General features: G+C 39.5%; 38 protein-coding genes across 74 annotated transcripts; 18 read left to right on the top strand and 20 right to left on the bottom strand.

The window, feature by feature from the left end:
• Nucleotides 1–3436: 3436 nt before the first annotated feature.
• LOC131724897 (zinc finger protein OZF-like) lies at nt 3437–10762 on the bottom strand. Its single transcript, XM_059017894.1, has 2 exons — nt 10728–10762; nt 3437–7521 (listed from the first exon to the last, which is right to left on the bottom strand). The coding sequence occupies exons 1-2, from the start codon at nt 10760–10762 to the stop codon at nt 6159–6161; spliced, it is 1398 nt and encodes a 465-aa protein (XP_058873877.1). The 3' UTR covers nt 3437–6158.
• A 4868-nt stretch (nt 10763–15630) lies between these two features.
• On the bottom strand, nt 15631–19282 carry LOC131724923 (gastrula zinc finger protein XlCGF26.1-like). The gene is made up of 2 exons (XM_059017988.1): nt 19070–19282; nt 15631–18871 (listed from the first exon to the last, which is right to left on the bottom strand). Exons 1-2 carry the CDS (start codon nt 19269–19271, stop codon nt 17397–17399), a joined length of 1677 nt encoding a protein of 558 aa, XP_058873971.1. The 5' UTR covers nt 19272–19282; the 3' UTR covers nt 15631–17396.
• A 2501-nt stretch (nt 19283–21783) lies between these two features.
• On the bottom strand, nt 21784–35940 carry LOC131724896 (gastrula zinc finger protein XlCGF26.1-like). The gene is made up of 2 exons (XM_059017893.1): nt 35826–35940; nt 21784–25878 (listed from the first exon to the last, which is right to left on the bottom strand). The coding sequence occupies exons 1-2, from the start codon at nt 35938–35940 to the stop codon at nt 24368–24370; spliced, it is 1626 nt and encodes a 541-aa protein (XP_058873876.1). The 3' UTR covers nt 21784–24367.
• Nucleotides 31129–42880, bottom strand: LOC131724929 (zinc finger protein OZF-like). 3 transcript variants are annotated; one of them, XM_059018011.1, is made up of 4 exons: nt 42420–42880; nt 36432–42224; nt 35580–36044; nt 31129–35383 (listed from the first exon to the last, which is right to left on the bottom strand). In XM_059018011.1, exons 1-2 carry the CDS (start codon nt 42778–42780, stop codon nt 41035–41037), a joined length of 1551 nt encoding a protein of 516 aa, XP_058873994.1. In that variant the 5' UTR covers nt 42781–42880; the 3' UTR covers nt 31129–35383; nt 35580–36044; nt 36432–41034. The 3 variants fall into 3 exon arrangements, with proteins under 3 accessions (XP_058873994.1, XP_058873993.1, XP_058873995.1); XM_059018010.1 differs by having other exon boundaries at nt 31129–35380; XM_059018012.1 differs by having other exon boundaries at nt 31129–35380; nt 36432–42221.
• A 6429-nt stretch (nt 42881–49309) lies between these two features.
• Nucleotides 49310–52314, top strand: LOC131724895 (zinc finger protein OZF-like). Its single transcript, XM_059017892.1, has 2 exons — nt 49310–49422; nt 49618–52314. The coding sequence occupies exons 1-2, from the start codon at nt 49310–49312 to the stop codon at nt 50978–50980; spliced, it is 1476 nt and encodes a 491-aa protein (XP_058873875.1). The 3' UTR covers nt 50981–52314.
• Nucleotides 52315–58502: 6188 nt separating this feature from the next.
• LOC131724921 (gastrula zinc finger protein XlCGF26.1-like) lies at nt 58503–63295 on the top strand. Of its 2 annotated transcripts, none has more exons than XM_059017981.1 (2): nt 58503–58898; nt 59097–63295. In XM_059017981.1, the coding sequence occupies exons 1-2, from the start codon at nt 58562–58564 to the stop codon at nt 60617–60619; spliced, it is 1860 nt and encodes a 619-aa protein (XP_058873964.1). In that variant the 5' UTR covers nt 58503–58561; the 3' UTR covers nt 60620–63295. The 2 variants fall into 2 exon arrangements, with proteins under 2 accessions (XP_058873964.1, XP_058873963.1); XM_059017980.1 differs by having other exon boundaries at nt 59094–63295.
• Nucleotides 63296–65092: 1797 nt separating this feature from the next.
• On the top strand, nt 65093–68226 carry LOC131724894 (gastrula zinc finger protein XlCGF7.1-like). The gene is made up of 2 exons (XM_059017890.1): nt 65093–65108; nt 65493–68226. The coding sequence occupies exons 1-2, from the start codon at nt 65093–65095 to the stop codon at nt 66425–66427; spliced, it is 951 nt and encodes a 316-aa protein (XP_058873873.1). The 3' UTR covers nt 66428–68226.
• Nucleotides 68227–73472: 5246 nt separating this feature from the next.
• Nucleotides 73473–78280, top strand: LOC131724893 (gastrula zinc finger protein XlCGF7.1-like). Its single transcript, XM_059017889.1, has 2 exons — nt 73473–73483; nt 74978–78280. The coding sequence occupies exons 1-2, from the start codon at nt 73473–73475 to the stop codon at nt 75633–75635; spliced, it is 669 nt and encodes a 222-aa protein (XP_058873872.1). The 3' UTR covers nt 75636–78280.
• A 2697-nt stretch (nt 78281–80977) lies between these two features.
• LOC117971134 (oocyte zinc finger protein XlCOF6-like) lies at nt 80978–87112 on the top strand. Of its 2 annotated transcripts, none has more exons than XM_059017966.1 (3): nt 80978–81725; nt 82457–82921; nt 83121–87112. In XM_059017966.1, the coding sequence occupies exons 1-3, from the start codon at nt 81389–81391 to the stop codon at nt 84389–84391; spliced, it is 2073 nt and encodes a 690-aa protein (XP_058873949.1). In that variant the 5' UTR covers nt 80978–81388; the 3' UTR covers nt 84392–87112. The 2 variants fall into 2 exon arrangements, with proteins under 2 accessions (XP_058873949.1, XP_058873948.1); XM_059017965.1 differs by having other exon boundaries at nt 83118–87112.
• Nucleotides 87113–87584: 472 nt separating this feature from the next.
• LOC117407682 (uncharacterized) lies at nt 87585–113027 on the top strand. 8 transcript variants are annotated; one of them, XM_059018089.1, is made up of 5 exons: nt 94918–95445; nt 98627–99088; nt 99284–99393; nt 107073–107373; nt 111237–113027. In XM_059018089.1, the coding sequence occupies exons 1-4, from the start codon at nt 95109–95111 to the stop codon at nt 107349–107351; spliced, it is 1188 nt and encodes a 395-aa protein (XP_058874072.1). In that variant the 5' UTR covers nt 94918–95108; the 3' UTR covers nt 107352–107373; nt 111237–113027. The 8 variants fall into 8 exon arrangements, with proteins under 8 accessions (XP_058874069.1, XP_058874070.1, XP_058874075.1 ...); XM_059018088.1 differs by lacking the exon at nt 111237–113027 and adding an exon at nt 109862–110631; XM_059018091.1 differs by lacking the exon at nt 107073–107373 and having other exon boundaries at nt 94921–95445; nt 98627–98761; nt 98960–99088.
• A 6933-nt stretch (nt 113028–119960) lies between these two features.
• On the bottom strand, nt 119961–395161 carry LOC131724953 (oocyte zinc finger protein XlCOF26-like). Of its 2 annotated transcripts, none has more exons than XM_059018106.1 (4): nt 394765–395161; nt 129987–130184; nt 122957–123277; nt 119961–122275 (listed from the first exon to the last, which is right to left on the bottom strand). In XM_059018106.1, exons 2-4 carry the CDS (start codon nt 130144–130146, stop codon nt 121647–121649), a joined length of 1110 nt encoding a protein of 369 aa, XP_058874089.1. In that variant the 5' UTR covers nt 130147–130184; nt 394765–395161; the 3' UTR covers nt 119961–121646. The 2 variants fall into 2 exon arrangements, with proteins under 2 accessions (XP_058874089.1, XP_058874088.1); XM_059018105.1 differs by lacking the exon at nt 394765–395161 and adding an exon at nt 130622–130755.
• On the top strand, nt 130855–141845 carry LOC117407720 (gastrula zinc finger protein XlCGF28.1-like). Its single transcript, XM_034919131.2, has 3 exons — nt 130855–131690; nt 135480–135800; nt 136997–141845. The coding sequence occupies exons 1-3, from the start codon at nt 131399–131401 to the stop codon at nt 137692–137694; spliced, it is 1311 nt and encodes a 436-aa protein (XP_034775022.2). The 5' UTR covers nt 130855–131398; the 3' UTR covers nt 137695–141845.
• Nucleotides 142370–149764, bottom strand: LOC131724956 (zinc finger protein OZF-like). 2 transcript variants are annotated; one of them, XM_059018112.1, is made up of 5 exons: nt 149714–149764; nt 149438–149520; nt 147320–147517; nt 145803–145853; nt 142370–144268 (listed from the first exon to the last, which is right to left on the bottom strand). In XM_059018112.1, exons 3-5 carry the CDS (start codon nt 147510–147512, stop codon nt 143430–143432), a joined length of 1083 nt encoding a protein of 360 aa, XP_058874095.1. In that variant the 5' UTR covers nt 147513–147517; nt 149438–149520; nt 149714–149764; the 3' UTR covers nt 142370–143429. The 2 variants fall into 2 exon arrangements, with proteins under 2 accessions (XP_058874095.1, XP_058874096.1); XM_059018113.1 differs by lacking the exons at nt 145803–145853; nt 149714–149764 and having other exon boundaries at nt 149438–149707.
• LOC131724960 (zinc finger protein 239-like) lies at nt 155070–175319 on the top strand. Its single transcript, XM_059018133.1, has 2 exons — nt 155070–155125; nt 170910–175319. The coding sequence occupies exon 2, from the start codon at nt 170965–170967 to the stop codon at nt 171886–171888; it is 924 nt and encodes a 307-aa protein (XP_058874116.1). The 5' UTR covers nt 155070–155125; nt 170910–170964; the 3' UTR covers nt 171889–175319.
• Nucleotides 175992–180224, bottom strand: LOC117407749 (gastrula zinc finger protein XlCGF49.1-like). The gene is made up of 3 exons (XM_059017888.1): nt 180191–180224; nt 179155–179870; nt 175992–178552 (listed from the first exon to the last, which is right to left on the bottom strand). Exons 1-3 carry the CDS (start codon nt 180222–180224, stop codon nt 178535–178537), a joined length of 768 nt encoding a protein of 255 aa, XP_058873871.1. The 3' UTR covers nt 175992–178534.
• LOC117971128 (zinc finger protein 397-like) lies at nt 187545–374480 on the bottom strand. Its single transcript, XM_059018034.1, has 3 exons — nt 373337–374480; nt 368287–368745; nt 187545–188871 (listed from the first exon to the last, which is right to left on the bottom strand). Exons 1-3 carry the CDS (start codon nt 373671–373673, stop codon nt 188195–188197), a joined length of 1473 nt encoding a protein of 490 aa, XP_058874017.1. The 5' UTR covers nt 373674–374480; the 3' UTR covers nt 187545–188194.
• On the top strand, nt 195154–247959 carry LOC117967275 (zinc finger protein 239-like). Of its 5 annotated transcripts, none has more exons than XR_009320360.1 (5): nt 195154–195321; nt 195614–195707; nt 242577–242966; nt 244883–244927; nt 245517–247959. XR_009320360.1 is itself a non-coding variant. In XM_059018078.1 (4 exons), exons 1-4 carry the CDS (start codon nt 239413–239415, stop codon nt 245990–245992), a joined length of 1170 nt encoding a protein of 389 aa, XP_058874061.1. In that variant the 5' UTR covers nt 239240–239412; the 3' UTR covers nt 245993–247047. The 5 variants fall into 5 exon arrangements, 2 of the variants coding, with proteins under 2 accessions (XP_058874061.1, XP_058874059.1); XR_009320361.1 differs by having other exon boundaries at nt 195154–195344; XM_059018078.1 differs by lacking the exons at nt 195154–195321; nt 195614–195707 and adding an exon at nt 239240–239740 and having other exon boundaries at nt 242577–242897; nt 245517–247047.
• On the top strand, nt 196708–199554 carry LOC131724959 (gastrula zinc finger protein XlCGF7.1-like). Its single transcript, XM_059018131.1, has 2 exons — nt 196708–196901; nt 198407–199554. Exons 1-2 carry the CDS (start codon nt 196742–196744, stop codon nt 199201–199203), a joined length of 957 nt encoding a protein of 318 aa, XP_058874114.1. The 5' UTR covers nt 196708–196741; the 3' UTR covers nt 199204–199554.
• Nucleotides 206389–212727, bottom strand: LOC131724944 (zinc finger protein 16-like). Its single transcript, XM_059018075.1, has 4 exons — nt 212214–212727; nt 209261–209581; nt 207697–207741; nt 206389–207320 (listed from the first exon to the last, which is right to left on the bottom strand). The coding sequence occupies exons 1-4, from the start codon at nt 212539–212541 to the stop codon at nt 206758–206760; spliced, it is 1257 nt and encodes a 418-aa protein (XP_058874058.1). The 5' UTR covers nt 212542–212727; the 3' UTR covers nt 206389–206757.
• LOC117407668 (zinc finger protein 34-like) lies at nt 219406–239115 on the bottom strand. 3 transcript variants are annotated; one of them, XM_059017929.1, is made up of 6 exons: nt 238820–239115; nt 238007–238469; nt 236690–236888; nt 234708–234905; nt 225702–226574; nt 220220–223241 (listed from the first exon to the last, which is right to left on the bottom strand). In XM_059017929.1, the coding sequence occupies exons 2-6, from the start codon at nt 238373–238375 to the stop codon at nt 222238–222240; spliced, it is 2643 nt and encodes an 880-aa protein (XP_058873912.1). In that variant the 5' UTR covers nt 238376–238469; nt 238820–239115; the 3' UTR covers nt 220220–222237. The 3 variants fall into 3 exon arrangements, with proteins under 3 accessions (XP_058873914.1, XP_058873912.1, XP_058873913.1); XM_059017930.1 differs by having other exon boundaries at nt 238007–238466; XM_059017931.1 differs by lacking the exons at nt 236690–236888; nt 238007–238469; nt 238820–239115 and adding an exon at nt 236317–236658 and having other exon boundaries at nt 219406–223241.
• Nucleotides 248902–259827, top strand: LOC117967244 (zinc finger protein 189-like). 2 transcript variants are annotated; one of them, XR_009320355.1, is made up of 3 exons: nt 248902–249277; nt 253909–258455; nt 259100–259827. XR_009320355.1 is itself a non-coding variant. In XM_059017964.1 (2 exons), exon 2 carries the CDS (start codon nt 253917–253919, stop codon nt 256002–256004), a length of 2088 nt encoding a protein of 695 aa, XP_058873947.1. In that variant the 5' UTR covers nt 248902–249277; nt 253909–253916; the 3' UTR covers nt 256005–258663. The 2 variants fall into 2 exon arrangements, 1 of the variants encoding a protein (XP_058873947.1); XM_059017964.1 differs by lacking the exon at nt 259100–259827 and having other exon boundaries at nt 253909–258663.
• On the top strand, nt 264323–271946 carry LOC131724941 (zinc finger protein 30-like). Its single transcript, XM_059018059.1, has 3 exons — nt 264323–265261; nt 266959–267249; nt 268274–271946. The coding sequence occupies exons 1-3, from the start codon at nt 264934–264936 to the stop codon at nt 268963–268965; spliced, it is 1311 nt and encodes a 436-aa protein (XP_058874042.1). The 5' UTR covers nt 264323–264933; the 3' UTR covers nt 268966–271946.
• Nucleotides 278001–287807, top strand: LOC117971135 (zinc finger protein 892-like). The gene is made up of 3 exons (XM_059018038.1): nt 278001–278799; nt 280687–281145; nt 286280–287807. Exons 1-3 carry the CDS (start codon nt 278463–278465, stop codon nt 286906–286908), a joined length of 1425 nt encoding a protein of 474 aa, XP_058874021.1. The 5' UTR covers nt 278001–278462; the 3' UTR covers nt 286909–287807.
• Nucleotides 296021–330432, bottom strand: LOC117407738 (zinc finger protein 501-like). 8 transcript variants are annotated; one of them, XM_059018060.1, is made up of 4 exons: nt 310528–310827; nt 309746–309831; nt 305934–306131; nt 298046–300484 (listed from the first exon to the last, which is right to left on the bottom strand). In XM_059018060.1, exons 2-4 carry the CDS (start codon nt 309810–309812, stop codon nt 299448–299450), a joined length of 1302 nt encoding a protein of 433 aa, XP_058874043.1. In that variant the 5' UTR covers nt 309813–309831; nt 310528–310827; the 3' UTR covers nt 298046–299447. The 8 variants fall into 8 exon arrangements, with proteins under 8 accessions (XP_058874044.1, XP_058874048.1, XP_058874043.1 ...); XM_059018061.1 differs by lacking the exon at nt 309746–309831 and having other exon boundaries at nt 296021–300484; nt 310775–310853; XM_059018065.1 differs by lacking the exon at nt 310528–310827 and having other exon boundaries at nt 296021–300484; nt 309732–309828.
• Nucleotides 310971–320765, top strand: LOC117407758 (zinc finger protein 300-like). Of its 2 annotated transcripts, none has more exons than XM_059018023.1 (5): nt 310971–311673; nt 314435–314755; nt 314857–314988; nt 315915–316211; nt 316928–320765. In XM_059018023.1, the coding sequence occupies exons 1-5, from the start codon at nt 311346–311348 to the stop codon at nt 317305–317307; spliced, it is 1458 nt and encodes a 485-aa protein (XP_058874006.1). In that variant the 5' UTR covers nt 310971–311345; the 3' UTR covers nt 317308–320765. The 2 variants fall into 2 exon arrangements, with proteins under 2 accessions (XP_058874006.1, XP_058874005.1); XM_059018022.1 differs by having other exon boundaries at nt 310972–311673; nt 314857–315063; nt 316928–320764.
• Nucleotides 330630–530457, top strand: LOC117971126 (zinc finger protein 300-like). 3 transcript variants are annotated; one of them, XM_059017991.1, is made up of 4 exons: nt 330646–331120; nt 336728–337048; nt 523518–523829; nt 524726–530457. In XM_059017991.1, exons 1-4 carry the CDS (start codon nt 330793–330795, stop codon nt 525424–525426), a joined length of 1662 nt encoding a protein of 553 aa, XP_058873974.1. In that variant the 5' UTR covers nt 330646–330792; the 3' UTR covers nt 525427–530457. The 3 variants fall into 3 exon arrangements, with proteins under 3 accessions (XP_034775016.2, XP_058873974.1, XP_058873976.1); XM_034919125.2 differs by lacking the exons at nt 523518–523829; nt 524726–530457 and adding an exon at nt 337481–340120 and having other exon boundaries at nt 330630–331120; XM_059017993.1 differs by lacking the exons at nt 330646–331120; nt 336728–337048 and adding an exon at nt 515458–516010.
• Nucleotides 341711–351939, bottom strand: LOC131724961 (zinc finger protein 239-like). 2 transcript variants are annotated; one of them, XM_059018138.1, is made up of 4 exons: nt 351199–351939; nt 350866–350914; nt 345555–345875; nt 341711–344947 (listed from the first exon to the last, which is right to left on the bottom strand). In XM_059018138.1, exons 1-4 carry the CDS (start codon nt 351241–351243, stop codon nt 344484–344486), a joined length of 879 nt encoding a protein of 292 aa, XP_058874121.1. In that variant the 5' UTR covers nt 351244–351939; the 3' UTR covers nt 341711–344483. The 2 variants fall into 2 exon arrangements, with proteins under 2 accessions (XP_058874121.1, XP_058874122.1); XM_059018139.1 differs by lacking the exons at nt 341711–344947; nt 345555–345875 and adding an exon at nt 348501–348985.
• LOC117971127 (piggyBac transposable element-derived protein 4-like) lies at nt 355167–362766 on the top strand. Of its 2 annotated transcripts, none has more exons than XM_059017969.1 (2): nt 355167–355502; nt 356221–358374. In XM_059017969.1, the coding sequence occupies exons 1-2, from the start codon at nt 355343–355345 to the stop codon at nt 358095–358097; spliced, it is 2037 nt and encodes a 678-aa protein (XP_058873952.1). In that variant the 5' UTR covers nt 355167–355342; the 3' UTR covers nt 358098–358374. The 2 variants fall into 2 exon arrangements, 1 of the variants encoding a protein (XP_058873952.1); XR_009320356.1 differs by lacking the exon at nt 356221–358374 and adding an exon at nt 361684–362766 and having other exon boundaries at nt 355388–355502.
• On the bottom strand, nt 380988–395176 carry LOC131696667 (zinc finger protein OZF-like). 2 transcript variants are annotated; one of them, XM_059017987.1, is made up of 3 exons: nt 395098–395176; nt 390054–390245; nt 380988–381416 (listed from the first exon to the last, which is right to left on the bottom strand). In XM_059017987.1, the coding sequence occupies exons 1-3, from the start codon at nt 395126–395128 to the stop codon at nt 381190–381192; spliced, it is 450 nt and encodes a 149-aa protein (XP_058873970.1). In that variant the 5' UTR covers nt 395129–395176; the 3' UTR covers nt 380988–381189. The 2 variants fall into 2 exon arrangements, with proteins under 2 accessions (XP_058873970.1, XP_034775017.2); XM_034919126.2 differs by having other exon boundaries at nt 380988–385221; nt 395098–395172.
• Nucleotides 397627–404781, bottom strand: LOC131724948 (gastrula zinc finger protein XlCGF52.1-like). Its single transcript, XM_059018094.1, has 3 exons — nt 404200–404781; nt 401123–401443; nt 397627–399221 (listed from the first exon to the last, which is right to left on the bottom strand). The coding sequence occupies exons 1-3, from the start codon at nt 404525–404527 to the stop codon at nt 398692–398694; spliced, it is 1179 nt and encodes a 392-aa protein (XP_058874077.1). The 5' UTR covers nt 404528–404781; the 3' UTR covers nt 397627–398691.
• Nucleotides 405832–416839, bottom strand: LOC131724955 (gastrula zinc finger protein XlCGF52.1-like). The gene is made up of 3 exons (XM_059018111.1): nt 416087–416839; nt 409427–409747; nt 405832–408801 (listed from the first exon to the last, which is right to left on the bottom strand). Exons 1-3 carry the CDS (start codon nt 416412–416414, stop codon nt 408356–408358), a joined length of 1095 nt encoding a protein of 364 aa, XP_058874094.1. The 5' UTR covers nt 416415–416839; the 3' UTR covers nt 405832–408355.
• Nucleotides 423997–431507, bottom strand: LOC131724954 (zinc finger protein 239-like). Its single transcript, XM_059018108.1, has 3 exons — nt 431131–431507; nt 426664–426984; nt 423997–426060 (listed from the first exon to the last, which is right to left on the bottom strand). Exons 1-3 carry the CDS (start codon nt 431456–431458, stop codon nt 425612–425614), a joined length of 1098 nt encoding a protein of 365 aa, XP_058874091.1. The 5' UTR covers nt 431459–431507; the 3' UTR covers nt 423997–425611.
• LOC117967223 (zinc finger and SCAN domain-containing protein 2-like) lies at nt 435249–443355 on the bottom strand. Its single transcript, XM_059018109.1, has 3 exons — nt 442570–443355; nt 439931–440251; nt 435249–439343 (listed from the first exon to the last, which is right to left on the bottom strand). Exons 1-3 carry the CDS (start codon nt 442895–442897, stop codon nt 438898–438900), a joined length of 1095 nt encoding a protein of 364 aa, XP_058874092.1. The 5' UTR covers nt 442898–443355; the 3' UTR covers nt 435249–438897.
• On the bottom strand, nt 446838–460535 carry LOC117971034 (zinc finger protein 239-like). Of its 2 annotated transcripts, none has more exons than XM_059018125.1 (3): nt 459683–460535; nt 452394–452714; nt 446838–447244 (listed from the first exon to the last, which is right to left on the bottom strand). In XM_059018125.1, exons 1-3 carry the CDS (start codon nt 460008–460010, stop codon nt 447030–447032), a joined length of 864 nt encoding a protein of 287 aa, XP_058874108.1. In that variant the 5' UTR covers nt 460011–460535; the 3' UTR covers nt 446838–447029. The 2 variants fall into 2 exon arrangements, with proteins under 2 accessions (XP_058874108.1, XP_058874107.1); XM_059018124.1 differs by lacking the exon at nt 446838–447244 and adding an exon at nt 448397–451704 and having other exon boundaries at nt 459683–460528.
• On the bottom strand, nt 463486–471198 carry LOC117971033 (zinc finger protein 883-like). Of its 2 annotated transcripts, none has more exons than XM_059018050.1 (3): nt 470988–471198; nt 469489–469686; nt 463486–465827 (listed from the first exon to the last, which is right to left on the bottom strand). In XM_059018050.1, exons 2-3 carry the CDS (start codon nt 469646–469648, stop codon nt 464620–464622), a joined length of 1368 nt encoding a protein of 455 aa, XP_058874033.1. In that variant the 5' UTR covers nt 469649–469686; nt 470988–471198; the 3' UTR covers nt 463486–464619. The 2 variants fall into 2 exon arrangements, with proteins under 2 accessions (XP_058874033.1, XP_058874034.1); XM_059018051.1 differs by having other exon boundaries at nt 469489–469682.
• On the bottom strand, nt 478097–487001 carry LOC117407658 (zinc finger protein 658B-like). The gene is made up of 4 exons (XM_059017986.1): nt 486791–487001; nt 483783–483980; nt 481297–481866; nt 478097–479239 (listed from the first exon to the last, which is right to left on the bottom strand). The coding sequence occupies exons 2-4, from the start codon at nt 483940–483942 to the stop codon at nt 478266–478268; spliced, it is 1704 nt and encodes a 567-aa protein (XP_058873969.1). The 5' UTR covers nt 483943–483980; nt 486791–487001; the 3' UTR covers nt 478097–478265.
• LOC131724970 (THAP domain-containing protein 10-like) lies at nt 488478–495651 on the top strand. 2 transcript variants are annotated; one of them, XR_009320366.1, is made up of 5 exons: nt 488478–489838; nt 491309–491393; nt 493470–493667; nt 494862–495083; nt 495201–495651. XR_009320366.1 is itself a non-coding variant. In XM_059018154.1 (4 exons), exons 1-4 carry the CDS (start codon nt 489422–489424, stop codon nt 495206–495208), a joined length of 708 nt encoding a protein of 235 aa, XP_058874137.1. In that variant the 5' UTR covers nt 488478–489421; the 3' UTR covers nt 495209–495544. The 2 variants fall into 2 exon arrangements, 1 of the variants encoding a protein (XP_058874137.1); XM_059018154.1 differs by lacking the exon at nt 494862–495083 and having other exon boundaries at nt 495201–495544.
• Nucleotides 500670–507212, top strand: LOC131724951 (zinc finger protein 397-like). Its single transcript, XM_059018099.1, has 2 exons — nt 500670–501100; nt 506260–507212. The coding sequence occupies exons 1-2, from the start codon at nt 500755–500757 to the stop codon at nt 507075–507077; spliced, it is 1164 nt and encodes a 387-aa protein (XP_058874082.1). The 5' UTR covers nt 500670–500754; the 3' UTR covers nt 507078–507212.
• Nucleotides 530458–532906: the final 2449 nt, after the last annotated feature.

Below are 532906 nucleotides of genomic sequence, written 5' to 3'. Positions count from 1 at the left end.
GCCAGTACATTCGTTTTGAAAGGTAAAAAAAAATAGAGAAATATTGAAAATTAATATTAATACATTATAAGTTATTGAAGCCGCCCTGTATTTTTGAAGATGTACATCTAAATAAATGATAAACGTGTGTGTGTGTGTAATTATATATATATTTTTAATTTTCATTTTTAATTGGTATGGTAGTCTTAGTTTCTGAACTACTGAATTACTGCCTGACTTGAGTATTTCCAGGGCAGAGATATCAAAAGTAAATTGGATGTCAGTTCTAACACCCACCTTGTTTAATGTAGTTATATTGAACCAGCTGGGGAGGGGCTGATTCACTGTATTGAAGTGATATTGTGCCAAATAAGGTGGGTGTAACATGATATAAAAGTACAGTAGATGTAATTCTGAACTGATAAACAACTTCACATTTTACGTGTACATGTTTCAGACATTAATGCTTCAATTTCAAATTTGATTTCCATTCCTATTAACTGATATTAGACAATTACATATTATAGAAGTTGAGAGCATGAAATGTCCGTATGATTTACTGATAACACACGTCACTATAAATTGGTGATGTAATTTTTAGACAGGCAGCTTCTTTAAAGTCCTTCTTTTTTTGAGGGTTATGTGAGAAGGCATTTTAAAGTTCTGTTAAACCTGCTCCTAACGCCCCACTCCATCGGTCAAGACCTTGACGTGGTGACGGGGCTTTTTACCAAAGCTGACCTGCAGTATAGTGTTTTTCTTTTTCACTAATGCTTACGCATTAAGTCCTGGATCGCACGTTACAATGGAAATATGCGATCTGATCATGTACTTGTTTTATTGTGAAGAATACAGAAAAAAAAGTTTGCTACATTTTTCAACATGTGCCTTTTTTGTGAATGTCTTTCTGGTTTGGACAACTACACCTGATACACAACCCACTAAAATGATTGAGTGCAGATTTCTGCTTGCCCTGCAGTGCTCTGTTAAGGGTTCCCCAGGACTAAGACTTCTACTCTAGGATTTACACAAATCTGACATTCTGTATGCTTCATTAGTTAAGAGCCTGAATTATACACACTAAAGTCAGGGACAATATGTTGTGGTTAACAATCATATTGCTTCTAGTTCCAAATTTGTACTTTTGAGTGTTTGAAGTTATGGAAGAAACATTCTTACTTTATAGCATATGATATAATTTGGCTTCATACATATTTAACAAATGCATATACAGTATTACTGATAACAAATGAACAACCACCAATCTGCAGACCTGCTTTGAGAATGACAGGCTCCATTCCAGGACGATGCCAATGATCTGACAAACACTGTAGGAAGTGGCAACACATACCATGAGGGTGTATTACTTCATTTTTTAATGACAAGTTATATGGTTAAACTAAGAGAAATGTGTTTGCAGATTTAGTGCAAGACCATGCATGAATAATGCTAAAGATTAAATCTTTTGACCTGTTCATTCCTTTAATTTTTGACATTCCCTAAATATTTCTCACAATATACACTGAAGCTACTGTATAACCTATATTAATCATATTGGTGTAAATAACAATATTTGTTGATCACAAACTTATTGACACATTTTCAATTAAAGTCTGTGTAAATTAAGGTTAGTCTTAATTGAGTTAGTCACTATTAATCAATTAGAAACCACTACTTATCAATTTAGCAATATTATATATATAAAAAAAACATTAGTTGTAAAACACGGACAGAAACTGAAGCAAAATAGTTTGTGCACTCAGCACAGCATGGTAAAAACAAAGGAGTTGGATCCAGATGCGAGAAAAGCACTTGTTACAGTAACTACTACAGCAGCAGGGGAATCGATAAAGAGTGTTGAGGGGAAAGAAATTGTAATACAAAAATCCACAATAATCAAGAAGTATTTGAAGACTAATTCAACTGAAAGCATGGAAAGAAATGGACGTCCCAGGAAAAGTACGACTATAGCATAAAGAACTGTTCGAGCAGCTCGCAAAAATCCACCATTAACAGCCAAGGATCTAAAGAAACATCTGGTATAGCAGTGTATGAAATAACTATACAAAGTCATCTAAACACAAAAGGCTTTTACGCGACCTTACCACATTTCACAACAATTAAAAAAATAAAAAGCGTCTTGAATGATCTTTAGTTAAGGGTGTCAATAATTTTGTCGGCAACTGTATGTGTAATCATGACAACTCCCTGATTGTGATCCATAAGTACAGCAAGACTATAAACATCAACATGACTACCCACAAATGTGTAGAAATTATTACAAGAATCTACTTCTAACTTATTGTTTGTTATAAACATTTTTTTATTTGAAAAGTTACAATTGTAATATAACGTTTGCCAGTTGTGATCATTTAAGCTGTTCAACTTTATTATTATTATTATTATTATTATTATTATTATTATTATTATTATTTACTTATTAGCATATATATATATATGTAATTAAACAAGACTTAATGTATTTTATATTTACTGTAAAAGCTCTTATGTAATCACGCGAAGAGTAATCAAATAAAATACACAACCATTTATGATACAAAAAACATTGATACATATAAAAAAATAAATGTAATACGAATAAAAGCCAATAAAAAAGCAAACGTAACTTTCAGTAAGTAAAATGCCGATGTTTTACCCTATCCTTTCCGCATCACGAAATCTGATCGTCACGTGACTCGTATGCTAATATGTCACATGACTCAGGGGGGGACAAATTTGGCAGGGGGGCGAAATTTGCCATGACAACGGCAATGGATTCCTTGACCAGGGTGACCAGACGCCCCGGTAAAGCCGGGCTTGGCAGTTTTCAGACTTCATGTTTTTGTCCCGGTCAGAAACAGTAACATTATCTTCCCGGTTTTGTTATTTTGTACTGATATTGCTTATAAATACACAACTGTAGCAATGTGCTGAGCAAGTTCACAGCAGAGTGATTTTATTATACAATCAATCATGTGAATCACTTGTTTTCTGATTATGTGTTTAATAATTGATATTCTGTTTAACGTCCTGGACCATGGCTATGTATTTATGTACTTATTTATTTAATTGTATCTTGCCAGTGCCACAAGCTGTTCCTAAAATATACCTTCAATCAAGGCTGGATTAACCCATAATTAACTCTGACACTTTTGTAGTGAACATATGGCTCCCTCGATTTCCGTGTTAAATGAACACTTTGGAAAGTGTTAAGAAATTAACCCTGCTAGAGAGTAAAGTTTTCAACACTGTAGGAGTTTAAATGTCATCTCGTTCAGTGCAAGTTTAACTATATTGTGGTGTAAGTGTAAATGTCACACTGCTATTTAGTAATTTTAACTCACTCATAAATATTCAGCTTCATAGATTAAATATTATGCTACAGGAATACTTGTAAGACAAAGCAGTAATTAAATAAACTTCATACAAACTCTAAAAAGGGATCCAGACACATGACTCTATTAAATCAAAGCATTTATTTCACAAAATACACCTTTTGGACACCAAGTACAGTTTATAATTTTTGGATGTCAGTTACTTTTAGACAACAGTGTTCATCCACAAGAATAACTGCTGGTAAAGGAAAAAAACTACACTTGAATACCATTTTATGAATCAAAATGTCCTCACTGACATCCTGGGTTAGTTTGTAATATTTCTGTAGCCCAATTAATAATTTACACAAATGCATTTAACTCCAGAACATGACATTTTGTTACTGTTTCACTTTAACTCGGGAGATTTTGACATCACAGCCAAAAAATTGTGTCCACGGTGAGTGGTTTGGTTGCCTTTGGATCTCATATTTTGGACGTTCTTTGTGAACACACTTTTGGCTGCGATTTCTAAATCTCCCCAATTCAATGGAAGCAGTGACAAACCTGCACCTTCTGTGGAAGGAGTGATATTTACATCTTCCTTTATATTTTCATATTTATAGAAATTCCCATTGCATAACCAGCCCTCAAAGTGGCACAATACTTATTTCAATTCCCAAACTATAGAACTTAAAATCAAAATAAAATGTTGTGGTTGGCATATACATTAAATAACTCACTGGAACCGCATGCAAATCAGGTTCTTCAAAGCAATATGAAGTCTGAAGATCAAATGGAACCTTTTTCCAAATTCCTCTCGCATGAAATGAATGAAGATGTTCTACAAAACAAACTGTTTCAAATTCAGATGCCACTAAAAGATATTGTTCAGCTTCTCGAACAATTCCAGTTATTTTACTAAATACCGGAATTTCGTCTTCTATTTTTATACAAATCAGACGGCCAATCCGAAATTCAGTTCCTGAGTATCTAATCCTAGAAGTAATATTAATGTCAGAATCCAAACCAACTTGCAGTTTTTCTGCTATAATTTCACAGTCAGGAAAATCATTTAAAGCTCGTGTTTTAAGAGGTCCACATTCAATAGTCTTTATTGATAAAGACTCCCAGTGGCATGCTGTAGCTATTTGGTGTTTTTGGGCCAGTGATTTGGTAATAGTTTTGAAATTCTTAACCCTGTTTTTAATAAACTTGTGCTTTGCCTCAAATCTCATTGCCCAGAAATGCAATAATGGATTTATTTCTCTGATGCATCTGGGATAATGGATCATGAAATGGTGCTTTGGAATCGAATTGCATTGTGGGTATAGCTCTCTGAAAAGCTTATGATGTTCTGCAATTAGGTGTTTGAGATACACTGTCATACCCTCAGTAATCACTGGTGAAAAAACAATATTGAAAATATTTAACAACATCAGAAGCAAGCTCCGATTTTTGTTTCCCTCATTTACAATGTCTCCAAATATTAGAGGAATATTTTTAATTAAGCAGAATGTTTGAATATTATTATTTATTTCTTAGCAGACGCCCTTAACCAAGGTGACTTACAATTGTTACAAGATAACACAGTATTTTTAACATACAATTCCCCATTCATACAGTTGGGTTTTTACTGGAGCAATTTAGGTAAAGTACGTTGCTCAAGGGTACAGCAGCAGTGTCCCCCCACCTGGGATTGAACCCACGACCCTCCGGTCAAGAGTCCAGAGCCCTAACCACTACTCCACACTGCTGCCCACATAGCATTGAGCTCTATCCCATTACCAGACTGCTCTAGATTGAAACTTGGACGATTCTTTCTCCCCAACAAACCATAATTCTAAGAGTGAATTCTATTAATGATGTCATGCTTGGAGATGACACTGTCAGAGAGAGAGCCAAAAAGCAACTTCATTTCATACTGGGGGACGCCTTCGAGGACATCGCGCATAATATCAAAAGCAAAATGATCAGAAATGAGAAAGAAACTGTAAGTCATTCAGCAAACAATATCGCTTCATTCCAAAGGAGGAGGGTCATGTAGGGTCTGCTAGCAGATCATTGCAATGCTGTTCATGCAAAACTCTGTCACGTAATATGATGTTAGAATCATCGTCGCTGAATACTGACTGAGACGCATTCTTATCAATCAAGCAGAGTCGACAGAAAAAAACTGAACTGAAAGATTCCCTGAACCCCAGAAGTGTGTGCACCCCCAAGGTATCTCCTGTGACCTGAGCAACTGTACCATCAATTGGTTCTTCAGAAAAATGAACTTTAATTCCAGTACTTTCAAGAATGTTTTTAATCATCAACGTGAGGTTGTGGTATAGCATTAAACCCATACTTTTTAATATCTTGTGTGTGGAACAGTGAAACAAGGTGAATATTCATTAGCGCTGAATCTACCTTTGGTGAAAGATTTCTAAGAATAAAATATAAGCTTCCAATTTGATGTATCCCTTGCTTGGATCCTAATGGGTTTGCAGTTTCAAAGTCATCCTAGTAAAGTTGTATTTGAAATGCATTTCTATGCCGAGAGAAAAGTGGATGATTTCTATAGCAGCTGCCGTCACCAAAAATCTTTATAAACCGCGTTTTGTTCACAGGGTTGTACAATAGGATTACAAATGTCTGGACTCCTAAATATAAACTTTAAAGTTTCTAACAATGGAATATAAATACACTTGTCAGTTACAGGATTGTGATCATATGTGCCTGCATCCCGGTTTCTTCTGCTGTCAAATCTTACTCCTAGAGGGACCTCAACAGGCTCCACTACACCTCGTTTTTCACTGAAATGTCTTTTCCATTTAGCTTCAGTATTTATGTTTGTAAATGGATTTTCAAAGCTGTCGGTTTCTATCCTGTGTGAGTTAGCTGGTGTTGTTGAAGGTCACATTTCTGATTAAAACCTTTCCCACAATCAGCACAGTGAAACGGTTTATCTGTACTGTGGGTTAGCTGGTGTGATTGAAGGTTAGATTTCTGATGAAAACGGCTCCCACAGTCAGGACACTCATACGGTTTCTCTCCCGTGTGAATTCGCTGGTGTGTTTGAAGGTTACATTTGTGATTAAAACGCCTCCCACAGTCAGGACACTCATACGGTTTCTCTCCTGTGTGAATTCGCTGGTGTGTTTGAAGGTTATATTTCTGATTAAAAGTCTTCCCACAATCAGCACATTGAAACGGTTTCTCTCCTGCGTGAATTCGCTGGTGTTGTTGAAGGTCACATTTCTGATTAAAACTCTTCCCACAATCAACACATTGAAACGGTTTCTCTCCCTTGTGAATTCGCTGGTGTGCTTCAAGTAAAGTTTTATGATTAAAACCTTTCCCACAATCAGCACAGTTAAATGGTTTATCTGTACTGTGAGTTCGCTGGTGTCTTTGAAGATCACCTTTCTGATTAAAACTCCTCCCACAATCTGCACAGTGAAACGGTTTCTCTCCCTTGTGAATTCGTTGGTGTGTTTGAAGGTTACCTTTGTGATTAAAACGCCTTCCACAGTCAGAACACTCATACGGTTTCTCTCCTGTGTGAATTCGCTGGTGTTTTTGAAGAGCACCTTTCTGATTAAAACTCTTCCCACAATCAGCACAGTGAAACGGTTTATCTGTACTGTGGGTTAGCTGGTGTTTTTGAAGATAACCTTTCTGATTAAAACGCCTCCCACAATCAGCACAGTGAAATGGTTTCTCTCCCTTGTGAATTCGCTGGTGTGTTTGAAGGTTACCTTTGTGATTAAAACGCCTCCCACAGTCAGAACACTGAAACAGTTTCTCCCCCGTGTGAATACGCTGGTGTCTTTTCAGCTTTCCCCGGTCACTGAAATTGGTGCCACATTCAAGACAGTGATACAAGATCTGCTCTGAAGGAATCTGCTGGGGAGTTTGTAGGGAAATGAAGTTGCCCTGGGTTGCAGAACTGTCAGGATGTGGAGTCGCTGTATATCCCACAGGAAGTGGTCGGCTATCTTGTGCAGAAAGATTCTGAGCCGAGCGAGTTCTCAGTTTCTTCACATATTCATCTTGGGGTGTTGACTCTCTGTGTTTCTGCTTACGCTGCAGTTTCCCATCAGAAGAGATTTTGCTCTGGGGTGCTGGAGTGGAGGTGCGTCTTCCTAGATCTGCTTTAGAAGCGCAGGAAACAGAAGCCAAGGTTACTGCACAGCATTGAATCACAGCCACTTTCCTGCAAGGCTTCACCTCACAGCCATCACTGTTAACAATTAGAATATTGAAAAGCAAGACAAATTATAAAACTCTTAATCCTTCACAAAACAATTGCAATTCTTATATAAACTGTATTTTTGACATTCTACTCACATGCTGTGCTGCTCGTGGACGGCATCGCTCCTTCCTCCTTTCCATCTGCAGCTCTTTCCTGAGGGGGGTGATGTTTCCTCTGAATGGACCCCAGCACAGTGCCCTCTTCTCCAACACTAGAACCAGTGTCTTCAGAGACAGGCTGATTGGGTTTCATGCAGATCTGTTCAGGAGGACAATCCTCACAGCGGCTGGATTCCAGCTTAACTATATTCTCCTCCAGTGTATCAACTTTATTTTCTTTACTAACTTCCTCTGTGATGTGATCACACTCCAGCTCTACGGCCTCCTCTTTAATGTGGACAGGTTCAAGTTCAGGGATCTCTTTACTTTCTACAATTGTCAGGTCTGTAATCTCCATTATTCTTCCACACCACTCCTGATCACAGATTTCCTCTTGTGTGTAAACAGCTTCTATCACTGGCCCCTCCTCTGCTTCACTGAAAGCACGTCTCTCTCCAGAATCTGCATGAAACAAAATTATACATTTATTTGTACAAATAAATACAATCATGTAATTCTGTGGAGGTTATAACTGTATGAAATAACACATCATGGATATTCATCCCATAGAGAGACAGTTACCTGGATACTGCACATCAGAATTTGGCCTGCGAGTAATCATTTGGTTATTTATTTAGCAGACGCCTTTATCCAAGGCGACTTACAGAGACTAGGGTGTGTGAACTATGCATCAGCTGCAGAGTCACTTACAACTACGTCTCACCCGAAAGACGGAGCACAAGGAGGTTAAGTGACTTGCTCAGGGTCACACAATGAGTCAGTGGCTGAGGAGGGATTTTAACCGGGGACCTCCTGGTTACAAGCCCTTTTCTTTAACTACTGGACCACACAGCCTCCGTGTTGAAAGTTGAAAATGTGTAAAATATGGTTTCTTTTTAATTATATATCCATTCCACCCACCCCCAAAATAATTGAAACATGATTACTTGTTTGTGGGATTCTAAACAGCTACTGTATCATAAATGAAGCACGTAGCGTTTTAACCACGCTGCTACCATGCGTGCTGACGTAAAAGCGTTCTCACGGTGTAAATATTATGGGATGAACGGCGCCTTCTTAAGTATTAACGTTTTGACGCTCCTATTACGTACAGTACGGTAACCGTGTATTTAATTATAAATATTTTTTTAAATGACCGGAAGGCATACAAGAACCATAACATTATTAATCTCACCTTCAACTCTGATGAATAATCCCTGGTTCTCGTTCCTCTGAAAGTCTTGTTCATTGCAGTCGGGGTTCATGTTTCTGAGAGGTTGTTTAATGTCTGCATCTGCAGCGTTCATGCATTCCCGCACCGCTTTCAACTCGCTCTCTGATATTTCCAATCTCAGCTTCAGACTTTCATTCTCTTTCTCCTTTCCAGCCATTTCCATTTGGAATTCAGTGAATTTGCCGCCGACAACTTTTGTGATTTGGCACAAGACGGTGTCTACAGCCGCTTTCACTGCGTGCTCGATGGTAGAGGCGAGCTCGTCTTGAAAGAACGACACGGAGACGCTGACGTCCATCTTCACTGACTGTTAGCTTGAGACTGATATCCTTTCTGTATTCACGCTTTTATTATGAATAATATTGGGAGCCTCTCTTTGTTATTCAGTCAGCACTTGACTTATTTAGCAAGTTTCTCTGCTGCTGCAGCTCAACAACCCACGCAGTCCCACACACACAATGTAAACAAACCCGCACACACTTCCGCTTCCTCCCTGCTCCCATGGAGACGAGCGCGTCGTGACGTCACGTTAGCGGATTGGCGCCTCCTGCTGGAAACACCCGGATGGAAGCTGACGGCAATGGATTCCTTGACCAGGGTGACCAGACGCCCCGGTAAAGCCGGGCTTGCCAGTTTTCAGACTTCATGTTTTTGTCCTGGTCAGAAACAGTGACATTATCTTCCCGGTTTTGTTATTTTGTACGCACATTGCTTATAAGTACACAACTGTAGCGATGTGCTGAGCAAGTTCACAGCAGAGTGATTTTATTATACAATCAGTCGTGTGAATCACTTGTTTTCTGATTATGTGTTTAATGATTGATATTTTGTTTAACGTCCTGGACCATGGCTATGTATTTATTTATTTATTGAATTGTATCTTGCCAGTGCCACAAGCTGTTCCTAAAATATACCTTCAATCAAGGCCGGATTAACCCATAATTAACTCTGACACTTTTGTAGTGAACATATGGCTCCCTCGATTTCCGTGTTAAATGAACACTTTGGAAAGTGTTAAGAAATTCACCCTGCTAGAGAGTAAAGTTTTCAACACTGTAGGAGTTTAAATGTCATCTCATTCAGTGTAAGTTTAACTATATTGTGGTGTAAGTGTAAATGTCACACTGCTATTTAGTAATTTTAACTCACTCATAAATATTCAGCTTCATAGATTAAATACTATGCTACAGGAATACTTGTAAGACAAAGCAGTAATTAAACACACTTCGTACAAATTCTAAAAAGTGATCCAGACACATGACTCTATTAAATCAAAGCATTTATTTCACAAAATACACCTTTTGGACACTAAGTAGAGTTTATAATTTTTGGATGTCAGTTACTTTTAGACAACAGTGTTCATCCACAAGAATAACTGCTGGTAAAGGAAAAAAAGTACACTTGAATATCATTTTACAAACCAAAATGTCCTCACTGCCATCCTGGGTTATTTTGTACTATTTCTGTAGCCCAACTTGTAATTCACACAAATGCATTTAACTCCAGAACATGACATTGTGTTACTGCTTCACTTTAACTCAGGTGATTTTGACATCACAGCCAAAAGTTTGTGTCCACGGTGAGTGGTTTGGTTGCCTTTGGATCTCATATTTTGGATGTTCTTTGTGAACACACTTTTAGCTGTGATTTCTAAATCTCCTCAATTCAATGGAAGCAGTGACAAACCTGCACCTTCTGTGGAAGGAGTGATATTTACATCTTCCTTTATATCTCCATATTTATAGAAATTCCCATTGCATAACCAGCCCTCAAAGTGCCACGATACTTATTTCAATTCCAAAACTATAAAACTTAAAATCAAAATACAATGTTGTGGTTGGCATGTACATTAAATAACTCACTGGAACCGCATGCAAATCAGGTTCTTCAAAGCCATATGAAGTCTGAAGATCAAATGGAACGTTTTTCCGAGTTCCTCCTGCATGAAATGAATGAAGATGTTCTACAAAACAAACTGTTTCAAATTCAGATGCCACTAAAAGATATTGTTCAGCTTCTCAAACAATTCCAGTTATTTTACTAAATACAGGCATTTTGTCTTCTATTTTTATACAAATCAGACGGCCGGTCCGATATTCAGTTCCTGAGTATCTAATCCTAGAAGTAATATTAATGTCACAATCCAAACCACCTTGCAGTTTTTCCGCTATAATTTCACCCTACTTAGCTCAATCCAGACGGTTGTCATGCTGATGCGCTGGGGAGGCCGCACTTTGGTTGATCCCCGGAGCCAGCATCGCAGCCGTTGTGTGTGCTGATGCGCCAGGGAGGCAAAATAAGCTGATCCCTGGAGCCAGCATTACACTTCAGCCATTAACACCAGACAGAAGGATATCTACATCATCATATGGAAGGAAACGTAAATGGATGGAGACACATATGGATCACATTAGCTTACTGTAAAGCTACGTCTTAGTTGGTGCTTATCTTGGCGAGAGCCGAGTTCAAATCAGCATGAAGGTTTAACATCTACTCTCGTGTAATGGAAATCATGAAGATCTGGATACGTCCAGTGACTGCTGTGAATAGTGCAGCTGGCAACAAGGGAAAGACCTTGTGACAGCCTGGAGAGACAGCTGACAGGAGGAAAGAGACCCCATTGGGGCTGGTAAGGGTTAGCTACCCTTGTCGGCAGTATCCAGCTCTGTGTTTACAGGATGCTGGAGACACCCGCCCAAGGCTTCTAAGAAATTAAAGAGAAAAATACCCCTAGAGTCTGCGAGAGCGGGGGCGGAAGATGACTCAACGTTGGACAACACGGTTAACGACTTAGGAACGGAAACGGATATGAGTATGGAGAGTACTTCACAAAAGACTAGTTCAAGATCTGCAGTTAACAAAGACATGGAACTCCAGGTTTGTGTCTGCGGCTGGAGCAAGGCGACAACGGTCAGGGGTTTGAAGATTCATCAAGGGAGAATGAAATGCTTGAGGGAGAAGGGACAAGGGCCTCACATTGATCAGTACTTCTTACAAAGTCAGTCAAGTCAGTCGAATGAAATCCAGCGACAGGAAGCAAACCACAGTTCGCAGGATATCAGCACCCCTGTCATAGATGTGAGGAGGACTTGCATGGACACAGTTAGTGATGAACCTAATGATCCTTGTGAACCCGGTCAGACAAACCAGCATAAGAGAGAACCTCAACGGGCACAAGCCTGGAGTTAAATGGCCAAGAGCTTGTGAGAAAACTGCATGGGACACAGTAAACACAGATCTCTGCGTTGCATTGGAAAGATTAAGTGGAACAGTTGAAAAGAAGCTGGATAAATTTGGGGACATCATCTACGCATATGGAAGTGAGAGGTTTGGAGTTGAAAAAAGGAAGGAAAAAGTACAAACTATTCCTGGAAAGTCTAGACGGCAGCAGGAGATTGAACGCTTAGTTAGAGAAAGGAGACAGCTGAGGAACCAATGGAGAAGAGCAGAACAAAGTCAGAAGGAGGGACTCAATCTCTTACAAAAGGTCATAAAAGATAAGCTTGCAACATTGCGCAGAGCTGAGCGCCTACGGAAACGCTACAAAAAGAAGGAGCGTGCGAGAGCTAACTTTTATAAAGACCCATTCAAATTTGTAAAGAAGTTATTCACTAGTGAGAAGAATGGCACACTAAAAGCATCTAAGGTTGAGCTGGAGAGATATTTGGAGGAAACACATACAGATTCAAAAAGGCAGGAGCCTATGTCAATTCCATCAGACATCCCACCTATCAATCCACCAGAATACCAAATGGAGGACTGTGCACCTAAGTGGAAAGAAATAGAGCAAGCTGTGAAAAAAGCAAGGGCTTCATCATCTCCAGGGCCTAATGGAGTTCCGTACAGAGTGTACAAGAGTGCTTCAGGAGTTCTACGAATTCTATGGAAATTGATGAAAGTGGCATGGGAAAAACAGGTTGTACCAAGAGCATGGCGCCGAGCAGGTGGAGTCTTTATACCTAAAGAAAAAGATTCTACAAGCATCAGTCAGTTTCGTCCCATTTCCCTATTAAACGTAGAAGGCAAGATTTTCTTCAGCATTATTGCTCAGAGATTGTCAGCTTACCTATTAAAGAACTGCTTCATTGACACTTCAATACAAAAAGCGGGCATTCCAGGTTTCCCAGGTTGCTTAGAACACATCAATGTGATCTGGCAACAAATTCAATCAGCTAAAAAGGAGAGGAAGGAGCTCCATGTGACATTCCTGGATTTGGCTAATGCATATGGTTCAGTGCCACATGAACTACTTTGGGCAGCATTTGATTTTTTCAGTGTACCGATGACAATAACAAATTTAGTGAAAGCCTATTTTGGAGATTTGCAATTCAGTTTTTCAACTTCAGAATTCAGCACTACATGGCAATGCCTAGAGGTTGGAATAATGGCAGGATGCACCATTTCTCCACTGGCTTTTACCATGGCAATGGAAGTAATCATTAGGGCATCAAAATGGGTAGTAGGAGGAGAGCGCTTGGCTTCTGGAATGCGACTACCACCAATTCGAGCATATATGGATGACATGACAACCATGACTACAACAGTAGCCTGCACTAATCGATTATTGGGCAAATTAACCAATAACATTGAATGGGCACGAATGCAATTCAAGCCCACTAAATCAAGGAGCATCTCTATAATTAAAGGCAAAGTAGTAGATAAAACATTCTTCATTAATGGTGAGGCAATACCAACAGTGTCTGAGAAGCCAGTGAAGAGTCTTGGGAGATGGTACGACGGGGATCTAAAGGACACAGTTCGTGTGGGAGAAGTTAGACAACAAGCAGTGGAAGGGTTGAAGAGCATAGACAGCTGCGCTCTACCAGGTAAACTAAAACTCTGGTGCTTTCAGTTTGGTCTACTGCCGAGGTTGCTGTGGCCACTGACTGTGTACGAGGTTTCTTTGACAACAGTAGAGAAGCTGGAAGCTTTAATCAGTTCATACATCAGGAAGTGGTTGGGAGCGGCAAAGAAAGCTGTGGAAGATGCAAAGGCTGCCCTTCGAATTGGTGATATCATGGGGCAAGTTCAGCATGGAAGAGGGGGTCTTGGTTTCAGTTCAACTCCTCCTACATGGCACAAGGCGGCCCCAGCTCAAAGGAGGAAGCTGGTAGTCAACGAGGTGCAAAAGCAGGAGGAGAGGATGAGGTGTATAAAGGCCATTTCCCAGGCCAAACAGGGAGAATGGATGAGATGGGAGAGTGTGGAACAACGCAAGATTGGCTGGCAAGACCTATGGTCAATGGAACAGAGCAGGATCAGTTTCCTCATCAGGTCAACATATGATGTTCTCCCATCACCACAGAACCTAAACCTCTGGGTAGGAGAGGATCCCTCATGTCCTTTGTGTTCATCACCTGCAACATTAAGGCACATTTTGACAGGATGTAAGGTGGCTCTTAGCCAAGGACGGTTTACTTGGCGCCATGACCAGGTGCTGCGATGTTTGGCCTTAGCATTGGAAGACAAGCGTAACAAGACCAATAAGTTGCCACCTGTTCCATCAAAACATTACACACAAAAGACAACATTCCTCCGCCCAGGAGAGCAACCACCAAGAAAAGGTGTTAAAACCAATCCTCGCCCAGGACAACTGGAAGCTGCTAGAGACTGGAATATGCTGGCAGATGTTGGTCAACGGCTTATTTTTCCACCTGAGATTGCCACCACTAACCTTCGACCAGATATTGTCTTGTGGTCTGGATCAGCACGCCTTGTTCACCTGGTAGAGTTAACAGTGCCATGGGAGGACGCTGTAGATGAGGCGTATGAGAGGAAGAAACTGCGGTATGCTCAACTAGCCACTGAAGCGGAACAGCGAGGATGTGGGTTGTCGAGGATTTGTGGCACACTCTACAACCCGGTTTCTCAGAGACGTCGGATTCAGTGGCCAAGAGTTGCGTCGCACAGTGAAGAACTTATCTGAAGCAGCAGAGAGGAGCAGCAACTGGCTGTGGTTGAGACGGAAAGATTCTGGCTGGGGACAGGTAAGTAAGCTGGGCTGAGTTGAGTGGGGGACGGAGGGGGGTGATGCTGGGACGCCAGAATCACCGTCGAGCCCTCTTGAGGTGTCGTGGGCTAGTCGACGAAACACTGAGGATGGAAGGTGCCCACTTGAAAACCCCAGAGATGTACCCTACTTAGCTCAATCCAGACGGTTGTCATGCTGATGCGCTGGGGAGGCCGCACTTTGGTTGATCCCCGGAGCCAGCATCGCAGCCGTTGTGTGTGCTGATGCGCCAGGGAGGCAAAATAAGCTGATCCCTGGAGCCAGCATTACACTTCAGCCATTAACACCAGACAGAAGGATATCTACATCATCATATGGAAGGAAACGTAAATGGATGGAGACACATATGGATCACATTAGTTTACTGTAAAGCTACGTCTTAGTTGGTGCTTATCTTGGCGAGAGCCGAGTTCAAATCAGCATGAAGTTTTAACATCTACTCTCGTGTAATGGAAATCACAGTCAGGAAAATCATTTAAAGCTTGTGTTTTAAGAGGTCCACATTCAATAGTCTTTATTGATAAAGACTCCCAGTGGCATGCTGTAGCTATTTGGTGTTTTTGGGCCAGTGATTTGGTAATAGTTTTGAAATTCTTAACACTGTTTTTAATAAACTTGTGCTTTGCCTCAAATCTCATTGCCCAGAAATGCAATAATGGATCTATTTTTCTGATGCATCTGGGATAATGTATCATGAAATGGTGCTTTGGAATCGAAATGCATTGTGGGTATAGCTCTCTGAAATGCTTATGATGTTCTGCAATTATTATTATTTATTTCTTAGCAGACGCCCTTATCCAGGGTGACTTACAATTGTTACAAGATATCACATTATACATTATTTCACATTATACAGATATCACATTATTTTACATGCAATTACCCATTTATATAGTTGGGTTTTTACTGGAGCAATCTAGGTAAAGTACCTTGCTCAAGGGTACAGCAGCAGTGTCCCCCCACCTGGGATTGAACCCACGACCCTCCGGTCAAGAGTCCAGAGCCCTAACCACTACTCCACACTGCTGCCTAATTAGGTGCTTGAGCTACACTGTCATACCCTCAGTAATCACTGGTGAAAAAACAATATTGAAGATATTTAATAACATCAGAAGCAAGCTCAGATTTTTGTTTCCCTCATTTACAATGTCTCCAAATACTAAGGCAATATTTTTAATTAAGCAGAATGTTTGAATATAATTATTTATTTCTTAGAAGACGCCCTTAACCAGGGCAACTTACAATTGTTACAAGATAACACATTATTTATTACATACAATTCCCCATTTATACAGTTGGGTTTTTACTGGAGCAATCTAGGTAAAGTACCTTGCTCAAGGGTACAGCAGCAGTGTCTCCCCACCTGGGATTGAACCCACGACCCTCCGGTCAAGAGTCCAGAGCCCTAACCACTACTCCACACTGCTGCCCGCATAACGTTGAGCTCTATCCCAATGCCAGACTGCTCTAGATTGAACCTTGGACGATTCTTTCTCCCCAACAAACCATAATTCTATTAATGATGTCATGCATGGAGATGACACTGTCAGAGAGAGAGCCAAAAAGCAACTTCATTTCATACTGGGGGATGCCTTCGAGGACATCGCGCATAATATCAAAAGCAAAATGATCAGAAATGAGAAAGAAACTGTAAGTCATTCAGCAAACAATATCGCTTCACTCCAAAGGAGGAGGGTCATGTAGGGACTGCTAACAGATCATTGCAATGCTGTTCATGCAAAACTCTGTCACGTAATATGATGTTAGAATCATCGTCGCTGAATACTGACTGAGACGCATTCTTATCAATCAAGCAGAGTCGACAGAAAAAAACTGAACTGAAAGATTCCCTGAACCCCAGAAGTGTGTGCACCCCTAAGGTATCTCCTGTGACCTGAGCAACTGTACCATCAATTGGTTCTTCAGAAAAAGGAACTTTAATTCCAGTACTTTCAAGAATGTTTTAATCATCAATGTGAAGTTGTAGTATAGCATTAAATCCATACTTTTTAATATCTTGTGTGTGAAACAGTGAAACAAGGTGAATATTCATTAGTGCTGAATTTACCTTTGGTGAAAGATTTCTAAGAATAAAATATAAGCTTCCAATTTGATGTATCCCTTGTTTGGATCCTAATGGGTTTGCAGTTTCAAAGTCATCCTAGTAAAGTTGTATTTCAAATGCATTTCTATGCCGAGAGAAAAGTGGATGATTTCTATAGCAGCTGCCGTCACCAGAAATCTTTATAAACCGCGTTTTGTTCACAAGGTTGTACAATAGGATTACAAATGTCCGGACTCCAAAATATAAACTTTAAAGATTCTAACAATGGAATATAAATACACTTGTCAGTTACAGGATCGTGATCATATGTGCCTGTATCCCGGTTTCTTCTGCTGTCAAATCTTACTCCTAGAGGGACCTCAACAGGCTACACTACACCTCGTTTTTCACTGAAATGTCTCTTCCATTTAGCTTCAGTATTAATGTTTGTAAATGGATTTTCAAAGCTGTCGGTTTCTATTCTGTGTGAGTTAGCTGGTGTTTTTCAAGGTCACATTTCTGATTAAAACGCCTCCCACAATCAGCACAGTGAAACAGATTCTCTCCCTTGTGAATTCGCTGGTGTGCTTCAAGTAAAGTTTTACGATTAAAACCTTTCCCACAATCAGCACAGTGAAACGGTTTATCTGTACTGTGAGTTAGCTGGTGTGATTGAAGGTTAGATTTGTGAGTAAAACGCCTCCCACAGTCAGGACACTCATACGGTTTCTCTCCTGTGTGAATTCGCTGGTGTGATTGAAGGTAATATTTCTGATTAAAACTCTTCCCACAATCAGCACATTGAAATGGTTTCTCTCCCTTGTGAATTCGCTGGTGTGTTTGAAGGTTATATTTCTGATTAAAACTCTTCCCACAATCAGCACAGTGAAACGGTTTCTCTCCCTTGTGAATTCGCTGGTGTGCTTCAAGTAAAGTTATACAATTAAAACCTTTCCCACAATCAGCACAGTGAAATGGTTTATCTGTACTGTGAGTTAGCTGGTGTGATTGAAGGTTAGATTTCTGAATAAAACGCCTCCCACAGTCAGGACACTCATACGGTTTCTCTCCTGTGTGAGTTCGCTGGTGTGTTTGAAGGTTACCTTTATTATTAAAACGCCTCCCACAGTCAGGACACTCATACGGTTTCTCTCCTGTGTGAGTTTGCTGGTGTTTTTGAAGGTGACATTTCTGATTAAAACTCTTCCCACAATCAGCACATTGAAACGGTTTCTCTCCCTTGTGAATTCGCTGGTGTGTTTGAAGGTTACATTTCTGATTAAAACTCTTCCCACAATCAGCACAGTGAAACGGTTTATCTGTACTGTGAGTTAGCTGGTGTGCTTGAACGTTACTTTTCTCAATAAAACTCTTCCCACAGTCAGGACACTCGTATGTTTTATCTCCTGTGTGAATACGTTGGTGTAGTTTTAATCCAGTTGTAAGTCTGAATGTCTTCCCACAATCAGCACAGTGAAATGGTTTATCTGTACTGTGAGTTAGCTGGTGTTTTTGAAGAGAAACTTTCTGATTAAAATGCCTCCCACAATCTGCACAGTGAAACGGTTTCTCTCCTGTGTGAATTCGCTGGTGTGTTTGGAGGTTACATTTCTGATTAAAACTCCTCCCACAGTCAGGACACTCGTATGGTTTCTCTCCTGTGTGAGTTTGCTGGTGTAGTTTTAATCCAGTTGCAAATCTGAATGTCTTCCCACACTCTATACAGTGATTGGGTTTGTCTCCTGTGTGAATACGCTGGTGTGGAGTCACTGTAAATCCCACAGGAAGTGGTCGGCTATCTTGTGCAGAAAGATTCTGAAGAGAGTCAGTTCTCAGTTTCTTCACATATTCATCGTGGGGTGTCGACTCTCTGTGTTTCTGCTTACGCTGCAGTTTCCCATCAGAAGAGATTTTGCTCTGGGGTGCTGGAGTGGAGGTGCGTCTTCCTAGATCTGCTTTAGAAGCACAGGAAACAGAAGCCAAGGTTACTGCACAGCATTGAATCACAGCCACTTTCCTGCAAGGCTTCACCTCACAGCCATCACTGTTAACAATTAGAACATTGAAAAGCAAGAAAGATGATAAACTCTTAATCCTTCGCAAAACAATTGCAATTCTTATATAAACTGTATTTTTGACATTCTACTCACATGCTGTGCTGCTCGTGGACGGCATCGCTCCTTCCTCCTTTCCATCTGCAGCTCTTTCCTGAGGGGGGTGATGTTTCCTCTGAATGGACCCCAGCACAGTGCCCTCTTCTCCAACACTAGAACCAGTGTCTTCAGAGACAGGCTGATTGGGTTTCATGCAGATCTGTTCAGGAGGATAATCTTCACAGCGGCTAGATTCCATCTTAACTATATTCTTCTCCAGTGTATCGACTTTATTTACTTCACTAACTTCCTCTGTGATGTGATCACACTCCAGCTCTACGGCCTCCTCTTTAATGTGGACAGGTTCAAGTTCAGGGATCTCTTTACTTTCTACAATTGTCAGGTCTGTAATCTCCATTATTCTTCCACACCACTCCTGATCACAGATTTCCTCTTTTGTGTAAACAGCTTCTATCACTGGCCCCTCCCCTGCTTCACTGAAAGCACGTCTCTCTCCAGAATCTGCACGAAACAAAATTATACATGCTTTTAACTCTCACTGTATAAATAAATACAACATTATTATTATTTATTTCTTAGCAGACGCCCTTATCCAGGGCTTAATCATAAGCAAATACATTTCAAGAATCACAGTACAAGTAATAATACAATTAAGAGCAAGATAAATACGATGACTTTGGTTCAAGCAAGTACAATCATGTAATTCTGTGGAGTTTATAACTGTATGAAATAACACATCATCGCGAGAGACGTGTTCAGATCCAGTTTCAAACAAGTCCTGTCATACACAGTGGCTATGTCAGTGTATAATCACCTGTACCTGTTCACACAGTGGCTGTGTCAATGTATAATCACCTGTACCTGTTCACACAGTGGCCGTGTCAGTGTATAATCACCTGTACCTGTTCACACAGTGGCTGTGTCAGTGTATAATCACCTGTACCTGTTCACACAGTGGCTGTGTCAGTGTATAATCACCTGTACCTGTTCACACAGTGGCCGTGTCAGTGTATAATCACCTGTACCTGTTCACACAGTGGCTGTGTTAATGTATAATCACCTGTACCTGTTCACACAGTGGCCGTGTCAGTTTATAATCACCTGTACCTGTTCACACAGTGGCTGTGTCAGTGTATGATCACCTGTACCTGTTCACACAGTGGCTGTGTCCGTGTATAATAACCTGTACTCGTTGTTACACGCCAAGTTAAACAGGTACTTTGTCATAAATGAAGCACACAGCCTTTTAACCACGCTGCTGCCAGGCGTGTTGAGGTCAAAGTGTTGTCACGGTGTAAAAACAATAGGATATATTCAACATTGTGAACGGTGCCTTCATAACAGTATTACCATCATTGCGGTCAGCGAGGTTGTTTGTATTTTTTTTTAAATAACTGGAAGGCATAGAAGAACCATAACATTATTAAACTCACCTTGAACTCTGATGAATAATCCCTGGTTCTCGTTCCTCTGAAAGTCTTGTTCATTGCAGTCGGGGTTCATGTTTCTGAGAGGTTGTTTAATGTCTGCATCTGCAGCGTTCATGCATTCCCGCACTGCTTTCAACTCGCTCTCTGATATTTCCAATCTCAGCTTCAGACTTTCATTCTCTTTCTCCTTTCCAGCCATTTCCATTCGGAATTCAGTGAATTTGCCGCCGACAACTTTTGTGATTTGGCACAAGACGGTGTCTACAGCCGCTTTCACTGCGTGCTCGATGGTAGAGGCGAGCTCGTCTTGAAAGAACGACACGGAGACACTGACGTCCATCTTCACTGACTGTTAGCTTGAGACTGATATCCTTTCTGTATTCACGCTTTTATTATGAATAATATTGGGAGCCTCTCTTTGTTATTCAGTCAGCACTTGACTTATTTAGCAAGTTTCTCTGCTGCTGCAGCTCAACAACCCCACGCAGTCCCACACACACAATGTAAACAAACCCGCACACACTTCCGCTTCCTCCCTGCTCCCATGGAGACGAGCGCGTCGTGACGTCACGTTAGCGGATTGGCGCCTCCTGCTGGAAGCACCCGGATGGAAGCTGACGGCAATGGATTCCTTGACCAGGGTGACCAGACGCCCCGGTAAAGCCGGGCTTGCCAGTTTTCAGACTTCATGTTTTTGTCCCGGTCAGAAACAGTAACATTATCTTCCCGGTTTTGTTATTTTGTACTCACATTGCTTATAAGTACACAACTGTAGCGATGTGCTGAGCAAGTTCACAGCAGAGTGATTTTATTATACAATCAATCGTGTGAATCACTTGTTTTCTGATTATGTGTTTAATAATTCATATTCTGTTTAACGTCCTGGACCATGGCTACGTATTTATTTATTTATTTATTTAATTGTATCTTGCCAGTGTCACAAGCTGTTCCTAAAATATAACTTCAAAAATCAAGGCCGGATTAACCCATAATTAACTCTGACACTTTTGTAGTGAACATATGGCTCCCTCGATTTCCGTGTTAAATGAACACTTTGGAAAGCGTTAAGAAATTAACCCTGCTAGAGAGTAAAGTTTTCAACACAGTAGGAGTTTAAATGTCATCTCATTCAGTGTAAGTTTAACTATATTGTGGTGTAAGTGTAAGTGTCACACTGCTATTTAGTAATTTTAACTCACTCATAAATATTCAGCTTCATAGATTAAATACTATGCTACAGGAATACTTGTAAGACAAAGCAGTAATTAAACACACTTTGTACAAATTCTAAAAAGAGATCCAGACACATGACTCTATTAAATCAAAGCATTTATTTCACAAAATACACCTTTTGGACACTAAGTACAGTTTATAATTTTTGGATGTCAGTTACTTTTAGACAACAGTGTTCATCCACAAGAATAACTGCTGGTAAAGGAAAAAAAGTACACTTGAATATCATTTTACAAATCGAAATGTCCTCACTGCCATCCTGGGTTATTTTGTAATATTTCTGTAGCCCAATCAATAATTTACACAAATGCATTTAACTCCAGAACATGACATTGTGTTACTGCTTCACTTTAACTCGGGAGATTTTGACATCACAGCCAAAAGTTTGTGTCCACGGTGAGTGGTTTGGTTGCCTTTCGATCTCATATTTTGGACATTCTTTGTGAACACACATTTGGCTGCAATTTCTAAATCTCCTCAATTCAATGGAAGCAGTGACAAACCTGCACCTTCTGTGGAAGGAGTGATATTTACATCTTCCCTTATATCTCCATATTTATAGAAATTCCCATTGCATAACCAGCCCTCAAAGTGCCACGATACTTATTTCAATTCCAAAACTATAGAACTTAAAATCAAAATACAATGTTGTGGTTGGCATGTACATTAAATAACTCACTGGAACCGCATGCAAATCAGGTTCTTCAAAGCCCTATGAAGTCTGAAGATCAAATGGAACATTTTTCCGAGTTCCTCTCGCATGAAATGAATGAAGATGTTCTACAAAACAAACTGTTTCAAATTCAGATGCCACTAAAAGATATTGTTCAGCTTCTCGAACAATTCCAGTTATTTTACTAAATACAGGCATTTTGTCTTCTATTTTTATACAAATCAGACGGCCGGTCCGATATTCAGTTCCTGAGTATCTAATCCTAGAAGTAATATTAATGTCACAATCCAAACCACCTTGCAGTTTTTCCGCTATAATTTCACAGTCAGGAAAATCATTTAAAGCTTGTGTTTTAAGAGGTCCACATTCAATAGTCTTTATTGATAAAGACTCCCAGTGGCATGCTGTAGCTATTTGGTGTTTTTGGGCCAGTGATTTGGTAATAGTTTTGAAATTCTTGACACTGTTTTTAATAAACTTGTGCTTTGCCTCAAATCTCATTGCCCAGAAATGCAATAATGGATCTATTTCTCTGATGCATCTGGGATAATGAATCATGAAATGGTGCTTTGGAATCGAAATGCATTGTGGGTATAGCTCTCTGAAAAGCTTATGATGTTCTGCAATTATTATTATTTATTTCTTAGCAGACACCCTTATCCAGGGTGACTTACAATTGTTACAAGATATCACATTATACATTATTTCACATTATACAGATATCACATTATTTTACATACAATTACCCATTTATATAGTTGGGTTTTTACTGGAGCAATCTAGGTAAAGTACCTTGCTCAAGGGTACAACAGCAGTGTCCCCCCACCTGGGATTGAACCCACAACCCTCCGGTCAAGAGTCCAGAGCCCTAACCACTACTCCACACTGCTGCCCGCATAGCGTTGAGCTCTATCCCATTGCCAGACTGCTCTAGATTGATCCTTGGACGATTCATTCTCCCCAACAAACCATAATTCTAAGAGTGAATTCTATCAATGATGTCATGCTTGGAGATGACACTGTCAGAGAGAGAGCCAAAAAGCAACTTCATTTCATACTGGGGGACGCCTTCGAGGACATCGCGCATAATATCAAAAGCAAAATGATCAGAAATGAGAAAGAAACTGTAAGTCATTCAGCAAACAATATCGCTTCATTCCAAAGGAGGAGGGTCATGTAGGGTCTGCTAGCAGATCATTGCAATGCTGTTCATGCAAAACACTGTCACGTAATATGATGTTAGAATCATCATCGCTGAATACTGACTGAGACGCATTCTTATCAATCAAGCAGAGTCTACAGAAAAAAAACTGAACTGAAAGATTCCCTGAACCCCAGAAGTGTGTGCACCCCTAAGGTAACTCCTGTGAACTGAGCAACTGTACCATCAATTGGTTCTTCAGAAAAAGGAACTTTAATTCCAGTACTTTCAAGAATGTTTTAATCATCAATGTGAAGTTGTAGTATAGCATTAAATCCATACTTTTTAATATCTTGTGTGTGGAACAGTGAAACAAGGTGAATATTCATTAGTGCTGAATTTACCTTTGGTGAAAGATTTCTAAGAATAAAATATAAGCTTCCAATTTGATGTATCCCTTGCTTGGATCCTAATGGGTTTGCAGTTTCAAAGTCATCCTAGTAAAGTTGTATTTGAAATGCATTTCTATGCCGAGAGAAAAGTGGATGATTTCTATAGCAGCTGCCGTCACCAGAAATCTTTATAAACCGTGTTTTGTTCACAGGGTTGTACAATAGGATTACAAATGTCTGGACTCCAAAATATAAACTTTAAAGTTTCTAACAATGGAATATAAATACACTTGTCAGTTACAGGATCGTGATCATGTGTGCCTGTATCCCGGTTTCTTCTGCTGTCAAATCTTACTCCTAGAGGGACCTCAACAGGCTACACTACACCTCGTTTTTCACTGAAATGTCTCTTCCATTTAGCTTCAGTATTAATGTTTGTAAATGGATTTTCAAAGCTGTCGGTTTCTATTCTGTGTGAGTTAGCTGGTGTGTTTGGAGGTCACATTTCTGATTAAAACGCCTCCCACAATCAGCACAGTGAAACAGATTCTCTCCCTTGTGAATTCGCTGGTGTGCTTCAAGTAAAGTTTTACGATTAAAACCTTTCCCACAATCAGCACAGTGAAACGGTTTATCTGTACTGTGAGTTAGCTGGTGTGATTGAAGGTTAGATTTGTGAGTAAAACGCCTCCTACAGTCAGGACACTCATACGGTTTCTCTCCTGTGTGAATTCGCTGGTGTGATTGAAGGTAATATTTCTGATTAAAACTCTTCCCACAATCAGCACATTGAAATGGTTTCTCTCCCTTGTGAATTCGCTGGTGTGTTTGAAGGTTATATTTCTGATTAAAACTCTTCCCACAATCAGCACAGTGAAACGGTTTCTCTCCCTTGTGAATTCGCTGGTGTGCTTCAAGTAAAGTTATACAATTAAAACCTTTCCCACAATCATCACAGTGAAATGGTTTATCTGTACTGTGAGTTAGCTGGTGTGATTGAAGGTTAGATTTCTGAATAAAACGCCTCCCACAGTCAGGACACTCATACGGTTTCTCTCCTGTGTGAGTTCGCTGGTGTGTTTGAAGGTTACCTTTATTATTAAAACGCCTCCCACAGTCAGGACACTCATACGGTTTCTCTCCTGTGTGAGTTTGCTGGTGTTTTTGAAGGTGACATTTCTGATTAAAACTCTTCCCACAATCAGCACATTGAAACGGTTTCTCTCCCTTGTGAATTCGCTGGTGTGTTTGAAGGTTACATTTCTGATTAAAACTCTTCCCACAATCAGCACAGTGAAACGGTTTATCTGTACTGTGAGTTAGCTGGTGTGCTTGAACGTTACTTTTCTCAATAAAACTCTTCCCACAGTCAGGACACTTGTATGTTTTATCTCCTGTGTGAATACGTTGGTGTAGTTTTAATCCAGTTGTAAGTCTGAATGTCTTCCCACAATCAGCACAGTGAAATGGTTTATCTGTACTGTGAGTTAGCTGGTGTTTTTGAAGAGAAACTTTCTGATTAAAATGCCTCCCACAATCTGCACAGTGAAACGGTTTCTCTCCTGTGTGAATTCGCTGGTGTGTTTGGAGGTTACATTTCTGATTAAAACTCCTCCCACAGTCAGGACACTCGTATGGTTTCTCTCCTGTGTGAGTTTGCTGGTGTAGTTTTAATCCAGTTGCAAATCTGAATGTCTTCCCACACTCTATACAGTGATTGGGTTTGTCTCCTGTGTGAATACGCTGGTGTGGAGTCGCTGTAAATCCCACAGGAAGTGGTTGGCTATCTTGTGCAGAAAGATTCTGAACAGAGTCAGTTCTCAGTTTCTTCACATATTCATCGTGGGGTGTCGACTCTCTGTGTTTCTGCTTACGCTGCAGATTCCCATCAGAAGAGATTTTGCTCTGGGGTGCTGGAGTGGAGGTGCGTCTTCCTAGATCTGCTTTAGAAGCGCAGGAAACAGAAGCCAAGGTTACTGCACAGCATTGAATCACAGCCACTTTCCTGCAAGGCTTCACCTCACAGCCATCACTGTTAACAATTAGAACATTGAAAAGCAAGAAAGATGATAAACTCTTAATCCTTCACAAAACAATTGCAATTCTTATATAAACTGTATTTTTGACATTCTACTCACAGGCTGTGCTGCTCGTGGACGGCATCGCTCCTTCCTCCTTTCCATCTGCAGCTCTTTCCTGAGGGGGGTGATGTTTCCTCTGAATGGACCCCAGCACAGTGCCCTCTTCTCCAACACTAGAACCAGTGTCTTCAGAGACAGGCTGATTGGGTTTCATGCAGATCTGTTCAGGAGGACAATCCTCACAGCAGCTAGATTCCATCTTAACTATATTCTCCTCCAGTGTATTGACTTTATTTTCTTTACTAACCTCCTGTGTGATGTGATCACACTCCAGCTCTACAGCCTCCTCTTTAATGTGGACAGGTTCAAGTTCAGGGATCTCTTTACTTTCTACAATTGTCAGGTCTGTAATCTCCATTATTCTTCCACACCACTCCTGATCACAGATTTCCTCTTTTGTGTAAACAGCTTCTATCACTGGCCCCTCCTCTGCTTCACTGAAAGCACGTCTCTCTCCAGAATCTGCGTGAAACAAAATTATACATGCTTTTAACTCTCACTGTACAAATAAATACAATCATGTAATTCTGTGGAGTTTATAACTGTATGAAATAACACATCATGGATATTATATATGCAACATTGTGAACGGAGCCTTCTTCAAGGAAACACAATCATTACAGTAGTGCTGTATTTAATTGTATTTTTTAATGACTGGAAGGCATACAAGAACCATAACATTATTAATCTCACCTTGAACTCTGATGAATAATCCCTGGTTCTCGTTCCTCTGAAAGTCTTGTTCATTGCAGTCGGGGTTCATGTTTCTGAGAGGTTGTTTAATGTCTGCATCTGCAGCGTTCATGCATTCCCGCACTGCTTTCAACTCGCTCTCTGATATTTCCAATCTCAGCTTCAGACTTTCATTCTCTTTCTCCTTTCCAGCCATTTCCATTTGGAATTCAGTGAATTTGCTGCCGACAACTTTTGTGATTTGGCACAAGACGGTGTCTACAGCCGCTTTCACTGCGTGCTCGATGGTAGAGGCGAGCTCGTCTTGAAAGAACGACACGGAGACACTGACGTCCATCTTCACTGACTGTTAGCTTGAGACTGATATCCTTTCTGTGTTCACGCTTTTATTATGAATAATATTGGGAGCCTCTCTTTGTTATTCAGTCAGCACTTGACTTATTGAGCAAGTTTCTCTGCTGCTGCAGCTCAACAACCCCACGCAGTCCCACACACACACAATGTAAACAAACCCGCACACACTTCCGCTTCCTCCCTGCTCCCATGGAGACGAGCGCGTCGTGACGTCACGTTAGCGGATTGGCGCCTCCTGCTGGAAACACCCGGATGGAAGCTGACGGTCTCGTGCCAAATTTGTCCCCCCCTGAGTCATGTGACATGTCAGCGTTCTGTTGCTAAGCGCGTCACTGCTTTTGCTCCACAGATCTTGACAATGACAGTTGGAGTTCGTTGGCGCCGTCGTACAATTGTAATCAAATAATTTCTCTTTTTACACGACAAATTTGTAATACTGTGTTTTTTTCCCCCTCAGAAAACTACATTTATCAATCGATATGGATCACTTGAGAGCGGTATATCGCTACCTCAGCAGAGGTGAGTATCCTGAACAAGCCACCAAAGAGGAGAAGAGGGGTATCAGAAAGAAAGCCAGTACATTCGTTTTGAAAGGTAAAAAAAAATAGAGAAATATTGAAAATTAATATTAATACATTATAAGTTTTTGAAGCCGCCCTGTATTTTTGAAGATGTACATCTAAATAAATGATAAACGTGTGTGTGTGTAATATATATATATATATATATATATATATATATATATATATATATATATATATATATTTTTTAATTTTAATTTTTGATTGGTATGGTAGTCTTAGTTTCTGAGCTACTGACTTACTGCCTGACTTGAGTATTTCCAGGGCAGAGATATCAAAAGTAAAGTCGATGTCAGTTCTAACACCCACCTTGTTTAATGTAGTTATATTGAACCAGCTAGGGAGGGGCTGATTCACTGTATTGAAGTGATATTGTGCCAAATAAGGTGGGTGTAACATGATATAAAAGTACAGTAGATGTAATTCTGAAGTGATAAACAACTTCACATTTTACGTGTACATGTTTCAGACATTAATGCTTCAATTTCAAATTCGATTTCCATTCCTATTAACTGATATTAGACAATTACATATTATAGAAGTTGAGAGCATGAAATGTCCGTATGATTTACTGATAACACACGTCACTATAAATTGGTGATGTAATTTTTAGACAGGCAGCTTCTTTAAAGTCCTTCTTTTTTTGAGGGTTATGTGAGAAGGCATTTTAAAGTTCTGTTAAACCTGCTCCTAACGCCCCACTCCATCGGTCAAGACCTTGACGTGGTGACGGGGCTTTTTACCAAAGCTGACCTGCAGTATAGTGTTTTTCTTTTTCACTAATGCTTACGCATTAAGTCCTGGATAGCACGTTACAATGGAAATATGCGATCTGATCATGTACTTGTTTTATTGTGAAGAATACAGAAAAAAAAGTTTGCTACATTTTTCAACATGTGCCTTTTTTGTGAATGTCTTTCTGGTTTGGACAACTACACCTGATACACAACCCACTAAAATGATTGAGTGCAGATTTCTGCTTGCCCTGCAGTGCTCTGTTAAGGGTTCCCCAGGACTAAGACTTCTACTCTAGGATTTACACAAATCTGACATCCTGTATGCTTCATTAGTTAAGAGCCTGAATTATACACACTAAAGTCAGGGACAATATGTTGTGGTTAACAATCATATTGCTTCTAGTTCCAAATTTGTACTTTTGAGTGTTTGAAGTTATGGAAGAAACATTCTTACTTTATAGCATATGATATAATTTGGCTTCATACATATTTAACAAATGCATATACAGTATTACTGATAACAAATGAACAACCACCAATCTGCAGACCTGCTTTGAGAATGACAGGCTCCATTCCAGGACGATGCCAATGATCTGACAAACACTGTAGGAAGTGGCAACACATACCATGAGGGTGTATTACTTCATTTTTTAATGACAAGTTATATGGTTAAACTAAGAGAAATGTGTTTGCAGATTTAGTGCAAGACCATGCATGAATAATGCTAAAGATTAAATCTTTTGACCTGTTCATTCCTTTAATTTTTGACATTCCCTAAATATTTCTCACAATATACACTGAAGCTACTGTATAACCTATATTAATCATATTGGTGTAAATAACAATATTTGTTGATCACAAACTTATTGACACATTTTCAATTAAAGTCTGTGTAAATTAAGGTTAGTCTTAATTGAGTTAGTCACTATTAATCAATTAGAAACCACTACTTATCAATTCAGCAATATTATATATAAAAAAAAACATTAGTTGTAAAACACGGACAGAAACTGAAGCAAAATGGTTTGTGCACTCAGCACAGCATGGTAAAACAAAGGAGTTGGATCCAGATGCGAGAAAAGCACTTGTTACAGTAACTACTACAGCAGCAGGGGAATAGATAAAGAGAGTTGAGGGGAAAAAAATTGTAATACAAAAATCCACAATAATCAAGAAGTATTTGAAGACTAATTCAACTGAAAGCATGGAAAGAAATGGACGTCCCAGGAAAAGTACGACTATAGCATAAAGAACTGTTCGAGCAGCTCGCAAAAATCCACCATTAACAGCCAAGGATCTAAAGAAACATCTGGTATAGCAGTGTATGAAATAACTATACAAAGTCATCTAAACACAAAAGGCTTTTACGCGACCTTACCACATTTCACAACAATTAAAAAAATAAAAATCGTCTTGAATGATCTTTAGTTAAGGGTGTCAATAATTTTGTCGGCAACTGTATGTGTAACCATGACAACTCCCTGATTGTGATCCATAAGTACAGCAAGACTATAAACATCAACATGACTACCCACAAATGTGTAGAAATTATTACAAGAATCTACTTCTAACTTATTGTTTGTTATAAACATTTTTTCATTTGAAAAGTTACAATTGTAATATAACGTTTGCCAGTTGTGATCATTTAAGCTGTTCAACTTTATTATTATTATTATTATTATTATTATTATTATTATTATTATTATTATTTACTTATTAGCATATATATATATGTAATTAAACAAGACTTAATGTATTTTATATTTACTGTAAAAGCTCTTATGTAATCACGTGAAGAGTAATCAAATAAAATACACAACCATTTATGATACAAAAAACATTGATACATATAAAAAAATAAATGTAATACGAATAAAAGCCAATAAAAAAGCAAACGTAACTTTCAGTAAGTAAAATGCCGATGTTTTACCCTATCATTTCTGCATCACGAAATCTGATCGTCACGTGACTCGTACGCTAATATGTCACATGACTCAGGGGGGGACAAATTTGGCAGGGGGGCGAAATTTGCCATGACAACGGCAATGGATTCCTTGACCAGGGTGACCAGACGCCCCGGTAAAGCCGGGCTTGGCAGTTTTCAGACTTCATGTTTTTGTCCCGGTCAGAAACAGTATCATTATCTTCCCGGTTTTGTTATTTTGTACTCACATTGCTTATAAGTACACAACTGTAGCGATGTGCTGAGCAAGTTCACAGCAGAGTGATTTTATTATACAATCAATCGTGTGAATCACTTGTTTTCTGATTATGTGTTTAATAATTCATATTCTGTTTAACGTCCTGGACCATGGCTATGTATTTATTTATTTAATTGTATCTTGCCAGTGCCACAAGCTGTTCCTAAAATATACCTTCAATCAAGGCTGGATTAACCCATAATTAACTCTGACTTTTGTAGTGAACATATGGCTCCCTCGATTTCCGTGTTAAATGAACACTTTGGAAAGTGTTAAGAAATTAACCCTGCTAGAGAGTAAAGTTTTCAACACTGTAGGAGTTTAAATGTCATCTCATTCAGGGTAAGTTTAACTATATTGTGGTGTAAGTGTAAATGTCACACTGCTATTTAGTAATTTTAACTCACTCATAAATATTCAGCTTCATAGATTAAATACTATGCTACAGGAATACTTGTAAGACAAAGCAGTAATTAAATACACTTCATACAAATTCTAAAAAGGTATCCAGACACATGACTCTATTAAATCAAAGCATTTATTTCACAAAATACACCTTTTGGACACCAAGTACAGTTTATAATTTTTGGATGTCAGTTACTTTTAGACAACAGTGTTCATCCACAAGAATAACTGCTGTTAAAGGATAAAAAGTACACTTGAATATCATTTTATGAATCAAAATGTCCTCACTGCCATCCTGGGTTATTTTGTAATATTTCTGTAGCCCAATTAATAATTTACACAAATGCATTTAACTCCAGAACATGACATTTTGTTACTGTTTCACTTTAACTCGGGAGATTTTGACATCACAGCCAAAAGTTTGTGTCCACGGTGAGTGGTTTGGTTGCCTTTGGATCTCATATTTTGGACGTTCTTTGTGAACACACTTTTGGTTGCGTTTTCTAAATCTCCTCAATTCAATCGAAGCAGTGACAAACCTGCACCTTCTGTGGAAGGAGTGATATTTACATCTTTCTTTATATCTCCATATTTATAGAAATTCCCATTGCATAACCAGCCCTCAAAGTGCCACAATACTTATTTCAATTCCAAAACTATAGAACTTAAAATCAAAATACAATGTTGTGGTTGGCATGTACATTAAATAACTCACTGGAACCGCATGCAAATCAGGTTCTTCAAAGCCATATGAAGTCTGAAGATCAAATGGAACATTTTTCCGAGTTCCTCCTGCATGAAATGAATGAAGATGTTCTACAAAACAAACTGTTTCAAATTCAGATGCCACTAAAAAATACTGTTCAGCTTCTCAAACAATTCCAGTTATTTTACTAAATACTGCGTCATTTCGTCTTCTATTTTTATACAAATCAGACGGCCGGTCCGATATTCAGTTCCTGAGTATCTAATCCTAGAAGTAATATTAATGTCACAATCCAAACCAATTTGCAGTTTTTCTGCTATAATTTCACAGTCAGGAAAATCATTTAAAGCTCGTGTTTTAAGAGGTCCACATTCAATAGTCTTTATTGATAAAGACTCCCAGTGGTATGGTGTAGCTATTTGGTGTTTTTGGGGCAGTGATTTGGTAATAGTTTTGAAATTCTTGACACTGTTTTTAATAAACTTGTGCTTTGCCTCAAATCTCATTGCCCAGAAATGCAATAATGGACCTATTTTTCTGATGCATCTGGGATAATGAATCATGAAATGTTGCTTTGGAATCGAATTGCATTCTGGGTATAGCTCTCTGAAAAGCTTATGATGTTCTGCAATTAGTTGCTTGAGATACACTGTCATACCCTCAGCAATCACTGGTGAAAAAACAATATTGACAATATTTAATAACATCAGAAGCAAGCTCCGATTTTTATTTTCCTCGTTTACAATGTCTCCAAATACTAGGGAAATATTTTTTATTAAGCAGAATGTTTGAATATTATTATTTATTTCTTAGCAGACGCCCTTAACCAGGGCGACTTACAATTGTTACAAGATAACACATTATTTTTTACATACAATTCCCCATTTATACAGTTGGGTTTTTTCTGGAGCAATCTAGGTAAAGTACCTTGCTCAAGGGTACAGCAGCAGTGTCCCCCACCTGGGACTGAACCCACGACCCTCCGGTCAAGAGTCCAGAGCCCTAACCACTACTCCACACTGCTGCCCGCATAGCATTGAGCTCTATCCCATTGCCAGACTGCTCTAGATTGAACCTTGGACGATTCTTTCTCTCCAACAAACCATAATTCTAAGAGTGAATTCTATTAATGATGTCAAGCTTAGGGATGACATTGTCAGAGAGAGAGCCAAAAAGCAACTTCATTTCATACTGGGGGACGCCTTCGAGGACATCGCGCATAATATCAAAAGCAAAATGATCACAAATGAGAAAGAAACTGTAAGTCATTCAGCAAACAATATCGCTTCATTCCAAAGGAGGAGGGTCATGTAGGGTCTGCTAACAGATCATTGCAATGCTGTTCATGCAAAACTCTGTCACATAATATGATGTTAGAATCATCGTCGCTGAATACTGACTGAGACGCATTCTTTTCTTATCAATCAAGCAGAGTCGACAGAAAAAAACTGAACTGAAAGATTCCCTGAACCCCAGAAGTGTGTGCACCCCTAAGGTATCTCCTATGACCTGAGCAACTGTACCATCAATTGGTTCTTCAGAAAAGGGAACTTTAATTCCAGTACTTTCAAGAATTTTTAAATCATCAACGTGAGGTTGTAGTATAGCATTAAATCCATACTTTTTAATATCTTGTGTGTGCAACAGTCAAACAAGGTGAATATTCATTAGTGCTGAATTTACATTTGGAGAAAGATTTCTAAGAATAAAATATAAGCTTCCAATTTGATGTATCCCTTGCATGGATCCTAATGGGTTTGCAGTTTCAAATTTATCCTAGTAAAGTTGTATTTGAAAAGCATTTTTATGCCGAGAGAAAAGTGGATGATTTCTATAGCAGCTGCCGTCACCAAAAATCTTTATAAACAGCTTTTTGTTCACAGGGTTGTACAATAAGATTACAAATGTCTGGAATCCTAAATATAAACTTTAAAGTTTCTAACAATGGAATATAAATACACATATCAGTTACAGGATCGTGATCATATGTGCCTGTATCCCGGTTTCTTCTGCTGTCAAATCTTACTCCTAGAGGGACCTCAACAGGCTCCACTACACCTCGTCTTTCACTTAATTGTTTATTCCATTTAGCTTCAGTATTAAAGTTTGTAAATGGATTTTCAAAGCTGTCGAAGCTTTTCTCCATATTAGATCTGATGGCGTCATGAGAAGATACGAAGCCCATTACATCATCTTTTATATCTGAATGCAATTCATGCACAAGTTTTCAATGACATATTCTCAATGACAGATGTAAGTATCTCTGACCAGCAAAGTGACTTGAAAGATTTTTCTTTAGAATCACCGGGAACTCCACAAAGCTGCTACTTGACGAAGGAACTCGCCCAAGAAATGTGTGCGTCTGTAATTGCAAAAGTGCAGGGTTGTTGTGTAGCTACTAATGTTCTAACATCTGTCATTGGAAATGTGAACCCTTAAATTGACAAGAAAATAGGAGGCACTTTTTTTACACAGAGACTGGTGAGGGTCTGGAAGCCACTCCCCAGTAATGTTGTTGAAGCTGACACCCTGGGATCCTTCCTCTCGTCTGCGGTACTTCGTGTGGCAGGAGGTGTCAGCAGTAGCATTTGTTTTAATATATATACAGGTTAAGATGTGCGTGGTCATTTCTATACGTTTCCCTGAGCTTTCTCACCCCCCCCCCCCCAGAGTACATTCTGTGCCTCCCAGTTTCAGAAGCACTGCTGTAGGAAACAGGGCTACAATCATTTGCATACACAGCAGGCTTGGGATTTTTTGAGTTGAATTTGTTTATTTTCACAGCTCCCTGCATTTGAGACCGACGAGAGAGACGCAGGGTCTGCTTTGGTATTCTGGTGTGATTGAGATGCTTTCATTGAGTAAACTGAATTGTTTTTGTGTCCTGACTGACTGAATCTCTGTGAACTAGACTGTGTTTCTTTAGTTTATTTGACTCTACAAATCTCTTCCCACACTCACTACACTCAAAAGGTTTCTCTCCCGTGTGGGTTATGTGGTGTGTTCTGAGGTTGTCCTTCCGACTGAAACTCTTCCCACATACTAGACACTCATACGGTTTCTCTCCTGTGTGAATTCGCTGGTGAGTTTGCAGTCTACGTTTCTGTTTAAAACACTTCCCACAGTCAGAACACACAAATGGTTTCTCTCCCGTGTGAATTCGCTGGTGTAACTGAAATTTACATTTCTGATTAAAACTCCTACCACAATCTGCACAGTGAAACGGTTTCTCTCCTGTGTGAATACGTTGGTGTAGTTTCAATCCAATTGCAAATCTGAATGTCTTACCACACTCTGTACAGTGAAACGGTTTCTCTCCTCTGTGACTACGCTGGTGTATTTTCAGCTTTCCCCGGTCACTGAAATTGGTGCCACATTCAGGACAGTGATACAAGATCTGCTCTGAAGGAATCTGCTGGGGAGTTTGTATGGAAATGAAGTTGCCCTGGGTTGCAGAACTGTCGGGATGTGGAGTCACTGTATATCCCACAGGAAGTGGTCGGCTATCTTGTGCAGAAAGATTCTGAACAGAGTCAGTTCTCAGTTTCTTCACATATTCATCTTGGGGTGTCGACTCTCTGTGTTTCTGCTTACGCTGCAGTTTCCCATCAGTAGAGATTTTGCTCTGGGGTGCTGGAGTGGAGGTGTGTCTTCCTAGATCTGCTTTAGAAGCGCAGGAAACAGAAGCCAAGGTTACTGCACAGCATTGAATCACAGCCACTTTCCTGCAAGGCTTCACCTCACAGCCATCACTGTTAACAATTAGAACATTGAAAAGCAAGACAAATGATAAACTCTTAATCCTTCACAAAAACAATTGCAATTCTTATATAAACTGTATTTTTGACATTCTACTCACATGCGGTGCTGCTTGTGGACGGCATCGCTCCTTCCTCCTTTCCATCTGCAGCTCTTTCCTGAGGGGGGTGATGTTTCCTCTGAATGGATCCCAGCACAGTGCCCTCTTCTCCAACACTAGAACCAGTGTCTTCAGAGACAGGCTGATTGGGTTTCATGCAGATCTGTTCAGGAGGATAATCTTCACAATGGCTAGATTCCATCTTAACTATATGTTCCTCCAGTGTATTGACTTTATTTTCTCTACTAATATCCTCTGTGATGTGATCACACTCCAGCTCTACGGCCTCCTCTTTAACGTGGACAGGTTCAAGTTCAGGGATCTCCTTACTTGCTACAATTGTCAGGTCTGTAATCTCCATTATTCTTCCACACCACTCCTGATCACAGATTTCCTCTTGTGTGTAAACAGCTTCTATCGCTGGCCCCTCCTCTGCTTCACTGAAAGCACGTCTCTCTCCAGAATCTGCGTGAAACAAAATTATACATGCTTTTAACTCTCACTGTACAAATAAATACAATCATGTGATTCCGTGGAGTTTATAACTGTAAGAAATAACACATCATGGATATTCATGCCACAAAGAGTTGTGTTCAGATCCAGTTTTAAACGAGTCCCGTCAGTTACCTGGATAATATAGATCAGAATTTGGCCTGTGAATTGAAACTATGGTTTGGATTAAAAAATAAAAATGCTGATTGAGAGAAATTATTGATGACAAAAATTAACAGCCGTATGTTAAATACAACACAACCCACACCCTGGCGTGTGTTATCTCTTACATGATAAACACACAAACACACACACTGAGCATCAAAAGAAACTTATCACTTATATTTGGATAAAACTCACTAGATGTGATTGAAAAACGACAAACCCTGCAGTGACTTTTTATTGTGCTGATTAACAATTGACATCATGAAGATGCTGCAGAATGATCTGTCGATCTCGGGCAGGTGTTGTGACTCTTGCTCTCCCAGTTGGTGGCGCTGTCATTGACAGAGTGTGTCTGGTTATACCGTCTCGCCAGGTTTGAAATCGCTGGCAGTGTGAGCACCCAAGACGGCGAGCCACAGCACGCTGCCCTAGTCCAGCCTCCAACATGCCGATCGCACGAAGACGCTGCTGTCGACAGACGTGGCATATTGGTTTTTTCTGTGATTTTCTTAATTGCTTTTACTCAAGCTTGCAATTCAACAGCTGAAATCGCTCCATATCCAGCGTCCAATCAACTGTCTCACTAATTAGGTGATTAAGCGCATCTGCTTCAGTCACAGTCACTCAAGCGTGTCGTGGTCATGGATGAATGATCGAGGGATTAAAAAGAAACGAAAAAACATGTTGTCAATGTCCATCATTTATATACAGTACCTTATTTTTTTCAAAAATAAGAACATAAGAAAGTTTTCAAACGAGAGGAGGCCATTCGGCCCATCTTGCTCGTTTGGTTGTTAGTAGCTTATTGATCCCAGAATCTCATCAAGCAGCTTTTTGAAGGATCCCAGGGTGTCAGCTTCAACAACATTACTGGGGAGTTGGTTCCAGACCCTCAGAATTCTCTGTGTAAAAAAGTGCCTCCTATTTTGTGTTTTGAATGCCCCTTTATCTAATCTCCATTTGTGACCCCTGGTCCTTGTTTCTTTTTTCAGGTTAAAAAAGTCCCCTGGGTCGACATTGTCTATACCTTTTAGGATTTTGAATGCTTGAATCAGATCACCGCGTAGTCTTTTCTGTTCAAGACTGAATATTATTATTATTATTATTATTATTGATTTCTTAGCAGACGCCCTTATACAGGACGACTTACAATTGTAAGCAAATACATTTCTTTTAGATTCAATTTTTTTAGCTTGTCTGCATACGACATGCCTTTTAAACCTGGGATAATTCTGGTTGCTCTTCTTTGCACTCTTTCTAGAGCAGCAATATCATTTTTGTAACGAGGTGACCAGAACTGAACACAATATTCTAGGTGAGGTCTTACTAATGCATTGTAAAGTTTCAACATTACTTCCCTTGATTTAAATTGAATGTGTTACAATAGTGATAAGTTTATTTTGTTGTTAATGTGTAAATATATATAAAATAAAATAAATGCAAAACCAATGTGTTTTTTTTTCAAAATCTCTTTGTAGACTTCCTCCTACAGAAGGAAACAAACACTAGGGACTGAAACCCTTCTAGCCGACTGCAGACATCCACATTTGAATTTCCTTCAGCCTCCCGCATTGTGAACACCTCTACCCAACCTTTTTTTTTCTTCTAAATTCCAACCGCCCAAATGAAAAAGTTTCTAAAATGTAAACAGGCATGCTGCACATTTGGATAAGCCTCTGACGTAGTAGGACAAGGGACGCATCTCTCTCAGGAGGCAGTGCGCGTGGGGCATTTGGTATTCTACATTATTATTATTATTATTATTATTATTATTATTATTTGTTTATTTAGCAGTCGCCTTTATCCAAGGCGACTTACAGAGACTGCTTGCGTGAGAAAACACGTCCAGGGCATATTATTATTACTACTACTACTAAAAATGATAATCACATATTTATGTATTAATGTATCTGGAAACATAATGATGTGGGCAACTCGATACACGCGTTTATTATTCAGGAGTTGGCTTTAGTTACAGCTTTGCTAGCACGCTTCTCTCTCAGTTATGTTTCGTCCTCTCTAAACACTTTACTTCTGGCGTTACGACTCTCTGTTCCGTCCACAGCTGCGCCCCAATACAGAATAAATCTCAAAACATTATCTATATTTGACACACTTATGTTCCTCCTTAACGCTCTGTCAAAAAAGATAAATAAAATCTACAGCGCCACGTGAGCCAAAATGGACCTATTCTGTAATGGATTAAAATAACAAGTATCCTAATGTTAAAATTGGTATGTTAGTGTTGTATTGTTATTTCATTTGTAATACACACAGTACATGGCGCTGTAGATTTTGTGACTGGAATGGAGAGGGTCTGAGGACGATCGGGTATGCTGTACTCGAGAAAGCCTACCCGTCATAAAACAGCAAAATAACATGCAGTTTTTGTCAAATGCCCCAAACAAACGGCGGCCCCAATTCTGCTGGGGGTCCCTACGCTATAGCGTTATCTGCGTGTAGATCAATCCGGCCCTGGGCAGCGGGTGTATTTAATTTATTTTTTTTAATGACTGGAAGGCATACAAGAACCATAACATTATTAAACTCACCTTGAACTCTGATGAATAATCCCTGGTTCTCGTTCCTCTGAAAGTCTTGTTCATTGCAGTCGGGGTTCATGTTTCTGAGAGGTTGTTTAATGTCTGCATCTGCAGCGTTCATGCATTCCCGCACTGCTTTCAACTCGCTCTCTGATATTTCCAATCTCAGCTTCAGACTTTCATTCTCTTTCTCCTTTCCAGCCATTTCCATTCGGAATTCAGTGAATTTGCCGCCGACAACTTTTGTGATTTCGCACAAGACGGTGTCTACAGCCGCTTTCACTGCGTGCTCGATGGTAGAGGCGAGCTCGTCTTGAAGGAACGACACGGAGACGCTGACGTCCATCTTCACTGACTGTTAGCTTGAGACTGATATCCTTTCTGTATTCACGCTTTTATTATGAATAATATTGGGAGCCTCTCTTTGTTATTCAGTCAGCACTTGACTTATTGAGCAAGTTTCTCTGCTGCTGCAGCTCAACAACCCCACGCAGCCCCACACACACAATGTAAACAAACCCGCACACACTTCCGCTTCCTCCCTGCTCCCATGGAGACGAGCGCGTCGTGACGTCACGTTAGCGGATTGGCGCCTCCTGCTGGAAACACCCGGATGGAAGCTGACGGCAATGGATTCCTTGACCAGGGTGACCAGACGCCCCGGTAAAGCCGGGCTTGCCAGTTTTCAGACTTCATGTTTTTGTCCCGGTCAGAAACAGTAACATTATCTTCCCGGTTTTGTTATTTTGTACTCACATTGCTTATAAGTACACAACTGTAGCGATGTGCTGAGCAAGTTCACAGCAGAGTGATTTTATTATACAATCAATCATGTGAATCACTTGTTTTCTGATTATGTGTTTAATAATTGATATTCTGTTTAACGTCCTGGACCATGGCTATGTATTTATTTATTTAATTGTATCTTGCCAGTGCCACAAGCTGTTCCTAAAATATACCTTCAATCAAGGCTGGATTAACCCATAATTAACTCTGACAATTCCCCATTTATACAGTTGGGTTTTTACTGGAGCAATCTAGGTAAAGTACGTTGCTCAAGGGTACAGCAGCAGTGTCCCCCCACCTGGGACTAAACCCACGACCCTCCGGTCAAGAGTCCAGAGCCCTAACCACAACTCCACACTGCTGCCCGCATCGCATTGAGCTCTATCCCATTGCCAGACTGCTCTAGATTGAACCTTGGACGATTCTTTCTCTCCAAGAAACCATAATTCTAAGAGTGAATTCTATTAATGATGTCATGCTTGGAGATGACACTGTCAGAGAGAGAGCCAAAAAGCAACTTCATTTCATACTGGGGGATGCCTTTGAGGACATCGCGCATAATATCAAAAGCAAAATGATCAGAAATGAGAAAGAAACTGTAAGTCATTCAGCAAACAATATCGCTTCATTCCAAAGGAGGAGGGTCATGTAGGGTCTGCTAACAGATCATTGCAATGCTGTTCATGCAAAACTCTGTCACGTAATATGATGTTAGAATCATCGTCGCTGAATACTGACTGAGACGCATTCTTATCAATCAAGCAGAGTCGACAGAAAAAAACTGAACTGAAAGATTCACTGAACCCCAGAAGTGTGTGCACCCCTAAGGTATCTCCTGTGACCTGAGCAACTGCACCATCAATTGGTTCTTCAGAAAAAGGAACTTTAATTCCAGTACTTTCAAGAATGTTTTAATCATCAACGTGAGGTTGTAGTATAGCATTAAACCCATACTTTTTAATATCTTCTGTGTGGAACAGTGAAACAAGGTGAATATTCATTAGTGCTGAATTTACCTTTGGTGAAAGATTTCTAAGAATAAAATATAAGCTTCCAATTTGATGTATCCCTTGCTTGGATCCTAATGGGTTTGCAGTTTCAAAGTCATCCTAGTAAAGTTGTATTTAAAATGCATTTCTATGCCGAGAGAAAAGTGGATGATTTCTATAGCAGCTGCCGTCACCAAAAATTTTTATAAACCGTGTTTTGTTCACAAGGTTGTACAATAGGATTACAAATGTCTGGACTCCTAAATATGAAGTTTAAAGATTCTAACAATGGAATATAAATACACTTGTCAGTTACAGGATCGTGATCATATGTGCCTGTATCCCGGTTTCTTCTGCTGTCAAATCTTACTCCTAGAGGGACCTCAACAGACTCAACTACACCTCGTTTTTCACTGAAATGTCTTTTTCATGTAGTTTCAGTATTAATGTTTGTAAATGGATTTTCAAAGCTGTCGGTTTCTATCCTGTGTGAGTTCGCTGGTGTTGTTGAAGGTCACATTTCTGATTAAAACTCTTCCCACAATCAGCACATTGAAACTGATTCTCTCCCTTGTGAATTAGCTGGTGTGCTTCAAGTAAAGTTTTACGATTAAAACCTTTCCCACAACCAGCACAGTGAAACGGTTTATCTGTACTGTGAGTTAGCTGGTGTGATTGAAGGTTAGATTTCTGATGAAAACGCCTCCCACAGTCAGGACACTCGTATGGTTTCTTTCCCGTATGAATTCGCTGGTGTGCTTGAACGTTACATTTATGACTAAAACGCCTCCCACAGTCAGGACACTCATACGGTTTCTCTCCTGTGTGAGTTCGCTGGTGTTTTTTAAGGTCACATTTCTGTTTAAAACTCTTCCCACAATCAGCACAGTGAAACGGTTTCTCTCCCGTGTGAATTCGCTGGTGTTTTTTAAGGTCACATTTCTGTTTAAAACTCTTCCCACAATCAGCACAGTGAAACGGTTTCTCTCCCGTGTGAATTCGCTGGTGTTTTTGAAGGTCACATTTGTGATTAAAATTCTTCCCACAATCAGTACAGTGAAACGGTTTCTCTCCTGTGTGAATTCGCTGGTGTGCTTGAAGTAAAGTCTTACGATTAAAACCTTTCCCACAATCAGCACAGTGAAACGGTTTCTCTCCTGTGTGAATTCGCTGGTGTTTTTTAAGGTTACTTTTGAGATTAAAACTCCTCCCGCAGTCAGGACACTCATGCGGTTCCTCTCCCTTGTGAGTTCTTTGGTGTTTTTGAAGGTTATATTTATGATTAAAACTCTTCCCACAATCAGTACAGTGAAACGGTTTCTCTCCTGCGTGAATATGCTGGTGTATTTTCAGCTTTCCCCGGTCACTGAAATTGGTGCCACATTCAGGACAGTGATACAAGATCTGCTCTGAAGGAATCTGCTGGGGAGTTTGTATGGAAATGAAGTTGCCCTGGGTTGCAGAACTGTCGGGATGTGGAGTTGCTGTATATCCCACAGGAAGTGGTCGGCTAGGTTGTGCAGAAAGATTCTGAACAGAGCGAGTTCTCAGTTTCTTCACATATTCATCTCGGGGTGTTGACTCTCTGTGTTTCTGCTTACGCTGCAGTTTCCCATCAGAAGAGATTTTGCTCTGGGGTGCTGGAGTGGAGGTGCGTCTACCTGGATCTGCTTTAGAAGAGCAGGAAACAGAAGCCAAGGTTACTGCACAGCATTGAATCACAGCCACTTTCCTGCAAGGCTTCACCTCACAGCCATCACTGTTAACAATTAGAACATTGAAAAGCAAGAAAGATGATAAACTCTTAATCCTTCACAAAACAATTGCAATTCTTATATAAACTGTATTTTTGACATTCTACTCACATGCTGTGCTGCTCGTGGACGGCATCGCTCCTTCCTCCTTTCCATCTGCAGCTCTTTCCTGAGGGGGGTGATGTTTCCTCTGAATGGACCCCAGCACACTGCCCTCTTCTCCAACACTAGAACCAGTGTCTTCAGAGACAAGCTGATTGGGTTTCATGCAGATCTGTTCAGGAGGATAATCTTCACAATGGCTAGATTCCATCTTAACTATATTCTCCTCCAGCGTATTGACTTTATTTTCTTCACTAACTTCCTCTGTGATGTCATCACACTCCAGCTCTACAGCCTCCTCTTTAATGTGGACACTATCAAGTTCAGGGATCTCTTTACTTTCTACAATTGTCAGGTCTGTAATCTCCATTATTCTTCCACACCACTCCTGATCACAGATTTCCTCTTTTGTGTAAACAGCTTCTATCACTGGCCCCTCCTCTGCTTCACTGAAAGCACGTCTCTCTCCAGAATCTGCGTGAAACAAAATTATACATGCTTTTAACTCTCACTGTACAAATAAATACAATCATGTAATTCTGTGGAGTTTATAACTGTATGAAATAACAAATCATGGATATTATATTTGCAACATTGTGAACGGTGCCTTCTTCAAGGAAACACAATCATTACAGTAGTGCTGTATTTAATTGTATTTTTTTAATGAATGGAAGGCATACAAGAATCATAACATTATTATGGAATTCTAACAAACTTTATATCTTATGTGTTATGTGAGTATCTTGTATTTCTATATAATGTGAGGTGCCTTTGAGACTGTAGCAAGCAGTGATTGCATCAGCTGCAGCTGGCCCTTCGGGCTTGTGAACTCCATCCCCAGGACACTACCCTTGATAACTCTGATAAACACCGGCTCTGTTTTGATCTTATCTTGTGCTACTGGCCATCCCATTGTTCTATTGAACTTTCAGGTAACACAAACACCAGTCACACCCTACTTTCCAGCTTGTACAAACTGTATAAATATCAACTGTAAACCCACTTGTGTTAACAGCCTCTTGTAGACTCTTCCCTTGTATACATTGATTAAAATACCTGGATAATCAACCTGAATCCTGAGTCTCTTTGGAAAGAGGAGAGTAAATCCACTACACTCACCTTGAACTCTGATGAATAATCCCTGGTTCTCATTCCTCTGAAAGTCTTGTTCATTGCAGTCGGGGTTCATGTTTCTGAGAGGTTGTTTAATGTCTGCATCTGCAGCGTTCATGCATTCTCGCACTGCTTTCAACTCGCTCTCTGATATTTCCAATCTCAGCTTCAGACTTTCATTCTCTTTCTCCTTTCCAGCCATTTCCATTTGGAATTCAGTGAATTTGCCGCCGACAACTTTTGTGATTTCGCACAAGACGGTGTCTACAGCCGCTTTCACTGCGTGCTCGATGGTAGGGGCGAGCTCGTCTTGAAAGAACGACACGGAGACACTGACGTCCATCTTCACTGACTGTTAGCTTGAGACTGATATCCTTTCTGTATTCACGCTTTTATTATGAATAATATTGGGAGCCTCTCTTTGTTATTCAGTCAGCACTTGACTTATTTAGCAAGTTTCTCTGCTGCTGCAGCTAAACAACCCCACGCAGTCACGTACGCATATTTTCCTAATGCTGCGCAGATTGTGTAAAACCTGTCCAAGTTCGCCATCTGCGTGAACTCATCCGGAAAAGACGTCACCAGATCACGCATCTCCCGAGCGCAGATTCTGCGCAGATCGCGCATCTCCTGACAGGTTCTGCGCAGGAGCAGCCGCGGCTCAAAACAATAGACGAGCGTTGGCTGACAAAGAAGCGTGTAGGCAAGCAGATCCAATCCTCACTCCATGTGCTACTGCCACCTAGCCAGGGGGTGTGAATCACCTTCCAGTCATGTCATTAATTATCTTATGAATGATTTGTAATACAAATTAAAATGATTTGACTCTTTTTCCACACAGTTATTTTACTTTTCAAATATTCAGATATTTATTCTAAAGGTTTAAACATGTAAAATAATGCTAAACGGTTGAAATGAACCTAAAACCGCTCTGTTATTTTCAGCAGGTGTAATTGGTTATTGATGAAAGGCGATCAGGGACAGGGAATAACCTGCTTTGAATTAAGGAGAATAAACCAGCTTTAATAGCAGGTAGTTGAAGTGAGATATGTGATCATATGTGCAAGTATTTGAACTATTTTTGTCCCAGATCAAAATACAGTACTGTCTAACAACCCCTTTGTGAGAGGGCGGGGAGGAATCATGTCCGTTATAATACTCATTAATTTGTCTCACATCACAAAACATACGTTTATATAGCCGTTTTCAGACTTCATGTTTTTGTCCCGGTCAGAAACAGCAACAATTTCTTCCCGGTTTTGCTATGTTGTGTTGAACTTCTTTATAAGGGGAGCAGTGTGGAGTAGTGGTTAGGGCTCTGGACACTTGACCGGAGGGTCGTGGGTTCAATCCCAGGTGGGGGGACACTGTTGCTGTATTCTTGAGCAAGGTACTTTACCTAGATTGCTCCAGTAAAAACCCAACTGTATAAATGGGTAATTGTATGTCAAAAATAATGTGATATATTGTAACAATTGTAAGTCGCCCTGGATAAGGGCGTCTCCTAAGGAATAAGTTGATAACTGTAGCGAGTTAACCGGAGAGTAATTTTATTACAAAATTTAAAAAATGAATTACTTATTTTCTGATTATTTGTTTAAAATTAATATTTAACTTCCTGGACCATGGCTTTTTTTATTTTTTTATTTTTTATAATATTATCTTGCTGGTTACACGAAGCCGTTCCCAACACAGAGCCTTCAATAGCTCAGCCAATCAGGTGTCAGTATTGTGAAAATGAGGGCTGCCACCTGGACCTATAATTCCGGGACACTTTGGGACGGGTCTCGGTTTTTAAGTTGCCCTGAAACCGAAAGAAAAAAACACGCGAATTGAGCGTTAAACACGTGCTTAATTTATACTGCTTTTTAATGATCCGAATCACTGTGATAATATAATTCTTACAAAATAATAATAATAATAATAATAATAATAATAATAATAATAATAAAACATCTTGAGTAAACCTGTGTAGGTATTCAAGATACTTTTTTTTATTTTGTAAAATTAGTATTTCAGTTCTAAATATTTTTAAAAAGTTGCTATTCATGTCCTGTTAATCAGTCGTTAATTAATGTTACATCCTGTTAATAAGTTTCAGTATAAAGAAACTTATATATATATAACTATAATTAAAATAAATAAACATTGATGATGGTACTTTGATTATTTAATTTGTTAAAAGATATTATTGTATTGTCATGCTGCCTCGAGATAATTAATTAACAGAATCAATTTAGCAAAGGTTTAACGCTCAATTAAAGGCAACTTCAAAATCTCGTTTTGTCACACAGTGTTCTGGAATTATGGGGACAGGTGTTATTATTATTATTATTATTATTATTATTATTATTATTATTATTATTATTATTATTATTATTAGTTTATTTAGCAGACGCCTTTATCCAAGGTGACTTACAGAGACTAGGGTGTGTGAACTATGCATCAGCTGCAGAGTCACTTACAATTACATCTAACCTGAAAGACGGAGCACAAGGAGGTTCAGTGACTTGATCAGGGTCACACAATGAGTCAGTGGCTGAGGTGGCATTTGAACCTGGGACCTCCTGGTTACAAGCCCTTTTATTGAACCCTATTTCTGGGACGTCAGTTATGGTCAAGGAACACTTGCCGTGAGCTTTCATCCGGGTGTTTCAAGCACAGCACACAGGAACATCTCTTAGAAAGTGTCCAGAGGGCATGAGATGGTTTTTAAGGGTTAGTTTTAGGGTTAGGTATTGGGTTTGAGTTCAGGTTTTAGGGTTGGGGTTGTTTGAGGTTCCTTTACGTTGCGTTTCCAGCAGGAGGCACCAAACTGATAACGTGACGTCACGACGCGCTCGTCTCCATGGGAGCAGGGAGGAAGCGGAAGTGTGTGCGTGCTGTTCAGCTGTAGCCTCAGAGAAGTTGAATTTGTCTGTTTGATTTGTTTACGGAGCAAGTGAAGCAGATATCGCAGCTCTGTCTTTTAGGTTACTCAAAGGACCAGTGTGCGAGTTTTGGAGTTTATTTATTTTTTTCCTGATGGCGTCTGAACGCTGTGTACGGATTGTATTGTTACAGTAACGCTGCTACTTGATACCTAAGTCAAGTGCTGACTGAATAACAAAGAGAGGCTCCCAATATTATTCATAATAAAAGCGTGAATACAGAAAGGATATCAGTCTCAAGCTAACAGTCAGTGAAGATGGACGTCAGTGTCTCCGTGTCGTTCTTTCAAGACGAGCTCGCCTCTACCATCGAGCACGCAGTGAAAGCGGCTGTAGACACCGTCTTGTGCCAAATCACAAAAGTTGTCGGCGGCAAATTCACTGAATTCCGAATGGAAATGGCTGGAAAGGAGAAAGAGAATGAAAGTCTGAAGCTGAGATTGGAAATATCAGAGAGCGAGTTGAAAGCAGTGCGAGAATGCATGAACGCTGCAGATGCAGACATTAAACAACCTCTCAGAAACATGAACCCCGACTGCAATGAACAAGACTTTCAGAGAAACGAGAACCAGAGATTATTCATCAGAGTTCAAGGTGAGTTTAATAATGTTATGGTTCTTGTATGCCTTCCAGTTATTAAAAAAAAAAAATACAAACAACCTCGCTGACCGTAATGACGGTAATACTGTTATGAAGGCACCGTTCACAATGTTGAATATATCCTATTGTTTTTACACCGTGACAACACTTTGACCTCAACACGCCTGGCAGCAGCGTGGTTAAAAGGCTGTGTGCTTCATTTATGACAAAGTAGCTGTTTAACTTGGCGTGTAACAACAAGTACAGGTTATTATACACGGTCACAGCCACTGTGTGAACAGGTACAGGTGATCATACACTGACACAGCCACTGTGTGAACAGGTACAGGTGATTATACACTGACACAGCCACTGTGTGAACAGGTACAGGTGATTATACACTGACACAGCCACTGTGTGAACAGGTACAGGTGATTATACACTGACACGGCCACTGTGTGAACAGGTACAGGTGATCATACACTGACGCAGCCACTGTGTGAACAGGTACAGGTGATCATACACTGACACAGCCACTGTGTGAACAGGTACAGGTGATTATACACTGACACGGCCACTGTGTGAACAGGTACAGGTGATCATACACTGACACAGCCACTGTGTGAACAGGTACAGGTGATCATACGCTGACACAGCCACTGTGTGAACAGGTACAGGTGATTATACACTGACACAGCCACTGTGTGAACAGGTACAGGTGATCATACACTGACACAGCCACTGTGTGAACAGGTACAGGTGATTATACATTGACACAGCCACTGTGTGAACAGGTACAGGTGATTATACACGGACACAGCCACTGTGTGAACAGGTACAGGTGATTATACGCTGACACAGCCACTGTGTGAACAGGTACAGGTGATCATACGCTGACACAGCCACTGTGTGAACAGGTACAGGTGATTATACGCTGACACAGCCAATGTATGAACAGGTACAGGTGATTATACGCTGACACAGCCACTGTGTGAACAGGTACAGGTGATCATACGCTGACACAGCCACTGTGTGAACAGGTACAGGTGATTATACACTGACACAGCCACTGTGTGAACAGGTACAGGTGATCATACGCTGACACAGCCACTGTGTGAACAGGTACAGGTGATTATACGCTGACACAGCCACTGTGTGAACAGGTACAGGTGATTATACGCTGACACAGCCACTGTGTGAACAGGTACAGGTGATTATACACTGACACAGCCACTGTGTGAACAGGTACAGGTGATTATACACTGACACAGCCACTGTGTGAACAGGTACAGGTGATTATACACGGACACAGCCACTGTGTGAACAGGTACAGGTGATCATACGCTGACACAGCCACTGTGTGAACAGGTACAGGTGATTATACATTGACACAGCCACTGTGTGAACAGGTACAGGTGATCATACACTGACACAGCCACTGTGTGAACAGGTACAGGTGATTATACGCTGACACAGCCACTGTGTGAACAGGTACAGGTGATTATACACTGACACAGCCACTGTGTGAACAGGTACAGGTGATTATACACTGACACAGCCACTGTATGAACAGGTACAGGTGATTATACACTGACACAGCCACTGTGTGAACAGGTACAGGTGATTATACATTAACACAGCCACTGTGTGAACAGGTACAGGTGATTATACACTGACACGGCCACTGTGTGAACAGGTACAGGTGATTATACATTGACATAGCCACTGTGTATGACAGGACTTGTTTGAAACTGGATCTGAACACGTCTCTCGCGATGATGTGTTATTTCATACAGTTATAAACTCCACAGAATTACATGATTGTACTTGCTTGAACCAAAGTCATTGTATTTATCTTGCTCTTAATTGTATTATTACTTGTACTGTGATTCTTGAAATGTATTTGCTTACGATTGTAAGTCGCCCTGGATAAGGGCGTCTGCTAACAAATAAATAATAATAATGTTGTATTTATTTATACAGTGAGAATTAAAAGCATGTATAATTTTGTTTCACGCAGATTCTGGCGAGAGACCTGCTTTCAGTGAAGCAGAGGAGGGGCCAGTGATAGAAGCTGGACAAGAGGACATCTTTGATCAGGAGTGGTGTGGAAGAATAATGGAGATCACAGACCTGACAATTGTAGAAAGTATAGAGATCCCTGAACTTGAACCTGTCCACATTAAAGAGGAGGCCGTAGAGCTGGAGTGTGATCACATCACAGAGGAAGTTAGTAAAGAAAATAAAGTCGATACACTGGAGGAGAATATAGTTAAGATGGAATCTAGCCGCTGTGAAGATTATCCTCCTAAACATATCTGCATGAAACCCAATCAGCCTGTCTCTGAAGACACTGGTTCTAGTGTTGGAGAAGAGGGCACTGTGCTGGGGTCCATTCAGGGGAAACATCACCCCCCTCAGGAAAGAGCTGCAGATGGAAAGGAGGAAGGAGCGATGCCGTCCACGAGCAGCACAGCATGTGAGTAGAATGTCAAAAATACAGTTTATGTAAGAATTGCAATTGTTTTGTGAAGGATTAAGAGTTTATCATCTTTCTTACTTTTCAATGTTCTAATTGTTAACAGTGATGGCTGTGAGGTGAAGCCTTGCAGGAAAGTGGCTGTGATTCAATGCTGTGCAGTAACCTTGGCTTCTGTTTCCTGCGCTTCTAAAGCAGATCTAGGAAGACGCACCTCCACTCCAGCACCCCAGAGCAAAATCTCTTCTGATGGGAAACTGCAGCGTAAGCAGAAACACAGAGAGTCGACACCCCAAAATGAATATGTGAAGAAACTGAGAACTGACTCTGTTCAGAATCTTTCTGCACAAGATAGCCGACCACTTCCTGTGGGATATACAGCGACTCCACATCCCGACAGTTCTGCAACCCAGGGCAACTTCATTTCCCTACAAACTCCCCAGCAGATTCCTTCAGAGCAGATCTTGTATAACTGTACTGAATGTGGCACCAATTTCAGTGATCGGGGAAAGCTGAAAATACACCAGCGAGTTCACACAGGAGAGAAACCCAATCACTGTACGGAGTGTGGGAAGACATTCAGATTTGCAACTGGATTAAAACTACACCAGCTAACTCACACAGGAGAGAAACCATATGAGTGTCCAGACTGTGGGAGGAGTTTTAATCAGAAAGGAAGCCTTCAAAGACACCAGCAAATTCACAAGGGGGAGAAACCGTACGAGTGTCCTGACTGTGGGAGGAGTTTTAATCAGAAAGGTGACCTTCAAAGACACCAGCGAATTCACAAGGGAGAGAAACCGTTTCACTGTGCTGATTGTGGGAAGAGTTTTAATCAGAAAGGTGATCTTCAAAAACACCAGCGAATTCACACGGGAGAGAAACCATTTCACTGTGCTGATTGTGGGAAGACATTCAGACTTACAACTGGATTAAAACTACACCAACGTATTCACACAAGAGTGAAAACATACGAGTGTCCTGACTGTGGGAAGAGTTTTATTGAGAAAAGTAACGTTCAAGCACACCAGCGAATTCACACGGGAGAGAAACCGTTTCACTGTGCTGATTGTGGGAAGAGTTTTAATCAGAAATGTAACCTTCAAACACACCAGCGAATTCACAAGGGAGAGAAACCGTTTCAATGTGCTGATTGTGGGAAGAGTTTCAATCAGAAATGTGACCTTCAAAAACACCAGCGAACTCACACAGGAGAGAAACCGTATGAGTGTCCTGACTGTGGGAGGCGTTTTAATCATAAAAGTAACCTTCAAACACACCAGCGAACTCACACCGGAGAGAAACCGTATGAGTGTCCTGACTGTGGGAGGCGTTTTACTCAGAAATCTAACCTTCAATCACACCAGCTAACTCACAGTACAGATAAACCATTTCACTGTGCTGATTGTGGGAAAGGTTTTAATCAGAAATGTGACCTTCAACAACACCAGCTAACTCACACAGGATAGAAACCGATAGCTTTGAAAATCCATTTACAAACATTAATACTGAAACTAAATGAAAAAGACATTTCAGTGAAAAACGAGGTGTAGTGGAGTCTGTTGAGGTCCCTCTAGGAGTAAGATTTGACAGCAGAAGAAACCGGGATACAGGCACATGATCACGATCCTGTAACTGACAAGTGTATTTATATTCCATTGTTAGAATCTTTTAAGTTTATATTTAGGAGTCCAGACATTTGTAATCCTATTGTACAACCCTGTGAACAAAACGCGGTTTATAAAGATTTTTGGTGAAAAGTGGAAATCATCCACTTTTCTCTCGGCATAGAAATGCATTCCAAATACAACTTTACTAGGATGACTTTGAAACTGCAAACCCATTAGGATCCAAGCAAGGGATACATCAAATTGGAAGCTTATATTTTATTCTTAGAAATCTTTCACCAAAGGTAGATTCAGCGCTAATGAATATTCACCTTGTTTCACTGTTCCACACAGAAGATATTAAAAAGTAAGGATTTAATGCTATACCACAACCTCACGTTGATGATTAAAAACATTTTGAAAGTACTGGAATTAAATTTCCTTTTTCTGAAGAACCAATTGATGGTACAGTTGCTCAGGTCACAGGAGATACCTTAGGGGTGCACACACTTCTGGGGTTCAGGGAATCTTTCAGTTCAGTTTTTTTCTGTCGACTCTGCTTGATTGATAAGAATGCGTCTCAGTCAGTATTCAGCGATGATGATTCTAACATCATATTACGTGACAGAGTTTTGCATGAACAGCATTGCAATGATCTGTTAGCAGACCCTACATGACCCTCCTCCTTTGGAATGAAGCGATATTGTTTGCTGAATGACTTACAGTTTCTTTCTCATTTCTGATCATTTTGCTTTTGATATTATGCGCGATGTCCTCGAAGGCATCCCCCAGTATGAAATGAAGTTGCTTTTTGGCTCTCTCTCTGACAGTGTCATCTCCAAGCATGACATCATTAATAGAATTCACTCTTAGAATTATGGTTTCTTGGAGAGAAAGAATTGTCCAAGGATCAATCTAGAGCAGTCTGGCAATGGGATAGAGCTCAATGCTATGCGGGCAGCAGTGTGGAGTAGCGGTTAGGGCTCTGGACTCTTGACCGGAGGGTCGTGGGTTCAATCCCAGGTGGGGGGACACTGCTGCTGTACCCTTGAGCAAGGTACTTTACCTAGATTGCTCCAGTAAAAACCAAACTGTATAAATGGGGAATTGTATGTAAAAATAACGTGATATCTTGTAACAATTGTAAGTCGCCCTGGATAAGGGAGTCTGCTAAGAAATAAATAATAATATTCAAACATTCTGCTTAATTAAAAATATTCCCGTAATATTTGGAGACATTGTAATCAAAAATCGGAGCTTGCTTCTGATGTTGTTAAATATTTTCAATATTGTTTTTTCACCAGTGATTACTGAGGGTATGACACTGTATCTCAAGCACCTAATTGCAGAACATCATAAGCTGTTCAGAGAGCTATACCCATAATGCAATTCGATTCCAAAGCACCATTTCATGATCCGTTATCCCAGATGCATCAGAGAAATAGGTCCATTATTGCATTTCTGGGCAATGAGATTTCAGGCAAAGCACAAGTTTATTAAAAACAGGGTTTTAAAGACTATTGAATGTTAAATTTCACCCCCCTGCCAAATTTGTCCCCACCCCTGAGTCATGTGACATATTAGCGTACGAGTCACGTGACGATCAGATTTCGTGATGCAGAAATGATAGGGTAAAACATCGGCATTTTACTTACTGAAAGTTACGTTTGCTTTTTTATTGGCTTTTATTCGTATTATATTTATTTTTTTATATGTATCAATGTTTTTTGTATCATAAATGGTTGTGTATTTTATTTGATTGCTGTTCACGTGATTACATAAGAGCTTTTACAGTAAATATAAAATACATTAAGTCTAGTTTAATTACATATATATATATATATATATATATATATATATATATATATATATATATATATATATATATATATATATATGCTAATAAGTAAATAATAATAATAATAATAATAATAATAATAATAAAGTTGAACAGCTGGCAAACGTTATATTACAATTGTAACTTTTCAAATAAAAAAATGTTTATAACAAACAATAAGTTTGAAGTATAGTCTGGTAATAATTTCTACACATTTGTGGGTAGTCATGTTGATGTTTATAGTCTTGCTGTACTTATGGATCACAATCAGGGAGTTGTCATGATTACACATACAGTTGCCGACAAAATTATTGACACCCTTAACTAAAGATCATTCAAGACGCTTTTTATTTTTTTAATTGTTGTGAAATGTGGTAAGGTCGCGTAAAAGCCTTTTGTGTTTAGATGACTTTGTATAGTTATTTCATACACTGCTATACCAGATGTTTCTTTAAATCCTTGGCTGTTAATGGTGGATTTTTGCGAGCTGCTCGAACAGTTCTTTATGCTATAGTCGTACTTTTCCTGGGACGTCCATTCCTTTCCATGCTTTCAGTTGAATTAGTCTTCAAATACTTCCTGATTATTGTGGATTTTTGTATTACAATTTTTTTCCCCTCAACTCTCTTTATCGATTCCCCTGCTGCTGTAGTAGTTACTGTAACAAGTGCTTTTCTCACATCTGGATCCAACTCCTTTGTTTTACCATGCTGTGCTGAGTGCACAAACTATTTTGCTTCAGTTTCTGTGCGTGTTTTACAACTAATGTTTTTTTTTTATATAATATTGCTAAATTGATAAGTAGTGGTTTCTAATTGATTAATAGTGACTAACTCAATTAAGACTAACCTTAACTTACACAGACTTTAATTGAAAATGTGCCAATAAGTTTGTGATTAACAAATATTGTTATTTACACCAATATGATTAATATAGGTTATACAGTAGCTTCAGTGTATATTGTGAGAAACATTTAGGGAATGTCAAAAATTAAAGGAATGAACAGGTCAAAAGATTTAATCTTTAGCATTATTCATGCATGGTCTTGCACTAAATCTGCAAACACATTTCTCTTAGTTTAACCATATAACTTGTCATTAAAAAATGAAGTAATACACCCTCATGGTATGTGTTGCCACTTCCTACAGTGTTTGTCAGATCATTGGCATCGTCCTGGAATGGAGCCTGTCATTCTCAAAGCAGGTCTGCAGATTGGTGGTTGTTCATTTGTTATCAGTAATACTGTATATGCATTTGTTAAATATGTATGAAGCCAAATTATATGATATGCTATAAAGTAAGAATGTTTCTTCCATAACTTCAAACACTCAAAAGTACAAATTTGGAACTAGAAGCAATATGATTGTTAACCACAACATATTGTCCCTGACTTTAGTGTGTATAATTCAGGCTCTTAACTAATGAAGCATACAGGATGTCAGATTTGTGTAAATGCTAGAGTAGAAGTCAATCTAGATCCGAGTTGTCCAGTCTTAGTCCTGGGGAACCCTTAACAGAGCACTGCAGGGCAAGCAGAAATCTGCACTCAATCATTTTAGTGGGTTGTGTATCAGGTGTAGTTGTCCAAACCAGAAAGACATTCACAAAAAAGGCACATGTTGAAAAATGTAGCAAACTTTTTTTTCTGTATTCTTCACAATAAAACAAGTACATGATCAGATTGCATATTTCCATTGTAACGTGCGATCCAGGACTTAATGCGTAAGCATTAGTGGAAAAAAAAACACTAGACTGCAGGTCAGCTTTGGTAAAAAGCCCCGTCACCACGTCAAGGTCCTTACCGATGGAGTGGGGCGTTAGGAGCAGGTTTAACAGAACTTTAAAATGCCTTCTCACATAACCCACAAAAAAAGAAGGACTTTAAAGAAGCTGCCTGTCGAAAAATGACATCACCAATTTATAGTGACGTGTGTTATCAGTAAATCATACGGACATTTCATGCTCTCAACTTCTATAATATGTAATTGTCTAATATCAGTTAATAGGAATGGAAATCGAATTTGAAATTGAAGCATTAATGTCTGAAACATGTACACGTAAAATGTGAAGTTGTTTATCACTTCAGAATTACATATACAGTACTTTTATATCATGTTACACCCACCTTATTTGGCACAATATCACTTCAATACAGTGAATCAGCCCCTCCCCAGCTGGTTCAATATAACTACATTAAACAAGGTGGGTGTTAGAACTGACATCCAATTTACTTTTGATATCTCTGCCCTGGAAATACTCAAGTCAGGCAGTAATTCAGTAGTTCAGAAACTAAGACTACCATACCAATCAAAAATTAAAATTAAATATATATATATATATATATATATATATATATATATATATATATATATATATATAATTACACACACACACGTTTATCATTTATTTAGATGTACATCTTCAAAAATACAGGGCGGCTTCAATAACTTATAATGTATTAATATTAATTTTCAATATTTCTCTATTTTTTTTTACCTTTCAAAACGAATGTACTGGCTTTCTTTCTGATACCCCTCTTCTCCTCTTTGGTGGCTTGTTCAGGATACTCACCTGTGCTGAGGTAGCGATATACCGCTCTCAAGTGATCCATATCGATTGATAAATGTAGTTTTCTGAGGGGGAAAAAAACACAGTATTACAAATTTGTCCTGTAAAAAGAGAAATTATTTGATTACAATTGTACGACGGCGCCAACGAACTCCAACTGTCAGTGTCAAGATCTGTGGAGCAAAAGCAGTGACGCGCATAGCAACAGAACGCTGACATGTCACATGACTCAGGGGGGGACAAATTTGGCACGAGACCGTCAGCTTCCATCCGGGTGTTTCCAGCAGGAGGCGCCAATCCGCTAACGTGACGTCACGACGCGCTCGTCTCCATGGGAGCAGGGAGGAAGCGGAAGTGTGTGCGGGTTTGTTTACATTGTGTGTGTGGGGCTGCGTGGGGTTGTTGAGCTGCAGCAGCAGAGAAACTTGCTAAATAAGTCAAGTGCTGACTGAATAACAAAGAGAGGCTCCCAATATTATTCATAATAAAAGCGTGAATACAGAAAGGATATCAGTCTCAAGCTAACAGTCAGTGAAGATGGACGTCAGTGTCTCCGTGTCGTTCTTTCAAGACGAGCTCGCCTCTACCATCGAGCACGCAGTGAAAGCGGCTGTAGACACCGTCTTGTGCCAAATCACAAAAGTTGTCGGCGGCAAATTCACTGAATTCCAAATGGAAATGGCTGGAAAGGAGAAAGAGAATGAAAGTCTGAAGCTGAGATTGGAAATATCAGAGAGCGAGTTGAAAGCAGTGCGGGAATGCATGAACGCTGCAGATGCAGACATTAAACAACCTCTCAGAAACATGAACCCCGACTGCAATGAACAAGACTTTCAGAGGAACGAGAACCAGGGATTATTCATCAGAGTTGAAGGTGAGTTTAATAATGTTGTGGTTCTTGTATGCCTTCCAGTTATTAAAAAAAAATACAATTAAATACAGCACTACTGTAATGATTGTGTTTCCTTGAAGAAGGCTCCGTTCACAATGTTGCATATATAATATCCATGATGTGTTATTTCATACAGTTATAATTAAAAACTAATAATAATAATAATAATAATGTAGAATGCCAAATGCCCCACGCGCTCTGCCTCCTGAGAGAGATGCGTCCCTTGTCCTACTACGTCAGAGGCTTATCCAAATGCGCAGCATGCCTGTTTACATTTTAGAAACTTTTTCATTTGGGCGGTTGGAAATTTAGAAAAAAAAAAGTTTGGGTAGAGGTGTTCACAATGCGGGAGGCTGAAGGAAATTCAAATGTGGATGTCTACAGTTGACTAGAACGGTTTCAGTCCCTAGTGTTTGTTTCCTTCTGTAGGAGGAAATCTACAAAGAGGTTTGGAAAAAAAAAAAAAACACTGTTTTTGCTTTTATTTTATATATATATGTATATATATATATATATATATAAAATTCATTAACAACAAAAGAAACTTATCACTATTATAACACATTCAATTTAAATCACGGGAAGTAATGTTAAAACTTTACAATGCATTAGTAAGACCTCACCTAGAATATTGTGTTCAGTTCTGGTCACCTCGTTACAAAAAGGATATTGCTGCTCTAGAAAGAGTGCAAAGAAGAGCAACCAGAGTTATCCCGAGTTTAAAAGGCATGTCGTATGCAGACAGGCTAAAAGAATTGAATCTATTCAGTCTTGAACAAAGAAGACTACACAGCGATCTGATTCAAGCATTCAAAATCCTAAAAGGTATAGACAGTGTCGACCCAGGGGACTTCTTTGACCTGAAAAAAGAAACAAGGTCCAGGGGTCACAAATGGAGATTAGATAAAGGGGCATTCAGAACAGAAAATAGGAGGCACTTTTTTACACAGAGAATTATGAGGGTCTGGAACCATCTCCCCAGTAATGTTGTTGAAGCTGACACCCTGGGATCCTTCAAGAAGCTGCTTGATGAGATTCTGGGGATCAATAAGCTACTAACAACCAAACGAGCAAGATGGGCTGAATGGCCTCCTCTCATTTGGAAACTTTCTTATGTTCTTATTTTCGAAAAAAATAAGGTATATAAATGATAGACATTGACAACATGTTTTTTTGTTTCTTTTTAATCACTCGATCATTCATCCATGACCACGACACTCTTGAGTGACTGTGAATGAAGCAGATGCACTTAATCACCTAATTAGTGAGACAGTTGATTGGACGCTGGATATGGAGCGATTTCAGCTGTTGAATTGCAAGCTTGAGTAAAAGCAATTAAGAAAATCACAGAAAAAAACAATATGCCACGTCTGTCAAGAGAGCAGCGCCTTCGTGCGATCGGCATGTTGGAGGCTGGACTAGGGCAGCGTGCTGTGGCTCGTCGTCTTGGGTGCTCACACTGCCAGCGATTTCAAACCTGGCGAGACGGTATAACCAGACACACTCTGTCAATGACAGCGCCACCAACTGGGAGAGCAAGAGTCACAACACTGCCCGAGATCGACAGATCATTTTGCAGCATCTTCATGATGTCAATTGTTAATCAGCACAATAAAAAGTCACTGCAGGGTTTGTCGTTTTTCAATCACATCTAGTGAGTTTTATCCAAAATATAAGTGATACGTTTCTTTTGATGCTCAGTGTGTGTGTTTGTGTGTTTATCATGTAAGAGATAACACACGCCAGGGTGTGGGTTGTGTTGTATTTAACATACGGCTGTTAATTTTTGTCATCAATAATTTCTCTCAATCAGCATTTTTATTTTTTAATCCAAACCATATTTTCAATTCACAGGCCAAATTCTGATCTATATTATCCAGGTAACTGACGGGACTCGTTTAAAACTGGATCTGAACACAACTCTTTGTGGCATAAATATCTATGATGTGTTATTTCATACAGTTATAAACTCCACGGAATTACATGATTGTATTTATTTGTACAGTGAGAGTTAAAAGCATGTATCATTTTGTTTCACGCAGATTCTGGAGAGAGACGTGCTTTCAGTGAAGCAGAGAATGGGCCAGTGATAGAAGCTGTTTACACACAAGAGGAAATCTGTGATCAGGAGTGGTGTGGAAGAATAATGGAGATTACAGACCTGACAATTGTAGAAAGTAAAGAGATCCCTGAACTTGAACCTGTCCACATTAAAGAGGAGGCCGTAGAGCTGGAGTGTGTTCACATCACAGAGGAAGTTAGTGAAGAAAATAAAGTCGATACACTGGAGGAGAATATAGTTAAGATGGAATCTAGCCATTGTGAAGATTATCCTCCTGAACAGATCTGCATGAAACCCAATCAGCTTGTCTCTGAAGACACTGGTTCTGGTATTGGAGAAGAGAGCACTGTGCTGGGGTCCATTCAGAGGAAACATCACCCCCCTCAGGAAGGAGCGATGCCGTCCACGAGCAGCACAGCCTGTGAGTAGAATGTCAAAAATACAGTTTATATAAGAATTGCAATTGTTTTGTGAAGGATTAAGAGTTTATCATCTTTCTTGCTTTTCAATGTTCTAATTGTTAACAGTGATGGCTGTGAGGTGAAGCCTTGCAGGAAAGTGGCTGTGATTCAATGCTGTGCAGTAACCTTGGCTTCTGTTTCCTGCACTTCTAAAGCAGATCTAGGAAGACGCACCTCCACTCCAGCACCCCGGAGCAAAATCTCTACTGATGGGAAACTGCAGCGTAAGCAGAAACACAGAGAGTCAACACCCCGAGATGAATATGTGAAGAAACTGAGAACTCGTTCGGTTCAGAATCTTTCTGCACAAGATAGCCGACCACTTCCTGTGGGATTTACAGCGACTCCACATCCCGACAGTTCTGCAACCCAGGGCAACTTCATTTCCCTACAAACTCCCCAGCAGATTCCTTCAGAGCAGATCTTGTATCACTGTACTGAATGTGGCACCAATTTCAGTGACCGGGAAAAGCTGAAAATACACCAGCGAATTCACACGGGAGAGAAACCGTTTCACTGTGCTGATTGTGGGAGGAGTTTTAATCAGAAAGGAAACCTTCAATCACACCAGCTAACTCACACAGGAGAGAAACCGTACGAGTGTCCTGACTGTGGCAAGAGTTTTAATCATAAATGTAACCTTCAAAAACACCAGCTAACTCACACAGGAGAGAAACCATTTGTGTGTTCTAACTGTGGGAGGTGTTTTAATCAGAAATGTAACCTTAAAAATCACCAGCGAATTCACAGAGGAGAGAAACCGTTTCACTGTGCTGATTGTGGGAGGAGTTTTAATCAGAAAGGTGACCTTCAAAAACACCAGCGAATTCACACAGGAGAGAAACCGTATGAGTGTCCTGACTGTGGGAGGCGTTTTCATCAGAAAGGAACCCTTCAATCACACCAGCTAACTCACTGTACAGATAAACTATTTCTTTGTGCTGATTGTGGGAGGAGTTTCAGTCAGAAACAAGGACTTCAAAGACACCAGCTAACTCACAGTACAAATAAACCATTTCACTGTGCTGATTGTGGGAAAGGTTTTAATCTTAAAACTTTACTTCAAGCACACCAGCGAATTCACACGGGAGAGAAACCATTTCACTGTGCTGATTGTGGGAGGAGTTTTAATCAGAAAGGAAACCTTCAATCACACCAGCTAACTCACACAGGAGAGAAACCGTACGAGTGTCCTGACTGTGGGAGGCGTTTTCATCAGAAATGTAACCTTAAAAAACACCAGCGAATTCACAGAGGAGAGAAACCGTTTCACTGTGCTGATTGTGGGAAGAGTTTTAATCATAAATGTAACCTTCAAAAACACCAGCTAACTCACACAGGAGAGAAACCATTTTTGTGTTCTGACTGTGGGAGGTGTTTTAGTCAGAAATGTAACCTTAAAAAACACCAGCGAATTCACAGAGGAGAGAAACCGTTTCACTGTGCTGATTGTGGGAGGAGTTTTAATCAGAAAGGTGACCTTCAAAAACACCAGCGAATTCACACAGGAGAGAAACCGTATGAGTGTCCTGACTGTGGGAGGCGTTTTAATCAGAAATCTAACCTTCAATCACACCAGCTATCTCACAGTACAGATAAACCGTTTCACTGTGCTGATTGTGGGAAAGGTTTTAATCAGAAATGTGACCTTCAACAACACCAGCTAACTCACACAGGATAGAAACCGATAGCTTTGAAAATCCATTTACAAACATTAATACTGAAGCTAAATGGAAAAGACATTTCAGTGAAAAATGAGGTGTAGTGGAGTCTGTTGAGGTCCCTCTAGGAGTAAGATTTGACAGCAGAAGAAACCGGGATACAGGCACATATGATCACGATCCTGTAACTGACAAGTGTATTTATATTCCATTGTTAGAATCTTTAAAGTTTATATTTTGGAGTCCAGACATTTGTAATCCTATTGTACAACCCTGTGAACAAAACGCGGTTTATAAAGATTTTTGGTGACGGCAGCTGCTATTGAAATCATCCACTTTTCTCTCGGCATAGAAATGCATTTCAAATACAACTTTACTAGGATGACTTTGAAACTGCAAACCCATTAGGATCCAAGCAAGGGATACATCAAATTGGAAGCTTATATTTTCTTCTTAGAAATCTTTCACCAAAGGTAAATTCAGCACTAATGAATATTCACCTTGTTTCACTGTTCCACACAGAAGATATTAAAGATAGTATGGGTTTAATGCTACACTACAACCTCACGTTGATGATTAAAAACATTTTGTAAGTACTGGAATTAAAGTTACTTTGTCTGAATAACCAATTGATGGTACAGTTGCTCAGTTCACAGGAGATACCTTAGGGGTGCACACACTTCTGGGGTTCAGGGAATCTTTCAGTTCAGTTTTTTTTCTGTCGACTCTGCTTGATTGATAAGAATGCGTCTCAGTCAGTATTCAGCGACGATGATTCTAACATCATATTACATGACAGAGTTTTGCATGAACAGCATTGCAATGATCTGTTAGCAGACCCTACATGACCCTCCTCCTTTGGAATGAAGCGATATTGTTTGCTGAATGACTTACAGTTTCTTTCTCATTTCTGATCACTTTGCTTTTGATATTATGCGCGATGTCCTCGAAGGCGTCCCCCAGTATGAAATGAAGTTGCTTTTTGGCTCTCTCTCTGACAGTGTCATCTCCAAGCATGACATCATTAATAGAATTCACTCTTAGAATTATGGTTTGTTGGAGAGAAAGAGTTGTCCAACGTTCAATCTAGAGCAGTCTGGCAATGGGATGGAGCTCAATGCGATGCGGGCAGCAGTGTGGAGTAGCGGTTAGGGCTCTGGACTCTTGACCGGAGGGTCGTGGGTTCAGTCCCAGGTGGGGGGACACTGCTGCTGTACCCTTGAGCAAGGTACTTTACATAGATTGCCCCAGTAAAAACCCAACTGTATAAATGGGTAATTGAATGTAAAAATAAGGTGATATCTTGTAACAATTGTAAGTCACCTTGGTTAAGGGCGTCTGCTAAGAAATATATAATAATATTCAAACATTCTGCTTAATTAAAAATATTCCTCTAATATTTGGAGACATTGTAAATGAGGGAAACAAAAATCTGAGCTTGCTTCTGATGTTATTAAATATCTTCAATATTGTTTTTTCACCAGTGATTACTGAGGGTATGACAGTGTATCTCAAGCACCTAATTGCAGAACATCATAAGCTTTTCAGAGAGCTATACCCACAATGCAATTCGATTCCAAAGCACCATTTCATGATCCATTATCCCAGATGCATCAGAAAAATAGATCCATTATTGCATTTCTGGGCAATGAGATTTGAGGCAAAGCACAAGTTTATTAAAAACAGTGTCAAGAATTTCAAAACTATTACCAAATCACTGGCCCAAAAACACCAAATAGCTACAGCATATTGTATAAAAATAGAAGACGAAATGCCGGTATTTAGTAAAATAACTGGAATTGTTCGAGAAGCTGAACAATATTTTTTAGTGGCATCTGAATTTGAAACCGTTTGTTTTGTAGAACATCTTCATTCATTTCATGCGACAGGAACTTGGAAAAACGTTCCATTTGATCTTCAGACTTCATATGGCTTTGAAGAACCTGATTTGCATGCGGTTCCAGTGAGTTATTTAATGTACATGCCAACCACAACATTGTATTTTGATTTGAAGTTCTATAGTTTGGGAATTGAAATAAGTATCGTGGCACTTTGAGGGCTGGTTATGCAATGGGAATTTCTATAAATATGGAGATATAAAGGAAGATGTAAATATCACTCCTTCCACAGAAGGTGCAGGTTTGTCACTGCTTCCATTGAATTGAGGAGATTTAGAAATCGCAGCTAAAAGTGTGTTCACAAAGAACGTTTAAAATATGAGATCCCAAGGCAACCAAACCACTCACCGTGGACACAAACTTCTAGCTGTGATGTCAAAATCTCCTGAGTTAAAGTGAAACAGTAACAAAATGTCATATTCTGGAGTTAAATGCATTTGTGTGAATTACAAGTTGGGCTACAGAAATAATACAAAATAACCCAGGATGGCAGTGAGGACATTTTGATTTGGAAAATGATATTCAAGTGTACTTTTTATTTCCTTTACCAGCAGTTGTTCTTATGGATGAACACTGTTGTCTAAAAGTATAAATGGGTAATTGTATGTAAAAATAAATAATGTGATATCTGTATAATGTGAAATAATGTATAATGTGATATCTTGTAACAATTGTAAGTCGCACTGGATAATTGCCTGCTAAGAAAATAAATAAATAATAATAATAATAATAATAATATAAACTGTACTTGGTGTCCAAAAGGTGTATTTTGTGAAATAAATGCTTTGATTTAAGAGAGTCATGTGTCTGGATCCCTTTTTAGAATTGGTATGAAGTGCATTTAATTACTGCTTTGTCTTACAAGTATTCCTGTAGCATAGTATTTAATCTATGAAGCTGAATATTTATGAGTGAGTTAAAATTACTAAATAGCAGTGTGACATTTACACTTACACCACAATATAGTTAAACTTACACTGAATGAGATGACATTTAAACTCCTACAGTGTTGAAAACTTTACTCTCTAGCAGGGTTAATTTCTTAACACTTTCCAAAGTGTTCATTTAACACGGAAATCGAGGGAGCCATATGTTCACTACAAAAGTGTCAGAGTTAATTATGGGTTAATCCGGCCTTGATTGAAGGTATATTTTAGGAACAGCTTGTGGCACTGGCAAGATACAATTAAATAAATAAATAAATACACAGCCATGGTCCAGGACGTTAAACAGAATATCAATTATTAAACACATAATCAGAAAACAAGTGATTCACACGATTGATTGTATAATAAAATCACTCTGCTGTGAACTTGCTCAGCACATCGCTACAGTTCTGTACTTATAAGCAATGTGAGTACAAAATAACAAAACCGGGAAGATAATGTTACTGTTTCTGACCGGGACAAAAACATGAAGTCTGAAAACTGGCAAGCCCGGCTTTACCGGGGCGTCTGGTCACCCTGGTCAAGGAATCCATTGCCGTCAGCTTCCATCCGGGTGTTTCCAGCAGGAGGCGCCAATCCGCTAACGTGACGTCACGACGTGCTCGTCTCCATGGGAGCAGGGAGGAAGCGGAAGTGTGTGCGGGTTTGTTTACATTGTGTGTGTGGGACTGTGTGGGGTTGTTGAGCTGCAGCAGCAGAGAAACTTGCTAAATAAGTCAAGTGCTGACTGAATAACAAAGAGAGGCGCCCAATATTATTCATAATAAAAGCGTGAATACAGAAAGGATATCAGTCTCAAGCTAACAGTCAGTGAAGATGGACGTCAGTGTCTCCGTGTCGTTCTTTCAAGACGAGCTCGCCTCTACCATCGAGCACGCAGTGAAAGCGGCTGTAGACACCGTCTTGTGCCAAATCACAAAAGTTGTCGGCGGCAAATTCACTGAATTCCGAATGGAAATGGCTGGAAAGGAGAAAGAGAATGAAAGTCTGAAGCTGAGATTGGAAATATCAGAGAGCGAGCTGAAAGCAGTGCGGGAATGCATGAACGCTGCAGATGCAGACATTAAACAACCTCTCAGAAACATGAACCCCGACTGCAATGAACAAGACTTTCAGAGGAACGAGAACCAGGGATTATTCATCAGAGTTCAAGGTGAGATTAATAATGTTATGGTTCTTGTATGCCTTCCAGTCATTAAAAAAATACAATTAAATACAGCACTACTGTAATGATTGTGTTTCCTTGAAGAAGGCACCGTTCACAATGTTGCATATATAATATCCATGATGCATTATTTCATACAGTTATAAATTCCACATAATTACATGATTGTATTTATTTGTAAAGTGAGAGTTAAAAGCATGTATAATTTTTTTTCACGCAGATTCTGGAGAGAGACGTGCTTTCAGTGAAGCAGAGGAGCAGCCAGTGATGGAAGCTGTTTACACAAATGAGGAAATCTGTGATCAGGAGTGGTGTGGAAGAATAATGGAGATTACAGACCTGACAATTGTAGAAAGTAAAGAGATCCCTGAACTTGAACCTGTCCACATTAAAGAGGAGGCCGTAGAGCTGGAGTGTGATCACATCACAGAGGAAGTTAGTAAAGAAAATAAAGTCAATACACTGGAGGAGAATATAGTTAAGATGGAATCTAGCTGCTGTGAGGATTATCCTCCTGAACAGATCTGCATGAAACCCAATCAGCCTGTCTCTGAAGACACTGGTTCTAGTGTTGGAGAAGAGGGCACTGTGCTGGGGTCCATTCAGAGGAAACATCACCCCCCTCAGGAAAGAGCTGCAGATGGAAAGGAGGAAGGAGCGATGCCGTCCACGAGCAGCACAGCCTGTGAGTAGAATGTCAAAAATACAGTTTATATAAGAATTGCAATTGTTTTGTGAAGGATTAAGAGTTTAGCATTTTTCTTGCTTTTCAATGTTCTGCTTGTTAACAGTGATGGCTGTGAGGTGAAGCCTTGCAGGAAAGTGGCTGTGATTCAATGCTGTGCAGTAACCTTGGCTTCTGTTTCCTACGCTTCTAAAGCAGATCTAGGAAGACGCACCTCCACTCCAGCACCCCAGAGCAAAATCTCTACTGATGGGAAACTGCAGCGTAACCAGAAACACAGAGAGTCAACACCCCAAGATGAATATGTGAAGAAACTGAGAACTCGCTCGGTTCAGAATCTTTCTGCACAAGATAGCCGACCACTTCCTGTGGGATATACAGCGACTCCACATCCTGACAGTTCTGCAACCCAGGGCAACTTCATTTCCCTACAAACTCCCCAGCAGATTCCTTCAGAGCAGATCTTGTATAACTGTACTGAATGTGGCACCAATTTGAGTGATCTGGGAAAGCTGAAAATACACCAGAGAAGTCACACAGCAGAGAAACCCTATCACTGTACAGAGTGTGGGAAGACATTCAGAGGTGCAACTGGATTAAAACTACACCAGCGAATTCACACGGGAGAGAAACCATATGAGTGTCCTGACTGTGGGAGGAGTTTTAATCAGAAATGTAACCTGAGAACACACCAGCAAATTCACACAGGGGAGAAACCATACAAGTGTCCTGACTGTGGGAGGAGTTTTAATCAGAAAGGTGACCTTCAAAGACACCAGCTAACTCACAGTAGAAATAAACCGTTTCACTGTGCTGATTGTGGGAAATGTTTTAATCGTGAATATAGACTTCAAGCACACCAGCGAATTCACACGGGAGAGAAACTGTTTCACTGTGCAGATTGTGGGAGGAGTTTTAATCGGAAAGGTGACCTTCAAAGACACCAGCTAACTCACAGTAGAAATAAACCGTTTCACTGTGCTGATTGTGGGAAAGGTTTTAATCGTAAATACAGACTTCAAGCACACCAGCAAATTCACACGGGAGTGAAACCGTATGAGTATTTTGAGTGTGGGAGGAGTTTTAATCAGAAAGGTAACCTTCAAGAACACCAGCTAACTTTCACAGGATAGAAACCGTATGAGTGTCCTGACTGTGGGAGGCGTTTTAATCAGAAAGGTAACCTTCAAAATCACCAGTGAATTCACACAGGAGAGAAACCGTATGTGTGTCCAGTACGTAAGAAGAGTTTCAGTTGAAGACACAGCCTCAGAACACACCACATAACCCACACGGGAGAGAAACCTTTTGAGTGTAGTGAGTGTGGGAAGAGATTTGTAGAGTCAAAAAAACTAAAGAAACACAGTCTAGTTCACAGAGAATCAGTCAGTCAGGACACTTAAAAACAAAACAAAAACAATTCAGTTTACTCAATGAAAGCATCTCAATCACACCAGAATACCAAAGCAGACCCTGCGTCTCTCTCGTCGGTTTCAAATGCAGGCAACTGTGAAAATAAACTAATTCAACTCAAAAAATCCCAAGCCTGCTGTGTATGCAAATGATTGTAGCCCTGTTTCCTACATCAGTGCTTCTGAAACTGGGAGGCACAGAATGTATCCTGGGGGGGGGTGAGGAAGCTCATGCAAACATGTGTAGAAATGACCGCGCACATCTTAACATGTATATATATTAAAACAAATGCTACTGCTGACACCTCCTGCCACACGAAGTACTGCAGACGAGAGGAAGGATCCCAGGGTGTCAGCTTCAACAACATCACTGGGAGTGGCTTCCAGACCCTCACAATTCTCTGTGTAAAAAAAAAGCGCCTCCTACTTTCTTCTCAATTGAAGGGTTCATATTTCCAGTGGCAGATGTTAGAACATTAGTAGCTATACCATACCCCTGCAGTTTTGCAATTACAGACGCACACATTTCCTGGGCGAGATCCTTCGTCACGTAGCAGCTTTGTGAAGTTCACGGTGATTCTGAAGAAAAATCATTCAAGTCGCCTTGCTGGTCAGAGATACTTACATCTGTCATTGGCAATATGTCATTGAAAACTTGTGCATGAATTGCATTCAGATATAAAAGATGATGTAATGAGCTTAGTATCTTCTCATGACGCCATCAGATCTAAGATGGAGAAAAGCTTCGACAGCTTTGAAAATCCATTGAGAAACTTTAATACTCAAGCTAAATGGAAAAAAAAACATTTCAGTGAATAATGGGGTGTTTTTGTATTTTGATTTTAAGTTCTATAGTTTTAGAATTGAAATAAGTATTGTGGCATTTTGAGGGCTGGTTATGCAATGGGAGTTTCTATAAATATGGAAATATAAAGGAAGATGTAAATATCACTCCTTCCACAGAAGGTGCAGGTTTGTCACTGCTTCCATTGAATTGAGGAGATTTAGAAATCGCAGCCAAAAGAATGTCCAAAATATGAGATCCAAAGGCAACCAAACCATTCACCGTGGACATAAACTTTTGGCTGTGATGTCAAAATCTACCCAGTTAAAGTGAAACAGTAACAAAATGTCATGTTCTGGAGTTAAATGCATTTGTGTAAATTACAAGTTGGGCTACAGAAATAGTACAAAATAACCCAGGATGGCAGTGAGGACATTTTGATTTGTAAAATGATATTCAAGTGTACTTTTTATTTTTTCCTTTACCAGCAGTTATTCTTGTGGATGAACACTGTTGTCTAAAAGTATAAATGGGCAATTGTATGTAAAAATAAATAATGTGATATCTGTATAATGTGAAATAATGTATAATGTGATATCTTGTAACAATTGTAAGTCGCACTGGATAATTGCATCTGCTAAGAAAATAAATAATAATAATAATAATAATAATAATATAAACTGTACTTGGTGTCCAAAAGGTGTATTTTGTGAAATAAATGCTTTGTTTTAATAGAGTCATGTGTCTGGATCCCTTTTTAGAATTTGTATGAAGTGTATTTAATTAGTGCTTTGTCTTACAAGTATTCCTGTAGCATAGTATTTAATCTATGAAGCTGAATATTTCTGAGTGAGTTAAAATTACTAAATAGCAGTGTGACATTTACACTTAGTGTCCAAATTCTTCACTGAGAGAGTTTTTTCTTTACAGCACAATATAGTTAAACTTACACTGAATGAGATGACATTTAAACTCCTACAGTGTTGAAAACTTTACTCTCTAGCAGGGTTAATTTCTTAACACTTTCCAAAGTGTTCATTTAACACGGAAATCGAGGGAGCCATATGTTCACTACAAAAGTGTCAGAGTTAATTGTGGGTTAATCCGGCCTTCATTGGAGGTATATTTTAGGAACAGCTTGTGGCACTGGCAAGATACAATTAAATAAATAAATAAATCCATACCCATGGTCCAGGACGTTAAACAGAATATGAATTATTAAACACATAATCAGAAAACAAGTGATTCACATGATTGATTGTATAATAAAATTACTCTGCTGTGAACTTGCCCAGCACATCGCTACAGTTGTGTACTTATAAGCAATGTGAGTACAAAATAACAAAACCGGGAAGATAATGTTACTGTTTCTGACCGGGACAAAAACATGAAGTCTGAAAACTGGCAAGCCCGGCTTTACCGGGGCGTCTGGTCACCCTGGTCAAGGAATCCATTGCCGTTGTCATGGCAAATTTCGCCCCCCTGCCAAATTTGTCCCCCCCTGACATATTAGCGTACGAGTCACGTGACGATCAGATTTCGTGATGCAGAAATGATAGGGTAAAACATCAGCATTTTACTTACTGAAAGTTACGTTTGCTTTTTTATTGGCATTTATTCGTGTTATATTAATTTTTTTATATGTATCAATGTTTTTTGTATCATAAATGGTTGTGTATTTTATTTGATTGCTCTTCACGTGATTACATAATAGCTTTTACAGTAAATATAAAATACATTAAGTCTTGTTTAATTACATATATATATATATATATATATATATATATATATATATATATATATATATATATATACATATATGCTAATAAATAATAATAATAATAATAATAATAATAATAATAATAATAATAATAAAGTTGAACAGCTTAAATGATCACAACTGGCAAACGTTATATTACAATTGTAACTTTTCAAATAAAAAAATGTTTATAACAAACAATAAGTTAGAAGTATAGTCTGGTAATAATTTCTACACATTTGTGGGTAGTCATGTTGATGTTTATAGTCTTGCTGTACTTATGGATCACAATCAGGGAGTTGTCATGATTACACACAGTTGCAGACAAAATTATTGACACCCTTAACTAAAGATCATTCAAGACGCTTTTTATTTTTTTAATTGTTGTGAAATGTGGTAAGGTCGCGTAAAAGCCTTTTGTGTTTAGATGACTTTGTATAGTTATTTCATACACTGCTATACCAGATGTTTCTTTAGATCCTTGGCTGTAAATGGTGGATTTTTGCGAGCTGCTCGAACAGTTCTTTATGCTATAGTCATACTTTTCCTGGGACGTCCATTTCTTTCCATGCTTTCAGTTGAATTAGTCTTCAAATACTTCCTGATTATTGTGGATTTTTGTATTACAATTTTTTTCCCCTCAACACTCTTTATCGATTCCCCTGCTGCTGTAGTAGTTACTGTAACAAGTGCTTTTCTCGCATCTAGATCCAACTCCTTTGTTTTGACCATGCTGTGCTGAGTGCACAAACTATTTTGCTTCAGTTTCTGTCCGTGTTTTACAACTAATGTTTTTTTTTATATATAATATTGCTAAATTGATAAGTAGTGGTTTCTAATTGATTAATAGTGACTAACTCAATTAAGACTAACCTTAACTTACACAGACTTTAATTGAAAATGTGCCAATAAGTTTGTGATCAACAAATATTGTTATTTACACCAATATGATTAATATAGGTTATACAGTAGCTTCAGTGTATATTGTGAGAAACATTTAGGGAATGTCAAAAATTAAAGGAATGAACAGGTCAAAAGATTTAATCTTTAGCATTATTCATGCATGGTCTTGCACTAAATCTGCAAACACATTTCTCTTAGTTTAACCATATAACTTGTCATTAAAAAATGAAGTAATACACCCTCATGGTATGTGTTGCCACTTCCTACAGTGTTTGTCAGATCATTGGCATCGTCCTGGAATGGAGCCTGTCATTCTGCAGATTGGTGGTTGTTCATTTGTTATCAGTAATACTGTATATGCATTTGTTAAATATGTATGAAGCCAAATTATATGATATGCTATAAAGTAGGAATGTTTCTACCATAACTTCAAACACTCAAAAGTACAAATTTGGAACTAGAAGCAATATGATTGTTAACCACAACATATTGTTTATAACTTTAGTGTCTATAATTCAGGCTCTTAACTAATGAAGCATACAGGATGTGAGATTTGTGTAAATCCTAGAGTAGAAGTCAATCTAGATCCGAGTTGTCCAGTCTTAGTCCTGGGGAACCCTTAACAGAGCACTGCATGGCGAGCAGAAATCTGCACTCAAGTCATTTTAGTGGGTTGTGTATCAGGTGTAGTTGTCCAAACCAGAAAGACATTCACAAAAAAGGCACATGTTGAAAAATGTAGCAAACTTTTTTTTCTGTATTCTTCACAATAAAACAAGTACATGATCAGATTGCATATTTCCATTGGAACGTGCGATCCAGGACTTAATGCGTAAGCATTAGTGAAAAAGAAAAACACTAGACTGCAGGTCAGCTTTGGTAAAAAGCCCCGTCACCACGTCAAGGTCCTGACCGATGGAGTGGGGCGTTAGGAGCAGGTTTAACAGAACTTTAAAATGCCTTCTCACATAACCCACAAAAAAAGAAGGACTTTCAAGAGGCTGCCTGTCGAAAAATGACATCACCAATTTATAGTGACGTGTGTTATCAGTAAATCATATGGACATTTCATGCTCTCAACTTCTATAATATGTAATTGTCTAATATCAGTTAATAGGAATGGAAATCGAATTTGAAATTGAAGCATTAATGTCTGAAACATGTACACGTAAAATGTGAAGTTGTTTATCACTTCAGAATTACATCTACTGTACTTTTATATCATGTTACACCCACCTTATTTGGCACAATATCACTTCAATACAGTGAATCAGCCCCTCCCCAGCTGGTTCAATATAACTACATTAAACAAGGTGGGTGTTAGAACTGACATCCAATTTACTTTTGATATCTCTGCCCTGGAAATACTCAAGTCAGGCAGTAATTCAGTAGTTCAGAAACTAAGACTACCATACCAATTAAAAATGAAAATTAAAAAAATATATATAATTACACACACACACACGTTTATCATTTATTTAGATGTACATCTTCAAAAATACAGGGCGGCTTCAATAACTTATAATGTATTAATATTAATTTTCAATATTTCTCTATTTTTTTTTACCTTTCAAAACGAATGTACTGGCTTTCTTTCTGATACCCCTCTTCTCCTCTTTGGTGGCTTGTTCAGGATACTCACCTGTGCTGAGGTAGCGATATACCGCTATCAAGTGATCCATATCGATTAATAAATGTAGTTTTCTGAGGGGGAAAAAACACAGTATTACAAATTTGTCCTGTAAAAAGAGAAATTATTTGATTACAATTGTACGACGGCGCCAACGAACTCCAACTGTCAGTGTCAAGATCTGTGGAGCAAAAGCAGTGACGCGCATAGCAACAGAACGCTGACATGTCACATGACTCAGGGGGGGACAAATTTGGCACGAGACCGTCAGCTTCCATCCGGGTGTTTCCAGCAGGAGGCGCCAATCCGCTAACGTGACGTCACGACGCGCTCGTCTCCATGGGAGCAGGGAGGAAGCGGAAGTGTGTGCGGGTTTGTTTACATTGTTTGTGTGGGACTGCGTGGGGTTGTTGAGCTGCAGCAGCAGAGAAACTTGCTCAATAAGTCAAGTGCTGACTGAATAACAAAGAGAGGCTCCAAATATTATTCATAATAAAAGCGTGAATACAGAAAGGATATCAGTCTCAAGCTAACAGTCAGTGAAGATGGACGTCAGCGTCTCCGTGTCGTTCTTTCAAGACGAGCTCGCCTCTACCATCGAGCACGCAGTGAAAGCGGCTGTAGACACCGTCTTGTGCCAAATCACAAAAGTTGTCGGCGGCAAATTCACTGAATTCCAAATGGAAATGGCTGGAAAGGAGAAAGAGAATGAAAGTCTGAAGCTGAGATTGGAAATATCAGAGAGCGAGTTGAAAGCAGTGCGGGAATGCATGAACGCTGCAGATGCAGACATTAAACAACCTCTCAGAAACATGAACCCCGACTGCAATGAGCAAGACTTTCAGAGGAACGAGAACCAGGGATTATTCATCAGAGTTCAAGGTGAGTTTAATAATGTTATGGTTCTTGTATGCCTTCCGGTCATTTTAAAAAAATACAATTAAATACAGCACTAATGTAATGTTTGTGTTTCCTTGAAGAAGGCACCGTTCACAATGTTGCATATATAATATCCATGATGTGTTATTTCATACAGTTATAAACTCCACAGAATTACATGATTGTATTTATTTGTACAGTGAGAGTTAAAAGCATGTATAATTTTGTTTCACGCAGATTCTGGAGAGAGACGTGCTTTCAGTGAAGCAGAGGAGGGGCCAGTGATAGAAGCTGTTTACACACAAGAGGAAATCTGTGATCAGGAGTGGTGTGGAAGAATAATGGAGATTACAGAGCTGACAATTGTAGAAAGTAAAGAGATCCCTGAACTTGAACCTGTCCACATTAAAGAGGAGTCCGTAAAGCTGGAGTGTGATCACATCACAGAGGAAGTTAGTGAAGAAAATAAAGTCGATACGCTGGAGGAGAATATAGTTAAGATGGAATCTAGCCGCTGTGAGGATTGTCCTCCTGAACAGATCTGCATGAAACCCAATCAGCCTGTCTCTGAAGACACTGGTTCTAGTGTTGGAGAAGAGGGCACTGTGCTGGGGTCCATTCAGAGGAAACATCACCCCCCTCAGGAAAGAGCTGCAGATGGAAAGGAGGAAGGAGCGATGCCGTCCACGAGCAGCACAGCCTGTGAGTAGAATGTCAAAAATACAGTTTATATAAGAATTGCAATTGTTTTGTGAAGGATTAAGAGTTTTATAATTTGTCTTGCTTTTCGATGTTCTAATTGTTAACAGTGATGGCTGTGAGGTGAAGCCTTGCTGTCCAGTAACCTTGGCTTCTGTTTCCTGCGCTTCTAAAGCAGATCTAGGAAGACGCACCTCCACTCCAGGACCCCAGAGCAAAATCTCTTCTGATGGGAAACTGCAGCGTAAGCAGAAACACAGAGAGTCGACACCCCAAGATGAATATGTGAACAAACTGAGAACTGACTCGGTTCAGAATCTTAGCCGACCACTTCCTGTGGGATATACAGCGACTCCACATCCCGACAGTTCTGCAACCCAGGGCAACTTCATTTCCCTACAAACTCCCCAGCAGATTCCTTCAGAGCAGATCTTGTATCACTGTACTGAATGTGGCACCAATTTCAGTAACCGAGGAAAGCTGAAAATACACCAGCGTATTCACACAGGAGAGAAACCGTTTTGCTGTACAGAGTGTGGGAAGAATTTTAATCAGAAAGGACACCTTCAAAGACACCAGCGAATTCACAAGGGAGAGAAACCGTACGAGTGTCCTGACTGTGGGAGGAGTTTTAATCAGAAAGGACACCTTCAAAAACACCAGCGAACTCACACAGGAGAGAAACCGTATGAGTGTCCTGACTGCAGGAGGCGTTTTACTCGGAAAGAAAGCCTTCAATTACACCAGCGAATTCACACAGGAGAGAAACCGTATGAGTGTCCTGACTGTGGGAGGCGTTTTACTCGGAAAGAAAGCCTTCAATTACACCAGCGAATTCACACATGAGAGAAACTGTACGAGTGTCCTGACTGTGGGAGGCGTTTTAATCAGAAAGGAAACCTTCAAACACACCAGCTAACTCACAGTACAGATAAACCATTTCACTGTGCTGATTGTGGGAAAGATTTTAATCATAAAACTTTACTTAACCCTTTGCGGTCCATTTATTAACTGCGCGTCAGGCACGCCAGGTCTAATTAATTTTCACACGCGCAGTTAATTTTATACGCGCTGTTTAAAAGTATTTTTTTTCACAGTCAAACGGGTTTAAATGGCCCTGCATATCAACAAAGCACTCAGTAGGCATCTCCAGCACCGCCCCACCCTTTTGTTTGCTATAGCGTTCAGCTATGTAAGAAATAAATAATAATAATAATAATAGTCGTACATACCGATCGATCATCTCCGGATCACTCGTTTTATCACCAAACTCCTCAATAATGCGATCCAAGTCGTTATTTTATTATTATAACATCTGAAAAAAGCTCTGCAAATGTCCATGATAGTCTCTCTGCGCTGACGCACTCAGCCAGCTTGTTTACTATGAACGCCCCGTTATCTGATACCTGATACCATGTATCACTATTCATGAGATACGCCTTTTTGTTTTTTTTTTTGTTTTTTTTCCCCCCGACTTGTCTCGGCTCCTATCGCTCCCACTCGGCAATTGAATGGTTTTCTCGGCTTTTTCCGGAGAAAAAACGACTAAACGCCCGTTTATTGCGTTGCTATAATGATGTCGGACCCAGTCCGACAAAGGACCTGTGAGGAATAATTGCAATGTCGGACCCAGTCCGACAATGGACCGCAAAGGGTTAAAGCACACCAGCAAATTCACAAGGGAGAGAAACTGTTTCACTGTACTGATTGTGGGAAGAGTTTTAATCATAAACGTAAGCTTCAAAAACACAAGCGAATTCACACGGGAGAGAAACCGTACGAGTGTCCTGACTGTGGGAGGTGTTTTACTCAGAAATATAACCTTCAATCACACCAGCGAATTCACACGGGAGAGAAACCATATTACTGTACTGATTGTGGGAAGAGTTTTAATCATAAATGTAACCTTCAAACACACCAGCGAATTCACACGGCAGAGAAACCGTTTCAATGTCCTGACTGTGGGAGGTGTTTTAATCGGAAAGTATACCTTCAATCACACCAGCTAACTCACAGTACAGGTAAACCATTTCAGTGTGCTGATTGTGGGAAAGGTTTTAATCAGAAATATAGACTTCAAGTACACCAGCGAATTCACACGGGTGAGAAACCGTTTCACTGTGCTGATAGTGGGAAGAGTTTTAATCATAAATGTAACCTTCAAAGACACCAGCTAACTCACAGTACAGATAAACCATTTCACTGTGCTGATTGTGGGAAAGGTTTTAATCAGAAATGTGACCTTCAACAACACCAGCTAACTCACACAGGATAGAAACCGATAGCTTTGAAAATCCATTTACAAACATTAATACTGAAGCTAAATGGAAAAGACATTTCAATGAAAAACAAGGTGTGGTGGAGCCTGTTGAGGTCCCTCTAGGAGTAAGATTTGACAGCAGAAGAAACCGGGATACAGGCACATATGATCACGATCCTGTAACTGACAAGTGTATTTATATTCCATTGTTAGAAACTTTAAAGTTTATATTTAGGAGTCCAGACATTTGTAATCCTATTGTACAACCCTGTGAACAAAACACGGTTTATAAAGATTTCTGGTGACGGCAGCTGCTATAGAAATCATCCACTTTTCTCTCGGCATAGAAATGCATTTCAAATACAACTTTACTAGGATGACTTTGAAACTGCAAACCCATTAGGATCCATGCAAGGGATACATCAAATTGGAAGCTTATATTTTATTCTTAGAAATCTTTCACCAAAGGTAAATTCAGCACTAATGAATATTCACCTTGTTTCACTGTTCCACACACAAGATATTAAAAAGTATGGATTTAATGCTATACTACAACCTCACGTTGATGATTAATAAATTCATGTAAGTACTGGAATTAAAGTTCCTTTTTCTGAAGAACCAATTGATGGTACAGTTGCTCAGGTCACAGGAGATACCTTGGGGGTGCACACACTTCTGGGGTTCAGGGAATCTTTCGGTTCAGTTTTTTTTTCTGTCGACTCTGCTTGATTGATAAGAATGCGTCTCAGTCAGTATTCAGCGACGATGATTCTAACATCATATTACGTGACAGAGTTTTGCATGAACAGCATTGCAATGATCTGCTAGCAGACCCTACATGACCCTCCTCCTTTGGAATGAAGCGATATTGTTTGCTGAATGACTTACAGTTTCTTTCTCATTTGTGATCATTTTGCTTTTGATATTATGCGCGATGACCTCGAAGGCGTCCCTCAGTATGAAATGAAGTTGCTTTTTGGCTTTCTCTCTGACAGTGTCATCTCCAAGCATGACATCATAGAATTCACTCTTAGAATTATGGTTTCTTGGAGAGAAAGAATCGTCCAAGGTTCAATCTAGAGCAGTCTGGCAATGGGATAGAGCTCAATGCGATGTGGGCAGCAGTGTGGAGTAGTGGTTAGGGCTCTGGACTCTTGACTGGAGGGTCGTGGGTTCAATCCCAGGTGGGGGGACACTGCTGCTGTACCCTTGAGCAAGGTACTGTACCTAGATTGCTCCAGTAAAAACCCAACTGTATAAATGGGTAATTGTACGTAAAAATAATGTGATATCTTGTAACAATTGTAAGTCGCCCTGGATAAGGGCGTCAGCTAAGAAATAAATAATAATAATTCAGACATTCTGCTTAATTAAAATATTTCCCTAGCATTTGGAGACATTGTAAACGAGGGAAACAAAAATCGGAGCTTGCTTCTGATGTTATTAAACATTGTCAATATTGTTTTTTCACCAGTGATTACTGAGGGTATGACAGTGTATCAGGGCAGCAGTGTGGAGTAATGTAGAACATCTTCATTCATTTCATGCGAGAGGAACTCGGAAAAACGTTCCATTTGATCTGCAGACTTCATATGGCTTTGAAGAACCTGATTTGCATGCGATTCCAGTGAGTTATTTAATGTAGATGCCAACCACAACATTGTATTTTGATTTGAAGTTCTATAGTTTTGGAATTGAAATAAGTATCGTGGCACTTTGAGGGCTGGTTATGCAATGGGAATTTCTATAAATATGAAAATATAAAGGAAGATGTAAATATCACTCCTTCCACAGAAGGTGCAGGTTTGTCACTGCTTCCATTGAATTGAGGAGATTTAGAAATCGCAGCCAAAAGTGTGTTCACAAAGAACGTCCAAAATATGAGATCCAAAGGCAACCAAACCACTCACCATGGACACAGACATTTAAACTCCTACAGTGTTGAAAACTTTACTCTCTAGCAGGGTTAATTTCTTAACACTTTCCAAAGTGTTCATTTAACACGGAAATCGAGGGAGCCATATGTTCACTACAAAAGTGTCAGAGTTAATTATGGGTTAATCCGGCCTTGATTGGAGGTATATTTTAGGAACAGCTTGTGGCACTGGCAAGATACAATTAAATAAATGAATAAATCCATAGCCATGGTCCAGGACGTTAAACAGAATATGAATTATTAAACACATAATCAGAAAACAAGTGATTCACATGATTGATTGTATAATAAAATTACTCTGCTGTGAACTTGCTCAGCACATCGCTACAGTTGTGTACTTATAAGCAATGTGAGTACAAAATAACAAAACCGGGAAGATAATGTTACTGTTTCTGACCGGGACAAAAACATGAAGTCTGAAAACTGGCAAGCCCGGCTTTCCCGGGGCGTCTGGTCACCCTGGTCAAGGAATCCATTGCCGTTGTCATGGCAAATTTCGCCCCCCTGCCAAATTTGTCCCCCCCTGAGTCATGTGACATATTAGCGTACGAGTCACGTGACGATCAGATTTCGTGATGCAGAAATGATAGGGTAAAACATCGGCATTTTACTTACTGAAAGTTACGTTTGCTTTTTTATTGGCATTTATTCGTGTTATATTAATTTTTTTATATCTATCAATGTTTTTTGTATCATAAATGGTTGTGTATTTTATTTGATTACTCTTCACGTGATTACATAATAGCTTTTACAGTAAATATAAAATACATTAAGTCTTGTTTAATTACATATATGTATATATATATATATATATATATATATATGCTAATTAATAATAATAATAATAATAATAATTAATAATAATAATAATAATAAAGTTGAACAGCTTAAATGATATTACAATTGTAACTTTTCAAATAAAAAAATGTTTATAACAAACAATAAGTTAGAAGTATAGTCTGGTAATAATTTCTACACATTTGTGGGTAGTCATGTTGATGTTGCTGTACTTGCTGTACTTATGGATCACAATCAGGGAGTTGTCATGATTACACATACAGTTGCAGACAAAATTATTGACACCCTTAACTAAAGATCATTCAAGATGCTTTTTATTTTTTTAATTGTTGTGAAATGTGGTAAGGTCGCGTAAAAGCCTTTTGTGTTTAGATGACTTTGTATAGTTATTTCATACACTGCTATACCAGATGTTTCTTTAAATCCTTGGCTGTTAATGGTGGATTTTTGCGAGCTGCTCAAACAGTTCTTTATGCTATAGTCGTACTTTTCCTGGGACGTCCATTCCTTTCCATCCTTTCAGTTGAATTAGTCTTCAAATACTTCCTGATTATTGTGGATTTTTGTATTACAATTTTTTTCCCCTCAACGCTCTTCATCGATTCCCCTTCTGCTGTAGTAGTTACTGTAACAAGTGCTTTTCTCACATCTGGATCTAACTCCTTTGTTTTACCATGCTGTGCTGAGTGCACAAACTATTTTGCTTCAGTTTCTGTGCGTGTTTTACAACTAATGGGTTTTTTTATATATAATATTGCTAAATTGATAAGTAGTGGTTTCTAATTGATTAATAGTGACTAACTCAATTAAGACTAACCTTAACTTACACAGACTTTAATTGAAAATGTGCCAATAAGTTTGTGATCAACAAATATTGTTATTTACACCAATATGATTAATATAGGTTATACAGTAGCTTCAGTGTATATTGTGCGAAACATTTAGGGAATGTCAAAAATTAAAGGAATGAACAGGTCAAAAGATTTAATCTTTAGCATTATTCATGCATGATCTTGCACTAAATCTGCAAACACATTTCTCTTAGTTTAACCATATAACTTGTCATTAAAAAATGAAGTAATACACCCTCATGGTATGTGTTGCCACTTCCTACAGTGTTTGTCAGATCATTGGCATCGTCCTGGAATGGAGCCTGTCATTCTCAAAGCAGGTCTGCAGATTGGTGGTTGTTCATTTGTTATCAGTAATACTGTATATGCATTTGTTAAATATGTATGAAGCCAAATTATATGATATGCTATAAAGTAAGAATGTTTCTTCCATAACTTCAAACACTCAAAAGTACAAATTTGGAACTAGAAGCAATATGATTGTTAACCACAACATATTGTCCCTGACTTTAGTGTGTATAATTCAGGCTCTTAACTAATGAAGCATACAGGATGTCAGATTTGTGTAAATGCTCGAGTAGAAGTCAATCTAGATCCGAGTTGTCCAGTCTTAGTCCTGGGGAACCCTTAACAGAGCACTGCAGGGCAAGCAGAAATCTGCACTCAATCATTTTAGTGGGTTGTGTATCAGGTGTAGTTGTCCAAACCAGAAAGACATTCACAAAAAAGGCACATGTTGAAAAATGTAGCAAACTTTTTTTTCTGTATTCTTCACAATAAAACAAGTACATGATCAGATTGCATATTTCCATTGTAACGTGCGATCCAGGACTTAATGCGTAAGCATTAGTGAAAAAGAAAAACACTATACTGCAGGTCAGCTTTGGTAAAAAGCCCCGTCACCACGTCAAGGTCCTGACCGATGGAGTGGGGCGTTAGGAGCAGGTTTAACAGAACTTTAAAATGCCTTCTCACATAACCCACAAAAAGAGAAGGGCTTTCAAGAGGCTGTCTGTCTAAAAATGACATCACCAATTTATAGTGACGTGTGTTATCAGTAAATCATATGGACATTTCATGCTCTCAACTTCTATAATATGTAATTGTCTAATATCAGTTAATAGGAATGGAAATCGAATTTGAAATTGAAGCATTAATGTCTGAAACATGTACACGTAAAATGTGAAGTTGTTTATCACTTCAGAATTACATCTACTGTACTTTTATATCATGTTACACCCACCTTATTTGGCACAATATCACTTCAATACAGTGATTCAGCCCCTCCCCAGCTGGTTCAATATAACTACATTAAACAAGGTGGGTGTTAGAACTGACATCCAATTTACTTTTGATATCTCTGCCCTGGAAATACTCAAGTCAGGCAGTAATTCAATAGTTCAGAAACTAAGACTACCATACCAATCAAAAATGAAAATTATATATATATATATATATATTACACACACACACGTTTATCATTTATTTAGATGTACATCTTCAAAAATACAGGGCGGCTTCAATAACTTATAATGTATTAATATTAATTTTCAATATTTCTCTATTTTTTTTACCTTTCAAAACGAATGTACTGGCTTTCTTTCTGATACCCCTCTTCTCCTCTTTGGTGGCTTGTTCAGGATACTCACCTGTGCTGAGGTAGCGATATACCGCTCTCAAGTGATCCATATCGATTGATAAATGTAGTTTTCTGAGGGGGAAAAAAACACAGTATTACAAATTTGTCCTGTAAAAAGAGAAATTATTTGATTACAATTGTACGACGGCGCCAACGAACTCCAACTGTCAGTGTCAAGATCTGTGGAGCAAAAGCAGTGACGCGCTTAGCAACAGAACGCTGACATGTCACATGACTCAGGGGGGGACAAATTTGGCACGAGACCGTCAGCTTCCATCCGGGTGTTTCCAGCAGGAGGCGCCAATCCGCTAACGTGACGTCACGACGCGCTCGTCTCCATGGGAGCAGGGAGGAAGCGGAAGTGTGTGCGGGTTTGTTTACATTGTTTGTGTGGGACTGCGTGGGGTTGTTGAGCTGCAGCAGCAGAGAAACTTGCTCAATAAGTCAAGTGCTGACTGAATAACAAAGAGAGGCTCCCAATATTATTCATAATAAAAGCGTGAATACAGAAAGGATATCAGTCTCAAGCTAACAGTCAGTGAAGATGGACGTCAGCGTCTCCGTGTCGTTCCTTCAAGACGAGCTCGCCTCTACCATCGAGCACGCAGTGAAAGCGGCTGTAGACACCGTCTTGTGCCAAATCACAAAAGTTGTCGGCGGCAAATTCACTGAATTCCAAATGGAAATGGCTGGAAAGGAGAAAGAGAATGAAAGTCTGAAGCTGAGATTGGAAATATCAGAGAGCGAGTTGAAAGCAGTGCGGGAATGCATGAACGCTGCAGATGCAGACATTAAACAACCTCTCAGAAACATGAACCCCGACTGCAATGAACAAGACTTTCAGAGGAACGAGAACCAGGGATTATTCATCAGAGTTCAAGGTGAGTTTAATAATGTTATGGTTCTTGTATGCAGTCATTGTAAATAAAAATATATAATTAAATACACGGTTATTGTACTGTACGTAATATAGGAGCGTCAAAACGTTAATACTTAAGAAGGCGCCGTTCATCCCATAATATTTACACCGTGAGAACGCTTTTACGTCAGCACGCATGTTAGCAGCGTGGTTAAAACGCTACGTGCTTCATTTATGATACAGTAGCTGTTTAGAATCCCACAAACAAGTAATCATGTTTCAATTATTTTGGGGGTGGGTGGAATAGATATATAATTAAAAAGAAACCATATTTTACACATTTTCAACTTTCAACACGGAGGCTGTGTGGTCCAGTGGTTAAAGAAAAGGGCTTGTAACCAGGAGGTCCCCGGTTCAAATCCCACCTCAGCCACTGACTCATTGTGCGACCCTGAGCAAGTCTCTTAACCTCCTTGTGCTCCGTCTTTCGGGTGAGACGTAGTTGTAAGTGACTCTGCAGCTGATGCATAGTTCACACACCCTAGTCTCTGTAAGTTGCCTTGGATAAAGGCGTCTGCTAAATAAATAACCAAATGATTACTCGCAGGCCAAATTCTGATGTGCAGTATCCAGGTAACTGTCTATCTATGGGATGAATATCCATGATGTGTTATTTCATACAGTTATAACCTCCACAGAATTACATGATTGTATTTATTTGTACAAATAAATGTATAATTTTGTTTCACTCAGATTCTGGAGAGAGACGTGCTTTCAGTGAAGCAGAGGAGGGGCCAGTGATAGAAGCTGTTTACACAAAAGAGGAAATCTGTGATCAGGAGTGGTGTGGAAGAATAATGGAGATTACAGACCTGACAATTGTAGAAAGTAAAGAGATCCCTGAACTTGAACCTGTCCACATTAAAGAGGAGGCCGTAGAGCTGGAGTGTGATCACATCACAGAGGAAGTTAGTAAAGAAAATAAAGTTGATACACTGGAGGAGAATATAGTTAAGCTGGAATCTAGCCGCTGTGAGGATTGTCCTCCTGAACAGATCTGCATGAAACCCAATCAGCCTGTCTCTGAAGACACTGGTTCTAGTGTTGGAGAAGAGGGCACTGTGCTGGGGTCCATTCAGAGGAAACATCACCCCCTTCAGGAAAGAGCTGCAGATGGAAAGGAGGAAGGAGCGATGCCGTCCACAAGCAGCACAGCATGTGAGTAGAATGTCAAAAATACAGTTTATATAAGAATTGCAATTGTTTTGTGAAGGATTAAGAGTTTTATAATTTGTCTTGCTTTTCAATGTTCTAATTGTTAACAGTGATGGCTGTGAGGTGAAGCCTTGCAGGAAAGTGGTTGTGATTCAATGCTGTGCAGTAACCTTGGCTTCTGTTTCCTGCGCTTCTAAAGCAGATCTAGGAAGACGCACCTCCACTCCAGCACCCCAGAATAAAATCTCTTCTGATGGGAAACTGCAGCGTAATCAGAAACACAGAGAGTCGACACCCCAAGATGAATATGTGAAGAAACTGAGAACTCGCTCGGCTCAGAATCTTTCTGCACAAGATAGCCGACCACTTCCTGTGGGATATACAGCGACTCCACATCCCGACAGTTCTGCAACCCAGGGCAACTTCATTTCCCTACAAACTCCCCAGCAGATTCCTTCAGAGCAGATCTTTTATCACTGTACTGTATGTGGCACCAATTTCAGTGACCGGGGAAAGCTGAAAAGACACCAGCGTATTCACACGGGGGAGAAACCGTTTCAGTGTTCTGACTGTGGGAGGCGTTTTAATCACAAAGGTAACCTTCAAACACACCAGCGAATTCACAAGGGAGAGAAACCATTTCACTGTGCTGATTGTGGGAGGCGTTTTAATCAGAAAGGTTATCTTCAAAAACACCAGCTAACCCACAGTACAGATAAACTGTTTCACTGTGCTGATTGTGGGAAGAGTTTTAATCAGAAAGGTCCTCTTCAAAAACACCAGCGAATTCACACAGGAGAGAAACCGTATCAGTGTTCTGACTGTGGAAGGCGTTTTAATCACAAAGGTAACCTTCAAACACACCAGCGAATTCACAAGGGAGAGAAACCGTTTCACTGTGCAGATTGTGGGAGGAGTTTTAATCAGAAAGGTGATCTTCAAAGACACCAGCGAACTCACAGTACAGATAAACCATTTAACTGTGCTGATTGTGGGAAAGGTTTTAATCATAAAACTTTACTTGAAGCACACCAGCGAATTCACAAGGGAGAGAAACCGTTTCAATGTGTTGATTGTGGGAAGAGTTTTAATCAGAGATGTGACCTTCAACAACACCAGCGAATTCACGCAGGAGAGAAACCGTTTCAATGTGCTGATTGTGGGAAGACTTTTAAACAGAAATATAACCTTCAAACACACCAGCGAATTCACACAGGAGAGAAACCGTATCCGTGTTCTGACTGTGGGAGGCGTTTTAATCACAAATGTAACCTTCAAAGACACCAGCGAATTCACACGGGAGAGAAACCGTATGAGTGTCCTGACTGTGGGAGGAGTTTTCATCAGAAATCTAACCTTCAATCACACCAGCTAACCCACAGTACAGATAAACCGTTTCACTGTGCTGATTGTGGGAAAGGTTTTAATCAGAAATGTGACCTTCAACAACACCAGCTAACTCACACAGGATAGAAACCGACAGCTTTGAAAATCCATTTACAAACATTAATACTGAAGCTAAATGGAAAAAACATTTCAGTGAAAAACGAGGTGTAGTGGAGTCTGTTGAGGTCCCTCTAGGAGTAAGATTTGACAGCAGAAGAAACCGGGATGCAGGCACATATGATCACGATCCTGTAACTGACAAGTGTATTTATATTCCATTGTTAGAAACTTTAAAGTTTATATTTAGGATTCCAGACATTTGTAATCCTATTGTACAACCCTGTGAACAAAACGCGGTTTATAAAGATTTTTGGTGACGGCAGCTGCTATTGAAATCATCCACTTTTCTCTCGGCATAGAAATGCATTTCAAATACAACTTTACTAGGATGACTTTGAAACTGCAAACCCATTAGGATCCAAGCAAGGGATACATCAAATTGGAAGCTTATATTTTATTCTTAGAAATCTTTCACCAAAGGTAAATTCAGCACTAATGAATATTCACCTTGTTTCACTGTTCCACACAGAAGATATTAAAAAGTATGGGTTTAATGCTATACTACAACCTCACGTTGATGATTAAAAACATTTTGTAAGTACTGGAATTAAAGTTCATTTTTCTGAATAACCAATTGATGGTACAGTTGCTCAGGTCACAGGAGATACCTTGGGGGTGCACACACTTCTGGGGTTCAGGGAATCTTTCAGTTCAGTTTTTTTCTGTAGACTCTGCTTGATTGATAAGAATGCGTCTCAGTCAGTATTCAGCGACGATGATTCTAATATCATATTACGTGACAGAGTTTTGCATGAACAGCATTGCAATGATCTGTTAGCAGACCCTACATGACCCTCCTCCTTTGGAATGAAGCGATATTGTTTGCTGAATGACTTACAGTTTCTTTCACATTTCTGATCATTTTGCTTTTGATATTATGTGCGATGTCCTCGAAGGCGTCCCCCAGTATGAAATGAAGTTGCTTTTTGGCTCTCTCTCTGACAGTGTCATCTCCAAGCATGACATCATTGATAGAATTCACTCTTAGAATTATGGTTTGTTGGAGAGAAAGAATCGTCCAAGGTTCAATCTAGAGCAGTCTGGCAATGGGATAGAGCTCAATGCGATGCAGGCAGCAGTGTGGAGTAGTGGTTAGGGCTCTGGACTCTTGACCGGAGGGTCGTGGGTTCAGTCCCAGGTGGGGGGACACTGCTGCTGTACCCTTGAGCAAGGTACTTTACCTAGATTGCCTCAGTAAAAACCCAACTGTATAAATGGGTAATTGAATGTAAAAATAAGGTGATATCTTGTAACAATTGTAAGTCACCTTGGTTAAGGGCGTCTGCTAAGAAATATATAATAATATTCAAACATTCTGCTTAATTAAAAATATTCCTCTAATATTTGGAGACATTGTAAATGAGGGAAACAAAAATCGGAGCTTGCTTCTGATGTTGTTAAATATTTTCAATATTGTTTTTTCACCAGTGATTACTGAGGGTATGACAGTGTATCTCAAGCACCTAATTGCAGAACATCATAAGCTTTTCAGAGAGCTATACCCACAATGCAATTCGATTCCAAAGCACCATTTCATGATCCATTATCCCAGATGCATCAGAAAAATAGGTCCATTATTGCATTTCTGGGCAATGAGATTTGAGGCAAAGCACAAGTTTATTAAAAACAGTGTCAAGAATTTCAAAACTATTACCAAATCACTGGCCCAAAAACACCAAATAGCTACAGCATGCCACTGGGAGTCTTTATCAATAAAGACTATTGAATGTGGACCTCTTAAAACACGAGCTTTAAATGATTTTCCTGACTGTGAAATTATAGCGGAAAAACTGCAAGGTGGTTTGGATTGTGACATTAATATTACTTCTAGGATTAGATACTCAGGAACTGAATATCGGACCGGCCGTCTGATTTGTATAAAAATAGAAGACGAAATTCTGGTATTTAGTAAAATAACTGGAATTGTTCGAGAAGCTGAACACTATTTTTTAGCGGCATCTGAATTTGAAACAGATTGTTTTGTAGAACATCTTCATTCATTTCATGCGAGAGGAACATGGAAAAACGTTCCATTTGATCTTCAGACTTCATATGGCTTTGAAGAACCTGATTTACATGCGGTTCCAGTGAGTTATTTAATGTAGATGCCAACCACAACATTGTATTTTGATTTGAAGTTCTATAGTTTTGGAATTGAAATAAGTATCATGGCACTTTGAGGGCTGGTTATGCAATGGGAATTTCTATAAATATGGAGATATAAAGGAAGATGTAAATATCACTCCTTCCACAGAAGGTGCAGGTTTGTCACTGCTTCCATTGAATTGAGGAGATTTAGAAATCGCAGCCAAAAGTGTGTTCACAAAGAACGTCCAAAATATGAGATCCAAAGGCAACCAAACCACTCACTGTGGACACAAACTTTTGGCTGTGATATCAAAATCTCCCGAGTTAAAGTGAAACAGTAACACAATGTCATGTTCTGGAGTTAAATGCATTTGTGTGAATTACAAGTTGGGCTAAGAAATAGTACAAAATAACCCAGGATGGCAGTGAGGACATTTTGATTTGTAAAATGATATTCAAGTGTACTTTTTTTTTCCTTTACCAGCAGTTATTCTTGTGGATGAACACTGTTGTCTAAAAGTAACTGACATCCAAAAATTATAAACTGTACTTGGTGTCCAAAAGGTGTATTTTGTGAAATAAATGCTTTAATTTAATAGAGTCATGTGTCTGGATCCCTTTTTAGAATTTGTATGAAGTGTATTTAATTACTGCTTTGTCTTACAAGTATTCCTGTAGCATAGTATTTATTCTATGAAGCTGAATATTTATGAGTGAGTTAAAATTACTAAATAGCAGTGTGACATTTACACTTACACCACAATATAGTTAAACTTACACTGAATGAGATGACATTTAAACTCCTACAGTGTTGAAAACTTTACTCTCTAGCAGGGTGAATTTCTTAACACTTTCCAATGTGTTCATTTAACATGGAAATTGAGGGAGCCATATGTTCACTACAAAGGTGTCAGAGTTAATTATGGGTTAATCCCGCCTTGATTGAAGGTATATTTTAGGAACATCTTGTGACACTAGCAAGATACAATTAATTAATTAATTAATTAATTAATTAATTAATTAATTAATTAAATAAATACTTAGCCATGGTCCAGGACGTTAAACAGAATATCAATTATTAAACACATAATCAGAAAACAAGTGATTCACACGATTGATTGTATAATAAAATCACTCTGCTGTGAACTTGCTCAGCACATCGCTACAGTTGTGTACTTATAAGCAATGTGAGTACAAAATAACAAAACCGGGAAGATAATGTTACTGTTTCTGACCGGGACAAAAACATGAAGTCTGAAAACTGCCAAGCCCGGCTTTACCGGGGCGTCTGGTCACCCTGGTCAAGGAATCCATTGCCGTCAGCTTCCATCCGGGTGCTTCCAGCAGGAGGCGCCAATCCGCTAACGTGACGTCACGACGCGCTCGTCTCCATGGGAGCAGGGAGGAAGCGGAAGTGTGTGCGGGTTTGTTTACATTGTGTGTGTGGGACTGCGTGGGGTTGTTGAGCTGCAGCAGCAGAGAAACTTGCTAAATAAGTCAAGTGCTGACTGAATAACAAAGAGAGGCTCCCAATATTATTCATAATAAAAGCGTGAATACAGAAAGGATATCAGTCTCAAGCTAACAGTCAGTGAAGATGGACGTCAGTGTCTCCGTGTCGTTCTTTCAAGACGAGCTCGCCTCTACCATCGAGCACGCAGTGAAAGCGGCTGTAGACACCGTCTTGTGCCAAATCACAAAAGTTGTCGGCGGCAAATTCACTGAATTCCGAATGGAAATGGCTGGAAAGGAGAAAGAGAATGAAAGTCTGAAGCTGAGATTGGAAATATCAGAGAGCGAGTTGAAAGCAGTGCGGGAATGCATGAACGCTGCAGATGCAGACATTAAACAACCTCTCAGAAACATGAACCCCGACTGCAATGAACAAGACTTTCAGAGGAACGAGAACCAGGGATTATTCATCAGAGTTCAAGGTGAGTTTAATAATGTTATGGTTCTTGTATGCCTTCCAGTCATTAAAAAAAATGCAATTAAATACACCGCTACCCAGGGCCGGGTTGATCTACACGCAGATAACGCTATAGCTTAGGGACCCCCAGCAGAATTGGGGCCACAGTGAGGTCGCCGTTTGTTTGGGACATTTGACAAAATCTGCATGTTATTTTGCTGTTTTATGAAGGGGAGGCTTTCTCGAGTACAGCATACCCGATCGTCCTCAGACCCTCTCCATTCTAGTCACAAAATCTACAGCGCCATGTACTGTGTGTATTACAAATGAAATAACAATACAACACTAACATACCAATTTTAACATTAGGATAACTGTTTTTTTTAATCCGTTACAGAATAGGTCCATTTTGGCTCACGTGACGCTGTAGATTTTTTTTTTTTTTTGACAGAGCGGTAAGGAGGAACATAAGTGTGTCAAATATAGATATTGTTTTGAGATTTGTTCTGTATTGGGGCGCAGCTGTGGACGGAACAGAGAGTCGTAACGCCACAAGTAAAGTGTTTAGAGAGGACGAAAAATAACTGAGAGAAGCGTGCTAGCAAAGCTGTAACTAAAGCCAACTATTTAATAATAAACGTGTGCTGTTTTGTTAAAGTTGTATCGAGTTGCCCACATCATTATGAAAAGTAACCGGAAATTAAACACGTAGAAGAAAGCTGACGTTCTTTAGTTTGGTTGCCGGTTTGCTTAAGAACGTGAAACATACTTGCTTTGTCTGTGTTTCCAGATACATTAATACATAAATATGTGATTATCATTTGTGGTAGTAGTAGTAGTAATAATAATAATATGCCCCGGACGTGTTTTCTCACGCAAGCAGCTTCCTGATAATGTAGCCACATAGGAGGCTGTGTGGTCCAGTGTTTAAATTAAAGGGCTTGTAACCAGGAGGTCCCCGGTTCAAATCCCACCTCAGTCACTGACTCATTGTGTGACCCTGAGCAAGTCACTTAACCTCCTTGTGCTCCGTCTTTCGGGTGAGACGTAGTTGTAAGTGACTCTGCAGCTGATGCATAGTTCACACACTCTAGTCTCTGTAAGTCGCCTTGGATAAAGGTGACTGCTAAATAAACTAATAATAATAATAATAATAATGTAGAATGCCAAATGCCCCACGCGCTCTGCCTCCTGGGAGAGATGCGTCCCTTGTCCTACTACGTCAGAGGCTTATCCAAATGCGCAGCATGCCTGTTTACATTTTAGAAACTTTTTCATTTGGGCGGTTGGAAATTTAGAAAAAGAAAAAGGTTGGGTAGAGGTGTTCACAATGCGGGAGGCTGAAGGAAATTCAAATGTGGATGTCTGCAGTTGACTAGAAGGGTTTCAGTCCCTAGTGTTTGTTTCCTTCTGTAGGAGGAAATCTACAAAGAGGTTTGGAAAAAAAACCACTGTTTTTGCTTTTATTTTTTATATATATATATATATATAAAATTCATTAACAACAAAATAAACTTATCACTATTATAACACATTCAATTTAAATCACGGGAAGTAATGTTAAAACTCTACAATGCATTAGTAAGACCTCACCTAGAATATTGTGTTCAGTTCTGGTCACCTCGTTACAAAAAGGATATTGCTGCTCTAGAAAGAGTGCAAAGAAGAGCAACCAGAATTATCCCGGGTTTAAAAGGCATGTCGTATGCAGACAGGCTAAAAGAATTTAATCTATTCAGTCTTGAACAAAGAAGACTACGCGGTGATCTGATTCAAACATTCAAAATCCTAAAAGGTATAGACAGTGTCGACCCAGGGGACTTCTTTGACCTGAAAAAAGAAACAAGGTCCAGGGGTCACAAATGGAGATTAGATAAAGGGCCATTCAGAACAGAAAATAGGAGGCACTTTTTTACACAGAGAATTGTGAGGGTCTGGAACCATCTCCCCAGTAATGTTGTTGAAGCCATCACCCTGGGATCCTTCAAGAAGCTGCTTGATGAGATTCTGGGGATCAATAAGCTACTAACAACCAAACGAGCAAGATGGGCTGAATGGCCTCCTCTCATTTGGAAACTTTCTTATGTTCTTATTTTCGAAAAAAATAAGGTATATAAATGATGGACATTGACAACATGTTTTTTTGTTTCTTTTTAATCCCTCGATCATTCATCCATGACCACGACACGCTTGAGTGACTGTGACTGAAGCAGATGCACTTAATCACCTAATTAGTGAGACAGTTGATTGGACACTGGATATGGAGCGATTTCAGGTGTTGAATTGCAAGCTTGAGTAAAAGCAATTAAGAAAATCACAGAAAAAAAACAATATGCCTTTGGCTCGCCATCTTGGGTGCTCACGCTGCCAGTGCTTTCAAACCTGGCAAGACGGTATAACCAGACACACTCTGTCAATAACAGCGCCACCAACTGGGAGAGCAAGAGTCACAACACCTGCCCGAGATCGACAGATCATTTTGCAGCATCTTCGTGATGTCAATTGTTAATCAGCACCATAAAAAGTCACTGCAGGGTTTGTCGTTTTTCAATCACATCTAGTGAATTTTATACAAATATAAGGGATACGTTTCTTTTGATGCTCAGTGTGAGTGAGTGTGTATATATATATCATTTAATTTTTTTTTGTTCCCATATTTTCAATTCACAGGCCAAATTCTGATTTGTAATATCCAGGTAACTGACGGGACTCGTTTGAAACTGGATCTGAACACGACTCTCTCTGGCATGAATATCCATGATGTGTTATTTCATACAGTTATAAACTCCACAGAATTACATGATTGTATTTATTTGTACAGTGAGAGTTTAAAGCATGTATAATTTTGTTTCACGCAGATTCTGGAGAGAGACATGCTTTCAGTGAAGCAGAGGAGGGTCCAGTGATAGAAGCTGTTTACACAAAAGAGGAAATCTGTGATCAGGAGTGGTGTGGAAGAATAATGGAGATTACAGACCTGACAATTGTAGAAAGTAAAGAGATCCCTGAACTTGAACCTGTCCACATTAAAGAGGAGGCTGTAGATTTGGAGTGTGATCACATCACAGAGGAAGTTAGTGAAGAAAATAAAGTCAATACACTGGAGGAGAATATAGTTAAGATGGAATCTGGCCGCTGTGAGGATTGTCCTCCTGAACAGATCTGCATGAAACCCAATCAGCCTGTCTCTGAAGACACTGGTTCTAGTGTTGGAGAAGAGGGCACTGTGCTGGGGTCCATTCAGAGGAAACATCACCCCCCTCAGGAAAGAGCTGCAGATGGAAAGGAGGAAGGAGCGATGCCGTCCACGAGCAGCACAGCATGTGAGTAGAATGTCAAAAATACAGTTTATATAAGAATTGCAATTGTTTTGTGAAGGATTAAGAGTTTATCATCTTTCTTGCTATTCAATGTTCTAATTGTTAACAGTGATGGCTGTGAGGTGAAGCCTTGCAGGAAAGTGGCTGTGATTCAATGCTGTGCAGTAACCTTGGCTTCTGTTTCCTGCGCTTCTAAAGCAGATCTAGGAAGACGCACCTCCACTCCAGCACCCCAGAGCAAAATCTCTTCTGATGGGAAACTGCAGCGTAAGCAGAAACACAGAGAGTCGACACCCCAAGATGAATATGTGAAGAAACTCAGAACTCGCTCTGTTCAGAATCTTTCTGCACAAGATAGCCGACCACTTCCTGTGGGATATACAGCGACTCCACATCCCGACAGTTCTGCAACCCAGGGCAACTTCATTTCCCTACAAACTCCCCAGCAGATTCCTTCAGAGCAGATCTTGTATCACTGTACTGAATGTGGCACCAATTTCAGTGACCGGGGAAAGCTGAAAATACACCAGTGTAGTCACACGGAGGAGAAACCGTTTCACTGTGCAGATTGTGGGAAGAGTTTTATTAAGAAATGTGACCTTCAAAAACACCAGCGAACTCACACAGGAGAGAAACCGTATGAGTGTCCTGACTGTGGGAGGCTTTTTAATCAGAAAGGAAACCTTCAAACACACCAGCGAATTCACACAGGAGAGAAACCGTTTCACTGTGCTGATTGTGGGAGGAGTTTTAGTCATAAACAAGGACTTCGAAGACACCAGGTAACTCACAGTACAGGTAAACCATTTCACTGTGCTGATTGTGGGAAAGGTTTTAATGAGAAATATGACCTTCAAAAACACCAGCGAATTCACACAGGAGAGAAACCGTACGAGTGTCCTGACTGTGGGAGGCGTTTTACTCAGAGAGGAACCCTTCAATCACACCAGCTAACTCACAGTACAGATAAACTATTTCATTGTGCTGATTGTGGGAGGAGTTTTAGTCAGAAACAAGGTCTTCAAAGACACCAGCTAACTCACAGTACAGATAAACCATTTCACTGTGCTGATTGTGGGAAAGGTTTTAATCTTAAAACTTTACTTCAAGCACACCAGCGAATTCACACGGGAGAGAAACCGTTTCACTGTGCTGATTGTGGGAGGAGTTTTAATCAGAAAGGAAACCTTCAATCACACCAGCTAACTCACACAGGAGAGAAACCGTACGAGTGTCCTGACTGTGGCAAGAGTTTTAATCATAAATGTAACCTTCAAAAACACCAGCTAACTCACACAGGAGAGAAACCATTTGTGTGTTCTGACTGTGGGAGGTGTTTTATTCAGAAATGTAACCTTCAAAAACACCAGCTAACTCACAGAGTATAGAAACTGTATGTGTGTCCAGTATGTGGGAGTTTCAGTCGAAGACGCAGCCTCAGAACACACCACATAACCTACCCGGGAGAGAAACCTTTTGAGTGTAGTGAGTGTGGGAAGAGATTTGTAGAGTCAAATAAACTAAAGAAACACAGTCTAGTTCACAGAGATTCAGTCAGTCAGGACACTTAAAAAAAAAAAAAAAAAAAAAAAAAAAACAATTCAGTTTACTCAATGAAAGCATCTCAATCACACCAGAATACCAAAGCAGACCCTGCGTCTCTCTCGTCGGTTTCAAATGCAGGCAACTGTGAAAATAAACTAATTAAACTAAGAAAAATCCCAAGCCTGCTGTGTATGCAAATGATTGTAGCCCTGTTTCCTACAGCAGTGCTTCTGAAAGTGAAGTACTGCAGACGAGAGGAAGGGGGCGCAGTCCAGAAGCTTTGAGAACCACCCATCCACAGCACCTGTGAGAGTTGTGTGTGAATATTCTGCAGTGTTGGTGGAAAACAAGCTGCAGCTTTGGACAGTTAGGTTATTGAGATCACTGCGATGTCACCGTACAAGCTGAAAATTCTTCCACTTGCTTTGTTTCTAGTGGTAAGAGGCTGTGTGGTCCAGTGGTTAAAGAAAATGGCTTGTAACCAGGAGGTCCCCGGTTCAAATCCCACCTCAGCCACTGACTCATTGTGTGACCCTGAGCAAGTCACTTCACCTCCTTGTGCTCTGTCTTTCGGGAGAGACGTAGTTGTGAGTGACTCTGCAGCTGATGCATAGTTCACACACCCTAGTCTCTGTAAGTCGCCTTGGATAAAGGCGTCTGCTAAATAAACAAATAATAATGCGTTTGAGTGAGTTTGTGGTCCCAGTTGTATTTGAACAGGACTGTATTAAAGGAGACCCTGAATCACTGCCGCTGCGGAGGGTTTAGAAATCGAATTGTGTCTGTCTTTATTGTGTTAAAATAAAGCCATTTTGAATTAAACTAGGGACAGCTTAACTGAGACATGCTCTATCTACAGCGACGACATCACCTAGAATTTTAGGATTGAGACATTAAAAAAAAAAAACTAGATGAACATAAACATAAAGAAACTACACAATGATATCACAAAAAACAAAGCAGTAGTTTTTCATGTTAGATTTCAAAATGTCACATCTTTCCAGTGTGCCTGTTTTTTGCATTTAGTGTGTGGAAAACTACAAAGCTTCATGCAAATCAACATTTTGGCGTAACATTATTCAGCAGGTTTCATTTCGGTGCTTTGAAGCAACATGTGTTAATTCTATAGGGTGGTGAGGAAAAAGGTTTAGCCATAGATGTGTATGCAAGGTCACACAATCGACAAAAACAAAACCTAAATAAAATGCTGCTCACATGAAGGTAATGAACATAACTGTGGAAAGTGTTCTTTGGGGTCAGAATGTAATGCATTTTGTGGCTGATGGTGGAAGCAGTGCACCCTGGGAGGCGGGGTGACACTCCCCCGCCTTTTATTTTATTTTTGTATAATACATCACTCTGCTGTGAACTTGCTCAGCACATCGCTACACTGCTGTACGTATAAGCAATGTGAGTACAAAATAACAAAACCGGGAAGATAATGTTACTGTTTCTGACCGGGACAAAAACATGAAGTCTGAAAACTGGCAAGCCCGGCTTTACCGGCGCGTCTGGTCACCCTGGTCAAGGAATCCATTGCCGTCAGCTTCCATCCGGGTGCTTCCAGCAGGAGGCGCCAATCCGCTAACGTGACGTCACGACGCGCTCGTCTCCATGGGAGCAGGGAGGAAGCGGAAGTGTGTGCGGGTTTGTTTACATTGTGTGTGTGTGGGACTGCGTGGGGTTGTTGAGCTGCAGCAGCAGAGAAACTTGCTAAATAAGTCAAGTGCTGACTGAATAACAAAGAGAGGCTCCCAATATTATTCATAATAAAAGCGTGAATACAGAAAGGATATCAGTCTCAAGCTAACAGTCAGTGAAGATGGACGTCAGCGTCTCCGTGTCGTTCTTTCAAGACGAGCTCGCCTCTACCATCGAGCACGCAGTGAAAGCGGCTGTAGACACCGTCTTGTGCCAAATCACAAAAGTTATCGGCGGCAAATTCACTGAATTCCAAATGGAAATGGCTGGAAAGGAGAAAGAGAATGAAAGTCTGAAGCTGAGATTGGAAATATCAGAGAGCGAGTTGAAAGCAGTGCGGGAATGCATGAACGCTGCAGATGCAGACATTAAACAACCTCTCAGAAACATGAACCCCGACTGCAATGAGCAAGACTTTCAGAGGAACGAGAACCAGGGATTATTCACGAGAGTTCAAGGTGAGTTTAATAATGTTATGGTTCTTGTATGCCTTCCAGTCATTAAAAAAAAAAAGAAATTAAATACACCGCTGCCCAGGGCCGGAATGATCTACACGCAGATAACGCTATAGCGTAGGGACCCCCAGCAGAATTGGGGCCGCCGTTTGTTTGGGACATTTGACAAAATCTGCATGTTATTTTGTTGTTTTATGACGGGTAGGCTTTCTCGAGTACAGCATACCCGATCGTCCTCAGACCCTCTCCATTCCAGTCACAAAATCTACAGCGCCATGTCCTGTGTGTATTACAAATGAAATAACAATACAACACTAACATACCAATTTTAACATTAGGATACTTGTTTTTTTTATCCATTACAGAATAGGTCCATTTTGGCTCACGTGGCGCTGTAGATTTTTTTATTTTTTTTGACAGAGCGGTAAGGAGGAACATAAGTGTGTCAAATATAGATATTGTTTTGAGATTTGTTCTGTATTGGGGCGCAGCTGTGGACGGAACAGAGAGTCGTAACGCCACAAGTAAAGTGTTTAGAGAGGACGAAACATAACTGAGAGAGAAGCGTGCTAGCAAAGCTGTAACTAAAGCCAACTCCTGAATAATAAACGTGTTGTTTTGTTAAAGTTGTATCGAGTTGCCCACATCATTATGAAAAGTAACCGGAAATTAAACACGTAGAAGAAAGCTGACGTTCTTTAGTTTGGTTGCCGGTTTGCTGAAGAACGTGAAACATACTTGCTTTGTCTGTGTTTCCAGATACATTAATACATAAATATGTGATTATCATTTTTAGTAGTAGTCGTAGTAATAATAATAATAATATGCCCCAGTCGTGTTTTCTCACGCAAACCGCTTCCTGCTAATGTAACCACATAGGAGGCTGTGTGGTCCAGTGGTTAAAGAAAAGGGCTTGTAACCAGGAGGTCCCCGGTTCAAATCCCACCTCAGCCATTGACTCATTGTGTGACCCTGAGCAAGTCACTTCACCTCCTTGTGCTCCGTCTTTCGGGTGAGACGTAGTTGTAAGTGACTCTGCAGCTGATGCATAGTTCACACACCCTAGTCTCTGTAAGTCGCCTTGGATAAAGGTGACTGCTAAATAAACAAATAATAATAATAATAATGTAGAATGCCAAATGCCCCACGCGCTCTGCCTCCTGGGAGAGATGCGTCCCTTGTCCTACTACATCAGAGGCTTATCCAAATGCGCAGCATGCCTGTTTACATTTTAGAAACTTTTTCATTTGGACGGTTGGAATTTTAGAAAAAAAAAAGTTACAATAGAGGTGTTCACAATGCGGGAGGCTGAAGGAAATTCTGATGTGGATGTCTGCAGTCGACTAGAACGGTTTCAGTCCCTAGTGTTTGTTTCCTTCTGTAGGAAGAAATCTACAAAGAGGTTTAAAAAAAATAAAAAAACATTGGTTTGGCTTTTATTTGATTATATATATATATATATATATATATATATATATATATATATATATATATATATACATTAACAACAAAATAAACTTATCACTATTATAACACATTCAATTTAAAGCACGCAGGCAATAATGTGCATTATAAATATCATATGGGAGATACTGAAATTGAAGAAGGAATCTATGAAAAAGACCTAGGAGTTTATGTTGACTCAGAAATGTCTTCATCTAGACAATGTGGGGAAGCTATAAAAAAAGGCCCACAAGATGCTCGTATATATTGTGAAAAGTGTTGAATTTAAATCAAGGGAAGTAATGTTAAAACTTTACAATGCATTAGTAAGACCTCATCTAGAATATTGTGTTCAGTTCTGGTCACCTTGTTACAAAAAGGATATTGCTGCTCTAGAAAGAGTGCAAAGAAGAGCAACCAGAATTATCCCGGGTTTAAAAGGCATGTCGTATGCAGACAGGCTAAAAGAATTGAATCTGTTCAGTCTTGAACAAAGAAGACTACGCGGTGATCTGATTCAAGCATTCAAAATCCTAAAAGGTATTGACAATGTCGACCCAGGGGACTTCTTTGACCTGAAAAAAGAAACAAGGACCAGGGGTCACAAATGGAGATTAGATAAAGGGGCATTCAGAACAGAAAATAGGAGGCACTTTTTTACACAGAGAATTGTGAGGGTCTGGAACCAACTCCCCAGTAATGTTGTTGAAGCTGACACCCTGGGATCCTTCCAGAAGCTGCTTGATGAGATTCTGGGGATCAATAAGCTACTAACAACCAAACGAGCAAGATGGGCTGAATGGCCTCCTCTCGTTTGGAAACTTTCTTATGTTCTTATTTTCGAAAAAAAATAAGGTACTGTATATAAATGATGGACATTGACAACATGTTTTTTCTATTCTTTTTAATCCCTCGATCATTCATCCATGACCACGACACGCTTGAGTGACTGTGACTGAAGCAGATGCGCTTAATCACCTAATTAGTGAGACAGTTGATTGGATGCTGGATATGGAGCGATTTCAGCTGTTGAATTGCAAGCTTGAGTAAAAGCAATTAAGAAAATCACAGAAAAAAACAATATGTGACGTCTGTCAAGAGAGCAGCGCCTTCGTGCGATCGGCATGTTGGAGGCTGGACTAGGGCAGCGTGCTGTGGCTCGATGTCTTGGGTGCTCACACTGCCAGCACTTTCAAACCTGGCAAGACGGTATAACCAGACACACTCTGTCAATGACAGCGCCACCATCTGGGAGACCAAGAGTCACAACACCTGCCCGAGATCGACAGATCATTTTGCAGCATCTTCGTGATGTCAGTTGTTAATCAGCACAATAAAAAGTCACTGCACCTGCTCTAAAACAGAGTTTGTCGTTTTTCAATCACATCTAGTGAATTTTATACAAATATAAGGGATACGTTTCTTTTGATGCTCAGTGTGTGTATCATGTAAGGGATAACACACGCCAGGGTGTGGGTTGTGTTGCATTTAACATACGGCTGTTAATTTTAGTCATCAATAATTTCTCTCAATCAGCATTTTTCAATTCACAGGCCAAATTCTGATCTGTAATATCCAGGTAACTGACGGGACTCGTTTGAAACTGGATCTGAACACGACTCTCTATGGCATGAATATCCATGATGTGTTATTTCATACAGTTATAAACTCCACAGAATTACATGATTGTATTTATTTGTACAGTGAGAGTTAAAAGCATGTATAATTTTGTTTCACGCAGATTCTGGAGAGAGACGTGCTTTCAGTGAAGCAGAGGAGCAGCCAGTGATAGAAGCTGTTTACACACAAGAGGAAATCTGTGATCAGGAGTGGTGTGGAAGAATAATGGAGATTACAGAGCTGACAAGTGCTGAAGGTAAAGAGATCCCTGAACTTGAACCTGTCCACATTAAAGAGGAGGCCATAGAGCTGGAGTGTGATCACATCACAGAGGATATTAGTAGAGAAAATAAAGTCAATAATCCTGTGAATATAGTTAAGATGGAATCTAGCCATTGTGATTATTGTCCACCTGAATTGGTCTGCATGAAACCCAATCAGCCTTTCTCTGAAGACACTTGTTCTAGTGATGGAGAAGAGGACAGTGTGCTGGGGTCCATTCAGAGGAAACATCACCCCCCTCAGGAAAGAGCTGCAGATGGAAAGGAGGAAGGAGCGATGCCGTCCACGAGCTGCACAGCATGTGAGTAGAATGTCAAAAATACAGTTTATATAAGAATTGCAATTGTTTTGTGAAGGATTAAGAGTTTATCATCTTTCTTGCTTTTCAATGTTCTAATTGTTAACAGTGATGGTTGTGAGGTGAAGCCTTGCAGGAAAGTGGCTGTGATTCAATGCTGTGCAGTAACCTTGGCTTCTGTTTCCTGCGCTTCTAAAGCAGATCTAGGAAGACGCACTTCCACTTCATCACCCCAGAGCAAAATCTCTACTGATGGGAAACTGCAGCGTAAGCAGAAACACAGAGAGTCGACACCCCAAGATGAATGGGTCAGTATGAAATACCTGCTACCAGTAGACACTGTAACATTGGTCCAAGCTTATCTTTATTATTAAAACCTATTTATTTTTAAAAAGAGAAGTCATTATTATTTAGTCATTTAGCAGGTGCCTTTATCCAAAGCGAGTTAGAGACTTGGGGGTGAACCGTGTATCACAGCTGCTGCTGCAGAGTCTTTTATAATAAGACCTTGTTTGTTTGACGTCTCATCCGAAGGACGGAGCACAAGGAGGTTCAGTGACTCGCTCAGGGTCACACACAGTGAGTCACTGGCTGAGCTGGGATTTGAACCCGGGAACCTCCTGGTGTCTCAAGCCCCTTTCTTTCTTTAATCACTGGACCACCAAGCCTAAGTTAAGTCCGTGTTTTTGATTAAAACTACCCTTTCTGTCTGAAGGTTTCAGCTCAAGTATCCCATTCTACTGAAAAGTGCCACAGTTGCAAAATTATTATAATCTGATTAACAAATGTATCTATCTTTTTTTATCAGTTTATTTCGTGTATAATTTATGTCACAACAGTTTGGGACTGACAAAGACAATGTTTGGGAGTCCTATTTCAGAAACACACACATTCGCTTCCTCTTAAAAACATGTTATCAGTAATTATAAGTAACTTGGTTGCAGGGTAGACATTGAGCTTCTAGTTACCATTAGAACTGTTCACTGCATTCTTCCATAGTTTAGCCTTCTGTGCAAACAATTTCTGTAGAATGCAGACTTTGCTTATATTCCAATTTGTTTATACCTCCCTGTAACAGGGCGAGCAGCCCTGTACATTGTTTTGTTTATTTTTAGATCGGGGTCTCCCCCTCCGCCCCTGTGCAGTGTATTTATTTTGTATTATTTTTATTGTATTTGTCGGCGAGCACCATATATTTGATTATTTATGTATTTAGGACGGCGTAGCCGAGTGTTTTGTTTATTTTTAAAACGTGTTCTGGCAGAGGCGAGATTGGTGCTCGTCCTCTGCCAGGAATAATTAAACTCGTGCAGTAGGTGGCCATCTCCCGAATTAATTAGGTGATTTAATTCACCTAATTAAATCACCTAATTACAAAAAGCCTGCGGCTCTCCAACTCGTGGTGGGGTGTTAAAGAGGAGAGAGCGAGTAGAGAAACGGAGAGCGTGAGAGTTTATTTAAAAACGAAACTAACCAAGGATAGCGTCAGTGAAGGCGATTGCCCAGCCTGACGGGTTGTAGTGTTCGTGATTTGTTTTTGTTTACCCTTTTGTTTTGCTCGGTGAGCACAGGGTTTATTTTTGTTTGAATATTTATTTTATTTCTGTTTGCTTTAAATAAAACGGCGCCCGCGCCACTGCACCGTACTCTACCGTTTCTGTCTGTCGCAGTGAATGCTGGGTGTGGATGGGCACAGGTGAAGGTGGAGGTGTGTGTGTGCAGTTCATTCCTCTTGAAGGGTGCACTCTCTCTCTGTGGGAGGTGTTGTGTAGTCTGAGGAGTTCATTCCTCTTGAAGGGTGCACTCTCTCTCTGTGGGAGGTGTAGTGTAGTCTGAGGAGTTCATTCCTCTTAGGGTGTACTCTCTCTGTGGGAGGTGTAGTGTAGTCTGGTGAGTTCATTCCTCTTGAAGGGTGTGCTCTCTCTGTGGGAGGTGTAGTGTAGTCTGGTGAGTTCATTCCTCTTGAAGGGTGTGCTCTCTCTGTGGGAGGTGTAGTGTAGTCTGGTGAGTTCATTCCTCTTGAAGGGTGTGCTCTCTCTGTGGGAGGTGTAGTGTAGTCTGGTGAGTTCATTCCTCTTGAAGGGTGCGCTCTCTCTGTGGGAGGTGTAGTGTAGTCTGGTGAGTTCATTCCTCTTGAAGGGTGTGCTTTCTCTCTGTGGGAGGTGTAGTGTAGTCTGAGGAGTTCATTCCTCTTGAAGGGTACGCTCTCTCTGTGGGCGGTGTAGTGTAGTCTGAGGAGTTCATTCCTCTTGAAGGGTGTGCTCTCTCTGTGGGAGGTGTAGTGTAGTCTGGTGAGTTCATTCCTCTTGAAGGGTACGCTCTCTCTGTGGGAGGTGTAGTGTAGTCTGGTGAGTTCATTCCTCTTGAAGGGTGTGCTCTCTCTGTGGGAGGTGTAGTGTAGTCTGGTGAGTTCATTCCTCTTGAAGGATGTGCTCTCTCTCTGTGGGAGGTGTAGTGTAGTCTGAGGAGTTCATTCCTCTTGAAGGGTGTGCTCTCTCTGTGGGAGGTGTAGTGTAGTCTGGTGAGTTCATTCCTCTTGAAGGGTGTGCTCTCTCTGTGGGAGGTGTTGTGTAGTCTGAGGAGTTCATTCCTCTTGAAGGGTGCACTCTCTCTGTGGGAGGTGTAGTGTAGTCTGGTGAGTTCATTCCTCTTGAAGGGTGTGCTCTCTCTCTGTGGGAGGTGTAGTGTAGTCTGGTGAGTTCATTCCTCTTGAAGGGTGTGCTCTCTCTGTGGGAGGTGTAGTGTAGTCTGGTGAGTTCATTCCTCTTGAAGGGTGTGCTCTCTCTGTGGGAGGTGTAGTGTAGTCTGAGGAGTTCATTCCTCTTGAAGGGTGTGCTCTCTCTCTGTGGGAGGTGTAGTGTAGTCTGAGGAGTTCATTCCTCTTGAAGGGTGTGCTCTCTCTGTGAGAGGTGTAGTGTAGTCTGAGGAGTTCATTCCTCTTGAAGGGTGTGCTCTCTCTGTGGGAGGTGTAGTGTAGTCTGAGGAGTTCATTCCTCTTGAAGGGTGTGCTCTCTCTGTGAGAGGTGTAGTGTAGTCTGAGGAGTTCATTCCTCTTGAAGGGTGCGCTCTCTCTGTGGGAGGTGTAGTGTAGTCTGGTGAGTTCATTCCTCTTGAAGGGTGTGCTCTCTCTGTGGGCGGTGTAGTGTAGTCTGAGGAGTTCATTCCTCTTGAAGGGTGCGCTCTCTCTCTGTGGGAGGTGTAGTGTAGTCTGAGGAGTTCATTCCTCTTGAAGGGTGTGCTCTCTCTGTGGGAGGTGTAGTGTAGTCTGATGAGTTCATTCCTCTTGAAGGGTGTGCTCTCTCTCTGTGGGAGGTGTAGTGTAGTCTGAGGAGTTCATTCCTCTTGAAGGGTGTGCTCTCTCTGTGGGAGGTGTAGTGTAGTCTGATGAGTTCATTCCTCTTGAAGGGTGTGCTCTCTCTGGGAGGTGTAGTGTAGTCTGAGGAGTTCATTCCTCTTGAAGGGTGTGCTCTCTCTGTGGGAGGTGTAGTGTAGTCTGAGGAGTTCATTCCTCTTGAAGGGTGTGCTCTCTCTGTGGGAGGTGTTGTGTAGTCTGATGAGTTCATTCCTCTTGAAGGGTGTGCTCTCTCTCTGTGGGAGGTGTAGTGTAGTCTGAGGAGTTCATTCCTCTTGAAGGGTGTGCTCTCTCTGTGGGAGGTGTAGTGTAGTCTGAGGAGTTCATTCCTCTTGAAGGGTGTGCTCTCTCTGTGGGAGGTGTTGTGTAGTCTGGTGAGTCCATTCCTCTTGAAGGGTGTACTCTCTCTGTGGGAGGTGTTGTGTAGTCTGAGGAGTTCATTCCTCTTGAAGGGTGTGCTCTCTCTGTGGGAGGTGTAGTGTAGTCTGAGGAGTTCATTCCTGTTGAAGGGTGTGCTCTCTCTGTGGGAGGTGTAGTGTAGTCTGAGGAGTTCATTCCTCTTGAAGGGTGTGCTCTCTCTGTGGGAGGTGTAGTGTAGTCTAAGGAGTTCATTCCTCTTGAAGGGTGTGCTCTCTCTGTGGGAGGTGTAGTGTAGTCTGATGAGTCCATTCCTCTTGAAGGGTGTACTCTCTCTGTGGGAGGTGTTGTGTAGTCTGAGGAGTTCATTCCTCTTGAAGGGTGTGCTCTCTCTCTGTGGGAGGCATTGTGTAGTCTGGTGAGTTCATTCCTCTTGAAGGGTGTGCTCTCTCTCTGTGGGAGGTGTTGTGTAGTCTGAGGAGTTCATTCCTCTTGAAGGGTGCGCTCTCTCTCTGTGGGAGGTGTAGTGTAGTCTGGTGAGTCCATTCCTCTTGAAGGGTGTACTCTCTCTGTGGGAGGTGTAGTGTAGTCTGAGGAGTTCATTCCTCTTGAAGGGTGTGCTCTCTCTGTGAGAGGTGTAGTGTAGTCTGGTGAGTTCATTCCTCTTGAAGGGTGTGCTCTCTCTCTGTGGGAGGTGTAGTGTAGTCTGAGGAGTTCATTCCTCTTGAAGGGTGTGCTCTCTCTCTGTGGGAGGTGTAGTGTAGTCTGAGGAGTTCATTCCTCTTGAAGGGTGTGCTCTCTCTGTGGGAGGTGTAGTGTAGTCTGGTGAGTTCATTCCTCTTGAAGGGTGTGCTCTCTCTCTGTGAGAGGTGTAGTGTAGTCTGGTGAGTTCATTCCTCTTGAAGGGTGTGCTCTCTCTCTGTGGGAGGTGTAGTGTAGTCTGAGGAGTTCATTCCTCTTGAAGGGTGTGCTCTCTCTCTGTGGGAGGTGTAGTGTAGTCTGAGGAGTTCATTCCTCTTGAAGGGTGTGCTCTCTCTGTGGGAGGTGTAGTGTAGTCTGGTGAGTTCATTCCTCTTGAAGGGTGTGCTCTCTCTCTGTGAGAGGTGTAGTGTAGTCTGGTGAGTTCATTCCTCTTGAAGGGTGTACTCTCTCTGTGGGAGGTGTTGTGTAGTCTGAGGAGTTCATTCCTCTTGAAGGGTGTGCTCTCTCTCTGTGGGAGGTGTTGTGTAGTCTGAGGAGTCCATTCCTCTTGAAGGGTGTGCTCTCTCTCTGTGGGAGGTGTAGTGTAGTCTGAGGAGTTCATTCCTCTTGAAGGGTGTGCTCTCTCTGTGGGAGGTGTAGTGTAGTCTGATGAGTTCATTCCTCTTGAAGGGTGTGCTCTCTCTGTGGGAGGTGTAGTGTAGTCTGGTGAGTTCATTCCTCTTGAAGGGTGTGCTCTCTCTGTGGGAGGTGTAGTGTAGTCTGGTGAGTTCATTCCTCTTGAAGGGTGTGCTCTCTCTGTGGGAGGTGTAGTGTAGTCTGGTGAGTTCATTCCTCTTGAAGGGTGTGCTCTCTCTGTGGGAGGTGTAGTGTAGTCTGAGGAGTTCATTCCTCTTGAAGGGTGTGCTCTCTCTGTGGGCGGTGTAGTGTAGTCTGAGGAGTTCATTCCTCTTGAAGGGTGTGCTCTCTCTCTGTGGGAGGTGTAGTGTAGTCTGAGGAGTTCATTCCTCTTGAAGGGTGTGCTCTCTCTGTGGGAGGTGTAGTGTAGTCTGAGGAGTTCATTCCTCTTGAAGGGTGTGCTCTCTCTGTGGGCGGTGTAGTGTAGTCTGAGGAGTTCATTCCTCTTGAAGGGTGTGCTCTCTCTCTGTGGGAGGTGTAGTGTAGTCTGAGGAGTTCATTCCTCTTGAAGGGTGTGCTCTCTCTGTGGGAGGTGTAGTGTAGTCTGATGAGTTCATTCCTCTTGAAGGGTGTGCTCTCTCTCTGTGGGAGGTGTAGTGTAGTCTGAGGAGTTCATTCCTCTTGAAGGGTGTGCTCTCTCTGTGGGAGGTGTAGTGTAGTCTGATGAGTTCATTCCTCTTGAAGGGTGTGCTCTCTCTGTGGGAGGTGTTGTGTAGTCTGAGGAGTTCATTCCTCTTGAAGGGTGTGCTCTCTGTGGAAGGTGTAGTGTAGTCTGGTGAGTCCATTCCTCTTGAAGGGTGTGCTCTCTCTGTGGGAGGTGTAGTGTAGTCTGATGAGTTCATTCCTCTTGAAGGGTGTGCTCTCTCTGTGGGCGGTGTAGTGTAGTCTGAGTTCGTTCCTCTTGAAGGGTGCGCTCTCTCTGTGGGAGGTGTAGTGTAGTCTGAGGAGTTCATTCCTCTTGAAGGGTGTGCTCTCTCTGTGGGAGGTGTAGTGTAGTCTGAGGAGTTCATTCCTCTTGAAGGGTGTGCTCTGTCTGTGGGAGGTGTAGTGTAGTCTGGTGAGTTCATTCCTCTTGAAGGGTGTGCTCTCTCTGTGGGAGGTGTAGTGTAGTCTGGTGAGTTCATTCCTCTTGAAGGGTGCGCTCTCTCTCTGTGGGAGGTGTTGTGTAGTCTGAGGAGTTCATTCCTCTTGAAGGGTGTGCTCTCTCTGTGGGAGGTGTAGTGTAGTCTGGTGAGTTCATTCCTCTTGAAGGGTGCGCTCTCTCTCTGTGGGAGGTGTTGTGTAGTCTGATGAGTTCGTTCCTCTTGAAGGGTGTGCTCTCTCTCTCTGTGGGAGGTGTACTCAGTGAAATTGAGAGAGGTTGTTGAGAGAGGAATCGTATTAGATCGTGTATTTTTCCCCAGTTACCCCCCTTTGCAGTTCCTGCTAGAAAAATGACCTTGTCAAATGTCCCCCTGGTTTTTTTTTTCTTTTGATTTACGGGACATGTATAAATAATATATTTCGCGGCACGTTAATTTAGATTTTTAATAAACGCGAAATTTGCAAACATTTCTCGTTTTTGCAGTAATGTCAAGTTTAAAACGTCTTCCGCTGGGCTGCAAATCTCAGCAGCTGAAACATGTTGTTTCATTCAGGAGACTGGTGTTTTATGATTTTAAAAAACGTCGAAGAGGATCTTTAACATTACGCTCTTTTAAGTGGGATGGCAGTGGTTATGTCAGTTAAGCAACTTCCGACTCAATGAAGTGTTTCTGAGGGGTGATTGAAGGTGACGTTGTTAAAAACTGTCCCGAGAAAAAGAGTAGGGAGCAATTATGTCATTGATGAAGGCAGTCTTACAGATTCCTCCCTCGCTGGGCTCGCACAAACCCCGGGAGGGTACAGTGTTCAGAGTATTAAGGATTTCCTGGAGCAGATGAAAGGAGGAAGGGGAATTGATGAATTGATGTTGAGGATTCCTCCCCACCCCCCTTGATATTAAGGGCTGTAGAATTGCTCTGAAAAAAGGCACGCTTCTTGAGTATATCTCGCAGAAAAGTCTCACGTAGACTGGGGGCTAAATCGTGTTTATTTGGGGGAAAAAAGAATGGAAAGGAAATGTTTTTTTTTCAGTAATGGAACCAATGTGAGGGCTGAGGCGGGCATTTTGTTTTCTGTGTGGTTTAAACCGAGCTCTGTAATTGTCTGCTACGTTCTACATGGACGCCTACTCAAAGTCCAGGCGGTTATTGACGGTAGAGCTTGTTTTTATTAATGTTTATGCACCCACTGATGCCAGGGAGAGAGTAAGCTTCCTCTAGACGAGGACGTTTTTGCAGCGTGTAAAAAAAATAAAAAGGAAGATGTGTTATTTTTAGGTGTACAGCTAATCGTAGGTTAGATAGGAACCACATTGAGCCTCATCCCCGGTCTGCCAGCATATTGAACTGGTTTTTAATGAAAAGGATAGGCAATGCACTTGGGTTAACACTAGAACTACCAAGGAGGTCAATTTGACCTTTTTTTTTTTTAAATATCATTTACTCCGCCTGTCTGGCAGATACAGGGCTATGCGTTTATGACTTTTCCTAAATATATGTATTCATTATCCTGACAAAGAAAGTATGAGACTTGCAAAAATAAGGGCGATATAATACCTTCATACCTAGAACTACCAGACCGGTCAAATTGACCGCTACATAGAAAACAATTAGATTTTGCTTATACAGTACAGTAATTATTTGTATTAGTCAAGACTGGGCTGGTGGTGTATTGAACTGTGATTTAAATCAGTCTGCAGTCCTTCCAGGAATGTCTTCTTTTAATCTCTAACGGAAATACTCGGGTCTCGCAGGTGGCCTGTGTGTTTTTACAAATGTATCGGATCTTGCAACCATCAACTCTTTCATTCTTTACAAGGAACGCAGGGGCAAGAAGAGAACGAGGAGAAAACACGTACTGCCGCTAGCCTCCGAACTTCGCCACAAACGTTTTGAGCAGAAGAGGAGTGGAAAGAAGGTGCCGGCAGCTGTGGGCAGCGACCGCGGCGCAGGCCGCAAGCGACGCCAATGCCAGGTTGCCAAATGCAACGGGAACAAGACTGTTGAACGCTGTGCCCAGTGCGCGAAGGCGGTGTGTGGCACGTGCACTGCCTACGTGGAGAAGCGCAGCTTCTGCGTGGATTGTACAGACGCCTAGGCTTCTTTGAGAACGTAACCATGTACGATCCCCTTTTTACTTCACCTTGCAGGGCAAACAGGTTATCAAGTCTTAATCTAATCCCTAGGTTCAAAGGAGAGCGGTTATCTAGTTCAGCGGTACCCTGCTTCCAGGAGAAATAGAATGATTACAATACCGTTTAAATAGACAAGCAAGACTTGTGTGATCAGTCGGCCAAATCCTTTATTTTTTTATATTTCAACACAATATTAAATTTCAACAAATGCGCATTTAAATGATGAGATCTCATAGGGGGGATATAGTATCAAAATTAAAAGTTAAATAGTGTACAAAAAACATTCAATTGTTCCTACCACCTGGTGAATATGGAAGCCGTGTATTTGTTTCAGCAAGTTTGATCCTCCCTGATGAAGCAGGAGTGAAGCTGAGTTGAAGTTTAACCTCTAGAATCTGATTAATTCTTACTTTACCTCCCGGGGGTAAAAAAAAAAACAAAACAAAAAGACATACAGGACAATTATTCAGTGCAGATCGCTTTAACCAGTTAATATATCATGAATCTACATCATGGATCACATTCATCCTGTTCACTTAATCAGTATTCAGGACAAAACATCAAATATGCTACTGCCTTTATGCAACTTAGTTAAAAGTTTAACTTTTTTCTTACAGTATTTGCATTACTTGTATTTCTCTTTCATGTTCGTATATATGCACACAACTTATTATTATTATTATTTATTTCTTAGCAGACACCCTTATCCAGGGCGACTTACAATTATATCACATTATACAGATATCACATTATTTTACATACAATTACCCATTTATATAGTTGGGTTTTTACTGGAGCAATCTAGGTAAAGTAGCTTGCTCAAGGGTACAGCAGCAGTGTCCCCCCACTGGGGATTGAACCCACAACCCTCTGGTCAAGAGTCCAGAGCTCTAACCACTACTCCACACTGCTGCCCTAACGTATATACATCCTTAAAAAGACTTTATACTTTCTCGTTACGTTTAAATAAACTATTAGTAGACAATACCGTTTGCAATATCCTTTGTTTTCTTTGAAATAAAAATGATTTGTTAACGTGTGCTGGTAAACTCGGCTCAAGATACTATACCGTATTAATAGTATCCAATACTATTAGTAATAATAACACATAGCTGGTTTTTCAACCACATGTATGAATTACAGAAATAAAGCCCCTTTCTTTAAGCTTGTTACACATTAACACACGCATTTCACGTGTACGTTATTCCATCTCTTACAGAAAATATAATACAAAGTGTCCATTGTTTCTTTTCATTGGTTTATATCGTTTACACAATCCTGAGTGGTTTTAGTATTGACACTTCAATCTACTAGCATGTGTTATATACAGAAGAAAAAAAAAAACACGCGGAAAATATAAATTACCGGGACTCACTCCCCCCCCCCCCCCCCCCCCCCCCAAACCTCCAAACTTGGCTCAGTGTTCATCATATTACTCTATTTTTTAATAATCTTTAAGGATTACTTTGTTTTTGATTATTTTCTACTTTATTTTAAACTACTTCCGCTCACCACCACGCGTTCAGGAACGGAAAGTGAAAGAAATTAATTTTTAGGAGGCCTTCAACCGTTTTTTTTTTCTGTAAGGGACCGTCAATAAATTACCGACTGCAAGAAAATTCTGATTACTTAGGGATCATCTCACAAAGCACAAAGTTACCAGGGTTACAATAACGTGCTGTGCCGTTGCGATTGTATATAAAACCCATTTTTTTATTTATTTCCATAGTTTCGGTTGCATATTTGCACTTTTAAGTCTGTATATAAACCCATTAATTAATTAATTTTTTTTTTTTACTTTAATTATATTGTTTCGGTTGTATTTATTATTATTATTATTATTATTTATTTCTTAGCAGACGCCCTTATCCAGGGCGACTTACAATTGTTACAAGATATCACATTATACATTATTTCACATTATACAGATATCACATTATTTTACATATTATACCCATAATATAACCCATTTATACAGTTGGGTTTTTACTGGAGCAATCTAGGTAAAGTACCTTGCTCAAGGGTACAGCAGCAGTGTCCCCCACTGGGGATTGAACCCACAACCCTCCGGTCAAGAGTCCAGAGCCCTAACCACCTCCACACTGCTGCATTGTACATATATAAATAATATACCTGCATGTACACTTATTTCTTTTCAAACGTTTATTTATTTATCGTTTTTTTTTTTGCAGTTGTGCTTTATATAATATGTCTGTATATAAACCTGTTGAAATTTAATTTATTTAAAATGTTTCGATTGGGCAGATGTTTTAATACAAGGTGCCTGAATAAAACTAAAAAAGATCAGATTGTTTGTCCTTTCGTTATAAAATTTATGATGTTTTTAATACAGCGGTTACATTGACAGCTCATGGTACTTCTAAGTATGTGTTCAAGTCTTAAAGCATTTGGCGATGATGTCTACCTGATCAGACATTTTTAAACTCTTATTTTCTTCACTGTCTTATCACAGCTTGGTTTCTGTTCGTGTTCTGCTCCCTTCTCTGAGACTACAAAGTGCATACCGGCATTTTAACACTGCGTTAATTCATGTGGAGTGAAGTCCAGCCCAAACCAAACGGCTCTTTGAGGGCCTCAATTAGCGGACACAAAGCTGCAGGGGGCGCTGGTGAGATGGCGTTTTCCAGAGCTCGGTGCACCCACTCGCTATTTCTTTGGGCTGGGGGAGGAAGAGTGCAGAGAGCAAAGTGATTGCCTGAGGACGGAGGCTGGGCAGAAGCTGACTGGAGTTTTATAAAGGAACCAGGCGGTGAGGTCGCCGCGTTTCCTGCAGAGTCTCCCTCAGCTGCCCGAAGAGGAAGCCAGCGGCAGGACAGATCGTGCCAGCTTGGAGAGCCCTGTATAAACCACCAGCGGCAAAGATCAGGGGATCTGCAGAGGAGAATCTTCCATACCATCATGGCCATTCGCTCCTTTGTGAGCATCATAAACCCTGGGGGTGACAGAGTCCTGTCCTTTCTGCACACAGAGGAGAGACTGTTTAGCATTGCTTTTTTAATACTGCACCAGATTAAACCCTGGGTTTACTGCTCTGAAAGGGTTGCTTGTTTGAGTGAGGTTTCTTTTCTGTGAGATGTTGTTTTTATTTGTGGTTTTAAGTAACTTCCTTATAACAAACTCCCCCCCTGTTCGGTCTATCAGGTTGTTCATTATAATAGGGTGTGGCAATTTGCTGTATCAGAATAATGAGGAAACGTCCACATTGAATTGAACATCATTATATATATATATATATATATATATATATATATATATATATATATATATATATATATATATATATATATATATATATAATATAGCAACCAGAATTATCCCGGGTTTAAAAGGCATCTTGTATGCAGACAGGCTAAAAGAATTGAATCTATTCAGTCTTGAACAAAGAAGACTACGCGACGATCTGATTCAAACATTCAAAATCCTAAAAGGTATAGACAATGTCAACCCAGGGGACTTTTTTGACCTGAAAAAAAACAAGGACCAGGGGTCACAAATGGAGAATAGATAAAGGGGCATTCAGAACAGAAAATAGGAGGCACTTTTTTACACAGAGAATTGTGAGGGTCTGGAACCAACTCCCCAGTAATGTTGTTGAAGCCGACACCCTGGGATCATTCAAGAAGCTGCTTGATGAGATTCTGGGATCAATAAGCTACTAACAACCAAACGAGCAAGATGGGCTGAATGGGGCCTCCTCTCGTTTGTAAACTTTCTCATGTTGTTCTTATGTTCATATAAAGTCTGCATTCTAAAGAAATTGTGTTTCCAAAAACAGTGAAGTATATTTAAGTCGAATGAAATGATTATTTTTTTTTTTAAATTTCCAGGCTCCACTGCAATTGAAACTGAGAATTCAAGAATGCACGATTGCTAAGAAGAGGAGGAGCAACACAACCAGGCAGTGGAGACACAAAATAAAGCAGAACCCAGAACTGTATGAAGAGCACAAGAGGAAGGAGGCGGCCCGGGCGCGTTTGTACCGCTTAAACCAAAGCCCAGGAAAAAAAGAGCTAGAAAAGGAGAAAGCCAAAGAGAGAGCGAGAAAATGTAGAGAACGACAGAAGAAAATAAAGACGTTATCTTTCCCAGAAGTCAGCAGTGCGTAGCGTTTGCATTCCCGTATGCTAATTCCCCATCCCGGGTTTTATAGAGAAGAGAATCTCGGGATTTGGGAAATGCTTTTGTTTTTTATTCATTATTTCCCTGGTTTCGTTATGTGTGCCACTCTGTTCCATTTAGTATCCAGGCAACCAAACCCTGCTGCTGAAATTAAAACAAAAAAAATAATAATCAATTTGGAAACTTTTTAAAAGATAAATTTATGTACCGACAAAGGAGACCAGGCAGGTGAAAAGCGATCTGTCCGACGCCTTTAGCGTCTGAGCGATTTCCGCTTCATGAGAACGACTAGCCCAAACTTGGGTGCGAGTCGCTGTGCTTCTGAACAGGTGATCGAGGCAGGAAGACAACCCCGAACCACTACAGGTTAATACAGAGCATATTATAAGTTTTTGTTCGAACGGTGTGTTTTAACAATGTGTTTAGTATTTCTTCTGGCTTTACATTCTTTAAAACACAGTACAGTTATTACAACATTTTAACACACATGCAGTTTCACAAATGTTCAATTTGTATCCCAAAGATCAGCCTGCTTCCAGTAGCTGTCACAGACCTGGGTCAGTTTCTGCTCTCAGTGGGTCTGTCAAAACCACCACAGGTGTGTCTTTAATAGCCTGATACCTGCAAAAACCTAAATCTTGTTAGCAGAGCTTCCATCTCTGCATTCCCATTCCCATCATTAGTGGGAAGACTTCAAATAAAACTGTTTCTATCAAAGAGACATCAATCTCTGCCGCATAAGCCTTTCACTCAAAAAAGGTGATCGCACCTTGTGCAAGGGAAGACAGGTTTAAGATTCATTCATTCCTGACAATATATATTATATAATATTGTAACCAGGCAGGGAGGGGGTTAAAATCCCCCCCTGCCAAAAACATGTGCGCATGCATGTTTGTTTAGTTTAATTATTGTTTTATTATTAATTATGGCAGCAGTGTGGAGTAGTGGTCAGGGCTCTGGACTTGACTGGAGGGTTGTGGGTTCAATCCCAGGTGGGGGGACACTGCCGCTGTACCCTTGAGCAAGGTACTTTACCTAGATTGCTCCAGTAAAAACCCAACTGTATAAATGGGTAATTGTATGTAAAAATAATGTGATATCTTGTAACAATTGTAGTTCGCCCTGGCTAAGGGCGTCTGCTAAGAAATAAATAATAATAATAATAATAATAATAATTATCCCCTGCACCTGGCTATCATTGTAAATTGGAGCCAGGTGCAGGGTATTTAAGGGAAGCAGCCAGTCTCTTCAGGGCTGCTGTGTGTGAAGAAGCCTGCCTGTACAGCCGTAATTAAAAACAAAGGTGGTGTGTAAACCTTTTTGTTTCGTGAGTAAACTGTTTGTTTTGTTTGTGCCGGTAAACAGCTTAGCTGTCCTGCTTATTACAGAAGGTTCCAGTTTGTGTTTTAGTTCGTGCTCATAAGAGCTAGGGGGTTGTTTTCAGTTTTCATGTTATTTTTGTTATTAAAAATAGCGCATCTGCGCTTTAAAACCTTCAATCTTGTGTCTGGGTCTGTATTCAAAAGGGCAAAGCGAAACTGAGCCACAATTTATATATATATATATATATATATATATATATATATACACACACACACACACACATTATTACAATCATAACCACACCTTCCTATTGCCTTGTCTTTAAAAATATAAACCTTTCTTTTTAATGCAACACTGAAAAATATTAAAGCAACCTTTATTAGATGAATATCTGCAGCCAGGACCAACTGAAACAGATTACAGTTCTGCATTACTTTAGATAATTGTATATACATTTACCCACATTGTAAAACTACACAAACTGTACCAAATAATTGCATTCAGGTTTTTCATTATTTGTAATTCAAAGGGTTCAACAGACATAAATATGTCTAATCTAAGTAATCTAAGTGGCAATATCAGGATTTCCAGTTTTGTCATCTTTAACAGTTCTTGGTATATAATACTGAAACACTTGAGAATGTATTGTATCTAACTTTTCAATGGAAGTTATTTTTAATAGTTTAACAATTAATTTAGCCAGAATAGTAATAGTCAAGTCCCTCAAATACTCTGCGTTTTGATAAGGTTTGGTATTTTGAAATTCCTTTGCCATTCATTAATATCACAACCAAGGTGTGAATCTGTAACTCCCCTTAAAGAATGGAGTTTAGCAAGACCCTGAAGCATCTGAATTGTGTGAACCCCCAATAAACCACTGAATCACCTGAACCCCAATGAATCAATGAAGCACTGAAACATCCAGCCAATTGAATTGTGGGAAGCCTCAATGGAACATAGAACAATTTGAATGAGCTGTGAAGGCTTTGTTTTCTCTGAAGCCCTCATAATGATTTCATAAGCCCTAATCATTTCAGACTGCTGATTACACACATACATCTAGCGCCCCAATATTAGGGTCAGTTATTCAAAAGTTATTTTTAAATTATGTTTTAATTTTAAATTCATAAAATACAAATGATTGTGCCAACAGTGGGTTGTGTGGATTTATTCATATTACAAATAATCAGGATTATGAAGAAGGGTTTTGAAGTGCAGGGTTTTAATAGTTTATAGCCTTAAAAACAAAACAAAAAAAAAGCAGACTGTGATTTATGACAATTAAATATTGCAGGAAAAAAGCATTAATAGGCAAGTTTATTTCTCATATTTTATTACAAAAAACTATGCAATTCACTTAATGCAGAAAGTCTATATTATTTAAAATAATTAAATAGAACAAACAATAAAAAAATATATTTTCTCGATCATGATGTCAAAAATGCCATCTTTTGCAGATGTGTTGTTTTAAGGCTTTAAGAAATCCACTGGGTATACTGCAGTGTATATAACTGCGCCTCATTGTCTCTGCATTGTACTGCAGCGCAGCTGTATTAGTCTGCCGTTTATTTTTGTAGAGATAGAATTGTATAAATAACATAATGTTTATGTAGCGGGAGTGCAATTATGACCCTCCTTGTCCTATTGCATCCCTACAAACTATCTCGACTATGACACCCTCCAATATAGATTTTATGTTATAGAGCTAAAGGGACACCCTATACACCAAATACATATACAATTACCAGGTTTCTACAACAGGCTCAATTAAATAAGCTCGCAGACCAGAATGGAGGTTAAAAGGTTTATTACAAAAACAAAAAAACAAAATTGAAATCATAACAAAGAATTGAACAAATACGAATGTCAACGAATGTAACTGTATATATATATAAATAGAGAATAAATGATAGATGCAATACTGGAAATCACCACAAGATGGCTACCGCTCAAATGTTGAAGGTTCTACTAATATGACAGATGGCAATAGCAATACTAGAAATCTCAAACAAGACACAGTAGAACAGCAATCCGAAACATTGTAGTTTTAGATAAAACTACTGAACCTCTCCCAGCATGTGCTCACATAGGAGGGGTGGACAAAAAGAAAGAAATAAAATAAATTGTGTATCAAAGAAACATCAAATGTGCCTTAACAGAAAATAACTGGAAATCAATCTGGTGAAATATACATAAATGTGCACGCCAAAAAAATATCAATTCTCAAATGAACGTGAAACACAATATAAATCACAGTAAAGAAAATAAAACTCACCCCTCCGAAATATCCTACAGCGCCGGGAGAGGCACAGGGAGAATTGACTTTGCCTTAATCATACACACACACAAAACCATTACAAACCAGTTGGTAATACTGCAACACATCCTCCAGGAAGATAATAAAACTAGCAACAGTACCAGTAGTATGAGCACAACCAAAGTTATGTTTTTATAAAGTACTAAATTATCCTGATTATACAGAGAGCTGTAAAGAGTCACCTTATATAAGGTGCTGGAATTGCACATGTGTGATTTCAAAGAGAAACTGACAGGAAATAGCAGCAGTAACTGAGAGCATTAGCTACTATACACACAGCAGCAGCAGGGAATACAGTTAAGAGTTAAGCAGCGCCACCTTGTGGGGTGATTGAACAGTAACCACGAGAGCCCGGAATCCGGGAAGGGGTTAGAATATATCCACGCTGTGAATTGGAAAAAACAGTTTTAACCGCAGACGTTTTTACATTTTCTGCGGTCTACTAGAAAACGAGTTTGGGATCGACTGGTCGACCGCGATCGATGTCCTGGGCACCCCTGATCTAGAATATTGTTGGGACCAGATTGCCTGCATACTTTAACTACTCCATAACACTAACACTAACTCTCCTCTCTTACGCCTGATTTGCCCGTTTTTGAAAAGAAGTGCCCCAGGGTGATACACTGTAATATCAACACCCCCATGTGACTGTTTTCGACCAATCAGGAGAGATTTTCTAAAATACCCTCCTCCGTCCCTCATATTGTATCTTCATGAATTAAATAGAAAAAAGCAGCCCTTCCTTGGAAGAGTAAAATGTACTTTTTTAAATGTTTCCGTTAATTTTCAATATTTATTTCCCTCCCAATCACGTTCTGACTGTTATTATTATTATTATTATTATTATTATTATTATTATTATTATTATTATACATCCCTATTGTTTATCCTGAACACATTGGGCTAGTCCAGTTTTATAACTGCCTTCACAGGGCAAATTCTGAGAGGGGCAGAGCTAGGCCAGAAGAATGGAAACGTTCTCTTAGTAAATCTGTGTTTAAAAGTGTAGCTAGGTCTCATATCACTGGCGTTAAAGAACGCCACCAAACCCCCGTCACAGTCCAGCTGAACTCTGATCTTCTGGTGTTTCTTCTTCACAGTGAGTCGTGTCTCTGGTGAGGTCCCTGCCCTGTACTGATCCCCATCCACCAGGCCTATAATCCAGTATCCTGCTTCTGGGTTCCAAGTGAAGCTGCCTTTCCTCTGGCTGGACTCTTTAGTCACACCCAGATACCAGTAAGTGTTACTCCCCACTTCCACGTCCCAGCAGTGTTTCCCTGAAGTGAATCCCTCAGAGCCCAGCACACAAGGCCAGGTATCAAACCGCTCTGGGTTGTCAGGAAGCTGCTGTCTCTCCTTGCTGTGTGTCACACTTGTTAGATCCTCAGACATTATCAGAGCACGGTGTGAAGTGTTGGGATCCAGAGTCGCTGGAGCTGAGAGAGGAAACGAGAGACAGAGTTAGAAATGAGAACATCTACCTGCAAGCATGTTAATAAATTAGATGGTAAGAATTGTATATTTGTCTTTATAATGCACCATCTCATATTATTATTCAATATCAAATACAGCTTTTAAAAACAGAAATCTCCTTAAATATGAACCTTTTTAAATCAGATCCATTAAAAGCGTGTGTAAGCCCAGCCCTGATTGGCTGAGAGGGTGTACAGTATATAAATGCTGAACTGATGTCTGGCTGGATGATAGGAGTAGAAATCTGGAACTCTGTTCAGTGAGCATTGTAAATGCTCACAGAGTTCTATCACAGAGCTCTAGAACAGAACACTGTGAGCTGTATCTTGCTGCTTACACACATTGTGGATTGTGGTTATATGCACCCCCCCCCCCTCCTTTGTGATGCTCCCCACAGGACTCACTGTATTGAACAATCCCCAGCATCTTCTCCCACACTTTGTACTTCAGGAAATCCCAGGTGCTCGGCTACATCTATCAGCGCTCCTGAAACACACTGTGGATCCTGCAGTGTGCACTCGGCTCTGCAATCATATTCAGGAGTTAGTGCTGCTCTGTGTTTGCATTCAATACAAGAGAGGAAGACAGGCCACATCTTACATACCTTCTCTGTGTGTCTTTGTACTTCTGAAACAAACAAGGACATGAATTGAGACATTATTAAAACACAAATACCACTTTGATAGAAAACAGCAGCACTGCTGTCCAGCTTTACATTTTGAACTCAGTGTTTATCCATGAACATATTCTCTGGAGCACCAAACCAATGGGACCCCTCTGCTGGTTTGTGGGGCATTTGCTGCCTGTTTTACCTATTTGTAGGTGTGGCAAATTGGTTTGTAGTGCACAGGTGTAGAGGTGATGCAACAGTCCAACAGTTCCAAAGGTAAATTCAAAGCTTTATTTGTTGCTTTAAATAACAATACTGATCATACACAGCGATGTGTAAAGCCAGTCAAAACCAAGGGGGTTCAGTCCTGAAATAATAATAGCACACACTATACACAGACACAAATCCCAACAGTGCGTGCTCCTTGTGTAACTGGTGATTTATACAGTAACAGTGAAACAGTAGTGCCGTGCAGTCCGTGGTTGATGCTGGCTCAATAGCGACAGCTCCCACATTTAGTCTTCTATGGGTTTAAAAGGCACGTTGTATGCAGACAGGCTAAAAGAATTGAATCTATTCAGTCTTGAACAAAGAAGACTACGCGGTGATCTGATTCAAGCATTCAGAATCCTAAAAGGTATAGACAATGTCGACCCAGGGGACTTCTTTGACCTGAAAAAAGAAACAAGGGCCAGGGGTCACAAATGGAGATTAGATAATGGGGCATTCAGAACAGAAAATAGGAGGCACTTTTTTACACAGAGAATTGTGAGGGTCTGGAACCAACTCCCCAGTAATGTTTACAAGCTTATTGATCCCAGAATCTCATCAAGCAGCTTCTTGAAGGACCCCAGGGTGTCAGCTTCAACAACATTACACTTACGCGGATCTACTACACACAATGTTATTTATACAATTATACCCTTACAAAAATAAACTCCAGCACTAATACAGGTGCACTGCAGTACAATGCAGAGACAGTGAGGAGCAGTGCAGGTATTTATTTGCACTGCAGTAAACATGCAGTTACGGCAGTACTGCAGTACTAATGCGTCAAAAATATAGCATTTGTATTTTTTGTAAGGGTGGTGTTGCAATTGTAAAGAAAGTGTTATTTTCTTATTTTCTTCTATTCAAATAATATATTCCGTTTTTCACAAAAACAATAGTGTGTATTTTCAAAAATAAAGCAACACTTACTTTGAAAACTGTCCCAGTGGATTTCTTAAATGCTTACCATAACAAATCTGCAAAAGATGGCATTTTTGACATGATAATCGAGAAAATACATTTTAATTGTTTGTTCTGTTGAATTATTTTAAATAGTATAGACTTCCTGCATTAAAAGTGAATTGCATAGTTTTTTTGTAATAAAATATGAGAAATAAACCTGTGTATTAATGCTTATTTACTGCAATATTTTTTAATGACGTCATAAATCAGTCTGCTTGATTTTTTTTTAGGTCTATTAACTATTAAAACCCTGCACTTCAAAACCCTGTTATATGAATAAATCCACACAGCCCACTTCATTGTTGGCACAATCATTTGTATTTTGTGAATTTAAAATTAAAACATCATTTAAAAATAGCTTTTGAAAAACTGATCCTAATATTGGGGCACTAGATGTATGCATGTAATCAGCAGTCTGAAATGATGCCTTATGAAATCATTATGAGGGCTTCAGATAAAACAAAGGCTTCAGCCCATTCAAATTGTTCTATGTTCCATTGAGGCTTCACACAATGCAATTGGCTGGATGTTTCAGTGCTTCATTGATTCATTGGGGATCAGTTGATTGAGTGATTTATTGGGGTTCAGGTGATTGAGTGGTTTATTGTGTGGAGTAGTGGTTAGGGCTCTGGACTCTTGACCGGAGGGTTGTGGGTTCAATCCCCAGGTGGAGGACACTGCTGCTGTACCCTTGAGCAAGGTACTTTACCTAGATTGCTCCAGTAAAAACCCAACTGTATAAATGGGTAATTGTATGTAAAAAATAATGTGTAAAAAAATAATGTAATTGAATGTAAAAAATAATGTGATATCTTGTAACAATTGTAAGTCGCTCTGGATAAGGGCGTCTGCTAAGAAATTAATAATAATAATAATAATAATAATAATTGGGTTTCAGGTGATTCAGTGGTTTATTGGGGCGTCAGGTCATTCAGTAGTTTATTGGGGTTCAGGTGACTCAGTGGTTTATTGGGGTTCAGGTGATTCAGTGGTTTATTGGGTTTCAGGTGATTCAGTGGTTTATTGGGTTTCAGGTGATTCAGTGGTTTATTGGGGCGTCAGGTCATTCAGTAGTTTATTGGGGTTCAGGTGACTCAGTGGTTTATTGGGGTTCAGGTGATTCAGTGGTTTAGTGGGGTTCAGGTGATTCAGTAGTTTATTGGGGTTCAGGTGACTCAGTGGTTTATTGGGGTTCAGGTGACTCAGTGGTTTATTGGGGTTCAGGTGACTCAGTGGTTTATTGGGGTTCAGGTGATTCAGTGGTTTATTGGGTTTCAGGTGACTCAGTGGTTTATTGGGTTTCAGGTGATTCAGTGGTTTATTGGGGCATCAGGTCATTCAGAAGTTTATTGGGGTTCAGGTGACTCAGTGGTTTATTGGGGTGTCAGGTCATTCGGTAGTTTGTTGGGGTTCAGGTGACTCAGTGGTTTATTGGCCAGACTTCATGTGTGACAGGCTTCCACAGTGCTGTCATCAACCACTGTGCCCCCAAACAGTATAATTGTTCCTTTGAGAACATGCAATTGTAAGGTTTGTCTTTACAATAAAAATAGTCTGGGCAAAGATTGTCAAAACTATCAAAGTCTTTATTGTGGAAACAGCAGATAACAGAAAAGTCTCTTCAGTGGCTGCAGAGTAGATCTTATTCAGAGTATAAGTTTAGTTTCTGAGTGCTTCTCTGGCATGAGAGATGTATTGGCGTCTGCAAGATGGTATGTCTGAGACCAGAGTAACAGCAACATACACAATATATATGCCAACTTTGCAACCACATTTCAAGTCTACATGCAGATAGCACATAACAGTTACACCCAAAACCATACCCCCCCCCCATTTTCTCCTATCTCAGCTCTTTAAAAAAGAAACGCATTTGAATTGCTTCACTCTGCTCCCCTATACCTCCTCACTATCTACTTTACAATCTCCTGGAAATCAGCCAGTAATGCATTGCCTATCTCTCCACCTTACAAGCCAAGTGTCACATAATTCAAACACATCTATCTACCTCCTTTTACACACAAGACCCAATGTTATGACTTATGATACATTCCAGGGCATCTGCTGAATTCATGTCAATTAGAACCAATACATTTTTAATTCTAAGCTTACACAATCAACATTTATTTAAATCTAAAATATTTCAACAACACCTCCAGCACACTAAATTCAGGTCCTTGGTATATTTATTAATCTGGTTATTTAGAGTTTCTCTTGCAGCATTTTAATGAAAATGCATGAAGGGAACAGGCAACACACCGTGAAAACAACTGCAGTGCAACACAGCCTTTCCTGCATTTAAAAAGGAGGGTATATTGTGTTCAAGGCTTTTCAAGAAGTTTTTTTCTGTTTATTTTGGATTTATTTCATAGGAGGAAAACACAACATATGAAGGTAATATTTCAGTTTTTGGAGTAATTTTTTTAAATGATTTTTTGTAAAGCAGAATACGGGGATGGTTTGTTCAGTGAGTTGTACTCTACATTTTAAGATGGTGCCCCTTTGTGTGTCCCCCTAGATGTGATCTATAATAAAACACTTTCATTATTTGAATTATAATTCCAAAAGGGGGCATTTTCAAGGTGTGCACCCTTGTCATTAATTCTCAGGTTACTGACAAAAATCACTTTTCTGATTTCGATTGTGAAACTGTATATTGGGAGGGATTATATTGCAGTCAGAGCCTGTCAACAACAAAACCATGTTTGTTTGAGTTATGAAATTCAGAACTGACTCGAAAGTTCTGGAGACTTGGTCACTAGTGATTGAGTTACATATAATAATCCTAATGTTCAAACTAACAGAGAAGAAGTGGAATCTTGCAGATGCAATTACAATCTATTTCATAGATTTCTAATGTGATCTAACAAAATCCTAATGGCCAACGCAATGATGAATGCTCCAAACAAGATGCAGTAGTTCATATGTTCCATCCTTGAGTGTAAGTTTTTGATCTGAAGTGATTAGGAGTAACACTATTTATCAAGCAAGTTTATTCTTTTGTTTTCAATAATTTTTTTTTTATTTTTGGCAGATTTACTCCTGGTGTTTAGGTGTCCTCAAGTGGTTGAAATTCTGTGAATTCTCTTCAGTGTAGGGATAGGGCTTCACTCTTGTGTGAATTTGATGGTGTATTACAAGTGACTGAAATGCTTCAGACATTCACTACATTGATAAGATTCCTTTCTTATGAGTCTGTTGGTGGACTTTCAAGGACCTATAATTTGTGAAACTCTTCCCACATTCAGTACAGTGATAAGGTTTCTCTCCAGTATGAGTGCGCTGGTGTGATTGAAGATTTCCTAACTGTGTGAATCTCTTCCCACATACAGTGCAGTGATAAGGTTTCTCTCCTGTGTGAATGCGCTGGTGTGATTGAAGACTTCCTAATCGCGTGAAACTCTTCCCACACTCAGAGCAGTGATAAGGTTTCTCTCCTGTGTGAATGCGCTGGTGTGATTGAAGACGTTCTAATCGCGTGAAACTATTCCCACACTCAGTGCAGTGATAAGGTTTCTCTCCTCTGTGAACACGCTGGTGGATTTTAAGGTTTGATAAACGACTGTATCTCTTCCGACACTCAGTGCAGTAATAAGGTTTCTCTCCTGTGTGAATACGTTGGTGTTGTTTAAGATTTTGTAACTGCGTGAAACTCCTCCCACACTCAGTGCAGTGATGCGGTTTCTCTCCTGTGTGACTGCGCTGGTGGATTTTAAGATGTGATAAATGACTGAAATGCTTCCCACAATCAGCACAGGGAAACAGAGTCCCTCCTGTGCGATTCCCTTTAGCAGCTAGAGAAAAGAAGAGACAAAGGTTATTGTAAAGCATTCTTACATAATCACTTCTGCAGGGCTTCCCCTCATAACCATGACCATCTCCTGGAGTGAACTCTGATGAGAATACAGTCAAACCTGCTTAATATCACTCCTGTTAATACCAGCCTCCTTTTATTATCATCACATTGAAATTTGCTGGGCATAATATAGTGGGTGTCAAGAAGTACAAATGCTTGAGAATATCACTTTGATTATTAACACAGTCCGGTTAATATCACTCACATTTACCAGTCACTGATTTCCACACCACTTAATATCACTTTGACGAATAAAAGTATAAGATCAGGTTTACATGCAAGTGCTGTATTGAAATGTTTCTTCTGGTGACACTTAGCAACCTGACTGGATTTGGCATCACCCATTGATGAGACATGTGATCCCAGCACCACTATAAAGCTGTGGGAGCAGCACAACTGCAAACAGCATTGGAAAGAGGAATGATAGTGGGTGCACATCTAGCAGATGCCACAGTAACAAGGACAGTTATGTTGCAACTTGCAAGCCATTGGCATAGTTGTTAGGTTAAATTGAGCGAGAATGACCAAACATGTCAATCTTCAGCACACTTCTACAGTTTAGTAACCAATTTCTGCAAGGTTAATAGACAGCTCAATGTTGCTTGTTTTGTAGAATTACCTTTAAATCCCAGTTCACGTGCAGGTGGACAATCATCACACAGGCTGGATCCCAGCTTGTTGTTCTCCTCAAGTGTACAGACATTATTTTCAGTAGGAACTTCCTCTGCGATGGGGACACATTCCTGTTCTATGAATTCCTCTTTAATAGGAACACATTCCAGTCGAGGGACCTCTTCATCTTTAACACATGTCAGCTCTGTAACCTGCTTTAGACTTGCACACCACTCTTGGTCAAATGACTCCTCTTGTTTGTAAACTGCTTCTATCCTTGGCCCCTCCTGTGCTTCAGATTCAGGGACAGCACGGCTCTCTTTGGGATCTGTGTGAAACAAAATTGCAACTCTTGCAACCCTTGTCACTGGATCATTCTGATGGAACAATTTACAAGGACAATGCCTGTTTATTTATTCATGAGTACTTTCAATAAATACCAGTCATACTTTAATGCTAACATATGGGGTTACATTAACCGCAACCTTAAATTTGAACTACTGTACAAATACTTGGTCTTACAATATTGTAAAACACCACTGATCACAATCTCTATTAGCTGAATTTCTACCAAGGCAGTATCCTGACTGCTATCATTGGCCGTTTCAAAAGCTACTCATATTAAACAGCCAATAATAATAGGGAATGTGTGTTCCACGAAGGTAAACCCACCAGTTACAGTCAGACGTCAATCTCCCAGTCATTATTTGCTGTTTCAAGTTCTACTCAAATGAAATAGAACTGAAATGTGGCTCGAACGGTTGTGAAGGTGGCTCAATTTTGATCATACTGTATTTTAATAATTTGACAATCCAACAATGTTGCATTTTACAACCTTGACAGAATTTGCGCAAAAAAGGCAAGTGAAAAAACAGTTCCATCCGATGTGTGGGATTAATCTGTATACGGTATAAAAAAAACAGAGGATCAGCACAGCTGCTCTTGACCCGCTATTTAAAAAAGTGTTTGGCAGCCAAATAGTGATCTGTGCCGGCTCGAGTCAGTGTTTCCCATTTGGGAAGCGACACAGATGCAGGTACGCCACTCAACACACTTTCCAACACTGGCCCAATTTACAAAGGAAATGTTATGTACAGTGGTCAATGTTTTGTTTTATGTTGGGATTATATATTCTGTATGGGGAATGTAAAAATAAGAACCAAAACAGTGACACCCCCCCCCCCCATTATACAACACCCCCCTTTTCACATACATTTTATTCAAAGTGTTTCTCGAGGTTAAATTGTACAATACATTTTTTTTTAACTTAAACCATTGTACTGTGATAAACATTTTATATTTGAGTAAAGTGCCATGTCTTTCAAATAATACTTAGCAACAGTCTTTCCTGTGACTGTCTCTACTGCTGATGCAAACAGTGTCATTTAAGGTGTGGTATTCTTTTGTCAAAATAAATATATATATATATTTGCTTAAATAATTTTGTTGACACACTGTGTTATTTGCAAGATTTATTGTGATTATTTTTAAGTTCACTTAGAAAAATATAGGGCCACCAAAATCTGTAATGGACCCCCAGATTTTCTTGACTGGAATGGACCCCCAGATTTTCTTGAAGTGGCCACCTCCTCAAACAGTTCATTTCTAACCCTGCTTTCAAGGTCATTTTAAGTCTCAAGGCTTGTTGCCTAGAAATTGTTTAACTGTTTTACTTTGTATAAAAGTTGTGGGTCTCTGTCAGCTCAGAAATGACATTAGGTTCGGTGTATGTTAGATACATTAACTTTGAAAGTTCCCTTCATTTTTCCTGTTCCATCTAAAAGCAGCCCTGAGAGCTCTCTTTGGTTGATTTGACCAAATAAATAATCTGTTTTCATGTATATGTGCCTTGTGTATTCTGTAAACCCAGCTTCCACACCATCAAAAACAACACATCCATCTCATGCAGTGGAAGTTTGACTCTACTGAGCGAGCCTAGCAGTTCAACGTCACCTGCTTTAATATTATTTATTATTTTTAGCTGTATTTTGTATTAAGTTGCAGAGTACTGATAGAAGAGAACTCATCTGAGCTTTAACAACTCATTTCAAAACCTTTTTTGTGTGTGTGCAAAATTGTGTCTAACATGTTTACCTTTAAGTATTGTAATATAAAAAGCTATGTAGATCACTGTTTTATTTGATTTCTTTTTTTGACCTGTGATCACAGGTGGTCATTATTTAAATGATGTTTTTATTAATGTAATGTCTATTTTGCATTTGAATTAAGAGATATGGAACAGGAAAGCACTGTGGATTCTGTGTCATTCTCTTATATTCGTTCTGCGTTGCTAAACCTGACCACCAGTGTTCTCAGTTCTGTTTTGGACACACTCAAAAACCTGGGTGTAGAAAACTTAGATGATTTCAAATTTTTAACATAAGATGATCTCCTGGTGATCCTCAAACCAATAAAAGTTTGAAAACTCATCACCAGCTTTACAGTCACATGTGAGTATATTAAAATGGAGTCCTAAACTGTCTTCTAGAAGCAACAAAAAATAAATGATACGACTAATCACGAATGAAGCAACAAGGATCTGCAAGAGACCTTCAAAGAAAAATCTCACGATGACGCAACAAGGATCTGATAAGACCTTCAAAGAAAAATCTCACGATGAAGCAACAAGGATCTGCAAGAGACCTTCAAAGAAAAACCTTACGATGAAGCAACAAGGATCTGCAAGAGACCTTCAAAGAAAAACCTTACGATGAAGCAACAAGGATCTGCAAGAGACCTTCAAAGAAAAATCTCACGATGAAGCAACAAGGATCTGCAAGAGACCTTCAAAGAAAAATCTCACGATGAAGCAACAAGGATCTGCAAGAGACCTTCAAAGAAAAACCTTACGATGAAGCAACAAGGATCTGCAAGAGACCTTCAAAGAAATCTCACGATGAAGCAACAAGGATCTGCAAGAGACCTTCAAAGAAAAATCTTACGATGAAGCAACAAGGATCTGCACGAGACCTTCAAAGAAAAATCTTACGATGAAGCAACAAGGATCTGCACGAGACCTTCAAAGAAAAATCTCACGATGAAGCAACAAGGATCTGCACGAGACCTTCAAAGAAAAATCTTATGATGAAGCAACAAGGATCTGATAGAGACCTTCAAAGAAAAATCTTACGATGAAGCAACAAGGATCTGCACGAGACCTTCAAAGAAAAATCTCACGATGAAGCAACAAGGATCTGCACGAGACCTTCAAAGAAAAATCTTATGATGAAGCAACAAGGATCTGATAGAGACCTTCAAAGAAAAATCTTACGATGAAGCAACAAGGATCTGCACGAGACCTTCAAAGAAAAATCTCACGATGAAGCAACAAGGATCTGCACGAGACCTTCAAAAAAAAATCTTACGGCGATGTATTTTCAACTTTTGATTGAGGAATGGTGGACAGCTACGCAGTTATCTTATAAAACCTTTAGCTAATAAAGTATCAGAGTATAGTATATTTTTTTATTTGGTATTTTTTAGAAATATACCAAAAACATATGACTAACAAGAAATGTCTTGTGAAGACGATCTGAATTCAGAATTACATTTTTAATAATTGTACACAGTCTATATCTTGAGTGATTTTCCATGTTTTCATGTTATAGTGTATGTGTGTGTGTGTGTGTGTGTAATAAGAACATAAGAAAGTTTACAAACGAGAGGAGGCCCCATTCAGCCCATCTTGCTCGTTTGGTTGTTGGTAGCTTATTGATCCCAGAATCTCATCAAGCAGCTTCTGGAAGGATCCCAGGGTGTCAGCTTCAACAACATTACTGGGGAGTTGGTTCCAGACCCTCACAATTCTCTGTGTAAAAAAGTGCCCCCTATTTTCTGTTCTGAATGCCCCTTTATCTAATCTCCATTTGTGACCCCTGGTCCTTGTTTCTTTTTTCAGGTTAAAAAAGTCCCCTGGGTCGACATTGTCTATAACTTTTAGGATTTTGAATGTTTGAATCAGATCACCGCGTAGTCTTCTTTGTTCAAGACTGAATAGATTCAATTATTTTAGCCTGTCTGCATACGACATGCCTTTTAAAGGCATGATAATTCTGGTTGCTCTTCTTTGCACTCTTTCTAGAGCAGCAATATCCTTTTTGTAACGAGCTGACCAGAACTGAACACAATATTCTAGGCAAGTCTTACTAATGCATTGTAAAGTTTTAACATTACTGTAAAGTTTTAACATTACGCCCTTATCCAGGGAGACTTACAATTGTTACAAGATATCACATTCTTTTTACATACAAGTACCCATTTATACAGTTGGGTTTTTACTGGAGCAATCTTGGTAAAGTACCTTGCTCAAGGGTACAGCAGCAGTGTCCCCCACCTGGGATTGAACCCATGACCCTCCGGTCAAGAGTCCAGAGCCCTAACCACTACTCCACACTGCTGCCCAATAACACAATGGTTAGAACACCCATTCAGCCTATCAGGACACAGATATTTCCCAACCCATTTTGTAAAAAATAAGTACGTTGTAGTTTGATAAGCATTATGACCTGTTTACATTACTGGGGCATTCAAACATCTCTGAAACCTTTATGACAGTAATAATGCTCAAGATATTTATCCCTGTTAAAAGTAATCAGGAAATTATCTAAAGTAGCAGTTAATGCTTTTTTTTTATAGAAATAATTTTGTGATTCATTTTACTACATAAATGTTAAATTACTCACACTTCTACAGTAGATATCTTGTGATTTAATCACTGTCTATTTATTTGCTTATCTTTATTGCTCTGTCTTGTTGAGAACAGTCATGTACTGAATTTCTGTGATTTTAGATTTGTTTTTACTGTCTTTAACAATGTGAATGCCTTACATATGTTTTGTACATGTATTGTGCCATGTACAATACAATCATGATGAATGTTAAAATATATTTGCAATAAGTAACCTTTATCTTGTTAGAATCTGAAAATTGAATTGTAAATTTCTTAGCATGTGTATAATTACAATCTATTTTAAGCCATTCATTTGAAATATACCCTAGCGCTCGTTCTACGTTTAATATGTTATAGAAGTGGGAAAGAATATGCAAAATATTTGACTGTATTATTTTTTCCTGTCTAATAGGTGCATCTTCAAAATAAATCCAGACAAAGGGACCAAGGTTGAACGCAAGCCATCAAAGAGACAATGTGCTGTGAATCCCAGAGTTATTTCCCTCATTTCTGCAATTGCTGATTTTGAATGGAGAGAATAGAAATAGAATTGCCTTAGATCAGAGGTACAGCCTGGAAGTAAGCAGTTAGTACTGAAATCGAAGGTTCTGAATTCAGAGTTCCGAGTTCCGAGTTCCGAGTTCCGAGTTCCGAAACCAGAAGCGTGCCATAGATGTGTTCTTTAAAGATCTTGCTACCACTTATGAATGAAGTCTCAGTTTTCTTGTTGGTTTGTGTTTCCGTATTTGGCTCTTCCTTGCTGCTCACAGCACACAATGGACCCTCAAAACAGAAGCAATGTTGAAACAGACTATTTGCATAACAAGTAATTTGCAACAGAGTTCCAGAATGTGGAAAAGTGCAAAATCTACACAGGGTATGAAAATGAATGAGGAAACTGAGATGCAAGTCATGACATTTAAAATGTAGTTTTAACTTGACACAGGACATTTAGAATGGTGGGGGTTTTGTTTTTGCTTATTATTTGGTGTGACTATGAATGTCGATAAAGGTTATGAGTTACTGGCTTCTGTAGGATGTTGCCTTTCCATATTGGGCACTCAGATTGATATTTGAAGCACTCATATGTTGTCACTGCAAGGATGAAAATATGACTCCCATTGCATAGCAGTTTGATCCATTCCAGGTTTTATGAGCTGTAGGCTTCTGTATATAATTAAATACCAGGTGCTGAATATTTCAGTCCCGTTTCTTTATTTTTAGTACATTTGCATAGATAGACATGTGGAGTTCAAATATTACAAATATATTAGCTTATCTACATCAGTACAGTTTTTACAAGAGCCCTGCAACTCATAAAACCCGTACTGGATCAAACTGCTATGTAATGGGAGTCTTACTTCCATCTCTGCAGTGTTATGGTTCCAGAACGCACCACTGTCCTTTCCAAAGTACATGTGTTACTAAGGCCCAGATTAAAACTTAAACCCATCCGCTAGTCGCAAATTAAACCTGTACTCAATGGTGTTTTCTTTTTTTTGTCAGAATTTGTGGGTAGGTCAAAGTTTTGATTAAATCTGGGCTTAAATTCAGGTGGAAAGAGTACACTGCAGCTCTTGAAGACTACGGTTGGCCCCTCCTGTTACACACCATGCTTCGTTCATTTTTCTCCACTGGTGGACAGTTACGGCAGCACTCACAGAACACAGTTCCTATGCCTACCTTTTATGAGATGTTATTATTATTATTATTATTATTATTATTATTATCTTTATTGAGCAGACGCCTTTATCCAAGGCGATTTACAGAGACTAGGGTGTGTGAACTATGCATCAGCTGCAGTCACTTACAACTACGTCTCACCCGAAAGACGGAGCACAAGGAGGTGAAGTGACTTGCTCAGGGTCACACAATGAGTCAGTGGCTGAGGTGGGATTTGAACCGGGGACCTCCTGGTTACAAGCCCTTTTCTTTAACCACTGGACCACACAGCCTCCTCAATATACAATGTGTGACCCTGAGCAAGTCATTTAACCTCCTTGTGCTCCGTCTTTCAGGTGAGACGTGGTGCGTTGATGTGGTAAACTTACTTTCTAATCACCCTGTATTTCATTGTAATTAAAATTCTGAATATGGTACCAAAATAAAAGTGCATCTTCGTCTTGCTAACAGGTGAAATTGACCATGTTGTGCCAGTACTGGCATTTGCAAAAGGATTTAGGGTCTCTTTAGTGGGGAATGTCAAAAGCTTTCTGATGAAGTACAGTGTGCAGAATGTTTAACTACAGAATAATATAACAAACAGAAGACATGACTCCCTCACCCCAAATGTAATACATTCCACAGGCGTTCTTCCCCTCTTTCAATAAAGCCCCCCTCTATAGATCTGCATTCCAGTTTCACTCACCTCTCCCAGCGATACTAGAAGGTGGCGTTTCCTCCTGCAGGATCCGCTCATTGGCCTGGTCACACCCCAGCTCAGTCACTTCCTCCTTGATCTCAACAGTCCTGTCTGCAGAAACAACCCATCGAATAGGAAGCTCTGGGCTGATGTGAGCTGCTTCCATCTCAGAAACTTCCTTTGAGTGAGGCTGATCCGCTCTCACTGAAGAAAAGGAGACAAGACTTTTTAAAATTTTAATTTAAATTCCCCTGTACTTTGGTTTGCGCACCAGGCTGAGATAGCTCACAAAAGGCATGCATATGGGTTTATTCCATCCCTACACCACGGGACCATTCTACAATAGATATGTCAGTTTTATTAGGTAACCACACATACCAGACTGGTTGACAATGCAGGTAATAAATTGCAGCCCTATTTGCCACCTTTCGTGCAATAACTGCAATAAATTGTTAACATGTAGAAGTTATTATGGAATAAGACCCACATTCCTCCTGTGTTATCTTTGACTCTTTCTAGCTGTACCTGAAGCCTCATCAAACTCAGCTGACTTTTTCTGAAGTAGGATGTCTATTGTTTTTTTCCTGCGTTAAATGTTTATTGCCACCCTCGTAAATTACGCTAAGTTAAGTGTTGTTTACCTCTCTCTGCAGTCGGCGTAAGTAGTTGATGTTTCTTTCTTTAATCGATCACAAGGCTAACTTTTCACATCTAAACCGCCACCTGAACTAAAGCAATAAAGATTTTTGTTTTTAAAAAATCAAAGAAAACCCGTTGAAATACGCATATAGCATTCAAAGCTTATTGAAGACGCGCAGTACAAAGAGAAACAAAACTGGCGCCATTTCGGATCCAAAACCGGACATTGCATTGGAAAAACACAACGTGGATCCTCCGGTATCCGGTTTCATTACCTCTTCTCCTCGCCACGACCCACGGCAGGGAGGCCAGCCAATCAGTCTCGCAAGATGGGTGAGAGAGTGTTTCTGCAGCCAATAATACGCGAGGAATCCAACCAGGCACGCCTACTTCTAGTGTCGTTTCCATTTCGTTACAGGAAATTGAAACTTGCTTTGTTTATGCAGGGGAGAGAGATATAGAGAGAAATGGGTGTAGCCGTTATTGATAGTACATAGTTTTATATCACCTGCTCTTTGAAGTGTTTAGGTTGGGTTATAAGGTTGTGTGTTAGTTTATTTACCTGCACTGAGTTCTGACACAAAGAGTCTGTTTTCTGTGTCATTTAAGAACCGCAGCTACACAGAAGTTGGAACTGAGAAACAGGGCGACAGGATTCAGAAAAGTAGACGTCTGTTGTTTCTTTAACACATCAGAAAAAGTGGTGATTTTATATGAATGGAAATTATCCAGTAAATTAAAAGCAAAGAGGATTCCTGCTACACTAACAGTCAGTGAAGATGGACGTCAGCGTCTCCGTGTCGTTCTTTCAAGACGAGCTCGCCTCTACCATCGAGCACGCAGTGAAAGCGGCTGTAGACACCGTCTTGTGCCAAATCACAAAAGTTGTCGGCGGCAAATTCACTGAATTCCGAATGGAAATGGCTGGAAAGGAGAAAGAGAATGAAAGTCTGAAGCTGAGATTGGAAATATCAGAGAGCGAGTTGAAAGCAATGCGAGAATGCATGAACGCTGCAGATGCAGATCTTCAACACCCTCTCCAGAGGAATGAGAGCCAGGGATTATTTCAAGGTAAGATATTTTTTATTTATTTTTTTGTATCAACTGTTTGATGTGCAAATGCTCGAGTGGTAGCGTGTTGCACGTTAGCGCAAATATTATTGGGCCACATTATGATTCATATACAGCAGGCGTGTGTGTCATCTTTATTTAAGAACATAAGAACATAAAGTTTACAAACGAGAGGAGGCCCCATTCAGCCCATCTTGCTTGTTTGGTTGTTAGTAGCTTATTGATCCCAGAATCTCATCAAGCAGCTTCTTGAAGGATCCCAGGGTGTCAGCTTCAGCCTCTCCATTTGTGACCCCTGGTCCTTGTTTCTTTTTTCAGGTCAAAAAAGTCCTCTGGGTTGACATTATTATTATTTATTTCTCAGCAGATGCCCTTATCCAGGGCGACTTACAATTGTTACAAGATATCACATTATTTGTTACATACAATTACCCATTTATACAGTTGGGTTTTTACTGGAGCAATCTAGGTAAAGTACCTTGCTCAAGGGTACAGCAGCAGTGTCCCCCACCTGGGATTGAACCCACAACCCTCCAGTCAAGAGTCCAGAGCCCTCACCACTACTCCACATTGTCTATACCTTTTAGGATTTTGAATTTAACATTTGTGACCGATTAGCAGTGTATTATGAAGCACTACAAAGGGTTCAAGGTGCCTTACCATTTAGTGAACCAACATTTCAGAAGATAGTGGCTCCGGTAATGCTTAAGTCAATTCAAATGGTCCGGTGTTTTGATTTAGGCTTCACACGATGCAAATGTAAAATCCACGATTTCCGTCACCTCTGTGACAAAATCGAATCTTTAATTATGAGTCATTAAATCTAAATACAACACAGACAAAAACCCAATATTAGCTTTTATGTATAACCTGTTTCGAATTCTTTTTCATTTACATTCTAAGTGTGAGATCTACACTCAAGGAAAATATAAGAGCTATTGCCAATACGTTCATATGGGGGGCGTGACAGTATTAAAACACTGCTCTTTGATTCACCGTTAGTTTATTTCTTGCACTAGTAATGTGCTGTCATAGGAAAAGATGAAACCCAGTTTGTACCACAAATTGTGCCTGCACTGCAATCACACAGCTTTTTGTAAGAATAAATTCATGAAAATGAAAATGTGGCAGACCAGACCACAGCAGCATGATTTTAGGAATAGGCACAATCAACATTGCTAGACGAAAGGAGGTTGAGGACGAACATTATTGTTTAAAATGCTTTTTAATGAAGTGGTCTGTGGATTTTGTCACAGTGGGTGAACAGATCAGTTATTACACTGGTAAAAGAAAATGTGTTCATTTGCGCTGCTGTGGTATTTTGCATGTGCTTCTGAAACAGCAGCTGCATACCAGCCTTTTTACATCAGTAGGGTTATTCAAAATACAATTGGCCTCTTAGTATTACTGTAACCTTGCACATTTTATTATCATTATTATCATTATTATTTCTTTCTTAGCAGACGCCCTTATCCAGGGCGACTTACAATTGTTACAAGATATCACATTATTTCACATTATACAGATATCACATTATTTTTACATACAATTCCCCATTTATACAGTTGGGTTTTTTACTGGAGCAATCTAGGTAAAGTACCTTGCTCAAGGGTACAGCAGCAGTGTCCCCCACCTGGGATTGAACCCACGACCCTCCGGTCAAGAGTCCAGAGCCCTAACCACTACTCCACACTGCTGCCCCACAACACACTGAAGTTTTTTATTTAGACAAACTGGGATTTTATTGTGACAGGTATAGGTGGTTAAAAGGTTTATGGTGCGATGTGTTCTCTGTGAAATATTTTTTTTAAACGTATAAGTAAACAACCATTTATCTGTGAAAATAACACATTATTTAGTAACACGCATTATTATGCTAAACTTTCAAGATACATTTCATTCTTTAATAAGCCAATTAGGCTGAGTTTATTGAATTTGAACTGGAGTGTGAGTACGCAATGGTGTTAAAAAGAGGAAGTGAAAAAAAAATCACTGCTGAAGTGACTCTGTAAAGACCAGCGCTGTGCAAGCATTTCTCTCACAGCGGCCCCCCCAATACCCGACGACACTCAATCTATCATTTTATATAGAAAAAAGCAAAAACGGTTCTTTTCGACTGCCTGAAACCGTGCACTGCACTGTGGTAGAAATCGGACAGCGTCTGGGAAATCATTATGTTTCATTAAACGTCAAAGGATTTCTAAAATGAACCGAATTAATTTGTGACAATGTTTGCCTGATTTTGGTTTATGTACGGTTGAACCCGTCATTCCTATCGCTAATATATCCATAAATACAACATAGGAAATACATGAATTCTGCATTTCTCAATTTATTATGATGCTATTATTGCACTAAAATATACATACAAATAGAAAATGTATATAGTGGTTATTTAAACCATACATTCTCGGTATAACTGAGAATATTACTAATTGCTTAACGTGTATCCAAAATGTATAAAGGATCATTGCCTTCTCTGTAAACTAATAGTGTAGTTGTACGTAATGGCAGTTTATTATTGATAGTTCGGTTACATTTTAACAATGCCTTGACTTTAAAGGCAACGAGTTATGCAGATCTACCATTAGATGGCAGTAAAGAGCATGAAGCGCTTCATGTGATTTCGGATCAGTGAGCCTTTCGGTGAACCAATGGTTCAGAGGGCTCAGCGATTCACAAGGCTTCACTTTTCCCATCACTAGTGCAAACTAAACTGCTTCCCTTTCTGTCAGCTGGCTAATCTTCTTACTGACAAAATCCAAACATTCACAATAGTACAGTTACAGAAACACAGATTCAAGTTCACTGATTCACAGTCTCTTTGTCAGGACTCGGCTCTAAACAGGTCCTCACCCTCGCACAGCCACACAGGCTTGTTTACTCAGGATTTTTATACCCACCTTCTCACAGTAAATTACACACAGCTGTCTCAGGTTAGCTGATCACTTAAACTGTCAACTCTTTACCTGTTGTGAGGCATTCTGGGAAACAAAGTCTTCTCACAGACTTTAAAAATGGTAGGACGGTATTTTTTTACAATATTGTTTGGAATGAAAAGTATAAGGGTCAGTTGAACAGAAAATGCTTTTAAAATTCCAGTCTAACACGTACGAATAATTGAGGGGTTTACTTTGATACAACCCCTGATCAAGGCAAATAAGGTTGATAGGCGTTGTAATGCATTTGATAACAAATATAAAACATGGAAATGTGGGTAGGGTGAGGTGTTTTTTTATTTTTTATTTCAGCCTTAATTTGAAGCATTGATCACCCCTCTAACACAAATACTTTAGAAGCAATGTTGGATCCAGCCTCATTCCCAGCTCCCCATCCTGTAGTGTCTGTAAAAGTAGAAGTCTCTAGAGGCCATCATTCCTGATTTGTATCTATTGTCCAGGAGCCCAGTGAGCTCAAGCAGACACCTGCAGGGCTGGCCTTTGTCTTCCTGGTAGCTCGCTGTCCACTTTCACTGTCAAGCTCCTGGGTGTAAAGAGTGTATTCACTTGGTTGTGTTATTAGAGGACACTCACTGTATTCCTTAGCTGTTGTGGGGTTTGCTCCAGTGAGGGTAAATATTTTTTATTGGGGAATTAAAAACAGGGTAATATAAATGGGCACACAATATCCATTTAAAAATAAATAAATAAAATAAAAAACATCTCCTCATAAATTGTTCCACCAGAATGACCCAATGACATCTCTCAGTAGATTCTGACAAGGGGCTGGCTTTGTAGAGGAACCTGGCTAGTAAGTAAGAGTTATTGAGTACAATTTCCTTTCACACAGATCCCAAAGAGAGCCATGCTATGCCTAAATCTGAAGCACAGAAGCGGCAAAGGATAGAAGCAGTTTACAAACAGGAAGAGCCTGTTGACCAGGAGAGGTGTGCAAGACTAAAGCAGGTTACAGAGCTGGTGTTTGCTAAAGATGAAGAGGTCCCTCGACTGGAATGTGTTCCTATTAAAGAGGAATTCATAGAACAGGAATGTGTCCCCATCGCAGAGGAAGTTCCTACTGAAAATAATGTCTGTACACTTGAGGAGAACAACACGCTGGGGTCAAGTCTGTATGATGATTGTCCACCTGAATATGAACTGGGATTTAGAGGTAATCGTACAAAACAAGAACATTGAGCAGATTATTAATCTTGCAGAAACTGGTTACTAAACTAGAAGTGTGCTGAAGATTCATAGTTTTGGTCATTCCAGCTCAATTTAAAGAGTAAGTAGCAGGTTTCCGAAAAAATAACGTTACACGTCCCCACGTTTTGCTACAACTGATTAAATAATGAACCTGTAATTTATTGTCATTGTTAACACCCTGACAACTTTTTACACTTAGACCTTTAAAGTCTGTTTCAAAGCTCTTTTCAAAGTGGCCGCTCTAGTCCATCGATAGTGTCAAGATTATTGCCCACATTGTCAAACAGGTAACACAGCAATAATCACCCTTCCTGCATTGATTTAGAGAAGTGGTTTTCAACCCCGGTCCTGGGGACCCCCTGTGTCTGCTGGTTTTCATTCCAACTGAGCTTTCAATTACTTAACTAGACCCTTCATTGAAATGATAATTTGCTTAATTAGACCTTTTTAATTGTTTTCAATGCTTAAACAGTTGCAGAGTTCAAGTTACTTATAAAATGTAATAGCTAACTTAACAACACGTGAGGCGATATATTTCGGAACCCCGCTACTTACTGTATAAGCTATCAAGGCTGCCTAGCCACTATGTCAATGGCTTGCAACATAACTATCCTTGCTGCTGTGACATCCACTGTCATGCCTCTTTCAAATGCTGTTAGATCTTTGCATGTCCCTGTTTCTGGTAGACTGTTTGCAGTTGTGCTGCTCCCACAGCTTTATAGTGGTGCTGGGATCACATGACTCATCAATGGGTGATGCCAAATCCAGTCAGGTTGCTAAGTGTCACCAGAAGAAACATTTCAATACAGCACTTGCATGTAAACCTGATCTTATACTTTTATTCCTCAAAACGATATTAAGTGGGGTGGAAATCAGTGACTGGTACATGTGAGTGATATTAACCGGAGTGTGTTGATAATCAAAGTGATATTCTCAAGCATTTGTACTTATTGACACCCATTATATTCTGCATGGCAAATTTCAATGTGATGATAATAAAAGGAGGCTGGTATTAACAGGAGTGATATTAAGTGGGTTTGACTGTATTCTCATCAGAGTTCACTCTAGGAGTTGGGCATGGTTATGAGGGGAAGCCCTGCAGAAGAGTGAATGTGTAAGAATGCTTTACAATAACCTCTCTCCTTTGTTTTTTTTCTCTAGCTGCTAAAGGAAATCACACAGGAGGGACTCCATTTCCCTGTGCGGATTGTGGGAAGAATTTCAGTTGTTTATCACATCTAAAAATCCACCAGCGCGTTCACACAGGAGAGAAACCTTATCACTGCACAGAGTGTGGGAGGAGTTTCACTCTGTTACAAAATCTTAAAAGGCACCAGACCAGTCACACAGGAGAGAAATCTTATCATTGCACTGTGTGTGGGAGGAGTTTCACTCTGTTGCAGAATCTTAAAAGGCACCAGCACAGTCACACAGGAGAGAAACCTTATTACTGCACTGAGTGTGGTAGGAGTTTCACAGTGTTACAGAATCTTAAAAGACACCAGCAAAGTCACACAGGAGAGAAACCTTTTCACTGCACTGAGTGTGGGAAGAGTTTCACACAGTTAGGAAGTCTTCAATCACACCAGCGCAGTCACACAGGAGATAAACCTCATCACTGTGTTGAATGTGGGAAGAGTTTCACGCGATTAGGAAGTCTTCAATCACACCAGCGCAGTCACAGAGGAGAGAAACCTTATCACTGCATTCAGTGTGGGAAGAATTTCACACGATTAGGAAGTCTTCAATCACACCAGCGCATTCACACAGGAGAGAAGCCTTATCACTGTGCGGAATGTGGGAAGTGCTTCACATATTTAAGTTCCTTGAAAATCCACCAGCAGACTCACAAAAAATAAATCAGGACCAAGCATTTTTCAGTGAGATGCTCCCCCAGGACCAGGTGTTTTTTTGGCTGTAGTTGACTCTCTTCCTATCAAAATTCACAAAAAATCATTTTTTTACAGTAGCATCTTGCAAATGGGTGTCTCTTTTTTCAGAACACTCTGGGGAACATTTTAAAGTACTTCTGAAACCATATCATCTTTTTTTTTTTTTTTGACACAATGTATTTTGTTTTTATGTGATTTCTATTATGTATAAAAACACGTTATTCTATGACCCGAGGGACCTTACAATACTTCCTGAAAGCTTTGTTGAAAAATATTGATGTTTGGGCAGATTAGAAGACATAGTTTCACCTGAGTGAATGCAATGACATCATACACGTTTATTCTCAGGGTCTTTGTAAGCAATAATGGACACTACTCTCGATTTTATTTTCTCAAAATAAATATTTATAAATAATAGTTACTCATTCGATTATCAGTAATAAGAAAAAAATGCATGCGATACATTTAGTTAATGAAATAGTGTGCTTTATCCACTCGTTTCTTGATATTTGTAAATGTTGTAAATGCATATATATATTAAAGCATAAGACAGAATAAATGTTCTAATATAATTATAAGTCAAATACATCAGATTTGCAGTGTTTCCTGTAAACGATTACTCCAAAAACTGAAATATCCCCTTCATATGCTGAATGAAATTTAATCAAAAATAAACATAACATAGCCTGGACGTCGCGAGTTCGAGTCCAGGCTATTCCACAGCCGACCGTGGACGGGAGCCCCCAGGGGGTTAATTGGCCGAGCGTCGCCCTGGGGAGGGAGGGTTAGGTCGGCCAGGGTGTCCTCGGCTCACCGCGCACCAGCGACCCCTGTAGTCTGGCCGAGCGCCTGCGGGCTTGCCTGCAAGCTGCCCAGAGCTGCGTTGTCCTCCGACGCTGTAGCTCTGAGGCGGCTGCACGGTGAGTCTGCAGTGTGTAAAGAAGCGGGCGGCTGACGGCACACAGCGTGTGTTCATCTTCGCCCCTCCCGAGTCAGCGCAGGGGTGGTAGCGGTGAGCTGAGCATAATAAAATAATTGGGCATTTCAAATTGGGGGGAAAATAATAAAAAATAATTGGCAACGACTAAATTTTAAAAAAAAATAATAAATAAATGAATAAATCAATAAATAAATAAATAAATAAACATAACAAATGTAATGCAGGAAAGGCTGTGTTGCACTGCAGTCGTTCTGAGGATGTGTTGCCTGTTCCCTTCATGCATTTGTATTAAAATGCTGCAAAAGAAATAACCTGATTAATAAATATAACAAGGAGCTGAATTCAGTGTGGTGGTGTTGTTGAAATATCTTTTTAGATTTAAATAAATGTTGATTGCTTGCCCTCAAAGGAAAAGTAATACTGTTTGAGGGCGCCGTGGCTGATGCTAACACTCTGGAAGCCTGTGATGCATGAAGTCCGACCATGAGAGAGCTTCTGAAGATAGGTTAGGATGGAGGGGGATTTGATTCATTGACTTGCTGTCTGAACTGATATAAGTTACAAATATAAACAATCCCAATGGTGTATATACAGTTATGGGTAATGGGGATTCTCCAGGTGTAAATGTTTGCCAGTCCATGTTGGAGCCTGGCAGGTTCCATATGCGTGCTTCTGTATGTCTTGTTGCTCTACAATAATACATGAATGATAAGTTAGGCTACAGCACTACTGTTCAAATTTGTCCCCACCTCTCCAGTCTCAGGTACAGTCGTTGCTGTCCCCTCTTCAGCGCCAGGGATTAACATTTTTCACACACACACACACACACATATATATATATATATATATATAACAAGCAACCACAGACACCCATCATCAGGTAAGATAACACAAGAGACATTCTTCAGGTGTTTGAGGTCTGCTGTCATGCCAGTGTGTCAGGGGGGATGCATGCTGGCAGGTCTAGGAGACCGATGCATAATGGTAGGGGTGGCACCAACAACACACTGTACCTGTAAGAATCCCACTGCCATGGGCAGTGTATGTGGCGTCCATTTGTTTGATGTGCTGTCAGTTTGTTGGGTGAGGAACACAAGAACATAAGAAAGTTTACAAACGAGAGGAGGCTGTTCGGCCCATCTTGCTTGTTTGGTTGTTAGTAGATTATTGATCCCAGAATCTCATCAAGCAGCTTCTTGAAGGATCCCAAGGTGTCAGCTTCAACAACATTACTGGGGAGTTGGTTCCAGACCCTCACAATTCTCTGTGTAAAAAAGTGCCTCCTATTTTCTGTTCTGAATGCCCCTTTATCTAATCTCCATTTGTGACCCCTGTTCCTTGTTTCTTTTTTCAGGTCAAAAAAGTCCCCTGGGTCGACATTGTCTATACCTTTTAGGATTTTGAATGCTTGAATCAGATCGCCGCGTAGTCTTCTTTGTTCAAGACTGGATAGATTCTTTTAGCCTGTCTGCATACGACATGCCTTTTAAACCTGGGATAATTCTGGTTGCTCTTCTTTGCACTCTTTCTAGAGCAGCAATATCATTTTTGTAATGAGGCTGCATGCAGGGCAACGTGAGGGGTAGTGGAAATATATGGGCGATCGTGAGATGCAGGTGACTCAATGAGATATCATTGCGTAACACAGTTTTGCATGGGTAAAGTGGGTGCTGGGCCAGCACTCGCATTAATAGTAACATGGAGACTGGGGGGAAAAAACAGGACACAATTATTATTATTTATTTCTTAGCAGATGTCCTTATCCAGGGCGACTTACAATTGTTACAAGATATCACATTATTTTTACATACAATTACCCATTTATACAGTTGGGTTTTTACTGGAGCAATCTAGGTAAAGTACCTTGCTCAAGGGTACAGCAACAGTGTCCCCCACCTGGGATTGAACCCATGACCCTCCGGTCAATAGTCCAGAGCCCTAACCACTACTTCACACTGCTGCCCAATGATATCACCACCAGCAAAATTGAGGTGGACAAGGTCCACTGTTATGAAACTTTCTTTACATGGGCCAGTGGAATATGCTGTGTCATGTCAGTTTGAGAGGGCAGCACCAACAACATGAATCAACCAACAGTCTTCCAGTGTCATACTGGATGAGCAACAGAATACAAACAGATATTTAATGGGAGGGATGGCCTCACCATCACTAGATACACAGTGCTGTCATACCAGTATGTTCTGTGTTCACCATTTCTCCAGTGTCTTAAGACTATGTTGGCAGATTGCACACATGTGCGTTCTGTAAATAGCCATCCTTATGCCGTGCACCTTCCCCATGACACTGGCAGCCTCCCAGTAGGTATTGTCTTGTTTTGCATGTACAGTGCTATTTTGGGGGCTTAAGGGGTTAATGGAAATGCAGTCTGGGTTAGATGGAGCGCAACTTTCAAACTGGCACCTCTATTAGATTTTCAAGTTACTTTTATCATTTATACTTCCTCAAGACACAATATACTCAATCACAGAGTCACAGATAAACGTATTGGCACCCTATGCTTATTACACCACAGTCCAAGGTAACAGATTAAGGACAAGATCAAACAAAAGCAACATAGACAATTTCTAGTAATTTAACAAATCATCTTTATAAAAAAGACAAACTTATTTAATGTAAAGTATTCGTTCATTACAAAAAGTATTGGCACCCCTGCTTTAGTATTGTGTGTGTGTCCTCCTTTTGCTTTTATTACAGCTTTCAGGCGTTTATGATAATTCGTAACCAGTATGTTACACCTTGTAGGTGAAACCTGGGCCCATTCTGTCTTGTATATTTCTTTCAGCTCAGCCAGATTGGATACACAATGCTTGGCTACAGCTTTTTTTTTAGATCAGTCCAAAGCATGTGGATGGAGATGTTGTGATTGCGAAGGCTAATGTTCACTAAATGCTTGTGTTTAATATGTTTTCTTGAATGATCTTATTAATTGTAGGGTGCCATTGAAGACATTGGAAAAGACGTCTAGTCGACATAGTTGGGTTCATATATATATATAAGTTAGCTCGGTTTATATATATCAGTTATTATTATTATTATTATTTATATTTTTATAGTAAATACATAGTATAACTATGTCATCGTAACCCTGCTTCCCAAGATATAGAAGGTTTGGTGGTACAGTGGTTAAAGAAAGGGACTTGTTACCACTTTCAATAGAGAAACACAACAAAACACTGGAGCAAACAAACAGGCACGGTGGCCAAAATAATAGGTTCAAACAAAAGAACAATAAACACACCCTGATATCACTGATATTACTTTAAAATTTAATTAACAAACCAAGAATTGGAAGAAGTATAACGAATCAAATAAAGAAAAACTACACCTTCAGTGGCAATGTTAAATTCAACAGCTATAAAGTTGTTTAAGGCAGAAGGATATTTGATACAAATTACTTTTTTCTTAATTAAAAAAGTTTTACGTTTTTTTTTTTTCAAATTAGTTAGTTAACCCATTTTAGAAGCGCAATAAGGTACAATATCACACTTCAGGGTGTGTGATATACTGTAATATCACCAAACCCTGGGTGGTTGAAGCCACTTAGATAAGATCACACACTCTGTTGTGCCTTATTGCTTACTTAGAATGGCTTAAATTAACAATATATATATATTTCACACCGTGGGTTCCACTAAATGCTTGATAGTGCTGTTTAACAAACAAAGGAAAAGAATAGACTACTTGAGAAATAAAAAGTTTATTAAGAAGCTAAATACTTTGAAAAAAAAACGACTAGATATGAGCAATACTTCAGAACCACCTACACATACTGTATATAGACAACAAATATCACTACAAGCATTTAAACAACATTATGATTCTAAGCTATGCACTGCAAATTCAATAAATCATATAGTTACCTTCCTTTATGACTTGGAGGGATGTATAAGTCTCTTTTCAAGAACTAAAGCAGTCCTATAAGTAAGAAGAATACCAATCCTGTGATGGTCGTTGCTCCGCGGTCCAGCCTGGAGGGATGCAAAGAGAAGCCCAGCGTTTACACCTTGCTCCAGGGGTTTAGACGTGAAGAAGCCAAGTCACAGTCCTGCCTTTGTAGCGCTGCAACAGTCTTTCCCTTCTGGTTTTAATAAAGTGTTTAGCAGTTGACAAACAGAGTTTCCTGGCAGTTTCCAAGTACAGGCATTAGTTACTGTGCTAATGCAGACAGGAAATGGCGAACTTTCAGTGACCTGTATGTAACTTCAAGATTCACCCTCTTCTGTGGAAGAGACGTGGCTTAACCAATCATATAAACACTATATACTTTTTTTTTTAACAAACAGAGGGAATATTTGTTGAAACAAAGGCAATTAAGTCCTGGCACAGAGCCATGTGTCCCCATCAATAGAGGTTTATTGATTAATTAATAGTTGCAGTTTCAGTCTCTTACCAGCGGGGGTGAGAAATAGTGAGTGCTTCTTTGGAATGTGTTAAAATGTGAAATTCTGATGTCTGATTGGAGTGTTATTATTTTGTCTATTTCAAAGTCTAAAACGCAGGATTTTTATATATATAAGGCAGGCTTGTTTGTTAAAGGATTGTTAACTCAATGCGTTATAAATACCTTTTAAAATCACATTAATCTCCTCAGTGGCAAGTTTTTTGTCTTGTGAGAATTTCCTGGTTTTTAAGGTGTTCCACCAGACTAAGCCTTTCTCAACATTCAGCATTCAGGGTTTCACTGCTGTGTAAATTCATTGGTGTTTTCCTTCCTAATTCAGGAAAGCGCTTCCCACAATCATTACAGTGGTGTGATTTCTCTCCTGTGAATTCGCTGGTGATTTTTAAGATGTTCTAACCGAGAGAACCTCTTGTCACATTCAATACAGTGGTGTGGTTTCTCACCTGTGTGACTGCGCTGGTGTCTTTTAAGGCTCTCTGTTTGATTGAAACTCCTCCCACATTCATTACAGTGGTGTGGTTTCTCTCCTGTGTGAGTTTGTTGGTGTTTTTTAAGATGTGCTAAATAATTGAAACGCATCTCACATTCATTACAGTGATATGGTTTCTCTCCTGTGTGAATTCGTTGGTGTTTTTTAAGATTTCCTAATTCAGTGAAGCTCTTCCCACAATCATTGCAGTGGTATGGTTTCTCTCCTGTGTGAATTCGTTGGTGATGTGTAAGATGTTCTAATCGAGAAAACCTCTTCTCGCATTCAGTACAGTGATGAGGTTTCTCTCCTGTGTGACTGAGCTGGTGTCTTTTAAGGTTTGATAAACAACTGAATCTCTTCCCACAATCAGCACAGGGAAATGGAGTCCATCCTGTGTAATTTTCCTTGTGAGTTTTAGGAGATCCTAATTGCCAGGAACTATTCCCATCTTCAGTAGAACAAGGCAGGGTCTTCAAGTTGCCCTGGGTTTCAGAATGGTTCACACACACAGAATGTGCAGTCTCTGTACTCTCCAGAGTAAGTGGTTGTCTGTCTTGTACAGAGGGAATTTGAACTCTCAGTTTGTCTGCATTCTCTTCTTGTGGTATCGTCTCTCTGCGTTTCTTGCGCTGCGGTTTGCCACTAGAAGAGTTTTTGCAGTGGAGTGATGGAGTGGAGTCATGATCTCCTTCATCTATATTACAAGCTAAAGAAAGAAAGAGAGACAAAGATTATTGTAAAGCATTCTTACACATTCACTCTTCTGCAGAGCTTCCTCTCATAACCATTTATTTATTGTACATTACAATTTTTCTAACAAACTGCAGCACTGTATGTGGCAGTACAAAATATATTGTACAACTTTAGGGTGTTGTTTTAAAGTTTAACAATTCGTATTGTCGTTTAAAAAAAAAATTGCTATACATTTTTCCTGCTTTTTGTCCAAATGTAAAGCATACTGTGAAAGCAAGTGTGATTGCGTGTTAAGTTACAGTAATTTTAGTAAGTTACAGTTTTATTTCTCCATTGGTAGTATGCTTCCATATAATAAAGTGCCTCATCGTATACCGTGACATTGATGTTACCATGGTATTTTTTTTTTACGGTTCATACAGTTGACATTTTATTCCAGCCCATCTTACCAAGATGTTAAACCCTCTGGAGCCTCCATTGGGTTCGACTTCCCTAGTGGTTTCTGGGTAGCTCCCATTGGCTAGGTATCCCTTCAAGGCTACGTAACCATAGCAACCAAACTGCACCAAACTTGGTATAGACAGAAGGCCATTACGATCCTGCCAGACTCTGTTTCCTTACACAGCTTGATTGACGTTCTGTTAACTTTGATAGCTTGTGAAACCCGTCACACAAAATAAATATTAATTGAGTTGAAGTTGAAGAGCGCAACTGTCATCCTGGCCAGGCATTCAAAATTTGTGTCCAAGAATAAAAAAAAAAAAAATAAATAAAAGTATGTTTGCTGGTTCCCTTTTAAGGTTTTGTTTTCATGTAGAACTGCATTAAGTTAAAAAGTTCAATGTGTTTGCTTAGATTTTTTTAGTTTTAAAACATAGGAGGCCAGTGGTTAAAGAAAAGGGCTTGTAACCAGGAGGTCCCCGGTTCAAATCCCACCTCAGCCACTGACTCATTGTGTGACCCTGAGCAAGTCCCTTAACCTCCTTGTGCTCCGTCTTTCGGGTGAGACGTAGTTGTAAGTGACTCTGCAGCTGATGCATAGTTCACACACCCTAGTCTCTGTAAGTCACCTTGGATAAAGGCGTCTGCTAAATAAACAAATAATAATAATAATAAAACATTTTCTTCTACTAAGCAACTTTGCTGACAGTGAGATTCACCTTGCTGTTTATCTGGAACAAGCCGTTGTTTTTTTTACAATTCTACTGCAAGCTGTTTCATCTTGCAGATGTTTTGCTGCTGCATGGAACCTATTTCGTTTCACATTTTTTTGCCAACTGGATCGCCTACGGACAGCCACGCAAAGCCGGCGAGACCGAACTGATTGCTATTATTATTTTTCCGACTAGTTTATGTTGTGCATGGTTTTGTTTCTTTAGAGCATGGAATTATAATCAGTCTTCAGATAGAACTGCACAGCGTTGGCAGCTACAGAGAGACATATTATGAGCAAGATTCGGAATATCCAAATACATAGGCTCCCGATGATGAGGCAATTCACAATGCAATCCCATTAGAGACCGAGGCATGGAGTCACATGACAGTACCTGTAGAGGAGTCACCTGTTGAGTTCCAGTGTGAACCTTCATCCCCAGCTGCTACATCACCAAATCAAGGAGTAAAAATAGCAGTTTTATGTCAAGATTACTGCCAGGCAATTCTGCATCTGTTTTAGGGTTGGTACATACTTCTGTCGCAGGTCAGTGATATGTCAGGCACAGACAGCTATAAAAGCTGTGGAGCTTCACTCCGACCATGCAACAAATGTTGACCAAATGCGATTTCAGGTCGCAAAAGGCTGTACGACTTTCCAAAAAAGACGCATGTCGCAAGAGTGCGGATGACTGTATTGTATTACTTGTATTGTAACACTTGAATGTATTTGTATTTGCTTGCGATTGTAAGTCGCCCTGGATAAGGGCGTCTGCTAAGAAATAAATAATAATAATAATAATAATAATAATAATAATAATAATAATAATAATAATAATAATAATAATAATAATAATAATAATAATAATAATAATAATAATAATGACGTAATACAGCAGTGTGGAGTAGTGGTTAGGGCTCTGGACTCTTGATCAGAGGGTTGTGGGTTCAATCCCCAGTGGGGGACACTGCTGTTGTACCCTTGAGCAAGGTACTTTACCTAGATTGCTCCAGTAAAAAACCCAACTGTGTAAATGGGTAATTGTATGTAAAAATAAAATAATGTGATATCTATATAATGTGAAATAATGTATAATGTGATATCTTGTAACAATTGTAAGTCGCCCTGGATAAGGGCGTCTGCTAAGAAATAAAAAAAAAAAAAAAAAATACCAGTTGCACATGAACCAACCTTTACAGATCGATACACTCCTATGTGGATTACTTCAATTCCGGTCTCCATCTTTGAGCTGGCAAAGCTGGGAATGCAGTTAGCTTGTTGCTCTGCTTTGACATTTTCACAACAACTAGAAAGGTACAGTTCAAACTACATGCATAATATCAGTTGCTGAACAATAGTGAGCTGATGTATGCAGTCTTAGCATTGCTATCTACCTGGTGCAACATTATTTTTTAAATATTTAGATAAATGTGTTATGTAACTGTGTCTCAATGCTGTTTGTTGTACTCTGAAGACCTATTTAAATAATAGACATTTAACATCATGAAAAACCTGTCGAGCACATTTCAGGATATTTACATGTACATTAGGTCCTGTAAACAGTAAAACCTATGTTAGTCTGATCATAAAAATAGTCCAGTATCATGTGTCACAATAGCTCCGGTTTACATTATTTTAGAGAAATAAACACTGTTTCCATGTAAATTAGGTAATCAATAGTATTGTCATACAGTGACATGATGTTGCCACAAACAGGTTCCAAAAAAAGGGGGTGGGGGTAATTATTGATGGGGAATGTAAACAAACTGGACTGTCAACAGCTTTCTGGTGTAGTATAGTGAAGATGGCAAACTAAAATGAATGACTCCCTTATATAGTGTATTTCACAGGCGTTCTTCCCCTCTTTCAGTAAAGCCCCCCTCTATAGATCTGCATTCCAGTTTCACTCACCTCTCTCAGTGATGCTAGAAGGTGGGGTTTCCTCCTGCAGGCTCCGCTCATTGGCCTGGTCACACCCCAGCTCAGTCACTTCCTCCTTGATCTCAACAGTCCCGTCTGCAGAAACAACCCATCGAACAGGAAGCTCTGGGCTGATGCGAGCTGCTTCCATCTCAGAAACTTCCTTTGAGTGAGGCTGATCCATTCTCACTGAAGAAAAGGAGACTTTTAGTTTGTCATTTCAGACTGCATATAAAGTGCTTTTATTTCAATTGGTCACAAAACTCACGCATTTTGGAAATTATGTATGAATCCCATTTATTAAACTTCACATATCAAGCAACAACCTTAATGTCTCTACATGCATAAGACTTTCCCTGTAGTTAATGCAGTAGACCGACAAATTAACAAAAAGTATACACTTGAGGCTAATCTGATAGAGAAACGTTTGTTACACGAATCCCTGACCACTGAATTGCTCTACTGATTGTATTGTATTTTATAACTGCTCTTATCCGGAATGTGATATTTTGCAATGTAATATTTTGTAACAACCATAAATTGCCCCAGATTAGCCCCCTAATCTGCCAAGTGTTTAACCTGTAGTACTTTGTATTTAATCACATCCTGATGTAACTATCACTATTTAATCACATCCTGATGTAACTATCACTATTACCTGCTGTATTATTGAATTGTGGTTTGTCACACTTGTACTTTGCTTGAACAAAAGTTATTGTATTACTTGCTCTTATTGTATTACTTATATTGTAACACTTGAAATGTATTTGCTTGCGATTGTAAGTCGCCTTGGATAAGGGCGTCTGCTAAGAAATAAATAATAATAATAATTAGGGCATCTGCTAAGAAATCAATAATAATAACAATGAGGTAAAGTATATAATGACCTGTACGTGTTGGCACAGAGGCAGTGTCAGAATAAATCTCTTGTACTTGTTAATTTAGAGGTTGTGATAAGAATCGCTAAGTTAATCGCATACGTTGTCATGGATGAAGCACAGAGCATAACCACATAACCACGCTGCCGGCATGCATGTTCAGGTAAACGTCTTGTAACAGTAAAACAATGGGATATGCAACATTGTTAACAAATGCCTTCTTCACAGTGTTAACATTTTGATGTGAGCTGCTATTACACTCTTTACGGTACACATGCAGGCACTCTGCAAACAGCTCATCTCTCCAAGGGGAAAGAAACAAACCCGAAATCAAGCCGGTAAATAACAACTTATTTTATTTCATGTAAATATACAATCCCGACAAATACAGGAAAATAATTATTCCCCTCGTGTGTGTGTGTGATATATATATATCTATAGATATATATATATATATATCTATATATATATATATATATATATATATATATATATATATATATATATATATTTTAGCTCAAAGAGCCAGCTGCCCAACGTTTCGATATGTTGTACATATCTTTCTCAAGGGAGCCTGTGTTTGAATCAAAACATTGGAGGCATTTATAGGTGTTTGACGGCATGAAAACTACTTGTTATTGTTTACATTCAAATCCATGATTTATTTTTAAATGATGTAATGGTGTTCTATATATTGTGACATCATTTTTACTTCTATCTTTGAATCTGTATTAATTCTAATTAACACTACTTTATATAAACGCATATTTTTATTATATCATGCAATGCTGGCTCTGAGGATCAGTCTAGATTTGGCCTCCCCAGCGCATCAGCATGCACAACTTTTGAATGAATTTTGTTTATTTATTTAAATGTTATATATTTATTGAAGTTAATTAGCTCATTTTTTCTGTTGTCCCGCTGGCATAATCGTGTTCAGTCTATTTATCCATTTACTTTCTTTTATTCTTCTATATGTCGCATTGTCTAATTTTAGCTATTCACATATATATATATATATATATATATATATATATATATATATATATAATTAAATCGATCCTGAATTCCGATTCCAGATTTCTAACGTTCATCCTGTCTTCTAATTCTACACTGCATGCCTGTGACAATACAAATCAAACTTGTGTGTGTGTGTGTGCGTTATTCAGTTTCTGTTTTGAAATGGATGTGTACAGTGCTGTAAAATCAAAGTGAATTCAGTTTTGTTTACCTCTTTCTCTCTTGCAGTCGGCGTAAGTTGCGGTTTCTTTCTACTTTCAAGTCTTGCGTTTCATATCTAAAGCGGCTCTTTATCTAAAACAATTCAGTTAAAAAACAAACAAACAGTACAACCCGTTAAGATAGCAAGCAGTTGCACAGTCTCATCCAAATACAATGCCGCACACACGAGGAGCAGCAGCCTTTGGAAAAACAGAACCAAGAGAGAGCGCGTTTACTATGCAGAACAAACTGAAACCATTTGGGATCCAGCTCAGCGTGATCTTACATAGTGAAACACAGCGCTGTAGGAGCCAACGTGGCGATCCCGGTATCCAGTTTCATTACCTCTGCTTCTTATCATGCTCCCGCCCTTTTTGACAGGGAGGCCAGCCAATCTGGGTTCAGGGTGCTTCCGCAGCCAATAATACGCGACGGTTCTAACCAGACACGCCTACTGCTAGTGACGATTACATTTAATTCCAGAACGTAGAAAAATATGCTTTGTTTCTGATCTGTAAAAGGTACAGTAAGGTGCACTAGATTATGGAAGCCAAATTATATAGGCAGCGAGTTAGAGTCAATTAAAGAGTTTAGAAGCGGTTCAGGCACAGGGATTAAGAATGTGTACAGGAACAAAGAGATCATCACCAATCGAGGGTTTGCAAGTAATGGCGGGAGAGATGCCACGACGATTAAGGAGAACATTATTTAATACAGTATAAGGTTTTTGAATGAGATTACATCTTTTAGTGAACCCACCTGCTGTACCAGTTAAGCGGTGTGTGCAGCGACGGCCTTACATGACAAAGTCCCGTCTTTGTCGGAATTGTCAACTCTAACTGTCAAGAAATCTTTGTTTTTTTTGTGTTTAATACCCATTCTTTTTTCACTGGAAGTCTGATTTTAAAACATGATATTTATATGCAATGGAAGGTAGATCCTCTATTTATATTGTAGTCTATACTCTCTCTATATCTTAAAGGAAGTTTTTGATTTTCTATTATCTGTGTGCTTGTTTTAAATACATAAATAAATATCATGTTTGTATATATCACCATAATAATAATAATAATAATAATAATAATAATAATAATAACTTTGACCAAAGCGTTTTCATCACTTCATGTAAAAGTGAGATTGAATTATTCTCCAGGGAAAATAAATAAAATAAAATAAATAAATAAATAAACAAAACCGGTATTACTGTAATAAATATTTTGCAGACCGTTTTTTCTTCTAAGTGTGAATGTGTCATATAGTTATCAAATGTATTTTTTGACAGAAATTAATGTTTTAATAATCAGTTTTACTAAAAACATAAAACCGGATCCCTGATGTTTGTATCTGGTTCGTACCTCTCTCTCTCTCTCTCTCTCTCTATATATATATATATGAGAGAGAGCGAGAGATAGATACATAGATAGATAGAGATTATTTGAAGTGTGGATTTGTTGAATAAGTTGCTCTGTCAGTTTTCATATTATTTCTCAGCTCTGTACTGTAGTGAAGCTTGGACCCTGGAATGGAGGGGGAGCGCTGTGTATTAGTGTGACTTATTAGGGTTGAATTGAAGAAACTCCTGTTTTTATTGAATAGGTATCCCAGCTACAGTACCGCTTAAAAGGGCTCGGTGAAGCTGCGTGATGACGTCATCACCAACGTGCTCTCACAGGTTAAGGGTTATACAGTGCTTGAAAATATTCTCAAATCGCATGTTGTTTTCTCATGCTGTTGTCTGTGCGAGTCGTGTAACAGCAGCGTGTGAGTGTGAGTGCAGATTCAAGTCAGTAACTGTTAGATCATTTTCACAGGCCAGTGTTTTACTGGAATGTTTAGTTTGTTTGCATTTTGTGCAAAGCTGCCTGCACGTTTATTTCATGTGTGTGTTGTTTGACCTCACCTGGGCAACAGAACTGGCAAAAAACATACGTATTCATTAATTTAACAGTGTAAACTAAGTTTGTATACATGTATAAAAGTGTGACTTGTTTACAAGGTACGGTTGTTTGTGAAGAACACATTCATGAATAGAGTTACAATAATCTGATGCTTGTAGGTCTTTCACCATTGGGGCTTTTTGCTTTTAAAAATGTTAAGTTGTGTAAAATATAAGTTACAGACAGACCAGCAAAGAAAATACAAACTAAACTCTCTCTCTCTCTCTCTCTCTCTCTCTCTCTCTCTCTCTCTCTCTCTCTCTCTCTCTCTCTCTCTCTATATATATATATATATATATACTGTATGTATATATATACAGTATGTTCTGAAAAACGCTCGCTCAGTGCCGCCTAACATACCAGGTCCTCATTTATTGTTATTATTTATTTTATCTAAATGCTGGATTGCTGTTATTTTCCTTTTTTTAAGCTCTTAATGGATACGGTATTTCCAATTTCATTATGTTACATGGATAAAATGTCTTTGATGTAACACCGTTTTTAACCATAGCCTGCTGAATGCTAGCGCTCTGCGACATCCAGCAGAATTTAAAACAATCAGCTAGCAGTAACCTCGCCCTCTCGGTCACACTGCTTTCGGACCCCCTTTGACTGACGTTTGTTATCATTCGAGTGTCCTCCCACCAAACTCCAGCCTTCTCTCATTAATGCTCCCTCCCATTTTCTTGTCCGTCTCTCTTTATTCATTTTTCTAGCATGAAAAAGAGGGAAAACATTTTGTTTTGAAAGGGAAAAACATCACTAATTATTTCCCTTTCTTTTCTGCCACAATTATCCATGCGGTTGAGACTGTCATTAATTTCAGTAATTCTTTACAGTTTGGCCAGTCTCGGCCCAGAATAACTGGGTGTGGTCGCCTTTCCGCCACCCCCACTACGAGGTGACGTTTTATCGGTCCTACCGATAAATATGCTTTTATGGTGGGGTATGTCATCTCCTGTATGTCATGGATACAGGAGATAGCCACCTGACCTTGTGGCTTCCATGACACACCGCCTAGGAGAGCTGTCCTAATTAAGGTCTGCTCACACCCTGTGTCCACTAATGCGTGGGTATCCACATTCCCTAAAACCACATTAACAATACAAGGCCCCTCCTGACCATTTTCCCCTTGCTTACCTATTTCAGGTGCCCAATTACATGCGGCTGTGTCACACTCCATTACAGCAGGGCATGACCTGGCCAGGTGTCCCAGTTGGTTGTACCTAAAACAAGCTGGGGTGACAGAGGGCACATTGGTTAAATATCTGTCCCGTTGCTGGTATGGCAATGGGGCAGGGGCAGCACCTCTACCCCAGCTGCGGATCAACCTTGGTCTCCATGAAGGGGAGGCAAGGGGGCCCATTGGGGTTGGCGGTCTCGGAGGTCAGGATCCCGGGGCTGATGTTGGTGGAGGAGAGAGAGGAGGAGTTGCTCGGCTGCACTGGTGGATGGGAGCAGTGAGTATCCCTGTCCGGGCGGAAACCAAGGAGTCTTCAAAGTCCTTGGGCCAGTTTCGCGGCTTTTTCCAGGGTGTCGGGGTTGTGGCGTCGTATCCAGGCTTGGGTTTCGGTACCAACCACATGGCAAAGCTGCTCCACTACCACTGCCTCCCCCATTTGCAGATTGGTCATCTTGGCAGGGGTCAACCAGTGCACAATGTGATCACATAACCTTTCCGCAACCACCCTGGGGCGTGTATCTGGGGATCTTCGGTACTCCCCGAACTGTACCTGGTGAGTGTCCGAGGTGATGTTGAGATAACGGAGAATGGCCAGCTTCACCAGGTCGTAATTGTCCGCATCCGCGTCATTCAGTGCCTGGTATGCTGCCTGAGCCTCCCCGATCAGGCAGTGTCCCAGCTGGCTCACCCAGAACTCCTGCGGCCATGACGTGGTGGTGACTAGCCGCTCAGATGCGACCAGGTACGCCTCTAGGTCGTCCTCCACCGTCATCTTCAGCGCCCGAGCTTTCGGAGCCGTCATTGTGGGTGCTGCTGTAAGGTGTGGCGTTAGTGACACCCCTACCTTCTCAAGGAGCTCAATGTATCACTCCTCTCTCCTTCTCTCCTCTGCCTCCCGTCTGCTATCCAGCGCCTCCAGCAGCTCTGCCAGTGCGTTGCGGTCCATGATCCCGTGTTCTGACACCACGTCTGGCAAAGTGGTTACCAGTGTGCAGGTGATCAATAAACAGATAATTATAATCGAGGTGCAATGTGTGTTTAATGGTTGTATTTTGTAATCCAAATGCCTGATGGCGAACAACAGTAAATGATCTCCGGGTTGGCCCCAAAATAATAACAGTCCAGTTTTAATTCACCTTCACGTAACACAAACACAAACACCCGTCCACATTGCGTGTTCTAGTGCTTGTGATGAAAATACAGTGTTGTCCAGGTTTGTGCTGGCCTTTAGCAACAGCTCCTGGATCATGTTTAGCTATCTAAATAATTACAAACAGTATTATTTTGACATGACAATAAACAAAACAAAACACTCACGATTTTCTCCACACAAAACACCTTCCAGGTTGCTCTCTAACCAAAACGAAGGAACAGATAGCATTGCTTTGACCCCTATTTATACCGTCACTCATGACCCCTTGGTAAATGATTGCAGCCGCTCCTCCATTCCACGGCTGCCACATAATTTCCCTTCCCTAAATGACCGACTTCCTTTTAACCCTGGGAATGAAATGTTAGGCCACGTAGTCCAGAGTACTCTGTTCCTGTTACTTAGCACCCTCACAGGTCGAGAGGGAGATTTGCCAGCAAGCATCGTTGTCTTTCTGTCACAGGAAGCACTGTAATCTCTGGTTTGTTTTGATCGTTTTTGATCAGTATATGTCAAACAAGCTGTTTAAATTCCACGCTCTATCAATCTGTAATCCACCATTGCTGGAAATCCCTCCTGTGATGTCACTGGCTGGAGAAGGCAGAGGGAGAAGCACGTGGCGTGTTTGAAGTGAGTGATTTCTCTCATGCAAATTGTTTGGAAAATGTCACATTTTAACATGAGATTCAGAGATTTGTAATTGTGACTTACTGATAATGATTATAACAAAGTAATGTATATACGATTTACATTTAGCTTTTACGTCAGTTGTCCAGTGTCCGGTTTCCTAGCAGGTTTGTAATCCTAACAATTACAATAGGGCTCCAGCAACTTTGTTGCTTGGACCCCTAATAATATTATTATTATTTATTTCTTAGCAGACGCCCTTACAATTGTTACAAGATATCACATTATTTTTACATACAATTACATTATTTTTACACATTATTTTTACATACAATTACCCATTTATACGGCTGGGTTTTTACTGGAGCAATCTAGGTAAAGTACCTTGCTCAAGGGTACAGCAGCAGTGTCCCCCACCTGGGATTGAACCCACGACCCTCCGGTCAACAGTCCAGATCCCTAAACACTACTCCACGCTGCTGCCAATAATAATATAATAATAATAATAATAATAATAATAATAGGCTTCCAGTCATTCTGGTTTGGAAGCCTAATAATATGCTGAACTGTACCCGAGTATAGATGCCCCTGTTTTCTTGTAAATACGGTAAAATTCCACAGAGCTGAGGCTAGATTGGTTAGGAGCGCCCCAGCGCGTCCAATCACCGGAGGCTTCCTCAGGACAGAGTGACCCAGCAGCCAATGGCAGGGGGGAAAGGGGGCGGGTTTACCTTCGCTTCGGTCCCTCACAATATTTTTACCTGAAGGACCGAGAGGAGGGCCGCATAGCTGAATTAACGAGTAAGTTGTTTTTAAATACAAATTATTTTTATTCCATTTGTTAACAGGTACATAGACTTACATCTTATTGTACTGAAAACAACTTGTTTCATGTATTAATATTTTAAGAAAGAGAGTACTTTTTATTTTTTCGTGGTTAAAAATAATAATTATTGTGTGTGTGTATCTCACTAATATGTAACGCGCAGACATAGTTAAGGTTTGAAAGAAGTTCCTGTTTAAAGTCGATTTTACAACCAGCTCAAAAGGGGAATAAACTGAAAAATGTTTGGCAGACTGAACAAACCCTGTGAACGGGTTAGCATTTGGTTTAATACTTTTTGAGATACAGAGTGGCGTAAGAAAACAGATGATTTTGGTGACATTGTAAGGTGGTGTTTGAATTGGCTGAGTTTGTGTGTGATTAGTACCAGGTGAGTGGCTAAATTGATTAGCAGTTGATTTTGCTATTTGATTGGTTTCCACACAGTTTAGTTGGTTCTTTTGCCAAGCAGGGGTAACAACATTTATTCAAGCAGCTTATTTTAGCGCCAGCACGAAGCGCCAGCCAACAGAAGAGCCTCAACAAAAGAGCCGGGAGTCTAGCTGTGGGAGTCCAGCGAGGGGAGGCCTGCGCTGAGACGCTGTTCGACTAGATCCGAACCTCCCAGCGCTCTGGAAGAAGCCATCTACTAGTCAGGTCTGTATCCTCCACCCCACTGCTCCTACTGTGCCTTTTGTCTTGCTTGTCCTGCTATGACTGTCTCTCACATCCCTGTTCTGTCCTCCCGTCCTCGTCCTCTGCCCTCCCTCCGCTGTTGCTCCTCCAACCCCTCTAACCTCATTTCTCTGCCTCTCCCCCCCTCCCGCACACTCTCTGGTGCACTCTGGAACTGTCACTCTTCTGCTAACAAAGCTGATTTCATCTCTGCCTTTGCCTCCCACCTCTCGCTCGATTTCCTTGCTCTCACTGAAACCTGGCTGTCCCCTGATAACACTGTTACTCCTGCTGCCCTGTCCTCTCTCTACGTCCTGTCCCATACCCCGCGTCTCACCGGACGGGGAGGTGGGACGGGTCTTCTCCTCTCTCCCTCCTTACTCTTTTCTGTCCCCTCTGATCTCACCTCCCTCTCTGTCACTACCTTTGAATTTCATGCAGTCCAACTAACCTCTCCCTGTCAACTCCTGCTCATTGTTTTGTACCGCCCCCCTGGGCCTCTCACTCACTTTCTGGATGAACTCGACTATCTACTCTCCTCCCTCCCCTCTCTGTCTACCCCGACTGTCCTGTTGGGTGACTTCAACATCCATCTCTCCAACCCCAGCCACTCTGCTGGATTCCTCCCTCTCCTTCACTCCTTCGACTTCTGTCTCTCTCCGTCCCCTCCTACCCACAAAGCTGGCCGTCAACTGGACCTCACCTTCTCCAGGGCCTGCTGCCCCTCCAACCTCTCTGTCACCCCCCTGGACCTCTCTGATCACTATTTCATCTCTTTTTCTCTGTCTCTCCCCCCTCTCCCTGCTCCTCCTACCCCCACTGTCACCTCTCGCCGTAACCTCCGCTCTCTCTCCCCCTCTGTCCTTGCCTCCACTGCTCTCTCTCACCTCCCTCCTATCGACTCCTTTTCACAACTCTCCGTAGACTCTGCTACCTCCACCCTCTTCTCATCACTCACCTCCTCCCTCGACTCCCTCTGTCCCCTCACCTCCCGACCCGCTCGCCCCTCCCCTCCCCATCCCTGGCTCTCCTCTGTGCTCCGCTCGGCAAGAATCACACTGCGATCTGCTGAAAAGAAATGGAAGAGAACCAAACTCCCTGCTGCCCTAGACCTTTACCGCACTCTTCTCTCCTCCTTCTCCTCTACTCTCTCCTCTGCTAAATGTGCTTATTTCCAATCTGTAATCCAAGCCTCCACTAACAACCCACGTAAACTATTCTCTACCTTCTCCTCCCTCCTAAACCCTCCCCCCCTCCTCCTCCCTCCTCTATCTCCCCTGACGACTTTGCCTCCTTCTTCTCTTCTAAAATCTCAGATATCCGCAAACTCTTTAACACCTCTCCCTCCCCCGCACCCCCTCCTGCTCCAACCCCTACACCCACTACATCCCCTACTAACTCGCCCTCCCTCTCCACCTTCTTGCCCCTCTCAGACTCTGACCTCTCCTCCCTGCTCCAGGGTCACAAACCCACCACGTGTGCCTTGGACCCCCTCCCCACTCACCTCTTTCAAGCTGCTGCTCCTGCTCTACTCCCCTTCATCTCCTCCCTCCTCAACACCTCTCTACTTTCTGGCATCTTCCCCTCTGCCTTCAAAAAAGCCTCTATCACTCCCCTCCTCAAAAAACCTACCCTCGACCCCACCTCCCTCCAGAGCTACCGTCCTGTCTCCCTCCTACCCTTCCTCTCCAAAACCCTCGAGCGGACTGTACACCGCCAGCTCTCTGCTTTCCTGTCCAACCACTCTCTGCTTGACCCTCTCCAATCTGGCTTCCGCTCTGCTCACTCCACTGAAACCGCCCTTCTGTCTGTCACCAACTCACTTAAGTGTGCCCGAGCTGCCTCTCTCTCCTCTGTCCTAATTCTCCTCGACCTCTCTGCTGCCTTTGACACTGTTGATCACTCTATTCTACTATCATCTCTTGCTGACCTGGGGATCTCTGGCACTGCTCTGGCCTGGTTCTCCTCCTACCTCTCCAACCGCACTTACCAGGTAACCTGGCGTGGAGCAACCTCCACACCTCACCCTCTCTTGACTGGTGTCCCCCAAGGGTCAGTCTTGGGTCCTCTCCTGTTCTCTCTCTACACCCGCTCCCTGGGCCCCCTCATCGCATCCTATGGTTTCTCATACCATTTCTATGCTGATGATGCTCAGATTTTCCTCTCCTTCCCCACCTCTGACTCCACCATCTCCTCCCGTATCTCTACCTGTCTGTCTGCTATTTCCTCCTGGATGCACTCGCATCACCTCAAACTCAACCTCTCTAAATCTGACCTCCTTTTCTTTCCCTCCTCCTCCCCCTCCTCTGATCTCTCTATCTCTGTTCCTCTGGAATCTACCACACTCTCTCCCTCTTCCTCAGCTAAAAACCTTGGAGTCACCCTGGACCCCTGCCTCTCTTATTCCCAGCACATCTCCACTCTGGCACGCACTTGCAGATTCTTCCTGAGCAACATCCGAAGAATCCGACCCTTCCTCACCAACTATGCTACCCAGCTCCTGGTCCAGGCCCTGGTACTCTCCCGCCTAGACTACTGCAACTCCCTCCTGGCTGGCCTCCCTGCGTCCGCCACCCGTCCGCTCCAGCTCATCCAGAACTCTGCTGCTCGCCTGGTGTTCTCTCTACCTCGCTTCGCCCACGCTACTCCACTACTCCGCTCGCTCCACTGGCTCCCGATCACCGCTCGCATCCAGTTCAAGACTCTTGTACTAGCCTACAGATGCCTTGATCAGACTGCACCCAGCTACCTCCAGACCCTCATCTCTCCCTACACCCCCACTCGACCTCTCCGCTCCGCCTGCACTAGAAGACTGGCTCTACCTCCGCTACGCTCCCCTGCCTCCCGAGCCCGCTCCTTCTCCACCCTTGCTCCGCAGTGGTGGAACGACCTTCCTACAGATGTCAGGACTGCCCAGTCCCTGACCACATTCCGGCGCCTCCTTAAGACTCACCTCTTCAAACAGCACCTGTAGAACTCCTCTGTTGTATCCTGGGACACTATCACCCTTCATTTAAATATGCTTTATTTTGCTCTTATCTGCCCCCTATTTTACTGCATTTAATCCTGTACCTCAGAATATTGTAATCTCCCAAGTGTTTAATCTGTAGTATTTTGTACTTAATCATATCCTGATGTAACTATCACTACTTAATCATATCCTGATGTAACTTTCACTATTATCTGCTGTATTATTGAATTGTGGTTTGTCACACTTGAGAATTATTGTATTTCTTGTTCTTATTGTATGACTTATATTGTAACACTTGAATGTATTTGTATTTGCTTGCGATTGTAAGTCGCCCTGGATAAGGGCGTCTGCTAAGAAATAAATAATAATAATAATAATAATAATAATGATTTTATTTATTTATTTATTTTTTTTAGAAGTGAGTAAGACGGGTTTTTATACACCTGTCTCTCAGAAAGTATAACAAATTAAAGAACCACGCTCGCATACACTTTGTCCCGGGGGGGTAGATGTGCGACGGAGTATTAACATTTTTCGGAGGGGTCCTAGTTTTACAGAAATTGAACCCCAAATATAACTATCTGACGTCATTGCTAGGCAGAGGGACTTGTGACCGTTCCATTGCACTGAATAGGGAGACATGGAACATATAGCTCAGCACACACGGGTCACATCTGTGTTTCTGTCTGGATTAAAACTGCTAATCAGTGATAATGTTTTTTTTTTTGTTTGTGTGCTTTCAACACTTGGGAAAACTAATAATATGTTTTTAATTTAGGACATACTATTTTCATTCCCCCCCTCTCTTTTGTTGTTATGGTACGGTCGTGGCGTTCAATGATTCTGTTCAATTCCACAAACACATCTATGCTGCTATCGGTATTAAAACTGTGAACTTATCTGTGCTTTTAAATAATGCAACGTGAAAAATGAAAGTGACCCTGTTGTATAGCGTTACTTATTATACAATTAAGATTAAATTAAACTGGTGGGGACGCAACCTCTAGCGTGTAGCTACTACAGCAATTACAAGCAACAGCATTGTTACAGTACAGATTTCATTCAGAGGTACGTACTGATGTCCACATTTAGCAAAGTTTAACAGTAACACAATGATCGTTGACAACAAGACATGAATGATAACATGCTCCTGTTTACAGTTTTTAAAAGAATATTTCAAAATGAAAATGATTTTGTAAAGACATGAATGCGTTTTATACGTTTATTCCTACCAAAAATGACCTATCTGGAATGTCACTTGTGCTGCGTTAGAAAATAAACATACTGCTCCGTATCACCTTTAGTCTTTTCATGACTAGCTCCAGTTGTGTTTTTTATGTACTCGTGCTGTATTCGTGTCGCTTGCTTCTCTCCCGGTGTGCATAGCTCTTAAGTGAGTGGTGTAGCTGTCAGCCATGTACAAAAATCTTGAAACAAAAAAACATACACAAAACATAAACAAAATATAGTGGTCTAGGGTAAGGTTTTTCATTAATCGCCAGGTTTTTCAGCAGGGGTCTCCCTGGTATGAACACTTAGGGGTTGACATGTATGTTAATAGTTTATTAAAATGATATGATAATGCAATTAATACAGCGCTTTCCAATTTCAAGCATGACAGAGTGTAATTGATAGGAAAACATTTTCAGTTCTGGCAATTGTGTTCCACAAAGTGAAAACCATCAGCCATGGTCACTATGTTGCCTGGGTGCGAAAAGATGAGCAATGGTTTCAGTGTAATGATACACAATGCACACAACGCATCAGACTGCCTAAAAACCTGCAGGATTCTTTCTAGAGAGAGTGGACAAAGCCATACAACATGAAGAATCACTGCCCTCAGCACTGCTGTTCAAAGTTGACCCCTGCCTCTCCAGCCTCGGGTATTTTCGTTGCTGTCCCCACCTCTCCAGTCTCAGGGACAACATCAATGACATCAGCAATGACATCACTAAGCACATGACAAATTCTCCTCGAAGACTGGCCATACAGACATAACACTGGGAAATCATAGTCCTTGTGATTGGTAAGATGTTCGGTAACTGCTGTCACAGATGGTTCCGGCACGTCCCTTCTGTGCTGTAAGTCATTAGATCCTTTTGCATGGAAGGCCTCGGTTGCAAGGGTGTGCGGTTCTTTGATGGACCCAGATTCAGTTAAAATGTGTTTGCCCACTGACGATGGGAATGAAAATGTAGAGATGGGAGCCCAGCTAGCAAGATTGAAGTTTTTGCAGGTATCACATAAAGTCCCTGGTTGCCCACACCTGTGATGTAAAACGCTGGATACACAGGCCTGTCGTGGTGTTTGCAGAACCAGTCCGAGCTGAGCCTGGTGCAGAGTTCCAATCCTGCTGGGAACGTGCTGAGTCATTCGACATGAATTGGGTGATTTAAACCGGCCTGTATTGATTGAAGTAATATGATATACTCTTTGTCAATAATTATAATAATACTGTATATGTTCCTTTCAAAAAGATCTGCATACTCTGTAGAAAACAATGGATAGTTTTCTATACTCTGTAGAAAACAATGGATAGTTTTCACACAATGAGCCACTGACTCATAGTGTGACCCTGAGGAAGTCACTTCACCTCCTTGTGCTCCGTCTTTCGGGTGAGACGTAGTTGTAAGTGACTCTGCAGCTGATGCATAGCTCACACACCCTAGTCTCTGTAAGTCGTCTTGGATAAAGGCGTCTGCTAAATAAACAAATAATAATAATAATAATAATAATAATAATAATAGTTGTTGTGTGCAGTCTATGAAAGCACCTGCTGGAAGGAGTCAAACTTGGCAGGCTCTTATCATAAGGCCTTGTTAACATATTCCAGTTTTATGAGAAAAAGTAGCTTCTTTTGTTACTTTACTTTCATTACTTCATGTCTCCAAATAATTGGCAAAAGGCTAGGATGTCTTAAAACCTGGATTTTGTATGAACAGAGAAAGAGGTCAGACTTAATTCAGTAAAAATAATATTACCATTTCTAGGAGCAACTGTTATACTGAAGAAACTGAATTAGAAATACATGTTATAACATCATTTAGTGTTATACAGATAACATTATTATTGTTGAAAGAACATATTACAGAAGTTCAGTACTAACAGGGCAGCAGTGTGGAGTAGTGTTTAGAGCTCTGGACTCTTGACTGGAGGGTTGTGGGTTCAATCCCAGGTGGGGGACACTGCTGCTGTACCCTTGAGCAAGGTACTTTACCTAGATTACTCCAGTAAAAACCCAACTGTATAAGTGGGTAATTGTATGTAAAATTAATGTGATATCTTGTAACAATTGTAAGTCTCCCTGGATAAGGGCGTCTGCTAATAAATAAATAATAATAATAATAACTGACACTGTCAGAATATTGTAATAATTGTACTGTGTTTTAAAGAATATAAAACCAGCATAAATAATATTGCAGCAAATTCTGAACAGGTTACAAGGATTTGAACTAGGAAAACTGATCAAGTGTTAATGTTAGAAAAAAACCTTGTCTATGTGCCTTTGTTATTAGTGCACACACACTCGTGGAAGTCTGTAACCCTGAAAGAAAGGCATCTGGGGGAACTAAACATGGAGGCTAGGTATTGCAAATTAGCAAAAACAAAAGGGTAGCCCTTTTTAGACAGAACAATATTTGAAACTAAAAAGACCTATTTGATTTTATTTGATTGTGTTGTTACTAAGCATAGAGGTTTTAAATAAAATATTCTGATCTAATAATAGAGTGACAAAACTCTGAAGAGAAATAATATGTTTTAAGTACTTGGATCTAATAAGAAACATAACATTTAAACTAACAACTGTTTGCTTGTTTAAGGTTCAACTGTAATACAATCAGACTGTAAAAGCAGGAGCGAGCATTTAATTTAATCAATTGAAGAATTAGTTCAGTTTCCCCAACTAAACAAAAAATCTTTTAGACATTACAATATCCATTAAATTAAAGAATATAAATGTTTAGTTTACATAAAAGTTTTACTGCAATAAAAAAACAGGAACTGTTAGATTGGAATATTAGACAAATAAAGTGTAAACTGTATTCAATCATTTTAGTACACAAAAAACCTACAGAAAAATAGCCTTGCCCTTATCTGCTTGCAAGCAGACCGGTGCTAGATATGGAAGGTTCTTTTTGGCAGTCAAAGTGAGATTTACTTGTAGTCCGCAGTTTTGAATCCAAGGTCTTTCTATAATAAGAAAACCTAATAGAATTCCATGAATTAGAGGAGTTGTGTCTAGTCACAGTTCTTTTTTTTTTTTTTTTTTTTTTTTAAATTTAGTCGTCGCCAATTATTTTTACCCCGGTTTTCACCCCAATTTAGCATGCCCAATTATTATCTGTATCCCCGGCTCACCGCTCGCAACCCCCCCGCCGACTCAGGAAACGGAGGCTGAAACACGCGTCCTCCGAAACACGCGTCCTCCGAAACGTGCTCCTTCCAAGCCGTCATTTTTCGCACTGCAGATCCACAGCAATGCTACCAGACCTATAGTGCCGGAGGACAACACAGATCTGGCGGCTCCGCTGCAGAGCCACAGGCGCCCTATCGGCCACAGGGGTCGCTGATGCGCGGTGAGCCGTGGATTCCCCTGCCGACCTAAGCCCTCCCTACCCGGGCAGCGCTCAGCCAATTGTGCGCCGCCCCCTAGGAACTCCCGGTCACGGTCAGCTGTGACATAGCCTGGATTCGAACCAGCGATCTCCAGGCTATAGGGCACATCCTGCGAGGAGCGCCTTTACTGGATGCGCCACTCGGGAGCCCCCTAGTCACAGTTCTTATCAAATAAGTAGCGACTTTCTTTCGGAGAAAACTGACTTCATGCAGTGAATTTGGAGAAGTGCTTTCAGTGGTGTTTCATATTAATCAAAACAATAGTCTTGGCAAGTAAGCAGGGTGTCTGAATCCTGCTTGAGCAGGCAACTTTTAGAAGAGGTCAGGCTTACGAGAATGACACAGTTGAATAAGGCTATTATACTTAACATGTTCATTATAGTTTAAAATTTAAATGAAACTAACTGAACTGACCACTGTATGCTTATTCAAAGACAGTCTTTGTCCCATATTTTGTTAACACACATTTGTATATGAAGTAAAACTGGCCCATTGACAACACACTGAAAAGGTAACATAATATACGGCTAAGAGGGACATATATTTTTTAGAGCTGGTGTTACATGTTAAAAACATCTCTCACATATACACATATACTTGCATTATATTATAGCAAGGATTCTGTGAACTTTGGTCCACCTGACTTTTTAGAAAAAGGAGGAGTTGGAAAAAGAGAGCAATGAAATCATGTTCCAATGTTTTTTGACAAAAAGTTATATCCAATCAGTTTTGAAAAAGGAGTTGACCAGATCCTTCTAGAATGTATCATTAACTTAAAGGTAAGAAATGTCAAGGCCGAGTGCTGATTGGATATACTTGGGACTTCTGATGTATTCAATGGAGAGAACATCCTATATTAGCCCAGAGCATGACCCCATTAGATACCACTGATCTTGCAAGCTGACGTGATCCATGCTCTGAAGATCTCTGAAAGGCTGATTGCTGTTTGGTTGTATTCACAAGTCTCTGCCTTTTGAAGACAGTTCTTATTTTTCAATATATCCTACACTACACTTCCATATACTGGAAGGTAAGCATATAAGTCCTGTAGTGACTGTCAGTGGCGCATTTGAAAGGTAACAGCTTGGATTAATTACCTTTCCTTTGTGTATTTATTTAATATTTTCTATCCTTTAAAAAGAAAAAAGTTTACATTTTTACAGAAGTTCCTCTAGTCCTAGACGCGCCCCCCACTTTGCACATTATGGTCTAATGTACGCGCTGTCAAAACAGTAGTCGTTTATTTGAAATATACAGAGAGAAACGCTGCCTGTGTGTTTATGACTCGCACTGTCAGTGTACACCTCAGTCCTGCTCTATGAAAGCATTTCCCACTCGTTTTTATTTGAAGTATGGATTTGTTGAATAAGTTGCTCTGTCAGTTTTCATGTTATTTCTCAGCTCTGTACTGTAGTGAAGCTTGGACCCTGGAAAGGAGGGTGAGTGCTGTGTATTAGTGTGACTTATTTGAGTTGAATTGAAGCAAGTCCTGTTTTTACTGAATAGGTATCCCAGCTACAGTACTGCTTAAAAGCGCTTGGTGAAGCTTCGTGATGACATCTTATGGCAATGTGGTTAGTTGGGTACAGGTGTAGGAGTGATGCTGTGCGCAATGAAGAGGCAGACAGTGATAATCCAATCAGAAAATAGATTTAATTTGTAATCCAGGTCTGGTGACCAAACAATAATTTCAGGCAATGCACAGCAATGTGTATTGCACTGTTCAAAATAAAGGGTTTGCAGTCCCAAATAATTAGTAGGGTTACATGCATCTGATGCTTGTAGGTCTTTCACCATTGTGACTTTTTGCTTTTAAAAACGTTAAGTTGTGTTAAATGTAAGTTATAGACAGACCAGCAAATAAAATATGAACTAAACCATATATATATATATATATATATATATATATATGAGTTTTTGCACAAAAGAGTCAACTTTGTCAACGGAAAGTGTGTTTGAAAACAAACAGTGGAGGTGCTTATAGGCTTTTGATGCTGTGGTGACTACACTCATTTCTATTTAAATCTATTAATGTGTTATTATTATTACTATTATTATTATTATTATTATTATTACTACTACTATTATTATTATTATTATTATTATTACTATTACTATTACTATTATTATTATTACTATTATTATTATTATTACTATTATTATTATTATTATTATTATTATTATTATTATTATTATTATTATTATTATTATTTATTTCTTAGCAGACTCCCTTATCCAGGGCGACTTACAATTGTTACAACATATCACATTATTTTTACATACATTTACCCATTTATACAGTTGGGTTTTTTAACTTGAGCAATCTAGGTAAAGTACCTTGCTCAAGGGTACAGCAGCAGTGTCCCCCACCTGGGATTGAACCCACGACCCTCCGGTCAAGAGTCCAGAGCCCTAACCACTACGCCACACTGCTGTGATGTCATTTCCTACATAGTTAATGATGTAACGATCTACTATTCCTTTCTATTTAAACCTCCAGGCATCGCGGTATTGATTCTATTTATTCATTTATTGTCCTTTATTCTTCTGTATTTAAAATTATCTAATTTCTTCTAAAACTACACATTGTAGCTCATTCATGGTATGTTCAGATTTTTATAACGTGTTGAACTCTTGATTCATTTACTTTTTATTTCTTATTTTTGAGAGGTGATTCTGTATTCTTTTATATTATTATTATTATTATTATTATTATTATTATTATTATTATTCTCCTCTTTCTTTCTTTCTTAGCAGACACCCTTATCCAGAGCAACTTACAACTGTTACAAAATATCACAGTATAAAGTATCACATTACAAAATATCACATTGTAAAGTATCACATTACAGAATATCACAATACAGATAAGAACAGTTGTAAAGTACAATAAAATCAGTAGCAAAGATCAAATTCAAATAAGAGCAAAAGATAGAGAATGCAGTAAATAATTACATGCAAGAGCGGGTTCAACAAAGAGCAGTTAACTTATATTACAAATATATTAATGTTGAACCTGTCTCTCGTACAGATTTTACGTGGTTACATTTTTGGCAAAATATACCATGACGTTTTGCATGATGAGTTTCTTATGACTGAATATCTATTTTCTGTATTTGCGATTTTGCTTTTATCTTTACAAATGTATTTGCGTACATAACCTGTAAAAAGCAGGTGTGTTAATGTCCTTTTAATGTGTCCATACAGTACTAACACGTTTATGTTTACTATGGACCACAATGGTGGATTTTCCATGCGTGTTGTTTATAGCTCGAGAAATATGTCTCGTGTAAAATGCTTTTTTTGGTTTCCATTCGCTCAGTTTATTTTACTCGAGTAAACCTGGCTTTTCACGCGACGTCATGCAAACGAATAAGAAAGGTGGGGGTTGATATGTAAATTAGCTATGTGTAAAGTACGCTGTTTTTGAAAATTACTTGTGATATTTTGTGAAAATGTGGTTTCCATGCGCAGAAAACGGGTACACATGTGAATATAAGCTGCTGTAATAAAGCTAAATACCCTGTGCATATTTGGTTAATAATGTGTTTTACTACTCTTGCCAAAACATTTTTACCCAGAGAATTGTGAGGGTCTGGAACCAACTCCCCAGTAATGTTGTTGAAGCTGACACCCTGGGATCCTTTAAGAAGCTGCTTGATGAGATTCTGGGATCAATAAGCTACTAACGAGCAAGATGGGCTGAATGGCCTCCTCTCGTTTGTAAACTTTCTTATGTTCTTAAATTGTTTTTTAAATGTAATTTGCGGGGTGTCATGTCGTTAGTACTGAATCCGTTTAACATAATTTATCTTACGACTCATGTATTAAAAATTAACTGGGAGGTATAAAATGAAACTACCAATACAGGTATTGCAGATCACCATGGCTGAAAACCGGTGGAGACATAGGATTCTAAACCTCTGTGCCACACATCTTCCACGTATGCTCCAAAGGCTGTCTGGATTAGGAACAGTGGATGTTTTCCCTTTGTTTTGGAAGCTTGAACCTCCAAACATCCTCTACCAGCAACTCTTTTGTTATCTAATGCCACTGGCTAACGAAAGGATTGTTAGGACACATACTTGTCCATCTTGCTGGTTGGAAGAGGTTGTGCTTCATCATTCTTTCACAGATCTGCAGTGGATAGAGTCATTTTGCGTCACCACGGCAAAATTCAGCATTATAGCGGAACTGATAAAGGAAGATCTGCAACCAAAAAGGAATTACATACTGCCTCCTGTGCCAGTGGGAAAAAGAGTGGCGATTGCTCTGTGATACTGTCTAGGCTGGCATCCTCAGCTGAGTGCAGGGTTAGGGTTACTCAGCTGAGTACAGGGTAGTTAGCAATGTGTTTGGGGAGCATAAAACCACAGTTAATCGCTGTATTTACAAGTTTGTCAGCTCCCTTGCTCAGAGGCACTGCAACATGTACATAGCTATGCCAGATGTAACTGAAGCAAAATGCATTGCTCTGCTGGACCGTCCTGCTTCTCCCAAACGGCACCTCCTTGCTCGTTCCAGCAGGTAGGACTGCTTCCGTTTTTTTAAAATTTGTTCCTAGCATTAAGGGGCGTCACTGTATTATAATCCTTAGCATCATATTATCCATTATCCATTCTGGTTCTTTTACACTTTACTGCTGCATTTGACCGTTTGGAAAGTTGTGTTGGGATTTCTGGTGCTGCTGTTCGTTGGGTCAGATCCCATATGTCTGAAAGAAAGCAATTCGTGCCAATGGGAGGTTTTGAGTCCAATACTTGTTTGGTGTCCCTCAGGGCTGTATATTGGGGCTTCTTATTTAGCATTTGTTGGAAAACATGGATCGAGAATTGATTAGCAGTTTGCTACGCATGTGGACTGGCAGAGCTATACTGGTGTTCTTTTCTGAAAAGAAACTAATATTGCAGATAGCAGACTGTTTGGTTCAAATTGCATGTACTGCTAACAATTGATAAGAGACCTTGTGTCTACAAGCTTCTTGTCCAACATTGACTGCAAGCTAACAAGATAACAATGCTGTGGACCAGAAGGTGCCAGGCTCTAAGACTTTTGGGAATACAAAGCATAAAGGAGCTAAAAGGCTCCCAGGGACTGCCGTTGGACCCAAAGGTTCACAGGGAGAGTAAGTGATAATGCCACTGGACTCAAAGGGTCTAAGGCAAAAAGGAGAGAAAGGAACAAGGAAGATGACAAAAACCAGATGTATGGACCTTTTTGAGGCACCAGGGGTCTGAAGAATGCACTGAGTTCAGAGGTCGTCACACTAGGCTACACACACAGACACACACACATCACACACACACACTCACACTAAATGAAATATATGGTAACAGGATAATGAGTTGTACCTTTTCTATTGGTTAAGTGTCAGAGAAAGAGGAGGAGAGAGACAGACACCTATGCAGAAGGGTATTTAATGTCATGCAACAATTGTAAGAACGAGTATTCTGTTTGTCCTGTACCTGGGACCAGACTCCCTGCATATTTCAATAAACCTAACAACTGATTGAAGAAAAGGACTCTGTGCAGTTTCTTGAATCTACTTACTCACCATCCTTTTTTAAGTTACATCAGCATTTATATGCTACCACTCGACCAGATAATTTGTCATCATGGTGTCACTTTTCATTCTTATGCTGACGATACTCAAATTTACCTGCAGACTAAACCTGGCACTGATTTCACTGTCTCTGGACTTGCAGATTGCTTAACAGAAATTCAACTATGGATGCAACATACCTTTTTACAGTTGAATGGTGATAAGACTGAAGTAATGGTACTTGGCTCTCAGCATTAATTGAGTAAACTCGACAACTGTAGTGTGGTTATTGATGGGCTTGAGATTAGGTCTAGCTCTGAAATGAGAAGTCTTGGTATTATTGTTTACCCTAGTCTAGCCTTTGCGTCCCATGTGCAGAATGTCACCAGGCTGTCATTTTTTCATTTACGTAATATTGCCCGATTACGTTCTATCCTGTCTTTGTCTGATGCCGAGAAGTTAGTACACGCCTTTGTCTTTTCTAGTCTTGGTTATTGCAAAGTATGCTTGCTGGTGTCTCTTAAGAGTGTTCTCAACACCGGGGACCTCCTGGTTACAAACCTGTTTCTTTAACCACTGGACCACACAGCCTCCTGTGTATGTTCTGTATTTTAATGTGGTAGCCAACTGGCAGCACGAGAGGTGACACCGAGGCAGTTTGTGAGGTTGAAGAATAGGCAGTTTTATTATTTCCTTAAACAAAGTTCAAAAGACTCAACAGAACGTTTATGAAAATAAACAAAACAAAAGAAAACCTGCCCACTAATTTCACTTCCTCTCTATTGCTTGCACGAGCTGTCCTCGTTGCAAGGAAAAACGTATTGCTTTAGCAAACAGAGTCCAGTCAAAGTTCCATCCAGTCACTGCTGGTAACAGTAAATCTGGTCTCGGAACAGAAAGTCTCACCAGGTAATTGTCACTTGTTCACTTTCTTTATAATCCACAAGGGCTGTCGGGAAATGTAGTTTGCAATCGTTTTCTAGGTGAACAGGTAAGTCTTCCAAGTAGTATATCTCTTGGTACCAAAAAGACCGCACCCCGTGTGGTCCACACAGGAACAACAGGTGAGGATGCTCCTTTAGCGCCCGCCTCACAGTCTTTGCGATTGCCACAGCACCTTGTGTTCTTTTGGTTCCTTTGTCGCCCTCTGCTGGTGAACACTGACACCGACAGCCTGCTGCTTGGCTGGTCATGTGACGCTACCAATGCACAGAGGACACAGAAGACTGTACAAAAGGCAAAATAAAACAGTACAAAAACTACAAATAAAAGGTGCCCCAGAGGGCGAGCGCTAGCCTTGTAAACAAGGCGTCCCGCTCCAGGAACCGGCTACACTGCGTAACCTTCGCTATACATCACATGGGATCACAATCCCCTAATTAACCTACTGATGAGTCGGTATTCATACAACGACTCCTGCTGCTTCACACGGCCGGGCATTGCCTTCACAAGCACCGTTTGCAGTTTCAGGGTTGTGTAGCTGTGGTTCCTGCAGAGCGGACTCTCTCCTCCTGAGTGTATGCAGCGCCCCTCTGTGTAGCATGGCGTTGCAGTCGCCCAGAACGATCCCCACCCGAAGTTTTTATGCTAACAGACACTTAGTTGAGACCCACCCACATGATTAGTTCTGTGGGTGCTTACAAGCACCAAAAAGTATACATGCAAATCTTTCATTGTACTAAGAGGAAACTAAATTATCAAATCTGTCAAACTTTTCTACAATAACCTTTGTCTTGTGTGAAAGAAATGCTGTAATTTTATAAGCATATCTGAACATATTTGAATATTTCTCTGTTTAGAACTGTCTTTGTTTCCTTGATTTTCGTCCATCTCTCCTTCATCTCACTCAGTACAGCACATTTGTGAACATGGTAATGAATGGAGTCTGGAGTTGGTAAGTCAAGTTCATAGAATTTAACAAAGGGATTGTAACAGGTTGAATTTTTTTTTTTTTTAGGAAATTTGTTCAGAAGACAATATTGGGTTATCCTTGTGAAAGAGAAGATTCAACAATGGAGCCTGTCCATATTAAATCGGAGAGTCCTGCAGTAGAATTAGTCCATATTAAAGAGGAGAGTCCTGTACTAGAATCAGTCCCTATTAAAGAGGAGAGTCCTGTACTAGAATCAGTCCGTATTCAAAGGGTTATTCTCAATTCTAAACCCTTAAGCAGCCTGCAGGGCTATCTTCCTTGTCCTGGATGTGGGGAGAGTTTTAATCCTGAAGGAAACCTTGAAACATCTCCTGGAAAGACTCTGCATCACTGTGCTGGATGTGTGAAGACTTTCAGGGAGTCAGGAATCCTGAACGGACAGCAGCTAACAGGCACTGGAAAGACTCCATATAACTGTCATGAATGCGGGGCAGATTTCAGACACCACAGCACCGTGAAACACCACCTGCGAGTTCTGAAGGTACAGCTGGGTTATCCTTGTGAAAGGCAGGATTCAGAGATGGAGCCTGTCCACATTAAAGAGGAGCTTCCTGAACTAGACCCTGTCCATGTTGAAGAGGAGGGTAACCATTTTAAAAGAAGCAGCTTGCAGGACTCTCTGTCCTGTACAGAATGTGGAAAGGGTTTCAGAGATTTACAAAACCTGAAACTTCACCAGCGAATCCACACTGGAGAGAAACGATATGTCTGTGCTGACTGTGGGAAGAGTTTCAGATGGTCACAAAGCCTGAAACGTCACCAGCAAATCCACACTGGAGAGAAACCAAATGTCTGTGCTGACTGTGGGAAGAGTTTCAGTCAGCCATTCAGTTTAAAAATACACCAGCAAATCCACACAGGAGATAAACCGCATCTGTGTAGTAAATGTGGGAAAAGTTTCAATCGGTTAGCACATCTTAAAAACCACCAGTTAATTCACACAGAAGAGAAGCCATATCACTGTGCTGACTGGGAAGAGTTTCAGACAGTCAGGCAACTTTAAATTGAACCAGCAAATCCACACTGGAGAGAAACAGTATATCTGTGCTGACTGCGGGAAGAGTTTCTGTCAGTTAAGATATTTGAACAAACACCAACGAATTCACACTGGAGAGAAACCTTATGAATGTGCTGACTGTGGGAAGAGTTTCAGAGATTTACAAAACCTGAAACTTCACCAGCGAATCCACACTGGAGAAAAACTGCATGTCTGTGCTGACTGTGGGAAGAGTTTCAGATATTTACAAAACCTGAAGCTTCACCAGCGAATCCACACAGGAGAGAAACCACATGTCTGTGCTGACTGTGGGAAGAGCTTCAGCCTGTCAAGCAATTTGAAAAGACACCAGCGAATCCACACTGGAGAGAAGCCTTATCACTGTTCTGATTTTGAATAGAATTTCAGCCTCATAGACAGCTTGCAGATACACCAGCGAATCCACACAGGAGAGAAACCAAATGTCTGTGCTGACTGTGGGAAGAGTTTCAGTCAGTCAAACACATTGAAATACATCCGTGAATTCACACAGGAGAGAAACCTTATCGCTGAACACGCTGTGGGAAGTCTTGGATGTCTTCCTGTTCTCTTTAAAGACACAATTGCAAGTTGTGAAAGTTTAGGCAGAATGTGAGTGTGTGTACACCTGCACTCCAAAATTCCAGTTTTTAAACAGCATCTTAATATAAAAACTGTGGTTAATGTCTACAGATGATACAGATCTATCAATAGTAAACTGTTCTGAAGCCGTTACATTATAAAGTACATTTCTAGTATGCAATAATGCTGAGAGGGTATCTGTGTACATTGAATATACAGACGCTTCGGGGCGTTGTGTGATACGAGGTGAAGCCGAGTGCCTCCAACCCCTGAGAAGTCTGTATATTCAACCCATACGGTGTGGGAGAAATTCATAGTTGTAATTGAATGTACTTTGTAAAAATGACATTTGAAATCTGAAACTATGAGGCTTAAGATACTGTGATGTTAATTAAGTTTGCCTTCCCCCAACCTTCTCCCATAACATTCTAGGTATAATTCAAAGGACTAGATATTAGTAATGGGGTTGTACAGATCTAAACTGGTTTTAGTTTTGATTACTTGCTGTTTCTTGATAGCTGATTCATATCTGTTAATTAAGAATGTCTGTCTGAAAGCCAATATACCATTTTCTTCCTATAAAGGGTTAAGAAGTACGACACCTGGTGGTTACGAGGTGCCATGACTTTCTCCCATGACTTGAATTGTTACCATGAAACATGGAACGTTTGTCCTTATTTTAAAAGTTTAATGAAAAACAAACCTTTACAAGGGCATAATGTGAACTTGTTTAACAATCTCAGGGTTTTAGATTTACTAAAACTATCAGATTGAAACGTAACAAACAAGTAATATCTGATTTAAATTGGTTTTAGAAGCATTTTAACAAATCTTGCGTACACAAGTTTAAGAGTTGTTTAAGTATGTTACCCAAATACAGTTGAAATGTTTATTGTGTTTCAATGAAGTTTAAAGTGAAAATAATTCTTACATTATTTTACTTTAATTATTTTATAACGTGTTTAACATGCTTGTAACAGTAATTTAGTTAGGAGAATGAAACTGACATTTTTATCATTCTATGATCAATATAACTAGTTTTGTTCTATAAATGCTTTGAATCCTGGTCTCTCTCTCTCTCTCTCTCTCTCTCTCTTTCTCTCCATGGAGGAGGGTCGCTCCCCGTGTTAATGACACACATTGCTTGTGTAAAAGAAAGTGTCATTTAAACTTTGAAAGCCAAATGAAAGGACTGATTTCGGTCAGGGATTAGCTTCCTGGTCTTACCCGGAAGTGATTGGATCACCAAAGTAAACTCTTCCTTGGGCGCTATATTTAAAGAGAAACATGTATTAACTTGTTCTGTTTGGACTCTTGGATTCGGACTCATCTCGCCATGAAGTAACCATTGAGCCTTCGCTTGCAATGGGGACCCATTCAAGCATCGTACGTATCTTCATCCTGAAGAAGACTCCTCGCCGCTACATCCTGCAACTCTACACGTTACAACTGCATTCCAGCTTTGTTTTTCAACAAGGACATAAGAACATAAGAAAGTTTACAAACGAAAGGAGGCCAATCGGCCCATCTTGCTCGTTTGGTTGTTAGTAGCTTATTGATCCCAGAATCCAATCAAGCAACTTGAAGGATCCCAGGGTGTCAGCTTCAACAACATTACTGGGGAGTTGGTTCCAGACCCTCACAATTCTCTGTGTAAAAAAGTGCCTCCTATTTTCTGTTCTGAATGCCCCTTTATCTAATCTCCATTTGTGACCCCTTGTCCTTGTTTCTTTTTTCAGGTCAAAAAAGTTCTTTGGTTCTACATTGTTAATACCTTTTAGAATTTTGAATGCTTGAAAATTATGATTGATTTGAGATCCTTAAATATATATATCTATATATCCAGTTTGAACTACAGGTCCCAGAATGCATACCAAACGTGTCAGTCTGTAATACAAGGTGAATGAGCATTTAAATATACTGTATACTGTGAGTGCAGCAATAAATAACGCTTAAACCCTAGCTGTTGGACGTACCTGGTATGCTCTTTTTTATTATTTAAATAAATGCTGGATTGTCATTATTTTGCTTGGGGTTGTTCATCGAAAAGCTCTTACTGGGTTTGGTATTTCCAATTTCATTATGTTAGCGCTCTGTGACATCTAGCAGAATTTAAAACAATATGCGTGAAGCTTTCGTTTCTGTTAAATGAAGATTGATTTAAAAAAAAAAATCAAAATATATATTGATTATCAGGTTTATTACTTTCTTGTGTTTCATGAATTAAGTGTTAAGGATTATAATTAGTTTTTCTGTTAGCAACACTGGCATCTGAGCAGTGTGTTTTGTAACAATAAAATGCAAATTGCCCTTTTTAACAACATTTTTGTGATATTTTCAACAGAGATGCAGAATCGCATTGTAAGTGCTGTTTAAGATTACATTTAATAAAATCACTTTGTAACTGCAGTTTAATACCAATGTTCAATGTCCCGCTGGTGACCAGGCCCTTTAAATCTTTTTACTCAGGCACTGTGAGAGACAGCTCTGCTTGCGATACGTCATTGGAAAGAGGAGATGCAGACCTTTAAAGGGAATAGGAAACACTTTTCGGTTTGTTTGTAAATGATAAAATAGATATGGAAGCAATGTCATCTCGGGTTTGTTTTGATTGTCTATCAAATTGTAATCCACCATTCCAAATAAATAAATTAGTATTTGTATTATAAAGTATTATAACTTATTACTTTTGGGAAAAAAATGACATATTAGTAGTTATCATAGATATAGAACCTTTTTATATCTATGGTAGTTATACTTCACTATAAAAAAAGTCAATCATGAGGATAGAGTCGAAATAGTCGGGTGTATTTATTTTATTTAGTAATATGACAAAATCAAAAAGCCTTGGGGGGGGGGGGGGGGGGGGGTTGTAAAAAAGTCAGTCTCCTAAGCTGTTCATTAGCTGTCAGACCTCCTCTATTACCCCCCTTCAATCTGGGGTTTTATTTAACAATCAAAACACAGCCGTTTCGTAAATCAATATCTTCACGTAATGTTAGTGACTGTATTACTGGAACAAGTCAAAGTTTAAACCACAACTAAACACCTCTTCTCTGTCTCCACTCCTATGTGTTGCCTTATAGAGAATGAGGTTCCTTACCTAGGCAATATGGCCGCCCGGGTTGCATACTGCTGCTGCCATGGGCGTGTCCAGCCGAAGCCTTCTATATCCATGAGCTATTGATAATAACCTGTTTGCAAGGCCGTAGGCAGGCACCCGAGGCGCGTGCCTCGGCTAAAATCATACCACAGTAATGAGTATTTATTTAGCCCCTTTTACACGTTGATTTGCTGCAAATTAAAATGCATTTCATCCCCTTTTTGCATTTGAAGTAAGTGGGATGCTTCAAGGTTTATTTCAGACAGTGCGCGACTGACACTGGCAGTTGAGTTGAGGATGTGTCGAGTTAATTGGGCTGCGGTTTGCAAGGAGCCTGGCAGCTGGCCAACAACATTTGGGAACTCTTTTTTTTAAAAAAACAACAAAAAAACAAACAAACGTTTGACCACCCTGCATTTTCCTGGAATTAAATGAAAGTGTCGCTAGCAGTAGGCGTGTCTGGGTGCTACAGAAACACCCTAATCCCAGGGTGTGTTCACAGAGATAATTCTGCGTAGATTCTGGATTAGCCATGTTGGCTCCTACAGCGCTATGTTTTCTATGCAATTTAACAGTAAAATATATTATCAAATTATTTTTGCATATTTTCCGCATATTTTTTTGCCATCAACAACCCTAAATCGGAGCTGGTGGTGTTAAATCTAATATTCTTCAGGGTGATTTGTCCTGGTACAACCCATTTAGCACATCGACACTTAATCATAATATTGACATCATTTATTTGATAAATAATTGACTGTCATTTGTCTTTGTTTTGTGTTGGGGATGATTCCACCTCATCTGAGGAAGGTTACACAGAACAAACAGAAAGCAGCCTCTTATCCAACTCAATCAACAGCAATACACAAACATGTCCAGACAACAACACCAATACAAAACACACATGAGCAAAGAGACTAAATAAAGTGTGGTACAGCAGAACGAAGCAGACAGGAAATGGAAAGGAGTTTAAAAAGAACAAATAAACCGCTGTTGCCTAACTTATCATTCATGTATTACTGTAGAGCAACAAGACATACAGAAGCACGCATATGGAACCTGCCAGACTCCAACATGGACTGGCAAACATCTACACCTGGAGAATCCCCATTACCCCATAACTGTATATACACCATTGGGATTGTTTCTATTTGTAACTTATATCAGTTCAGACAGCAAGGCAATCAATCAAATCCTCCCCCCTCCTAATCTTTTCATTGTTCTGGAGCAGTGGTTTTCAAACTGGGGTAAGAAAACTCCTGTAATGGCGTACAACGCCATTTTTTACCAGTTTGTAGTACTTTGCGACTTAGCAATCGAATCAACACTGTTGAATCTCCTTTCAAATAAAACCACAGCCGTACTGGTGTACGATTCCTTTCTGCTGGACGAGTTTAATTCTATAAAACTCAGCCAGCTTCTGACTGAGCGTTAAGCGCACATGGCAAATTTACATATTTAAATAGCAGGGCGGTGGTGACTACAGGGCAAAAAACAGAAACACAAAAAACTGAAAAGATTGATGTTGCTTCTTTTAAAATGTGTAGAATTTACTCAGTAAGTTTACTAATGTTCAGTGTTAACAGTTTAATCAGATCAGTGTTTTATCTATGTTTTTGTAAATAACAGTATGTGGCACAGTGGTTTGCAGTGCTCAGGAATAACAGACACAAGACAGTTCACAGTGAAAAACAGCTCTTTTACTTGAATGGTTGCTTGAAGGAAAAATAATAAAATAACTGGCCCTACACAACGATGTGTATGGCACAGTTAAAACCACGGGGTTCAGTCCTGAAATAATAATATACACACACGATCACAATATCCAACAGCGAGAGCTCCTAGTGCAAGTGGTGAATTACACAGCAATCAGTGAAACAGTAGTGCAGTGTAGCTCGGGGTTGGTGCTGGCTGATAGTGACAGCTCCCGAATTTTAGTTATAAATTACAAATGTGACAATTAATAGACAGAGGTTATAGAAAACACAGTTATTTTTCACTCGCACGTACTTTACAGGTCTTTTCACAACCATAACAAAAGGAAGATTGCTCTGCCACATCCCCTGATATACCCTCAGTCACGGCCCCTTCGGTAGAGAGTGCAATCGTTTTTCCTCCAATCCACGATTGCCACATCACCGACCGCATTAAGGCGATGACTTCTGGTATTGTGACTCCGCTCCCTTTCTGGATGGCCGACTTCCGATTTCCCCTGGAATGAATTGCCAACCCATCCAGTCCGAGGCACACTGTTCCTGTTCTTTGGCAGCCAAGTGTAATCATGTAAAAATAACTAACCCAACCCAACAGGTTAGCAAGCTAAAAGATAGACATTCACCACTGAACACGCTGCACAGTTCAGAAAATAAACCATATGCATACATTACAATATGGTTTGCAAATGCTAGAAAGCAAACGTAAAGTTCAAAGCCAAACGATGAAAGAAAAAAAGGAAAATAAAACACAAACAAAACTACAAAGAAAAGTGCTGCTATAAGCAGGGTTTCGCCACCTCCGCTAACCTGCGAGGTACGGGATTATGTGATGTTCTCCTATTCCCTCAATACTTCAGTGGGGTTGCCCAGATCCCCCATGAGCTAAAATAAATAACGTCCCAGGGACTCTACTTTAGCAGCATGGGTATGTGATAACTTATAGTATAGATGGCATCTTCAGCCATATCTGCTTTTCTGTTTCTCTACTGATTTCTGACTCAGTGCCGATTTCCGATTCTCTGCTGATTTCCGACTCTCTGCTGATTTCTGGTTCTCTACCAGCTGCTGTATCCGGAACCGGCAGTTTCTTTTTATTCTCCGTCCGTAGGCGTCTCTGACAATTCTCCGGTCAGAGCTTCCTCTTTGTGTCATCAGCATGATTGGCAGGCGATCCCCCTCCGCAGGATCACACATGCGCCCGATAGCCAGCACAAACCTCCCGTCACAGGGGTTGTTATATTGCAGTCAGAGCCTGTCGACAACAAAACTATATTTGAGATGTGAAGTTCAGAAATGACCACAGCTTAGCATTGATAGAAGGCTGTGTGGTCCAGTGGTTCAAGAAAAGGGCTTATAACCAGGAGGTCCCCGGTTCAAATCCCACCTCAGCCACTGACTCATTGTGTGACCCTGAGCAAGTCACTTAACCTCCTTGTGCTCCGTCTTTTGGGTGAGACGTAATTGTAAGTGATTCTGCAGCTGATGCATAGTTCACACACCCTAGCCTCTGTAAGTCGCCTCTGTAAGGCATCTGCTAAATAAACAACTAATAATTGACTTGAAAGAACTGGAGACTTGGTCACCAATGGGGAGTTACATATAATAATCCTAATGTTCAAACTGAGTGACTCAGCAATGCAGGAGACAAAATTAATATTTCAGATTGCTAATGTGACATAACAAAATCAGAATGGTCAACAACATGATGAATGGACCCAAACAAGATGTAATGGTTCATATTTTCCATCCGTGAGTAAACGTTTTTGATCTGAAGTGATTAGGAGTAACGCTTTAATCAAGCAAGTTTTATTATTTTGTTTTCAGTAAATATTTCTGTATTTTAGTCAGACTTACTCCTGGTGTTAAAGTGGCTGAAATTCTGTGAATTATTTTGTGTCCTTCAAAACCCAGGAAATGACTGGACTTCTTCCCATTTTCAGTGCAGTGATGAGGTTTCTCTGCTGTGTGACTGTGCTGGTGCCTTTTAAGGCTTGATAAACGACCGTAGTTCTTCCCACAATCAGAACAGCGATGCGGTTTCTCTCCTGTGTGACTGTGCTGGTGTCTTGTGAGGCTTGATAAACGACTGAATATCTTCCCACACTCCGTGCAGTGATAAGGTTTCTCTCCTGTGTGACTGCGCTGGTGTCTTTTAAGATTTTGCAACAGGGTGAAACTCCCCCCACACTCCGTGCAGTGATAAGGTTTCTCTCCTGTGTGAACTCGCTGGTGGATTTTAAGATTTTGCAACAGCGTGAAACTCCTCCCACACTCAGTGCAGTGATAAGGTTTCTCTCCTGTGTGAATGCGCTGGTGTGATTGAAGATTTACTAACTGTGTGAAACTCTTCCCACACTCAGTGCAGTGATAAGGTTTCTCTCCTGTGTGAATGCGCTGGTGTGATTGAAGACTTCCTAACTGTGTGAATCTCTTCCCACAGTCATTACAGTGATAAGGTTTCTCTCCTGTGTGAACACGCTGGTGAATTTCCAGCTGTGATAAACAACTGAATCTCTTTCCACAATCAGCACAGGGAAATGGAGTCCCTCCTGTGGGATTTCCTTTACCAGCTAGGGAAAGAAAAGAAATCACGGTTATTTTAAAGCATTCTTACACATTCACTCTTCTGCAGGGCTTCCCCTCATAACCATGACCAACTCCTAGAGTGAACTCTGATGAGAATACAGTCAAACCTGCTTAATATCACTCCTGTTAATACCAGCCTCCTTTTATTATCATGACATTGAAATTTGCCAGGCAGAATATAATGGGTGTCAATAAAGACAAATGCCTGATTATTAACACAGTCCGGTTAATATCGCTTTGAGGAATAAAAGTATAAGATCAGGTTTACATGCAAGTGCTGTATTGAAATGTTTCTTCTGGGTACACTTAGCAACCTGACTGGATTTGGCATCACCCATTGATGAGACATGTGATCCCAGCACCACTATAAAGCTGTGGGAGCAGCACAACTGCAAACAGCCTACCAGAAACTGGGAAAGGGAAAGATCTAGCAGCATTTGAAAGTGGCATGATAGTGGGTGCACATCTAGCAGGGTCACAGCAGCAAGGACAGTTATGTTGCAACTTGCAAGCCATTGGCATAGTGGTTAGGATAAATTGAGCTGGAATTACCAAAAATGTGAATCTTCAGCACACTTCTACAGTTTAGTAACTCATTTCTGCAAGGTTAACAGGCAGCTCAATGTTTCTTGTTTTGTATAATTACCTTTAAATCCCAGTTCACATTCAGGTGGACAATCATCACACAGGCTGGATCCCAGCTTGTTGTTCTCCTCAAGTGTACAGACATTATTTTCATTAGGAACTTCCTCTCTGATGGTGACACATTCCTGTTCTATGAATTCCTCTTTAACAGGAAGCCATTCCAGTTGAGGGTGCTCTTCATCTTTAACACATGTCAGCTCTGTAACCTGCTTTAGACTTGCACACCACTCCTGGTCAAAGGACTCCTCTAGTTTGTAAACTGCTTCTATCGTTGGTTCCTCCTGTGCTTCACATTTAGGAACAGCATGGCTCTCTTTGGGATCTGTGTGAAAGACAATTGTACACGTTTTTAACTCTAATGATGTCACTACTATCTCGTGCACGACTTACTATCTTGTGTGCATTTTGTGTTATCGTGCTGACAAGATAGTAAGTCGTGCTGCCGAGACAGTAGCCTCCCTTTCTAATTTACACCATGTCCCTTTAGGGATTCTAGTAATGAGATCATTGAAAGGAGACAATATGTTACACAAGCATTTTCCAGCCAATCAATCCATGAACTTTATACATCTTTCTTATTCATTTATGACAGTGACTCTTGTAAACTTCTAAAGGATATCTATGAGGATATTTCAGAGAACTTTTGAGTCCTCAGCAACCCACTGGTGACTACACATGTTGTCTGAAGTGAACCCACCTACTGTACCAGTTAAGCAGTGTGTGCTGGAAAGCCTGGTCAGAACATGGGTCAGGTAAGGGCGCAGTGGCGGCCTCACCTGACAATTTCCTGTCTTTGTACCGTCAAGAAAAACATAGTTTTGTGTTTAATATCCATTTTTTTTTCACTGAAAGGCTGATTTTTAAAACATGATATTTATATGCAATGGAAAGTAGATCCCTCCATTTAGATTGTAGTCCTCTCTGTATTTCAAAGGAAATTTTTGGTTTGCTATTTATTTTTTTATTTGTTGTGCAACTCTTAGTTTTTGTATAAGAAATTATCTGCTATTACAGCTGTGGGGAAGCTATAAAAAAGGCCAACAAGATGCTCGGATATATTGTGAGAAGTGTTGAATTTAAATCAAGGGAAGTAATGTTAAAACTTTACAATGCATTAGTAACACCTCACCTAGAATATTGTGTTCAGTTCTGGTCACCTCGTTACAAAAAGGATATTGCTGCTCTAGAAAGAGTGCAAAGAAGAGCAACCAGAATTATCCCGGGTTTAAAAGGCATGTCGTATGCAGACAGGCTAAAAGAATTGAATCGATTCAGTCTTGAACAAAGAAGACTATGCAGCATGATAAGTTCTGTGCTAACATCATATAATGAGTTAAATCTGATACATTCTGACTCAGCACAGTCAGGACAGCACAGGACACAAGACTCAGCACAGTCAGGACAGCACAGGACACAAGACTCAGCACAGTCAGGACAGCACAGGACACAAGACTCAGCACAGTCAGGACAGCACAGGACACAAGACTCAGCACAGTCAGGACAGCACAGGACACAAGACTCAGCACAGTCAGGACAGCACAGGACACAAGACTCAGTACAGTCAGGACAGCACAGGACACAAGACCCAGCACAGCCAGGACAGCACAGGACACAAGACTCACTGACCTGTGCTGTCCTGTACTGTCTTCTGAACAGCGCTCTGCATACCTTGTGCCACAGAACACAGCAAACCCAACTGTAAACTAGTGCTGCTGGCACAAATATCCGAACGAATATTTTTTGACATGTATTTGGATACAAAACTCAGATGTTCGTATTCGCTACAAATGATAAAATACCTTGCACTTATTTACCGTCTCACCAGAATTTGCGAGACAATTTCAAAAAATGGCAAATGAAAAAGAGCTCCATGTGATATGTGAGATTAATATATCTAAAAAAAACACAGCAGCTGTGGAGCCTCTATTTAAAAGTTTTAGACAGCAAAAAGTAAACAAACCAGATCATGCGTTCGCACCTTTAGTGATCTCTATGGAACGCCATCTGGGACAAAAATGTGTTGTGCTGCTTTAGAATGAGTCAGAATCTCATAGGACAGAAAAAAGGCTTTTTAAAGTTGAATTTCAGTTTTCGTTCAGCTACAAAAAGCCACAAGTAAACCCCATGTTATTACTTTATGAAAACGCGTCGATGGCCGCTAGTTTACTGTGAAGAAACGGCAATGGCAAGGAATGAAAAAAAAATAAATGCGTTGTCAACTTTATGTACTATTTATTTCAGGAATAAACAAAACAACGTTTAACTTGAACTGCTAGTTGGCATCCTTTGTTTTGTAGTTAATTCACTGGGGTAAAGTAAGCCCTACACATTTTATTCTTTACTCCTGGGATATTTTTCTATTTTAACATGTTATGTATTGTAAGGTCTTGATGTAAAATAAAGGCAGACACACACACACAGAAGCCACGCCCCCTGCTGCTATGCTGTCTCTGTCTGCGTTCAGAGCAATATAATGGCTTTTATTACTTTTTGAAAAAACGAACTAATATCCGAATGAATATTTAAATTATGAGCGCTTATCCGAACATGTTCGTCACAGCACTACTGTAAACACTGCCCATTATATCACTGTGATGAAGCAATAGGCAGATCTGCCTGTGACTGTTTTTGTGGGTAATTCATTGGAAGACTGCTTTGACATGTTCACAGCTAGACAGGTACAGTCCAAACTACATGCATAATATCAGATGCTAAAATATTGAGCTGACGTACGCTGTCCTGGCATTGATAGCTACCTTTGAAAAATTTTTCCGGTGCAAATTATTTTAAACTATTATTTAGTGTTATATAAATAAAATGCATTTTACATAACTCTAGAAATATTAACCATATAGAACTAAAATAATCTGAACATAATTTATTTTATCTTGCTAAGATAAGACTTCATTTCAATTGAAAAAAATAAGCAAGAGAGTACATTTGGTCACGTAGGCCTGAATATTAAACCCTGGGTTAGCCTGAATGGGAATGTAAACAAACTGGAATGGCAACTGCGTTCTAATAAAGTAAAATGCACAGAAGGTTTAACTAGAGGAATGTAGATCCTCTGCAAAATGAAGAAGCCAAAACAGAAATAAATGACCCCTTAATGTACTGTACTCCCCTATTCTCAGCATTCCAGTTTCACTCACCTCTCTCAGTGATGCTAGAAGGTGGGGTTTCCTCCTGCAGGATCTGCTCATTGGCCTGGTCACACCCCAGCTCAGTCACTTCCTCCTTGATCTCAACAGTCCTGTCTGCAGAAACAACCCATCGAATAGGAAGCTCTGGGCTGATGTGAGCTGCTTCCATCTCAGAAACTTCCTTTGAATGAGGCTGATCCGTTCTCACTGAAGAAAAGGAGACAAGACTGTTAGTTTGTCATTTCAGATTGCATATAAAGTGCTTTTATTTGAATTTAGTAAACTATATCATGTATTAATCCAATAGTATTTAAAATCACACATCAAGCCTTATTTGAAATGTTCTTGATATCTGCTGCACCTTTGTAATATGAATTCCTCTGTGTCCTGCAACAGACTGAAGAAACTTGCAAAATACATGCATATGGGGCTATTCCACCCTTAAAAAGGTGCCTCCTATCTTCTGTTTTGAATGCCCCTTTATCTAATCTCCATTTGTGACCCCTGGTCCTTGTTTCTTTTTTTCCAAGTCAAAAGTCCCCTGGGTCGACATTGTCTATACCTTTTAGGATTTTAAACGCTTGAATCAGATCGCCGCGTAGTCTTCTTTGTTCAAGACTGAACAGATTCAATTATTTTAGATTCAATTTGATTACACGACGTCAGTTGTTTTTGAATTCCGTTTTGAAGTGTATACTGTAGCATGAATGAAAACTCAACGTGAATTAAATTACCAGCAGTTCAGTTGTGTTTACCTCTCTCTCTCTCTCTCTCTCTCTCTCTCTCAAGTCGTTGTTGTTTCTTTCTTTCGTCGATCCCAAGACTTCTGTTTCACATCTAAACCGTCAATTTAACTAAAATCATTCAGATAAAAAAAAAGTCCAATCCGTTAAAAATAAAATAAACAAAATACAATGACCCGCGCACTCGCAACAGCTCTGTCTACAAAGTTCATTGAACACGCGCAGTACAAAGCAGAGAGTGGAAACCGGCGCCATTTCGGATCTGCAACAAGCACGTCGCATTGGAAAAGATCGCAGTTCGGAGCCAACATGGCGGAAAGCGTGATCCAGCTTCCGAACCTCCCGTCGCAATCCCGCCTTTGTTTCGACAGGGAGACTAGCCAATCAGGCTCGAAACGCGGGGTTGGTTTGTTTCGGCACGCCCACTACAAGTGACGCTACCATTACGTTGCAGGGAATTGAAACGCTTGCTTCGTTAACGCGAGAGAGAGAGAGAGAGAGAGAGAGAGAGAGAGAGAGAGAGAGAGAGAGAGAGAGAGAGAGAGAGAGAGAGAGAGAGAGAGAGAGAGAGAGAGAGAGAGAGAGAGAGAGAGAGAGAGAGAGAGAGAGAGGTATGCAGCCACAGCTGATTTTAAAGTACTGTATTTAAGTTGGCTAAAACTGTTAACTAATGATTTATACTTTTTTTTTTTGGTTCGTTTACTACCTGCATTGAGTTCTGAAACAAAGAGTCAATTTGGAGCGCGTCAGCTGTACACACATAGATGTTTAAATTGGCAATATGATTCTGAGAAAAAAAAAAGTGCTTTAAGTTTTATCAGAGCCCTGCAGGATTCTGAAAGACTGAAAGTTATTCCTTGCAATGTAAGGCGAGACTGTCCTGTGTTTTCTTTCTTTATCACACTAGAAGTAGTGCTGATTGTATATGCATGTTAATTCTGCAGCAAAACATAAATACATTTAAAGAAATGAGGATTCTGCTACTCGAGTCTCAAATTGAAACCAGTGAAGATGGACGTCAGTATCTCCGTGTCGTTCTTTCAAGACGAGCTCGCCTCTACCATCGAGCACGCAGTGAAAGCGGCTGTAGACACCGTCTTGTGCGAAATTACAAAAGTTGTCGGTGGCAAATTCACTGAATTCCAAATGGAAATGGCTGGAAAGGAGAAAGAGAATGAAAGTCTGAAGCTGAGATTGGTGTATTGGGTGCCATTTGGTGTATTTGGTTTCTAACAGGTTATTTCTGTGACAGTCTTTTTAACGTCCATTTGTTCCAGGTGTGTCAACAATATTAGTTTTTCTTGCAGCTTTTTCTCAGCATCTATAAAGAATCTGTCCTTATATCTTGGGTGGACTAAATTTCACCTATCCATATTTCTCTGGCCCCCAGCCGTGTGTTCTTCACAGTTTTAACTCCACTGTCTAAATCTGTATCTTTGCTCAGAAGTCTATTTAATGCTACCATGCATGGGATAACATCCAATGCAGATGCTGACGACGCAGATACTCCATGTGTTAATTCCTCAAAAGGTGCTAAGACTAGCTCTGCCTTTTCAATCAACCCCCACTGACACATGGTGATGGTTGCAGGAATTTCATTGTCGACAGCATGACCTCCTAGAGCACGTTTCTGCTCCAAGCATATAGAAAGTACTGTACCACCTAGTATTTCCATCCTGCTGTAACCTCTTTAAAACGCATTCCCAAGTTCAGCATTTACTCCCTGTAGACGGGACTAGGCCAGTGAAGAGTATTTGAAATGTCCAACAATTTTATGTCCAAAAGCCAGTTTGTCAAAACGTTGTGATAACTTCCTTCACAACAAGCTGAGCTCTATGTGCTACACAAGGTAAACTAGGCAAACCAGAGTCTAACATTGCCTTTTCCATGTTTCTTCCGTTATCTCTGACAATCACATTTGGGATTTTGGTCCGCTGAATTTTCCAGTATTCCAGTATAAGTGGCCGGGTGGGAGTCGCTAAACTCCAGGGCACTGAGCACTGCCTTCTGTAAATTGTAATTCTTGTCAATCCATCGGCCTGTTAAGTTCAGCATTGACATCAGCGAAACATTGGAGCTCAAATCATCTGTCAAAGCTTACAGCAAATATATCATCCCTTTCAATGAGCATTTGGATGTTTTTTAAAACAGCATTGTACAGTTCTGGCAGTGCAGTATCGGATATATACTGTCTGCTGGACAGCTTGAAATGAGACTCCAGACATTCAATGAGATGGTGAAATCCAGTGTCTTTTACAATTAAACAAATGATCATCCATCCATCCATTATCATTAACTGCTTACTCCTTTACAGGGTCGCAGTGTAAATAGTAACAGGATTAATTATTCAAAAAACACTAATTCCATTCATACATGCTTCTTCTTCTTTATATGTTTATTTGTGTAACCTGAATGAATACCATCTTTATTTACAAACACGATTGTTAAACTATTCTACTGTTTACTCATTATTATTATTATTATTATTATTATTATTCATAAGTCCCTAACTGTTACCAATAAAAACTGAAAATTAGCATTACCATTTTCTCTTATAAGATTACTGAACATATGGCTACAACAAAACCCTTGTCCCACGCGTCAAGCTACGGTAACTTCATTAAGGGAAGTGCCCTAATCTAAATACAGCAATACACCGTCATATATCAAATACACTTGCTCAAATCTCTCCTACTGATATTTTCCCCGGTGAATTCCTTGTACAAAATGAATGAATTGATGGCTGCCAGGTCCAGTAGAGATAACAACAGGCTTGTATATGAAAATAAAATAGAATATTGTAGGTTATATTCAAAATAAAAACATGTATTGTAAAAGTCAGTCAAAATGATGGCTTTTGAAGTTCTAGGTGGGCGGGATTATAACTTCCTTATTTTTGCGATCCTGCCTTCCAAACGCTGTCAGGGTATTTAATGCATGTATTTAGTTAAAGTCATAAACAGACAACTGCATAACTTTCAGACACGCAGAGTAATTTAAATTTGAAAACCTCAAACTGTCAAAATGACTGCTGTGGCGGTTCTAGTGTTAACAAGGAAAAAGACTACTTAACAAAAAAAAAGTTTATTCAGAAGCTAGATACTTCTGATACTAGATGTGAGCAATACTTCAGAAACCTACAATCAAGCATCACCTACACATACTGCATGTAGACAACAAATACCATTACAAGCATATAAACAACATTAGAATTCTAAGCTATGCACTGTGAATTCAATATATTGTATGGTTGCCTTTCTGTGTAACTTGGGGGGATGTGCAAAAGTATTTTTTGATGAAATAAAGCAGTACAGACATTAGTAACTGTGGTAATGCAGACAGGAAATGGTGAACCTTCAATGACTCATACAGAACTTCAACATTCACGTGGTATGGTACACTTATTATTATTAATTTCTTAGCAGACGCCCTTATCCAGGGCGACTTACAATTGTTACAAGATATCACATTATTTTTACATACAATTACCCATTTATACAGTTGGGTTTTTACTGGAGCAATCTAGGTAAAGCACCTTGCTCAAGGGTACAGCAGCAGTGTCCTCCACTGGGGACTGAACCCACAACCCTTCGGTCAAGAGTCCAGAGCCCTAACCACTACTCCACACTGCTGCCCACACTCAAAAAATACCTAATTTCTCACCCTTCACCTTTATTATATTAATATAAATGGAAAAAATGCAGAACATAAAACAATTCTAAACTTATTTACAAAAATAGTCAAACAAAATACTATACAGCTGTACCACACATACAACTACAGCACGGTTTCTCTCAAGTGAATTCGTTGGTGTTTTCTAAGATTTCCTGATTCAGTGAAGCTCTTCCCACAAGCATTACAGCGATATGGTTTCTCGCCTGTGTGAATTCGTTCGTGTCTTTTAAGACATCCGAATTCAGTGAATCTCTTCCCACAATCATTACAGTGATGAGGTTTCTCTCCTGTGTGACTGCGCTGGTGCCTTTTAAGGTGTGACAAACGACTGAATCTCTTCCCACACTCGGTGCAGTGATAAGGTTTCTCTCCTGTGTGACTGCGCTGGTGTCTTTTAAGATTTTGTAACTGCGTGAAACTCGTCCCACACTCAAAGCAGTGATGAGGTTTATCCCCTGTGTGAACGCGCTGGTGGATTATCAGCTGTGACAAACAATTGAATCTTCTCCCACAATCAGCACAGGGAAATGGAGTCCGTCCTGTGCGACTTCCATTCAGAGTTTTAGGAGAGCCTAACTGATGGAAACGTGCAGTCTCTGCACTCTCCAGAATCAGTGGTTGTCTGTCTTGTACAGAAGGAATTTGAGCTCTCGATCTGTTCACATTTTCTTCTTGAGGTGTCGTCTCTCTGCGTTTCTTGCATTGAAGTTTGCCGCTGGAGGAGTTTGTACAGCGGGGCGATGGAGTGGAGTCGTGTTCTCCTTCATCTGCTTTAGAAGCTAAAGAAAAAGAGACAAAGGTTATTGTACAGCATTCTTACACATTCACTCTTCTATAGAGCTTTCCCTCATAACCATGAACAACTCCTAGAGTGAACTCTGATGAGAATACAGTCGAATCCACTCATGTTAATGTCAGCCTGTTTTTACATAATGGGTGTCAATGAGGACAAGCAGAATTAATTTTAAAACTACCTAAAACATCGACAACGTTCAACAGCAGATGATTGGGGAAGCAGTGAGAATGTGATTGAAAATGGATTTTCACTGCTCCCCTTATTGTTCAGTGAAACTTTTCCTTGTTAAAGGTTTTGTTGCTGAGGTTTTAAAATCAATTATCTTAACTGCCATTTTCACTGCTCCCTTATCATTGAATGATTCCCTGCCCATCACATCTATGCTAAAAGTTTAATCTTGGACACACCTGTTTCTACTGCCTCTGATTAAGGATTGCTATGGATTCATCTTCCCTGCTGGAGTGAGCAGCAGCGTGTGCGGCAATCGTGTAAGAATATCGGGAAAGGACACTGGCTATTTTGAGGCTGTTCCAGGATGTTTCTGTGTTCTAATGTCAGGTTTTTTTTTATTAATTAGTTAGTTGTGTATTTTAAATATTTATAATTCTTCATTTGCTTTGATATGTCTTCTATGTCTTTCCATCTGCCATTTCTCTCCGTCTGTATTTTTATTTTTAAATTTCATTTTTTCAATTTAAGACTAATTTAAATATTATATTTTGTTTAATTTCTGTAAGTTGCTTTGGATAAAAGTGATAATAATAATAATAATAATAATAATAATAATAATAATAATAATAATAATAATAATAATAATAATAATAATAATAATAGATATGTTATACAAATACCAGCTTAAACCTGTATTTACTAATGTAAATACAGGTTTACAATTAGGTAACATAAAATTGACCAATTTGCATCATAAGAAAACTGTGATTTCCCCAAGGAACTGAACCATCCCCCAAACAAACAGCCTAAAGCATTTATTCACTGTTCTAGTTTGAATCTAGATGTTTGCAGGAAAATGTGTAGTAAAGCAAACACTCTCCAGTGTGCACAGTCCACCTCTGTTTGTTAATACTCATGTGACTGCATTGCTGTACTCAGCTTTACTCACAGGCTGTGCTGCTTGTGGATGGCATCGCTCCTTCCTCCTTTCCATCTGGAGCTCTTTCCTGAGGGGGGTGATGTTTCCTCTGAATGGACCCCAGCACAGTGCCCTCTTCTCCAACACTAGAACCAGTGTCTTCAGAGACAGGCTGATTGGGTTTCATGCAGACCAATTCAGATGGACAATAATCACAAGGGCTAGATTCCATCTTAACTATATTCTCCACCAGCGTATTGACTTTATTTTCTTTATAAACTTCCTCTGTGATGTGATCACACTCCAGCTCTACGGCCTCCTCTTTAATGTGGACCGGTTCAAGTTCAGGGATCTCTTTACTTTCTACAATTGTCAGGTCTGTAATCTCCATTATTCTTCCACACCACTCCTGATCACAGATTTCCTCTTGTGTGTAAACAGCTTCCATCACTGGCCCCTCCTCTGCTTCATTGAAAGCAGGTCTCTCTTCAGTATCTGTGGGAAACAAATGTGTACAAGTTTTTAACTCTTCCCTTCCTGCACAGGCTTTTCAGAACTCTACTGATAAACACACCAGGGTGACTCCAAGCTGACCTCATTCTGGAGAGGTGGTTGCTCAAACCAAACAGGACTTTTATGAAATAAGAAATCACAGATATTAGGTTGAAGTCTGTTCATTTCCTTTCCTTATGTATTGTTTACGCATTCAGTGTCTATTATTAAAAATACAATGTCTACTTTGAAAATAGTGTCTGTTATTAAATGCTGTGTATGTTTAAGTCTTATGAATTAAAGCAACTGCTTTATTTAAAAAGATGGAAATGTACGTCTCATTTTTAAATGATCAGCTTGTATTTATATTCTAAGCGCAGTTCTCAGTTCTCAGTTGCAGTTCATGACTGAACAGTTTTGAATACTCTAACAGTAGTAGTTCTTAATGTATTATGTATGTTTTACTTATATCCTCTTAAACTTTATATTTGATTTACGGATATTTGATTTAATTATTTTTTTTTACTGTGTTGACACAATTAAATGCGGAACACCCCCGAGGTAATAGTATTATTTGTAGTAGTAATTGCAATAATAATAATAATAATAATAATAATAATAATAATAATAATAATAATAATAATAATAATAGGCCTAATCTACCTGCTACCAAACCAGTCATATTCATGACTGCTCATGAATATGCATGACTGCTCATGAATATGCATGACTGCTCATGAATATGCATGCCAGTGGCAGTTTCTGACAGCACTTCGGCGATAAAGAGCTCTCGACAGGCCAGGTGAAAACATCGATCATAGAAATAATAACACGTATGTGTTAAGGAGGGGTGTCTAAATAAATCTATGTGAATCGTGTTTAAAAATGCAACCGTTTTAAAAAGAGAAAGTTTGGAATAGGAAAGATTTCACATTATACAGATAGGGGACAAGTCGCTACCGGCACATTTGATTCCCATGATTCATTGGTTCGACAGGGACAGAAGAAAAGGCGGAGTTTACTATCTTGTGTATATAGAAGATCTTTGACAGCAATCACTCCGTCAGGCAAAACAAGTCGATAGATAGATAGATAGATAGATAGATAGATAGATAGATAGATGCTATTTTTAGGGTTATCATCCCGTGGACTTTATACCTTCCAACCCCTAAGTGAGGATTAACCTCTCAAAATGTGTAGATCTAAAACAAAACACAAAATATTGTAGTGAACCTCAGTTTCCGCAGGCAGGCGCATCACACAGGGCAAGACAATCCACACACAGGCGGAGGGCAGGCACAAACCCGGGTCCTCTCGCACTAAAGCAGTGTTTCCCAACCGGGGGTACGCGTCCCCCTAGGGGTACGTGGGCAGTCCCCAGGGGGTACGTGGGAAGATTTTCAAAAATGTGCAAAAAAAAAAATAAATATTGGGAAAAATATTTCCAAACAATTCATATGTTCAAGTTATTTCAATCTCAATAGGCAGGAAAACATTTACTGAGGTCACTGGTGTGAAATCTCTAGTTTATTTTGTATTTATAGGACAATTTTTTACTTTAGTTTCAGAGTGTATTTTTTATTCACCCTGGCCACTTCCTGCCAGTTGACCCTCGCTCGCTCCTCCGCGGCCGCGCGCCAGAGTCACTCACGATTTCAGGTAACAGGCAGCTAGCTTTGAGTAGAAGAAAGACACTAGCTATGGATCAATGGCTGAAAAAATGCACTGTTCCAAGCAGCAGCAACGCTAGCGGCAGGTCAAGTGAACACGTGGAGAAAAGAAAGAAAGTTGACAAGTCAAAGTACCGTCAATTTCATGAACAGTATGTCCTCTTCGGTTTCACATCCACACCTACAGAGCCGCCTCAGCCACTGTGTTTCCTCTGCGGCGATGTGCTCTCAAATAATAGCATGAAACCAGCCCATTTACAACGGCACCTCAGTACCAAGCATCTTTCCTGTGTGGGAAAGACAGCAGAGTTTTTCCATAGAAAGCTGTCGGAATTTAAGGGAAGTCAAGAGAAATTAAAGAAAGCAACTGCAGTATCAACCAAAGCACTGGAAGCCTCATATGCTGTGTCGCTACTTGTGGCTAAGTCCAAAAAGCCGTTTACTATAGCTGAGGAGCTAATTTTGCCTGCTGCTGTTATTCTCGCAGAAACAATGATTGATAAGAAAGCAGCTGATGCATTGAAGACTGTACCATTGTCAAATAACACGGTGTGCCGCAGGATCGATGACATGGGCGTTGATATTGTTGATCAAGTGGTGGAAAAGTTAAAACATTCCGGTTCATTTGCTCTGCAGTTGGATGAATCGACCGATGTCAACGGGGAAGCCCAGTTGATTGCGTTTGTGCGATACAGAGACATTTCGGAAATTAATGAGCACATTCTGTTCTGCAAGAAGCTAACGGGGAGCACTACGGGTGAGGATGTGTTTCACATTATTGACAGCTTTTTCTCAGAGCACAATCTGGATTGGAAATCTTGTACTCATTTGTGCACGGATGGTGTGGCATCAATGACTGGGAGGGTGAAAGGATTACTTGCCCAAATAAAGAAGGTCAACCCCGACGTTGAGTGGAATCACTGTATCATTCACAGGGAGGCACTGGCCAGCAAGAGAATGAGTCCTGAGTTACATGATGTTTTGAATGACGCAGTGAAAGTGATTAACTTTATCGAGTCCAGGCCTCTGAATCACAGACTGTTTGAAAGGCGCTGTCATGACAGTGGGACTGAGCACCAGCAGCTACTGCTTCACACCGACGTACGTTGGCTATCGAGAGGGAAAACACTACAGAGGCTTTTTGAGCTGCGCGACGAAGTGCGTGCTTTTCTGTCAGAGCACTCACACCCCCTTGTGGCTGTGTTCGAGGACACAGACTGGGTAGCCCGCCTTGCCTATCTTGCTGATGTGTTCAGCAAACTGAACAACCTGAATCTAACTCTGCAAGGTAAAGACACACACATTCTAAACATGTATGACAAAGTGTGTGGATTCATGAAGAAGATCAAACTCTGGGAGAGGAAATGTGAAGATAGGGACATAAGTTGTTTCCAGCAGCTTGACACCTACCTTTCTACAGGTGATGTTGACAGAGCTCCTATGGTGCAACTAGTGAGCACACATTTATCCAAACTCAACAGTGAGTTCAACTCCTACTTCCCTGACATTGAAAACAAGTCTGCCAAACTTGACTGGGTGCGTAATCCTTTCATGACTGAAAGTACGAACAACAACATTCCTACCAGACTGCAGGAAAATCTGCTGGATGTGTCCTCAGACCGTGGCTTGAAGATGAGGTACTCAGAGACAACACTGTCACAGTTCTGGTGTGATGTGGAGAAGGAATATCCTGATTTGGGGAAACATGCACTGAATGAACTGCTGCCATTTGGATCTACATATTTATGTGAAGTGACATTTTCATCTATGACCATAATCAAGACCAAGCACAGGAACAGACTCAACTTGGAGAAAAGCCTGATAACTGCTGTTGCCACACTGTCCCCGAGACTGACAAAGCTTATGAGTGAGAGACAGGGTCAAGTTTCTCATTGATTGGTGAGTCCTCATGTGTCATACGCAAGTCTATACATATGGGCGATATTGAGAGTAGGCTGCTACTATGTGTATAAAATTTGATCTTTGTTTTTGTATAACTGGTCTGGACTCTTGAAGATGTGAAAAAGTCATACAAATATTAAACTGATAAAAGTATGAGTATTATTATAGTAATACATTATCATTATTCACAGGTAAATGACAGACAGACAAATAATATTGATATTAAACCTAATTTAGTCAAATTTACACCTAATCTAGGAATCACACCGGTCACACACGCATAAGGGGGTACTTCATCAAGGTGAAAGTGTTTTGGGGGTACAGTACCCAAAAAAGGTTGGGAACCACTGCACTAAAGCATAGCGCCGATACCGCTGAAGAAAAGAGCCGGCTCCTTTGCAAGGAGCGTATATCGGGCTTATGTCCTTATGTGTGATGACGTCACCTACCAGCCCTGCTGCTGCTTTCCCCTTGTACGATGCAGTATTAAGGCTCTATATCTGATTTTAGTTGCGGTCTACAATTTAAAATACAGATGCTAACCAATAGCTTCAATTTACCTTGAACTCTGGTGAATAATCCCTGGTTCTCATTCCTCTGAAAGTCTTGTTCATTGCAGTCGGTGTTCATGTTTCTGAGAGGTTGTTTAATGTCTGCATCTGCAGCGTTCATGCATTCCCGCACCGCTTTCAACTCGCTCTCTGATATTTCCAATCTCAGCTTCAGACTTTCATTCTCTTTCTCCTTTCCAGCCATTTCCATTTGGAATTCAGTGAATTTGCCGCCGACAACTTTTGTGATTTCGCACAAGACTGTGTCTACAGCCGCTTTCACTGCGTGCTCGATGGTAGAGGCGAGCTCGTCTTGAAGGAACGACACGGAGACACTGACGTCCATCTTTACTGATTTTTAGTTAAACTGGGAAAGTCGCATTCAGATATATTGCAGCAATTCTTCTGGTGCGATAAAAAAAAAAGCGCACACACAACAAACTCGTCTTACTTCCGTCTTTCACAATCCTGCTGCAGAGCTCCGCTAGAAGCGAGTTTGTTTTCTCAGTAAATAATTATGCTGACAAGTTAACTTCTCTGCAACTACGGCTCACACGCTGACTGGGGATAAAACTTCAACGCAACCTAAATAGTCTAAACAGCAGGAGACGCAACACTGTAAATTCACCAGCGACCGCTACAATGCTCCTCAGCGTAAACGAATCATGAAGTTCTGTTTCCTGTACTGAAATGGAAGCGTCACTGGCTCGCCTCCCAGTTGAAGCAAGGTGGGATTGCGATGAGAAGGAGGGTGAGGGAGTATGAAACTGGATACGAGGGTTCGCCATATTGGCTCCTATTGCTCTATGTTTTACTATGTAATGAACTGTTGTTTGTACAAAATGGCGCCAGTTTCACTGCTCTGTGTTTGCGCTGCGCTTGCTCAATTGGTTTTGTGGTTCCAAAGCTTACGCTAGGCGCATGGGGTTTGTAGTGTTTGGTTGGGGCTTTAATTGTTTTGTTTATCTGTGGACCGCACTGTATTTTTTTTTTTAAGTAACTGAGCAGTTTTCATTGTAGATACTATTTGAGACGGCTCTGATCCGAAACGGAAGACTTGAAATGGAATACAGAAACACCTGCCACTCCACGTAAGCAGAGAGAAATAATAGAGGTAAGGATGAACAAATAATTTACTTTGAAATGTAAGTCATACTAGTACAGTAAAGTACAGCGCAATGTCTGCGTATCCATTTCAAAACGAAACTCAAACAACACTGAACAACAGCAAAACGAAGCCCGGTTTTAGTTTGTTATTCACTTTACAGTGTTGTGACGCTAGCGTGGTGTGAGGTATGCGATTGGGGCGTATTCGTGGAGGGTTGGCATTAAACATTTGATACAGTAAGCAACATTAGACATCCTAGGAGGCTGTGTGGTCCAGTGGTTAAAGAAAAGTGCTTGCAACCAGGAGGGTCCAAATCCCACCTCAGCCACTGACTCATTGTGTGACCCTGAGCAAGTCACTTCACCTCCTTGTGCTCCGTCTTTCGGGTGAGACGTAGTTGTGACTCTGCAGCTGATGCATAGTTCACACACCCTAGTCTCTGTAAGTCGCCTTGGATAAAGGCATCTGCTAAATAATAATAATAATAATAATCCTACTTCAGAAAAAAGTCAGATGAGTGTGAAGAGTAAAAGAGAAGATGGGGGATGCGTGCTGTGCTCTAGAATCACCACTGCTGATGTGTGGTTTATTCCATAATAACTTTATTTTTATGTTAATACTTTACTGCAGTTATGCACGAAATGCGTCAAAAACCGCAAAAATAGTGCTACTATTTATTACATGTGTTGTTAAGCAGTCTGATGTTAATGGTTACCTAAGATAACAAACATTTCTATTGTAGAATGGCCCCATGTGATTTTTGTGAGTTACCTCAGTCTGCTGCATAAACCAAAGTGCGGGGGAATTTAAATTAAGATGGAAATGAATATCAGGAACATATAGAACATAGTTTAATAACATTAGAATGATTCTTACTGTCTTCTAAAGCGGAACAGTCAGTCTTTTGGATGAGTGGGTTAGAGTTCATTTAGATTAAAATGAGTGCACTTTATATGCACTGACCAATTACCAGATTTACCAGTCCTGTCTCCTTTTCTTCAGTGAGAACGGATCAGCCTCACTCAAAGGAAGTTTCTGAGATGGAAGCAGCTCACATCAGCCCAGAGCTTCCTATTCGATGGGTTGTTTCTGCAGACAGGACTGTTGAGATCAAGGAGGAAGTGACTGAGCTGGGGTGTGACCAGGCCAATGAGCGGAGCCTGCAGGAGGAAACCCCACCTTCTAGCATCACTGAGAGAGGTGAGTGAAACTGGAATGCAGATCTATAGAGGGGGTCTTTACTGAAAGAGGGGAAGAAAGCCTGTGGAATACACTGAGTTAGGGAGTCATTTATTTATTTTTGGCTTCTTCCCTGGACTTCAGCAGAAAGCTCTTTACAGTTCAGTTTGTTTACATTTTCCATCAGTAATTTGCATATTCCCCAAAGATAATTCTAGCTGTTGGGACACAAGCTTCTTCCACCTTGACACCTGTATGCCACTCAGTGAAGCAGATAGGCATGCTCTGTGTACTGCCTGCAGCAGAAGGAGGTTATAAACATTGTCACTCAGTGAAGCAGAAAGGCATGATCTGTGTACTGCCTGCAGCAGAAGGAGGTTATAAACAGTCACTCAGTGAAGCAGATAGGCATGCTCTGTGTACTGCTTGCAGCAGAAGGAGGTTATAAACATTGCCACTCGGTGAAGCAGAGGCATGCTCTGTGTACTGCTTGCAGCAGAAGGAGGTTATAAACATTGTCACTCGGTGAAGCAGAGGCATGCTCTGTGTACTGCTTGCAGCAGAAGGAGGTTATGAACAGTCACTCAGTGAAGCAGATAGGTATGCTCTGTGTACTGCTTGCAGCAGAAGGAGGTTATAAACATTGTCACTCGGTGAAGCAGAGAGGATGCTCTGTGTACTGCCTGCAGCAGAAGGAGGTTATAAACATTGTCACTCAGTGAAGCAGAGAGGCATGCTCTGTGTACTGCTTGCAGCAGAAGGAGGTTCTATGTAATTCAATATTCAATATTTGACTTTATGAAGCAGAATTAGTTCATTTCCACAGGGTGATGCCAAACATTTGGCCACAGCTGTTGATCCAAGGCTGCGAGGACACAGCTTCCTGTGCTGAAGCCAGGCATTGGCTTCTATCACTAATCCATGGGACCGTTTATGTTCAATTTTAATAACATATATTCTACTCGGCTCAACATAAACTAAACTCAGAAATCTCGTTCTCGTGTGTAACATATAAAATGCTGCGGTGTTGTGTTGCATTTATGGATACAGTTACCAACGTTTCCAAAGCATAAATTATAAAACTCTGTTTAATAGAGTTTTGTTTGCGGCGCTTGTCTACAAGACAAGACTCACGGTCAGCAGACTGTCAGGAAACATAATTTAGAACATAAGAAAGTTTACAAACGAGAGGAGGCCATTCAGCCCATCTTGCTCGTTTGGTTGTTAGTAGCTTATTGATCCCAGAATCTCATCAAGCAGCTTCTTGAAGGATCCCACGGTGTCAGCTTCAACAACATTACTGGGGAGTTGGTTCCAGACCCTCACAATTCTCTGTGTAAAAAAGTGCCTCCTATTTTCTGTTCTGAATGCCCCTTTATCTACTCTCCATTTGTGACCCCTGGTCTTTGTTTATTTTTTCAGGTCAAAAAAGTCCCCTGGGTCGACATTGTCTATACCTTTTAGGATTTTGAATGCTGTAAGAATGCTGTACAATAACCTTTTTCTTTTTCTCGTTGTTTCTCTAGCTGCTAAAGGAAATCTCACAGGATGGACTCCATTTCCCTGTGCTGATTGTGGGAAGAGATTCAGTCGTTTATCAGACCTTAAAAAACACCAGCGCTTTCACACAGGAGAGAAACCTCATCAGTGCACTGAGTGTGGGAAGAGTTTCAAACAATTAGAAAGTCTTGAGTCACACCAGCGCATTCACACAGAAGATCAACCTTATCACTGTGCTGAATGTAATAAGAGATTCAGTTGTTTATCAGGCCTTAAAAAACACCAACACAGTCACACAGGAAAGAAACCTCATCACTGCATGGACTGTGGGAAGAGATTCAGTTATTTATCACAGCTTAAAATCCACCAGCGCAGTCACACAGGAGAGAACTTCCATCACTGCACTGAGTGTGGAAGGAGTTTCACACGATTAGAAAGTCTTCAATCGCACCAGCGCATTCACACAGGAGAGAAACCTTATCACTGCTCTGAGTGTGGGAAAAGATTCACACAGTTAGGAGGTCTTCGATCACACCAGCGCAGTCACACAGGAGAGAAACCTTATCACTGCACTGAGTGTGGAAGGAGTTTCACACGAGTAGGAAGTCTTCAATCACACCAGCGCATTCACACAGGAGATAAACCTTATCACTGCTCTGAATGTGGCAAGAGTTTCACATATTTAAGTTCCTTTAAAATCCACCAGCGGTCTCACCAAAAAGATCAATATTATCAATGTAGTGAATGTCAGAAAAGTTTCAGTCACTTATCAAGCTTTAAAAGACACCATGAAATTCACACAAGAGTGAAGCCCTACCCCTGATCTGGATGTGGGAAGAAGTTCATTCAGTTACAGGGTCTTGAAGGACACGAGAGAATTCATATAATTTTTGACACTTGAAAACACATTAACACCAGGAGTAAATCTGACTGAAATACCGAGATATTTGCTGAAAATGAAAGAATAAAGTTTCTTGATAAATAGGGTTCTAACCTTGTCTGGTGCACTCCACATATTGGGAACTCCTGGTCTCCATATTGCTGATCTATAACCCAGAGATCATTGATATAATATTTTCTGATGCCAAAGCCCAAGTCATGTGGGGGACACTGCTGCTGTACCCTTGAGCAAGGTACTTTACCTAGATTGCTCCAGTAAAAACCCAACTGTATAAATGGGGAATTGTATGTAAAAATAATATGCAAAAAAAATAATGTAATTGTATGTAAAAATAAAGTGATAAGGGCGTCTGCTAAGAAATTAATAATATAAATATATTTGTTTTTTTGTTGCCTTTCTAGTTTCAGTGAGTTATGCTTATTTTATTTAACAGCCCCTCCACTCCGGGGGTTAGTGTGTTGTCCTGCTCTTTGTAGCAGTGATTCATGTTTGTGTGATAAAAATAAACAAAGTTCCAGACAAGGGCTCCAGGGCTCCAGCATGACCACACAAGACGGTCATCCTCTTTAAACACAAGAACAGAATGGCAACATGAGTTTACTGTTTACTGAACCACTCCCTGTGGGAGTGGTTCAGTAAATTTCCCTGTACAGCTGGAGGAAAAAAAAGAGATTTCCTGCCTACGCTGATCTGAGGCAGTGTCCACTGTGTTAAGGTATGAAGTTTTTTTTATTTTTTCACAGGCACAGTAGCCGGTAATCAGGCAATCAGCTGTGCTCTGCACGCAGCAGCTAGTCTGGATGCTGTCACAGACTCCTGTCCGGAGGAGGCTGTGCTTGAGTACACCGCTGTGTCTATACCAATGCTGGCTCTGTGGGAGAGGTTTCACCCTCTCCTGAACGTTAAAGAGTTCTGAGGGGACTATTCATGTAGTATATAGTGCTGCAGAGGATAAGCAAACCTCTGAAGGGTCCATTGGAAACCATTTACCAGTTAAAACAAGGGTAGATAATCAATAAACATCACAATCCAGACAGCCTTCTTGCTGGACTCAACAATAGCATTCCAGATATACTCGGCACAGAGAGTACTCCACGAGTAATAGATCCAGTCTATGGCTACACCACGTGGAGTAAGACTGATCTCATCTGATCCCAGAAGCTAAGAAAAAAAAACAGTTGCAAGATTATTATTATTTGTTTATTTAGCTGACGCCTTTATCCAAGGCAACTTACAGAGACTAGGGTGTGTGAACTATGCATCAGCTGCAGAGTCACTTACAATTACATCTCACCCGAAAGACAGAGTACAAGGAGGTGAAGTGACTTGCTCAGGGTCACACAATGAGTCAGTGGTTGAAGTGGGATTTGAACCGGGGACCTCCTGGTTATAAGCCCTTTTCTTGAACCACTGGACCACACCACCTCGATTACTAGTTTACAAGATTATTTTGTTTCTCTCAATACAGAGTAACACCATCTACCACAATTGTCAGCATGGATCAGCCATGGCACACAATCCAATCAATTGTTGAGTGGGATATATAGGCATACTCGTCCATGACAGTTCTTATTGTCTTGTTCTTAGCTCCTCACTGAGCCTAAGGTTGGATTTCTGAGATACTGGAAATAGCGGAAGTGGTGCTCTGCACCTGCAGTGGAGCAGTGATCTGCTGTCCAGAACAACAGGATGATGTTTACACCATACTTTGCTATTGATGATAGCTGCAGAAGACTGAACGGCAACACTAAAGAGCTATAGCTATCTGAACAAGTACAAACCCTACTTGGTTAAAATAAATAAATAAACACATTTTAAATTAAAGGTCATACAGATGAATACAGAAGTCATCCTCTGAGTCTTTCCATCCACATTTATTATCATACCTCAGCTACCTGCTTCACAAGGGTTCTACCTAACCCCAATCAATGTTTACATTGCTCCAATCTCCAACTTGCTACTTTGCTGGCAAGTTCTGCAGGTCCCACCCTAGGGTGGCTAGAGGGGGGCTTAGGTCGTCCAGGGTGTCCTCAGCTCACCATGCACCAGGGACCCCTGTAGACTGGCCGGGCGCCTGCGGGCTTGCCTGTAAGCTGCCCAGAGCTGCATTGTCCTCCAACGCTGTAGCTCATGGTGGCTGCATGGTGGGTCTGCAGAGTGAAAAGAAGTGGTCGGCTGATGGCGCACGCTTCGGAGGACAGCGTGTGTTCGTCTCCACCGCTCCCGAGTCAGCCCGGGGGTGGTAGCGGTGAGCTGAGCCTAAAAATAATTGGCTATTCTATATAGTTCACTCAGTGTGGAGTGCATTATACTACAAAGAAAGCATATTACAGGTAATCTGAGTTTTATTCCTAGTCACTTCTGTAGGACCATATGTAAAAGGTTACACTTTGCTGTAATGATCTAACACAATAAAGAAAGTTAAGAAGTTTGTAACACTGTAGCCTGGAAAGGGGAGACCGGCTCGCCAGAATTCCTAAACCTTGAACAGGCCTCTGAATAAATAAGACACAGCTGAGCATGGATACACCTGGTTCTCAAGGTCGGATGTTGGCAGAACAAGTGTTCTCACGGAACAGTGAAGATGTTCTTTGATCCAGTGAGTTGTCAGAAAAAAGAAGCGTGTGGAGTAGTGGTTAGGGCTCTGGACTCTTGACCGGAGGGTTGTGGGTTCAATGCTAGATGAGGGACACTGCTGCTCTACCCTTGAGCAAGGTACTTTACCTAGATTGCTCCAGTAAAAACCCAACTGTAAAAATGGGGAATTGTATGTAAAAATAATGTGATATCTTGTAACAATTGTAAGTCGCCCTGGATAAGGGCGTCTGCTAAGAAAGAAATAATAATAATAATAATAATAACATCTAGCAAGCAAAGTCACAGAATGGGAAGAGCAGGTGTAACATCTTAACTGCAACGCTGCCTCCAACATTAAGAAAAGTCACAAAAGAGGAGAGCAACGGACAACAGCCTAACATATTAGCTCATCGCCATATAACTTAAATACAAAAAAGAACGTAAAGAGAACTGTACCAACTGGATCGCCATCGAAGAGAGGAAAGGTCAACAAACACTGAACCAATAGATTAATGAACTGATTTGGTCTGCTGGCACTGGTCAAATTTACAGCAAGAGATTCCCACCAAGATAAATATTATCAATGTAATGAATGTCTGAAGAGTTTCAGTCACTTATCAAGCCTTAAAAGACACCATAAAATTCACACACGAGTGAAGCAATATCCCTTTGCTGTCCCGTATTCCTAAGCCTGGATGAATAAATATGAGACAGCCGGGCACGGGCTGGCTCTCAAGGTCAGATGTTGTAAAAGGAATAATTCTGATTAAGAGTGAAGCTGTTCTTTGTTCCAGTGAGTTATACAGTCAGTCAGAAAAAAAGAAGCGTGCTATCAACACCTACCAAGCAAGGTCACAGAATGGGAAGAGCAGGCGTAACATAGCTCATCGCCATATTCAGAAGGAACACCCCAGAATTTGGTTGAAATTGTAAGAAACTTAAATACAAAAAAGGATGTAAAGAGAACTTGACTGTCGGCTCATGTCAAAATTACAGCAAGAGATCCCCACCAGTCACTGAGTGTGACTGGATTAGTCTGACCAGGAATACAGACAAACTACTGCAAGTGGAACCACAGAAGACTTAATCATAACCTGGATCAACTGCAAGACAAATTGGGTATTCCACGTTCAACCAAAAGAAATTTGACAGAATCTATATGTGGGAATGTAATACATGTGTAAGCAGAGAGAGAGAGAGAGAGAGTTATAAAGTAAAACAAGGTGTGGCCATAAGTCGCTGTACTGAAAAGACTAGGGGCAAGTGTAATAGCTGGTGGAATCAATTTAATTTAACAATTTAAATTGGTGATAGAATAGATATAGAATGACTAAGAACAAATACAATGGGTGTTAAATTTAGGTGCTGTGGATTCTAATTAAGGGATATAATATAATCAAACAGATTGCTAAAGATTGATTATGATTTCGTAATACAGTATCCTGTTAATTAGAATTTACTGGGTTTGTATTTTTAAAATTGTCCTGCCTCCTATATATTCAAACAGTCAAACTATTTTCATGTTATATTCATGCTACTTGCTTACTGATTTAAGAACATTTCTGTTTTAGAAAAATGAATATAAATGTTGATGAATGCTTGCTTTTACTTATAATTGACATGTCACATTGAAGCTGAATTATTACCTGATTATCATCCATTGTTAAACTTAATGTATTCATTACACCGTGTAACAAATTTTTTTTTGGTTCCTGGGTAGTAAGTGTTATTTCCTAATTGCTTATGCCTCAAAAGTATAGAAAATGGCCATTATTCCCCACAAACTTTGCTTTTGTGACCAGGACAGTGATATTTTGAAATTTACCTATTTTCCAGAACATTCCAGATAGATTCAGTGCTGGGTGAAATAAATATATTTTTGTAGGATGGTACAGAGGGGAAAAGAGAGCCATGAAGTTCGCTATCCCAAGAATTTGGCGGGAACCCACTGACCACTCAAGCAACTGCTACTTCTGCATGGTGGACCCTTCCAAGCGGACCGAGTTTTCTGTGGGGAGGAACAACGTCAAGTGGGAGCCACTGGTGGACCCCCGGAAGGTGCTGATGCCACCACTGCACATCAAATTGGGCCTTATGAAACAATTTGTCAGAGCTCTAGATAAGGAGTCGGCAGCCTTCAAGTACCTTCAAGACTTCTTCCCTAAGCTGTCTGAGGCAAAGGTCAAAGCCGGTGTCTTCGTCAGACCACAGATAAAGAAGATCCTGGAGTGCAATGAATTCCCCAAGAAGCTCACTAGTAAGGAGAAAGCGGCTTGGAACAGCTTTGTCGCAGTGGTTCGGGGCTTCCTGGGCAATCACAAGGCCGAAAACTATGTGGAGCTGGTTGGGACTCTGGTGAAGAACTACGGCACAATGGGCTGTAGGATGTCCCTCAAAGTCCACATCCTTGATGCTCATCTTGACAAATTCAAGGAGAACATGGGAGCGTACTCGGAGGAGCAAGGCGAGCGCTTCCACCAGGATATACTGGACTTTGAACGCCGCTACCAAGGACAGTATAACGAGAACATGATGGGAGACTACATTTGGGGGCTGATTCGTGAAAGTGATTTACAGTATAATCGTAAATCTCGAAAAACTACTCACTTCTAAATCTTTTGTAGTCATTTTTGTATTACTTTAGTATAAATACATGTTAATTTGGATTCATATGTTGTTTTTTTCTGACTTTATGTGAACGAAAAGACACAAATTCGCCCGTTTTCTCATTGGAAATAGGTAAATTTCAAAATATCACTGTCCTGGTCACAAAAGCAAAGTTTGTGGGGAATAATAGCCATTTTCTATACTTTTGAGGCATAAGCAATTAGGAAATAACACTTACTACCCAGGAACAAAAATTGTGTTACATAGTGTTATTCTGACATTAATTAACTTTCTTACTTCTGTACCATATTACTTCACTCACTTTGATAAAATGCATAGACTATATAACTGTTGTGTTTTTGTTCAACTGCGTTTCATTTTCTGATCTTGAGCTTGGTTGGAAGTAATTAATAATTAAGAGTGCTAATTAATTAAAACCATTACACGTCAGCTATTTACTCTTGTGTATTGTAAATGTATTTACTTTTAATTCTTCCTACACTTCAGATGAAAAACTCATAGATGGAAAATATAAACTGCCGTACTCCTTCGAATTAAGACACCCTCGAATTTAAAATGCAGCCCAAATTTCCTACTCTCAATTTGAGGGAAAAATAAAACCTAAAATAAATATGTATTTACAAAGAAACAACCTCAATCACGCATATAGAGGCAGTTTGAGGCTGTCTGCTGTCACACAGAGCATTACAGTGATGTGCTGTTTCTCATTTCCAGTCATGATTACTCACACCTGTTTTAATCCCAGTTTGTGAACTGTGGTATTGCTTGGCATGTCGATAAATACGGGGGTATGATCAGCATTTCCAATCTGTCCAAGCTGGTGCTGTTTGTTAGAAATGCTGAAATCATAAAAGCTTCTCTATGAATTCCTCAGGAAGCGAATGACACTTCTTTGAAAATGTCTGGTTGTATGTCATGGATGATTCGAGTTTGGGCAGTAACGTTTTGGTTTGTCGGTTCTTGGCAGTATGTCACGTTGCTGTACTAGGGTAGTCACATATTTAGTTGGTGATTTTAATCCATACATCACTACTGTACTCAAATTTAAGACACAGGCTATTTTTGAGAAGCAGAAAATGGTTAAAGTGTCTGAAATTCAAAGGAATATGATACTACATCTTGTTTGGACCATTCATCATCTTGTTGACCATTCTGGTTTTGTTATGTCACATTAGTAATATATGAAATAGATTCAACTTTTGTCTCCTGCATTGAGGAGTCTCTGTGAAAATTTGGATTATTATGTGAAAAACTGCACTAGTGAACAAGTCTCCAGCTCTTTCAAAATCAATGCTAAGCTCTCGACAATTCTGAACTGCACACCTCAAACATGGTTTTGTTATTGACAAAGGCTCTGGAACACAATAGAAATTGAAAAACTGATTACTATCAGTAACCTGAGAATAAATGCTAAAAGGTGCATACCTTGAACATGCCCCCCTGTTGGAATTTTAATTCAAATGATGAATTTTGTTTTAAGTGTTTTATTTTAGATCACATCTATGGGGCCACACAAAGAGACACCATCTTAAATTGTACAGTACAACTCACTGGACAAATCATCCCCATATACTGCATAGAAAAACAATTCCTTTAGGGTCCGAGCTATTTTCATCTGTTTTTTTTTCTATTTTTACTGCTGTTGATTTGAGGCTATAACTCTTTAACTATAAAGACTATAGGTACATGTCATACATGAAATGAATGTGCACAGACTAGGCTTCCATAAAACAGAGATTCTGAGACTCGCCCAGTTCAATACAGATAACAAAAAACACAGAAAAAAGAGACGCTTCTTAGAAGAAAACATTATTGTTTGTAAAAATTATTTTAGCATGGCCAGCTCAAATCTGACAGTGTACAATGAAATTTCATGTAGGGAATGGTGGGGGGGGGGGGGGGGGAATGAACAAATTGGATAATAAATACAATAATTATGGTCATATGTACAAAAGCAACCAACCAATGTCCTTTTTTGTATTTAAGTTACATGACGATGAGCTAATGTTAGGCTGTTGTCCGTTGCTCTCCTCTTTCGTGACTTTTCTTGCTTAATGTTGGAGGCAGTGTTGCAGTTAAGATGTTACGCCTGCTCTTCCCATTCTGTGACTTTGCTTGCTAGGTGTTGATAGCATGCTTCTTTTTACTGACTGACTGTATAACTCACTGGAACAAAGAACAGCTTCACTCTTAATCAGAATTATTCCTTTTACAACATCTGACCTTGAGAGCCAGCCCGTGCTCTGCTGTCTCATATTTATTCATCCAGGCTTAGGAATACGGGACAGCAAAGGGGTAGGGCTTCACTCTTGTGTGAATTTTATGGTGTCTTTTAAGGCTTGATAAGTGACTGAAACTCTTCAGACATTCACTACATTGATAAGATTTCTCTTTTTGGTGATCAGAGTGGTGGACTTTGAAGGACCTCAAATACGTGAAACTCTTGCCACACTCAGCACAGTGATAAGGTTTCTCTCCTGTGTGAATGCGCTGGTGGATTTTAAGGTCTGATAAACAACGGAATCTCTTCCAACACTCAGCGCAGTGATGAGGTTTCTCTCCTGTGTGAATGCGCTGGTGGACTTTAAGGTCGAATAAACGACTGAATCTTTTCCCACACTCTGTGCAGTGATGAGGTTTCTCTCCTGTGTGAATGCGCTGGTGTGATTTAGCACTTTCTAATCGTGTGAAACTCTTCCCACACTCCGTGCAGTGATAAGGTTTCTCTCCTGTGTGACTGCGTTGGTGTCTTTTAAGGCCTGATAAACAACTGAAACTCTTCCCACAATCAGCACAGGGAAATGGAGTCCATCCTGTGTGATTTCCTTTAGCAGCTAGAGAAACAACGAGAACAGACAAAGGTTATTGTGCAGCATTCTTACACATTCACTCTCATCTAGGGCTCACTCTCAACCACACAGTCAAACCCGCTTAATATCACTCCTGTTCACACCAACCTTATCACTAGAATAAAAGTATAAGATCAGGTTTACATGCAAGTTCTGTATTGAAATGTTTCTTCTGGTGACACTTAGCAACCCGACTGGATTTGGCATCATCCAGTGATGAGACATGTGATCCCAGTGTGAGAAAGACTGCCAGTGCATTCTCACTAGTACCTAATCTCCTACATTAAACAACCACATTAAATCCAAGCAGAACTAAAAAAAAAATAGCATTGATAGTAAGGGAAAGCAAAAACGTTCTTACCAGTGTGCTGTCTCGCTGGAGTGTGGTCCGGTGGAGCGTGCATTCCTGTAACAAAGAAAAAAAAATACAATAAAATTAGTGTTTAAAAAAACAAGTCATTTTAACATTTCATATGACAAGGTACCGTTCCCATGCAATGTTCTGTCACTGTATTGTGGGTTACGAGTTACGCTTGGAAAGGTAGTTTCACTTTTGTTTGGGGTGGTAATGGTGACCGCGGTGGCCAGTCTGTGTGCAGCTATGTGAGCGACACACTTTAGCATCTAGTTAAAATAGTGGGGGCGTGCCCACTGAAATGGACAATTCACTGTAATGTTAATTGAACACAGTCTTCAATACCGTATTCCTTCGAATTTAAGACGCACTTTTTTCAAATATCTCAAATATCCTGCATCTTAAATTCGAGTACAGTATAGTGATGCATGTATTAAATTGGCAACAGACAGGGGTTGTTTTATTTCAACCTGAGCTGAAACCTAGTCAGAAGTGTCTGTATAATGATTCATTAACAGTGCTGTGACTCTAACTGCCTTCAGTAGGTGATTAAACTAGAGCTATTGGTTGGTACTTCTTTCTTGTTTCTTTGTTCCTGTGTTTCGGTCCTTCTCCTGACTGGCCAGTTTAAATAAAATCTTTTTTTTTTTTTCATCTCTGGTTGTTCGCCTCCATCCTTGGAACTTTCTTCCTTCTGCATCACTAATCTGTAAGCTGCTCATCTCTGAACATAATATCTAGCAGACAAGACTGAGCACACCTACCTCACACCCAGCACCACTATAAAGACTGAGCACACCTACCTCACACCCAGCACCACTATAAAGACTGAGCACACCTACCTCACACCCAGCACCACTATAAAGACTGAGCACACCTACCTCACACCCAGCACCACTATAAAGACTGAGCACACCTACCTCACACCCAGCACCACTATAAAGACTGAGCACACCTACCTCACACCCAGCACCACTATAAAGACTGAGCACACCTACCTCACACCCAGCACCACTATAAAGACTGAGCACACCTACCTCACACCCAGCACCACTATAAAGACTGAGCACACCTACCTCACACCCAGCACCACTATAAAGACTGAGCACACCTACCTCACACCCAGCACCACTATAAAGACTGAGCACACCTACCTCACACCCAGCACCACTATAAAGACTGAGCACACCTACCTCACACCCAGCACCACTATAAAGACTGAGCACACCTACCTCACACCCAGCACCACTATAAAGACTGAGCACACCTACCTCACACCCAGCACCACTATAAAGCTGTGAGAGCAGCACAACTGCAAACAGTCTACTAGAAACAGGGACATGCAAAGATCTAACAGCATTCGAAACAGGCATGATAGTGGGTGCACATCTAGCAGGTGTCACAGCAGCAAGGATAGTTATGTTGCAACTTGCAAGCCGTTGACATAGTGGTTAGGATAAATTCAGCTACAATGACCAAACATGTCAATCTTCAGCACACTTCTACTGTTTAGTAACTCATTTCTGCAAAGTTAACAGGCAGCTCCATGTTGCTTGTTTTGTAGAATTACCTCTAAATCCCAGTTCACATTCAGGTGGACAATCATCACACGGGCTGGATCCCAGCTGGTTGTTCTCCTCAAGTGTACAGACATTGTTTTCAGTAGGAACTTCCTCTGCGATGGGGACACATTCCTGTTCTATGAATTCCTCTTTAATAGGAACACATTCCAGTCGAGGGACCTCTTCATCTTTAACACATGTCAGCTCTGTAACCTGCTTTAGACTTGCACACCACTCCTGGTCAAAGGACTCCTCTAGTGTGTACGCTGCTTCTATCCTTGGCCCCTCCTGTGCTTCAGATTTAGGTATAGCACGGCTCTCTTTGGGATCTGTGTGAAAGAATTGTACAAAATTGGAACTCTTAATCACTAGCCAGTTTCCTCTACAAAGCCAGCCCCTTGTCAGAATTCTACTGAGAGGTCATTCCAGAGGAACAATTTTAGTTACATTAGTATTTTTGTAAAGTTGATGTGGTTCTGCAGCCTGAAGCGGGTGTGTCTGTGTTGAAGTGTACATGTATATCCATTGCTACAGTACCAGTCATCTAGAAAGAGTTGCATGTTCTATGTCTTAAATGATGATGGCAGTCTGCGGTTGCTTGTGTTGTCTGGTTGCTTTGGTTGCTTGTGTGGGGGTGGGAATGGTGAGTAAGTTTCACCACATTGTATTAGACATGTTAATGCAAAGAGTGCAGACTCAGGAACTCTAACAAAATAGTAAAACAATGTTGATCGTTTGTATCTACACTGATGCACAATGAAAATGCAACAGTCTAAGTTTTACATCAATAGCTCATTGGGCACATACATAATGTTAGTTACATTTTAAATAGGGAGCAGATAGGTTTGTTGATTGTTTGAGTAGTATTGTTCCTTGGGATAACAAAATACTGAGCTCAAGTCATGTGATTTCATAAAAACGACAGGTCCTCATTATTTCAGTTGAGTTAATTGCCAAAATGAGAATCTGTATAACAAGCCATTCAAAGACATGATTTTAACTAACACAAGAACAGCGAAAGATACGACCATGCCCTGCTTGAGTAATGAAGATCGTCTGGTTGCTATCGGCATGAGTGAAGGCAGGTTTGTCTAGTGTGGGCAAAGGTACCTATACCAGGGATAGCTCATTCAAAAGGGAGAGGTGACAAACTGACCGGAAGAGTCCAGTGACTAGCTGTGTTACAGTCCTGTGTGCCCACAGTTTGATATTATGAATAGGATATTATAGGATCACATCGTAAGGGAATCCAGCCGGAGACCCAACTAGACCGTACTTTCCACCAATATGAATTGGCTCTTGGCATCATTGAGGGCGAGACAGCTGCTTCGACACAATCGCTGTGTGGGCCACTGCTCCTTCCTGCGGACTGGGAACAGATCAACCAGTCGTCCAGGTAGTTCACCACCCTGATCCCTTGCAGCCGCAAGGGAGCTAGGATGGCATCCATGCACTCTGAAACTCTGGAAGACGCTCCCCTGAAAGGCGAAGCAGAGGCGCTTCCTGTGCGCTGGACGAATAGGGACGTGGAAGTACGTGTCCTTTCGGTCCACTGTTGTAAACCAGCCGGCTGGCCGGACAGACTGGAGAATGCGACTGTGTGCACCGAGGCACTGAAGTACCAAGGGCTGAGCGTGCACCGAGTTAACGAAGCACCGGGGGGAAACTAATGCAGCGGTGCCTACCCGAACCGCGTGTAGTCAGCTGCTCAGCACGCGGCACGTACCAGGGGAGACACACAGGCAGAAGCCACAGTGGGCGAAAGCTCAATTAGTAAAGAAAAAAAGGAGTATGGAGAACACACCTTTTTATTTTTAAGGCCCGATTCACCAAGGTGGGCGGGGCAGTTGGAGGAACATACAGCTGACTGGCTGTTTTGTTTTTGCAGCGCAGCAAAAACTCAAGCGCAGACACAGGGAAAACAGGGTTGTGCAAGATGGTCAACACACAGGTGGACGCCCAACAACAGCATGTAAATGATTTATTTATTTCGACCAAGCTGCGTGAACCACAGCTGGCAGAGTCGCTCAACAGCAGCAAGCTGAGCCCCAGCGGAGGAATGGTGTTCTCCCTGAAGGTGTAGGTAGAAAGACAACACACGCGCACCCTAATACTGCACAGCCAGTCATAGACAAGACAGCAGGCCATGAAGAAGCAATAGACCTTCAAAATCAGAGCTGCTGATTCCAGGACAGCGGCATGCCAGCTCTCAGCACGAATGCAAGGGAACTGCAGTCGACTCAGAACAGCTCTTTCAAAAAATACACTCGGGTTAGTGACACAAAACCTTACTGTAGGTGAGAAGCGAAAGAGGAAGTGAGCGCCGCGGCAGGCGGGACCGAGGACGTCACTCCACGGAAGAGCCTATCAGCAGCTTGACAAAAAATGCTCAGAGAATACTGACCTATGGCAGGCATATCCCACAAGTATTGGCTGGTGGTCGTCGAATTTAAAGGGAACGCATTTAAATCTGAATTATACTAGGTGGGATTTGCAAACACAGGCAAGTACTTCCTTATAGCCTGGATAATTAGTTAGACTGGTATAAATTAGGAACATTCTCATAATAACGGACACTTTAAAAGCGTCTTAAGATACATTCTAAACAAGACCGCACCAATACAATTTACTAAAAAGTCATTTAAAGAGATGAAAGCAATACCATAAATAAAATAAACAAGCTTACGTTGTAAGATACGACTATTAATGCAGGCATCGTGCAGGCATCGCAAAGTCCAGAAACAAAACAAAACGTTATAACGTTTTGCACCTTATAAAAAGTTTGAGAACCACTGGTCTGGAGGACGAATTGGACTGGAGTAATATTAGGACAGTTGAGTTATTAACAACACTCGTTAACACTCTAAATGTTTAAGAAAAATTCTCACCAGTAAAATTGACTAAAAGGTTATATACAGAGTTGGAATGACCAAGCAATACCATCAATAAAATCAAGCTTACCTTGAAATAATCCCTGGTTCTCATTCCTCTGAAAGTCTTGTTCATTGCAGTCGGGGTTCATGTTTCTGAGAGGTTGTTTAATGTCTGCATCTGCAGCGTTCATGCATTCTCGCACTGCTTTCAACTCGCTCTCTGATATTTCCAATCTCAGCTTCAGACTTTCATTCTCTTTCTCCTTTCCAGCCATTTCCATTTGGAATTCAGTGAATTTGCCGCCGACAACTTTTGTGATTTGGCACAAGACGGTGTCTACAGCCGCTTTCACTGCGTGCTCGATGGTAGAGGCGAGCTCGTCTTGAAAGAACGACACGGAGATACTGACGTCCATCTTCACTGGTTTTAGTTTGAGACTCGTGTTGCAGAATTAGCTTTGTTGATGATAAAATGCTGTAAAATCAGCAGCAGCTTCACACTCTCCCCAGCACAAACAATTAATGAAATGAAAGCGTCACTAGTAGTGGGCGTTTCTGGTTGGAATCGTCGCGTATTATTGGCTGCAGAAAAACTCTAAACCATCTTGCGAGATTGATTGGCTGGCCTCCCTATCAAAGCAAGGACTGGATCCCAATGGAAAACTCTATGCTAGAGTAGCCATGTCGGCTCTTACTGCGTTGTGTTTTACTGTGCAATATCTTATTGTGGATCCCAAATGGCGGCAGTTTCGTCTGTGCATTTGTGCTGCGCATTTCTCAATGAGTTTTGTTTGTATTTGGTAAGTGCTGCGGCGGGTCATTGTATTTTGTTTGAATATTACAGTTAGGACTGTTTGTTTGTTTGATGTGAAACGGTCGAGAGAGAGAGAGAGAGAGAGAGAGAGAGAGAGAGAGAGAGAGAGAGAGAGAGAGAGAGAGAGAGAGAGAAACAACTTATCATAATGTAATTCAACATTGATTTTTTCATTCAACAGTACAGCCCACTACATATTAACATCAAAACGGAATTTGGAAACTGAAGTACATACTAATAAAGTTTTAATTTGAATTACATTTCCATCTATAGGGAGGAGGGCACTTTGGTGCGGTACTGCGGTTGTACTATAGCTGCAATTTTTACAGTGGGGTGCTGAGAGCCATTGAACAGAACTGTAACCCCTGTATATGATGGAAGCCATGCTATTGGTTTCTGTTGTGTTAAAATGTTAATAAAACGAAGCCAGCATCAACACCTGCTTACAGTCTACGAGAAAAATGGGTCAAAATATAAAAACCTGGGTCAACATTATCAACAAACGAAGGCGACAGAGAGCACAGAGGAGAGCAGCAACGACAACAACTGATTAAAAAGAAACGCAGGTCTACGTTGTGGTGTAAACTTTGTTTTCAAAGTTTCTGTATGAGGCAACAATACATTTCCCGACAGCGTTTCAAAACAGCTATTCTGTTCATCAGTATTACCACCTTGTTCTGCCTTGTATAGCCTATATACATAATTGTATGATGTGTAAGTGCAATTTTTGATTGTTGTGATAGGCTAAGCAGCCACATTACCACTGAAGAAAAAAGCCTGAACACACACACACACACACACACATTATATTATATACAGTATATATATATAGGGAGGCTGTGTGGTCCAGTGGTTAAAGAAAAGGGCTTGTAACCAGAACGTCCCCGGTTCAAATCCCGGCTCAGCCACTGACTCATTGTGTGACCCTGAGCAAGTCACTTAACCTCCCTGTGCTCCGTCTTTCGGGTGAGACGTAATTGTAAGTGACTCTGCAGCTGATGCATAGTTCACACACCAGAGTCTCTGTAAGTCGCCTTGGATAAAGGCGTCTGCTAAATAAACAAATAATATATATATATATATATATATATATATATATATATATATATATATATATATATATATATATATATATATACTCTGTGACACCTAGTGTGCCAAATGCAGTCCAGATCAGTTTTGAAACGACCGAGAAAACATACTGCAACTCTATAATGCACCGTATTTAACAACTGTAAACCTAAATTGTAAATATTCTAGCAAAAAACATCAGAAAAATAAACACATAATAATACTACACACCTACAGTCTGTTTACCGTAGCAACAACAGTGTCCCTAAGACCAGCAATATGATATATATATATATATATATATATATATATATATATATATATATATACACAGACGTGCTCAAATTTGTTGGTACCCCTCCACAAAAAACGAAGAATGCACAATTTTCTCTGAAATAACTTGAAACTGACAAAAGTAATTGGCATCCACCATTGTTTATTCCATATTTAATAGAAATCAGACTTTGCTTTTGATTTTTTATTCAACATAATATTGTAAATAAGAAAACAAATGAAAATGGCATGGACAAAAATGATGGGACCGCTAACCTAATATTTTGTTGCACAACCTTTAGAGGCAATCGCTGCAATCAAACGTTTTCTGTAGCTCTCAATGAGAATTCTGCACCTGTTAACAGGTAGTTTGGCCCACTCTTCCTGAGCAAACTGCTCCAGCTGTCTCAGGTTTGATGGGTGCCTTCTCCAGACTGCACGTTTCAGCTCTTTCCATAGATGTTCGATAGGATTCAGATCAGGACTCATAGAAGGCCACTTCAGAATAGTCCAATGTTTTGTTCTTATCCATTCTTGGGTGCTTTTCGCTGTGTGTTTTGGGTCATTATCCTGTTGGAGGACCCATGACCTGCGACTGAGACAGAGCTTTCTGACACTGGGCAGTATGTTTCGCTCCAGAATGCCTTGATAGTCTTGAGATTTCATTGTGCCCTGCACAGATTCAAGGCACCCTGTGCCAGGTGCAGCAAAGCAGCCCCAAAACATAACCGAGCCTCCTCCATGTTTCACTGTAGGTATGGTGTTCTTTTCTTTGAAAGCTTCATTTTTTCGTCTGTGAACATAGAGCTGATGTGACTTGCCAAAAAGCTCCAGTTTTGACTCATCTGTCCAAAGGACATTCTCCCTGAAGGATTGTGACTTGTCAATATGCATTTTAGCAAATTCCAGTCTGGCTTTTTTATGTTTTCCTTTCAAAAGTGGAGTCCTCCTGGGTCTTCTTCCATGGAGCCCACTTTCGCTCAAAAAACGACGGATGGTGCGATCAGAAACTGACGTACCTTCACCTTGGAGTTCAGCTTGTATCTCTTTGGCAGTTATCCTTGGTTCTTTTTCTACCATTTGCACTATCCTTCTGTTCACTCTAGGGTCAATTTTCCTCTTGCGGCCGCGCCCAGGGAGGTTGGCTACAGTTTCATGGACCTTAAACTTCTTAATAATATTTGCAATTGTTGTCACAGGAACATCAAGCTGCTTGGAGATGGTCTTGTAGCCTTTACCTTTACCATGCTTGTCTATTATTTTCTTTCTGATCTCCTCAGACAACTCTCTCCTTTGCTTTCTCTGGTCCATGTTCAGTGTGGTGCACAAAATGATACCAAACAGCACAGTGACTACTTTTCTCCATTTAAATAGGCTGAATGACTGATTACAAGATTGGAGACATGTGTGATACTAATTAAAGAAACTAATTAGTTTGAAATATCACAATAATCCAATTATTTATTATCTTTTCTAAGGGGTACCAACAAATGTATCCAGGCCATTTTAGAATATCTTTGTAGAATAAGCAATAATTCATCTCTTTTCACAGCTTCTTTGCTTTATTCTATGACATACCAAAGGCATGCAAGTATACATGATAAAATAGCTTTTAATGTCATCACTTTTCAGGAGGAATGAAGCATTATTTCAATGAGCTGTAAGGGTACCAACAAATTTGAGCACGTCTGTGTATGTATATATATATATATATATATTATATATATATATATATATATATATATATATATATATATATATGTGGTCCAGTGGTTAAAGAAAAGGGCTTGTAACCAGGAGGTCTCCAGTTCAAATCCCACCTCAACCACTGACTCATTGTGTGACCCTGAGCAAGTCACTTAACCTCCTTGTGCTCCGTCTTTCGGGTGAGACATAGTTGTAAGTGACTCTGCAGCTGATGCATAGTTCACACACCCTAGTCTCTGTAAGTTGCCTTGAATAAAGGCATCTGCAAAAAAAACATTTACTGTATAAAATTGCAGTTAAATTTTAGTTTTTTTTTCTTTAAATTAGCTTAGTTTCAAATACTACAACTGCAAATGAATAAATAATAATAATAATAATAATAATAATAATAATAATAATAATAATAATAATAATGTGTTATACAAGTACACTACTTAAATTGTTTGTAATTATTCAAAACATTTCGTTCCTTTTTTGAAAAACGAAATGACAGGGACCGCAAATACTTAAAACAATATTTATTTAAAACTCAGAACATAACATGTAAAATGCAATTGTGTAACAGAACAACTATAATAATAAAAAGTGCAGAGAGGGGGTTGCACAGATCTCTCTTTTCTAAAGTGTTTGAGAGACAACTTTCACAGATAATGTCAGGTGTGAGGGGAGGCTGGCATATGTATGTACTTCATGTGTTTCCGCTTAGTGCACTCTGAATTTGAATTTCGCCCCACAATGCTGTGCGAGCTCTCCTTTCTTGCTGTCCCCAGTTCACACCTCGGTTGTCAGACATTGTTTTAGAAAAACAAAATAAAAAAAGACTATTCAATGTTTTTAAGCTAATCATGGGTACAATCAAAATATTTATTTAAAAACAACCCAAACCAATTTCTATGCTGAACAATATCTGGCACAGCTGGGAACATGACAGTATTGGTAACCAACAAACAGAGTACAATCCAATGGTCTGATGACACAAAACACAGTGAATAATAATGATAACAAGCAGTACAGCTGTGTGTTTTGCTTCGTTGTAATCCACAAGTTGGTCCCGAAATAATAATAGTTTTAACGTTACTTCGCTTGATTTCAATTCAACTTTTCACAATATATCCGAGCATTTTGTTGGCCTTTTTTACGCCGAGGTTACGAGCAGAGGGGGAGGGAATGAGGGACAATGGAGGGAATGAGATGGTGGGGGAAAGAAAGAAAAGGATTTCAGTTTTTGATGGGTTGATGAGGAGGAATCGGCGTGCCATCCTGGATAGCAACCAAACTGATATACGAGAAGCAAGGTCGAGGGTAAAGGACGGAAATGAAAAAAATCTGTGTGCCATCAGCAAATAAATAATGGGGGAAGTTAAATAAGGAAAGAAGAGCTTCAAAGGATGAGGTGCACAGGGAGAATAGCAAGGGTCTGAGGCCCTGGGGGACACTGACAGGAAGAGGGGAGGGGGGGGGAGGGAGGTGAGACTGTTGAAAGAAACAGCAGAGGTGCGTGAAGATAGTTATGACTGGAGCCAGCCAAGGGGAGTGCCAAGGTTAGAAAGAGTGGAAAGGAGGATGGGGTGATCGACTGTGTCAAAAGCATAGGAAAGATCAAGGAGAATGTGAATCGAGGAGAGGTCAGCATGGGAGGAGTTAGCCATTCTGGACAGGAAGTAGGACAGTCTCAGTGGAATGGGAGGGACAGAAACCAGATTGAAATCAAGAGTAGACGGAATTGGAGAAATAGGGGAGTAGAGAGATTGGGCGGTAATTAGCACGGCAGGCAGGGTTGAGAGAGGGTTTTTTTAACAGCGCGATGATGATAGCTGATTTGAAGATGCAAGGAAAGAAAAGGCATGATTTCCATTACACGAGAGTAGATGTTAAAACTTCATGCTGATTTGAACTCGACTCTCGCCAAGATAAGCACCAACTAAGACGTAGCATGTCGTATGCAGACAGGCTAAAAGAATTGAATCTATTCAGTCTTGAACAAAGAAGACTACGCAGTGATCTGATATAAGCATTCAAAATCCTAAAAGGTATAGACAATGTCGATCCAGGGGACTTTTTTGACCTGAAAAAAGAAACAAGGACCAGGGGTCACAAATGGAGATTAGATAAAGGGGCATTCAGAACAGAAAATAGGAGGCACTTTTTTACACAGAGAATTGTGAGGGTCTGGAACCAACTCCCCAGTAATGTTGTTGAAGCTGACATCCTGGGATCCTTCAAGAAGCTGCTTGATGAGATTCTGGGATCAATAAGCTACTAACAACCAAACAAGCAAGATGGGCTGAATGGCCTCCTCTCGTTTGGAAACTTTCTTATGTGCTTATACCAGTGGAGAGAGAGGAGTTAATGAGGGAAACTAAGTAAGGGAGGATAAGAGGGAGGAGTGAGGTATGAGGGAGGCAAGGGGGGGGAAGAGGTAGGGTGGGCCATCGAGAGTTCAGGTAAGGATGTGGGGGAGAAAGCAGTAAAAAGGGCATTACAAGCAAGTGGAGGTGGGATGGGAAGCTGGGGTAGAGGCTAGCCTGGGGGGCAGTCAGGAGGGATAGGCAAATAGTACTGATTTTGGTGGTTAAATAGTGAAAGAGTTCACTCGCAGTGAGGGTTGGGAGGGATGAGGATTGGGATGAGAGAGGGGACGGAGTAGATTTTTGAGGGTTAAGAAGACCTGTCGGGAATATTGAAACTACTAAGGGATTTCTATGGAAATGTAAGTAATGCCCAAGGAGAAGAATATACAATTTCAAGCTACATTAGTCTCTGAGCTGGAATAAACTGCTATCTAAATGAAAACAAAACTGGGGAATTTGTCAATATACACACTAACCCTGACTTTAAGTAATGTATTTTTAGCGGTTTATAAACGCTACAGAAAACACAAAAAGGAACTTCTGCACATTATCCAACCCTCTCTTATACAGACCTTGAAAAGTTATGAAATCTGAGACGGCATTGAATACATTTTTTTCTCCCTCCATTCTGCTGAAACAGATGAGAGAACAAAAAAGGTTTCAGTGCCGTCTCAACACCGCCTCCTGGTAGATCGTTTCAATACCAATGTACCAATGTAATTCAATACATTTAAAAGATAACTATTTACTTACTTTTGCATGTTTCAAATAAACAAAATGTACTCAGTTTTACTTGGTGTGTAGTTCAAAGTTATAAACAGAACCACTTTTTCAGTCCCTTTATTGGTGTAAGGATATTTAAGACAGAAAAAAAAAAAACTAAACATTTTTTGCCCTAGAAATTATTTCTTTTTTTTCCAATCCCACTGTTTGACCTGGATTGTAAATGCAGTAAGGCCCTTCAGGGTGTCTGTATACATCCAGCATATGGACTTCTCGGGTGTTGGAGGCACTCGGCTGACACAGAATATTTGCATTTGAACTTGCTTCAGAATGAAGTATTGTTTTATATAGTAAACCAATGCTTCTGGCATGGCAAGTATTTTGCATACAAAATACTTGCCTTCAAAAGAACAGTACTTTTCTTTGTTTGTTTAACACCTTTCTTTAATAAACAGCATGTGGGAATTCTAGGTGTAGCACTGTACAGAGATGCCATAGGTTCTGGTTGTGCCATTTGCATGCATTTTGTAATTAGTGTTCAGTAAGTACATATTGAACATTTTATGCTGAAACACCTGTCCGATTGTCGGTTTGCAATTACTAGAACTGTAACTTCACAACAGCAAGGTTTGCCTGGTTTCTTAGAGCTTCTTAATTGTTAATATGAAGTATTGTGGTGTACATCTCTACACTCAGCAGTTAACCTTAAGTTTGCCACCCACTTTTTAAAGTTAGGCGCCTATGATTAAGACACAAAATTCTAGGACTATTGCTTCTGACATGGATTAACACTGAATTGTTGTACTGCTTTAATAATGAAATACTTGCCTATAGGTACAAAAACTGACTCAGTGTTATTGAATAAGCAAGTGTACTGGTCCAGAGCCTATTTATATGTGAAAAGTGAGTATAATTTACATTTTAGCTATTATGTTATCATAAAGTTAAATAACTTAATGCAAAAGCTTTATTTTTACAGTTGCTTATTAGTTATCAACACTGAAAATGGTCAAACTCCTTAAATTAGGTACTTCAGTATTGTCAAAATGGTCCTTGAAATTTGTAACAGAAAAACTGTATGAACCCTGTAAATAGTAAGCAATACTTTATTTTGAGAAAACATTCAAATACAATTTGTATGCATCAAATTTTAGATTTCTGTAATATATAAATTGACCTGCCTTACACAATCACCCTTTTTCAAAAACAGAAAACGTTATAAGACAGACATATTCAGTATTTTGAAACATACATATACAATTTATATTATTCCATGGTTCACTTACAATCTAATAAAAACAATTAAAAAAACAAGAGTTTAATGAGAATGCATGAAGGGGGCTCCCGAGTGGCGCATCCAGTAAAGGCGCTCCGCGCGGAGTGCAGGATGTGCCCTATAGCCTGGAAATCGCAGGTTCGAATCCAGGCTATGTCACAGCCGACCGTGACCGGGAGTTCCTAGGGGGCGGCGCACAATTGGCTGAGTGCTGCCTGGGTAGGGAGAGCTTAGGTCGGCAGGGGAATCCACGGCTCACCGCGCATCAGCGACCCCTGTGGCCGATAGGGCGCCTGCGGATCTGCAGCGGAGCCGCCAGATCTGTGTTGTCCTCCCGCACTATAGGTCTGGTGGCATTGCTGTGGATCTGCAGTGCAAAAAATGACGGCTTGGCAGGAGCACGTTCCGGAGGATGCGTGTTCCAGCCTCCGTTTCCCGAGTCGGCGGGGGGGTTGCGAGCGGTGAGCCGAGAATACAGATAATAATTGGGCAAACTAAATTGGGGTGAAAAACCAGGGTAAAATAATTGACGACTAAATTAAAAAAAAAAAAAAAAGAATGCATGAAGGGAACAGGCAACACATCCTCAGAACAACTACAGTGCAACACAGCCTTTCCTGCATTTAAAAAGGAGGGTATATCATGTGCACGGTTTTTCAAGAAGTGTTTTCAGATTCATGACATAACATATGAAGGGAATATTTCAGTTTCTGGAGTAATTCTTTGAAATTATTTTGTAAAGCAGAATATGAGGATGATTTGTCCAGCGAGTTGTACACTACAATTTAAGATGGTGTCCCTTTGTGTCTAAAATAAAACGCTTAAAACAAAAAACATTATTTGAACTACAATTTCAAAAGGGGACATTTTCAAGGTATGCAGTCATTCATTCTCAGTTTACTGATAAAAATCAGCTTTTTTATTTCCATTATGAAACTGTTTATTGGGGGGGCGTTATATAGATCCTGTCAACAATAAAACTATGTTTGAGCTACGACATAACTGACCAAAGCTTAGCACTGACTTGAAAGAGTTGGAGAGTTACATATAATAATCCTAATGTTCAAACAGAGAGAATCAGCAAAGCATGAGTCAAAAGTGGAATCTTGCAGACGCAATTCCAATCTTTTTCACAGATTACTAACGTGACGTAACAAAATGAAAATGGTTAACAAGATGACGAATGTTCCAAACAAGATGTAGAGTTCATATTTTCCATCCGTGAGTGTAAGTTTTTGATCTGGCGTGATTAAGAGTAACACTATTTATCAATCAAGTTTATTCTTTAATTTTCAGTAAATATTTATGTATTTTACTCAGATTTACTCCTGGTGTTTAACCCTTTGTGGTCCTATGTCTGACCCTGTCCGACATCATCAAAAAGATGTAAAACACAGGTCTATAACCGTTTTTTGGAAAAAGCTGAGAAAACCATTCAATGGCCGAGTGAGACTGATAGGAGCCGAAAAAAAAATAAAAAAAATAAAATAAGGGGCAGATCTGAGCAATACACATAGCCCCGGCACCACAGAGATAACACGGACATAAACAAATAAGATAGCTGCTTCTGCATCCAGCGCTCAAAGAATATCACAGACTTTTGCAGAGCCTTTTGAGATAGTAATAAAATAATAACTTGGATCGTATTATTGAGGAGTTTGGTGATAAAACGAGTCATCAGGAGATGATTTATCAGTATGCATGACTATGAAGAGGTATGTGAAAAATACAGCGAACAAGGTGTGGGGCGGGGCTAGAGATGCAGTACCAAGTGTCCTGTTGATATGCAGTGCCTTTTAAACCTGTTTTATTGTGAAAAAATACTTTTAAAACAGCACGTCTAAAATAAACTGGACCCGACGCGCTGAATAAATGGACCGCTAAGGGTTAGGCGTCCTCAAACGGCTTCAATTCTGTGAATTCTCTTGTGTTCTTCAAGACTCATTAACTGACTGAACTTCTCCCCACATTCAGTGCAGGGATAGGGCTTCACTCTAGTGTGAATTGTAAGGTGTTTTTTAAGGTGAGATGAGTGATTGAACCTCTTCTCACAATCACTACAGTGATATGGTTTTTCTCCTGTATGAATTCGTTGGTGTATTTTAAAATTTGATGATTGAGTGAAGCTCTTCCCACATTCATTACAATGATAAGGTTTCTCTCCTCTGTGACGTCGCTGGTGTGTTTTAAGATGTTCTAATTGAGTGAAGCTCTTCCCACATGCATTACAGTGGTGTGGTTTATCTGCAGTGTGATTTTTTATGTGTTGTCTAAGATTTCCTAAATCATTGAAGCGCCTCCCACAAACATTACAGTGGTATGGTTTCTCTCCTGTGTGAATTCGCTGATGTCTTATAAAGCATTGTAATCTACTAAAAGCCATCCCACAATCACTACAGTGGTTCAGTTTCTCTCCTGTGTGAAAGCGGTGGTGGGTTTTAAGGGATGAGAAATGACTGAATCTCTTCCCACACTCAGTACATGGATAAGGTTTCTCTCCTGTGTTAACACACTTGTGCATTTTAAGGTGTGATAAATCACTGAAACTCTTCCCACATTTAGCACAGGGAAATGGAGTCCCTCCTGTGTGATTTCCCTTGTGAGTTTCAGGAGAGCCTAACTGACGGGAACTCGTCCCACCTTCAGTGGAACAAGGCAAGATCTTCAAGTTGCCCTGGATTTCAGAATTGTTCACACACACAGAATATGCAGTTTCTATACTCTCCAGAGAAAGCGGTCGTCTGTCTTGTAAAGAAGGAATTTTAACTAAACAAGTTCCCAATTTGTTCACATTTTGGGGTGTCATCTCCCTGTGTTTCCTCTGCTGTGGTTTGCAACTGGAAGAGTTTCTGCAGGGGGGTGATGGATTGGAGTCGTGTTCTCCTTCATCTACAGTAGAAGCTAAAGAAAGAAAGACAGGCAAAGGTTATTGTAAAGCATTCTTAGTCATTTCACTCTTCTATAGAGCTTCCCCCTCATAACCACGAACAACTCCTAGACTGCATATTTTACAGAATAGGGTCAAATCAGCTTAATATCACTTGTTAATGTCAGCCTCCTTTTACATAATGGGTGTCAATGAGGACAAGAAAACTAACTTTTTAAACTACCTTTAACAAAACATATGAACAAGTGTCCACAGTATATGAAGGATTTTCATTGCTCCCCTTGGGTGGTATGGCTTTTTATTTTTAATTTAAATTTTACTTTTCATTGTTTGTTTTGTAGTTAATTCAGTGGGGTAAAGCAAGGCTGTCACAACCTATTCTTACTTCTGTGACATTTTAAAAACTAATAAAAGTGTTGCATATAATGCTTTGATAAGGTTTTGCAAATTAACGAACACTTGTCTGAATCTTGAACGGATTTCCGAACATGACAGTTCCATGTTCGACCCAGCACTATGTCCGCATACAAGATACCAGTGTCGTAGGAAATAAGTTGACCAGGAAAAAAGTTGATCGCGCAAGCACAGTAAAGCAGAAATAGACAAAAGTAAGGCGGGGCTACAGTTTGATTAAAAGGGGCGGTTCACTGCATGGCTTTTTATTTTTATCTGGCCGTTTTATTTGCTAACCTGTGTATGTTGGTGCGTGTTCGTGCCACTGTCTTTTCGTATGAACTTTAAAATGTGTGATCGACGGCTCTTTATACGGTAAAATGTTTTAAATCTGTCTTTTTATGTTTCTATAACATCGTTGTCAATCAGATGTAGTTTACGTGTGATCGCGGAGTTTATTTATATATAAAATGATTTTACACGTCAAAATGTTGTCAATCTTAAAATGTTTCAGTAATATAATCTAATGACATGCTGCATCTATAATATTAGTATGACAAGGTCGTATTTTTACATTTTAATATTAGTATAGCTGTAACTTTACTACAGTTTAGACGTGGCTAAACTTAGACATACCACTGCCAGTTTAAATAAAAAAAAAAAAGGTTTTAAGGGTTGTGGTTTTTAAATTGGGATAGGGTGAAGAAAATTAACCACAAATAGCCAGACTAAAGTTTTTTTTAGAAAGGAATTGTGTCGTGTTCTCAGGTTGGGAATAAAAAAAAACAAATCTCATGTTGTTTGCACACAATACATTAACATAAATGCATTCATTCTTCGTAAATGTGACAATTGTATTCCTTGCAGTAGTATATAGTATTACTAAGAGATAAGATTTGTGAGGAAGAGAGATCATACAGTATGTGTATATCTACATGATTTTAAATCGTGATAAATCACTTTGGTTATCATAGTGATAATGACATTGAACTAGTCTCCTGTTCCTTTTCTGTCCTAATTATACAAAGTACTGTATGTAAAAAATAAATGAAAGAACAAATATAACATAATAATGCTGTATAACAACGTTTTTCAAGTACATCATGTGATTGATGTGCACCGTGGCCTAGTTAGTAATCGCAGCATGGAGCTTAACTTTTTCCATGATTGAAACTCATGCTTTAACTTTTGGACAATCGCTCGCATACCTGCTGTCCATATTGTAGTGCTTCCCAAAACAAAAACACCTCCAGAAATGCAAAATAACGTCAATATGTAACACATTTTGCTAGTTAACGTTTGTTACACAAACAGAAATACACAATCAGAAATGTACAATCATACAATTCATTTTAAATTATTTATTTGCTGCTTATATTACAGTGATATTCACATCCCCTTATCTAGCGTAATACTGCCGAATGTATCCGATCTACATGTTAATGTAAATTATACGTACAAAAGTCATTTTAAATTATGCATTTTTGTTAGGCTAATATATCGGATCTAAAGCGATATTCACATCATCTTATCTAGCAGCATACTGCCGAATAAATCCGATCTACTAATCGATATAAATTATACTTACAGTCATACAATTCATTTTAAATTATTTATTTGCTGCTAATATATATATTACAGCGATATTCACATTCCCTTATCTAGGGTAATACTGCCGAATAAATCAGATCTACTAATTGATATAAATTATACTTACAACATTAATTTTAAATTATTTATTGTTCATTAATATATCCGATCTACTTATTTCCTGGCTCGATCTACATATTTCCTAGCCTAGGCTCGTTTACATTAGAAACAATGGAACCTCCCCTTTAAATTCTAGAGCTTGATCAACTTTTTTCCTGGGACACCGGGAGTAAAGAAGAGTTTCATGAGGGATAGGGGGATTTTGATGACAACTCAAAGTAAGTTTTCATTTTGTGAAAATGACGATGATGATGATGATGATGATGATGATGATGATGATGAAGTGGTGGAGCTGAAGCCATACAACAACACACCCCGCCATTCATCTCTGCATGCATACAATTATTTATTTTTTTAATTATTTTTTTTACCTGAAAGGTGGTGTTCACATTCTGCCGATTCCAGCACAGGACTTTCCTCTTTAACATGGACATGTTCTAGTCCAGGGGCCTCCTCTTTAACATGGACATGTTCCAGTCCAGGGGCCTCCTCTTTAACATGGACATGTTCCAGTCCAGGGGCCTCCTCTTTAACATGGACATGTTCCAGTCCAGGGGCCTCCTCTTTAACATGGACATGTTCCAGTCCAGGGGCCTCCTCTTTAACATGGACATGTTCCAGTCCAGGGGCCTCCTCTTTAACATGGACATGTTCCAGTCCAGGGGCCTCCTCTTTAACATGGACATGTTCCAGTCCAGGGGCCTCCTCTTTAACATGGACATGTTCCAGTCCAGGGGCCTCCTCTTTAACATGGACATGTTCCAGCACAGGGGCCTCCTCTTTAACATGGACATGTTCCAGTTCAGGGGCCTCCTCTTTAACATGGACATGTTCCAGTCCAGGGGCCTCCTCTTTAACATGGACATGTTCCAGTCCAGGGGCCTCCTCTTTAACATGGACATGTTCCAGTTCAGGGGCCTCCTCTTTAACATGGACATGTTCCAGTCCAGGGGCCTCCTCTTTAACATGGACATGTTCTAGTCCAGGGGCCTCCTCTTTAACATGGACATGTTCCAGTCCAGGGGCCTCCTCTTTAACATGGACATGTTCCAGTTCAGGGGGCTCCTCTTTAACATGGACAGGTTCCAGCACTGTGACTTCTTTTTTAATGTGGACAGGTTCTAGTACAGGACTCTCCTCTTTAATGGGGACAGGTTCGAATTCTGGGGTCTCCTCTTTAATGTGAGAAGATGCCATTTTTGATGCTTGTCCGCTACCAAGATTTACCAATTTCATATCAGTACCTGGAAAAAAAAAGAAGAAAAAAAAATGTTTTTTTAAATGTCACATACGATTCATTACACATCTCGTACAAATTTGTCCTAAATGACTCCTATTGACCAAAAATAATTTGTTTTCAATTTTGTTTGCATTCTGATCTGGTATGCACATTACAACATGGCATCTAATGCAAGATGCATCGGTGGTTACCATGCACTCCTTAAATCAAAGTAAAAAGAAAATAAGTATAGAAGCAAAGCCTAATAAAGCTGTAAATAGAGCTGAAGTGAACCTCGACAACAATACTGCTGAAGTGGCCTTAAGATTTAAAGAAAAAATACAGCCTGAAAGAAAAGAGCATGGGATATCAGTCTTCAGATAGAAGTGGCTGTGCTGCTGAACAATGTTGGCCGCTACAGAGAGACAAATAAACAAAACAATTTCAGGACTATCAAAACATGGGCTCCTGATGATGAGGCAATTCACAATGCCATTCCATTAGAGACTGAGGCATGGAGTCACAAGACAGTACCAGCTGCTAAATCACCAATCATGGAGTAAAAATAGCAGTTATGATTACTGCCAGGCAATTCCCGATCTGTCTTACAGATCGAAACAACTCAATGTGGATTACTTCAATTCCGATCTCCATCTGCAGATCTGCAACATCTTTGATGTGACAAGGAAACAGAACAGGATCCTATTGTATGACAAGCGCACAGCTGGCAAAGATGGGAATGCAGTTTGCTCACTGCGGTGGTTTTATCACTGCAATTTACTCAAGCAGCTACTTGCGCAAAACATTGACATTGCAACAATGGTGATTACAATACTAGATAACTGTGTTGGACAAAACAAGAGCTAGACCACATTGATGTTGGACTGCCTGCTGAATAATTATTTGTATTTATTTATTTTATTTTTAACAGCCACAGAATACAACAAATACAAACATTTTCTTTGGGGATTGTGCCGAAAGACAGATTTGGTCCAAGTTATTTCTAACTGTGTTACTCAATGGACTTTGGACTAGCTCTTTCTATTTGTGTCAAAGCTCCCACTATAAACATGGAATCCGAGACCTGAATAACTCTGCTTTAAAAGCAGGTGCAAGCATTTGGTAAATGTCGAGATCCAGGCCGTCTCTGAAACTGTGTTGTGTGCTTTCAGTTAAAGGAGGTGCCTAGAAAGAGTGGAATTCCTATGGGGTTTTATTTTTTGGCCACCCACAGTCTGCACCCGTTCATCTGATTATTATTATTACATTTCTTGGCAGATGCCCTTATCCAGGGCGACTTACAATTGTTACAAGATATCACATTATTTTTTACATGCAATTACCCATTTATACAGCTGGGTTTTTACTGGAGCAATCTAGGTAAAGTACCTTGCTCAAGGGTACAGCAAGTGTCCCCCACCTGGGATTGAACCCACGACCCTCCAGTCAGGAGTCCAGAGCCCTAACCACTACTCCACACTGCTGCCCTATCCATCACTCTCATTTAGCGTTCAGTCAGCACTACAACAGATTGATTCTATTACAAAATACATACAAACGCATGGGTGAAAGCGGCCAATGATTATTTTGACTGAACCTCCTGCAGAAAACCAATCTTGTGGCCAGGGGGTCTGGGGGCCGCCCAGGCTCTGGGGTTGTATATGTTCACGGATGCATTCCGAGCCATTTTGGACCACTTTCAGAAGCAAACTGAACTTCACTTTGTAGAAAAAAAACTTACAACTTTCACTTACTACTTGTCATTTGACCAGATGGATCAACCTGATAAAAATCACACATGAGGCTAGTTAACAAATAGTTTTTGAAATGTTACTCAAATATTTTACATATATGTAATTTTATAAAACCTCAGCTGCATAAATCACACAATCGCTGCTTAACTCAATCCAATGTCGTAAATACAGGGCTGTGGCAGTGTGCCCCGCCCCTGTGTGTATTTTGTATTTTATGTTGCCAGTTATATGTGGATATAGTGGCGCACAGGATATAAATGGGTCATATAGTTGTATTTAGGCACAGGAATTGCACAATCACTTCACGTGCAGATAAAATATGTATTAATAACAAATTAGTTCACGTGCTGGGATTCAAGTGAATAATTAATTAGTAAATGAATCCCAGCACAGCTGTATAAACAGTTGCACAATTCACTCAAATCAGGGTTATGTGTTCGTGAGTGGAGAACGGGTGTAGAGAGGAGATTAAAATAAGAAAAATAATAACAATAACAAATGCTACTTGTGCAAGTCCTCTCGCACGATACTTGTTTAGTGTTCATCCACCGTTTGTCTGTCTGTACGTTTGGCCATTGTGTCCTTTATTTTCAGTGTTTTGTTTTCTGTTTAAACCTTTTATTTATTATTATTATTATTATTATTATTATTTATTTCTTAGCCGACGCCCTTATCCAGGGCGACTTACAATTGTTACAAGATAATAAACCAATAAACAGACAATAAACCGACTCAAGCAAGCTCACACACATTTTCACCTGGCAGTACTGTGTGTTTCTTCCGGGTCTGACGTCACCTACCAGCCCTGACCCCTACCCCCGTGCACGCTACACTCTGCCCTGCCAGCCTCAAGTCCGCCCTCGGACTTGCTCACCAGGCTACAGGCTTTCAACTCTATATGTCACAGGATGGCTTGAGCGGTGACGTCAATTTTCAAAGACCTAATTTAAGGAGTTTTCTCGATTTTCAATGTTGATAACTAATAACCAACTGAAAAAATAAAGCTTTTGCATTAACAGTTTACTTAACTGTGTGGCAATCGCCACACAATGTGCTGCAAGAAACGTAGCACCTGCGCATTCTTAAGTGAATGCCAGTAAGCCTGGCCAGGCAATCCTCGTTATTTCATGACAGCGTTTTTTAATTAGCTCCTTAATATTTCGCATTACATACGTGTATATATAATCTATATCCGTGCCTGGTTTAAAAATAAACTCGTGGGGCAATTATGGTTTTAGTTCGTGTGCTGGGTACATTTGTTTATATTTGGTTAAAACGCTATGGTCCTAGACTAAGTAGTTTTAGGTATTTTGGCCATTACTGTTTTCCTTAATTGGGGGCGGAGCTTCCTTTGCTTAAAGTGTTGGACCAATAGGGTATAAAAAAGTGTTTTTGAAAGTCTGTTAGAAGAGAGAAGAGAAGAGAAGATAGAAAAAAATACGGAGTTATTAGAGAGACAGAGAAAGAACTTACAGGCAACCTGTTCAAACGGCAGAAAAAACGAGTTAGTCTGGTTATAGCATGCTTCTAGTCGGTGTTAGGTCAAACAACCGTGTTTTGGTTTTTACCGGTTTCTATAGCGGGTTCGACTTATACTAGTGCAACAGCTATTATCACACTTTGCTCAGTGCTCGTTGGGCAATACTTCCGTGTTGGGTCCTATTTTTCGTCCAGTTGGTTTGATTTATATCTTTACTTTGATTCTTTACTGCTTTTACGGGACAACGGAACGAGAGAAGATATTCAAGCAAATGGCGACTCCCAACATTGTATGAACTGGAGGACTTGCACACGGATTCATCATAACCGGGTGAGATCGATCCTTTTCTATTTTTTTGCTGCAGTTTGGATTACAAATATTTTTTGAATGGCCATTCGGGTTTTTGTTTGGAGAGCGTTCTTTTGGGATTGCCGGATTGTTGTGTTATTTTTCTAGAACTCTATTGGTTTGTTTTTGTTTGTTTTGTTACTTTCTGGGTGTGTTTTAATATCAAGCCCGGGACTGAAACTTAATTACTCATACACTTGGATATAATTATTGCAACTGCGTGGGCCATAGAATTAATAGCCTGATTATTGGTTGGCCTGCCTGTTTTTTTGTTGTCTCCTTCCCTCTCTTTCTTCTTTGTTTACTCCAGTTCCAACAGCGAGGCAGATTTATTAATGGTGTTGCTATACATTGGTATTGTGATTATCTGTACAAAGGCCTGTTCGTGTAACATATATATATATATATATATATATGTATATATATATATATATATATATAAATATATATATATATATATATATATATAGAGATGTGTTTCTTTTCCAATTGCATTTTTATGTGATTAGCATTGCAGTGTTGGTGTGCTCCAATTGTTCTACCAACCTGGATGTTTGGTTTGCTTACCGTTGAGTCAGGGTTGATATTTGCCAGATTTCTGATCTTACTTAAGACTTACCGTTCTGATTACTCCAGTATACACTTGTGCTTATGTACTATATACAAATAGACATAATAAACCTATCCTGTTTAAAATTTACTCCCTTGGTTCTCGTGAAATCCTTGTTTTTTGCTGTACTGATTTACCTGCTGGGACTGTAGTATTGAATGTTTTATGCTTGGTGCTAGTATACACTTATGGCCTAGGTGTTTGGTTATTGCACACTAGGTAAGTTTGTTACAACTGTATAATAACAAAAATCTAAATTACACTCACTTTTCAATTATAGATAAGCTCTGGATCAGTAAACTAATTCAATGAGTCAATTTTGTTACCTGTAGGGGACTGTTTTATTTTAAAAGCAGAACAACAATGCCGTGTTTTAATCAATGTCAGAAGCAATAGTCCAATCATTTTAATGTCTCAATCCCAGGTGTCTAACTTTGTTAAAAAGTGTGTGGGGGGGGGGGGGGGGGAGGGCAAACTGAAGGACTAACTGCTGAGCATAGAGAGGCACATTTCTGTCTATATAATTTTTTTTTTTACAATTAAGAGGCTCCAAGAGACCAAACAAACCTTGCTGTTGTGAAGTTACTGACACATTTGGACAGGTGTTTCAGCATAAAACGTTCAATGTACTGAGCATGCATTCATTACAAATACATGCAAGTAGCACCAAACAGCACAATCACAATCACTACTAATGGCATCTCTGCAGTGCTACAACACAAACTCCCACATAGTGCGTTAAAGGAAAGTGTGAAACAAACAAAGAAAAGCCCTGAGTAAGGTAGTGTGGTAGCATCCTGGTATACTTGCCTCAGGCGGCCAAGGAGAACACACAAGAGACTGAGGTAGAGAGATTGACGTTGTTACACCGACACAGGCGTGCAGGATTTAATTAATAAACACAAACAAAAAGTAAACAATAATGTCATGTGACGCTACCAGCAATGGTAGTGCACAGAGGACGGTACAAGACTGTACAAAAGCAACATCACTTAAACAATTAATTAAATCAATCTCTTTACAACAATCAACCAAAAATGTACAATAAAACTACATATTTCCCATGTGCAGGGCTTCCACCCTGCCACAGGTAGTTCAAAATACTGATTTACTATATAAAAAAATGGTTTTGCTGAATAAAACAAATTTCAACACTATATATTTAATAGTGCTGGGACAAACATCCTAATATTCGTGTATTCAGATACAAAAATCAGATGTTCGTATTCGCTAAATGACAAAAATACCTTGTACTTATTTACCGCCTCACCAGAATTAGCACGACAGTTTAAAAAAAAAAAAAACAACAAAATAGAGCTTTGTGTGACACACACACACACACATATATATATATATATATATATATATATATATATATATATATATATATATATATATATATACACACACACACACACACACACACACACACACACACAGAGCAGCTCTTGAGCCTCTATTTAAACATTTTACAGAGCAAAAAGTAAACAAACTAGATTATGCGCACACACACGCCTAGTGATCTCTATGGAAAGCCACCTGGGACAAAAATGTGTTGTGCTGCTTTAGAATGAGTCAGAATATCATAAGACAGAAAAAAGGCAAGCAGATCATTCTGAAATGCATCGCTTTAACAGTACCCAACTTCCTGAAAATGTTGTGTAGCGATTTTCATATAGATTGTATATATTATCAAGGCTTGAAATGAATGTATATTTGGTAGCATTTTGCTACCCAAAACTCTTAATCTCCTACTAGTTTTCTTATGCAGTAGCATTTTTCTGGTACCTTATGCTGCAGTTTATATGACCGACCCTGAGTGAACACATACATACACGTACATTACTAGTATCTTTCATAAAGCTAAAAACCATTGATAATAGAGCTTCCCGATAGATGACTGAGGTTTGTACCACCCCATGCAGATACGCGCAAGGCCCACAACACAAACCGTTTATTTTATAGATCAAAAGTCTATTTAAATAACTGTTAAAAACATTACGATTTTATAAGATAACAGGCAATGACCGAACATGATATTAAGTTTATTCAGTGTCTGTAAAATGCTAAATTTAATCTGTCACGGAGATTATTTTGTTACAATGTTAACCCTGGTTTCACCCACGCTAAACATGAACACTACAATTCTATGAAAACAAAAAAAGAAAGAGGCGCAAATAGCTAGTTAGAACATTACCATGATCCAAGTAACGTCTTCCATGTTTTATCAGTACGAACAATAAAATAATCTTGAGGTGCATTAATTAATCTATCTGATTTCTTTTTATAATAGATTATCACTAACAAAGTAGGCAGCAGTATGGAGTAGTGGTTAGGGCTTTGGGCTCTTGACCGGGGGGTTGTGGGTTCAATCCCTGGTAGGGGACACTGCTGCTGTACCCTTGAGCAAGGTACTTTACCTAGATTGCTCCAGTAAAAGCCCAACTGTATAAATGGGTAATTGTATGTATGAAATAATGTGATATCTTGTAACAATTGTAAATCGCCCTGGATAAGGGCGTCTGCTAAGAAATAAATAATAATAATAATAATAAAGTATCGCTCCCGTCTTTCAGTGGAAGAGGACTTCCGTCTCTTCCGCTTACCATTTCTTAGCAGACCATTTCTTAGCAGCCGCCCTTATCCAGGGCGACTTACAATTGTTACAAGATATCACATTATACATTATACAGATACCACATTGTTTTTACATACAATTACCCATTTATACAGTTGGGCTTTTACTGGCACAATCTAGGTAAAGTACCTTGCTCAAGGGTACAGCAACAGTTTCCCCCACCTGGGATTGAACCAATGACCCTCCAGTCAAGAATCCAGAGCCCTAACCACTACTCCACACTCTTCCTTTCTACACTGCAACCCTGATGGCCACACCTGTGATTGTTGGCAGGGGCAGAATTAACCACATCCCTGTCAAATCTTAAATTCACCCACACACTATTTACACAAGCAGGGCTTTTGCCCTGCCATAGACGTTAAAACTTGTATACTGTGTAGTTAACAGTTTCCTTCAAAACCATCATCAACGTAACTATCAGTTCACAAGCAGATCTTCCCCCGACACGTTGCTAAGGCTGCAAGTATCATCACCTGGTTCAGAAGCATGTTTGCAGTAGAAAAAATGCAAAGGCACAACGGCGGTGATGATGGGGATTGGCAGTAAGGTGGGAGTGGATGAATGTTCAAGTGTGAGGCGGGCTGAGAAAGCGCAGTAGTACTGAGGACTTGTTTCGTAAAGGGCGTTGAATTAAAAGTTGGCATATGAAAGGGACCCTTTCCTTCACTTTGTTCATAGGGATACGGACATAGCATTAACCGTTTCATACCGGAATTATGATATTTGCAGTGCAGGAGAACAGGAACGGTATCAAACCCTACTGTAAATGCTGCCAATTAGATCATTGTGAAGAAATATGCTGATCAGCCTGAGGCTATGTGGGTAATTCAGTGGAAGACTGCTCTGACTTTTTTTTAATATGGTAGAGCTATGGAAAGATATTTAACATAACTTTGTAGAAAAACGTTACATTCTTCATACTTAAAGGTTGTCTAAAATAACTAGTCTGAGCATAATTTCAATCATGTTTCTGAGACATTTCTAAATTCATTTAAATTTCAATTATGTAATCTTTAAGCAGGGAAGTATATTTCAAGATATAGACATCTGGTCTTGCAAGCATTAAACCCAATGTCAGCCTTATCAAACAACAATCCAGTTACTCATATATAATAGTTCCAGTTTACACAATTTTAGAGAAAGAAATGCTGTTTCCATACAAATTACTGATGGGAAATGTAAATTGAACTGTAAATAGCTTTCTGCTGAAGTCCAGTGAAGAAGCCAAAAATAAATAAATGACTCCCTAACTCAGTGTATTCCACAGGCTTTCTTCCCCTCTTTCAGTAAAAACCCCCTCTATAGATCTGCATTCCAGTTTCACTCACCTCTCTCAGTGATGCTAGAAGGTGGCGTTTCCTCCTGCAGGATCCGCTCATTGGCCTGGTCACACCTCAGCTCAGTCACTTCCTCCTTGATCTCAACAGTCCTGTCTGCAGAAACAACCCATCGAATAGGAAGCTCTGGGCTGATGTGAGCTGCTTCCATCTCAGAAACTTCCTTTGAGTGAGGCTGATCCGTTCTCACTGAAGAAAAGGAGACAAGACTGTTAGTTTGTCATTTCAGATTGCATATAAAGTGCTTTTATTTGAATTTCTGCAGAAATCACACACTTTTGTAAAACTATATTATGTATTAATCCAATAGTATATAAAATCACATATCAAGCCTTATTTGAAATGTTCTTGATATCTACTGCACCTTTGTAATATGAATTCCTCTGTGACCTGCAACAGACTGAAGAAACTTGCCATGTGGGGCTATTCCACCCCTAAAACATGGTGATTCTTCTATGTAAGTTTGTTACATTTGGCAAACCTTTATTATCAGACAAATATCTACATACATGATACTTTATTAATGAACATATCAAGAGGGTTGAATATCCCCACCTAACCCTACATTGCATACCTATGAGGGGTGTGGCAGCACCTCCTGGCTTGAAATACAGGGGTGCTGTGCACCTGCTGGTGCAATGACAGATCCTGCTAGTTCTGTGAATCTGATGAGCTGTGTGTGCAGTGCACTGCGCCTTTAACATTGCGTTGGGACACAAACGCTAATAAATCAATCAGTGCTGACTGTCACAACAGGGGCGGGATAGTTTATAAACCACATGGTTGCAATCTCATTGGAAAGCATTAGAAGCGTGTATACAGCAGAACGGTGATTCCAGAAAGAAAAATGATTTTTTTTTTCTTCTTTTTTTAAAACTTTCAGTGGCACCACAAGCTACAATCAGCTCACCACAAATGGCGCCAACTAGGGGTGCTGCTTTGTACAGCAATATTAAAAACAGGTCAGTGTGTCCGTGTGGTATTCTGGATGCGCGAGATGAAAAAAATGATCAGCATGACACCACAGCGCAAGTCAACCTTCGGAGCCTCCTGACTGTCCTGGACTACGACGACTACTATCAATACAAACTGTTCAGCCTGTCTTTACCATATACTGTTATGATCCACATAAATACTGCAATTTCAAAATGTTTATTTGTACTTTTATTTGTTTACTCTAAACCTTTAAAGAATGTTTTTTCATTAACATCTTTAAGATAATAGAAACCGAATGCACGGCTTCCATCATATACAGGGGTTAGAGGTTTGTTCAGTGGCTCATCATTTATGGAATCATAATGGAAACTATCATAATTTATGGTTGCCAAGGAATAAAAAAATAAATACAAAAATAAACATCTATCGGCTTCAGAATTGAATGCTGCTTGAGTTATACGAGGTACCCTGGCGCTAGAGCGCTACACTCGCACCCTTGAGTGTTTTGCAGTCGCATAACGAACATATTAAAGAGCCCAGGACATGGAATTTGACTTTTATCAAAAACATAAAAAAAATAATATGAACAGGTCTCACTTGAACATATATTCACATTCATTTTACCAAATTATGTTTAATCACGCTACAATTAATCAAATAATACCTGAAAATACACAAAGGACGATCTCCATTTCCTGGTTTGGGGCCAGGAGACTGTGACATCACATTAGGTGATACCCGCAGGATACTTCCATCTGCCAGTATGGCTGACAGTGACAGTGAAAGTGAGAGTAGCATCGTTCTATCAGTTTCAGGCCCCTCTTATGAATTTGAATAAATGGACCGCAAAGGGTTAACATAGATTGATACTTTAAAAATGTTTCATATTACCCATAATTGTATCGTTATGTCAGTCCTTTAAGTTAACAATATTGATACATGAATTATTGATACTAGGAAAATAAAAAAAACTGTTAAGCATTGACAACTAATTTCAACCCTTAGTCATTTAAATAGCCCAGCAGTTCGATACTTACCCCCTCTCATTCCTGGCATGACTGTCTGAACTTTCACACTTTCTTTTGTATTTATTTTTTTCTGAACTGGCTCTGTCTGGCATGTTGATGATGAAACATTTGCTGGTTGTTCCAACACAGGACCTTCCATGGCTTCACCCTGACACCATTCTGAAGTACCATCATCCTCTCTTTCAGTCGACAAAATTGAGTCCACAACCTGAAACGAATCACATAAACACAAACTAAAGCAAAAGTATGTTATGTATTCTTTCACTATTGTTGTATCGACTCAAAATGAAAATTAAGTATCACTTTCTGATACCGCATCAGTACCGCCACAGACAAGGCAATTTGCTTCTGTGTAAAGATGCCTTGAATCCCAGGACAGCCCACTATGATGTAACACTACTGCTGTTTTCACCAACATGTGGAAACTCTAAACAGTTGTTTTTATATTACCGAATGTATACATTACATCATTATGTTGCACATTGTGCTCATAAAGACCCTGTGCTGGCACTGTTTAGTTTTTTCAGAAAAAAATATAAATTACTAGTAGTATACCGATGTAGTGTTAGATGGCACATCATCAGAAAGTGGTACACATACCAAAATATGACATGTGTAACGTCAGACTTTGGTACATGTGCAATCAATTGCGATCTGATGGGTGTTTCGTTAATGTGAAAAGGAGGTACACTGTTCACTTCCTAATGAGTGTTTGGCAGCTGTGCATAAGTGGTGTATGCTTATTTAACTCTTTTAGGACCAAACATTTCAGTGGGATGCTACCCCAGGACCAGGCATTTTGGCTGTATTTGACGCCTATAAAATTACACAAAAATTGTTTTTATTTTTTTACAGTAGCATCTTGAAAATTGGAACATTATAAAGTACTTCAGAAACCACAATTTGTAAAGTATTTTTTATTATGTATTCTGCTTAGAGATACACGTTATTCTATGACTTGAGGGAACTTGCAATACTTCCTGAAAGTTTAGTTGAAAAATATTCATCTTTGGGCAAATTACAAGACATTGTTTCACCTGAGTGATTGCAATGACGTAATACACGTTTATTCTCAGGGTCTTTATGAGCAATAATGGCCATTACTCTGGACTATTTACTCAAAATATCTCTTCTAATGGTGGAAAAATTATAAATTAAATTTAAAAAGATGAAAAATAACGAAAACAGCATAGCGTACCAGATTTGAATGGGCAATTCCGTGTTTTCAAAGCGGGAGTTGTTCAGGCTTGCGCAGTGCGCCGAGTACCACTTTATCCGCGTACCTGAAAATAATACTACACCAGTAGTGTTTAATGCAAAACTTACCCGAGACTTCTCCCGTTTCTCAAACGCCTTTCTTGGTCGTTTCGCTTGGGGATCCACATCAATGCCAGCAGCTTGTGTTTGCTTCAGAATGGTTGGAACCGCGGTTGGTTTTAAAATACGCCTTCTTTTGACATCCAGGCCCATCTCTGCCATCATCATCGGTCTTTCTTCAAAACTGTCTGGCGGGAAATGCACACTACATATGTAGGTGTACTGCCAGTTTGACGCACACCACCCCGCTCGGGTTGTTTGGACTTTTGCCTCCCATATGCGCTGCATTTTTGTGTCTTTCGGAAAACGGTGAATACTAATATTCTCTTGCTCGTTTGCCTGATTGGAGCAACCAGCTACAACGCAAATACGAGGCATTTTATTATTAAAAATTGGCCTGACTGTGTGAATGTCAATCTGTCTTCTGCTCACCACCTCCCTCTGTGATGTCACTACCGGTATCCTGAGGCTGCTTAAAAAAAAGACAGGAAGTTGCGCGTCACATTAAAATTTGAATTGTATTAAAAATAAAAAACGGTATCACTGCCAACAATTATATATCGCGTTTGCGAATACTTGTTTAGTCATACATTATGTTTCTTAAAAATGGTTCGGAGGGTGTCCTAGACACTTTAAATCACACGGTTGCGCGGTCCTAACCTGCTCTACGTCTTTGGCGGCCGCCTCGCCTGTAGATATAAATGTAATTCAGATTAAAACTGTATTTGTGTGCAGTTCAGTTTCCAAATTGACACACACTGTACTGTATTGTAGTGTGTCTACAAAAGCAATGTGAATTTAGTTAAGGTAAGATAAGTTTACCTCTCTCTCCTCTCCTCTCCTTTCTGTCTCTCTCTCTCTGCAGTCGGCGTAAGTTGTTGTCTTCTCTTTCTCGAGTCTACCTCAAAACTTTTGTTTCACATCGAAACCGTCACTTTTAACTGAATCAATTAAGATTTTAAAAAGCAAACAAACAGTCCTATCCGTTAATATTCAAAAAAAAAAAAATACAGCGACCCGCAGCACGCGCAAACGCCGTTGGAATACAAAGCTCCTTGAGCACGCGCGGTACAAAAAATAGACGAAACTGGCGCCATTTGGGATCCTCAGTAAATTATTACATAGCAACGCACAACACAGGAGGAGCCAACATGGCTATTTCAGTATCCAGTTTCCCATAGGGAGCCAATCAGTCTCGCAAGATGGTTTTGAGTTTTTCTGCAACCAATAATACGCGACGATTCCAACCAGAAACGCCCACTACTAGTGACGCTTTCATTTCGTTCCAGGAAACGTTTCTTTGTTTATGGTGTGGACTCTGTGAGACACGACTGTAGCCACTGCACACTTTACAGCATTTTATCAGCTGCAAAACTAATTCAGCTACACGAGTCTCAAGCTAACAGTCAGTGAAGATGGAGGTCAGTGTCTCCGTGTCGTTCTTTCAAGACGAGCTCGCCTCTACCATCGAGCACGCAGTGAAAGCGGCTGTAGACACCGTCTTGTGCCAAATCACAAAAGTTGTCGGCGGCAAATTCACTGAATTCCGAATGGAAATGGCTGGAAAGGAGAAAGAGAATGAAAGTCTGAAGCTGAGATTGGAAATATCAGAGAGCGAGTTGAAAGGAGTGCGGGAATGCATGAACGCTGCAGATGCAGACATTAAACAACCTCTCAGAAACATGAACCCCGACTGCAATGAACAAGACTTTCAGAGGAACGAGAACCAGGGATTATTTCAAGGTAAGCGTGTTTTATTTTTTGATGGTATTGCTTGGTTATTCAATCTCTTTAAATAACTGTCAATTTTATTGGGGAGGTCTTGGTTAGAAAATATCTTAAGACACTTCAAAGTGCGTATGACTGAGTGCTGTTACTAAGTATTGCCCTAATTTATACCAGTGCAAAATTCTCCATAGCAAGCAAGATACAAAATACAGTGACTTCAGTCCTAATAAGAGCAAATACAAAACACAGTACGATTTGATATCGGGGCAGTTCAAGAGCAGATAAGTGTTGATAGTTACATCAGGGTTAGATAAGAGTGCAGGTGAAATACAAGATACTACAGATTGGGTTCAGTGCAGGATTAAATACAGTAAAATAGGGAGCAGATAAGTGCAAGTTAAAGTGCATTAAAGGCAGAGTGCTATATTGTCCAGAAGTGAAGAGTTGAGTTTTACAGGTGTTGTCTGAAGAAGTGTGTCTTGAGGAGGTGCTGGAAAGTGGTCAGGGACTGGGCAGTCCTGACATCTGTAGGAAGGTCATTGCACCACTGTGGGGCGAGGGTGGAGAAGGAGCGGGCTCTGGAGGCAGGGGAGCGTAGCGGAGGTAGAGCCAGTCTTCTAGTGCAGGCGGAGCGGAGAGGTCGAGTGGGGGTGTAGGGAGAGATGAGGGTCTGGAGGTAGCTGGGTGCAGTCTGGTCAAGGCATCTCTAGTACATGAGTCTTGAACTGGATGCGAGCGGTGATTGGGAGCCAGTGGAGTGAGTGGAGCAGTGGAGTAGCGTGGGAGAAGCGAGGCAGAGAGAACACCAGGCGAGCAGCGGACTTCTGGATGAGCTGGAGCGGACGGGTGGCAGACGCAGGGAGGCCAGCCAGGAGGGAGTTGCAGTAGTCTAGGCAGGAGAGTACCTGGGCCTGGACCAGGAGCTGGGTGGCGTAGTTGGTGAGGAAGGGTCAGATTCTTCGTATGTTGCTCAGGAAGAAGTGGCAGGTGCCTGCCAGAGTGGAGATGTGCTGGGAATTAGAGAGGCAGGGGTCCAGGGTGACTCCAAGGTTCTTGGCTGAGGAGGAGGGAGAGAGCGTGGTGGATTCCAGAGGAATGGAGATAGAGAGATCAGAAGAGGGGGAAGATGAGGAGGGCAAGAAAAGGAGGTCAGATTTCAAGAGGTTGAGTTTGAGATAGAGCAGACAGACAGGTACAGATACGGGAGGGGGGGTGGGGAAGATCTGAGCATCATCAGCATAGAAATGGTATGAGAAACCATAGGATGCGATGAGGGGGCCCAGGGAGCGGGTTCAAAGAGAGAACATGAGAGGACCCAAGACTGATCCTTGGGTGATCCGTGCTGAATTACTGTATAGTGGAATGATGATGTGCAGAAAGTAGACTTTTAAGACCATAACAGCGCTAAAACAAAAGTCGATAAACTTTCAAAAACTGTAGAGACTCGGTACGTAAAATAAACAAACATACAATTCTGTTTTTAATTTTAGTGAAATAAAAAAATAGAATAATGCAATGCTGTTATCGAACAACAACAACAATACTACAAATATATATAAATACTAATATCAGGGTTTATGTAGTTGTAAAACTCAATACAAATAATATATTTACTGTTTTAGTAGCTGAAGTAGTATTTTTTTTGTTTATTTTTTTTGCATTGTACTGCTAATATTATTTTTGTTTTTAGAGATGGAGTAGCTGCAGTGGGATTTATTTTATTTCTAATGCATTATAAAATTACACTTAAAAAAACCCCCAAAAAACAGCTATACCAAAGAGAAACGGTGGATTTTAAAATGATCAAAATACTGTTATCGTTATATAATAATAATAATAATAATAAAGTTCTTTTGGTTAGATAACAGTATTAACTGCTTTTAAAAAAAGAAAAAAAAACTTTTGTTGCATATCTGACAAATAAAAAACCGTGTTGACAGGGTTAGTATTATTGAGGAGTTAATGATAAATTAGAAATAATACATTATAAAACTAAAGTAAGGTTTAACCTCAACCACCGTGTCATTTCCTTGTGTTGAGGGGTAAAGGGGTTATGGATTTGCGATAACGAAACAAATGAATACATAAATGCAATTAAGTGTTTTTAATAAGGGGGTTCACTATAGGTTTATTCACAGGTACTTTTGAATTTTCTGCATATACGCCTCCAAAATTATTCCACGGAATAGAACTCACACAAAACAGCTAGTTGCTTTTTCAAATCACTTGACTCTCACACAGGCAGCGCAGTGCAAAGGAGTATCTCCTAGAAAGTGTCCTGAGGGCATCAGGTGATTCTTAAGGGTTAGGTTTAGGGTTAGATATTGGGTTAGGGTTAGGTTTTAAGGCTGGGGTTGCTTAAGGTTAAGGTTGGGTTAGGGTCAGGGTGGGTTGATTTCGTAGAGTTGCCGAGCTCTGGAAGTGAAAGGTGGGAGTGCTTGGCAAATGCCCTCCAATCATCTGATGCGCTCAGGATATTTTCTAGGGGATAATCCTTTACACTGCCGCCGCAGTAGAGACAGACTAACAGCGCCACGCCCACTGAAACGCCCACAAAACCACCTGATTTCTTGGTATCCAGTGGCCAAATAGCATACAGGCATCATCGCTGGGCTTCTGGGTAGTGTAGTTTTCAAAGCAATCCATTATTTTTAATAGGAGAATAACAACGTAAAGACAGCGTGCGCAGATCGACCCGTACATAATAAAAGCAACACTTGGACCGATTAAATTGTTCCAGTGGATGGATCCAATGACATCTTTCAGTAGAATTCTGACAAGGGGCTGGCTTTGTAAAGGAAACTGACTAGTAAGTAGGAGATCTAATTTTGTGCTCTTTTCTTTCACACAGATCCCAAAGAGAGCCATGCTGTCCCTGAATCTGAAGCACAGGAGGGGCCAAGGATAGAAGCAGCTTACACACAAGAGGAGTCCTTTGATCAGGAGTGGTGTGCAAGTCTAAAGCAGGTTACAGAGCTGACATGTGTTAAAGATGAAGAGGTCCCTCGACTGGAATGTGTTCCTATTAAAGAGGAATTCATAGAACAGGAATGTGTCTCCATCGCAGAGGAAGTTCCTACTGAAAATAATGTCTGTACACTTGAGGAGAACAACACGCTGGTGTCAAGTCTGTATGATGATTTTCCACCTGAATATGAACTGGGATTTAGAGGTAATCGTACAAAACAAGAAACCTATCGCTTCCAGCAGGTTCAGAATACAGCTGCACGAATTCTGACAGGTACAAAAAGATTTGAACATATTACACCTGTTGTTGGCTGCTTGCATTGGCTTCCGGTGAAGTACAGAGTTATTTTTAAAATTTTGTTAATGACATTTAAGACTGTCTCTGGAAATACCCCTGCTTACATTAATGGTATGCTTTTAACTGATATGCTTTTACAAGCATAATGATATGCTTGTCCCTGGACGCCAGTTGAGATCTGCTGATGCAGGGCTTCTGGTGACTACAATGATAAAACGTAGGTCTTGTGGTGGAAGAGACTTTAGTCATTATGCACCTGTATTATGGAACAATCTTCCAATTGAAATCCTTAAAGCTTACTCAATAAATGCATTAAAATCAAAGCTTAAAACACATCTTTATGCAGAGGCCTTTTTGTAGATTGGGACGGCCTATTTTAGAATTTTGTTAATATGTAATGTATTTATTTATTTTCCCATTTGTTTTTTGATATTTTATTGTATATTATATTAGATTCTATTATTGTATAGTATATTTATTTATAATGTGAAGCGCTTTGGGATGCCTTGGCATGAAAGTAATGTTGTAATGCTGTTGAAGCTGACACCCTGGGATCCTTCAAGAAGCTGCTTGATGAGATTCTGGGATCAATAAGCTACTAACAACCAAACAAGCAAGATGGGCTGAATGGCCTCCTCTCGTTTGGAAACTTTCTTATGTTCTTAAAGGCGCTGTACAAAATACATTTGATTGATTGATTGAGTTGATTATTAATCTTGCAGTAACTGGTTACTGAGCAGCAAAGTGTGCTGAAGGTTCACATTTTTGGTTATTCCAGCTCAATTGAACCTAACCATTATGTCAACGGCTTGCAAGTTGCAACATAACTGTCCTTGCTGCTGTGGCATCTGCTAGATGTGCACCCACTATCATGCCTGTTTTGAATGCTGTTAGATCTTTGCCTGTCCCTGTTTCTGGTAGACTGTTTGCAGTTGTGCTGCTCTCACAGCTTTATAGTGGTGCTGGGTGTGAGGTAGGTGTGCTCAGTCTTGTCTGCTAGATATTATGTTCAGAGATGAGCAGCTTACAGATTAGTGATGCAGAAGACAGAGAGTTTCAAGGATGGAAGCGAACAACCAGAGATGAAAAAAAAATAATATTTTATTTAAACTGGCCAGTCAGGAGAAGGACCGAAACACAGGAACAAAGAAAATAAAGAAACAAGAAAGAAGTACCAACCAATAGCTCTAGTTTAATCACCTACTGAAGGCAGTTAGAGTCACAGCACTGTTAATGAAAATGTATACAGACAGTTCTGACTAGGTTTCAGCTGAAATAAAACAACTCTCTCTCTTTCTCTCTCTGGAATCACTCACGTCATCCTTACATACCTCTTGTCCATCCTAGCCCCTCCCTGCCACAAACCATTTGACAGGTAATCTAATAAATAAAGAGAGACATTAGACCAATATTTATACCAAATACATACGCAACAATATGAGAAAGTGTGTCACTCGCATAGCTGTGCACAGACCGGCCACCGCGGTCATCATTACCACCCCCAACAAAAGATAAACTACCTTTCCAAGCATAACTCGTAACCCACAATACAGTGTCAGAACATTGCATGGGAACGGTACCTTTTATTATTATTATTTGTTTATTTAGCAGACCCCTTTATCCAAGGCGACTTACAGAGACTAGGGTGTGTGAACTATGCATCAGCTGCAGAGTCACTTACAATTACGTCTCACCCGAAAGACGGAGCACAAGGAGGTTAAGTGACTTGCTCAGGGTCACACAATGAGTCAGTGACTGAGCTGGGATTTGAACCGGGGACCTCCTGGTTACAAACCTGTTTCTTTAACCACTGGACCACACAGCCTCCTTTTCTAAATGGCCTGTTTTTTCTTTTAAAACACAAATATATTTTCTATTTTTCTTTGTTACAGGAATGCACGCTCCACCGGACCACACTCCAGCGAGACAGCACACTGGTAAGAATGTTTTTGCTTTCCCTTACTATCAATGCTGTTTTTTTTTAAAGTTCTGCTTGGATTTAATGTGGTTGTTTAATGTAGGAGATTAGGTACTAGTGAGAAAGCACAGTCTTTCTCACTCTGGGATCACATGTCTCATGAGCTCATTATAATAAAAGGAGGCGGGTATTAAGCGGGTTTGACTGTAGTCTCATCAGAGCTCATTATAATAAAAGGAGGCGGGTATAAGCGGGTTTGACCAGTCTCATCGGAGCTCATTATAATAAAAGGAGGCGGGTATTAAGTGGGGTTGACTGCAGTCTCATCGGAGCTCATTATAATAAAAGGAGGCGGGTATTAAGCGGGTTTGACTGCAGTCTCATCAGAGCTCATTATAATAAAAGGAGGCGGGTATTAAGCGGGTTTGACTGCAGTCTCATCGGAGCTCATTATAATAAAATGAGGCTGGTATTAAGTTGGTTTGCTTGTAGTCTCATCAGAGTTCACTCTACAAGGTGGTTGTGGTTATGAGGGTAAGCCCTACCTAAGAGTGAATGTGTAAGAATGCTGTACAATATTCTTTGTCTTTTTCTCGTTGTTTCTCTAGCTGCTAAAGGAAAACTTACAGGAGGGACTCCATTTCCCTGTGCTGATTGTGGGAAGAGATTCAGTCGTTTATCAGCTCTTAAAAGACACCAGCGCGTTCACACAGGAGAGAAACCTTATCACTGCACTGTGTGTGGGAGGAGCTTCACGCGATTAGAAAGTCTTCAATCACACCAGCGCATTCACACAGGAGAGAAGCCTTATCACTGCTCTGAGTGTTGGAAGAGATTCCGTTGTTTATCGGACCTTAAAATCCACCAGCGCATTCACACAGGAGAGAAACCTTATCACTGTGCTGAGTGTGGCAAGAGTTTCACATATTTGAAGTCCTTGAAAATCCACCAGCGGGCTCACCAAGATAAATATTATCAATGTAGTGAATGTCTGAAGAGTTTCAGTCACTTATCAAGCCTTAAAAGACACCATAAAATTCACACAAGAGTGAAGCCCTATCCCTTTTCTGTCCCGTATTCCTAAGCCTGGATGAATAAATATGAGACAGCCGAGCACGGGCTGGCTCTCAAGGTCAGATGTTGTAAAAGGAATAATTCTGATTAAGAGTGAAGCTGTTCTTTGTTCCAGTGAGTTATACAGTCAGTCAGAAAAAAGAAGCGTGCTATCAACACCTAGCAAGCAAAGTCACAGAATGGGAAGAGCAGGCGTAACATCTTAACTGCAACGCTGCCTCCAACATTAAGCAAGAAAAGTCACGAAAGAGGAGAGCAACGGACAACAGCCTAGCATATTAGCTCATCGCCATATAACTTAAATACAAAAAAGAACGTAAAGAGAACTGTACCAACTGGATCACCATCGAAGAGAGGAAAGGCCATCAAACCTTGAACCAATCGATTAATGAACTGATTTGGTCTGCTGGCACTGGTCAAATTTACAGCAAGAGATTCCCATCAGTCACTGAGCGAGACTTGGTGTTTCTGACCAGGAATGCAGACAATGTAATAATGTATAAGCAAGGAGAGAGTTATAAAGTATAACAGGGTGTGGCCATAAGTCGCTGTACTGAATAGACCAGGGGCAAGTGTAATAGCTGGTGGAGTCAATTTAATTTAACATTTGAAATTGGTGCTACAATACATATGGAATTAATAAAAACAAATACAATGGGAGTTCCATTTAGGTGCCGTGGATTCTAATTAAGGGATATAATATAATTAACACTAGCACTGCCATAGCTGCTTTTTGAACAGCTTTTGCAATTCAGATTTAAATATTTAATTACGATAAGTTTTTAATTCAACTCCCCAGTAATGTTGTTGAAGCTGACACCCTGTGATCCTTCAAGAAGCTGCTTGATGAGATTCTGGGATCAATAAGGCTTCCTAGGTGGGTGGTTATAGCTGAAGACGTATTATTCTCCCTCTCTTTCTCTGATCACAGGGCGTCACACAGCAGGGCAGACTGGGTGGATGGCTGTTTGAGGTCTACTCTGTTTTTTTCAACCCATCCTTTTCTCTCTCTGGTCTGTCTCCCTGTCTTTACTGTTTCACTGCTGGTAATCTACAGTAATAAACAAAATAATAATGTAATATTATCTACTGTATTAATAAAAAATAAAAAAAATCGGTGTTTGTTTTAAATAGATTTTTTTGGGTATTATAGCCAGGTGGCAGTGGAAGAAGCATCAAGATTCAAGACAGCCTTTGTTTTGCACTGAACTGTTGCAGTTCCGTGTTCTTCCATTCAGACTGTGCAATGCGCCAGCCTCAATCCAGCAGCTCATGAACACTGTTCTAGCTGGACTCCTCTACAGATGTTGGGTGGTGTACCTAATGACATTGTGATTGACTCTCCCACCTTCGAATAGCACCTTAAGGACTTCCAAGAAGTATTGAGCAAACTACAATCTGCAGGTGTCTGTGAGCTTCTTTTGCTAGGTTCCTTCATTATTATATTAAGAATGAGCAGGTGATACACTTATAGGAGGCTGTGTGGTCCAGTGGTTAAAGAAAAGGGCTTGTGACTAGAAGGTCCCCGGTTCAAATCTCACCTCAGCCCCTGACTCATTGTGTGTCCCTGAGCAAGTCACTTAACCTCCTTGTGCTCCGTCTTTCGGGTGAGACGTAGTTGTAAGTGACTCTGCGGCTGATGCATAGTTCACACACCCTAGTCTCTGCAAGTCACCTTGGATAAATGCTTCATGTGGCTGCTGCTGCCACAACCTACTTCATTCAATTTTTAGATTTTGCTGTTCGGACTTTACAAAAGAAAATGCTATTTAAAATCACAAACACCTTGAAATAAATTAAAACATCTTATGATTGTAAAAACTACTTAGTTTGTGTGGTAGAAATTCTATGAGAAACCAGTCTTGTAAATCCATATCGTCTCCCAACTAAAATATTAAGGTCATTATAGAGACAGTATTTAGAATATGTAGTTAAAATGTGGTATGGCATAATTGCAAATATTTTTAAAAAATGGCTTTACCTGTATTGGATTTTTAAAATTGCTGTTTTAACTGATTAAAGTACCTTTTGTTGATAGTTGAAATGAAATGTAAAAAACATGACCACACTGAAATAAACTTAAATATCCTGCATTTAAACCTGTACTTTAGAGTACTGTAATCTGGGGCCAATGTTGGAAATCCTGAGGTATTTTGAAGTGATGTATGCGCATCTGCACCCCCCGATTCTGACTCGCGTTCTAAATCTCAAGCACTGATTGTAGTCAGCAGAGATCACTATTTGGCATCTTGGGTTGCATGGATGTGCTAATCAGGACTGTACTTCTTGCTGCCAAAAAGAGCAGCTCTGTTGAGTCTTTTTTTTTTGTTGTTGTTTGTGTATATTAATCACACACATCAGACAGAGCTGGATTTTCAATTGACGTTTAAGAAACTTTCGCGCAAATTCTGGCAAGCTAGTAAATCGTTTCAAGACAAAACACAAATATTTACAATTTCTGTCAACTGTGTAATTTATGGCGGACACGGGCATGGCTTTTTGTCTTCATGTACACGTGGAATAACCCAGATGGGGTGTTCGATGTAGTTTAACAGACTGCACATAAATGAATTTGCTCGGGTGAAATAGACTGAAAACATCTCTAACCTAAAGAGCCTTCCCAGTTGAAAGCTAAAATGGCTAATTACCATTTCTCATCTAGAAAAACGTGTTGCAATACTTGTGATGTTTTGTATCTTGAATAACCAATGAATGCAACCAAGTGTAATCTCGTACCGGATATCATTATTTGTGCAGAATCGTCTTTTATTAACCCGACCTAATACTTTAAATAGCACCTGATAAATTGCAGTAAAATCAGCAGCGGCAACGTCATAGTAGTGGGCGTGTTTTTTTGAAACCGCCGCTTATGATTGGTTGCAGAAACGCTCCAAACCCAGCTTGCAAAACTGATTGGCTAGCCTCCCCGTCGGCGAGTTGAGAAGGGCGGAGAGGGGATGTGAAACTGCATACTGGAGTAGCCATGTTAGCTATTATTGCGTTTTATTTTACTAAGAAATATCCTTACTGTGGATCTGAAGTAGCGTCAGTTTCGTCCCTCTGCTTTGTGCGGCTCAACGAGTTTTGTATTCCAAAACTGCTGCTCGCCATGTGTGGGGTCACTGTGTTTTCTTTGATCTATTAACAGATTGCACTGTTTTCTTTTTGTTTATCTGAATGGTTTTAGTTAAAGTGACGGTTTAGATGTGAAACGGAAGTCTTGAGATCGACTAAAATAAGAAACAGCAACTTTCGCGCCGACTTGCAGAGAAAAAGAGAGGTACAGAGGAGAGAGGTAAACCAAACTTAATTTATCGTAATTTAATTCACATTGCTTATTTTTAAAACGTACTGCAATACAGTAGACTGCATATCAATTTCAAAACGGAATTTGAAAACGGGACTGCTCAAAAATGAAGTTTTAATTGTAATTACATTTATACGGGGACGTCGTTTCAGAAAACTTCTGCCGGGGGGGTGGGCTGGGGTCACGGAGGTCATTCTGTGTGTATTTTCTCAATAGCATTATGAATGAGAACAAAATTAAAATAAAAACAGGCTTTGGGACCGTTTACAACGAGGCAGCGTGCTGCGGTTTGTCAACATCGTTCTTATTCTTAAAATAAATTATAAATATGTAATGCAGGTATTTTTAAAGCACGCCACTGGTTTATAACAAACTCGGAAAATGTCGTTCCACTAGATCTCGTTTTTTGGTAATGAAGTGTGTAAGGTTACGACCGTCGTGTTCACAGAAACTTGTATGTTTTAACGCTAACCTAATTGTTCTGCGGCCAGCTTCCGATGTCAAAATCAAGTTACGTTTTGAAAACTGTAACAGTTACATACTGTAACTACTGCTACATTAAACACACAGCGGTACAATATCACGTTATAAAAACATTTTAGAGTAGCAGCTAGTGGCATTATACTACTCATTTCAGATCATTATTTTTATTTATTTATTATTTTCTCATCGGGCCAATTCAGTTTAACAATGTATTTTACAGCGTCCATCCGAATGCATCCAGAGGCTTGCAATCCAATACCAGCGCTCAATAATCTTTTATTGAGTAATACATGATCAACCGTATCAAAAGCCTTGGAGAGATCAATAAACAGAGACATGCCTGTTGCTTTCTTATCTAGAGCCATTGTGATGTCATCCGTGACTTTCAATGCTGCAGTCCTGGTACTGGGACTCGACCTGAAACCACACTGCATATTGCATCCAAATAACATTTAATTGATTACTGACCAAGGATTCTAAAATTTTTGCCAAAATTAACAAATTTGAAATTGGTCTGCAGTTACAAGTCGGATGGATTTCCAGCTTTTAACAGAGGAGTAACTTACATTAGGCAGTTCATTGGACTCTATTGAAAAGTTATAAATACAAGTAATAGGTTCTGCAGTAATTGCAAGCAGCTGTTTTTAATACAATTGGATCTAGACCACCAGGACCTGCAAGATTCCTACAGTCAATAGCTTGTAGAGATTTTAAAATAGCAGTAACCTGAAAAGAACAACATTGAAAAATGGAAGACCATGGCGAGGATAGACTGTTGCTTTCTGAGCTGATAAAAGTGCTCCGTCTTTCGGGTGAGACGTAATTGTAAGTGACTCTGCAGCGGATGCATAGTTCACACACCCTAGTCTCTGTAAGTCGCCTTGGATAAAGGCGTCTGCTAAATAAACTAAATAATAATAATAATAATAATAATAATAATAATAATAATAATAAATTAGAGCCAAGTTGCCAGATTGCATTAAAACATTGATTATGTAGTTATACGCTGACAATAGTGCTAGTATGAATGCCAATGTGAATCAAAAGCCTGAAGGTTTTGTATCCTAGCCACGCCCTGATGTTGGTAGACAGCCTTCGAGGCAGCACCAGCGTGCGTATAGGGATGCTCTTCTGCAGCCAGATCCTCCTTTTTTTCAAACCTCATTGAGGAAGGTCGTGGTAGCCTAGGGATCTTTTTTTCTATTAACACATGTTGTAGCCAAATATAAAGTCTACTGTATCTTATTCTAAAGACCAGTGTAATACATTTTTGAATTGTTTCAAACCAAAGTTGGTAATATTAGACACCAGCTTTCACGCCCCTCTATACCTGTACTGTCTTGTTAAACTCCATGCTTGAGTTTGCAGGGATCTTCCTTTCTGATTTTGCTGACTGCATTTGGTATTAAAATGCGACCCACAGCATGCTTCTTAGACCCTGTTTCCACCGTCTAGCTTTTCAGTTCTTTGCCCATTGGTAACTCAAATCCTAAATGATTCCTTGTGTTCTGGGGTTGTGCTTTCGGCGTTTAAACTAGCTGCTGTTAAACCCTTGATTAAAAAAATAATAATAAAATAATCAGTGATGTGTTAATGGCTACTGATTCAGGTGCATTATCCATTCGGGTTCTTCTAGACTTTAGTGCTGCATTTGATTCTGTTAACCATGATATTCTTTTCGAAAGTTGTGTTTGTATTTCTGGGTCAGAACTTTTTTTTTTTTTTTTTACAGTTGAATGGTGATAAGACTGAAGTAATGATACTTGGTTATTGATGGGCTTGAGATTAGGTCTAGCTCTGAAATGAAAAGTCTTTGTATTATTTTTTTTACCCTAGTCTAGTCTTTGAGTCCCACATGCGGAATGTCACCAGGGTGTCATTTTTTCTTTTATGTAATATTGTCGATTTCATTCTATTCTGTTTGTGTCTGATGCTGAGAAGTTAGTACATGCCTTTGTCTCTTCTAGACAATAAATAATACATTATATTAGAACATTAATAAATGTTCTAATATAATTAAGTCAAGTAGATGGGATTTAGTGTTTTCCCGTTTTCTTAAACAATGTGATGTTTAGTTTCTGCGTGGTGCTTGAAAATGTCTCCACACTTAAATAAAATACACAATCTCTGTGACATCACACGAAGAAGAAAAAACCAGCAGGCAGTGAAATGCAGTATCACTCCCCTATCCAATGATATGTGTTCTCTAACAGAAGGACTTCAGTATGATCATGTTTACACGATCACGGTCCTTGAAGGGTTAAGGAATGTATCGCTGGAAAATAGCTTTGAGCTTGTGATGCAGAGGAAATGAATTCACACCAGTCTGTTGTATTTGTAGTAAGGAAAAATCACGAGCTCGGGAGGTTACACAGGTGATAAAACACAGGGTAAGCTCTCCGATCGACAGTTTACAACTCCTTTTATACCTCATTACAGTTACAAATTCAGTCCCGCCCCCCTTCCCGTTATTGGGTAAGTTTTGCCGCATAGGCGTGCAGCTCCAGTTGTCATCTGTTGATTGGTACTACTTCTACTGCAAGGGCCGGTCTCCACCTGTAACAAGAACAGGTTGTTCTAGAAGGTTCCTTCTTGCCCCCTAAAGTTGTTTGACTCTGTTTAAGCGTTCAGTCTGTCACGTACACAGTTTGGTTTCGGTAAGGCTTCCTGTTCTGCTCTATGCAGACAGCCTGTGGTTAAGCTAGGCTTCCTGTTAGTGCTAAACTAGATCTGTGCAGACAGTTAATCGTACAATGTTTAACTGCCTTTGCTACTGCAAAAGCTTATAAGTACTTATGTGGAGTAGTGGTTAGGGCTCTGGACTCTTGACCGGAGGGTTGTGGGTTCAATCCCAGGTGGGGGACACTGCTGCTGTACCCTTGAGCAAGGTACTTTACCTAGATTGCTCCAGTAAAAACCCAAGTGCACAAATGGGGAATTGTATGTAAAAATAATGTAATATCTTGTAACAATTGTAAGTCGCCCTGGATAAGGGCGTCTGCTTAGAAATAAATAATAATAATACATTAACATTTGGCTGACCTAAAATCCTACTTCAGCTTGTTTCTTCATTGTCAGATAATCTAATTTAAGAAACAGCCATGGTTTAACATTGCTAATTATAGCTTTATTAAAGGCAGGTAGCGGGGAAAGAAATAAACTCAACAATAATTAAATACATAATTAATTTGGCTTACTCAGGGAAAGCCCAGCCTTCAGTCTGTGGTTTTCAGCACAGAAGAATGCAGTGCTTTGCATTTGTCTTATTTGCTTTCTTGTTCTGTACATGTTTGAGTGGCAGTGTGACCTTTTAATGGTATTGTCTCGTACATTATCAATGGAATTACAGCAAAACTTGAATAGTATCCCACCATCCTCCCTATAGATGATACGTTTTTTAGCTCTGTCTTGTACTGAAACATTGCATTATTTTTTCATTGGTGCAGCCGCTGTATTGAGTTTCAGCAGAGACACACGAGTGAAGTCACATGATGAATTAACTCAACTTGGCTGTATGCAGTGAAAAAAAAAACCAATGCCTTGTATTATAAGAAGTAATTTACAATCTCTAGAAACCACTGCAAAAAAATACTACAAACTGAGTTCAATACTCAAATATTTTTCTAAGGTTTAAACACCTGCCTGGCTTAATAAGACTAACATAAAATATATGCTTATTCAGATGCAGACCTACGTAGGCTTGCCCACTGATGCAGTTTAGTTTTACAGCTTGCTAGCAATAGAGATAATGAAGCAATGGATTACAATCCCAGGGACACAAAACACTTGAATGACTAATCCAGAAACCCTTATTTTTGTTTTTCAGATCAGTTTATATTTGTACCTGACAATTTTAATTTCTGATCGTTTTTTGAGGTCATGAAACCATTGCTGCTAAAACAAAACCGATGGTCACACCATGGAGCCCACTATACAATTAATGTTAAATACATTTCATTAATTTATTTTCTTTGAGATGCACTATGGTTTAACGTAATACATTCATTTTCCTTCTAAATAGTAAATCTACTAAATAACCAATGACTTTTAAAACAAGTATTTGTACTGGTATATTTAAAATAAATGTATTTAGGGAATATGTGAAATTATACAAAAACATGCATTGTGTTTTTCAGGTACTGATATGAAGGTGGTGCATCTTGGTAGAAGGCAAGGACTAGATATGGCATATTCTCATATTAAAGAAGAGCTTCCTGAACTGGAACCTGTCCATATTAAAGAGGAGGCCCCTGGACTGGAACCTGTCCATGTTAAAGAGGAGGCCCCTGGACTGGAACATGTCCATGTTAAAGAGGAGGCCCCTGGACTGGAACATGTCCATGTTAAAGAGGAGGCCCCTGTGCTGGAACCTGTCCATGTTAAAGAGGAGGCCCCTGTGCTGGAACCTGTCCATGTTAAAGAGGAGGCCCCTGGACTGGAACATGTCCATGTTAAAGAGGAGGCCCCTGGACTGGAACATGTCCATGTTAAAGAGGAGGCCCCTGGACTGGAACATGTCCATGTTAAAGAGGAGGCCTCTGTGCTGGAACCTGTCCATGTTAAAGAGGAGGCCCCTGGACTGGAACATGTCCATGTTAAAGAGGAGGCCCCTGGACTGGAACATGTCCATGTTAAAGAGGAGGCCCCTGGACTGGAACATGTCCATGTTAAAGAGGAGGCCCCTGTGCTGGAACATGTCCATGTTAAAGAGGAGGCCCATGTGCTGGAACATGTCCATGTTAAAGAGGAGGCCCCTGGAGTGGAAGCTGTCCATGTTAAAGAGGAGGCCCCTGGACTGGAACATGTCCATGTTAAAGAGGAGGCCCCTGGACTGGAACATGTCCATGTTAAAGAGGAGAGTCCTGTGCTGGAACATGTCCATGTTAAAGAGGAGGCCCCTGGACTGGAACATGTCCATGTTAAAGAGGAGAGTCCTGTGCTGGAACATGTCCATGTTAAAGAGGAGGCCCCTGGACTGGAACATGTCCATGTTAAAGAGGGGGCCCCTGGACTGGAACATGTCCACGTTAAACAAGAGGTAGCCAAGCCTGATGATTTATTACATAGAGAGTCCTCTCAAGCCATGTATGCTAATGGAGAGGAGGGGACTGAGCTGGGTTCCATTCAGAGGAACCATCACATCTCCCAGCTGGAGGCTATCCAAATAAATCCTGCATCACAACATGCACCAAGGTCACCTTCACCCTGTGGGACAACAATGTTAGAAAAAGAACATGAATGTGGAAAGAGCTTCACTCATTTAGGAAACTTCAAACACCAGCAACTTCACACAGGAGAGAAACCACACCAATGTATACATTGTGGGAAAAGTTTTGGTTATTTAGGAAGCTTCAAAAAACACCAGCAAATCCACACGGGAGAGAGCTCACAACAGTGTAATCAATGCGGGAAGAGCTTCTCTCGGTTAGGAAACCTTAAGCAACACCAGCAAACTCACACAGGAGAGAAACCACACCACTGTATACTTTGTGGGAAGAGTTACGGTCATTTACCAACCTTTAAAAGACATCAGAGAATCCACACAGGCGAGAAACCACACCAGTGTAATGAATGTGGAAAGAGCTTCTCTTGGTTAGAACACTTTAAGCAACACCAGCGAACTCACACAGGAGAGAAACCACACCACTGTGTACTTTGTGGGAAAAGTTTTGCTCAGTTAACAACCTTTAAAAGACACCAGCAAATTCACACAGGAGAGAAACCACACCAGTGTAACGAATGTGGGAAGAGCTTCGCTCGTTTAGGAAGCCTTAAAAAACACCAGCCAGTTCACACAGGAAATAAACCACACCAGTGTAATGAATGTGGAAAGAGCTTCTCTTGGTTAGGACACTTTAAGCAACACCAGCGAACTCACACAGGAGAGAAACCACACCACTGTGTACTTTGTGGGAAAAGTTTTGCTCAGTTAACAACTTTTAAAAGACACCAGCAAATCCACACAGGAGAGAAACCACACCAGTGTAACGAATGTGGTAAGAGCTTCGCTCGTTTAGGAAGCCTTAAAAAACACCAGCGAGTTCACACAGGAGAAAAACCACACCAGTGTAGTGAATGTGAGAAGAGCTTTGCTGAATTAGGAAACTTTAAAAAACACCAGCAAGTTCACACAGGAGAGAAACCTCACCACTGTATAAATTGTGGGAAGAGCTTTACTCGGTTAGGAAGCCTTAAAAGACACCAGCGAATTCACACAGCGGTGAAACCATAACCATTGTGCTGAATGTAGGGGAAAGGTTTGATTTGGTGGGACACCTTAAACCACCAGAAAACTCATGTAAGACAGAAACCCTGTAACTGAAGAGATGAACTTCAATTGATATGAAAACACATATCAATTATATTGGTTATTACACACACACAGTACCTTGGAAATGTTATTTAAATACGGTATGCTGGAATAATTCAGTATTGTTTAACTGCATTTAAAACATGTAACACAGCAGCTTGCAAGATATTGGATTTCAAAGTCCTTTGTATGATTTTACAATTTAAAAGTGCAAATGAAGATTAAAATCACAAACATAAATTTATTATATTAATATGATTGTATAACCAATTAATTTAGGAGGTATACGACCTACAAGAAAAGTCTAATAAATCCATAAGAACTGAAGGTCTCCCAACTAGTATAGATTACAAAAAAAAAAACAATAGTCATAATATGTGTTGTACAAAAAGAAAAAAAATGACTTGGAGTTGTTCATTGAAGTGAACATGTTTTTGTGAAACAGTACCAGGCCATAAAACTCACAAGAGCTGCTGCATTCCTGCAGGTTCATACACATTCGTGTCGCTGGCACTGAAACTGTGGAATTAGCTGCCACCATCTGCAGGAGGTACCAGACATAAGACCAGCAAAAGAACAGGAGATATTTGACACATTATTATTACTATTATTATTATTATTTATTTCTTAGCAGACGCCCTTATCCAGGGCGACTTACAATTGTTACAAGATATCACATTATTTCACATTATACAGATATCACATTATTTTTACATACAATTCCCCATTTATACAGTTGGGTTTTTACTGGAGCAATCTAGGTAAAGTACCTTGCTCAAGGGTACAACAGCAGTGTCCCCTACTGGGGATTGAACCCACAACCCTCTAGTCAAGAGTCCAGAGTCCTAACCGCTACTCCACACTGCTGCCCCACATAAATTAAATATTACACTTCATGAAAAGTCATAAGACTGGATTCTGGAATGGAAATGGAAACAGTCATTTTTATAGTAAATACTAGCCAGCCTGTGTTTTTACTTCCTTTCCCATTGGAAAGGCTGTGCATTTGAGACCACATAGTTCTCATGAGAGTGTGCTAGCGACAGTACAGTAGGAGTCTCTGATAGTATGTGGTAGATACAAAGTGAACGCTATGAATGAAACACAATCGACAGCCATGGAAACGAGTTCAGCATCACCCTATAGAATAACTCACTGTGCTTCATAAAGTCGAATGAAACCTGCTGAACAATGTTAAGTTAACATATTCAATTACATAGCGCTTTGTAGTTTTCCATAGTACTTGTAGAAGAACTGACACAAATCTAAATGTGACATTTCTAAATCTTACATGATATGCCATTATGGTTTCCGGTAGACTTTCTGTATCATTTTGTAGTTTCTTTGATTACATGATGTTAAATAAAAGATCTAACAAAAAGTGCGTGCATCAACTGAGAAACAGGATCATATTTTATAAAAGGGATACACACCTAAAAACAAACTTAACACACAAAAACATAACAAACAGGAAAATCAGCTTAAATAATCCAGATTTCCTTCCATTCAGAATGTGCTTTGCCTGGTCAGGCTTGCTTCTGTTCAAAATAAAAACAGCAGGTGGTACATTTTATGGTCCCACATTATGTGGTACTCGCCACAATGTGCCTCTTGATTTTTCAGACTCCTTTGTTGTTTCATCGCAATCCTTTTGTAGCTGTTCACGCATGCGGTTGTCAAGAGATCGATCCATTGGCAAAACTGGAGTTGCTTTTCCCTGGCTTTCCAGCTCTGACATCATATTTTTGAAATTCTTCAGTTCGTGCTGCTGCAGTTGTGAGGAGAGCAGTTTTGATTTTTGTTTAAAAGCTGTCACAGAAGTAATCATTTCAACAATGTTGTCTCGTTTCCTTGCAGCTCTAAATTGAGTTTGTTCAGCTGAGCAGCAACTTCAGTCAAAAAATCCAAATCTAACAGCCACGCTTCATCTTCCAGCTGCTTGTATTAAGCATCTCGAGGCCAGAAACTCCTTGATTTCAGTTAATAGACCCCTAAATCTCTGCAGAAATGTTCCTCTACTAAGCCAACTTACATCCATGTGTAGCAAGAGCTCTGCGTGTTCAGCTTCACTTTCTTCCAGTTGAGACCTGAAAGGCGTCCCTGCAGACAGTGAAAGAAAGGGTATTGTTCATTTCCAGACCCTTGCCAGAGCACACTACTGCATTACACTGTAACAAAGCATTTATGTTTTTGGCAAGTTGATAAAATACAAGTGTTTTCATTTTATTATATTATACCTTTTAGGAGGTCTTTTTTCAACAGGAGTATTTTTTTTTAATAAATTATGTTACCTTAGGTACCCTAGGGTAAACTAAAGGGATTTCTTCACAATTCAACTTTAATTATGGAACCTGTAGTTATTATACTGTGGAGGTGTGTCACAAAGACAGCCGGAGTGGGTGGCGTCAGACCAGAAGCAGGAAATAAAACGACAGAGAGGTGTGGTTTGGTGGAGCTGAGCGAATGGTTTCGCTCTGCATTTAATAAACAGAACAGAAAATAAAAAGGTTGAACAAACAAACACAAACACAAAACAGGACACGGCACTTACGCCAAAGTAAATAGACAAACAAAACGAACTAACACTTAACAAACGGTGCACGGAGAGACAAACAAACGGTGAGAACAAACACTTTACGTTTTTATTTTGTTTTTATTTCGCTTTTCTTTCTCCTCCTCTCTCCCGTTCTCCACTCTCGAACACCCAACCCCGAGTGAGTCAAACGTGCATCTATATATACTGTTGTGCTGTGATTCAATTACTAATTAATTATTCACTTGAATCCCAGCACGTGAATTAATTCTGTGCAACCCCGTGCTCACATACTATACTTTAAATGCACGTGAAGTGATTTGTGCCCTCCTCGTGCCTAAATACAAATCTACCTTTTTAAATACACGTGAAACACAGACCCGTTTATATCCCGTGTACCAATGACTATACACCAACATTAACACACGCAACATACAACATATAACACAGAAAATACACACAGGGGCGGGCACTTCGTCACAAGGTGGAATTTATATTTTCCGAATATTTGTGTATCTAACATTTAATGCTTAATCAGCAGGGAGCATTTGCGTGCATAATCTGCTTAGCTACAGTAATTTTGTATCAAAATAACTATAAAGTTTATATTTGAAGTTTTATATGTTTATGCTAAGCTGAAGCAAATTTCAGAAGGAACACTTTGTGGCTTTCTTTACAGAAGTAAACCAGACACCTCCATCCTGTCACAAACTCATGAGATGTCTGGGCAGACAGTCAAAAGTGACAGGTGTCTAGTTTAGATACAAAGAGAGATGGAAAATAAGTTTGTATGTGCGGGTAACGTGTGAGCTAACAGGGTGAGCACCTCAACGTGACTGGATATTGAACTAGAAGATGGGAGGGAATCACCCATGAGGTTTGTGTATAGATATGTGTGTTTTTATTAATTAAGTATTTGCTTATAAGTTTTCATTTTATTCCATATATAGAATATTGCTTCGGCTTAGGACTCAGGGTGCAGTTCCGCTTAAATGTGTCTATAAGATATGTTTCTACTTCTGTAAAATCATGGCATGCCATGACAGCGAGTGAGGAAATAAGTCTCGGAAAAACAACCCCTTATATGGAAACCTCCTGAAACCGTCTATATGACGTAAGTGACTGTATAACTGTGTGCTGAAAGGCTGCATCATTAAGTCAGACTTGTGTTTTGAACGCATTTGCTGGCTTCCTTTGCACATCGTATTAAAGGTTGTTGTAAGACCACTGCTCCTGGTTTCCTGTGTCAAGTCCTTTCAAATACCTACTACAATACTCAACATAACCGGTTGCCTAATAATTCAATCATGAATCGATTAATTAACATATATAACTGAGCTTATATATCAAAATAGTACCACCCCCTATTTCCTAATCTTTCTGCAAACACATTTACATAGTTACTATAACACAGATCTAGATTTATAAAGGAATAAAATACAAACTATTGCACTAACATAATGAAATAAAAACACAGTATAAAGCAAATAGTTATTTTCACAGATTATATCAAATAAATGGAAAGCATTAATATATCCAATAAAATACAGATTACTGTACATGCAGGTACAGTTCATACATCGATAAACGTATTTCTAAAGTTTAAAATATCACAAAATGAATTGCTTTCATGTATTTGTATTTTTATTTCAAAGGACAACGAAGACATCGAATACAGTTTTTGTTGGGCTGAGAGCGACAGCTGCAACCCCAATCAAATCCACCATCTTCAAAGTGAACAGCCTGTCAATCAAGCTGTGCAACACTGCAAACGCTTATATAGATGAGAGGGAAATACTTTAAAAAAAATAACATTACAATTACAGTACACCCTCGCTATAACGAACATGTTGGGGTCCAAGCCATTGTTCGTTATATCGAGGGGTTTGTTATAGCGAAAGTACAAGCAAAATAAACGATAAACTGTTGGAATAAGTTACAGATGTCAGTCCTACAGATGTCAGGACTGCCCAGTCCCTGACCACATTCCGGCGCCTCCTTAAGACTCACCTCTTCAGACAGCACCTGTAGAACGCCTCTGTTTTTCCCCTGGGACACTATCACCCTTCCTTAAATGCGCTTTACTTGCTCTTATTTGCCCCCTACTTTACTGCATTTAATCCTGTACTTCAGAGTACTGTAATCTACCAAGTGTTTAATCTGTAGTATTTTGTATTTAATCATATCCTGATGTAACTATCAATTTTGCTTTGCCGCATGGTTGCTGAACAAGCCAGAAAAACAGCGCTTTTTGACAACTTATATTCACGACAGAGATATGCCTGCGTTATCGCTTCTTACAAACGATCAATACAGTTTCCAGCTTTGTTGTAACATAAATTATTTTCCTTTTGGAGGCATAGTTACACAGCGCTCTCTTTTTATTAAGACAAAACAATTGACTTCACTGCGGAGGTGGCATCCCGTGCGTACAGACCAGGATGTTGACAGTGTGTGTTTATATTATCTTTTTAATATATATTATTTGGGGTCCAGGGGCCAGGTCCGTTATAGCCGAATGTTAGTTATAATGAAGGGTGTTAGCGAGGGTGTGCTGTATTTAGTAAATCCCCAAATCCAATGGAACCCTCACTTTTCTAATTAGTTAAAAAACAATCTGACTTAATTGATTCACTGTATAGAACTAGCGAGGAGAAATGACGATGTAACCAACTTAATTATTTTAACCTACCACCCGCCTCTCTATAATATTTGGTCAGTTGTAGTGCAGTTGTAATGTTTATTTTGAGTATGAGAAGAGATAATGGCAAAACTAAAAAAGGGAATTATTTGTGTATTTCAACCCTGACTAAAACAGGAGGGAAACAAATCTCCCTTTCAAAACTAAATGAATAAACACATAATAAACACATTTAAAACAAACACAATTAACTGTGTCTTAAAACAAATTAAGAACATGCTGTGAATGCCTGTAGATAAGAAATTGACTTTTTCAAAGAATACTAAAGATTTCATTTCACATTCACGTCAGAAGTGAACACATTCCATTTGCAAGAACACTCCAAGCACAACTCAATGAAACCACTTGACTAAGCTCACTGTCCATACCATACCGAATCCTGAGCCAATCACAGCCCACTACGTTTGCGTTTGTTTATCTAAGAGCTCTTGTATCCTTGGTTTTTCAGCACAGTGGGTACCTGGGTAATGGCATCACTGCATTGAGAGCCAGCGCGGCGACTTCAATGATATGTTTAAATCCCCAGCATGTTTGTTTAGGATTTCTGCCACGCTGCCACTAGGGGAATTGAACACAGCCGATGGAAGCTGCAAAGGGGTTAACCTCTCCCCACATTTAGCAGTGTGGAGCAGTGCTAGGATGCTCTCATTTGCCAGCAACAGCGCCTGTCATTCAAAGTGCCTACTTTGAAACGAGCGGGTTAAGTGATACCTCTGTGAGCCATTAATAATGACGGTGTGGTTTCCAATACAGAATGCTTTATCTACACTTATTACGCAGGTATAGTTTCTTACCAAAAAGATCAAAGAAGTCATCTTTATTTAAAAATAAATAAGCAAATAAATAAAATAAAAATAATGTGGAGCACATTAAGTAAGTGTGCTTCCTCCTTTGATTGAAATATTTCCTTGGCAGAGTTTGCAAATTCCGTTTTCTCCTGCTTGTTAAAGAAATACCACCCAATGCTTTGCTTGGATGCCCTTGCTGTGTATTCACAAGGCAGGATTTAGTGATCAGGAACGGCACTTTATTGTTACAACCAAACAGACGCACATTTCCCACTAACTTTTGCAACTGCCGTCAAAACCCAGCTGGATCAATTTACAGTAGCTATTGGACAGTCCATAACGTAATAGCGGTGCTGTACTATTGCATTAGTTTAAAAACTGAACAGAACAGCCATGTTAACAACAAGAACAAAAACAACAGCGGAATACGGCCACTAGGGGTCGACTGGAGCCTTCCAGTGACTAAATCCGCATCAAGTGGACTAAAAAGCGGTCTAGCAAATCCTGCAGATCTGTACTGAATTAGTCCTGATTGAGCGTACCAAACAGCAAGTGGTTTAGCTAGTCTGAACAAGTTAGCGAGCCTCTACAAGGGCGGATGGAAATTCACAAGTTAAGGTGTAAAGACAAACTCAGACATTTTGTACATCGTCATTACCAACATTTGATAAATACAGTAATACACATAGGTCTATTAATGATAAACGCGTGTTTATTAGGCTGCATTAGGCGTGGTTCAGGCAAACTCATTTAAAATACATATTCCTAATCTATATCGATAGGCCTAATTGTATTTTCTGCGCACACTCCACACTAGCGGATCATACTTGAATTTGAACCCTATTGCTGCATGGACACTTTGGTGTTTATATAATACTAATTGTACATGTGACGTTTCAGTCGGTTAAATTGACTACATCAATCGTGCATTTGTTTGTATTATTATTATTTAAATATAGGAGTATCTTACTGTGTGGCGCTGTATTACAGTTTTTGCAACATTTTTTACGAATAAAACAAAACCAGTCTCTTCAGAATATTTTGTTCCTCAACCCTAATAAACGAGAAAAAAGGAAAAACGCGCCTCACATTTAAATTCCAGGCTACATTCTAGAACCTAGAAAAATGTAGAATTGCTTAATACTGTGTATCAACGGTACAAGGTAATGATATAACGTACATAGTGCAATTGTCAATTTTATATGATAATTTAAAATACTGTATATAGTTCTGTATTCAGTTACATTGTAGTGATGCTTTTCACTTGAGACACTGGGTGATGAGAGTCTACAGTACCGTGCACTGAGCATGAATGGCTTCATGTGACTCGGCATCGGCGAGCGAACCTTACTGAAGGCTTCACTTTTCATTTTAATAAAGTCGTCATTTCAGAGAATAATGGAGGCGTCTGTTTTAAAATGTGCTGTATACACGTAGGGCGAGCAAACGTATTAAATTAGTCATAGTACTAAGTTAGTCCTCCTGATCAGGATCATCTCACGTCCTATTTGGCACGCTGCAATCAGGATGTTGTTTAGTGTGATTTAGCGGATGATCCACCTGTGGTGATTATCTTCTGTTACCCTGCAATCGGGATTAACAAGTGTACTAACTTTAGTCCAAGCAATCCGAAGAAGTACTCCCTGGAGTGCAATGCAATTTATTCAACACCAGAGGGCAGCAAAACACTTTAAGGTCTCATTTAAGTAATACGTTTTTGCACGCAATAGATGGTCCATTTCCATTGAAGAGAACTATGACTGTGTATCTATCCTCAAATGAAGAAACCACGCATGAGAGGATTACATTTAAAACACGTGGAAACTTTAAAGTATATTTCAAGATATTTGCATGCTAATTTGGTCCCGCAAGCATTCAATCCAATGTCAGCCTGATCATAAACCATAATCTTAATTTCTGAACGGTTATGAAGTTGATATTTAGTGTACTGTACTGTAGCATGACTGAAACATCAATGTGAATTGAATTACGGTAAGCTCCGTTGTGTTTAGCTCTCTCTCTCGCTGTATCTCTTCAGTCGTCGCGTAAGTTATTGCTGTTTCTTTCTTTAAACGATCTCAAGGCTTCCATTTCACCTCTAAACCGTTATCATTCAGATAAAAAGGTACAATACGTTAATAAATTAAACAAAACACAATGAACGACACACTCGCAGAAACTTAGGATAGAAAACTCATTGAGCTCGCGCAGTACAGAGCAGAGACGAAACTGGCGCCATTTCAGATCCATAACAGGACATTGCAGAGTAAAACACAACGCAGAAGGAGCCAACATGGCGAACTCTGGGATCCAGTTTCATAACCTGCGACAGGGAGGCCAGCCAGTCAGTCACTCGCAAACTGGGAGAAGGTTGTTTCTGCAGCCAACCAGGCCCCGCTTGTAAGAGTGATGCTTTCCTTTCGTTACAGGAAATTGAAACGTTTGCGTTTGTTTTTGCAGAGAAAGAGATATTCAACTGATTTTTTTTTTTAAATATGTAGGTTGGCTAAAAACCAATGATTTATATATATATTACCTGCATTGAGTTGTGAAATAAAGAGTCCATTTGGAGCGCGTCAGCTGTAGTACACACAGAGATGTTTAACTTGACAATATGATTTTGTTACTGATAAAACAAACGCGCTGTAAATTCTAGCAGAGCTCTGCAAGATTCTGAAAGACAAAAAGTTACTCCTTGCAAATTTAAACCAGTGTGTTTTCTTTCTTTACCTCACCAGAAGAAGAACTGCTATTTTATGAATGTTAATTTTGCAGTTAAAAAAATAAAAATACATTTGCTACTCGAGTCTCAAACTAAAACCAGTGAAGATGGACGTCAGTGTCTCCGTGTCGTTCTTTCAAGACGAGCTCGCCTCTACCATCGAGCACGCAGTGAAAGCGGCTGTAGACACCGTCTTGTGCCAAATCACAAAAGTTGTCGGCGGCAAATTCACTGAATTCCGAATGGAAATGGCTGGAAAGGAGAAAGAGAATGAAAGTCTGAAGCTGAGATTGGAAATATCAGAGAGCGAGTTGAAAGCAGTGCGGGAATGCATGAACGCTGCAGATGCAGACATTAAACAACCTCTCAGAAACATGAACCCCGACTGCAATGAACAAGACTTTCAGAGGAATGAGAACCAGGGATTATTTCAAGGTAAGATTGATTTTATGGATGGTATTGCTAGGTCATTCCAACTGGAATTCATTGATTTTTTTGTAGTTGGTCAGATACCATGTGTGTTCTTGTGCTTCTCTTGTTAAATGCAGCCCTTATGCTGTCAGCTTGTGCCATTCTTCTGTCTCTGTGTCCTATTTTCTATTAAACTTTCATGCTGTTCTGTGGCGTTACACAAAATAAAGATTTGTTCATTTAAGTGCCTATCTTTTCTGTCATCTTTAAAGATCTTTACATCTGCTGCCTCACTGTCCTTTTCAGGGCATGCAAGTACAATTAAAAGTAAACCTTGATACAAATGTTTAAATTATTGTGATATATATATCGTTTTCATCTATAAAGTCTTAAATACTGTGATATTATTTTTAATGCATATCGCCCACCCTTACTGTACTGATGGCATATCAAATGCTTAGATGACAGATATGGTTGCTTTCTTGTAGAACTTAAGGCTAAAACAAAATACATTTCGACAAGGAATTGCATTCGTTTCATTACTTAGTTGAGCACAAGGTGGTTTCAATAAATACTTTATGATTTAAATATAGGCATATTATATGAAAGTTTGGGGTATTCAGTCTATTTAAAATGGTAGTTAGGTGCTTATTTTTTAAATGTATTTTTATATATAATTTAGTCGAATAAACCGCCACTGAATAAGACCATTTTGCTACCTATTTTCCAGGCAGGAAGCAAATCCTCACTACTGCCTTAAGTTAACTTCTTTCCCTGATGTTATATATTTTTTGTTGCGACTTTTTGTTATGTGGAATGCAATAAATGAGAAGCAAAACGGCATCCTTTGTTTTGTAGTGAATTCACTGGGGTAAAGTAAGCCCTACACAACGTATTCTGTACTCCTGGGATATTTTTCTATTTTAACATGTTGCATATTGTAAGGGCTTGCTGTAAAATAAAGGCTCACACACACAGGGGCCACAGCCACGCCCCCTGCTCCTGCTGCTATGCTGTCTCAGAGCAATATAATTACTTTTTGAAAAATGAACGAATATTTAAATTATGAGCGAATATCCGAACAAAGGTTGATAGGAGTTGTAATACATATTTTATTTAAAAACACAAAAATATAAAACATGGACATGTGGGTGGGGTGAAGTGTTTATTTTATTTTAATTAAAAATGTATTTCAGCTTCAATTTGAGGGTTTGAGCGCCCCTCTGCCACAGATGCTTTAGAAGCAATGTTGGATCCAGCCTCATTCCCAGCTCTCCATCCTGTAGTGTCTGGAAATTAATCTCCATAGGCCGTTATTCAGAATTTGTATCTATTGTCCGGGTGCCCAGTGAGCAAGGGTAGCAGAATGTCCAAAGTCTTCAGGGCACAGAGTTAGGTGGGGCCCAACATACTTTCCCTCTAGCTTTTCTATACTTTACCACACTGGTTATGCACCACCTACTGGAGGCATTGATCACCAGAAATACTTGAGAAGATATGTTGGATCCAACCTCATTCCCAGCTCAGGGTAATGTAACTGGGCACACTATGTCCATTTAAAAACTATAAAAAATAAATAAAAAAAAGAAAACGCCTCCTCATAATAACACCGGAATTATCCAGTGCCTTCTCTCAGTAGAATTCTGACAAGGGGCTGGCTTTGTAGAGGAACCTGGCTAGTATGTAAGAGTTCTAATTGTGTACAATTTACTTCCACACAGATCCCAAAGAGAGCCATGCTATGCCAAAATCTGAAGCACAGGAGGGGCCAAGGATAGAAGCAGTTTACACACTAGAGGAGTCCTTTCACCAGGAGCTGACATGTGTTAAAGATGAAGAGGTCCCTCGACTGGACTGTGTTCCTATTAAAGAGGAATTCATAGAACAGGAATGTGTCCCCATCGCAGAGGAAGTTCCTACTGAAAATAATGTCTGTACACTTGAGGAGAACAACAAGCTGGGATCCAGCCTGTGTGATGATTGTCCACCTGAATGTGAACTGGGATTTAGAGGTAATTATAAACATTGTGTTGACCATCAATCGTGCAGAAACTGGTTACTAAGCAGTGCAGTGTGCTGAAGATTCATATTTTTGGTCATTACACCTCAATTTAAGCTAGGGAGGCTGCTCAACCACTATGGGGCAGCAGTGTGGAGTAGTGGTTAGGGCTCTGGACTCTTGACCGGAGGGTTGTGGGTTAAATCCCCGGTAGGTGACACTGCTGCTGTACCCTTGAGCAAGGTACTTTACCTAGATTGCTCCAGTAAAAACCCAACTGTATAAATGGGTAATTGTATGTAAAAATAATGTGTAAAAAATAATGTAATTTTATGTAAAAATAATGTGATATCTTGTAACAGTTGTAAGTCGCCCTGGATAAGGGCATCTGCTAAGAAATAAATAAATAAATAAATAAATAAATAAATAAATAAATAAATAATAATAATAGTCAATGGCTTGCAACATAACTATCCTTGCTGCTGTGGCATCTGCTAGATGTGCACCCACTATCATGCCTGTTTTGAATGCTGTTAGATCTTTGCATGTCCCTGTTTCTGGTAGACTGTTTGCAGTTGTGCTGCTCCCACAGCTTTATAGTGGTGCTGGGATCACATGACTCATCAATGGGTGATGCCAAATCCAGTCAGGTTGCTAAGTGTCATCAGAAGAAACATTTCAATACAGCACTTGCATGTAAACCTGATCTTATACTTTTATTCCTCAAAGCGATATTAAGTGGGGTGGAAATCAGGGACTGGTAAATGTGAGTGATATTAACCAGTGTGTTAATAATCAAAGTGATATTCTCAAGCATTTGTCCTTATTGACAGCCAGTATATTCTGCCTGGAAAATTTCAATGTGATGATAATAAAAGGAGGCTGGTATTAACAGGAGTGATATTAAGCAGGTTTGACTGTATTCTCATCAGAGTTCACTCTAGGAGTTGGTCATGGTTATGAGGGGGAGCCCTGCAGAAGAGTGAATGTGTAAGAATGCTTTACAATAACCTTTGTCTCTTTCTTTCTTTCTTTAGCTTCTATAGTAGATGAAGGAGAACACGACTCCACTCCATCACTCCACTGCAAAAACTCTTCTAGTGGCAAACTGCAGCGCAAGAAACGCAGAGAGACGATACCTCAAGAAGAGAATGCAGACAAATTGAGAGTTCAAATTCCCCTTGTACAAGACAGGCAACCACTTACTCTGGAGAGTATAGATACTGCACATTCTTTCTATATGAACAATTCTGAAACCTGGGGCAACTTGAACATTTTGCCTTGTTCTACTCAAGGTGGGAAGAGTTCCCGTCAGTTAGGCTCTCTTAAAACTCACAAGCGAAATAACACAAGAGGGACTGCATTTCCCTGTGCTGTTTGTGGGAAGAGTTTCAGTTGTTTCTCACACCTTAAAAGACACCAGCTCAGTCACACAGGAGAGAAACCGTACGAATGTAATGAATGTGAGAAGAGGTTCTCTCAATTACCACATCTTAAAAATCACCTCCGAATTCACACAGGAGAGAAGCCATACCACTGTAATGTTTGTGGGAAGCGCTTTACTGAATTAGGAAGTCTTAAAAGACACAAAAGAATTCACACAGGCGAGATACACAAATACACAAACAAATTCACACATGAGAGAAATGCTGAATGTTGGGAAAGAGTTCCTTTGGAGGGACACCTTATAAACCATAAAGTTCTCGCAAGACAAAAACCCTGTCCCTGAAGAGATTAATGTGATTTTAATATATACTGTATATATATATATATATATATATATATATATATATATATATATATATATATATATATATATATATATATATATATATACTTCAATGGAAAGATTCCATGCATTCTAAATACGGTTGAGCTAGAGGGATATAATCCCTGATATGTGCCCTTAGAGTCTTTGTTACCGCATCACAAAAACAAATCAAATAAGATCACTCCGTCAGATTTTAACACAATGTTGTTTAAAGTAAATTTCAACCTTTTTAATAAGATGTCCATTGAGGAATGGCTGAATCAAAACATCCCAGAAAATATGAGCACCTCTGAGATGTCTACAGTCTCTGTAAGTAACACAGAGAGAAGTACTGTCGGACAAACTGAAAAAAAACTACCATCAGTACTACTACAAGTAGTCCTAGACATGGGAGTGTTACCCAACAGTGACTTGATTTAATTCAAATAGAAAGAACTGAAAAAATACCAGAAAACAGCTTGGGCAATTAATGTTTTTCAATGAATAAAAACACAATTTTTTAGGAAAACACTTGCCAGAGAATTTTATGCAACCGCCAAAAATAAAGAGGGACAACAGTCCGGTATATCAAGTTATATTTCTTTGAGAGCTGGGATACACAGACATTTAACAAGCTCTCTGTACTGCAAACAAAGAAAAATAATAAAAAACTCCAATTTTACATCTACAAATAATGTCTTTACCTCGATAACAAAACAGCCCAGGAGAGAGTGCAAGGGTGAGAGCATACATCACCCAGCCATTACTGGATCAGATCTGATAAAAGGAAAGTCTTCTAATGTTTTAAATACGAACACTCCACAAGGCCTGCTGTATAAAGTGTGGTTTGACATTCAAATACATTTTGGGCAGAGAAAGCTCAAGAGAATTACCTCATAATGCTTTCCTGATCAAAACTGACGTCAATGGTTTAAAGTGTGCAAGTCTCTGTTTCAATGAAGCTACAAAAAATCATAACAACCCCACAGACATCTTAAAATCCAACTACGGAGGGAGAATGTATGAGTGCCCCGATGATCCAAACTGCCCCATCAAGTCACTGGAGAAATATATAATGAAATGTCATAAGAATCCATCAGCTTTCTGTCTTTATCCACGAACCGGACTAGATCCAACCAATGTGAGCGATCACAGTATCTGCTATACTTGCAGGCCATTAGGAAAATACAAAAATTAGTATTGCTGCAGGTTTGAGCCGTCGCTGCACAAATCATTCAATTAGGTCCACAAAAATCCAGTTATAGTCCAACTTTGGTTTGCAAAGCATGGAAATAATGTTTGTGATTGGTCATCAATGTGAAAGGAGCCTTAAAAATGACTGGACCGTCAACGTAGAGTAATGCAAAACCTGATCACACACTCTGTCGGCAGCAGGAAACGTTCATTCCCATCTTCATCGAAAACTTGAAATATTCAAATCAATAAACAAGGAAAAGACTTATTATTATTATTATTATTATTATTATTAGTCGTAGTAGTAGTGGTATTATTATTATTAATAATAATAATAATAATAATAATAATAATAATAATAATAATAATAAATCTTTTTTCACAATCTTTTGTTCTCTGTTTATTCAAATAAAAGTATACAGTTGTACATATTTTATAGAGAAGATTGTTGTTATGGAGGACTATATTTATGGAATGTTCATTTTAGAGTGCTTATGTGGAAGGATATGTTTAAAAAAGGAAAATCTAAATAAATGTAGTTAAAATCACTAAAAAATTATAGTTAATTGTGCTGTAACATTGAAGTATATGAGCAATAAGACCCTCCACATCGGGCATTGCCAGGCATTATATGACCGTTTGGTTGTAACAGCGACTTTGTCTCGGGCCCCATTACCCAAATGGTCATATAATGCCTGGTGATGCCCTCTGTGTCATAAGAACATAAGAAAGTTTACAAACGAGAGGAGGCCCCATTCGGCCCATCTTGCTTGTTTGGTTGTTAGTAGCTTATTGATCCCAGAATCTCATCAAGCAGCTTCTTGAAGGATCCCAGGGTGTCAGCTTCAACAACATTACTGGGGAGCTCGTTCCAGACCCTCACAATTCTCTGTGTAAAAAAGTGCCTCCTATTTTCAGTTCTGAATGCCCCTTTATCTAATCTCCATTTGTGACCCCTGGTCCTTGTTTCTTTTTTCAGGTCAAAGAAGTCCCCTGGGTCAACATTGTCTATACATTTTAGGATTTTGAATGTTTGAATCAGATCACCGCGTAGTCTTCTTTGTCCAAGACTGAATAGATTCAATTCTTTTAGCCTGTCTGCATACGACATGCCTTTTAAACCTGGGATAATTCTGGTTGCTCTTCTTTGCACTCTTTCTAGAGCAGCAATATCCTTTTTGTAACGAGGTGACCAGAACTGAACACAATATTCTAGGTGAGGTCTTACTAATGCATTGTAGAGTTTCAACATTACTTCCCTTGATTTAAATTCAACACTTATCACAATATATCCAAGCATCTTGTTAGCCTTTTTTATAGCTTCCCCACATTGTCTAGATGAAGACATTTCTGAGTCAACATAAACTCCTAGGTCTTTTTCATAGTTCCCTTCTTCAATTTCAGTATCTCCCATATGATATTTATAATGCATATTTTTATTGCCCGCATGCAATACTTTACACTTCTCTATTAAATTTCATTTGCCATGTGTCTGCCCAATTCGGAATGCTGTCGATCATTTTGAATGACCTTTGCTGCTGCAACAGTGTTTGCCACTCCTCCTATTTTTGTGTCGTCTGCAAATTTAACGAGTTTGCTTACTATACCAGAATCTAAATCATTAATGTAGATTAGGAATAGCAGAGGACCTAATACTGATCCCTGTGGTACACCACTGGTTACCTCGCTCCATTTTGGGGTTTCTACTCTAATCAGTACTTTCTGTTTTCTACATGTTAACCACTCCCTAATCCATGTGCATGCATTTCCTTGAATCCCTACTGCGTACAGTTTGAGAATTAATCTTTTATGCGGGACTTTGTCAAAAGCTGTCGGGTCTTAATGCTTACATAACCCATATAAATATTAAAACCCTTTAACAAACAAGTCTCTCTTTTATATATAAAAACAATTATTATAAAATTCCTTCACAAAGACACCTCAGAAGTGTTTATTGCACTGGACTGCATTTACACTTTGAAACAGACAAGAGGATGACAGTCTGATCGGAGACATCAGAGCTTTAAACAAAACACTTAACACATTGCAAAGAGGGAGACACTATTTCACCCCCTCGCTGGTAAGAGAGAGACGTGCTGAGATGTTTAACTCATGGGAGGTGTTGCTTTCAGATATCCCACTGACTGAGACTGCAATCACTAATTCAGCAATAAACATCTATTGATGGACTCCATTGCCTGTGACTTTAACAGCTGATATGATAGTAAGGGAAGACAGCGTTAGTGCTTCAGGCTCCGTAACTCTAGTCAGCCGTTTTTGTAAACACCTGAACAGGTAGCATTTGTGTTTGGCTGACAACACATTCACAGATATACTAGAATGCCAAATGTATCATTATACATGCAGTGATTGACAGTGCATATTCCAATTCTCACATGTTTTCCATCTATGGCACCTTACACATAGGATAGTTCCAGTACACCCAGAAGTCTTGTGCACAGGGGTGCTGGAACTAGGGGTGCTGGGAGTGTGGCAGCACCTCTGGCTTTGCATGGCTTCCGTCATATACAGGGGTTACAGTTTTGTTCAATGGCTTTCAGCACCCGCACTATCAAAATTGTTCCAGTGCCTCAGCTTCTGCAATATCCTTTCATTGTCTGCCAGAAGGAAAGAAGAGAAATTCATTTTCAAGAGAGCTTGCCAAATGACTTGACAGTTATCATCCGAAATACCACAAACTGTTGACTTTCCAAGTTTGTGACTTTCTGCTGCACTTTGCTGTGAATTTCCAGACGGCAGAATTCTGAGAGTAACTGTCAGTCCGAGCAGGTGAAATTGTTAGGCTGTGATATGCTGGATATGAGGCTCAATGGCAGACATGCTGGAATACTGAAACACCCTCTACTATGAACAAACCAACGCACAAATGTAAGCGTGGTTTCAATTCCTCTGCCAGACTGGGAATAGCCCTTAACAGCGTAAAACAACGGAATATGCAACACGGTGAACAGTGCCTTCTTCACAGTATTAACATTTCGAAATGCGCTGCTATTACACTCATTAAGGTACAGTTGAACGCACTCCGCATGGAGCTCATCTCTCCAAGGCAGAAAGAAAGAAAGCAAGCAATCTAAAAACAAACTGGTAGATAACTCTTATTGCATTTAGTATAAATATATCATCGCGACAAATACAGTTAAACCATTATTCTCAGATACTGACAATCTTTTTTTTTTTTTTAATCCCTGATCCCCGCTTCTAAATTCTAACTTCTATGCGGTCTCCTAATTCTACACTGCAAACCCCATGCTAGTTAGTAATGGTGCTGTTCTGTGGATATTAGTCTAATTAAATATAAAACGTATTTGTGTTGTTTAGTATTCAGTTTCTGTTTTGAAATGGATATGTACAACTGTACTGTAAAATCAAAGTGAATTGAGTTTTATTTACCCCCCCTCTCTCTCTCTCTCTCTCTCTCTCTCTCTCTCTCTCTCTCTCTCTCTCTCTCTCTCTCTCTCTCTCTCTCAATTCAATTCAATTCAAATTGGCTTTATTGGCATGACAATAAAAATAATTGTGTTGCCAAAGCACATACATGGCATAACCAACTCAAATATACAGACAAAGAATTTTTCTTAATACTAACAGTATCCCTCCTCCCTCTATATTAATACAGTAAACAGGATCCCTCCCTTCCCCTCTATATCAAACAGTACCCCCTTCCCCCCTCTATATTAAACAGAATCCCCCCTCCCTCAATTATACAATACCCCCTCCCTCCCTCCCTCCCTCTTTCTATATTAAACAGAATCCCTCCCTCCCTCCCTCTCTCTTTTCCCTCTCTAGTGTGACGTGTTCACGGTCTGTCCCTCAGGCTATGACAGGTCTCCACGTATTGACCAGCCAGTCTGGCTGTGTGTTTGTCTTCCCCCAGCAGGATTGACAGCTTCTGGGTATCACACATTTTTGGGAATTCTGGGACTAAATCACAGAATTTGGGGAAGAAAATGTCCCTTATGTTTTTATATTTTTCACAGTGTGTCAGGAAGTGAATCTCTGTCTCGACCTCTCCTGTCTCACAGTGACCACAGTGCCTGTTCTCCCTGGCCAGCCAGGTTTGCCTCTGTCGGCCTTTTTCAATGGCCAGGTTGTGGTCACTGAGCCGGTATTTGGTCAGGATCTGCCTCTGCTTTGTGTTTCTGACAGTTACCAGGTATTCTGCCAGGGTGTAATTTCTATTTAGGGTCCGGTAGCACTCTAGTTTGTTTTGTGTTTTAGTATTTGTATCCCAATGGTCCAGATAGGAGTGTTTCAGGTGTTTTATAATTTGGTTTACACTAATTGGAATTGTTTTTGCAGTGCTGTCCTGAAGCTGACTGATGTCAGTGTTGCTCAGCTCAGTGAGCTTCAGGACCAGCTGGCTGAGGGGACTCTTTTCTGGGCTGAGCTCTTGGTATTGCAGGGCTTTATGATGGAGTGAGTTTGGATCACTAGTTTTTAGATGAATCCAGTATTTTAATGCTCTTTTTTGGATGTTAATAATCAATGGATAAAGGCCTAATTCAGCCCTGCATGCATTGTTTGGTGTTTTTCTTTGTAATCTCATGATGTTTTTACAGAACTCTGCATGCAGGGTTTCTGTGGGGTGTTTGTCCCATTTTGTGTAGTCCTGGTTGGTGATTGGACCCCACACTTCACTGCCATAGAGAGCAATTGGCTGAATTACACTTTCAAAAATTTTGAGCCAAATTTTGACGGGGGGATTTATATTGTAGAGCCTCCTCTTTATGGCATAAAAAGCCCTGCGTGCTTTCTCCTTTAGTGCATTCACTGCCAGGTTAAAGCTCCCTGATGCACTGATGGTCAGACCCAGGTATGTGTAGCTGCTGGTGTGCTCTAGGGTGGTGTTACCTAGAGTGAAGTGGTACTTATTTCCCTGAGATCTGGCTTTCTTCTGGAATATCATGACTCTGGTCTTGTTCATGTTTACTGTCAGGGCCCAGGTCTGACAGTACTGCTCTAGCAGTGCCAGGCTCTGCTGCAGCCCCTGCTCTGTGGGTGACAGCAGGACCAGGTCATCTGCATAGAGCAGAAACTTGACTTCAGTGTCATGTAGAGTGAGGCCAGGGGCTGCAGACTGCTCCAACACTGTGGCCAGCTGTTGAATAGTGTTGGGCTCAGACTGCAGCCCTGTCTCACCCCACGCCCTTGTGTGAAGAATTCTGTTCTTTTGTTGCCAATTTTCACACCACACTTATTTTCTGAGTACATCGATTTTATGATGTCATAGACTTTACCCCCTACACCACTTTGAAGAAGTTTAAGAAATAGTCCTTTATGCCAAATTGAATCAAATGCCTTTTTAAAGTCTATAAAGCAAGCAAATATTTTTCCTTTATTAGTTTGATGGACGTGTTTATTGATTAGGGTGTGTAGGGTGTAAACATGATCAGAAGTGCGGTGTTTTGGTAGAAATCCAATCTGACTCTTACTCAGGACACTGTGTTCGGTAAGGAAGGCCAGTATCCGGGCGTTAATGATACTGCAGAACACCTTCCCCAGATTACTGCTCACACAGATGCCCCGGTAGTTATTGGGGTCGAATTTGTCTCCACTTTTATATATGGGTGTTATAAGCCCTTGGTTCCAGGTCTCAGGGAAATACCCAGCTCTCAGTACAAGATTGAGGAGTTTGAGCAGGGCCTCCTGCAGCTTGGGGCTGCTGTGTTTGAGCATCTCAGCGTTGATGCTGTCAGGTCCACTTGCTTTTTTTGATTTGAGGGCCTTGAGTTTATCACTCAGCTCCTCCACCGTGATTGGGGTGTCGAGGGGGTTCTGATTGTCCTTAATACAGGATTCTAAATTTTTTAGTTTTTCACAAATGGCATTTTGAGTTTTTTGTTCTTTGTTTTGTATTTCTTTGTAAAGGTTTTCAAAATGTTTTTTCAAAATGTTTCCATTTTGGATGGCCAATTCTTCTTTTTTTGTTGAATTTAGGTTGTTCCAGGTTTCCCAAAAATGATTTTGGTTTATTGACTCCTCAATTTCGCTGAGTTGTTTATTAATATGGTCTTGTTTTTTATTTCTTAGAGTTTGTTTGTATTGATTCAGTGCCTCACAGTATCTGAGGCGTAAATCTGGGCTGTCTGGATCTTTATGTTTTTGATTGGATAGCTGTCTTAGTTTTTCCCTTCTAGTTTTACATTCTTCATCAAACCACTTTTCTTTGAATTTATTCTTTTGGTTGTTTTTCCGATTTACTATTTTTAATTTAGATTTTTCTGCTGCTTTTCTAAATATGTTATTCAAATCTTTTACAGCCAGAGTTACTCCTGTTTTTGTGTGTTGATACTGTGTGTTTTGAAATGTGTGTATTAGGGTTTCTATTTCATTGGTGCCAATTGCTTCTTTGTATATTTCTGTGCTGTTTGGAGCCCATCTGTAGGAATGGTTTAGATTGTACAGCTTACAGGGCTGTGTCTGTGTGTTGTTGATCTGCTCTGTTCTTTTTATGAACACAGTGATTTGACTGTGATCTGACAGGGGGGTTTGTGGTCTGACAGTGAATGCATTAATAAAGGAGGGGTCCAGGTCAGTGATGGCATAGTCCACCACACTGTTACCAAGAGCTGAGCTGTATGTAAACCTACCTAAAGAGTCCCCTCTGATCCTGCCATTCATGATATATAGGCCTAGGCCTTGACAGAGATTCAATAATTGTCTCCCATTTTTATTTACCACACTGTCATGGCTATTCCTGTTTGTAGTCATGTGCGTGTGGTATAGAGGGGATTGTCCGAATATGTGGCTGTTCCCCTGTGAGTTCATGAAGTCAGGCAGAGTGCCTGTTCTGGCATTAAAGTCACCGCAGAGCAGCACACTTCCCTGGGCCTGGAAGTGGCAGATCTCTGTCTGGAGATCATGGAAGGTGTCTTCCTTGTAATAAGGGGAGTCCGATGGGGGGATGTAGGCTGCACACAGGTAGATATCTGTTTGGCAGGTGACAATGCTACTACTCATTTTTAGCCACAGGTGGGTCTCTCCTGTTCTTATTGGTCTAATAGAGTCGGTGAGCTCCTCTCTGTACCACACAATGATCCCCCCTGAGTCTCTGCCACGTTTTACGTGTGAGTGTTTCAGGGAGGGCACTATAATCTCCCTGTAGCCTGAGGGACAGTGAGTGGACACATCAGCACGGCACCACGTCTCGTGGAGAATAATTATATCTATGTTATTTATATTTCTGATGAATTCAGGGTCTGTGCTCTTCAGCCCAAACACTGACGAACACAAACCCTGAATATTCCAGGAGCTAATTGTAAGCGATCTCATATTTATAATTTAAGCTATTTATAATTATTATCTAGAATAAAATATAATGTCAGAAACATTGAACACAAATCAGTAACATGTTTTACACTATTAAGTATTTTCTTATTATTTGTATTATTTTCTTATTCTCTCTCTCTCTCTCTCTGCAGTCGGGGTAAGGCAGTTGATGTATCTTTCTTTCCAGCAGGGGCATCAATGCAAATACTTGCATTGCACATGTTGTATAGACCTAATGTATTTCAGCTCTTGCGTTTCATCTATAAAACCGCTTCTTTAACTAAAGCAGTTCAGTGAAAACACAGAAATAGCCCAGCTCTTTAAGTACGCACCCAATTATACAGTCTCGCAATGACACGAACCAGCAGCCTGTGAACAAACTAAACCAAGAGAGAGCGCGCATTACCGAGCAAGGTCGAAACCGACGCCATTACGGATCCATCAGTTAAGCTTGCGTAGTAAACATAGGGCAGTTGGAGCCAACATGGCGAACTCTGGTATCCAGTTTCATAACCCTGCTCAGTGTTTCTGCAGCCAATACGCGACAGTTTTAACCAGGAAATGTTGTTTATTTATGCTGCTGATTTTACAGTATTGTATCAGCTGTTGTCTAAACTATTTGATTTGGGTTAAACAGTGTTCGAGTAATTTTACGTTCTTGTTGTTTTCGTTTATTACCTGTGTGGAGTTCTGAGACAAAGTCGCTGTTCTGTTTAATTTAAAACCTCAAACAGTGTGGAGCGTGTCAACTGTAGCTACAGAGAAGTTGAACTTGTCAACTTGAGAAACCAAACGCGCGATAAATGATGCAGAATACTGAAAGAGGAAAGTTACTCCTTGGAAAATAACATTGTGTGTGTTGTTTCTTTGTCACAACAGGAGTGCTGATTATATATGAATGGAAATTTTACAGAAAAAGTGAAAACAAAGCAGGTGTTTGTAACTCAGAAGAGGATTCCGCTACTCGAGTCTCAAGCTAACAGTCAGTGAAGATGGACGTCAGTGTCTCCGTGTCGTTCTTTCAAGACGAGCTCGCCTCTACCATCGAGCACGCAGTGAAAGCGGCTGTAGACACCGTCTTGTGCGAAATCACAAAAGTTGTCGGCGGCAAATTCACTGAATTCCAAATGGAAATGGCTGGAAAGGAGAAAGAGAATGAAAGTCTGAAGCTGAGATTGGAAATATCAGAGAGCGAGTTGAAAGCGGTGCGGGAATGCATGAACGCTGCAGATGCAGACATTAAACAACCTCTCAGAAACATGAACCCCGACTCCAATCAACAAGACTTTCAGAGGAATGAGAACCAGAGATTATTCATCAGAGTTAAAGGTAAGGTTTAATTATTGGATTTAAAAAACAATCTGCAGACCTTAATTAAAACATTTGCTCTGTCTACTTTGCAGATACCTTTATCACAGTGTATCAAATATAGACCCCGAACACAGACCTGTAAATGAACCTTGGCACGCCTGCATCATTGTAACTGAGTTGTAATTACACCGTGTAATTGATTGAGTTGTAATTGTACCGTGTAATTGTTCAATTACAGTTCAATTATTTGTCATACCATCATTATTCTTGTATTTTCACTACATTTTAGTGGTGCAATTTGTTTGGACAAAACAAAAATAAGATAATATAGTGTTTCAGATTGCTGTGTTTTATCCTGATTTTTATACTCTCTGTAATATGTTTTCATAAAAAATAAGAAGTCAGTCTTCAGGTAATCAAAATTGTTTTATTCCGGAACAAAGCAAATCCAAAGACAGCACAGGACGCAATCACAGCAATACTGTAAGCGTAGTTACAGCTCTCAGCAGATTAAATCTTGAACAAAGATGCAGGTAAAAACCTACAGGTCTCGATTGAGCAACGAAAATACATTTTTCAAATATTAATATACTCAGCAAATTACTGCCTACTGGGAGAGGGACAACACCTAGAGGCAGTGGAACTCTCCCTTCACTAATGAACAGAGTTGGCTCCACTTCACTGGTGGCTTGCCAGCAGGCTCTCTGAGACACGGTGCCAAAAGCACAGTTCGCCACTCCTAGCAGAGGTTTGTGGGTTAGATCCAGCTTTAGCTGGCTTGATTATGGACTGTACCTTATGAAACATGCGTAAACAAGGATCATCAGCCCTAGGCCACAACTGCTCTTTGAGTCATGGAAAAACAGTTTCTTATCATGATTTTCAGACATGGAGGCACTTGGAGCTGGGTGCAAATTTACATAGCTAAGGATGGACCAGCGCTAAGCAGTAGATTTTAAAAAAAACCTTACAGGAAAACCACACAATGTTCAGATCCAGAGTTTCAATGATTTAAGAGGCACATAAATCATTTATATAAAACCTTAGATCTCCTTTAAGAATGCAATTGATCCCTGTTAAACCATTCATGTTTCTCAATCACAACTGAGAAACATGTTAATTGTATAATTGATTTACTAAAATAAAAAATGAGGAGGCTTGGTGGTCCAGTGGTTCAAGAAAGGGGCTTGATACCAGGAGGTCCCTGGTTCAAATCCTACCTCAGCCACTGACTCACTGTGTGACCTTGAGCAAGTCCCTTAACCTCCTTGTGCTCTGTCCTTCGGATAAGACGTACAGCCAAGGTTCTATCATAAGTGACTGCAGCAGCAGTTGTTGATGCATAGTTCACCCCCTAGTCCCTGTAAGTCGCTTTGAATAAGAGTGTCTTCTAAATAACTCATTTATTATTATTATTATTATTATTATTATTATTATTATTATTGGCCAATCCTTCATTTTTCATTTACAAGCAGAGTGTACAAACGAGACCACAACATGTTTGTTACATTTCAGTGTGAAGATAATTGTCATGGAACAAAATATCATTGTCACTGTAATTACAGTTTCAGCAAACAATTCTGCTGGGATTATAATTGACCCCCGTCTGCCAGGCATCCCCACCAACACTTCAAGAATTACCAATGTTTGACCACAGCTCACAGGTCAAATTATTAATTTTCTGGTAATCGTTAGGACAGACTTCTGTCTGTGTGTAAATCTGGATGTGTGTAAGCCTTTCTAGGGGATCTATATGTGATTTCTTATTTCATAAAACTGAGTGGGCTGAGCACCGACCTCTCCAGAAGGAGGTCAGCTTGGAGTCACCCTGTTTATGTATCAGTTGAATTCTGAAAAGTCTTTGTAGTAAGGGAAGAGTTAAAATGTGAAATGTGTTTCACGCAGATATTGAAGAGAGACGCGCTTTCAATGAAGCAGAGGAGGGGCCAGTGATAGAAGCTGGACAAGAGGACATCTTTGATCAGGAGTGGTGTGGAAGTATAATAGAGATTACAGGGTTAACAATTGTTGAAAGTATAGAGATCCTTGAACTTGAACCTGTCCACATTAAAGAGGAGGCCATAGAGCTGGAGTGTGATCACATCACAGAGGAAGTTAGTAAAGAAAATAAAGTCAATATGCTGGAGGAGAATATAGTTAAGATGGAATCTAGCCCTTGTGATTATTGTCCATCTGAATTGGTCTGCATGAAACCCAATCAGTCTGTCTCTGAAGACACTGGTTCTAGTGTTGGAGAAGAGGGCACTGTGCTGGGGTCCATTCAGAGGAAACATCACCCCCCTCAGGAAAGAGCTGCAGATGGAAAGGAGGAAGGAGCGATGCCGTCCACGAGCAGCACAGCATGTGAGTAAAGCTGAGTACAGCAATGCAGTAACATGGGGGATGCAGTGGTTTCCTTTAGTGTTTGTGCCAGCAATGTCTGTCTTTTACAACGTATTAACCCTATAAGGACCAAGCTTTTTCAGTGGAATGCTATACTATATATATATATATATATATATATATATATATATATTCACTATATATATATAAGGAGGTCCAGTGGTTAAAGAAAAGGGCTTGTAACCAGGAGGTCCCCAGTTTAAATCCCACCTCAGCCCCTGACTCATTGTGTGACCCTGAGCAAGTCCCTTAACTTCCTTGTGCTCCGTCTTTCGGGTGAGACGTAGTTGTAAGTGACTCTGCAGCTGATGCATTGTTCACACAACCTAGTCTCTGTAAGTCACCTTGGATAAAGGCATCTGCTAAATAAAGAAATGATATATATATTTACAGTAGTATCTTGGAATTGGTGTCCTTTTTTTCAGAACACTCCGGGGAACATTACAAACCATACAAATGTTTAGCTTTTTTTTAACACAATTTTTTTTTTGGTTTTTAATTATTTTTTTATTATGTATTCTTTATATAAAAACATGTTATGCTATGATCCGAGGGACATTACAATACTTCCTGCAAGTTTTGTTAAAAAAAATTGATGTTTGGGCAAATTACAAGACATTATTTCACTCGAGTGATTGCAATGCACAATAAACGTTTATTCTCAGGGTCTCTTTAAGCAATAATTACGGGGGCCCTGAAGTGCAAAGCACAGATACAAATCACAAAAGACAAATACAAATCAACACAACAGAAATCACTTCCCAACAGAAATACATCACTATGAAGGCCACTCCCCCAGATACCCCAGCACAGCCTCCACCTGCTTCTGGAGAAGCTGAAGCTGTTTAGAAAGCATAAGCTGAGTCTTTAGTAACTTAGTTGGTCTGTTATAATTGGTATTGCAAAGGGAAGCCATGCCCTCTCACTTTGACAGAAGAAACATGTGCACAGCTGGGGGGAAAGGTGCTTGTAAGTTGCACAGAGGCGCCGGAACAACCAGTGCTACAGCATCTAGAGACCCCAAAATAATGTTTCTTCAGGTTTCAAAATGTGTCATGACTGCATTAGGACTGTGGGACAGGGATACGTCACCAAGCTCAGTGAGATAGACAAGACAGACCGTCTTTCAGTGCGCAGAGCCTTTACTTTTGCTGTGAGATTTTTTTTTTTTCCAGCATGCGAAATAGACTTGAGGAAATATACAGATAACTTGGATAATTACAGAACGGAAAAATAAGCGCTTTAGAAGGCGATAATATTGTGGATGAAGCAGCGAAAATTATTTCTCCACCACCAAAAAATAAAATAAAACAAGGCAACATATTAAATGATTCCTGCGGAAGCCACTCTTAACAGCAAAGCACAAACACTGACACATTTAAAATGCAGTGATAAGCATACACCAAGACAGAACTATCACCGTGAATGCTGGGGGAAAACAAGGTAATTATTAGTGGTGCAATCGGCATCCTAATTGTGTATTCGATTATTATATATTATATAGTTAAGGTTTGAATGAAGGTACTGTTTAAAGTCGATTTTACAACCAGCTCATAGGGGAGGGGGAGATGGGGGTAAAAACCCCACTAATATGCATGAAATGTTTTATGTGTGGTTGGATTGGCAGGCTCAGGGAAGCATTTGGTTGAATACTTTTTGAGAGAGAGTGGTGAAAAAAACAGCTGTTTTTTTCATTTATTATTATTTTTTTTTTAGAAATGATTAAGGTGCTTTTTTATACACCTGTATCTCAAAAAGTATAGCAAATTAAAAACATTTTCAGCTGTGGTAATTGTGTTCCACAAATGGAAACCCGTGGTTTCAATGTAATGATACACAATGCACACAACGCATCAGACTCCCTAAAATCCTGCAGGATTCTTACATGATCTTTCTAGAGAGAGTCGACAAAGCCACACAACATGAAGAATCACTGCCCTCAGCACTACTGTTCAAATTTGTCCCCACTTCTCCAACCTCAGGGGCAGGAATTAACATTTTTCACATTTGATTTGGCATCAATAAATCAGTTTTTTTTAACTTTACACACTTGGTGTGTGTCTCTTTCTTCTGAGATATTTAGTGTCTCAAGTTGTGTTTTCACCACTGCATTATGTGGCAGATGTGGTTGTTTGATTTTCCAGGATGCCTTCTGCAAAACAATGGAAATTCAATGGCAAAGACTTTAAGTAACGTTAAGGTTTCGTTGCAAAAGTCCAAAAGGTTTGGAAATTGCAAGTTAAGGTAGCCACGCAACCTTAAGTCTACACCCTTATGTGTATATTTCCCGTCACACCTGACATCATCAATAACATCACTAAGCACATGACAGATTTTCCCTGAAGACTGGCCATACGGACGTCACACTGGGAAACCATAGTCCTTGTGATTGGTAAGGCCAGGCGCTGTATAAGCATTTTCATAACAGATCGGTAAATGTTCTTAGGTTCATTCTTAAGTCTTGGTTCTGCCAATTGAATGAAGTCCCGGAAAGGCATTCCGGCTTGGCTGGCTCAGCTCACAAGTGTGCCACTCTGGCTTTTGTCATGCTGGACACAAACCGTGCAGAACCTTGCAAGGAAGCTATAAAAAAGGCCAACAAGATGCTTGGATATATTGTGAGAAGTGTTGAATTTAAATCAAGGGAAGTAATGTTAAAACTTTACAATGCATTAGTAAGACCTCACCTTGAATATTGTGTTCAGTTCTGGTCACCTCGTTACAAAAAGGATATTGCTGCTCTAGAAAGAGTGCAAAGAAGAGCAACCAGAATTATCCCGGGTTTAAAAGGCATGTCATATGCAGACAGGCTAAAATAATTGAATCTATTCAGTCTTGAACAAAGAAGACTATGCTGTGATCTGATTCAAACATTCAAAATCCTAAAAGGTATAGACAATGTCGACCCAGGGGACTTTTTTGACTCACAAATGGAGATTAGATAAAGGGGCAATCGGAACAGAAAATAGGAGGCACTTTTTTGCACAGAGAATTGTGAGGGTCTGGAACCAACTCCCCAGTAATGTTGTTGAAGCTGACACCCTGGGATCCTTCAAGAAGCTGCTTGATGAGATTCTGGGATCAATAAGCTACTAACAACCAAATGAGCAAGATGGGCTGAATGGCCTCCTCTTGTTTGGAAACTTTCTTATGTTCTTACATCTTATTTTTTGAAGGCACAGCCAGTCAAATTGTACAAGTCAAGTTACTTAAAAGTGTGCTCCTTTTTTCTCTGTCATAGTCCTTGTGTTAGCGATTCATCATTCTTTTGTTCTTTTGCGGTGGGGGGTTGCAGCCCGAGATAAAACCATGTTTGTCAAATTACACTTACTTCAAAGATACAATACGCTGTTCACTTTATTAATCACTGTGGTTTAAATGTAAACTTTCAGTATTATAAATGAAATCTACTTTTTAGACATTAAAGCAGCATAAAACTGTCAAAACACAAATTAGCTCAAGTGAATTGCCATTTCCTCACTTTCGTTTCTTTGAAACGGACCATACGAAATTGTTGTTCTAATATTTTACACTAAATCTGTTAGTGATAAGACATAGTTAAGCAACCATCCCTTAAAGCTATATAGTTTTAAATACTGTCATATTTTAAACTGATTAAAGATCGACCAACCAAATAATTGTGTTGTGTTCAAGCAATTGGGCTTTTTCAAAAATAATTGAAAAATGAAACGGAATGTGAGGAAATGGCAGTTTTTATAGTTTTTTTATACTGTTTTGATGTCTAAAAAGTACATTTGGTTTATACTGAAAGTTCACAGTTAAACCACGGCTATGAATAATGAGTAGGGTAAGTAATTACACAGACAAAATTCAATGAAATGCTGACGCATTCACATAATGCAGAATTCGGCATGGCAAGGGAGATGAAGGGAGGGTTCAGTTCTGAGTTTTTTAAGCATTATGAATGTTTGTTCACCACTGCTACACACTGTTAGAAGCCTGTGAACATGAGAGTATATTTGTACATTTTTTTAACCACTCGCCCACAGGAATACTGAGACAGACATTTAGTCCTCATAAGTTTTAATTCACCTTGGGCGAACGGGCGAGCGTTTAATTTCTAACCCTGTTGTTTATAAATCTAATCTTAAAATATCTGCAGTATTAATATTGTAGTTCCGTTTTAACATGACAAACAATGTAATTAATGTAGCTACTGTATTCCTTTGAATTTGTCACACTTTTTAACCATTTTTTGTTACTCAAAAATAGCCTGCGTATACAGTAGTGGTGCGTGTTTTAGAATCGCCAACAAAAGACTACCCAAGTACACAAACAGCAACGTGACTGACTGCCGAAAAAAGTTGAACAAAGCCGTCACTGCCCGAATACACAAGCAGCAACTTGACCTACTGCCAAGGAAAGATGAACCAAAACGTTACAGTCTGATCTCGAATCATCCATGACATACAGGCAGCCAGTTTCAAAGAAGCGTCATGAGCTTCCTGAGGAATTCAAAGAGCTTCTACAATGTCAGCGTTTCTAACTAACAGGACCAGCTTGAACAGATCGAAATGCTGATCAGACCTCTGTATTTTTTGATTAGTCAAGCAATACCACAGTTCACAAATTGGGAGAAAAACAGGTGTGAGTAATCGCAACTGGAAATGAGAAGCAGTACATAATTGTAATGTTCTGTGTGATCGAAGACGGCTGCAAACTGCCAACCATATGTGTAACAGGTTGCATCTTTGTAAATGCATATTTATTTGATGTTTTATATTTTCCACAAATTCAGGGTGTGAAATTTGGGCTGTCGGTAATATGAAAAACAAATGTGCTACTAAATGTAATACAAATAAAGAAAGAGTAGATTTAAAAGATGTTGTTATGTTTCATTAAGTATGCAATTATACTACAGTAGGACTGTGTTCATAGAAACAGTACATTATTAATGTGCTGCAAACATACTCGTGTCAGAAAAGACATACTTTGCTTGTACACTCATAACAATTCTGAAGAATTTCTACCAAATGTTATTCTGCAGATCTCTGTGAAAACAGTTGTTTGTAATGTAAGAGTTTATCTGCTATACTATATAAAGGCTTCATTTCTTTTATATTCTGTTTTTCAGGTGCTGGAGTAAAACTGAAGCAGAGGTGGGGCGTGGAACCTGTCCACAAAAAAGAGGAGGCTACTGAACTGGAACCTGTCTACATTAAACACCACCAGCAAATTCACAAAAGCAAGAAACTATACCACTGCAATGAATGTGGGAGGAGCTTCACTCAATTCGGAAATCTTAAAATACACAAACAAGTTCACACAGGAGAGAAACGTTACAAATGTAATGAATGTAGTCAGAGCTTCACGAAATTGCAATGTCTTAAAAAACACCAGCGAACTCACACAGGAGAGAAACCGTACTACTGCAATGAATGTGAGAAAAGTTTTGCAGTAATAGGAAATCTTAAAAAACACCAGCACATTCACAAAGGGGAGAAACCATACCACTGTACTGAATGTGAGAAGACTTTCAGTGACTTGGGAAATCTTAAAAAACACAACCGAGTTCACAAAGGAGAGAAGCCCTACCACTGTATTGAATGTGGGAAAAGATTTATTCAGTTAGGACACCTCAAAAAACACCAGCAAATTCACTTGGGAGATAAACCATATCACTGTACTGAATGTGTGAGGTGTTTCAAGTATTTAAAGAGCTTTAAAAAGCACCAGCGAAATCACACAGCAGAAACAAGCTAACTAAATGTGGGAAGAGGTTAACTTCTCTGCAGCTTCCATCGGCTGTGTTTGATTCCCGTAGTGGCAGCGTGGCAGAAATCCTAAACGAACGTGTTGGCAATTAAAAATATCATTGAAGTCGCCGCTCTGGCTCTAAATAATTGAGTGATGTCATTATGTGAATTTCAGAAAGGAAACTGCATTTCCCAGGTACGCACTGTGCTGAAAACCAAGGATACAAGCGTGCTTGGATAAACCAGTGCAAAGGTAGCGGGCTGTGATTGGCTCAGGATTCTGTATGGTATGGACAGTGAGCTTAGTCAAGGGGTTTCAGTGAGTTTGTAGCAATTCCCATGCTACATAATGTGGGTGTAAGTCTCACCCACCTGTCCCTTTAATTAGGGTCAGTAGCCTGGCCAGGTTAAAACTTCATTTCCCATAGTTCCTTGCAACCACCCTCTGTTCATCCTCTCCCCATTGGCTCATTCAGATTTCCACCCCTCCAATCTCAGAGCTCCTTAGTAGCCAGCACTTGTATTAAAGCTGGCTAATCAGGCCTGAGGGAGACTCCCTTTCTCAGAGGAATCCATTAAACTACAGCATTTTCTTTACTTAAATTTCAGTGAATCCATTACCATCCTTAGATAATTCCAGTGCATCCATTCATTTTCTTTTGTTGCTGCACTTTGTCTAAACTGCTCTTTTTGTTTTCACTGTTACTTGTTTAAGTTTAGCTGTTTTTCTAGGTCTGTTTAGTGTTTGTTGTTTTATGTGTGACAGCCTCCATTTTTTCCTGATCCTCCTGATTTTTTCCAAACAACTGTTCACCATTCAACTCAACACTACTGGACAGTCTCAACAATTTCAACGTACTCAATGTTTTCACCATTCTACAATCCCCATCATTTCGGGACACTTTGCTGGACTGCCTTATTTGTGGGTGAGATCATTTCTTTTTTGTTTGGATTTTTCTACTTTAATTTGATACTTTGTTTCCTGTATTTTTTGTTATTTTGTTACTTTGTATGGATTTCAATTACCCTGCTATTACTGGACTTGTTGGGCCTACCTGTCATTTTCCCACCATTGCCATAGAGACTGTTAAATGTAATTGTTTCCACAAGTCACTGTTTTTCATCTGTATCTATTTATTTATCCTTGGTCTTTATCTGTGTGTGTTGTGTTTGAGAGTGTGGGTTTATTGGAGACCCTCCAGACACTACATTCATTTCTACTTGGTGATACTGTTTAGCCTTCTGTTTGTCCCTACATACTTATCTGTACCAGCTTTATTCTTACCTGTTACCTGCAATTATTTGAATTCCTGTCTTATCATTATTCATTTAATTCAGTTGTTCATTTTTTCATTTGTTGACATTATTGTTCACAATAATAAACCGATTGTTCGTGAAATTGACACCTCTGACGTCCCTGCTTTTGCTGTCTGTCACTCTTGCTGACTTATTTAGCTATAGGAATAGGGCCAGTAGTATCTCCTTAGGGAGGACAGTGCAACTGCTTCTCAGTTGTGCAGAGTGATCGTTACAAGTTGTGCTTGGAGTGTTATTGCAAATGGAATGTGTTCACTTCTGAAGTGAATGTGAAATAAAATCTTTAGTATTCTACATTTCAAATCTATAGGTATTCACAGAATATTCGTTATTTTTTAAGACACCTGTATCTTAAGAACATCAGAAGAACATAAGAAAGTTTACAAACAAGAGGAGGCCATTCAGCCCATATTGCTCGTTTGGTTGTTAGTAGCTTATTGATCCGAGAATCTCATCAAGCAGCTTCTTGAAGGATCCCAGGGTGTCAGCTTCAACAACATTACTGGGGAGTTCTCAATTCTCTGTGTAAAAAAAGTCCCTCCTATTTTCTGTTCTGAATGCCCCTTTATCTACTCTCCATTTGTGACCCCTGGTCCTTGTTTCTTTTTTCAGGTCCCCTGGGTCGACATTGTCTATACCTTTTAGGATTTTGAATGTTTGAATCAGATCGCCGCATATTCTTCTTTGTTCAAGACTGAACAGATTCAATTCTTTTAGCCTGTCTGCATACGACATGCCTTTTAAACCCGGGATAATTCTGGTCGCTCTTCTTTGCACTCTTTCTAGAGCAGCAATATCCTTTTTGTAACGAGGTGACCAGAACTGAACACAATATTCTAGGTGAGGTCTTACTAATGCATTGTAAAGTTTTAACATTACTTCCCTTGATTTAAATTCAACACTTCTCAAAATATATCCGAGCATCTTGTTGGCCCTTTTTATAGTTTCCCCACATTGTCTGGATGAAGACATTTCTGAGTCAACATAATCTCCTAGGTCTTTTTCATAGTTCCCTTCTTCAATTTCAGTATATCCCATATGATATTTATAAGGCACATTTTTATTGACTCAGTGATCTTGTTTGTTTTAAGTGTGTTTATTATTTGTTTGTACGTTTTAGTTTTATAACATGAATGTGAATGGTACATAACGAGATCCAAACAGCTGAGTTTGCCCAAAATATACGGCGTGTTTATCATGGTGTAAACGATGACTTTGCTATTGAAATCAAAGGGAATGGCAAATGGAAAACGCTATTTGTCCGTGTGACAGAGTAGCGTTGCGGGCCCAGATGGAATCGGCTGTGAAGGAGACTCAGAGGCAAGGAAGCTGTAGTTTAAGCGCTGCTGCACCGTTTAATAAACAACAAATAGATCAAAAAGTTGAACAAACAAAAACACTGCTCACAAAGCTAAATAAAAAGGTTTAACAAAACAAGTAACAAACACAATAAACAGGAACAAAATAACCAGCTCAAGGACCAAAACAAAAGGTTTAAACAAAATAGAAAAAACACAACCACAACCACAACCACAACCACAACCACAACCACAACCTTCACCTTCACCTTCACCTTCACCTTCACCTTCACCGCTAACAAAATAATAACACCACAAACCCTTACCAAAAACTCCTCCACCAAACAAAGGATTTTTTCCCCTTTTTTATACCATCTGGCTGGAGCCTAATTATCATCAATGATTCAATTAGCTCCAGCCACATTCTCACATGTATTTTGGCAGGGCTTGGAAATTAACCCCATCCTGCCAACCACCACCAAATCACCACAAAACAATATTATTTACAGGCAGGGCCCTGCCCTGCCACAGTTCGATATAAACGCTGCCCGCAGTAACCCTGGACGGTGTAAGTGGTGGGTACTGTACTTACACAGCTTGGTTGTCTTGCTGTTCACTTTGAAGAGAGTGGATTTCATTGGTGTTGTAGCTGGCACTCTCACACATCCAGTCTCAGATCAGCCCAACAAAACTTTATTATATGTTTCATTGTCCTTTTGAAAATGAAAACATATGCTACATGTAAGTAATTCATTTTGTGATATGCAAAACTTAAAAATGTGTTTATTTAGAAGTATATGTATATATAAGATGTAACATCCCATGTATAGTAATCTCTGTATTTTACTGTATATATTCATTCTTTCCATACATTTGATATAATCTGTGAAAATAACAGTAACTGTATTTGTTTCATACTGTGTGTTTTTCATTGTTAGTGCGATCATTTATTATACAGACATAAACGTGTCAAACACAGACCTAATGTAATGTACAGTAAGTATGAGGAGGCGCTATCAGATCAATGATTAATATTTTAATCTAATATGAATCTGTAGTGTGGACAGACATATACTGTAATAATCAAATGTAGAAAGTAAGGAATTATATATATATGTAATAACTGTATTATAATAACTATGTAAATATGCTTGCTAAATGATTGGGAAGTAGTGTAGTAATGGCTTTCTGCATAAGGTATTAATTAATTTTATAGTAAGTTGCTTTAATATGCTTTTATATTAAGTTTCTATACAGTATTGTGTAAGTTTCGAGTTCTTTCATTTCCCATTGGCAAAACCAGCTACATGCAGTTTTGCATGGTCTAACATGACTCAAAGTCACAGATGGGTGTCTGAGCTAAACGCCAAAAGGCAGGAGACTAGCATAGACAGTGTGAGATGGAGGAGGGGAACTGAAAGACAAGATGGGTGCTTCCTGCTATGTACAACGTGGCACACAACACATCATGGACAGAGCACACCCCCTTTCCCTCTTTCCCCCGCAGAGGGAATGTGCAATGATAGAGTGGAAACCCTTATCATTGGACAGAAGTAAGACAAACGGGAGGGGAGTCACCAGTTGCTTACGACGTTCTAAATATCAAATCTTGTCAAGTTTGTAAGTCTTTTTCCTCCCTTTTTGAACTGACTCTATGGATATCTGTGTTTTCTGATACAAACATATGCACTGAGCTGTACTGAGGCCTGGTCCAAATTCAGTTTGTAACTCATGCTTATATGATTGTATTGGAGATACACCTTTCTTTTATGTAAAGTGTTTTTGAATTAGAGACGCTGCTGCTCCTCAATGCATTTCTACTACAGATGCATGGCTCAAGGCTGAGGCCGGTTGCATACTACTCATGGAAACAAAGTCCATTTGAGAGAGGGTATGATTGATGCCTTAAGCAGCTGTTGTGTGTGCATTGGGCCATTCTTACAACTGAACCCTTTGTAGGGTTTAATAAAGTTATTTTACACACAACACACACACACCCATTAAACTCCTACTGGACGGGCAGATCAGAGGTGTATCTGCCCAACGATTGGTCTGCTGGATAGCGGGCCTCCTGCACCGCAATATGGACACAGTTAAGGATGATAAACTCATGATTGCAGACATGCTCCTCACTGATGGAGAGCCACATGAATGCACATACCAGCCTGATGAACCAGATATCGTGTCTGACCAACAGGAACTGAGCCAGGTCCCCTTGTACAGTGATGGTTCCAGGTATTGGCTGGATGGGCATTTCAAAACAGGCTTTGTGGCTTACCAGCCAGACACTAATGAATGCCACGCATTCCAGCTCCCTAGGGATCAATCGGAACAAGTTGCTGAACTCACAGCCCTCATAGTCGTCCTACAGAACACAACGGGCCCCATATGCATAGTCGTCACGTATTCAGCACAGTACATGATTATATTGCAGAATGGGCCTGACGGAGGTTTGTGATATCATCAGGTGAGCGCATCAAACACCATACACTGATCCAGACAATATGGGACTTGGCACAGACACACACGGAACTTTCAGTCATTGAAGTCAATCTTTCATTCATTAAGTCACTAGTATCATGAATACTATCACGGAGGGTTAATGCTACTTTGACTCTGCTGCAAAACCACTTTTGGTGGCCTAACGTGCATACTAATGTGGTGAATGTATGTAAGCTGTGTTTGATTTGTGCTCAAGTTAACTCTGGCCGCCCAGGCAAAGTCCGTCTGTCTAGACCAGCACCCCCTTGTGGCCATTTGGAAAGGTTATAAATTGACTTCATTGGACCTTTAACATGGCCAAGGGGGATTACAATAAGGTCTTATGATACTGGACCAATCCTTCCAACCAGAAACAACACTGCACTGACGGTGGCATGTATCCTATGGGAAAAATGGATACCCATATGGGGGACGCCCCTGGAGATCAATTCTGACCAGGGACCACACTTTACCGGAAAAGAGTTTAAAGCATTGTGCAAAATGCTAGACATAAAACAAAAATGGCATGTCTCCCACCATCCGTCGAGCTCAGGGGTGGTTGAACGCATGATCCGGACAGTCAAAGAAAGCATGACAAAAATAATGCTACAAAAAGGAAATAATTGGCCTCAAACCATTCCAATAATTTGGCCAAAATATGGGCCACACCCTCCAGATCAACAAGGATCAGCCCACATGAAATTATGACAGGAAGAATAATGAGGCTACCATTAGATCCTAATCCAATTGACCTGGTAGGCGCTCAAATAAAACAAAACCAAATTGAGTACTTGACACAGGTGCAGAACATATTAGCACAGCTCAAAATCAAAGCTGGTGTTCAACAAAAATTGATAGAAGCTGAAAATGACCGCAAATATGCAACAATTAAAGAAACTGAAATTAACGTAGGAGAGCGCCTAATAACCAGGGTATGTGTACCAAAGAGACCCCTCAGTTAGAGGTAGGGCTATAGTCCAATAATGATGCTCCCAATTTTTTTTAAGGTCAGAACAGTATGAAGGAACGTATGAGGGGGGTCAATGCCAGCCACCAAAAGAATGGTTGGATAACACCTATCTCTTGAAAAATAATGAAACATTTTATGTAGAGGAATAACTATAACATGAGCAGCCAAAATTGTATTTGGAAATCAAACTGAAATATAATACTCACCTCCTGCAAAAATAACCAACCAAAGGAGTGCCCAAAAATGCAGTCACTCCAATTAATACAAACATAACCATTCACCTTGTATTTGAAATGTTTGCAGTTAATTAATGACTTTCGATATCATTTGATGGACTTAATCCAAGGCCATAGTGATCAAACAGTGCTGTGGCCACGACATTAAAGAGTGTCACTTAAGCTATGGTTGGCAGACAAAATAGAAATATTGCACATCATTTTGAAAATCCTGATTCAATAGACTGTAGGTGGAAAGGAGGTGATGCAGTGCTCCAGCAATAACACACAGACCGAGTTCACGGTGCAAACAGTTCTTTTTTTTCCCAGTTTTGCACCGTTCAGTAATAGTGCTGGCAAGTTACACAGCAATGTGTTGTCTGCACAGCGAAATAATACTGGGTTTCAGTCCCGAAACAATAATAAACAATAATAATACAAATAAACAGTTATAAACACAAACAAAATACAACACTCACAGTTATCTTATCTGTACTCCTTTTACAGGTACGTCCGTAACCATAACAAAGAAACAGATTGCTTGGCCACATCCCCTGACATACCTTTAGTCACGCCTCCTTCGGTGACGAGTCCAATCATGTATCCTCCAATCCGTGACTGACACATCACCTACCGCATTACGGTGATGACTTCTGGTTTTGTGGCTCCGCCCCCTTTCTGGATGGCCGACTTTCAACTGAACCTGGAATGATCTGTCAAACCATCCATTCCGGGGCACTCTGTTCCTGTCACACAGCGCCCTCACAGGTCGGGAGGGAGATTGTTGACTAGGATTCATTCTCTCTCTGTCACATGGAGGTATACCTTTCTTTCATACAAAGTGTTTTTGAATCAAAACCATTTGTCAGCTTATTTTTCCACTATAGTAAGGTGTAAGGTTTTATATAAATTATAATAGTTTTATGTGCCCCTTTAAATCATTGAAACTCTGTATCTGAACATTGTGTTGTTTTCCTGTGTTTAATGTAAGGTTTTTTTTTAAATCTACTGCTTAGTGCTGGTCTATCCTTAGCTATGTAAATTTGCACCCAGCTCCAAGTGCCTCCATGTCTGAAAATCATGATAAGAAACTGTTTTTCCATGACTCAAAGAGCAGTTGTGGCCTAGGGCAGATGATCCTTGTTTACTCATGTTTCATAAGGTACAGTCCATAACCAAGCCAGCTAAAGCTGGATCTAACCCACAAACTTCTGATAGGAGTGGCGAACTGTGCTTTTGGCACTGCGTCTCAGACAGCCTACTGGCGGGCCTCCAGTGAAGTGGGGCCAACTCTGTTCATTGGTGAAGGGAGAGTTCCACTGCCTCTAGGTGTTGTCCCTCTCCCAGTAGGCAGTAATCTGCGTGTAATCTTCTTTTGATTGAAGATTACCCGAGGAAGACTGGTTTATTGTTTTGAAGAAAACCAACCTATTACATTATTTTTTTATATACCGAGCATCAAAAGAAACTTATTACTATTATAACACATTTATTTTCGAAAAAAATAAGGTATATAAATGATAGACATTGACAACATGTTTTTTCGTTTCTTTTTAATCCCTCGATCATTCATCCTTGACCACGACACGCTTGAGTGACTGTGACTGAAGCAGATGCGCTTAATCACCTAATTAGTGAGACAGTTGATTGGACACTGGATATGGAGCGATTTCAGCTGTTGAATTGCAAGCTTGAATAAAAGCAATAAAGAAAATCACAGAAAAAAAAACCAATATGCCACGTCTGTCAAGAGAGCAACGCCTTCGTGCGATCAGCATGTTGGAGGCTGGACTAGGGCAGCGTGCTGTGGCTCACCGTCTTGGGTGCTCACAGCCAGCAATTTCAAACCTGGCGAGACAGTATAACCAGACACACTCTGTCAATGAAATGGCCATGAACTGGGAGACCAAGAGTCACAACACCTGCCCAAGATCGACAGATCATTTTGCAGCATCTTCATGATTTCAGTTGTTAATCAACACAATAAAAAGTCACTGCACCTGCTCTAAAACAGAGTTTGTCATTTTTCAATCACATCTAGTGAATTTTATCCAAATATAAGTGATAATTTTCTTTTGATGCTCAGTATATATAAACTCCTTTTATATGGAATTAATGAATGTTTGTATTGTTATGCAACCTGTTGACTTTTTCATTGTAGTTGTTTACTATTTTACCATGTGGAGAATTTGTTTATGTTGAGTACAAATATAGGTTTAATAAATAGTGATAAATTATGAATAAAATCCCTTTAGTTTATCCCAGGGTACATAAGATAACATTATTTATTTTTAAAAAGTGGACTTGTTGAAAAAATACCTCCTAAAGTTAGAAAACAATATAATAATAATAATAATAATACACTTTATTTTGAGGTCCGTTTTTTTGTTTATTAACTGTTAACAAACATTGATCGTATGATCGACTGGGTATTGATCATCTATAGGGCTCTGGTGTATGATTGGTCATCCATAGGGCTCTGGTGTTTGATTGGTCATCCATAGGGCTCTGGTGTTTGATTGGTCATCCATAGGGCTCTGGTGTTTGATTGGTCATCCATAGGGCTCTGGTGTTTGTAGTTTTAGCTGGCATATTATATATTATTAACTAACAGTTAACAAAAAATAATGTACATTAACATGTTTATTAGCTGTTTGTTAACAGTTAATAAACAAAACAAAAAATGACCTTAAAATAAAGTGTGACTAATAATAATAATAAAAATAATAATAATAAAATAATAATAATAATAATAATAATAATAATAATAATAATAATAATAATAATAATAATAATAATAATAATAATGAACTTGCCAAAAAAAATGTTTTGTTAGGTTGAAAATGTGGTAGTGTGTTCTAGCAAGGGTCTGGAAATAAAAAATCATTTTTCACTCTACTGTCTCCAAATAACTTTTTTATAGCAACACAAGACTGTGGTAAAATCGGTCATAAAATGCTTGGCTGTGGGGTGACGTCTGACAGAAACGCTGGGCTGTAAAGGGGTTAAAGGTGTGCTCACCATCTTGATTTATTTTTAACTATTGATTATTGACTAACAATTATCATGATAATCATGATTGTCTTGAAAGGATTGTAGTAGGGTGGTCAAACATAATTTTAGATTTCAACAAACAAAACAATGGGAAATCATAGTCCTTGTGATTGGTAACATGTTCAGTAACTGCATTAGCATTCCCACAATGCCTAGTAATAACATTCCTACACCAAATCAGAGCAACTGTTTCAACTCTTCAGTTACTAACGACGCTTCAGGACACACACATGCTAGTGGTGCAATTTTTGCAGGATGTACATTTGTTTTTAATAAGTAGTTTCGTCACGTTTAACTAGTCTGAAAACACAGAACAGACCGGCTACTGTAGGTCAGTTATGGTCAATCCTGGACCAAAACTATTTTTAGACGAAGAAGGGGGGTTGAATGTTATATTCAGCAGCATGAATATATAAGAATATATATATATATATTCAGCAGCATGGATCTGGACAGATGGTTCCTTGAATTTTTAGGTCACAGAACAAAGACAATCTATTCATTTGATAATTGTATACCCCCATATTTGGGTGTAATCAAATATCTTCTCCTAGATAGTTGTTGGACAATAACCCCCGCCTCAAAGGCTGCTGGTGTCACTTGAGTTGTGCTCATCAAGTTATAACTCTTATTAATATAGTTTTATAACATCTACATGTTTATTCACAGTTTCTTGTAAACTGTATTGTTGTTTCACTGAGGAAATGATCAATATGTTGCTACTAAATGTGAATGTGCAGTACAGTTAATTGCATTTCAGAATATATAAATAGCATTTATGACTCCATACCCGAAAACACATAGCTAGACCATTTATAGAGGCGTAATAGCTCCCATTATAAAAATAACATCTGAGATCTGCATGCATTCTTGTATGTCTGTGTTAGCAGACCCGAACATCGTGTTTCACCACCGCAAAAACAAAACCACTTGTTGCAAACCAGCTTGAAACACAAGAAAAAATAAATCTCTGTGCTTTCTCTTTCAAGTGAATTCAAATGAAAAATAAAAACTTCATTTTGCACGCGGTGCGGTTATAACAGGTGAACAGTGGGAGAAGTGGCAGGTACTCAGCAGCCTTGAGTCACAGGTGAGCGCAGTACGAGCAATGCAGTTTGCATCATCACAACAGAACAGTGATATTAATAATGTGATCTGCAGAAACATTTTACGTGTTGTAAGGCTGACTTGGATCGCACAATTTAACACTTTTTAGTCACCAGTACATCAACAGACTAATAAGCTCTGCACAAACCACGATAGCACCAGTACTCAAAACCCAAACAGTATGGAAGGTATGGAAATTGGATCTTAATTGTGTATTTCCAAATAAACTTACTCGTGACTGTTTTATTAGCCATAGAGAAGGGAAAGTTTGACACCTGCAAAATGCACACTACTGGAATTTCACTTGATTTTAGCTGCTAATACTGTTGTACACCTATGGCCAAAAGTTTTGCATCACAGCAGTGTGGAGTAGTGGTTAGGGCTCTGGACTCTTGACTGGAGGGTCGTGGGTTCAATCCCAGGTGGGGGACACTGCTGCTGTACCCTTGAGCAAGGTATTTTACCTAGATTGCTCCAGTAAAAACCTAACTGTATAAATGGGTAATTGTGTGTAAAAATAATGTGGTATCTTATAACAATTGTAAGTTGCCCTAGATAAGGGTATCTACTACGAAATAAATACTAATAACATATAATATTAGGATTGAGACAATTTAAAAATAATAACAACACTATGTATGAACATAATTTAGATCTTTTATTTAACATTATGTAATCAAAGAAACTACAAAATGATATTGCAAAAGTCTAAACAGAAGCAGGACAGTAGTATTTCATGTTAGATTTCGAAATGCCACCTTTTTCAATTTGTCAGTTTTTCGTTAAGTACTATAGAGAACTACAAAGTGATATGTAATTTATAATGTTAACGTAACATTGTTCGGCTGGTTTCATTCGACTTTATGAAGCACAATGAGTTATTCTGTAGGGTGATGCTGAACTCGTTTCCATCGCTGTCGATTGTGTTTCATTCATAGCGTTCACTTTGTATCTGCCAGATACTATCAGAGACTCCTACTGTACTGTCGCTAGCACACTCTCATGAGAACTATGTGGTCTCAAATGCACAGCCTTTCCAATGGGAAAGGAAGTAAAAACACAGGCTGGCTAGTAGGAGGGGTATACCACTGGTATTTACTATAAAAATGACTGTGTTTCCATTTCCATTCCAGAATCCAGTCTTATGACTTTTCATGAAGTGTAATATTTAATTTATGTGTCAAATATCTCCTGTTCTTTTGCTGGTCTTATGTGTGGTACCTCCTGCAGATGGTGGCAGCTAATTCCACAGTTTCAGTGCCAGCGACACGAATGTGTATGAACCTACAGGAATGCAGCAGCTCTTGTGAGTTTTATGGCCTGGTACTGTTTCACAAAAACATGTTCACTTCAATGAACTCCTCCAAGTCATTTTTTTCTTTTTGTACAACACATATTATGACTATTGTTGCTTTTTTTGTAATCTATACTAGTTGGGAGAGCTTCAGTTCATATGGATTTACTCAACTGTTTTCTTGTATATATTCTACCACCTAAATTAATTAGTTATACAATCATAAAATCATAAAAATAACTTTGAAATTCAATGTCTTTCAAGCCAGTGTGATACATGTTTTAAATGCAGTTAAACAATACTGAATTCCAGCATACCATGTTTAAATAACATTTTCAAGGTACTGCGTGTATAATGACTAATACTATTGATATGTGTTTTACTAGTTTCCAATATACTTAAGTATTGAATAGTATGACAAAAAATGTGTTTGTTTTCATCACATTTAAATGTTTTCACTTGATTCAAACAAGTTCATCTCTTCAGTTACAGGGTTTCTGTCCTACATTATTATTTGTTTATTTAGCAGACGCCTTTATCCACGGCGACTTACAGAGAGGTGTGTGAACTATGCATCAGCTGCAGAGTCACTTACAACTACGTCTCACCCGAAAGACGGAGCACAAGGAGGTTAAGTGACTTGCTCAGGGTCACACAATGAGTCAGTGGCTGAGGTGGGATTTGAACCGGGGACCTCCTGGATACAAGCCCTTTTCTTTAACCACTGGACCACACAGCCTCCTACATGAGTTTTCTGGTGGTTTAAGGTGTCCCACCAAATCAAACCTTTCCCTACATTCAGCACAATGGTTATGGTTTCACCGCTGTGTGAATTCGCTGGTGTTTTTTAAGGCTTCCTAACCGAGTAAAGCTCTTCCCACAACTTATACAGTGGTGAGGTTTCTCTCCTGTGTGAACTTGCTGGTGTTTTTTAAAGTTTCCTAATTCAGCAAAGCTCTTCTCACATTCACTACACTGGTGTGGTTTTTCTCCTGTGTGAACTCGCTGGTGTTTTTTAAGATTCCCTATTTCGGTGAAGCTCTTTCCACATTCATTACACTGGTGTGGTTTCTCTCCTGTGTGAATACGGAGGTGTTTTTTAATACTTTGTAATTGAGTGAAGCTCTTTCCACACTCGCTACACTGGTGTGGCTTCTCTCCTGTGTGAATTCGCTGGTGTTGTTTAAGGTTTCCTAATACAGTAAAGCTATTCCCACATACAGTACACTGGTGTGGTTTCTCTCCTGTGTGAGTTCGCTGGTGTTTTTTAAGATTTCCTATTTCAGTGAAGCTCTTTCCACACTCACTACATTGGTGTGGTTTCCGTCCTGTGTGAATTTGCTGGTGGTGTTTAAGTTTTCCCAATACAGCAAACTGCTTCCCACAATCATTACACTGGTGTGGTTTCTGTCCTGTGTGAATTTGCTGGTGTTGTTTAAGTTTTCCCAATACAGCAAAGCACTTCCCACATTCATAACACTGGTGTGGTTTCTCTCCTGTGTGAATTTGCTGGTGTTGTTTTAGTGTTCCTACCTGAGTGAAACTCTTCTCACAAACATTACAGTGGTATGGTTTATCTTCTGTGTGAATTTGATGGTGTGTTTTTTCTAATGTTGTTGTCCCACAGGGTGAAGGTGACCTTGGTTCATGTTGTGATGAAGGATGTATTTGGATAGCCTCTTGCTGGGAGATGTGATGTTTCCTCTGAATGGAACCCAGCTCAGTCCCCTCTTCTCCATTAGCATACATGTCAAGAGATTCCTTTCCTTCATTTAATAAAGGCTCAAGCTTGATTACTTCTGGTTTAACAGGGACAGGCTTCAGTTCAGGAAGCTTCATATTGGTACCTGAAAAACAGAATCAAAAGTTGTTTTTTTTCACATGATGCATTTTGTGGTACACTCCTCATAAACTAATGCCGACCGCCTCCTGCAGACCACAAAGCAAATCTCTTTCAAATTTAGTTTTAGCATTTGAAACGGGGCGAGGAGCCCTGTACATGATTGTTTATTTTTAGAACGGGGTCTCCTCCTCCGTCCCTGTGTCTCATTTGTGTTATTTTGTATTTGTGGTTTATGATTTGTGTATTTATTATATAGGACGAGCGAGGTGCATCCTGCAGTGTTTTGTCATTGTTTCGTTTTGTTAAATGTGACAGCAAAGAGCCGTGTGTTTTTGGTTTGGCAGCGTGGATGGGAAGCCCCATCCACAATTAAAAACCTTGTGTAGAAGGTGGCCATCTCCCGAATTAATTAAGTGATTAATGGTCATCTGTTTAAAAAGCCTGCAGCTCTCCATGCTCGGGGTGGGTTGTTCAGAGGAGAGAACGGAGTGAGAGAGAGGAGAAAGAAACTAAATGTAACGTAAATAAATAATAACGGAGTTTGGCAGTATTCACTGCGATTGTTCATTCTGCATTGCATTTTGTCATTTCTTAAATGCTACTTTTACCTATTGCAATCCTTATTTAACTCATAGGATTAATTGGATAGTCAAGGGTTTATTCCCCTAAACCTTGCACAGAATTACTTTGATAAAGGTGGGATTTCAATAGGCAATGGGATGTTGTATTTTGAATTGGTGGCCACCAAAAGGTACGAGTTTTGTATGAAATGGTATACATTGGTTACACTGAATAACCAGGGCATTTATACTGCATTACTTAAAGCCTTAAATGCTTAATTGCCACTGGTTAATTGCCCTAATTAGCAGTCCAGACCTACTTTATGTATTTCTGTTTTCTTTGATTTCTTTTTTGGGTCTTGTTTGATATTTGATTAAGGGGGAGGAAATCAACCACTGAATTGTCTAGTCCTTTGAGATTAAATATTTTGGACAGTATACCACTCTGCTTCCATTTGCTGTTTGCTTTGTCCCCACATACCTTGGCTGACTCTAGATGGCGTTGGTTTAGATGGCTTTGGTACATCTGAGTCCTGGTGAGGTGTGTCAGACATTTTAGTAGTTGGTAGTGCAGTGTATTCTGACTCTACCTGGCACCCCAATAATTGACTGTGTTTAACTTAATAATAAATATTCATTTGCTTAATTGTTGCACAAGCTGCTTCTGTATATTTCTAATTGTATCTATCCTGTGTAGATACTGTAATACGACTGTACCACTCTCGGGTTCGTTGGCTGCACGTCTTAAATACCCTGCACCCGGTTCTAATTTTCAATTAAAAATCGACCCAGGACACAGAAATGGATGTTCTCGCGCGGTCGCGCTATTTTTAATTAACAAAAACAAAACAGAAACAAACGCCTAACTCCGTTTTTGGAGCGCTGACTACACAGGTAAGTCCCTGACTAACTCGCAGGATGGCTAAGCCGTTTACCTGTCACAAAAACATAAAACAAAAACCACACAGGTTTAACACAGTACTTGACGGCTAAGACAGAGCACACTATATCTGCCTTCTACTCAGCAGCCGCCTCATGCAGACTGGCTGCACGTCTTAAATACCCTGCACCCGGTTCTAATTTTCAATCACCCCTGGGTGCAGGGGATAATAAACAATAAAACAATTAGCCACTGGGGCATATGCACGTGTTTTGTGCAGGGAGGATTTTAACTCCCTCCCTGCTATCTTACAATACATATTTATTTGGTAGGATTAAAATAATGCCTGCCTGGCACCCTGGGCAAACTTTGTCACACATTATTAGAAGATGAATGTTTGTTTGGAAATGACATTTTATACAAAAGCGTGGGTGCGTTTGGTGATTATTTCTGGTATAATGGTGTAATATATATTTTATGTGGTTCAGCATCCTAAAGCTGTCACTCATTTATCCCTCAGGGGAAACGATGATAGGAGGGGATGGATAAAGTGCTGACTGTAGTTAAAAAAACTGCGAGGTGCATCAACATGTTCAGCACAGACACACTCCTAACAGGAATCAAGCCTTCTGGCAAGCCAAAGTGAAAAAAAAAAAATGTTTTAAAAATGTAATCTGGACCAGGGGTCATAAATGGAGATTAGATAAAGGGGCATTCAGAACAGAAAATAGGAGGCACTTTTTTACACCGAGAATTGTGAGGGTCTGGAACCAACTCCCCAGTAATGTTGTTGAAGCTGACACCCTGGGATCCTTCAAGAAGCTGCTTGATGAGATTCTGGGATCAATAAGCTACTAACAACCAAACGAGCAAGATGGGCTGAATGGCCTCCTCTCGTTTGTAAACTTTCTTATGTTCTTATGTGCAGATCATTCAAAATTTGAAAAATTTAACTATGAAAATGCCAAAACCTAACAGACCCTGTCAATCTTTGGTGGGTCCGTGACTGTACATTTTACTAAATAAAGAATACATCTAGTATCTAAAATGAGTTTACATTATGGGAGTGCTGTAATTCTTTCTGTATCCTTTGCCAACTTCTCATCTTTTAAGAAAAATGATTGATAGAAAATGTATTTCATTGCCCATGGTCTGATTCAAAACAATGTCAGGAGATATTTTGTTATTTGGTGTTTGGTCAGGTATGATTCTGCAAGGTCTGGTAAGGTTTCCAAGTAAACCAGACTAGTGGAGAAGCAGAAAATAACCCACCGATTCAAGCCCTATTGTGAAAGCATACTTCTTGGGTATTTTAATCTCCAAAGCTGCGGTTTAAACAGAGAGAGAGTCTGGAGCAGGCTGTGTCCTGTGGAGACACGCAGAGTGCTGATCTGTCACGATGTCCTGAGGACAGTAGAGGACAGTCAGTTTTGTGTCCTGTGGCAATGTCCTGGCTCTCCTGTGAATATGTTCATAATTTGCCAGTGTTCTGATTACGTTTTTACACTACACCAATCTTAATAAGAGACATGTTCTAGAGAGGCATTGCTTCACAGACAGGGAAAGTGTTTGAACATCATGTGAAAAGGCAGAACCATATGTTTTGCTATGTGGTTTTATTTATTATATCAACTTGTTTGTAAAGTCCACAGTTGTGGATGCTGACCACGTATTCCACATGGGTATGTGGTCAGACATTCTCAGTCTTGTATTTACTTTTTTAATGTAATATTTTTACAAAATGACGGCAATAAAACAGTTTTTTTTACAAAGCCTCCTTTTTTCAATTGTTGTGGCTGTAGGACTAAATTACAGGTTAAGCTTGTACGATGTGAGTTAATACAGGCCCCAGTCAGAGCACTACAGATATTGTGTCACATTAATATAATGTTGTGCTAACCTGCACATATTAATTAATATACACTTTATGCATTTTAATTTGTTAAGTTTCTACATTTTGTAAACGCTACATTTTCGGTTTCTTACAAGTTTACTTTTCAGGACTGCATTTCAAGTTTCCAAATTTCATTTCAAATGTTATTATTGTTTAAAGCTGCTTGTCATTATGATTATTATTATTATTATTATTATTATTGACAACTTTTTTTAAATCAATGATGAACTGCCAGTGTTGCAATCGGCAACCTAATTTCTTCATCTATCACATATGATAGTAATCGATGCATCACAAGATTTTATTTTTCAAAATAAACATGTTTATCAGAAAATCACAACTTACATTCAAGTGGGAACACTTCCGATTATAAAATACATTACCAAACATCGCTTTTCCGTCCTCCCTCTCCTTAACCCCAAACCGTACATAGTGTCTGACTCTTCAACTTTTACAATAATTGTGCAGCTTTCATTTTTAAATCATGAAAATGTAGATCAAACATTTGTAACGGATGTGACTTGTCCAATGTGAATCCAAAGGCAGACAGGTCTGTATTCCAGCAATGCCTGTACGTTGGCTGTCTACCGTACTTGCACTATATCAGTGTATAACTACAAAATCAATCTTTTAATGCAAACTGACAATGGGTAACTTCAAACTGGGCTCTGATTTGATGCACTGATTCACCAATATATACTTGAAGCTTGGAAAGTTTAAGGACCATGATCAATAATCGATGCATTGATTAGTTGCTGCATTTCTATTAATTGCCTAATGAAAGAAAATAAAATCCAATTATGGTAACAAATTATGTGTTCTAAGATCTGGCTTTAATAAGGACTCTGGCAAAGTATGCAGAACCTACACCAGACACTCACGAGAGCGCCAGGGCACTGCCACAGGACACAAGACACAGCACAGCCAGGACAGCACAGGACACAAGACTCAGCACAGTCAGGACAGCACAGGACACAAGACTCAGCACAGCCAGGACAGCACAGGACAGCACAGGACACAAGACTCAGCACAGCCAGGACAGCACAGGACAGCACAGGACACAAGACTCAGCACAGCCAGGACAGCACAGGACGCAAGACTCAGCACAGCCAGGACAGCACAGGACACAAGACTCAGCACAGCCAGGACAGCACAGGATACAAGACTCAGCACAGCCAGGACAGCACAGGACACAAGACTCAGCACAGCCAGGACAGCACAGGACACAAGACTCAGCACAGCCAGGACAGCACAGGACACAAAACTCAGCACAGCCAGGACAGCACAGGACACAAGACTCAGCACAGCCAGGGCAGCACAGGACACAAGACTCAGCACAGCCAGGACAGCACAGGACACAAGACTCAGCACAGCCAGGACAGCACAGGACACAAGACTCAGCACAGCCAGGACAGCACAGGACACAAGACTCAGCACAGCCAGGACAGCACAGGACACAAGACTCAGCACAGCCAGGACAGCACAGGACACAAGACTCACTGACCTGTGCTGTCCTGTACTGTCCTCGGGACAGCGCTCTGCATGCCTCGGGTCACAGAACACAGCAAACCTACTGTAAACACTGCCCATTATATCATTGTGAAGAAATATGGTAGAGCTGTTTAAATAGATATTTAACATAACTGTACAAACATGCATATGCATTTAAAGCTTGTCTAAAATAAACTTGTCTGAGCATAATTTCTATCATGTTTCTGAGATTACTTAATTTGAATTAGTGTATTTTAAAATATGTACATGTTCATTTGGTCCTGCATTAAACTCAATGTCAGTTTGATCATAAACAACAATCCAGTTTCTAGTGTAGAATAGTTCCAGTTGAAATAGTTTGAGAAAGAAATGCTGTTTCCATGTAAATTAGGGCACCAATAGTATTGTCATATAGTGACATGGTGTAACAAGCAGGTTTCAAAGAATGGGGCTTTAAAATGAGTGTTGGAGAATGAAAACAAACTGAACTATAAACAGCTTTCTGCTGAAGTCCAGTGAAGAAGCCAACTAAAAATAAATGACTCCCTAATGCAGTGCATTTCACAGGCTTGCTTCCCCTCTTTCAGTAAAGCCCCCCTCTATAGATCTGCATTCCAGTGTCACTCACCTCTCTCAGTGATGCTAGCAGGTGGCGTTTCCTCCTGCAGGATCCGCTCATTGGCCTGGTCACACCCCAGCTCAGTCACTTCCTCCTTGATCTCAACAGTCCTGTCTGCAGAAACAACCCATCGAATAGGAAGCTCTGGGCTGATGTGAGCTGCTTCCATCTCAGAAACTTCCTTTGAGTGAGGCTGATCCGTTCTCACTGAAGAAAAGGAGACAAGACTTTTAGTTTGTCATTTCAGACTGCATATTATAGAAACTATATAATAGATGAATCCAATATTATTTAAATTCACATATCAAGCTTTATTTAAAATGTTCTTGATATCATCTGCACCTTTGCAATATGAATTCTCCTGTGTACTCTAACATATTGACACAACTTGCAAACAATATGCATGCATGGCTATTCCAGCCCTAAAACACGGGGATTATTCTATTAAGTAATATTTGTTACATTAGGTAAACCTTTAATAGCAGACAAATATCTGCATGAGAAGTTATTAATGAACATATCAAGGGGGTTGAATATCCCCACCTAACCCTACATTGCATACCTATGAGGGGTGTGGCAGCACCTCCTGGCTTGAAATACAGGGGTGCTGTGCACCTGCTGGTGCAGTGACAGATCCTGCTAGTTCTGTGAATCTGATGAGCTGTGTGTGCAGTGCACTGCGCCTTTAACATTGCGTTGGGACACAAACGCTAATAAATCAATCAGTGCTGACTGTCACAACAGGGGCGGGATATTTTATAAATTTCCCATTTAGTAGTTGGAAAACATTAGATGGTTACAGAAAAATATCCCACAGGCCTGAAAATATCCCAAAAAAAGAATATCCCATTCTTCTGACTGTCCTTGTTTACGACTAAATAAAATAAAATTGGGGTTGGGACGATTTCCAATAACATCATATGGAACAGAAGTCACCATGAAATGTACGATATTGTATTCATTATGACGATTTTTAATGCCAGCTGAATTTGCGATTTTTCATTTAATTATTCCACAAGTAATTTCATCTGCTCTAGTAATATTTAATTAGTATGTCTTGTAGTGTAATAGAGCAGCTGCTGTCATGTGACATCATGTCAGCGTTCTGTTGCTATGTGTGTCACTGCTTTAGCGCCATGTGACACTGTCAGATCGGGTTCATTGATGCCGTCATACCATGGTCTACACCAGTGCTGCCCAAACACGGTCCTGGAGAGCGCCTATCCAGTAAGTTTTGTAGGTCACCCTAAATTGCTAATTTCTAAAGACTGGGAACACATGTAAGTTATTGATCAATTAAGCAAATAACTAAGCAATTAAGGGAACTCTGGTCATTGGGCCAGTTTACATGCTGGGAAAATGTCATGACTCGTTTACTGTCATGACTTATATAAGGTGGTACGATCTGGATTACAATTTTAGTTAGTTTTGGTTTATGTTTGAATACAAATGTAATACATTATACAAAAATCAAATACAACATGAAGTTTCAAAGCAGGAATTGTTAAATTAAACAAACCAAAATGACCTAAAATTATAATTCAGCCGTACCACCTTTAAGTCATGACAATAGACAGATAAGTCATGACATTTTCCCAGCATGTAATCCAGGCCATTGAGGGCAGAAAAGGGCAGTTCATTTTTTGTACCAAATGTTCTCTAAATGACTTCATTTAATAAATCACCTGCTTAATTGATCACAATAAAATTGCTCCAGGTGTTAAGAAATTGATGATTAATGGTTACCGGTAAAACCTGCTGGATAGGGACTCTGCAGGACCGGGTTTGGGCAGCAGTGGTCTACACAGATGAGAAACTAAACTACATCAAACAATTGATCATAAACACACACACATGTACATTAAAAAGTTTATTTTGTAATTAAACAATATTTAATGTATTTAAATTTACTGCAAAAGCTCTTGCGTAATCACACCATGATTAATCAAATAAAAAAACACCATTTATGATAAAAGCATTGATAAATATAAAAACATACGATTAAATGTCAATAAAAACGCAAGCATAATTGATCAAATATTAAGCCATAAAATACCGAGCTATGTTTTACCCTATCCTCTCTTTGCATCACGAAACCTACTCGTCACGTGTCTTTCAAAACAAAAAATTAAACGCTACAAGGTCAGTATCCGCTTCGATATTCATGGAGAAAATGGAGGTACCCTATGTGCAAAATATGCTACACTAAGGTTATCTTACCATCAGAAAACAATTGTACATTTAAAATGTATCTGTTATTTCTTTATTGTGTGCAGTATATGTAAGGTTCTGTATGGTATCATAACTTGTTAATGCTGTAGCTTGTGCCCAGTCCCTGACCACCTTCCAGCGCCTCCTCAAGACACACCTCTTCAGACAACACCTGTAAAACTCAACTCTTCACTTCTGGACAATATAGCACTCTGCCTTTAATGCACTTTAACTTGCACTTATCTGCTCCCTATTTTACTGTATTTAATCCTGCACTTAACCCAATCTGTAGTATCTTGTATTTCACCTGCACTCTTATCTAACCCTTGATGTAACTATCAACACTTATCTGCTCTTGAACTGCCCCGATATCAGATCACACTGTGTTTTGTATTTGCTCTTATTAGGACTGAAGTCACTGTATTTTATATCTTGCTCTTATCTTGATATGTATTTTTTGTAGACAACTGTAAGTCGCCCTGGATAAGGGCGTCTGCTAAGAAAGAAAGAAAGAAATAAATAAATAAATAATGCAACATGCACTGTTGTTTTGTGTACTATTGAGTACGATAGATGGGTAAAAAGGAAGTGTGTTAAATTCCTTTAGTGTGAACTTAAAATACTGTTTTATTATTTCCTAATGCTACAGAAATGAGTACAGAGAAGACATGCTACATTTTGTGTTATCATTATTATTTATAGTAGCCTATAGGCTGAAGTGAAACAATGCACGGGGTATTCATTTGATTTTACTATTTGTATAGTGTATTCTGTACAGTCATTCTTAACGTCATGTGTACAAAGAACACAACACAGAAATGGTATTTTAGCAAACAAGAGATTTTCAATATTGTCCCAACCCGAAATTAAAAAACAACTCTTCAACCTGTTTTTACAAACATTTCATAAGTGGATCATAACTGTATAGGCTACTTTGACTTGTTTGCTATAAACCTTTATAGCAAGCATGATAAACATCTCTAACATAATAGCAACCGAATGCATGGCTTCCATCCTATGCATGGGTTACAGTTTTGTTCAGCTACATACAATGTCTATAGACATTTTCAGATAGATTACTATGTATAACGTTTTATGTACGGTGCGGCCCACCAAGTAAACAATCTTATGGCCCTTCCTGCCAGCGGAGTTAGACACCACTGCACCCAGCGTGAACACAGGGTGCGTTCACGACACTTTTTTGCCGGCTAGATTGCAAACGGGAGTCTGCGCGTGACGTCACGGTCTGCGCAGACGCAGCGTGGACAGCTTTGGTAGATGAACAACAGTTCTGAGCAGAACCAAAATGGAGGTGGTGTTGAGAGAAATTCCTATCGCAGAAGAAGTGGATGCAATCGAAGATCCCTTTGTGCTCCACCAGCTTCATAATTTACAGCATGATCAGAAAATGTGTAGTAGAAACAGACCCTGCTATAAAGAGATAATATAAACGTATGTTTTGTGATGCGAGACAAATTAATGAGTATTATAACGGGCAGGATTCCTCCCCGTCCTCTCACAAAGGGGTTGTTAGACAGTACTGTATTTTGATCTGGGCCAAAAATACTTCAAATACTTGCACATAAGGTCACATACCTCACTTCAACTACCTGTTATTAAAGCCGATTTTCTCCTTAATTCAAAGTAGGTTATTCCCTGTCCCCGATAGCCTTTCATCAATAACCAATTACACCTGCTGAAAATAACAGAGCAGTTTTAGGTTAATTTCAACCTTCTACCATTTTTTACGTTTAAACCTTTAGAATAAATATCTGAATATTTGAAAAGTATAATAACTGTGTGGAAAAGGAGTCAAATCATTTTAATTTGTATTACAAATCATTCATAAGATAATTAATGCCCTGATTGGAAGGTGATTCACACCCCCTGACTCGGTGGCAGTAGCACATGGAGTGAGGATTGGATCTGCTTGCCTACACGCTTCTTTGTCAGCCAGCGCTCGTCTATTGTTTTGCGCCGCGGCTGCTCCAGCTTAGTACCTGTCAGGAGATGCGCGATCTGCGCAGAATCTGCGCTCGGGAGATGCGTGATCTGGTGACGTCTTTTCCGGATGAGTTCACGCAGATGGCGAACTTGGACAGGTTTTGCACAATCTGCGCAGCATTAGGGAAAATATGCGTACGTGAACGCAGCCACAGTCTAAGTAAATATCTTTTAAAAAAACACACATTAACTATAATTGTTTTCAGAATGCCTTAAATACCAAGACAAAAGATGGAAACTTTTTTTTTTTTCCTCAGAAACAAAGTCATGCAGCAGAGGGTTCAAATTAACTGTATTTCTGTGCAGTTCAATTTGAAGTTGACATGTTGTGTGCTGTGCTGGAAGTACAAATGAAAAATCAGTGTGCATTAAATTAAGTTTTGTTTACCTCTCTGTATCTCACTCTGCTGTCAGCCTAAGTTGTTTCTTTCTTCAGTCGATCTCAAGACTTCCGTTTCACATCTAAACCGTCACTTTAAATAAAACCATTCAGATATTTTTTTTAAAAAAAACAGTCCTTCCCGTTGGTATTCATACAAAATATAATGACGAGCAGCAACTTTGAAATACAAAGCAGAGAGACAAAACCGACGCCATTTCGGATCCACAGCCGGACATCATAATAAAACACAAACCAGCTTGAGAGGCAACATGGCAACTCTGGCAGTCAGCTTCACAACCTCCTCTTCTCATCGGGATGCATCGACAGGGAGGCCAGCCAATCAGTCGCGCAAGATGGGTTTAGGGTGTTTCTACAGCCAATAATACGCGAGGATTCCAACTAGGCACGCCTACTACTAGTGACGCATTCCTTCGTTACAGGAAACGTTTGCTTTGTTTATGCTGGAGAGATAGAGGTGGCTGCAGACAGTGCTGTCAGCACAACAGTGTATTACCTGCTGTCTAAAGTATTTAGGTTGGGTACAACTGTTTCCTAATGATTTATGTTTTTTTTTAGGTCGTTTATTACCAGCATTGAGTTCAGAAACAAAAAGTCAATTTTCTGTTGATTTAAGAACTCAGACAGACTGGAGCGCGAAAGTTACTCCTTGGAAAATTAAAACTAGAATGTTGTTCGTTTTCTTTCATTATCAGACCAGAAGAAGTGCTGATTGTATATGAATATTAATTCCCAAGTAAAAAAAAAAATTAAATTAAACGCAGAGGATTCCTGCTACTCGAGTCTCAAGCTAACAGTCAGTGAAGATGGACGTCAGTGTCTCCGTGTCGTTCTTTCAAGACGAGCTCGCCTCTACCATCGAGCACGCAGTGAAAGCGGCTGTAGACACCGTCTTGTGCCAAATCACAAAAGTTGTCGGCGGCAAATTCACTGAATTCCGAATGGAAATGGCTGGAAAGGAGAAAGAGAATGAAAGTCTGAAGCTGAGATTGGAAATATCAGAGAGCGAGTTGAAAGCAGTGCGGGAATGCATGAACGCTGCAGATGCAGACATTAAACAACCTCTCAGAAACATGAACCCCGACTGCAATGAACAAGACTTTCAGAGGAATGAGAACCAGGGGATATTTCAAGGTAAGATTGACCTTTTTTGATGGTATCACGTGGTCATTCCAACTCTAAATAACTTTTTTAGTCCATTTTATTGTCGAGGTATTGGTTTGAATTTCTCCACAGACACCTTTAAAGTGCTTATTATGAGTGCTGTTAATAACTCAGCGCCACTGTCCCAATATTACACCAGTCTAATTGATTCCCCAGACTATAAAAAAGTACTGGTCTGTGTTTGTAAATCCCACCTTGTCTAATTAAGATGTGAATGGATATAACTTGTATAACTTAACTGTGGCTAGTACAATTTCTTTGATCTCTAGCTAAGTTAAAAAAAGGCAGCGAGAACTGCCAGTGACTCAATACAGCAAGGATACTTTACGTGTATTTGGGGTTTTGAGGAGGCAAAACTAAATCAGCCAAAAACATCATTCCACTTTTAATATGTAGTTAACAACATTCTACAATAAGTCGCCAAAGTAAGGTAAGGAGGCTGTGTGGTCCAGTGGTTAAAGAAAAGGGCTTGTAACCAGGAGGTCCCCGGTTCAAATCCCACCTCAGCCACTGACTCATTGTGTGACCCTGAGCAAGTCACTTCACCTCCTTGTGCTCCGTCTTTCGGGTGAGACGTAGTTGTAAGTGACTCTGCAGCTGATGCATAGTTCACACACCCTAGTCTCTGTAAGTCGCTTTGCATAAAGACGTCTGCTAAATAAACAATAAACAAGGTAAACATTTCATCTTCTTTCTTTTTCTTTCTTCATATTTTTACAGACCCCAGGCACTTTTATCCACCCATATTTATATTACAGAACATCCGAGTTTAATGACAATTAAATAAAAACAAATGTATTTTATGGAATCATTTTAAAACATGACAATATATATTTTTTAAAGCAATGGTCTATCCTAGTAAAATGTTGAACTATTATTTTTAAATATGTTTTCTATTTTTTTTAATAAAAAGCCATTGAAAACCTGTCCCTAGGTTTCTAAGCAGATTTATAATGTTGATTTTAGTCAAAATGAACAAACAATTCACAGGTGGCGCGTCAGTTACAATGAATGTAACGTCAGTAAACTTACTATCAATAAACATTATAGTTTGGCAATCCATTTCATTTTGTTGTTGCAATAAAGTATTAAAGGTCGACAACATATCTATGTAAATATATAATAACTCAGATTTATAACTTCAGAGAAATATGACTTGAACAGTAGCATGTCAGATGTTGTGTCTGTTTTGTGTTGTGTCAAGTATGGCTGTTCCATTGGAATTAGAAAAGCTCTCAGATTGTATTGATTTAAATTCGTGCAAATGGTATGTGATGACAAACACAATTAAATCATAACTACTCCTGACAATTCAGCTCTTTACCTTGTTGTTGAGGCATTTTTAAATGTTAGTGCTACATTTTTCTTCCTATCATTTTATCACAGTATTTAAGCCATGGGATACAGTCTTTGGATCACGCAGTGCACAATATACTTCCCCTCTATAACTTTTCTATATAGGGCTTGAACTTTTCAGTTTTTATTTTCCAAATCTCTGCCTCCCTTGTTAATTGTTAAATGTTAATTAGGAGTTGTTAAGCTGTCTCTGCATTCCAATAAAGAGAAAACTACTAATTTAAAGACTGGGTTTAAGATAAATATTTTTTTTTCTTTGCTCCAAATTAGGAGATTTTAAATGATGGACTTGCTGTCAGTGTACACTCCATACTGGGCATTTTATGCTGAAAAGAAAATCAAACAAGTGAAAATCGCAAAAGCACAATGATAAACTAGGTGACCGCGTGAATGAAATGTAATTTGGATCAGTGATGAGCAATTAACGTAATTTGTTAAGTTTGGTTTAAATAGAAATGAAGTGAAATAGAATCAGATTCAGTCCAGATATGAAGGTAAAAACAAGTGACATTGTTTTGTAATTAACAGCTTTTTCTGAGTTTAATTAGGAAACTGAATCGGCTCAAAATAAATTTTTTAGAGGGACGTCATGTGATCAGAAATAAAACCTGAACATTTCCATATACTTTACCACACCATTTATACACCACCTACTGGTTTAGAAACGGTATTTTAAAAGATACTTGAATTTGAATGTTATATACATACCCAGTGTCATACATTTAGCCATAGATATTTTAGAATATTTTTTATAATGACAAGTATAAGGGTCCGTTCTACAAAAAAAGAAGCTTTTAAAATTCCAGTCTAACACATGCAAGAGGTTGATCGGAGGTACTACATATTTTATTTAATAACATTCAGATATAAAACATGGAAATATGGGTGGTATCAAATTAGCTTTATTTTATTTTTTTATTAACAAAATCAGCTTAATTTGAAGCATTGATCACCCCCCTACCACAAATATTTCAGAAACAATGTTGGATCCAACCTCATTCCCAGCTCCCCATCCTGTAGTGTCTGGAAAAGTAGAAGTCTCTAGAGGTCATCATTCATGATTTGTATCTATTGGCCAGGTGCCCAGTGAGCTCAAGCAGACACCTGCAGGGCTGGCCTTTGTAGCTAGCTGTCCACTTTCACTGTCAAGCTCCTGGGTGTAAAGAGTTTATTCACTTGGTTGTGTTATTAGAGGACACTCACTGTATTCCCCAGCTGTGTGGTTTGCTCCAGTGAGGGTAGACCATTAAACAAAACTCCTCATAAATTGTTCCAGTGGAGTTATCCAATGACATCTCGTAATAAATGGATTTGAAAGGAACCTGGCTAGTAAGTAAGAGTTATAATGTTGTACAACTTCTTTTCTTTCACACAGATCCCAAAGAGAGCCATGCTATGCCTAAATCTGAAGCACAGGAGGGGCCAAGGATAGAATCAGTTCACACACTAGAGGAGCCCTTTGACCAGGAGTGGTGTGCAAGTCTAAAGCCAGTTACAGAGCTGACATGTGTTAAAGATGAAGAGGTCCCTCGACTGGAATGTGTTCCTATTAAAGAGGAATTCATAGAACAGGAATGTGTCCCCATCGCAGAGGAAGTTCCTGCTGAAAATAATGTCTGTACACTTGAGGAGAACAACAAGCTGGGATCCAGCCTGTGTGATGATTGTCCACCTGCACGTGAACTGGGATTTGGAGGTAATCATACAAAACAAGAAACATTGAGCTCTCTGCAGAACAGTGACTGTGTAAGAGTGCTTTACAATAACCTTTGTCACTCTTCTCTTTTTTTCCTCTAGCTCCTAAAGGGAATGACACAGGAGGGACTCCATTTCCCTGTGCGGATTGTGGAAAGAGTTTCAGTCATTTACCACAGCTTAAAATCCACCAGCGCATTCACACAGGAGAGAAACGCTACCACTGTAATGAATGTGAGAAGAGGTTCTCTCGATTGGACCATCTTAAAAATCACCAGCGAATTCACACAGGAGAGAAACCACACCACTGTAATTATTGTGGGAAGCGCTTTATTGAATTAGGAAATCTTAAAAAACACCAACGAATTCACACAGGAGAGAAACCTTACCAATGTAATGAATGTGGGAGGAGTTTCACTCGAACATGGAGCCTTAAAACACACCAACGAATTCACAGGGCAGTGAAACCCTGAATGTTGGGAAAGATTTAATCTGGTTGGACACTTTAAAAACATAAAGTTCTCACAAGACACAAACCCTGTCACTGAAGAGATTAATGTGATTAAAAAAACTATTTAGAATTAAAAATCCTTTCTTAACAAACATCTTCTATATTAAAACATTTATAATAAATATTCCTTCACAAACGCACCTCAGAAGTGTTTATTTCACAGGCTGCGTTTACACTTTGAAACAGACAAAAGGATACCATTCCGGTCAGAGACATCAGAGTTTCAAATTAACTTTTAACTCGTTCCAAAGAGGGAGACATTATTTTACAGTCTTGCTGGTAAGAGAGAGATACTCGTGGGAAATGTTGCTTTTAAAAGATTCCACTGACTGAGATGGCCTTTGACTTCCTGGTAGGTCGCTGTCCACTTCCACTGTCGAGCTCCTGGGTGTAAAGAGTTTATCGACTTGATTGTGTTATTAGAGGACACTCATGTTGTCCTCAGCTGTTCTGGGGTTTGCTGCAGTGAGGATAAACTATTTTAATTGGATAATTAAAAACGGTAATCTAAGTGGGTGCACTATATCCATTCAAAAATAAACAAATACAATTAATGACATCAATAGAATTCTGACAAGGGTCTGGCTTTGTAGAGGAACCTGGCTAGTTTAGTAAGAGTTATAATGTTGTACAATTTTCTTTCACACAGATCCCAAAGATAGCCATGCCAGGTCAAGGATAGAAGCAGTTTACACACAAGAAGAGCCCTTTGACAAGGAGTGGTGTGCCAGTCTAAAGCAGGTTACAGAGCTGGCATTTGTTAAAGATGAAGAGGTCCGTCGACTGGAATGTGTTCCTATTAAAGAGGAATTCATAGAACAGGAATGTGTCCCCATCGCAGAGGAAGTTCCTACTGAAAATAATGTCTGTACACTTGAGGAGAACAACAAGCTGGGATCCAGCCTGTGTGATGATTGTCCACTTGAATATGAACTGGGATTTGGAGGTAATCATACAAATAAAGCAACATTGAGCTGATTATTAATCTTGCAGAAACTGGTTACTAAGCACTGAAGTGTGCTGAAGATTCATATTTTTTATCATTTCACCTCAATTTAAGCTAGGGAGGCTGCCCAACCACTATGCCAATGGCTTGCAACATAACTATCCTTGCTACTGTGGCATCTGCTACATGTGCATCCACTATCATGCCTGTTTCAAATGCTGTTAGATCTTTGCCTTTCCCTGTTTCTGGTAGACTGTTTGCGGTTGTGCTGCTCCCACAGCTTTATAGTGGTGCTGGGATCACATGTCTCATCACTGGGTGATGCCAAATCCAGTCAGGTTGCCAGGTGTCACCAGAAGAAACATTTCAATGCAGCACTTGCATGTAAACCTGATCTTATACTTGTATTCATCAAAGCGATATTAAGAGAGGTGGAAGTCAGTGACTGGTACATGTGAGTGATATTAACCGGAGTGTGTTAATAATCAATGTGATAATCTCAAGCATTTGTCCTTATTGATACCCATTATATTCTGCATGGCAAATTTCAATGTGATGATAATAAAAGGAGGCTGGTATTAACAGGAGTGATATTAAGCAAGTTTGGCTATTTTCTAGGAATTGGTCGTGGTTATGAGGGTAAACCGTGCAGAAGAGTAAATTGTGTAAGAATGCTGTACAATAACCATTGTCACTCTTCTATTTTCTTTCTCCAGCGGCTAAAGGAAATATCACAGGATGGACTCCTTTATCACAGCTTAAAATCCACCAGCGTGTTCACACAGGAGAGAAACCTTATCACTGCACAGTGTGTGAGAAGAGATTCAGTCGTTTAGCAGACCTGAAGAGACACCAGCGCATTCACACAGGAGAGAAACCTTATCAGTGCACTGAGTGTGGGAGGAGTTTCACACTGTTACAACATCTTAAAAGACATCAGCGCATTCACAGTGGAGAAAAACCTTATCACTGTAATGACTGTGGGAAGAGATTCAGTCGTTCATGGCACCTTAAAAGACACCAGTGCGTTCACACAGGTCCGAAACCTTATCACTGCGCAGAGTGGGAAGACATTCAGTCATTTATCGTACCTTAAAAGACACCACCACTGTCACGCAGGAGAGAAACCTTATCACTGCACTGAGTGTGGAAAGAGATTCACACAGTTATGAAGTCTTCAGTCATACCAGAGCATTCTCACAGTAGGAAACCTTTTCACTGTGCTGCGTGTGGGAAGTTTTTCACACACTTAGTTCCCTGATAATCCACCAGCGGAGTCAGAAAAATGAGAAATCTGTAGTGAATGTTTGAAGAGTTTCCATCACTCAGACCTTAAAAGACATCATAAGATTCACACAAGAGTGAAGCCCTGAAATTCACAGAATTTCAACCACTTGAGGACACCTAAACACCAGGAGTAAATTTGACTAAGGCTGGGTCCTTTTTTGGGGGTTTTGATCCTCACTCTGTACGGTTGGGTACGTTTGATGTGAAGTGTGAACAATGAAGTTTGCTTGGGAAATGAACAGGTGGACTTGGTACGGTTGACAAACAAACCGATCAATGCATCGATTTGCTTGCTGTTCACATTTATCTGCAAGTAAAGGGACCAGGTTTGTTTTGGATGTGAGCTGAAGTTAGTTTTTGTTTGGTTCTTTTCCATTTTTTCAGGACTGAGCTCGTTTGTGTTGACAATGCAGGTTTCAAGTGCAATAGGTTCGGTCTGAATCAGATGTTTTCAGTATCCTGCAAGGCATATTGAAACATGGCAGCTATTGATCTCTGGTTTTAATAAATCATGTTTTAGATTCTTACATATTGCTGTGGAAGAAAGCAATGGGGGACCACTTTGCTAATTTAATTAATAGGTTACATTTCTTGAATGCCTACAGTAAGATAATGCAGTTTACGCAATTCTGCATGGTTCTCCACTGCCGGCATTAACCAAGGTTGAGAAAAGACTGAAAATATTTTACTATTTTTGTGAGTTTCGTCCAGTTCGGCTTGGATTTTGGTGTAGGACCAAATTTCTATAAGAGCTTCAGTTTCTCACACTGTCCATGTAGTTTAAGATTTATGAGATTTCCACAGTGAAAAAATGGGGCGTTTTTTTCCTTCAATTTATGGATGCTGAACTCTGAAGCCGTAAAAATAACAGTATATAATAAAACAAGAATAGTTTAAAAATTAAACATCTGGTGGTTTTTATTGCAAATCATAACAACTTTCTGTTTTCTTTATATTGTCATCCAGTCAAAACATGTTAAATGTACAAAAAGCCAGATTTAAAAAATAGATCAGCTATTACCATTTAAACACATTGTTATACAGATAATGAGAATGATTAAAGAAATAATCCATAATATTGTTTATTTTATTTTTGAATGGTGCTACAACTAATATATTTCTCTGCTATTAACTTGCAGAGCACAGTGATACAGTTTTGAGCTTAATAAATAAATAGATAAATACAATAATAGCAAAATCAGACAATATGCATTTTTACTCTTTCCATCCGGGAAATTAAGGCTGAAAACTGGGACAATCACAGTTTTGCCGAGAAGTCTGGTAATGTTATCTTTCACCAGTCAAATCGCAGAGTGCCTAAATAAAGTTTTCAGTCAGCACAAACAGATTTGTTTCATCTGTTGCAGCTTGCATTCCAGATATAATAGGAATCTATGAAAAAGACCGAGGAGTTCATGTGACTCAGAAATGTCTTCATCTAGACAATGTGGGGAAACAATGCATGAGTAAGAAGACCTCACCTAGAATATTGTGTTTTGGTCACCTCGTTACAAAAAGGATATTGCTGCTCTAGAAAGAGTGCAAAGAAGAGCGACCAGAATTATCCCGGGTTTAAAAGGCATGTCGTATGCAGACAGGCTAAAAGAATTGAATCTGTTCAGTCTTGAACAAAGAAGACTACGCGACGATCTGATTCAAACATTCAGAATTCTAAAAGGTATAGACAATGTCGACCCAGGGGACTTTTTTGACCTGAAAAAAAGAAACAAGGACCAGGGGTCACAAATAGAGATTAGATAAAGGGGCATTCAGAACAGAAAATAGGAGGCACTTTTTTTACACATAGAATTGTGAGGGTCTGGCACCAACTCCCCAGTAATGTTGTTGAAGCTGACACCCTGGGATCCTTCAAGAAGCTGCTTGATGAGATTCTGGGATCAATAAGCTACTAACAACCAAACAAGCAAGATGGGCCGAATGGGGCCTCCTCTCGTTTGTAAACTTTCTTATTTTCTTATTTAGTTTTCCTAACTGAAACTGCACTATTCTACCTACTGTAGGCATTCAGCACATATATTAATTAAATTATCTAAGTGCTCCCCCAGTGCTTTCTCCCACAGCAGTATGGAAGAATCTAAAACATGCTATTAAAAACTGGAGCAATACATTAATCGCTGCCATCTTTCAAGATGCCTTGCAGGATATTGTTAACATCCAGTTCACACAGACCATATAAGTTAACTGAATGCATTTGCAAACTCCATTGTGAACACAAACGGACTCGGTCCTGAAAAAAAATGGAAAAGGACCAAATAAACTTTAGCTTGCACTTTGGTCTCATGCATTGCTGAGTTTGAACATTAGGAATATTATATGTAACTCTTCATCAGTGACCAAGTCTCCAACTCTTTCAAGTCAATACCAAGCTTTGGTCAATTCTGAACTTCACACCTCAAACACAGTTTTGTGTTCACAGGCTTTGACTGCAATATAATACCCCCAATATACAGTTTCAAATAATTAATTTTGTTTCAAGTTTTTTTTATTTTAGCTCACATCTAGGGGACACACAAAGGGACGCTTAAATTGTAGTGTACAACTCACTGGACAAATCATCCCCATATTCTATTTTACAAAGATAATTTTAAAGAATGACTGAAATATTCCTTTCATATGTTGTATTTTCCTTGTATTTAATAAATTAAAAAAAACAAAATCCTCTCATTTTTAGATTTGAAGTTAATTGTGTATATACATAAATGGGGATTCCCAGGTGTAAATGTTTGCCAGTCCATGTTGGAGCCTGGCTGGTTCCATATGCGTGCTTCTGTTTGTCTCGTTGCTCTACAGTAATACATGAATGATAAGTTAGGCTACAGCGGTTTATTTGTTCTTTTTAAACTCCTTTCCATTTCCTGTCTGCTGCGTTCTGCTGTACCACACTTGATTTAGTCTCTTTGCTCATGTGTGTTTTGTGTTTGTGTTCTTCTCTGGATGTGTTTGTGGAACACAAGATGGGTGTGAAAGGTTGACTGAACTGGTTTCATTGTTTTAAAATAAAGCTAATATTTAAAGAAATTGTCAGGGTTTTTTTTCCATTAAAGCATTAGACATGTTAGCAGGTCCCATGTAATGTTTAAGCAATAAGGCATGAGAGAGCATGGGTTGTGCTGTGTATTGTCACTTCTTGGTGCGTTGTTGGCACGAGACGCAGTTGAGTTAAACTGATTTATAAACATTTTATAAAAAAGAAAGGAGAAATCTATAGTTTCTAAAGATGTGTTAATATTTTGAGGTATAACCTTCCACAGTAGAAAATAGCCCTTATGAACTAAAAATAATATTTAAGTAAAACATTTTCATTTTTTTTTTTTCAGTAAAAGCAATATTTTTTAAATGGACTTTAAATAACTATAAAAACCTTGCTTAGATGTGTTTCAGTTGATTGTTCTGACTTTAAATAACTATAAAAACCTTGCTTAGATGTGTTTCAGTTGATTGTTCTGACTTTAAATAACTATAAAAACCTTGCTTAGATGTGTTTCAGTTGATAGTTATTTAAAGTCAGAACAATAAAAACCTTGCTTAGATGTGTTTCAGTTGATTGTTGTGACTTTAAATAACTATAAAAACCTTGCTTAGATGTGTTTCAGTTGATTGTTCTGACTTTAAATAACTATAAAAACCTTGCTTAGATGTATATCTGTGAGACCTTCCTGCATATTCTATGTAACATTGTTGCTAGGTAATTCACTCCCATTGGCTCTAGCGCCTACCAAACAGCGCAAGAGTTTAAGGTGCTTTGTTGGGATGAAGATTATTAATTATTAAGTAATTAATTTAGTCAAATTGTATTTTTTTTAGAAAGCCAGTCATTTTCTAGCACATCAGTGTTACATTTTTGTACCTGTAAAGAGTGAGTGAGCAGTAGTGAAGGAGAAGGGAGAGTGAAGGTGAGAGTCAGGTGGTTAAGATATCAAGTGTAGTAATGTAAGTGCTGTCAAAAAATATAAAAATATCCACAGCTAAAAATGAATGAAGAGTCAGTTTCACAAAATGACGGCTGATACCAACTAAAGGAGGAAAATAAAACTGAATATCTGACCGAAGGTACAGCAAATGACTGGTTGTACTACAAATAAAATACCTAACCAGCGTCTTGTTTAAAATAGCAAACTGGTTCGTAGTGCAAATTAATATAAACTGAAGATGTGACAAGACACTTTGATGTATCTTCCATGACAGCAGGTATTCTGACAGGTTTTTTCTTTGATTTTGGTGGTGCAGTGATATGTGGTTAGCACAGGTGCAGTGATTTGCCTTTGTTGCTAAGTAGTTCCTAATCGTGACATTGTGCGGGATATTGTAACGGCTTAGAACACTGATGGACCAATCAGCATGCAGCATTCAAACAATCCGTTTTATAAATTACTGTAATCACCATTTGTACTGCTTAAAAAAATAGAATCTATGTAAGTAATGCATTTGTATGTGTTTATAAGGGTAGGAGGCTGTGTGGTCCAGTGGTTAAAGAAAAGGGCTTGTAACCAGAAGGTCCCCGGTTCAAATCCCAGCTCAGCCACTGACTCATTGTGTGACCCTGAGCAAGTCACTTAACCTCCTTGTGCTCCGTCTTTCGGGTGAGACGTAGTTGTAAGTGACTCTGCAGCTGATGCATAGTTCACACACCTGATTCTCTGTAAGTCGCCTTGGATAAAGGCGTCTGCTAAATAAACAAATAATAATAATAATAATTACCTCTGCTTTATATATTTATCTGTAACTTGGAAGTGAAAACAAAATGTGAGTGTCTGCATTATATTATATTTTGTGCAGAATCATGTTGTTTGTTATCCCATTGATGATTATTGTCTACCTGCTGTATGAAAGTACACTTTTTGTTTTTCTTTTGAAATTAGGGGTACCCTATTTAAAACTGACAATGATATACTCTTTGCTTTGGCATTCTTTCAACACCAGTTGGTCTCAATTATCATGCACGTTATTTTGTGTCACTATTACCTGTAAGATATTTGTATTTTTTGTATGTTTTTGCAGAACCAAAATAGTCAGTTTTTTTTTAATTCAATAGGAGAATGGGGGATGTTATTAAACACTATCACATCAGCTGTTTATCATCTGTAAAAGGAAAAAAAAAGTTTAATTTGTTTATTTTTTCTGTTGGGTATAGGGCGCCTGAGAAGAATGATGAAACAAGTGTGTAATGCAGCTTTAACTGACAATGATGTGTGGGGAATATAGAGGTGGCAGGGAGGGAGTAAAAATCCTCCCTGCAAAAACACGTGGTAATGTGGCTGGAGCCGTGATTAAATAATTAATTAAGGCTCCAACGGCAGGTGTATAATTAAGGTGATCACGGGTGTTAGCTTAGTTAGGGCTGGAGTTAATGTCGGTGGAGATGTTTCGCAATATGTTTAAAAACAGTCCAAATACAGTATGCATAATAACTTGGGATAAGAACATAAGAAAGTTTACAAACGAGAAGAGGCCATTCAGCCCATCTTGCTCGTTTGGTTGTTAGTAGCTTATTGATCCCAGAATCTCATTAAGCAGCTTCTTGAAGGATCCCAGGGTGTCAGCTTCAACAACATTACTGGGGAGTTGGTTCCAGACCCTCACAATTCTCTGTGTAAAAAAGTGCCTCCTATTTTCTGTTCTGAATGCCCCTTTATCTAATCTCCATTTGTGACCCCTGGTCCTTGTTTCTTTTTTTCAGGTCAAAAAAGTCCCCTGGGTCGACACTGTCTATACCTTTTAGGATTTTGAATGCTTGGATCAGATCACCGGATACAGTAGACTCTGCATATAGGAACACCTTTTAAGAGAACACTTCACCTAAGGGAGATCACCCTTGTGGTGAAACGGATTTTACCCCATTGTAAATGCTCCGGCTAAACGAACAGGAACTTTTCTTAAAAGAACACCCTCTTGGCACTGATAGCGATTCGTTCACCATGGATACACGGCGATAGCTCTGGAATCATGTTAGCCGTCTAGTCATATATAAGAAAACAATTACAGACAACAAATCCCACCTCAGCCACTGACTCATTGTGTGACCCTGAGCAAGTCACTTAACCACCTTGTGCTCCGTCTTTCGGGTGAGACGTAATTGTAAGTGACTCTGCAGCTGATGCATAGTTCACACACCCTAGTCTCTGTAAGTCGCCTTGGATAAAGGCATCTGCTAAATAAAATCTGCTAAATAAACAACACACGGTGCGTATAAATCACCGTCTCTCACGGTCCATTCAGGTCTCAAATTACAAACCAAAGCGAAGGAACAGATTGCATCTCTCCGCCTCCTTTTATGCCGTCACGCATGAACCATTGGTAAACGAGTGACTGCCACGTCGTTTCCCTTCCGAGTCAATGCGTTAATGCAACAGTGTTCCGCCCCCTTCCTAGCTGGCCGACTTCCCTTGAACCCTGGGAAAGAACTGTCAGGCCAGCCCGTCCAGGGAACTCTGTTCTCGCTGTTTAGCGCCCTCACAGGTCGGGAGGGAGATTTACAACCAAGAATCATTGTATTTCTGTCACAATAGCGATTAAGCTTTTTGACCATTTTGTTTTGCTTTAGTTTTATTAGCATTAGTTTGTCTGTTACTTTTATTATCATAGTTTATTAACATACACTTACCTATTGTTTTACTTTTACTTATTCAGTTCATTTCATATGTTGATGCACATGCGTCATGACAAGTAATATATATGTATTTATTTATTAATTGATTCATATTGTGTCTGGTGGCTAACTCCGTCTTGGAGAACACTTCAGCTATAAGAACACTTTGCTTGCTTCCCGAGGGGTGTTCTCTTAGCTGGAGACTACTGTACATACATATTACTTGCATAAAATGCTGCAATCACAAATGTTCATTTGATTTTAATAAGTTAATGTATTAATTGGTCCACCACAGATCGATGTATTGTAAGTAAAAATACACTTCTTATTTTAGCAGGATCACTGGTTGTGAACATATATTTTTACTTGGAACACATGAGATATTAGAAGGGCTCAGTTTAACAATATCTTTTACGCCTTGGGTTCCACTAAATGCTTGATAGTGCTGTTTAACAAACCAAAGAAAAAGAACAGACTGCTTGGAGAAAAGTTTATTCAGAAGCCAAATACTTTTGAAAAAAAACTACTAGTTATGAGCAATACTTCAGAAACACCTACATCAATTACCACCTACACATACTGTATATAGACAACAAATATCACTACAAGCATTTAAAACAATATCATTCTAAGCTATGCACTGCAAATTCAATACATCATATAGTTACCTTCCTTTATGACTTGGAGGGAAGTGCAAAAGTCTCTTTTGAAGAAATAAAGCAGTCTTATGAAGAAGAATAACAATGGCGCGATGGTCATTGCTTCTTGGTCCAGCCTGGAGGGATGCAAGGAGAAGTCCAGCGTTTGCCTTTGTAGCGCTGCAACAGTCTTTTAATCCAGGTTTTAATAACTTTTTAGCAGTTGACAAACAGTGTTTCCTGGCAGTTTCCAAGTACAGGGAATAGTTACTGTGGTAATGCAGACAGAAAATAGTAAAATTTCAGCGACCCATATCGAACTTCTAGATTCACCCGCCTCTGTGGAAGATGCACAGCTTTCATTATCAGCAGATGGGAGGACATGTGGCATAGCCAATCATATAAATGTTGTATTACTGTTTAGTTCTGTGACACGCCCCTAGATTGAAACAAAGGCAATGAAGTCCTGGTACGGACCCATGTGTCCCCATCAATAGATGTTCATTGCAGTCTCAGTCAGTGGGATAGCAGAAAGCAACATCTTCCATGAGATAAACATCTCGGCACGTCTCTCTCTTACCAGCGAGGGTTTGAAACAGTGTCTCCCTCTTTGGAATGTGTTAAGAGTGTTTTGTTTCTAGCTCTGATGTCTCCGATTGGACTGTCATCCTTTTGTCTGTTTCAAAGTGTAAGTGCAGGCCCAGGGTTAGAAACTCACGCTCGCCCAAGGCGATTCCGTGAGTGCTCGGGGCTCAAGCACCAATGGGGGAAAAATAAGGTCCCGCATAGTGTAAATAAATCGCCTGTTCTGTCAAATTATAGTGTGGATGCGTCACAATCAGAACTGTTATTGCAGCGTTTAAAAAGTAAAACATTCACTGGCGGCTCTGACAAACCGGAAGGCGATCCTTCACATATTAAAATCCATGTATACAAAGTCCCCCAGCTTTCTTGAAAAGATCAGCATTTATCTTTTGTATTTGTTATGCTCTCATTCATATCCAACATAGTAGATTCAGTGTCCAATAGTTATGGCAGATTCCACTGTACTTGCTGAAGCGTTTTTCTCCCACTGCTAATTTTAAAACAACATTTCCACCTAGCTAACAATTTCATCCCGAGAGCTACAGTGAAACATACTGTGTTTAATTGGGACTTTAGTGAAGACCGAGTGTGTACTTTGTTTCTGATGTAGAAATAAAGACAACTACAAGCTGTCAGTGAATCAAAGCCATTTTGAACAAATGATACACAAACAGGGGCAAAGGTACAAAACACAGGAAGTGGTATAACAATGAGCCACAAGGTGGCGCACACCTGCAATCTAACATCCATGACATACATGAGCAAATTAATTATTGTAGGTAGTAATTCATAGTTATTTAATCACTCACAGGCTGTAACCCCCAACTCCACAAACCAGCCAGCATTTTTGCAAATAGCAACACATGTAATTAACAATAAAGTAAACATTTTATTTGTGTCATCGGTGTCAATTGCAGGCGGAGCTTCATGGTCGGCAAGGCGACACGGCTGAGAGATTTTTTTCCTCTGTCATCTCGTCTGGTGTTGTCAGTTTCTCACACACAGTACAGTAGTCGTTCAGTAACGAGGTACAAACAGGTGATTGATTGATCTGTAGGAGTGTTTACTAAGGTGCCTTTGTTAAAAAAAAAAAAATGAATAAAAAAAATCAAAATTTATAACGGTGTTTATTTTTTTTTATTGTTGATTCCAACTTAGACACTTCACATAAGGACTAGTAAGTTTACATCAGGACTAGCACATTTCAAAAGGTACTAGTCCCACAATATTTTTAGTTTCTAACCCTGAGGCCTCTGCAATAAACACTCCAGAGGTGTCTTTGTCAAGTAATGTTGTGTTTTTTTTTTTTTTATGAGGCATGTTTGTTAAAAAATGATTTTTTTAGAACTCCAAATGCATTAGAAATAGGGTTTTAATCACCTTAATCTCTTCAGTGACAACGTTTTTGTCTTGTGAGAATTTCCCAGTTTTTAATGTGTTCTACCAGATTAAACCTTTTTCAACATTCAGGCCAGCACTGCTGTGTGAATTCGTTCGTGTCTTTTAAGACTGCCTAATTCAGCGAAGTTCTTCCCACAATCATTACAGTGATATGGTTTCTCTCCTGTGTGAGTTAGCTGGTGTCTTTTAAGGCTCTCCGTTCGATTGAAACTCCTTCCACATTCATTTCAGTGGTGTGGTTTCTCTCCTGTGTGAATTCGCTGGTGGCCTTTAAGATGTTCCAATCGAGAGAACCTCTTCTCACATTCATTACAGAGGTGTGGTCTCTCTCCTGTGTGAATTTGTTTATGTCTTTTAAGACTTCTTAATTCAGTAAAGCGCTTCTCACAATCATTACAGTGGTGTGGTCTCTCTCCTGTGTGAATTCGCTGGTGATTTTTAAGATGTTGCAACTGAGAGAACCACTTCTCACATTCATTACAGTGGTGTGGTTTTTTCCTTTTGTGACCATGCTTGTGTCTTTTAAGGTTTGATAAATTACTGTATTTGTGTTTCTTGCCCTGCGGTTTGCCACTGGAAGACTTGTTGCACTGGGCTGATGGTGTGGAGTCGTGTTGTCCTTCATCTACTTTAGAAGAGAAAGAAAGAAAGAAAGAAAGAAAGAAAGAAAGAAAGAAAGAAAGGAGAGACAAAGGTTATTGTAAAGCATTCTTACACATTTACTCTTCTATAGAGCTTCCCTCATAACCCTCAAAACTACCTTTAACAAAACATAATAATCAACAGAATCAGATTTAGTGTTACTTGCATGGCATTTTTGGAGTTAAAACAAAAGCCATTATGATAGTAACTGAATAATAAAGAAATGTGTTCACTTCCCTGGAATTTACATAGTTATCTTCCCTGACATTTAAGTAATATCGTTACATTTCCTGGTATTTTATATACTGCACATAGTTCTATAATGAGTGAAAATGGTGACTGCAGTTAACGTTAGTTCAAGTTGATAAAAAACAGCAATGTAGTTTCATGTTAAATAACCCATTTGATGGCAGTTTCCACATGATCATTTCTGAAAATATACCAGGTATACTGGTTTACGCAGTATTGATACCGTTCCTGTTATGTTCATGTTCCTATGAACATGTGACGGAAAAGGTCACTTTATTCAATTATTCAATGTCCTGTACAAAAAAGTCTCAGTGCTGTGTGGAGGCTGTGTGGTCCAGTGGATAAAGAAAAGGGCTTGCAACCAGGAGGTCCCCGGTTCAAATCCCACCTCAGCCACTGACTCATTGTGTGACCCTGAGCAAGTCACTTAACCTCCTTGTGGTCCGTCTTTCGGGTGGGACGTAATTGTAAGTGAATGCAGCTGATGCATAGTTCACACACCCTAGTCTCTGTAAGTCGCCTTGGATAAAGGCGTCTGCTAAATAATAAAACAAATTCTCAGCTTTCTCAGCCAGCCTCACACTGGAGCATTCCATCCACTCCCACCTTACTGTCAATCCCCATCATCACCACCGTATTAACTTTGCATTTTTCTACTGTAAAAATGCTTCTGAACCAGGTGATGATACCTGCAGCCTTAGCAAAGTTTCTGAGGAAGATATTTCAGTGAACTGATACTGTACTAAAATAATGGTTTTGAAGGAAACTGTCAATGACCCAGAATACAAAGTCTCAATTAGAGACAAGCAGCTGCAGTGGGAGAGTCTACGTATTTTCTTGTCTTGGTAAACCCTCTATAGTACACACCACAATAAATACAACAGAATTGTTTTTTTAAATTGTGAATATTTATTGATTTAGGTCCTAGAAACATAAATTTGGGCACATTTTGGACATTGTTTTGAGCATTTGACATTTTGGACATTTTTTGAGCATTTGACATTTTGGACATTGTTTTGAGCATTTGACATTTTGAACATGATTTTGAAAATTTGTCGTGAAGCCTAATTGGCTCTGGAGGTGCAGAACTGAGCAAGCCGTTAAACTGGTTCTTTCACTGAGCTGCTCAGTTACTTAACGCACCCACAGTGTGAAGTGGCTCATTAGTATGCGAGCCGTGCGTATACGCTATATATATATATATATATATATATATATATATATATATATATATATACGGTCATGTGATGCTGTTTAACCAATCAGAGGTTGTTATTTTTCCAAGCTGTTTTATAAACAGAAATAAATGACCACCTAACACAGTGTATTCCACAGGCTTTCTTCCCCTGTTTCAATAAAGCCCCCCCTCTATAGATCTGCATCCCAGTGTCACTCACCTCTCTCAGTGATGCTAGAAGGTGGCGTTTCCTCCTGCAGGATCCGCTCATTGGCCTGGTCACACCCCAGCTCAGTCACTTCCTCCTTGATCTCAACAGTCCTGTCTGCAGAAACAACCCATCGAATAGGAAGCTCTGGGCTGATGTGAGCTGCTTCCATCTCAGAAACTTCCTTTGAGTGAAGCTGATCCGTTCTCACTGAAGAAAAGGAGACAAGACTTTTAGTTGGTCACTTAAGAATGCATATAAAGTACTTTTATTTGAATTTCTGTAGAACTCACACTTTTGAAAACTATTATATGAATCCAAAATTTGAAATGTTCTTGATATCTACTGCACCTTTGTAATATAAATTCCTCTGTGTCCTGCAACAGATTGAAGAAACTTTCAAAAGGCATGCAAGGCTATTCCACCCCTAAAACACGGGTTTGTTACATTGGATAAACCTTTAATATGCATGAGAAGTTATTATGGAACATATCAACGAGGTTGAATAGTCCCACCTAACCATACAGATGTGGCCAAAAGTTTAGCATCACCCTATAGAATTAACTAAGTGTGCTTAATGATGTTATGTTAACATACTGAATTACATATTGTGTTCTAGTTTTCCATATACTGAATGAAAAACTGACAATGAAAGAAAAATGTGACATTTCAAAATCTAACATGAAATTTCGTACTACTGTTATGACTTCTGGTATATTTTTGCGATATCATTTTGTAGATTATTTGATTACATGATGTTAAATTAAACATCTAAATTACGGTTACTTTAGTTTTGTTTATTATGTCTCAATCCTAAAAAGTCTAGGTGATGATAAACTTTTGTCCAGAGCTGTAGCTAAAAACGTAATAATTTACTTCGGATTTTGTTTGTTGAAATCTAGAATTACGTTTGAACCTCACCCTCCTACACATTTAATACATATGGGACAACCGCATCAAAAGGCTCTCCTGTAACTATACATGTAAATACAATTAAAACTTCATTGTGGTGCAGTTCAGTTTTCAAATTGCGTTTTGAAATTGATATGTAGTGTACTGTATTGTAGTATGTCTAAAAAAAAAAAGCACAATGAATCAAATTACCTTGAGTTTTGTTTACCTCTCTCCTCTGTATCTCTCTCTCTCTCTCTGCAGTCGGCGTAAGTTGCTGTTTCTTATTTCAGTCGATCTCAAGACTTCCGTTTCACATCTAAACCGCCACTTTAACTAAAACCGTTCAGATAAACAAAAAAAAAGAAAACAAACAGTCCCATCTGTTAATAAATCAAAGAAAACACAACACTGACCCGCGCTGTCACGGTTCAAGCAGCAGCTTTGCAATACGAAGCTCGTTGCGTACTGGAAGATCAAAGTCGAGATACGAAACTGTCGCCATTTCAGATCCGAAATAAGACATGGCGAATTAAAACACAACGCAGTCAGAGCCAACATGGCAAACTCAGGAATCCAGCTTCATAACCGCGTCTTCTCAACGCGATCCCGCCCTTCTTTTGACAGGGAGGCCAGCCAATCAGATTCGCAAGCTGGGTTAAGAGATTTTCTACAGCCAATAATACGCGACGGTTCAAACCAGGTACGCCCTCTGCAGGATTCAGAGACAAAGTTACTCCTTGCAAAGTAACTTAACGTTGTGTGTTTGTTTTCTTTCTTTATCAGTCCAAGTGCTGACTGTATAAGAATGTTAATTCTCCAGTGAACAAACACAAAACTAAATTAAAAGCAAACAGGATTCCGCTACTCGAGTCTCAAGCTAACAGTCAGTGAAGATGGACGTCAGCGTCTCCGTGTCGTTCTTTCAAGACGAGCTCGCCTCTACCATCGAGCACGCAGTGAAAGCGGCTGTAGACACCGTCTTGTGCCAAATCACAAAAGTTGTCGGCGGCAAATTCACTGAATTCCGAATGGAAATGGCTGGAAAGGAGAAAGAGAATGAAAGTCTGAAGCTGAGATTGGAAATATCAGAGAGCGAGTTGAAAGCAGTGCGGGAATGCATGAACGCTGCAGATGCAGACATTAAACAACCTCTCAGAAACATGAACCCCGACTGCAATGAACAAGACTTTCAGAGGAACGAGAACCAGGGATTATTTCAAGGTAAGAATGATTTTTGTGATGGCATTGCTTGGTCATTCCAACTCTAAATAACATTTTAGTCAAGTTTATTGGTAAATTCTTGCTTAGAATTTCTCTTTAGGGTACAAACTGTGTTCGTCTTTTTTTAGATGTGTGCCTGTAACGCTTTAACTATAAAGGTTACAGGTAAATCCCATACATTAAATGAATGTGCACACACTGGGCTTCCGGCTTCCATAGAAAAAAAAGTCAGACACCGTGTTTAATACTTTAATACCAAAAACACAGATAGAGATGCTTTTTAGAAAGAAAAAAACACGTTTATTATTTATAACATTTATTTTAACATGGCCAGCTCAAGTCTGACAGTGTACAATGTAACGAACATGGACATTTTTGTTTGTTTTAACACATTGGACAATAAAGGAGTTATCACCATATATACAAAAGGTACCAAAAGCATCCACAAAAAAAATGAACAACTGAAAACATTTGCAAAGGAAAAAAATATTGCCAAATCATGGCAAAAGAAAGAAAAAAATCATGCCAGGGACCCTGATCATGTGGTGCAAGGTGTAACTATTCACTGTGGCTACAAAGCCCTGCAAGATGGCAGCTAACCGAAACAGCTGGCTTGGTCCATGCATCTGATCCACAAACACGAAACACACACATATATAAATTGGAAAATAGGTCGTTGTGCCTTTTGATGTTACCATTTTTCTTCTTTTGTAAAGATTTTGTGTTTGTTTACTGCACCGAGATAGGTCTGCCTTACAGTGCTCCAGTAACATTGCAAAACACTCGTATTCAGTGTTGCCCGGTTTGGTAGCCAGTTTATAGCCCAATCAAAGCTAAAATCCAGTGCAAAGCTCCCAAAACTAGCCCAATCACTGAGTAAGTACTGTAGTAGAATAATGGGGGAGAGGGAGTGGCATACAACCCTATACACACCACTTAATACATTTGTATTAACAGCAATACTAATAGCAATTACTAGTCTATATTGATAAACCATAACCAGCCTAATTAATAAACTTAAATGGCTATCCTGGTAAAGTGATGTCTTATATGGAGTAAACTGTGGCTTGTAAATTAAGTAAACCTATAGTCCCATAGAGACTTTAACAAACCATATTGCAGAGGGCTAGGATAATGATTTGTGAGCTTTGATATCAGTATACAGCAGCAAATTGAGTGTTCATGCTTGATTAAACTGTTTGCCTGCAGATATATTTGTAGATAAATGATTGATATTTAAGTCTGGGTGACTTTGTCATATTTTTGGGGTCCTGATGCTGATGGTGGTGGACACAACACACTGGAATAATACGCTTGTATTTGTCAAACACTGCACTTTGTGCCTTAAGTTTGATACTTTTAAGGAAAATCAAACTTCTGGGAGCTCTAACTAACTATATAGTTTCCCTTTCTAACGGTCAGTTAAATAATCTGCTTACTGACAAAATCCAAACATTCTCAGTAATAAAGTTACAGAAACACAGATTCAAGTTCAATGATTCAATAATACAGTGTCTTTGTCACGACCTGGCTCCAAACAGGTCTTGTTTACCCAGGAATTAAACGTACAAAAGGTACAGTATCTATTAAACTGAGTGACCAGCTACCAGCAAAAAAAAAAAAAAAAAAATCCCAAAAGTATTAAGTAGACATACCGATTTGGATTGTGAAGGAGTGGAAAATCCTGCGACCTCCTCTCCACTACAATCACGTCAACCAGAGCCTGGAAATCACTGGAGACTCACCACATTGGTGTTATATGTAGAGAAAATAGAATGATTATTTATAGCACAGGATATAAACAGTTATGAGCACAGCTTCACAGAATACAAATATAAGGGTTTCAGGCACAGAGGTACAAACTATACATTCTCTTTCCTCCCTCCTAGCACTACTATTTGCCACCCTTATTTTCTGTGACCCACTGGCTTCCCGAACATGTAAATGATTTTGTTACAATGTTTGAACTGCTTAAATCACACTCCTGACGAGCAGACCAACTGAACACCTCCCTTTCTTTCTTCCCCGCTAAACCACTGTGCTTATATGCTGTTCAACCCTGCCCACTAACACACAGATAGTTTACTGGTTACATTTTACTCGTATGCAATTTTGTACACAAATACATTAACAACAATCAAAACAATAACAAAATTATATTGCATTTTAAAAACATTTAACCCATCATCTGGGTAAACTTTTATTTATTTTAAAACAGTGACAGAAAACCGTCACATGGATGAAAAATCAATTAAATGAACTGGAAGATAGCAAAGCAGGAAAAAAACTTCAAGCTAAAACAGAAACAGATTGTCTCAACTGTGGAAAATGCACATTAAAAAAAAATCTTAATACAGTACTGTAAGGTTCATATATTTCTCGAAAATAAATAAATAATTCAGTCCTTTAGTTTAATTCCAGAACAGAGAAAAATCCAAAGATACAGTCCAAAACGTAATCAGAGGTAAACTGCAAGCAAAAGTTTGAAGTCAGCAACCTGCAGGACCCTTATCGATGGGGAAAAGAAAACATTCAGTGCGTTTCAGTGAGGATTTGATAAGGGTCCGTAATGAACTGTAAGTTATTTTTTACCTAAGAGCAGCTATCTCCAGGACTTGAATGTTGGTTGTGAGTGCGTACCAGTGGCAGAGGAACAGAAATTTACACTTTTGTACTCCACTTGTGTGTTTTGGAAGCATGTATTTACAATTTAAAATACACTATTGGAAATCACAAAATAAATGAGATTGCATGTGGTGTAAAATCGCAAATGGGATTCAAGCTGTCTTCACTCTTGTTGACCGTGTTGCGCCTGTGTGATGTATTTTAATTTAGCATCGAGTCCTGAGACCCTGCCAGATCTGCAGAAAGGAGAACACACCCTGTAGAATGAATGAATAAACAGATTATTAAGTGAATAATCACTGAGGTGGATGGCCCTAAAAATGAATACATTGATTATATAAGGGTTCTTTGAACTACAAAGTAACAATCTCCTATCCTGTCTTTCAGACAAACAGGAACACTTTTGCTGGCGGTGAAATTACACAGGGAGACAGCCTTTGGATTTACTGTTCCCTTGCCGTCCAAAGGAGTACAAACAGATATTATTATAATTTAATGTAAAGCTTTAACATCTTACAATACTAAGGGATTTCTATGGAAATGTAAGAAATGCCCAAGGAGACGAATATACAATTTCAAGCTACATTAGTCTCAGAGCTGGAATAAACTGCTATCTAAATGAAAACAAAACTGGGGAATCTGTCAATATACACACTCACCCCCAACTTCATCACTAATAATGTATTTTAGCGATTCGTAAATGCTGCAGAAAGACACAACAATTATCCACCCCTCTCTGACACAGACCTTGAAAACATTCTTGAAATCCGAGATGGTACTGAATTTATTTTAATTCCTCCTGTCCTTCCGTTCTGCTCAAACAACAGTGTCTTGCACTGAGAGAAAAAAATAATTCAGTGCCGTCTCAACTCCGCCTCCTGGTGGATCTTTTCAATGGCAATGTACAATTCAACACATATCAAAATTAAAGATTTACTTACTTTTGCGTGTTTCAATTCCTTTTCCTCAGTTTATTTTGTTTTGGTCCCTTTATTGACGTAAGTATATTTAATAAAAAAAAAAATCATTTTTTGCCCTAAACATGATTTCTGCTTTTTTTTTTTTTTTTAAATCCACTGGTTGACCTGGATTATAAATGCCATAAGTCCCTTCAGGGTGTCCTTATACGTGCAATATATGGACTTCTTGGGGGTTGGAGACACTTGGCTTCACCTCGTGTCGCACAACGCCTTGAGGCATCCATATAGACGTATACGGACACCCTGTCGGGCCTTAGTGCATTCTTATCATCCTCTTATACACATGCATGATTTTGATTGGATGGATTTCCACTCTGATTAGGCGTGGCTGCATTTTAAGAATTACCGTATGCTATTATATCATTAACCAGCAGATTATCAGTCCCAAACTGTTACATGAAGTATATATTAAATAATGGGGAAAAATAATAATTGGTTAATCAGATTATTCCGCCTTTTAGTTTTATTGCAACTGCAGTACCATTCAGTATTGATAAAATTGCAAGGTACTTGAGTTGAAACCTCCAGACAGGTGAAGTTTAAACTATCAGCTCTTTACCTGTTTGTTGAGGCGTTCTAGGAAATCAAGTCTTTTCACAGTATTTGAAATGTTAGGACTACATTTTCTTGGGTTATGCAGGACCAATATACTTCCCCTCTGTTACATTTCCATATACTTTACCACACCGGTTACACGGCACCTACTGGATTAGATTTTGTTACGTTGTTTTAAAAAATACTTTATTTTGAATTTTGATACATTAGCCATGGATACATTAGAATATGTTTTTTTGTAATGAAAAGCATAAGGGTCATTTCTACAGAAAATGAAATGGTTTTAAAATTCCAGTCTAAAGCATATAAATAATTTAGAGGGGTTTACTTTGATTCAATCCCTAATCAAATAACCAGGAGGTTGATGGGGGTTGTAGTATATATTTTTTTTTTTTTTTTTATTATTTTTTTTTTTTTTTTTTTATTTATTTATTTATTTTTTTTTTAAATTTAGTCGTCGACAATTATTTTTACCCCGGTTTTCACCCCAATTTAGCATGCCCAATTATTATCTGTATCCCCGGCTCACCGCTCGCAACCCCCACGCCGACTCGGGAAACGGAGGCTGGAACACGCGTCCTCCGAAATGTGCTCCTGCCAAGCCGTCATTTTTCGCACTGCAGATCCACAGCAACGCCACGAGACCTATAGTGCCGGAGGACAACACAGATCTGGTGGCTCCGCTGCAGAGCCACAGGCGCCCTATCGGCCACAGGGATCGCTGATGCGCGGTGAGCCGTGGATTCCCCTGCCGACCTAAGCCCTCCCTACCCGGGCAGCGCTCAGCCAATTGTGCGCCGCCCCCTAGGAACTCTCGGTCACGGTCAGCTGTGACATAACCTGGATTCGAACCTGCGATCTCCAGGCTATAGGGCACATCCTGCGAGGAGCGCCTTTACTGGATGCGCCACTCGGGAGCCCCGTTTGTATATATTTTATTTAATAACACAACAATGTAACACAAATTAGGGTTATTTAAAATGTTTTATTTCAGCTTCAATTTGAGACATGATCATCCCTCCACCACAAATACTTCAGAAGCAATGTTGGATCCAGCCTCATTCCCAGCTCCCCATCCTGTAGTGTCTGGAAAAGTAGAAGTCTCTAGAGGCCATCATTTATGATTTGTATCTATTGGCCAGGAGCCCAGTGAGCTCAAGCAGACACCTGCAGGGCTGGCCTTTGTCTTCCTGGTAGCTCGCTGTCCACTTCCACTGTCAAGCTCCTGGGTGTAAAGAGTTTATTGACTTGGTTGTGTTTTTAGGGGACACTCGCTGTATTCCACAGCTGTGAGGTTTGCTCCAGTGAGGGTAGACCATTAAACAAAACTCCTCATAAATTGTTCCACTGGAATGATCCAATGACATCTCTTAATAAGTGGCTTTGAAAGGAACCTGGCAAGTAAGTAAGAGTTATAAAGTTGTACAATTTATTTTCTTTCACACAGATACCAAAGAGAGCTATGCTATGCCTAAATCTGAAGCACAAGAGGGGGCAAGGATAGAAGCAGTTTACAAACTAGAGGAGTCCTTTGACCAGGAGTGGTGTGCAAGTCTAAAGCAGGGTACAGAGCTGACATGTGTTAAAGATGAAGAGGTCCCTCGACTGGAATGTGTTCCTATTAAAGAGGAATTCATAGAACAGGAATGTGTTCCCATCGCAGTGGAAGTTCCTGCTGAAAATAATGTCTATACACTTGAGGAGAATAACAAGCTGGGATCCAGCCTGTGTGATGATTGTCCACCTGAATGTGAACTGGGATTTAGAGGTAATTATACAAAACAAGCAACATTGAGCTGCCTGTTAACAAGTTGCAACATACCTGTCTTTGCTACTGTGGCATCTGCTAGATGTACACCCACTATCATGCCACTTACGAATGCTGTTAGATATTTGCCTTTCCTGATTTCAGATTGCTAAGTGTCACCAGAAAAAACATTTCAATACAGTACTTGCATATAAACCTGCTCTTATACTTATATCTTTATACTCAATGTGATATTAAGTGGGATGTAAATCAGTGACTGGTAAATGTGAGTGATATTAACCAGAGTGTGTTAATAATCAAAGTGATATTCTCAAGCATTTGTCTTGATCATATAAGAGTTGGTCGTGGTTATGAGGGGAAGCCCTGCAGAACAGTGACTGTGTAAGAATGCTTTACAATAACCTTTGTCACTCTTCTCTTTTTTTCCTCTAGCTCCTGAAGGGAATGACACAGGAGGGACTCCATTTCCCTGTGCTGATTGTGGAAAGAATTTCAGTCGTTTATTACAGCTTAAAATCCACCAGCGTATTCACACAGGAGAGAAACGCTACCACTGTAATGAATGTGAGAAGAGGTTCTCTCGATTGGAACATCTTAAAAATCACCACCGAATTCACACAGGAGAGAAACCACACCACTGTAATGATTGTGGGAAGAGCTTTACTGAATTAGGAAGTCTTAAAAAACACCAACGAATTCACACAGGAGAGAAACCTTACCAATGTAATGAATGTGGGAGGAGTTTCACTCGAACATGGAGCCTTAAAACACACCAACGAATTCACAGAGCAGTGAAACCCTGAATGTAGGGAAAGATTTAATCTGGTGGGACACTTTAAAAACATAAAGTTATCGCAAGACACAAACCCTGTCACTGAAGAGATTAATGTGATTAAAAAAACTATTTAGAATTAAAAATCCTTTCTTAACAAACATCTTTTATATAAAAACATTTATAATAAATATTCCTTCACAAACGCACCTCAGAAGTGTTTATTTCACAGGCTGCGTTTACACTTTGAAACAGACAAAAGGATACCATTCCGGTCAGAGACATCAGAGTTTCAAATTAACTTTTAACTCGTTCCAAAGAGGGAGACATTATTTTACAGTCTTGCTGGTAAGAGAGAGATACACGCGGGAGATGTTGCTTTCAAAAGATTCCACTGACTGAGATGGCAAACATGAATTAAGCAATACACATCTACTGATGGGGACACATGGGTCCTTGCAAGACTTAATTGCCTTTGTTTCAATCTAGGGGCAGATCACAGAATTAAAAAATGTGGCCTATATTAAACAAATACCAATAATAATACAATGTTTATATGATTAGCTAAGTCGCGTGTCCTCCCATCTGTTGGTAATAAAAGCTGTGCATCTTCCACAGAGAAGGGTGAATTTTAAAGTTCTATACAGGTCGCTGAAAGTTTACCATTTAGTGTCTGCATTACCACAGTATCTAATGCCTTTACTTGGAAACTCTGCTTTTGATTAAAACCAGAAGGAAACGACTGTTGCAGCGCTACAAAGGCAGGTCTGTGACTTGGCTTCTTCACGTCTAAACCCCTAGAGCAAGGTGTAAACGCTGGGCTTCTCTTTGCATCCCTCCAGGCTGGACCGCGGAGCAACGACCATCGCAGGATTGGTATTCTTCTTACTCCTTCATAGGACTGCTTTATTTCTTCAAAAGAGACTTTTGCACATCCCTCCAAGTCATAAAGGAAGGTAACTATGTGATGTATTGATTTTCCAGTGCATAGCTTAGAATTGTATTGTTGTTTAAATGCTTGTAATGATATTTGTTGTCTATATACAGTATGTGTAGGTGATGCTTGATGTAGGTATTGAAAAAACAGTATATGAATTGGAGAGCTCTACTTAATTTCAGAGGCAGAATATCTACAAAAAACAAGTTTCTAATGTAATTATATTCAATAAATGTAATTTATTGTATTATTATGACTGCGGTCGCACAGACGTAGTTAAGGTTTGAACGAAGTTCCTGTTTAAAGTTGATTTTACAACCAGCTCAAAAGGGGGATTAAACTCCACCGATATGCATGAAAATGTTTACGTGTGGTCGGATTGGCAGGCTGAACAAACCCTGTGAACGGGGTGGCACTTGGTTGAATACTTTTTGAGATAGAGTGGCGTTAAAAAAACAGCTGTTTTTCTTTTTTCTTTAGAAATGATTGAGATATCATTTTGTATCTCAAAAAGTATAACACATTAAGTAACCGTGCTCGGCATGCACATAGTCCAACGAGGTATTCATATTTTTGGGTGGGTCCTAGTTTTACAGAAATTGAATCCCAAAGATAAGTCTGACATCACTACTACCTGACGTTGTTGTGCTTTTTAAATAATAAAATGTGAAAATTGAAAGTGACCCTGTGTATAGTGTTACTTAATGTACAATTAAGATGAAATTATACTGGTGGGGAAGCATGTAGCTAGTACAGCAATTGCAAGCAACGACACTGTTACAGTACAGATCTCATTCAGAGGTATGTACTGACGTCCACATTTAGCAAAGTTTAACAGTAACACAATGCTGGTTGACAACAAGACATGAATGATAACATGCTCCTGTTTACAGTTTTTAAAAGAATATTCCAAAATGAAAATGATTTTGTAAAGACATTAATGCATTTTATATGTTTATTCCTACCAAAAATTACCTATCTGGAATGTCACTTGTACTGCATTAGAAAATAAACATACTGCTCCATATCACCAGATTTATATAACACCATTTTAAAATTCAAACACAGAATTAATTACCCCCCATATTGTTTATTAGTTTATTAAAATTCTAGACACTGTTCATATTATTTGTATATTAATATCAGTATTATATTTGTTGTATTATAGCATATTCTTTGGATCACCAGATTTAAATAGCACCATTTTAAAATTCAAACACAGAATTAATTATCCTCCTGTGGCAGAGCAGGGCTCTGCCCTTGTAAATATTGGCAGGGATGGGGTTAAATTCTCCTCCCTGCCCAGGTTTATTGTGTCAGGTGGGAATCATTAACAGTCAATCAGCACCCAGCCACCTGACATAAAAGCTCAGCCTGGAAGATTATATATATATATATATAATATATATATATATATATATATATAATTGATAGGAAAACATTTTAAACTCTGGCAATTGTGTTCCACAAAGGGAAAACCATCAGCCATGGTCACTATGTTGCCTGGGTGCGAAAAGATGAGCAATGGTTTCAGTGTAATGATACACAATGCATCAGACTGCCTAAAAACCTGCAGGATTCTTACATGATTCTATCTAGAGAGAGTGGACAGAGCCACACAACACGAAGAATAACTGCCCTCAGCACTGCTGTTCAAAGCTGTCCCCACCTCTCCAGCCTCGGGCAGGGATTAACATTTTTCACATTTGATTTAGCTTCAATAAATCTGGCTTTTAAAAAAATGTACATACTTGGTGCGTGTCTCTTTCTTCTGTGCTATTTAATGTCTCAAGTTGTGTTTTCACCACTGCATTATGTGGCAGATGTGGTTGTGTGATTTTCCAGGATGCCTTCTGCAAAACAATGGAAATTCAATGTCAAAAACTTTGTTAAAGTAACGTTAAGGTTTGGTTGAAAATGTCCTAAAGGTTTGGAAATTGCAAGTTAAGGTAGCCACGCAACCTTAACTCTACACCCTTATGTGTATGTTTCTCGTCACACTTGACATCACATATGACATCATCAATGACATCACTAAGCACATGACAGATTCTCCTCGAAGACTGGCCATATGGACATAACACTGGGGAATCATAGTCCGTGTGATTGGTAACATGTTCAGGAGACTTCAAACTGGGCTCCAATTTGATGCATTGATTCACCAATATGTACTCGAAGCTCAGGAAGTTTAAAAATAGATGATCAATAATCGATGCATCCATTAATTGTTGCGTCTCTATCAATAACCTAATTAAAGAAAATAAATTGATAAATGTATTATAATAACCCATATGTGTTCTGAGATCTGGATTTTAATAAGGATACAGGCAAAGTATGCAGAACCTACACCAGACACTCAATACAACTTTCTGTCTACTACACGTCTGTCTTAAAAGTAGTTTTGTTTACAGAGCTCTTAAGTCACTACATATCTCAAAAGACAATGAAACCTGTTGCATTAAAATAATAATTTCTTTATTATATAAATCTCAGAAAATATCATTCTTTGGATTGTACAATTCACCTAGATTACTTTCCACACAAAAAAAAATCTTTATAATTGTCACGAACTGTGTTGAGCACCTGTATAAAGTATAAAATAAACAAAAATAAAAATATTTTTGTTAAAATAAAAAAAAACACGTAGAGTTCTTTCTCTCTTGTTATATCGTTATCTTCTTCCTGTCTGTTCTATTTCCTGTTTTTCTATTTCTTTTAAAGCAAAGGCTTTTGGTCATTGTAGTCGTTCAATAAAGTTGAACTTCTTAACAGAACCTTAAAGAAAGTTGCAACAGCCACAGCACCATGTCTGTGGCACCCTGTGTTTCGGTTGCAATGTACCTATTTTTCGACAAAACGACACCGACTTCATTATACTACTGTAGCAAAGTGGTTAATAGTGTGCAGGTGCAGGTGATTAAAGAACAGACAGACAATTGTAATCCAGGTGAAAAGGTTTGTTTTGTTTGTTTTTGTCCAGTGCCTGACGGCAAAACAAACAGTAAACAATAATGAAGGTAAGTAATACAGCAGCGTGTATTACTTAATTTATAATCCCCGGGTTTGCCCAGCAAATAATAGTCCTGTTTTTACACCCACACAAAACACATACACAAGTCTGTTAGTGCTAGTGGTGCAAATACAGTTATAGTGATACGAGTGCAGTGCTGTTCTCTGTGCTGGCCTCTGGAGACAGCTCTGGAACGTGTTAGCTGTCTAGTAAATACAAACACTTGCGATTATTTCACCAAACACAGGTCCTTCCGGGTCACTTATTAATAACCAATTTATCCCGTCACTCATGACCCCTTGGTAAACGATTGCAGCTGCCACATCATTTCCCCTCCGGTCAATGAGTTAATGTACCGAAGCTCCGCCTCTTTTCTACGTGACCGACTTCCTTTTACCCCTCGGAACGAAGTGTCAGGCCACGTAGTCCAGAGTACTCTGTTCCCGTTAATTAGCACCCTCAAGGTCGAGAGGGAGATTTACCAACAAGAATCATTGTCTTTCTGTAATGCTTACATTTTTGGAAAAAGCAGTACAAGTTGTGATCACAATAATAAATTGCATGGAAACTTCTAACATGTCTAGTGCTTTAATAAATAAATAAAAAAAACCTATAAATGTCTTTTAAATATTAGCATTTTATTTTAAAACCATGTAAACCCGTTCAGTCAACCTTTCACACCCATCTAGCATTCCACAAACACAGAGAACAACATCAATACAAAACACACATGAGCAAACAGACTAAATCAAGTGTGGTACAGTAGAATGCAGCAGATGTGAAATGGAAAGGAGTTTAAAAAGAACAAATAAACCGCTGTAGCCTAACTTATCATTCATGTATTATTGTAGAGCAACAAGACAAACAGAATCACGCATATGGAACCTGCCAGGTTTCAACATGGACTGGCAAACATTTACACCTGGAGAATCCCCATTACCCATAACTGTATATACACCATTGGGATTGTTTCTATTTGTAACTTATATCAGTTCAGACAGCAAGGCAATGAATCAAATCCCCCTCCATCCTAACCTATCTTCAGAAGCTCTCTCCCCATGACCAGACTTCATCTGTGGCAGGCTTCCACAGTGCCCTTATCAACCACTGTGCCTCCGAACAGTATAATCTTTCCTTTGAGGAAATGCAATCAACATTTATTGTCATCTAAAAATACATTTCAACACCACCACCACACATAATTCAGCTCCTTGTTATATTTATTAACACTAGAACGCTACGGCAGTCATTTTGATGGTTTGCGGTTTTCAAATTTAAATTACTCTGCGTGTCTGAAAGTTATGCAGTTGTCTGTTTATGACTTTAACTAAATACATGCATTAAATACCCTGACAGCGTTTGAAAGGCAGGATCACGAAAATAAGGAAGTTATAATCCCGCCCACCTAGAACCACCAAAGCAGTCATTTTGACTGCCTTTTACAATACATGTTTTTATTTTGAATATAACCTGTAATGTGTTATTTTTTTATATACAAGTCTGTTGTTATCTCTACTGGACATGGCAGCCATCAATTCCTTCGTTTTGTACAAGGAATGCACCGGAGAAAATATCAGTATGAGAGATTTCATCTTGAAGCTAACCACAGCGCTTCGGCAGAAACATTTCGATCAGAAAACTGCAAAGCAGCAGGCTGCTGCAGCTCAACCTGGATTCAGTGCTGCACCCAGCGACACACGCAAAAGAAAACACGTTACTTTCATTTTAAATTAAAAACTCCTTTCATTTTTACAGTTTTGTACATAAATATACCTGTTTACACACTAGTTTCTTTGAAATAAAATGTTTATTATACTTTTTCATTTTTTGAAGTAGTGCTTTATATGTGGTAAGAAAATAAACCCTTTTATGTTTAATTGTTCATTTAAATAACGGTGTTTCGGCTGTGCAGATGTTTGATATGATGTGCTTGAATAAAACGTTTGAGTCGTATCTGATAGTTTGTCTTTCATTTTAATATTACTGTTTAAAATGTAACCGTCATAATGACTGCCGGTGGTGGTTTTAGGTATAACCGCAGCAGTTCTAGTGTTAATCTGGTTATTTACAGTTTCTCTGCCAGCATGTTACTGCAAATGCATGAAGGGAACAGGCAACACATCCTCAGAACAACTGCAGTGCAACACAGCCTTTCCTGTATTTAAAAAGAAGAGTATATTGTGTGCAAGGTTATTGGAGACGTTTTTTCCATTTATTTTGGATTCATTTCATACAAGGAAAACACATGAAGGGAATATTTCAGTTTTTGGAGTAATTCTTTCAAATGATTTTCGTAAAGCAGAATATGGGGGTGTCAGAGCCTGTCAACAACAAAACTATGTTTGAGATGTGAAGTTCAGAATTGGCCAAAGCTTAGCGTTGACTTGAAAGAGCTGGAGACTTGGTCACTAGTGAGGAGTTACAGATAATAATCCTAATGTTCAAACTAATAGAAAAGTGGAATCTCGCAGACACAATTACAATCTATTTCATAGATTACTAATGTAATGTAACAATATGCAAATGGTCAACAAGATGTAGTAGTTCATATCTTCCATCTGGGAGTGTAAGTTTGTGAGCTGAAGTGATTAAGAGTAAAACTATTTATCAAGCAAGGTTATTCTTTTATTTTATTTTCAGTAAATATTTCTACATTTTAGTCAAATTTAGTCCTGATGTTAGGCGTCCTCAAATTCTATGAATTCTTTTGTGTCCTTCAACAGTCAGAAACCGGCTGAACTCTTGTGTGAATTTTATGGTGTCTTTTAAGGTTTGACAAGTGACTGAAGCTCTTCAAACATTCACTACATTGATAAGATTTGTTTTTGTGAGTCCTCTGGTGGATTTTGAAGGAACTTAAATATGTGAATCTCTTCCCGCAGTCAGTGCAGTGATAAGGTTTCTCTCCTGTGTGAATACGCTGGTGTGATTGAAGATTTTCAAATCGTGTGAAACTTTTCCCACACTCAATGCACTGATGAGGTTTCTCTCCTGTGTGAACACGCTGGTGGATTTTAAGATTTTGTAACTGTGTGAATCTCTTCCCACACTCAGGGCAGTGATGAGGTTTCTCTCCTGTGTGAATGCGCTGGTGGATTGTAAGTTTTGATAAACAACTGAAACTCTTCCCACAATCAGCACAGGGAAATTGAGTCCCTCCTGTGTGATTCTCTTTAGCAGCTAGAGAAAAAAAAGAGACGAGACAAAGGTTATTGTACAGCATTCTTACACATTCACTCTTCTGCAGGGTTCCCTTCATAACCACGACCAACTCCTAGTGAACTCTGATGAGAATACAGTCAAACCTACTCAATATCACTCCTGTTAATACCAGTCTAATTTTATTATCATCACATTGAAATTTAATATGATGGGTGTTAGTAAGTGGAAATGCCTGAATATCGCACATATTATTGTCTTTGGAAGAAATGGTTACACTGAATCATAGGCCTGAGTGACCTCCCATTCACGACATACAGGTCATCAAAGCTTGACCTGATTTAGTGCTGGTGTCGTTTTAAAACTCTCAAATAGGACTGTATACTCATATCAACATTGTGTGAAATACAAGATAAAGTTGAAACAGGCATGATAGTGGGTGCACATCTAGCAGATGCCACAGTAGCAAGGATAGTTATGTTGCAACTTGGAAGCCATTGACATAGTGGTTAGGTTAAATTGAGCTGGAATTACCACAAATGTCAATCTTCAGCACACTTCTACAGTTTAATAACCAGTTTCTGCAAGATTAATAAACAACTCAATGTTTCTTGTTTTGTACGATTACCTCCAAATCCCAGTTCACATTCAGGTGGACAATCATCACACAGGCTGGATCCCAGCTTGTTGTTCTCCTCAAGTGTATAGACATTATTTTCAGTAGGAACTTCCTCTGCGATGGGGACACATTCCTGTTCTATGAATTCCTCTTTAATAGGAACACATTCTAGTCGAGGGACCTCTTCATCTTTAACACATGTCAGCTCTGTAACCTGCTTTAGACTTGCACACCACTCCTGGTCAAAGGACTCCTCTTGTGTGTAAGCTGCGTCTATCATTGGCCCCTCCTGTGCTTCAGATTTAGGTACAGCATGGCTCTCTATGGGATCTGCGTGAAAGACAATTGTACACAATTACAACTCTTACTTACTGGCCAGGTTCCTCTACAAAGCCAGCCCCTTGTCAGAATTTTTTACATTTTTTTAAAATTTTTATTTCTTAGCAGAATTATACTGAGAGATGTCATTGGGTCATTCCGGTGGAACAACTGATGAGGAGATACTTTTTAAAATTGTATTTATTTCTTTTTCAATGGATGTCGTGCACACACTTACATTACCCTGTTTTTAATTCCCTAAATTAATAATTTACCCTCACTGAAGCAAACCCCACAACAGCTAAGGACAACAGTGGAAGTTGCCAGCCAAACTACTAGGAAGTCATGAATTATGGCCTACAGACTTCATCCTGCAAACACCCTATGACCCTTAGAAGTACTCCCACAAATCATTTTGTAAAAAAAGAATGACATTTTCTTGATATCTGGATCTCACCAGGCACAAATATATTTTTTGTCAACATAAGAGATTATATATATATATATATATATATATATATATATATATATATATATATATATATATATATATATATAGAACATAATAAAGGTTGTTCATAAGAAGCCCATAAGTGTTACTTATGTTTGTATGAAAGACAAAAAAAATCTATTCTCAGTCCTTGTGCATTATAATTTGTTATTAAACTTAAGCACCGTCAGTTGGGTAACCCAGTCTTTTTTCATGGACTGACGATGCTCTGTGAAAATGTGTCCATATGAAGAAACACTTATTTTAGCATCCACAGAATTGGTAACAACTGAAATATATTAGAGCCTTTCTTGCTAAATTGGGAAATAGTTCTTCTGCATTTATCCAAAATTCAGTCAAAGAAATTCCACTACCGTTTCCTTTTGCATATAGTTGATATCCCTCCATTTCTGATTTGCAGTCAGCATCAAACACTGGAATACAATCTAACGGAGGGGTTCTTTATCCAAACTAGCGTGGTAGATTCCAGAGGAATGGAAATAGAGAGATCAAAGTAGGGGGAAGATGAGGAGGGGAAGAAAAGGAGGTCAGATTGAGAGAGATTGAGTTTGAGGTGATGCGAGTGCATCCAGGAGGAGATAGCAGACAGACAGGTGGAGATACAGGAGGGGGTGGTGGGTGGAGATACAGGAGGGGGTGGTGGGGTCAGAGGAGGGGAAGGAGAGGAAGATCTGAGCATCAGCAGCATAGAAATGGTATGAGAAACCATAGGAAGCGATGAGGGGACCCAGGGAGCCGGTGTAGAGAGAGAACAGGAGAGGACCCAAGACTGATCCTTGGGGGACTCCTGTTGAGAGAGGGTGAGGTGTGGAGGTTGCTCCACGCCAGGTTACCTCGGGGTAAGCTTTTTCTTCAAACACATCAATTTATAGAATGGCAATAATTTTCCCTCTTATTTATGGGCTGTTTTCTAATTAGCCAGAATCTATGGGTTGATAACTTAATTATTCTTTTGATCAGTTTAGCTGGAGTTACTACATGGACATCTGTGATGTTTAGGACTGAATTGCAGGTTTAAAAAGTCATGAATACTCATAATAAAGCACTTTAAAAGTCTCAAGATAAATTAATTAAATTAAATTTCCTTCTGTTACCGGCAGGAAAGAGACCCAGAGACAGAAAGCTGCAGTTTAAGCACTGGTGCGCAAGATTATTAACAAAACAAACACAAAAACAGGAACAAAATAAACATGGCATGAGGGCCAAAATAAAAGGTTTAAACAAAAGAACAAAACATGTGTAGGCTGGGCACTAGCCTTCACCACAATGTTGCAAAACCATACAAAAATCACAGCACAAATCCTCTCCCCAAACTCCTCCAGCAAACGGCTTCCTTTTGTACATGTGGTCACTCCCAATCACCATTAACTACCTAATTGAGGAATGGCCACACCTGCGTTTGCTGGCAGGGACATATTTAACTCCATCCCTGGCAACCTTGGTCGCAATCGGCCACCTCCCTCCTAGTCTGTTTTCTTCCCTCCAGATTCTTGTGGGTTGGGTGGTGGGCGGGTTGGTCGGGGTTGTGATGGAGGTGGTCCCCTCACCTCCTCTTTCGGCCATAGTGGCCCTGGGACTTCTGCCAGGAATGCCTGTTTAGCCCCTCAGACTAAAGAGTAGTAGCAGTAAAGAGACTCAGAGATAGAAAGCTACAGTTTAACACTAGAAGGACCGGAGATGTACTCATACCCAGAAGCCTCGCAGCAGTCTTTCTGACGGCTGTATTCAAAACACTGTAAATAGTATAACGAAAGGAGAAACAGTCGGATGTAATTAGTTTTTTTTTATTATTGAGTATGTTACATAAACATCTGAACAACCGAAGCATATTTTATATACATATGAAGATTTATTTTACAAATCAAAACAAGAAAATGTAAATAAATAAACATCTGAACAGACATCGGTTTACAACATAGCTATTTATAAAAATGAAACGACAGCAATACATTTAACTTTGGTTTATTATCAGATGTGCAAAAGCAACTGAACAACGTAGATAAATACTTTGAAGAAAACATTTTACAGAAGCGCACAGCACAAGAAGTTATGAAAAAAAGTCTAATTTATTTTTCTTTTTTTCGACAAAATGGTATTCCTTTACCTTGAGTCTAAGGCTGTTTACAATCAACACAGATAATGCGCTTCTCCACGCTGCCTTTCTGCACAGGGCACAGCTGTCCGAAGTTTTATTTTTATTGCACTTGCCAACCTGGCATTGGCGTCTCTTGCGGCTCTCAGCGGGGTTTGCCAGCTTCAGCTGTGGGTACACGCTTGGCAGTCTCCTTCTGTTCCAAATGCTTCTTGCAAAGTTCCTGTGGTAACTGTAAAATATATTCTCACCTTGGTAAATTCTTCTCTGTGCATTCTTTGTAAAGTACCCAGGAGTTGATGGCTGCTAGGTCCAATACATTGTAAAACACCTGAACAGACCACCGTCGGGAGCCAGCTTTCACGTAATACTTCCATGTCATCTGATCCAGAACATCAACTCCATATTTTCCTGCGTTGTAAAACTCCACGGTCTCTGGTATTTATTTTCACAAGTCCCGATGATAATTGACTGACCAAAACAGCACAGCTGGCAAACAGGCGCCAGCCTTTGAAAAGGCTGATTGAAAAACAATAGACTGTCAGTCATTCACTCAGGCAGAGAGTACAGACTAATCTAATTACAGCTAAACACATTGTGGACTGTGTGGCCGTCAATGTGACTGCTCCTGGGGCTTTTAGGTATAATGTAATGTATCTCCTTTATTTCTGCACTCCCGCATTTCATGCTTTGTGAGAATATTTAATACATACGGACAGAAAGGTACATGAACGCACAGCCCCATATGTGTTACACGACTGGAGAAAATTACATTTTAAACCCAAAAACCGCCAAAATGACTGCTGCTGGGCTTCTAGTGTTAAGTGCATATGCACACGTTTATTTAACAAAACAAACAAGGCACGAGAGCCAAAATAAAAGGTTCAAACAAAGATACAACACACTTGGGGTCAATTGCAGTGTACCAAATTGTCCACTTGATGTGTCTAACTAGTGAATTAAGCAGGTTTAATCCACTTGATTGGACTAAAGCTGGTACACCTTCGAATCTCATTTGCAGGGTACCAGAAGTTAATCATCACAGGTAGGATCATTTGCTAAATCAGACTAAACAAGATCCCGATTGCAGCAGCGTGCCAAATCAGCTTTGTGATGATCCTGTTCAAGTGGATTAACTCAGTACTGTGAGGGAAAAGACTAACTTAGTACGCTTGCTTTTCCTAAGCATTTACTGCTTAATTTTGTTTTGCAGAGACAGCTACATGTTTTCTCTGAAATGTCAGTACGCCTGAAAACTTTATTCCATACCTTTCCTATGTCCGTGACGTTTGGGCACTCGCATCCGTGAGAATAAAGTATTGCGCTATATATACCCTACATTTAAAATAAGCTTTTCAAATCATGTACCGTTTTCAGTTTAACACAATACAATTTCAATGAATATGCTTTAACTATAAACAACTAATTATCATGCAGTTAAACTGTTCTGTGCCTATCGGTGTCGGCAGCTTAAATGCAAGTATGATCTGCCGGTCTGAAATGTGCATTTTTATTTTTACTTAAATGTTTTATGTAATAAACACGTGTCTTTCTTTTTGTACAGGGATCCCTTTATATATTTATCTGACACTGAATTCCACATATCGGACTAGCAAAGAAGGGTTTATACAGCTACCTGTATGTCCAAATGTTTTGCATCACCTAGAATTTTAGGATTGAGAATTTAAACAATAATAATAATAATAATAAAAAAAACACTATGTGAACATAATTTAGATATTTTACTTAACATCATGTGATCAAAGGAACTACAACATGATATTGCAAAAGTCTACCGGAAGCCACAATAGTAATACAGTGTTTCATGTTAGATTTTTTGTTAAGTATATGGGAAAACTACATAGCAGTACGCAATTTAATATATTAATGTAACATGATTTAGCAAGTTTCATTCATCTTTATGAAGCAACATGTTTTATAGAGGGTGATGCAAAACATTTGGCAATAGCTGTAGGTTAGTCCTCATTACCAGTCTCTCTTGTTCCGATCAGTTAAACCAATTACCGGGATCATCTGTTTGGTACATTGCAGTTAGGATTAAATTAGTACAGACTTGCAGGATTTTCTAGTTTGCGTTGTAGTCCACTTGATGGGGACTAAATCACTGGTATGTTGCAATTGACCCTCGTAGGCTGGGCATTAACCTTCACCACTACGTTGCAACACCCATACAAAAATCACAGCACAAGCCCTCACCCCCAAACTCCTCCGGCAAACAAAGGGGGTACGGTTCACTTAACTCACACACTCAAAAATAATAATAAAAAAAAAAATCTGCCAACTTGTTGCTCGGTAAGCTTTAATAGGTCATTTAAACAACAATACAGAGGTTGTGAATTTATTTCTGAAATATAGGTGAAAACATTACTACGTATTACCTTTCAGTTCAGGGCGGTAAGCATCGGATGTAGTATCCACTAGAGGCCGCTAGAGGATGCAAAACAATTTAACACAACTCACACTCAAACACACAATTCTACCAAGTTTCTCATCCTTGACCTTTATTATATTAAATTAAAAAATAAAATTCTAAAGTTATCTACAAAAATATAGTAAAACAAAATACAACTGCAGATTTAACCCCAATCCTGCCAACCTTACATTCCCCACACACACTATTTACAGCAGCGGAACTTCTGCCCTCCCACACTCACCAATAAAATGTACTAAAGAGTTTGAATGACAAAGCAATACCACAAAAACATTCTTACCTTGAAATAATCCCTGGTTCTCGTTCCTCTGAAAGTCTTGTTCATTGCAGTCGGGGTTCATGTTTCTGAGAGGTTGTTTAATGTCTGCATCTGCAGCGTTCATGCATTCCCGCACTGCTTTCAACTCGCTCTCTGATATTTCCAATCTCAGCTTCAGACTTTCATTCTCTTTCTCCTTTCCAGCCATTTCCATTCGGAATTCAGTGAATTTGCCGCCGACAACTTTTGTGATTTGGCACAAGACGGTGTCTACAGCCGCTTTCACTGCGTGCTCGATGGTAGAGGCGAGCTCGTCTTGAAAGAACGACACGGAGACGCTGACGTCCATCTTCACTGGTTTTAGATTGAAACTCGAGTTGTGGAATCCTCTGCTTTTATTTTTTTAGAGGAGAATTAACATTCCTATAAAATCAGCACTTCTTCTAGTGTGGTAAAGAAAGAAAACAAACAGCAGACTCGTCTAACTTTGAAAGGAGTAACGTCTTTTAGCATTACTTAAAGCACGTTTGTTTCCTCAGTTAAACATCTCTGTGTGCACTACAGCTGACAGCCCCACTATCCGAGTTCTTAAATAAAACAGAAAAGGGGCTCTTTGTTTCAGAACTCAATGCATGTAACAAACGATCACAAGGTCTTATAAACCATTAGGAAACAGTTTTACCCAACCTAAACAGCAGGTAATCGAGCCTTATAAACTCAACAGCAGCTCCAGCCCTCTCTCTCACTTCCACCATATAGAAAGCAAACTGGAATGAAATAGCGCGTCACTAACAGTGGGCGTGTCTGTCTGTCTTGATTGGCTGTAGGAACTCCCCCTACACCCAGCTTGCGAGACTGATTGGCTTCCCGTCGATGGAAGGGCGGGATCGCGATGAGAAGACGCGGTTATGAAGCTGCATGGCGGAGTCCGCCATGTTGGCTCTTACCGCGCTGTGTTTTAATACGCCATGTCCTGTCGTGGATCTGAACTGGCGCCGGTTTCGTCTCTCTGGTTTGTGCTGCGCCTGCTCAGTAAGCTTTGTCTGCTGGTGTTGTGAGAGCGTGGGTCGTTTTTATTTTGTTTGTTTGTTTTATTAACAGATTGGGGTGTGTTTTTTTTCTTAATTTTATTTTTGTATCTGAATGTTTTTAGTTAACGTGACGGTTTAGATAAAACGGAAGTCTGGAGAGCGACTAAAATAAGAAACGACAGCTTACTGCAGAGAGAGAGAGAGAGAGAGAGAGGAGAGAGGTAAACAAAACTTCACTTACCGTAATTTAATTCACATTGCTTTTTTTTTTTAGACATACTACAGTATATATCAATTTCAAAGCTGAATTTGAAAACGGAACTGCACAAAAAATGAAGTTTTGCATTTAAATCTACAGGAGAGCACTTTGATACACTGCGTTTACGTGGTACAAGTATTCGGAATTGTAAGTATTCGTTATTTATTAGTTGCAATGTATATTCTGAACGCTCCGTTTACACGCATCGGAATTTCTCATATTCCGCGTTTACATGGTAAACGAGATATTCCTTTTTATGCCATTAACGCATGCGTACCTTGCTTCCCACAGCAAACCAGGAGTGCCGATTGGAGAAGAGTTTGTTGTTTACTGTAAAGATCTGGTGGTGTGGACGTATATTTCTGTTTGTTTTTTTTCAGAAATGGAATCTGATATTTTGAGATTGTGTAGATGTTTGTGTGTGTGATATATATGTATGTGTGTGTATCTGTCTCTCTCTCTCTGTCTCTCTCTCTGTCTCTCTCTCTGTCTCTCTCTCTGTCTCTCTCTCTCTCTCTCTCTCTCTCTCTCTCTCTCTCTCTCTCTCTCTCTCTCTCTCTCTCTCTCTCTCTCTCTCTCTCTCTCTCTCTATATATATATATATATATATATATATATATATATATATATATATATATATATATATATATATATCTATCTATATATATATATAGAATCTATATCTATCTATATATATATCTCTCTCTCTCTCTCTCTCTATATATATATATATATATATATATATATATATATATATATATATATATATATATATATATGCGCAACAAGAAGTGCAGCCAGACTACCAGTTTGAACGGCTTACCAAAAAGTTTTCGTAGAGACATTCATGGTCGCACTCTCGTCACTCTACGAAAACTTTTTGGTAAGCCGTTTAAACTGGTATTCTGGCTGAAAGAATTCTAAACTTTTGTTTTCCAGTATAGACTTCACTTCTTGTTGCATGTAATTACCTTATATTGGTCAGCACCTCGTCAATATTAAGCATTGTAGTGCACAAATGCCTTTTTTTATTATATATAGACACACATACATATACACAGACATACACGCATACATACATAGGCATTGGGTAAACTTCTGCGATATCATTTTGTAGTTTCTTTGACTACATGATGTTTCATGGTCGAGGGTGAATGATCGAGTGGTTAAAAAGAAACCAAAAACATTTAATCAATGTCCATCATTTATATACCTTTTTATGTGTTAGAATAGTGATAAGTTTGTTTTGATGCTCGGTATACATTATACGTCTTCTTCAATTGCTATACAGTTGGCGCTGCTTTATCGGGACTCCTCGGGAGAAGTAAAAGTATCCCGAATAAGCGTCTGGCTCAATTAAACGAGAGATTTGAGAATACGTTAGTCACACTTTCTAAATGAAAAGGAAAAAGAATGAAATCGCATCACGTTATAATTAAATACAGAATTTAAAATACGAGTCAATTTTTTTTATTTATTTTTTTATTCCTAAACAAAATTAATCGCAGTTTTTTTTTATTCTTATATGAAATGAAAAATGAAATCTCATCTTATCACAAGGCAAGTGTGGCAGGTTGGCTGTGTGGTGTGATGTCACAGCCCTGGAAGATAGACAGACACAACAGCACTGGGGTATGAATGCGCTGCCTGCGTGTTTTAATAAACAAGTAAAAGATTTGAACAAACGCTTTTTTATAAAACAAAAGGCACGATGACCAAAACAAACAGGTAAAATAAACAGTAGCGTGCTGGTGTAAATCCTGCACGGGTAGCAATTGTTATTAATTTATGTTTGAATTCTCTTAACTCCTGGCTCTCGTTCCACCTTTGAACACACCACCACGCTCCGTCACAGCTGCAGGTTTCTGTACATGTGACCCTCTCCAAATTAGCAGTTAATGAATTAATCTGGAGAAGGTCGCATTCTACACGACTTTAGCATGGATGTGGAATTTTAACCCCATCCATGCTGCAAAATAAAAATAACTAACATTGTGATTTTACAAATTAAATAATACATTTTAAATAATACATAATACAAAATAACACACAGAGGGGCAGGGTGTACCACGTCCCAGCGAGGCACCTGTGATGTTGGCACTTCATCTTTCTTTGCAACAGCAGCCTGAGAAACCACAGGAGACTCCAGCAGCTCCTTCAAGAGTTCACCGTGGTTTACGCAATTTATACCACAGTGTAATCACATATTCACTGTCCTGTGCTACTCAAACCTGTCTTGCTCTGGAAAGCGATCTTCGTTTATCATTTGAAAATACTGTATCCCAATTAAACGAAGTGACGTCCCAATTAAATGACATAAATAACATTGTGAAGAACCGTCCCCCAGATTTGTGTCCCATTTAAGCAGAAATCCTGATTATCAGGATCCTGATTAGGTGCCATCGACTACTATACTTCTAAATTCATATTTGATTCTGTTTACCCGTTTCAAAATGCTTGAGAATGATATTTTTTTGAAATGGTAGCTTTTAAAGGGAAATAAAACAAAAAACATCAAAATATGAGTATTGTGATTATTATTTGTTTACCGGAGCATTTATACTTCTGAAATGCAGAAAGATTGTGCTTCACTGATTAGTATTTAATAATACGATGAGTGACAACTGTAAAGTTTATGAGCAGCACAGACTGCTCCCAGCAGAACTCTCCATAGAGCCAGAGAACATTTCAAGTAAAGTTTTATATATGATTTTAAATGCCATTGGATTTATACATTATATAGTTTTCTAAAGTGTGAGTTCTGTGGAAATTCAAATAAAAGCACCTTATATGCAATCTGAAATGACAAACTAAAAGTCTTGTCTCCTTTTCTTCAGTGAGAACGGATCAGCCTCACTCAAAGGAAGTTTCTGAGATGGAAGCAGCTCACATCAGCCCAGAGCTTCCTATTCGATGGGTTGTTTCTGCCGACAGGACTGTTGAGATCAAGGAGGAAGTGACTGAGCTGGGGTGTGACCAGGCCAATGAGCAGAGCCTGCAGGAGGAAACGCCACCTTCTAGCATCACTGAGAGAGGTGAGTGAAACTGGAATGCTGGGAATAGGGGAGTACAGTACATTAAGGGGTCATTTATTTCTGTTTTGGCTTCTTCATTTTGCAGAGGATCTACATTCCTCTAGTTAAACCTTCTGTGCATTTTACTTTATTAGAACACAGTTGCCATTCCAGTTTGTTTACATGCCCATTCAGGCTAACCTAGGGTTTAATGTTTAGGCCTACATGCCCAAATGTATATGTAAACTTAGCATGATACAAGACATTATGTTCAGACCGATTTTGATTATTTTAGGGAATTTCTAAGTAGTTAACACTAGAACTGCCACTGCAGTCATTTTGACGGTTTGAGGTTTTCAAATTTTATGACTTTAAAAAAAAAAAAAATAATAAATACATGTAGTAAATACCCTGACAGCGTTTGAAAGGCAGGATTGCAAAAAATAAGGAAGTTATAATCCTGCCCACCTAGAGCTGCCAAAGCCATCACTGTGACTGCCTTTTACAATACATGTTTTTATTTTGAATGTAACCTACAATATTCTATTTTTTTGTTATCTCTACCCCCACTGAGCTTACAGCACTATGTCTTTGAATAGAATATGGCTCTTGAAGTCTGGACATGTGTTATCCAAAGAGATATTGTAATCCTATCAATTCCTTGTATAACTGGCGTCTGGCTGTCTTTGTGAGCATATGTAGCCTGCTGTCGTATAGTTTTACTATTTTACTCTCACAGGTACGCTGACAGAGACCAGGCTGAAACTCAAAATGGCTCAAAGAAGACGGATGACCACTCAAGAAAGGATCGATATGCTTACCGCTTTGTCCGAAAATGATTCTGATGCAGGGAATGTGAGTGATTACGACAGCGATGAATCCTGGATTTGTGATACAGTCAGTTCCACCAGTGAAAGCGAGGAAAGTGCCACTGAAGTGCCACGATCACACAGAGGGCTCCCCAGGGGCAGAAGAGGTCGTGGCAGAAGCAGCAGTCTTGGGGAATCCTCTGCAGTGCCAGCCGCTTTGCCTGTATCGTATCCTGCAGCAGCTGCAGGCGTGCCAGCCCTGCCAACCGCTTCACCTGCAGCAGTACCAAGGACAGCGACTCCAGCTGCATCGCCAGCACGAACGGGCATTCAGGAGACTGGGAAAGATGGCACTGTTTGGGAAATTATAAGTCCCGGTGTTGACGCTGTGGGAAGACGGGCTGCACAAAATGTTTTGACTGAAACGTCAGGTCCCACGCCGTACGCAAAACGCAACATCAATAGCATTCTCAGTGCTTTTCATTTATTGATTGATATGCGAATGCTACACCACATTCAACGCTGTACTGTAGCAGAGGCACATAGGATACAAAATGATGATTCCTGGGCAATGTCGTTGGAGGAATTAGAAGCATTTATTGCAATCCTGTATGTTCGAGGAGCGTATGGTGGTAAAAGCCTTTACCTGGAGAGCCTTTGGTCTACACAATGGGGAATTGCTTTTTTTATAGAGACGATGTCACGGAATCGTTTTCGTGAAATCTTGAGGTTTTTGAGTTTTGATTTTAGAGGAACGAGAAGGGCCCGCCTTCAGACAGATAAATTTGCCCTGGCATCAGAAATTTGGAACGGCTTCATTGAAAACAGCATTGCCTGTTACAAGCCCGGAGAGAACCTTACAGTGGATGAGCAGCTGTTTTCCACAAAAGCACGGTGTCGCTGGACACAATACATGCCAAACAAACCTGATAAATTTGGGATCAAGTTTTGGCTGGCAGTGGACGTGGATTCCAAATATGTGGTGAATGGTTACCCCTACCTGGGCAAAGATGACACTTGCCCAGCTGGTCAGAGACTGGGTGACAATGTGGTACTCAGGCTGATGGAACCATACTTAGGAAAAGGGAGGAATGTTACCACTAACAATTTTTTTACTTCACTGCAATTGGCAAAAAAGTTGAAGAAAAAGAAAACCAGCCTGGTTGGAACAGTGAACAAAGCAGGAAGATCGCTTCCACCATCTGCGCAAAACTTGCAACCACAGCTGTACTCCAGTACAATTTTGAAACACAATGACTGTGCTACGCTAACTGTTTACAAGTGCAAGCCGAGAAAGAATGTCATTATTCTCAGCTCCCGTCATACTTCCGTTGCCATCGGGACTGTTGACAAGAAAAAACCAGAGACCGTGGATTTCTACAATGACACAAAGCACGGGGTGGACGTTATAGACCAGATGGTCCGTCAGTACTCTGTGAAAGCTGGTTCTCGACGCTGGCCAGTTGCTGTGTTTTACAATGTGCTGGACCTGGCAGCCATCAATTCATTTGTTTTGTACAAGGAATGCACCGGAGAAAATATCAGTAGGAGAGATTTCATCTTGAAGCTAGCCACAGAGCTTCGGCAGAAACATTTCGATCAGAAAACTGCAAAGCAGCCGGGAAACGCAGCTCAATCTGGATTCAGTGCTGCACCCAGCGACACACGCAAGAGAAAGCAATGCAAGGTAGCTAAATGCAATAAAAATAAAACTTCTGATATCTGTGCCCAATGTGAACGAGCAGTATGTGGTAAATGCACAGGAAAAGTTGAGAAGCGTTACATCTGTGTGGATTGTGCTACTTAGGGGGCTACTTTGAAGTCCATTTCCCTGAAAGCACATTCATGTTACATAATGGGAGTTGAGATCTTTTTAATGCTATTTTGTATGTACATATACCTGTTTAAACACTAGTTTCTTTTGAAATGTTTATTTTATTATAGTTTCTCATTTTTTGAAGTAGTGCTTTATATGTGGCAAGTTGGAAAATAAACCCTTTTATGTTTAATTGTTCATTTAAATAAGTGTTTTGGCTGTGCAGATGTTTGATATGATGTGCTTGAAATAAAACTTTTGAGTCGTATCTGATAGTTTGTCTTTCATTTTAATACTGAGGTTGTTTAAAATGTAACCGTCATAATGACTGCCGGTGGCAGTTCTAGGTATGAGTAACCACAGTGTTAATGTTTCTACAGAGTTGTACGTTAAATTAATTGAGTAGCTCTACTAAAAACACTGATTGAATTATGATAGACATAACACTAAATAATAGTTTGAAATTTCTTTCACAATTTTCAAAGGTAGATATCGATGCTAAGACAGCATACATCAGCTCAATATTGTACAACATCTGATATTATGCATATAGTTTGAACTGTACCTTTCTAGTTGTTGTGAAAATGTCAAAGCAGTCTTCCACTGAATTACCCACATAAACAGCACACAGTCTGCAGATATCTTCTTCACAGTGATATAATGGGCAGTGTTTACAGTAGGGGTTGCTGGGCGCTGTGACCAGAGGCATGCAGAGCGCTGAGGACAGTACAGGACAGCACAGATCGGTGAGTCTTGTGTCCTTTGCTGTCCTGACTGTGCTGAGTCTTGAGTCTTGTGTCTTGTGTCCTGTGGCAGTGCCCTGGTTCTCTCGTGAGTCTGGTGTAGGTTCAGGTTCAGTGTCCTAATTTAAATCAAAATCTTAGATACTTTTATTACCATAACCGCAGGAATATTCAGGAATTAAGCAGTTAAATAGTAACAACAGCAATATATGCAGCTATAAACAATAATTCATTTAAAAAACAATGTAATGTTAAATTTGGCAATGCAAACCCACAAAACTAGGGAAATAGGGGTTAGGTTTCTACACTGCAGTAATCTTGAGATGTTCCACCTTGGCATTGCAGAATAGACATTGTAATGCTATCGAAACATAAATAAAGCCAAATACTGACATTACAGCCTATTTAAGAGTAGAATCAAATAAAGTGAATATGCTGATTACAACCCTGTAACCCTAAGAGGAGTCCTGGTATATTCTGCAAGATAATCTACTTCCTGGGGACTGAGGAAACTGGCACAATGTTTCTGGAGACACTAAAAGATTTAAATCATTGTAAATGTTAATGTCAAGAAGTCTAAAATACACATTATACTGTTGTATAGACATATTGGAAATATAGGAAACTTTATTTGGAGTAATATAAATTGGTAAAACTATAGACACCTTGTCTTTTTGCGTCCGCTCTTACCTTCACATGTTTTTTCACAATCTAATATTTCACAGCGTGTTAAATTCAGCTAAACGCATTTTTTATGGCCTTTTTTACCACTATGTGTTTAAAGTGCTATAAAAAACCTATTTTAGACAGTGGTTATATATTGGTATTCCAAATCCTTGTCATAGTCATGCATTAGAAACCCTACAGAAGTGCAAAAAAGTGAATACATTTTTTCTACCTTTTTATGGGGGTATTTGTATAATATAAAAAAAAAAGGTTACCCAAGGAACCTTAGTTAACCTAAAGGTATTTGTTTTGTCAATTTAACATTATTGTGCTTAGTTATAAAAATCAGCAATAACCAAATTCACCACATAGTGAACAGATGCAAGGCAAACTTCAACTAGTTGCATAACAATGCAAACATTGTTTAACTGCCAAAAGTTGTGTCATTATGGGTTGCAAATGTCCATCTAACAATGTCAATGCTGTCTGTGTTTTACAGCGTGTGTCTCTTTTATGGTCTGTGAAGAGACAAAAAAATCAAGTGGTGAGTTTTGTTTGAAACCAACAGGCACCATGTTGATCACTAATTACAACAAGCACTGTAACACAAAGATGTGGACAATTGGAAAAAAACGAGGTTCATGACAATAACAGAAGAATTTAAACAAATGTTTTTAAAAGAGCAAGACAAATGAAAATGCAAGCAAAGAAAAACACTGACTTAAACCAAAAAATGCTGTATTTGCGTTCAGTGGGAGAAATGAAAGAATTTCACCAGATACCTGAAAGACCCGGTCAAACGCTTTTGGAATTTCATCTTGTCAGTAAAAAAGAAAAAAAGAATGGTGAAGACTTTGAGCCAGATTCTCTCCGGAGCATTTATACCATCACCTCCACAGACATGACTATGAATGCAGCATTTTCTAGACCAGCCGTTGCAATTTACACAAACAAGAAACCATTGCCTGGGCCACTTGTGCATTACGGAGCAAAACCAACTCGAGGCATATTATTATTATTATTATTATTATTATTATTATTATTATTATTATTTATTTTTTAGCAGACGCCCTTATCCAGGGCGACTTACAGTCGTAAACAAAAATACATTTCAAGAATCGCAGTACAAGTAATAATACAATTAGGAGCAAGATAAATACAATGACTTTGGTTCTAGCAAGTACAAGTATGACAAAATACGATTCAGTAACGGAGCAGATAACAGTGTCAATGATAGTTACATCAGAATATAATTAAATACAAAATACTACAGATTAAGTATAAGTGTCCAGAGGGGAAAAAAAGAGGAGTTCTACAGGTGCTGTCTTAAGAGGTGAGTCTTGAGGAGGCGTCGGAAGGTGGTCAGGGACTGGGCAGTCCTGACATCTGTAGGAAGGTCATTCCACCACTGCGGGGCGAGGGTGGAGAAGGAGTGGGCTCTGGAGGCAGGGGACCGTAGAGGAGGTAGAGCCAGTCTTCTAGTGCAGGAGGAGCAGAGGTTAGAGGGTCTGGGGGTAGCTCGGTGCAGTCTGGTCAATGCATCTGTAGGCGAGTACAAGAGTCTTGAACTGGATGCGAGTGGTGATCGGTGATAGCTTCTTTTACTGTAAACCAATGTGATCCACCTGCGCTTCCTTCCATCTGATGATGTAGATATCCTTCTGTCTGGTTTTGATGGCTGAAGTGTAATGCTGGCTCCAGGGATCAGCTTATTTTGCCTCCCTGGTGCATCAGCACACACAACGGCTGCAGTACTGGCTCCAGGGATCGACCACTGTGCAGCCTCCCTAGCGCATCAGCATGACAACTGTCTGGCCTTAGCTGAGTAGGGTACTTCTCTGGGGTCTTCAAGTGGGCATCTTCCATCCTTGGTGTTTCATCGACTAGCCAGCATCACCTTAAGAGTGCTCGACAGTGATTCTGGCGTTCCAGCATCACCCCCCTCCGTCCCACTGACAGACTGCAAACATTAATTAAGCAATCTATTGATGGGACACATGGGTCCTTGCAGGACTTAATTGCCTTTGTTTCAATCTAGGGGCAGGTCACAGAACTAAAACAAATATGCCCTATATTTCTTATAAAAACAATAATATAATTTGTATATGATTTGGCAAAACCACATGTCCTCCTATCTGTTAGTAATAAAAGCTGTGCATCTTCCACAGAGGAGGGTGGATCTTGACATTCCATATGGGTCGCTGAAAATTCACCATTTCCTGACTACCACAGTGACTATCGACTGTACTTGGAAACTGCCAGGAAACTCTGTTTGTCAACTACTAAACACTTGTTTATTAAAACTAGAAGGAAAAGACTGTTGCAGCGCTACAAAGGCAGGACTGTGACTTGGCTTCTTCACGTCTAAACCCCTGGAGCAAGGTGTAAACGCTGGGCTTCTCTTTGCATCCCTCCAGGCTGGACCGCGGAGCAACGACCATCGCAGGATTGGTATTCTTCTTACTCCTTCATAGGACTGCTTTATTTCTTCGAACGAGACGTTTGCACATCCATCCAGGTCATAAAGGAAGGTAGCTATACAGTTTATTGAATTTGCAGTGCATAGCTAGAATTATAATGTTGTTCAAATGCTTATAATGATATTTGTTGTCTAAATTGTGTGTTTTTCACTCCATCTTATTCGTATGATTCTGTATGACGCATGCATCCACAATGTTTAGAATTCACATCCTAGCCCTGTGTTTAATGTAATATGCCTGTAGTTAATGTATTTGCATTGTAATATGTCTATTTACTGCATTTGTATAGTGTTATACTGTTTGTATTTAATATACTATGCCCTGTATTTCACTGTATTTAATGTATCATGCATTGTTCCTCACTATCTTGTAAAGCGCTTTGTGATGGTGGTCCACTATGAAAGGCGCTATATAAAATGAAGATTGATTGATAAATACAGTATGTGTAGGTGATGCTTGATGTAGGCGTTTCTGAAGTATTGCTCATATCTAGAAGTTTTTCTTCAAGGTATTTAGCTTCTGAATAAACTTTATTTTCTCAAGTAGTCTATTCTTTTTCTTTGTTTGTTAAACAGCACTATCAAGCACTTAGTGGAGCCCAAGACATTGTTAAACTGAGCCATTCTAATATAACAATATCTCACATGTTTGAAGTAAAAATACACATTCACACCCGAGTAAGAACCTCCGATCCTGCTGAAATAAGAAACTGTATTTTAACTTGGAAAATGTGTGTCTGTGGTGGACCAATTAAACCCGAGACATAATTAATCAATTTCCATCACATTAACTTATTAAAATCAAGTGAACATGTGTGAATGCAGCATTTTAAAATGTAGATATTGTTAAAACATTATTATTATTTATTTCTTAGCAGACACCCTTAGCCAGGGTGACTTACAATTGTTTCAAGATATCATTATTTTTTTACACATTATTTTTACATACAATTACCCATTTATACAGTTGGGTTTTTACTGGAGCAATCTAGGTAAAGTACCTTGCTCAAGGGTACAGCAGCAGTGTCCCCCCACCTGGGATTGAACCCACGACCCGCCGGTTAGGAGTCCAGAGCCCTAACCACTACTCCACACTGCTGCCCACATTTGCTTCACTCATTTGTTGTATTGCAAACTTGTAAAATGTATGTATCCCAAGTTAGTATGCATACATGTATGGACCATTTTATTAATGCTATGATGGGTTGAACATTTGACTCAATAAATGTGAAAAATGCAGGAATGTCTACAAAGACACCTATTGGATTTCAAAGATTCTATTAAGTGAGTTTCTACCTTTTTTGTTTTTATGATTTTACAAATAAAAATTCATGTGAAACTTAAAATCACAGAACCTTGAAATTAAAATATCTTGGATCGTAAAAATCTTGAGTTTGGCTGGTAGAATATCTACGAGACAAGTCTAGTAAATCCATATAGATTGTATGTCTCCCAATTAAAATATCATTGTGTATAAAGTATTAGGAACATGTTCTTATAACACGGTAAGGTGTGATTGGTTAAAAAACTGTTTGACTGAATGAGAAGAATGTATGAATGGCTCCAAAGCTACCGACCTATTGGATTTCAGAGTTACTGTTTAAGTGGTGGTGGTTGATGAGCACTGGCGCTGCAGGTGTCCCGGATGTCCACAGCCCCAACACAGGTGTGCGCAGGGACCGGCCTGTGGTGATAAAAGTTAGAAGTCTAGAGTGTTTGGGCTACCACATTAATATTTAAATTAACTTAATTCAAAATGTTCTTAACATAAATGCTAAAACTATATTTTAATTATACTTTCCAGATATATTTCAAATTTCTTAACAAAAAAATACTAAAAATATGCTTTCAGTTATAAATTCAGGGTTCATTCAAAGCACTTGACCAGTGCATTCACATACAAGATAAAAAGGGACAGACTCAACTAAGAACAACCCTTTAATTTGTAATCGGTGCATATGGTTCTAAAATTATTTACAAAAGCGTAATATTAAGTTAAAATATGATTCATTTTTTCTGCTAAATGCCCAACAAGTTCTACTTAGTTAAAAGCAGTGTGGAGTAGTGGTTAGGGCTCTGGACTCTTGACCGGAGGGTCATGGGTTCAATCCCCGGTGGGGACACTGCTGCTGTACCCTTGAGCAAAGTACTTTACCTAGATTGCTCCAGTAAAAACCCAACTGTCTAAATGGGTAATTGTATGTAAAAATAATGTGATATCTTGTAAGCTGCCCTGGATAAGGGCGTCTGCTAAAAAATAAATTATTATTATTATTATTAAAATCATCTAGATTATAGAAATCTTAGAAGTAATTTAAACAGTTAATTTGCACAGCATATTTTATCATGAAATGTCTTAAAATAAGCTAAATAAATTTAATAATTGTATCAACACATTCTAAATTTATTTAAGCAGGTTACATTAAGCATTTAACAAGTTTAATACATTTGCAAATAATATTACTATGGAGGCACCATCAAGACGTTGTGAACTATATATATTTACCACGACAGCGTGTGTGTAGTTATTTGAAATCAGCTTTGCAGAAAAGCTTGTAGTTGTTATTGAGTAGTCTGGCAAAGAGATTTCAAGAGAAGTTTCTTTAGTCTAAAAGAAAGAAATAGGCAGTCTTGAAGTTCACTTTCTTTCTTAGCGAAGCATTCAAACAAGCAGTCTTTTGAGTTCATTCCAGCACAGGGAAACACCAACCAGGAATCAATAAGTCTTGATGGTCTTTGATGTTTTGATGAGAGATCCAGGGAGACAGAGATAGTGATTTCTATATGTGTAAGGTATAAACCACGATGGGCTGTCCAGTTCCCATGATGATATATACCACGCCTGGGGTAGTATACCACACCTGGGCCTTTCTCCACCCCAGAAGTGGTATATATCATCGGAACCGCATGCCCTGAAGTGGTTTACATCGCTTATAAACATGGCTACCTGTCATCTGGGGGAATTCAAATAATTTAAATAATTAAAACACATTTTAAAATAAGACAAAACCAGAAACGTATATTGTGTATACATCTGCAGTGTAATATAGTCCCACATTTAATTTATTGTTCACTTATTAAAAATAAATTGCATGTCTCCGTTTATTGTGAATTTATGCATAAAAGGTGTCATCTTGAAACTAGAGGAAACTGAGCACAAGCTAATGATGTTGATGGTCTGGGCAGAGTTTCAGATAACACTGAGGAAGGCAGGAGAGCAGCTGCGATGGATGCTGAAGCCGGATCTTGAGGGGAGTTTGTGTCCTCGTGACAGAGAGCGAATGAATCCCTCCCGATCTGTGAGGGTACTGTATAATCAGAGCAGAGCGCCCCGTAATGGATGGTTCGGCAGTTCATTCCAGGGTCAGTCGTAAGCCAGCCATCCAGGAAGGGGGCGGGGCCACGATACCAGAAGTAATTTCCTTAATGCGGTAGGTGATGTGTCAGTCACGGATTGGAGGAGACGTGATTGGCCACGCCACCGAAAGAGGGAGTGACTGAGGGTATTTAGGGGAAGTGGCCCCAGTGATCTGTTCATTTTGATGTGGTTACCACTTGGACCGAGAAAGGAAGTGATCAATTTGTGAATCGTGAGTGTTAGTGTGTTGTTTGTTTCTAACTGTCTGTGCTTGTCATTATAGAAGTCTAACCTAAACCGCCAGCAATTAAACCCAGACTCCACTGCACCATTCTACACGAATAAACCTGTAAATCACCACCTTCACTAAGAGCACTGACTCTGGACTTGTGACTGTGTTGTGTTTCTGTGTGTCTTGTTTAGTGTATTTTTTCGGGACTGAACCCCGTGGTTTGCCTGAGCGATACACATCGTTGTGTAGAGCCAGGTATTATTATTTGTCAGCAAATAAAGAGCTGCTTGTGTCTATCATTCCTGAGAACTGCATCACCACTGCCCTATAAATTACTTTGCCACAAACATACCCAGTCTATATAAAAATCACTACACAGCATTTTCAAGACGCTGGGTACTGTTTTATCAAGGCATTTCTTTCCAATGAGATTCTGACTCGCTCTAAAGCAGCACAACGCATTTTTGTCCCAGATGGCGTTCCATAGAGATCACTAAAGGTGCGAACGCATGATCTGGTTGGTTTACTTTATGCTATCTAAATCTTTTAAATAGAGGCTCAAGATCTGCTGTGTTGATGCTGTTATGTGTGTGTGTATATAATCTTAAAAATCACATAGCTGTTTTTCATTTGCCATTTTTCTAAACAGTCGCGCAAATTCTGGTGAGGCGGTAAATAAGTGTTTTTGTCATTTGTAGCGAATACAAACACCTGATTTTTGTATATGAATACATGTAAAACAATATTCATTCGGATATTTGTCCCAGCACTTAAAATAAACATTTATTTAAAAAAAAACTGTGTAAATAGGTATATGTACATACAAAACTGTAAAAACGAAAGTAGTTTTTAACTTAAAACTAAAGTAACATGTTTTCTCTGTGTGTGTTGCTGGGTGCAGCACTGAATCCAGGTTGAGCTGCGTCTCCCTGCTGCTTTGCAGTTTTCTGATCGAAATGTTTCTGCCGAAGCTCTGTGGCTAGCTTCAAGATGAAATATCTCATACTGATATTTTCCCTTGTGCATTCCTTGTACAAAACGAAAGAATTGCTGGCTGCCAGGTCCAGTAGAGATAACAGGCTTGTCTATCTAAATAAAATAGAATATTGTAGGTTATATTCAAAATAAAAACATGTATTGTAAAGGCAGTCACAATAGCTGCTGTGGTGGTTCTAGGTGGGCGGGATTATAACGTCCTTATTTTTGTGATCCTGCCTTTCAAACGCTGTCAGGGTATTTAATGCATGTATTTAGGAAAAGTCAAGAACACTCCAAGCACAACTCATTGAAACCACTTGACTAAGCTCACTGTCCATAACATACAAAATCCTGAGCCAATCACAGCCTGCTACCTTTGCACTGATTTATCTAAGCACGCTTGTATCCTTGGTTTTCAGCACAGTGCGTACCTGGGAAATGCAGTTTCCTTTCTGAAATTCACATAATGACATCACTCAATTATTAACAGCCAGAGCGGCGACTTCAATGATATTTTTAATTGCCAACACGTTCGTTTAGGATTTCTGCCACGCTGCCACTACGGGAATCAAACACAGCCGATGGAAGCTGCAGAGAAGTTAACCTCTTCCCACATTTAGTTAGCTTGTTTCTGCTGTGTGATTTCGCTGGTGCTTTTTAAAGCTCTTTAAATACTTGAAACGCCTCACACATTCAGTACAGTGATATGGTTTATCTCCCAAGTGAATTTGCTGGTGTTCCTGGCTGCTGGTGTTTTTTGAGGTGTCCTAACTGAATAAATCTTTTCCCACATTCAATACAGTGGTAGTCACTTACAACTACGTCTCACCCTTCTCTTCTCACATTCAGTACAGTGGAACGATTTCTCTCCTGGGTGAGTTTGCTGGTGTTTAAGACATTGTAATTTCGTGAAGGTCTTCTCACATTCATTGCAATGGTTTGGTTTCTCTCCTGTGTGAAATCGCTTGTGTATTTTAAGGTTTCCTAACTGAGTGAAGCTTCTCCCACATTCATTACAGTTGTATGGTTTCTCTCCTTTGTGCATTAGCTGGTGTTTTTTAAAGTTTCCTAATAGAGTGAAACTCTTCCCACATGGATTACAGTAGTTTAGTTTGTCTTTAATGTGGACAGGTTCCAGTTCAGTAGCCTCCTCATTACTGTGAACAGGTTCCATGTCCAATTCTCGCATCGGTTTTACTTCAGTACCTGAAAAACAGAATATGTTAAAAGGACATTTTAAATCATTATATAGCAGACAAGCGCTTGCATTTTAAACAGCAGTTTTCAGATATCTGCATACAGATATTTAGTAGAAATTCTTCAGAATAGTTACAATGAGTGAAAATCACTGTATGTCTTTCCTGAAATGAGTCTGTTTGCAGTATATTAATTTTGTATTAATTCTAGAAGCACAATTGTTTTTCATATTAACTACGCTATTACATTAAATACCAGCTTGAAGATAACTATTAATATAAATAGTTTACAATAGGAGTTTGTTACGAAAACTGCAATTCAAGGAACTGAACAGCACAGATTTTCAAAACCCTGCCCAATCAATAATGTGCTCATGTTGTTCCAATTTGAATCTAGATTTGTGACAAGAAAGTATATGAAACACTCTCCAATTTGCATAGTCCACCTTTCCATTTCTTAATACATTGTTAAAAGAGACATTGCTGGAACCCCCATGCGACTGCATTGCTGTCCTCAGCTTTACTCACAGGCTGTGCTGCTCGTGGACGGCATCGCTCCTTCCTCCTTTCCATCTGCAGCTCTTTCCTGAGGGGGGTGATGTTTCCCCTGAATGGACCCCAGCACAGTGCCATCTTCTCCAACACTAGAACAAGTGTCTTCAGAGACAGACTGATTGGGTTTCATGCAGGCCAATTTAGGTGGACCATCATCACAATGGCTAGATCCCACCTTAACTATATTCTCCTCCGTCATATTGACCTTATTTTCTTTAGAAACTTCCTCTGTGATGTGAACAGACTTCAGTTCCAGGGCCTCCACTGTAATGTGGACAGGTTCAAGTTCAGGGACCTCTATACTTTCAACAATTGTTAACCCTGTAATCTCCATTATACTTCCACACCACTCCTGATCAAAGATTTCGTCTTGTCCAGCTTCTATCACTGGCCCCTCCTCTGCTTCATTGAAAGCGCGTCTCTCTTCAATATCTGCGTGAAACACATTTCACATTTTATCTCTTCCCTTACTACACAGGCTTTTCAGAATTCAACTGATAAATAAACAGGGTGACTCCAAGCTGACCTCATTCTGGGCAGGTGGTTGCTCAGCCCACTCAGTTTTATGAAATAAGAAATCATAAATATTGATCCCATAGATAGATTTATACACAGATTTCAAGTGTGTCCTAATGATTACCAGGAATGTCATAATTTGGCCTGTGAGCTGCGGTCCAGCATTGCTAATTTCTGAAGTGTTAGTGGGGATCCCTCAAAATATATAAAACTGAAAATGTTCAGGTAGACCTGGGATCTATTATACTTATAACTACCATTACAATTCCAGCAGAATTGTTTACTGAAATGACAATTACAATGCTATTTTATTCAATGGCAATTACAGTAAGGCATTGAGGTATGATGGGATGCATCGACATGATATAAATTGCACACATAAGGCAATATAAGGTACGATGCAAAGTGGAGGTCCTTTAACTCTTAAGTGTGCGATTATACCATGTCAACCCATCCCCTGTCGTGCATTTATGCTATTATAAAAATGATTAGATGCGTGTGCTTTTTAAAAATTAACACAGCAAATAAATAAATCAATCTAATAACACCGAATACCAAAATGCACAAGAAATTAGTTCGAGTGAAAAGTAAACATTAGTTTAAATGGGTCTTATTTTGAATGATCAGTTTATTAATACATACAATATTGATTAACACTAGAAGCTGGTCAATTTGACCGTTTGGGGTTTTAAAATTTAAATCACCCTGCGTTCCGGAATGTAACATGCACGCCCGTTTGTGACACCATTTGAGCCACATATAATTATAAGTATGTTAACCTAGAATCGCCAAAACCGGTTTTAACTGGTTATTTCAATACATATTTGGGCAGCAGTGTGGAGTAGTGGTTAGGGCGCTAGACTCTTAACCGGAGGGTTGTGGTTTCAATCCCAGGTGGGGGACACTGCTGCTGTACCCTTGAGCAAGGTACTTTACCTAGATTGCTCCAGTAAAAACCCAACTGTATAAATGGGGAATTGTATGTAAAATTAATGTGATATCTTGTAACAATTGTAAGTTGCCCTGGATAAGGGCGTCTGCTAAGAAATAAATTATTATTATTATTATTATTATTATTATTATTATTATTATCAAATATAGCCTATAATCCTGCCTGTCCTTTTCAATACAATCACCTGTCCTTTTCAATACAAACAGTCCCATGATTAGGTGGCATCTACCTGTCTACATTCTTTGAGTGCTTGAAAAACACGCCTCTCCGAGTCATAGGTACCCCCTTGTGTATAGCATTGCAGGGACATTCTAACAACTATACTGAGACTGAGTGGGCATACTGAGAGTGATACACTGAAAATAAAAATGTCTCAGAGACCGAGAATGACCAGAGTGCCTGAGACAGTGGAATACTACAATGCCACAAAGTTGGGTATGGATGTGCTGGACCAGATGGCACGACAGTATTCAGTCAAAGGTGGATCTCGTCGGTGGCCTGTGGCTGTATCTGATAAGATTTTGGACCCGGCAGCCATCAATGCATGTGTTTTGTACAAGGAATGTTCCCTTGGAAAACTGCAACAGGAGGGACTTCATCTTGCAGTTAGCCATGGAGCTTCGGCAAGCACATATGGATCAGAAAAGGACAGAGACAGATGCCCCTTCTGGCAGTGCTGCAGCCGCTGCACCCACATGCAAGAGGAAACAGTGCCAGGCTGCAAAATGCAACGACAACAAATCTTTGGAGGTCTGCAGCGGCTGTGGAAGGCAGTGAGCGGTAAATGCTCAGGGAAAGTGGAGAAGCGTGTATTGTGTGGACTGTACAGCTTAGAAAGCTGCCAGGTATGTAGGCTACATAAATATGTTATGTAAATAGTTTATTGTGTTATAGTTATTTATGTTTTGAAGTAGTGCATTATATACTATTTTTGAAAAATGACCCTTTGATGTTTACAAACAAATAAAATGTTTATATATTTGTTTATTTAGCAGACGCCTTTATCCAAGGAGACTTACAGAGACTAGGGTGTGTGAACTATGCATCAGCTGCAGAGTCACTTACAACTACGTCTCACCCGAAAGACGGAGCACAAGGAGGTTAAGTGACTGGCTCAGGGTCACACAGTGAGTCAGTGGCTGAGGTGGGATTATAATTTCTTATGTACAGAGAGACCAGTTACTAACCATGCTAAAATACTCTGCTTGTAAGAATCAAGCAATCCACTTATAAGAATCATTTCGGGGCAAACTGACTGCATGTAATACGGTACTGTATCACGTGCAATGACGTGTACAGACAAAGCTTTTTTTTTATTTTTGATCACATCTCGCATGATTAGGCAGGTACGCAGCGTGGATGATGCAGGAAACACTGCATTGTTTGTAATCAGACAGTGAGTGCGTCACTGCATTGTACAGGTATGTTTTTTGTGTTCTCTGTAAGTGAAAATTGTTTGAATAAAGTGAATACACATCCATTGAATACATACGGAGTACAGCATTTATTGTGCGATATGCATTCAAGGGAGGGGGGTTGCGGCACCAGATACGCATGCCAGCGTCACCAGATACGCATGCCAGCGTCAGTGACACACTGTTGCTGGAGGTGACAAGCGCTCAGTGCCTACTGGCGCTGGTGTGTAACACCTGTAACATGTTAAACCAGCGCTCAGTGTATAACACCTGTAACATGTTAAACCAGCGCTCAGTGTGAAACACCTGTAACATGTTAAACCAGCGCTCAGTGCCGCACCGCCGCGGACCAGCAGACCATTGCGAGCTAGCAAGCCAATATAGAAAGTGTCACATGACAAGTGTTCGTGTGGTGTTTTAGCTTGCTGAAATCATCTTTAGAAACTTTATTTTTATTTTTGATGGCGCACATTGTAAGAGATATTCTGGAAGACGATGTTGAAAAGAATTGTGGGAAATGTGGGATCAGGCATAGAAGTAAAGGTGTATTTCAAGGTCTTAAAACGACATTTCCCACAATTCTTTTCAACGCCCCGTCCCTGCCTATTGGCTGAGCGTCGCAGAGCTAGCAGGGGCGGCGCATTCAAATTTCAAACTGTACAGACAGACACGGAGCACTTGGCTTATGTGTTTTTAAGTTACTAACTGTCTCTGTTGAACCGAATACTGTTTTGTTTTTAGCCGTATTTTTATTTTGATCGGCAGACGCGCTCTGGATGCAAGCACGGCGCTGACATGTCATTTCCTAAAATTATATTAAGCGAGGTTTCGGATAAATATAGAAAGAAAAAAGGGAGTGTATATTTTAGCACTAGTACAACAAGACCATGTACGGAATTAAAATGAATGGACTATAGAATAGTCTTTTTTTGTAACAATTTAATTGGTTTAAAAGCAAACAAGATTATCCATAAACCAATGTTAACAGAAAATAAATATAAAAAGAGAATTTCGACAAAAGCTGCCGGGAAGCGCTGTCGCTGCTGATTGCTTGTTTCTACCCGCTTTGAAAAGGGAGTCTCCCCTTCCAGAATATCACTTACAATGTGCGCCATCAAAAATAAAAATAAAGTTTCTAAAGATGATTTCAGCAAGCTAAAACACCACACGAACACTTGTCATGTGACACTTTCTATATTGGCTTGCTAGCTCGCAATTGGCTGCTGGTTATATATATATATATAAATTACTGCTAATATGATGTTGTTAGCATTGTTAAATTCTGCGTCTTTCGCTAAATTCACCTTTCTGCTGTAATGGTGGGTTATTCTAAATGTGATTAACACCAGCTCACAGACTTATAACGCTTGATCGCTGTATTACGCTCCATCTTTATTCCTCATGGAACCGACACAACTCTGCGTGGAGTTTTCAACTCCTCCTCAGAAAGTGCAGTGAATGAAATGCAAGTCTAGCTTTTTTCTTGGTGACAGTTTTGTAGGATATACGCAGCCCACTTAGAAGCCTTTACTGATTTAGTTACTGGTTACTTTATAGATATATAAAATTAGGATACGGCAGTGACAGAGGAATGTGGATCCAAGGTGATGGGCCTGTTGAAAAGTTGTGTGGGATTAACGTATGGTTTATAGAACGCAGCTAACAAATCAGAGACTGATTTATAATTACAATTATGATGCAGTAAGTACAATTGTAATTACACAAATAAAGTAACAAAACGACACACATTAACAGGTTTACTCTGTTAAATAACCAAGCAATACTCACAGGTACATACAAAAACCTACTATATAACTTTTTTTTCTTCTAACAAATAGGGTCACGAAATGTGTGGAAAATACAAGTGATCGCATGACAGAAATGCGTAATTGAACTGAAATTCAGTCAATTACACGGTATAATTACAACTCAATTACAATTATGCTGGCGTGCCAAGGTTCATTTACAGGTCTGTGTTCGGGGTCTATATTTGATACATTGTGATAAAGGTATCTGCAAAGTACAGAGAGCAAATGTTTTAATTGCGCTCTACTTTAAATACATTCTAACCAAAAATGTAAAAGAGGGATTTTAATTGCGTTCTTTGCAGATTCCATTTAAGTCAATAATTAAAACTTACCTTGAAATCTGGTCAATAATGCGCGATTCTCACTGATTTGAACGTCTTGTTCATTAGAGTCGGTGTTCATGTTGCACAGAGCTTGTATAATGTTCGCATCCGCCGCGCTGATACATTGTCGCAGTGCTTTCAACTCGCTCTCTGATATTTCCAATCTCAGCTTCAGACTTTCATTCTCTTTCTCCTTTCCAGCCATTTCCATTTGGAATTCAGTGAATTTGCCGCCGACAACTTTTGTGATTTCGCACAAGACGGTGTCTACAGCCGCTTTCACTGCGTGCTCGATGGTAGAGGCGAGCTCGTCTTGAAAGAACGACACGGAGACGCTGACGTCCATCTTCACTGACTGTTAGTGTGGGGGCAGGTCTAGCGGAATCCTTTTATTCGGAATCAAAGACTTCGGTTTTTATTTAGTATTTTTAATGTAGAATTCCCATTCACAGTCAGAACTTCTGGTGTAACAAAGGAAGACAAACCGACTTGCAAGGAGTCACTTTTCGTTTTTCAGAGCTCTGCTAGAACTTAAACGCGTTTGTTTTCTCGGTAAATCACGTTGACAAGTTCAAATTCTCTGTAGCTACGACAGACACGGTTAATTCTGTGCGAGATCTTAAATTAAACAGAAAAAAAGACTATTCGTCACAACTCAATGCAGGTAATAAACGAATAAAAAAAACATGAATTATTAGAAAACATTTCTACCCAACCTAAATATTTTAAACAAGTGATACAATGCTGTACAAATCACCATTGATCACAGCCATTTTTCTCCTCCAGCACAAACAAATGAACCTTTTGCCTGCACGAAAATGAAAGCTTCACTTGTAGTGGGCGTGCCTGGGTGGAAGCGTCGCGTATTATTGGCTGCAGAAACGGTTATGAAACGGGATGCCAGAGTTCGCCATGTTGGCTCCTACAGCGCACCGTTTTACGACGCTATGTTTGATAGTAGATCCAATTTGTCTCCAGTTTCATCTCTCTCTGCTTTGTGCTGCTGGTGCTCAACGGGTTTGGGGATTCCAAAGCTTTGTAGTGTTTGGTTGGTGTTGCAACACTACACGTTATTTCTTCTTGGTGTCTCTGTTAGTTTACAGCATCCTTTCAGAGTTTTGTTTTATTAAAGATGCAGACTGACAAGCAGACAGAGCCCCACAATCCTGTTCAGTTTGACACTACAATATAATCCCTGCTTGGTGCCTGTGTTAGTTTTTTTTAATTAATTTAAATGGAAGAAAGATTATTAAGTCTCCAAACAGTATCTTGAAAGTTAATACTATATGTTTGTATTATACGTACAATTTATAAAACATATTATTATATATTAACATACTACTTAAACATCTTGCAACTGTAATTTAACATAACTATAGTATGAACAACAATAATAATTTAAAAAATATATAATTATTAGTTCTGCACTTCACTTGCATTGTATCATCACTGATTGTATCAGTGTCTCCATTATTAATACTATGGAAACATACTTGTAATATAAACCTATATATATATATATATATATATATACTCTGTGACACCTAGCGTGCCAAATGCAGTCCAGATCAGTTTTGAAACGACAGAGAAAACATACTGCAACTCTATAATGCACCGTACTTAACAACTGTAAACCTAAATTGTAAATATTCTAGCAAAAAACATCAGAAAAATAAACACGTAATAATACTACACACCTACAGCCTGTTTACCATAGCAACAAGTGTCCCAAAGACCAGCAATATAGATAGATAGATAGATAGATAGATAGATAGATAGATAGATAGATAGATAGATAGATGTGTGTGGTCCAGTGGTTAAAGAAAAGGGCTTGTAACCAGGAGGTCCCTGGTTCAAATCCCACCTCAGCCACTGACTCATTGTGTGACCCTGAGCAAGTCACTTAACCTCCTTGTGCTCAGTCTTTCGGGTGAGACGTAGTTGTAAGTGACTCTGCAGCTGATGCATAGTTCACACACCCTAGTCTCTGTAAGTCGCCTTGGATAAAGGCGTCTGCTAAATAAACAAATAATAATTATATATATTATATATATAATAACCATCAACAGGCTGTAGCAGATAAGCAAAACATTACATATTAATGCAATTTTATTTTTTAACTCATTCAATAATTCTTACCTTTTCAGATGTTTCCAAAGCACTGACTGCGTAAAGTTGCGTAATCCATTTTTTAGATCCACAGAATCCGTCAGATGTTTATGAATGTGAAGGAAAAGCAGGTGGTGCATGGATGATCGTAGGTACGTTTTCATCCTTCAGAGACATGAAAAGCTGCGCTCAGCAGTAGCATTAGACATTGTGATAGTAAGGAGCTCGCATTACTTGCTGCTAACGATGGAGATGTACCAAAAAAATTCAAGTTAGACTGTGTCAGCTTTTGTTTTTTACTGGGGGGGTCCAAGTTTTTCTCGCCTTTTGTTCATGTTTGCTTGTCTTACGCTGTTCGCAAAGGACCAGTATATGTCAGACCTCGCGTGAACTCTGCATATCAGGATCCTTTGCGTACAGTGTGGCGGAAGTAAAGGCTTAGTTTATTGCTCCGAGGATATTGACTATGTTTTACCAAAGCGGACATATTTATTTTGTTAACAAGTGGGGGGGCCTGGACCCTCCCACTTTTAAAAGTGCAAGGGCCATGGCCCCCTGGACCACAAGGCTCCGATGCCCCTGCTGACCGCTAGTGAGGCATCAGAGGGAGGTATTTAATTTCGCCTTTGTCCATGTCCTGAGGAGTAACATTTTCTTAAAAGAAAATAAATAAATAAAAACATATAATGTCAATTAAAAAAAAAAATCAAAAACAAACATTGTTATTGCCTGCATGCAGTGCCTTACACTTTTCTCTATTAAATGTTATTTGCCATGTGTCTGCCCAGTTCTGAATGCTGTCTAGATAATTTTTAATGACCTCTGCTGCAACAGTGTTTGCCTCTCCTCCTATTTTTGTGTCTTCTGCAATTTTAACAAGTTTGCTTACAATACCAGAATTTAAATCATTAATGTAGATTAGGAATAGCAGAGGACCAAATACTGATCCCTGTGGTACACCACTGGTTACCTCACTCCATTTTGAGGTTTCTTCTCTATTCAGTACTTTCTGTTTTCTACATGTTAACCACTCCCTAATCCATGTGCATGCATTTCCTTGAATCCCTACTGTGTTCAGTCTGAAGATTAATCTTTTACGTGGGACTTTGTCAAAAGCTTTCTGGAAATCTAAATAAACCATGTCATATGCTTTGCAGTTATCCATTGTCGATGTTGCATCCTCAAAAATATCAAGCAGATTATTTAGACCCGATCTCCCTTTCCTAAAACCTTTTGGTCCCTTTTAAACGCTTTGTAAAGTGCCTTTTGTTAGCTGAATATATTTTTTAATTGATCTATTAAACCACTTTGGCCATTTTGTTTTAGATTTAGATTTATCTACTTTTGGGATGTAATTATTTTGCGCCTCTATTACTACATTTTTTGAAAACAGCCATCCTTTTTCTGTGGATGTTTTCTCTATTTTACTCCAATCTACTTCTGTTAGTCTCTTTTTCATACCTTCATAGTTTGCTTTTCTAAAATTGTAAACCTTAGCTTTAGTCATTACTTTTTGGGTTTTAAAAATCGCTTCAAATGAGACCATGTTGTGGTCTGAGTTTGACAATGGTTCTCTGGCCTCTGTTTTAGTTATTCTGTCTGTTATTCGAAAAGACTAAATGAAGGCATGCCTCCCCTCTATTTAGTGCCTTGACAAATTGCGTTAGGAAGCAGTCATTTGTCATTTCCACCATTTCAATTTCGTCTGTCGTGCTCCCCACCGGGTTTTCCCATTTTATATGGAGGAAGTTGAAATCCCCCATTAGTATGGCTTCTCCTTTGCTACACACATTTCTAATGTCATTGTATAACAGATTATTTTGCTCGGTGTCTGAATTTAGCGGTCTATAGCATGCTCCAATTATTATGTCCTTTGATTTTTTGTTATTCTGACCCATTGGTTGTCATGACTGGCATGCCTGCAGCTTTTGCAGGAGACGATACAGGCAAAGCTGCTGGCACTGCAGAGGATTCTCCAGGACTGCTGCTTCTGCCATACAATGGCACCTTCCTCGCTTTCACTGGAGGAACTGCCTGTATCACAAATCCAGGATTCATCGCTGTCGTAATCACTCACATTCCCTGCATCAGACTCATTTTCGGAGAAAGTGCTAAGCATATCAATCCTTTCTTGAGTGGTCAAGCGTCGTCTTTGAGTGATTTTGAGTTTTCAGTAACTTTTTAAGATTGCATGATTCTGTAACTTAAAAACTACCGACTCATTTTCACAAAATTGAGAAAAAAATTCTCAACGCTGTTAAAATAAACATCTGAAACTTTTTCAACATTCAGAAAAGTGATAAGGATTCTCTCCTGTGGATTATTTGATGCAATTTATTTAGTAGTCGCCAATTGATTATTATTATTATTATTATTTATTTATTTATTTATTTATTTATTTATTTATTTCTTAGCAGACATCCTTATCCAGGGCGGCTTACAATTGTTACAAGATGGTATTTTTTACATACAATTACATTATTTTTTTTACAAATTATTTTAACATACAATAATACAGTTGGGTTTTTACTGGAGCAATCTAGGTAAAGTACCTTGCTCAAGGGCACAGCAGCAGGACAATGCAGCTCTGGGCAGTTTACAGGCAAGTCCGCAGGCGCCCGGCCAGCCTGCAGGGGTCACTGGTGCGCAGTGAGCTGAAGACAACCTGGCTGACCTAAACCCTCCCCACCTGGGCGACGCTCGGCCAATTGTGGCCACCCCTAGGGAGCTCTCGTCCACAGTTAGCAGTGGAATAGCCCGGACTTGAACCGGAGACCTCCAGGCTATAGGGCACATCCTGCACTCCATGTGGAGCCCCCTTAGGTGAAATTTATGACTGACACACCTCCCAGACATGCATCCCTCCTGTGTGAATTAACTGGTGGGATTTAAGATTTCGTAACTGACGGAAACACTTCCCTCATCTAATTTATGTCCTGTGTGTAGTTTTAAGTTCCGCAGGTGATTGAAACTCTTCCCACAGTCAGCACAGTGATATGGTTTCTCTCCTGTGTGTATTTGTTGGTGGTCTTTAATATTTCCTAATTTAATTAAACTTTTCCCACATTCACTACAGGTATGTGGCTTCTCTAAAATGTGGATTTGTTAGTGAAGCTTCAGGTTTTTTAACAAACTCTTTCCACATGTTGTACAATCTGTTAAACATTTTAGAATGATGATCTGCCTCTTTGATATGGACTGATTCTAGTACAGGACTCTTCTTTAATTTGGACAGGTTTCAGTTCAGGAAGCTCCTATTTAATAGAGACAGGCTCCATCTTTAAATCTTCTTTTTCACAAGGATAAATACAGATTTGTCTTCTGAAGAACTATCCCAGAAAAATAATTCTTTAATTCTACTGCATTCCTTATGTTCACAAATGTACTGTACGGAGGGACATTCATACTTATAAGCACTCACAGGATTAACCAGGCAAGAGATTCAATAAACATGAATATAAAGTGTGTAAACTTCCATTCCCATGTAAACCCCCACATTAGATTTGTTTAAACAGTTCTGCCTGCCAGCATCATGTAGAGCTCCTTGAAACTAAAGCATGAACCTGAAAGGTCTCTACATGCAATGAGAGAATTAAAGATTACTCCACACCACTATTTTGATCTATAACTTAGTCAGACTCGTGTTCAATAATAATTTGTATACAGATTCCAGCTATTTACAGCTAGAAAGAAAACACAACCTCCCAAGTGTAGGATTAGTTATGAAGTCATTAAAAGAGACCAGCATGTAGGCTTAATCAAGGGCAAGACCACACTTCTCTAGCCTCTCTCTCTACAAAATAACATTTTCACTCCAACCTCTCCTTTTTATACTTGAACTCAAGTAACTCCTCCCCTTGGAACCAACCAAGAATGGAGAAATACAGTTAACATTATTTATTTCTTAGCAGACACCAGTATCCAGGGTAACTTACAATTGTTACAACATTACTTTTACATACAATTACCCATTTATACAGTTGGGTTTTTACTGGATCAATCTAGGTAAAGTACCTTGCTCAAGGGTACAGCAGCAGTGTCCCCCACCTGGGATTGAACCCACGACCCTCCGGTCAAGAGTCCAGAGCCCTAACCACTACTCCACACTGCTGCCCTTATTGTTTATTTAGCAGAGGCCTTTATCCAAGGTGACTTACAGACTAGGGTGTGTGAACTATGCATCAGCTGCAGAGTCACTTACAACTACGTCTCACCCAAAAGACAGAGCACAAGGAGGTTAAGTAACTTGCTCAGGGTCACACAATGAGTCAGTGGCGGAGCAGAGATTTAACCACAAGACCACACAGCCTCCTGTATACTAAAACTACTCAAATCTGTATACAAATAAATAACAGTAGACACTTAACTAAACAATTCAAAAATTAGAATACTTCCTGAAATCAGTGGCTATTCAAAACATGTGTCCTCCACATCAAATGTATTATTTAATTGTGTTGTACACTATGAAGGAACATCTGCTAAACTAATTCAGAAAGGAAAGGGTAAGTCTCCAAATCCCAATGATTGCCTACAGTGTAAACCCTGATAAGTCAAGTTCACTCCAAAAAATTGAGTAAACACATTGCCTCAATATAATTAAGTTTAGCTACTCATTTCGTTTTTGTTACAACAACTTTCTCTGGGGCTGACTAAACTCATCACACGTGTATAGTCATGTAACTTAATCCATTTGAGTTAGATTTACTTTTTAATAGTCAAGTTAGTTTGAACATTTTTATTTAACTTAAACAATAAAAAATTAGTCGAGGCAACAGAATGTGCAATCAGCAAGGTATTTTATTAGATGCCAGTGCAGCACTTCTGCTTATGCGCTTATGGCAGCATTTACAAGTGCTGGAACCAGGCAGATGCAGAGATGCAGACAAGAGGGAGAAGGGAGGGAGGTCACATCTGCAGACTGACCACCGAACAGGGGTGGCCACACACACAAGGAGAACACATGTAAAGGGAGCAGGCAGGGGCACAAGAGACAAGCAAAAACAAACACACGGACAGCAGAAAACCCGGACAACAGAGCACTAACTGTTCACAAATAAATTGTAGGTGACCGTGTTTGTGTTTGGCGTGTTTGGACTTTGTAATTGTTTATGAGACTGCAACTCTTCATAATTCCCTGTGCAGTACACATCGCTGTGTATTGCCAGTCCTCCTATTTCTTTTGTTTGCTCATCAGACCCCTGGAGTAAAATAAACACTAATCATTTTCACCCGTACTTGATTGTCGGATTACTACACTGCATCTACCACTTACCACACATTGCAGTCAATTCCTGTGTCTCTCGTCTGTGAGTGGATACCCACCACACTCTTTTATGGGCTGTAACAAGGGTCTGAATTTAAGCACCAAAAAAGTGTCATTTTAATTTATCTCCGTGGCGGTAAATATTCTTTATCTTCATTTTCCAGTTTTCACCTAACTAAAGAAGAGAATGTTGTGGTCCCGAAAGCTAGTTTATATAATTTGTATACCTGCTTTAGCTGGTCTCATTAAAAAGGCATCACCAAAAAAAACATATTGATACACCTTAAATAAAATGAATAATACATTTAATTTATAGAGCACTTTTCCAAACCCAAAGCACTTAACATAGCCGAGGCAAGACAAAACACAAGACGAAAGGGCAAGATAAAATACAGTGATAAAATACATTCAACAAAATAAGGAACAGCATTAACACAGATCCTTGAAGGCCAGTTTAAAAATATGTGTTTTGAGACAGGTTTTAAAAATCTCACCAGTCTCCGAGTCTCTTAAAGCAGGGCAGTGCATTCCAGAGACATGGAGCAGCACTGTAGAAGGCTATCTCCCGGGGACCGAAGCTTAGTTTTAGGTGGTCGAGGATAACCAGAGTTGGAGGAGCGGAGAGTATGAACTGGAGAGTAGACATGAAGCAGGTCTCGCAGATATCCTGGTGCATGCTGCTCACATACAAGTCACTCCATGATCTTAAAGTCCACCCTGTATCGTATTGGGAGCCAATGTAATTTAAAAGCACAGGTGTAATGTTCCCGAGATGCAGTATGGGTTAAAACATGAGCAGTAGAATTCTACACATATTGGAACTTGTTTAAAGCTCTTATGCAGACTCCAGATAGACGCGCATTACAATAAATCAAGCCTAGTAGTAACAAAAGCATGAATCAATTTGTCAGCATCAGAGAGAGATAAAAGGGACCTTATCTGTGCAATATTACGGAGATGGAAGAAGGACACCCTAGTGCCATTTTTAATATGGGTTTCAAAAGGTCAGAGTGGAATCAAAGATAACACCCAGGCTACGTACTACATTGAAAGGAGATACATTTATATTATCAATATCCAGATTAAATTGACCAATTCTGTGAACCAGGGACTGGGAGCCGATGAAAATAATTTCTGTTTTGTCACAATTATTATTATTATTTTTTTAAATGTAGTCGTTGCCAATTAGTTTTTATTGTTTTCTCCCCAATTTGAAATGCCCAATTATTTTTAGGCTCAGCTCACCGCTACCACCCCTGCGCTGACTCGGGAGGGGCGAAGATGAACACACGCTGTCCTCCAAAGCGTGTGCCGTCAGCCGCCCGCTTCTTTACACTCTGCAGACTCACCGTGAAGCCGCCTCAGAGCTACAGCGTCGGAGGACAACGCAGCTCAGGGCAGCTTACAGGCAAGCCCGCAGGCGCCCGGCCAGACTACAGGGGTCGCTGGTGCGCGGTGAGCCGAGGACACCCTGGCCGACCTAACCCTCCTAATAAAAGAAGAATGTTAAGGGCCCCTGTGTCTGCAGTCATAAACAGGTCATTGGCTTCTCTTACCAAGGCTGTTTCAGTGCTATGCTTAACTCTAAAGCCTGACTGAAAAGGTTCAAGTAACTCATCAGTCAGCAAATAATTTTGAAGCCGAGACAAAACTATTCTTTTAAGTATCTTAGAGAAGAATGGTAGATTAGAAATAGGACCTGTAGTTGTTTAGTATATCGGGGTCAAGGCCAGGCTTTTTTAAAACTGGCGTAATAGCAGCAATCTTCAACACTGATGGAACAGTCATTGTATTTAATCATATCCTGATGTAACTATCACTATTATCTGCTGTATTATTGAATTGTGGTTTGTCACACTTGTACTTTGCTTGAACAAAAGTTATTGTATTTATTGCTCTTATTGTATTACTTGTATTGTAACACTTGAAATGTATTTGCTTACGATTGTAAGTCGCCCTGGATAAGGGTGTCTGCTAAGAAATAAATAAATAAATAAATTATAATAATAATGATGATAATAATAATAATAATAATAATAATAATAATAACAGAACCAGATACCAAGGAGTCATTGATTAATGTGGTAACAAAAGGACCTAGAGCTGGAAAACAGACCTTAACTAAAAGTAGTGGGAATAGGATCCAAAAGGCAAGTAGTGGGTCTCATTTTGCCGACAAATTTATAAATATAGGCAGTATCGACAATAGAAAAGTGAGATAGCCCAGACACCGGTGAAGGAGGACTTGACACAACAGTAAAGTAAGGACAAGGAGAAGAGCGCAGCTGATTATTGATGTTATCAATCTTATTCTGAAAAAGCTTTAAGTATATATATTGCACTGGTCAACAGATGCTGAGGATGCAGTGTTGTGAACAGGGTGTAACAGCTTATTAAAGGTGGTAAAGAGAGCTTTAGGATTTCCGTTCCCTCTTTTAATACAGGAATAGTATAAAGATCTAGTACTGCCAATAGCAACTCTATAAGCAACCTGGTATTGTTGATAAATCTGCGCATGGATAGTCAAGCCAGACTTCTTCCACTGTCGTTTTAGAAGACGGCCGGTGGCCCTTGCAGAGCGTAGCTCTTTAGTGTACCAGGGGCTGGCGCATGTAAACGAAACCACACAGGTTTTAACAGGAGCAAGGTCATCCAGAATAGAAGTTAATGCATGATTATAGTGAATAACAGATTCCTCGATCGAGTAGACCTGAGGTTGATGAAAAGGCCAGTTTATGAATGCATCAGGATCAACTGACTTAATATTACGAAAAGTGATAGTACGGTTACTAGGAGGAGGCGGAAGAGGAATAGCTATATTCAGAAAGATGGCCTTGTGATCAGAAAGCCCCAAGTCAATCCCATCAAGTCTAGGAATTACCACACCAGGAGAGCAAACTAGATCCCCTATGGTTTTTTAAAGGTGTCCCTTCAGATTAAACATTTACCCCACTTTCAGTAAAATAGATAAGCGTTTCACTACTGTGTGAATTCGATTGTATGATTTAAGTCAAGTCTTGTCTACTCAAGTGAAGCTCTTCCCAAATTCATTACACTAGTGTTTCTCTTGTGTGAACTCGCTGGTGTCTTTTAAGATTTCCTAATTTAGTGAAGCACATCATACATTCCTTACAGTGGTGTGGTTTCTCTCCTGTGTGAATTCGCTGGTGTTGTTTAAGGTTTCCCAATTCATTGAAGCTCTTCCCACATTCTGTACAGTGGTGAGGTTTCTCTCCTGTGTGAATTCGTTGGTGTCTTTTAAGATGTCCCAATTCACTGAAGCGCTTCCCGCATTGATTACAGTGGTGTGGTTTCTCTCCAGTGTGAATTCGCTGGTGTTTTGTAAGACTTCTTAATTCACTGAAGCTTTTCCTGCATTCATTACAGTGGTGAGGTTTATCTCCTGTATGAATTCGCTGGTGTTTTTTAAGACTTCCTAATTCACTGAAGCACTTTCCGCATTCACTACATTGGTGAGGTTTCTTTCCTGTGTGAGCTCGCTGGTGTATTTTAAGACTTTGTAACTGAGTGAAGCTCTTTCCACACTCATTACACTGGTAAGGTTTCTCTCCTGTGTGAAGACTATGGTGCTGTTTAAGTTTTCCTAATTCATTGAAGCTCTTTCCACATTCATTACACAGGTAAGGTTTCTTTCCTGTGTGAGTTCGCTGGTGTCTTTTAAAGTTTGGCAATTGACTGAAGCTCTTTCCACATTCCTTGCAGTGATGTGGTTTCTCTCCTGTGTGAGTTCGCTGGTGTATTTTAAGTCTTTGTAACTGAGAAAAGCTCTTCACACATTCATTACACTGGTAAGGTTTCTCTCCTGTGTGAGTTCGCAGGTGTATTTTAAGACTTTGTAATTGAGAGAATCTTTTCACACATTCGTTACACTGGTAAGGTTTCTCTCCTGTGTGAAGTCGATGGTGTTGTTTAAGTTTTCCTAATTCACTGAAGCTCTTTCCACAATCATTACACTGGTAATTTTTCTTTCCTGTGTGAGTTCGCTGGTGTCTTTGAAACTTTACCAATTGAGTGAAGATCTTTCCACATTCATTACAGTGGTGTGGTTTATGTCCTGTGTGAATTTGATGGTGTGTTTTTTCTAACATTGTTGTCCCACAGGGTGAAGGTGACCTTGGTTCATGTTGAGATGAAGGATGTATTTGGATAGCCTCTTGCTGGGAGATGCGAGGTTTCCTCTGAATGGAACCCAGCTCAGTCCCCTCCTCTCCATTAGCATACATGTCATGAGATGCTTCTCCTTCATTTAATAAAGCCTCAAGCTTGTTTACTGCTGGTTTAACAGGGTCAGGTTCCAGTTCAGAGGCCTCCTCTTTAATATGGACCGATTCTAGTGCAGGACTCTCCTCTTTAATATGGACCGACTCTAGTGCAGGACTCTCCTCTTTAATATAGACTTGTTCCAGCGCTGTGACTTCTATCTTAATGTGAACAGGTTCTAGTTCTGCGGTTTCCTTTTTAATAGTGACAGGTTCCAGTTCAGAAAGCTTAATACATGTACCTGGAAAACAGAATACATTTTTATTTTTTATTTCACGTGATGCATTTTGTGGAACACACCTCATAAACATTAGTGCGGACCGCCTCCTACTGACCATGAAGCACTTTTCCAAAAATATATATTTGCATTCTAACCTGGTGTGCTCATTGCAACAGAGCATCTAATTCAAGAGGCACTGACAGTTAGCATGCACTCCTTAAATCAAAAACTACAAACACATAATTAGAGAAGAAAAGCCTAATAAAGCTTTAAATAGATCTGAAATGAAACCTGCAAAAATGCTGCTGAAGTGGCCTAAAGAGTTAAGGAAACAAACAGCCTGAAACCAGAGAGTATGTAATTATCAGTCTTCAGATAGAAGGGAGACCCTGATAGAAGTGGCTGCGCTGCTGCACAATGTTCAGCTACAGAGAGACATATAATGAACAAAGCAGATTCAGAAGTCACCTGTTGAGTTGAGTTTTATGTCAAGATTACTGCCAGGCAATTCTGCGCCTGCCTATAGACTGACACTCCCATGTGGATTACTTCATCTCTGATCTGTATCTACAGATGTTCACCATGTTTAATGTTGCAAGTTAATAGAACAAGAACCTAGTGAATGACAAGCACACAGCTGGCATCGTATATCAAAAACGAAAGCCCCGAAAAAAAACGATTTACATAAAATTTGAAAATAGTTAATAAGCACCGAAAAATACAATTAATAAAACCCGAAAAAAAGAAGCCCTAAATATAATTAAGCGTTAGTGCCCGTCGATGATGGCTCTACCATTTGTCTCCAGAATCTACAGTGCTGTGAAAAAGTATTTGCCCCCTGTCTGATTTTCTGCATTTTTGCACATTTTTCACATTGTATTTGGTCAGATTTTTTTGTGGGTTGTAGTACTATATAGAGGGAGTCTGAGAGAAAAAATGACACCAAAGTTTGGTGCTTCTTTCATTTGTTTGGTGTGCAAGATAATCAAACATGCAATCTTCAGGTGTGAAAAAGTTATTGCCCCCCTAGTTAACTCAACCCAATTAAAGGGATAATTAGGGTCAGCTGTTTGAGTACTTTGCTTAAAAACCAGGCCTGATTGGGCCTTGCTCAATATAAATCTGACTAACTCTGGCCCTTACCATCAGAGTGAAGTTGTCAGCACACAGGTTCTAGAGGCACATCATGCCACGAACAAAAGAAATTCCTGAAGACCTCCGGAAAAAAAGTTGTTGATGCCTATCAGTCTGGAAAGGGTTACAAAGACATTTCTAAGGCTCTGGGGCTCCACCGAACCACAGTCAGAGCCATATTGTCCAAATGGAGAATGTTTGGGACAGCAGTGAATCTTCCCAGGAGTGGCCGTCCTGCCAAAATCTCTCCAAGAGCAAGGCGTAAAATCGTCCAGGAAGTCACAAAGAACCCTAGAACAACATCCAGGGATCTGCAGGCCTCTCTCGCCTCGGCTAAGGTCAATGTTTACGATTCCACCATCAGAAAGACACTGGGCAAAAACGGGATTCATGGCAGAGTAGCAAGGCGGAAACCATTGCTCACTAAGAAGAACATGAATGCTTGTCTCAAGTTTGCCAAAAAGCACCTGGATGATCCTCAAGAGTTCTGGAACAATGTTCTATGGACAGATGAGTCAAAAGTGGAACTTTTTGGCCGACATGGGCCCTGTTATGACTGGCGAAAACCAAACACTGCATTCCACAGTAAGAACCTCATACCAACGGTTAAGCATGGTGGTGGTAGTGTCATGGTTTGGGGATGCTTTGCTGCATCAGGACCTGGATGCCTTGCCATCATTGAAGGAACCATGAATTCTGCTCTGTATCAGAGAATTCTACAGGAGAATGTCAGGCCATCCGTCTGTGAGCTGAAGCTGAAGCGCAGCTGGGTCATGCAGCAAGACAATGATCCGAAACACACAAGCAAGTCTACATCAGAATGGTTGAAGAACAAGAAATTTAAAGTTTTTGAATAGCCTAGTCAAAGTCCAGACCTAAACCCCATTGAGATGTTGTGGCAGGACCTGAAACGAGCAGTTCATGCTCGAAAACCCACAAATGTCACTGAGTTGAAGCAGTTCTGCATGGAGGAGTGGACCAAAATTCCTCCACAGCACTGTGAGAGACTAATCAATAACTACAGGAAGCGTTTGGTTGCAATTATTGCTGCTAAAGGAGGCAAAACCAGTTATTGAGTCTAAGGGGGCGATTACTTTTTCACACGGGGGCATTAGGTGTTGCATAACTTTCTTTAATAAATAAATGAAATATGTATCCAATTTTTGTGTTATTTGTTCACTCAGGGTCTCTTATCTAATATTAGGTTTTGGTTGAAGATCTGATAACATTCAGTGCCAAAAGTATGCAAAAGATGCAGAAAATCAGACAGGGGGCAAATACTTTTTCACAGCACTGTATGTATATGTATATGTATATATGTCTATATACACACACACGCGCACACACACATACACATACTTTTTGAGATAGTGGCGAACAAAACAGCTGTTTTTCTTTTTTCTTTTTTAAATGACTCTGACTCTTTTCATACACCTGTATATCTCAAAACGTACAGCAAATTAAGGAACCACGCTCGGCATGCACATAGTCCCGGGGGTGTAGATGTGCAACGGGGTATTTATATTTTTTGGGGGGTCCTAGTTTTACAGAAACTGAACCCTAAAGATAACGTTCTGACGTCACTGCTGTCTTGACGTCGTTACTAGGCAGAGTGACTTGCGACCGTTCCATTGCACTGAATAGGGAGACATGGAATATATAGCTCAGCACACACGGGTCACATCTGTGTTTCTGTCTGGATTAAAACTGGTAATCAGTGATAATGTTTTTTTTTGTTTTTGTTTGTGTGCTTTCAACACTTGGGAAAACTAGTAATATGTTTTTAATTTAGGACATACTATTTTCATTTCCCCCCTCTCTCTTGTTGTTATGGTACGGTCGGGAGTTCAATGATACCGTTCCATTCCCCTGTATCTTTCTAAACAATGGATTTAGGTGAACTCCCTAATAAAAGCTGAATCTCAAAATAATAATATAATAGAGTAATTGTCACTTTTTACAAAGCTGCCCTTACTCTGGTCCCATCGCAGTCGGATACGTGACGGATGACTGTACTTTTTATTACAGTCATAGGTTTTAGTTCATCTTTATTAGTGTAACGAGTGCCTTAACACTAGAACCACCATGCGGGTCAGTTTGACCCACTTTACATTTAAAATGTTAATTACTCCTCTGTTGTAAATCGTATGCGTGTGTCCGTTTTTGACTTTTCCTAAATATATGAATTAAATATCCTGATGGCGTTTGATAGCCAGAATCGCAAAAAATGATAAAGTTATAAACAGTGCTACCTAGAACCGCCACGTGGGTCAATGTGACCCATGCATTACAATACATGTCTTTTTTTAATGAAAAAGATACTCTATTTTTTTGTAAATGCAGCAAACAAGACGCCTCCTCCTCTTGTAGACTGACTACGAGACAGAGATTGCTATGACTGTGGATTTGTCAAGATGCCAACTCAGTGAGAGCCTAGTTTCTCATTTTTCAATGTACCTGGGAGACAACAATCCTTCGTTTTGTTACTCAAATGCAACTGGGAATATATCAGAAGGAAATATTTAACCTTGAAAGTAGTCATTTTGATTGGAATACGGCAAGCTGCACTCTGATGCATACAGCAAACTGAAATGATTATGTGCCTAATATGAAACGTATGTTATATATTCTTTTTTTTAATATTACTTTTAGAAAAAAAAAAACATTTTGGTTTTACAGGTTTGCATGTAACAGTTTACACATGTTTACACAATAGTGTTCAATGGAACTGCGTCTGTGTTTACAACACAGCTCCTGGATGCAGGCACAGTCAGCTGGCAGACGCGTACGCTCCTCCATAGAGTACAATGCAGCCGACATACCGGAAATAGTGTTATATTTTCATTTTATGTAGTATTAGAAACAATAATTTCGATTTTATAGTTATGTGTGTACATGTACACCTGTACACGGGTATATGCACATACCTGTTTCTTTTTAAATGTGTATTTTATTATATTTTTTCACTGTTTGTAGTTGTGCTGTATATGCACTCATTTTAAAAAATAGTTTAATTTTCCATTTAAATACAGTATTTCTGCGATGCAAATGTTGGATATGACGTTCATGAATAAAACTTTTCATTTGTATCCGACAGCATGTCTTTCATTTTCATAACGAAGCAGTTTAAAAATGTATGGGTCACAGTGACCCACGTGGCGGTTCTAAGCAGTTCGAAAATCTGGCGGTTCTAGTGTGATTTTTAAAAGCATACACACTTGTTTGTTACTGTACTGGTGAATGGGGGACATTTTGAATGTCAGGTTTATATCATCCATCGCTCACTGCGGGTGAATCACGTTAACACAAACGTGCCTGTTCTAAAGCGGTGGCGACTGTAGCACTATTATCAGCATACAACTACATGATCAATGTTTTAATGCAAACTGGCAATGGGAGACTGACTGGCAATGGGAAGCTCTAATTTGATGCATCAATTCACCAATATGTAGGCTACTCGAAGATCGGGAAGTTTTAGGATGGATGATCAATAAATCAATACATTGATTAATTGTTGAATCTCTTTCAATTGCCTAATTAAAGAAAATTAAATTCAGTTGTGGTATAATAGTATGTGTTCTAAGATCTGGATTTTAATAAGAACAAAGGCAAAGTATGCAGAACCTACACCAGACACTCGCGAGAGAGCCAAGGCAATACCCCTTCCCCTGTTTCAATAAAGCCCCCCCTCTATAGATCTGCATTCCAGTGTCACTCACCTCTCTCAGTGATGCTAGAAGGTGGCGTTTCCTCCTGCAGGATCCGCTCATTGGCCTGGTCACACCCCAGCTCAGTAACTTCCTCCTTGATCTCAACAGTCCTGTCTGCAGAAACAACCCATCGAATAGGAAGCTCTGGGCTGATGTGAGCTGCTTCCATCTCAGAAACTTCCTCTGAGTGATCTGTTCTCACTGAAGAAAAGGAGACAAGACTTTCAGTTTCTCATTTCAGATTGCATATAAGGTGCTTTTATTTGAATTTCCACAGAACTCACACTTTAGAAAACTATATTATGTATTAATCCAATATTATTTAAAATCACACATCAAGCCTTATTTGAAATGTTCTTGATATCTACTGCACCATTGTAATATTAATTCCTCTGTGTGCTGCAACAGACTGACGCAACTTGCAAAAGGCATGCAAGGCTATTCCACCCCTAAAACACATGGATTCTTCTATTATGTAACATTAGGTAAACCTTCAATATCAGACACATATCTACATGCATGATAAGTTATTATGGAACACATCAACAGGGTTAAACAGCCCCACCTAACCCTACATTAGGGTGGGTGAAGCAGGCGTCTGGTGATTCTGGTTCTATGGAGAGTTCTGCTCAGAGCGCTCTGTGCTGCTCAGGAACTTCTTTTCAACTTGTTGTATAATTAAAAAATTAACATTATTTCGCTTTAAAAATGACCGTTTCAGAAGATATCCTTTTCAAGCATTTGGAAAACTGGTAAAAATTGAATAAAAATATTCATTTAGTCAAACATTATTATTATTATTTGTTTATTTAGCAGACACCTTTATCCAAGGCGACTTACAGAGACTAGGGTGTGTGAACTATGCATCAGCTGTAGAGTCACTTACAATTACGTCTCACCCAAAAGACGGAGCACAAGGAGGTTAAGTGACTTGCTCAGGGTCACACAATGAGTCAGTGGCTGAGGTGGGATTTGAACCGGGGATCTCCTGGTTACAAGCCCTTTTCTTTAACCACTGGACCACACAGCCTAATTTAGCTTAAGTATACACATACCACGTGTAATTTAATTTTTCCTTTTACATGTAGTATCTTCTATATTGGTCTCAAAACGCCGCGTCAATGAAAATGTGTCAGTGGTGACAGTGTGAAATATGCATTTGCAGCGGATCTGTGGCAACAAGGTTTTTAGTAGCTATGCTACTATTCACATAGTAAAATAAATTGCCAACATAGCATACTTCTATATATAATTTCATAGTATGCAGTTGTATTCGATTTATTGAAATAACAAACCTACTATTTCAGTGACATATGGATTAAATCAATATGTAGACTATATTAATTCTAATAAACACAGTGCTATTGGAGCGTTTTAACCTCTAGCACATTAGCGCCCACAGCCGTACACACCTTTGATTTTTCATCTTGATAAGCGTGGACTCGCATGCAGCGGTCCAGATAAGCTGCGTATTTGCCGTTTTTAACCATTAAAAAAATCAATCAATTTTAATAAATGCGTAAAAATGTGCATAGCAATTTTGCCTCACAACTTGTCTGCCTCCCCTAAAACTTCCACTAACAACTACATCTCCCAGAATACAATGTTTTCAGTTACTAGGAAACTGTACACAAGAAAAACATCAGCAAAACATAATCCAATCTCTGGCTAGCTCTGCTGTCTTTGCAGCCAATCACAGTAAAAATAAGAAATTCAAAGCAAGTTGAAGCGTAAACACCCCAGTCCAGCCACAAAGAGAATTATAAAGTGCAACGCCAGTCACATTCAATATCATTTTTTTTTTAATGCAATTCGCAAGTCTGCAAAACATAAAAAAGTGCCTAATTTTGGTTCGAAACTGGAAAATGAATGGTTACCATGCACAGGCATGATGGTAAATACTGTGCAGTGACTGCATCTGTATTTGTCAACTTCTTTTTTATTTTTTGTGCAAACTCCATGGCAAAACATGGATTTAAGAAAAATAAAACCATGCTTAGTTCTACTCAGTGCTGTGAAAGAGCGGGCCTGAAATGTCCGCTCCGCGTTCCGCTCCAGCAACTACCCTGCTCCATACACAACTGGCTCGCTCCGCTGACACTCTCTGTCCCCAACGCAGGGCCGGATATGCCAATAACACCATTCGCCATAATACGCATAGGGTCCCCAAAAAATGGGTTAGCATAGGGCTCCCACATCCTTTAATCCGGCCCTGGGTGACATGGATCCTTCACCTTCGGTCTCGTCATTTATCTTGCCATGAGAGTTTATTCCTTATATTATTATTATTGATGTTTTATTTTTTGAACTGCCTGTTCAGTCATGAATGATGTAAAATAGTTCATGCTTTGGGGATGAGTAATGATTTGTTGTAGTTGTGAGAGTAAAGTGATTAGAAGCATAAGAATCGTAAGCTAGTTTTTCCCCCTAGTTTAGGTCTGTATTTCAAACTCAAACAGCTTTATTTATAGCTTTTATTGTTGTTGTGGACTATTTGGCCGTCACTGTAGTTGCTGTTCTATCTCAATGGCAGCGTGCTGTGTTTATTCATTTTTAAAAAGGGAAACTCAGGAAATAACAGACATGCAGCACTATTTGGCTGAAACACTTTCCAGCATGTTGATGCAGAGTCAGTATCGGCATGAGATGGGATGTCGGTGTGGTTCAGTTGTGCGGATCATGGGAAAGATTTCTGGGGGTGCGCCTGCTCTATAATATATTGTAAACATTGTTGCAGCACAGGGATAATAATATATTCTTAACAGACTAATGCATCACATTTTAAACAAGGCTTTAATAATTGTTTCAATATATAGTAAACATGACCCATGCATTTAAAAGTGACACATACACATTTATCTACAGTAGGGCAGCAGTGTGGAGTAGTGGTTAGGGCTCTGGACTCTTGACCGGAGGGTTGTGGGTTCAATCCCCAGTGGGGGACACTGCTGTTGTACCCTTGAGCAAGGTACTTTACCTAGATTGCTCCAGTAAAAAAAACCAATTGTATAAATGGGTAATTGTATGTAAAAATAATGTGATATCTGTATAATGTGAAATAATGTATAATGTGATATCTTGTAACAATTGTAAGTCGCCCTGGATAAGGGCGTCTGCTAAGAAATAAATAATAATAATAATAAAGACTTTGTTCACTGGCAGAACTGCTGTGTCCTGGCCATGCCTTCCTGGCAGTCTGCTCACAGCTGTGAGGTGTGTTTTCAGGAGGCTTGCTTGTATGCCTAAAGCTTCAACCTTTCCATTTAAAACCACCATCTAACTTGGAAGTATTGATCCTTTCCTATACATATACTGTATATTTTTCATTATGAAGGCTCAAAGTCAGAAGAGGGCATAACTCAAATCCAAGCTGGCCATCGGGTTTAAAACTAAATGTCACACAATTAAACACGTTCTTTGGGCATTTTGATTACGGCTATGTTTAAGTTAGGTAAAAACAAAACTAAATAATCAATTAATAGAAAATACGATTCATTTCCGATAATTTTTTTCTTTACACATTTATCAATTACCTTATTAATGACGCTTCATTCCACAAGAGAAAAGCGGCAGATATTAAATATAATTATTATTATTTATTTCTTAGCAGACGCCCTTATCCAGGGCGACTTACAATTGTTACAAGATATCACATTATTTTTACATACAATTACATTTTTTTATTTTACACATTATTTATTTATTTTTTTACATACAATTAGCCATTTATACAGTTGGGTTTTTACTGGAGCAATCTAGGTAAAGTTCCTTGCTCAAGGGTACAGCAGCAGTGTCCCCCACCTGGGATTGAACCCACGACCCTCCGGTCAAGAGTCCAGCGCCCTAACCACTACTCCACACTATAGGGTCAGTCCATGTAAGATCAATCACCCTCGGAACCGGAGGTTCATGGATGTTGATATAAATGTGTGTTTATAAGTGAGCTACTCAAAGTTATTGTATGTGCATAATTCCCTGGGGTGTGAGGGGTTCAAAAGAGCTTAAGAGAAGAGTCCAGGCAATTGAGCGCAAGAGCGTGCAATGTCAGATTGTGCTTTTCTTCTTTATTTAAAAATGGTTTCTGTGAAGTGGTGTTGTTTATAGATTGGTTATGCTGCTTTAGTACCGACTTTGATATAATACACACTGTATGTTTTGTAGGTTTGAAAGTGTTGTTGAAAAAAGTTATTGAAGTTTTATTGTAGCTTTTAATTAGAAATTATCATAAAGAATTATGTTATTAGAATAATCGATAATCGTAATCGGTTATATAAAAATGGCTGTTTATCTAGACACAAATAGGACTAAAGGCTGGCGGCATTACCAAGTTTTTAAAAAAAAACTAGACACGGTCTAAAAACGTAAACAGAATATGAACTATAAACAAACAATCCATACAACAGCTTATTTTGTTTTTGAATGTTGTCAACACAACCTGATAAAATGACTCTGCTGTGAACTTGCTGAGCACAATGCTAGTTCCCCAAATGTTAATACAATAGCAAAACCGGGACGACTTGGTTTGAACACCCTACCTACACTGCATCTGTAGCAGCACAACAGCACAACGTGCTCTCCTGTAGATATAACTGTAATTCAATTAAAACTTTATTTGTATGCAGTTCAGTTTACAAATTCCGTTTTAAAGTTGATATATGGTGTAGTGTATTGTAGTATGTCTAAAAAAAAATCAATGTGAATTATATTACGATAAGTTTACCTCTCTCCTCTTTCTGCAGTCGGTGTAAGTCGTTGTGTTATTATCTCTTCCTTTTGTCGACTTCAAGCCTTCCGTTTCATATCTAAACAGTCACTATAACAACTAAAACCACTCCGATAAAAAAAAATAGATAAATAAACAGTCCAATCCGTTAATAAATCAAAACAAAACGCAGTGTGACCCGCAGCACGACCACCACCCTTTGAATACAAATCTCATTGAGCTCGCACAGCACAAAGCAGAGAGGCGAAACTGGAGCCATTCGGATGCAAAGCTGAACATGTCATAATAAAACACAATGCAGCAGGAGCCAACATGGCACAACTCCGTTACCCAGTTTCATAACCTCTCCTTCTCGACTCATCGCGATCCTGCGCTTGGTTTCGACAGGAACCCGCCAATCCCAGCACGAACAAAGAAACCGTTTCCTGTAATGATATAAAAAGTATCATCGCAGTGGGCGTGTCTGAACCGTCGCGTATTATTATTGGCTGCAGAAGGGAAGGGCGATATTGCGAAGAGAAGAGGAGGTTATGAAACTGCATACCAGAGTTCACCATGTTGGCTCTAATTGCGTTGAGTTTTACTAGCAATGTCCTGTCGTAGATCAAAATCTATGGGTGCGTTCACGAGAGGCAGACTTTGCTAAGTCTGCGCAGATTCTGCAAAGATTCAGAAAATTTATTGTCTACTTGCTCAGATTCTGTGCAGAATGACGAAAGTCTGCGTGTCGTGAACGCACCCTTTGAGTTTGCAGTCCAAAGCTGCAGCTCGTGTGGGGGTCATTGTATTAACTGATTAGACTTGAAACATATCGTAATTTAATTCGCATTGCTTTTTAGACATACTACAGTGCACTACATAGCAATTTCAAAACGGAATTTGAAAACTGAACTGCACAAGAAGGAAGTTTTAATTTGAATTCCATGCATATCTACAGGAGAGTGTTTTTGAAGCGGATGTACCATAGCTATGCAATGTAGGTAGGGTGTTGAAACATAACTTTAGATTTCAACAAAGTAGATTATTAAGATTTGCATCACCTAGAATATTAGGATTGATACATAATTTTTTTAAATAAACTTTACTAACATAATTTAGAAATTGTATAGAACACTATGCAAACAAATAAACTACAAAATGATATTGCAAAAGTCTACCCGAATCCATAATAATGCAATATGTCATGTTAGAGTTTGATATGTTTCTGTCAGTATGTGGAAAACAACAAAGCAGTATGCACTTCAAATTGTTAAGGTAACATTATTAGCAGATGAGTTAATTCTATAGGGTAATGCAAAATGTTTGGCCATAGTTTTCTAAAGTGTGAGTTCTGCGGAAATTCAAATAAAAGCACCTTATATGCAATCTGAAATGACAAACTAAAAGTCTTGTCTCCTTTTCTTCAGTGAGAACGGATCAGCCTCACTCAAAGGAAGTTTCTGAGATGGAAGCAGCTCACATCAGCCCAGAGCTTCCTGTTCGATGGGTTGTTTCTGCAGACAGGACTGTTGCGATCAAGGAGGAAGTGACTGAGCTGAGGTGTGACCTTCTGTCATCACCATCACTATATGCCAAGACTGTTGATGGCCTAATTTACATGGAAACCATATTTCTTTCTCTAAAATAGTCACTGGAACTATTTAACACATGAAACTGGATTGTTTTGTGATCAGACTAACATAGGTTTCAATGTTTGCAGGACCAAACGTACATGTAAATATCCTGAAATTGCTTTGTTGCTTAGAAAATGTAGATACATTTTTCATTATCTTAAATGTCTATTATTTGAATAGCTCTTCAGGGTACAACAGACTGAAGTATGAGACAGCATACATCAGCTCAATATTGTACAGCAACTGATATTATGCATGTAGTTTGGACTGTACCTTTCTAGTTGTTGTGAAAATGTCAAAGCAGTCTTCCACTGGATTACCCACAAAAACAGCACACAGTCTGCGTATTTCTTCTTCTCAATGATAGAATTGGCAGTGTTTACAGTAGGGGTTGCTGGGCTCTGTGACCCGAGGCATGCAGAGCGCTGAGGACAGTACAGGACAGCACAGGTCAGCAAGTCTTGTGTCCTGTGCTGTCCTGACTGTGCTGAGTCTTGTGTCCTGTCTGTGCTGAGTCTTGTGTCCTGGGCTGTCCTGACTGTGCTGAGTCTTGTGTCCTGTGCTGTCCTGGCTGTGCTGAGTCTTGTGTCCTGTGGCAGTGCTCTGGCTCTCTCATGAGTGTCTGATGTAGGTTCTGCATGATTTACCGGTGTCCTGACTTAAATGCAAACCTTAGAACAGATACTTATTACTATAACTGAATTTAATTTTTGATAATTATACAATTAATCATAAATTACATAAACCAATAAGCCTACACTAACAATCCTATGCAGCTATAAACAATAACATTTGAAATTAGAGTTGGAAACTTTAAATGCAGTGCTGAAAAGTACACTTATGAGAAGCTGAAAATGTTGAGAAATTTAACAAATAAAAATGTAGGGTTTAATGTGTATATTGATAAGTAGGTACAGGTTAATAGAAATGTATGCTGATCTGACAGAATTCCCATTGTGCTCTAATTGTGGCCTGTAGTAATTCACTCCTGGTTTACTGTGAAACCTTACTGGACCTTGCAGAATCATACCAGACCCAACATCACATACATTCAAATAATGTTCTATAATTAATATTTAAAATTAGGGGTGGTCAACGATATGAAAATTGTATATTGATATTGTGCACGTATTTTCCGAAACACAGAGATCTATAACACAATTGCAATTAGTAAGAAAACAAGGCCTAATCATTTCTTAATATCTATTGAGTCCTGAGAGTAAAAATGACCAGACACGACAAACAATTTCAAATCACAGTAATCAGGTTTTATTATTAACACACAGGTACAATTATACAGAGAAACACACTACTGCCAGAGTTTACGAATTAACCCATATTTTTAAAGGTAGCAGCATGGATTATTGCACAACCATGAGCCGATCTACATAATCTCTTATTTCAAATACAATTCCATCAATTTGGAAATCTGCACGTTGTCCCTATTTTAAAGGTGACCGTTCGAACTCCAACAATTGCAGACCTATATTTGTACTTAGTTATTGCCACATTATTTGAGAGTTTAGTAAACAACAGCTAAAGAGATTCTTAAAACAGACTAATATCATAGCAGCTCATGAGCCTGGAATCCATTTGAAACACAGCACACAAACTGCAGTTCTCAAGGTGTTTAATGATTATTATTTGTTTCTTAGTAGATGCCCTTATCCAGGGCGACTTACAATTGTTACAAGATATCGCATTAGTTTTACATACAGTTACCCATTTATACAGTTGGGTTTTTACTGGAGCAATCTAGGTAAAGTACCTTGCTCAAGGGTACAGCAGCAGTGTCCCCCACCTGGGATTGAACCCATGACCCTCCGGTCAAGAGTCCAGAGCCCTGACCACTACTCCACACTGCCTGGTCATCAGCCCATTGGATTATAATAAAAAGAAACCATTTCACCTGTACTTTGTTGTCTGTCTGCATCACTGGATTACTGCACCTGCTCTACACCTGCACACTAATTACCACTTTGCCACAATGAGACAAAAGTGGAATTTTGCAGATGCAATTACAATCTATTTCATAGATTACTAATGTGATGCAACACTATTTATCAAGTAAGTTTATTCTTTTGTTTTCAGTAAATACTGTATTTTAGTCAAATCTACTCCTGGTGTTCAGGTGTCCTCAAGTGGCTGAAATTCTGTGAATTTTCTCGTGTCCTTCAAGACCCTGTAACTGACTGAACATCTTCCTACATTCAGTGCAGGGTAGGGCTTCACTCTTCTGTGAATTTTATGGTGTCTCTTAAGGTTTGATAAGTGACTGAAACTCTTCAGACATTCACTACATTGATTAGATTTATTTTTTGTGAGTTTGCTGGTGGGTTTTCAAGGAAATTAAATATGTGAAACTCTTCTCACATGTAGCACAGTGATAAGGTTTCTCTCCTGTGTGAAAGCGCTGGTGTGACTGAAGATGTCCTAACTGTGTGAATCTCTTCCCACACTCAGTACAGTGATAAGGCTTCGCTCCTGTGTGACTGCGCTGGTGTCTTTTAAGATTTTGTAACACTGTGAATCTCTTCCCACACTCAATGCAGTGATAAGGTTTCTCTCCTGTGTGAACACGCTGGTGGATTTTAAGATTTTGTAATAGTGTGAAACTCCTCCCACACACAGTGCAGTGATAAGGCTTCTCTCCTGTGTGACTGCGCTGGTGTCTTTTAAGATTCTGTAACTGCGTGAAACTCCTCCCACACTCAAAGCAGTGATAAGGTTTATCCCCTGTGTGAACACGCTGGTGGATTTTAAGCTGTGATAAAGAATTGAAACTCTTCCCACAATCAGCACAGGGAAATGGAGTCCCTCCTGTGAGATTTCCTTTAGCAGCTAGAGATAAAAAAGACAGAAGGTTATTGTACAGCATGCTAACACTTTGGCTCTTCTGCAGAGCTTCCCCTCATAACCATGCCCAACTCCTAGAGTGAACTCTGATGAGAATACAGTCAAACCTGCTTAATATCAGTCCTGTTAATACCAGCCTCCTTTTGTTATCATCACATTGACATTTTCCAGGTTGAATATACTGGGTGTCAATAAGGAGAAATGCTTGAGAATATCCCTTTGATTATTAAGACAGTCTGGTTAATATCACTCACATGTACCAGTCACTGATTTCCACCCCACTTAATATCGCTTTGAGGAATAAAAGTATAAGATCAGGTTTACATGCAAGTGCTGTATTGAAATGTTTCTTCTGGTGACACTTAGCAACCTGACTGGATTTGGCATCACCCATTGATGAGTCATGTGATCCCAGCACCACTATAAAGCTGTGGGAGCAGCAGAACTGCAAACACTCTACCAGAAAGAGGGACATGCAAAGATCTAACAGCATTCAAAGCAGGGATAATAGTGGGTGCACATCTAGCAGATGTCACAGCAGCAAGGACAGTTATGTTGCAACTTGCAAGTCATTGACATAGTGGTTAGGATAAATTGAGCTGGAATGACCAAAAATGGTAATCGTCAGTAGAGGTCAACTGATATATCAGCCAGCTGACAATATCGGCCGAGTTTTCCCTTTGAAAAAATATCGGCATCGGCCTAAGCGAGGCCGATATTACTTCTCATAATTATTCCTGAAAATTACAAAGAAAAAATGCAGAGCTGCGATTGGTCGGTCTATTCTACAAGCCAGCAAATAGGCAACCTTCCCACAATCCCTGTAAAAGATTCTGCTTCAGAACTGCTGGGGATCGAGTACAAGAACAGACGTATCCATTATTCACAGAAGCAACATGTGGATGAGAGAAGGTAAGGAAATAATGACTTATTCATTAATACTAACATTTACTGTATTTCTGTGAGCAGTCCAAACAAGAAATGGTGCAACACTCGCCTGACAAGTTAAAATATGTACTTCATTAGATTAAAATCATGAAAAAAAAACTGTCGTTATTTATGTGGGATGTAAATAAGTGCCCTGTTTTCACTCTCAGAAGCATAAGAAATCTGTGCTTCTTTATTATTATTACCAAGTTACAGCATCGCTTAGCTATCAGCAATTATTTATTTATATTTTGCTTATATTATTATTATTTGTTTATTTAGCAGACGCCTTTATCCAAGGCGACTTACAGAGACTAGGGTGTGTGAGCTATGCATCAGCTGCAGAGTCACTTAACTACGTCTCACCCGAAAGACGGAGCACAAGGAGGTTAAGTCACTTGCACAGGGTCACATAATGAGTCAGTGGCTGAGGTGGGATTTGAACCAGGGACCTCCTGGTTACAAGCCCTTTTCTTTAACCACTGGACCACACAGTTTATAAAGGGATGCTATCAGATAATCTTAGTATAGGTTGTGATTTAACCCAGAGTTTTGCTTGTGTTGAAAAAACAAACAATAAAGGAGTGTGGAGTAGTGGTTAGGGCTCTAGACTCTTGACCGGAGGGTTGTGGGTTCAATCCCCAGTGGGGGACACTGCTGTTGTACCCTTGAGCAAGGTACTTTACCTAGATTGCTCCAGTAAAAACCCAACTGTATAAATGGGTAATTGAATGTAAACATAATGTGATATCTTGTAACAATTTTAAGTCGCCCTGGATAAGGGTGTCTGCTAAGAAATAAATAATAATAATAATATCGGCAATCGGCTGTGTGTTTTTTTAAATATAGGTATCGGCCTAGAAGAATTCACATCTGTCAAGCTCTAATCTTCAGCACACTTCTACAATTTAGTAACTCATTTCTGGAAGACTAATAGTCAGCTTGTTTTGTATAATTACCTCTAAATCCCAGTTCACATTCAGGTGGACAATCATCACACAGGCTGGATGCCAGCTTGTTGTTCTCCTCAAGCGTACAGACATTATTTTCATTCGGAACTTCCTCTGCGATGGGGAGACATTCCTGTTCTAAGAATTCCTCTTTAATAGGAACACAATCCAGTCGAGGGACCTCTCCATCTTTAACACATGTCAGCTCTGTAACCTGCTTTAGACTTCCACACCACTCCTGATCAAAGGGCTCCTCTTGTGTGTAAACTGCTTCTATCCTTGACCCTTCATATGCTTTAGATTTATGCATAGCACAGCTCTCTTTTGGATCTGTGTGAAAGAAAAGTATTCAAAATTATAATTCTCACCTACTAGCCAGGTTCCTACTGAACCCTAATCACAACAACAGTTAGTACAGCTCTTATAAACGTTACTATAGAGAAATGCATTGCAAACTTAATGCTGCATATTGAAGCAGTGAGGTATGGTACAGCATATTAAAACTGTCAAAGAGTGATTTCGATCACACACAAATATGCATTAGAACTAACAATTTTTTTGCTAAAAACATTTAATTCAATATTCAGATAAAGCCACTTGTTAAACAGTGAAAACGGTATGCATTGAATGGTACGATAGATCTTCTGAAGATAAAAATAAATTAAACATGAATTTACTTTACACCTAGATAATATGATGACACGTCACATTTTTAAACAAAGTCCTGTAATCTTCATTGAATTTCCAATGAACCCTCCCTTCATTTCAGAATGGGCCCTGCATACCTCAAGGTCTGTACACCATGGCTTAAATCTGTCATAAAATTGTAGGGAAAAAATGCAGTCCGTAATACGTAACTTCATAGAATGCATTAACAGGTAAAGAGCTGATAGTTTAAAAACTATGATGCAACAACTTTTATTCAAGCATGTCCTAGCAAACATCTGCATGCCCAAACACTATGTAAAATGAACAATTAAATCAGCTAACCTGAGACAGCTGTGTGTAATTTACTGGGAGAAGGTTGGTATAAAAATCCTGAGTAAACAAGCCTGTGCGAGGGTGAGGACCTGTTTAGAGCTGAGTCCTGACAAAGAGACTGTATTACTGAATCAGTGAACTTGAACCTGTGTTTCTGTAACTGCAATATTGTGAATGTTTGGATTTTGTCAGTAAGTAGATTAGCTAACTGACAGTTAGAAAAGGAATCTGTATAGTTTAGTTAGCGCTCCCAGAAGGAGTTAGGTTTCATTTTGTTTCTTTGCTTTTCCTTAGAAGTATCAAACCAAAGGCACAATATGTCATGTTTGACAAATAGAAATACGGGTATTGCCCAGTTAAAAAATACAAGAGGGGGTCCCCGAGTGGCTCATCCAGTTAAAGCTCTGCCACTGGGAGCGCAGGATGAGTCACACAGCTTGGACGGCGCCAGTTCACATCCGGGCTGTGTAAAGTGGCCGAACTTTGCTGGGGACTCGGAAGGGGGCGTCACATTGGCTTTGACACTCCCTGGGTGAGGGATGGGAAACCTCATCGCGCAACAGTGAAACCTACTGGCCAGACACAGAGCACATTCAGAGTGGATAAAAAAGCAGGGCTGATCTCGGGGATCGGTAGCTCGCCCACCTCTGCTCTGGATTGCTCAGCGTTAAAGTGGCTTTAGGCTTGTGAGATCGGAGGACGCTCACACGCCCTCAGAACGTCTGTGCTGTGTGGGGACTCGCTGCGCTGAGGAGTAATAAACATAATTGGACGTTCCAAATTGGAAAAATTAATACAAATAATTGGCCACTCTAAAATAAAAAAATAAAATGTCTTCAACCAAAATGACACCAGCTGCATCATGAGCAAAAATAAATAAAAATATACTTGGATATAACTCTAGATGTGATCAAAAAATGACAAACTGATGTTTTAGAGCAGGTGCAGTGACTTTTTATTGTGCTGATTAACAATTAACATCACGAAGATGCTGCAGAATGATCTGCCGATCTCAGGCAGGTGTTGACTCTTGGACTCCCAGTTCGTGGTCTGTGATTGACAGTGTGTGTCTGGTTATACCGTCTCGCCAGGTTTGAAATTGCTGGCTGTGAGCACCCAAGACGGCGAGCCACAGTACGCTGCCCTAGTCCAGCATCCAACATGCCGTTCGCACGAAGGCGCTACTCTCGACAGACGTGGCATATTGGTGTTTTTCTGTGATTTTCTTTATTGCTTTTATTCAAGCTTGCAATTCAACAGCTGAAATCACTCCATATCCAGTGTCCAATCAACTGTCTCACTAATTAGGTGATTAAGCGCATCTGCTTCAATCACAGTCACTCAAGTGTGTCATGGTCAAGGATGAATGATCGAGTGATTAGGAAGAAAGCAAAAACATTTAGTCAATGCCCATCATTTATATACCTTATTTTTTTTCGAAAATAAATGTGTTATGTTTCGTTTTATGCTCGGTATAAAATTAAGGGGACCAGAATTAGGCTCAGGCAAGATATGAAGGTAAAAACAAAGATTGTTTTGTAATTAACAGCTTTTTGAGTTTAATTATGAAACAGAATCCGCTCAATGTGTTACCTGATTAAAAATAAAACCTGGAAACTTCAAGCCCTACTTGTGTGTTTGCATTGACTTTTTCCAAAATACTTGTTTTATTTATTTTTAGTAATATGGACTTATATGGGGCATAAATAAAATACGGTGCATGGTGGTGTAGTGATGGCTTTCTGCATGAGGTATTAATTATGTTATTAATTATTAAGTTGTTTTTAATAATTATGTTTAAATTGTGTGTGAATGTGTTTTAATGTGCTTACTAATTCAGCTGCTTTAATATGCTTTTATATTAAGTTTCTATACAGTATTGTCTAAGTTTCGAGTTCTTTCATTTCCCATCGGCAGAACCAGCTACGTGCAGTTTTGCATGGTCTAACAGGACTCAAAATCACAGATAGGGGTCCCAGCTAAAAGGCAAAAGGCAGGAGACTAACAGAGACAGAGTGGGATGGGAGAAGGGAACTGAAAGACAAGATGGAGACGCCCTGCTAGGTACAACGTGGCATGCAACCCATCAAAAAGATCAGTCTTACCTTGAAATAATCCCTGGTTCTCATTCCTCTGAAAGTCTTGTTCATTGCAGTCGGGGTTCATGTTTCTGAGAGGTTGTTTAATGTCTGCATCTGCAGCGTTCATGCATTCCCGCACTGCTTTCAACTCGCTCTCTGATATTTCCAATCTCAGCTTCAGACTTTCATTCTCTTTCTCCTTTCCAGCCATTTCCATTCGGAATTCAGTGAATTTGCCGCCGACAACTTTTGTGATTTGGCACAAGACGGTGTCTACAGCCGCTTTCACTGCGTGCTCGATGGTAGAGGCGAGCTCGTCTTGAAAGAACGACACGGAGACGCTGACGTCCATCTTCACTGACTGTTAGCTTGAGACTCGAGTAGCGGAATCCTGTTTGATTTTAATGTATTATTTGTTTTAAGAATTCCCGTTCATATAAAATCAGCACTTCTGATGCGATAATGAAAGAAAACAAACAGCAGACTCGTTTTACTTTTCCAAGGAGTAACTTTCGCGCTCCAGTCTGTCTGAGTTCTTAAATAAAACAGAAAAGGGACTCTTTGTTTCAGAACTCAATACAGGTAATAAACGAACAAAAAAAAACCCCAACCATGAATCCTTAGGAAACAGTTTTACCCAACTGCAGATAAAACATAACTCTTTAGGAAACAGTTGTACTCAACCTAAATCCTTTAAACAGCAGGTAATACAATGTTGTGCTGTCAGCACTGTCTGCAGCCACCTCTATCTCTCCAGCATAAACAAACCAACGCTTCAATTTCCTGGAACGAAATAAAAGCGTCAACAGCAGTGGGCGTGTCTGGTTGTAATCTTTGCATATTATTGGCTGTAGAAACTCTCTGAGCCCAGCTTGCGAAACTGATTGGCTGACCTCCCTGTCGAAGCATGGCTGCATCACGATGAGAAGAGGCGGTTATGAAACTGGATACCGGAGTTCGCCATGTTGGCTCTTGCTGTATTGTGTTTTACATTGCAATGTCCTATTTTGGATCCGAAATGGCGCCGGTTTCGTCCCTCGGCTTTTATAGTGCGCGTGCGCAATATGCTTTGTATTCCAAAGCTGCTGCTCGTGCTGCTCGTGTTCGGGTCATTGTTTAGTTTCTTTACTGTGACGTCACATTCGAGGTGATTGTTGCTAGGTGGTTCCAAACAAACAGGCGCGTCTGCAGTAAAAGTAATCAGTGCGTTTTAAAACATCTGTAAAATGCTACAGTAACAGGGCGCGTTTTAATATGTCAAAGTATAACTAGTAAACAGCATGATGCAGTGTTTTGTGCAGACTGCAACCACTATTCAGAAAGAGAAAACTGAAAAATGTAGTCCGAACTCTCTCAGCCATATCTGTAAAATTAACATTTCAAGGATTGAAATAAGACCCCCATTTCATAGCAATGTGAGCCACTCTGGATTCATAATCATCCAGACCCAATTAAGCAGTCACTTTAGTCAGGATAGGATTTTAAAGTTGCCCCTAAATTAAAACAAATTAACATGTACAGTAAGTGTTAAACATTTGCTAAATTAATACTGTTGCTTAATTGCTGGAAGGCAACATTTCAGGTAAGAACTGGCGAGCTTAACGAGACGATTTTATTTATTTATTTATTTGCTTAGAAGCTCTGGTAAACCTCATTTTTACTGTTCAATCTTTTTCAAGGTAATGTTTTTGTAATAGTAAACCCACAAAATTGGACAGGTGTTTCAACATAAAATCTAGACTATTTACTAACTGAGCATTTATTAAGAACAAACACAATAGCACCAAATGGCAGAACCAGTTCCAGTGGCACAATGCTGTACAGTACCTAGAATTCCAACATGCAGCTTATTAAAGGGAACTGCGAAACAAACACAAACAATATGTTATAATATGGCTTGTTTATTGATAGATATATTATTAATATCTTTGGTTTTGTATAACGCTTTCATAGTGGACCACCATCACAAAGCGCTTTACAGAGGTAGGCTGTGAACTGTGCATTATATGCAGAGTCACTTCCAATAGGACATTGATTTAACATCCCATCCGCAGGACGGAGCACAAGGAGGTGAAGTGACTTGCTCAGGGTCACATAGTGAGTCAGTCAGTGGCAGAGGTTGGATTTGAACGGGTGACCTTCTGGTTACAAGCTCTGGACTTTAACCACTGGACCACACTGCCTCCTTATATTGAGACGTGTATGTTAACAGTTAAGATATTCCTCGCTTGGCTTTGTTTTAAATGTAGTACTGGATGCTAGAGAATATTTTTCACGTATTATCATCAGAAAATACTGAACTCAGATATCACAGCGAAACCAGCTGCTACGAGTGTTTGTTTTGTTCTGTCTGTTTGCTTGTTTGTATTCACTAGACAGCTAACACTTTCCGGAGCTGTCTCCAGAGGCCAGCACAAACCCGTACACTCGTATCACTAACTATATTTGCACCACTAGCACTAATTCACTCACTAACGGACTTGTGTATGTGTTTTGTGTGGGTGTATAATAAAAACAGGACTATTATTTGCTGGGTAAACCCGGGGATTATAAATGAAGTAATACACGCTGCAGTATTACTTACCTTCATTATTGTTTACTGTTTGTTTCGCAGTCAGGCACAGGACAAAAACAAACAAAACAAACCTTTTCACCTGGATTACAATTGTCTGCCACAGGCTGGTTTGGCATTTGATGGATCTATTTTACAGATGGCGTCCGGTTTTATTAAAACCAAGGATCAATCAGACATTGATTCTAATTTAGCTGAACAAAGACAGCAAAAGCTTACAGCCTTTTATTTTCGTACTATTAAAGCATACAAGGTACTTAAACTATTACTGTGTCTAGATCAGAAAAAAAATCAGCTGGCCCAGATGGACTGGAGCCATATTTTTAAAGGTAGCAGCATGGATTATTGCACAACCATGAGCCGATCTACATAATCTCTTATTTCAAATACAATTCCATCGATTTGGAAATCTGCACGTTGTCCCTATTTTAAAGGTGACCGTTCAAACTCCAACAATTACCCACCTATATCTGTACTTCGTTATTGCCATAGTATTTGAGAGTTTAGTAAACAACAGCTAAAGAGATTCTTAGAACAGAATAATATCATAGCAGCTCACCAGCCTGGATTTCATTCGAAACACAGCACACAAACTGCAGTTCTCAAAGTGTTTAATGATATATCATATGCTCTGGATACTGGTAAATGTATAGGTGTTTTGTTGCTGGATTACTTTGATTCTGTTCGTCATACAATTCTGTGTAAAACATCAGGTTTAGGATTTAGTGAGAGGGCTGTGGATTGGTTCAAGGGTTAGCTAAGAGATCGAACACGAGCAATACGATCTGATGGGAATATTTCCACCTTTGAACCTCTATGTCAGGGGGTACCTCAGGGGTTCATTCCTTGGACCAATCCTTTTTATCCTCTATATAAATGACCTGAGATATGACATGGGTAATATTAATGTACATTTATATGTTACCTGCAGACTGCATTTAATATTGTACAACAGACTTTTCCAAGACAAAAACAATGCTATTATATTCTAATAGGAGGAAAATTAGCAATCTGACTTGGGTTATTGTTACATTACATGGAGTTTCTTTTTTAGAAATATCTAGGTATATGGATTGATGAGCGTCTTACTTTTAATTACCATATTGATAAATAGGTTTTAAAATTGGGACCCAAGACAGGTTTTCTTTTTAGAAATAAAGCTGCTTTTCCCAGTCTAGCAACTAAAGTTAGTGACTGCTACTATTTTTCCTGTTTTAGATTATGGTGATTTATATTTATCAGTTTGCTTGCAAGCGTGTACTGTGTTATCATTATTATTTATTTCTTAGCAGACACCCTTATCCAGGACTACTTGTTACAAGATATCACATTATTTTTACACACAATTACATTATTCTTTACACATTAGTTTTACATACAATTACCCATTTATACAGTTGGATTTTTACTGGAGCAATCTAGGTAAAAGTACCTTGCTCAAGGGTACAGTGTCCCCCACCTGGGATTGAACCCACGACTCGCTGGTCAAGAGTCCAGAGCCCTAACCACTACTCCACACTGCTACCCAGTGCAGGGTAGGGCTTCACTCTTGTGTGAATTTTATGGTGTCGCATAAGGTTTGATAAGTGGCTGAAACTCTTCAGTCATTCATTTTTTGTGAGTCTGCTGGTGGGTTTTCAAGGAAATTAAGTGTGCAAAACTCTTCTCACATGTAGCACAGTGATAAGGCTTCTCTCCGGTGTGACTGCGCTGGTGTCTTTTAAGATTTTGTAACACTGTAAAACTGCTCCCACACTCAGTGCAGTGATAAGGTTTCTCTCCTGTGTGAACACGCTGGTGTCTTTTAAGATTTTGTAACACTGTGAAACTCCTCCCACACTCTGTGCAATGATAAGGCTTCTCTCCTGTGTGACTGCGCTGGTGTCTTTTAAGATTTTGTAACTGTGTGAAACACCGCCCACACTCATTGCAGTGATAAGGTTTATCTCCTGTGTGAACGCGCTGGTGGATTTTAAGCTGTGAGAAACGACTGAAGCTCTTCCCACAATCAGCACAGGGAAATAGAGTCCTTCCTGAGAGATTCCCTTTAGCAGCTAGAGAAAAATAAAGAGAAGAGACAAATGTTATTGTACAGCATTTTTACACATTCACTCTTCTGCAGGGCTTCCCCTCATAACCATGACCAACTCCTAGAGTGAACTCTGATGAGAATACAGTCAAACCTGCTTAATATCACTCCTGTTAATACCAGCCTCCTTTTATTATCATCACATTGAAATTTGCAAGCATAATATAAATGGGTGCCAATCAGGACAAATGCTTGGGAATATCACTTTGATTATAAACACACTCTGGTTAATATCACTCACATGTACCAGTCACTGATTTCCACCCCACTTAATATCACTTTGAGGAATAAAAGTATAAGATCAGGTTTACATGCAAGTGCTGTATTGAAATGTTTCTTCTGATGACACTTAGCAAGCCATCTGGATTTGGCATCACCCATTGATGAGAAGATAATAGTGGGTCCACATCTAGCAGATGCCACAGTAGCAAGGATAGTTATGTTGCAACTTGCAGACCACTGACATAATGGTTTGGTTAAATTGAGCTGGAATGACCAAAAATTTTAATCTTCAGCACACTTCTACAATTTAGTAACTCATTTCTGGAAGACTAATAGTCAGCTCAATGTTGTTTGTTTTGTACGATTACCTCTAAATCCCAGTTCATATTCAGGTGGACAACCATCATACAGGTTGGATCCCAGCTTGTTGTTCTCCTCAAGTGTACAGACATTATTTTCAGTAGGAACTTCCTCTGCGATGGGGACGCATTCCTGTTCTAAGAATTCCTCTTTAATAGGAACACATTCCAGTCGAGGGACCTCTTCATCTTTAACAAATGTCAGCTCTGTAACCTGCTTTAGACTTCCACACCACTCCTGGTCAAAGGGCTCCTCTTGTGTGTAAACTGCTTCTATCCTTGACCCTTCATAGGCTTTAGATTTATGCATAGCACAGCTCTCTTTTGGATCTGCGTGAAAGAAAAGTATTCAAATTTATACTAGCCAGGTTCCTACTGAACCCTAATCACAACAACAGTTAGTACAGCTCTTATAAAAGTTACCATAGAGAAATGCATTGCAAACTTAATGCTGCACATTGAAGCAGTGAGGTATGGTACAGCATATTAAAACATGATAAATGCAAAGGATAACTAGTGGAAAACTGCAAAATCACTGTGCAAATTTACCATGGTGACTTTTAGTTTAAGGGAGCTAAAAAAACACTTAAGTACTTGCTTACAGTTACAGTACGATAGGAACAACGTTTTTGATCCAGAGTAGGCGTTTGTCAAGGAGTGGTTTTAACCATAAACAAATACATACCGAGCATCAAAAGAAACTTATCACCATTATAACACATTTATTAAAAATAAAAATAAAAAACAAGGTATATAAATGATAGACGTTGACAAAATGTTTTTGGTTTCTTTTTAATCACTCGAGCATTCATCTTTGACCATGACACACTTGAGTGACGACTGAAGCAGATGCAATTAATCACCTAATTAGTGAGACAGTTGATTGGACGCTGGATATGGAGCGATTTCAGCTGTTGAATTGCAAGCTTGAATAAAAGCAATAAAGAAAATAACAGAAAAAAAACAATATGTGACGTCTGTCAAGAGAGCAGCGCCTTCGTGCGATCGGCATGTTGGAGGCTGGACTAGGGCAGCGTGCCGTGGCTCGCCGTCTTGGGTGCTCAAAGCCAGCAATTTCAAACCTGGCGAGACGGTATAACCAGACACACTCAATGACAGAGCCACGAACCGGGAGACCAAGAGTCACAACACCTGCCCAAGATCGGCAGATCATTTTGCAGCATCTTCGTGATGTCAATTGTTAATCAGCACAATAAAAAGTCACTGCACCTGCTCTAAAACAGAGTTTGTCATTTTTCGATCACATCTAGTGAATTTTACCCAAATATAAAAGTGATAAGTTTCTTTTGATGCTCAAATATAAGTGATAGTTCTTTTGATTCTCAGTATACATTAGAACTAACATTTTTGTTTTTTAAATGACATTTATTTTTTGCTAAAAACATTTAATTCAATATTTAAATACAGCCATTTGTTAAAGAATGAAAATGGTATGCATTGAACGGTACGATAGATCTCCTGAAATAAAAATAAATTAAACATGAATTTACTTTACAGCTAGATAATATGATGACACGTTACATAAAAAATAAATAAATAAATAAAATAACTTAAAAAATAACTATTGTCGTTTTGGTCCTGTGATCTTAATTGAATTTCCACAAACCCTCCCTTTAATTTCAGAAGTATATTGGGCCCTTGTGGCAAAGTGGTGAGTGGATACAGGTGAGTGCAGTGCAGGTACGAATCACACAGACAATTACTAACAGGTGCAAGGGTGTTTATTGATAAATTACAATGTCCACAGCCTTAAATGCAAAACACACAAAACACAAAGACACAGACACAGTTCCTACGGTGTGTGATTTAAGTGCTTGTGGTGAAAAGACAGTACGTTGTGAAACAGGGAAGTGCTGGTGTCCGGATTTGTTGCTGGCCTGCGGCTGCAGCGCCGGATAGTGTTAGTAGTCTTAAAACGACACAAACAGAACAATGTTACAAGACAGACTAACAAATACAACACTCACGGCTCTCACTACAGGGTTTCCTTTTGGTTCTTTCTCTAACCATTCACAAAGGAACAGCTACCCCCCTATTTATATACTCGCTCATGACCCCTAGGTTAACGAGCGCATCCGCTCCTCCAATCCTCGGATGCCACACCGTTTACCGTCGGGGTCATTGAGATTGGATACAGTAGCTCCGTCCCTCTCCTAAATGACAGACTTCCACCTACCCTACAGAATAAATTGTCGTGCCATTTAATTAATGGTACTCTGTTCCTCTTACACCATGCCCTCACAGGTTGAGAGGGAGATCTAACACCAAGAATCATTCGATCTCTGTCACAGCCCTGCATAACCCAAGGTCTGTACACCATGGCTTAAATGCTGTAATAAAATGGTAGGGGAAAATATGCAGTCCTACCATTTTTACAGTCTGTAAAAATATGTAATTTCACAGAATGGCTTAACAGGTAAAGAACTGATAGTTTAAGTGATCAGCTAACCTGAGACAGCTGTGTGTAATTTACTGGGAGAAGGTCGGTATAAAAGTCCTGAGTAAACAAGCCTGTGTGGCTGTGCGAGGGTGAGGACCTGTGTAGAGCCGAGTCCTGACAAAGAGACTGTATTATTGAATCATGAATCTGAATCTGTGTTTTTGTAACCAGGATAGCGTCCACACAATTTTAAAACGTACGGAGCTAGGGAGAGGCCGATTGGCAGCACAGCAAACTCACACGCTTCCTTGAAAAGAGAAGCGGAGATACTTACTGTGCTCTGGACGAATGGGAATGTGAAAGTACGCATCCTGTAAGTCCACGCTGGTGAACCAGTCGCCTGGCCGGACGGACTGGAGAATGTGACGGTGCGTCAGCACCTGGAACCTCCTTTCTTTTAAGAACCCGTTGAGGAGCCTCAGGTCTAGGATGTGGTGAAAGCCGCCATCTTTTTTGGGTACCAGAAAATACCTTGAGTTGTACCCCTCTCCGTGGGAGGTGGGGTCTACGAGACGAATGGCTCGCTTGCACAGCAAGGTGGCCACTTCCTTCTGAAGTACCGAGGCCTGGAGAGGGTCTGTCACGAAAGTATTTGTGATACCTTGAAAGGGAGGAGGTCCCAAGCGGAACTGAAGCACGTAACTGTTTTGCACGGTGGCGAGCACCCGGCGTCCGAGGTGCAAGCTCGCCAGTACTGCAACTGTTGTGCAGAAAAGGGGGTCCGAGGCTGCCAGCCTTCAGGGGCCCTGCTCGGGCTGCTGACGCTGAGGTGGGGCAGCTAGGAGCGGCTGTTTAGGGTGCTGGCCCTGGAAAGAGCTTGCCCTTGGAGACCAGAGATCTGCAGCAGCGTGCTGGACAGGATACGTAACTCTGTGGCCACCAGCTCAGGGAGCGGGGCCTTACGCAGTACACCGTCCATATAAGCCGTGAGCACACTCGCTGTGTTTGAGAGGCGAGAGGCGAGTTGCCTGTGCCTGCTTGAGATGCGTCTCCATCACCTTGCATTGAGGGTTCGGGCACGCCGGGTCTCTAGCCAACCAACCCACCGGCGGGGCCTTAACCAGGGCCGCGATGGTGGAGTCTACCGGGGGGAACCCCGCTTGGCCAAGCTTTTCCATGCCTTCTAGAGAGGCAAGCAGTGCGGCCTGCTTTAACACACTAGGAACTGAGGCCGGACGATCCCAGGAGGAGCGTACCTCCTCCATGAAATCTGGGAAGGCCGAGAACTTTTGACGGCGGAAAATGGACCGGCGTGGTTCTGCCGCTGGCATCCAGGGGACCTGCAGGAAGGCTGCAGCGCATCACATAAGTGCCAAAACTGAGCTGGACAACGGGGGAGCACTGGCTTCCCCGGCTACCTCGAAGCCAGGTTCTTCCTCAGCAGGGGGTTCGAGCTCCCCTTGTACCTGCATGTCAGAGGAGAAGGAGGCCCCCTCCCCAGAGGTAATTGAGGCTGCAACAGAGCCTGGACTGCGACCGGGGCCACAGGTGCCTGTTTGGCCAAAAGCTCCCTGACCTGGGCCATCTGGGTTTGAGGTCCATAATGTTCCTCGCCTGCGGAGATGGGGAGCGACTATGGGAGGCCTTCGCATCGGGGATGTCCAGCAGGGGGTCCTGAAACAGGTCATGGAGGAGGAGCTCTGGGGCTCCGAGAGCCACCGACGGTCTGGCCATTCAGGACACGGAGCTCGTCTTCTCCAACCTAACTTCCTTCACCCGGGGCTAAAAAGCTGCACAGATGCTGCAGGCCACATCCCTCTCAAGGGCCAAGGTGGTATGTTGGAAGCCCAAGCACCGTGTACAGAGGGTATATTTATCCTCCTGCGGGATATTCGCACTGCAGGCTGTGCAGGGGTGGAACCCCGACTTGCCTGACACGAGTCTGGTGTTGTGCATGAGACAGTATAGGGGAGGGCACACTGTTTGTTTGTTTACAAGGCTCGACTCACCGAGGTGGGTGGGCCTATGCAGCCGGTGAGGTCTACTCAACAGCGGGGATGTGGCAAGGCCTAGCCCTGTGAAGGAGAGCACGTCTGGAAGAGTCACTCAACAGCGGTGATACGGCAAGGCCTAACCCCGTGGAGGAACTGCGTATAGAAAGAAATATAGCGGATGACTGCACTGGCAGTCGCTCACACACGACAGACAGATAACAAAGAGCAGCCTACCACGCAAGCGAGGAGGCTGCTGAAAGACAGAAAGACAAAAGGCTCGGTCTTTTCAAAGTCGTTGATACCGGGAAAGTGGCGAGCCAGCTTTCAGCACGAATGCAAGGGAAATACAATCGACTCGATTTAACTCGAGGAGCTCTTTTCTATCAACACGCTCAGCTCAACACAGAGGTCTTACCGTACTGTCTTGAGAAGGAAAAAGAGAAATGGCTTCCTTGGGATGACATCCCTCGGTGGGCGGGACTGAGTGCATCATCCCAGTAAGGGGCCTATCGGCAGCTGTGGTATAGAGAGCTCAGCGATACCTACCCAATGGGCAGGCATATCCCATACGTAATGTCATTGGTAGTCGTCTTGGAATTGAAAGGGAATCTATCATTTATCTAAAAATATATTTGCATGACAACAGTTTAAATTTGCTGCTGTATATGGATATCAAATGTCACAAATCATTATCCTAACCCTCTGCAATATGTTTTTTCTTTTTAAATTTATTTTATTATTATTTACTAGCCACAGTTTACTCCATACAAGATATCACTTTACCAGTATGACAGCCTAAAGTCTCTTCATTAGACTGGTCAAGGCTTACAGATATAGACTAGTACTTTCTTGTAGCTTGCAGAATACCCATTAGAATCTTAGGCCCTGTCCACACTATGTCTTGAAGCCATATTAGTTGCCATTAAACCGGTTTAAACAGTGCTGAATACGGTTTGCGTCTACACTACGCAGCGTTTAATACCGTACTCTAGAACTGGACTTGAGCCCACCTCAGGAGGTAGTCTCGAGTCCGGTTCTAAATTAGATCGCATCAGGTAGTGCGGTTTGTCAGAAGTGTGGTCGCTGTAATACCAAACTACATTTTTGTGTATATCCTCCACTATCCCAGAATGCTTTGTGGTATGTTTGGTTAAATACTCGGAGCAGGCGTCTGAAGGACTTGCTATCAGTGTGCACTCCGCACTAGGTATTCATTTTTATGCTTAAAAAAAACACCTGTCAAGACACCTCTGTTAAACTGGTGGGGAAAATAACAAAAGCACAACGTTAAATTAGACGACTGCAAAAATGAAATGCGAGTTAAAAGTAAGGTCTGGGATGAACACTTAACATAATTTGTCAGCTCTGTTTGAAATAAAATTAAGGGGACCAGAATTAAGCTTAGGCAAGACATGAAGGTAAAAACAAAGACTGTTCTGTAATTAACATCTTTTTCTGAGTTTAATTATTTAACAGAATCAGCCGAATTTGATTAAAAATAAAACCTGAAAACTTCAAGCCCTACTTGTGTGTTGGCATTTACTTTTTCCAAAATACTTGTTTTATTTCTTTTAGCAATATGGACTTCTGTTAATATGGGACACAACACATTATTTTAAAATAAAATACAGTGCATGGTGGGATACTATCGTATTACTTTCCATTGTTCATTGCGCTGCTAGGAACTGTAACCAATCTGTTTTAATGGTGTGTGGATGCATTAAGCCGAACTAAAACAGTACTTCAGTGAGGAAGCTTTGAGCTGGATTCATTAAAACTTTTTTGAGTATGGTTCTCGAAATCTCGAAATGTAGTGTGGACAGGGCCTTACAGTCTGGATAATTAATTAGACTGGTGTAATATTAGGACAGTAGAGTTGAGTTATTAACAGCACTCATGAAGCATAAGAACATAAGAAAGTATACAAAGGAGAGGAGACCATTCAGCCCATCTTGCTCGTTTGGTTGTTAGCAGCTTATTGATCCCAGAATCTCATCAAGCAGCTTCTTGAAGGATCCCAGGGTGTCAGCTTCAACAACATTACTGGGGAGTTGGTTCCAGACCCTCACAATTCTCTGTGTAAAAAAGTGCCTCCTATTTTCTGTTCTGAATGCTCCTTTATCTAATCTCCATTTGTGACCCCTGGTCCTTGTTTCTTTTTCAGGTCGAAAAACAATAAAAGTGGCTGAAGAGAAATTCGAACCAATAAAATTGATAAAATCTATTTAAAGAGTTGAAATGACCAAGCAATACCATCAGAAATATCAACCTTACCTTGAAATAATCCCTGGTTCTCGTTCCTCTGAAAGTCTTGTTCATTGCAGTCGGAGTTCATGTTTCTGAGAGGTTGTTTAATGTCTGCATCTGCAGCGTTCATGCATTCCCGCACTGCTTTCAACTCGCTCTCTGATATTTCCAATCTCAGCTTCAGACTTTCATTCTCTTTCTCCTTTCCAGCCATTTCCATTTGGAATTCAGTGAATTTGCCGCCGACAACTTTTGTGATTTGGCACAAGACGGTGTCTACAGCCGCTTTCACTGCGTGCTCGATGGTAGAGGCGAGCTCGTCTTGAAAGAACGACACGGAGACGCTGACGTCCATCTTCACTGACTGTTAGCTTGAGACTCGAGTAGCGGAATCCTGTTTGATTTTAATGTATTATTTGTTTAAGAATTCCCATTCATATAAAATCAGCACTACTAGTGTGATAAAGAAAGAAAACAAACAGCAGACTCGTTTTACTTTTCCAAGGAGTAACTTTTGCGCTCCAGTCTGTCTGAGTTCTTAAATAAAACAGAAAAAGGGACTCTTTGTTTCAGAACTCAGTACAGGTAATAAACGAACAAAAATAAACATAACTCATTAGGAAACAGTTGTACTCAACCTAAATCCTTTAGACAGCAGGTAATACACTGTTGTGCTGTCAGCTCTGTCTGCAGCCACCTCTATCTCTCCAGCATAAACAAACCAACGCTTCAATTTCCTGGAACGAAATAAAAGCGTCAACACTAGTGGGCGTGTCTGGTTGTAATCTTCGCATATTATTGGCTGCAGAAAGTCTCTGAACTCAGCTTGTGAAAGTGATTGGCTGACCTCCCTGTCGAAGCATGGCTGCATCACGATGAGAAGAGGCGGTTATGAAACTGGATACCAGAGTTCGCCATGTTGGCTCTGACTGCGTTGTGTTTTGCTATGAAATGTCCTATATTATATCCAAAATGGCGCCAGTTTCATGCTCAATGAGCGTTGTAAATCTTTTGTATGGAAGGCCGTCTGGGTCAAAAATGTGTGCTGTTGGTAGACGTTTCAAATAAATTACTATGTGTAGTACTGCGATACACTGTGTTTTCTATTTTGTTAACTACACGTACTATTTTTACTATATCTACAAATTTGGGCCAATCAGTTCTTTAGAAATGAAATAAGAGCCAATGAATTTAAAGAAAACAGTACGTGTACTAAATGATCCAATGAAAAGTCTTGCATGTAAATAAAATGTATTTGTTTATTTTGAACGGGTGTTTGCATTTTGTGTTTATGTAAAAACGATGTATTAGGATTTACAATGTATAGTTTTGTGTTAGTTAAAACGAGTATTTTGCTTTGTTATTGTTTTGTTATGGTTAGTATTGATTTAAAATACCAAGTGTTTGTGTGTTATTGTTTGGCAGCGTGGATGAGGAAGCCCCATCTTAACAAAACCCTGTGCAGAAGGTGACCATCTCCCGAGTTAATTAATTGATTAATTGTTGCTAATCGAGGTGGGTGTTCGAGAGGAGGAACGGGAGCAAGAGAGGAGAAAGATAAACTTAAAACAACTAAAAACAACTGCTACGAGTTCTGGAAACCACAGCACCTGTATACTGTACTGTATAATTGAAATAAGTTGCATTCACATTTGCCTCCGTGCTGTCAATTTCAGTTTCAGCAGTTGTAGTACTATGTGGCACTACATTATTTGCATCGCCAGCATTTTATTACCTAATGTTTGATTAAACTTTTTTTTTAAATGTTCTCATGATCGCTGTTTAACTGTAAACAGCAGCTAATGCGTTTGTGACCTCAACGTGACCAGCGCAGAGTTTTGTGTGATATCGAGTTTTCTTAAACGAAATTGGGTAGCTATTGATAAAAAGGGGGTTGCTAGTCTTGAACAGACTAGAAACACACTGAAGTTTTTTTTTTTTTTTTTTAATTGTCTCCAAATGCAGAATTCTGTGTAAACGTGACTCTGTGAAAGCTTTTCATTGGGATTTTTTAAAAAAAAAAAAATTTAAATCGGGCCTACTACAGACACACACATAATATTATTACTGGAGAGTGCACATCTGCATAGCAAATAACGTGTACAGTACAGCAATCTGTGACCCCTGTTTATAGCCTACAGTGTCCATTTTCTTAACCTATTAGGTAACACTTTATATTAAGGTGCTGCATATTAATTTTATAAATATATAATATATGTTTAATAACTATGTTGTAGAGTGTTAATAAAGCATTATAGATTATTTATAACCATGCAATAGCCGTAGACAGAGTTAAACATCCCAAAGTACAATAGGTGACTAAAAACTGTCCCCTTTATAAAACTGTAATTCCGTCTATGGGTCAAAGGGTCTGGAACCAACTTCCCAGCAGTGTTGTTGAAGCTGACACCCTGGGATCCTTCAAGAAGCTGCTTGATGAGATTCTGGGATCAATAAGCTACTAACAACCAAACGAGCAAGATGGGCTGAATGGCCTCCTCTCATTTGTAAACCTTCTTATGTTCTTATGTTCTTAAGAAAAGCCCAACTATCTCGGTAATTACTTGATTGATTTTGTTGGTTCCACAAAAAGGCACTCCTCGTTAATGAGTTCTACCAGCCTACCAAAGGAGGTATTTAAACTCGCAGCCGTTTTTTAGTTATTTGAGCGCAAAAAAAATGGTCTGAATAAATTGTAAAAACTAATTTTTACAAAATTCTGTAATTTTAAAACTAATGAACGGATTTTCACAATCTATACCAAAAACAATTATCAGTGACACGGACATTAAGTGTGCCAAATGGCGTCCCAATCGGTTTTGAAACGGCTGTGAAAACATACCCCTCAAGATCGTGTTTAAACAAGAAACTGTCCGTCACTCTTTCTATGAAGGCACTATTGTTCCATTATAATAAAGTTTTACTTTTTATTTTTTGGATGCTTCTCACGCTTCCCTTTGGATTGCTTCGCTACCCCCTAGGGGGCGTACATATTTTTTTAGACAACCTTTAACTCTATAGGGTCAGCCCAATGTTAACTATCCTGTCAGCAACCTTTGGAAAGAGGAGAGACAGAGCTTTAAAACAAGGTCCTATTTGTGTATTTCCAGTAGATGACCATGTTAGGAGATAGCCATGAAAGTGAGTGTTTTGCAATGTTATTGCTGCGCAGACCTACCTCAGTGCAGTAAACAAACATTTTCATACAAAATCTTTGCAAAGTAAGATAAATGGCGACATCGAAGGCACAAGGACCTGTTTTCTGATAAATATATATTTGTTTGTCATGTTTGTGGATTTTAACGTGTTTCGTTCTATAACAATGTACAAGTTTGAGATTAAACAATTATTTTTGATAATGATACATATTGCTTTTATTGTTCATTTTTAAAAACATTTTAGAAGTTTGCACCATTATTATTATTATTATTAACAATCATGGGGTTTCCATGCAAGTTTTTTTTTAACTCGAGACATTTACACGAGAAAAATGTCTTGTGTAAAATGCTTTTTTGGGTTTCCGTTAGCTCAGTTTTTTTCACTCGAGTAAACCGGGCTTTTCACCTGACGTCATGCAAACGAATGGGATATTGTAATGTAATGTAATGTACTCGTGCTGTTTTTGAAGATTACTAGTGATTTTTTTTTTGAAAATGTGGTTCCATGCTCAGAGAACTGGTACAACTGGTGAATCTAAACTGCTGTAATAAAGCAAAACAACGTGTGCCTGGTTGGTTAATAATTCCTTTCATTCAGGCAACACAGCATATAGGGGATCAGGTGATGCTGCATATACTACTCTGGCTCAGAAACCCTACTCGTCCGGACGGCTGACAGTTGCTGAGAAAGCATTCAACACCACGCTTGCGAAAATACGGGTAGTGGGCACTTCAAAGGGAGGTGGCAGATGCTGATGAAACAGACTGAAGTGCATTAATTCGTTCCCAAATTGCCAGTGCCGGCTGTAATCTGCACAAACTCTTGTCAACAACAAAATGAGGTGTTCAGGAATCAGTGGCTGCCTGTGAGACAGACGGGGAAGGTTACAGTCTCACGAGAAAAAAAAAAAGCAGCACTGCCTTTCACACAAGCCCAAAACAAGCGCAACCCATGTTAGAATATGGGTGTTTATGTAAATTACAACCCGCTGTAACGGTCACCCTACACAGTTGATAGGCAACTGTACTGTCCTCCCTTAGGAGATACTACTGGCCAAATAATTCAAACTAAATAAGTCAGTAAGGGTGACTGACAGTAAAACAGGGTCGTCACAATGCGTCAATTTAACTACACAACACTGGTTTATTCCAAAGAACACAAAGCTTGACAAAAAGAATAAGACTAAACAAGGACAGAAGAAAACAACTCAATTAGGGACAGAGTGACAAGGAAAAGAATATAGTGCAAACAAACCCAGGAAAACAGATTATAAATGAAGATACACAGCAGAGCTTAAGAATATAACCACAACAATTTAACAATTACTGACACGGAGGATGATTAATATACAGAATGAATAAACAATGCAACACAAAATATAAATCAACAAAATAGTAATGAAGTCCCAAAAAGTAACAAAAGAAAAAAAACAAACACGATGACACAGTCAATGGAAAGAGCTCACCAAACCGGTATGGAAGTCCAGTTAATTACTTGGGATGAATGTGAACGATGATGTAGAGGTCTTCAGGAGATGAAAAACATTGAGCGATGAAATGGATGTTTGATGAAAACTGAGGTTGCAAACAGTCCAGAACAGATGCACAAAAACCTACAACCACACACTCCAGCAAAAAACACAAAAGAAACTACCCCACCTAATTAAGCAAAAAACGGTAACTAGACAATAAACTAAAGCAGCAGACAAAAAGAAAAACAAAGGCTAAAGAATAATATCTAGCTAACAGTATAAAGATTAGGTTTCTCAAAAGGTAGACAGACTCTCTCACCAAGGTGCTAGCTACAGGAAAAAAAACACACTCCCAACCCCCCACAATTAGAGAAATAAGAGACAGGTGAAGATTGACTGTGTGAGAGGATTGGTGGATGAAATTTTGAATGGACCAATGGGGTGAAAGAAAGAAAGAAAAGGATACTGGGAAATGTAGTTTTTATAGGTTGGCCTGGCCAGGCTACTGCCTTTACTTAAAGAGACAGGTGAGTGAAAATTACACCCACATATGTAGCAACAGTGCAACACCGCTACTCTGAAAAACAAGCCCAATTCTGCTTATTATAAGTAGACTTGGCAACTGTGAAGGTTACCTAAGCCACCAGTTTCAATTGGACAGCAGCGATCTGAGGAGGCTCGTGCTGTCAGAGATTCTTTCTTTTCTTTACTGTTGTGTTAAATATTAAATGATGCAAATAAATAAAATACAATCAATACGTTAATTTGAAATTTTATTTGGTCCCTTCTGAGAGGACATCAACAACTTGTTGGATGTTTGTTGTGCTGTTTTGGGCGATCGAGCTGGCTCATGATATTCAGTTCACAAACTATAGTTATTAAGGTGGAGGGCAGACACATGTTGCCGTTTTATACAGAACTGTAAACCCACAAGAGATATACAACATGACATACCAGACACAGCAAAAAACAATAATAAAAAAGCCGCCCGCATTATCATTAAGGTGAACTACACCACTGTGAACCAGAAAATCACCCTTCAGCCACTACTTTCTGCCGTCTTGGAATCCACAGTAACAACTGACCTGCTCCCTTACAATATTTATAGTTAAGGATAAACACGCTCATTAACATTTGCATGTGAAATGAGGGTTTCCTTGCGAAACTGGGCTTGGATTTTCCTGTGTGTTTCGTCAACTACACGAATAAATGATTTCCCCTATCCCTCTCTTTGGCCATTTTTTTGGCCTGAAACCTGATTTACACGAGCATCGCCATTTCACGTGTAAATTGCCCTGCATGAAAACCCCATAAATGTTAGAGAATTGTGAAGGTCTGGAAACAACTCCCCAGTAATGTTGTTGAAGCTGTCATCCTGGGATCCTTCAAGAAGCTGCTTGATGAGATTCTGGGATCAATAAGCTACTAACAACCAAACGAGCAAGATGGGCTGAATGGCATCCTCTTGTTTGTAAACTTTCTTATGTTATTATGTTCTTATGTTAACAGTTAGAAAAATAGTATTCTTCCTAAATTTACTAATTTACTAACCTAAATTCTTCCTAAACATTCAAAATGTAGGGTATTAACCCTTTGTGGTCCTATGTCGGACCTTGTCCGACATTGCAATTATTCCTATCCGGTCCAATGTCGGACCCTGTCCGACATCAACACAAAAATGCAAAAAACGGGTTTCTAGTCGTTTTTTTTCTCCAGAAAAAGCCGATAAAACCATTCAATGGCCGAGTGGGAGCGACAGGAGCCAAGACAAGCCGAAAAAAAGGGGCATATCTCATGAATAGTCATACTTGCCCCTGGGATCAGATAGGGGCGGCCATAAGGAAACAAGCTGGCGGATACTGAATCAGCGCACAGAGAATATCACAGACATTTGCAGAGCTTTTTTGAGATGTTATAGTAATAAAATAATGACTTGGATCGCATTATTGAGGAGTTTGGTGATAAAATGAGTGATCAGGAGATGATTGATCGGTATGTATGACTATTATTATTATTATTTATTTCTTAGCATATGTGAAAGCGATAGTGAACAAAAGGGTGGGGCGGGGCTGGAGATGCCTAGTGAGTGCTTTGTTGATATGCAGGGCCTTTTAAACCCGTTTGACTGTGGAAAAAAATACTTTTAAACAGTGCGTCTAAAATTAACTGCGCGTGTGAAAATAAATTGGACCTGACGCGCCTGACACGCACCTAATAAATGGACTGCAGAGGGTTAAAAGTCTTACTTAAATAGTTAAAAATGAAGTAATTTATCATTCAGGAAATTGATTAAAATTGAATTAGTTCATTAGAATCATAACTATGGGACTTGATTTATGATATATTTTGGTACTGCATTGTCTGGAATCACATCAAGAAAATAGAAATGTAATTATCAAGTAAAAATGAATAACAGCTATTTCACAAAAGGGTATTTTAACTGAATGCATTTTCTGTGATTTCACAAACCTAAACTAACAAACTGGACAGCTAAGCTGTTTACCAGTTTTCAAGTACAAAATAAATTTAATTACGAACTAAACAACAAAGTACCTTTTTGCTAAATCTTCACTGTGACAGCCTCGTTTCACACAGCCTGCCAAAAAAAAAAAAAAACATTTCTTCTGGTTTAAATACCTGTCTGCTAATTGCAGGCAGGTGATGATTACAGGCTGCAGCCAGGTGAACCCCAAACTGGGACCTAAATTAAATTTTCTATTTAGAAACAAGCCTACGTTTACCCTGTCTAGCAGGCTAAAGTTAGTGACTGCTACAATTTTTCCTGTTTTAGATTATGGTGATTTATATTTATCAGTTTGCTTGAAAGCGTGTACTGTATGATTCATGTTGCAGATTTATATTCCAGACTGTTCCCCTTTGACACATCACTATCATATGTACATACAATTAGGCTGGCTCACACCTATGAACCAGAGGCTTTTTATTGGTTTTGATTTGTGTTTAAAGTTTTGTAATGGTTTGGTACCTCCTTATTCGAGTGCTCTGATACAAAGAACAAGCATTAGCTATAGTTTACACTCTCAGGATGCTGGTAATTTGGCTGTTGTAAGGGTTCGAACACGTATGGGCAAATTACCCATTGCATTTCAACTCCCGAAGACGTGGAATTATGTCCACCATACTATGAAGATGGAATATGATAATCTTTCTTTCTATGGTTTTAGAGTGCATTTGGGAATTGCTTAGAAGCTCCTGCCCATGCTTCTCCTTCAGTCCACATTAACAAATTCATGATATTCTTTGATCTCTGTATGCTGCCGATTTTTAAGTTTGAACCACACATGTACTTTATTGTGGTGTTGGTACATTCGGGCTCAAGCTCAGTAGGCAAATCTCCTGTTTAAATTAATAAATAAATCAACATTTATTTAATCTAAAAAATATATTTCAACAACACCACACTCAATTCAGCTCCTTGTTATATTTATTAATCAGGTTATTTAGAATTTCTCACAGCATTTTAATAAGAGTGCATGAAGGGAACAGGAAACACATCCTGAGAACAACTACAGTGCAACACAGCCTTTCCTACATTTAAGAGGATATATTGCACACAATAATAATAATAATAATAATAATAATAATAATAATATCTTTATATAGCACCTTTCATAGTGGACCACCATCACAAAGTGCTTTACAAAGGTAGGCTGTGAACTGTGCATTATATGCCGAGTCACTTACAATAGGACATTGATTTAATATCTCATCCGCAGGACGGAGCACAAATGACTTGCGCAGGGTCACACAGTAAGTCAGTGGCAGGGGTGGGATTTGAACCAGTGACCTTCTGGTTACAAACCGTGGACTTCAACCACTGGACCACACTGCCTCCTAGGTTTTTCCAAGTAGTTTATTCTGTTTATTTTGGAATAATTTCAAAACACAACATGAATATTTTACCAGTAATTCTTTAAAATGATTTTGTAAAGCACTTAAAAATAACTTTGACAGTGAGAACCCTGTCACTGGTTCTTGCATAGATGTGTGCAGCTGGGACGTTTCAGGAGACGCATTGCTAGGCAACCAATTAAGCAGGTAGATTCGCCCGGTGCTGAGTGGATCAAGAGGTCTGGATTGGCTGGGGGGCGTGCCCAGGGAGGCTGCATGCGGCTCAGAAGGCATCTGTGCCACAGTTTGAGGCGCCTGCACCACTATGCGACACAGAGGGGTGCTTTATTAACATCAAGGAGGAGAGTGTCCGGTCTGCAGGATTAACTACTACGGAACCCTTCAACTGCAAGACGGTGCCTGTGAAGGCTTGGACCAGCCAAGACCGTTGCAACGACCTGGAGTCGCTGGGAGGCCAGGACTTCGGGAGCAACAGTAGTAGGTTTAGGGGATGTTGATCTCAAACAGTATGCAGAGGGTTGCAAAGTGTAGTAGGTTCCTGCAGTGGGATGTCTTCTTTTAATAAGGCTAGTGCTTGCTTTGTGTGGCTAACTTCTATTTTTAGCTTTGGTTTTTTTTTTTTATTAAATCTGACACTAGGGCTACCATTGCTGGTACACTAATGGCAGCCCCTGTGTTGAATTAAATCTGCAATGCAATGCTCTGTCTGCCTCATTATTATTCAGTGATGACCCACAAACGTAAGACTTCCCTCCGTTACAGGGACATTTACAAGGCATGCACCTTTGGCATTTCATCTCAGTTTACAGATAAAAATCAGTTCTTCAGTCTCCATTCTGAAACTGTATATTGTGGAGGCGTTGTACTGCAGTCAGAGCCTGTCAACAACCAAGCTATTGTTTGAGGTGTGAGCTTCAGAATTTACACTAGCACTGACTTCAAAGAGCTAGAAACTTGGTCACTAGTGGGTAGTTACATCTAATAATCCTACTGTTCAAACTAAGAGACTCAGTCATACATGAGACAAAAGTGGAATCTTGCAAATACAATTACAGTCCTGAGTGGATGCACTGGTGTGACTGAAGATGTCCTAACTGTGTGAATCTCCTCCAACACTCAGTGCAGTGATAAGGCTTCTCTCTTGTGTGACTGCGCTGGTGTCTTTTAAGATTTTGTACCACTGTGAAACTCTTCCCACACTCAGTGCACTGATAAGGTTTCACTCCTGTGTGAATGCGCTGGTGTGACTGAAGATGTGCTAACTGATTGAATCTCTTCCCGCACTCGGTGCAGTGATAAGGCTTCTCTCCTGTGTGACTGCGCTGGTGTCTTTTAAGATTTTGTAACTGCGTGAAACTCCTCCCACACTCAAAGCAGTGATAAGGTTTATCTCCTGTGTGAACACGCTGGTGGATTTTAAGCTGTGAGAAACGACTGAAACTCTTCCCACAATCAGCACAGGGAAATAGAGTCCCTCCTGTGAGATATCCTTTAGCAGCTAGAGAAAAAAAGAAAGAGACAAAGGTTATTTTACAGCATTCTTACACATTCACTCTTCTGCAGGGCTTCCCCTCATAACCATGCCCAACTCCTAGAGTGAACTCTGATGGGAATACAGTCAAACCCGCTTAATATCACTCCTGTTAATACCAGCCTCCTTTTATTAACATCACATTGAAATCCGGTTAATATAACTCACTAATTTCCACCCCACTTAATATCACTGAGGAACAAAAGTAGAAAACATCAGGTTTACATGCAAGTATTGTATTAAAATGTTTCTTCTGGTGACACATTGATGAGACATGTGATCCCAGCACTACTATAAAGCTGTGGGAGCAGCACAACTGCAAACAGTCCACCAGACACAGGGAAAGGCAAAGATCTAACAGCATTCAAAACAGGCATGATAGTGGGTGCACATCTAGCAGATGCCACAGTAGCAAGGATAGTTATGTTGCAACTTGCAGGCCATTGACATAGTTGGTTAGGATAAAATAAGCTGGAATTACCAAAAATGAAAATCTTCAGAACTACAGTTTGGTAACTAATTTCTGGAAAATTAATAGTTAGCTCCATGTTTCTTGTTTTGTATGATTACCTCTAAATCCCAGTTCACATTCAGGTGGACAATCATCATACAGACTTGACCCCAGCGTGTTGTTCTCCTCAAGTGTACAGCCATTATTTTCAGTAGGAACCTCCTCTGCGATGGGGAGACATTCCTGTTCTAAGAATTCCTCTTTAATAGGAACACATTTCAGTCGAGGGACCTCTTCATCTTTAACACATGTCAGCTCTGTAACCTGCTTTAGACTTGCACACCACTCCTGGTCAAAGGACTCCTCTTGTGCGTAAACTGCTTCTATCCTTGACCCTTCATAGGCTTTAGATTTATGCATAGCACAGCTCTCTTTCGGATCTGTGTGAAAGAAAAGTATTCAAATTTATAAACTCTCACCTACTAGCCAGATTCCTGCTGAACCCGAATCACAACAACAGTTAGTACAGCTCTTATAAACGTTACCATAGAGAAATGCATTGCAAACTTAATGCTGTATATTGAAGCAGTGAGGTATGGTACAGCATATTAAAACATGATAAATGCACAGGATAACTATTGGACAACTGCAAAATCACTGCAATTTTATTGTGGTAACGTTCAGTTTAGTTTAAGAGCCAAAAAACACTTAAGTACTTGCTTACAGTTACAGTATGATAGGAACTACGTTTTTGAAGCAGAGTAAGTGTCTGTCAAAGAGTGATTTGAACCACACACAAATATAAATTAGAACTAACAATTTTTTTAAATATATATTTAGTTTTTTGCTAAAAAAAACATATTTCATTAAATATTAAAATACAGCCATTTGTTAAAGAATGAAAATGGTATGCATTGAACAGTACGATAGATCTCCTGAAATAAAAATAAATATGAATTTACACCTAGAGAGATAAGATGACACGTCACATTTTTAAAACAACAAAAAAAAAACATTGTTTTTGTATGTGAAAAATAACTATTGTAGTTTTGGACTTAATCTTAATTGAATTTCCAACGAACCATCCCTTTAACTTCAGAAGTATATTGGGTTCTGCATAACTCAAGGTCTGTACACCATGGCTTAAATACTGTCATAAAATGGTAGGGGGAAATGTGAAAATATGTAATTTTGCAGAATGCCTTAACAGATAAATTAGCTTCAGCTAATCTGAGACAGCTGTGTGTAATTGTGAACGTGTGGTTTGCAGTGCTCAGGTGTCCAGGTGATGCAGGTGCTTTAACAAGGACAAACACAAAGTTCACGGTTCAAAACAGCTGTTTTATTTCTCCTTTTTGTCTGCTTAGACCGTTAAATAATAAACGCTGCCTCTACACACCAATGTGTATTGCCAGCTTTAAACCACGGGGTTCAGTCCCGAAATAATAATCACAAACAACACACAACACAGACACGGTCACTTCTCCTGACAGCGAGAGCAGGTGCTGGTGCAAGGAATGCAGTGACAAGTGGTGTGAGTGCAGTCCGGGCTCGATGCTGGGCTGTAGTGACAGCTTCCCGGCTCGCGGTAGCTGTCTATGTAGTAACGAGGGCAGCAGTGCGGAGTAGTGGTTAGGGCTCTGGACTCTTGACCGGTGGGTTGTGGGTTCTATCCCAGGTGGGGGACACTGCTGTTGTACCCTTGAGCAAGGTACTTTACCTAGATTGCTCCAGTAAAAACCCAACTGTATAAATGGGTAATTGTATGTTAAAATAATGTGATATCTTGTAACAATTGTAAGTCGCCCTGGATAAGGGCGTCTGCTAAGAAATAATACAAACAGACAGTTAGATTCCACAAGCACACAAAACACTTAACACTCACAATATGTTTACACAGTCCGTTTCTTTTCTCGGTCAGTTTTGTAACCACATCAAAGGAACAGATTACTTCGTCAGATCCCCAATTATACCGAGTCACGCCCCCTGCGATAACTAGTTCAGTCACGTCTTCTCCAATCCATGACTGACACATCGCGTACCGCTTTAGGGCAAGGACTTTGGTCATTGTGACTCCGCCCCTTTCCTGGCTGGCTGGCTTCCGACTGACCCTGGAATGAACTGCCAGACCAACCAGTACGAGGCACTCTGTTCCTGTTAAACAGCGCCCTCACAGATCGGGAGGGAGAGTGTTGACTAGGATTCATTCCGGGACAAGGTCGGTATTAAGTCCTGAGTAAACAATCCTGTGTGGCTGTGTGAGGGTGAAGACCTGTTTATTGCCGAGTCCTGACAAACAGACTGTATTACTGAATCAGTGAACTTGAATCTGTGTTTTTCTAACTTTATTATTGTTAATGCTTGGATTTTGTCAGTAAGCAGATTAGTCAACTGACAGTTAGAAAAGGAATTTGTATAGTTTAGTTAGCGCTCCCAGAAGGAGTTAGGTTTAATTTTGTTTCTTTGCTTTTCTTTAGAAGTATCAAACCCAGGGCACAAAGTGCAGTGTTTGACAAATAAAATACGGGTATTGCACGGTAAATATAAGAGGGGGGTCCCCCAAGTGGCTCATCCAGTTAAAACGCTGCCACTGGGAGTGCAGGATGAGGCACACAGCTTGGATGGCGCCAGTTCGACTCCGAAGGGGGCGTCACATTGGCTTCGACACTCCCGGGGTGAGGGATGGGATGGGAAGGGAAACTGGCAGCGATTGCTTCTCTTCATCGTGCAACAGCGAACCCTACTGGCCAAACACCGAGCACATTCATAGTGGAGAAGTGGAGCCCTCAGAACGTCTGTGCTGTGTGGGGACTCGCTGAGGTGAGGAGAAAAGCATAATTGCACATTCCAAATTGGGGGGAAAAACAAATAAAAACAATAATTGGTCACTCTAAATTTTCTTTAAAAAAATAGAAGAGTATTGTTGCAGTGTGTTGTATCAACCACCATCTGCAAAAATATATGACAAAATCAACCAGACTTAAAAGTCTATCATTTATCTAAAATATATATTTGCAGGCAAACAGTTTAATCCCAACCTAATTGCTGTTGTATATATTATTATTATTATTATTATTTATTTCTTAGCAGACACCCTTATCCAGGGCGATTTACAATCGCAAGCAAATACATTCAAGTGTTACAATATAAGTCATACAATAAGAACAAGAAATACAATAATTCTCAAGTGTGACAAACCACAATTCAATAATACATCAGATAATAGTGAAAGTTACATCAGGATATGATTAAATAGTGATAGTTACATCAGGATATGATTAAATAGTGATAGTTACATCAGGATATGATTAAGTACAAAATACTACAGATTAAACACTTGGCAGATTACAATATTCTGAGGTACAGGATTAAATGCAGTAAAAATAGATATATATAAAAATATATAGATATCAAATGTCACAAATCATTATCCTAACACACTGCAATATGTTTTATTATTATTATTATTATTATTATTTACTAGCCACAGTTTACTCCATACAAGATATCACTTTACCAGTATGACAGAATAAAGTCTCTTCATTAGACTGGTCAAGGTTTACAGATATAGACTAGTACTTTCTTGTAGCTTGCAGAATACCCATTAGAATCTTAGGCCCTGTCCACACTATGCCTTGAAACCATATTAGTTGCCATTAAACCGGATTAAACAGTGCTAAATACGGTTTGCGTCTACACTACGCAACGTTTAATACCGTACTCTAGAACTGGACTTGAGCCCACCTCAGGAGGTAGTCTCGAGTCCGGTTCTAAATTAGATCGCATCAGGTAGTGCGGTTTGTCAGAAGTGTGGTCGCTGTAATACCAAACTACATTTTTGTGTATATCCTCCACTATCCCAGAATGCTTTGTGATATGTTTGGTTAAATACTCGGAGCAGGCGCCTGAAGGACTTGCTATCAGTGTGCACTCCGCACGAGGTATTCATTTTTATGCTTAAAAAAAACACCTGTCAAGACACCTCTGTTAAACTAGTGGGGAAAATAACAAAAGCACAACGTTAAATTAGGCGACTGCAAAAATGAAATGCGAGTTAAAAGTAGGATCGGGGATGAACAATTAACGTAATTTGTCAGCTCTGTTTGAAATAAAATTAAGGGGACCGGAATTAGGCTCAGGCAAGATATGAAGGTAAAAACAAAGATTGTTTTGTAATTAACATCTTTTTCTGAGTTTAATTACATAACAGCTCAATTTGTTTAAAGGGACGTCACCTCATTAAAAATAAAACCCAGAAACCTCAAACCCTACGTGTGTGTCTGTGTGTGTGTGTGTGTGTCTCAGTGTGTCTCAGTGTCTCAGTGTGTATGTGTGTGTGTCTGAGTGTCTCAGTGTGTGTGTGTGTCTGTGTGTGTGTGTCTTCGCATTTACTTTTTCGAAAATACTTGTTTTATTTCTTTTAGCAATATGGACTTCTGTTAATATGGGACACAACACATTATTTTAAAATAAAATACAGTGCATGGTGGGATACTATCGCATTACTTTCCATTGTTCATTGCGCTGCTAGGAACTGTAACCGAACTGTTATGACTAATCAATACCATCAAAAAGATCGATCTTACCTTGAAATAATCCCTGGTTCTCGTTCCTCTGAAAGTCTTGTTCATTGCAGTCGGGGTTCATGTTTCTGAGAGGTTGTTTAATGTCTGCATCTGCAGCGTTCATGCATTCCCGCACTGCTTTCAACTCGCTCTCTGATATTTCCAATCTCAGCTTCAGACTTTCATTCTCTTTCTCCTTTCCAGCCATTTCCATTCGGAATTCAGTGAATTTGCCGCCGACAACTTTTGTGATTTGGCACAAGACGGTGTCTACAGCCGCTTTCACTGCGTGCTCGATGGTAGAGGCGAGCTCGTCTTGAAAGAACGACACGGAGACGCTGACGTCCATCTTCACTGACTGTTAGCTTGACACTCGAGTAGCGGAATCCTGTTTGATTTTAATGTATTATTTGTTTAAGAATTATTATTATTATTATTATTATTTATTTCTTAGCAGACGCCCTTATCCAGGGCGACTTACAATTGTTACAAGAATCACATTATACATTATTTCACATTATACAGATATCACATTATTTTTTACATACAATTACCCATTTATACAGCTGGTTTTTTACTGGAGCAATCTAGGTAAAGTACCTTGCTCAAGGGTACAACAGCAGTGTCCTCCACTGGGGATTGAACCCACAACCCTCTGGTCAAGAGTCCAGAGCCCTAACCACTACTCCACACTGCTGCCGGTTCCGGTTCCAGATGATAAAATACTGTGAAATCAGCAGCGGCTACAGTTTCCTCTCTCTCCAGCAGAAACAAAACAAACGTTTCAATTTCCTGGAACGAAATAAAAGCGTCCACAGTAGTGGGCGTGTCTGGTTGTAATCTTCGCATATTATTGGCTGCAGAAAGTCTCTGGACACCAGTGTTCTCCATGTTGGCTCTTGCTGTTTTGTGTTTTACTTTGCAATGTCCTGCTATGGATCCGAAACGGCGCCGGTTTCGTCCCTCTGCTTCATAGTGCGCGTGCGCAATAAGGTTTGTATTCCAAAGCTGCTGCTCGTGCTCAGAGTGTTCGGGTCATTGTTTACGTTACTGTGACGTCACATTCGAGGAGATTGTTGCTAGGCGGTTCCAAACAAACAGGCGCGTCTGCAGTAAAAGTAATCAGTGCGTTCTAAAACATCTGTAAAATGTATAACTAGTAAACAGCATGATGCAGTGTTTTGACTGCAGCCACCATTCAGAAAGAGAAAAAAGAAAAATGTAGTCCGAACTCTCTTGTCATCTGTGCCCCTTCTGCCCCATGGGTTAGGCACCTATGCATTACAGCACATGTACAATATTCTGAGAACAGAGAAGCGTACACAGAATAAGCAATCGGTGTCAGGTATTCCACGTCTTTATAGTAATATTATTATCTACTTCTATTTTCTTGTTTAAAAATTGTTTGTTTGTTTTTTTAAATCATTTTACAGTGTGTATAGTAAGTATTCACCCCCCTTGGACGTTTTCACAGTTAGTTGTGTTACAACCTGAAATCTTGATGCATTTAAATTGATTTTTTTTTTCTTCCTTTGATTTACACAAGCGACTCAACACTTTGAAGAGGCAAGAGAATTGTCTTGATTAGATAAGTATTCACCCCCCTGAGTCAGTACTTGGTAGAACCACCTTTGGCAGCAATTACAGCTGTGAGTCTTTTGGGGTAAGTCTCTACCAAGTTTGCACATCTGGATTGTGCAATATTCACCCATTCTTCTTGGCAAAATTGTTCAAGCTCTGTCAAGATTGTTGGTGGACAGCAATCTTCAAGTCTTGCCCCTGTAGGCCACTGTAGGACATTCACTTTCTTGTTTTTAAGCCACTCCAGTGTCGCTTTGGCTGTGTGCTTGGGGTCATTGTCCTGCTGAAAGGTGAATCTCCATCCTAGTCTTAGGTCTTTTGCAGACTGAAGCAGGTTTTCCTCAAGGATTTGCATGTATTTAGCTCCATCCATGTTGCCCTCTATCCTGACAAGCTTCCCAGTCCCTGCCGATGAAAAGCATCCCCATAGCATGATGCTACCACCACCATGCTTCACAGGAGGGACGGTGTTACCTGGGTGATGTGCTGTGTTGGGTTTGAGCCAGACATAACGCTTTGCATTTAGGCCAAATAGTTCAATTTTTGTTTCATCGGACCACAGAATCTTTTGCCACATCTTTTCAGAGTCTCCCACATGCCTTTTTGCAATTTCCAAGCAAGATTTTACATGGGCTTTTTTCAGAAATGGCTTCCTTCTTGCCACTCTTCCATACAGGCTAGATTTGTGGAGTACCTGAGCTATTATTGACACATGGACAGTTTCTTCCATCTCAGCCATGGAACGCTGTAGGTCTTTCAGAGTTGTCATTGGCCTCTTGGTGGCTTCTCTGACCACCTTCTTACCCGGCTGCTCAGTTTGGGAGGACAGCCTGCTCTAAGCAGATTCTGGGTGGTGCCGTATACCTTCCACTTCTTAATGATCGATTTGACTGTGCTCCAAAGGATATTCAATGCCTTTGAAATATTTTTATACCCATCACCTGATCTATGCCTTTGCACAACTTTATCCCAGAGTTGTTTTGAAAGCTCCTTGGTTTCCATGGTAGTATCTTTGCTTTGAATGCTCTACCCAACTGTGGGACCTTACAGAGACAGGTGTATTTAATCTGAAATCATGTGAACCCCCATTTTTTCACACATTGAAAGTGTTGAGTAGGTTGTGTAAATCAAAGGGGAAAAATCCCATTTAAATGCATCAAGATTTCAGGTTGTAACACTTACTGTAGGCACTGTGTGTATATATATATATATATATATATATACACACACACACACACACACACACACACTCACACACACACACGAAGAAAGTCTGTCGTGTGAGGCAGGATAGGCAATAAGAATTGACTTTTTTTTGCAGAAAGAACGTTTCCTGTTTCCTATAAAGCTATTTATTATAGATGACAAAATATATCGCATTTCTTAGGAGTTTTATTTTATATTTTCTCACCTTTCAGTGCCCCTGTGGCAAAGTGGTTTGCAGTGTACCGGTGCAGGAGTGATGCGGTGCATAGTGAACAGACAGAGACTTGTAATCCAGCTGGAAAGTGCTTTCTTTTATTTTATAATTCCAGGTGACCAAATAATAATCCCTGTCAATACACAGCAACGTGTAGAGCATGGGGTAAATAATAACGGGGTTGCAGTCCCAAACAATAAACACACATATCCTTCACACAATATACTAACATGGTCACCAGTCCTGGGTGCGCGCAGTAGTGCTCGTGGTGGGTGATACAGGTTTATACTTGACAGTAGTGCAGTGCTGTTCCGGGTTTGTGCTGGCCCTTGGCGACAGCTCCGGAACATGTCAGCCGTCTATTAATACCAAACAACAATAATTAGTAACAAAACAAACAAAACACTCACGATACTTTATCACAGGTATTCCTCACAGGTCCTTCCGGTTCTATCATTAAACCAAGGCGAAGAAACAGATTTCGTCTCTCCGTCTCCTTTTATGCCGTCACACGTGACCCCTTGGTAAACAAGTGCAGCCGCCCCTCCAATCTGTGACTGCCACATCGTTTCCCTTCCAGGTTGATGAGTTAATGCACCAGAGTTCCACCCCCTTTCTAGCTGACTGACTTCCCTTGACCCCTGGGAAAGAACTGTCGGGCCAGCCCGTCCAAGGTACTCTGTTCTTGCTATCACTGTGTTTCTGTCACAGCACCCTAATAATGTTTTTATTTGGTTGAATAACCCTTAAACTTAGATTTGATTGAATATGTTACTTTCTTTAAAGAAATGTGTTAATATTGAAGAAAATGACTTATTTAACACTCATTTTATCATTATTTTTAATCTAATAATTTAAAATGATTTCTAACCACATTTAAAAACAGCACAGTGTAGAATATTATACAAAATACAATAATATACTCAACCTTAACTTCAAAAATGCAAATAATTATTGATAAAATATATGGTATAATAATAAAATAAAATAATCAAATATTAATAATGTCTTATAATAATTTATTGAGTTAGTTATGTATGATGCAAACAAAAACGCTTTTTAAAAATATTGAAATTGTTATTGATTAGACATCACAACTTAAAAACTTCATATTTAGATTTTTCTAAAGAAACACATGAACAAAGTTTGTACTTTAATAGTTATCAAACACATTGCTTAGTATTTTTTTTTCCTTTCACAGGAATGTGGTAAGGAGATTTGGTTAATTCAGCTAAAATGGATATCCCAGGAACAGTTGACATACTGCTTTGTCTTTAAATTCAAACTAGTGGTTTACTACTTTATGGGAAATAAATATAATTTATTTTGAACTGAATCTGTGTCTATATGTGGCAAAGTGGTTAACAGTGTGCAGGTGCAGATGATCAATCCAGGTGCAAAGTTGTTTAATGGGTTTGTATGTCCAGTGCCTGATGGCAAAACAAACTGTAAACAATAAATGATGCTAAGTAATACAGTGGCGTGTGTTACTTAAATTGTAATCCCCGGGTTTGTCCCCATTCTTTATACACCCAAACGAAACACAAAACACATACACAAGTCCGTTAGTGAGTGAATTAGTGCTCGTGGTGCAGATACAGTTATCTGTGATACAAGTGCAGTGCTGTTCCTGGTTTGTGCTGGTCCTTGGCGACAGCTCCGGGATGTGTTAGCCATCTACTAATAACAAGACACAATTAGAGACAAAGAAACAAACACTCACGATACAGTTACACAAAACTCAGGTCCAGGTTGTTTTCTGTAACCAAAATGAAGGAACAGATCACGTCGCTTCGTCCCCTACTTATACCGTCACTCATGACCCCTTGGTAAACGATTGCAGCTGCTCCTCCAATCCGCAGCTGCCACATCATTTCCCTTCTGGGTCGATGAGTTAATGCACTGAAGCTCCGCCCCCTTTCTAAATGACCGACTTCCTTTTAATCCTAGTGTAAAAGGGTTGACTGAGTGGTGACGTCAGGCCAGATGCAGGAAGAAAACAAACAAGTACGTACTGCAGGGCAAAAGATGCTGCGGCGCCGTTTATTTAAACAGAAATAAAATAAAAATATTCAAACAAAAACACTTGCTCACAGAGCAAAACAAAAAGGTTACGCAAAACAATTATCACTAACACAATAACAAAAAAAAAATGATCCAGGTCAGGCTGGGCACATCGCCTTCACTGTTCCTAGATTTATTTTTAATTTGATTTCTCTGGTCTCCTCCGCTCTCGTTCACTCCTCTGAACACCCACCCAGAGTGCAGAGAGCTGCAGGCTTATATGCAGGTGACCATCTCCCAGTTAGGAACAATTAATTAACTCGGGAGATGGTCTCCTTCTGCACGAGGCTTTTAATGTGGATGAGGCTTCCCATCCACACTGCAAAACAATACAAAACATACAGCTCTTTGCCGTCACATTTACAAATAATAATAATAATAATAATAATAATAATAATAATAATAATAATAATAATAATAAAACAAAACAAATACAAAATAATAAATCGCACATGGGTGGAGAAATAATCATGTACAGGGCTCCTCGCCCTGTTACACCTGGGAATGAAGTGTCAGGCCAAACAGTCCAGGGTACTCTGTTCCCGTGACTTAGCGCTGTCACAGGTCGGGAGGGAGATTTACCACCAAGAATCACTGTCTTTCTGTCACACTATAGAATTGAAATTGTGATTATTTTCAAGTCTGTCAAGTAGAGATTAGTTTTTCATTAGTATCGTGATACGTATGGTATCGTGGTACGTATCATATCGTAACCTTGGTGCATCGTCTCAAAATTGAGATTTTTTGCAGTCCATACTTGTAAACACAGACCAAGATGCATATCAGAGTTCTTCACTGGAAACAATTTGCAGTAATGCAGCCCACCTGTACTGCACACTTCTGCACTTGCATTACTTTTTGGCACTTATTTTTTATTACAGTCATAGGTTTCAATACATTTTTTCATATGTACATACAATTAGGCTGGCTCTCACCTATGAACCAGAGGCTTTTTATTGGTATTGTTTTGTGTTTAAAGTTTTGTAATGGTTTGGTACCTCCTTATTCGAGTGCTCTGGTAGAAAAGACAAACATTGGCTATAGTTTACACTCTCAGACAGACGCAGGTATCAGTATCATTTTCCTTTCAGAGATCCTGATGGGAGAGCAAGTACCGGTTACTTCTACCTGCATATATTTAGCTACTAACGCAATAATTATTTTTGAAATGCTGCATTTTTTGTTTACTAATTACACGTAATTTTTGCACACACTCTGTTGCTTGTTATTTCCCGCAGCAGTCTTGTGCCCCGCGTGGAGCCGGTGGCTTCTGCTGCCCCTTCCAGGGATCAAGCAGCTTAAGTCGGCTGACTTGTGCTCTCCTACAGACTGCTAAAAACTCCAGCTGGAAATAAATCAGTAAATACATTTGGAATGATTTTTTCTGAACTGTAATTGTTTACTACTGTTTTTTGTGAGAATATTTTCTTGAGTGTTTTTCTGTCTTTTGCACAGACAAGCACAGCTGCTGGGCTCAGTAAAAACGCTGCCAGAAAAGCTCGCTGGCCATTCAATCAGGGGCATGGCAACTTCGTGGGCTTTGTTCCAGGGTCTGTCAATGAGATTCGTAATGCAGTGGTTTGGGCTACTCCCCATACCTTTACAAGATTCTATCGACTGAATGTCATGAATCCCCAAAACCCTGGCTTTGGAACGAAAGTGTTTGGGGTCAGCTGCATTATTGCCCTTACGACAGCTTTGGTACACTCACCCATTCGGTAATGGTTACATTTCATATTTGATCGGGAACGTTGGCTTGTTATCATAACCCTGGTTCCCTGAAATAGAAATGTAACCATTAACCTTCAAGGTCGCTGTGTCCATGACTGCAGCATGTCTGAAGGATGCTGGCACCTGTATCTGCAGTCCTCTTCTGCTCTCGGGGGCGAGCACGGCAGCGACACAGCCGCTTGCGTGCCGCTTTGGAATTCTATTCAGGTTTCGGGATCTTTACAGGTAAATACCGATTCGTTAATGGTTACATTTCTATTTCAGGGAACCATGGTTATGATCATAACCCAGCGTTTTCTTTATTAAATTATTATTATTATTATTTATTTCTTAGCTGACGCCCTTATCCAGGGCGACTTACAATTGTTACAAGATATCGCATTATTTTTACATACAATTACCCATTTATACAGTTGGGTTTTTACTGAAGCAATCTAGGTAAAGTACCTTGCTCAAGGGTACAACAGCAGTGTCCCCCACTGGGGATTGAACCCACGACCCTCCGGTCAAGAGTCCAGAGCCCTAACCACTACTCCACACTGCTGCCCATTGCTGGTACCTTAGTGGCAGCCCCTGTGTTGAATTAAATGTGCAAGCCTGTGTGGCGTGTGAACACCCCATGCTCTGTGTCTGCCTCATTATTATTCAGTGTAATGCATGTAACACTTCCCTGTTATAGGGACATTTTCAAGGTATGCACCTTTGGCATTCATTCTCAGGTTTTTTCAAGTTTTTTGATTTCCATTCTGAAACTGTATATTTTCAGTAAATGTTTTTGCATTTTAGTCAAATCTATTCTTCTGATTTTTAGGTGTCCTCAAGTGGCTGAAATTCTGTGAATTTTTTTGTGTCCTTCAAGACCCTGTAACTGACCGAACATCTTCCTACATTCAGTGCAGGGATAGGGCTTCACTCTTCTGTGAATTTCATGGTGTCTTGTAAGGGCTTATAAGTGGCTGAAACTCTTCAGACATTCACTGCATTGATAAGATTTATTTTTTGTGAGTCCGCTGGTGAGTTTTCAAGGAAATTAAATATGTGAAACTCTTCTCACATGTAGCACAGTGATAAGGTTTCTCTCCTGTGTGAATGTGCTGGTGTGACTGAAGATGTCCTAACTGTGTGAATCTCTTCCCACACTCAGTGCAGTGATAAGGCTTCTCTCCTGTATGAACACGCTGGTGTCTTTTAAGATTTTGTAACACAGCAAAACTCCTCCCACACTGAGTACAACAATAAGGTTTCTCTCCTGTGTGGCTGCGCTGGTGTCTTTTAAGATTTTGTAACTGCGTGAAACTCCTCCCACACTCATTGCAGTGATAAGGTTTATCTCCTGTGTGAACGCGCTGGTGGATTTTAAGCTGTGATGAACGACTGAAACTCTTCCCACAATAAGCACAGGGAAATGGAGTCCCACCTGTGTGATTCTCTTTAGCAGCTAGAGGAAAAAAAGAGGAGACAAAGGTTATTTTAGAGCATGCTAACACATTAGCTCTTCTGCAGGGCTTCCCCTCATAACCATGAACACAATAGAGTGAACTCTGATGAGAATACAGTCAAACCTGCTTAATATCACTCCTGTTAATACCAGCCTCCTTTTATGCACAAACATTCACGTGCATTTAACGTATGCAATAGTATGTGAGCACGAGATTGCACAAATTAGTTCACGTGCTGGGATTCAAAGTTAATAATTAATTAGTAATTGAATCCCGGCACAACAGTATATATAGATGCACGTTTCACTCACTCGGGGTTGGGTGTTCGGTGAGTGGAGAATGGGAGAGAGAAGGAGTAAAATAATAATAATAATAATAATAATAATAATAATAATAATAATAATAATATTTTTTTGTTTTTATTTAGCAGACGCTACAGAGAGGCTTAAAGGCTATTGACATAGTGGTTATGTTAAATTGAACTGGAATTACCAAACATGTCAATCTTCAGCACTCTTCTACAGTTTAGTAACTCATTTCTGCAAGGTTAACAGGCAGCTCGATGTTGCTTGTTTTGTAGAATTACCTCTAAATCCCAGTTCACATTCAGGAGGACAATCATCATACAGACTGGATCCCAGCTGGTTGTTCTCCTCAAGTGTAAAGACATTAATTTCAGTAGGAACTTCCTCTGCGATGGGGGCACATTCCTGTTCTATGAATTCCTCTTTAATAGGAACACATTCCAGTCGAGGGACCTCTTCATCTTTAACACATGTCAGCTCTGTACCCTGCTTTAGACTTGAACACCACTCCTGGTCAAAGGACTCCTCTTGTGCGTAAACTGCTTCTATCCTTGGCCTCTTCTGTGCTTCAAATTTAGACATAGCATGCCTCTCTTTGGGATCTGTGTGAAAGAAAATTGTACACAATTATGACTCTCACTTATGAGCCAGGTTCCTCTACAAAGCCAGCCCCTACAATTCTACAGAGATGTTATTGGGTCATTCCGGTGGAACAATTTAAAAAATGTTTTTAGGCATTTACTTATTTTTAAACCAATAGTGCGTCCAGTTACAGTACTCCGAGATGGGAATGCGGTTGGATCCAACTGTGCTTCAAAAGTATTTAAAATATAATTAATAAATGCACGTATATATGTGACTAATCATGCATTTACCATGCGATTTATTTTCATGTGCAATGTTAAAATGTTTTATCTTTTTATACTAATTTTACAGGAGTTTGTATGACCCGCTCTCAATACAGTAATCCATTGCATATTATTATTATTATTATTATTATTATTATTATTATATATCCGACTGCGTAAAAAGTCAGATAAATGAATCCTGTTTTAAATATCATTATACACAGCTGTAACAATTACTATGTTCACATAATTATTGTTTTGAGATTCAGCTTTTATTAGGGAGCTCCCCTAAACCCCTTGTTTAGAAAGATGCAGGGTATTAATGCTTGTGACAGAGTAGCCGTCTGCCGTGTGGGTGCTTGCATTCACTGCTGAGTGACAGGCAGGAGATCGAGACGGAGGTTCAAGTTGATATGCCCCGCAGGTAAACAGGATTTATTTACATATCAACACACTGAACAGATCATTTGACACAACCAGCAATGGTAGCGCACGGAGCACACACAACACAGTGTACGAAAACTTTGGAAGATCTACAATCTCTGAACTAATCTTCTCTGTTCAACAACAAACGGATGTTGCTGAAGAGCTTGAGCACAGTGGATAAATGGTTAGGGTGGATATGCGACGGGGAGATACACAACCGATTACTGTACAGTTGAGTGGAAATTATCTCCATTATTTTTTAAGTTGTATTATTTGTTTATTTAGCAGACGCCTTTATCCAAGGCGACTTACAGAGACTAGGGTGTGTGAACTAGGCATCAGCTGCAGAGTCACTTACAATTACGTCTCACCTGAAAGACGGCGCACAAGGAGGTTAAGTGTCTTGCTCAGGGTCATACAATGAGTCAGTGGCTGAGGTGGGATTTGAACCGGGGACCTCCTGGTTACAAGCCCTATTCTTTAACCACTGGACCACACAGCCTCACATAGTCTATATATCAATACTAAAACGTATTCATTATTTTTGTTGATAAATGTATTACACATATTGTATGCCAATCAAATTAGCGTGTTATCATGCATTTACAACAAACATCCATGCAAAATAAATACAATCACGTTTCATCTGCAGTGTTGCTCACCTCTGCTGAATGAATATTTACTGAACCCCAATCACAATAACAGTTAGTACAGCTCTTATAAACGTTACCATAGAGAAATGCATTGAAAACTTAATGCTGCATATTGAAGCAGTGAGGTATGGTACAGCATATTAAAACATGATAAATGCACAGGATAACTATTGGACAACTGCAAAATCACTGCAATTTTATCATGGTAACATTCAGTTTAAGAGCCAAAAAACACATATTATTATTATTAGTACATAAGTACTTGCTTACAGTTACAGTATGATAGGAACTACGCTTTTGAAGCGAGTAAGCGTCTGTCAAAGAGTGATTTCAACCACACACAAACATACATTAGAACTAACAATTTAGTTTTTTTGTATTTATTTATTGCTAAAAACACATTTCATTAAATATTCAAATATTTGTTAAACAGTGAAAACGGTATGCATTGAATGGTACGATAGATCTTCTGAAGATAAAAATAAATTAAACATGAATTTACTTTATACCTAGATAGATAACATGACACGCCACATTTTTTAAATTATTATTATTATTTATTTCTTAGCAGACGCCCTTATCCAGGGGGACTTACAATTGTTACAAGATATCACACTATTTTTTATTTTTTTTTATTTTTACACCTAACCCCTAAACTTAATTCCTAAATCTAAATCTTACCCCTACCCCTTAATCTAACTGTAACCCATAAAACTAATTCTGTCACTATCAAACTAACTGGAAAAAGAATGGTTAACATGCAAAGACATGATGGAAAATACTGTAAATATTGCATCTGTATGTCACTTTTTTTTTTTTTTTTTTTAAAACGTTTGTGCAAACTCCATGGTCGAACATGTATTCAAGAAAATAGGCACTTTAAAAGTGTCTTTAAATAAAGCGCCTAACCAAGACCTCGCCAATAAAATTGACAAAATGCATTAAAAAGGAGTTGGAATGAACAAGCAATACTATCAAGAAGATCAATCTTACCTTGAAATAATCCCTGGTTCTCATTCCTCTGAAAGTCTTGTTCATTGCAGTCGGGGTTCATGTTTCTGAGAGGTTGTTTAATGTCTGCATCTGCAGCGTTCATGCATTCCCGCACCGCTTTCAACTCGCTCTCTGATATTTCCAATCTCAGCTTCAGACTTTCATTCTCTTTCTCCTTTCCAGCCATTTCCATTTGGAATTCAGTGAATTTGCCGCCGACAACTTTTGTGATTTGGCACAAGACGGTGTCTACAGCCGCTTTCACTGCGTGCTCGATGGTAGAGGCGAGCTCGTCTTGAAAGAACGACACGGAGACGCTGACGTCCATCTTCACTGACTGTTAGCTTGAGACTCGAGTAGCGGAATCCTGTTTGATTTTAATGTATTATTTGTTTAAGAATTCCCATTCATATAAAATCAGCACTTCTTCCGATGCGATAATGAAAGAAAACAAACAGCAGACTCGTTTTACTTTTCCAAGGAGTAACTTTCGCGCTCCAGTCTGTCTGAGTTCTTAAATAAAACAGAAAAGGGACTCTGTTTCAGAACTCAATGCAGGTAATAAACTAACAAAAAACATTTTAACCCAACCTTACTCAACAGCAGATGATAAAATGCTGTAAAATCAGCAGCAGCTACAGCTGCCTCTCTCTCCAGCAGAAACAAAACAAACGTTTCAATTTCCTGGAACGAAATGAAAGCGTCAACAGTAGTGGGCGTGTCTGGTTGTAATCTTCGCATATTATTGGCTGCAGAAACTCTCTGAACTCAGCTTGTGAAAGTGATTGGCTGACCTCCCTGTCGAAGCATGTCTGCATCACGATGAGAAGAGGCGGTTATGAAACTGGATACCAGTGTTCTCCATGTTGGCTCTGACTGCGTTGTGTTTTAGTTTATAATGTCCTGTTTTGGGTCCTAAATGGCGACAGCTTCGTCCCTCTGCTTTTTACTGCGCGTGCTCAATGAGTTTTGTATTCCAAAATTGCTGCGAGTATGGAAGGCCATCTGGGTCAAAAATGTGTGCTGTTATAGCGTATACAATTTGGGGCACTCGGTTCTTTAGAAATGAAATAAGAGCCAACGAATTTAAAGAAAATAGTACGTGTATTAAACGATCCAATGAAAATTTGCCTTACATTCTTCACGCTCTACCAAGTGTGATCAGGGAATCCGAGCATGGAATATTTTAAAAAGCAAGCTTTTTTAAACGTGTCTTTCAAATAATAATAATAATAATAATAATAATAATAATAATAATAATAATTTATGTCACTGTAAAACTTCCAATAATCGCCGGGTCTTTTGTAAGTAGACGTGCATTGTATAATAATGAACTGCTGGATGCAGTTCAGTTTTTCAATGCAGATTCGTTCTTCTGCTTCTTCATTTTGTAACGTTTTGCATATCCTTGTTTACTGTTGCTTCATACTTTGGGGGTGTGCAATACAGTGGCATTGTTATAAAACTGTTACTTAATACCCACTGACACAACCTTTTAACGATGTTGCGGGAATGTTGCAATTTAGTTCTGTTAATGCTGTAAGGGTGTATGTTAGTGGCTTCTCCATGATTGCATGTGAAGTATTTGAAGATGTTAGTGATGTTACATAATAAACGCTGGGTCTCAATAGTCGGCGGGGCTTCTGGCAAATATTGTACAGAAACGCCCCCAGCGCTATACAAAATAAAATAATAATAATAATAATAATAATAATAATAATAATAATAATAATAATAATAATAATAATAGCAGCTTGTGATGACCCTTATTATTTCTGACAGTGAAGAAGGAGACAGAGATAACAATTATTAACAAATGTATCACTTGATAATAAACAAGATCTCTGTCCGATCCAGGACCACGTCACGTCAAATAACAAATGCTAAACCTCAATGAGACGGCTGCACTCAGCTCAGATATATTGCTTGGATACATTGTGAAAAGTGTTGAATTTTTTAATCAAGGGAAGTAATGTCAAAACTTTACAATGCATAAGTAAGAGTTCATCTAGAATATTGTGTTCAGTTCTGGTCACCTCGTTACAAAAAGGACATTGCTGCTCTAGAAAGAGTGTAAAGAAGAGCAACCAGAATTATCCTGGATTAAAAAGGCATGTCGTATGCAGACAGGCTCAAAGAATTTAATCTGTTCAGTCTTGGGACTTTGTCAAAAGCTTTCTGGAAATCTAAATAAACCATGTCATATGCTTTGCAATTATCCATTGTCAATGTTGCATCCTCAAAAAAATCAAGCAGGTTAGTTAGACACGATCTCCCTTTCCTAAAACCATGCTGACTGTCTCCCAGGATACTGTTACCATATAGGTAATTTTCCATTTTGGATCTTGTTATAGTTTCCATAAGTTTCCATATAATAGAAGTCAGGCTTATTGGTCTGTAGTTACCTGGTTCAGTTTTGTCTCCCTTTTTGTGGATCGGTATTACGTTTGCTATTTTCCAGTCTGTCGGTACAACCCCTGTGTCAAGAGACTGTTGCATGATCTTGGTTAGCGGTTTGTAAATAACTTCTTTCATTTCTTTGAGTACAATTGGGAGGATCTCATCCGGCCCAGGGGATTTGTTTATTTTAAGAGCTCCTAGTCCCTTTAACACTTCTGCCTCTGTTATGCGAAAGTTATTTAAAACTGGATAGGAACAGGTCGACATGTCGGGCATGTTGTCCGTGTCCTCCTTTGTAAAAACCTGTGAAAAGTAATCATTTAATATATTTGCTATTTTTTTTTTCTTCATCTATGATTTTGCCATTTGTATCTCTTTGACATTTAACCTCCTCTTTGAATGTTCTCTTGCTGTTATAATATTGGAAAAACATTTTGGAATTGGTTTTAGCCCCCTTAGCAATGTTTATTTATATCTCTGCCTTTCTAACTTCCTTTTTACTTTAAAAAGGGGCATTTTTAAGCCACAAAAGCAAGGCAACATCAGGTATTGAGCAAATTGTCTAACTGTATCCTGTTTTTTTATTTTCAGAATGGTTGACAAAGTGTTTGCTGGAATGCTTTGAAATCTGCAGCAAAATCTTTCTTTTTCTTGTAGGCGGAGAATTAGCCACCACTTTCTGCAAGAATAGGGCATGTTTTTGAGTGAGCACTATGACAACTCTAAATGCATCATAGGATCTAAAGTCCCCAAACAGCACTAAAATACAGTACAAAGGCATTCATCTGGATGCAAGTTAATACATTTACCAATATCCTTTACACTCAACTGTTCAAACAGCTGATTAGTTTTACTCAAAATAATTCGTACTAACAAGACATTTGCGTTAAGTGAATTTGTATAAGAAGTAATTTACACTAAGTGGCTGCTAAATTTGTCCAGGACTGTGGCAGGACGAAATCCCTTAATGTAAATAATGTGTGTGAGAATGTAAGGTTGGCTGGGATGGGGTTAAATTTGTCGCTGCCAGCAATCACAGGCATGGCCTTTCCCCAGTTAGGTAATTGAGTGCTAAACTGGGAAGTGGCAGCATTTATTTCAGGAGAAATCCTTCGTCTGGGAGAAGGTACGTGTTGTATTGCGTGTTGGTCAGGGAAGGCGAATGCCCAGCCTGACATTAGTGTTTGTGGTCAGTATTGTTTTGTTTAAATCTTTTATTTTGGCCTTGTGCCCAGTTTGTTTGTTCCAGTTTTATTTGTGTTTCTTTAATAAACGTGCACAACAGCGCTTCAACTGCAGCTTTTCTTGTCTCCAAGTCTCGTTCCTGATGCTATCCTGCCACAGGGACCTTGTAGAAAGTTCATACCATTAGGAAATGTGTCTAATCCAAGTTTGTTTTAAGCAGCTGGAGTGAATACCTGCTCATCAGTAGGTTAGTTTAGGGGATAGTGATCCCATGTGATGTATAGTGAGGGTTATGTAGTGTAGTCGGTTCCTGGAGCAGGACGCCTCGTTCAGAAAGGCTAGCGCTCGCCCTGTGTGGCACCTTTTATTTGTAGTTTTTGTACAGCTTGCTGTATGTGTCCTCTGTGCGTTACCATTGCTGATAATGTCACATGACCCCTTTTATTGGTGTTGGTGTCTGATTCAGACTCATCCTGTTTATTTACTTTCTTCTGTATGGATTTTTTGCCTGTGCCAGCGTTTCAACTCCACCTCCCATGTCCCTCTGTATTGCCTAAGCAGCGGCTACCCACACACGCGACATGAGCACCCTGTCACACCCTTTTAAAAATAATCCTTCAACAAGCCCTAATTATAAGTGTAAACTAGGACTTGAATATATCTCAGTGACACACATAAGGATAAAAATAGTGATTCTGTGCTCTCTGGATATTTGATTTCTTACCTGCACCACATAGTCTGGATGTCTGGAAGGAGGAAGGAGGAATTGCCTGGGACTGTCTTCAATGTAAGTCCTACATTTGTCATGTTTCTCTCCTGTGTGAATGCGCTGGTGTGACTGAAGATGTCCTAATTGTGTGAATCTCTTCCCACACTCAGTGCAGTGATAAGGCTTCTCTCCTGAGTGAAGACGCTGGTGTCTTTTTAGATTTTGTAACTGAGTGAAACTCCTTCCCACACTCATTGCAGTGATAAGGTTTATCTCCTGTGTGAACACGCTGGTGGATTTTAAGCTGTGAGAAACGACTGAAGCTCTTCCCACAATCAGCACAGAGAAATAGAGTCCTTCCTGAGAGATTCTCTTTAGCAGCTAGAGAAAAAAAAGAGAAGAGACAAAGGTTATTGTACAGCATGCTAACACTTTGGCTCTTCTGCAGGGCTTCCCCTCATAACCATGAACACAATAGAATGAACTCTGATAAGAAAACAGTTAAACCCGCTTAATATCACTCCTGTTAATACCAGCCTCCTTTTATTATTACCCCATTTAAATTTGCTAGGCCTCCATCTGATCCTGGTTGTTTATTTTTACCATCTGAGTGTCGTGGCTTCGGGCTTGTCTATGTTAACAATTAACGTTTATTACCCAAATTAGATTTGTTTAAATCATGGCTGAAGCATCTTAATCTTAATTTTGCAGTATTGACAGTAACTTGGTTAAGAAATGTATCCCTGTTTGTGACAGTTCAAAATGATAAGCTCTTTCGAGCTAACAAGGCATCCAAGGGTGGGGGAGTAGCAATTTATGTTTCCAAGTTGAGTTTAAGCTAATAGACTGTTGTAAAGGGCTATGGAAGCATTGGTTTGCACTTATACTTGCCACACACACAGACTTTGCTTCTACTAGGTTGTTATAGTAGGTTGACATTATCTCAAGACTCTCAACTTTTTTAGGCACCAGTGAACTGGTACTCATGGGTGATTTTAATTATGACTGGCTTTCTGCTACATCTAATGCTTTAAAACACTTAAGCCTGGCTTTGGGTCTAACCCAGCTGATAGACATTCCAACTCGTCCCAGTTAAGTCTTCTGTAATTAATTTGTGTTTTACAAATACTGCTCATAAATACAACTGGGCTGGTACATTTGTAATGCTTTTAGCGATCATAATATGATGTATTCGAGATGCTCGTATTTCTAAACTTAAATCTAAATGTATCTATAACAGAATGTTCAAGAATTTCAACAAGCAACGTTTTCTGTCTTCCTTGGCTCGTATAGACTAGCCTGTAATTTCAGCAGTTCTAGATATCCACTTTGCTTGGAACTTTTTTGTTGGCTGTCCCTGGTTTACTACTGAAATAAACAAAGACAGAGCATGACAGGCAACGATGTTGTGCTTTTAGGAATAAATGTACACATTTAATACAAAAACAAAACCTAATTATTACCTGAATTACTACTAATCATGTGAACGACCCACATACGTTTTAGAAACTTGTGAAATGCAATCAAGGTACAGATGTCTCATCAGCTTTGCCCCAATAGGTGACTTTTAATGAGTGCACTTATGCCAAGAGACAACACATTGCTGATTGTTTTAACAAACATTTTATTAGGGCTGGTTTGGCATTTGATGAATCTATTATACAGATGTCGTCCGGTTCTGTTAAAACCAAGGATCAATCAGACATTGATTCTAATTTAGCTGAACAAAGACAGCAAAAGCTTACAGCCTTTTATTTTCGTACTATTAAAGCATACAAGGTACTTAAACTATTACTGTGTCTAGATCAGAAAAAAATCAGCTGGCCCAGACGGACTGGAGCCATATTTTTAAAGGTAGCAGCATGGATTATTGCACAACCATGAGCCGATCTATATAATCTCTTATTTCAAATACAATCCCATCAATTTGGAAATTTGCACATGTTGTCCCTATTTGAACGGTGACCATTCAAACTTCAACAGTTACAGACCTATATTTGTACTTCCAGTTTTTGCAAAAGTATTTGAGAGTTTAGTAAACAACAGCTAAAGATTCTTAAAACAGAATAATATCATAGCAGCTCACCAGCCTGGATTCCATTCGAAACACAGCACACAAACTGCAGTTCTCAAGGTGTTTAATGATATATCACATGCTCTGGATACTGGTAAATTCATAGGTGTTTTGTTGCTGGATTACTTTGATTCTGTTCATCATACAATTCTGTGTAAAACATCAGGTTTAGGATTTAGTGAGAGGGCTGTGGATTGGTTCAAGGATTAGCTAAGCAATCGAACACAAGCAATACGATCTGATGAGATTATTTCCACACTTCAGCCTCTATGTAGGGGGGGGGGGTGTACCTCAGGGGTTCATTCCTTGGACCAATCCTTTTTATCCTCTATGTAAATGACCTGAGATCTGACATGGGTAATACTAATGTACATGTATATCTTTTGTATACGGCAGGATTCTCAGCACAAGCAGTACAGGGGGGTTTGCAGGCAGCATTTAATATTGTACAGCAGACTTTTCCAAGACAAAAACAATTATTATTATTTTTTTTTTAAATCGTCCTTTTGTGGTCCGGGAGTAGTGACAGGAGGTATCCATGTTAGATTTGCAGTACCGTTTCCAGTGGTAACAAAGATGTTTGCATTTTGAAATACTCAGACAGTGGCATAAAAAGGACACCCGATGCCCAGGCAGTGGACTTCAGTGTTTCCTTTTCTTTTTCTATGTCCAGAAGCTGTGCTTCGGTAAGTTCAATGCCTAGCAGCATTACTTTTTTTTTCGCCACTTGAATAAGTGTTGCTGTCTGATTCAGACTCACCCAAAATCTCATCGAGTTTGGTTTCCCAAAAGATCAAATTTGACAAACCTCATCAGTCATCTTTATTGCAAATTTAAATATGGCTACTGTTTTTTTCAAAATTATACATTAAATGTGCTTAGTCATGTAAATAAATTTAAATATGGCTACCGTTTTTTTTCCAAAATTCTGGTGCGTATGAATATCTACAAGTGATTCGCCCGTTAGTGAAAGAAAGTTTCAATCCAAGGGAATACGCTGTAATATTTACTCCCCCATGTGACCTGTTTTGACCAATCAGGATAGAGTATGTAAAAAACCCCATATATATATATATATATATATATATATATATATATATATATAATCTATCTCAACAACACCTCCAGCACACTAAATTCAGCTCCTTGTTATATTTATTAATCTGGTTATTTAGAGTTTCTCTTGCAGCACTTTAATACAAATGCATGAAAAGGATCAGGCAACACATCCTGAGAACAACTACAGTGCAACACAGACTTTCCTGTGTTTAAAAAGGAGGGTATATCATGTGCACAAGGTCTTTCAAGAAGTTTTTTTCTGTTTATTTTGGATTCACTTCATGCAAGGGAAACACAACATGTGAAGGGACTATTTCTGGAGTAATTATTTCAACTATTTTGTAAAGCAGAATATGTGGATGATGTGTCCAATGAGTTGTCCACTACAGTTTAAGATGGTGTCCTCTAGATGTTATCTAAAATAAAATACTTAAAACAAAATTAATTATTTGAATAAAAATTCCAAAAGGGAGCTGTGACAGGGAGAGTCCTGTCGCTATTTCTTGCGTGGATGTGTGCAGCTGGGACGCAGAAGAGAAGATGTGTTGCTAGGCAACCAGTTGAGCAGGTAGGCTTGCCCGGTGCTGAGCTAATCAAGAGGTGCTGATTGGCTGGGGGGCGTGCCCGGGGAGGCTGTGCACAGGCATCTGCACCACAGCTCAAGGCGACTGCACCGCCATGCTACACAGAGGGGTGCTTTGTTGATATCAAGGACAGCGTGCGCTCCACAGGATTAATTAATACGGAACCCTTCAACTGCAAGATGGTGCCTGTGAAGGCTTGGCCCAGCCAAGACCGTCACAGTGACCCGGAGTTGCTGGGAGGCCGGGACTTCGGGAGCAACAGTAGTACGTTAGTTTAGGGGATGTTAATCCCAAACAGTATAGAGAGGGTTTCGTAGTGTAGTAGGTTCCTGGAGCTGGACAACAAAAGTATTGTTTGAGGTGTGAAGTTAAGAACTGACCAAAACTTAGCACTGACTTGAAAGAGCTAGACTTGGTCACTAGTGGGGAGTTACATATAATAATCGCGACATGTTCAAACTAAGGGACTCATAGATTTCATAGCTTACTAATGTCACATAACACTATTTATCAAGCAAGTTTATCATTTTGTTTTCAGTAAATATTTTTGTATTTTAGTGAACTGTACTCCTGGTGTTTAGTTGTCCTCAAGTGGCTGAAATTCTGTGAATTTTCTCGTGTCCTTCAAGACCCTGTAACTGACCGAACATCTTCCTACATTCAGTGCAGGGATAGGGCTTCACTATTCTGTGAATTTCATGGTGTCTTTTAAGGTTTGATAAGTGACTGAAACTCTTCAGACATTCACTGCATTGATTAGATTTATTTTTTGTGAGTCCGCTGGTGGTTTTTCAAGGAAATTAAATATGCAAAACTCTTCCCACATTTAGCACAGTGATAAGGTTTCTCTCTTGTGTGAATGCGCTGGTGTGACTGAAGATGTCCTAACTGTGTGAATCTCTTCCCACACTCAGTGCAGTGATAAGGCTTCTCTCCTGTATGAAGACGCTGGTGTCTTTTAAGATTTTGTAACTGTGTGAAACTCCTCCCACACTCATTGCAGTGATAAGGTTTATCTCCTGTGTGAACGCGCTGGTGGATTTTAAGCTGTGAGAAACGACTGAAGCTCTTCCCACAATCAGCACAGAGAAACAGAGTCCTTCCTGAGAGATTCACTTTAGCAGCTAGAGAAAAAAAGAGAGGAGACAAAGGTTATTGTAGAGCATTCTTACACATTAGCTCTTCTGCAAGGCTTCCCCTCATAACCATGAACACAATAGAGTGAACTCTGATGAGAATACAGTCAAACCCATTCAATATCACTCCTGTTAATACCAGCCTCCTTTTATTATTACCACATTTAAATTTGCCATGAAGAATATGATGGGTGTGAATAAGGAGAAATGCTTGAGAATATCCCTTTGATTATTAACACAGTCCGGTTAATATCACTCACATGTACCAGTCACTGATTTCCACCCCACTTAATATCGCTTTGAGGAATGAAAGTATAAGGTTTACATGCAAGTGCTGTATTGAAATGTTTCTTCTGGTGACACTTACAACCCGACTGGATTTGGCATCACCCATTGATGAGACATGTGATCCCAGCAACACTATAAAGCTGTGGGAGCAGCACAACTGCACACAGTCTACCAGAAACAGGGACATGCAAAAATTTAATAGAATTCAAAGCAGGGATAACAGTGGGTGCACAGCTAGCAGATGTCACAGCAGCAAGGACAGTTATGTTGCAACTTGCAGGCCGTTGACATAGTGGTTAGGATAAATTGAGCTGGAATTACCAAAAATGTTGATCTTCAGCACACATTTAGTAACTCATTTCTGGAACATGAATAGTCAGCGCGATTACCTCTAAATCCCAGTTCACATTCAGGTGGACAATCATCACCCAGGCTGGATCCCAGCTTCTTGTTCTCCTCAAGTGTACAGACATTGTTTTCAGTAGGAACTTCCTCTGAGATGGGGACACAATCCTGTTCTAAGAATTCCTCTTTAATAGGAACACATTCCAGTCGAGGGACCTCTTCATCTTTAACAAATGTCAGCTCTGTAATCTGCTTTAGACTTGCACACCACTCCCGATCAAAGGACTCCTCTTGTGGGTAAACTGCTTCTATCCTTGGACCCTCCTGTGCTTCAGATTTAGGCACAGCATGGCTCTCTGTGGGATCTGTGTGAAAGAAAATTGTACAAAATTATAACTCACTTACCAGCCAGGTTCCTCTACAAAGCCAGCCCTTGTCAGTATTATACTGAGAGATGTAATTGGGTCATTCAGGTGGAACAATTTGAGGTGATTTTTTTAATGTATTTATTTATTTTTGAACTAGTGGGTCAAGTTACTTTACCCTGATCTGGGAATGAGGTTGGATCCAAGGTAGAGGGGTGATCAATGCCCCACATTGAAGCTGAAATACATTTATAAAAAAAAAAAAAAATACAAGAAAATAAAAAAAAAATACATTTCACCCCACCCACATGTTTTATATTTTTGTGTTGTTAACTCTTTAGCATCCACCCAATGTTAAATAAGGTCCTACTTGTGTATTTCCGGTAAAGGACCATGTAAGGAGATAGCTGTGAATGCGAGTGTTTTGTTACTGCAGCGCTGTAAGGCAGACCTACACCTTTGGTGCAGTAAACAAACGTTAACACAAAATCTTTACAAAATAAGAGAAATGGCGACATCGAAGGCACAAGGGCCTATTTTCTGATAAATATATATTTGTTTTTCGTGTTTGTGGATCAGATGCTCAAGACAAGAGCTGTTAGGGTTATGCTGCCATGGTCGCCACCATGCTGGTCATTCAAGCCACAGTGAACACAGTGGACAGCGCCATCGTGTGCCACGTGATCAGGGTCTCCGGGACTGCATTTGTTTTCTTTTTGCACGTTTTCAATTAATCATTTGTTTGTTTGCTTTTGGTCCCTTCTGGATATATTACTATAATTCCTCTATTATCCAATTTGTTAAAAAAAAAAAAGATGTCCGTGTTCCCTACATGTTGAAGTTTCATTGCACACTGTCAGATCTGAGTTGGCCATGCTAAAATATTTTAACAAACCACATCTCTCTTTTTCTGTGGTTTTTGTTATCTGTATAGAACAGGGTGAGTTTCAGACTACTTCACTTTTTTATGGAAGTCTAGTGTGTGCACATCCATTTCCTGTATGACATGTAACTGTAACCCTTACAGTTAGAGTTATTGCCACAAATCTAACAAAGGTTAAAAAAAATAAAACAGATGAAAATAGCGCAGAGCATAAAATACACAACTCCTGTCAACCTTCTGTGTTATTTGCCTTGATCAGGAATTGTATCAAAGCAAACCCCTCTAAATTATCTCTGTGTGTTAGACTGGAATTTTAAAAGCATTGTCTTTTCAACTGACCTTTATACTTTTCATTTACAAAAATATTCTGTATATACCCGGTATGTCGTTGTTTTTAAATTGTTTACAGAGGGTGGTAAGGTAAATTGACTCCAGGACTAAATGCCGGGAACTGTATATTACTGTTTTTCATGGTACAATTATTAAAATAAAACGAATAAATGTATGAATATTTGACTAATCATGCATTCATCATGTGATTTATTTTCATGTGCAATGTTAAAATGTTTTACCTTTTTATACAAATTGTACAGGAATTTGTATGACCACTTCTCAATACAGTCGAGTGGAAATTAAGTTGTAATATAGTCAGGGGTTCACGTAAATTTTAACATTAGGGGTCAACATCCAGATCCCTGTCTAGCTCAACCCCCTCCTCCAACAGTTCAAACAATTGGGATGGCAGTGTCAGAGACCACAACAATAGTTTCTGGAAGTTTAAGTTAAGTAGGAGTCCAGATTGCTGGTTATTACAATTTTTAACAAATCATCATGCAGTCTTTTTTTTATTTCGATACTCTTATCACCATACCCTGGGGATTCAAAAGCAAAAACCCAAACACTCTGTGCCTTTATTAAATGTTGTTAGCTTAACGGCACAACAGTGTTTAAGGATATTACTTAAGTAAAATGGTTAAGTAATTTTTTTTTTTTTTAAACTCTGACACCTCCTCACCCCCCGCTCAGTTTGGGGAAGCGAAGCGTCAGTGAGCTTCCTTAATGCCACCACCCGTAACTGCATCCCGTGGGTTCAATCCCAGGTGGGGGACACTGCTGCTGTACCCTTGAGCAAGGTACTTTACCTATATTGCTCCAGTAAAAACCCAACTGTATAAATGGGTAATTGTATGTAAAAGATAATGTGATATCTTGTAACAATTGTAAGTCGCCCTGGATAAGAAATAAATAATAATAATAATAATAATAATAATAATAATAATAATAATAATAATAATATAGCTCGAGTTGTTTTTACACTAGAGAGAGGCAAGCCGAACTGAGAGGCATCACACATAACGAACGTGCTGAGTCTAAAGTGTATGATGCATTACGCAGTGTTTAAAGTGGTTTAAAAAAGGTGCCGGTATGCACAAAAATTTAAAAAGAAATCAGCGTGGGTTGGATGATTTTACCACATTCAGCAAGAGCTATGGATTATGTGTTGTTTTTAAATCTACAATATGTTAAGGTTTTTTTTAAAGGACATGTTAGTGTTTTAATGTTATACATACACACAACGAAAACATCAAATTGTCAATTGTTTTTAGATTTAAGAATTGTTTTTATTACCGTGTTCAAAATGAAACCGTATATATATTTTGTCTTCAATGATAAAGAACGAGACGTTTGTGAATGGTTGTTTGAGTAGCCTTCTACAGCAGGGCCCCTTTAAAAAAAATAAACAAAGAAACCAGAGTTGAAAGGTCACAGCGCACACCTCTACAGTGTCCATAAAATGGGTTATCAGAAAGCTCAGAAAAAAAGACTGAAAAACAGATAAACCTCTCTTTCATCTACAGTTTGCAGGAAATAAAAAATATGTTCAACGGCACTCGAAGTATTTTTCTTTTTTTAGCCATGTTTAGTTTTGGAGAAAATATTCGTTTTCAAAAGACTACGTGGGTAGACCGCATTGTGTGAAAAGTTTCAAGAAATAAAATCTAAGTGTGCGCAAGCCCACTTTGTTTAAAAAATAAATTAGCAGGCGCTGTGTGTATACAAGGATCACAACCAGGAGTTTACAGTAACATACACAGGTAGAAAGCAAGCACTGTGCATGTACATGTGTGAAAAGGGAAGACACAACTTTCAACAGTGAAGACGTACAGACTGCTTTAAATATTTATATCTGCAGTTTGTGAATACATTTTCTCGTTTCAAATGCTTGACTCCAGTGCTTGCATCCCAAGCCTTCACTTTCCTCTTGTCTACATCAAGTCAGCCATTTCTTCTCACTTTTTCTTAGAATGACGCTCGAGTGTGATGATGAAATGCAATAACCCCACCCACAGCCTGCTTCGGAGTTTCACGGTACGGGTCGGCTCAGCTCAGGTCGGGTATCTTGCTAGTGGAAAACCATCCATTTTTATTTTATTTTATTTTTTTTATGTATTACACGTATTGTATGCCAATCAAATTAGCTTATTGTTATCGTGGATTTAAAACAAACATGCATGCAAAAGAAATACAATCACGTTTCATCTGCAGTGCTGCTCACCTCTGCTGAATGAATATTTACTGAACCCCAATTACAGTAAAGGTTCGTACAGCTCTTATAAACGTTACCATAGAGAAATGCATTGCAAACTTAATGCTGCACATTGAAGCAGTGAGGTATGGTACAGCATATTAAAACATGATAAATGCACAGGATAACTAGTGAAAAAAGTATCACACCTTAAGGCACAAAGTGCAGTGTTTGACAAATAAACACACAGGTATTGCCGTGTTTAAAAATACAAGAGTATTGTTGCAGTGTGTTGTCTCCACCACCATCGGTTATTTACTAGCCACAGTTTACTCAATACAATATATCACTTTACCAGAATGACAGCCATTCAAGTCTCTTAATTTAGACTGGGCAAGGTTTACCAATATAGACAAGTACTTTCTTGTAGTTTGTAGAATACGCATTTAAATCTTAATGGGTCAATTGCACTGAACTGAAAGCAGCGTACTAACTGGGGATGACCCCGTGGTTAGTACACAGCTCCGTATTAAACTAGTGCGCAAGTTAAATCCCAATTGCAACGAACTTGGCGGCTGAAGTTAGTCCCCAGCTGCGTACTAAAAAAGGTCTCAATTGCAACGAACCCAAAAATAACTGCTGCTGCCCTCTAGAGGATACTAAGTACGGGGCTAACTTAGTCTAACTCTTGCTATGGCCAAAGAATTTTAGTATCGTACTAAGTGGAATAGTGGAAGACATGTGAAAGTCCCAGAATGTACTGGCAGTTTAATTTTGCTTAAATAATAATGTGTGCATATAATACACACATATATATGTCGTCACTATATTTGAAGCATCTGCTGCCTGTACGGATATTGTAACAGTAAAATAAAATTACATTACGACTACAATACTGTTAACACCTAATAATGAAGGAAGGAAGATGTTGGCAGCATTACAGTCATGCATGTAGAGCCTGTAGTGTGCGATAGTAGCTTTCACATTTGAGAGACGTATTTATTTATTTATTTATTTTTTTTTGGGGGGGGGGGCAGCAAGTCTTTTCATTCCCTTTAATTTGAGGGGACTCGACACGGGTGGTTCTTAGGGGCGAGCAGGGATATTGAGGAGTAGGGACACAGTGGGTAGAATGTGAGTTAAGTGTTACTTTACATAGTAGGATCTGGGGGCACATTGGAAAATAAAATAAACAGTGCTCTTCTCAGGGTGTTTTTAGAAGTGATTATCTATGATTCTTCTTCAGAATACCATCCCTTGCCTGTTTTGTACTTGTGGTCCAATGAGAACGGTGTCGAAACAGCCCGTGTGTGTTGACCACGGTTAGTTATCCTTTACTCCCTTTAAAACAGCCTGGGCCGCACCGCACGAGCTGCAGCTGTCTGTATCATGTATAAAGCTAATGTTGTAATGAAAAACAGAATTCAAAATTAAACCAGCTTTGCTAGTTTATTTCATGGCGTTGCACTTGGTTGAGTATTTTACAGGCAGTCCGTGTGCCCTGATATGGAGTATTTAACCATGCATATTATATATATATATATATATATATATATATATATATATATATATATATATATATATATATATATGTTAGAGACAAATTAATATTTATGAATAAATGTCGGCCTATTTGTAACATTGTAAAAATGATTATTAGCTCATAATATCGTAAAATTCATACATTACTGTTACAAATATTTCAAATGTTCTGATTCAGAGCCATCACGCCTTGAGCCCGGTCTGGCTCCCCATAAAAGGATGAAGTGGTTCTGATAACACCGTGTAACAATTTTTTTTTTTTTTTGGTTCCTGGGTAGTAAGTGTTATTTCCTAATTGCTTATGCCTCAAAAGTATAGAAAATGGCTATTATTCCCCACAAACTTCACTTTTGTGACCAGGACAGTGATATTTTGAAATTTACCTATTTTCCAGAACATTCCAGATAGATTCAGTGCTGAGTAAACTTGGAGTAACTTCTAGAACTTTCCAGTAATATAAATAGTAGTATAAATACAGGGGCCTTAAGCCCACCAGTTCAGTTTAGTTCCAGCTGCCTAAGTGGATACATATCTGCATTTTTCGGAGATGGCATCAAGGTCATAGGAGACTTCAAAATGGTGGCATTCCTGATGGGTCTCCAAGGCGGTTTCACCAAGTTTCCCTGCTATCTTTGCCTTTGGGACAGCAGGGACACCAAGGCGCACTACCACAGGCGGGACTGGCCACAGAGGACCGAGTTCTCTGTGGGGAGGAACAACGTCAAGTGGGAGCCACTGGTGGACTCCCGGAAGGTGCTGATGCCACCACTGCACATCAAATTAGGCCTTATGAAACAATTTGTCAGAGCTCTAGATAAGGAGTCGGCAGCCTTCAAGTACCTTCAAGACTTCTTCCCTAAGCTGTCTGAGGCAAAGGTCAAAGCCGGTGTCTTCGTCGGACCACAGATAAAGAAGATCCTGGAGTGCAATGAATTCCCCAAGAAGCTCACTAGTAAGGAGAAAGCGGCTTGGAACAGCTTTGTCGCAGTGGTTCGGGGCTTCCTGGGCAATCACAAGGCCGAAAACTATGTGTAGCTGGTTGAGACTCTGGTGAAGAACTACGGCACAGTGGGCTGTAGGATGTCCCACAAAGTCCATATCCTTGATGCTCATCTTGATAAATTCAAGGAGAACATGGGAGCGTACTCGGAGGAGCAAGGCGAGCGCTTCCACCAGGATATACTGGACTTTGAACGCCGCTACCAAGGACAGTATAACAAGAACATGATGGGAGACTACATTTGGGGGCTGATTCGTGAAAGTGATTTACAGTATAATCGTAAATCTCGAAAAACTACTCGCTTCTAAATCTTTTGTAGTCATTTTTGTATTGCTTTAATATAAATACATGTTAATTTGGATTCATATGTTGTTTTTTTCTGACTTTATGTGAACGAAAAGTTCTCATTGGAAATAGGTAAATTTCAAAATATCACAGTCCTGGTCACAAAAGCAAAGTTTGTGGGGAATAATAGCCATTTTATATACTTTTGAGGCATAAGCAATTAGGAAATAACACTTACTACCCAGGAACAAAAATTGTGTTACATAGTGTAATGAATGAATGAAAGAATGATTCAGAGCCCCCTTCAGTTCCTGTTTGGTAACAACAACAACAGTGCTTGATCCTTAGTACCGTACTAAAGCTGGTGATCAGATAGTCTCCAACTTTGTTCTGCTTGTTTTTTCGATGCAATTGGTACTAACTTATTACACAGCTGGGGGTGATCCCGAGATAGCACCATACTAGCTACTACGCAGCTCCGTATTAACGCTGCAAGTTCGTTGCAATTGACCCAATTAGTCTAGGTGAGACTTACAAACATAAACGCGTACTTTCTTATAGTACGGAGAATTAATTAGACTGGTATACTATTAGGACAATAGAGTGGAGTTATCACCCATAAAGGCACTTTAAAAAGTGTCTTAAAAGAGAAATTCTAACCAAGACATCACCAATAAAATTGACTAAAAAGTTATTTAAAGAGTTGGACGGACCAAAAAGATCAACCTTACCTTGAAATAATCCCTGGTTCTCACTCCTCTGAAAGTCTTGTTCATTGCAGTCGGGGTTCATGTTTCTGAGAGGTTGTTTAATGTCTGCATCTGCAGCGTTCATGCATTCCCGCACTGCTTTCAACTCGCTCTCTGATATTTCCAATCTCAGCTTCAGACTTTCATTCTCTTTCTGCTTTCCAGCCATTTCCATTTGGAATTCAGTGAATTTGCCGCCGACAACTTTTGTGATTTGGCACAAGACGGTGTCTACAGCCGCTTTCACTGCGTGCTCGATGGTAGAGGCGAGCTCGTCTTGAAAGAACGACACGGAGACGCTGACGTCCATCTTCACTGACTGTTAGCTTGAGACTCGAGTAGCGGAATCCTGTTTGATTTTAATGTATTATTTGTTTAAGAATTCCCATTCATATAAAATCAACACTTCTTCTGGAGCGATAATGAAAGAAAACAAACAGCAGACTCGTTTTACTTTTCCAAGGAGTAACTTTTGCGCTCCAGTCTGTCTGAGTTCTTAAATAAAACAGAAAAAGGGACTCTTTGTTTCAGAACTCAATACAGGTAATAAACGAACAAAAATAAACATAACTCATTAGGAAACAGTTGTACTCAACCTAAATCCTTTAAACAGCAGGTAATACACTGTTGTGCTGTCAGCTCTGTCTGCAGCCACCTCTATCTCTCCAGCATAAACAAACCAACGCTTCAATTTCCTGGAACGAAATAAAAGCGTCAACAGCAGTGGGCGTGTCTGGTTGTAATCTTCGCATATTATTGGCTGCAGAAAGTCTCTGAACTCAGCTTGTGAAAGTGATTGGCTGACCTCCCTGTCGAAGCATGTCTGCATCACGATGAGAAGAGGCGGTTATGAAACTGGATACCAGTGTTCTCCATGTTGGCTCTGACTGCGTTGTGTTTTACTTTGTAATGTCTTATTGCGGTTTCGAAATGGCGCCAGTTTCGTCTTCTCTGCTTTGTACTGCGGGAGCTCAATGATCTTTGTAGTCCAAAAGCTCTTGCTCGTGCTGCGAATGTGCGCGTTATTGTATTTTGTTTGTTTTATTAATGGATTGGACTGTTTTAGTTTCACGGGACAATTTTTGTCGCCGGTGTACTGCCACAATATGCCTCCCTGCCAGTAATTTGTGGCAGATATAATTGCCAAAATGTGCCACCTTCCCAGAAATTGCCACCCTTGTATTTTTTCTTGCGTTTTGTATGTTTATTTAATCTTAATGTTGATACGTTTGTTCTTTATCATCTCTGGATGCTTTACATGATTAAATACATAACCTTCACAGTAAAAAAAAACACAAAATATAGTTAATTACTCTCTCTCTCTCTCTCTCTCCCTCTCTCTCTCTCTCTCTCTCTCCATCAAAATTTAACAAATATGCATAATTATTTGTATGCAATATTAACCTTTAAGGGTGATTTTACTTTCTCATCAAAACAAATGTATTTTATGGAATCCTTTTAAAACATGTTTTTAAAAAGCAATGTCGTTTCCTATTATAATGTTGAACTATTATTTTTAAATGTTTTCTATTTTTGAATAAAAAGCCATTAGTTTTCAATGTCATTACCGTAACATCATTGCCCTCTAGTGAAAATATTTATTTGATTAGTGATCATGAAAAGAGATTGTATCATTTCTAACGTGGCCACACTTCAAGTGTCTGAAAATCATTGATCGGGTTTATTATTACGTCATTGCTGTAACATCCTATTCTGTTATGATAATATGTTTTACTAAACACATGATTATAGGTTAGAATTATTTCATGATTTATATGTTCAAAGTTAGGTAAAGTCAGAATGTGTAGGCTTCATATTTTTACCAATTCATAAAAATGCTTAAAATTGTCATTACCGTAACAGTTATTACTGTGACAACTTATTTTTATCGGTAATGACGGAACTGTTACAGTAACGACACTTTTACAAATGCAGAATGACTAGGGGAGGGGCATTAATACCCTTTAACACTAGAAATACCGGAGTGGTCTTTTTGACTGATCGCAATTTTTAGATGCATTTCTCTCCACTGATTTGGCAGCTAGGCATCTGTGCTTTTTTGACCTTTCCCAAATACATGTTTGTGGAAGGGTGGGGGTATTCACTGACACGGGAGACAGAAGCTGGTATTTGAGAACACCGCACAGGTGCCTAGTTTTATTTATTTATTTTAGCCCGCAGAGGGTGCTGTTGTCTGTGGCCTGTATACCGGCAATGGTAATCAGGACCAAAGGGTTACCAACACAGGTATACACAGGCGCAATCACAGGTGCTCAATAATAATAATAAAAACCAAAGGCAAAATGAAAAGGGAAAACAAAACACAGTAATAAAACTATAAAACAAAAGTGCTGCTTAGTGCCCCACTGCCACTATGCCGGTCAGCTTGGGTCTCCGTCCTATGCCTGGCTGTTCTCTATACACTGGTTCCCCGTATATCTACACACGTCCCCTCGGGTACGTAATAATTTATTTTAATTCTTGTTTGAGGCGGGCTGTCTTCCTCAGCCGTGCTTGCCTGTTTCGTCCTCTCTTCAACTGCTGGTGTTCCTGCCTGGTCTTTATTTACACCGGCGTCTTCTAGAAGAAGACATTTCTGAGTCAACATAAACTCCTAGGTCTTTTTCATAGTTCCCTTCTTCAATTTCAGTATCTGCCTTCTACTTTAATTGATGGTCTTCAGTTTTGGCCAAGAAACTTAACTGAAGTGTGCAAAGATGTTTCCAATATTCTGTACAATGTGAGGGCTGTCACCAAATCTTCTGATATATTTATTAATTAAAAATCTTGCTGTAAGATTCCTTATAAGAATTAACAGGTATGATAACTTCCCCCCCTTTGTATCTGTATTCAATTTCACAAACAGACTGGTAACCGTTATGGGATCCAGTGCCTGAATATCAAACAAGCAGCAGAGATGAAGTCCTAGAAGGAACAAATGAGAGTCCGCAGCACTGCAGCTTCCAGACGAAGGGTGATGGAAAAGAAATAACTTTCTATTACTTTTTCATTAAGATTTCCATTACACGAGAGTAGATGTTAAAACTTCATGCTGATTTGAACTCGGCTCTCGCCAAGATAAGCACCAACTAAGACGTAGCTTTACAGTAAACTAATGTGATCCATCTGTGTCTCCATCCATTTACGTTTCCTTCCATATGATGATGTAGATATCCTTCTGTCTGGTGTTAATGGCTGAAGTGTAATGCTGGCTCCAGGGATCAGATTATTTTGCCTCCCTGGCGCATCAGCACACACAACGGCTGCGATGCTGGCTCCGGGGATCAACCACAGTGCAGCCTCCCCAGCGCATCAGCATGACAACCGTCTGGATTGAGCTAAGTAGGGTATATCTGGGGTTTTCAAGTGGGCACCTTCCATCCTCAGTGTTTCGTCGACTAGCCCACGACACCTCAAGAGGGCTTGACGGTGATTCTGGCGTCCCAGCATCACCCCCCTCTGTCCCCCACTCAACTCAGCCCAGCTTACTTACCTGTACATCAGCGTTTCTTTCTTTCTATTGTGCTTGAGATCCCCAGCCAGAATCTTTCTGTCTCAACCACAGCCAGTTGCTGCTCCTCTCTGCTGCTAAACATAATTACACCAATACCCCTGCTCACCACAGGTCTTATTGCCTCACATGTCCCATCAAGTATTACTTTCACATAAGAATTGCTACTTCATACCATGCTATCCTTTATAATCAACTGAAAACCGTTGTAACCTCAAGGCCATGCATCCTTGAGACACAAACTCCCTAAAACGTTCCAGTTTCTCACAAACAGCGCACAATATTGTGGACCAGCTTGTCCCAATGACAGGTTAGTTTCATAAAGCCATGTTCATTTGTCTTGACAGGATATTTAAAGGCCTATGTTACTACACCAGGTACCTTCCTCCCAGATACAACCCCATGAAGAAAGGAAAGCTCCAACACCAGTTCATTCTTCATTGTCCCTAGGAAGCAGAAACCTTGAGAATTAATAATATTGACTTGATAAAGACAACTGGTAGGTTGTGGTGGTTTATGCAAATGTATTATTAATTTTTTATTATTAGTTTATTTAGCAGACGCCTTTATCCAAGGCGACTTACAGAGACTAGGGTGTGTGAACTATGCATCAGCTGCAGAGTCACTTACAATTACGTCTCACCCAAAAGACGGAGCACAAGGTGGTGAAGTGACTTGCTCAGGGTCACACAAAGTGGCTGAGGTGGGATTTCAACCCAGCCCGTTTCTTTAACCACTGGACCACACAGCCTCCTATTAATGGCACACAATTTTACTTTTCATTTTTTGCAACATGATATTGCCAGTATTAAAACCTACTGTAGAATATTTACAAATTACAAAAGAGTACTTGGATGGGGGGGGGGGGGGCTGAATATACTAGACTTTTTTTTATCTGTTATGTATTTAGTAGAGATGAACAAGCTGCTGGCATTGCATTAGTAAAAATGATTTTGTAATGAATGGACGAGGTGCAAGTTGATCAAAAACTGTGCAGCGTTGCAAAGTCAATTCCTGTGTCTCTCCCATCTGTCAGTGGATACCCACCGCCCCTTTTTACAGGCTGTAACAAGGGTCTGAATTTAAGCACTAGCATATTCAGATACCATGTTAGTATGCTTAGTTAAAATATGTAGATCACTTGCTGAGAGTTTAATTTATCTCCATGTCTTCAATTTCCAATTCTCACCTAAAGAAAATAATTTTGTGGTCTCCAAAGCTAATTTATATCATATTTTAGCTTGTCTCATTAAAATGATATTACCAAAAAAACCCCAGTAAGTTTCACTCTGTGACTTTGCTGGTGCGATTTAAGTCGTGTCTAATCGAGAGAAGCTCTTCTCACATGCATTACAATGCTGTGGATTTTCTCTTGTGTGATTGTTGGTGTCTTTGAAGATTTCAGAATTCATTGTGGTTTCTCTCTTGTGTGAGCTTGCTGGTGTCTTTTAAGATTTCCTAATTGAGTGAAGCCCTTCCCACATTTATTACAGTGATGTGGTTTCTCTCCTGTGTGAACTCGCTTGTGTTGTTTAAGTTTTCCTAATCGAGCGAAGCTCTTCCCACATAGATTACACTGGTACGGTTTCTCTCCTGTGTGAATTTGCTGGTGTGCTTTAAGGCTTCCTAATAAAGCAAAGAGCTTCCCACATTCATTACAGTGGTACGGTTTCTCTCCTGTGTGAACTCGCTGGTGCCTTTTAAGGCTTCCTAACACAGCAAAATGCTTCCTGCATTTATTACACTGGTATGGTTTCTCTCCTGTGTGAACTCGCTGGTGTTGTTTAAGTTTTCCTAATTGACTGAAGCTCTTCTTGCATTCATTACAGTGGTATGGTTTCTCTCCTGTGTGAATTCGTTGGTGTGTTTTAAGACTTCCTAATTCATTAAAGCGCTTCCCACATTCACTACACTGGTGTGGTTTCTCTCCTGTGTGAATTCGTTGGTGTGTTTTAAGACTTCCTAATTCAGTAAAGCACTTTCCACATTCATTGCACTGGTATGGTTTCTCTCCTGTGTGAACTCGATGGTGTTGTTTAACTTTTCCTGATTGAGTGAAGCTTTTCCCGCATTCATTACACTGGTATGGTTTCTCTCCTGTGTGAACTCGCTGGTGTTTTTTCAGACTTCCTAATTCAGAAAAACTCTTTCCACATTCATTACAGTGGTGTGGTTTCTCCCCTGTGTGAATTCGTTGGTGTTGTTTAAGGTTTCCTAAATCATTGAAGCTCTTTCCACATTCAGTGCAGTGGTGAGGTTTCTCTCCTGTGTGAACTCGCTGATGTCTCTTATAGTTTCCCAAATGAGTGAAGCTCTTTCCACATTCATTACAGTGGTGTGGTTTATCCCCTGTGTGATTTTGCTGGTGTATTTTAAGACTTTGTAATTGAGAGAAGCTCTCTTCACATTCATTACGTGAACCCTGCAAGTTGTTTAAGGTTTTCGGATTGAGAATAACTCTTTGAATATAAACTGATTCTAGTACAGGACTATCCTCGTTCATGTGGACAGGTTCCAGAGCTGTGACTTCTTTCTTAATGTGGACAGGCTCTAAATCTTCTGGAGTCTCTTCTTTAATGGGGACAGGTTCCACCTCAGGACACTTCATATCTGTACCTGAAAAATAGAACACATTTTTTTTTTATTTCACATATGATGCATGTTGTGGTACACACCTCAAACATTAGTGCTGACCGCCTCCTACTGACCACAAAGAACACGTTTCCTTAGTTTTAGCATTCTAACCTGGTGAGCTCATTGCAACACGGCATCTAATGCAAGAGGCACTGGCGGTTACCATGCATTCCTTAAATTAAAAAAAATAAAAACGCATGGGTGTTTACCTCTTGAAGACCCTGAACTAATAGAATATCAAAGCTGCATGCAGTGCCTGTGATGCAGTCTTGCCCACCCAAGATGGCTTATAAGGACTGCCCTCACAGATAACAGTATAATTTTTCCATCAAGCCTGCTGCAATCATGGACGCAACGACCTTGAAGGTTAATGGTTACATTTCCATTTCAGGGAACCAGGGTTAACCAGGTAATAACCTAACGTTCCCTATCAAGTACGAAATGTATCCATTACCATATGGGTGAGTGTACCAAAGCCATCACAAGGACAATACTGCAGAACGACTGGAATGCTACAAGGCTGGCCGAGAGGCTGTCTTGTGTGTTATCATCTGAAATAAAAGCACATTTGAAATGGGGCAACCTTGGCCAGCACCAAGCAAATAGGCACAACTGTACAAGCAGTGGGGGTCCAGGTTGTTGTTTCTACTAACTTGGCTTGTGTTTTTCATACATTCGATCCACTTTTATTGTGCCTGAAAAACACAAGCCAAGTCAGTAGAAACAATGTGGGCAACCTTGCCGCCCACCACTTTTACAAGGTTGCCCCAATTGTTGTACTTAGCTTCTGATTTTGATACAAGTTAGAAGAAACAATTGGGGCAACCTTGGCTTGTGTTTTTGATATCTCCACTTTAAATGGCTGGGCACTTTTGATAACTTGGCGTTTTTTCACATTTCCAATGTGTTTTTGCTTCAGATTAAAATAACGCTAAATACTTGATCAATTTTTTCGGTTCCAAAAAAGGCTCCCCTAGTAAATGAGTACTATCCGCCTGCCAGATATGGTGTTTAAACACACGGACGTTATTTTAGCGCAAAAAAAAACCTCTGACTAATTTATCAAAACTAATTTTTTCACGGTTCTGTAACTTAAAAACTTCCGCACAGATTTTCATGAAACAGAAAAAGCATCCGTCACACAGACACGGAGCATATGAAATGCCACCCCGATCCAGTTTGAAACGGCCGTAAAAACACACCCCTTAAAACTGAGTTGAAACAAGGCTCTGCCAGCCACACTAACCTATAATGGTGCTATCATGCTGTATAATATACTTTAAATTCAGCATTTTAATTTATTTGTCACGTTTCCCAATTTTGTATTTCTAAACACTGCATTTTCACTTTCTCATACGTTTGCTTTTCAGTATTGCATTTAATGTTTCCCACTTTAATTTCAAATGTTATTACTGTTTATAGCTGCTTTGTTATTATTGTAGCAACAAAAAAAGGACAAGCAATGATTAATTGCAATCTGCAAACTAATTTCTCAATCAATTATCACATACACATTATCGTCAACAATCGATGCATTGACATTTTATTTTCAAAATAAAGAACAAACATTTGTATTTCTATCAGAAGATCCAATAACTAAAAAAGCTGTTGTGTACGTAAGTTAAACAGCAAGACACACCTTACATTCAAATGAGGACAACTGATTTAAAAAGGGCTCGAATTTAACTGAAAAGAACATGCATGTGTCCGCACCACACCACATCTAACACTTTAATAACAATAACAAAAATCAATACTATTTTAACAGAAGTCATTTCAATATGAAATGTCCTTGTTAATTCACATTACATTTAACATTTCATGTCAAAAGCAAAGCATTCATTATTCTCACAAAGCCGGATAGGCTAATTTAACTACGAAACACAGTGTATTTATCTGACATGTAATCAAAACATAACCTGCGTTGAAACAAATACTTCAAGAAACTAATCTTTTAAAATGATTACACAAAACAAACAGGTATGCTTGTGTACTGTTCACTTTTCAGGGCATCTACACAAAATTCAATAAACTTTTCCCTTTCCTTTCCTCAAAAAATTACCAAACATTGTATCATATTCTTACCTTTTTAAAATAATTGTGTAGCTTTCATTTTTGAAATCAGGAAACTATAAATACAACATTTGTAACGGGTGTGACTTGTCCAATGTGAATATAAAGGCCAAAAGGTTTGTATCCCAGCAACATGCTGGCATTCGCTATCTACCGTACTAAGAACATAAGAAAGTTTCCAAACGAGATGAGGCCATTCAGCCCATCTTGCTTGTTTGGTTGTTAGTAGCTTATTGATCCCAGAATCTCATCAACTAGCACTATGATCAGTGTATAACGACATAATCAATGCTTTAATGCAAACTGGCAAATAATTGTTTCATCTATCAATTGCCTAATTTAAAGAAAATGTAATTCAGTTATGGTAATAAAATGATGTTTTAAGATCTGGATTTTAATAAGGACTCTGGCAAAGTATGCAGAACCTACACCAGACACTCACGAGAGAGCCAGGGCACTGCCACAGGACACAAGACTCAGCACAGCCAGGACAGCACAGGACACAAGACTCAGCACAGCCAGGACAGCACAGGACACAAGACTCAGCACAGCCAGGACAGCACAGGACACAAGACTCAGCACAGCCAGGACAGCACAGGACACAAGACTCAGCACAGCCAGGACAGCACAGGACACAAGACTCAGCACAGCCAGGACAGCACAGGACACAAGACTCAGCACAGTCAGGACAGCACAGGACACAAGACTTAGCACAGTCAGGACAGCACAGGACACAAAACTCAGCACAGCCAGGACAGCACAGGACACAAGACTCAGCACAGGCAGGACAGCACAGGACACAAAACTCAGCACAGCCAGGACAGCACAGGATACAAGACTCAGCACCGTCAGGACAGCACAGGACACAAGACTTAGCACAGCCAGGACAGCACAGGACACAAAACTCAGCACAGCCAGGACACAAGACTCAGCACAGCCAGGACAGCACAGGACACAAGACTCAGCACAGGCAGGACAGCACAGGACACAAAACTCAGCACAGCCAGGACAGCACAGGATACAAGACTCAGCACAGTCAGGACAGCACAGGACACAAGACTTAGCACAGCCAGGACAGCACAGGACACAAGACTCAGCACAGTCAGGACAGCACAGGACACAAGACTCAGCACAGCCAGGACAGCACAGGACACAAGACTCAGCACAGTCAGGACAGCACAGGACACAAGACTCAGCACAGTCAGGACAGCACAGGACACAAGACTCAGCACAGTCAGGACAGCACAGGTCAGTGAGTCTTGTGTCCTGTGCTGTCCTGGCTGTGTCGAGTCTTGTGTTCTGTGGCAGAAATGCTGTTTCCATGTAAATTAGGTCATCAGTACTATTGTTATATAGTGACATGGTGTTGTAACAAGCAGGTTTTAAAGAAGGGGGCACTAAAATTATTGTAGGGGAATGTAAACAAACTGAACTGTAAATAGCATCCTGCTGAAGTCCAGTGTAGAAGCCAAACAGAAATACATTTCCCTAACGCAGTGTATTCCACAGGCTTTCTTCCCCTCTTTCAATAAAGCCCCCCTCTATAGATCTGCATTCCAGTTTCACTCACCTCTCTCAGTGATGCTAGAAGGTGGCGTTTCCTCCTGCAGGATCCGCTCATTGGCCTGGTCACACCCCAGCTCAGTCACTTCCTCCTTGATCTCAACAGTCCTGTCTGCAGAAACAACCCATCGAATAGGAAGCTCTGGGCTGATGTGAGCTGCTTCCATCTCAGAAACTTCCTTTGAGTGAGGCTGATCCGTTCTCACTGAAGAAAAGGAGACAAGACTTTTAGTTGGTCACTTAAGAATGCATATAAAGTACTTTTATTTGAATTTCTGTAGAACTCACACTTTTGAAAACTATATTATATTAATCCAATATTTGAAATGTTCTTGATATCTGCTGCACCTTTGTAATATGAATTCCTCTGTGACCTGCAACAGACTGAAGTAACTTGCAAAAGGCATGCAAGGCTATTCCACCCCCAAAACACAGGGATTCTTCTATTATGTAACGTTTGTTACATTAGATAAACCTTTAATATGCATGAGAAGTTATTATGGAACATATCAACGAGGTTGAATAGCCCCACCTAACCATACAGCTGTGTCCAAAAGTTTAGCATCACCCGTGGAGCAGTGTGGAGTAGTGGTTAGGGCTCTGGACTCTTGACCGGAGGGTCGTGGGTTCAATCCCAGGTGGGGGAACACTGCTGCTGTACCCTTGAGCAAGGTACTTTACCTAGATTGCTCCAGTACAAACCCAGCTGTATAAATGGCTAATTGTATGTAAAAATAATGTGATATCTTGTAACAATTAAGTAAGTCGCCCTGGATAAGGGCATATGCTAAGAAATAAATAATAATATATAATGAATTAATTTTTGCTTCATATAAAGTCTAATGAAACCTGCCGAATAATGTAACGTTAACATATTTCATTAAATACCGCTTTGTAGTTTTCCAAGTACTTTATGAAAATCTAACAAATTGAAAAATGTGACATTTCAAAATCTAACATGAAATTCTGTACTACTGTTATGGCTTCAGGTATACTTTTATGTTATCATTGTGTAGTTTCTTTGATTACGTGATGCTAAATAAAATATCGTAAATATGTTACATATATATATATATATATATATATATATATATATATATATATATATATATATATATGTGTGTGTGTGTGTGTGTGTGTGTGTGTGTGTGTGTGTGTGTGTGTGTGTTATTTTTTATTTTTTGCATGTTATCTCAATCCTAAAATGCTGGCTGATGCAAAACTATTAGAGATAGCTAAAAAACGTAACAATCTACTTCGGATTTTGTTTGTTGAAATCTAAAATTACGTTTGAACCTCATCCTCCTACACATTTAATACATATGGGACAACCGCACCAAAAAGCTCTCCTGTAACTACACATGTAAATACAATTAAAACTTCATTGTGGTGCAGTTCAGTTTTCAAATTGCGTTTTGAAACCGATATGTAGTGCACTGTACTGAAGTATTCTGCAGTACGTCAAAAACATCAACGTGAATTAATTTACATTTCAGTTGTGTTTACCTCTCTCTCTCTCTCTCTCTCTCTGCAGTCGGCGTAAGCTGTTGTTGTTGTTTATTTAGTCGATCTCAAGCTTTCCGTTTCATGTAAACTAAAACCATTTACATTTAAAAACAAACACAAAACCGCACTCTAATCTGTCTGTAACACAATGACCCACACACGAGCAACGGGATACAAAGCTCGCAGGGCACACTCCGCGCAAAGCCGAGAGACGAATCTGGCGCCATTGCGGCTCCAAACAGGACATTGCATTATAAAAACACAACGCAGTCGGAGCCAACATGGCGGACTCTAGCATCCAGTTTCATAACGTCCTCTTCTCAACGCGATCCCGCCCTTGCTTCGATAGGGAGGCCAGCCAATCAGTCTCCCAAGCTGGGTTTTCCAGAGTGTTTCCGCAGCCAATAATATCCGAGTATTCCAGTCAGGCACGCCTGCTAGTGACGCTTTTATTTCGTCACAGGGACCTGAAACGTTAGCTTTGTTTATGGTGTTGGAGAGTGAGTGACACGAGTGAAGGCGCTGCTGATAGTAAAGCATTGCATTACACGCTGTGTAAAGTGTGTAGGTTGGGTGAAACTGTTAACCTGCATTGAGTCCTGAAACAAGTGTCCTTTTTTTCTGTTTGATTTAAGAAAGTTACACCTTGCAAAAGTAAAAACGGGTCTGTTGTTTTCTTTCTTTATCACGCCAGAAGTGCTGATTTTATATTAAAGGTAATTCTCCATTAAATAAATAAATAAATAAATAAATAAATAAATAACTAAGAGGATTCTGCTACACGAGTCTGTTGAAAGCAGTGCGAGAATGCATGAACGCTGCAGATGCAGACATTAAACAACCTCTCAGAAACATGAACCCCGACTGCAATGAACAAGACTTTCAGAGGAATCAGAACCAGGGATTATTTCAAGGTAAGGTAAGGTTGATCTTTTTGATGGTATTGCTTGGTCAGTCCAACTATTTAAATAACTTACTATTCAATTTTATTGGAGAGGTCTTGGTTAAAATGTTCTCTTCAGACACCTTTAAAGTGCTTATTATGAGTGCTGTTAATAACTCTACTCCACTGTCCAAATATTACACCAGTTTAATTCATTCTCCAGACTATAAGAAAGCACTGGTCTGTGTTTGTAAATCCCACGTAGACTAGTTAAGATTTAAATTGGTATTCTAGGAACTATAAGAAAGTATTAGTCTGTATTGGTTAACTTTAACCAGTCTAAGTAATAAACTTAAATGGCTGTACTCCTGATAAAGTGATGTCTCATATGGAGTAAACTGTGTCTTGTAAATTAAATAAACCTATAGTCCCATAGAGACTTTAACAAACCATATTGCAGAGGGTTAGGATAATGATTTGTGAGCTTTGATATCAGTATACAGCAGCAAATTGAGTTTTCATGCTTGATTAAACTGTTTGTCTGCAGATATATTTTTAGACACTGCAACAATACTCTTGTGTATTTAAACGGGGCAATACCTGTATGTTTATTTGTCAAACACTGCACTTTGTGCCTTAGGTTTGAAAACACCCAAACAAAACCTAACTCCTTCTGGGAGTGCTAACTAAATTATACAGATTCCCTTTCTAACTAATGTGCTTACTGACAAAATCCAAAACATTCACAATAGTACAGTTATAGAACACACAGATTCAAGTTCACTGATTCAGTAATACAGTCTCTTTGTCAGGACTCAGCTCTCTAAACAGGTCCTCACCCTCGCACAGCCACACAGGCTTGTTTACTCAGGACTTTTATACCGACCTTCTCCCAGTAAATTACACACAGCTGCCTCAGGTTAGCTGATCACTCAAACTAGGGCTTTTCAACCAGGAAGACGCATACCCTGAGAGGAGGCTGAGGGAAATGGAGGTATAGGAAGTCAATATAAAGAACTTGCTGGGAAAAGGGAAAGAGGACTGGAGACTGAATAGAGAAAGGATACCGACGAAATATATAAAGAAAACAGGAAAAGAAGGGAAGTTATAATAAATAAATATAACAGAAAAATAAAGTAAAACAAAGACAGACAAAGGACTACAGATACTCATCTAAAATAATAGATGGAATGCACCCTATATATTAACCAGAAGAACAAGATGCATACCCTTCGTGGTAGTTCAAAGGTCATAGGGGGTATGCAGGATGACTTGGGAATGCAAAAATGAAAATATTGCAGAGGGTTAGGATAATGATTTGTGAGCTTTGATATCAGTATACAGCAGCAAATTGAGTTTTCATGCTTGATTAAACTGTTTGTCTGCAGATATATTTTTAGACACTGCAACAATACTCTTGTGTATTTAAACGGGGCAATACCTGTATGTTTATTTGTCAAACACTGCACTTTGTGCCTTAGGTTTGAAAACACCCAAACAAAACCTAACTCCTTCTGGGAGTGCTAACTAAATTATACAGATTCCCTTTCTAACTAATGTGCTTACTGACAAAATCCAAAACATTCACAATAGTACAGTTATAGAACACACAGATTCAAGTTCACTGATTCAGTAATACAGTCTCTTTGTCAGGACTCAGCTCTCTAAACAGGTCCTCACCCTCGCACAGCCACACAGGCTTGTTTACTCAGGACTTTTATACCGACCTTCTCACAGTAAATTACACACAGCTGCCTCAGGTTAGCTGATCACTCAAACTAGGGCTTTTCAACCAGGAAGACGCATACCCTGAGAGGAGGCTGAGGGAAATGGAGGTATAGGAAGTCAATATAAAGAACTTGCTGGGAAAAGGGAAAGAGGACTGGAGACTGAATAGAGAAAGGATACCGACGAAATATATAAAGAAAACAGGAAAAGAAGGGAAGTTATAATAAATAAATATAACAGAAAAATAAAGTAAAACAAAGACAGACAAAGGACTACAGATACTCATCTAAAATAATAGATGGAATGCACCCTATATATTAACCAGAAGAACAAGATGCATACCCTTCGTGGTAGTTCAAAGGTCATAGGGGGTATGCAGGATGACTTGGGAATGCAAAAATGAAAATAATGGTCTTCAATTGATTTAAAAAAAAATATATATTATATATATATATATATATATATAATCTCTAAACCACTTAGGAGGCTGTGTGGTCCAGTGGTTAACGAAAGGGGCTTGTAACCAGGAGGTCCCCGGTTCAAATCCCACCTCAGCCACTGACTCACTGTGTGACTCTGAGCAAGTCACTTAACCTCCTTGTGCTCCGTCTTTCGGGTGAGACGTAGTTGTAAGTGACTCTGCAGCTGATGCACAGTTCACACACCCTAGTCTCTGTAAGTCACTTTGGATAAAGGCGTCTGCTAAATAAACAAATAATAATAATACAGCCTGACTATTTCAAATGTATCATCCACCTCTACACTTGAGTGATTTCCATTGGGTGAATTTCCTCTCTGATTAGGTGTGGCTGCATTTCAGTGACAGAAATAGCGACTGGTTGAATTTGTTTTTGATAAATTTCTTACTTGCAAAAGTAAAAATGAATAAAGAAAACACAACTTCATAAAGTTAAAAGAAACAAAGTATACAGAGTCACTTTGGATACTGTTTATGTTGTCTTTAATAAAAAAAAAAACGTTTATCATATCATAACGTTATTAATAATGTTTTTGTAGGCAATATGTAAAAAGTGGAAGTAAGGGGAAGTTTGTTTATTTATTTATTGTAAAAACATTCTGACAGCTCACTGGACAGAAAGACGCTAACTTGTATACTGTCAAAGTGAGTTCCAGTAATCACACACCGTATCACACGAGTACATCTAGTCTGCTGTGTGCTGAACCCGCCCCTTCACTTCTCAAAATACACGAGCAGCTCTTCTGCTACAGACAACAACAATATCACAACACATTAAACCCACCAGTTTCGACAGAAATTCAGGATCGCTGCAAGCCCACGAATCAAGCTAAGTATGATAGTGTTTTTATTATTATTATTATTATTATTTTATTCATTTTTTAAATTTTCTAAAAGAGTAGGCCAGGGGCGTACCCAGTTAGCACACAGTCCCAACCAAATCTGTGCCTATGTGAATTCCAAGTAAATTTACATATTTTTATTTATTTATTTATTTATTTATTTATTTATTTATTTATTTATTTATTTAAAACTGTGCAGCCCGAAGGCGGGGGCTCAAGTTTAGGACAAAAATGCTATTTTTAAAAATGTTGTAGGCTTTAGCCCAGGGGTGTCCAATCCTGGTCCTGGGCCGGTGTCGCTCCTGGTTTTTGTTCCAACTGTACTCTAAATTACACCCCTGCTTTAGCCAATCAAAGCAAAGTAGTTATTGTGATGCTGTGTTTAGGTGGGATCTTTCTCTCACACAACAAATCACATGCAGGCTGTGTTTGATTGACAGCTTGTGAGGCAGCTGACGCAGATCTTTTTAAAGTCCCAGACGTTTCAATATTCCAAGCACAAATCGACTGTGGCAAAAAAATATCCAACACTAATTTACGTTTTAGATTATTGCCACTTGCATATCTTTCCAAATACTCACGCATGTTTAAGAGTTTTGATCCCAAATAACCACCTGTACACCGTGAACAGGATTAAAACAGCTTTTGCGAGCCTCAATGCTGACAAGTCGCTGAAGAACATGCTGTCTCTCCTATGGTTTGAAAGACCATTAGGCATGACCTGTGCGATTTTTATTATTATTTATTTCTTAGCAGATGCCCTTATCCAGGGCGACTTACAATTGTTACAAGATATCACATTAAACATTTTTTCTCAGCAAGTGATCTACGTGTTTTAACTAAGCATCCTAACATGGTATCTGAATATGGTGGTGCTTAAATTCAGACCCTTGTTACAGCCTGTAAAAAGGGGTGGTGGGTATCCACTGACAGATGGGAGAGCCACAGGAATTGACTTTGCAAAATCATTTTTACTAATGCAATGCCAGCAGCTTGTTCATCTCTACTAAATACATAACAGATAAAAAATAGTCTAGTAAATCGCCCCAATTACTCTTTTTGTAATTTGTAAATATTTATTTATTTCTTAGCAAATGCCCTTAACCAGGGCGACTTAAAATTGTTACAAGATATCACATTTGTTTTACATACAATTACCCATTTATACAGTTGGGTTTTTACTGGAGCAATCTAGGTAAAGTGCCTTGCTCAAGGGTACAGCAGCACTGTCCCCCACCTGGGATTGAACCTACAACCCTCCAGTCAAGTGTCCAGAACCCTAACCACTACTCCACACTGATTTTCCGGAGTATGACTATATATAATTGCAATATTAAATAGCAAGCCCGACGTCTTATCCTATATGGTGGAGAAGAGACGAGAGGATACTAACTTGGCGATGGCAAGTCACTGACTAACTTTCATTGGATTTAAAAATTGCTTAAAGTGTAACATTACTGTGTTCTTGCTGGTCTGGCTTTTTAAAGTGTAACATTACTGTGTTCTTGCTGGTCTGGCTTTTTAAAGTGCATTCACTGCAGATATTTGTACATTTATTTTTTTGTTCACTTCAAACATTTTAAATGGATTTACAGAGGAAATATTTGATGTATTCAGGTTTTTTTTTAAATGTAAACTATTTCCTGTGCCGTCAGACCTTTTGTTCATTGCCTGTCCACCCTAAATTGGTGCCCACCCACATTTCCAAGCCTAGTTACGTCACTGGAGTAGGCTGCAATTTTTTTTTTTTTTTTTACATAATATGTACAGCCTACCAATTTTGTTAGTTTGCAGTTTTTGAATATGATGACAACGTTCTTTCATGTTCTCTTCACAATTAACAGTTCATTTCCTACATACCTATAATTTTATTTTAAAAAAATTAATTTCAGTCCACAGTCACATTTAAAAATAGATATGCTATTTATTCTGTTTTCTGATCTCCCTGCTGCTGATCAAGCTTGAACTGCATGTTTTATTATGTTTGTTCTATTTGTAATTTCTGAATTATTGCCCCTAGTAAAATTTGGTCACGGTCTCGGTGGGTAAATTTCCTGATTAAATAAGTACATTTTAAATGATTTTATTTACAGTTAAGGATAATAATAATAAATAATAATAGTAGCATCAGTAATAATACAAATTTAAATTACATGGATGTAGTAATTGTATCAATTTAATATGTGTTTAAAACCAACATGAACAGATTAATTTTTTTAATCGTGAGATTAATCATGATTATTTTTTTAATCGCTTGTCTGTGGCTGTTTGTTGCCTCTCCTTCCACTGCTTGTAAGAGAGTGGGAGGGCATGCAGGGTTAAAAACTCTACCATCACATCTCCCTACTCTTGTTTCAATATCAACCCTAACTGATGCAAGTTTTTGGTAAAAAAAATGTCCTTCCTTTTTGAGAATATATTTATAGCTAAAAAGCCTGTATATTTTATTACGGAGCACAGAATTTGTAAACTTGATTAAACACAGGTGTATATATGTTAAACACTGACCTGGTTAATATATAATCCACATGATTAGTTTTTCTTCACACAAAGTGTTTAGCGATCTTAGCCCCGCCCCCCACCACCACTACGATTTACTGGGCCCTGGAGCAAGACTGTGGAGACCCCCGATCCCGCAGCACAACATAAAGAAAACCTTTTGAACTATTATCCACTTACATGATATAAACCCTGCGCTATCTTTTGTTTCACCCAAAAGCATGTATTTTTTTTTAATACTGAATTTTGACCATCCGGTAGTAATATTCAAAGTTGATGGAATTTTGTGAGATAGGAAGACTCCAACACGTTCAGCTTGTTCGATGTGGAACATGAACAGATTTTAGCCTTTTGGCTGACAGCGATGTGGGGATGCTGTTTGTGCATCGTGGAGATTTTGTTTAGACAAAAAGTTCCAAGCAGTAGTTTACATCATATGTAATAAACTACAGCATTAATATTATGGGTCAAATATACAAACACATCTTGCTATACTGTGCAGACCATTGTAAATCGAGGCTGTGTTTATTGTATGTTGCCAGTATTGCATGTATATTTGTAATTTGTAGTGTCTCCCTCTTTGCAATGTGTTAAGTGTTTTGTTTAAAGCTCTGATGTCTCCGATCGGACTGTCATCCTCTTGTCTGTTTCAAAGTGTAAATGCAGGCCGGTGCAATAAACACTTCTGAGGTGTCTTTGTGAAGGAATGTTACGAGAAGCTTGTTTGTCAAGAAAGGATTTTAACTCCAATTGCATTATAAATTGTTCATCACATTAATCTCTTCAGTGATGCAATAATTTCCTGGTTTTTAAGTTAATGTTTAAATAGATTAAAACTTTCCCAACATTCAGGATTTCTCTCCTGTGTGAATTCGTTCGTGTCGTTTAAGACTTCGTAATTCAGTAAAGCTCTTCACACAATCATTACAGTGGTATGGCTTCTCTCCCGTGTGAACTCGTTTGTGTCTTTTAAGATTTCCTAATTCAGTAAAGCCCTTCCCACAATCATTACAGTTGTGTGGTTTCTCTCCTACGTGAATTTGTAGGTGTTTTTTAAGATTTCCTAAATAATTGCAGCGCATTCCACATTCATTACAGAGGTGTGGTTTCTCACCTGTGTGAATTAGTTTATGTCTTTTAAGACTTCCTAATTCAGTAAAACGCTTCCCGCAATCATCACAGTGGTATGGCTTCTCTCCTTTGTGAATGCGCTGGTGATTTTTAAGGTCTGATAAATGACTGAATCTCTTCCCACACTCTGTGCAGTGGTAAGGTTTCTCTCCTGTGTGAATTCGTTGGTGTTTTTTAAGACTTCCTAATTCAGTGAAGCTCTTCCCACAATCATTCCAGCTGTGACATTTCTCTCCTGTGTGAACTCGCTGGTGTCTTTTAAGGGTTTTTACCAAACTGAAACTCCTCCCACACTCAGTGCAGTGATGAGGTTTCTCTCCTGTGTGACTGCGCTGGTGGATTTTAAGCTGTGATAAATGACTGAAACTCTTCCCACAATCAGCACAGGGAAATGGAGTCTCTTCTGTACAATTTCCCTTGTGAGTTTTAGGAGAGCCTAATTGACGTGAACTCTTTCTTGGTTTAGTAGAACAAGGCAGGGTCTTCAAGTTGCCCTGGGTTTCAGAATTTTTCACACACACAGAATGTGCAATCTCTATACTCTCCAGAGAAAGTGGTTGTCTGTCTTCTAAAGAAGGAATTTTAACTGAGCGAGTTCTCAATTTCTTCATATTTCTTTCTTGGGGTGTCTTCTCTCTGTGTTTCTTGCACTGTGGTTTGTCACTAGAAGAGTTTTTGCAGTGGGATGAAGCTAAGGAAAAAAGAAAGGAGAGACAAAGGTTATTATAAAGCACATTCACTCTTCTATAGAGTTTCCCCTCATAACCAACAACAACTCCTAGAGTGAACTATGATTACTTAATATTTAGAGAACAGTCAGACCCACTTAATATAGCAGTGTGGAGGTAGCAGTGTGGAGTAGTGGTTAGGGCTCTGGACTCTTGACCGGAGGGTCGTGGGTTCAATCCCAGGTGGGGGACACTGCTGCTGTACCCTTGAGCAAGGTACTTTACCTAGATTGTTCCAGTAAAAACCCAACTGTATAAAATGGGTAATTGTATGTAAAAATAATGTGATATCTTGTAACAATTGTAAGTCGCCCTGGATAAGGGCATCTGCTAAGAAATAAATAATAATAATAATAATAATATCACTCCTGTTAATGGCAGCCTCCTTTTATAGCATGGGTGTCAATGAGGACAAGCAACATACATTTTAAAACTACCTTTAACAAAACATGCGTTCAACAGCGGGTGATGGGGGAGCAGTGAAAATGGAATTGAAAATGGATTTTCACTGCTCCCCTTATTGTTTAGTGGAACGTTTCCTTGTTAAAGAGGTGTTGTTGCCAAGGTTTTCAATTCAATTTTTATATAGCGCCTTTTGCAACAGGTCGCCACAAAGCGCTTTACAAAGACAAAAACAATACATATTACTGAACAGTAAACATTTAAAAAAGAACAGAATAAATATATAAGCTGTATTATAAAAACATGATTTTAATCTAAATAAAAAAAATAAAATAAATAAATAAATAAACAGTGGGAACAATATGGGGGCAAGAGGATATCAGCTCATCTGGATGAAAATGCCAGGCTATAGACATGGGTTTTTAGTCTATACTTGAAGGCATTGACTGAAGGGGCTTCTCGAATTGTGATGGGCAAGTTGTTCCATAATTTAGGTGCCATACAAAACTAAAAGATCTACCACCTGAAGTGTTTTTCTGAATAGAATTCCACAAAGCAGCAGTAATAGTTGGCAATGATTTTGTATCTGTGATGCAACAAACTAAAACACCTGCACTTCAGGAGCTGGATTCAGCTTATAGCGAAAGATTAAACAAAATAAAAAAAACAGACATAAGCTATTTTTAGATTTGAACAACTCCCAAGTACAGTAGATGCCTGTTATTAGCAACCCCGATAGACAGCGTTCGGTTATTAGCATGCCGCTTATTGACAGCTTTATTACTAGTTTCAAGTGCTACAGAGCGAGTTGCATGATTTATGCACATACTTCAACAGCTTTTATAACACACTGCGTATTTCTGGCGGACTGAGGAAAAATCGTGGCTTTGAAACTGGCTACGAAGTGGCATGCAAAATTTAGATGGAGACAGAGAACGTTGGACAATTTCTTATTTTAAAATTGTGTTTCTTTAGAATTGATTGTAAGTACAACACATTTTTTTATGTTTGCTTTACTCCTCATTGTCAGGACGCTGTGTAGTACATCGCTGTGTAGTACTATTTAAGCCTACTATTGTTTTTGTTACACACGCGTGAAGTAAACAGTTCTATGTCTGGGTATTTCGTGTTTCTCGTGTTAATTTTTTAACAGTAACATTTAAAACACATGATACGGGTCAGGTATATCACTCAGTCATTGATCAAAGTTTTATTTTTTTTCATTTTGTGATGCGATCCTAGTTTGTTATGCGGAATGTAATAAAAGACCAATAAAATGGTGAGTAAGGCAGTAGGTATTTGCGTATTGTGTCCTGAGTGGCTGGAGAATGAACGGACTGATTTGCATGAGAGTGTGTGAACGTGGCCATGCTGTGTGAGCGTTGTGTATAAATGTGGGTGAGTAAGCTTTGCGGGGGGAGAGTTTTGTGTTGGGTGAGTGTGACAGAGATCGAATGATTCCTGGTGTTAGATCCCCCTCCTGCAATACACCCCACCATTCATCTCTGCATGCTTTCAATAGAGCAATACACCCTGCCATTCATCTCTGTATGCTTTCAATAGAGCAATCCACCCCGCCATTCATCTCTGCATGCTTTCAGTCTTTGTTTTACTTTACCTGAAAGGTGTTCACATTCTGAATTTTCTAGTACAGGATTCTCCTCTTTAATGTGGACAGGTTCCAGCTCAGGAAGCTCCTCTTCAACATGGACAGGGTCTAGTTCAGGAAGCTCCTCTTTAATGTGGACAGGCTCCATCTCTGAATCCTGCCTTTCACAAGGATAACCCAGCTGTACCTTCAGAACTCGCAGGTGGTGTTTCACGGTGCTGTGGTGTCTGAAATCTGCCCCGCATTCATGACAGTAATATGGAGTCTTTCCAGTGCCTGTTTGCTGCTGTCCGTTCAGGATTCCTGACTCCCTGAAAGTCTTCACACATCCAGCACAGCGATGCAGAGTCTTACCAGGAGATGTTTCAAGGTTTCCTTCAGGATTAACACTCTCCCCACATCCAGGACAGGGAAGAGAGCCCTGCAAGCTGCTTAAGGGTTTAGAATTGAGAATAACCCTTTTAATACGGACTGATTCTAGTACAGGACTCTCCTTTTTAATGTGGACAGTTTCTAGTTCTTCTTGGGCCTCATCTTTAATGGGGACAGGTTCCAGTTCAGAAAGCTTCATATCAGTACCTGAAAAACAGAATAAAAGTGTATTTTTTTATTTCACGTATGATGCATGTTGTGGTACACACCTCAAACATTAGTGCCGACCGCCTCCTACTGACCACAAAAGCATTTTTTTTTCCAATGAATTTTTTAGCAATCTAACCTGGTGTGCTCACTGCAACAGGCATCTAGAGCAAGATGTACTGCTGTTTATCATGCACTCCTTAAAAGTAAAAACTAAACAATTACAGAAGAAAAGCCGAATAAAGCTTAAATAGAGCTGAAGAGAAACTCTGCAGAAATGCTGCTGAAGTGGCCTAAAGAGTTAAGGAAACAAACAGCCTGAAACCAGAGGGTATGTAATTATCAGTCTTCAGACAGAAGTGAGCCCCTGATAGAAGCGGCTGTGCTGCTGCACAATGTTGGCAGCTACCGAGCATAGGGGAGGATGATGTACATGAATAAATATATCATGATATTTTAGATGTAAATAGGAGGCACTTTTTTTACACAGAGAATTGCGAGGGTCTGGAACCAACTCCCCAGTAATGTTGTTGAAGCTGACACCCTGGGATCCTTCAAGAAGCTGCTTGATGAGATTCTGGGATCAATAAGCTAACATTACTGGGGAGTTGGTTCCACACCTTCACAATTCCCTGTGTAAAAAAGTGCCTCCTATTTTCTGTTCTGAATGCCCCTTTATCTAATCTCCATTTGTGACCCCTGGTCCTTGTTTCTTTTTTCAGGTCAAAAAAGTCCCCTGGGTCGACATTGTCAATACCTTTTAGACTTTTGAATGCTTAAATCAGATCACTGCGTAGTCTTCTTTGTTCAAGACTGAACAGATTCAATTATTTTAGCCTGTCTGCATACGACATGCCTTTTAAACCCGAGATAATTCTGGTTGCTCTTCTTTGCACTCTTTATAGAGCAGCAATACCCTTTTTGTAGTGAGGTGACCAGAACTTAACACAATATTCTCGATAAGGTCTTGCATTGTAAAGTTTTAACATTACTTCCCTTGATTTAAATTCAGCATTTCTCACAATATATCCGAGCATTTTGTTGGCCTTTTTAATAGCTTCCCCACACTGTCTCGATGAAGTCAACATAAACTCCTAGATCTTTTTCATAGATGTATTTATAATGCACATTTTTATTGCCTACGTGCAGTACCTTACACTTTTCTCTATTAAATTTCATTTGCCCAGTTCTGAATGCTGTCTAGATCATTTTGAATGACCTGCATGGAGGTAAACTTGATTAGCTATGAACCGGACTTCAAATAAATGAGCAAAATGATGCAGCAGCAGAAGCCACATTAAAGAAGTGCACTGTAAGAACAATAATCTTTATTTTTTTCTTTTTGCACTTTAAAGTTCATCAATTGTGCGTTTATGATTGGCTCTATGTAGACCACTTGCTCTAAATTTCCATTCAGTTTGCCTCTCTTGCACAAAAAGGTCGCCAAATCCTGATTACCAAAATAACTAGTCTGAGCATAATTTCTATCATGTTTCTGTGATGTCTAAATTAATTTAAAATGTGTGAACTTTAATCATGGAAGTATACTTCTGGATATGTACGTGTTCATTTGGTCCCCAATGTCAGCCTGATCATAAACAACAATCCAGTTTCTCGTGTAGAATCGTTCCACTTTAAACCAATTGAGAGAAAGAAACGCTGTTTCCATGTAAATTAGGGCATCAATAGTATTGGCATATAGTGACATGGTGTAACAAGCAGGTTTCAAAGAAGGGGGCGCTAAAATGAGTGTTGGGGAATGTAAACAAACTGAACTGTAAATAGCTTTATGTTGAAGTACAGTGAAGAAGCCAACTAAAAATAAATGACTCCCTAACGCAGTGCATTTCACAGGCTTTCTTCCCCTGTTTCAATAAAAGCCCCCCTCTATAGATCTGCATTCCAGTGTCACTCACCTCTCTCAGTGATGCTAGAAGGTAGCGTTTCCTCCTGCAGGATCCGCTCATTGGCCTGGTCACACCCCAGCTCAGTCACTTCCTCCTTGATCTCAACAGTCCTGTCTGCAGAAACAACCCATCGAATAGGAAGCTCTGGGCTGATGTGAGCTGCTTCCATCTCAGAAACTTCCTTTGAGTGAGGCTGATCCGTTCTCACTGAAGAAAAGGATACAAAACCGTTAGTCTGTCATTTCAGACTGCATATAAAGTGCTTTTATTTGAATTTAGTAAACTATGTTATGTATTAATCCAATATAATTTAAATTCACATATCAAGCTTTATTTGAAATGTTCCCGATATCTACCGCACCTTTGTAATATGAATTCTCCTGTGTACTACAAAAGACTAATGCAACTTGCAAAAGGCATACATGTGGGGCTATTCCACCCCTAAAACACGAGGATTCTTCTATTATGTAACGTTTGTTACATTAGGTAAACTTAATATCAGACACATATCTGCATGCATGAGAAGTTACTATGGAACATATCGATGGGGTTGAATAGCCCCCATTTAACCCTACAGGCTATGGCCAAAAGTTTAGCATCACCCTATAGCATTAACTAATTTTGCTTCATAAAGTCTAATGAAACCTGCTGAATAATGTTACCTCAACATAACAGTTAGCCTTAGCTATTTTCAAGAACACCCCCCCCCCCCCCCACTCTATACTCCTATAGGCATCACTGGCTGCCAGTTCGATGCCATAGTGACCACGCGATTGTCATTCCAGCGTGTTACTATCACTGGATTGGTAGCACTGTAGCGGCAGTCTGCACTGCCCCTAGAACTTTTAGACATTGACTTTGGATCTAAAACAGGACAATCCTGTGCTCTGTTAGCTCTCGGTGTGCCAATGGCTCCCATTCCTTTGTCTCCCAAGTCCTGCAGCAGTGGAAGTGATGTAAATAGACTGTCAAATGTCAGCTTGAAATGTCACATTCTTAGGTAATGTAGAGATCAGCCCTGTCATCACAGAGCCACCCAGGCCAAGTTCAGGTAATGGAACACCTTTACCAGCATAAGGTTCGCACTGAAAGAGGCATCCAAGTGTGAACAGGATGGCTGGTGGATGACGTCAGACCAGGAACTGAAAGCAGGCAACAGTAGCAGACCGGGGTATGAAAGCGCTGTGGCGCGTTTATTAAACAAATACAAGGTTTAAACAAAACAAAAGGTAGCAAGTATCGTACTGGTTTTACAGCCAGCACGAGTAGCAGTTGTTTACTTTTAGTATCTGTTCTTACTTGTCTCTTCTTCTCTGGACAGCTCACCCCGTGCAGCCAAAGCTGCAGGTCTTTTATATTATGGCTGAGGGATTAACTGGCTATTAATTATTTTATTAATCCCTCGAGTTTAACAAGTCTGCGTGACTGTCAGCAAACTCAATAATTACTGAGCCGACAGTCACGCATTCTCACAAGAGGTATTTAAAAATAATAACAAATAATGGCAGGCGAGTTTTCGCCCGTCCTTCAAAACATAATAAAAACACAAATGAATACATAACATGCACAGGGGCGAGGAATACCCCGTCACACCAAGGTGAGGATTCAGACACCACAGCTTAGAACCAAACTTGTTTAGCAGAGTGCTTCCCATCATAAGGAATCATGGCTTCATCCACACACAGATTGTGCTCGATTTGGAAGGCCTTGAGGAATCTCTCATTCATCATTTCATGAATGGCCTTATCTTGCCAAGCTTGCCTCCAGCAAGCAGTCTGCTGTTATCAGCAAGGTGGAAACATCTGAGGATCTCTTCGAATCCGTCACATCCTCACTCTGTGCCCACATCATACGTCTCTGCGGTACAACAGCACAGCCACTTAAAGCAGCGCTGCTAAAAAGTGCCCCGATTCATAATCAGAGGATGATTCAGAAATTTAAAGCAAATTGTTGAGATACTTGTGTTGGAATATTGTTTCAAAATTGTATAATGCAACAAAAATATATTAAAAGGGTTAATGCGTGGCTGGAGGTTTCTCACTGATAATTGACCCTTTCTCAGCCAAAACGGCAAGTTTCTCAGTATCTAAAAAGCTTTGAGGGAGCGCTACTCGTAAAGCCAGGGTCAACTGTGTATATGTGCTTATATTTACATCTGTACATTCCTATATAGAGTTGACATGTATACTACAAACACTACTTTATCTCCACTTTATTATCTAGCTATAGCCAACATAACACATCCAATGTTGAGTCCATGGTATACAGACACACAGGCAGCATGCATAGACACCTCATTTAATACAATGAGTCTATATTCTATCCATCTGTTTAAACGAGGCAACACAATCGCATGTAAAAATAATGTAGATTCCACGACCTTAAATCTGCATATTGTTTTAACGCAATGTTAAGGTCTGTAGCAACTTATCAACACGACTAATGGTTGTGAAATGTATATATTTAAAGCAAGCATACATCAGTAGCCTATTCAATACTTTCACATTGTACTGTAGGCGATACCGCTATCAGTGCATATATTTAAAAACGAGAATAAAATAATACCAACAGGTACATGAACTGGCACATGCATTAAAATACTTGAAATACAAACGTACCATTTTCTGACCTTACACGGGTCACGTTTTGGTATGCATACCACTTTCTGGCCCTACACAGGTTTTGCGATATAGGCCTATTGCTGTAGTTTCTTTGACTGCATGACGTCAAATAACAATTCTAGTTGTTGCTAATCTTGTGTACATAGCTGTAGCTAAGAAACGTAATAATCTACTTTGGATTTTGTTTGTTGAAACCTAAAATTACGGTTTAACACCCAACACTGCAAACCTAAGGTACTAACACAACCGCGTCAAAGTGCTCTCCTGCAGAAATGTAATTCAGATAAAAACTTGTTGCGCAGTTCAGTTTTCAGATTCCGTTTCGAAATGGTTATGTAGTGCACATGTCTAAATCATCTATGTGAATTACACTGCGCTAAATTAAATGTTGTTTACCTCTCTCCTATATCCCTCGCTCTCTGCAGTCGGCGTGAGTTGTTGTTTTTCTTTACTCGTTCTCAATATTTCCGTTTCACGTCTAAACCGTCACTTTAACTAAAACCGTTCAGATAAAAAAACAAGAAAAAGCTCTTAATAATGTCCAAGCTCTTAATAAATCAAACACAACACAACGAGCCACGCTCTCACAGGAAGACAAAGCTTACTGCGCACGCGCAGCACGACGCAGAGAGACGAAACTGGCGCCATTTGGGCTCCAGAACAGGGCGTTGCGTAGCAACACACAACGCAGAAGTTGCCAGTATTCGGTTTCATCATAGGTTGCGTTCTCGTATCCCAGAGCTTGCGCCGGCTGCTCGTGGCTGCGTGTCTGTCTGACGTCACACGCTGCTTCTACAGAAACGCCGTCTCCAAAACCTTAGCGCAGCACAGAGAACACAACGCGACATCCCCTAATAACACTTGCAATGCATTAGGACTTCAAAGTTATGGCATTAAGGATATGACATTATTATGTGTTGATTTTATTTTGTTTTATTTGACTTTATTATTTATTTCATCACCAACTGCCATGACAACACACTTATTTATGTATTATTATTATTATTGTTATTATTATTTATTTCTTAGCAGACGCCCTTATCCAGGGCGACTTACAATTGTTACAAGATATCACATTATACATTATTTCACATTATACAGACATCACATTATCTTACATACAATTACCCATTTATACAGTTGGGTTTTTACTGGAGCAATCTAGGTAAAGTACCTTGCTCAAGGGTACAGCAGCAGTGTCCCCCACTGGGGATTGAACCCACGAGCCTCCGGTCAAGAGTCCAGAGCCCTAACCACTACTCCACACTGCTGTAGTACTTATTTTAAGGTAATACATAAACACAATTGTCTAGGGATTTTTTTTTTTTTTTATTATTATTATTATTATTATTATTATTATTATTATTATTATTATTATTATTATTATTATTATTATTATTATTATTATTATTATTATTATTATTATTATTATTATTATTATTATTATTATCATCCGGCAGCAGTGTGGAGTAGTGGTTAGGGCTCTGGACTCTTGACCGGAGGTTGTGGGTTCAATCCCCAGTGGAGGACACTGCTGTTGTACCCTTGAGCAAGGTACTTTACCTAGATTGCTCCAGTAAAAACCCAACTGTATAAATGGGTAATTGTATGTAAAAATAATGTGATATCTGTATAATGTGAAATAATGTATAATGTGATATCTTGTAACAATTGTAAGTCGCCCTGGATAAGGGCGTCTGCTAAGAAAAAAATAATAATAATTATTATTATTATCATTATACATCTCATTAAAGTGTGTGTGTGTGTGTGTGTGTATGTCTGTCTGTCTGTCTGTGTTGTGAATCATTTTCACATCAAATTAACCATTAAGAGTAAACCCCAATATAAACAGTATTCAATGTATTAATACAGTACAGTAGGTGTGTCACAGCGCAGCCAGCCTCCCGCAGCAACTTTTCAAAGCAGGGCTGGGCTGTGCTGGATCTGCACGGATTTTTGAGGGTGTTTTTTCATGACGTCACGGCGTGCAGAACTGCAGAAACCTGTGCTACAAGAACGCACCCATTGGGTGTAGAAACCCAACTTGCGAGAGGGATTGGCTGCCTCCCTGTCGAAGCAAGGGCGGGATCGTGAAGGGGGGGTTATGAAACTGGATAGCAGTTCGCCATGCTGGCTCCTACAGCGCTATGTTTTACTATGCACGTTTACACTGTGTTGGATCCGAAATGCCGACAGTTTTGACTTGCTCTGCTCAGTGACGCGTGCTCTCGGTTTGTTATTCCACAGGCTGCTGCTCCGTGTCTGCGGGTTATTGTACCTGGATGATTCTGTGTAATCGGTTGCTTTCTAACGATGGACGGTTTGTTTGCTTTTTTTTAACGCAATTGTTTTAGTTAAGAGGCGCTTTAGCTATAAAACGCAAGACTTTAAAGAGACAGCAACTTAGACTGCAGAGAGAGAGGTCAACAAAACTTAACTACGGTATTCTCATAGGAAAGCAGTGTAGAGTTAGGAGACTGCAAATTAACTAGAACCTATAATTGGGAATTAATCCAGAAGCGGGGATCGGAGATTCTTAAAAAACAGACACAGTATAATTTCAGTGTCAGAGAAAAATGGTTTAACTGTATGTATATGTCGGGATTATAAATGTACTTGATATAAAATAAGAGTTATTTACCAATTTGTTTGCTATCTTTCCGCCTTGGAGAGAGGAGCTGCGTGCAGTGAGTACAACTGTACCGTAATGATTGTAATAGCAGGGAGTTCACGACTGGAAGCAGAATAAATTGGCTATGACACCTCAGCCACAACTTGTACAAAATAAATAGACCTAAACTCCAGTAAACCAACGCAGGTATTGACACATCACTGCGCTCAATATTTTTCACATAATTTGTAAATAAAACAGCGTTTTCAACTCCGTGCTCGAGTGGACTACGCTTAGTTCCGGTAAAGGCGGATATGACGTCATCGAAGGACGGTCAAGGCGCGAATTGACTGGTTAACATTGAAATCTCGTGTTTTCTTTATTAAAAAAAAAAATCTCTTCAAAAATAAGGCAAAATGCCAAACATGTGTGTGGCGTATGGATGTTCTAAGTCACCTAAAGACAACGTGACTGTATTTAAATTCCCAAAGGACTTGGTCTGCTTTCGTAAATGGGAGCAACAGGTGCAGCAGACGAGAGCCAATTGGCACGCAAAGCCATCATCGGATTTGTGTAGCGACCACTTCGAGTTGGACTGTTTCGAAGTTAAACCATTTTTTATGCTGCAGTTGGGTGTCAGTCTTAAATGTCCTCTAAGATTAAAAAAAGGAGCAATACCGTCTATTTTTGTGCCGCCTCCGTCTGTCACCCCAGGGTGCGGACAGACAGCAGGGAATTCTAAGCGCTCCACGAAGGATGATGAGCCGACTACATCATGCACCCCCAAAAGAAAGAGGGGCGGAGTTGCGTTTGAAAAGAGGGAGCATGCAGGGGTAAGTAATGTTAGTACTGGATTATGATGAAAGAAAAGTGTGTAAAATCTATAGCATATTTTTGTAAGCAATGCTAGCGCCTCACATAGCTTTGAACCCGGGAGTGCAACGTGAATAGTTTTCTAATACATGAGCTTGAGCTGAATGTGATTCCGAGGACAGGTGTAACGAAAACAGAAACCAGCGGAATCAAATGTGTTCGTTGCAATATGAGAGGTACTGTGTTTTTTGCGCAGTTATTTCATTGATAATGAGAAGTCGTCTTCAGTCTGAATAGATTACTACTCTGAGGATTGTAGTCTAATTTCTGCGATCAGGGCTGAAGCTGATAATGTTGTGGTTCTAATAAGGAAGCTTAAATCTACAATTTTGTTTTCCTAGTAATACATGCTGTCATTTACTTAATTAACAGTAAACTTGATCATTAATTGGAATCTCATTTATGGAGTTATACCACAAAGGTTGCTGTGTATACATAAGAACATAAGAAAGTTTCCAAACGAGAGGAGGCCCCATTCGGCCCATCTTGCTTGTTTGGTTGTTAGTAGCTTATTGATCCCAGAATCTCATCAAGCAGCTTCTTGAAGGATCCCAGGGTGTCAGCTTTCTAGAGGAGGGGAATTTCATTTTATACAGCAGCATCTGGATAATTCCACAAATGGTATTGTTCGTTTACTTTTACTTTTAAACTCTTAAAACTAACAGTAGATGTACTATTTAATCTGATATATTTTCAAAACTCCGTAAATTTGAAAATAAACCAGAATGCAGCAGCTCTCGTTTTGCAATGACATTTGATTATTTTTGCTTCTGTTTCTAAGTAATACCTGTCGGTGTCAAACAACTTTAAGAGTAACGTTTAAATGCAAATTGGCACTTTCTTTAGCCCTGGGTTATCCATATATAACTTAAATATATAGCTCTATTATTATTATTATTATTATTATTATTATTATTATTTTTCAAAAAGTGCTGTATATGAATAGTCCATAGGTTTGTCATGTCTATGGATCATCTTGGGACATTTTCTTTTTAGTTAATTAACATCTATACAACAAACCAAGTCTTAGAATATACCTGACATAAACAGAGTCAAAGCATGTCGCTTAGGATGGTCATAGATGATGCTTAACATTGACATGAAATGTAGTGGAAGGACATTAAACATTTAAGACACTTTTGGAAATGGAAGGCTTCTGGTCATTCCCTCAGGATCAGGAAAGATACGGCTCGACAGTACCATCTGCACAAGGCAATGCCGTTATAAGGGATGACATCCTTCCACTGCTGGGGTGTGACGCAGTTCCACAGCTAACCCACAGTACACTGTAGTCAGAATTGTTTTTTTCAATGTATGATAAGTTACTATGCCAGTCAAGTTCTCCTTCTTGACATGATGACAGTAATATTTAGTTACAGGCATGCTTTGTTGCCTCATCTCTGTTCTCGTTGCTTCTGTTGGTGACACAGGATGCTGGCTGTCAGACAACAAAGCCCCATGGACCCTCCAGAATAAGTAAACGGACACAGACAAGGTTTTGTGGGAAAGATAAAGGTCTGTATGAGAAGTGTAATTTATACAGTGGTTTGCAGAAGTATTCACCCCCCAACAATTTCACATATTGTTGAATTACAAATAATGTGTGCACAGTTTTTCAAACTAACTTTTTTCTTCAGAGCTGTAGTGGTTAAACTGAACTCTGTTATATGAGGAGGAGGAGGTTAAATGTCAGCAAAACTTGCAAAGAAAATGTACAAAATGAAATTTACTGGTTGCATAAGTATTCAGCCCCTTAGTACAAATGTTCTTGTACCCTTCTCCTGCTCTGTGCCTCTCTTCCACTTTATCCCTGACTTGTTTCGAAAGCTCATTGGTCTTCCTGGTTGCTTTGTTGGATCACTATGTGAGTTGCAGCTTGAAAGTCTTTATATACCTGAGGGAAATTATGTACAAGTTAAACCACTTTGAGTACACACAGGCTAAAACCATTTCACTAATTTTGTGACCTTTCAAACAAATCATGCACCTGAGCTGATTTAGGGCTGCAGTAGCAAAGGGGTTGAATACTTCTGCAACTGAGATTAATCTGTTTTTCCCTGTAAGTCTTACTTATTTATATTCTATATGCAATTTATCAATGTGGAGTAGTTTGTGTAGATTCTACATGTAAAGTCTAATTTGAAAGCGTTGTGGAGTACGGTCAGGTGCCAACAAAATGTGAAACCTTTGCAGGGGATGAATACTTCTGCAAACCACTTTGTGTGTGTGTGTGTGTGTGTGTGTGTGTGTATATATATTTTATATATATATATATAGATAGATAGATAGATAGATAGATAGATAGATAGATAGATAGATAGATATATATAGATATGTGTGTGTACAGTAACACACTAGTCTTTCTTTCTGTGATGCACATGGTGCAGTTTCTCTCTCAGCACACAGTAATGGCAATGCAAAATATACTGGGAAGTACATGGTCTGCATTGCCATGGTGAGTTCAATCATTACGAACACGTTTGGGTTGCATGTTTACTCTGCTTTGCAGATATGTTTATTCCCCTGGCACATCAAGCCATCGTCGATGTTTTTGTTGACTGTTCTTGTTTTGTTTTGTAATTCTCTGTTTCTCATTGTACTCCCTTCAGCTGCCTGAAGCTCTCAAAAGCTCATTCAGAGTCACTGCCAATGGGTGGGGGGTAAACTTTGGACTAATACTGTTTTACAATCGTTTTCAAGTAGATTTTCTCAGTCAGTTGATCTACACTACATATATTATTTGATAAAGTATGTAACTGGAAATACATTTACAAACCATTCAGTGTTGTTCAGGCATTGTAGATCTCTTTTCGAGGTGGCAAGTCCGCCATTGCTGTCATCTTCGCTGCTGTCTGAGCTTTGTGCGTCTGAAATGTATGGCTCATATCTAATAAAGAAGACAATCATGATCATCTTGTATTGCAGCACCTTCGTGTCAGAAACATCACACTCATACAAGCTCTCGCACACAGATAAAACCAGACTTATCAAGCTCTCACACACAGATAAAACCAGACTTATCAAGCTCTCACACACAGATAAAACCAGACTTATCAAGCTCTCACACACAGATAAAACCAAACTTATCAAGCTCTCACACACAGATAAAACCAGACTTATCAAGCTCTCACACACAGATAAAACCAGACTTATCAAGCTCTCACACACAGATAAAACCAGACTTATCAAGCGCTCACACACAGACAAAACCAAACTTATTTCACTGTCGTCCGACGAGTTAGAACATAAGAAAGTTTACAGACGAGAGGAGGCCATTCAGCCCATCTTGCTCGTTTGGTTGTTAGCTTATTGATCCCAGAATCTCATCAAGCAGCTTCTTGAAGGATCCCAGGGTGTCAGCTTCAACAACATTACTGGGGAGTTGGTTACAGTGCCTCCTATTTTCTCTTCTGAATGCCCCTTTTATTTAATCCCCATTTGTGACCCCTGGTCCTTGTTTCCTATGTGAAGTTTAATAAAATGGGATCAATACGTCATTTTCTATGTCTGTGAGTTCTGTGGAGATTCAAATAAAAGCACTTTATATGCAATCTGAAATGACAAACTAACAGTCTTGTTATTTTTCTTCAGTGAGAACAGATCAGCCTCACTCAAAGGAAGTTTCTGAGATGGAAGCAGCTCACATCAGCCCAGAGCTTCCTATTCGATGGGTTGTTTCTGCAGACAGGACTGTTGAGATCAAGGAGGAAGTGACTGAGCTGGGGTGTGACCAGGCCAATGAGCGGATCCTGCAGGAGGAAACGCCACCTTCTAGTATCACTGAGAGAGGTGAGTGAAACTGGAATTCAGATCTATTGAGGGGGTCTGTGGCAGGATGGCTTGCAGTGGTGAGGTGTGGTGACGTCACGGACCAGGAAGTACAGACACACAGCAGCTTCAGGTTAAAACCGAGACACGGAAGCGCTCGGTTTCTTTATTAAATAATAATGAAAATAAAAGAGTTGAACAAAACACACACACACAAAACAAATTGTTTACTGTTTTGTTTGGCCCTTGTGCCAAACACAAACGGGACGAAACGGACAAACAAGTTTCGTGCTGAACGAATAGCAATTGTTATTTTTCGCTTCTGTCTCCTCTCTATCTCCCCGTACCTCCTCTCTGTACACCCAACCCCGACTGAGTGACAATGTGCATCTTTTATGCAGTTGTACCGAGACTCGACTGCTAATCAATCATTCAATTAGAATCTCGGTACAACTGCACATGGATTAATTACGCGTCCTTCCCGGTGCTCACATAGTATTACATTTTAATCAGCACGTGAAGTGATGTGCAACCCTTGTGGCTAAATACAAATATACATTTAATCACATGTGTTACACAGACCCATTTATATCCCGTGTACCAATGACTATACACCAACATTTAACACACTACATACAACATATAAACAAACAACACGCACAAGGCGGGGTCACACTGCCACAGGCATCTAGGGGGCTTGACGAGTGCAACATCTTTACAATACCGTTTAAAATAAAAATACAAATGCCTGTAGCATCTTAGACTTAGTTATATAGTAGGAAATAGACTTTTTGATTCTCTGCATCGGTGTGTGCTTACTGAGTTTCTCTTGACTGATACAATAGATAATAGCTGCTGTTACTTCTTTGGTTTGGTAAATGAATAGGAAGGCAGTGATGAAACATTACAGTGCCTTGTTCCTGCTGATATTTTCGAGTATGTGTGTTTCATTTACTGACAATCACGTTTGCTAGCGATCATTGTTTAGCAGGGCGGTTTATATTGAATAGGACGTCGCTTATTTAATATCTTACTCGGATCATCACATGCATGGCAGTTTTCAGAACTTGAGATGTCTGTGTTCATTAGTTAGTTCTAATGAACACAGTGCCTCACCGATGGACAAATGGTGAATAAAAACCATGTCCGTATCACCTTAAACCGCGTGAACCCGGTAATCATGTGTGACAAAGAGAGAATGAACTCTTGTTTTAGATCTCCCTCCCGACTGGTGAGGGCGCTAGGGAGGAGGAGCAGACATCCCCAGGAAAGGTGGAAGGCGGCCACCTGGAAAGGGGGCGGGACCACGGTGTGCAACGTCATCAACCCAGATGGGAAGTGCGGATTGGTTGACGGCGGTTGCCCTCGCTGACCAATGGGGACGGGACGGAGCGTACAAAAGGGGGCGTGGCCCAGGGTTCTGTTCCTTCTGGCAAGGTACACTGTGAGAGAGAGACGAGCAGGACATTAAACAGGGACAGGGGAATGAGAGGAGGTCGTTTTCTTTTGTATTTTTCATACCTGCTAACCCCTGCACCTTTTGTCTATTTGTAGAGCACTAACGGGACGCTCCGGGAATATGCCGGAGGAGCGCGAACCTGGAAGTGCCGGAATTGTTTCCCGTCCTGGATGAAGGAAAGACAGACTGTGTTCTATTGTTTTTTTTTGTTTCCGTTTCTCTTTGTTTGGGACTGCGAACCCTCGTTACATTTTTGTTTGTCGGCTTACACATCGCTGTGTATCCCGGCGTCATTATTATTGTGTTTGGGTTAAATTAAACCCTGGACTTGTGCATTGAAACTGGACTGGTCTGTCAGTTATTTACACCACACGCTCAGCCAACCTGTCACATCATGCTATAGAAAAATGGTTGTGGTTTCAAAACCGTGGCGGTTTACCATTAAACCGGTATACCGTGACATCCCTAGTTCTAGGGAGCAGCATAAACCCGGCGGTTCTAATGTTAAAGAAAAGTTAGGCTGTAGTGTTAGCACCACTCTTCAATGGTATAATGTTATAATTAATCATAAACACATGGACTATATACCCTGAACGTCTCCACAGCAACGGGAAACTGCAAGTTCCTGACTACTGTCCCTTACACCTACCAAGTGCCTGTCCTGTTAACACTGATGGTTATCCAGATTAAATACATTGTGAAAGCAGTTAATGAAGTCATATATATTATACTAAATAATAATAATAATAATGTTGTGGCTTGTTTGTTTTATACAAATAAAAACATACGGCCTTTCGTAAATCACATTTTCTTCTTCTAATGAAGCATTGCTGTCATCACTCACAATGATAGCTGCAAATACCGCAGTGTAGTTACTGACAAAAAAAAAAAGAAAAAAATCATCTTTAAAGTTAACGTATTACCATAAACATGTTATAATTAATTTAGTTAGGAATGTTTCTCAAACATAGTATTAATATATTACCCACATGAGACCACATAAAAACAAGGGCAACAACTCAAGTAAGATAGCCTTTAAATGTATTTATCTAAATGCTAGAAGTCTCAGAAACAAAAATGTTAGAACTTGAAGCTACTGCACTAACAAGTAACTATGATGTGATAGGTGTTACAGAAACTTGGTTGTCTGAGAGTGATGGAGACGAATATAATATTAGTGGGTACACACTGTATAGGAAAGACAGGCAGGACAGAAGAGACGGAGGGGTAGCGCTATACATAAGAAATAGCCTTGAAGCCCAGGTGTTAAATCAGGACAAAGAAAACAATGCAGAATCAATATGGGTCAGAATAATGGACAAAAATACAAAGGGCATAATAATAGGAGCATGCTATAGACCGCCAAGTCCAGACGCTGAGTAAAATAATCTGTTATACAATGACATTCGAAATGCGTGTAGAAAAGGAGAAGCCATACTAATGGGGGATTTCAACTTCCCCTGTATAAAATGGGAAAACCCGATGGGGGGGCACGACAGACGAAATTGAAATGGTGGAAATGACAAATGACTGCTTCCTAACGCAATTTGTCAAGGCACCGACTAGAGGGGAGACATGCCTTGATTTAGTCTTTTCAAATAACGAAGACAGAATAACTAAAACAGAGGTCAGAGAGCCATTGGCAAACTCAGACCACAACATGGTCTCATTTGAAATATTTTTTAAAACCCCAAAAGTAATGACTAAAGCTAAGGTTTACAATTTTAGAAAAGCAAACTATGAAGGAATGAAACAGAGACTTACAGAAGTAGATTGGAGCAAAATAGAGAAAACATCCACATAAAAAGGATGGGTGTTTTTAAAAAAATGTAGTACCAGAGGCGCAAAACAATTATTGCAAAAGTAGACAAATCTAAATGTAAAACAAAATGGCCAAAATGGTTTAATAGATTAATTAAAAAAAAAATTCAGCAAAAAAAGGCACTTTACAGAGCGTTTAAAAGGGACCAAAAACAAAGCACACAGAAAGAGTACTTGGAACTGCAAACACAAGTCAAAAAGGAAGTTAGAAAGGCCAAGAGAGAGATAGAAATGAACATTGCTAAGGGGGCTAAAACCAATTCTAAAATGTTTTTCCAATTATTATAACAGCAAGAGAACATTCAAAGAGGAGGTTAAATGTCTAAGAGACACAAATGGCAAAATCATAGACGAAGAAAAAAATAGCAAATATATTAAATGATTACTTTTCACAAGTTTTTACAAAGGAGGATACGGGCAACATGCCCCACATGTCAACCTGTTCCTATCCAGTTTTAAATAACTTTAACATAACAGAGGCAGAAGTGTTAAAGGGACTAAGAGCTCTTAAAATAAACAAATCCCCTGGGCTGGATGAGATCCTCCCAATAGTACTCAAAGAAATGAAAGAAGTTATTTACAAACCGTTAACCAAGATCATGCAACAGTCTCTTGACACAGGGGTGGTCCCGACAGACTGGAAAATAGCAAACGTAATACCAATCCACAAAAAGGGAGACAAAACCGAACCAGGTAACTACAGACCAATAAGCCTGACTTCTATTATATGTAAACTTATGGAAACTATAATAAAATCCAAAATGTAAAATTACCTATATGGTAACAATATCCTGGGAGACAGCCAGCATGGTTTTAGGAAAGGGAGATCGTGTGAAAATGGAGCGAGGTAACCAGTGGTGTACCACAGGGATCAGTATTAGGTCCTCTGCTATTCCTAATCTACATTAATGATTTAGATTCTGGTATAGTAAGCAAACTTGTTAAAAATTCAGATGACACAAAAATAGGAGGAGTGGCAAACACTGTTGCAGCAGCAAAGGTCATTCAAAATGATCTAGACAGCATTCAGAACTGGGCAGACACATGGCAAATGACATTTAATAGAGAAAAGTGTAAAGTACTGCACGCAGGCAGGCAATAAAAATGTGCATTATAAATATCATGTTTATGTTGACTCGGAAATGTCTCCATCTAGACAATGTGGCGAAGCTATAAAAAAGGCCTACAAGATGCTCGGATATATTGTGAGAAGTGTTGAATTAAAATCAAGGGAAGTAATGTTAAAACTTTACAATGCATTAGTAAGACCTCAGCTAGAATATTGTGTTCAGTTCTGGTCACCTCGTTACAAAAAGGATATTGCTGCTCTAGAAAGAGTGCAAAGAAGAGCAACCAGAATTATCCCGGGTTTAAAAGGCATGTCGTATGCAGACAGGCTAAAAGAATTTAATCTATTCAGTCTTGAACAAAGAAGACTACGCTGTGATCTGATTCAAACATTCAAAATCCTAAGAGGTATAGACAATGTCAACCCAGGGGACTTTTCACCTAAAAAAAGAAACAAGGGCCAGGGGTCACAAATGGAGATTAGATAAAGGGGCATTCAGAACAAAAAATAGGAGGCACTTTTTTACACAGAGAATTGTGAGGGTCTGGAATCAACTCCCCAGTAATGTTATTGAAGCTGACACCCTGGGATCCTTCAAGAAGCTGCTTGATGAGATTCTGTGATCAATAAGCTACTAACAACCAAACAAGCAAGATGGGCTGAATGGCCTCCCCTTGTTTGTTAACTTTCTTATGTTCTTATGTTCTTATATTACACTGACTGGTTTAAATGAAAGTACTAATTTTCAAAACTTAAACTTGAAAATTTGCTCTTGACAATGTAGTTTTGACTAGGGATGCGGACCAGACCCGATTCTGTGAGTGGTCCGATTAAAATCCAGATGGTCAGTCCATCGCACAAACACTGGGCCAGCAAGCTTTTTTTTCTGAGTTTTAAAAAGATTGGAACTAGTGCAATGAAGGAAACAGTGCATACTGTAATAAAACACTGCATACTCCTAAGACAAAGCATGAACTGTTTTAAATGCTCTACAGTAAAAAAAAAATACATAAATACAAAGCCAAATCCTACAGAGGCTTTAATGAGAAGTAATGACACTATACAACACAACAAACAACATGTGGATTATATATATTGTCATGTAATAAACCAGAGCCTGTGAACATGTCATATGATCTTTTACATTCTCTTTCCCATGCGACATGGGACAGTGTTTACCCTCAAGCAATTATCTTTTTAAATGATAGAATATTTTAATAAGTTGTTCTCTATCAAGAAAATGAACAGGATAGAATAACATTCACAATAGCAGAACATTAAAACATCAGTAAACAGAAAGCCATAGATTAAGATATTGTCAGCTGTCTAATTGGGTATCCCCTGTGTTTCGCACTGTAAATACACTCAATATCAATCAAACCCTTTGTGTGTGATAATGGCGCACAGGAAGACATACTGTGCATGTTTGACATTTCTAGGAGCCCCACTGCCTGAAATGCACAGGGGATACCAAATAATACAGCCATAGACTATGCTATTGTATGCTGTTTAATTTGGTATAAGAACATAAGAAGAACATAAGAAAGTTTGCAAACGAGAGGAGGCCATTCAGCCCATCTTAATCTTCTTTTGAAGTTGAGCACCCAAAGCTTGTTCATCTTCAATTTTGCTCAGCAGTTGACTTGTTTCAAAGTCCTTCCTGTAAAGTAAAAAAAAAATATATATATATATATATATATATATATATATATATATATATATATATATATATATATATATATATATAAGAACATAAGAACATAAGAAAGTTTACAAACGAGAGGAGGCCATTCAGCCCATCTTGCTCGTTTGGTTGTTAGTAGCTTATTGATCCCAGAATCTCATCAAGCAGCTTCTTGAAGGATCCCAGGGTGTCAGCTTCAACAACATTACTGGGGAGTTGGTTCCAGACCCTCACAATTCTCTGGGTAAAAAAGTGCCTCATATTGTGTTTCTTATTGTATATACACCCAATATCAATCGTGTGTTTGTGTGTGCTGTATATAAAATAAATATATAAACAAATATCTGTAAACAATAACGTTATATGTAATGCATTATGCATTTTTAATATCATTTACACGACTTGTGTTTATTCCAAACATAACACAACACAAACCACACAGCAACAACATTCCTGAAAACTTTCGTGAGCATTTACTTTCGACTTTCAAGTTTTGAAATCCAAAAAAAATGTATAAAAAATAGGCTACTTTGAAACCGGCACAATAATTTATAAACAGGTAGATCGCGTAGCTAAAGGTTATTTTAGCCGCGCATGTCAAAGACGTTTTTAATTAAAAAAAATAAACTATAACTGATTGTACACATCACAAATAAATCATGTCGTCCTGTCGAAAAAGTTAGTAAATGTCTTAGCATGCACGTTAAAGAAGACGTTTCTAAAGACACGCGTTTTTTTTTTTTGGCATGCATTTAAGCTACCTGTGAGAGTTGCGCTGTTCGAGTCCGCGTTCTGGATGAATTCCCCTCTTCCCTTCGGGGCCACCGTAGGGATTTACAGTGTTTCTGTAGCCTTTAACACGTGTTCCAAAAAGCCACGCCCACTATTACCGACTTTTTCTTTTCTGTTTTATTTAAGAAGTCAGACAGCGTGGAGCGTGAAAGTTGTTCCTCGCAAAAGTAAAACGAGTCTGTTTTTTTTTTAAATCACACCAGAAGTGCGGATTTTATATTAACGTTAATTCACCAGTAAAAAAAAAATACTTCAAAACAGAGGATTCTGCTACGCGAGTCTCATGCTAAACTCAGTGAAGATGGACGTCAGCGTCTCCGTGTCGTTCTTTCAAGACGAGCTCGCCTCTACCATCGAGCACGCAGTGAAAGCGGCTGTAGACACCGTCTTGTGCCAAATCACAAAAGTTGTCGGCGGCAAATTCACTGAATTCCGAATGGAAATGGCTGGAAAGGAGAAAGAGAATGAAAGTCTGAAGCTGAGATTGGAAATATCAGAGAGCGAGTTGAAAGCAGTGCGGGAATGCATGAACGCTGCAGATGCAGACATTAAACAACCTCTCAGAAACATGAACCCCGACTGCAATGAACAAGACTTTCAGAGGAACGAGAACCAGGGATTATTTCAAGGTAAGATTTTTATCTATTTATTTATTTATTTATTTATTTATTTTTATGGTATTGCTTGGTCATTCCAACTGATAATACAGTAAATGATTAGATACATGTATTATATATTATGCTATTAAATTATTATTATTATTATTATTATTATTATTATTATTATTATTATTATTATTATTATTTATTTCTTAGCAGACGCCCTTATCCAGGGCGACTTACAATCGTAAGCAAATACATTTCAAGTGTTACAGTACAAGTAATACAATAAGAGCAAGATAAATACAATAACTTTTGTTCAAGCAAAGTACAAGTGTGACAAAACACAATTCAATAATACAGCAGATAATAGTGAAAGTTACATCAGGATATGATTAAATAGTGATAGTTACATCAGGATGTGATTAAATACAAAATACTACAGGTTAAACACTTGGCAAATTACAGTATTCTGAAGTACAGGATTAAATGCAGTAAAATAGGGGGCAGATAAGAGCAAAATAAAGTGCATTTAAATTAAGGGTGATAGTGTCCAAACAGAGGAGTTCTACAGGTGCTGTTTGAATGAAAGCGTTATAAACTAAAACATAATGTTTTATCATAAAGCTGACCATGTGTTTTATTTATTTTTCATGCATTGAACACACCTCAATCTCAATGCACGTATCTGATCGTAAGTGCTTATTTTCTCATGAATATATCTGCTATTGTTAAGAGCAATGCTTTGTACACGTTAGCAGATAATGCATCAGAATTACTGGTATGCAAATAGGCAAAAATAAAATCAAATACCCTGATGGTCATATTTCTCCGAGATTCATCGTGAGAAGCTTTATTACACGAAATGAAGGTTGCTGGGGATAGCTGTTTAAATGTATGAATAATAATAGTATAAATAGATTTATAAAATCGACAGTAACATAAGAGGGTTCTCATGTAAGTAACAAGCACCATACGATTTTATAACGATAAAGAAATCCAAAAAAAGGTGCACACTCAAAAATTAAAGTATTTCCTTTTATTTTAAATTAAAAACATTTTTAGCAAGATGTGCAGTTCTCAGTCATGACCGTGTTTCACCTGTAGGCTTCATCAGTGTTCACAGGTGCCTGTGATACTGAGCTCTTTTGAGTATGTATAATTACTCAGAGAATCATTTTACAGTCAATAAATAACATCTTATATTCAATATAACACAACATGCTTTACATTTGAATAATCCTTGTCATTTGTTACATGAACAAAAAATGAATGGCATATTATACAATGTATTTATCAAACAATATATCAATATCATATTTAGGCTAACAAAGGTTAAAAAGAGTTATACTAATAACCCAGAGAATATAGATTGGAGCTGAATGCATACAATTAAACAATTAATAGCAGTCATTATTGAATATTAAACAGTCAAGTAAACTAACTAACGCATGGGCAGCAGTGTGGAGTAGTGGTTAGGGCTCTGGACTCTTTGTGGGTTCAATCCCCAGTGGGGACACTGCTGCTGTACCCTTGAGCAAGGTACTTTACCTAGATTGCTCCAGTAATAACCCAACTGTATAAATGGGTAATTGTATGTAAAAATAATGTGATATCTTGTAACAATTGTAAGTCGGATAAGGGCGTCAGCTAAGAAATAAATAATAATAATAATAATAACTAGAGAGATTGAGAATTCAAAGTCTTCATTGAGTCCCTTGGGCAATAATGTGTTTAGTTTAAAAATCCAAAAAGTTTATCTTCTCAATAATTTAACAGCAACATCACCTCCTCTTCTACATACAGAAACGATTTCTATTCCTATGCATTTCAAAGAATTTACATTATGCGCAAACTCGCTGAAATGCCTGGCTATCGGGGATGTAGGGTCATTGCGCCTTACTGCACTTTTATATTTGCTAGTCTGGTTTTGAGAGGTCTAAGGGTTTTGCCAACATATCCACTGCCACATGGAAAATTAATAGATAGACTACGTTAGCTGTAATACAAGTAATCCTTTGTTTGATGGAAAAACGTTTACCTATTAAAGGATGTGTGAAACTACCTGTTTACACAGCGTGTTACACTGAGCACAGCCTAACCAGGCATAGCATCCTGCAAGAGGACTAAAGAAGGGGAGAGGGGGAACAACATGATCTGCTTTAACCACACAATGTATTTTGTAAATGTATTCATTTTAGTAATTTATCATCAGTAGTCCGTCGCGTATCCGACTGCTGTGGTGCCACAGTAAGGGCGGATATTATAAAAAGGAAGGGGGTTGGCAATTGCCTCCAAGTAGCTTTTCTAATTGGTGCAACAGTAAGATTGACAAGGGGGTGGTGTGAGAGGAAGAATGATTCTTAATTATAAATCTCCCTCCCTGGATGGTATGACAATTCATTCCAGGGGAAGGTGGAAAGGGGGCGGAGCCACAGTACACCATGTCATTGCCCCAGAAGGGAAGTGATCTGGCAACCGTGGATTGGAAGAGAAACGGCTGCACTCGCTAACCAAGGGGGCGTGACTGATGGTACAAAAGGGGGTGTGGTTATGCGATCTGCGAAGCAATAAGAATCTCGCAGCCCCCCCTGCCCCCCCCCCTTGGACTGAACCACTGGGTAAATGTGATGGATTCGCTACTACAACACTTCATATTAGCTGCTCATGTATAGTTTACTTTGAGTTTTTGAAGATTCTGATCAACGTGAATTAAAGATTGCTAAATGACAAACTTGGTTTCTTCTCACCCCAAATAAGCTGTGTTAATAAGTCAAAGTTGTTATAATAGTGGAAAACACTAGTGGAGGCTTTGAGTAAATTGTTGATGCTCATAACATCAATATATTTTGTAACTCCTGAATGAATCCAAGACTTTTGCGCAGCAGTGTGTCTATAAGATTACTCCAAAAATATTGAAATATGAAATATTAATATTTCAAAAATGTGCAAATTCATATTTTTCCAAACACTCTAGTAAAAAAATTAGACTACATGGGAGATGTAATCAGAACTGGATTTGCTTTTACAGTTGCAGAGCTACATAAGGTTTTCTAATGCAAAACAATGTGCCTAATAGAGCCGAAATGGCGGACGTAGACTGAAAGTGAAACTGAAGAAACCTGGAAATATAATATAATCCACTATGTGATTAAAGTAAATTATTTGTGTAGAGTTCTCAATGTGTATGCCACACAAGATGTTGAGTATGATTATTATTATTTATTTATTTGTTTTTTTAAAAGAAGAAACTTGCGAATACTGTATGTATAGGGTAAAAAAAACTACCAATAATAAACAGCTAAATAATAATAAAAGTAATGACTACAGCTAAATACTTACCCATCGTTTACACACAGAGAAACGACTTACACTGATAAGCAACAAAATAATGATAAAAACAACATTTACACGGCAAATATACTAAGTTAGCTAGCTAGAGATCAGGCAGATGTCATATTTACTTTCGCCTCCGTCCAGAATAACATTTTCAAAACAGGACACGAAATAAAATAAAATGTATAGAATTAAAAATAACAGTAAAACATTTATAAGAGGGCTATCTTAGATGTCTTTTCAGTAATTCGTTTTTTGTCTCAGTTTTTTGTCTGGTGTGCCCTGCAGCTGCACGCATACGCACACAGACACACATTCTGGAAGTAATTTTTTAAAAAGCATAGTAACAGGAAAAAATAAAATGGCAACTAGTTAGTCCCAGTTCTTAGCTTTCGGATGAGTTATAGATCAGCACTTTTGGGCTTGTAGAATGGGAGATATAGACGTTTCAAACGGGTGAGTGTTAATACAATTTTCCATTGAAGTCAAAAATGAAACACAAATTTAGAAAAAGCCACAGCCATTGCAGCCAATTACATGGGGATATTCAGCATAGCCATAGCTATGGCCTAATGATAAAAAACAAACAAGATAGTTGATTGGACGGCTGATATATCACGTTTCATCATCGTAACAAAAGCTATGAAATTAGAGCGCGTCGGCAGCAAAGGGTTAATGCAAGTGGAGGTTGTGGCAAAGTGGTTAGCAGTGTGCAGGTGATCAATAAACAGACAGGCAAGTATAATCCAGGTGCAATGTTGTTTAATGGTTTTTAAATCCAATGGCCTGATGGCAAAACAACAGTAAATAATAACAATGGTAATGAAGCAGTACAGTGGCGTGTTTTGCTTATTTGTAATCCACAGGTTGGCCCCGAAATAATAACAGTCCCGTTTTTAGTTCACCCACACATAACACATACGCAAACACAAACACCAGTCCACAGTGCGTGCTCTAGTGCTCGTGGTGAACACAGTTCTTTAGTGTTAAACAAAAGTGCAGTGTTGTTGATTCGGGTTTAATGCTGGCCTTTTGCGAAAGCTCTGGATTGTGTTACCCGCCCACATAATTACAAACAGTATTATTAACGACAAACAAAAACAAAACACTCACGTTTCACCATACAGGTTCTCCTTCTGGTCCTTTAATATAACCATGACCCCTTGGTCAACAAGCGCATCCGCTCCTCCAATCCGTGGATGCCACAGCGTTTCCCTTCCGGGTAATTGAGTTTGTATACTGTAGCTTTGCCCCCTTTCTAGATGGCCGACTTCTTCCATCTAACCCTGGGAATAAACTGCCGTGCCATTTAGTCCAGGGTACTCTGTTCCCTTTATGCAGCTGCCTCACAGGTCGGGGGGGGGGGGGGGGGGGGGAGATCTAACACCAAGAATCATTCGATCTCAGTCACAAGGTGCAACACCATAATAATAGATTGTAGGTCAAATTTCCATTATTTTATTAATTATTATTTTAAAAGAACAAAGTTAAAAACAGAAATGTTTCAGCCTAACTGCCTTCATCATTAAGCCATGGGGTACAAACTTTGGGTTATGTGGGGCCCAATATACTTCCCCTCTATAGCCTTTCCATATACTTTACCACACCGGTTATGCTGCCTAGTGGAGGCATTGATGCATTGATCCAGCCTCGTTCCCAGCTCAAGGGAATGTAACCGGGTCCACTATATCCATTTAAAAATAAATAAAACCAAATATACCCCTTCTCATAAATTCTTCCTCCAGAATGATCCAATGACATCTCTCAGTAGAGTATTGACAAGGGTCTGGCTTTGTAGAGGAACCTGGATAGTATGTAAGAGTTCTAATTGTGTACAATTTTCTTTCACACAGATCCCACAGAGAGCCATGTTATGCCTAAATCTGAAGCACAGGGGCCAAGGATAGAAGCTCTTTACCCACAAGAGGAGTCCTTTGACCAGGAGTGGTGTGCAAGTCTAAAGCAGGTTACAGAGCTGACATGTGTTAAATATGAAGAGGTCCCTCGACTGGAATGTGTTCCTATTAAAGAGGAATTCACAGAACAGGAATGTGTCCCCATCGCAGAGGAAGTTCCTACTGAAAATAATGTCTGTACACTTGAGGAAAACAACAAGCTAGGATCTCCTAAAACTGACAAGATAAATCACACAGGAGGGGCTTCATTTCACTGTTATGATTGTGGGAAGAATTTCAGTTGTTTATCACATCTGAAAACACACGAGCGTGTTCACACAGGAGAGAAACCTCATCACTGCACTCAGTGTGGGAAGAGATTCACACAGTTGGGACATCTTCAATCACACCAGCGCATTCACACAGGAGAGAAACCTTATCATTGCAATTACTGTGAGAAGAGCTTCAGTGAATTAGGAAGTCTTAAAAAACACCAACGAATTCACACAGGAGAGAAGCCATACCACTGTAATTACTGTGTGAAGAGTTTCACTCAGTTGCCACATTTAAAAGCACACCAGCGCATTCACACAGGAGAGAAACCTTATCACTGCAAAGAATGTGAGAAGTGCTTCATTGAATCAGGAAGTCTTAAAAAACACCAACGAATTCACACAGGAGAGAAGCCATACCACTGTAATGAATGTGAGAAGAATTTCAGTCAGTTACAAAATCTCAGAAAACACCTCCAAATTCACACAGCAGTGAAACCCTGAATGCTGAATGCTGGGAAAGGTTTCATCTGGTGGAGCACATTAAAAACCAGAACATCTGTCACTGAAGAGTAATGTGATTTAAAAATCATTTCTGACAAACCTCTCATACATACATACATTATATATATATATATATATATATATATATATATATATATATATATATATATATATATATATATACACACACACATACACAGTGCCTTGAAAAAGTCTTCACACCCTTGAACATTTTTCACATTCTACTGCCTAAAAAATACAATTCAAAATGCATTAAAGTAAGAGTTTGTTTCACTGATCATCACAACATCATCTACACTTTCAACGTGAAAGAACAATTATAGAAATATTCAAAAAGTAATTAAAAATAAAAAACCAAAAAGTCTGTATATGTATAATATAACTTCACAAAGACACCTCAGAAGTGTTTACTGCACCGGCTGCATTTACAGACAAGAGGATAACATTCCAGGTGGAGATATCAGAGCTTCAACAAAACTGACACAGTGTGAGACACTATTTCACACCATCGCTGGCAAGAGAGAGACATGCAGAGATGTTTAACTCATGGGAGGTGTTGCTTTCAGGTATCCCACTGACTGAGACTGCAATCATTAATTCAGCAATAAACATCTATTGATGGGACACATGGGACCGTGCCAGGACTTCATTGCCTTTGTTTCAATCTAGGGGCAGGTCACAGAACTGTGATAGTGTAATCTAGCACTGCAGAAGCGCGAATATTTGTCGACGGAAAAATGTACCCATTTCAGTCGTTTTACACATAAGAAGATAAGAGAGTTTACAAACGAGAGGAGGCCATTCGACCCATCTGATCCCAAAATCTCATCAAGCAGCTTCTGGAAGGATCCCAGGGTGTCAGCTTCAACAACATTACTGGGGAGTTGGTTCCAGACCCTCACAATTCTCTGTGTAAAAGTGCCTCTTATTTTCTGTTCTGAATGCCCCTTTATCTAATCTCCAATTTTTTTTTTCAGGTCGACATTGTCAGTACGTTTTAGGATTCTGAATGTTTGAATCAGATCGCCGCGTAGTCTTCTTTGTTCAAGACTGAAATAGATTCAATTCTTTTAGCCTGTCTGCATAAGACAGGCTAAAAGAATGCCTTTTAAACCCGGGATAATTCTGGTCGCTCTTCTTTACACTCTTTCTAGAGCAGCCATATCCTTTTTGTAACGAGGTGACCAGAACTGAACACAATATTCTAGGTGAGGTCTCAGTAATACATTGTAAGGTTTTAACATTACTTCCCTTGATTTAAATTCAACACTTCTCACAATATATCCGAGCATCTTGTTGGCCTTTTTTATAGCTTCCCCACAGTGTCTAGATGAAGACATTTCTGAGTCAACATAAACTCCTAGGTCTTTTTCATAGATTCCTTCTTCAATTTCAATATGTCTCGTGATATTTATAATGCACATTTTTATTGCCTGCGTGCAGTACCTTACACTTTTCTCTATTAAATTTCATTTGCCATGTGTCTGCCCAGTTCTGAATGCTGTCTAGATCATTTTGAATGACCTTTGCTGCTGCAATAGTGTTTGCCACTCCTCCTATTTTTGTGTCGCCTGTAAATTTAACAAGTTTGCTTACTATACCAGAATCTTAATGTAGATTAGGAATAGCAGTGGACCTAATACTGATCCCTGTAGTACACCACTGCTTACCTCGCTCCATTTTGAGGTTTCTCCTCTAAACAGTACTTTCTGTTTTCTACATGTTAACCACTCCCTATTCCATGTGCATTATTATTATTATTATTTATTTCTTAGCAGACGCCCTTATCCTGGGCGACTTACAATCGTAAGCAAATATATTTCAAGTATCACAGTACAAGTAATAATACAATTAAGAGCAAGTTAAATACAATGACTTTTGTTCAAGCAAGTACAAGTGTGACAAAATACAATTCAATAATACAGCAGATAAGTGTCAGTGATAGTTACATCAGGATATGATTAAATACAAAATACTACAGATTAAAGACTTGGCAGATTACAGTACTCTGAAGTACAGGATTAAATGCAGTAAAATAGGGGGCAGATAAGAGCAAATAAAGCGCATTTAAGGAAGGGTGTTAGTGTCCCAGGGGAAAAACAGAGGCGTTCTACAGGTGCTTTCTGAAGAGGTGAGTCTTAAGGAGGCGCCGGAATGTGGTCAGGGACTGGGCAGTCCTGACATCTGTAGGAAGGTCATTCCACCACTGCGGAGCAAGGGTGGAGAAGGAGCGGGCTCTGGAGGCAGGAGAGCGTAGCGGAGGTAGAGCCAGTCTTCTAGTGCAGGCGGAGCAGAGCGGTTGAGTGCATGCATTTCCTTGAATCCCTACTGCGTTCAGTTTGAGAATTAATCTTTTACGTGGAACTTTGTCAAAAGCTTTCTGGAAATCTAAATAAACCATGTTGTATGCTTTGCAATTATCCATTGTCGATGTTGCATCCTCAAAAAAATCAAGCAGGTTAGTTAGACACGATCTCCCTTTCCTAAAACCATGCGGACTGTCTCCCAGAATACTGTTACCATATAGGTAATTTTCCATTTTGGAAAATACCATTCATTGAGCGAAAATGGTAAAGGGTACTGTGGCAGAGCAGGGCTCGGCCCTTGTAAATACTGGCAGGGATGGGGTTAAATTCTCCTCCCTGCCCAGGTTTATTGCGACAGGTGGGAGCAATCAATTATTCAATTAACACCCAGCCACCTGGCATAAAAGGAGGCCTCAGCCTCCCATTAAGAGGAGAGTAGCTGAGGAAGCAAAGGTGTTTTTTTTTGTGTGCTGGTTTTTTGTTCATTTGTTTGTAATCCAGTGAAGGTAACGCTCAGCCTGGAAGCCTTATTCTTGTAAGTTTCATTTTGTGTTTTAGAAACCTTTTGTTTGGCCCTCGTGCCGGTTTATTTTGTATGTTTTGTGTATTAAAAGCTTTATTTTTGAACTTTTCACACTGTCTCTGAGCCTCAATCTCTGTCATCCTGTCACATTTGGTGTTAGAACAGGATAGTGCCACCTGGAGGCTCGGCAGTAATTTTATTTATTCATTTTTTTTGAGGAGAAAAAAGGAAGAGAGGATGAGGTGGAAGAAGGACTGGGAAGCAAGGGACAGGGAGGAGGAGGAGCACATCAGGGCCAGGTACCCGAGCAGCTGTAGGTCACCACTGTTATTCCCCCACTGTAACCAGCAATATCAGTTTGCCGCCTGTCCCTTCCGGTACTATGAGGAGCCGCTGTGTCCAGAGTCTAGAGGGGAGGAGCTGTTGCCGCCGCTCCAAGAGCCCGAGTGGGAGGAGCCGAATGTCCGCAGCCCGAGTGGGAGGGGCCTGAACGTCCACGGCCCGAGTGGGAGGAGTCGGTGCGTCCACGGCCCGAGAGGGAGGAGTCGGTGCGTCCACGGCCCAAGAGGGAGGGGGAAGTTTGGCCAATTGCGGCCTGCGTACTTTGTACATGGGGGGAGGTGTGTGGCAGAGCAGGGCTCGGCCCTTGTAAATATTGGCAGGGATGGGGTTAAATTCTCCTCCCTGCCCAGGTTTATTGCGACAGGTGGGAGCAATCAATTATTCAATTAACACCCAGCCACCTGGCATAAAAGGAGGCCTCAGCCTCCCATTAAGAGGAGAGTAGCTGAGGAAGCAAAGGTGTTTTTTTTTGTTCATTTGTTTGCAATCCAGTGAAGGTAACGCTCAGCCTGGAAGCCTTATTCTTGTAAGTTTCATTTTGTGTTTATTTTGTGTTTTAGAAACCTTTTGTTTGGCCCTCGTGCCTGTTTATTTTTTGTATTTTGGTGTCTCAACCTCTGTCATCCTGTCACAGGTACTTTAGTTGAAACCCCTGAGTTAAGAGAAGAATAGTGTTACCTAGCAATAGCCAATCGAGAGCGTTTTAAGACATGCAGCGCCCGCCCACTGGTCTTGCAGCAGAGTGCAAAACTTAATGATGAGAAGACGGTGCCTGCAAATTATTTTATTATTTTTTTGGATTGCATGTTAAAAGCAAAGGAAAGAAGAAAGGTTAAGGTGGGTGTAACACTGTTGCAAAGTTAAGCGGCATCTAGGGGACTTTTTTTTCTTAAATGGGAATAAAATTGTACTAAATTTTGAATACATAAAAACCAAAATCCCTACAACACTATCAACTCGAGGAGACAACATCTTTACAGTACCGTTTAAAATAAAAATTATACAAATGCCTGTAGCATCTTTGACTTAGTTATATAGTAGGAAATAGACTTTTTGATTCTCTGCATTGGTGCGTGCTTACTGCGTTTCTCTTGACTGATATGATAGATAATAGCTGCTGTTACTTCTTTGGTTTGGTAAATGAATAGGAAGGCAGTGATGAAACGTTACAGTGCCTTGTTCTTGCTGATGTTTGAGTATGTGTGTTTCATTTACAGACAATCACGTTTGCTAGCGATCATTGCTTAGCAGGGCTGTTTATATTAAATGATGTCACTTATTTAATAGCCTACTTGGATAATCTCATGCATGGCAGTTTTCAGAACTTGAGATGTCTGTGTTCATTAGTTAGTTCTAATGAACACAGTGCCTCACCGATATACAAACGGTGAATAAAAAACCGTGTCCATATCACCTTAAACCTGGTAATCATGGTATAGAAAAATGGTTGCTGTTTCAAAACCGTGGCAGTTTATACCGCGGTTTACCGTTAAAACGGTATACCGTGACGTCCCTAGTTCTAGGGAGCAACATAAACCCAGCGGTTCTAGTGTTAAAGAAATGTTAGGCTGTAGTGTTAGCACCACTCTGCAATGGTATAATGTTATAATTAATCATAAACGCATGGGCTATATACCCTGAACGTCTCCACAGCAACGGGAAACTGCAAGTTCCTGACTGTCCCTTACACCTACCAAGTGGCTGTCCTGTTAACACTGATGGTTATCCAGATTAAATACATTGTGAAAGCAGTTAACACTAGAGCCGCCGAGATTTCAGACTACATCCAACCGCCGCAAAATGTGCATTTTAAAACGGCTTCGATATGAAAAACAATCTGATACAACTTATTTTATTTATGAACATCATACATAACATTTTCAGAGCAGAAACACTGTATTTACATTAAAGATTAAACTTTTTTCTTTTTTTTCAAAAAGAGCACATATACATAAACATGAAAAAGTGTAATGTAATAAACTTTTGTAAACAGGTGTAGAAAGCTGTATGCACATATAAAATTATAAAACATATAACTAGTTATAAAAATAGCATAAAACAGAACTTATGTAATGTGAAAACATGCTTTTCAACTGTACCTGTGGAAAATGCACAGACTGCCTCTTCACAACATCAAAAGTTCTGTTTTTATTGCATTTAGCAACCTGGCATTGTCTTTCATTCTATGTGCCAGGGGACACAGGGCTGGCTGAAGGTTGAGGGGCATTTGCCAGCCAGTTTTCGTGTCTTATCAAAATGTTTCTACCGTTGCTCCAGCGCTAGGTGCAAAATGAAATCCCTCAGAGCGATTGTGTTGCCGGTGCACTCCTTGTACAAAACCAAAGCGTTATAAAAAAAAACCAGCCACAGATCACCTGCGAGTACCACCTTTGATAGAATACAGCCTTGCCATTTGATCCAGTACATCCACACCGGACTTCGTTGTGTTGTAAAATGCAACAGTCTCTGGCTTTCATTTAGCATCAGTCCCGATGGTTACTGATCTGTGCAGAGCTTAGAATATGCACGTTTTATTTTTTGCACCGTCACACTCAGGGTGGCACAGTCGTTCTTCCTGAGAAATGTAGTGTAAATAATAATAACATATGATGTGTAGAATGACTTTCATCAGTGTTTCAAGCACTCAACGGGATTATAATACGTTATTTCACAATGACTTTGATTTTATTACAAAGCCCAAACTAAACTGTCGGCTATATTGTATTGATTTCAATATTATTATTATTATTATTATTATTTATTTATTTATTTATTTATTTCTTAGCAGACGCCCTTATCCAGGGCAACTTACATATAAGACTTCATTAACACTAGCATCGCTTTTTGAACGGCTTTTGCAAGTGTACCAGTGTGGTGTAGTGGTTAGGGCTCTGGACTCTTGACCGGAGGGTCGTGGGTTCAATCCCAGGTGGGGGACACTGCTGCTGTACTCTTGAGCAAGGTACTTTACCTAGATTGCTCAAGTAAAAACCCAACTGTATAAATGGGGAATTGTATGTAAAAATAATGTGATATCTTGTAACAATTGTAAGTCGCCCTGGATAACGTCGTCTGCTAAGAAATTAATAATAATAATAATAATAATAATAATAATAATAATAATAATTAATACTGGGTGCGTTCGCCATTCTGCACAGAATCGGAGCAAGTAGCCAATGAATTTGCAGAATCTGCGCAGACTTAACAAAGTCTGCCTCTCGTGAACGCACCCCCTCTGTTCGAGTAAGGCAAACTGCTTGACCGCAGCCGGAACTGACAACAGAGGTCAAGCATCCTCTGGGCGCAGAGTCTGCGCATCCCCAGCAGATTTTAAAAGGTGCTGCGCTGGAGCAGACACGTCTTCAAAACAATGGACGAGCGAACCACGTGCAGGATTAGTGATCGTGGTAGCGCCACCTAGAATGGGGGTGTGAAGAACACCGAAAAGAGCTTGTATAAATTACAAATATTGTATTGTGAATGACAAATACCCAGGGTTAGACTCCTGCAGAAAATAGTGAGTGGACTCTGTAGGGTTACGCAATGTGGACCAATGGTGCTCATTTTCCTTTGTGCAAGGGGTCTGGAACCTATAGGCGCCCAGCGGGGTCCAGGGCATTTCCAGCGTCACTGCAGTCAATTTTACACCTAAAATGATGACAGTATTAATAAAAGGGGAGCCGGGTTCATGAAAAATCGCACTGTTAACTGGATGGGGAAATGTAAATACGCATGTAAAGAATTATACTCTGTGAAGACGGTTTTAGGCTACCAATAATCTGTATAATAATTAGAACTAATGGTAGCACATGCTAAACTGGAAAATGCTGCAATCTCACTGTTGGGTAGATTGTCTATGGAAAGTTCCCAGCCCAGAATAAAGAAAAGGAGACTCTCACTCTCTAAACTAGGAGGCCTATCCTTGCCTGTTCTTGAGAAATATATTTTTTTCAGCTGCAAGGCTATATTCGGTCCAATACTGGACTTTCAAAAATGTTAATGTCTGTTTGCCCACATCATGAAATCATTTGGAAAACAATCTGGTCCCAAAGAAAAGTGTTTAAACATTTATAATGAAATGTCTGACAATGTTTTTAAAAAAAATGTTAGGATTACACAATGATTATTTAAAACTGCTCTTGTGTCACTATCGTCTTACCGACAGGAACAAAAAAGACTTCTATGGGCCTACTCCTCCTCTTCATCGTATATTAATGGACGTAACAGTTAAATATTCTAACGTTCATAAAATACACGATGGTGGTTTTACGGTTGTTGACGAAGAAAAAAAACAATGGACTGTTCTATTTCTTATTGGTGTGTGTGTGTGTGAGAAGGGGGGACTCATACAGAAGTCAGCACCGAAAATCCATGCTATTTGAAGTTAGTTATGGTGGGGGATGCACTTCATATAGTATTTTATATTTTATTCATTGATTTTTGTTAAAAGAAAATCGTAATGAAAAATCCCCCCCCCCCCAAAAAAAGTCAAAAAAAGCGAGTGGACAGCGTCCACCTGCGTTCACCCTCGAGGGTACATCTATTATGCGTTTGCATTTAATTTTCAAACAAGACTAGTAAAACTATGGAGGATATTCCATGCCAAAATTAAAAATAAATAAATGCAATAATGAATAAATAAATGAATAATTGTCCATGTATTTATTTATTTCAACATGTATTTATTTACTTGTTTATTTCGACATGTATTTACATCTTCATGTATGTATTTGTTTATTTATAATTTTGGCATGGAATATCCTGCATATAAAACTGATGTTCATAACTGTAATTGCTTAAACAGATTCCTAACAAAAGATGGTTTTGGAGTTGCTGAAATAAGTCTTTGCGTAATTTATTTACCAGTCTAGTTATGATGGAGCTGTATGGGAACAGTGACCTATATATATATATATATATATATATATATATATACATACACAGTCTTCTGCAATCAGAAAATCAATCTAGTCGGTCAGTCGACTGTGCTGGGAAACCTCCCAAAGCTGTCCTCACTCCGTTTACGCAGACCGTGACGTCAGGCGCAGACTCCCGTCTGCAACGCAGACTTTTTAGGAGTAACGCGAACGCAGCCAGTATTTCTGTAGCCAATAACACGCGACGATTCCAAAAAGCCACGCCCACTCCTACTGACGCTTTCATTTCCAGTGACGCTATCGTTTCGTTACAGGAAATTGAAACGAGTTCAGAAACAGAGTCCATTTTCTGTTTTGTTTAAGAACTCGGGCAGAGTGCGGGGTGAAAGTTATTGCTCGCAAAAGTAAAACGAGTCTGTTGTTTCTTTTCTTTTTTATCACACCAGAAGTACGAATTTTATATGAATGTTAATTCTCCAGTAAAATAAAGAAAAATACATTAAAACTAGAGGATTATTAAACTAAAATAAGCGAAGATGGACGTCAGCATCTCCGTTTCGTTCCTTCAAGACGAGCTCGCCTCTACCATCGAGCACGCAGTGAAAACGGCTGTAGACATCGTCTTGTGTGAAATTACACACGTTTTTGGCAGTAAATTCAATGAATTACAAATCGAACTGGCTGGAAAGGAGAAAGAGAATGAAAGTCTGAAGCTGAGATTGGAAATATCAGAGAGCGAGTTGAAAGCAGTGCGGGAATGCATGAACGCTGCAGATGCAGACATTAAACAACCTCTCAGAAACATGAACCCCGACTGCAATGAACAAGACTTTCAGAGGAACGAGAACCAGGGATTATTTCAAGGTAAGCTTGATTTTATTTATTTATTTATTTTTATGGTATTGCTTGGTCATTTCAGCTAACTTATTAGTCGATTTTATTGGTGAGGTATTTCTCTTCAGACACTTTTAAAGTGCTAATTGTGAGTGCTGTTATTAACAGTAATAACTCAACTCCACTGTCCTAATAGTATACCATTCTAATTAATTATGAAGACTATAGGAGGCACTTTTTACACAGAGAATTGTGAGGGTCTGGAACCAACTCCCCAGTAATGTTGTTGAAGCTGACACCCTGGGATCCTTCAAGAAGCTGCTTGATGAGATTCTGGGATCAATAAGCTACTAACAACCAAACGAGCAAGATGGGCTGAATGGCCTCCTCTCGTTTGGAAACTTTCTTATGTTTTTATAAGAAAGTACTGCATGTGTTTGTATATCTCAACCGAGATTATTAAGATTTAAATGAGTATTCTATTAACTATAAGAAAGTACTAGTCTATATTGGTAAATCTTAACCAGTTTAATTAAGAGATCAATGGCTGTCCTTCAGGTGCAGGGATATCTTGTATGGAGTAAACTGTGAGTAGCAAATTAAACAAGCCTATAGTCCCATTGAGACTTTAACAAACCATATTGCAGAGGGTTAGGGTAATGATTTGTGAGCTTTGATATCAAAATACAGCAGCGAATTAAGTTTTCATGTTTGATTAGGGCAGCAGTGTGGAGTAGTGGTTAGGGCTCTGGACTCTTGACCAGAGGGTCGTGGTTTCAATCCCAGGTGGGGGACACTGCTGCTGTTCCCTTGAGCAAGGTACTTTACCTTGCGTCTGCTAAGAAATAAATAATAATAATACCTAGATTACTCCAGTAAAAACCCAACTGTATAAATGGGGAATTGTATGTAAAAATAATGTGATGTCTTGTAACAATTGTAAGTCACCCTGGATAAGGGCGTCTGCTAAGAAATAAATAATAATAATAATAATAATAATAAAAATAATAATAATAATAATAATAAACTATTTGCCTGCAAATATATTTGTTGATAAATGATAGATTTGTTAAGTCTGGGCGACTTAATCATATATTTGTGGGTTGCTGATGCTGATGGACACACACAGTGCAACAATACGCGTGTGTTTTTAAACCCTGTGTGTTTATTTGTGAAACACTGCACTTTGTGCCTTGAGGTCTGTGGCAGGGAGGAGTTCTGTCGCAGGTTCCTGTGCATGTGTGTGCAGCTGAGGCGCGTTGCTGGGCAACCAGTTGAGCAGTTCGGCTCTGAGCTGATCGGGAGGTCTGGATTGGTTGGGGGCGGTGCCCGGGAATGCTGTGCGGAGCTCAGAAGTAGGTTAGTTTAGGGGGTGTTGATCCCAGTGTACAGAGAGGGCTTTTATAATGTAGTCGGTTCCTGGAGCGGGACATTTCTTTTAGTGAGACTAATACCTCTGGTTACAACCATGAACCGTGCTACAAACCCAGTTCACTGGTTCAGTGGACCCATGACCGCTAGGTCAAGTGACTGCATCGCGAAAACACACAACCTGACGACCTGGTCATAGAGCGAAGCAGCCCAGGTCTTCACCCTCGCACAGCCCCACAGGCTTGTTTACCATTAATACAAACTTTATCATTGTTAGATTTATTAAGGCTGAGGCGATGCATCGATGCATTCTATCGTTTGACAACTATCGATAGTCAAGCCTGTGCGGCATTTTTGTGTAAAGGGTTTAAGCAACGGACAGTTTTGATTGAAATTGGAATCAGTTATTGCATTAAGCGCAGAGCTTCTCTGCTCCCCTCAGGTCTGACTCTCTGAATCTGCATGCGATTGAGCTCACCTTCTCCCCCCCCTGCCCCACCCCCTGTGAGTGTTTACTGATGGGATTGCATCTGTGCAGGAGTCTTCAAAGTAACAGAGCAAGTTAAGAGCGTTGTGATAGAACAAATACTGTATCGAACGAGCTACAAATACAATGCCTTCCAATGTTGGGCAATTGTTTTCTAAAAGTAAGATGGAAAACAAGTAAGGTAAAGGAAGTAATGTTTGGGATACTTCGGTAACACAACTAATCTGCCTAACCATTTAATGAGATGACACCCTACAAAACTTCAAACAAAATCTGCATTTATTCATCTGAACTACCCCGGAGTGAAAATGAAGAAAAACAACCAAGATCGTTCCAAACGTTGTGTCTTTGGTCAGAAATATTAAAGCATCCTGGCCACGTCAGTCCCCATTGAGCAGGTATTCAATAATGCTGGGCAGATTGTAAGCAAGTGCCAGTTATTTCTTAAATTAAAACAAAATGTGGACTATTTTCCTTAACACAATTCAAATATAAGCCATGGACAACGCTCTTTTTACTACACTGCTGTGGACAGTGATAACTTTTTTTAAAAATATTTTTTTCTCTTGTTATGGATTTAAACAACTTTTTATTTTTTTTATTTTGCTTTGACCCCCCCCCCCCCACTGGTATGAATCAACACGAATAAGTTAAAAAATATATATTTAATTACTATTAAACAGATGTAATCAACTTAATATGCAGAATAGTTTTAAAAGCGTTACTAGCAATGTTACACAGTAATCCACAGCTCCACATGTATTACATGTATTTTTTTACCCTTTCATAACCTCGATAAATTGATACATCTGCTTTTTTGGAGAATGATATATCGACAGTGAAAAATTAGGCATCACCCAAACCTTAAGTTTTATTTTATTGATGTTGTAAACATTTTAATTGACACACAATTATGCTGAGATGGGAAGTAAATGGTAACAAGTAGGAATGGGAATTTTAAACGTATGAACTCCAAAGAAGTGCTCAAACGGTGAATAATATGCTCAAACGTATAATCAGTCACGTGACAAATTTCACCAAACGCATATTTTTTAAATGTATTAATTTGAGTAATTTATCATCAGTAGTCCGTCGCATATACTACTGCTGTGGTGCCACAGTAAGGGCGGATATTATAAAAAGGAAGGGGTTTGGCAATTGCCTCCCAGTAGCTTTTCTAATTGGTGCAACAGGAAGATTGACACTGGGGCGGGTTTTATTCTCAGTCGATCTGGCGCTTCATTGGTGCAGTGGGCGTGGTATGGTTTCAACTCCACGGAGTAATAAAGTTAATGACAAGCATTTTTTTCTGAAGTTTGTTATATATTTTTAATAAAATGGTATCTCTAAACAAAGGAACGATGCAAAGCCACGTTTGGAAGTATTTTGAGGAACCAGACAAGAAAACCGTGGTATGTAAATAATTATGCCAGACAAAATCGACATACCAGAAAAACACGTTCAGTGCTTCACCATTTGAAATGAAAACATTCAGAAATTACTGTGGACGTCCCCAATAAATATTTGATCACAAAAATGAAATTTCTGCGGATGGAGTTACTGTTAGCTGTAAAAAGCAAACATCCATAACAAACAGAACACACCAGATGGCGACTGACATTCATTTAGCCCTTACATCCCTGTGAGTACGCATAACACGATTTTATAAGGACGGTTTCAATATTAATTAAAAGAACGCATATGTGTAAATAAATTATGTATAGGCTTTAATTTACCAGTACACTTTTACGCAAATCACTTGTTTGAAAAAATATGTTCTCTGTCTATGCTATGGGATATTTTATGTATACACACACATACACACACACACTGCTGTGCAAAAGTCTTACATTTTGAGGGGGGGGGGGGGCGGGTTATACTACCATAGAATCAACCCATGCCATCTACAGAACATCATGGCATGTATACATTTATTTAAAAAAAAAATTTAAAAAAATACACATTTTACACTTTTTTTTTTTTTTGGATGCTTCTTGCGCCCCCATTTGGACTGCTTTGTGCCCCCCCCTGTTGAGAACCACTTGGTAAATGTGTGATGGATTAGCTACTACAAAACATCATATTAGCTGCTCATGTATAGTTTACTTTGAGTTTTTGAAGATTCTGATCAACGTGAATTAAAGATTGCTAAATGACGGACTTGGTTTCTTCTCACCCAAACTAAGCTGTATTAATAAGTCAAAGTTGTTATAATAGTGGAAAACACTAGTGGAGGCTTTGAGTAAATTGTTGACGCTCATAACATCGATATATATTGTAACTCCTGAATGAATCCAAGAATTTTGCACAGCAGAGTGTCTATAAGATTACCCGTTTGTGGCACCGATCCCTGAACAGTAGCGTTAATATAACAATGTAATGGAATCTGTGCATTTGATAGATTCTGTAACACATGCAGCTGCTGTTGTTGTTGTAGTAATAATAATAATAATAATAATAATTAGTAGAAGTAGTGGTGGTGGTAGTTTTGTTTTGTTCTTTGATATAATATAATGGAAAAAAAAAGTTTAGTTTATTTTATTCCCTTTGTGATCACAGGGCCAGCACAGGTACATCTCAATAGTGCAGTACAAATACAGAGACATTTATTAAGATAAAAAATAATAATACAAATGCTTTTGAAAATATCAAATTCCCATTGGGCATTGATTTTTTAGTACTGCATGCAGGACAGCCGCTATAAGATTGTTACCTTAATTAAAAATGTGCCCCGATTATTACACAGGTTAATCAACTAATGCCCATAAATTAATCAATCAAAAATTTAAATCGAGTGACAGCGCTAATTTCAGTGGTGTGTGTTTTTTTTTTTTTGGTACATCATAATATAATATAAACCCTGTGTGTGTGTATGTAGATATGGTTTAAACGCTGACACCTGCATAGCATTTAAACATATATAAAAATGTACCAAAAGCACATCCCTAATAACAAGATTACCATTTACAGTGGATTATTTATAATAACTTTGCAGAATAGAAAGCAAATACATGTGTTTCCAACAAGATTCCCAAATACTGTCTTTTTATTCTGTGCATCCAAAGACTTCTTATTAAAAGTTTAAGCATCACTGTTTGATATTCTACACTTAACCAGCACTTTGTCAGTCCCACACCTTTGTGGCATAAATTATATATTAAATAAACTGGAACAAATTATTGTGTGAATCAGATTATTCTGCCTTTAGTTTGATTGCAACTGTGGTACCATTCAGTAGTGGAAATTGTAAAGGGGTGCTTGAGCTGAAACCTCCAGACAGAAGGGTACAGTTTAAAAAATAAAAAAGGTTGAAAGCCACAACTTAAGCTATCAGCTCTTTTGTTGAGGCATTCTAGGAAATTAAATATTTTTTTCACACTTTTAAATGGTAGGACTACTTTTTTTCTACCATATTATCACAGTATTTAAGTCCAAAACATGCAGGTTATTATCGCACACTGACTATTTTATAAAATGACCTGTATTTCCATTTTTGGGTGCTACCTCCAGGTCTCTCAAATATCCCAATATTGTTCACATTTTTTATTTATTTATTTTATTTATATAGTGCCTTTCATACCATGGTATCTCAAAGCGCTTTACAGACAGTATGTATCATGATCAAGAAACAAGACCGAATATAATCACACAATTAACAAAATGCAATGATATTAATAACAATAAATAGCAAATATCTAGATAGGACAAAAATAAAATAAATAAGAATAACAAATAAAATACAAGGTTAGCAGATAAAAATAGATAACAGAAACTTTATATCTAGATTAGGTTAAAAAAAAAAAAAGCTGATCTATAAAAATGAGTTTTTAAGTCTTTAAGCCAACCTTAAAGTGCGCAGAGGTTTATATGGGGACAGAATCTCTCTTAGGTACTCTGGTGCCAAGTCATTTAGTGCTTTTAGTGCTATATGTTAATAATAATGCATGTAGAGGTGCAACACCATAATAACAGATCGTAGATCAAATTTCCATTTGTTATTAATTATTATTTTAAAATTTTTGACCAAACTGCCTTCATCATTAAGCCATGGGGTACAGACTTTGGGTTATGTGGGACCCAATTTACTTCCCGTCTATAGCTTTTCCATATACTTCACAACACCGGTTATACATAAGAGCATAAGAAAGGTTACAAACGAGAGGAGGCCATTCGGCCCATCTTGCTCGTTTGGTTGTTAGTAGCTTATTGATCCCAGAATCTCATCAAGCAGCTTCTTGAAGGATCCCAAAGTGTCAGCTTCAACAACATTACTGGGGAGTTGGTTCCAGACCCTCACAATTCTCTGTGTAAAAAAAGTGCCTCCTATTTTCTGTTTTGAATGCCCCTTTATCTAATCTCCATTTGTGACCCCTAGACCTTGTTTCTTTTTTCAGGTCAAAAAAGTCCCCTGGGTTGACATTGTCTATACCTTTTAGAATTTTGAATGTTTGAATCAGATCACTGCGTAGTCTTCTTTATTCAAGACTGAACAGATTCAGTTCTTTGAGCCTGTCTGCATACGACATGCCTTTTAAACCCGGGATAATTCTGGTTGCTCTTCTTTGCACTCTTTCTAGAGCAGCAACATCCTTTTTGTAACGAGGTGACCAGAACTGAACACAATATTCTAGGTGAGGTCTTACTAATGCATTGTAAAGTTTTAACATTACTTCCCTTGATTTAAATTCAATGCTTTTCACAATATATACAAGCATCTTGTTAGCCTTTTTTATAGCTTCCCCACATTGTCTAGATGAAGACATTTCTGAGTCAACATAAACTCCTAGGTCTTTTTCATAGATTCCTTCTTCAATTTCAGTATCTCCCATATGAGATTTATAATGCACATTTTTATTGCCTGCATGCAATACTTTACACTTTTCTCTATTAATTTTCATTTACCATGTGTCTGCCCAGTTCTGAATGCTGTCTAGATCATTTTGAATGACCTTTGCTGCTGCAACAGTGTTTGCCACTCCTCCTATTTTTGTGTTGTCTGCAAATTTAACAAGTTTGCTTGCTATACCAGAATCGAAATCATTAATGTAGATTATGAATAGCAGAGGACCTAATACTGACACCCTGGGACCCTTCAAGAAGCTGCTTGATGAGATTCTGGGATCAATAAGCTACTAACAACCAAACGAGCAAGGTGGGCCGAGTGGCTTCCTCTCGTTTGTAAACTTTCTTATGTTCCTGTGATTCCTGTGGTACATCACTGGTTACCTTGCTCCATTTTGAGGTTTTTCCTCTAATCGGTACTTTCTGTTTTCTACCTGTTAACCACTCCCTAATCCATGTGCATGCATTTCCTTGAATTCCTACTGCGTTCTGTTTGAGAATTAATCTTTTATGCGGGACTTTGTCAAAAGCTTTCTGGAAATCTAAATAAACCATGTCATATGCTTACATCACCTAGTGGAGGCATTGAGGCATTGATCACCCCTCTACCACAGATACTTTAGAAGCAATGCTGGATCCAGCCTCATTCCCAGCTCAGGGGAATGTAACTGGGCACACGATATCCATTTATAAATAAAATAAACACCTTCTCATAAATTGTTCCACCGGAATGACCCAATGACTTCTCTCAGTAGAATATTGACAAGGGGCTGGCTTTGTAGAGGAACCTGGGTAGTAAGTAAGAGTTCTAATTGAGTACAATTTTCTTTCACACAGATCTCACAGAGAGCCATGCTATGTCTAAATCTGAAGCAGTTTGGACAGAAACAGTTTACACACAAGAGGAGTCCTTTGACCAGGAGTGGTGTGCAAGTCTAAAGAAGGGTACAGAGATGACATTTGTTAAAGATGGAGAGGTCCCTCAACAGAAATGTGTTCCTATTAAAGAGGAATTCATAGAACAGGAATGTGTCCCCATCACAGAGGAAGTTCCTACTGAAACTAATGTCTGTACACTGGAGGAGAACAACAAGCTGGGATCCAGCCTGTGTGATGATTGTCCACCTGAATATGAACTGGGATTTAGAGGTAATTATACTTTAGTCATGCTAGCTCAAGTTAACTTAACCACTATGTCAGTGGCTTGCAAGTTGCAACATAACTGTCCTTGCTACTGTGACATGTGCTAGATGTACACCCACCAGTATGCCACTTTCAAATGTTGTTAGATATTTCCCATTTCCCTGTTTCTGGTAGACTGTTTGCAGTTGGGATCACATGTCTCATCAGTGGGTTGCTAAGTGTCACCAGAAGAAACATTTCAATACAGCACTTGCATGTCAACCTGATCTTATACTTTTATTCCTCAAAGCGATATTAAGTGGGGTGGAAATCAGTGACTGGTACATGTGAGTGATATTAACCGGAGTGTGTTGATAATCAAAGTGATATTCTCAGGCACTTGTCCTCATTGATATTCTGGCCGGCAAATTTCAATGTGGTGGTAATAAAAAAAGGCTAACATTGGGGCAGCAATGTGGAGTAGTGGTTAGTGCTCTGGACTCCTGACCGGAGGGTCGTGGGTTCAATCCCAGGTGGGGGACACTGCTGCTGTACCCTTGAGCAAGGTACTTTACCTAGATTGCTCCAGTAAAAACCCAACTGTATAAATGGCTAATTGTATGTATAAATAATGGGATATCTTGTAACAATTGTAAGTCGCCCTGGATAAGGGCATCTGCTAAGAAATAAATAATAATAATAATAATAATAATAATAATAATAATAACAACATTAACAGGAGTGATTTTAAGTGGATTTTGATTGTATTCTCTAAATGTGCAGTTCGCTATAGGAGTTGTTCATGGTTATGAGGGGAAACCCTGCATAAGAATGAATGTTTGAGAATGCTGTACAATAACCTTTCTTTCTTTCTTTCTTTCTTTCTTTCTTTCTTTCTTTCTTTCTTTCTTTCGCTTCTACAGTAGATGAAGGAGAACACGACTCCACTTCATCACCCCACAGCAAAAACTCTTCCAGCGGCAAACCGCAGAGCAAGAAACGCAGACCCATGACCCATGAAGAACATATAAAGAAATTCAAAACTTGCTCAGTTAAAGAGACTGCACAGTCTGTGTGTGTGAACAATTCTGAAACTCAGGGCAACTTGAAGACCTTGCCTTGCTCTACTAAAGGTGGGAAGAGTTCCTGTCAATTAGGCTCTCCTGAAACTCACAAGGGAAATCACACAGGAGGGGCTTCATTTCACTGTTATGATTGTGGGAAGAATTTCAGTTGTTTATCACATCTGAAAACACACGAGCGTGTTCACACAGGAGAGAAACCTCATCACTGCACTCAGTGTGGGAAGAGATTCACACAGTTAGGACATCTTCAATCACACCAGCGCATTCACACAGGAGAGAAACCTTATCACTGCAATTACTGTGAGAAGAGCTTCAGTGAATTAGGAAGTCTTAAAAAACACCAACGAATTCACACAGGAGAGAAGCCGTACCACTGTAATGACTGTGAGAAGAGTTTCACTCAGTTGCAACATTTAAAAGCACACCAAAGAATTCACACTGGAGAGAAGCCATACCACTGTAATGACTGTGAGAAGAGTTTCAGTCAGTTACAAAATCTCAGAAAACACCTCAGAATTCACACAGCAGTGAAACCCTGAATGCTGAATGCTGGGAAAGGTTTCATCTGGTGGAGCACATTAAAAACCTGTCACTGAAGAGGAATGTGATTAAAAAAATATATATATATAACAAACAAGCCTCTCCTATAAAAAAAAAAAAACATTCCTTCACAAAGACACCTCAGAAGTGTTTACTGCACAGGCTGCATTTACAGACAAGAGGATAACATTCCGGTTGGAGATATCAGAGCTTCAACAAAACAGACACAGTGTGAGACACTATTTCACACCATTGCTGGTAAGAGAGAGACATGCAGAGATGTTTAACTCATGGGAGGTGTTGCTTTCAGATATCCCACTGACTGAGACTGCAATCATTAATTCAGCAATAAACATCTATTGATGGGACACATGGGACCGTGCCAGGACTTCATTGCCTTTGTTTCAATCTAGGGGCGGGTTTCAGAACAAAACAAATATTTAAAAAAAAAAAAAAAAAAGATTTGCTAAGTCACTTGCCCTCCCATCTACTGGTAATAAAGCTGAGCATCTTCTACTGAGAAGGGCAAATCTTGAAGTTCCATATGGGTTGCTGGAAGTTAACCATTTCATCCTGCCTGCATTAACACAGTAACTAATGCCTATACTGGGCAAAACCGCTGGCTCAAGATAATAAAAAATAATAATCTTCATTTTATAAAGCGCCTAATGCACACATCTGAAAGCGCTGCACAAACACAAAAACACACAGAGAACCATCTATACATGCATCATATTAAGAGTAACCCTAATATAAAAAGAAACTACACAAATCAAAAACCAAATCATGATAAAAATGCCTGAACGTAAAATTGTGTCTTTAACCCTTTGCGGTCCATTGTCGGACCTGGTCCGACATTGCAATTATTCCTATCAGATCCATTGTCGGACCCTGTCCGACATCATTATAGAAACGCAAAAAACGGGTTTTAGTCGTTTTTTCTCTGGAAAAAGTCGAGAAAACCATTCAATGGCTGAGTGGGAGTGACAGGAGCCGAGACAAAAAAAAAAAAAAAAGGCATATCTCATGAATAGTCATACATGGCCCTGGTATCAGATAACGGGGCGGTCATAAGTAAACAAGCTGGCTGCCTGTGAATCAGCGCACAGAGAACACAGACATTTGCAGAGCTTTTTTGAGATGTTATAGTAATAAAATAATGACTTGGATCGCATTATTGAGGAGTTTGGTGATAAAACGAGTGATCTGGAGATGATCGATCGGTATGTACCACTATTATTATTATTATTTATTACTTACATAGGTGAAAGCTATAGCGAACGAAAGGGTGTGGCGGGGCTGGAGATGCCTAGTGAGTGCTTTGTTGATATGCAGGGTCTTTTAAACCCGTTTGACTGTGAAAAAACTGTTAAAACTTTTAAACAGCGCGTCTAAAATTAACTGCCCGTGTGAAAATAAATTAGACCTGGCGTGCCTGACACGCATTTAATAAATGGACCGCAAAGGGTTAACTGTTTTTTAAAAGCATCAGCGGTCCCCTGATAGATTGAGGAAGGTCGTTCCAAAGTTTGAGCGCATAGCGGCAAAAAGCCCCATCGCCCATGGAGTGAAGCTTAGTTTGGGGTATTGCCAATAAACCCGAGGATGAAGAACGTAGATTACGTACGGGTGTGTAAGCAATCCAGCTATGTAACATGGAGCGAAACCATTCAGAGCCTTATAGGTTAACAACAGTATTTTAAAATCAATCCTGCTCTCAACCAGCAACCAGTGCAAAGAAGAAAGAACCGGTGTAATATGGGCATCCAGTTTAGTTCCAGGTAAAATGCCAGCAGCGGAGTTCTGAATATATTGTAGGCTGCTAATAGCAGCCTTGGAGACACCTGCAAACAATGTGTTACAATAATCGAGCTGGTAAGAAACAAAGGCATGAACTAGCCTTTCTGCATCAGGCACAGACAACATAGGGCACAGACAAGCAATGTTACGAAGGTGAAAAAAAGGATACCTTGGTGACATTGGAGATGACTCGAAAGTAAGGCTAGGGTCAAAGACCACACCAAGATTCCTAACTGGTGTAAATACTGGGCTTCTCTTTGCATCCCTCCAGGCTGGACCACAGAGCAACGACCATCGCATGATTAGTATTCTTGTTTCTTCTTCATAAGAGTGCTTTATTATTTCAAAAGAGACTTAAGTCAAATTAAGGTAACTGTGCTGAATAGCTTAGAATTAGGATGCTTTTTAAATGCGTGTAATGATGTTTGTTGTTTAAATATGTGTAGGTGATACTTGATGTAGGTGTTTCTGAAGTAGGGGTGTTAATCGATTCATCACACCTGTGGACTTTGATCGATTGATTGATCGATTTAATCTTGTCTACACGAGTGCGGTATCCAAAAACGGTGTGCGATAAAGAAATCTTGAAAAATGGTGAAGGGTACTTCTAAAGACCTTGGCAAAAGGGCAACTGGAAGATATACCCAATATTCACAATATCAGAATGAAGAAAAAGAGACTGCAACTTGCAACATTTGCTCATCGTTGCTTTCCTTTCATTGCAGTACTACAAATCTATCGTATCATCTTCACCACAAGTAAGCTGATTTTTCTTTTTATTCAATGTATTTCTTTCAAATGGTATCAGACAATTAACAACTCTATCGTACTGATTTAACTACAGTGTATATAGGTAGTGTTTAAAGGGTACATAAGGACCTTTTAATTTTATTGTGTTACATGTTCCCATGTGTTTTTTTTTTTTTAACATTTTGACCACTTTTTTAAAGTTTTAAATTGCATTCCCTGCCTCAAGATGGCTTCACATGTACCCGCACGGGCCTCTCAGAACTGCATTTCCCATCATCCTCCTGCTCACATATGTAACTGAGATGGATTTACCAGCGAGCAGGAGGTATGATGGGAAATGTAGTTCTGAGAGGTTGAAGTGTATGTATCCCAAGTTATTATGCATCCTGTATTTTGGAGCACTTTATAAAATACTATGGAAGGTTGAAAAATTGTTTGGCTTGGTAAATGTGAAAAAGGTTGGAATGGCTCCAAAGATACCTATTGGATTTCAAAGTTACTGTTTTCTTATGATTTTACAAATGAAAATGCAGATTTAAACAAATTGAAATACCTTACAAAAACTAGTTTGGGTGGCAAAATAAACAAGAAAACATTAAGTCAGTATACATTGTATGTCTGCAAACAAAAATTTAAGTCATATTTATATATTATATATAGGGCTTCTGTTTTTTTTAGTTTTATTAATTGTGTTTCTCGGTGCTTATTTTTAGCTATTTTTGAGTTTTATGTAGATCGTTTTTTTGGGGGCTTTCATTTTGATGTACTGTATGAAATTAGTGTTTTCGGTTACTTTCCAAAATGCTTGAGCGTTTTTTTTTCTGTCAAAATATGTATAGTAACTGGACAGTACTTGCACACTTAAGTTCCTTCTTTCCTTTGCTGTCTTCTACAACGAAATCCCTGGCACATGGCACATTCATCTGGGGTTTTTGTGTGGAGGCATCTCTGTTCATTTCGCCACAATTCTGTTTCAAATCCTCTGTATCTTAACTGTAATACAGCTTGAAATCCCGCTAACAAGCCTCCATCCTGATTGTAATCTTGTTTAAAATCTTGCCAGCGGCGTCTCCAATAGAAATGTAGGAATGTGTTTTCTCACTCGGTAGTTGGGGCGGGTTTAAAGTATTGAACGAATCACTGATAGGTGCAAGTCAGGAAGGCGGGACATTGCCCAGCAACACTGGGAAATGTGTTTATTATTATTTTATTTTTTAATGGGAAAAGGGTAAAGTCAATGTGAATTGATAAAGCATTTCCACAGTTATTTTCCAGTGTTTTCTGGTGTTTATTGGCTATCCACCAATTTTAATTTTTTTTTGTATCTGGTGTTTTATCGGTTAAAACCAAAAATCAGAAGCCTGAATTATATGAAAGATTCCAGTTGTACCCTTTAGAAATCAGACACTCAACAGTACTTTAAGCACTTTATTTACAAAAACAAACAAACAGCAAAACAAAAACTCCCACGTGGAGGACTAAACTATACTTTTCTTCCAGTTCTAACTAAAACTGGACAGCTAAGCCGTTTACAGACTTAATAAGGTTCACACAGTACCTTTACTCAGGATTCATAATGTCTGCGTGACTGGTTTTATACCAGCTCGAAAGGGAGGTAAAACCCCACCAATATGCACAGACATTTTTATGTGTGGTCAGATTGGTAATCTCAACATACGCTGTGAACGGGTAGCATTTGGTTGAATACGTTTTGAGATACAAAGTGGTGTAAAAAACAGCTTTTTATTTTTTTTTTTAAAGAAATGATTAAGATGCTTTTTTGTACAATTTTATCTCAAAGTATAGCAATTAAGGAACCACGCTCAGCATACACATAGTCGCGGGGGTGTAGATGTGCAACAGGGTATTCATATTTTTTTGGGGGGGACCTAGTTTTACAGAAATTGAACCCCAAAGATAATGGTCTGACGTCGTTACTAGGTAGAGGCACTGAATATGGAGACATGGAATATATAGCTCAGCACACACGAGTCACATCTGTGTTTGTCTGGATTAAAATTGGTAATCAGTGATAATGTTTTTTGTATTTGTGCCTTAAACACTGGGGAAACTAATGTGGAGTAGTGGTTAGGGCTCTGGACTCTTGACCAGAGGGTCGTGGGTTCAATCCCAGGTGGGGGACACTGCTGCTGTACTCTTGAGCAAGGTACTTTACCTAGATTGCTCCAGTAAAAACCCAACTGTATAAATGGGTAATTGTATGTAAAAATAATGTGATATCTTGTAACAATTGTAAGTCGCCCTGGCTAAGGGCATCTGCTAATAATAATAATAATAATAATGTTTTTAATTTAGGAAATACCATTTTCTTTTCCCCCTCTCACTTTTGTTGTTATGGTACGGTCTGGAGTTCAATGATACCATTCCATTCCACAAAGAAATCTGTGTTGCTGTTGGTATTAAAACTGTTAACCTATTCTCTCTGCTTTTAAATAATAAAACATGACAAATGAAAGTGACTCTGTGTATAGTGTTGCTTATTATACAATTAAGATTACATTAAACAGGTGGGGATGCAACCTCTAGCATGCAGCTACTACAGCAATTGCAAGCAACAGCATTGTTACAGTACAGATTTCATTCAGAGGTACATACTGACGTCCACATTTAGCAAAGTTTAACAGTAACACAATGCTGGTTGACAACAAGACATGAATGATAACATGCTCCTGTTTACAGTTTTTAAATGAATATTCCAAAATGAAAATGATTTTGTAAAGACATTAATGCATTTTATATGTTTATTCCTACCAAAAATTACCTATCTGGAATGTCACTTATGCTGTGTTAGAAAATAAACATACTGCTCCATATCACCAGATTTGTATAACACCATTTTAAAATTCAAACACAGAATTCATTGTCCCCCATATTGTTTGTTTATTGATTATATAATATTGCACTTATAGACATCGTGTGTGCGCGCTATTTGTATGTATTTATAATATTTGTATATTATCTGTATATTATCTGTATTATATTTGTTGTATTACAACATACATATAACCAGATTTATATTGCGCCAATTTAAAATTCAAACAGAATTATACCCATATTTTTTTTATATAGTTTATTAGATTTTTGTGATATTGCAATTAATACAGCACTTGCCAATTTCAAGCATGACAGAGTGTAATTGATAGGAAAACATTTTCAGCTCTGGCAATTGTGTTCCACAAAGTGAAAACCATCAGCCATGGTCACTATGTTGCCTGGGTGTGAAAAGATGAGCAATGGTTTCAGTGTAATGATACACAATGCACACAACGCATCAGACTGCCTAAAAACCTACAGGATTCTGTCTAGAGAGAGTGGACAAAGCCATACAACATGAAGAATCACTGCCCTCAGCACTACTGTTCAAAGTTGACCCCACCACTCCAGCCTCAGGTACAGTTGTTGCTGTCCCCACCTTTTTTTAATTTCAATGTCATAATTGGCTTGCAGCATAACAGTATGTTAGCAAACATTCAGTCAACTGTAAAGTTTGAAAGAAGAATGGTTAATCACAGTGCAAACATACACACTGCAGAAAATGCAGTGACTCCTTTTGCCATGTGAAACACTGCAGTCAATACAAGAAAGCCAATGTTGCAGATTTGAGAGACAGAAAAATTCATACATTGTTTATATGAATATTGCTGATTTGCGTTTGGAGAAATATGGCTTGTTTAACATTAGTTCCAGTAATACATGGAAGGTCCCTAATTAATTCTATAGCACTGCTGTATTCTGAGTTTATTGGTTTTACTTAGAACATTGGTGAAATAATTTGCTTGACAGCAGACACTGTGGGAATGCTAATGCATTTACTGTATATGTTACCAATGACAAGGACTGTGATTTCCCAGTGTTCTGTACACCAGTCTTAAGGGAGAATTTGCCATTGAATATATACATACAGTTGTCCTGTGTTATACTTTTATAACACTGACTTTGCAACTGCAGACAACATTGGACAATTTCTTTTAAAAGTGTACTTTTTAGAATTGATTGGAAGTACATGTGGCAAAGTGGTTGACTGTGTGCAGGTGAAGGTAATGCAGCAGTGATCAAGACACAGACAGACCGATGTAATCCAGGTGCAATGTTGTTTAATGGTTTGTAATCCAATTCCCTGATGGTGTAAGAACAGTAAATAATAAACAATGTTAACAGGCAATACAGCGGCGTGTATTGCTCCGCTTAAATCCACGGTTGGTTGCCAAAGAATATACAGTCCCGTTCTTATTCACCCACATGTAGCACAGACACAGACACAAGTCCACAGTGCGTGCTCTAGTGCGCGTAGTGAAAATACAGTTCTTTAGTGATACAAAGTGCAGTGATGTTGATCCTGGTTTAGTACAAGCCTTTGGCGACAGCTCCGGATCGTGTTAGAGAGAGGAGGGGGTGATGCAACACTTGCAGTTTGAACAGCAACTTCCATCACATTACAAACATGCAAATCATAACACTAATAACACAAGGATTGATACATACAGGAAATTATTAAAATGTACATATTATAAAACATACATTTAGTGCGAGTGAAAAAGGCATAAATAAATTAGAATGTATCACATGTTATCCAATTAAAAAATATATAGCATGTAAAGAATAATTCTTGAAAGCAAGGCACTCGCGGTGCTCCATATAAATACACTTGAAAATGAGGGCTTTTCACTTTTTGGCAACTTTCGGTTAATGACAACTTGCTGGGAACCGAGAGGTTGTTAATAAGCGGCATCTACTGTATATAAAAAAAAAACGTATTCTTATTTTTTTGTCTGTTAACACAGTATATATATATATATATATATATATATATATATATGGTACAGGGATCCTGGGATATATAAGGCAGCGCAACAGTAATTAGGTGGCGTGTTCTGTAAGGCGATTACCCAGCCGGAATGAGACACGCGA

Source organism: Acipenser ruthenus, chromosome 58 (assembly GCF_902713425.1).
Source record: "Acipenser ruthenus chromosome 58, fAciRut3.2 maternal haplotype, whole genome shotgun sequence".
Classification (NCBI taxonomy): Eukaryota; Metazoa; Chordata; class Actinopteri; order Acipenseriformes; family Acipenseridae; genus Acipenser; species Acipenser ruthenus.
The sequence above is the reverse complement of the archived record's forward strand: the minus strand, read 5'-3'. Positions and strand labels throughout refer to the sequence as shown.

Excerpts from the sequence above, each read along its gene's own strand:
- LOC131724897 (XM_059017894.1), bottom strand. The coding sequence starts at position 10,762 with ATGGCTTTGAAGAACCTGATTTGCATGCGGTTCCA. Across the intron at positions 7,522-10,727 it reads CTGATTTGCATGCGGTTCCA|TGATGGCTGTGAGGTGAAGC; the intron begins GTGAGTTATTTA and ends AATTGTTAACAG.
- LOC131724923 (XM_059017988.1), bottom strand. The coding sequence starts at position 19,271 with ATGGAATCTAGCCGCTGTGAAGATTATCCTCCTGAACAGATCTGCATG. Across the intron at positions 18,872-19,069 it reads GTCCACGAGCAGCACAGCAT|ATCTAGGAAGACGCACCTCC; the intron begins GTGAGTAGAATG and ends CTTCTAAAGCAG.
- LOC131724896 (XM_059017893.1), bottom strand. The coding sequence starts at position 35,940 with ATGGAGATTACAGACCTGACAATTGTAGCAAGTAAGGAGATCCCTGAA. Across the intron at positions 25,879-35,825 it reads TCACATCACAGAGGATATTA|TAACCTTGGCTTCTGTTTCC; the intron begins GTAGAGAAAATA and ends AATGCTGTGCAG.
- LOC131724929 (XM_059018011.1), bottom strand. The coding sequence starts at position 42,780 with ATGGAGATTACAGACCTGACAATTGTAGAAAGTAAAGAGATCCCTGAA. Across the intron at positions 42,225-42,419 it reads GTCCACGAGCAGCACAGCAT|CAGATCCAGGTAGACGCACC; the intron begins GTGAGTAGAATG and ends GCTCTTCTAAAG.
- LOC131724895 (XM_059017892.1), top strand. The coding sequence starts at position 49,310 with ATGGAATCTAGCCGCTGTGAAGATTATCCTCCTAAACATATCTGCATG. Across the intron at positions 49,423-49,617 it reads GAAGAGGGCACTGTGCTGGG|TGATGGCTGTGAGGTGAAGC; the intron begins GTCCATTCAGGG and ends AATTGTTAACAG.
- LOC131724921 (XM_059017980.1), top strand. The coding sequence starts at position 58,562 with ATGGAGATTACAGACCTGACAATTGTAGAAAGTAAAGAGATCCCTGAA. Across the intron at positions 58,899-59,093 it reads GTCCACGAGCAGCACAGCCT|CAGATCTAGGAAGACGCACC; the intron begins GTGAGTAGAATG and ends GCACTTCTAAAG.
- LOC117971134 (XM_059017965.1), top strand. The coding sequence starts at position 81,389 with ATGGACGTCAGCGTCTCCGTGTCGTTCCTTCAAGACGAGCTCGCCTCT. Across the intron at positions 81,726-82,456 it reads ATTATTCATCAGAGTTCAAG|ATTCTGGAGAGAGACGTGCT; the intron begins GTGAGTTTAATA and ends TGTTTCACTCAG. Across the intron at positions 82,922-83,117 it reads GTCCACAAGCAGCACAGCAT|CAGATCTAGGAAGACGCACC; the intron begins GTGAGTAGAATG and ends GCGCTTCTAAAG.
- LOC117407682 (XM_059018086.1), top strand. The coding sequence starts at position 88,110 with ATGGACGTCAGTGTCTCCGTGTCGTTCTTTCAAGACGAGCTCGCCTCT. Across the intron at positions 99,089-99,283 it reads GTCCACGAGCTGCACAGCAT|CAGATCTAGGAAGACGCACT; the intron begins GTGAGTAGAATG and ends GCGCTTCTAAAG. Across the intron at positions 99,394-111,236 it reads CGACACCCCAAGATGAATGG|GCTCCACTGCAATTGAAACT; the intron begins GTCAGTATGAAA and ends TTAAATTTCCAG.
- LOC131724953 (XM_059018106.1), bottom strand. The coding sequence starts at position 130,146 with ATGGAAGCAGCTCACATCAGCCCAGAGCTTCCTATTCGATGGGTTGTT. Across the intron at positions 123,278-129,986 it reads TTCTAGTATCGCTGGGAGAG|ATCCCAAAGAGAGCCGTGCT; the intron begins GTGAGTGAAACT and ends TGTTTCACACAG. Across the intron at positions 122,276-122,956 it reads ACGTGAACTGGGATTTAAAG|CTGCTAAAGGGAATCGCACA; the intron begins GTAATTCTACAA and ends TCTTTTCTCTAG.
- LOC117407720 (XM_034919131.2), top strand. The coding sequence starts at position 131,399 with ATGGACGTCAGCGTCTCCGTGTCGTTCTTTCAAGACGAGCTCGCCTCT. Across the intron at positions 131,691-135,479 it reads GAGCCAGGGATTATTTCAAG|ATCCCAAAGAGAGCCATGCT; the intron begins GTAAGATATTTT and ends CCTTTCACACAG. Across the intron at positions 135,801-136,996 it reads ATATGAACTGGGATTTAGAG|CTGCTAAAGGAAATCACACA; the intron begins GTAATCGTACAA and ends TTTTTTCTCTAG.
- LOC131724956 (XM_059018112.1), bottom strand. The coding sequence starts at position 147,512 with ATGGATCAGCCTCACTCAAAGGAAGTTTCTGAGATGGAAGCAGCTCGC. Across the intron at positions 145,854-147,319 it reads TTCTAGCATCACTGAGAGAG|CAGCTGGGGATGAAGGTTCA; the intron begins GTGAGTGAAACT and ends TTGGTGATGTAG. Across the intron at positions 144,269-145,802 it reads AACAGGTGACTCCTCTACAG|CTTGTAATATAGATGAAGGA; the intron begins GTACTGTCATGT and ends TTCTTTCTTTAG.
- LOC131724960 (XM_059018133.1), top strand. The coding sequence starts at position 170,965 with ATGGAGCCTGTCCATATTAAATCGGAGAGTCCTGCAGTAGAATTAGTC.
- LOC117407749 (XM_059017888.1), bottom strand. The coding sequence starts at position 180,224 with ATGGGTGATGCCAAATCCAGTCAGGTTGCTAAGT. Across the intron at positions 179,871-180,190 it reads ATCCAGTCAGGTTGCTAAGT|CTGGTAAAGGAAATCCCACA; the intron begins GTACCCAGAAGA and ends TTCTTTCCCTAG.
- LOC131724959 (XM_059018131.1), top strand. The coding sequence starts at position 196,742 with ATGGAAGCAGCTCACATCAGCCCAGAGCTTCCTATTCGATGGGTTGTT. Across the intron at positions 196,902-198,406 it reads TTCTAGCATCACTGAGAGAG|CTGCTAAAGGAAATCTCACA; the intron begins GTGAGTGAAACT and ends TTGTTTCTCTAG.
- LOC131724944 (XM_059018075.1), bottom strand. The coding sequence starts at position 212,541 with ATGGACGTCAGTATCTCCGTGTCGTTCTTTCAAGACGAGCTCGCCTCT. Across the intron at positions 209,582-212,213 it reads GAACCAGGGATTATTTCAAG|ATCCCAAAGAGAGCCGTGCT; the intron begins GTAAGCTTGATT and ends TCTTTCACACAG. Across the intron at positions 207,742-209,260 it reads ATGTGAACTGGGATTTAGAG|GAATGCACGCTCCACCGGAC; the intron begins GTAATTCTACAA and ends TCTTTGTTACAG.
- LOC117407668 (XM_059017929.1), bottom strand. The coding sequence starts at position 238,375 with ATGCCTCGTATTTGCGTTGTAGCTGGTTGCTCCAATCAGGCAAACGAG. Across the intron at positions 234,906-236,689 it reads CATGCCAGGAATGAGAGGGG|TGAGAACGGATCAGCCTCAC; the intron begins GTAAGTATCGAA and ends CCTTTTCTTCAG. Across the intron at positions 226,575-234,707 it reads TTCTAGCATCACTGAGAGAG|GTACTGATATGAAATTGGTA; the intron begins GTGAGTGAAACT and ends TTTTTTTTCCAG.
- LOC117967275 (XM_059018076.1), top strand. The coding sequence starts at position 239,413 with ATGGAGGTCAGTGTCTCCGTGTCGTTCTTTCAAGACGAGCTCGCCTCT. Across the intron at positions 242,967-244,882 it reads AGCTGCACGAATTCTGACAG|GAATGCACGCTCCACCGGAC; the intron begins GTACAAAAAGAT and ends TCTTTGTTACAG. Across the intron at positions 244,928-245,516 it reads TCCAGCGAGACAGCACACTG|CTGCTAAAGGAAAACTTACA; the intron begins GTAAGAATGTTT and ends TTGTTTCTCTAG.
- LOC117967244 (XM_059017964.1), top strand. The coding sequence starts at position 253,917 with ATGAAGGTGGTGCATCTTGGTAGAAGGCAAGGACTAGATATGGCATAT.
- LOC131724941 (XM_059018059.1), top strand. The coding sequence starts at position 264,934 with ATGGACGTCAGTGTCTCCGTGTCGTTCTTTCAAGACGAGCTCGCCTCT. Across the intron at positions 265,262-266,958 it reads GAACCAGGGATTATTTCAAG|ATCCCAAAGAGAGCCATGCT; the intron begins GTAAGATTGATT and ends ACTTCCACACAG. Across the intron at positions 267,250-268,273 it reads ATGTGAACTGGGATTTAGAG|CTTCTATAGTAGATGAAGGA; the intron begins GTAATTATAAAC and ends TTCTTTCTTTAG.
- LOC117971135 (XM_059018038.1), top strand. The coding sequence starts at position 278,463 with ATGGACGTCAGTGTCTCCGTGTCGTTCTTTCAAGACGAGCTCGCCTCT. Across the intron at positions 278,800-280,686 it reads ATTATTCATCAGAGTTAAAG|ATATTGAAGAGAGACGCGCT; the intron begins GTAAGGTTTAAT and ends TGTTTCACGCAG. Across the intron at positions 281,146-286,279 it reads GTCCACGAGCAGCACAGCAT|GTGCTGGAGTAAAACTGAAG; the intron begins GTGAGTAAAGCT and ends TCTGTTTTTCAG.
- LOC117407738 (XM_059018060.1), bottom strand. The coding sequence starts at position 309,812 with ATGAAAGGCTATCGGGGACAGGGAATAACCTACTTTGAATTAAGGAGA. Across the intron at positions 306,132-309,745 it reads AAAATCGGCTTTAATAACAG|TGAGAACGGATCAGCCTCAC; the intron begins GTAGTTGAAGTG and ends CCTTTTCTTCAG. Across the intron at positions 300,485-305,933 it reads TGCTAGCATCACTGAGAGAG|GTACCAATATGAAGCTTCCT; the intron begins GTGAGTGACACT and ends TCTGTTTTTCAG.
- LOC117407758 (XM_059018022.1), top strand. The coding sequence starts at position 311,346 with ATGGACGTCAGTGTCTCCGTGTCGTTCTTTCAAGACGAGCTCGCCTCT. Across the intron at positions 311,674-314,434 it reads GAACCAGGGGATATTTCAAG|ATCCCAAAGAGAGCCATGCT; the intron begins GTAAGATTGACC and ends TCTTTCACACAG. Across the intron at positions 314,756-314,856 it reads ACGTGAACTGGGATTTGGAG|CTCCTAAAGGGAATGACACA; the intron begins GTAATCATACAA and ends TTTTTCCTCTAG.
- LOC117971126 (XM_059017991.1), top strand. The coding sequence starts at position 330,793 with ATGGACGTCAGCGTCTCCGTGTCGTTCTTTCAAGACGAGCTCGCCTCT. Across the intron at positions 331,121-336,727 it reads GAACCAGGGATTATTTCAAG|ATACCAAAGAGAGCTATGCT; the intron begins GTAAGAATGATT and ends TCTTTCACACAG. Across the intron at positions 523,830-524,725 it reads ATATGAACTGGGATTTAGAG|TAGATGAAGGAGAACACGAC; the intron begins GTAATTATACTT and ends TCGCTTCTACAG.
- LOC131724961 (XM_059018138.1), bottom strand. The coding sequence starts at position 351,243 with ATGAACAAGACTTTCAGAGGAACGAGAACCAGGGATTATTTCAAG. Across the intron at positions 345,876-350,865 it reads TTACCGCCCTGAACTGAAAG|ATCCCATAGAGAGCCATGCT; the intron begins GTAATACGTAGT and ends TCTTTCACGCAG. Across the intron at positions 344,948-345,554 it reads ATGTGAACTGGGATTTGGAG|CTGCTAAAGAGAATCACACA; the intron begins GTAATCGTACAA and ends TTTTTTCTCTAG.
- LOC117971127 (XM_059017969.1), top strand. The coding sequence starts at position 355,343 with ATGGAAGCAGCTCACATCAGCCCAGAGCTTCCTATTCGATGGGTTGTT. Across the intron at positions 355,503-356,220 it reads TTCTAGCATCACTGAGAGAG|GTACGCTGACAGAGACCAGG; the intron begins GTGAGTGAAACT and ends TTACTCTCACAG.
- LOC117971128 (XM_059018034.1), bottom strand. The coding sequence starts at position 373,673 with ATGGACGTCAGCGTCTCCGTGTCGTTCTTTCAAGACGAGCTCGCCTCT. Across the intron at positions 368,746-373,336 it reads ATTATTGACCAGATTTCAAG|ATATTGAAGAGAGACGCGCT; the intron begins GTAAGTTTTAAT and ends TGTTTCACGCAG. Across the intron at positions 188,872-368,286 it reads GTCCACGAGCAGCACAGCCT|CTTCTAAAGCAGATGAAGGA; the intron begins GTGAGTAAAGCT and ends CTTTTTCTTTAG.
- LOC131696667 (XM_034919126.2), bottom strand. The coding sequence starts at position 395,128 with ATGAGTCGAGAAGGAGAGGTTATGAAACTGG. Across the intron at positions 390,246-395,097 it reads AGGAGAGGTTATGAAACTGG|TGAGAACAGATCACTCAGAG; the intron begins GTAACGGAGTTG and ends CCTTTTCTTCAG. Across the intron at positions 385,222-390,053 it reads TTCTAGCATCACTGAGAGAG|GTACATGTATTAAGCTTTCT; the intron begins GTGAGTGACACT and ends TCTGTTTTCCAG.
- LOC131724948 (XM_059018094.1), bottom strand. The coding sequence starts at position 404,527 with ATGGACGTCAGCGTCTCCGTGTCGTTCTTTCAAGACGAGCTCGCCTCT. Across the intron at positions 401,444-404,199 it reads GAACCAGGGATTATTTCAAG|ATCCAAAAGAGAGCTGTGCT; the intron begins GTAAGACTGATC and ends TCTTTCACACAG. Across the intron at positions 399,222-401,122 it reads ATGTGAACTGGGATTTAGAG|CTGCTAAAGGAAATCTCACA; the intron begins GTAATTATACAA and ends TTTTATCTCTAG.
- LOC131724955 (XM_059018111.1), bottom strand. The coding sequence starts at position 416,414 with ATGGACGTCAGCGTCTCCGTGTCGTTCTTTCAAGACGAGCTCGCCTCT. Across the intron at positions 409,748-416,086 it reads GAACCAGGGATTATTTCAAG|ATCCAAAAGAGAGCTGTGCT; the intron begins GTAAGGTTGATA and ends TCTTTCACGCAG. Across the intron at positions 408,802-409,426 it reads ATATGAACTGGGATTTAGAG|CTGCTAAAGGGAATCTCTCA; the intron begins GTAATCGTACAA and ends ATTTTTCTCTAG.
- LOC131724954 (XM_059018108.1), bottom strand. The coding sequence starts at position 431,458 with ATGGACGTCAGCGTCTCCGTGTCGTTCTTTCAAGACGAGCTCGCCTCT. Across the intron at positions 426,985-431,130 it reads GAACCAGGGATTATTTCAAG|ATCCGAAAGAGAGCTGTGCT; the intron begins GTAAGATCGATC and ends TCTTTCACACAG. Across the intron at positions 426,061-426,663 it reads ATGTGAACTGGGATTTAGAG|CTGCTAAAGGATATCTCACA; the intron begins GTAATCATACAA and ends TTTTTTCTCTAG.
- LOC117967223 (XM_059018109.1), bottom strand. The coding sequence starts at position 442,897 with ATGGACGTCAGCGTCTCCGTGTCGTTCTTTCAAGACGAGCTCGCCTCT. Across the intron at positions 440,252-442,569 it reads GAACCAGGGATTATTTCAAG|ATCCCAAAGAGAGGCATGCT; the intron begins GTAAGATTGATC and ends TCTTTCACACAG. Across the intron at positions 439,344-439,930 it reads ATGTGAACTGGGATTTAGAG|CTGCTAAAGAGAATCACACA; the intron begins GTAATTCTACAA and ends TTTTTCCTCTAG.
- LOC117971034 (XM_059018124.1), bottom strand. The coding sequence starts at position 460,010 with ATGGACGTCAGCGTCTCCGTGTCGTTCTTTCAAGACGAGCTCGCCTCT. Across the intron at positions 452,715-459,682 it reads GAACCAGGGATTATTTCAAG|ATCCCACAGAGAGCCATGCT; the intron begins GTAAGGTTGATC and ends TCTTTCACACAG. Across the intron at positions 451,705-452,393 it reads ATGTGAACTGGGATTTAGAG|CTGCTAAAGTGAATCTCTCA; the intron begins GTAATCGCGCTG and ends TTTTTTCTCTAG.
- LOC117971033 (XM_059018050.1), bottom strand. The coding sequence starts at position 469,648 with ATGGAAGCAGCTCACATCAGCCCAGAGCTTCCTATTCGATGGGTTGTT. Across the intron at positions 465,828-469,488 it reads TTCTAGCATCACTGAGAGAG|GTACAGATATGAAGTGTCCT; the intron begins GTGAGTGAAACT and ends TCTATTTTTCAG.
- LOC117407658 (XM_059017986.1), bottom strand. The coding sequence starts at position 483,942 with ATGGAAGCAGCTCACATCAGCCCAGAGCTTCCTATTCGATGGGTTGTT. Across the intron at positions 481,867-483,782 it reads TTCTAGCATCACTGAGAGAG|GTACTGATATGAAGCTTTCT; the intron begins GTGAGTGACACT and ends TCTGTTTTTCAG. Across the intron at positions 479,240-481,296 it reads AGAATGTGAACACCTTTCAG|CTTCATCCCACTGCAAAAAC; the intron begins GTAAAGTAAAAC and ends TTTTTTCCTTAG.
- LOC131724970 (XM_059018154.1), top strand. The coding sequence starts at position 489,422 with ATGCCAAACATGTGTGTGGCGTATGGATGTTCTAAGTCACCTAAAGAC. Across the intron at positions 489,839-491,308 it reads AAAAGAGGGAGCATGCAGGG|GATGCTGGCTGTCAGACAAC; the intron begins GTAAGTAATGTT and ends TTGGTGACACAG. Across the intron at positions 491,394-493,469 it reads GTTTTGTGGGAAAGATAAAG|TGAGAACAGATCAGCCTCAC; the intron begins GTCTGTATGAGA and ends ATTTTTCTTCAG.
- LOC131724951 (XM_059018099.1), top strand. The coding sequence starts at position 500,755 with ATGCTAAACTCAGTGAAGATGGACGTCAGCGTCTCCGTGTCGTTCTTT. Across the intron at positions 501,101-506,259 it reads GAACCAGGGATTATTTCAAG|ATCCCACAGAGAGCCATGTT; the intron begins GTAAGATTTTTA and ends TCTTTCACACAG.